General features: G+C 47.7%; 11 protein-coding genes and 5 long non-coding RNA genes across 48 annotated transcripts; 9 read left to right on the forward strand and 7 right to left on the reverse strand.

Annotated features, from left to right (window-relative positions):
* Positions 1 to 6,998: 6,998 nt before the first annotated feature.
* On the forward strand, positions 6,999 to 63,206 carry HNF4A (hepatocyte nuclear factor 4 alpha). Of its 7 annotated transcripts, XM_058685711.1 has the most exons (11): positions 39,635 to 39,706; positions 41,167 to 41,234; positions 43,543 to 43,717; positions 44,851 to 44,945; positions 50,061 to 50,167; positions 50,885 to 51,040; positions 54,390 to 54,477; positions 55,620 to 55,775; positions 58,379 to 58,645; positions 61,149 to 61,301; positions 62,393 to 63,206. In XM_058685711.1, the coding sequence occupies exons 2-11, from the start codon at positions 41,201 to 41,203 to the stop codon at positions 62,533 to 62,535; spliced, it is 1,374 nt and encodes a 457-aa protein (XP_058541694.1). In that variant the 5' UTR covers positions 39,635 to 39,706; positions 41,167 to 41,200; the 3' UTR covers positions 62,536 to 63,206. The 7 variants fall into 7 exon arrangements, with proteins under 7 accessions (XP_058541692.1, XP_058541693.1, XP_058541690.1 ...); XM_058685709.1 differs by lacking the exons at positions 39,635 to 39,706; positions 41,167 to 41,234 and adding an exon at positions 6,999 to 7,132; XM_058685710.1 differs by lacking the exons at positions 39,635 to 39,706; positions 41,167 to 41,234 and adding an exon at positions 30,043 to 30,162.
* Positions 26,059 to 36,308, reverse strand: LOC131485803 (uncharacterized). The gene is made up of 2 exons (XR_009249023.1): positions 35,417 to 36,308; positions 26,059 to 26,461 (listed from the first exon to the last, which is right to left on the reverse strand). It is a non-coding gene; the product is annotated as an uncharacterized LOC131485803 (long non-coding RNA).
* A 14,253-nt stretch (positions 63,207 to 77,459) lies between the features above and the next one.
* Positions 77,460 to 113,591, forward strand: TTPAL (alpha tocopherol transfer protein like). 12 transcript variants are annotated; one of them, XM_058685721.1, is made up of 7 exons: positions 77,482 to 77,555; positions 81,483 to 81,641; positions 88,582 to 88,701; positions 102,039 to 102,504; positions 104,847 to 105,040; positions 106,548 to 106,658; positions 109,278 to 113,591. In XM_058685721.1, exons 4-7 carry the CDS (start codon positions 102,054 to 102,056, stop codon positions 109,554 to 109,556), a joined length of 1,035 nt encoding a protein of 344 aa, XP_058541704.1. In that variant the 5' UTR covers positions 77,482 to 77,555; positions 81,483 to 81,641; positions 88,582 to 88,701; positions 102,039 to 102,053; the 3' UTR covers positions 109,557 to 113,591. The 12 variants fall into 12 exon arrangements, with proteins under 12 accessions (XP_058541703.1, XP_058541708.1, XP_058541704.1 ...); XM_058685724.1 differs by having other exon boundaries at positions 77,512 to 77,555; positions 81,595 to 81,641; XM_058685725.1 differs by lacking the exon at positions 81,483 to 81,641 and having other exon boundaries at positions 77,480 to 77,555.
* LOC131485809 (uncharacterized) lies at positions 90,710 to 94,402 on the reverse strand. Its single transcript, XR_009249024.1, has 3 exons — positions 93,691 to 94,402; positions 93,184 to 93,516; positions 90,710 to 91,289 (listed from the first exon to the last, which is right to left on the reverse strand). It is a non-coding gene; the product is annotated as an uncharacterized LOC131485809 (long non-coding RNA).
* Positions 113,592 to 114,414: 823 nt separating the features above from the next.
* SERINC3 (serine incorporator 3) lies at positions 114,415 to 136,257 on the reverse strand. The gene is made up of 10 exons (XM_058685712.1): positions 136,100 to 136,257; positions 129,923 to 130,084; positions 129,120 to 129,313; positions 127,689 to 127,768; positions 126,891 to 127,028; positions 124,136 to 124,305; positions 123,261 to 123,351; positions 122,272 to 122,452; positions 117,762 to 117,989; positions 114,415 to 117,137 (listed from the first exon to the last, which is right to left on the reverse strand). The coding sequence occupies exons 1-10, from the start codon at positions 136,136 to 136,138 to the stop codon at positions 116,999 to 117,001; spliced, it is 1,422 nt and encodes a 473-aa protein (XP_058541695.1). The 5' UTR covers positions 136,139 to 136,257; the 3' UTR covers positions 114,415 to 116,998.
* Positions 136,258 to 136,538: 281 nt separating this feature from the next.
* PKIG (cAMP-dependent protein kinase inhibitor gamma) lies at positions 136,539 to 236,312 on the forward strand. Of its 5 annotated transcripts, XM_058685732.1 has the most exons (6): positions 136,539 to 136,563; positions 137,032 to 137,065; positions 137,934 to 138,111; positions 213,994 to 214,063; positions 232,036 to 232,209; positions 235,574 to 236,312. In XM_058685732.1, exons 5-6 carry the CDS (start codon positions 232,062 to 232,064, stop codon positions 235,651 to 235,653), a joined length of 228 nt encoding a protein of 75 aa, XP_058541715.1. In that variant the 5' UTR covers positions 136,539 to 136,563; positions 137,032 to 137,065; positions 137,934 to 138,111; positions 213,994 to 214,063; positions 232,036 to 232,061; the 3' UTR covers positions 235,654 to 236,312. The 5 variants fall into 5 exon arrangements, with proteins under 5 accessions (XP_058541715.1, XP_058541713.1, XP_058541717.1 ...); XM_058685730.1 differs by lacking the exons at positions 136,539 to 136,563; positions 137,032 to 137,065; positions 137,934 to 138,111 and adding an exon at positions 141,545 to 141,673; XM_058685734.1 differs by lacking the exons at positions 136,539 to 136,563; positions 137,032 to 137,065; positions 137,934 to 138,111 and adding an exon at positions 145,936 to 145,999.
* Positions 236,313 to 236,798: 486 nt separating this feature from the next.
* On the reverse strand, positions 236,799 to 264,946 carry ADA (adenosine deaminase). Of its 3 annotated transcripts, XM_058685714.1 has the most exons (12): positions 264,807 to 264,946; positions 252,976 to 253,037; positions 247,147 to 247,269; positions 243,355 to 243,498; positions 242,477 to 242,592; positions 241,414 to 241,541; positions 240,622 to 240,693; positions 240,440 to 240,541; positions 240,122 to 240,186; positions 238,283 to 238,412; positions 237,564 to 237,666; positions 236,799 to 237,093 (listed from the first exon to the last, which is right to left on the reverse strand). In XM_058685714.1, exons 1-12 carry the CDS (start codon positions 264,837 to 264,839, stop codon positions 237,080 to 237,082), a joined length of 1,092 nt encoding a protein of 363 aa, XP_058541697.1. In that variant the 5' UTR covers positions 264,840 to 264,946; the 3' UTR covers positions 236,799 to 237,079. The 3 variants fall into 3 exon arrangements, with proteins under 3 accessions (XP_058541697.1, XP_058541699.1, XP_058541698.1); XM_058685716.1 differs by lacking the exon at positions 252,976 to 253,037 and having other exon boundaries at positions 264,807 to 264,926; XM_058685715.1 differs by lacking the exons at positions 252,976 to 253,037; positions 264,807 to 264,946 and adding an exon at positions 249,735 to 249,947.
* Positions 264,947 to 266,924: 1,978 nt separating this feature from the next.
* Positions 266,925 to 273,494, forward strand: LOC131485810 (uncharacterized). The gene is made up of 2 exons (XR_009249025.1): positions 266,925 to 267,696; positions 273,015 to 273,494. It is a non-coding gene; the product is annotated as an uncharacterized LOC131485810 (long non-coding RNA).
* Positions 273,495 to 282,205: 8,711 nt separating this feature from the next.
* On the forward strand, positions 282,206 to 303,075 carry LOC131485811 (uncharacterized). Its single transcript, XR_009249026.1, has 2 exons — positions 282,206 to 282,915; positions 300,221 to 303,075. It is a non-coding gene; the product is annotated as an uncharacterized LOC131485811 (long non-coding RNA).
* A 10,960-nt stretch (positions 303,076 to 314,035) lies between these two features.
* On the forward strand, positions 314,036 to 327,825 carry CCN5 (cellular communication network factor 5). Of its 2 annotated transcripts, none has more exons than XM_058685737.1 (5): positions 314,036 to 314,389; positions 314,558 to 314,672; positions 318,995 to 319,211; positions 324,741 to 324,995; positions 326,814 to 327,825. In XM_058685737.1, exons 2-5 carry the CDS (start codon positions 314,613 to 314,615, stop codon positions 327,032 to 327,034), a joined length of 753 nt encoding a protein of 250 aa, XP_058541720.1. In that variant the 5' UTR covers positions 314,036 to 314,389; positions 314,558 to 314,612; the 3' UTR covers positions 327,035 to 327,825. The 2 variants fall into 2 exon arrangements, with proteins under 2 accessions (XP_058541720.1, XP_058541719.1); XM_058685736.1 differs by having other exon boundaries at positions 314,580 to 314,672.
* A 19,322-nt stretch (positions 327,826 to 347,147) lies between these two features.
* Positions 347,148 to 352,655, forward strand: KCNK15 (potassium two pore domain channel subfamily K member 15). Its single transcript, XM_058685738.1, has 2 exons — positions 347,148 to 347,521; positions 351,397 to 352,655. The coding sequence occupies exons 1-2, from the start codon at positions 347,239 to 347,241 to the stop codon at positions 352,104 to 352,106; spliced, it is 993 nt and encodes a 330-aa protein (XP_058541721.1). The 5' UTR covers positions 347,148 to 347,238; the 3' UTR covers positions 352,107 to 352,655.
* A 448-nt stretch (positions 352,656 to 353,103) lies between these two features.
* Positions 353,104 to 416,973, reverse strand: RIMS4 (regulating synaptic membrane exocytosis 4). Of its 2 annotated transcripts, none has more exons than XM_058685740.1 (6): positions 416,623 to 416,973; positions 375,996 to 376,134; positions 361,502 to 361,614; positions 361,123 to 361,224; positions 360,349 to 360,488; positions 353,104 to 357,620 (listed from the first exon to the last, which is right to left on the reverse strand). In XM_058685740.1, exons 1-6 carry the CDS (start codon positions 416,717 to 416,719, stop codon positions 357,402 to 357,404), a joined length of 810 nt encoding a protein of 269 aa, XP_058541723.1. In that variant the 5' UTR covers positions 416,720 to 416,973; the 3' UTR covers positions 353,104 to 357,401. The 2 variants fall into 2 exon arrangements, with proteins under 2 accessions (XP_058541723.1, XP_058541722.1); XM_058685739.1 differs by having other exon boundaries at positions 375,996 to 376,137.
* An 18,191-nt stretch (positions 416,974 to 435,164) lies between these two features.
* On the reverse strand, positions 435,165 to 470,642 carry LOC131485816 (uncharacterized). 6 transcript variants are annotated; one of them, XR_009249031.1, is made up of 6 exons: positions 470,485 to 470,642; positions 444,794 to 448,529; positions 443,863 to 443,939; positions 442,032 to 442,820; positions 438,040 to 438,112; positions 435,165 to 436,166 (listed from the first exon to the last, which is right to left on the reverse strand). It is a non-coding gene; the product is annotated as an uncharacterized LOC131485816 (long non-coding RNA). The 6 variants fall into 6 exon arrangements; XR_009249032.1 differs by having other exon boundaries at positions 443,681 to 443,939; XR_009249030.1 differs by having other exon boundaries at positions 442,032 to 442,654; positions 442,774 to 443,939.
* A 246-nt stretch (positions 470,643 to 470,888) lies between these two features.
* On the forward strand, positions 470,889 to 492,790 carry YWHAB (tyrosine 3-monooxygenase/tryptophan 5-monooxygenase activation protein beta). Of its 2 annotated transcripts, none has more exons than XM_058685741.1 (6): positions 470,889 to 471,079; positions 485,918 to 486,220; positions 488,400 to 488,523; positions 489,399 to 489,562; positions 490,382 to 490,477; positions 490,776 to 492,790. In XM_058685741.1, exons 2-6 carry the CDS (start codon positions 485,927 to 485,929, stop codon positions 490,830 to 490,832), a joined length of 735 nt encoding a protein of 244 aa, XP_058541724.1. In that variant the 5' UTR covers positions 470,889 to 471,079; positions 485,918 to 485,926; the 3' UTR covers positions 490,833 to 492,790. The 2 variants fall into 2 exon arrangements, with proteins under 2 accessions (XP_058541724.1, XP_058541725.1); XM_058685742.1 differs by lacking the exon at positions 470,889 to 471,079 and adding an exon at positions 482,255 to 482,477.
* Positions 492,791 to 494,398: 1,608 nt separating this feature from the next.
* Positions 494,399 to 515,899, forward strand: PABPC1L (poly(A) binding protein cytoplasmic 1 like). 2 transcript variants are annotated; one of them, XM_058685746.1, is made up of 14 exons: positions 494,399 to 494,611; positions 496,886 to 497,079; positions 498,580 to 498,695; positions 500,762 to 500,901; positions 501,063 to 501,157; positions 504,280 to 504,417; positions 504,716 to 504,811; positions 509,479 to 509,745; positions 510,762 to 510,861; positions 511,493 to 511,621; positions 512,171 to 512,274; positions 513,135 to 513,228; positions 514,666 to 514,796; positions 515,242 to 515,899. In XM_058685746.1, exons 1-14 carry the CDS (start codon positions 494,419 to 494,421, stop codon positions 515,308 to 515,310), a joined length of 1,866 nt encoding a protein of 621 aa, XP_058541729.1. In that variant the 5' UTR covers positions 494,399 to 494,418; the 3' UTR covers positions 515,311 to 515,899. The 2 variants fall into 2 exon arrangements, with proteins under 2 accessions (XP_058541729.1, XP_058541730.1); XM_058685747.1 differs by having other exon boundaries at positions 510,777 to 510,861.
* A 2,361-nt stretch (positions 515,900 to 518,260) lies between these two features.
* TOMM34 (translocase of outer mitochondrial membrane 34) lies at positions 518,261 to 535,348 on the reverse strand. Its single transcript, XM_058685745.1, has 7 exons — positions 535,089 to 535,348; positions 530,944 to 531,043; positions 529,646 to 529,798; positions 526,684 to 526,853; positions 523,662 to 523,809; positions 519,484 to 519,610; positions 518,261 to 519,295 (listed from the first exon to the last, which is right to left on the reverse strand). Exons 1-7 carry the CDS (start codon positions 535,213 to 535,215, stop codon positions 519,191 to 519,193), a joined length of 930 nt encoding a protein of 309 aa, XP_058541728.1. The 5' UTR covers positions 535,216 to 535,348; the 3' UTR covers positions 518,261 to 519,190.
* Between the last annotated feature and the right edge of the window lie 7,153 nt (positions 535,349 to 542,501).

The following is a 542,501-nucleotide window of genomic DNA, read 5'->3' on the forward strand; positions in this document are numbered from 1 at the left end:
TCTGATGTGGTGGCTCTTTCTGGTTCCTCCTTCTCTTAGGTCTCAGAAGGGGTCAAAAAAGGAAGGAAGGGAATTGAGGAGGGGGAGATGGAGTGAGGGCAAAACCAGCTCCAGAGGAAGACCAGGAGAGGGGGCTAACGGCTCCTCAGCCCCTGTTTTGTGCCAGTCACGACGAATAGATCAATGTGCAAGTGCATGTGTATGTATTACTGTTCCATTTTACTGGTGGGAAAAGTGAGGCTTAGGAAGAGTGCCCATTTCCAAATGCGGGAAACAGGTGAAGGGAAACAAGTACACTGTTGTGAGTTTATTATTCGCAGATTATATCCTTCCTACTTTTTTTTTTTTTTTTGGATGGAGTATTTTCATTTGTAAAACAGTGGTGATGATAAATGTTAGTTTTTTAAAAAAAATATTGGGGCGCCTGGGTGGCTCAGTCAGTTAAGCACCCGACTCTCGGTTTCAGCTCACGTCATGAGCTCACAGTTCATGAGTTCGAGTCCCGCATCAGGCTTTGTGCTGACAGTGTGAAGCCTGCTTGGGATTCTCTCTCTCTCCCTCTCTCTCTCTCTCTCTCTCTCTGCCTCTCCCCCATTCGTGCTGTGTCTGTCTCTCTCAAAGAAATAAATAAACTTAAAAAAATTATTAACGTCCTTATGTTGGGGGGAAAAGGCTTGCCACCCTATGCCAATTTCCCAAAATGTTCTGGAAATTTAAGTGGCATGAGATCCCCTGAATTAAAAGGTATGCACAAGGTTATATAGCTAGTAGGGAGCAGACGTAGGATTTGAATTCAGCTTCATCTGCTCTCAAAGCCTGTGTTGTTTGGACATTGCCTTCCTGTGTCCCAAGTACCAGAAGAATGGCAAGGACAGTCACTGGCATCTATGAACTGTTTAGTACACTCTCAATCTCACTGAATTATCACAGCTATCTTAAGTGATAAGCACTGTTCCCATCTGCCCTTTACAGACATAAAAACTGAGGCTAAAGAAGCTGGATTTGAATATGTTCTATGTGACTCAAAACCCCAATGTCTTAACCCATTTGCTCTCTGCTTCTCAGCTAAGAAGGGAGAAACTCAGAGACTGGACAAAGGTAGGGACGATTAAGCAAAAAGTGACATTGTAGGGGCAGGAATTCCAGGTGACCTCTCGGGCTTCCCTCTCATGAAACTGCCCTTGAGCAGAGCCCGCGCTGACCAAGAAATGAGTAGGTTGGGCTTGCTGATGCTAGCCAAGCCCTGGACCCTGCAGACCCAGGGTGAGGGCTCAGGCTGAGAGGAGTTGCCATAGCATCCTGGTTTGTTACTTTGCTGTTCCCACTGAACGGCAACAGTGCTTCCCACTTTCTCCTGCAAGAAATCTGCAAGAACACTGAAGCCTCTGTAGTATTTTACTTTTTGAAGATTTTCATACCCCGACCTCATTTGGTTGCTCATTCACCAGCTGAGAGTGTTAAGAGCATAGACTCTGGAGCCGGATTGCCGAGGCTCAAATTTAACTTCCGAGCTAAGTGTGCTTGGGTAGATTACTGTGAGCTCTCAGTGCCCGTCTCATCTGTAAATGGGGACACTAATAGTATCTGCCTCATGAGGTCGTTTAAATCATTAAATGAATGAATACATGGACAGCACTTAGAACAGTGTTTGGTATATAGTAAGTACTATAAAAGTGTCAGCTCTGAGCACAGTGGTCCCTAATATATGTGGCTCACAAGCCATATCCGGCCCACTGCCTGTTTTTATAAATAAAGTTTTATTAGAACACAACCAAGCTCATTTGTTTTTATATTGTCTATGGCTGATTTCATGGTCCCACAGCAGACAGGAATAGTTGCAAGAGACCGCATATCTAAAACTCAAAATATTTGCTCTCTGGCCCTTTATAGAAAATGTTTATTGACCCCTGAGATCTATAATGTTCCCAGGCTCCTAGAGCTTGTAATTCCAGTGTGACAGGGAGGCATTAAACAGAAGATGAATGCAAATACTTTATTGTAATGGAAGTAAGTGCCATCTGGGAGAAGAACAGGGAATTACAGGCTCCCATAAGGACAAGGGGGCAGGAAGCTAGGGGAGAGAGCACAGGGCTTTGTCAGGTTCTAAAAGATGCCCGCTGGGTGAGAGGGACAGGGAGTGAGCTGATCCTGGGAAGAGAGGCAGGGGCCAAGTCAGGCAAAATCTTGGAGCTTCACTCAAGGACAAGGGGGAGGCACCACAAGATTCTAACAGTGGGAACACATGTCAGATTTGCATTTGAAAAGATAATTCTGGCTGCATTCAAGGGGAATAGACTTGGCAGGGTCAGAATGGATCCTGGGATCCGGGTGAAAGGCTATTTCAGTCATCCAGGTGAGACATGAGGATGACTCTTACCAAGATGACGGCACTGGAGACAGGGAGAAGTGGATGCCTTTGTGAGATGTTTAAGTGGAATGCAGGGGGATTTTGTAGTGGTTGGGTGCGGGTGTGAAGAAAGTGGAGTAGAGAAGGGTGCCATTTTATCAAGATGGGGAATTTAGGGGAAGGAGTTTCGATGGAAGTGAAGACCAGGAGTGCAATGATAGGAGCATATCATATTTGAGATTGTGAAACATACCAGTGGAGATATCTAGGAGGTAGATGAAGCCAGTTGGATATATGAATCTGGCCTCCAGAGGAGAAATTTAGGTTGAAGATACATAATTGGGAGTCATGAGTATACGGTTGGCCTTGAGGCCATGGTAATGGATATGATTATGGGAGGAGAGACAACAGAATGAAAAACAAGAAGTAAATCTAGAATTAAGCTCCAAGTAACTTTAGTATTTAAAGACAGGTTGAGAAGCATGAAATGTCAAGAGACAGTCAAGAAGGAAGGAATCCAGAAAACTATAGTAGTGTGGATGCTAATGGAAGAGGAGTCAACTGTCAAATGCAGTAAAACGTCCTTTGAATGCTTCAGTAAGAAATCATCTCTTCCACCAAGGAAGACTGTGTGTGTGTGTGTGTGTGTGTGTGTGTGTGTGTGTGTAGGGGGCAGTTGGAACAGAAACCAGACTGAAGTGGGCTGTGCCACAGGAGATGGGAAAAAAAGAGAGCCCTGGTATAGGCAACTATTTTGAAAGTTCAGCAGTGAAGGGAGGAGAGAGGTGATATAGTAGCAGAGATGGGAAGGAAGTTATTAAGTGAGGATTCTTTATTTCTTTATTTATTTATTTATTAAAAAATTTTTTTTTAACATTTTATTTTTTGAGAGACAGAGAGAGACAGAGCACGAGCAGGGGAGGGGCAGAAAGAGAGGGAGACACAGAATCCAAAGCAGGCTTCCAGGCTCTGAGCTGTCAGCACAGACCCCACGTGGGGCCTGAACTCACAAATCGTGACATCGTGACCTGAGCCAAAGTCAGACGCTTCACCGACTGAGTCACCCAGGTGCCCTGGAAGGCTTCTTTTTTTTTTTTAAATAAAAGAGATATTATAGCATATTTCAGTATTGATAGGATTCTGCTTCTAGAAATTTCCTACAGATATACTCCCCCCATGTGGCTCAAGACCTGTGCAGGAAGACATTCACTGTTTGTAGTGACAAAAGCCTGGAAACATCCTAAATGTCCAGCAAGAGGACACTGGTCAAATCAATTATATTCACACAACTGGATCAACGCTCAAGTGAATGAGGTAGGTATGCCAGGACGGACATAGCCCTTAGATACCAAGCGGAGAAAGGAGCAAGTGGCATTAGAGTGTGTTTAACACGTTCCCGTGCATCTTATGCATTTACATTTGTGTCTATGCATTAGTCAGCTTGGGCTACCATAACAAAATACCATAGGTCAGGTGGCTTAAACAACAGAAAACGATTTTCTCATGGTTCTGGAGACAGGAAGTCCAAGATCCAGGAGCCAGAATAGTTGGGTTCTGGGGAAAACTGTCTTTCTGGTTTGCAGACAGCCACCTTCTCACTGTGTCCTCCCACAGTCTTGGAAGGACACTTATCCTATCAAAGCAAGACCCCACCCTTATGACCTCATTTAACCTTACTTATTTCCTAAAGGTCTTATCTTCAAATACAATCACATTGGGAGGTTAGGGCTTCAACATAGGAATTGGGGAGGATACAATTCAGTCCACAGCAGTGTGTACGTGTGTATATGTTTAATTTCTGGAAATATAAACAAGAATTTGTATTATAGGAGATGGGCTTATTGTTCATCATATGCTGTTCGCACAATTTTCTTTTTCTTTTATATTTCTTTTAACGTTGATTTATTTTTAAGAGACAGACAGAGTGTGAGCAGGGGAGGGGCAGAGAGAGAGGGAAATAGAACTGGAAGCAGGCTCCGGGCTCAGAGCTGTCAGCACAGAGCCCAGCGTGGGGCTTGAACCCACGAACCGCGAGATCATGACCTGAGCCGAAGTTGGACGCTCAACCGACTGAGCCACCCAGGCACCCCTGCACAATTTTCATTTTTAATGCGCGAACGTATTACTTTTTTCATTAAAAAAAAAAACTAGTTTAAAACAAGTGAAAGCAAAAGGAAAGATCATCTCACATGGTTAAAGTTAAAAAGACTGACAACAATAAACAGCGATAAGGGTATATAGCAAACAGGAGGTCTCTTACCCCACTGGCAGGAATACAAAATGGTATTCATACAAAAGTCTGACCGCTTCGGTGAGTTTGAGAGTTTGAGAGTTTCTTATAAATTAAACATACACCTACCTGATCAACCAGCAATTCCTTTCCTGGAAATTTAACCAAGGGAATGAAAACATATGCCTTCACTAAGGCTTGTTCATGACTATATGTAGCTGTGTAATTCACAATAGCCCCAGACTGGCAACAACTTCAATGCCTGTGACTGGGTGAACCAGTTACAGAGTATCTATTCAGTGGAATAGGAGGTAGTACCAGGGGCCGTGAATGTGGGTGAATCTCACCAACATTCTGAGCAAAGGAAGCCAGACACAAAAGAGTAAATGCTGTCTGATTCTATTTCTATGATATTCTAGAAAAGACAAATCTAATGTAGAGTGACAGAAAGCAGGTCAGTGTTGCGTGGAGAGGGAGGTGCTGGAGGATTAACAGCAGAGGAACAAAGAGAAGTTTTGGGGGGTCGTGGAAATGTTCTGTATGGGTTCATACACTTATCGAAGCTCATGAAACTGTGTACCTAAAAAGAGTGCATATGATTATATGTAAATTATACTTTCAACAGAAAGTTGATTTTAAAAGTCTAAAGAGGGAGAGGTCAAATATGTAGGAGAAACCCCATGGGCTCACGGGGGGTTCCTGAGCAGGGGGAAGAGGCAGGTGCAGACCAGGTAGATCTGGGTGAAGGAGGTGCAGGTGAATTTGGGTGAGGCGTTTGGGCATGTCCAGGTTTAAGGCTTCTTCTCTGTGCAGAGGTAGTCTCCTCCTGCTGAGGATGAGAAAGGAAAAGTTGCGAGGAGTGAAAAGATTGGAAACAGAGGGGCGCCTGGGTGGCTCACTCGGTTAAGCATCTGACTCTCGATTTCAGCTCAGGTCATGATCTTGCGGTTTGTGAGTTCCAGCCCCATGTCGGGCTGGCTCTGCACTGACCTCACAAAGCCCGCTTCGGATTCTCTGTCCCCCCCTCACCGCACCCCCCTCCCGACTTGCTGTCTCTCAAAAATAAATAAACATTAAAAAAAAAAAAAGAGGGGCGCCTGGGTGGCGCAGTCGGTTAAGCTTCCGACTTCAGCCAGGTCACGATCTCGCGGTCCGTGAGTTCGAGCCCCACGTCAGGCTCTGGGCTGATGGCTCGGAGCCTGGAGCCTGTTTCCGATTCTGTGTCTCCCTCTCTCTCTGCCCCTCCCCCGTTCATGCTCTGTCTCTCTCTGTCCCAAAAATAAATAAAAAACATTAAAAAAAAAAATTTAAAAAAAAAAAAAAAAAAAAAAAAAGATTGGAAATAGAGGTAGAGACTAGACAAGCCAGGAGAAGGGAAACAGTATAGAAGCTCAGGGTGGCATGGAGGGGTCTGTCGAAGCTGGTGATTTCAGAATCCCAAATCAAGCCACTGGGCACAGTGCTGAAACAAAAGAAAAGGGACTGCTCCAAAAGAAGCCAGGGAGCAGGTGTGCGTGCAAGAGAGCTGAGATGCAGGAGGGCTCTGCCGTCAGAGAACAGAATGCAGATTTCAGCAGTAGTTGCCTTTTGAGTAAGAAGGAGACCAGTGGACCAGGAGAGGGGATGGGCAGAGTCTGCCATTTGGTTTGTGTTTCTCCGTCCCTCATCACACTCACCGGTTTGTAATCAGGTCTGTGTCATAGCATCTTTGAATAATCTTTACTATCGTCTGATGAATGCCCATCTCCCCCAGTCGTCCACAAGTTCCATGGGTGCAGGGCTGATGCCTGCTTTGCTGGTTTCTGTATCCCTGGAGTCTAGCACAGGACCTGGTATACAGTGGGTGCTCAGTAAATATATATTCGATGAAGGGGAGACGGTGGTTTGTAATGCTAACTCAACTCCTCTGTCACCAGCTGTGAGATTACGGGCAGGCCACGTCTCTCTGTGGCTCAAGTTTCCTCACAGAGGCTTAATTTAAATGTGGCAATACCTGTGTGCTACTCCCAGCATCCAGTAGGTGCTCAATAATACAGTCCTCCACTCCCCTCCTTTTCTCTGCTACCCCTCCCTCCTGCCACAATGCCACACCCATTATGAGGAGCCATAAAACCCAACCCAGGTTGGACTCTCACCTCCTCATCGCCTCCTGGCCAGTCCCTTACCTCAAGTTGGGGTGAGGGGCTGATGTCCCCTACATCTGGCTCCAGGTGCCCCCCAACCCCAGAGAGCAGGACTGGGGCCCAAGTGGACCTCGGATCTGGCCAGGTTGCCATTGCCATGGTAACAGTGACAGTCCTCAGCCGCAGGTTCCCTAAGTGACTGGTTACTCTTTAACATATCCACCCACCTTGGGTGATTAGAAGAATCAATAAGATAACCAGGCGGTGGCAGCTGGCTGTACTCACTGCCTTCCTGGTGGACTGGCTCCCGGTGGCCCTGCTGCCGCTGTGTGTGGGGCCCGGCTCCTCCATGCCCCCGCGTCTCTGGCTGGGTGGGCTCGGCCATGGTCAGTGTGAACGCGCCCCTCGGGGCTCCAGTGGAGAGTCCCTATGGTGAGTGGGACCAAGGGTCGGGTGGGGGGAGGACTGGACAGGGCAGGACCGTGGTCAAGTTTGGGAGGCCATGGGACGCCCCATTATGTGTTTCCGAGGAACGCAACGACTCTCTAGGGTCTCCTCCAGAATGGCAGGAACCTCAGGGGATGCATGTGGCTTGCTTCGCTAACGTCCCAGAGGCATGGCAGATTTGGTCTGGGAAGGGCTGGGAGGGGCCGTAGGAGCCCCCCCGCAGGGGCTTGCTCCTTTCGCCTCGGCCAAGAGAGACTGCTTTCCTGGGCACGTGTCCCAAGGGTCTTTCCAAAATTCCACAGAGGGCGGGGCTGGAAATACCAACCCATTTGCCAGGGACGAGTGGAAGCCTACCGGAGCCTTGCTGGGCCTAGCACAGAGCTGGCTCATGGTCTAGGCGGATGGGACCCCGGGGGAGGGCGGGTCAGGCCGCTCTGATGAGCTCTGGATAATTCACCAAAGGGAAGCCAAGTCGAGCAACACAGCGTGGGGCGTGGGGCGTCGGAAAAGAATGGTCTCTTGCTAGATGTATGAAACTTAGCAAGGCCAGGGAAGAACGTGTCACTGAAAGGTGAAAGCTTGGGCTCTGTGGCTGGGGTGACTCCATACTGGAGGTAACGCAGCAAACGTAGAGGATGGGTAAACACAGCGTGATGCATCTTTAGCAAGGAATGCTAGCCCATTGTTGAAGGAGCAAAAATGCAGATCTGTTTGCAGATAGGGAAGGACCTCCAGGTTACACTAAGTGAAAAAAACAAACTGAAGCACTGTGTGTAGCATTTTACAATTCTGATAACAGAACGGATATTCGCATGTATATGTACACACACGTTTGTATTTGCATAGAAAGCCAGTAGACAGACAGGAAGAGACTGGTAACAGAGTTGTGTTTCTGAGGAGGGAGGTTCAATCAATTTTTTTTTAACCTTTTCTTGCACATTTTGGATTTTTAAAAATTAGGTGCGTTTTGTTAAGAGATTTAAATCACACAAACACACATAGTGTTTGGCCTCTGGAATCCAGGCTCTAGTTCTGTGACTTTAGACAAATTATTCAACATTTCTGTGCCTCAGTTGCCTTCTCTTTCAAGTGGGGATAGGATGTCTTACAGGCCCTCATAGAGGACTAAAGGAGACCAAGGGTGTAAGCCCTAGGCACCAGGCACATGATGAGGACTCAACAAATATTGTTTAATATTGTCATTAGCTGAGGACAGATGGCCTCAAGGAATCAAGGACTGGTCTCCTGACTGGTCCACTGGGATCTTTCTTTGACCCACCACCAAACAGAAGTTTGTGCTATAGTGGAAGGAGCAGAGGCTAAGGAACCCAAAATAGCCTGGGGATCCATCCCGCATACCAGCTGTATGACCTTGGGCAAGTTACTTCCCCTCTCTGAATCTATTTCCTCACCTGGAAAATGGACCTATCTCACAGAGGGTGGTGCAGTGAGAGGAGAGAGCATAGTTGAAGGGCTAGGCATGTCTTAGGTGCTCCATCCAAGGTTGAAACACAATTATAAGACTTGGTTGACCCTGTAGCCAGAACAATTCTGTGTCTTGCATAGGGACCAGATAGTCAGCTGCTGCGGAAGGAGGGCCTCAGGCCACAAGCCGAGGCTAGGGATGAACAGAAAGCCCCCCACATTTCTCCCAGGGGAGTACTATAATAATATAACCTGACAGCCTCTCACGTATTCCAGGTCTATGTACTTTGTAGGGTGGCCTCATGCCCCTTCATCCCGACCTGTACGCAGTGCTCACCACAAAGCAAGTGTTCAACACACATTTGTTGGATGGTTGGATGGATAGATGGTTGGATGGATGGACGTTCTATGCCTATTACTTTAATTCCTACAACAGCTATTCCAGATAATAATATTGTTATCTCCAAGGATAGAAGAGAAAACTAGAGCTCAGGATTGTTTTTAAAAAAAAAAAAAATCATCTGACTTCAGTCCATTTGTGACTCTCTTGACTAAGCTACAGATCTGGGCTGGGCAGAGAAAGGAGAGCTCCTATGGCCAGGTTTGTAGCAAGCATCAACAAAAGAACATTGCTGTCCTGGGACAGCTGGGCATTTGTTTGTGTGTGTGTGTGTGTGTGTGTGTGTGTGTGTGTGTGTGATGGTGGCTAAAAGACCTTGCTTTCGAGATAAAGTAAATCTGGGTTAGCATCCTGGATCTGCCCCCTCCTTTCTTTTTTAAAGCTGTGTGGCCTATCCCTCTCTGAGCCCCACATGTTGAATGAACTAGGAAGCTCTAGGGAAAATGCACCTTCTGAAAAAAGAAATGAGTGTTTTGAGGAGAACCCCTTTTCCTAGGCTCTGTAATCAGGATAATACTAACCCCCCACCAAAGGCTGCAACCGCAGAGGTAAGCTGTAGGGGAAGGGACGAGGTCCACAGCAGAGCCTCAGGAGGGGCAATGGCAGGTAAGGCTGTGGAGAGGATAACGTGAGTTAACACACGTGAGTTAATACACAAGTGCTCAGTGTTGTGCCTGACACAAGGCAACCATGCAGTAAATGTCAGCTGCCGTCTCACATCTTTGAACCCCAGGAGACAGTCTTTAGGGAGCTGATCTTTGGTGGGGTGATGCTGGGTGAACTTGACCTTCCCCTGGACTTGCAACACACTCATGGCACACTGGCTTCTGGTTTGTGGCTCTCATCATGACTCTGATCAGACAGCATTGGTGTGCGTTGTGGCCTCTGTATCCCCCACTCGACTATAAACTCTGCGAGCCTTGCACGTCTCACACAGCGACTGGCACAGAATAAATGCTCAGTAAGCATCTGTTGGATGCATGAACTGAGGGAGGTTTTAAGAAACAACCCTATGACAACCGTCAACAATGTCAGCCAGACCCATGCTCTACCTTCCTGTCTCTCTCCATGCTCACCGTGCAGACCCAACGTGGCTGGCATGGTGCGGGGCATCACATCTGCCCTCAAGCGCCTGAAGCTGGAGAGGATATTCCTTGAAGTACTTGTTTCTTTTATCAAAAAGCAAAATTTCCCCAGAAACCTCCCAGAAGACTTCCCTGGTTCAAGGAAAGCTGGGAATTCAAGGCTCTAGTGGAAAGAAATGGGAAAGCCAAGACTGGCTTCGACCAACGATACTGTTTTCTTGAGGTCTAGCACGATGCTGTTCCAAACAAAATCAGGGTTCTCTCATAAGAGGGTCTCTCAGCTTCAGCACTATTGACATTTTGGCTCAGATGATTCTTTATTGTGGCGGCTGTCCTGTGCGTTGTAGGATATTTAGCAGCTTTCCAGACTTTGACTCATCAGATGCCAGGAGCATTCTTCCCCCATCAGCTGTGCCAACCAAACATGTCTCCAGACGTTTCTCAATGTGTCCTGGACATATAACACTACTGTGGTATAAGGAAGCAGGGATAGCTTCTGCATGATGTCTGCCACAACTGAATATCCTGTGAATTTTCTGCTGTGGTTATTTGCTTCGGGTGCCAGGGTCTAGCTCAGAGGCAAATCTGGAGCTGCCCTTAGCAATTATGAGGATAAGATGCTATTGTGTGCTTATCTGTATGCTACCCAGACTTCTGGCTTCATTCTTTTCTTACCCTTTCCTATGCTTTTTCTTTTCACAAGTTCCCCTTAGCTTCCCTTAATTATCTGTCTTGGTCCTTTGGAAGTTTGTCATTTTTGTAAGCATTTCAAATCTCCTTGAGGGCAAGGTCTGTATTTGTATGATCTTTGTTGTTTTATTCTAGGATACTCTAGGACTTGGACCTATATTGACTTTGAGGGAGGTTTATTGAATGAATGAATGAATGAATGAATGAATCAGAAAATGGATGGATGGATGAATGAATGGATGTCTGGGTGGGTGAGTGGATGGGTGGGTATGGTGGATGATGGATAAATGGGTAAGTAGATGGATGGGACGGTGGAGAGATATGTAGATGAATGTGATAAGTGGATGAATAAGCAATTGGTTAGCTGGGTGTGTGGGTGGATGCACAGATGGATTGGTGTTTGGATGGATGATATAGGCTGGGCTGGGCTGGGCTGGGCTGGGCTAGTAGAATATGCAAGTGCTGAGGACAGAACAAGTAAGGAGACTGGGCGCTTTGGCCTCTGGTCGACAAACCTCAATTAGGCCAACGACATGAGCCTCAGGCCGGATGAGAGGCTGTTGTCGGGGGCAGTTTGGTTAAATGGCACTCCCACTGAAAACTGTATAAGTGGTTGACACTTTGCTTCGCCATCTGATTCTGAATTTCTTCCTCCATCAAATAAAGTTGGTTGTCGTAAGGATTCGATGAGGTGAGGAAGGAGAAAAGTATCATAAACTAGAAGATGCTTCATTTCCTCGAAGGGCTGATGGGCCCAAAGTTGGGTAGGATGCCAGAGGCTGGCCAACTGTAGGACTGTGTCGGATATCAGGCACGGCTGTTTCCCTATGTAGAGTCTCCCCCATCGTTTTCCCTTTTCTCACCTCTCCACATCTTTTCCCATTTCACCTCAATTTAATTTCAGCCTCTATGGTTCACTGGTTCACAAACCTGACTGCATATAGAAAACCTCCTTATCAACGACATATTTTGGGGCCCCACCCCAGACCTGGTGAATCAGGATCTCCTGGGATGAGTTCCAAGAATCTTTAATTTTTTATTAAGTCCTTACGTGATTTGGGATCCAGCATAGAAAACCATTGTCTTATTTTGTGCCATTTTATAAAGGGAGGATATGGGTACCCAGAATGGGTCCTGTCTTTACACAGGAGGCTCCTGCATTCACTGTCACTGTTCACTTATTCACTTTTTCAACAAACCTCTACTGAGGACCTATGGAAAACAAAGCATTCTGTTAGGCACTGGGGGAATGGAGGAGAATAAAACGTGGCTTCAGATCTTGGAGAGCACCCAGTCGGGTGGGGAAGACAGACAGCCCAGCCACAATGAAAACAGAGTGCCAGGATATGGATGGATAGGGCATGATGGGGACACAAAGGAACTTAGGAGGAGGGCAAGAGATCAGGGACCTCCTGACCGTGGAGGAGTGGACTGATATCGAAGCTAAAACCCAGAGGTTTAGTAGGAATCAACCAGGAGAAGAGAGGGGAGGGGACACCATATGCAAAGGCCTAGAGCCGGGCCTAATCTGTACAGATTTTACTAGCACTTGACTGCAGCTCAGTCCCTTCTCTGAAAGTATTCTGGGACTTCTCTGATTGTTTCATGAAAGATTCTGAGATGCTTACGTGCAGGAACTATGCCTTCCCTTTCTTTTTGACTCACACTCCTCTTGCATGAGGGTGGGCCTGGGAAGAAGAAAGACATCTGTCCCCATTTAAGCCCTTCCTATGTAACAGGCTGGACTCTGGTTACTTGAAGTGCTTTCTTCCTTTTATTTATTTTTTTACATCTATGTATTCATTTTTTTAACTTAAAAAAATTTTTTTAACATTTATTTATTTATTATTGAGAGACAGAGAGAGAGAGCGTGAGCAGAGGAGGAGCAGAGAGAGGGAGACACAGAATCTGAGGCAGGTTCCAGGCTCTGAGCTGTCAGCACAGAGCCTAGTGCGGGGCTCAAACTCACAAACTGTGAAATCATGACCTGACCGAAGTGAGATGCTTAACTGACTGAGCCATCCAGGCGCCACTAACTTTACTTTTTAGAGAGAGACCGTGAGCTGGGGGGCAGGGGAGAGATAGAGATAGAGATAGAGAGAGAGAGAGAGAGAGAGAGAGAGAGAGAATCTCAAGCAGGATCCACTCTCAGACAGATCTTGATGTGGGACTTGATCCCATGACCCTGAGATCATGACCTGAGCCGAAATCAAGAGTCAGACCCTCAACCTACTAGGATTGCTGTGAGAATCACAGGAGGTTTATATGTGGAACAGGGGGAGTGTCTGGCTCATAGAAAGTGCTGTATAAATTTTAATTATCATAATATCTGCAGAGTATATACCCACTACGTGAAAGGGACGGAATGCTTACTGTGTGTTAGGCATCTTTTAGCTGCTGTGAGACAAACTGAAATGAATGAGGGATATGTAACTGGTCATTCCAGGATGTAATTGTCTGGGTGGAGAGTCAGAACGAAGCTTAGTTCCAAGCCTTCACATACCCTCTGGAGCCTGTCAGGGGGGTATGCTCTTGGGGGCTCAGATCATGCACATAGGCCTGTGGGAGCAGATGGGAGGCGTGGAAATGGTGGGCACAGACCTGTCCTTGCCACAGACGTGGGAAATGGCTCTGGCCCCAGCCAGCTTTTTGTGATCCCACTCAAGCCCTTCTGTTGGGTCTCTGCCTCCTCTTCTGAGAAAAGGAGGCATGTTCCTTATTCAGGAGTCATCATACATTATTCACTGGAGCCCTAGGAGTCCAGAAGGATGTCTCAGGGTTCACTTTTGAGGCCAATGTGGGTGTTCAAATGAACCAGGATCCTAGCCTCCCCCAGCCACAACCTCTGGTTCAACCAGAGAAGCTCCATGTTGACTTTGAATGAAACATGTGATGAAAGGAAAATTTATGGTTCATAAATTTTTGGAAAGCCAGAGAACCAGTGTGTTTCAAGCTGCGATCCTGACCCATTAAAGGCTCATGCAACTTATTGGGTTTATTATTTAGGGCAGCACTAGCTGATGTAACAAACCCAAAACGTAAGTTAGAAGTTTATTTGCCTCTGTCACATAGTCATCCAGGGATCCCAGAAGTGACCCTGACTCAGAATGACATTTATCATTTTTGCTCACATTCCATTGGCCAGAATGAGTCACATGACTTTGGCCAAATGCAGAGGAATCTGGGTTGTGTGGTCCCTAGTAGGCCAGCTGTTTTCCAGGAATAGCTCTATAAACTATGGAAGGGGGAACATGAATTTATTGCTACACAGCTGGCCACCTCTGGCTTGGGGTCATGCACACACACACACACACACACGTGCACACACACGTACATGCACACACAGTCATATATATATCGCAAATGTGAATATACAATTTTTAACATCAAATATTTCAATAAAAAATACGCAGATACACAGATAGTGACGAAGCAAATGTGACAGAATGCTACCTACCAATTGGTGAATCTCAGTGAAGGATATGTCCGTGTTCACTGTACTATTCTTTCAATTTTTAGTGGGTTTGACGTTTTTCAAAGTACAATGTTGGGGGAAATATAACTGTTAAAGTTTGCCAGAGTTATGAACAGAATAGAACAAGATAGAAATAGAATAAGATTTAATTTAAGCTTCAGGGCTTTGAATTGTGACTTTAATACAGGAATTGGCCAACTTTTTCTGTAAAAGGCCAGATGGGAAATGTTTGGGGCTTCACAGGTCAGGAACTGTGGCAAGTACTCAGCTCTGCTGTTATAGGACCCTGGCTGCATGTAAGTAGCCATAGGCAACATGTAAATGAATGAATGTGGCTGTGTTCCAATAAAACTTTATTTACAAAAATAGGCAGTGGGCCAGATTTGACCAAGAGGTTTTAGTTTACTGACTCTTGCTTTAATATGTAATTTTTTTAAAGACTTTGAAGCAGATATTTTTTTATTTTAAGCAGATACATTATTCCTAGAGTTTAATTCAACAGCCTTCATTAGAAATTATAGATCAGCGTGTCCAAGCTTTTTAGGGATCCCAAGTCTGTTAATGTCCCCTCACTATGCTGGACAAAATAATTTCAGCACATTTGCTGTTCACACAATCAGCTCATTCTTTCACTTTCATTTCTTGCCTTTTCTTTTAATAAAAATGTACTATTTAAAAAAGTATTTTTAGGGGCACTCAGCTAGCTCACTCAGGGGCGCATGTGACTCTTGATCTCAAGGTTGTGAATTTGAGCCCCATGTTAGGTGTAGAGATTACATAAACAAACAAAAATTTTCCTTGAAGTATAGCGTTTCCTACAGAAAAGAACATGAGTTATTAATCACAAACAGATTAGTGAAATTTCACAAAGATGGCCACGTTTTAAAAAATGAAGTAAAATATAATAGAAAACATCCTACTATATCTCCTGTAGCAAGAGTAAATTTTGCATGTGTGAACACTTTGTTTCATTTATATATGTTTATGGATGCGTGTGTAAGGTTGTGATAATAACAAACTTTTATAAAGTACTTTCTAGGGCTTTACACATATTAACTCCTTCTCTTCACAATGACCCTGTGAAGTAGATGCTATTAATGTCATTCCCATTTTACAGATGAGGAAATGGAGGCACAGAGAGGTCCAGTCACTCAGTGAAAGTGACACAGGCATTAAGAGGCGATGCTGAGTTTCCAACCCAGGTAGTCAGGCTTCAGAGTCCCTGTTTTGACTACCACCCTGTATAGAGGGTCATGGTCAAAATGGTTCAAATGCCACTGGACAGAATGTTCCCAAAGGTTCTTTATAGACTTAAAAATAGTGTACTTTTCCTTAGGTGTACCCACAGGGCACAGGGGCTGATTTTAGGTAGTACATGGACAAACATTTTAAAATCTTGTTAAGTTTATATTACTGTGTGTTAGAAAATTTTATAACTAGCGTTTATAACTAGCATTTATATTAAAGCATTAATATAAAATATACTTTTAAAAATTAAGATACTCATCAAAAGAAAGAAAAAGATCAAGTAAATAATTACAGGTAAATAAAGTACAGGTAACAGGTAGATATGGTAAAGATTGCAAAGAGAAATAAAAATGCCTAGGACTTTGGGGTCAGATACTGAACTTGGCATCACATGGCCCCAGATATGGGTTCTGGCTCATTCATATTCTGGCTCTAATTTATTTGATAGTCTATAGTATTTACTATGGACCAGGCACCATTCTAAACAATATGTAAAAATCACTTCCTTTAATTCTTACAACTGCCTATTGAGGTAGGTAGGTACTGCCATCATACCCATTTCTCAGAAGAGGTAACAAAGGCTCAGAAAGGTAACTTACCCCAAACCACACAGACTTAAAGAGGCAGAGCTAGGATTCAAACCCAGGCATTGCGTTAGTAAGAGCGATGCTGGCTGGTATAACAAACACACCCAAATGTATGATGTCCTTCACACAGGAACCCCAGCTCCTTCCATCTTGGCTGGAAGATGACTTATATGTTAACCACTGCACCCCCACTGTGATGGGCAGAACTATATCACTTTGAGCTCCATGTGTTCTTGTGAAAAATGGGTTAATAATGCCAGTTCTGCTTACCTCTCAGGATAGCTCTGCAGGTACAACCAATGTCATATATAAAGTGAAAGGATTGTTATGTTGGCCAACACATATCTTACAGGGTTATTGTGAAGATTAACTGAGACCGTGCAGGAAAAGCTCTTGGTTCATATACAGATGACATCAGCTGTGAATAACAGCCACGTTGTTATTAAAACGATGAATATAGGCTTATCTCCAAATTGGGAAAATAGTTCTACAGGATCTTTCCTATTAGCAAGTTAACACATTACATCTAAGACTGAAAAACTGAGAAGTAGTAGTATAACCAAGATAGGTAGAAATATAGAGGAAAGCTAGCTAAAATAGCTGCCTCTGGATGGTGGGAATCAGGTTCAGGAACGAGTCGGTGGACAAGTACTATTACTGATTATTAGCTTGGTAAGAGTATTTTATTTTTTTCAACTGTGCACCTATACAGCTTTGATTAAAATTTTGAAAAAAAAATTAAATTAAAATGGAAAAAAGAATAATTAAACACTATTTCAAACACCTTCAAGTGTACGTGGAAACAAGAGCCCTGGGGCAGAAAGCCCCAGAAGGGAAAAGCAGAGTTAAGGTTCATGTTTAAAATCCCTGCTGAACACCTTACAGCACCTTTCTGTCTCCCAAGTTCTTTTCCCTAACCTAAGAGGCCCCATGCAGTCTGATTTCTTGGCTGTCCCTCTTTTGGTCTCTCCTGTCTTTGTCCCTTTTTCTCACTCTAGTTCAGCCACGGTGGCCTTTTAACTGTCCTTCAATAAGGTCAAGCATATCCCTGCCCCAGGGCCTTTGTACTTGCTGTTCCCTCTGCCTGGAACATCCTTTCCCCTGGATCTTCCCATAATGGATTTCTTCTCATAGTCTGGGTCTTAGCTGAAAAGTTTTCCACTTAGAGCAGCCTTCCTGAACCACCCAAATCTAAGACTGCCCCACCTCCACCCATCACTATCAATCCTGTTATCTTCTACAGCTCTGGAATTGTGCATTCATTGATCTGTTTATCATCTGTCTCCTCCACTACAATGTAAGTTCCATGAGAGCAGGGAATCTGGTGTCTTGTTGCTTTTGCTAAATCCTCAGCATGTAAAACAGTGCTTGGCACACAGTAGGTGCTCCATAAATATTTGTAGAATGAGCAAATTCAGACAGGGGCAGCTGAGTTAGTATGCTGAGGGGCTGGATGGGCCAGTGGGATGGGGAGGAAGCTGCAGCCTCTGCCTGGGTTCTGCCCTGGGTAAACAGGCCTCCCTCTGCTTAGACAGCCACTGTTTGACAACCGTCTGCTGAGGGCCCGGCCAAGCCTGAGCCGCCACACGGCCAAGGCCCCACGATTCCCTGGGACAAGCAGCAGAGGCAGCCACACCTTGGGGAGAGCTTGTGAAGGAACAGGTCGAAAAGTTATCCAAACAGGCATGAGGAAGGGCGGAGTCTGTGGTGAGACAGAGAACAGTTGGCCCTTCCCTGGGCAGAGCCCAGAGGAGCTGGAGGGAGGCCCTGGCACACCCAGCGGGCAGCTTCCCAGGCTGGGCCTCCAGGCCCCAATTCTGGTCCCTGCTCTGTCCCTGATTTGCAGAGAGGGACCTCAGGCACTTGCCATCTCTGGGTCTCAGTTTCCTCCTCTGTAAACCAAGGGACCAGGGCAGGTCCAGGGTTTCCAAATTTAAACAAACAAATAAAATGGCAGTGGCATTGTCTCTTCAAACAAAATCTTACCCGGAAGCCAATTCCCAGGAAGGATACCATGGAGGCACTTACAGTAAGTGTGGAGGTGCAGGAAGCTGGCCGAACTGTCGCTCCAGGCCCTTTGGAGGAGCCCCGCGTGAAAACCCCCAGGCTCCTTGCTCTCTGAGTTCCTGTGCTGTAGGGTGGGAGAGGCATAGCCAGAGAGAGCATCTAGACTCTTGGAATCAAAATAGATGCAGGGTCAAGCCCCACAGCGTGACCTCAGGCAATTTATTCCACTTTTCTGAGCCTTGGTTTCCCCTCTCTAAGTCTGGCATCATGGGGCATCTGGTTGACTCAGTCAGTTAAGTGTCTGACTCTCGGTTTCAGCTCAGCTCACGATCTTGCGGTTTCATGAGTGCAAGCCCTGCGTCAGGCTCTGCACTGACAGCACGGAGCCTGCTTGGAATTCTCTTTCTCTTTCTGTCCCTCCTCACCTCCCTCAAAATAAACTTTAAATCTGGCATCATAAACAGTACCTCCTTCATGGTATCATATGTTCAGCACAGAACCCAGCACCTAGTAAATTCTCAAAAAGAATAGTGAAAAAAGTCGACGCTGGTTATTAGGAGACATAGTAGAAATGACTGGAAGAGACAGTTAGTTCTCTGTTAGGAGATGGGAAAATATTTAACCACTCTGAACCTCAGTTTCCTTCTCTGTAAAACATGGTGGAGGGTTTCATGGGAGATCAGAGGTTGAGATCCAGCCCAGCCAGTTTGGATTTTTTTGATACAATTTGAATTGACTGCTAACCTTTAGAAATCCCAACTTCCTGCCCCTTTCAAAAAATGGGAGGCTCTGGCAACACTGATTTCCCATAGCCTCGAGGCAAAAGTCCACTGAAACAATTTCAACCGGGTGTGCTTTCTCTAACTTGCTGCAGTCCCCACCATTCCTTAATGTCCCCACACTGAAGTTATACTAGTGAACATAAAACATTGTTTGCTGCACTGTTTTTCCTACAGCAAAGTGTGAAATATGCTTATATACCATATACCACTGAGGGCAATTGAGTTTGATACCCCTGATTGCTTTGACCAAGCAAAAGCTCATTATTTCTGAGAACAATCTCCTGTTTTATAGATGTACCATTTTTTAATGTGGCTATTGAAACATTTAAAGTTACATACGTGGCTTCCATTGTACTTCCGTTTAACAGTGTTGTTCTAGCCCTTTGGATGCCATAGGAGTGGCCGAGTTCACTGCTAACTCATCCCGCCTCCATGTCCCATGCTGACTAGACCAGTCCTAGCCAAACCACTTGGGCTGGTGTCCCTGGCTGGCTCTTCTCCCCTGCCTACATTTATCTCTGGTGTCCCCACCCTTGTTGCCTGCCTGTCTGGAGGACCCTGGCTCCAGAACTCCAGGCCTGTCTTCTAGAATTCTCCACCTGGGAAATCTCACCTCCTAGCCCCCATCTGGCGGCCATTGTGTTTTCTTTATCAGACATTCACATAAAACAATAGTCAATTTGAAACTTCATTACACATCCATTCTTCCGTCTCCAGCCTGCTGAATTTACCCCAAATCCAGTGACTTTGGGGGTGGAGCTGGGGTGGGGAGGAGTTTATTTTTCCCCCTTCTCTAGGGCAAGTCATAGTTTTTCCAGAGATAAGGTAGACTGGATTTGGGGGAGGGACACAGGTCCTTCTATAGTGAAGGCACAGACTTTGTTTTTGGAAGAGATAATGTCCACAGCTCCCCTGGGGAGATGAGAGAACCCTGAAGGACTCAGGAAGCAGGAAGAAAAAGGAATCTTGGCAGGTCATGAAGACCCCCTTCCCATGGGGCGACCTTGTCTGGTAGTGGCTGAGAACTTGTGCTGCAGAGTCAGGAAGACTTGGGTTAGAGCCATGGAAGCCACATGCCTTAGATAGGTGACAGTACCTCTCTGCCCCTCAGTCTGCTCATCTGTGAAATGAGGATAAGAACAGACCTACCCTAGCACAGTGCTTTTGCACAGAAGTGCCCCATAAATGCTTGCTTTCATCATACCTTTGAAAAAGGGCCCGTAGTGGCAATATGGGATAATTTTAATCATTTTTTATTTTGCCTTGGTGCATTTTCATAATTCTCCTTCCACGAACCTGCTTTAAAAATAATAAATTTGTTAACAGAGAGAGGAGGGCTAAAATTAAGTGGAAATGTCACCCTAACACGGGGCTCCAACGGGGGGCATTGGATCTGGAAACAGGTAAGAAATCTTAAGAGTCTCATCTTCACACACCCATTTAATATCTTAAACCAAAGCTCCAGGAGGAAAGGTGATTTGGCCAAAAGTCTACAGCAAGTTAGTGGCACGGGCAAAACTAGGAAGGCAGACCGTGGAGGTCACTAGGGCAGACCTTCCCAAGGCCACTCAGACAAGAAAGATTCTACTGTTAAATGTCTGAAAAATGCTGGGTCGAAGAGAGCTGTGCACATTTCAGTACAGAACACTTCTCAGAGCCCTTAACATATGACAGTGTGTCTTCAACAGATACCTCTGTTGTGCCCACGTGGTTCATCAGAGCCCCTTGACCATTAACATCCAGTAAAGCTCTCCCTGCTCCCCAAGCAGAGAAATGCTATAGCTTAGATACATGCCTAGATTAAAAAAAAATAATAATACTTTTTTCAGATATTTTAAATAGTGTGATTTTTAAAAATTACATCTGAGGGGCACCTGGGCAGCTCAGTTGGTTGAGCGTCTGTCAGCTCAGGTCATGATCTCGCTATCCATGAGTTCGAACCCCGCATCGGGCTCTGTGCTGACAACTTAGAGCCTGGAGCCTGCTTCATATCCTGTCTCCCTCTCTCTCTGCCCCTTCCCTGCTCTCTCTCTCTCTCTCTCTCAAAAATAAGTAAACAGGGGCGCCTGGGTGGCGTAGTCGGTTAAGCGTCCGACTTCAGCCAGGTCACGATCTCGCGATCCGTGAGTTCGAGCCCCGCGTCGGGCTCTGGGCTGATGGCTCGGAGCCTGGAGCCTGCTTCCGATTCTGTGTCTCCCTCTCTCTCTGCCCCTCCCCCGTTCATGCTCTGTCTCTCTCTGTCCCAAAAATAAATTAAAAAAAAAAAAAAAAAAAAAAACGTTGACAAATAAGTAAACATCTAAAAAAAAAGAAGTTCCAAAAATTACATTTGAATTGTCTATTGCTGATGTGTAGAAAGTTAATTTTTCATAATACCTTTCCTTTTCTCTTGTGAAGTAGGAAATATTACAAACACACAGGGAAGTACAGAGAACAGCATTGTGAACATCGATGTACCCATCACTCAGTTTTGTGAAATCTTGCTGCATGACCATTGTTTCACTGGATTCATTTTTTTTTTCATGAAAAGTGAGATATTATACTTAGCGTTGAAGCCCCCTTGTACCTCTCCCCAATCCCATCCCCCTGCCACCCCTCTCGGAGGTGACCGTGGTCAACTTTCGCCGTTTATCATTACCAGGCATGTTTTTATGTTTCTACTACATGTGGCTACGTAAACAATGGATAATGTTATTTATATCTGAAAAACGTATTCAAACGGCATGTTATACGTGTCCCTGAGCAACCTCCTTTTGTTCACTCATATGGGAGCTATTTGGATCTTCCCATGCAGATACAAGCAGGACTAGAGGTCACTCATTGAAAGTGCTGTGTCTGAATGTCCCACGTGTACTTATTCTGGTTTTTGACAGTGGAGTTGTTTCCAGTTTCTCACTATCTTAAACAGGGCCACAAAGAACATCCTTATGCCTGTGGCTGCGAGCTTCTCTAGGATAACACGTAGGAGTGGAATTTCTGGAGCTCAGGCAGTGGACATCTCCACTGTGATGAGACATTGGTAAGTCGCTCCATCTTGCCCCCCAACTGCCACGTCGGTCAGCAGTGTTTCAGGAGCACCCCGAAAGATGATGGATGTGAAATAAGAACTTGTATTTCCCCTACTACTAGAGGGAAAGGCTCTTTTGCCCTTTGGCTTTGAACTGTCAGGGTACTTGTTCACATCCTTTGCCCGTTTTTCGGTTACATTATTTACCTTTTCTTATCATTTGAAGGAACTATTTCTTCTATTTTTTTTTTAAGATTTTATTTTTAAGTAATCTATATGCCCAACGAGAGGGTCCACCTCACAACCCCGAGACTGACGTGCTTTACAGACTGAGCCAGCCAGGTGCCCCAGGAACTATTTCTTCCTGACCCAAATCCTTTTTCAGTTCTATTAGCCAAGAATATCTTTGATTAGACCCAGCTTGTCTTTTCACTTCCTTTAGAGCCTCTTTTGTTGTACAGAAGTTTACAGTTACACGGTAGTTACGTTCTGGTTAAATTATAAATCAGGTTGTTAAATTTACTAATCTTTTCCTTTATGGCTTGTGCTTATTGTATCTTGTCCATAAAATCCCGCAGTGCCCTGCGATTGTAAAGATATGATACGTACTGTTTTCTTCAAGTTTTAAAGTTTTGTTTTTCATATTTAGGTGTTTACTCATAGAAATTGATTTTTTGAAGTTTATTTATTTTTGAGAGAGAGAAAAAAAAAACGCACGTGCATGCACAAGCAAGGGAGGCACAGAGAGAGAGGGAGAGAGAGAGAATCCCAAGCAGGCTCTGCACTGTTCGTGCAGAGCCCCACAGGGGGCTTGAACTCATGAACCGTGAGATCGTGACCTGAGCTGAAATCAGGAGTCAGACACTTGACCGACTGAGCCACCCGGGGGCCCCCATAGGAACCGATTTTTATGTGCGGTACAAAATAGATGCCATTCTATTTTCCTTCATACGGAGAACCAATTGGCCCTGAACTATTTTTGACCAGGACATCCTTTCTCCATTGACATGCAATGCAATTTCCTTTTGTCTCTCATTTTCAAATATATGCAGACCTGTTCCTAGGCTCTGTATGTTGTTCCACTTTTCTACCTCTAGTAGCCACATTAAAAAATATATATATTTTTAAAACCCAGGTGAGTGAATCCACATTTATACCAAAATTAAAAGTTTAATTTTAAAAAAGTCCCCAGGGTGCCTGGGTGGCTCAGTCCTTAAGCATCTGACTTGGGCTCAGGTCACAATCTCACAGTTCATGAGTTTGTGTCTGACATTGGGCGAGCTCAAGCCCCACTTCAGGTGAGCCCCACTTCTCTCTTTCCCTCCCTCTCTCTCTCTCTCTGCCCCTCCCCTCTCAAAATAACTTTCTCAAGCCTTCTTGGGATTCTCTCTCTCTCTGCCCCTCCCTGCTTTCTCTCTCAAAATAAATACATAAACTTAAAAAAAAAAAAGCTAAATAATATTCCATTATATGTATATATCACATGTGATTTTTCCTGTTTTCCTGTTTATCTGTCGCTTGATGGTTGGGTTGCTTCTACCTTTTGGCTGTTGTGAATAACGCTGGCTATGAAATGAGTGTCAAACATCTCTTCCAGACCATGCTTTCCATGCCTTTGGGTATATACCCAGAAGTGAAATTGTTGAATCAAATGATAATTCTAGTTTCAATTTTTTCTAAGGAATTGCCAGACTGCCCTCCATAGTAGCTGCATTATTTTATATTCCCACTGGCAGTTTGAAAGGGTTCTGATTTCTCCATATACCCACCAACGCTTGTTATGATCTGTTTGTTGTTTTTTATCCTACCCATTCTAACAGGTATGAAGTGGTATCTCATTGTGGTTTTGCACTGATTAGCATTTCACTCATGATTAGTGATATGGAGCATCTTTTCATGTGCTTCTTGGTCATTCATATATTTTCTTTGAAGAAATGTCTATTCACATCCTTTGCCCATTTTAAAATCTGGTTTTGTTATTGTTGTTGAGTTGCAGGAATTTATATACTCTGGATATGAACCCCTTGCCGGCTATGTGATTTACAACAATCTTCTCCTGTTCCACAGATTACTCTCTCACTCCATTCATAGTGTTCTTTGGTGCACAAAAGCTTTTAATTGCAATGTAGTCCAGTCAATCGATTTTTTCTTGTTTCCTGTGCTTTTGGTGTCATATCCCAAGAAATCACTGCTAGATCCAGTGTTGTGAATATTTTCTCCTATGTTTTCTTCTAAGAGTTTTATAATTTTAGCTCTTATGTTGAGGTCTTAATCAATTCTGTGTTAATTTTTATATATGGTGTAAGCTAGGAGTCCAGTTTCATTCGTTGCATGGGGAGACCCAGTTTTTCCAACATGAGTTTGGTTTTGATCGAATTTTAGTTAAGACTTCTGCACCTGAGAGATGCTACTTTGATTCAACCTTTGACTGATTACTGGGATCCTTTCCAGGATAGGTAGTACTTCCCAATATCCAGGATAGATGCACTTCCTGACAGGTAGTCAATTAGCTTGGGCTTGATGCTTCCGATGACAAGACGCTCACTACTTAATAAAGCAGCTTTTCTCCTGCTAGAACTATTGTATCTGGTAGAAAAATCCTAATTCTGGACACAAACCTTTCTCCTTGTAGCATTCGTCTGTTGGTCCTGGTTTGTCTTCTGGGGCTATGAGAAGAGAGAAGCATCTTTTCCGACATAAAGTACTTTGACTTAAGTAACACAACTACATGATAGGCAACTATCTGCCAGGTTATAAGGTTTATCACATTTGCTCCACAAAGCAATTGATTAACAAGTCCTATTATTGATTCCTATTTTGCAGATGAAGCAAATAAGGCTTGAAGAGCTTATAATTTTCACAAGGTCTTTGTGATTGATAGTAGCATTGATATATGGAAGGCAGTGGCCTTGACCATTCTGCTACATTGCCCCTCTCCTCATCCCCAACAGCCAGCCCGGAACTCCTTTGGTTCTTTAGTCTTCAAAGGACATGGTTTTCGCATCCTGTCCCATCCTATGACACAGGAATTCTTTATATATTTTGGATATTAATTCCTTATCAGATATAGACTTTGCAAACATTTTCTCCTGTTCCAGGTGACTTCTCATGTTGTTGATGGTTTCCCTTTTTGTACAGAAGCTTTTTTGGTTTCATGTCGTCCCACCTGTTTATTTTTGATTTCTTTGCTTTTGGTGTCATATGCATGGTCCCTTAAGGGTAGAATGCAGAGGATGTCTTAGCGCCTTTGACCCGAGCACTACATCCTTCCTGATGTCACACAAAATCAGGTTAGAGGTGTGTGCAGCTGCTACCAAATAAAACCTCTAGAACTTAGTCACGTCACCTGCCACTAAGGCAGCTCTCTCCAGCACACTGTCCAGGTGGTTTATTTTTAACCAGTATGGGGATTTCTCATTCCTCTTCATCGAGTTCAAACATTTCTCCAGGGTCGCGTGGTGGCTCAGTCAGTTAAGTGTCTGACTCTTGATTTCGGCTCAGGTCATGATCTCACAGTTTGTGAGTTCAAGTGCCATGTCTGGCTCTGTACAGCACAGAGCCTGCTTCGGACTCTGTGTCTCCCTCTCTCTCTTCCCCTCCCCTGCTCATACAGGCTCTCTAAAAAAAAAAAAAAAAAAATTTCTCCAAATTCATGTGGATCTTGATCCTGCCATTATTTTATGACTCACACCTGTGCAGAACTCACTGCCTGCCAGAAACAGTTCTAAGTCCTGTCTGTAATTAGCATGATTAATCCCCACAGCCTCCTAATGAGTACATATCATTATCATCCCTATTTTGCCAATTAGAAAATAGTCACAGAGCAATTAAGTAACTCACCAAAGGTCACACAGCCAGTCCGTGGCAGAACCAGAACTCAAGCCCAGAAAGTCAGGCTCCAGAATTTGGGCTCTCAGCCTCTATACAGATGCTTCCAAACATCTGACGGGCTCAGCCAGTTTTTTTGGGCCGGAAAAGACTGACACGCACTTAGAGACCTCTTTTTTTTTTTTTTTTTTTAACATATAAAGAACAGACTAAGGGCTCAGAGGCTTTCACCCGCAACAGTATTATTTAATTCAGGATATGTTATAATAGTTTATATCATTCCATTTATTTTCCCATCGCTTTCTACTCAAGATACTGGTGTTTCACTTGGTAGTAATAACATTTCCTTCTAAAATAAATCTAAATAAAAATAAATGTGTTGATGTAAGAAAAATGTTTAGTATTAGTATGGGAGGTTTCCGAATACAACAAAAATCATAAGGGCCAGAGGAAAATCAGTGACCTTTGGAAAGATCCTGTGCAGTCAAGTTAGGTGAGGCTGAGCTATAATGACAAAAAGGCCCTAAGTCCCAGTGGCTTACACAGCTGAGCCGATGGCTCACTTACAGTACTTCTCCGTCAGGGGCTGGCGGGGTGCACTCCCCACCCTGATGACTCCATATCCGTACGTGCTTCTGAAACAGCCCCAGCGCGGACCCTTCAAGCTTCTGCCCGGGTGTGAAGCACCAGTTGTTTCTGCTCTCATTTCATTGGCCAGAACAAGTCACATGGTCACGTCTAACTTCAAAGGAAGCAAGAAAGCGTAATCCGGTCATGCGCCTGAAACAGGAGAGGAGGAACAGTTGAGAACAGCCGGCAGATAGTGAGTAAAGCAGTCTGAAAGGTGGGTCTAGGAAAGGAGACTGAGTCTGTCTCTGACCACTATGACCAGCCCCACCAAGGGGCCTTCAGCACCTGTTCTCAGAGAAGGGACTCTGGTCCGCCAAGGATAAGACCGTCTGACCGCACCATTCTGTTAAGCCAGTGCTGCTCCCCGGCAGCAACTCGGGATGCCTTTTGGTTGCAGGGTGTTGTTACTTCATAGAGTTGCGGCTGAACTCTGTGGTCAGGTTTGTTTGTTCCCTGAAGCTGGACGCAGCAGTTTGGGCTTCGGCTGAGATAGGATTTGTCACTGCTTTGAAAAGATACCCAGAGAAGGGTAATCGGAAAGGAGAGGAATTCAAAGATAGGGCCCAAGGAACCATTTTCCAGGCAAAGAAAAAAAGAATGTGCAAAGACGCTGAGCCAGACACAAAAGGCTGGTGTGGCTGTAGCCACGGGACTAGGGAGAATGGAATGAAATGGAGGCTGGGGATGCAGGGATAGACACACAAGGTCCACGGGAGTTTTGAATTTTATGAGTTTAATTATAAATGCGTAGGAAGCCATTAAAGTTTCAGTATGGGGGGGCCTGATGCAGTCTGTGTGTAAAGAATCATCCCACCCCCCACCCCACCCCCGCAAGAGTGGGTGGTAGGGAGAAAAGAAGTGAAGAGACTTTTGCAGACCTTCAGAGATGATACTGATGTGGACGAGGTTGACTGTGGTGCAGGTAGAAAGATGGTGAAAATCTGAGTTACTGTTAAAGGTGGCAAGCACTGGATTTTCTGATGATTTGGGAGAGAGGAACACAAAGATAGTGACTCCCAGGGTGTGGGGTGATGGACTATGACAATGCAGGTGTGATTACTATTGTTCTCTTTCAAAGCATGAGGAAGGGGAGTGAATTGTCCTTCACTAACCTAGTAACTGAACTCCAGTTCTGGTGTGTCTACTCCCAAGGTCCTACGTTCTCCACTCTCCCAGACCCATACATTAATTTCTATAATGGGGGGGGGGGGATGATATTTAATGCTATTACTATCTTTAAATGTGAAAATACATAAATGCCCCTGAATGCAAATGCACACTATCAGTGGAGCCAGCACGAGGTCTGGGACCCTACTCAACGGCGCGGGCACGTGGGACCAAGTGTCAGGAATATAAATTTCATAGATGATGTAAGGGGAGCGCCATACCAGCCTTGGGGAGCAAGTTTTAAAATCTTGCTTTCTGATTGGTGCAGTGGCCAAGGGCTGGTGTGTCAATGCGGGGATGTTAGCTTGCTCGGTGACTAAACCCAGAGAGCGGTGACTGGTGAACCGGTCGAGCTGCCTTCCCTCTGGTTTTGGAGAGATTAGTCCGTCTTGGCCTGTGATTGGTGGGATTGTAACGCTACTTCCGCTGTGATTGGTTAAACCTGTGCGGTTATTTGAAAGTTTCTCAGCGCCAATCCAGCATTGGCCACTAGGGGGAGCCCGGGATGCGCAAAGCGAGGCTCTTCGGAGTGTCTGAGCCGCTTCCTCCCCGAAGCCCTCCGGTTCTGCAGCGACAGCTGGTTCTGCCCTGTGCCCTCAGGCAACCGCGGGACTGGGGTGGGGGTGTGGGGAACGGAGTTAGAACTCCCAGTTCTGGCCCGGGTGGCCACGCTTCTCTGCACAGCCCCTTTGGCCCCTTCCTCTGGCTCCCAGCCCCGCAGAGGACATTGGCTGACCCGAGGGGTGGGGCAGAGAGTTGGTGAAGGTTTGTGAAGGCCCGGATCCAAAATGCAAAATTGTGGAGTCTGTCAAAGGAGACAGGGCAGCACCCCTCCCTCCAAGGCGCCCTCTGCCCGCCTCGGAGTCCTTCTCTCAAGTTGAATAGCCTCCACCAAGCCCTTTAAAATCCTTAAAGGACTTAAAATCCTTAAAGGACTTTACGAAAGGAGCATCTTTTTGGGATTTAGAACTGTGCCACGCAGGTCAGGGCCACTAGGGAGATCACCCTCTCCAAAGACACCCCCTGTCATCCCCAGGCGCTAGCACAACCTGCAGTTTCGTCTTGCCGTTGCACTTCGTCAGTATTTGAAATTCTCTTTCAATTTTTTTTTAAATTTTTTGAGAGAATGCACATGCGAGTGGGGGAGGAGCGGAGAGGCTGGGGGGTGGGTACAGACTTTCAGATGTGGGCTCTGCGCTGAGCCAAAGTTGGAAGCTAAACCAACTGAACCACCTAAACGCCCCTGACATTCTCTTTGGAAACATTTATTTGCTTGCTTACTGTCTCTGCATCACACCTCCCCGTCAAAATGTAAGCTCTGTGAGAGAGGGAATAGGGAGGGCCAGACATGCCAAAGAATGCCCAGTTGCATTGGAATTTGAGATAAACAACACCTTACTTTTTAAGTGTAAGTATGCTTCCTGCGTTATTTGGTACATATTTATATTAAAACATTATTCGATGTTTATCTTAAATGTACCTGGGCACCCTGCAAGTCTGTGGGGGAGGAATCTTGCCTCTTGCCTTCACAGCTGTATCCCACACCTGCAGTGGTACACGTGGAAAATGCTGAATAAAGGTTAAATGATTGGATGGATAGAGTCCTTCATTCATTCACTCATTTGTCCATCCACCCCATTATATTAAGCTCCAGCTGGGTCCTGGGAATTTAACAGTAAATGGGACACAGTCCAATAGAGGAGGCAGAGACGCAAGCAGCAACCACCATTTGACTACACTGTGATGGTGTAAAGTGTTGGGGGCCGGGTGAGCACAAAGGAGGAACCAGGAGGGCTGCCCAGAGGAGGAGTCCACGATGGAGCTTGGAGGGGGAAGGGGAGAATAAAAAGGTGTGACAGCAGCTTTGGGCAGAAGGCCTGGCATGTGCAAAGGCCAGAGCCAAGGCGGAGGCTGTGGGATTTAAAAGAGGCGAGTGGCTAGGGGTGGGGGACCGATGTGCAGTATGGGTGGGGCAATCAGAGAGAGCAGAGGAGGAGACTCGTCCACTGAGTATCCGTACCCAGCAGTCAGCTACAACAGTGATGCTAGGTTGGTATCGCTGTGCCCATTGTATTGATGAGCAAAGTGAGAGAAATGAAATGCTTGGCCTGCCAAATGAGTGGCAAAAGCTGAGCTTCAGACTCATGTCTGACAGACTCTGAAGCCTGCACTGTTCTCAAAAAGCCCCTGGGTTAGGGATTGGAACCCCAATTGGAGGATGAAGAAACTGAGGCTCAGAAAGGTAACAGGGCTGTCCCTGTGAATGTGGCTCCGTCCAGTTTCACAGGAGAACACTGAGGCAGTACAAGGGGTGCAGTTTGTCTCCAACCGTCTGAGAAACCACGGGAGGGCGGAGGCAGGACCCAGGAGTCCAGGATGCTGTACTTCCTGTTCCTGTTTGGGTTGGGTCTCCAGGACCCCCTTGCTGAGCCCTGTGGCTAATTCCTTGCATGGGTCCTGGGCGGGTCCACGGTTTCTATGGAGACCACCTCCTACCATCCCTGAAATCTCATTGTGACCAGTATTAAGAGATTAGCGCTGCCCCGCAGCCCTCACAGGGTCTTGGGTGCCAGGGTGGCAGCAGGGGCTCCCCCAGGATGAAGAGGTTGCTCACTGTGCGGGATCCCATAACACCAGGAGGAGGATGTCAGACTGGGGCCAGGGCTTCCCCCAGCACCTCCCAGGTATGGTCCGGACTCCACATCTACCTGGAGAGGAGGACGGGGTGGCGGAAGAGAGATACATGACTCAGGGGAGAAGTCCAGATTTTGGAGCAGTGCAGAGGCCTTGGACCCCTGGCCCCCAACCCAGGAAGGCCCAGGGTCTTTGATAGGCGGATGCCATTCTGATCAAGGCAGATCCAGATTCCCTCAACAAGGTGAGGGGAGCGTTACAGAGTCTTTTAGCTAAAGACCAGCTACCTAATCTCCTTCATTTTGCAGTTTGGGGAATTGAGGCACAGAGAAGGAGCCGGTGGGTCGCCTGAGCAGAAGGCAGTGATTAAGATGACATTGTCCCCTCTGCCTTGAAGTCCAAATGCTCCTTCCTGACCTCCACAAAGGGGGCTCCCTAGTCTTCTTCCCCCCGGGCTGTCCCATTGGCCATGCTCCCCTTCCCTCCCTCCCTCTCCTCCTCCTGACCCTTCCTGTCTCCTGGAGGCTGGCAGAGACTTCCGGGTAGGCTCCACTCCACCGGAGGACATGGCCGCCAGGCCCTAACTGTCCCATCCAGGGGACATCCCCTGGCTGAGTCACCATCTGGATGACTGTGGACATTTTTTGTTCCCCGCTTCAGCCTCTATGTGTCTTCAGGGTCCAGACGCCGTGGGGGCCCTACCAGCCCATCCCCACCCCACCTCCTGCCAGGCCAGCACCAGAGAGATTTAGGTCAGTCTCCAAAGCTCATAGGGCCAGGTTTTCTGGAAGGCCACACTGGGGCCTGGGGCAAACACGGCTCTGGAACCAGGTAGAGACAGCTCAAAACACTATTGACCCAGCAAGGTGAGCCTCACTTTCCTCCCCTGTGAGGCAGGGGCAATAATGCTTCCTTCCTCCAAGCCTTGCTCTCAGCGGCTGCAGCTGTGCCATTAAATCACCAACTTGAAGTACAGAGCAGTGGAGGGACAGGGTGATAACACCCGATCTGGTAAGCGTGGAGCAAACCAGGAAGAGGCGTAAAGAAGTGAGAGGAGTGGTTGCCTGTGGTGAGGACAAGGGGTGGACTGGTGGGCAGTGGGGAGAAGGGGACGAAGACTTCTCAAAGTTTTTTTATTGTTCTCATTTAAAAATTTTTTAATGTTAATTTTTGAGAGAGAGACAGAGCATGAGCAGAGGAGGGGCAGAGAGAGAGGGAGACACAGAATCTGAAGCAGGCTCTAGGCTCCGAGCTGTCAGCGCAGAGCCCGACGCGGGGCTCGAACTCATGAACCGTGAGATCATGACCTCAACCAAAGTCAGATGCTTAACTGACTGAGCCACCCAGGCGCCCCTTGATTTTTGAACCATGTGAATGAAGTACTGATTCAAAAATTAATTACAAAATTTTAACATGGGGCGCCTGGGTGGCTTAGTTGGTTAAGCGTCCAACTCTTGATCTGGGCTCAGGTCATGATCTCACGGTTTGTGAGTTCGGGCCTCTCCGCTGACAGTGCAGAGTCGGCTTGGAATTCTCTCTCTCTGTCTCTGCCTCTCCCCACTTGCTCTTCTTTCTTTGTCTCTCAAAATAAAGAAATGTTAAGAAAAAAATTTTAAATAAAAATTTTAAGAAATTGGTAAAATATCACATAGCAATGACAATCACACATACCTCAACAATATAACAGGAGTATAGCCAAGACTGAGACCAAAATGCTAGGACTTGACACAAGTCATAGAGAAAGCCTGCCTTTGAGTCTCTGACTTTGACCTGGAAAGGCCTTTTATTTCAAGCCAATCTCGTTTGCCAACTGCAAAATAATGGTCACTGGTACCAAGAATCAGGAGGTCTCTACATGCTAGCCATAGTGCCAGGTGCTATCTGAATATCTTCTCACTGAGTAGGCATTCTGACTACCAGGAAGCTGTCATCATTCCCATTTTACAGATGAGGAAGCTGAGCCTCACTCAAGTTGCAACTAGTGAGTTGCAGACCATGGATGCACCACTAGGCCTCTCCCTCTTTTTTTTTTTTTAATTTTTTTTTTTAATGTGTATTTATTTTTGAGATAGAGACAGAAAGAGACAGAGAGAGAGACAGAGACAGAGAACAAGTGAGGCGGGGCTGGGGTGGGGGGGAGGTGTGCAGAGAGAGAGGGAGACACAGAATCCGAAGCAGGCTCCAGCCTCCAAGCTGTCAACACAGAGCCCAATACAGGGCTCGAACTCATGAACTGCGAGATCATGACCTGAGCCGAAGTTGGACGCTTAACTGACTGAGCCACCCAGGTGCCCCTAGAATTACTTAGGAACTTTAAAAAATACTGATGCCTAGCACCTACTCACCCCAATCCCAAGATTTGATCATTGGTCTGTGATGGGTCCTGGGCATCAATATTCTCTTAAAGGTCCCAAGTGATTCTAATTCACTGTCAGGGCTGAATCACTGCTTTATGCTAGACAACTTTTCAAATAGGAAACCGAGGCCAGGGAGGAAAATGACCTTGCCCAAGGTCAGTGGCTGGAAGCTGAGCTGAGGCAGGGCTCTCATGGAACCTTTTTGAAAATAAATAAGAGGTGCTCTCCTCTGGGCAGACAAATTTCCATAGGCACTTGGTTTGGTAAGTGGAACAAGGACTAGATTTCTACACTGACTCACTTCCTTGCACAGAGAAGCTTCGTGCAGTGAGCAACCTGCACAACTGTATGCAGTTGTACAACCTGTACAACTTTGTGCAGTGAGCAACCTGTACAACTGATTCCTCACCTGCATCTCAGGACTCCCAAAAGGTACATCTCAGTGACTTTCAGGCAAATATCTGGGGCCCTTCGGTACAAGGGTGCAGGGAGACCCAGGGTGGTTCCTGGGATATGGGTTCACCCCTTACACCATGACCAGGGCCTGGGCCAGGCAGGGGCTTGCTATCATCCTTCAGGCCCCACAGGGGCTGGGCAGGCCCCATCTAACTCCGAAGGTCACTTCTGCAGATAAAGTCAGGAACATAATCGGGGGGGGGGGGGGGGAGGGAAGGACATAAACAGAACAACAACAGCCTCAGCCCAGAAGTCACAAGCCACCTGGCAGGAGGCAGCCCTCAGAGAGGCCCCGCCTACACAGACCCAAGTCCTCCTGGCTTGCTTCCTGATCATTCTCCAGACCACAGGCTCAACCCTACCTCCTGAGCCTTGTAGTCGGCATCTCCCACAATGCCCTGCTCTCTGGCCAGAGAGGCTTCCATGTCCTTCCGTCATCACTCGCCATGTTCTCCACTTCTGGGTGTCCCTTCTGCCCAGGACGCCACCTCCTCCAGGAATCCATCCCTGACCACTCCAGCCCAGAGACCGGCCTTCCATCTCAGGCCTTCTCCAGCCTGCACAGTCCATGCACAGAGCCCGCACGCGCCTCAGGAGGGAGCTTATTTTAACGTCATACTCGCCAACTTGCATTGGGCGCCTGGACGGGTGGTGTGGCCCCGGGGTTAAGAGCACAGACTCTGGAGAGCCAGACCGCTCAGGCTGGAATCCCAGCTCTTGCTTCTCACACACTGTGTGAGCTTGGGCATATGACTCAAACCTCTGTGCCTCAGGTCTGTGAGATGGTGATAAAAATAGTGCCTACCTCACAGATTGGTTGTGAGGGTTAACGTGGTAACACGTGTAAAGCCTGCAAAACAGCTTCCTCAGCATCAGCCATGGTCATCCTTGCTCCGTTTCGTCCTCATAGCGAGCCTCTGAGTTAGGTATTGTTATTCCCAATCGCGGGCAAGGAACCAGATTCAAGAGAGGAGCAGAGTCAGGGAAGGGCCCTGCGTCTTGCTCTGTGGTCTGACACTGAGGACGCGGCCGAGGCGGGCCATAACTTGGAGGCCTTGTTTGCTGCTCATGGCTGCTCCTCAGACGGCCCACAGGACTCGGGGCCAGGTGAATTCTCCAGAAGTGGCTCTAGGCACCTCTCTGCTCGAGCCAGCCGTGGGCTGGGGGGTGATGGGCAAAGCAGGGCATTTTCAGTGCATCTTGTTCCCTAATGTCTAGAACACATCACCGAGTCCAGAGAGAGCCCCTGTCTTCCTCAGGCTAGCTGGAGACCTAGGACACGGGGGGCGACCTCCTGTCCCTGGATGAGCCCCCGTCCCTCCACCATCTGCACACGGAGGGAAGGGATATCCTGAGGTTGGCCCAGCATCTTTCAGGTTCCCGTCACCGGCTCTGCCTCTACCTTTCAAAGGAAGTATTAAGGGGAGAGCATCTAAGAGGCAGGCCCTGGGTGAAGCGGGCCTGTGCGTACCCTCCCTTGGCTCCTAGGAACCTCAGATCCCATTTGAAAGGCTCTGGCCTGCACTCTCCAGCCTCTGACACTGCAGGATTCTAGGATCCCATGCTCAAAGCTGCCGCCCTGCATCCCTGTTTGTAAAGCCCCCCCTGCCCCCCCAGCTGCCTTTATCTCTCTTTGGTAAAAGAGCAAATTTGCTCAGGACCCAGAGCAGAGGGAACAAGCAGACTGTTGACTCTTGAGCAAAACCTACTCTTTGGAGAGCAGGAGAGGAGGTGCTGGATGTGCGTGGGGAGGCCAGCAGCCTCTTGCATAACCCGGGTGGCCTCCTGCCCACCCAGGCCTTTTCAGGGTTAGGGGTGAGGCAAACCACAAACTCATGCCCAGTTAATTTTTTAAGGCAAAATCAACAGGCTCAGCAATGATTAGCAGGCAGGTAATTTCGTCTTAATCGTGCTGAGAAGAGGGAGGAAGGAGGCTTCTGGGGGCCCAAGGATGGGGCTCAGTTATCAGTTAACCACACGAAGGTTGTTTCCTTCCAAATCCGCTGGCCTTCAGCCCTGAGTTCCCTCATCTTCCTCTCGGAAGTACTCCCGTGGCAACCCAGTGGCCATCAGTGATTGAGGGAACGAACGCTCCACCATCCAGGGTCCCCAGGAGGTGTTTCCAGGGCCCTTGAGGGCTGTGATGAAGCACCAGTGTCCTCACAGAGCTTGCGGTCTTCTTGTTAAGGCAAAGTTCCCCCTCCCCACCACTGTGTGGCTTTGAGCATGTTCCTTCCACCCTCTGGGGCTCAGTGAGGGCCCTAAGGTCTGTGGTGAAGCCTACAGCCAGCTGCCACTACCCTGGGGACTTCAGTGTCTCCATCCACCAAATGGGTGGGTTGGCTGAGACACCCTTTTCAGTCTTGAAGTTTTGCGAGGTCATGATTGGATTAGGCCAATGTGGCCTTATCCAGGGTGAGGAGGGTTGTATGGGCCGTGCTTTAGGAATTCAGGGGGGAGAGAAGGTGCCCAGAACAGGGAGGGGGCCTACCTGGTATCTGCTGTTGGCACCAGCAAGCGTCAGATCCCAGCTCCGGGAAGAGAGCTGTCCTCTCAGATGGGAGGCAGGGGTCCCTGTGGGGTGGGGTGGAGTAGGGCTGCGGGGATGGCCTGGCAGGCCCCAGTTGGCCCAGGACCCCTCCCCCCGGACTTGAGAACTGCCAGGGGAAAGACAGCAAGGCCGGACCAGCCCCGGGCCTGCTGGCTGCCTGGACTGGAGTTTGGTCAGTGGTTGGGGACCTATATTGTGAGAAAGTTAGGACTTTGTCCACAAACTGGAATTTGAAATTTCAAAGGGGCGAAACTGGAGGGCCCTACCCCAGAGTGGAGATGGCTCTTGGCTTCTTTCCCCCACGACTTTTGTTCTTTGTCTTGATAAGTCCCAGTTCCCCGGGTGGTGGGGCGGGGCGAGGAGAGACAGGAGATAGTAGGGTAGTTAGTACCCAGGGGGAGCTAAGATGCCAGGTGGCCTGGGGTGGCCAGCGTCTGGACGATGCCTCTGGATTTGCACGTGCCTAGGGACAGGCTCCTTGGCTCCTCAGACCCCTGAGCTCCTGGCAGGAACATGACAGTCGCAGGCTCCAGGGCTCCAGAATTCTGTCGTCCTTTCTGGGACTCCCGGAAGGAGGCAGAGGTATGGGGTGAAGCCCTTAAACTCTGCAGTCAGATTTGGGCTCAAATGACAGCCCCTCCTTTGTGGCCTTAGGCAAGTCACTTCCCGTCTCTGAGCCTTAGTTTTGTCATCTGTAAAGCAGAACAGATAAACTGAGGGGAGCAGAAGATTCTTAGCCCCGGGCCTAGCACAGAATCTCTCCAGAAACGTTAGCCATTATAGTTTAAAAGAAAAATGTGTCCAGAGTGGCAGCTCTTAACCACAGTCCACACCAGAGGCTTGAGTGCCCTGCCCACAGCTGGGTGTGAGGCAACCCCTCCCCTACCCCAGCTGCCCCAAAGGAGCCCCTCTTCCCTTCTAGAGCTCTCCTTCCCTCCTAGAGGCCTCTGTTTCACTATCTGCCACATGAAGGAGCTGGCTCTCTTGGTGAGCTCTGAGGGCCTCTGTTATCTGCTGGGAGCCACCTCATGTGGAGTGGGGTCAGACAGCCCAAGGGGCAGGACAGAGGGAAAGAATGGCTGCTGAGTTGAAGGCACCGAGGCCGGCCTTTGTATCCCTGGGAGCTCTCCCGAGCAGGGTTCTGATTGCGACCGATTGTGTGGCTAGGGTGTCAAGGAGTCAATCGCCAGTGACGATAATTGCCTCTGTTATGCCAGATGCCTACACGTGGCGTAGCCTACAGCGTCCCTGCGAAGAAGGCATCAACCCATTTATCTGAGGCCAAAACTAAGGCCGGGTGGGGTAGGACCTGATGTCATAGTTTGGGAAGTTGGCAGTGCCCGGATTTTGACCTAGCTCTGTCTGATTCTAAGGCCTGTGGCTTATTTTATCTTTTTATTTGATCTTCACAACAAACTACACAGTAGGCCCATTTTACAGAAGGAGAAACTGAGGCTCCAAAATAATAACTCGTTTGAGATCACAGAGCCAGTTGATCTCACAGGTGGAATGTTGTTTATATGGGGGACATGTATCTAGAAGCCATTGCTTGGGGTTGGCTAAGAGCAAAAGGAACCATGTACGTAATAGATTGGAAAAGCTCGTGTGTGAGTAGTTAGAGTTCAAGAGTGGGACATGGGCAGGGTATGAAACAGGTTTCTGGACTGTGACTCAGAAGCAGTGGGTCATGTGTGTTGTGCGTTTGGTAAAGTGTTTGTGTCACGGTCTGCGAACTTAGTAGCTTGTCATGTGCAGACTGTCCGTCTGGTGGTTCTTATGTGTGCCGGGTCATGCACGTGACCTGACATGGCTCACCCCAGTTGATCATAGACCTTATTTAGTTCAACCTAAGGTGTCATCTATAGAGGTTGAAAATTTGCCATTTTCGTTACCCGTTAAATTCCGATGTGCCGATAATCACGCCCCATTTTGGTAATGGGGAAGTGTGCCTCTTAGAACTGACAAATCGCTGTATGTGCAGGCCACGTATTGCTGGCTTGTGAGGGGAGTAGCTGTGTGTGGCCCATCACAGATGCCAGACAGGTGGTAGGACCTGGGCTCAGCCCTGGGGGGCCCCTCCCAGAGCTGTCCCTCCTTCTCCTCTGTGTTTATCCCTCAATCCGGTCTCCTGCCCAGCTGAACTCTGTACCGGCTACTGGAGCCAGGATCAGACATCCTCGGGTAGGCACGGGAGGAATCTGCCAATGGCTGAAGTCTCCTTTGGCCCTTAACAAATGTCAAAGTGCAGATTGGGGGAAGGGGAGCTCTCTCTTCCTCCCTCTCTGGGGGGTCTTGACCAATGGACAAATGGGCCAAGATCTCCCCATTTTACAGATGGGGAAAATGAGGCCCCGAGGGAGATGTGATTTGGACAAAGTCATCCGAACAGTGACAGAGATAGCTCCTAAACGGAGGTCTCCTGACACCAAATCCAGCCTCTCTTCTCCTCTAGAACCATGGCTTCCCCCCACAGCCCCGGTCATCTCAGGCCTGGGGAGACCTTGGAGGGGGGCAGAACTAGCCTACACAGGGCACAGAAAAGGCTTCTAACTGGAAGAATATGAGGGGGGTGCCTCTGCATGTCCTCACACACACACCGCCTCTCCCACTGATTTACCCGCACATAAACTCCCCCACGTATGTACTCACTGATTCACCCTTTCCTAATTCACCCACTCGTTCATTGATTCACTCTGTCACTACCTCATCTCCGCGCCCCTCCCTACTCGGCTATCGTTAATTCACCCACTGGTGCTCCGGCTGGCAGAGAGGACAGGCTCCCAGACTCCCAAATCTAGGCCCTTCTGCCCTCGCCTGCGCTTTCTACCTCCTTCATTGTGACCTCACCTCCCCGGCTAGGTGGGGAGCTCTTGACAGGGCCCGAGGAGAGGGCCGTGGGGCTGGAGGGAGAGACAAGAAAAGGGTGAACGCCTGCGGAAGGTTGGCAGGACCAGCTGCAGAATTTGCAGGGCCCCTTGTTCGGAAATCGTTAAGAATTTTGGCAACAGCAGAGCATGAAACCAAGCACAGGGACCTAACTGCTTGGGTGATTGGCTCACAGATGGCCCTTCTGGGGGAGGCGATGGGTGGAGAGAAGAGGGAGATAGGAAAGGGATGGGGCGGGAAAGACGGGACGGGCACTTGCTGGGTGCTGCCTTATGGTTGCCTGATACCATCTCATTTAATACTCAAGCCACCCTTTGAGGTCGATTATGCCTTTTACGGAGGAGGAAACTGAGGCTCCAAGAGGAGAATCATTTACCCAAAGTCCCGATTAGTAGGGGGTAGGCGCCTGAGTGTAATCCAGGTCTGTGGGGCTGCAAGCCTCGTCTCTGGCTGTCTAGAGGGGGCGGGGGAAGGAACCAGGAGGAGGTGACGTCTGACCTGAGCAGCTGGTGCTATGGGGGCTAGTGGTGGCCATAGTGGGGTCATGGAGAGCAGGGTGGGGAATCAGGGGTGAATCCATGCTGCTCCCCAGGGAGATGGGAAACTGGAAGGGAGTTCCCAGGAGAGAAGACTGGTGTCTGGGCCCTGGGATTTAGGTTTTTAATTCATGTGCCACAAGGCAGCTCCATCTCAAGAGCATAGAAGGTAGAAGTCACTGATTTGGGAGGTTACTGAATTAGGGCATCTTGGAGGTGGGCTGCCAGTGTCTGAGCATATCAGTTAGAATGCTGGACTCAGGGTGACAGTGACTTGGGGGCATGGCTGAGTCAGGGGTCAAATGAGTGCCGGTGAGTTAGCGTGCTCATTTTACAGAAATCCATACCTGAATATCGGGGAGTTAGGGCCCCAGCTGTTGTAACAGCACCCTGGTGTCCACCGGGAGCCAACAAACAGCCAAATCCCTGCAGCCCCGCCCAGCCTCTCCTCCAGTGGGGGAGCCGATTAACCATTAACCCCCACCCCTCCCCGGCAGAGCCTCCACCCCTTCGCAGGGGCTAGGCCAAGACTCCCAGCAGATCCTCCCAGAGGACGGTTTGAAACGCAGGAAGGCAGAGGGGGCCCCTGGGAGGAGGCGGTGGGAGGGCGGAGGGCGGGGGCCAGGGCTCTGCCCGGAGCCTTCGGGGTGGGCATCCTGGGCAGGGCAAGCGGCTGAGGTGTGGAAGGGGAGGATGCGCCTCTCCAAAACCCTTGTCGACATGGACATGGCCGACTATAGTGCCGCGCTGGACCCAGCCTACACCACCCTGGAATTCGAGAATGTGCAGGTGTTGACGATGGGCAATGGTAGGTGGGGACAGGTGTACCCAGGCGTGCCACTGGGGGTGGGTATGCCCAGATACCGGAGCGTGTCTGTGGCACTCAACGCTGGGCCGGGGGGAGAATGACAGAAAATGGCAGGTTGGGCCTATAGGCCAGTATGGGCGTCACCAGGTGAAAAAAATGTGCCCGGGTACAGTGACCAGAGGCATTCTGGGTGCGGGAGGCCTGAGCGGGCAAGTCCCCAGCGAAAGTAGGCCCCGGGATTCCCGCCTGGCCCTTCTGGTCCCTGTTACCTCAAAACTAGGTCTGCTCAGAGCGTCACTGGAGAGTGAGGACATGACCGTGAGCTCCCCGTTGGCATCTGGCTCCAGTACTTGGGCCCAACTAGGCCCCTTCACGAACCCTTTGGGGATAGGTCCCGAGACATAGAAAGGTGTCTTCTGTCCCTGAAGATGCTGGATGGAGACACAACTGGGTGTCTTTGGGACTTTCCTGGGGTGAACGCCCTGCTTAGGAAAAAAAGGAGTTCTTAAGGGAAGTTTTGCTCAGTGAGATGCCAATCAGCAGTGAGTGCTGTGTGTGCTCATGACTTCCTCTTGGTGTGCATGCACCAGTTTCTGTGTAAGTGTGTTGGGTGGGGGTGTACCGTGTTGGCAAACACATTCCTTCGGGAATTCATTGGCGTATTTGTGCCCGTGCGTGCCTGTTCCATGTCGATTTCCACTTGTATTTGGTCATTGAGTGTGTCTGTGTCTGTTGATGTCTCTAGGGGCACATGTGTTTGTCTCGCTTATGTACATAGGCAACAGTGAATGTATGTGCATGTGCCGCGGATGTGGATCTGTTCGTGTGCCCTGTGCTTTCTGGATGCGTGTCCTGTATGCACGTTCTGTCTTGTGGCCCTGTTTGTACCCACCTGTCTACAGGTGCTCGGTGCACGTCCCTGTGCTGAGTGTCCGTACTCTCTGGTAAACATGATTATGCAGACATGATATGCAGGGTTTTGATATTGCCGTTTGCCAAAGGAGATTCACATCAGCCACATGTCTGTTTCTCTCTGAGCAGATCTTCTTGTCTGAGTGTGTTTCTCCTCAGGTTTGTATATCTGCTCCCATATCACCAAGAGCACATCTGAATCGGGTGGGAGGTTCTCCTCCGCAAGGAGGTAGGGGAAGGGAGGAGGCCTGGAAGCCAGGAAGCTTCTAGAGGGGAAGGGCCCTAGGCCAGCCCCAGAGGAGAGGTGGCTGGCAGGTGCCCGAGGTCAGCCTGCCACCTGCCTTCCTTCCATGGCTGTGCGGCTCCAGCAGAGGTCTGTAACGCGTGTGGTCACTTTGGCTCAGCCAGAAAGATGTGACTGCCCTGCCCATGGTCGGCCTCACCAGCTGCTCATCTGCCCCTGCCATTCACTCACTGTGTGACCTTGGGCATATCATATCCCCTTTCTGGCCTCTCTATCTTCTGTAAAATGGGCTTAATCACCTCAGGTCTGCTGGCTAGCCACCTTTTAGGAGTGTCCGCATGAGGGAATTGAGGAGACAACACACAGGAAATGGTAAACAAGAAGCTTCTGCACTAGGCAGAGTGTCGTGTGACCCTGCAGGGACATTGTGTGCTGTCACACTCCAGGCCACTGCCCAGCCCCAGACTACTCCCTGGGGCCAGCCCCATCACCCCTTCAGAGCCTACACCTCCCAGGAATCCTGTGCACTTGAGGCAGAGGCCACCACTGGGTGTCCCCCAGACAGAACAGCCTCCAGCTCAGGAGCCAGAAGAATCTGGGCTCAGATACTACCATTGATCCTTCCCAACTATGTGAGCTCCGCAAGCCATTTTCCTCTATGAGCTTCTGTTTCCTCATCTGTCAAATGGGAATAAATAATGGCGCCTGCCTCTCAGAGGTAACCAGAGGATTAAATAAGACAAGGCACCCGGCGCTTAGCACTGGTAACTGATCCCGGCCCCACATGGGTCTTCTCAAGAACGTTCGGCATCTGTAAGAAAGGGCTGTGTTTCCTTATGACATTTGAAGGGGTCTGAGTGTTGGGATCCCATTTTAAATACATCCTGGGCTGGTGCCTCCAGGGCTCCATGGAAAGATCCCCAGCCGTCCCCCACCCCAGATTCAGAAGCAGCAGCAGCAGCAGCAGCAGCAGCAGCAGGGTCTTCGTTTATCAGAGGCCTCAGCAGGCACCCCAACAACAGCAGCCCTGGCCAGAGTCGTCCAGCACCCCCCGGGGTGTAAATCTGCGTCCTCTACTTAACAACAGTGTGATGACCCTGGGCAAGTCACTTGTCCTTTCTGAGCCTTGGTGTGCTCGCTTGGAGAATGGGGCTATCAGCTGAACCCAGGGGTGAAGTGATACACCAGGCGGCACTCAGCCCCTTCTGCCCAGGATGTAGGAAGCCCTGCCCCCAGCCTCCACCGAAATGGCCAGGAGTTGTGGGGGTCATATCTCCCCAGGGGTTGGGGGAGGTGACGCTGAGGGAGAAAGGGCACCGACACGGCTTAACAATTATCCCCATCTCCGGGAATAATTCACCAAGTGGAGGGGGCTATGCCCCCGGGCACCCTCTGGGGTCTAGGAGATGTTCAGCCAGGCGACAGCAAAGACGCAGCGGTGTCCTTTTATGCCCGGAGGTTGGACAACACCTGCTCCAGGAGTTTGATTTTGCAGGGAAGATTTTATTTCACAAATGCTGATGCAGTGCTTTTTATGTACCAAGCACGTCACATACATTGATTCACTGAATCCTCGTAGGAGTCTTAGCCGACGACACATGGCTAAGAAGTGGGCAAGCTGAGACTGAAGCTTGGCAGGAGGGCTACAGAGCGCGTGCTCTTGACTGCAGCGCGATGCCCCTCTCCGGTTCTCAGTGGGGTGTGCCCTGGGAAGTCAAGGTCAGATTCAAGGTTTCTATGCAAACACGTGTGCGCGCCTGACTGTGTGGTGTACATATGCACGCGTTTTTCTGGGGAGATGGCCCATGGCATTTAGTATCTTCTCCAAGAGGTGGAAGATTTGCTTACAAAAATATGCTTCAGCTACTGAAATTAACAAAAAAAAAAAAAAAATTGGAAACAACCAGACCAGTCGAACCACCACCTGTTACAGTTAGGGAAACTGAGGCCCAGTACGACTTGAAGCGAGGGAAAGGAATCTGTCCAAAGTCACAGGTGAGTTAGCAGCAGCAGTAGCACCCAGGACTCCAAGCACCCCATCCCCATCTTTGCCACCTGCCTCGTGTCCCCCTTCTCAGATTTATAGAGATGCAGTAGATTTTGCCTCTGGGACAGGACATATTCTAGAGGTACCCAGATCCCTGCCACGACCCTCCCAGCAGGACAAATGGGCCACTGTCTTTGGTGCGTGTCTTCCTGTTCCCCGGGACAGTTCGCAAGGCGTGTGGGTACATTGAGAAATGAGGGACAGGACCTGAGCAGGGCCTGAGTAGATGCTACGGTGTGTTTGTCCCTTCCACAGCCCCCTCGGCCCCGCCAGTCACGGTCTGTAAGGGTCAGATGCATCAGAGCGGGTGGCCAGATTTTCATTACTTCCCAGAGAAAGCTGGGCCCAGCTCTCTCCACCTTGGGGAGAAACAGGTCCTCACAAAGGACTCTGTGAAGTCAGTGTCACAACCATCCCTAAGTAATGATGCAAAACGGGCATTCCGCATGCCAAGGGACTTGCCCAAGGTCACTGGGGGAGTGGGAACCTCGGTCTGAATGAGGCTGAAGCCCCGGGGGGAGACCCCCACGACGCTCATATTGGTTTCTGAATCTAAACCACCAGGGGTGCAGGGCCTCTGGGACGTGAATTTCTGTCCCTCCTGAGCTCTCACTCTTGTCTCCTCTGGTGCAGACACATCCCCATCAGAAGGTGCCAACCTCAACGCACCCAACAGCCTGGGTGTCAGCGCCCTGTGCGCCATCTGTGGGGACCGGGCCACAGGGAAACACTATGGTGCCTCCAGCTGTGACGGTTGCAAGGGCTTCTTCCGGAGGAGTGTGAGAAAGAACCACATGTACTCCTGCAGGTGAGGAGCCCCTGCTTGGAGCCTTGATCTCTCTAGCTGGAAAGTGGGTCCACTTGAGCTAATGATGTTCCCCAGTTTGTCTACTCCCGGACTAGGTCCCAGGAACATCCTCCTTCTGAGGACTTAAAGCTTCTTCTGGTTTCTTAGGCTTTGGGGACCCAAATGGGAACATCCATTCTAGGAACCTCATTTACTGAGCATAAAGCTACCAGCTGCCCTTTACTGAGCACTTACTATATGCCAGACAAACTGAATCTTTGCATGTATTTAACTGGCCCCGCAAGCCCATTGTTACTTTTCTTATTTAGCAAATGAGGATCCATGAGGCTTGGGATCAAGCCCACTGTGAAGCCTCAGAGGATGGGGCCCATCCCTCAACCCGATGCTTTTCCTGGGGCAAATAGGGGATTGGCCCCAGGCCTTTCCATATACCCCAAGGGCTTCCCAAAGCCTTCCTCGGGATCCTGCCTTCAAAAGCATCTCCCGTGATGAGAAACAACAATAATAAAATAATGGCATTCGGTTATGAGTATTTGGCATATGCTGACGCTGTGCCAAGCCCCGTCCACATATTATCTTATTTCTACCTGTCAACACCCCTCTGACATGGTGACTATTATTCTTCCCATTTTATAGATGAGGAAGCTGTGGCTTGGAGAGGGCCAGGAATTTGTCCAAGGTCATCCAGCTTGAATGAATGGCAGAGCCCAGGATGATACTCAGGGCTCCACCCATAACCCCTGTGGGGCACTGCCTCTGTTTATGCCCCCTCCAGAGAGTCACTTATGTGAACCAAGTATTGACTCTGAACCATAACCAGGAGCCTGCTATGGGCTCTATCACATTCTGTGATAGCAGTGCCCTGGTATGCAAGGGGCTAGAGTTTCCAAACCCAGTTCTACCACCAGGTCGAGCGATCCTGGGCTACAGGTCACCTCTCTGAGCCTCAGTTTCCCCATGTTCAGCCGGTCAGGGTTGGATTCTCAGAGAGTCCATAGGGCCTTTCTCGTGGTTCACATAGCTCCTGTGATGGAGGCGAGGAGGCTGGGAGTCAACAGGTGGCCAGGGTTCTAGTTCAGTCCTGGGATGGGAGGGCCGTCCCTTCTCCATCCAACCATCCAAGCCCTCTTCAGATTTAGTCGGCAGTGCGTGGTGGACAAAGACAAGAGGAACCAGTGCCGCTACTGCAGGCTCAAGAAGTGCTTCCGGGCTGGCATGAAGAAGGAAGGTGAGCCTCGGCCCTCCCCCTTCCACCCCGCCGCCCCACCCACACCTGCAGTCCTGGGCAGTCATTTACAACTGCGGCCACACTTTATGACTCGGTGACAGGCTCCAGGGTGAATGGCTAATGGCTGAGAGGAGGGAGGGCCTGGCAATCTGACCACAGGGAGGGGCTGGGCTTGGTCTTGAGAAAGATTGGAAGAGATAAACTCGCACTCTGGGGCGCTCAGGTTCCCAGCCGTCACCACCCGTACCTGCCTCACCGCCACGGGAAGCCCATTTGGGCGTTTTCTCTTAATATACTCTTTCGAACAGGAAGAGAGCAGAGAATGACCTTACACACGTCCACGTATCCACCATGCAGACAGCGTGGGGTGGGAGGTGGGGGCTTTCTTCCTGAGCTTCCGGTCCCAGGGACAGGTGCACCCGTTCCTTAGTTTTCAGTGTTGAGTATCAGGTGGCCCAAAGTTTTCATGTTTTAGGGAGTGGGAACAAGGTGTCAGACTTGACCTGGGTGGAGGCAGAGGGGAAGACCAGAGCACATTTATTAAGGTCTTTCCAGGCCTCCTGCCACCAGCAGATGCCAGTCACTGGGCTGGGCTTTTCCACGAGTGATGACGTGGCACCCTAGGTGGCCGGGGAATTGTCAGTCCCCCTCTTCCTGGAGGAGGGAACCGAGGCCCAGAGTGGTTCAGCAACTTGCCTAAGGCCACACAGCTTGTCAGTGCAAGATCCGAGGTTTGCACCCAGTGCTCCAGACTAGAGTTCAGTGCTGTCTTGTGGTCCCTCAACGCTGCCTCCTTTATGACCTCCAGACCTCAGGAACATTTAAAATGTTGGCAGCCTGAGCTCAGGAAGCAAAAATCCTTTAACTTCTTCATCTCCTTCTCCCCTCCACTCCCCTCCCCCAGCTCGGGCACCAGACCTTCACCCCTAGCCTGCAGCCGTGTGGCACACCCAGCCCCCCATCCGGTCCTGTATGACACCCCCCGACACACCGCACCCCAGGGTAGGAAGCTGGGACCAGCCTTCCCAAGCCGACTTCGCCCATGCGAAGGGAGGGCACCCCTCCCCGTCTCTGCCTCGGAGCCCCTGTTCTCCCCGACCCCTCCCTAGGACGTATGTCTGCATGCCACCCCTGAGGGGACTTGCTCATGAGTCCTGTTAGGGAGTTGGGCCTGCTGACCCCTATGAAGCAGTGGGTGGTCCCCAAGTTCCCCTCCTGTTGCCAACTCCACCATGGTAGCTCCCAGATCTGGGAGGGATCGGGGACTCTCAGATGGGGAGGGCCTTTTTCAAAGGTCGACACCCCCCACCTCCCCCTACCCAGTTCTCAGTGAGGTCGAGTCTCTCTCCTCTGAGTTGGGTACCACATTGTGGAATGAGGAATGTGACAGGCGGGACTGTGGCATGTGGATGAGCGGCTGGAGGCAAGGACAAGCCTGAGAACTGCAGTCTAGGGGCCTCGTGGTCTATGGTTCTCACAGCCGGTGGTTTTACTCCCCAACAGCCTAAGGTTTCAAGTTCGAGAGCGTGGATGTCTCATGGTAAAGTTTCAGGCCTTGTGACAGGCAGGCAGCAGAAGGATCGACAGCCTTCCTGGGCCGTATGTGGCCTGGTGCCTGCATGTGTTCAGTCTTCATATGTGTCTCTTGCTAAACCTCCAGAGGCGTTGGCATGGGTGTCACTTCAGGGACATTCCTTCTGGACTCTGGTTTTCCCATCCATAAAGTGAGGAAGGTGATAATGGTGCCTTCCAGCTCTGTGAGTCCAGCTACACACTCACTGATGTACCACTCCCCATGGGGACATGTGTGTTTGTTCCCTGGTCCTCCCCTTGAGCTGCCAAGGAGACAGCAGACCCGTGTCCTGGCTTCTGGAAGGGGAAGGGGAGCTCCAGGCCGTTCTGCCTTGGCATAACCTTGAAAATAGCCAGTGCTTCATGGCTCAGGGAAGGCAGCTTTATGCCAGGAGGATGGGAAGATTGGCTGATGGCAGGTGAGTGTCGGCCTGTAGATGTTGACACTTATTTGCACGCCTTGGTCAACCGGAAGATCATGATGCATGCAGTAGCTTGGTTGCTTCGAGACTAGGCCAGGGCAGAAAAGTAGTCAGTTGCTGTCACCGTCAAGCTCTGGGAAGAAAGAGGATTACCAGGTCTACCCAAGTCTGCTAGTCCCAACGCCCCTTGTTAGCCTGCTGGGAAGTCCTCAAAGCCAAGAGAGATTCTCAGTGGAAGCCTCCGTGATCCAGAGACTTGGGACAAGTTTTCATTTCTCTTCTTTGATGGCCTTAGGATTCAGGAATTGAACCACAAAAGTGGTCCCTGATGACAGGAAAGCATTTGCTGCAAACACAGGATTTACGGACCGGCCGGGCGTATGCAAGGGCGTCAAATCTACCCCCTCCCTACTTTACAGATGGGGAAATTCAAGCCAGACAGGTGACATGATTGGGTGGGGTCAGGACTAGAACTTGGGCTCCCCTGAGCTGGGCAGACACCAAGCTCCCTGGATGGACATTGGGAGGCTCAGCCTGGAGGCATCTTCTCTGGTCTAGGTTCCTGAAACTTCCTCTTGACCACAGGGAAGGGCTCCAAATCCCACAGGCCTGTGAGTCTTGGCCAGAGGATATTCCATGGTGGCCAGAAGTGGGTTCCCTTGAAGGCAAGAAGACTCTGGGGAGAAAGCTGGGGGTCAGTGGGCCCAACAGCAGGTCTTGAATTCTCTCCTATAACCTGAGACAACACCTACCTGGGTCTTGACTGGCAGACCCGGGACAAATGCCCAGCTCCTGGACGGAAGCCCACTCAGGAAGCTGGGCCAAGGGTGAGTGCAGCAGGTACAGGTTGGTGGTGGGCCGGGGTGGTCTGATGGGTCTTTCCTCAGAACCCCAGCCCAGCCCCCCATGGGCCCTGTCCAGGGGTTCTCTGGGAAGACAGGTTCATCCTCCTCTCTGCCTCTGGCCGGGTCGGTTAATATTCAATAGAAGTTACATTAGGTCCCCGACCCTGCTAATACTGAGCAAACATTTGGAAAACATCATTCCGTGACTGAGCTCTTGCTGGGCACTGATAACACCGGCTAACCTTGAGGAGCCCAATCCGCAGCTGCTGACAGCGGCCCTTTTATTGGGCCCGCCTCCACTCGGCGCCCTGGTGGGTGCGGGCGCTGGCAGCCATGGGAGGGGTGTCGGCAGTGGGCAGGGCCACTACGTGTGCAGGGGAGCAGTCCCGGGAGCCGGTCCTCTCCTGGGAGGTGGGTCGCAAGAGAGATTTCTTACCTGGGACCTCGGTCATACCCCACCCACTCCGGGGCTCCGTTCAGATTCTTTGATTTTCATTCTCTGACTTCAAGACTGTGTGAAATCGAGAGGAAGCTGGATGGCTGCAATGTGGGGGTCCCGTGGAGAGAGAGGGCATCGGGCCCAACTGGGAACCAAAACTTGTTGCATTCACCTGACAAACACGTACTGAGCACCCACTGTGCGCCAAGCTGCGTTCTAGTCACTGGGGCTACGGCAGCGAACAGGACCGTAGTGCTAGCATTCTGGAGCTTTCCTTCCCATCGAGGGACAGAGAGTAAAGAATGAACAAAGGATTCTACAATAAGGGCCCCAAAGAAAAGTGAAGCAGTGTAAATAAAGGGCAGAGCATGAGGGAGGGATGCCACGTCGGGCAGGATGGTCAGAGAGGGTGTCTCGGAGAAGGTGACGTTGGCACGGAACCAGGCGAGAAGTCAAGAGGCTAAGCTGGGGGGTGGGGTCAGAATCCTTGGCAGAGGTGCTGATCGAGAGCGGGTGGAGTGGGACCCGAGAAGAGGGGCCACGGTAGGGGTTGTGGCTTCACTCCATATGGGCCGGGGAGTCACTGGTTTTGAGCAGTGGGGGATCGTGACTGAGTTCAGTGTTAGCGGATCCCCTCGTCTTCTGCGAGGTGCCCAGACGGTCAAGGCGAGGCCAAAAGCAAAGAGACCAGGGAGGAGAGGCTGAGCTGCTCGAGGGAAGACGTAGCAGGGTCCAGACTGGAGCGGGGGGGCGGGGGAGGGGGCACGCGTGGATTCTGTGGGGATTCCGGACAGCACGTGGGCGTGAGCAGAGGCGGCCCGTGAAATAAAGAGAGGACTCCCAGGCTGGGAGAGGAAGAATAAACTAGCCTATTCCTGACGTGGGCAAGACTGAAGAGGAGCGGGTCTGGGAGGGAAAAAGTTTATAGATGGGGAAACCGAGGCCCCAAGAGAGGACTTGATTTCTACCAGCACACAGAGTAAGTGGCAAATTCCAGACAGCCACCCAGGTCTCCGGCCGCCTCGTGCTCCCTCCTGCCAGCTTCAGCAAAGCCTCGTTCCACAGTGAGGCCTCTTGGACTCTAGGGGATGGCCAGGGCAACAGAAGGTCCATCTTAAATCTTAGGCCAGGACTGACATGGATGGGGATGTGCAGGGAGGTGTGGGGGCCCCCGTAGGTGGAGGCCCAGATTTCTGAGTTCCTGGAGGAGAGTGCACCGGTGGGACGGGAGGGGCCCAGGGCTGCTTCTTGCTGTCTCTGAGGTTAGCCTGGAGCATGTGCCAGGCAGGTGGGGGCCTCCAGATCCCCTTTTCCAGGCTTTCCGTCTCCGTGTTCAGGAACCCCTGGGCCATCTCTGTGTCACCCAGAGGCATTTTTTGCTTATTTTACCCACTTTCATCTGTGAAAAAAGGGCCCCTTCTCCAAAACAGAGCTTAAACATCTGTCATCTAGACAGATCCCCTCTTCAATACTCAAGACCCATCTTAAACCCTCTCCAAGGCATCACTGTGTTGCATCCGTCCGGGGACGGGTGGATCACTCCCTCAGCACCCCGTTGTGTTGGGGGCAGTTCTGGTGCTTTGAAGTTTCTCCCACGTGCTGGGTTGGAATGCATCTCTCCTCATTCCCACACGCTGAGCCGGGCTCTGCCCCCTGGGTGCTCCCTCCTATTCCCACCTCCAACCGTGTTTCCTTTACTCCAGTTCAGCCCTTCAGTATCTCCTGCTGGGTCGAGCTCTCTCCCCTCGTGCCTCACCCGCTCCTCAGCAGTCAGGGGACCACCCTCCCCTCCACCCCATCCCTGGCCTCCCTCCTCATCGCTCTCTCCTCCTCCCAGCTGTGCAAAATGAGCGGGACCGGATCAGCACTCGCCGATCAAGCTACGAGGACAGCAGCCTGCCCTCCATCAATGCATTGTTGCAGGCCGAGGTCCTGTCCCAGCAGGTACTGGGATGACCCTCTACCCACCTGGGGATCCCCCACACCAAGGAGGGGTCTCACCTCCACCCCTGTCCTCTCCAGCCAGGTCCTGAAGCAACAGCTAGAAGGGTCCTGGGATATCACAGAAGGGAAACCGAGTCCAGTGTCATACAGCCAGTTTAGTAGCAAAGGCAGAACTCAAACTCGGGTCTGGCACACTGTGGCACTTTCTAGTCCGACCCTTTGCATGCATGTGTTCTGCAGGCCAAGCAGAGTTTACTGTCATGAGGGCCTGAGATCACCTGAGCCCTAAGAGAACAGATTAGTGCACAAGCAGACAGATTAGCAAACTGGGGCTCAGCCCGTCCCCTGCTCTGTGACCTTGGGCAAGTCACAGCACCTCTCTGGGCTGGTTTCTTTACCTATCAGATGAGGATGATGATTTTTGCCCCGCTTCTCCTGTAGGGCCGAGAGTCTCCTTGGGGTTCTAAGAAGCTGACATTGGGAATTGGGCAGCAGGTGAAGGCCCGGGGGGGAGGCCTCCTCCCTCATAGCTGACTTCTTCAGCATCCTTTCTGCTCTCTACCTGCCTCTGAGCTTCCTCCGGAGCCTAGAAGGCATCTGTAGTCCATCTCCCCTTTTGCAGACCGGGAAACTATCTGGAGGGAGGGCGCTCTGTGCAAAGGACAGAGACTGTAGGAGGGCTTGGCCATCCTCAGCATTTTCCTTCTCTTCCCCCAGATCACCTCCCCCGTCTCTGGGATCAACGGAGACATTCGGGCGAAAAAGATCGCCAGCATCGCCGATGTGTGCGAGTCCATGAAGGAGCAGTTGCTGGTGCTCGTTGAGTGGGCCAAGTACATTCCTGCTTTCTGCGAGCTCCCTCTGGATGACCAGGTGAGAGGAGACATGGTCTGTGGGCATGGGGGCACTGGGCAGGTAGATCCTGCTGGCCCACCTGGGATATAGCCTTGGACTGGTTTGATTTTATTTAACGAAACACACATGGTGCTCGTGTGTGTCTCGAGCTGTGTAAATCACTATACAAATATTAACTCATTTAATCCATCCAACAGCCCTATGAGATAGGTACTGTTATCATCCCCATCTTATAGGTGATGAAACTGGGGCACAGAGAGCTTAAGTGACCTGCTCAGGGTCACACAGCTAGTACCCAGCACAGCTGGGATTAGAACACTGTGCATGCAAGTGTGCTTTGGCGGGCAAGCTCCAAAGTCCAGGCTTCTAGCCACTGCACTCCTGCACGAGACAGGTCTCCTGGGGACATGTTGACAGGGCCCCAGAGCCAGGGATCAGGAGATTTGAGCTTGAGCCCTGGCTCTAAGACTGGTGCTTTGTGTGATCTTGGGCAAATTGCTTCCTCTCTCTGAGCCTCAGTTTTCTTATCTGTAAAGTGGGAATTATAATATCTGCTTCATAAAAAATTAAAGACATCACTATTTGAAACGATCATTTAACGGAGCACCTCCATTGTGCCCAGGCCGCAGCTGGCCTCCCCAAGTGTCACTTTCTTGTATCCCACCAAGATGGTTTCACTCAGCATTTTATTTCCCACGTACATTCTTTGGAATACCGGAAAGGTCCCAGGGAGGCATGGGTACATTTCTGAGGACAGGTGAGTTTCACAGATATTGCAAATGATGGCTCCTGACCAGGCACCCCCTAGGCCTCTGCAGACACTTTCTGGGAAAGGGTTGCTGGACTGGGTCACCTTCTCAGCTGGGAGGGAGGGAGCTCAGGGGCACCAGTGGACAGTGCCCCAGACCTCAGCTCCTGGTGCATTTGCTTCTCTAGTGTGCACATTTGCACAAAACATTGGCAATGTGTGTTAGTCTATTAAAGTTTCTGAGAAGTGAACTTTGTGAACTGAACTTTGTGAAACTGAACTTTGTGCAACTGAACTTTGTGAAACCCAGGGCTTCTCAAACTCCCCTGACCCCCAGACTCTCCTGGAGCACCTATTTGTATGCTAGGGTCGACACACTGTGGAAACACTGGTGTGGCTGGTCCTCACCTTCACACTGGGACCTGGATCAGATGCTCTGTCCCATAGATCCCTCCCCACTTTGGGAAGGATAACAGGCCAGGGATCTCGGCCGAGTTGTCCCTGCCTTTACCCCTGTTCCTTATGTGCTGGCCCTGGTCTCCTCTGCTGGAGAGTCTGTATTAATGTTTAATCCCTTCTGCTCCTTCCCAGGGGCTCAGCAGGGCAATAAGATACCCCCAAGCTGAACAATTGTTAACCTCAATTTCCCACCCAAACCTCCCTGGCTGGGGCTCAGAGCATTCTTAGAGAGCAGTGATGGGTGGCCAGCAACGCAGGACAATCATTAACATCCCCGCACCCCCTGCCTGCCCACCCCCAGAATAGCTGCCATGTCAGGAGGGCTCCCAGCTCCCCGTTCATGGTGTATAAGGAGCCCATCTTGCCCAAGATAGTTGGGGCACACGTGGGAGAGTTGGGGGACACTGTCCTCCAAAGGACACCCCAAATCTGTCAACATTGCTCCAGGAGCCACTTTCCAAGTTTGCTTCTTCATTTGTTTTGGGCACCAATCCATTGAAACCCAGGAGGCTGAGTAGCATTGAATACAGGGGCTAAGGTCTAGAGAGGGAAAGCGGTCTGCCCCAGGTCGCAGAGCAAGGCAGCCACAGGGCTGGGATCTGACTGCAGGTCTCTTGCCCCCTCGGTTTGAGAGTCACTGGGGTCGGTGGCGAAAGCCCTCCACAGCACCTTGAGAATGGGAGGTGCTTGATAATAAACATCCTTGGCCTCCTTTGTCCTGGTTGTAGAACGTGGACTCACCTGCAGGCCTCTTTACCATTCTCCTCTTTTCTTGTCACCCTCATAAGGTGTGACCATGGGAGAATAGATGAAGAAGAGCTGGTGGCTGCCCAGGAGGGGCTGGATCTGGAAAGGAAGTTAACTAGTTTGCTCATTCATTCATTCATTCATTCATCCCTTCACCCATTCCTTCCTTTCTTCTTTCAAATAAATATTTATTGACGGTTTATTGTGTGCCAGCTGCCTTCCATGCCTTAGACAGTTTCGCCTCCTTAGAGAGAATTTCTCTGCCCTCCCCACCCAGCGTAGCCCCTCTTGTCCCATATCTCTTTCTCACGTGACTCTCACCTCCCTCCATCTGTCTTGTCCTTCCTTCCTAAGAAGTGTCTGTCGCTTAGTAGGCACTCGACATTTGATAAATGAGAGAAGGAACAATCAAAACATTTTTGCGTCCTAGTTTAGCCTGCTAAAAAAGTCTCCAAAATTCCCCAATCCAACCTTGCAGACAAGATCGTTGAGGTGACCAGCCTGTGACTATTTTCACCAGTTGCCATTTTTCCCATCCTCTGGGCCTGACATAAACACCAAAGCAGATGGTTCGGAAAGGACTGACAGTGTCCTCCTGGCCGGGCCCCTGCCTCGGACTTCAGTCTTCCAAAGCTGCTTTGTCTTCTCTGCAGGGAAGGAATATGTCAAGCCCATCCCCTGCCAAGGACCAGTGCTCACGCCTTTGCTTTGGGAACCAACACCCATGTCCAAATGCTTGGAACTCACTCTCAGAATCCTAGAATCTTACAATGTCAAGTGAGCAGGTACCCTGGAGATCTTCCAGAGTAGGGATTTCCCAAACACAATTGCACATCAGAATCACTGGAGAGCTTGTTAAATACAGATCCTTGGGCCCACTTTTACAGACTCAGAATCTCTGGGAGTAGAGCCTAAGAATCTGCATTTTACAAAATACTCTTCATAATCTTCCGTAGCTGGTCCACGGGTAGGAGTTCGGGACCTATGGTTTTAGATCTTCCTGGCTCATAGACCCTCTTGAGAGTCTGATGAAACTCTGCTGCAAAAACAAAAACAAAAACACCCAGAATGGTGTTAAGTTTCATCAGGCACAGAAACAAGGCCCAGAGAGAAGAGGCAGCTTGCCCAAGGCCACAGCAGTTCAAAGATAAAGTTAGCATCTGGCCTCCTAGCTCTGAGTGCATGTTCTTTTCCCTTCCAGGTTCCTGTTGAACCTTTTCCAGGTTTTCTCCGTTGTAGGAGGAAGGCGACAGCTTTCTGAAGCCCTTTTATTGTAGTTCAGGCAGGTAAAGGCAAGGGAAGCATTAAGCCAGCTTTCCCAGGGTCACTGAGTTGGCTAGGAGCAACTTTCCAGGGGGTGCAGACAGCTTTTCAGGAGTCCCACGGCCAGACACCATCCCTTTTCTCTTCCAGGTGGCCCTGCTCAGAGCCCATGCCGGTGAGCACCTGCTGCTTGGAGCCACCAAGCGATCCATGGTGTTCAAGGACGTTCTGCTTCTAGGTAAGCAGGATGCCTGCCCCAACCAGGGCTCTGCGGAGGGCATGCCCAGTGTGGAATGCACCCGGGCACAGGAGACTTCCAAGGTGGCATGCAGGGGCAAGGGAGAAAGATCAAGAGTAGCCTCTTCCCAGGGCACCTGGGTGGCTCAGTCGGTTAAGCGTTTGACTCTTGATCTTGGCTCAGGTCATGATCTCAAGGTTTGTGAGATTGAGCCCCATGTCAAGCTCTGCACTGACAGTGTGGAGCCTTGCTTGGGATTCTCTCTCTTCCTCCTTTTCTGCCCCTCCCCTGCTTGCTTGCTCTCGTTCTCTCTCTCTCTCTCTCTCAAAATAAATAAGTAAACATTAAAAAAAAAAAAAAAAAAAGGAATAGACTTTTCCCAGTGTTCCCATCTGGATCCTCTACTCAGATGCAAGAAGTGTGGACACCAGGCAAGGAAGGCCTCCAAGGTTAAAGTTAGAGCACAGTAGGGGTTATCCCTGGAATTGCCCTTGCACTCTGAGTGCTTTCTGGAGCAGGGGCAAGACGCAGCCAGGAATGGCACAAACCTTGGCCTATGTCACGTCTGCTCCCATGGCGTGTTTATTTATTATTTTAGATGCTCGTATAGATCACACTATGGGCCAGATCCTAGTCTTAACACTTTACAAACACTACTCCTTTAATACAACGACCCTAGGAGGTAGGCTCTGTTATTTATCCCCATTTTGCAGATGAAAAAAACTGAAGCACAGAAAGTAATTTATCCAAATATATATGGTTAGTTAGTGGTGGAACTGGATTTCAACCCCAGGCAGTCTAGTTCTAGAATCTGGGCCCTTAACCTTGATGTGTTGTTGCCTCCTAAGTGGCCCTCGAATGTCACTACTCTTACGGGTCATGTCAGAGAATGGAGCACGGGTGATGTGAAAGGCTCCTAGAAAGCCAGGCTCCAGGCCCAGTCCGATGACCTCAAGCAACTCATTCCTTTCATCTGGGCCTCCATTTCTTCATCTGTGAAATGGGCATGATAATCCCCATGGGGCCTTCTCCCACGGGCACCAGTTGCATTGCAGCCGCAAAGGACAGGGCCTACGCAAAGCTGGGGAGAAGCGTACACCCAAGGGGGTGTCTTGATCCCCTTTCCTTCCCAACCCACCCAGGCAATGACTACATCGTCCCTCGGCACTGCCCGGAGCTGGCAGAGATGAGCCGGGTGTCCGTGCGCATCCTCGACGAGCTGGTGCTGCCCTTCCAGGAGCTGCAGATAGATGACAATGAGTATGCCTGCCTCAAAGCCATCATCTTCTTTGACCCAGGTACAGTCCGCCCCTCCCTCCCGCCCCCGATGCTCCAGACCCTCTGTCACACTTCTCCTGTGGTGTGCCCTACATTCACAGCCTCCCTCTGCAGGACAACAACTGGGAGAGGCTGTTTGCATTCGCTGTTTCCCAGACGAGGAAAACCAGGTTCAGAGAGCTGATGTGCCTTGACAAGGCACATGGGCTCCAGGGGCTTGGTTCTGTCCTTTTTCTCCTTTCCCTTCTGTCCCCTCCTCCCTTCCTCCTCTCCCTACCTCCTCCCTTCCTTCTTTTCTTTCCTTTCATCTTTTCTCTTTCCCTGAAACGTTTTTACCAAAATAATATCTGCACACATTTAAATTCAAACAGTCCCCCCACTCCACATTCCCTGCTAAAGCCTCCTTCCCAGGGGGCACCATTTCTGATTCTTTTAACTGTTTCTTCGGGCTCTAAATAAAATGCTAAGCCTTCTCCTTCTTGATGTAGCTGTTTCCGATCGCAGTTGCCCTCCTACACTCGTGGAGGATCTCACTGTTCCCTTTCGCCATTCCGTCTTCTCTCTCCCATCTTCTTCCTATATTTTCAGGGATAGTTTGGTGTCTGCTGACTATCTTTACAATGTTGTTGGCTCTCCTTTCCCCATCCCATCTACTGACTTTCCACCTGCGTTTTTACAGAATGTCCTTATAGTTATGTCTTTGTGCAAAGCCCGATTTAATTTTACCATATCAAGATGCCTGGACTTCAAAGGCTTGCTTGCTAACTTACCTCCTTACATGTTAGAGGGGACCCACCATGTGCCCAGGCATTGCCCACTGCCCTTAGTGCTAGGCCCCACCAACATGGAGATCACCTCCGGTAATAACGGTAACGAAGAGGAAGATGACCACAGTTTCTGGAATGCTCACTAAGGCACCATTCTAAAGACTTGATGTGGATTATGCCACTTCTTGCTTGCAACACAGTACCTCTGAGGTAGGAATTGTTATTATCTCCATTTTGCAGATAAGGAAACTGAGGCACAGGGAGATTGGCTAATTTGCCCAAGGTTATACAACCAGGAGATGGCAGAGCTTGGATTTGAACTTCAGACTATCTAGCACTCAAACCTATATTCTTACCTACTGCACACTCTTCCCCATTTCTTGAAGGGTAAGACTTCTGGTTCTAGTTTCCTTGAGCACCTGGCCCAGGCTTATCCTCTGCAGTGCTCAGCACAGAGCTGGACAGGTAGTAATTGCTCAATAAGATGGGATTATTGATGCCGAGTCAGGGTGAGCAACCTGGCTTGGAGGGGCAGGTGACCTAGTATAGGGCCTGGCATGTAGGTGATGCTCCATAAATGTTTGTTGACTGAATGAAGGAATGCACAAGTATGGCTCAGTGGAGTGAGCCCTGGAATGGAAATGTGAGTGAAATTCTCTATCTGCAACTTACTTTTGCATTAAAGAGGTGATAAATGCATTACCTCCATAAAGGTTGAATTTAACTCTTGGACAACCATTTGAATCCCCTTCTAGGTTAAGGATCTAGAATTTATCCATTGATTTTTTTTCATTCATTCATCCTTCCATCCATCTACCCATCCCTTCATCGAGTTACCTATTCAGCAAATATTGACCATGCATGGTACTAGGTAGTGGGTTTAAAATGACAAACAAGGGGCTCCTGGGTGGCTCAGTCAGTTAAGTGTCTGACTTCCGCTCAGGTCATGATCTCACCGTTTGTGAGTTCAAGCCCCACATTGGGCTCTGTGCTGTCAATGCAGAGCCTGCTTCACACCTCTGTTTCCCTTGTTCTCTGTCCGTCCCCTGCCTTACACACACACACATATTCTCTCTCTCTCTCTCTCTCTCTCTCTCTCTCTCTCTCTCTCTCTCAAAAATAAATAAGCATTTAAAAAATTTAAAACAACAAACAAGACATGCCTGCCCACCCAGAGCTCATAGTCTGGTGGAAGAGACAGTTACATCCCGTGTGGCCACTAGCGACAGAAAAGCCACAGAAATCTGGGATATGATGGACACTCATAAAGCAGGCTTGGGAGGGTGGAATGGAGAAGGCTTCCTGGAGGAGATGGAACCTAAGCTGAGACCCCAGGATGACACAGGCAAGGGAGCAGGGAAACAGGGAGACTCTCCTAAGGCAGCGGGAGCAGCATGAGCTGAGGTCTGGTCAGTGGAACCTCAATGCTGATCAGGAGCCCCAAGTCCCCATCATGGATCTACCAAAAATTGGATGTATGACCTGGGCCAAGTCCTTTCCCTGCTCTCTGCCTCATTTCCCCATGTGTAATGAGGAGGTTGCTTGGTGCCCTCGTGGGTAAGTTCTTGAAGTCCTACTCCTCCCACCCCCCACCCCCATCTCCTGGTTCTGCATCTCAGGAAATGTGACAGAAATGCTTTTCTGCCTGCGTCCAGGAAGCTACAGATGTGCTAGTGTACCCAGGTTCCTGAGGATCCCAAATGCTGTCCTAGCACGGCTAAGGACTCCCTAGGTGACCTTGGGCCTCAAGACCTGCTGTCAGGACCCCAGGAGCCAGGGGAGAGCTGGATCCCGGCTCCCCAGAGGTTCCGGCTGGGCCCCCCTGCCCTCCCTCACCTGTGCCGTCCCCGTTGCAGACGCCAAGGGGCTGAGCGACCCGGGCAAGATCAAGCGGCTGCGCTCCCAGGTGCAGGTGAGCCTGGAGGACTACATCAACGACCGCCAGTACGACTCGCGTGGCCGCTTCGGCGAGCTGTTGCTACTGCTGCCCACCCTGCAGAGCATCACCTGGCAGATGATCGAGCAGATCCAGTTCATCAAGCTCTTCGGCATGGCCAAGATCGACAACCTGCTGCAGGAGATGCTGCTGGGAGGTCCGTGCCAGGCCCAGGAGGGGCTGAGAGGTGGGCGGGCCCCCTGGCAAAAGATAAGCTTCATACCTAGGCCCCACCTCTCAGCTCCGTCACCTCCTCCCTCTGTGGCCTTGGCCAGATCCCTTAACCTACCTAAGCCTCAGTTTCCTCATCAGAAAAATGGGACCAATGTTCCATTTATTCAGGCACTGGGAACCTAGTGTGTGCCAGTCACTGTTGTAAGTGCTGGAGATTCAGCAGAGAACAAGAGCTCTGCCCTTCTGGAGGTTGTGTGTGAGTACGTGTGTGTGTGTGTGCGCGCGCACGCGTGTGTGCATAAGGGCTCATGGAAACTGACAATAACCAAAGGATAACTAGAGATTTTGAAGTAAGCAGGTAATATGATAGAGTGTAACTGGAAAGGGGTCTATTTTGGTAGGTTGTCCAACAGAGACAGACTTCTCTGAAGTGGGACTTTTGAGCTAAAACCCGATGGATGAAAGGAAATAGGACATTTAAAAGCCAAAAGAAAAGCATTCCCGGTGGAAGTAACTCATGCAAAAGCCCTGAGGCAGGAGAGGTTCGTGTGTTCGAGAAAGAAGGATAAGGTCATGAGATGAAAACTGATATGGGCAGACACCAAATCGGCAACATGTGGTCTTGTAGGTCACAGTCAGAAATTTGGATTTCATTTTCATTGCGGAAGAGTGAACATCAGACTACTCTTTTTAGCAAACTACTCTGGTTGCTAGGTAGAAAGTAAATTCCAGGGGTGGCACAGGGGAGGCAGGAGACCCCTAACCATTACTTGTCTCCAGGCCGGAGTAGGACAGTGAAAGCTGGGACGAAGGCATGACTGGAAGAACGCACAGGATTTGCTGATTGACCCGATGTGGGAAGTGAGGGAAGGGAAGAAACAAAGATGAAACCCACGTGTTTGCTTTGAGTGACAGGGACGCTCATGGAATAACTTACTGAGATGAGGAAGCCAGGGGAAAAGCAGGTTGAGGCTGGGATGGTGGCAGCAGTGAGAGACGAGCCAAGAGACTGTTTAGACTTCAGCAAAGCTGGAGATGACTGTAGGTATCCAAGGGCAATTATCAGGAGGAAGTTGCATGTTTGATTGAGTCTGTTGCTCAAGCACAAGTGCAAAGCTCTGGAGGGAAGACAGCTTCGTGGTGCTCCAGCAGTTAGGGGCCATGGTGATAGATACTGAAAAGTGGGCATCAGGGAATTGACAGATTTAGCCGGGCTGAAGAGTTTTTGCAGTGATGGTAGAAGACGAAGTGGGCTGGGAGGCTAGGAAGCAGGATCTGAGTGAGGGTACTTGAACTCAGGATTTTGGAAGTGATGTGGTTACTAGTGATGGCTTGGCCCAGGGCCACCTGGGCCTATATTTGGGACTGGATCATTCTTTTTTGTGGGGGCTGTCGTGTACCCTGTTCGGCCACATCCCTGGCCTGCTACCCCTGAGATGCCAGTAGCACTCCTCAGCAGCACAGCCAAAAACATCTTCAGATATTATCAAATGTCCCCTGAGGGCCCCAGATCTCCCCCAGTTGAGAACTACTGTCAGATGATAACTCATTTCATTTTCACTTTGACCCTGTGAATTATGGATCGAGTGTCATCGAGATCTGGGTCAGGACGGGGGCACCTGACCGACTCAGTCGGCAGAGCCTATGACTCTTGATCTTGGAGTTGTGATCTTGAGCCCCATGTTGGGTGTAGAGATCACTTAAAAATAAAATCTTTAAAAAAAAAAAAAAGGATCAAGATGGAGCTTGTGCTCTGTTGGGAGATAACAGGGCCCTGTAATCTCATCTCTGGGCCCTGTAATCTCATCTGGTTGTAGAATGGGACAATAATGATAATGATATCCATCTTGTAAGACTGCTATGAGGGTTAAATTATTTTAAACATGAAAAGTGCTGTGAAACAGTACCTGACACATATTAGATGCTCAATAATTGATAGCTATCATGGAAACAGTATACTTTAGAGGTCTCTTGCAAGCCCTAAAATCCCACCATTGTCACACCAGTGACCACAGCCATTACCAAACCAACCTATACCTTATATGGTATTATAAGAGCAAAAGCATAGAGATAGGGAAGTACAGGGAACACTCAGGTGCTATAAGTAGGTTTGGCTGAAGCAGAGGCTATCGGGGGGACAAGGCTAAAGGTGAGTTGGCACCAAATTCTTGAAGGACTTGCATGCCAAGGAGATTTGAGGGCCATTGGTTAAATCTCTTATATTAATAGTCAATCAATACACTATTCATTATAATATTTTGATCTCACAGCTTCCTTACATGCTCCTTCTTTCTTTCAACTTCTGTTCTCTTGGTTTGTTGGGTCTTCTCAGTACCCTCATGAAACCTATGGATAGGAGTGGTAAGCCCCAGCTTACTAATCCAGAAATGGGTAGCCAACAGGCAATGTCAGTATTGAATGAACAGGTTTATTGGCCACACCTGAAGATGTACCTCAAGGACCATGGTCTTTATCTCAGACTCTCCATCCTGATTGAGTCCCCTCTTTACCTGCAGGGTCCTCCAGTGATGCACCTCATGCCCATCATCCCCTGCACCCTCACCTGATGCAGGAACACATGGGCACGAACGTCATTGTTGCCAACACAATGCCCTCTCACCTCAGCAATGGACAGATGTGTGAGTGGCCCCGACCCAGGGGGCAGGCAGGTGGGCAACTTGAGCTCTACCCAGCAAGGGATGGGGTTGGGGGCCCAAGGGGGGAGCCAGGAGAAGGATGGGTCTAGAAGATGGGAACTGGGATACAGCAGTTCTCTGTGCTCTGGGGTAAGGAGTGAGGAGTGAGACTGGCCTTTTTTTAAGGCTGTTTTTTTCAGTGAGGTCCTTTACTCAGTGAGGTAATTAATAGCCTTTATTGAATGAAGCTGTCCTTGGGATGAGGGATCCATTGGATGAATATGTCCGTTGGGGCAAGAATTCCATTAGGTGATGTTGCCCATCAGGTAAAATTGTTCTTTGAAGTAAGACTGCCCAGTAGGTAAGACTAGCCATTATACAATTGGATGAGACTACTCCTTGGGTGGGGATGTCCACTGGGGGCCATATATACATATATTTCATTCTGAGGTGAAATCTCAGAAGTGTGAGTTTGTCACTGGACAAAGTTCTTCAAAAAGTAAGATTATCATTGTGATGAGGAGGTCGTCCACTAAAATGAGATTGCATTTCATTGAGATTGTTCTTTGGGAAAGTTGTCCATTGAATAAAGTTGGCCAAGCGGGTCATGGCCAAAGTTAGCTTACAAATGTGTGATGCTGTGAGGCCGATTAGTTCCCATTATCCATCTACCTAAATATCAAAGAAATAGTACTTTTTGAGCCAGTTGGCCAGACCCTTGGGTCTCATCAATTGTTATCCCTTCTCTCAAAGAAAGGATATTACTGTCACATGTCCCATTGTCCTCAAACAAAGTCAGACTTGGGCCCTGGTCTGGGAGAAGCAGCCCAGATCTCCATGTTAAATGGTGGAGGAGATGGGTGTTGGTAGGACCTAGGCAAAAGGCTCTGACCACACCTGGCCCATCTGCAGCCTCCCAGACTCACCATACTTAGACTTCGTGATCTGGAACTCAGAAGGTTTGAATTTTAAGAGACCTTAGAGATTATCTAGTTTAATTCTCTCATTTTATAGAAGAGGGAACTATGTCTCAGAGTGGGGGAAGAACCTACTCAGGAGTCTTCATTTATTCCCCAAAGGGCTGGAATTCTCAGCAGCCCCTGTCTGTCTCTCTGTCCTTCCAGCCACCCCTGAGACTCCACAGCCCTCACCACCAGGTGGCTCAGCGTCTGAGCCCTACAAGCTCCTGCCAGGAGCGATCGCCACGATTGTCAAGCCCCCCTCCGCCATCCCCCAGCCGACCATCACCAAGCAGGAAGTCATCTAGCAAGCCGCTGGGGGTCGGGGGCTCTGCCGGCCCCCCAGCCCCCTCAGAGAGCCCCGGTGGTCACTTGTTCACAGTGAAGGAAGCCGTGACAACAAGGCCAGTCTCAGGGCAGCAATGGAAAGGGCGAAGGGCCCAAGAACTTGGGCTGCGGGCCACATCCCATTGCTACCCTCCACCCCCTGCTCTGGATGATGGGGCTTTGACTTGGGGAGACCCCAGCTGGAAAATCCTCTGTTGCCTTGGACAACTCTTCTCTTGCCAAAGCCACTGCCTTCCCCTTCATCATACCTAACCCCAACTTCTTCACCCCTAAAGGACAACTCTCTGGAGATGACATGGGACCTTGCTTGGACATAGCTAGCTCCCTTTCTCCTCAGACTGGTACTTCTCTTCAAGTACTGTCCTAGTGCCCAGACACAAAACCCTTCAAGGCTGGGTCAGATCAGGGTCTCTGATCCCTCCCTGTCCTGCTGCCCCTGCCTGCAACGCTCCTCTCCACTTGCCACCGTCACCCACCTCAGCCATGCTAATTTCTCCACAGCCACCTCTCCAGAGGCTGAAGAAGACTTGCAGACAACCACCCGGTCATCCCAGGAGCATTTCTAAATCCCTAGCTGGGCTAGGCACAGTGTAGAAGACTGTTGAGAAGGAAGACACCGTTCCACCTGTAACCCATGGCTCTTCTGTTCTTTGGGACTTGGGTGGGTACGGGGGTGATGCTCCCTACAGGCTGTCAACACCGAGAGGACAATCCAAGGTGGGCAACTGCAACGGGAACTTGGAGGGACTAGGGTGGTCAGAGAAAGCACCAAGAAAGGGGCAGACTGCATTAGGCCTTTAAGGAAGGGCTGGATTTCGGCTAGTGGAGCAGGTGAGACACAACATTCCAAAGTAGGGCAAACAGTCTGGGCGAGGACTCAGGTCAGAAGAAAGGCGTGGGGGAAGGCAACGAAAAGACTGAGCTGTCTGGAGAAGCCTGGGGGCCTTGAACCCCAGACTGAGGCACTGAGACGTGGGCTCCTCGGCCATGACTAGCTGGGAGGATGTGCAGCGGGTCGGGAGGGAGCGGGCAGGCCAGATGGGGGCTGGTGATGCATGTAATGCGGGTGAGAGGGAAGACACCTGGAGACGGCGGTGAAGATGGATGGGTGCACGCGGCTCAGAAGGGTGTCAGGGAGGAATTGCCCCCCCCAGGGCCCGTCTCAGACTCTGCCTCATTCCTGGCGCTGTGTTAAGTGCAGCACATGCATCGTCTCTTTCATTGTTACCGAAGATGAAGTTGACATCTAAGTGGTTAAGTGACTTTTCTGGAACCCCCAGTTAGTAAATGGCCGAGTCAGGATTTGATCCTGTATCTTCCTGGATCAGAACAGGAGCTCTTGACCACGGTGACTAAAAGGGCCCTTCTGTCCTCACTGTGGTCCAGTTTGAGGGGCTTCCTGCCCCTGTCGCCAGCCTCAGAAGCCAAAGTCTTATTCTTCCCAGGGGCCCCACCGATGCCCAGGACTAAGATTGGCTACACTAATATCTAATCAGGGTCCAGCATCCTGTTTGCTGATGAAAAGGAGAAGTTATAATTGTTGGACTCCTTTTCTCTCCTCACTCCCCAAGTCCAGGGCGGGTGTCAGGGGTCTGGCTCTTGGGAGATGGACCAATGTGGCCTGGCCATCTGGGAGCAGGATGGTTTGGGGGTGGTTCAAGGGAGGGATGAGAAGGCCTGGGTTTGAGCACATTTGAGAAACATTAAGCCCCAAGATGGAACAGTCAGCATGTCATGTGGAATTTTGGAGGCTTTGGGAAAATTCTGCAACATGCCACTAAGCCAGTGGGAAGGAAAGAGATGGGTCCTGCGGCTGGCACTGTGCTTAGGTAGGAGAGTGAACAGTTAGACTGGCTACCTACCCCCACCCCAGGCTGACCCTTCTGAGTGGATGGGGGGGCAGGACTCCAGTGCCCCCAAATTCCACCATTGGTGATGGCTCCTTTTTGTGAAAGAGGCATGAGGGGTTCGAGGGCAATATGTCCAAGGGAAACCTTGGAGCAGCCTACCCAAGCCACCAAGCCAAGTCCCTGGTGCCAGAGAGACTGCTCCCTACTCAGAGCTCTCAAGTCTTCCCCAGCCCCTCTCTCTCTGGGTCCCCAGAAATTCCAGCCAGGGAGCTCAGACTCATCTGGGACAAGGTGAGGAAGCTGGAACTATTCTGTCATTGCGGTCATTCACACTCTTTGCTCCTCTGCCCCCCAAAGTCGCTCGGGCCTCTGTCATAGGAGTGAATCGAGTTAAGAGTTTTCCACAGGATGGAGTTGGAGTAGCAGTGGCCTTTAATAGTAGCAAAATCTTCTGGGTCAGGGGTTCAGTCCTTAGCCCCAATTAACCCTGCCAGCAGGAGAAATCCATTCCATTTAAATAATTTTACTGTAACGTGGGAAGCACAAAACAAAGAGCAGTTTGCTTTTCTGATTCTGAGGACATGGCATTGGAAAATCCCTCTCTCTCACTCTGTTCTCTCTCTCTCTCTCTCTCTCTCTCTCTCTCTCTCTCTCTCTCCCCCCCCCCCCCTTCTTCTCTCTCTGCCACTTGAGTTCTGGTCCTAAACAATGAAATCTGAAGGACTAAATAAACAAGGGTTGGGAGGGCAAGCATGGACCCTGCAGTTCCTCCCCTGAGACAGCCTCTTCTCCAGGCAGCTCTCAGAAGCTTCCAGAATCTGCATGACTCCCCGCAGAGTAGACAGAGGAGAGGGTGGGAAATGGATGCTCCTAGATTTTTGTGATGACCAAGCCAATTGCTTTTGCCAAATTGTTCTGTGATTTGCCCTGATTGGGATGAATTGTGAAATTCACATCAAGCAATACTGGAAGCGGGCTGCTTCCTGTGGGTGTGAATGCCACCGGCCCCTGTGCTGACACCTGAGCCCCTGTCACTCTGCCGCCCAATGGGGCAGAGAAGCAAAAAAACATTTCTTACTCTTGTGTGTTTTGACAAAAGTTTATAAAGCAAAATAAATGGCGCATATGTTTTCTAAGTCCTTGGATGGGTGTCCTTTCTACCTTTTCGGGTGTTAGAAATAAGGATGAGAATAGTCAGAGAGTTCTTTATGATATGCAAAATGTTTTTATATATATTAGTGCTTTTTTTTACATTATTGATTTTTAATCTCACATCAAGAGATAAGCAAATTAGCATTATCAACAATGGCCAAACTATGGAGAGAGCCTAAATGTCCAACAACCAATGAATGGATAAAGAAGATGTGAGATATATATATATATATACATATATATATATATATATATGTATATATATATACACACACACACGTTATATGACATATATGTTGTATATGTCATATAACATATGTCATATAACAACTATGGAGAGAGCCTAAATGTCCAACAACCAATGAATGGATAAAGAAGATGTGAGATATATATATATATATATATATATATATATATATATATATATACATGTATATACACACACGTTATATGACATATATGTTATATATGTCATATAACATATATATAACATATATATGACATATACATATATGTCATTGCAAATGGTAAGATCTCATTACATATTCCATTAAATGGATTATTACTCAGCCATCAAAAAGAATGAAATCTTGCCATTTGCAATGACATGGATGGAGCTAGAATGCATTATGCTAAGCAAAATTAGTCAATCAGAGAAAGATAAATACCATATGATTTCACTCATATGTGGAATTTAAGAAACATAACAGATGAACACATGGGAAGGAGGGAAGAGAAGGAAACAAACTACAAGAGTCTCTTAATAGAGAACATGGGTTGATGGAGGGAGGTGGGTGGGGGATGGGCTAGATTGGTGATGGGTACTAAGGAGGGCACTTGTTATGATGAGCCTTGGGTATTTTATGTAAGTGATGAATCACTGAATTCTCCTGAAACCAATATTGCACTGTCTGGTAACTAACTAGAATTAAATAAAAGAAAAAAGAGGTAAGCAAGTTGGACATTATTATCCCCAACCCCCTTTATAGATGAGAAAACTGAGGCTCAGGGGAAGTGATTTCCCTTGAGAGGTAGAAGTAGGAATCTAACTCGGATGCCTTGATTCCAAGTGCTTACTGTGTGGGGAGAATGAAAGTCAAGCCTCCCTCTTGGAGAGGGGAGGGCTGAGCGGGGAGAGAGGGGAGAGAGGGAAAGATCTGGAAGAATGGCAAGAGGGTCCAAGATGGAGCCCTAATCTGGGTCATTTCCAGGGACCTGGGCCTACTGCCAGCAACAGGGGATAAGAAGGCACGGGGAGATTTCGTAAAGTTGAGTTGTTTAAAAAAAGAATAAAGGTAAGGACACACTCAAGAATTTCTAGCCAGGTCTGTAGCCACCTTGGTCCTTCCCCTGATAAACCAGGCAGGTGGTCTCACACCTTGGCCACCACACACCACAACCTCATATGCAGTCGGGGGTGTGCTGGAGAGCCAATTGTTAGCTTCTCCTCCCAACTCCATGTTTGGCAATGTGACATTTACACCACAAGGACTGCAAGAGCTACAAATCAAGGCTTTACCCCTGGGAAGTCAGTTGCTACACATCACCAGCACATCAGGGCATTCAGGGATGGGAGTAGAGCATGCGGGGTGGCTGGACTGTGGATGCCCAGGCATGGGAATGCTCGAGGATGAGGGTGGAACAGGGTGACCCCGTCAGCTTCCCAAAGAAGGGTGTCAACGGTTCTGGGCTGGGAGTCACAGATCAATGTAACATTGGTCAGGTCACCCCTCTTTTCTGAGACTCATCTGTCAAATGGGAATGACAGCTCCCTTCAGGAGTGTTGTCAGGATTAAATTGAATGAGACCATAGTAATTGTACGAGCTGCTGGGTATGAGGTGCCCACCCACCAGGGGTTCAGTGAGAACTCTGTACCCAGACCCTTTCTAACAAGAAGCTAATCATTAAGTTCTCCGGCCTCAAGAGCACCCATTAGCTGCCTGCAGATCCATGGGGCCACTCCTGCCTTCCTCTGTCCCTTCTCTCCACTCCTGAGCTCCAGGAAATGTTTTCCATAACGTTGTAACAGAAGCCTTGTCCATGCCGCTGCCAGCATGGAGTGGGGGTTGGAGGCCAGAGGAGAAGCTACTGCGGTCCTAGAGTGTGCTTAATAAATCCATATCAAAACCATAAACCCTGGGCTGCCATAAATTCCTCTGGCCTTGGTTCCTCCACCTAATCAGCCCTTTGCCCCAGTTAATCACAAATCTCAGCGTGGGCGGCCAGAGCTTCACGTTTGATTTCCATTTCAGTTGCAAAACATCAGCTTGGGTGACAAACAGAAAATCCCATAATCTCCAGTATAGAGTTCCTGAAACCAAGATTCGGAGAGGCCAAGGAACTTGTCCTAAGGCCTAAGGCACACAGCTAGTGAGCAGCTGAGACAGAACTTGAATCCATGCGGCCTCACAGAGAGTTGGGAACTGGCCCCTCCTACAAAGGTTGCTTCCAAAGCCATGACACTAAAAGCTTTTTATCCCGTTATTCCAAATGGTGCCCCATTGCTCAGAGTGGGGGTGAGAAGTGCAAGATGATAGGCTGCATGAGGATCCAAAGGGAGTTCCACGCTGTGTGAATGACCCATCGTCCCAAATTGGTGGGGATGCCCTACTTCCTCTTTCACAGAACCCAGATCACCTTTGGTCTACATTTCTTGCATCAGGGTGTCTTATGTAAACTCCCAAGACGTGGTCTAAGGGACCAGAATCCCAGTATCCCAAGCAGCTATTTGATGATAGTGAAACTAAAACCCAAATCCTGAGTCCAAGGACAACATTTGACTTCTTCCTCTTTTCCAGGCTTTGCTGGACATAATTTAATCCTCACAATAACCCCCTGAATTGAGCACTTTGTTATTCTGTTTCACAAATGAGGAAGGGACTTGCCCAAGGTCCATAACTGATATGACAGTGGAGATTCAAACTGCTGGTTGTCTGACTCCAGGGGCCACTGTGATGAAATCGAAGAGGACATGGATGACTCAGTCACTGCATGGTGGGCACAGAAATAGTCAATGGGCAAAGCCTTGTGCCAAAGCATCCTTGAACCAAGGGAGTGAGGGCGACAGGCAGTGAGATGGTAGTTTGAGGGAGGGATTGCTGTGGTCTGGGAAAGGGATGGTGTGCTCTTGTAGGAGAGAGATTCAGGGGCTAGGAAGGTGGAGAAAAGCCAGAAGTGCATTCGAGATCGAGGAGAGAGAGCAGAACAATAAGTTGGGGCAAACAGCAGGAAGTGCACCCGTGGGTGGGAAGAAGGACAGGGACCCGTTTCCTAACCCCCAGTCACTGCACGTGCCACCTTGAGCTTCCCTGTACCCGAGTACCCCGTACATTCCCTCGCTGAATATTTGTATTTAAATCAATTGGTAAACATTCTCTTTACCCAGATCACTGACACAAGTGAGAAACCAGAACCACTTGCCATAAGTAGGAGGTGGCTGCAAAGGAAGAGTGAAAAGAAAGCAATTGTCCTAAAGTGCAACAGGAGAGGATTACCCAGGGGAAGCTCTGCTCGTTTTTCCTTCGAACAGGAAACGGACGAGTATTTAGGGAGATGTTGAAGTCATGTGCTGTCCAATGGAGACTTTCTCCAAAACGGTTTCAGAAGGAAGTAAGACCTGTAAAGACACAGGCTTTGGGGACAGTGTCACTTAATGTTGTCATTATAACCCTAAAATCACTCAGCATGCCACTGTGTGATGCTATGTGGCTCATCCGTGCCAGGTGGTGGCGACCTCAAACCCTGGGCAACTGGAATTTCTTCTGCGGAAATGGGAAGCCACTGGAGATTGTGGCTCAGGGCAAGGCTGTGGCCAGATCTGTACTTTTTTAAATTGTTTATTTTTGAGAGAGTGGGGGAGGGGCAGAGAGAGAGGGACAGAGGATCTGAAGCGAAGCTGGCTCTGCGCTGACAGCAGAGAGCCCAATGCGGGGCTCGAGCCCACAAGCTGTGAGATCACGACCTGAGCCGATGTCAGACGCTTAACTCACTGAGCCACCCAGGTGCCCCCAGATCTGTATTTTTAATTTTTTTTAATGTTTATTTTTGTTTTTGACAGAGACAGAGCATGAGCGGGGGAGGGGCAGAGAGAGAGGGAGACACAGAATCGGAAACAGGCTCCAGGCTCCGAGCCATCAGCACAGAGCCCGACGTGGGGCTCAAACTCACAGACTGTGAGATCGTGACCTGAGCCGAAGTCGGACGCTTAACCGACTGAGCCACTCAGGCGCCCCAGATCTGTATTTTTAAAGGATCATTCTGGTAGCTTCATGGAGCACAGACTGGAAGACTGTAGGCGAGGAGACCAGTGAAAACACTCATAGGTGGGACCAGGTGACAGATGGTGGCAGCAGAGATGGAGGGGAGGGAACCAATCCAAAAACTGCACATCCACTCCTTCACTCACTCAACACACATTTCGTGGGTAACTACTATGTGCTGTGCACAGGTGAGAGGACACAGTCCCCGACTCTGTGGGGTTAGCTTTCTAGGGGGAGCAGCAGACGGCGTTGGAGCGAATAAATAAATGAAGGTGATTTCAAATAGTCACATGTCAGACTGTGAAACAGACAGCTAAGTCCTTTCAAAGTAAAACAAGGTAGGGGTGTCTGGGTGGCTCAGTCATTTGGGTGTCCGACTCTTCAGCTTAGGTCGTGATCCCAGGGTTGTGGAAACGAGCCCCGTGTTGGGCTCCATGTGGAGCATGGAGCCTGCTTAAGATTCTCTCTCCTTATGCCCCTCTCCCCTGCTAGTGCTCTCTCTCTCTCTCTCTGTCTCTCTCTCTCAAATAAAATTTTTAAAAAAGTAAAACCAGGTAATGTGAAAGTATCAGTATAAAATAAAAATAACAAAACGGTAATTTGAAAGGACTGGGAATGAGATAACATCAGACTGGGGGGTGAGGGAAGGCCTCCCTGAGAGGTGAATATGCACCAAAGTCTGGAGGACTGTCTGCAGGACGCAGAGCTTGGGAGGGGTGGGGGGTAAGGGTGGGTAGGTACGGCAGGGATAAAAGCCCGGGTGGGAAGAAGCAGAGCATACTGGAGGATGAACAAAAAGGTCAGGGTGGCTGGAGAGGAGCAGGAGATGACATCTGAGAGGCGGGGGGCAGGACCAGGTGGGGCCTTCTAGGCCACGAGAAAGATCTTGGATTTTATCAAAACGGGAAGCTCTTAGAAGTTTTTTTTTTTTTAATTTTTTTTTTAACGTTTATTTATTTTTGAGACAGAGAGAGACAGAGCATGAATGGGGGAGGGGCAGAGAGAGAGGGAGACACAGAACCGGAAGCAGGCTCCAGGCTCTGGGCCATCAGCCCAGAGCCCGACGCGGGGCTCAAACTCACGGACCACGAGATCGTGACCTGAGCTGAAGTCAGACGCTTAACCGACTGAGCCACCCAGGCGCCCCTCTTAGAAGTTTTTTAATAGGAAGGTGATGCAATATGACTGCGTTCTTTTTTCTTTTTAAGCGTATTTATTTATTTATTTTGAGAGAGAGAGAGTGAGAGAGAGAATGAGCAGGGAGGGGCATAGAGAGAGGGAGAGAGAGAGAATCCCAAGCAGGCTCCACGCTGTCAGCACTGAGCCCAACCCAGGGCTCGACCTCACAGACAACAAGGTCATGACCTGAGCCGAAATCAAGTGTCGGATGCTTAACAGACTGAGCCATCCAGGCATCCTGACTGTGTTCTCAAAAGGTCACTCTCTGCTGTGTAAAAAAACAGACAATATGGAGCAAGAGCGGAAGCAGAAAAGCCCAGAGGGGCTGTGTGCCGTGGTCCGGGGGAAAGAGGATGCAGCCTGGACTAGACAAGGTGTAGGGAGGAGTCTAAGGTGACCTCAAGCCCCTTGCCCCCTGGTCTATACACACTATGTCTCAATTATTCAATCAGACACTAATCTGGGCACTGCTGTGAAGGGATTTTGCAGATGTGATGGAGGTCCCAAACCAGCTGACTTTGTGATAGGGAGACTATCCTTGGTGGGCCTGCCCTAAACTGCTGAGCCCTTAAAAGGAGCTGCGCTCTTTCTGGAAAATGAAACGAGAGGCGTGAGAGGGATTTGAGGTGGGGGAAATTCTCCACGCCGGCTTTGAAGATGGAGGGGGCCCCACAGCAAGGAATGCAGGCACACTCTAGAAGTAGAGAGTAACCCCCAGTTGTCAGCCAGCGGGGAAACGGTGACCTCAATCCTACAACCACGAAGAACTGAATTCAGGCAACAACCTGAATGAGCCTGGAAGGGGATCCTTCCCCACAGCCTTCAGGTAGGAACGCAGCTCAGCCCAGGTGAGAACGCAATCTTGACTTGGGCTGTGTGAGACCTTGGGCAGAGAACTGTGCCATATGTCGTGCCCAGACTTAAGACTGGACAGTGAGATAATAAATGAGTGCTGTTTCAAGCCACTAAGTCTGGAATAATGTGTCATGCGGCACTGAGGATGAATACAGGTGGTGGTGGGGAGACGTGGCCAGATTGGAATTCGGGGAAGTGGCACCACCAAGAGCTTGCTAATGGGTGGGATGTGTGAAGAAAATAAGATACGTAGCTGTGGTACTGGTGGTCCTGATCATTGAAATGAGGAAGACTGGGGGGTTGCAGATTTGGGGAGCTGATGAGTTGGGGAGCTATAGGTTTTTGGGAACTATAATTTTGGGGAGCGGCAGAATTGAGGACAGCTATAGATTTGGGGGGCTATACATTTGAGAGACTGTAGATTTGGGGGAACTGTAGATTTAGGAAGGTGTAGACTTGGGGCTATCGATTTGGGGGAGCTATAGAATTGGGGGACTATATATTTGGGACTGCAGATTTAGGGACCTCTAGAATTGGGGGGCTGTAGATTTGGAGAACTATAGATTTAGGGAGCTATAGATTTAGGGAACTATAGATTTGGGAGGCTGTAGATCTGGGTTAGAAAACAGAGTTCTGTTGGAGATGTTTTGTTTGAGATGCCAATGACACATCCAAGGAATCATTGGATATAAAAACCTAGAGTTCAGGGCAAAGTTGGGCTGGCGAGAAGTCCAAGTCGTAAGCATAGATGTAATTAAAAAAAATTTTTTTTCAACGTTTTTTATTTATTTTTGGGACAGAGAGAGAAAGAGCATGAACGGGGGAGGGGCAGAGAGAGAGGGAGACACAGAATCGGAAACAGGCTCCAGGCTCCGAGCCATCAGCCCAGAGCCCGACGCGGGGCTCGAACTCACGGACCGCGAGATCGTGACCTGGCTGAAGTCGGACGCTTAACCGACTGCGCCACCCAGGCGCCCCCAGCATAGATGTAATTTAAAAGCCAAGTGGGAATATTGCTCAGTAAGAAAAAGGAGCAAACGGGTGATACGAGCAAACTGGATCTCAAATGCATCATTCTGAGTGTCCCCAGGCCCCAAAGTCTACACACAATAGAATCCCATCTATATGATATTCTGGAAAAGACAAAATTCTAGAGTCAGGTACTATGGTTGCTAGGCATAAGGGCTGGGGTGGAGGGTTGAATGAATAGGACGGGGCATAGAGGGAGGGGATCGGGTAATGAAAAGTTCTATTTCTTGACTCTGGTGGCAGTTACATGGCTGCACACACTCGGCAAAACTTGCCGAACGATACATGAGAGAGAGTTCAGTTTTAGAATATGGAAATTATACCTTATATAAAAAATAGAAGAAAAACAACCCCTTGTTGTTGGAACTCATTTGAAGAGGGAGTGTAGCCAGCAGCGATGCAGGGGAGGATTTCCCTCTGAACCACTCCACTATCCATGGTGAGGGAGAGGGATTCACGCAATGTTGGTTGCAGGCCTACTGCGTGCTAAGTGCACTGACAAGTTCATCGTCTGGTGGAACCACCTCATTGAGACTGGGAGGCAGCTTAAATCGACTGTCCTTGTTGTACAGACGAGAGGAAGTGACTTGCCCTGGGTCCATACAGAGCGTGTAATAGTGGCAAAATGAGATCCATACTGGGGTATCCCTGCAATCAGTTCCCTGTTTGTTGAATGAATGAATGAACAAATAAATATCACTGTGCTCCAGGTGCTGGAGGCATGACCACCAGGTTCAGGCTGAGGATATGAGAACACGGTATTTTTTAGAGAAGTCGGGGCCATAAAACTTGTTCCATTTCCCGACTTGTGCAACGCCCGGCCCCTCCCCCCGTGGCTCTGAAATTGCTCCCCGGCCTTGGGAAGGGCTCCCGGGCTTATCTCAGGGGGAGAGTGAAACTGTAAAAGCCTTTATGGCTTGAGATCATGTCTGGCAGGGGCAGTGACTGTTGCCATAAACCTGCACAGCCCTGTGAGGGCGATGCCCTGGGACAGTTGAGCAATGCCTAGGGACAGCCACTACCGAGCCGGGCACATGGGGCCTGTGGTCAAGACTTGTCACATGCTTACCATGTTTTATCCCGCATAAACCCCGGGAGGTTGCAGTTATTGTGATATATTTCCAGGAAGCACCTTTTCCCCCTGAAATTAGGATGTGTCTGCAAGTCAATGGCATCCTGCAATCACTGTTGGTGAGGCCGGGTGGCACTCATGACCTGGTTGGTTCTGGTCGTTACTTCCAGTGGCCTGGCTGGACAGCTACACACCCTGTATATTTCATCACAAACAATTTGAGGATCTTTGAGGAAGGGAGCTGAGTCCTGGTCGTTTCCCGGAAACCTTCCGTTGGCACCTTCTGATAAGGGCAAGAAAGCACCAGCCTCCAGCTCGCAGAATAGGAGCAAGCAGTTCGAAGAAGATCCTAGAGTCCGCAGTGGGATATTCTTTCAAGAAATGTGTGATACAAGCTTTTCATGGTATGGAGGGTAACACTGTGTGAAAACCTATGGACAAGGAAGATTCCAAGGGGCAAAGTTATCTAGATGAGCTGGATGCTGACTGTGAGGAAGCTTTAGGAGTTCTCTAACTCATGTATCTCATTTATATCTTCCTTTGCATTTATGCTCAAGGGTGACATGTGATTTGTAAAACAATCGAAGTAAGTCTCTGAGCTCTTTATTCGTTATAAAATTAAAAAAATCCTAAGTCATAAGAAAGCGTTATGTCACAATTTAATGGTCAGTGTGTTTTCCTTCTTAGTGGTATGCCGAGTGCCAGTGTCTTTTACAACAGAAGCATCTTAGGTTAGATTCTACCCATTTCACAGATGGGAAAAACAAGGACACAGAGCACAGGGCAAGTAAGTGGTGGAGCCAGGATTCTCTTTGACAACAGACTATGTGCTCTTCCTGATACCCAAGTCTGTCTCAGCAACCCCAGCCTGACCAAGCCTGTGACCCCAACCTTCGGGCTCTCTCTAGGACTGTGGTGTATGTGCCCAACACAACCCCACTTTTAATCACCTGGTCTTGCTCCAAGAAGACTGGAATCTTGCCTCATTTTACAGATGAGGAAACGAAGGCCCAGAGAGGTTGCCTGACTCTCTCAAGGTCACACACAGGTCAATGTCAGGAAAGAGTCTGGAATCCAGGGCTCAAAATCCAGTATTCTTACCAGCCTCACAGATTTCCTAGATCCAGAAAAGTCAGGCAGAGATGGGAGAGCAAGGGTCTCAAAGTGGGTCAAAAGAAAGGACAATTATGTCAAGAAGGATTTCCAAGTTCTGAACACATTAGCAAAATAACGTAAAATGTCTTTACCTAGGTCTCGTTAATACCAACAAGTTCTGGGATAGCTGTGCGTAGAGGGGCGGCAGAAGCACTGTCTTGCTCAGAGGAGGGAGCCAAACTACACCAGGCACCTCTTCCATCCCTACCAGATCTGACCTCTCCCCCTTAAGACCCTCCAGTGGCTTCCCACCATCCCTAGAACAAAATTCAAACCCTTTACTGGGGCCCTCAGGCCCTATATAACGTGGCTCCTGACCACCCCTCCAAAGTCATCTCCTACCACTCTGCCCCTCAGTCACTTGACTCCAGCCCCCTTCGCCTCCTCCCTGCTCCTCCTCAACACACCAAACCTGTTCTCATTTCACAGGCTTTACCCTGACGTTCCTTTTTTTCTAGAACACTCACTCTTTCCCCAGCTCTTCCCCTGGCTGCTCCCTTCTAATGATTCGAGTCTCTGTTCAAATGTCACCTTTTGAAGAGGCCTTCCCCGACCAACTTAGCTAAATATAGAAGACTCTGAAGGCTATATGGTCTCTGTTGCAACTGCTTAAATCCATTATAGTGTGAAAGCAGCCATAAACAATACATAAGTGAATGGGAGTGACTGTGTTCCAATAAAACTTTATTTACAAAAGCAGGCAGCAGGCTAGATTTGGCCAATGACCATTGTTTGCTGACCCCTACTTTAATTTATTGTCTTGTGTGATTTCCTTCATGCTTACAACTATATGAAAGTATCTATTTATTTGTATATTGACTTATTGTCTTCTTCTACCCTTCCCCCTAGACTGTTAACTCTAAGAGCATGGACTTTGTCACTACACCACCATGGTAACCAGCCTCCAAGATGGCCTCCAATGAGCCCCGCTTCCTGGTATTCACATATTGTGAGGTCTTCTCCCAAACTGAATAGGGCTACCCTGTGTAATCACTAGGATACTGTGGAAGTGAAGGAGTGTGATTTTCAAGCCAGGTTAAGAAAAGCATTGTGACTTCCATTTTGCCATCTTGGATCACTTGCTCTGAGAAAGCCAGCAACCATGTTGTAAGGACACTCAAGCGGGTCCACATGGGGAGGAGCTGAGGCCCCCCTGTCAACTGCTAACAACGTGGATGAGCCCTCTTGGCAGTGGATCTTCCAGCCACAGTGAAGCTTTCGGGTGACCATGGCCTTGATGGACCTTCTGACTGCAACCTCATGAAAGACCCTAAGCCAAACTACCCAGCTAGCCACTCCTGAAGTCCTACCACATAAAAACTGTGATATAATAAATTGTTATTGGTTTAAATCAGGATAATTTGTTACGCAGCCATAGATAAAATACAATTGCCAGCACAGTACCTGTACATTGTATACACAATAAATATTGGCTAATAAATAAGTAGGGTGCTTAATACATATGATAGAGGGACACATAAAAATCAACATGTGAAAGACATCAATGTAATAGTATATACACATATGGAAAAATAGAAATTTAATATACAGAAGAGCACAAGTAGGGCTTTCCTAATCCACTAACAGTCCTTGGACGAGTTGCCTGTACAAGGATTCTTCCAGCCTTGCGATCTTGCTTCAGGGAGTCTCGGTTCATGTTTCTAACGCTAAGTTGATGATTACATGATTCTGAGATTTCAGGTTTTTGCCTCACCAAATCCGTGATTCTCAAATTTTGGGATCCTGTGATTCTAACATATTATGATTTATTTAACTATACATATCTTTGTTCAGCAACTCTTCTCTGCAGGCACACTCCCAGGAGCTACAGGTTCAGGAGAGAAAAGATGACCCCTGTTTCTGCCTTCCTGTATCTCATGTGGCTGATGGGGACACAGGTAAGCACATGTGCATATGTGGTACATAGTGAGCCCCTGTGTGGGTAGGCACAGGAACCGGGGTGGGGAGGGGCTGGAAGTGGAGAAGGAGGCACAACTCAGCATCTTTGAGAGGGGCGTGAGCAGAAGTGGCTTCCCAGAGGAGACGGGAAGAGAGAGGGAAAATCCCAACCAGAGAAGGGGGCACTGGTGCACGCTGTGGTCCAAGTGGAGGGAACAGCAAGTGAAAAGGTCCAGGGGTTAGGAAAAGGGAGAGAGAGTGGCATATCTCTCTGAGATGAGGTCAGTATAGAGTTGGTGGAGGGGTGCTGGAGAGGAGCAGAGTCGCAAGAGACTATGGCCGGGTGACAGAGGACCTAGTAAACCATGTCAAGAAGTTTGAACTTTATCCTGAGGGCAAAGGGAAGCTAGTGAAGGGTTTTAAAGGGAAGAGTGGCATAGTGTGCTTACAGTTTGGAAAGGTGGCTCAGCTGCTGCGTGCAAGTTTGGAAAGAGGAGAGACCAGAGAGAAGGCTGGACCGAGACCCCAGGTGAGAGAAGAAGAGGCCTAAACCAGATGGGAGAGGGCCAGAGAGAGATGTTTTATCTGCAGTGTGTTGAAAGGACGGGGGGTGTGGATTATAGTGGTAACCTGTGAGTGTGGAACTCCTGGACTTGATGACTCTCTGATTCTTAGATCTTGTGCTCAACACTTCATAATTCTTTGTCACAAATTGCTTGTTGATATCACTATACATTTACAATCCCTGACCTCACACTGCCCTGCATCCCTCCTTTCGGAGCCTGTTTCCCCTGTTTGCAAAGCAGGGGATCATCAACACCTTCCTCGAAGAGCAGCCAGGGGAGTGAGAGCTGGTGTGTGGTCAGCACCTGCATGAAGTAGGCGTTTGGTCCCTGGTAGGTATGTTTGCCCTAAGCGCTTAACATATAGGCATTGTCAGGAAAGAACTGGGTCTTGAGAGCACAAGAGAAATCAGAACTGAAGAAAAGAGGCAAGGAAGAGCTTTGTTTTCATTTGTTCCTAGCTGCTCCTGCTTCCCTGCTTCTGGCTGGGCGGCTGGCTCCTGGATTTGGTTATTTGCTTCCAGGCACTGACAGGTGTGCCGGTGGGCTGTGGGACTCCCCATATCTGTAGCTTGCTGGCCCTCCAAGCTCCCCCTCCTGGTTCTAAACTCCCCCAAGGGCTGCAGACACCAGCCAGGGGTAGCCAAGAAGGACCTGGTCTTCCCTGGGCCGGTCTGAGCCAGGCCAAGTACTCCCTAACTTGCTCCCAACCCAGCCTACCCTCGAGGCCATACTATAGTGTTCCCTTCTTCCTGACTGTTCTGTTGACTCAAACAAGAGCAGGCCTTTGGAGACAGAATCCTCATTTGTCTCCCCAAAACAACAATATGTAGTCTCTGGAACCACACCCAAGGCTTATGTGTGCTCCCGTCTTACAATGTGTTTCTGGCCAGTGGTTCAGCTTCAATGCAGTTTAATCCATAAAACACAGTTGAACAACACAACTGTAGGCAAACCCCACGTTGCTGGCCGGACTCTTGGAGACTCACTCCTTGCCTGGAGGAGGAAATGGGAAACCACACAAGGTTTAGTGAAGGGTTGAGCTTAGACTCCAAAACCAGAACTCTCCGTCCATTTCTTTACCCACAGTAGGGGTTCCACAAACATCAGTGAAATTAAGTCAAGTTAGAAATTTAAGTGACACGTGTCATATACATTTACCAGCTAGCATTTGCATTACTGATTCTAGAAGGTGATAAGAGACCTCAGAGAAAGGTGGCCTCTGGGGAGGTGAGCTGGGTAGGTGGGGTCAGGGGGTGGGGGGGAGGAAGACCTACTTTTCATTTTATGCCCTTTTGTACCATTTTGAATGTTTTATTTTCATCTGGTGCTCGTAGATCAGAGTCAATCAATCAAACAAACAATCATAATTAAATAAACAATTAAGCGAGCCAGGCTCTTTTGTAACTCCATGCCTTTGTACATGCTGTTCCCTCTGGCTGAAATACCCTTTCCCGGTTTGCTCCACCTGGAGAACTCCTATGCCAGTAACAAGACTGATTTCAGTTGCCCAGTGTCTGGGGCCTGTTGCCATGTCCCCGCGATGGTTATTTTCCATTTGTGCATCACCTCCACATGTCCTCATCTGCCCTGCTCTGTGTCCCAACAGGCACCCATGCCTCCTGGCTTCCCACTGGGTCCCTGGATCCCATCAAAGGGAGGAGTCAGTATTAGATTAAAGGGCAGGAGGAGAAAGAAGTGGGGGTGTTTACGCTCCCCATCTCGCCCCTGTTTTGCCTTAATCTTAACAGGGACTGCATTTCTCCAAGGTCCCCACTCTTGTCTTGGTCTGGCTTCTACGGTTCCAGACGTCTCTGGGAGTGCTAACACTGTTCCCTCTCTTGTTCCTTCAAGCCTTGGTGTGATAACAGCTCCCCACTGTTTCTAGTCCCTGGGTGCCTCCATATTCCTTAAAGTTTCCCTCAGCCTGTTCACGCCTCTGTAAATACGTCCTTCATTAAATTTGCTTTAGTAAAGCCGGTGCTTCTCTACCTGTAATAACGTTGCCCCTAAGGGGACAGTTGGCAATGTCTGGAGACACTTTTGGTTGTCATTGCTAGTATGGAGGTAGCATTCTTGGCATCTAGTGGGTGGAGATCAGGGATGGTGCTGAACATCCTACAGTGCACAGGACGGCCCCCACAGCAGAGAATTGTTTAGCTCCAATTAATGGCGCGAAGTTGAGAAACCCTGATTTACACCTTTGAGATGCCAACTGCTCCCTGCTTGGAGCCTAAGAGTTCATGGCTGGGGGGTCTGGACACCCGCTGCCCTCCCTACACTGTGATCTACTCATTTACATGCCCGGTGTTGGCTTGCTCTTAATGGCAAAGAGATGAAGAGACCCAGGCTTTGTCTTCAAGCTACCTCCTGTACCGTGGGGAGAGAACCTGGTCAGCTGGGTCCCTCACCAGACTCGAGTCCTTGAGGGCAGGGTCTCTGTGTCATTCGCCACATAGCCCCAGCGGTAAGAGACATTTGCTGATTGAATCAAATAATCCTTCAACAATGTCTTAAAACAGGCTACAGAAGACAAGGGACTAGACTCAATGACTAAACAGGACCCAGGGAAACTGGGTGGTTTTCTCTGTAACAGAAGTTCCAAGGAAACCACAGTTAGGCAAACATATACAGAATGAATGAATAATGAATGAATGATAGGCCCAGAGACATGGGTGGGTGGGCAGGATAGAAAGCCAGAAGGCAAGAAAGTATCTCATCTCTTAAGTGGGTATCACAGTAGAACCCACCTCCTAAGATGACTGCCAGAATAAAATTAATGGAAAGCACTCAGTGTGTTACTTAGTGCCTGGTGAGCACACACACACACAAAACCCAGTATCTATCAGCTATCTGGAGGAAGTGATGGAGGAGAGGCTTCAAGGTGGGGGCTGGGGAGGAGCGCCACTAAGAGGGGGCTCCTTTGTACCTCTGGGCATCTATAAGATGGGCAAAATACAGGTAAGATTGGTGCTTTGCAGAAATTGTATCATAAGGGATGCTTTAGGGGTTCCACGACATGTGACCCTAATACTATTTTCAAAATCAAATCTATAGGGGCGCCTGGGTGGCTTAGTTGGTTGAGCGTCCAACTCTTAGTGTCAGCTCAGGTCATGATCTCACAGTTCATGAGCTCAAGCCTTTCATGGGGCTCCACGCTGACAGTGTGGAATCTGCTTGGAATTCTCTCCCCTTCTCTCTCTGTCCCTCCCCTGCTCACTCTCTCTGTCTCTCTCTCTCAAAATAAATAAAATTTAAAAATTAAAATAATAAGTAACTAACTTATATTGAATACTTATTATGTGCTCGGTGCTTTCCTAATGACCTTATGAGAATTATCTCATCTACTCTTCATAAGAACCCAGTGAGAGAAATATTATTAGCATCCCTCTTTGTCCAGTGGCACAGAGAGGTTCTGTAATTGCCTGAGGTCACATAGCTCCTGAATAATAGAGCCATGATTTGATTCCAGGTTGTCTGGGCCCAGAGTACCCATATTTAACCATGACCTCTATTACACATATGACTATATTTTATTTCTCCAACGTTTTTTTTTTTATTTTTATTTTTGGGACAGAGAGAGACAGAGCATGAACGGGGGAGGGGCAGAGAGAGAGGGAGACACAGAATCGGAAACAGGCTCCAGGCTCCGAGCCATCAGCCCAGAGCCTGACGCGGGGCTCGAACTCACAGACCGCGAGATCGTGACCTGGCTGAAGTCGGACGCTTAACCGACTGCGCCACCCAGGCGCCCCAGATATGACTATATTTTAAAAGAGCTTTTGAGATGAGATAATGGCAATAGTAGTAACAATGAGGAGGAGGATGGAAATATACATTTAAGACATTTTTTTGAAATGGTAATAATGGCAATAAATTTTTTGAGCACTCAGATGTGAATTCCAAAGTTCGACCCAGTGGAGACAACTTATAGTCTAACCTGGGCTGCCAGATCCACTCATTGTGTGGACCTCACAATAACAAGCCACCTCTGCTGAATTACAGCTGGAGTGGAAGACTCGAATATTTACAGGACCAGCTGGGCTATCTTGGTGAGTGAGGCGGGCCTGGGTGTAGTGCAACAGGGGGTGGTGGGGACTGTGGCAAAATGGGAATGGAATGCACACAGTGACTGGGAGCAGCCATCCCTCAACTCTGGGCACGTGAAACTGAGGGCCCAGTAACGGCAGACCTTCCAAGAGAAGCCGGACATCCACCATTCACAGCAACAAATTTAGTGAAAACAAAACAAAAGCACTAGGTGCATGAAACAAAACTTATCTATGGGTCAAACCCAGTTCCCTGCCCACTATGCCCCATGTGCTGTTAAAAAAAAAAGTCACTATTTGAAATTATGGCATACTCATACAATGGGACAGAATACGGCAATGAGAATGAATGAGCCCTAGCCATAAAAATTATGGATGAATCTCAAACATAATTCAGACACAAACGAACACCCCCTGTACATTCCAATTCCTTTTTTTTTTTTTAATTAAAAAATGTGTAATGTTGGGGCACCTGGGTGGCTCAGTTGGTTAAGCGTCCGACTTCGGCTCAGGTCATGATCTCACGGCTTGTGAGTTCGAGCCCCACGTCGGGCTCTGTGCTGACAGCTCAGAGCCTGGAGCCTGCTTCGGATTCTGTGTCTCCCTCTCTCTCTGTCTCTCCCCTGCTCATATGCTCTCTCTCTCTCTCAAAAATAAATAAACATTAAAAAAATGTTTAATGTTTATTTATTTGGGGGGGGGGAGGGGCAGGGAGAGAGGAAGAGAAAGAATCCAAAGCAGGCTCCAGGCTCTGAGCTGTCAGCACAGAGCCCGACGTGGGGCTCGAACTCACAAGCCATGAGATCATGACCTGAGCTGAAGTCGGACGCTTAACCGACTGAGCCACCCAGGCGCTCCTGTACATTCCAATTTCTATAAAGTTCAACAACAGAGCAAATTCATGGAGGCTGTTAGGAGTCAGGACTGTGGTTACTCTTGTCAAGGGTAGTGAGCAGCCGAAAGCACAAGCGGGGCTTCTAGGGGGCTGGCCGGGTTCCAGTCCTTCATCTGGGCGCCAGTGACAAGGTGGTGATGGTGCTCTCTTTGTGATGATTATTGAGCTAACGTGGGCTTTGTGCATTTTAAAAACGTGTATTTTTTATTTTTTTTAATGTTTGTTTTTTTTTTTTTTCTGAGACAGAGAGAGACAGAGCATGAATGGGGGAGGGGCAGAGAGAGGGAGACACAGAATCGGAAGCAGGCTCCAGGCTCTGAGCCGTCAGCCCAGAGCCCGACGCAGGGCTTGAACTCACGAACTGTGAGATCACGACCTGAGCCGAAGTCGGACGCTCAACCGACTGAGCCACCCAGGCGCCCAAAACGTGTATTTTTTAAATGACATAAAAATTTCAAAGCACACATGCACACAGATTGTTACCATTTGGAAATACTTGTCTGGATGGAGCAGGATTGCGTTTTGGTATGAAGGAAACCAAATGCTGGAATAGTTGGATTTGGGAGGCTGGCTTCCCTGCAGGAGGCGTCTGCTGGCTCTTTGATGGATAAACGCAAATAAAGCAATCGTCAGGTGTGCCCTGTCTTGAAATTAAGGTGTTTAATAAGACGCCTTTGTTTTTCTCAATGATTGCTTTGTATATCCGTGCTGAGAATCATGTCTGTTTCGTTCGTCTGGTTTACCCAAGTTCTCAGGTGTTTGAAGTTATAAAAATAACTTTGTACACATTTTACATATCAGGCTTTCATGGGAAGCTTAAGGTTCTAAAATGCTGCCTCTCAGAAGCAGGCTCCACAAGGCAGGATGGCTTCGGGGGTGATTCACCCACGGGGATGGGTGGCCCGGGAGTGGCGGCACTTGAGGACGGAGGGAGCACGCAGGAGTCACCGCAGCCATTTCTCCAAGGGCGTGTCTCCATTTACAAAGGGCCTTTTCATCTTTCGTCATCCCTTCAGCAAACATGTCCAAGTGCCCACTCTGTGCCAGGTTACAGGGTGTAACGTTCGTCCAATAATCACAAAGACGGAGCTACCAACAGTGGCAACAGTCGTGAGAGCATGGGCCGGAGACCCTTGCTGGTCTCTGCCCTGCCCCCCAAGCCACCCAAACCCGCCCCTTCTCACAACCCCACTTGGCCACCCTGGCCTGGTCTTCACCATCCCCAACTCTGCAGTCGCCACCTCGCTGCTCTCCCTGCCCCACTCGGACCCCTAAATCCATTCCCCACAGTGTTTTTTTTATAAAGAACAAATCAGAAGACCACCTCTACCCTACCCCCAACTCGAGAATTATACCCATGCCGCACAGAGTGACACATCTCCTCCCCACCAGCCCTGTGTGGGCCCTGATCACCTCGGCTCTCCTCTCTGCCTCCCTCCAGGCATGCGGATCCTGCCTCAGGGCCTTTGCACTTGCCCTTCCCTCTGCCTGGATTCCTCTTCTCCCCCATCTTTAAACGGCTACTGTTTCTCATGATTCAAATGTTGCCACAAATGTCACCCACCCCCAAGCAACTGGCAACATAGGAGCCTCTTTGGCTGGGTGTTGTGTACTGCCTGAATTTTGTACCATGTGCCTGTTCAAATACATTGTTAGTTCAAATCCAAGTGTCTCCTTGGAGAGGCTTTTCTGGAAAACAATCTTCCCCGCTAGAATTTTCCCTTATGAAGTACTAATTGCCTTGGCTTTTTTGTTTGTTTTGTTCTGTTTTTAATCTCTTTTTAGTTTATTGTCTATTTCCCCTTCATGAGAACATGGACTTTACCTTGTCTTACCTGCTATCCACTATAGTCCTGGCCCATAGTAGGTGCTCAATAAATATTTATTGAATAAGTGACCAAAAGAAGGGAGGCTGGGAGGGAAGGAAGGATGCCTGCGACAGTAATGGAGATTTAACCCGACAGAGCTGGGGGTGGGAGGCTTGGGCTTAGCTCCAAGCAAGGGGAACGGTTGGCAGTCAGAGGGCTTCGAGAAGGCTGGGCTGATGGGACTAGAGACGAGAAGGCCAGGGTGTAAGGCAGGCAAGATACCCATTTTACCCAAGATACCAAGATCAGGAATCTGAGACTCAGCAAGGGTAAGAGACTTAACCAAGTCATCCAGTAGGCAAGGGTCTGGGTTTAGAATTCAGGTCCCAACTCAAGGTCAAATAAAACCTCACAGTGATTGAACATGTGTGTGTACTAACGTATGAGATGGGTAGTATTATCATTTCCGCATTTGACTAATGAAGAAACTGAAGCACAGAGAGATTGAGCAACTTGCCCTAGGCCATCCAGCTTGGCAGTAGCCAAGCCTAAGGCCTTTCCCTGGCTCCCAGTGGTTCCCAGTTTCCACCTCCCAATTCTCCCACAGCCTCTGGCCTCACACAAAGTTCCAGTCTGGACACGGAGGGGCTGTGAGTTTAAACACTGACCCTCTCTGGAGCTTGGGGCAACGCCAGAAAACTTCCAGGACGTGGGTTCCCCTAACTCCAAACCAAAAGACAGTACAACTAGCCCTACCTTTAGGGCTGCTGGGAGAAAAAAAGTGATAAAATATAATTATAGGACTAGTAAGTGATAAAAATAATTGTAGGGCTCCTGGCAAACAGCCTGAGCTATAGAGATACTGACTAACGACAGCAGGAATTTATGGCCCTGTGGGCTCAGTCTTTTAGAGGCTGGGGTGATAGGAGCCGGGGTCATGAGTGGGGTCATAGGCAGAAAACTCCCAGCAGCCCCTTCCTATCCTAGCAGCCCCGGCAGGGAAGCAGAGGAAGCAGAGCTGAGCGCTCAAGAGCACAACCTCTGAAGCCAACACGTCGCAAGCGAGCTGTCAACTCTCCTCTGCCTCAGTTTCTCTAACCCGCAAAAGTGTCCAGCGGCGGCACCTGGCACCCAGGGCTGTGAGGAGCACTAACTGAGGAAACTACTAGAAGGGCACCGATACAGCGCAATTGCTAAGTGATCCTTCTCAGAAAATGCTCCGCACACGCGCACTACACCTGCTTGCGGTTTTACAGTCTGATTTTTAAATAGACCCAAGATATTGTAGGCAGCTTTCCACGTCTGCAAGCTCGTTTCTGAAAGTAAGGTTTTAAGGGCTGAGAGAGCCCCCTCCTCGCTGCGGATCCACACTGCGCCCTCTAGAGGCTGTTTATTTTCTGCCTGCGTCTGTCCTAAGAGCTTTCTGCAGATCCCTAAGGCAATCCTAAGGCATTGAAACCAGGGCTCACGGACAGCAAGGCACTCAACCGGGGTCGCAAGGCTGGGCCGCAAAGTCTAACATTTAGACTCCAGAGGCAGAACTCAAGACTGAGAAGCACTGAGAAATTCAAAAGGGTTTAGAGTCAGGGGCACATGACTTTGAATTCCCGTTCTGCCACTACTGTCACCTTGGGTCAGCGCCTTAATCTCCAAAACATCAGTTTTCTCATCTGTAAAACGGGACTGCTGATAGCCATCACACAGCGTTGCCACAGAGACTGCTCCAATCTGGCAAATAGCTGCTGTTTCTGGAACGGTAATGCGTGTGGGGCTCCGTGTTAGGTGCTTTTCAGACAGTATTTCATTTAACTAAGCACAGGCAAAGCACCTTGCAGGCAAACAGCAATGTTAGCTCTCCTTGAATGAGCATTTCATAAGGGCAGGGGCTATGGCTGTTTTGCTCCCTGTGTGACTTCAAGATCTAAAACAGTGCCAGGTGCACAGTAGATACTCAACAAAAATTGTTGAATGAATAAAGGACTCGAATGTAGCCAAGATCAGTGACAAAAGGGCTCTGTTACTTACTGGGTAGGTGTAAAGACTCAAGCCTCTACACCTCTGAACTTCCGTTTTCTCCTGGGTCTAATGGGTACAATGACACTGGCAGCATTTATTGAGCACCAACTGTGTGCTGGGCCCTGTTCTAAGTGGCTTATATCTCCAAGTGGTAATACCCCCTTTAAACCTTACAACACTCTTTGAGGTACTATGATTAGCCCATATTAAAGTTAAACTAGCAGAGGCTCAGGGAGATTGTCACTTGGCTAAGGTCTCATGAATAGAAGAGGTGGAGCTGGAATTCAAATCCCCGAGGCCTCTGATGCACCTGCAGAGTGCACCTGCTGAACACTTCTATAGTGGCTTTCTTTATTATTATTATTATTATTATTATTTTATTAAAAATTTTTAAGTTTATTTATTTATTTTGAGAAAGAGAGAGAGCAAGCAGGGGATGGGCAGAGAGAGAGGGAGAGAGAGGATCCCAAGCAGGCTCCACGCTGTCAGCACGGAGCCCCATGCAGGGCTCAAATTCATGAACCATGAGATCATGACGAGAACCAAAACCAAGAGTTGGATGCTTAAATGACTGAGTCACCCAGGTGCCCCTATAGTGCCTTCCCAAGAGTGACCCTTCCTCCCCCAGCAGCAGTAGAAAGAGTAAATACACGGAGGTATATTCGTAGAGGGGAAATACTACACAGTAATGAAAAAGAGTAAATTACCAGTAACTGCAACAACGTGAGGGAATCGTACAAGTACGTCAAAAGGAGCCAGCTGCGAAAGATACTAGAGTTGCCAGATAAAATACAAGATATTCAGGTGAATTTTCATTCCAGGTAAACAATTAATTTTTTTTAGCATAAATATTTCCCAGGGGAAATTCCAACTTACTTGGCATTCTGGATTTTTATGTGCTAAACGTGGCAACTCTAAATATTATGTATGTGTGATTCCACTTACACGAAGTTCAAAAGCAAGCAAAAGGAATAAATGGTGCTAGAAGTTAGGATAGCAGTTGCCAGGGGTGGAGTAAGTAGAAAGGCTGTAAGACAAGTTATGTATCAAGGCGCCTGGGAGGCTCAGTTGGTTGAGTGTCCTGCTCTTGATTTCGGCTCAGGTCGTGATCCCACAATTTCTCTCTCTGCCCCTCTCCTGCTCATGCTCTCTTTCAAAATAAATAAATAAACTTAAAACAAAAAAGCTTTTAAAAAAAAGCGCTGTATATCTTGATCTGGACGGGAGGTTACCTGTGTATACACACTTGTAACAATTCACCAAGCTGTATACTTAATATTTGTACATTTTACAAGTTTTGTGAATTGTGACTCCTTAAAAAAAAAGGTTTAAAAATTTTAAAGAGCAGTACACCCTATTTAAACAATCTTTAGTAAGAGTATCTGGTGGGGTGCTCAAAAGGGTAAAATGAGATAATATCTTAGCACGTTTTAGGAGCTCATATTAAGAACTCAATGAATGGAAGCCACTGTTAAAAGTGACAACATTCATGTTATTATCACCCCCTTTTGTGATTTTCTCTATTGCAGATTGATTGGAGTGCCCTCAAGTGTCTACATTTTGTCATAGCGCCTCAGTTACTGCAAAGAATACCCTTTACCCAAGTTTGGAGTCTCAATTCTGAAGGGCAGTGCTTTGCTTTTGCTCCAGAAAGCAGAAGAAAGTACCCAAATTCACATCAGACCAAGGCTCCCAAGACTACCCTGCCCGTGGTAGTCCCCTGAAGTTTGTGAGAAGACAGGCAGAAGGGGACGCACAGGGCCCTATATTTCACTGTCCGAGCACAATTGCAAACATCTTGTTCCCAGGAACTCACATGAGCATATTTGAAAGCAGCATTGGACAGGCTACACAAGCTTTCATGTCAACAATCACGGCCGCTTCCATGTGGGTGCTTTCAGTGGGTGCTTCCTATGTGCCAGATACCATGCAAGGAAGGAGATATATGTCCATTTTCCCCCCCTTTTAATCCTTAAAATGACCTGTGAGGCACAGATTGTTTGTAGCCTGCTTTTTTCCTCTTAAGAGTATGCCTTGGGCATCTTTCCATGTCAATAAATATAGCTGTGGCGGTAAGTACTTGATTCAAAGGCTGAGAAACTTAAACAGTCAGCAGCCACTGCCCAGGTAAAGATCAATAATAGTTAACATTTATTGAGTGCTTTATCACACACCAGGCCCTACGCTAATTGTTTAACATGAACTATCTTTCATTTGATCCTAGAGGCAATCTGGAGGTAGCTGCTAGTATTATTCAGATGAGGAATCTGAAGCTCAAAGAAGTAAAGGAACCATCCAAGGTCAGACAGCTGGTGTAAACGGCAGAGCTGGGATTCAAACCCAGGTGGGTCTGATTCTGGTGCTGGGCTCTCCACCAGCATATGGGAAGGACAATATGGGGGAGAACACAAGGGAAGGTCCCAGAGTGGAGAAAGGAGCCACTGACAAATCCTGAAGGCAGAAAGGCAGTGTAGACCGAGGCCGGGGGAGAGGCAATTTCTGAAAAGCCCTAGATCACCATGGAAGGGATGGAAGGCTTCCTGGAGGTGATATCATTTCGACTGACTCTATGTCTCCAGCCAAGAAAGGAGGGTTCTTAATAACTCCCAGCCCTTGAGTGGTTTCACATCAGACACACATGGCTTCACATACTAATTGTGCCACTCTCTAGTTGAAACACACACACACACACACACACACACACACACACACACAATATTGAGGTATCATTGATGTACAATAAACAACTCCTATTTAAACTGCATGATTTGCGCCACCTAGGCGGCTTAGTCGGTTAAACATCTGACTTTTGATTTTGGCTCAGGTCATGATCCCACGATTCGTGGGTTCGATCCCCACGATGGGCTCCGTGCTGACAGTGCAGAGCCTCCTTGCTCTGCACTCCTTGCAGGGCCCGTGCTGACAGTGCAGAGGGATTCTCTCTGGGTTCTTTCTCTCCCTTTCTCTCTCCCTCTCTTTCTGCCCTCCCTCCCCCTCAAAATAAACATTGAAAAATTGCATGATTTGATAAATTTTGACATATGTACATACCCATGAACCTACCACCACAATCAAGATGATGAATATCTCCATCACCCCGAAAGTTTTCCGGGGCCCCTGTGTAGGCCATCTCCTCCTAACCACACACACCCCACTCCCATCCCCATGCCACCATGGTAACCATGGAGTACTTTATTTTCACCCTAGATCACTTTAAATTTTATGCAATTTTATAGAAATGGAATCATACAACGTGTACTCTTTTCATCTGGCTTCCTTCATTGGGCATCATTATTTTGGGATTCACCCAGGTTGTTACACACATCCATAGTTTGTTCCTCTTCATTGTTCTTTTTACTTATTATATGCATATCAGTTCGTTTATCACATTTCCCTGGGAAAGAACATTGTTTTCCCCAGTTTGGGGCCATTACAGATAAAGCTGCTAAGAACATTCAGGCGCACGTCTCTGAGTGACAGATGCTCTTGTCACCGGAAGGCAGGTGCCAGGGAGTGTCATTGCTGAGTCATGTAAGTGTATGTTTAACTTCTTCAGAAGCCGCTGCAAACCATTCTCCAAAGTAGCTGTGCTGTCCTGTGTCCCCACCAGCAGCGTAAAGAGTCTCAGTTGCCAGGGGGAGTCTTCTCCATCTTAGCCATCGTAGCTAGATGCCCTAGTGTTTCTCAACCTGCAGACCCCACTGGTGGCCCCTCAGCCTTTCTGGAGCCCAGTTTCTTCATCTGTAAAATGGAGGGAATCGTAACAGCGTCGAAAGGCAGTGAAGCTGGCACATAGGCAACACAGCACAGGGACTAGCAGACCGTCCGTGTTTCCTAAAAAGCTGGCCATTTTATTAGTTGGCCCCCGGCCATCCCATGGTCTGGGGCCTTACCCCAGGACACACCTTCAAACTGGGTGGTAAAAGCTGCCTCCTTTGCATGGAGTCCATGCTCCCAGCCCGGAGGAAAAACGAGAGCAGCAGGGAAGGTTCCAGGCACCATGCTGGTGCTGTGCATGGCTGAGCCTTATAAAGCCTCAAGGTGAGTGGTTGTTTTTTTCTTTTTCTAACTTTACATACGACAAAACTGAGGTGTGGTAACCAGTCGCTGGCCAAGGTCGCACAGCACTTAAGTGACTGCTGGGATTTGAACCTCGGTCAGTCTGCTTTGGGGGCTAGAAGAATCGCTAATGGCATGCCTGGCCAGCAAAATGGCCCAGTCACAAAAGTACCTCCTGAGGCTCAGGGCCGTCGTTAGCCAGGTTCTCTGGAAACAGAGTCTGAGGCAGGGACTGAGTGTGTGTGATTTATTTTTTTTTTTAATTTTGTAAATGTTTATTTATTTTTGAGAGAGAGAGAGACAGAGCATGAGCAGGGGAGGGGCAGAGAAAGAAGGAGACACGGAATCTGAAGCAGGCTCTAGGCTCTGAGCTGTTGGCACAGCTCACAAGCAGCAAGATCATGACCTGAGCTAAGTCGGACACTTAACTGACTGAGCCACTCAGACACCCCAAGTACATGTGATTTATTAACGGGGGAAACTGTAAGAGAAGGAGGAACTCAGGATAGGAAGGAACCGAGCAAAGTCGTGCTCTCACATAAAGTCCTGTGAGGGGGCTGGCCTGTTGTACGTCTGGACGTCTGTCCGTTGGCTGTGAACCACTCTGTGGGTGACGAGGGTGACCTCTTGGGTGAGGTGACTTCTGAGGTCATAGTGTTCAGGAGGAGACAAAGCAAGCCATTAGACACCAACAACTGAAGCATCTAGGAGGATGGGGGTGATGGCCCCATAAAGGAAGGGCTTCAGAGGTTCCCAGAGGCACCCACACACTTCTAATGAACCAAACTCCAGAGCGTTCTGGAACATTCACTTCCAGGCTTGTTTTGGAGAACTGTCCACCTTGCTGTAAGCAGCATGTTGAACAAACCCGACCTGTGACATAATCAAAACACACCTTTATTTTTGTCTCCCAATGTCCCTTTTAAGATTAATTCAGTGAAGCGACATTTTCTTTGCCACTAGGTGACAATTCATCCCCCGTTACTTTTCTGCTCATTCTCAAGACACAGACAATTCTATAATCACTCTAGGTCACAAACACAGTAGTGATTTAGAAATTAGAATGTCCAGTAAAGCTACGAATCAAAACTCCCAGCTTGATTTGGGGTTAAAGCTTCTCCCCTCAGCCAGCTTGGCCCTTCTTCGGGCTGGCAGCCTACCCACAGTGGGGGGAAGGCAGGGAAGGTGGCTCCTCTCTTTCTCATCCCCTTCCCCACAGGTGGGGCTGAGGGGGCTGGGGAGAGAAGGTGAGGGGAGAGGATGGCTCTCACTTGACCTGCCACCATCTTGGCTGGCTTTGAGCTCTCTGGTTCTAAGAGACATTTTAAGCTGCCCCTTTTCTGTCATGGGATGCTGTTGTGGGCTCATGGGGATGGTCCAATGCTACAGCCCCTTCTCACCCTTGACCTTGATGGATGCACCTCTCTTCCTAGGGGTCCCTAGCAACTCCTTTCTCAGCCCTAGGAACCTGACATCCAACCCTAGCTTTTCGGTGCTACTACTTCTCTGTGCTTCCACAAGGCCCTAGGAGACAGGACCCAAGCTGACCCTGTGCTCATGCTGGTCCATGAGGAATACTTGGAGAACCTGGGAGCGTGGGCTGACCTCAGCACCTCCACACTCTCCAGCTCCTTCACCAGTGCAGCTGGGCAGCCCATTTCTCCCAACCTCTAGATGTCCCTGCCCACATCAGACCCCTGGGTCCCCACACAGGGGCCACATATTAAGCTCTTCAAATTGTACCCCCCTCAAGAGCCCCCATCACTCAATTCCACTCTTCTAAGAAGATGGCCACCAAAGGGTCGTTGTCCTCTCTCCCTGCCACAGGAGAACCATGAGTGGGTGTCGGGGCGATAATACATATCAGGGTTTTAAGTGGTCATGGCCAAACTTAGCAGTTGTGGGCTTTGGACTGTGCTCTTGAAAAGTTATCGATGGCTGTCACAACAGAGCATTTGAGCTACAGTGTACAAGTTACATCCACCTCCCTGGGCCTCTGTTTTCTCCTATCTTCATGAAGGTGACAATACCTACCCACAGTGTTGTTATGGGGACTGAGTGACATAGTTAATTTATAGTGTTGCCAGTATTAGGGGCACCTGGGTGGCTCAATCTGTTTAGCTTCTGACTTCGGCTCAGGTCATGATCCCACGCTTCGTGGGTTCGAGCCCTGCATCGGGGCTCTGTGCTGATGGCTCAGAGTCTGGAGCCTGTGGATTCTCTCTCCCTTTCTCTGCCCCTCCCCTGCTCATGCTCTCTCTCTCTCTCTCAAAAATAAAAACATAAAAAAATTTATAGTGTTGACAGAACTGACTCTCTAGGATCTCACAGTCACAGACCTCCAACTCCGTCTCTGGGTGACTGCTGACAAGTGATTTTCCTCTCTTGGCCTCAGTTTTCCCACCTGTCCAATGGTACTCATAAGAGCCCCTATGTGATAGCATCTCCACAAGGTTGGTGGAGTGAATATATATAAAGTGCATAGCACAGTGCCTGGCATTTGGTAAGTACTCAGTACTGCTGGATGTTAATAATACAGTGGAGGGTGGACTGGGTGGACTCCTAAGCTGGTACTTGTGGGGCAGGGGATATGAGTCTCCACTCTTGCTGGTCTCCTACCATTCCAGGCCCTGTTTTGGAAATGCTTCAGCCCAGCTGGGATCTGGGGCCCCTGGGAACAGATAGGACTGCCCGTACCTCCAAGCAGTCATGCTGACTCAGATTTAAAAATCAATGTGTGACCAGAAAAACACAGCTGGGCTCTCACCTCTTGTGGGAAATCTGCACAGCCACCTGCACACATGTCTTTATCTCAAGCTCAGAGAGGTGGCCAGCCCTATTCTGGGCCCTGATTCCAAGATTTGTGAGCAAAAAGCCTTGCACACAGAGTAACAGAAGTCTCTGTCTCCTTGAGGCATGCCAGGCCTATGGGTCACAAGCTTCGCATGACCTCGTGGTTGGGGTCAGGCATGTCTGGTGCTTGCCAAGCCCTTGACTTCTCCCAGCCCTGGTCTGGACACTTCTCAAGCCAAGTCAGGCTCTGGACGGCTGGTTGGGCAACCCATGACCTCAGACTGGGTCAGATCCATCAGATGAGCATCTGTTGAAGAGTATGGAACATTTTGTTCTTTAGAATCCCAAGGGCCAAAGAGTATGAACCCTCCCCATCCACAATTTATGCCCCCCCCCCCCCCAGCCAACTACCATTTACTCTGGGCAAGTTCCTTTGCCTGAGTCCAATTTTCCCACCTGTCAAATGCAAACCAACAAGTACCTTTGTCTGCCAGGGTTGTTGTGAGATTCAGGTAATGAGTGTCAGGGGGTGGCACACACTGGCAGGCACTTGATGGGGGAAGTTATTCGGGCAAACAGGGACGCTGGACCAGTACGTTATATATGCGGGGTTGGTGGTGGCGGAGGCGGGGGGGGGGGGGGGGAGCATGGACTATGGAGGCAGAGTTCCTGGGTTCAAAACGAGGCTGCTGCACCACCTTCTGCATGACCACAGGTGACTTCTCTGAGTCTCCATTTCTTCTCTGTAAAATGGGAATAAAAATGATAGGGTTACGAGGATGCAGTTAGATGAGATGTACTGGGAACAGTGCCTGGAATGTAATAATCACTTAATAAGCATTAACTACTTTTGATGAGTCAGACATGTTGATAATGGTGCTGAAATCACACCAGTAAGGCTGTTTGACAGGATTAACAGGGAAGAGAACTCATATTCATTGAGTACCTACTATGTACCAGGCCATATCCATATATTCAAACATGTGTATACGGACACACACACACACACACACACACACACAGTGAGGTAGGTAGTTCTGTTTTCATCTTTTAAAAACCTTATGTTATGAAACAAATCACAGATGTGGAAAATCATACAAATTAAATTTGTAGCTTGGTGATTATTTCAGGGGCAAACGCCCTCATAACCAACACCCAGGTCAAGAAATAAAACTTTGCCAGTGACCCCAGAAGCCCCTCCATGTACCCCATCTCAATCATAGCCCTCCCCCCACAAAAGTAATTAGTAGCCTGACTTTTAGAGTAATTATTTCCTTGCTTAATCATTTGAGTGTGCATCCCTAAGATACTGTAGTTCAGTTTCGCCCATTAGAAGAAACGAAGCATGTGTTTTAAGCCATAGATTCCCCTTATATCTCTTTCTTTTCCTTGAAATTTATCTGTTATGCTGCTTGACCCATAGAGTTCCTCAAAGTCTGGATTTTGTCTCTCAGATCCTCACAGTATATAGTTCAACATGGCCCTTTGACCTCTGCATTACTTGTATATTAGCAGCTGAGTCAGACCCAGTTTCCATCCCTCTGGTGTGATTATAGGTAGTCCTGGGTTCTTTTATCAAGAAGCACATACGTGGCTGGAGTTTGCTCTTTTTTGATATTACCTGCTACTGGGTACAGCAGCTACATACATTAATTCATGGCAGCTGGCAAAATAGCAATATTGTATTATTTTGCCTTCCTGCATCAATTGTAGTAGTTTTATAAGAAAATGGTTTTCGTGGGGCGCCTGGGTGGCCCAGTCGGTTAAGCGTCCGACTTCAGCCAGGTCACGATCTCGCGGTCCGTGAGTTCGAGCCCCGCGTCGGGCTCTGGGCTGATGGCTCGGAGCCTGGAGCCTGTTTCCGATTCTGTGTCTCCCTCTCTCTCTCTGCCCCTCCCCCGTTCATGCTCTGTCTCTCTCTGTCCCAAAAATAAATAAAAAACGTTGAAAAAAAAATTTAAAAAAAAGAAAATGGTTTTCTTAATCTATTATTTGGTCACTCAGTGGTACAGTTCCAAATTGGAAAGGTGGGACAAATACTTGACTCTTTTCTTTTATTTCCATAGTTTCCAAGAATATAATTTGTTTCTCTGCCATCCTCAGAAGACGATCAGTTAGTGTGTTGGCTGAATATCATATGAACTTATTGGAACGTGTTTGATGCATTTCAATCAATTGCAATTATTAGCTTTGTTGCAGCTGAAATTGTACTATCATCAGGTTGGTTTCTAAGTCCATTTGGTAGCCTCGATGGCTGATGGCTTACAATCAATCCTAAAACTGGTTCTAGGAGATTGTCTGAGCTCAGAATCACGTGCTCTGAAAACAGTGACAGCTCAGGCATTTCTGGCCGCCTTTAGCACATACCCAATGCCCAGATTTCTTTCTCCGGAGACTGGATGAAGCTTGGAGGGCAGGATGTTTGCAGCCCTCCAAACCAAAATGCAGAGCAAGCTCCCCTCCCTCTGGTGATCTTTCTGCTCTCGAGTGGGGTGGTCATCACAAGTTAACAGACGTGTCATGATCCAATGTACCAGAACTCTGCACATGCCATTCTACTGAATCCTTCTAAGGACCCTCTGGACAATGGGAACCACCTGCCCCCCATTTTACCCATGAGCAAATGGATCTTTTGGAGGGTTGTTCAGTCTGTGTTACTTCTGAGTGTCCAGTGCAGAAAAGTCAAAGACAGAAGTTCAAATCTCAGCTCAACCATGGATTCATCATATAAACATGGGCAATTTCTTCTTCTTCTCTGAGTCTGCTTCCCAGCCTGTAAGAACAAACAGGCAAAGTAACCTCTTAGGCAAAGTAAAATTGGGGGCTGTGCTGTCATACAGACCTTGGGCCCCAAACCAGCTCTTTCACTGACTATCTTGAGCCCCTAAACAAGTGACTTTCCCTTTCTGTACAGGGGAAATGGAAAGATGTTTCCTCATCTGGACAGAGGGAAATCCTAGCTTGCTGTTCACAGGGTTGTAGTAAGGCATAATTGAAATCATACAAGCAAACTATTTAGTAGAGTGCCTGGTGTATATAATCACTCAAAATATGAAAACTCTCTTTTTGTTAATTATCTGAGACTCTTCTAATCCTGAGATAACTTGGTTCCATGATATGTAACACCAAGAGGAACCAAAAGTAATGGCCCTCAATTGAAGGATGGGGCAGGGACTTCTGGGGCATCTCTGAATCTTGTCCCACCCTTCCCCTGCCCTTGAGACCAGGTTCTAGAACAATATTCTTCTCCTGCTGGCAGTATCTGGGATTGCAACCCGGATGGTACCACCAATGGGTCCGGGGTCTGAGTGAAGGGGTTTATCCCAATGACTAGGACAGCATGGTTTGAGTGTATTTATTGGAGAGAGAGAGAGAGAGAGAGAGAGAGAGAGAGAGAGAGAAACAGACTGAGTAGGGGAGGGGCAAAGAGGGAGAGACACAATCTCAAGCAGGCTCCGTGCTGTCAGCACAGAGCTTGTTGTGTGGCTCAAACTCACGAACTGTGAGATCATGACCTGAGCCAAGATCAAGAGTCCGACGCTTAACCCACTGAGCCAGCACCCCTAGGACAGCATGGTTTGGATAGGATCATCCCTCGCCCTTTGGCACCAGAGCTGTCATTTGTAAAAACACTATATGCCTGGCAAGGGACAAGGTGTTTCCTCTTATGATCTTATTTAATACACTTTTTGCTCATGAGGAACCAGAGGCTTTGGAAATTTGAGTGACTTGGCTACAGTCACATAGATGGGAACAGGGTTGCCAGATGGTGGTAGGCTGGATAATGGCACCCCAAAGATATTATTGTCCTATTCTCTGGAACCTGTTAATATCTTACCTATGTGACAAAAAGAACATTGAAGATGTGATTAAGTTAATGATCTTGAGATGGGAGATAATCCTAGATTATCTGGGTGGGCCCAATGTAATCACAGGAGTCTTTATAAGAGGGAGGCAGGACACATTGTATCTGTACTCAACAATAAGGTATTGTACACTTTAAAAATTGTTAAAAGTATAGATCTCATGTTAAGTGTTCTTACCACAAGAAATATTTTTAAAAATTTCAAAGAGGGGTGCATGAGGATCAGAGTCAGTAGAGATGTGCCAACAAAAAGTAAGAAGTTGAAGTGATTTCAGGAATGAGCTATGAGCTATGGAATGCAAGTAGCCTCTAGAAGCTAAAGAGGCAAAGAAATGGATTCCCTGCTAAAGTCCCCAGAGAAAATGCATCCCTGTCACCACCTTGATTTTAGACTTCCGACCTGCAGAACTGTAATCGAATAAATTTGTGTCGTTTCAAGCCACTATATTTGTAGCAATTTGTTGTAACAGCAACAGGAAACCAATACATAGATGGAGGGAGAAAAATAAACCAAACACAAAAAAATCAGGGTGTCCAGTTAAATTTGAAGTTCTTATAGGTAATAAATTTTTTCATCTAAGTATATCCCAAATGTTGTACAAGACATACTTACACTTAAAAAGAAATTGTTGCTTATTGGAAATTCAAATTTAACTGAAAGTTTTGTATTTTATCCTAGAAGTGGTGGAGCCAGAGCAAGAGTCAAAACTTATGAGTCCCAGGCTCCCCCACTTTCCCTAAGAATCTGGGATCTGGCAGAAACTGCCATGCTTTTGTGGCCCTCGTGGATCAGTTCCTATCTCCCTAGAGCTCCTCTTGCCCCTGGGTTGGAGGAAGGAAGAGATTGTATAAGATCATCTCTTGTGTACACATTTGGGCTCTCAGTTCTCCCAGGCCACAGAATTTCTCTCTAGTAATGGTTTTGTGTCTTTTCCCACTTGAAAGAGTGACCCAGGATCTTTGTTTCAAAGCTGTAGTTGCATAAAATATATGTTGGTGGTGGTGGTTGGGGGTGGGGGTGGTGGTGGTGGTGATGGTGCTGGGGGTTTTAATGAACGGAGATGGGGCAGCAAAGCCTTTTTCAAGCTACCACTTTCTGAAGGGCTTTACGAGTCCCAAAGCAGGAAACAAACAATACTCAATAGGGATTTCAAAGCAAGAATCATGTTACAGATGAGGAAACTGAGGCCTGAGGTAACTCAACTTCAGACCGATGTCCTCTAGGCTGGCATCTCCCCCTTTGCAGCAGCCAGTCCTGAAGCAAGAATCCTGGCATGCTAATCTAAGAGGTCTGGGTTGGAAGCCCTTTACTTCACCAATTGCCAATTCCCTCTCCATGAAATACGGGGATTCCATAAATAGGATAATAAGACAATGGGTGTAAAACGCCAGCTACATGGAGGTATGTTCTCAGAAATGGCAGCTTCCTTCCTTCTTTCTTTGGGCCTCCCTGACCCCGACTGTACACCCAAAGCGGCTCAGGCTCCCTGACCCTGCCAACTAGCCTCTCCGCAGGACTGAGTCCTCCAGATCACAGACTTGGCCGCTAGGTGGGGACAGAGGGCCGGCACTGCGGCGGGACGATGCACATGCGCACTCACGGGCGGCGCCTCGCCTTCCCACGCCCCACGTACGTCACTTCCGGCGCGAGGGGCCGGGCCGGCCGGGAAGGGAGTGCGGGTCGGTTTTGTGTGCGCTGCCGGACGAGGCTCCCGCCGCCGATTGACCCGCGCTCCGCCCCGTAGCCGGGCCGGTGAGTGCCCGCGAGACCGCCCTTGTGTCATGGGGGTCGGGGAGAGGGACCCCTGAGAGGGAGGGGAAACCGGAAGTGAAGGGACCCGAGGAGAGAGACCCCAGGAAATGGGACACCTGGGGAAGGGGTGACAGCCGGAAGTGGGGGGCCTCAGAAGGTTGTCGTCGGGACGTGGGGTCTCTGGGGCTCCAGAAACGATGGCTTCCTGGCCTCCTCTTGGTGGGGTGGGGAGGAAGGCGATGGGTTCCAGGTGAGGAAGATTCCAGGCTTCACCGTAACAAATGGTGTTTGCACCCATCCATACGCCCATCCATCAGTTCATTCTGGAGACTGACTGAGTCCTGCTCTGAGCTTGACACTACCGAGGCCCTGGAGATTAAACAGGAAGCTCCAGGGGGAGGTAGAGCCCAGCGTGGGGCTAGACGCATCCCTGCTCTGCCTCACTAGGTGTGTACCCTCCAGCACATCACTTGACCTCATATCGTCCGCTAATATTTACAGAGCACCGTCATGTGCCAGGCTAGGCCTATAGCCTATGGACACTACAGTCTGTCTCCCAGGTAAGCACTGGATTGAGGTTACAGGCATCTGTTGGTGACTCCATGGAAACAGCCCAGGGTGGGTCCTGTGAACCAGGAATGTTGTTTCATTCCTCACTTAGCATTCCTCCGCCAAGCCGATTCCACTCATTCAGCAAATATTTATGGAGTGCAGATTATGTGTCTGACACTTTGTTAGGTGCTGGGTTTAGGGTGATGAACAAGACAGATAATGGATGCTGCCCACAAATTGCCTACGGTTATAACAGAGGGAGAATGCTATGCTAAAGAGCTGGTGGGGAGGCTCCTACCCTGGCCTGGAGTTGAAGAAGTCTTCCTGCTTCAAGCACCATCCTGTCTTCCCTGGGTTACTTCTGTAGCCTCTGAATGGTCTCTTTCTTTGCCTCTGTCCTTATCCCCTTACAATCCATTTGGGAGACAGCCAGGTGATCCTTTAAAATATAAATCAGATCACGTCAGTCCACTCAGATAGCCTCCACCAAACTCAATAACAAAGTTCTTAATGGCCCTCAAAGCCCTGTGCCTATGGGGCCCTCAGTACCTCTATAAATTCATCTGCTAATACTCTCCACCTGGCTCGTTTGGCTCTAGCCAGACTGGCCTCCTGTCTGTTCTTCGCAAAAGCCAGGTGTGTTCCTGCCTGTGGCTTTGCCCTTATTCTCCAGATACCTACATGGCTTGTTCCCTCATCTGCTTCGTTTTGCTCAAATGTCATTTGGGTGAGGACTTCTCTGACCATCCTATTTAAAATTGCAGCCCCAATTCTTCCCAGGTACCTCCAAGCCCCTTCCCTGCTTTACTCCTTATCATAACACTTTTGTCTGGTAGATTACACAGTTTATTTCACTTATAGTCTGCCTCTCCTGCTAGAATCTAAGTTCAACAAAGGCACTGTTTTTTTTTTGTTTTTTTTTTTGCTTGTTCACTAGTGTATCTCCAGTGCCTGGAGGAGAGCCTGGTACATAGGAAGTACTCAATATTTGTTGAGTGAATGAAGTGGCATTTAAGTGGGACTTAAGGATGAATGAGTATTAGGTGAAGAACTAGAGGAAAAGCATGCTGATCACAGAAAACAGGATGTGAACAAGACAAGAAAACCCAGCTTTGGAAGGGAGTAAAAGCAGCTGGGTGGGGCTGGAGGTTAGAATGCAAGGGACAGAGCGGGCAGACCTAACATTTAGGGGGAGTTACCTGGTCACCGCCCACATGAAGAGACCCCTGAGATGGTCCTTGCTTTCCTGGTTGAGCTTGGGAGTCAGGGATCGGTGGCAGTCTGTGGACAAGAGCTTGGGCTTTGGAACTGGGCAGCTGCTACCACCTTATTCCTGGAATATCTAAAAACAGCTGTTTTGTTTTTGTTTTTTATTCAATAAATGTATTAGTTCAGATCTTCCAAGAAGCAGACACCAGGATGAGGTGAGACAGGCAAGAAATGAATTGGAGGCAGTGCCTGTGAAGCATAAAAGGGAGGGGAACTGGAGAAGTCAGGGAGAGCCTTCAGACAATGATCCGAATCTACCCCCTGAGAGGGAGGTTTGGGTAGGAGGTCATGGACTGCAGTCCCACGGAAGTTTCGGCCAGGCTGATCAGGAGTCTTCAAGGCAAAGTTGCCTGTTAGAGGAAACCCGCGTTTCACTCAGTCACTGGCTGGGGACAGTCTGTGGAAAGTGTGGCATCTACCTGGATGGTGGGTCCAGAGGGCTGGCAGCTGGGGTCATTCATCAGTTATGCTCCATCCCAGTGGGAGAGTCCATCAGCATGGTTTCACGGCCATCAGGATAAGTCCTACGTGTATATGGTAGAAAAGTCAAATGGTACAGTAATAAGTCTCTCTCTTTAAATGTCCAGCTGTCCAGTACTGCTCCCTAGACAGAACCATTGATAACAGTTTTCTTGTATTTCCTTCCAGAAATTTTAGGTGCATTCACAAGTATATATGAATACATTTTTAAAATATAAATGAGATTATACCCATTATTCTGCATCTTGCTTTCCTTTCCGTAGTGTGTCATTTATAAAGGCCTGCTTAATTCCTTTTTATGAGTGAATAGTATCCCATTCTTATAATATTATTTAACCAGTCTCCAACTGGTATGCAGTTAAAATGTTTCCTATCTTTTCCCATTATAATTAGCACTTGAAGTGATCATCCTTGGGTGTCTGTTTTGCACACACATGCAAGTGTATGTCCTAGAAACGGGATGCTGGGCAACAGGTGTGTGGTTTTAAATTGTGGTCCGTATCGACAAGCTGCCCTCCGAAGAGGCTATGCCAGTTTATTCTCTGACCAACAGCAAGCATATCAGCAAAAATATCAAGTATTTTCACCAGTTTCAGACTTTTGATTCACATTTCCTTAATTATGAGTAGACTGAGCAACCATCCCTACATCTGTCAGCAAGGCCACGGTGTTTGGTGAGGAGTGTCCATGCCCTGCTGTAGCTGCCCGGGGGCCTCCGTGGAAATGTGGGCTTCGTTCAGTCTGGGGTTGGACCTGGGCACGTGGTTCAGATCAGTTCGTTGCCCCAGTTGAGAACCACTGCTCTGACAAAAGTGTGCCTGTGCCCCCCCCCCCCCCCCCCCATCGTGCTGCCCTGAAACAAGCAGGGCCGGGCTCTGTTAACTTGGCTTTGGGGTTGGTGTCTTGGCAGGGATCCTGGTAGCTAATGTCCGAAGAAAGCGACTCTCCGAGGACCAGCCCCTCTGTGGCCTCACTCTCGGAGAATGAGCTGCCGCCGCCGCCACCTCCCGAGCCCCCGGGCTATGTGTGCTCACTGACAGAAGAACTGGTCACCAAAGCCAGAGAAGAGCTGCAGGAGAAGCCAGAATGGAGACTTCGAGACGTGCAGGCCCTCCGTGACATGGTGCGGAAGGAGTGTCCGAACCTGAGCACGTCCCTGGATGACGCCTTCCTGCTGCGCTTCCTCCGAGCCCGCAAGTTTGATTACGACCGGGCCCTGCAGCTCCTGGTCAACTACCACAGCTGCCGGCGAAGCTGGCCCGAAGTCTTCAATAACCTGAAGCCCTCGGCTGTAAAGGATGTCCTTGCTTCTGGCTTCCTCACCGTGCTGCCCCACACCGACCCCCGCGGCTGCCATATCCTCTGCATCCGCCCAGGTATCGCCCTAGACTCTTCGGGCGCGTGCATCCCGGCCGCTTGCGATGTTGTGTGTCTGGCGCCCTCTCTCCCTTATATTTTCCTGTTTGTTTTCTCCCTGTCACAGCCAAAGCTCTTCTGATTACAAATGACAAAAAACTACTCAACCTGGCTTAGGAAAAAAAAAAAAAAAGGGAGGAGTTAGTCTAGAAAGACATGAGCATCCTGAGGAACCAGCGAGCTGAAGGTGTAGCTCTCACTGAGCCGGGGACCCCAGAACCAGGATCCAGTTCATTCCCCCATCGTGAACTAAGCCAGCCATTCTCCCTGTCCTGCCTGTGTCTTTCAGTCTGTGCATCTCTCTGGGCCACACGTTCCTGCTGTCCTGTGCATATCTTCTTCACCCTTCATTGTGTAGAGTGGCTTTTGCTTCCTCTGTGCACATGGTGAGATCTGGTATCGCTCCACGCACAGTCCCGGTTTCTAGCGATGGCAGTCTGGTGGGCTGAGAAGACTGCCTCGGTCACAGGGTACAAAGCAGGGCTGCCAGGAGCCCCCCGCCCCATCCCTCCTTTGTGAGTAGGTGAGGTAGACATCAGTGGGGGTGGGCAGTCCAGTCTGTCCACCCTGTGCCTCCTCCCGCCCCCTCCTTTCCTCTACTTTGTTAAGCCATCCATGGACTTTAGATTCTGTTTTCCATCTTAGCACTTTGTGGTATTAATCAGGACATCTCGTAACACTCCTCTTAAAAGGACGCCTGAAGGGGAATAGAGACCTCCCTGTGCCTTCCTCTGCCTTGAAGTTCCATGTCACCAGGTGCTTTGGTCATTTACCAAACCCTCTTTGGAGATTAAACCATCCTCTTGAGCCCTTAGTGTGTCCCAGGCACAGTGTTAACTGATTTATCTGCTATTTTAGACACTTGCCAAAACTGGGATTGTTTACCTTATTTTTTATTTTATTTTAAAATAAGCAATGCAGTGGAGATTTTAGGGCATCAGGAGCCCTAGGAGATTTTAGGGCATTGGGAGCCCTAGGAACCAGTCAGCTGTGGTTTTTTTTTAATTTTTTTTTTTTCTGCTACTCCTCTGTACTCAACTCATAAGGATATTACAAAACAGATTAGCACACTGATTTCACCTCTTTGCTTGCGTGGTTTCAACCCTTTGCTTGCGAGGTGGATTTTCCCGATGTGTCTAGAGCAGAGCTAGACCCTTCCCACCAATGCAACTTTTTAGGAGGAGGCATACACAGGAGGTTTTGTTGTCAACTGGCTATTAGCTTTGCCTTTTTATAAGCTCTTTTGGGACATATGTGACTGAAAAGGATGACATCCAGTTATGTAGAAGCAGCTCTAATTGGCAGCAACATTAAACAGCAAACTGGCACAGTTTTTGGACAAAGACTTTTTCCGTAGGAATGTTGCGCATATTTCATATCCCCTTGGTGGTGACAGTCACGTGGAGTTTTATCTTCTTAAGAAAAGGACACACCGGTCTTGGTGGGATTTTCTTGAGAATAGTGGTTAATAGTCAAAAGTTGTCATTTCCATCTTCTTCCCAGAGAAAGGAAGGACTCCTTAAATATATAGGGAATATTAAAGAAGCATCCAGAAAGGGGACTTTGCTCAAACCACAGCACTGGAAAGCTGTCTCTATCTCTGCCTCCCTTGGTACAGGCTTCAGTGTCAGGCCAGCTCTTGCCTCATGGGGCCCCTGAGTCTCTGGCTCCTGGCCTCACCACTACCGGAGGGAAGAGAGATCTTTTCTTTCCAAAGGGCCGAGGTCCCAGAATTGAGTCCCTTTGGCTCTGTTTGATCTGGCTTGGATCACATGCTGTGGCTAGGAGGAGGTAAGACCCGCATTGACCAAGCCCACCTCTGCAGTCAGGAGTCAGGTCAGTTTTACCAAACTGCCCGGATAGCATGGAAAGAGGTAGCTCAGGGTGGTGGTATAAAAATCTGGGGACACATCTGTTGGCAGAAGGCACAGATGTCCATTAAGGTTAGTGTTATTATCCCATTCTGCTGAGGAGATGTGGGCTCAGAATGAGGAAGTAACTCACCCAGGGTCACACAGCTAGTTAGTTGCAAACCCCTGGGTGTGTCTGACTTCAGAGCTGATGCTTTTAACCGCAGCACCCAATGGCATTTCCACTTCACAATGTGTTGCTGTATTTGGAATTAAGAACATCAGCTGTTGCTTAAGGCGTCCCATTTACTAACCTAAACAGAGTCAGGCCAGTAGAATATCTTTCTTTCTATCTTTAAACAAGAGTTCTAGCAAGGAGATCAACCTTAGCCTGTGAGTTACCTGTTTGTATTCATCTCTGTAACAATTCTGTCTGTTTCTTATGACCTCAGACAGATGGATACCGAGCAACTATCCAATTACCGAAAACATCCGAGCCATATACTTGACATTAGAAAAACTCATTCAGTCTGAAGAAACCCAGGTGAATGGAATTGTAATTCTTGCAGACTACAAAGGAGTGAGCTTATCAAAAGCATCTCACTTTGGCCCTTTTATAGCCAAAAAAGTGATTGGCATCCTTCAGGTATGGCCCTTGTCTGTTGTGTGCCTGCTCCATGATGGTTTTGGCTTTCCCCAGGGCCTGTCCGTTTACCACAGAGCCCACGTGCTACACAAACCCCACTTCTCCAATGACCTGAAAGATGCAAAAGCATTATGGGAAGAAATGTAGGTGCCCTATTTACCACACACTCTCGTCAGGTTCTCCAGTAGTTTCTGAGGTGCCTTCAATCTGGGCAAGATCAGCTTTAGGGCAAGAGCCCAAACAACCAGAGAAATGCTTTCTGCACGTTTTTTGAGGGGTTCTTTGCTCCAGAAGACAGAGGAGCACTTCGAACAAATGAAACTGAGAATCTGTGTTTCCGTCTGACTGCTAGAGCCTGTCCTGCCCTCTGGGACGTAGGGCCGGGGAGCCTGTTGGACTGTTTTGGACAGATGCTTTCACATTTCGCGTGTTCTGTATTTCAGAACACAAGCGCCGGGAACCGGAAAGTTCCTCCCATATGTGCACAGTGTTCAACGGTTTGCAGTGTGCTTTTATAGTCATTATCTCATTCAGTCCTACAGGGAGTCCTCTGAGATAGACAAGGCAAGAATTTGTGTTCCTTTTTAGTATACGTGCTGCCTAAGCGAGCACGAATTACTTTTCCTTTTAGGTGGATGGGGACCCCAAGCCCTCCCAGGCGTAGCCTGGCCTGAGTCTCCCAGCTGTAACAGTTTTGGCTCCTCATTCCCCCCGACTAGCTTGTGGGTGCAGTCTCTCGTGAGCTGTGGGGCACCAGACATATAACAGTTTCCTCTCCGAATCCCACAATGTGTGTAAGCCCCTACTGTTACCAGGCTGATTATTTCGACATCAGTGTTACATTTGGTCGTTATCAGAAATGTGAATTCTGGCGACGAGCTAATACTCTGGCTTTCCTGAGCTCCCACTCTTCTTTTGATCTACTGTGTAGATTCAAGTATCAGCATAATGAGTTTGGATCATATTTTCTAGTCTTGGAAGGTAATTTGGGGGAAAAAAAGTCCCAGGGTTAAATAAGTTTGGGAGGTACGGTGTAGCATGTCCCTTTCTTGTGAATGTGACTGTAAACATTTGCATGTGAACAGTGTCACATTTAAGGAAACTGTGTGACTCTGTGATCTGCTACTCTCAAACCTACCTACTGTGGAACCTTTTTTCCAATCACACCTAGTACTGTCCTGAGAAATACTCTTTGGGTGACACTGATCCTGAAGGTCTGATGTTTGCTACATTGATCCACAGGCTCTGGCCTTTTTATGCCCCCCCTCCACCCCTACAAGAGGAGCAGCTCTGCACTTATTTGCCTAAGTCTAGGTCCCAAGAGACTCTTTCTCTGAGGCTTGTCTTCCTGGCTAGACCCCACGTGGGCCATCTTTGATGAGGCCCTGAGAATCACACCAAACCAATTTGGGGGCCTAATGAAGAAGACTTAAATGAGAAAGGCAGACTGTGGAAACAGTCTGCAGGCACCCGACCTGTTCTAACACCTCCTTCCCTTCCCTCACAGGATGGCTTCCCCATTCGGATAAAAGCAGTCCATGTAGTGAATGAACCTCGAATATTTAAAGGCATTTTTGCCATCATAAAACCATTTCTGAAGGAGAAAATAGCAAACAGAGTAAGTGATGATTCTGTTAACTTGATACTTTAACTTTTTTTTTGTTTTTGCTCCTTTATTGGTGACATTGATAAACTTCTTTATTATTTTTGCCCTGGAGTGATTAATTTGGAAAGTACAGAGTTACAGATAAACTAAATGAACAGTCCTTTCTGTGAGAAGAAGATAAAATTAATCAGAATATTTGGCAGTGGAGAGAGCAGAGTGGGATTGGTATCATAAGAGCTTCTCTGCTCTGTAGTCATTTAGACTTTTTAATATCCTGGCCTGGGCACTGCGAACCAACATTGTATTTTGTGTGCAAGAGGGCATGGAAAAGCGTAGTATCAGGCAGATAGTTGAAAAGTTATGGCGATTTCTTACTACAGCTTCTTGGGCTTTAAAAACGCTATTTTAGGGGCACCTGGGTGGCTCAGTCGGTTGAGCGGCCGACTTCAGCTCAGGTCATGATCTCACGGCCCGTGAGTTCAAGTCCCGTGTCAGGCTCTGTGCTGACAGCTCAGAGCCTGGAGTCTGTTTCAGATTCTGTGTCTCCCTGTCTCTGACCCTCCCCCGTTCATGCTCTGTCTCTCTCTGTCTCAAAAATAAAATAAACATTAAGAAAAAAAAATTTTTTAAAAACCAAAAAAACGCTATTTTCAAGGCCTCCCATTTACCTGATTTGTTGTCTTGCTATATCAAGTTTGTGGAATAATTCAAGGTTTATGAGATTTGTGAGTTGTAGCTTACCTGTTATTTAACAAAGGATAGATGGTTCTGACCTAGAAGAGCCACGTCTTCTCCCTCAGCCTCTCTGAGGACTGCAATTAAATGTGGTCCGTATTTTTCTCCTTCTTCCCCAGGCCTATGAATATTATGGTCCCTCCAAAGATGGTCTTGAATTTGTACTCTTTTTCTGTTTTTTATTTAAAAAAAAATTCTTTTTTTTTTTTTTTTTTTTTACATTTAGTCATTTTTGAGAGACAGAGACACAGCACAAGTGGGGGAGGGGCAGAGAGAGGAGGAGACACAGAATCCAAAGCAGGCTCCAGGCTCTGAGCTGTCAGCACAGAGGCCAACACGGGGCTCGAAATCATGAGCTGTGAGATCATGACCTGAGCTGAAGTCGGATGCCTAACCAACTGAGCCACCCAGGCGCCCCATGTACTCTTTTTCAAAGAGGAAACACATAGAGATAGAATCTCAGGGTTGCAGGAGAAGGAATTTAAAATCCAGACAAGGGGGCACCTCACTGGCTCAGTCAGTAGAACATGCAACTCTTGAATCTTGGGGTTAGAGGTTCCAGCCCCATGTCGAGTGTAGAGATTACTTAAAAATAAAATTTTAAATAATAGTAATAATAAAATAAAATCCAGATTCCGGGACCTTTTTCCTGAAGATTTTAACTCCAGTTTAGGGGTGAAGCCCAAGAGTCTGTGTTTTTAAACTCTACTTAAGGTAATTCTGATGCACAGTTTGGCTTGAGAATTGCTAACTTAGTAGCATCCCTGCCTAGTACCTGGAGATACTGTTTGGAACCTTTTTTTTTTTTTTTTATTCTATTTAAAAATTTTTTTTAAATGTGTATTCATTTTTGAGACACAGAGCACGAGCGGGAGAGGGGCAGAGAGGGAGGGAGACACAGAATCCAAAGTGGGCTCCAATCTGTCAGCACAGAGCCCGACACGGGGCTCGAACTCACAAACTGTGAAATCATGACCTGAGCCAAAGTCAGATGCTTAACCAACTGAGCCACCCAGGCACCCCAGGCTGCCAAAGCAGCCTTTGGAAGAGGCCTTTTATATCTATGAAATGACCGTATCTGTGGTCCATTATCCTGTTCATTTCATCCTTCATATGCTCATTCACTCATTCAAAAATATGTATCACTTAACTACTATGTACAAGTATGTTCTAGATGAGCAATATATAGACCAAAATCTCTGCCCCCTGGGAACCTTGCATTCTAGAGAGAGACACGGACAGCGGATGTGTATTACCTAGTATTAAAATGTGGTAAGTGCTATGGAGAAAAATTCAGCAGAGAAATGGGATAGTACAGAACGGGGGCAAGGGGTTGTAGCCTTCAACAGGGTGGTTAGAGGTGGCATCGCTGAGAAGCTGGCCTTGAGCAAAGACCTGAGGGAGTGAGCATAAAGATAAGAGAATCAGCAGTGGCACTGCCCTGAGGTGGGAGCACATCCGCAGAGGGAGGAAGGAGACAGAGGAGCAGCAAGGGCGAGACTATGCCAGGCCCTGTGGGCGTGAGGTGGGAGCGTTGGCAGGTTGTACAAAGAGGAGCGGCACCGTCCAGCACTGAGAAGAGCTGAGATTGTAGGACAGGCTGTGAGTAGGAAGACCAGGTCAGAAGCTATCGTGGGAACCCAGGGGAGAAGCCCTAGCGGCATGGTTCCAAAGGGGTCGAATCTCGGATATATTTTGAAGGGCCAGCCAACAGTGCGTGGGTTATAAGGAAGGGAATTAAGGGTCCTTGGGCTTTTTGAGGAACTGGAAGGGCGAAGTTGCCGTCAACTGTTCCTTTATAAGGTCAGCAGATGTCTGAGCGCCTACCTATCCTGCAGGCCACCGATCCTGATTAACCTGAGGACACGTGTGTTTCCATCTCATCCCCCCCTTTAGTTTTTCCTCCACGGGTCTGACCTGAACTCTCTCCACACAAACCTTCCAAGAAGCATCCTCCCCAAGGAGTATGGGGGCACGGCTGGAGAGCTAGACACCACCGCCTGGAACGCGGTGCTGCTGGCCTCGGAGGAGGACTTTGTGAGAGAGTTCTGCCAACCTGTTCCCGTCTGTGACAGCATCCTGGGCCAGGCCCTGCCGCCCGAGGGGCTAAGCTCAGACGCGCAGTGTGATGATTCCCTGCGGGCTGTGAAGTCACAGCTATACTCCTGCTATTAGCCAGTCCTCTGTGAGTGCCACCATCTTTAAATCCTTGCCTTTTGCTTTGGAGAGGCACAAGGAGAATTTGAGGTGCCACGGAGTCAGTCTTGCTCCTTGTCATTGAATTGCATCCTGTGGGGCTCTGAGGCTGAGCCACGGGGTAAGCCATTGGTTACTTGAATTAATCCACGGAAGACACGGAAAATGTCCTCAGTGATTCCCAAATGTTTGGAATCTCGGTTTGCAACCATTAATCTGGAAGCTGTATCTGGTTCTTACAGATGTCGGAACAAGAAAAACCAGGACCAAAGTCACTTTGGTCCCACATTCAGGAGAAAACAACCTGACTGGCCAGTGGCGACACGCCTGTGAAATAACTTGGCCGAGCCTACCAGGTGGCCACACGTGAGACTTTGGGAATTTGTCTTTCGCATGAACCCTAACTAAAGACCTCTGTTGCTCATCGTGAAATTTCTAGTTTGAGGTCCAGACCCCAGCTGCCATCACCGGGTTTGGAAAGCACCTTTAACTCAATCGTGGGAGCATCAGGACATAAGCAGCACTTCATGATCAAATTTGGGAGCAAGACTTCAAAGCACCTCTGGGATTCACTGGTTGACTCTTGCAATAGAAACTGAAGTTTTCCCAAACCCATAAAGCCTTAGCCCTGGTTCTCAACAGAATCATACAGGATCCTAGAGGTATATGATTTTACTCAACCTGAAACACTGGATGTGAGGCCTGAGTAGCTAAAAGAATTCTGGCCCAAGAATTAAGAGACCAGGGCTCCAGCCCCAGATGTGTGACTGTAGACAAGACCTGGGCCTCTGTGGGCCTCACCTTTCTCATCTGTAAAATAAGGCTGGATGAAATGATGCCTAGGGCTTTGGCATGACATTCTGGGATTTGGTTTAGTTACTGAATGTTAGATGTTGGCTTTCTGCCTAGAAAAATTGGTTTTCTTGCCTCTAGATGCAAGTGGTTGGATCTTGTTTTGTGGTACATCTGGGCCTCTCCAAGAGGCGTATGTCACCATCTGGCCCTGCCTTTAAGGAAACTAGTATGTATATTCTTGGGACCTGGCGATAACGAACTTCCTTCTTGTAGGGAGGATTAAACTTGAAAAGGGCAGGTGAGATGACCAGGGTTTGTATGAATTCCTTCTATCCCTGAGGCTCCGGTGGTACCTTGTAAACCTGGCAGTGGGGAATGGTTAAATGACTTGAGTGGGATTCTTAAATTTTGGTCTCTGGAAATGATTGCAAGGGCAGGTTATTGCTGGATCACTTCTGGGGCCCCCACCCTCGCAGACCGTCTTGAGTCTCTGCCTCTGGTGTGGGTGGACAGACCTTATCCAGCGAGACTGAATGTTAGTTCTGCGTTTCAGCACTTTAGACCTTTTCTGTCAAAAATTTAGCCTTAGCCCACGCATCAAATTAAGTGGTTCATTTGGTGGCTTTTGACCTATTTTCTTTTGTATTCATTCCTTGAAAGTCATGGCGTTAAAAAGTGACGAGTACTGTGTGTTGTGTAAGTACCTTCTCCATGCATTTACTAGACCACCAGGCAAGGGGGACAGCTCAGTTAGGTAGAGAACGGTACTCTGAAATGCAAAGGCCAGTCTATTGTTAATAAGCTCTTCATCTGTATAGTACTGTTTAAAATGTCTGGAGAAGTTGGTGGTGGAAATTATTCACCTCATTAGTGCCAATTCCAGAGAAAGATCCTTTCACCATAGATACTAACCCTGAATCCTCGTGGGACCTGGCATAGCTGGAAATACCCAAGTGCATACCCCTGACAGCCTCCGGTTCCATCTGCTGATGACAGTGTGACCAGCATTGCTGAAAAGATCAAAATAGCACAAGTAGGATGACTAAAGTAGATGGTTCAGAACCCAACTGCTTGGAGGTGGGAATTGGTTAGAGGCTTTCTCACATCTCAAAGAGGAAAGAGTTTAAAAAACAAAACCAACAGCAAGCTACAATGAAGGACAAATGAACCATTTGGCCCCACCAGGTTTCCAAAGTTTAAACTCTGTATTGCATTCCTGGCCGGTTCTGCCCGTGTCTGTTTGACTGCAGAAGTTTACATGTATTTAAGCTCACCTGGACAAGTATGTCAGAGACCAGGATGCTGCCCGTTTCCGAGGCCTCTCCAGTTGGACCAAGGAGCTGTTGCATTCAGCTTCTGAAAGGAGTCAGAGCTAAGATCTGTCTGCCTTCTGCAGCTTCAAAGAGAGATCAAATAGCTTTGACACCTCAGGAGGTTTGAACCAAGCTGTGAAACTGGGACTGCTTGGGTGAAAATCAAGGCAGTTTCTGTGTGGCTTCGCCAGGCATTTGTGTAAAGTTTCCCTAGCAGGGTGAGGGAACAACCAAGGGAGCACCCAGTGAGCCTGACTCGGTAGTGGGGGTACACTGATGGGCCAAATGAGGGAGCATCCGGAGACCTGGGAGTGTCTTCCTTCAGGGAAAAATTCTGGCCCATTTCACCAACACCTGAAAAGTAACTTTTCCCCAAATTCAGGGCACTGTGGTATAGAAAAGGGAAAGGAATGGTGTATCAGGAGACCCGAGTAATGGCTTTATGTTACCGTGGCCTTGGATGAGCCACTGAACACCCCTGAATCACATGATAAAAAGGATCTACACTCGGCTCAGAACCCTCTGTTTTCGGCATCAATTGGCTTTACTGCTACAGGGACATTGTACTCTGCCTTTTGGAGGCCTTTACTGCCTCCCCCCTCCTCCCCTGCCAATCTGGGTTACTTTATAGGAAATGTAGGTCTGAATGAATCGACATCTGAAGCTGTCGATGCCAAATGACTCTGTAAACTTAGGTAAGATGGGGGTCTTCTTCCTCTTCTTATACAGAATCTGGAAAATTGTGTCTCTTCCTGGAATCCTATTCTGCCTTCACAGGGGGAGGCTGGAAGAAAGCTACGGAAACAACTGTGCACACCTCTGGCTTCTCTGGAGTTTATTTGCTTTTGGCAGAAGTGGCTTTAGCGTCCCCAGACTTCATCTTGCTTTTACAAGGAGCCACATGTCCTTAGAGGTTTACAAACACTTCGGCTTGTTAAGATACTACATTTCTGCCAGAGAGAGAGGACAGCAAGAGGTATTGTCCCTGAACTCCCGTAAGATACTGAGCCTTTCTGAATTCTCCCTGGGTGGGCAGTTTCTTTAAATGCCACGGGATTCTCAAGGTCAGGCATGAGATTACTTTTTCATTTGGGGAGGCAAAACCTGTAGTACTGTTGTGGCATTATTAGAATACTTCATTTTAAAGTGTTCAGCTTTTAAGGTTTTCTCCCGAAGCCCCCTCTTCCATTTAGGAAGTGAAGTGTTAACCAAGGTCATGGTGTAAGTGTGGCTGTTCTGTGGCCTGAGATATGTGGAGACACCAAACAGAAACCTCTCAGCTGTTCGGGAAAGATGTCCGTTCTGGTGATGCCTCTCAGTGTGGGGATCTGGTAATTTCATAAATCCATAAATCCAAAGTAAATTCCTTCCTATTCTCCCGACTCAGCAATGGTTTGCTTGACAGGCCAAGTAACGGGCGTCATCAGATCCAAATTCCTCCTTAACAGATCTGGTTCCACAGGAAGGCCCGGTGTGGCTCACGGATGGAGATGCTAGTGATGAATTCACCGTTTGACGGCTGCTTTTCCTTTGGTCTCCCTGGCCAGCATGTTTAGCTGGGCAGAAACTCAGCTGCCAGTGGGGATTCTTGTGGATTCGCTTACAGCTCATGGCAGTGGAATACCCGCAACCTCTCTCCGACACCACTCCGACAGGGCCGGAAGGTGGGCTAATTTTCTGACCAGACTAGGGCACCGTTTCAGCCGCTGGTCACATTCCTCGCTTCAAACTGAAATTCAGTTTAGCTTTGAGTGTATGGACACGTGGTGGAGGATTCATCTACTTCAGTGTTTGTTCTGACCAAAAAGTTTATTTTTCTAGTGCATTTTCTAAGTCAAAGTGGTGAAAACATGTAACTTTAGTATGCATGACTGGGTCTGAAACAATAAAAAATCCCCGTAGGTTATGCGTGGAGTCCTTCTGTGACAATGACAGCTCCGACAGAGGTTCTGAAGTTTTGTGATTCACGGTACATGGCGGCTTGGGCAGAGCCTCCCTCCACGTCAGATAGGGAGAGGCCCTGTGGCAACACCATGCACCTGTAGACCTGGGGCTGGCCACCTCCGAAGATTGTGCGCACTTAGAAGACCCCAGCATATACAGAGAATGCTGCTCACTGCACACAATGGTAGAGACGACATGCAAATGTTTCAGTTCTTAAGGCCCAGCTGTACTTTCTGGAGGGGGCTCAGATTCTTCCAGGGATAGCTAACAGTTCCTGGTGCCAGTGAGCACTGGGCATCCATTACGTTAAGTGTTTCACATAGATAACTTCATTGAACCTTTAAGCGTACTTAAGTAATAGTACTGCCAGGTACAGAGAAGGAGGTACAGAGGGAGGGAAACGAGGTACAGAGAAGTTAAGCAGCTTGCCCAAGGACACACAGCAAGTCAAGTAGTGGAGCTGGGTTTCAAAACCAGGTAGTCAGACTGGAGCCCAGTTTCTCTTGATGGTTAGAGCCAGGCCGTGTGTGCCTTTTACTGTCTGATCCGATGATTCGAAATACTCTCCTGTTTCAAGTATGATCCTGGGCTGCTTCAACATGCTGACATTATTTATGCTTATGTATAATTCAGCCCTCACGTGTACAATTCACTGGAGTCTTGAGTAATACCAGGTTTCCTAGCAACAGGCCAAGTTATTCTTAGAGTACAGCCAAGCAAACAGGGATACTGCTCCCTAATTTTCAAAGGAAATTTGTTATTTCAAATTAATATCAAAGTTATCATCATGAGAAAAAATAAGAACTTTATTGGACTCTGTTACACTTATTTTACAATTTAGTATTGCTTTATTTTGCATTACATAAGGTGGGGGATGTTACACCGTCATGCTTTTGACGTTTGGGACCTTTAAAGGTCTTAATCTGGCTATCCTTGCTATTAAGGAAAAGTGGGGTGTCTGCTTTACACTGGCAAAGCAAAGGGCTAAACCTCCCCTTTTTGCCCCCCAACTCCCTTGCTACTCTATCTCTATACCTTGATACAAAGCACTCTTTTAAAACATGGTGGTTCCAACAATTCCTGGCAAGTGCTGCTTCCCTACCCCATCCCCCAACCTCCATCCCAACTGAGATGGTGCCCTTTGTGTCCTACCTGTTTAATTCTGTAAGAACACCTTAAATCTGGCCTCCGTCAGACCGTGGCTGAACACCTCTCACCTGTGAATGCTGTCTAGTCTCATTTTAGCCCACGGCCAGACCAGCAGCTACCACTGGAGTGTTTACAATGCACTGAGCGCTTTGCAGAGTAACTTTACACTTTTAAACAATCTTATGTACTAGGTACAATTTTTTATTCAAACGAGGAAAATGCTGAGGCTCAGACAGAGTCACACAGATAGTCACCGGCCCAAGGTCATAAAGCATAGTATGTACTCAATAAATATTAGCCGCCCAGTTTGACAGACAGAAATGGCAAAGCTGGATACAAACCCCAACAGTCTGACTTCCAAGCCTATGTTCTTAGCCATTCTTAAGGGACCAGCTCCACCCTTCTGGTACAATTTGTTCCTCTTCTTGTCTCTCACCATATAAATGGAACCCCACGGACTCAGATGATTGAAACCAGCATCACTCCAGAATCTGCCTCTCCCTGTATCTAATCAATTGCCAATTTTAAAATTTTAATTACTGAGTAGCTCAGCTGTCAATTTCTCCCCATCCTCATTTTCACTCCTCTGTTTCAAATGGTACGTGGCCTGCCCCGGTCTCATCTCTAAATGCCTTCTCTACGTGTCAGCCGCAGTGACTGAAGACCATTTGTTTACGTCACTATGAATATGCTCCCTGGTGCTCTCAGTGTAAGGTTCAAACTCTTCAGTGTGGGTTGCGAAGCCCTTCGTGACCCAATCCCTGCCTCTTCTCCCCATTCCAGCCTTACCGAACGGGTTTTCATCTCCCTGCCTTTGACGTGCAGTTCTGTCTACCCCTCGGCAATGCCAGCCCACTTCCCCAATTCTCTCTCAGCTAGCTCCTAACAATCCCTGGCCTAGATGCCACTTCTTCCAGGAAGCCTACCGGGACAACCCCCCCCCCCCCCCCCCCCGCCAGTCACCCCAGGCACCTCTCCTTTGGGTTCTCCACAATTCCTCAATCACAGCACTAATCACACCATGCTGTACACCTGTCAGCTCATGTTCGCCCTCCTCTAAACTTTAAGTCCAAGATGGCAGAGCTGGTGTCTGTCACGAGTAAAGTTGTATCCTCGAACCTGACAGAGCCTGGTACAGAACAGACCATTCTATTCTACCTCCTTGTGTGCCACCTCCCCTGAAGAAGTTTCCTGACGGTGCCTGCCTGCCTTGTCTCTCATCTATGCAAGTGTCTTATCCAGGGAAGATTATTAGCACAATTTTTGGATGAGTTCAAGCCTTTACTTACTAGCCAGACCTTACGTTTTAGAAGGGACAGGCACATTCTGCTCAATGCTTGGTAAACCCGACTGCCCATATAGGTCTAAAAAATATAGGATGGCTGCTAACTCATAAAAGCTGTAAAAAAAGGGGGGGGGGGTCCTTCAAAGCTTAAGTCTCCATTTTAATCAAATAACTTTATAGTGCAAATATAATAAATTCACATGCATTTACTTTTACATACTCATATAACAAGATAAGTACATTGACCTAAAGTCGCACTGTTTTCCCAAGTGAATCTTCATTTTAACCAAACCTACAAAGCGCTTATGGAAAGCACTTCTGGCAAAGCTATAATCGCGCAGCATCAATGCTGTAGTGTAAAACACGAATTGAACAAACTCAAGCTGTAGAAGCAGTAGTCACGTCAGCCACCCTGCTCTTCTGGGGAAGGACCCACACACACACTCCTCCCCAAGTACTATGATGCTACACATAGTAGGGGTTTAAGGACTGAACAGAGTGTTTGCATCACACAAGTAAAGACTTCACAGAGGAAACCCGTCATAGAAATGGTGGTTTTTGTGTTTGTTTTTTGCTTTTTAAGGATACTGCAATAGAAATATATTAACGATTGGCCTCAAATATCCAACATTTTTCTTATATTTTAAATCAAAGTTGTAGGATCCTATAGGTCTCAATAAAGAACTCTTCACAGCACAGCTGTGGTTCACTTTAAAACGCAAAATGTTCCCTTTGCGATATATCCTTACAAATAAACATAATATACATATAAATGAAAAGTTCAGATCCTGCATCAAGCATTACTCAATCTTGCCCTCTGATACAAACCTGGATATAGTCAAATTTGCAAACTGTTCACTTAATATTTTAGTTGAAGCAAAAGTAAAATAGATATGGGCTTTCAGCAAAGCAGACCTTTATGAATTCTCAGAGGCTCAGCTGAAGTCACGATTGGTGAGGACGAGTGGAGCCACAAGGGTCCAGACATAAAGGAGAAGGCAGACCCAGCTGGAGCTGATCTTGACCCACACGGCTGGCCACTTGCTGGTCATGCTCTGGAACTTTGCATCAGGACTAAGAAAACAGAAGAGAGTCAAGTAAAGGAGCCTGTTATCAGTATCTAGCAGCCCCCTGGCCAAAGCCAAGGGGGAGGCTGACGCTACTCTCTAGTAAGGTTCTAGGAGGAACTTGAGAAAGCTGCTATTATTACTTTTTTATAAGCAGGGGACTCTGCCTCTCAAAGAGCTTTTATCTTCTTGCCAGCACGAAGAACTCTGACTACCGTATCCCCTGGGCAAAGTTCTTTAGGAACGTCTAGCTATTCTAGATATTGGCAAAAGTCTACACTGAAATGGCATCCCTCAAACTTGCCTTCTGAATCACATCATTACTTTGACCGGAATACTCTGTATGGCCACATATAGAGGTAAATTAGTGAACAAAGATGGGTCAGGCTGCTTTATGTCATGATTTTCTCTCAAGTAACTCAAGTCTGGAAGGGGTCTCCATGATTTGTTCTGTAAGAACTCCAACTGGATTTTAAATCCGATAGGAGAAAAACTCAAAGGCATTTCAGACAAGAGCACTGAACACAACTTCATGATATGGGCAAGACAAGGGGGTTCTGGGGTCAAGCAATGGATGGATATTTTCAAGGGGGCCAAGTGGTCTTCCACCTGGTTAGTCTGTGCCTCCTACCTGTACCAACTGGTCAGGGTCATCATGATGTACAAGGAAGCCAAGGAGAGCATGAAGTGGAATAAGAAGTAGCTGTACTGCACTCCTTCTTTCTCATTGTCCACAGCCCGCCGAGGCTGTCCATCTTCTTCATCACTGCCACCATTGGTGGTTGTATCACGGAGGATCACACTGTCACTTCCTGACAAGGTCAGCTTACTTACTTGGCTATTGTTGGAAGTGCGGATGCTGGAAAGTGACCCAAAAGAAGACAAATCAGAAAGGGGCCAGGAGATGAATTGCTGCCATTGGCCTATATACACAACGGTTATTCCTGAACTACTATTTGGGGACTGAAGGCCTTCTGGAGGGCTACCTGTCATCACAAGACAGCAGGGGTGGGGGCACCTGGCTGGCTTACTCAGTAGAGCACGCGACTCTTGATCTCGGGGTTGTGAGTTCAAGACCCACATTCAATGTAGGGATCACTTAAAAAAAAAAGAGAGTACTTTTATCAGTTACTACTTGATGGCTTAACTGCTTAGGAGTTTCACTATGCTCTCAATGTCTGCTTCCATGACTTCACAAGTGCCTCTTCTATGCTTGGAATACACCACCCACAAACCTTCTCCCAGATAACTTATTTATCCTTCAGTTCTCTATACGCCACATCTTCTAGAAAGCCTTCCCTGACATCAGTTCATCACCAGGCTGGGTTAAAATCCCACAGCTCCTTATGCTTCCCTCTGCTGTAGCACTTACCATGCCTGTCTTTCTTGCTAGTCCTAGAACTCCTCAACAACAACGACCGTAGTCATCTCTGCGTTTCTAACAGCAGATGCTAACTGCAAGTGTGTTAAATGACTGAATAAAAAAAAAAAAGTACATACAACTAAAGGACAAGAACCACACAATCATCTCAACAGACATAGGAAGAGCATTTGACTAAAATCTAATAATGCCTTTTCCTGATAAAAACACTCAACCTAGGAATAGAGAACTTCCTCAAACTGATAAAGGGCATCTATGAAAAACCCAGAGCAGACTAAAAGCTGTCCTGCTAAGATCAGGAACAAGACAGGTAGTCTACTGTCCCCATTTCTATTCAACGTGATACTGGAGGTTCGAGTCAGAGTAATTAGGCAAGAAAAAGATAAAAGGCATCCCCATGGAAAAGTAGTAAAATGATCTCTACTTGCAGATAACTTGACCTTGTACATGGAAAACCTTAAGGAATACACATACTATTAGAATCAATAAATAATCTTGCAGGACACAACATCAATATACAACTCTATGTCTATACATTAACAATGAACAACCTAAAAGACAAATTAAGAAGATAATCTCACTTATGGGGCATCTGGGTAGCTCAGTTGGTTAAGCGTCCAACTTCAGTTCAGGTCATGATTTCATGGCTTGTGAGTTTGAGCCCTGCATCGGGCTCTGTGCTGACAGCTCAGAGCCTGGAGCCTGCTTCAGATTCTGTGTTTCTTCTCTCTACCCCTCCCCCACTCACGCTCTCTCTCTCTCAAAAATAAACATTAAAAAAATTTTTAAATTAAAAAAAAATCTAACTTATAATACTTAGAAATGCAAAAAAAGATGTTTAAGACTTGTATGCTAATAACTCTAAACCACTGATAAGAAACTGAAGACTTAAATGAAACATCCTATGTTATAAACTAGAAGCCTTAATAGTGTTGAGATAGTAATACTCCCCAAGTTGACGAACAGATTCAATGCAATCCTTATTTAAATCTCAATTAAACTGACAAGCTAAACCCAAAATTTACATAGAAATGCAAGGGACTCAGAATATTCAAAACAATCTTGAAAAAGAACAAATTTGGAGGGCTCACGCTTCCTGATTTCAGAACTTAGTACAAAGCTACAGTAATCAAAACCGTGTGGTACTAGCATAAGGATAGATACACAGATCAATGAAACAGAATTACAAGTCGAGAAATAAACCATTACATTTATGGTCAATGGATTTTTGACAAGGATGCCAAGACAACTCAATGTTGGAAAGAATGGTCTTTTCAACAAAGGGTGCTGAGCCAAGTAGATACCCACACATGACGGAATGAAGCTGGACCCCTTACTCAAGGCATATATAAAAACAATAAAAAGACAAATAACCCAATTTAAGAGTGGGCAAAAGATCTAAACAGACATTTCTTCAGGATATACAAATGGCTAACAAGCACATGAAAAGAATGCTCAATATCATTAGTCACCGGGAAAACACAAATCAAAACCGTAATGGAATGCCACTTCACATCCTCTAGAATGGCTACAACAAAAAAAAGACAATTACGGTATTTTGATTAAGAACTGATGAAACTGGAAGACTCATACATTGCTGCTGGGACTGTAACATGATGTAGCCACTTTAGACAATACTTTGGCAGCCCGGCCATTCTACAACTAGGTATGTATCCTAGAAAATTTAAAGTGTACATCCACACAAAAAACTTGCACACGTATGTTCATAGCAGCATTATTCATGCTAGTCCCACAGTGGAAACAATCCCAAAACGTCCATCAACTGATAAAGGATAAACAAAATGTGGTATATATGCACACAACAGAGTATTATTTCCAACAATAAAAAGGAATTAAGTACTGACATGTCATAACATGGATGAACCTTGAAGACATTATACTAAGTAAAAAAAACAGTCACAAAAGACCACATGTTTTATGATTCCATATATATGAAACATTGAAATAAGCAAATTTACAGAGACAAAAGGAGATTCATTTCTGCCAAGGACTGGAGCGGGAGGGAATAGAAAGGTGACTGCTAATAAGCATGGTTTCTTTTTGGCAAAATAAAATGTTCTAAAACTGATTGTGGTGATGGTTGCACAATCCTGTGAATAGACTAAAAACCTGAGTAGTATAATTTAAAAAGGTGAATTTTATAGTATGGAAATTATATCTCAAAAGCAATACAAAACACGTTAGGCCAAAAGCAAAACAAACAAAAAAGATCAGACAATATAACAAACACATGAGCACAGCTGTGTTCCCATACAACTTTATTTGCAAGAATGGGCAGCCAGCACAAGGGCTGTGGTGTGCCAATCCGTATTTTAAGCAAGCATCAAAAAAAAAAAAAAAAAAAGAAAAAAAAAAAAAGATAAATCTATACAAAATGTGGAAAGCTGTCCAAATTATAACAACAAAGTTCATATCTGAGAAAACTACATTTATTTATATGGTACATCCCTAACTGATTTTAAGTTATTATTTATCAAGTGATATGTATATAACTATATATAAAACTGTATATAATTCTACAGATACAAATATATTGACAGACACTTAAGTATAAGCAAAGGGGAAAAGTGTGAACTATTATGTACCATATAATGTTAACCATGGAAGAGGTAAATTTGGAGTGAGGATACTTTCATTCTCCACTTTATACTTTTCTCACTTGTTAATTTACATAAATATATCCTTGCCCATTTTTTAAAAAAAAATTTTTTTAATGTTTTTTATTTATTTTTGGGACAGAGAGAGACAGAGCATGAACGGGCGGGAGAGGGGCAGAGAGAGAGGGAGACACAGAATCGGAAACAGGCTCCAGGCTCCGAGCCATCAGCCCAGAGCCTGACGCGGGGCTCGAACTCACGGACCGCGAGATCGCGACCTGGCTGAAGTCGGACGCTCAACCGACTGCGCCACCCAGGCGCCCCTATCCTTGCCCATTTTTACCTCATATTTTTAATTATTAGAATAACATATGCTATTATGCAGAAAATACCAATAAAAATAGGTAAGAAATGAATCACCTTTTATCCATACATTTGCTTATTTCAATGTTACATATATAGGAGTGCAAAGTGCTAAAATAGGTTATATCTGAGCTCTTGGATTAACTAGAGACTTTAAAATTAGCTGTAACAGAATTCTGTTGTTGTTTTTTTTTTAAGTTTATTTATTTTGAGAGAGAGAGAGTGCACGTGCACGCATGGGAATGGGGGGGTTGGAGTGAGGGAGAAAGGGCGAGGGAGAGGGTTAGGCAGAGAGAGGGAGGGACAGAAACCCAGGCAGGCTCTGCGCTGACAGTGCAGAGCCCGACTTAGGGCTCGAACCCACAAGCTGTGAGATCATGACCTGAGATCCAGAGTCGGACACTTAACTGACTCAACTGCCACCCAGGCACCTCTGTAATTGTTTATTTTTTTTTACAATGATCAGGAAATAAAGATTTTCTTACAAAAAAATATCAACCAGAGCCATTACTCTAGTTGATCTAGGGTCAGATGAAGACTTTATCCTCTAGTGAAAGAGAAGGTATCTCTATGTCAGTTTGGAAGGAATTATTTGATGAGACAATTTACTGGGCTTTAAGAAATATCCATGGCTGGGTAACTGAGGCAAGTCAAGGGCTTCCCATAAAGAAGAGTTAAATTGTTTTTAATTCCTCACACTGCTTTTTGAAAAGAAAATAGCTTCTTTGCTCTATTATTAACTGTCCTAAGAATCTTGTCCCAAGTACTTTTTAACTTACCTAGAATACAAAAGGCAGAGAACAAAGCCTGTCAGCCCAATAAAATTCTCTAGATCCAGAAAATGCCCACTCTTTGAGGGCGGACCAGAGGTAGGGACTACAGCAGTTGAATTTCCAGGAGCCAAAGTTGGTGCGGTCATGTGTGTAACAATGCTGAACAGGCCAGGGTTGCAGGAACGATCTGAAAATGGAAAATTTATTCTCCTTAGAACTCTTCTTGTTCCAGGAAACGATTTGAGGGATATGCTCACACATTTATTCAGTCATGATGTATAGCATGAGACTGCTATACTTAAAAGAACCTGGAAACTTAGACATATCTGTGTTGCAATCAGTGACTTAGTTTTAGAAAAAAAGATGCAACAAAATATTTGTCAAATTTCATAAATGTCAATCTTCATTTTATGGATTTTGAAGTTTACTGGCAAATCTTTTTGCGTCTATAGTTTTACAAAGGCTTTAAGCGCAAGGAATTTTTCCCTGGTTTTGTTTTTACATAGTTAAATAGGAGTACAAAAACAGTAAGTTGAGTCATCATTGGAAGGTCTGCAGTAACTGTTTTCCTTTAAAACAAGTCCGCAGAATACCCTATTGAGTGAGACACAATGCAAAGGAGATTTCTCACAGTCATTTCTTCTAGAGCCTTAACACCAAAGTGAAATTCAATTAAAAAATGCTACAGAGGGCCAAAACAATGCTGCCTTGTCCAACTCTTAACTAGTCTGACTTAGTCTAAGTTCAGGGAAAAGCTTAGACTGTATAAAGGACTGTGGTCCTTCAGGCTATCGGCTATGAACAGCTAAGAACAGACATGAAGAATAAAACTTGAAATGTAAGTATCTGCATCATAGTGAACACTGTACATTGGAGTGAACTTTTTTGTTTGTTCGCCTGTTTAATGTTTGCTCTACCTCTCTAGTTTTGCACCTGCCAAGAGTAATTTCCTACTTTCTTCTCATCAAATGAATGTGCTATCGACATTCCCTTACCAGGTTCATTGGACATGGCTGACCAGGTGAGGTACATGGTGTACAGGGTGATGAGAGAGGACTGCAAGAGACCAGAACGAGGCTGGTGTTCCTGTGAAATCAAAAAGAAAACAATGCCACAGGAACTGCAAGGGCTGACTTCCTAAAACCCAGTGGATTTCCCTAGGCTCCCCTGAAATACTACTAACTGAGAACCTGCTGATTCTACTTGACAGCTGAAAGATGAAAGGTAACCTGTCAGTCTGAGTTAGCCTGAAAAAGACCCGAGAAAGAGGAACCATGTACAATTGGTTCTCAAGGGATGTCATAGTCCTGGAATTCCTGTATATCCCACAGGGGCTTGATTTACTAGTCCCTTGGTGTAGGAGAATCTAAGCTTAGCTGTGGCCTAACTAGCTACCAGGTGACCCATCATCTCTCTGCAACTTCAGCTTTTTCATTTTCGAAAGGAGAGGCGATGTCGCATATTCTTTTCATATTTCTCATCTACAACTCTACGAATTTTTTAAGTATGGTTTTTAAATGGTGAAACTTGCACACTTGAGTTTTATTTTTAAATACTAAAAGCAATGATTTTCTAGTTTAATATCTTGGCTAACGTTTCCTAAGAATCACTCACGATGTAAAGTATTTTATAAGAGCTATAAATTTTCAGGTTACCTAGGGTTTTTTTTTTTTTTTTTAAATGACAGGGAAATTACTCACTCAATGGCACACTTTACAGTTACTAAGTTATAATTATAAAGACTTTATCATAATATGGGAAAATATTTAAGTACATAATCTTAAACATAAACTCACATAAAAGATTATGTCAGTTAAAGTTTAGTATTAATTAAAAATCTGTCACAGGAGGACGAAGCAGAAAACCATACCTGAATTTTTGGGTGGATGGATATAACAGAAACCACAACGCAAAGGACCAAATTAATACTAATGAAGAACTTGTTCTCCGTGCAGCCATCCGGTTTGGTGTAGTATGTATAGAATAACCCGACAAACACGACTGACAGGATGTAACAGAAGCTTGTGACGGAGAGTAAAGCTAGAAAAAGGGAAGCCAACATGAATGCTCGTGATTGTAACAAACTTTGCTAATGAAGACCAATTGTCTTCTACTCCATATAAAAATAAAGACACATTATTTTATTGTTAGGGTGGTCAACATCTTACAGGAAAATTACAGGAGACCCAAGGCTGATGTTTCAGACAGCATTAGAGGCAGCTCAATGTTAAATTCAAAAATCCACCAAGCAACTGAATTCACTTCCTAGACTACCTTACTTGATTCCATGGGTTGAAAAACCAGACATGTGATCATTCCAGCTAGAGTAAACTCCAACTGTATGCAAAATAGTGTTCATTACAAGCCTTTCTTAGGAACCTACAAAACTTCTGGGCCGTCAAACTGGCTGAGGTCCAGTAAGCTAGATGCCAGGGATGGTGTTAGCAGAAAACAATGGACAGGCATCTTTTATGATGTTTGTCCTCTGCAGCTACTGGCCACGTAAGCCTGTTTCCTGTCACTGTGAGACCACATCATTGTGGGACAGTGGTATATTTGCTCTTTTTAAGTACCTAAAATAATATTCCTTTCTGTTCACATGGACAATCAACAATTAGCTGTGTAACTCTGAAAATTAGAAAACATGACAGAGTAACAGTATGCTCAGACCAACTATAGCAACATTGAGCTCAATTAACTTATACTTAATTCACAGCAGACTTATTTGAGAAAACTAGTTTCCATTTATCATAATTCCATGGATTTTGCATGTTTAAAATTAAATGATGCATATATTACTATCAAATGATAATGTATATTAAATTATTAGCATAGTTCCTAATGTTTTTCCATAAGAACATGCAAGATTTCTCTATTTTTTAGTTACTCCAAAGCATGGCAAATGCTCAGCTCATTATCAAATTCTTCTAAAGTTGAGTGAGTCCAAATGAATTATAAAAAATGGAAGTAAATAGAGGGGCACCTGGGGGGTTCAGTTGGTTAAGTGTCTGACTCTTATCTCGACTCAGGTCATGATCTCATGATTCGTGAGACTGGTTCATGAGATTGAGGCCCGTGCTGGCCTCTGCACTGACAGCATGGAGCCCACTTGGAATTCTCTCTCTCCCTCTCTCTCAAAATAAATAAATAAACTTAAAACAAAAAAAAAAAAAGTCTGGAAAGACATAGACTAATATGTTAACCGTGAGTATTAATTACTGAAGAGTTGGATTATGGGGGAATGTTTTCTTTTGTGATTTTTGGTTTTCCGAGTTCTTGACACAGAGCAGCTATTACTTTTTATTTTTTTAGTGTTTATTTTATTTTTGAGAGAGAGAGAGAGAGAGAGAGAGAGGGAGAGAGAGAGTGAGTGGGGGAGGGGCAGAGAGAGAGGGAGACACAGGATCTGTGCTGTCAGCACAGAGCCTGACGTGGGGCTCAAACCTGTGAACTATGAGATCATGACCTGAGCCCAAGTCAGACGCTTAACCGGCTGAGCCACCCAGGCGCCTCGCTATTACTTTTATAATGGGTGGAGGGGCAGGAGCTGGGAATCTCACAACTACTATTTTTTTTAAATGAGGTATGGCTGGGTCATTGCCCCTAGTAAGGAGAGAACTCAACTCCCACCCCATGGTTATAAGCTGTATATCCTATTTCCACCCTAGAAATTTTAAGTGCCCTTTTTCTACCAGAAAGCTTTTACAAGGGGTGTGAGTCATATTCTGAATAAAGCAGTAAGGACTGTTCACTTCTATCTGCCTGAGGGATGTGGGCAGATGACCTGTATGTATAACCCACCTGAATCCCCTGCCTATGGCAACAAGGAAATCAAAACCAAAACTACATCACTATATACAACTGTTTTTCTTTATCTAAACACATCTAGTTACATTATAAATCTCAAAATAAATGAATTGAGAGAAGCCAATGATTTATGTTATCTGTGCTTCCTCCTTCTAGTAATGTATACAATTCAAAACTGACTTGGGGCGCCTGGGTGGCTCAGTCAGTTAAGCCTCCGACTTCAGCTCAGGTCATGGTCTCAAAGTTCTTGAGTTCGAGCCCTGCGTCGGGCTCTGTGCTAACAAACAGCTCGGAGCCTGGAGCCTGCTTCAGATTCTGTATCTCTCTTTCTCTCTCTCTCCCTCCCCTGCTCATGCTCTGCCTCTCTCGGTCTCTCAAAAATAAATAAATGTTAAAAAATAAAAAAAATAAAAAAAAAAAAAGAACTGACTCAACTGGAAAACTGTAATTTATAAAAAGTCAGCTCTCATTTGGAAGTTTATACATTTAAATCAATGAAGATTTTTACTGCACATCCTATTTATTTTTTTGTTGCAAGTTTTTATTTAAATTCTAGTTATTAACATATATGGCAATATATGATAACAACATATATGGTAATTCTAGTAGTAGAATTTAGTGATTCATCATTTACATACAATACCCAGTGCTCAACACAAGTGCTCTCCTTAATGCCCGTCTCCATTTAGCACATTCCCCCACCTACCTCCCCTCCAGCAACCCTCAGTTGGTTCTCTATAGTTAATAGTGTCTAACGTACATTGTGTTTAATGTAGCATAATGCAGTATGGCTCTTATAGGTGAGTTCAGATACTTACCAGCATACCAACACCTTGGATTTCCTTCTTCCATTCGATTTACCCATGATTCATTCAAAGAGTGAGCAAAGTCTACCAACAGCACTAGCTGGATGAGGATGAACAAAAAGGCCCCTACCATGCCAACAACAAACCAGGCTACAAAGCAAAAGAACAAAGGTATTCTTAACCACAGGAGTAACATTTCGGAATATCACTGTCCAACATTTTAAAACAATTTCAATTCAAGTAAGAGGTGGTAAAGAATATTCGGTCTCCAGCAGCACAGCAAAATTATTCCAAATCCAAACTCAAAGGCATTCTCTGAGAAGTGTTTTGTTGGGTTTCAGACCTTTTAAAACTTGTTCTAGCTTGTGCCAAGGGGAGCCTGGGATCTGACATTCCAAATGGTACAATAAGCATTTTCCTTTATTTTACAAGGGAAAAAAAAAAATCACAGTGGAAATCCACAGAAGTCACTTGATGTTATGGTAAGAAAGCAGATTATGACAGGGATATGAGCACATATGAGTTCCTACAGGTCCCTATGTTGACAAGCTCTCTGATTAACTTAGTACTGCCAAGTGAGAAGGTAAGCTATATTAAGATACTGGCAAAATATGGTTCCAGCTGAGAAGTGGGCTGAATGCCTCCTGGGTTTATACAATTAATTACTATCTTAATATTAGTACTGAGTCATATAGTTGAATACCACTTCATTCAATTGCCAGTTCTGCAAAACCAGTAATGAAAATGTAGCTTAAACTCCATCATTTGTAGAGTCTGTGTATATTATAATTAACCCCCTTAGTAGCATACCTGTGGCAAAATGGCCCCCAGGGATGTAGAAAGAGCCAACCATGATACCAACAATGGCAGCAATTTTGAAGAACCAAAACCTATTAAAATATAAAAAAGTGCATTTATGAAATGTTAATTTTTGCTCTTATGCTAAGAAAAGTGAATTTCTGAAATGCAAAAATAAAGACTCAGCATTTCCAACATGATTGTCTGGGATTATCCCTTCATTTGATATGAAGCTGTTTCACTCAATCTTTCATACAATTTAAAGACAAACATTAGCCCAGAGAACAAATCATTCATAGATGTAAGAAAAAAACATATAACTTAAGAATTTCCCTACATTTAGCAATTAAAGATAGGAATTTTTCTAGAATTCTGGGGCATTCTAAACTAACAATGTTAGCTAAATATGAAGCAACTAATTATTGGATCTAGGAAAAAGTTATCGTCTAATCCTTCTTTCACAATACAGGACCTAAGTGCCTTGTGCCCACAATCACACAGTTCATCACTGGCAAAGCCAGGACCAAAGCTGGCTTTCAGTTCATGATCTTTAAAGACTGCCTTGTATGGCAGAGTGAAAAGAATCAGGCTTTGGAGCTGGACAGACCTGAGTTTCAATCCTACCTCTAACTCTCACTGGCTCAGAAATCTCAGACACTCCAATCTCTCTGAAGTTCAGTTACTGCATCTATAAAAAGGGGATTATCATACATATAAAGTTTACAGAACTTTCAGTCTTCAAACAAGAATTATTTGAAACCGGGGCGGCTGGGTGGCTCAGTTGGTTTAAGCATCCGAATCTTGATTTCGGCTCAGGTCATGATCTTGCAGTCCAGGGTTCGAGTCCCACTTTGGGCTCTGTGCTGACAAGTGTGGGGCCTATTTGGGATTTTCTCTGTTTCTCTCTCTCTCTCTCTGCTCCTCCCCCACTTGTGCATTCTCGCTCTCTCTCAAAATAAATAAATTAAAAAAAAAAAAGAATTACTTGAAACTAAGAGGAACTGGGAGCAGTCAGGAATGGAAAACGACAGATGTGTAAATCAGTGATCCAGTTTATTTTTCTGTATACTGTTTAATATATCAAGTACATTTTTCTCTTTTAACAATAAAAAGTGTATGTGTCTGTGTGTGTGCAGTGCCTAGCACAGTGCATGAACTGTTTTCACGGGTGTTTGATAAAAATCTAGGAACCTGAAACAAAGGTATTAAAAGAAAGGACAAGATTTTCCTCATCCCCTCTACCCTCTCTGTGCTACAGAGCTCCAACTGGAAATAACACTGAAACAACCTCACATGTACAATAGGTCAGAAACAGATCAAAAATATATGTGGGCCACTGATTCATACACTCTACTGCTTCCATCCGAATAGCAACATTAACTGCTCAACAGGAGGATCCACGCCATAATATAGCAAGTAAATAATAAAATAAATTGTACATACCCATTGTGTACTGCTGCTCTGGGATCTTTACTTGTTTTTACTTTTAACATGAGCAGAGAGAAGACAAAGAAAAAGATGGCCAAGGCAAAGTTGATCCGATATACAGCTTTATAACCAACCAGCACGTCGCAATCTTGATCTGCCTTTATATCAGCCACCTTGATTTTAAACCCCCCTTCACAGAATCCAGGGATCTGGAAAAAGCAATTGCAATGTTATGGCAATATCCACATTTAAACGAAGATTCTATCCCATCACAAAAAAGCCTCAATTTCTAAAACTGACTACTTCAACAACTGCAAGACTGTCCTGTGGGACTTCACTTTTTGCCTTCCAATTCACTTGCAACCTTATCACCAAACAGTAGAAACAACTTGTATTTTGCAAATAAAAGTGAAGTGCTCTTTTCTTATTGATGAGGTTATCTCCCGTTTTGCCACAAATTTTCATGGCAACTGACTCCTTCCACAGGTGAAGGTTGAGTCTAGGTAAATGTTTAAATCTGAAACATACATGGAAAGATCATGTTTTCGTGTCACTCTTTTAATATCTTTCTCTGAGTTGTGACATGAGACTCTGAAGATGTTCGTTCTGACGACCTTTATTTCTGGAAAAGGACTAACCCTTTCATAGTCTATGTCTTGACTATACCCAAAAGTAATTTAAAAACCCAACAATTACAATGAACTTGACTGAGTTTTACAATGGTGAAAAGTTGGGACGTTAATCACAACTAAAATTGTGCCAACTGTAAAAGTAATACAAATAACCAGCACATTAAGGCCACTGTTACTTCTCCTTACCTTCTTCAGCTGAGACTCCATCCCTTCTGTCAGCATGATACAGGACACAGCAGCGCCCAGGAAGAGAATGATGGCGTAGATGAGGCGGGTCACCGTGGAATTCTTACTATTGGGGCAGCAGCTACACAGCAGACATGACGCACCACTGCAAAGGCACGGAACCTGTGACAAGCACACCACAGCCATGTGAGACCTCTTTGAGTGGACCTCTTCGTGTCGTAAGTGTCACAGAGCAGAAGATGAGGAGGTTGGCCAGGTTTTCACAGCTTTACCTGAGACAGTTATAGCTGGGAGGAGGAAGTGATTAAAAGCACGGATTCTGGAGTCAATATTATTTCTCTCACTCTACCTCAGCAAGTTACATAAGCTTAGCTTATTTCTCCCTCTGTAAAATAGACTCAATAACAGAATCTTCCTCCCCCACACATTGCTGTATGAAATGAGTACTCAACACAGGCCTAAAACATGGAAGGAGCCCAGTATATGTTAGTTATATTCACACAGAGAGTATACTTTATTGAAAAACAGTATATATTAATACTGAGAAGAATAGGGGTGCCTGGGTGGCTCAGTCGGATGAGCATCCGACTTCGACTCAGGTCATGATTTCACAGTTCGTGAGTTCAGGCCCCACGTCGGGCTCTGTGCTGACAGCTCAGAGCCTGGAGCCTGCTTTGGGTTCCGTGTCTCCCTCTCTCTCCCATCACCGCCCCCCCCCCCCGCCCCCACAACTTGTGCTCTGCCTCTCTCTCTCAAAAATGAATAAACATTAAAAAAAATTTTTTTTAAATACTGAGAAAAATAAAAACCTAACTCCACTTGCTATTTAAGGAATCCTAGTTACCAAATCTGGTATTATAACATAAAGCAACATTACATGGAAATCATCATAAATAAGGTTAGCAAGAGCCATTTAGCTCCTTTCGAGAGTAACCTGGAGAGTCCTTACAGAATCACCATTTGACCCAGCAATTCCAGTCCTAAATAGACACCCAAAAGAACCGAAACAGGTATTCAAACAAAAACCTGTACACGAATGTTCAAAGCAGCACTATTTACAGTTGCCAAAAGGCAGAAACAACCCAATGTCTATCAATTAATGAATGGATACATAAAATGTGGTATATCCACACAATGGAATATTATTCAGTCATAAAAATGAACGAAGTACTGATATATGGTACAACATGGGTGAACCTAGAAAACATCATGCTAAGTGAAAGAAGCCAGACACAAAAGGTCACATACTGTGTTTCATTTATCTGAAATATTTGGAATAAATAAATCCAGAGATGGAAAGCATTAGTTTCCAGAGGCTGGATGGGGGGGGGGGGGGCGGGGGAAGTGAAGAAATGGGGAATGACTTCTTAATGAGAATCGAGCTTCTCCTTTGGGGAAGGAAGATGTTCTACACTAGACAGATGTGATGACAGTACAACACTGTGAATGTACTAAATACCACAAAATTACACACTTTAAAATGGTTAGTTTTATATTCTGTGAATTTTACCTCAATTGAAAAAAAGAAAAGTAACCTGGATCTCTGGTGAGCATTCCAGAGGAAGGCATAATTTGAGTCATTTTTATGTAGGCTTAATTAGGAAAGTGCTTGAATTGCTTTCACAGGTGACATTAAGTCACATCACAAGGGCAGGCTAAAGTCAGAATCATCAGCAGAAGCAGGAGATGTAAATTGTAGAGGATGCAGGGCGCCTGGGTGGCTCAGTCGGTTAAGCGTCCAACTTTGGCTCAGGTCATGATCTCACGGCTCGTGAGTTCAAGCCCCGCGTCGGGCTCTGTGCTGACAGCTCAGAGCCTGGAGCCTGTTTCAGATTCTGTGTCTCCCTCTCTCTCTCTCTCTGACCCTCCCCCGTTCATGCTCTGACTCTGTCTCAAAAGTAAATAAACGTTAAAAAAAAAAAATTGTAGAGGATGCTGGTCTCACAGTATGGTCCCAGTCTTTACTTTTTATAGATGGTACCTTGCGTGGCCTTTATCATGGTTTTGTGTGATCCAGAGCAAGACGTTAAGCTTCTTTTTTTTTTAATTTTTTTTTTCAATGTTTTTTATTTATTTTTGGGACAGAGAGAGACAGAGCATGAACAGGGGAGGGGCAGAGAGAGAGGGAGACACAGAATCGGAAACAGGCTCCAGGCTCCGAGCCATCAGCCCAGAGCCCGACGCGGGGCTCGAACTCACGGACCGCGAGATCGTGACCTGGCTGAAGTCGGACTCCTAACCGACTGCGCCACCCAGGCGCCCCAAGACGTTAAGCTTCTTAAAAGCCCAGTTTTCTCATCTGTAAAAATGGGCATTAACACCACCTATCCAAACAGTTACTGTGTGAAGAATGAGCTAGTATCAGGAATATCCAGCAAGTAGCATAATGCCTGACACAGCAGGGGCTCAATATTATCACGGTAGCCATTAACATTTGTTACCACAACAACCATGGGAAATTGATCACCCATATTCAGTATCCAATTCTTAACTATAATCTGGGCCAAAAGACCCAGAGGTATGTAGCTAGCCAGCGACTGGAACAGAGGTTTTACAGTCAACAACGACACTAATCGCTTCAGGTTTATTTTGTCTGCATCCACACACTCCTGACTCTCTGTAGTTATTTATTTTCTGGCCCATAAAATAATCTCATAATAACTGCCTACTGTTTGTTATGGGTTGAACTGTGTCAAATTAGTATGTCGAGGGGCGCCTGGGTGGCGCAGTCGGTTAAGCGTCCGACTTCAGCCAGGTCACGATCTCGCGGTCCGTGAGTTCGAGCCCCGCGTCAGGCTCTGGGCCGATGGCTCGGAGCCTGGAGCCTGTTTCTGATTCTGTGTCTCCCTCTCTCTCTGCCCCTCCCCCGTTCATGCTCTGTCTCTCTCTGTCCCAAAAACAAATAAAAAACGTTGAAAAAAAAATTAAAAAAAAAAAAAATTAGTATGTCGAAGTCCTGATCCCCAGTACTGGAGAATGTGACCTAATTTGGAAACAGAGTCACTGCAGATGTAATTAGCTAAAATGATGTTATGCTGGAGAAGAGTGGGCACCTAATTAAACATGATTAGTGTCATAAAAAGGAGAATTTGAGCGCAGACATACAGCATGGGAAGAATACCAACTGAAGACGAAGGCAGAGATCTACAAGCCAAGGAATAACAAAGACTGATACAAACCACCCGGAGCTGGGAAAAAGGCATGGAATAGATTCTCTCTCATCACCCTCAGAAGGAGCCAACCCTGTCGACACCTTAATCTCAGACTTCTAGCCTCCAGGAACAGAGAGACAATAAATTTCTGTTGCTTAAGCCACCTAGTTTGTGGTATTTTGTTTTCGAGCCCTAGCAAACTAACATACCTACTTACTTGTTTATAAGTATCAGGAGACTTTAAGTACCTTTAGGAGGGACTACCTACTGTTTATGTCTCCTGTATCTTTACACAGTAGGTACTCAATCTGTGGAACAAAGCTGTCCTACTGTTATTATCATTTCCCTATCTCAGTATATAACAACTCTATTCTTCCTGTTACTCAGGCCAAAAACCGTGGAGTCATCCTTGATGCCTTCTTTTTTTTCCAAAACCATCACCCAATCTGTGAGCACATCAGCTTTATCCTCAGAATATATATCCAGAATCTTTTTTTTTTTTTTTTTAGTTTTTATTTATTTATTTTGAGAGAGAGAGAGGGAGAGAGAATATCCCAAGCAGGCTCTGCACTGTCAGCACAGAGCCCAACGCAGGGCTGAAACTCATGAACCGGAACTCATGAACCGTGAGATCATGACCTGAGCTGAATTGAGGGTCAGACGCTTAACCGATGGAGCCACCCAGGTGCCCCTATATCCAGAATCTGATCACTTCTTAGCATCCTTAACTATCATGTTGGTCTGAGCCACTACTATCATCACTCACCTGGATTAATTGCAATGGCTCCTGTCTCACTGCTGAAGCGACCCATTCAGAAGCCAGAGTTGGTATAGGTTATTTTAAGATGAAGACATTTGAGATTCAACAGACACGGGAAAAAGCCTTCTTGGAGCTTTCTTCATCTAACTAAAAGCAGCAACTTCTGGGATATGAAGCTGCCATAAACTCTCTCTCCAAGAGTTTTATGGCCATGAAGAAGACAAAAGACCTCTGCGCCTACACAAACAAGTATTATCACAAACTTCCTTATCTCCTGTTTGTTCTAAAAACCGACCTGTCTTCTCTAAAGAAACCTATCCTATGAAAGCCCTTTTCTTCTCCCCTATTAAGTTAGGTATATAATAAGCCATATTTTCTAACTACCCTTTTGGGTTATTAATCACTGAATGATGAAAAACATCCTGTGTATATGTGTGTTGCATGTGTACATAGCTCTTTTTTCTTGTGCTAATCTGTCTTTTGTCAGTTTAATTCACAGACCCCCAACCACTAACCTCACAGAGGATGCAAAGAACGTTTTTTCTCCTTTACATTGCTCTCCTCTTTCTTTTCTACCATCTGTTCTCCACACAACCACCTTGTTAAAACACAGATCAGATCCCATCATTCCTCTTTTCTATAATGGATCCCTCTTTCACTTTAAGAGTAAAAGCCAAAGTCCTTAAATTATCCTACAAGACCAAACAATGGGTTATCTACAGGATTTAGCTGGCTCCCTGCTACCTTTCTGACTTTATTTCCTATTATTCTTCCCTTCCCTCATTCCATTCTCTGGTACACTGCACTTCTTGTTATTCCTGTTGAACAAAAGGGATTAATAAAATATAAAAGCAATTTATAGAGAGAAATGCTTTGATGGCATCAATTCAAATCTTAACTTTACAACAAAGCCAAAATGTGTTGCACGTTGTTAGGATTAAAAAACAAACAAAAAAAAGACATCTTTGTTTCAAATTACAAATCACTCCTTAATTAATTACCTTCTTAACTATATTTCTTCCTAAATGTATTTTGCAAATAGCCTGACCCACTAGTGGATCATAAAATTCAACCAGGATTTGTTTTAATGTGAAAGAAAAATTGTACAGCAGATGGTAAAGGTAAAATTTATTTCATGAAACTTGGGTCTAATTGGGCATATTAAATCGACTACATAAAATTTATTTCTTATTTTGGGTCAAGGTCAAAAAATTGGAAGACCGCTGCTCTCAAGGAACCTGCAAATGACTAAACACCCTTCCGATTTAAGGTCAACAGCCTTAAAGAATGGAAGGGCGCCAGGTTGGCTCAGTCAGAGGAGCATGTGACTCTTGATTTCAGGGTTGTGAGATGGAGCCCTACTAGGTGTAAAGATTACTTAAAATCTTTAAAAAAATGGAGTATACACTTTGTCCCTAAGAAATGGTAGTATAAATGAGTTGAGATTGAGTCCTTGATCAACAAAATCAGCTGGGAAGTTATGAAACAAAAAAATGATTTTAAAGAATCATGATCCTCAGGGTCAAGTATATGAGGAAACTCACCATATTCTTGTCCCTAGATCCTAAAATTTCCTTTTTAAAATAGGCCGTTTACAACCTACAAAGTGATTCAACCCAATTTATTCACTTTATCCTCACAGCAGCTCTCGAGGTGAGGAATGCTGGAGTGATTATCCTCATGTTACAGGAAGCCAGAGATAAATGCCTCGGACAAGGTCTCAAAATGTTCACGCCATGGCTTCCAATTTTGAATAATAATCCACCAGGCTTTCTTTCCTTTGCACCAGAACTGCATACAGGCCTTGGTTAAAATCCCAGCTCTGCCACATACTCTGTAGCATTGGCAAATCCATGCTATGGGATAAATATATCGTTTAAGCCACCCAAAATTAAACGACGCCACCTTATGAAGGTACTTCGAAAAGAAGCAGAGCGCCCTCGCCCCGGAACTGTCATTCCGCGGTTCAGGTCCCAGCTCCAGAGGAACCCAGAGGCCTGAAGGCTCAGGGGGCGGGGCAATCGAAATTGTAAACAATGACGGCCTGGCCTCCTACGTTCCCCCTACAAACCCGGAAGGCGAGCCGCGTGATCCCAATCTCCAGGGGCAATCACGGATTTTGATTTGGGCCCCCGGATACTCTCTGCAGCCCAGGGCCTGTGCCCCCCCACCCCCGGCCAAGGACCGACAGAGTCTGGGCCTGGGACTCCCTGTTGCCCTCCCCCAAACTACACGTCCAACGGAGAGATCAGACCCTGGACTCACCCAGCTGGCGAGGGAGAAGACGCCCAGCACAGCCCCCATGGTGACGCCTGGTGATGGAAGCGGCCGGTCGGTAAGCTTCTAGCGCGGTGGTAACTGCCAGTCGAGGCGTCTCCCCAGAAACGCGACGTTTTCTCAGGCCGGAAACGCGCGAGTTGCGTCATTGCGCGACCCCGCCCACCGCCCTCAGGCGCTGCTGCCCGAGAGAGCCTCTGTCATTGGTAGAGGGAGAAGGCGGAGCTAAATCGACCTGGCCGTATACGGGAGGCGGGGCTAAACCAAGCCAGAGGGGAGGGAGGAGGCGGGGCTAAACCGGCCTGGAGCTGAGGGAGAAGGCGGGGTTAACGCCGCCTGGCGCTGAGGTGGGAGATGGGGCGAAAGCGGCCCAGAGCTGCGGGAGGTGTGAAGGCTTTATTCCTTCACCTCACTTGTATTCACTGGGAGCCCGTTATGTGTCGAGATCTGAGGTACAAAAACACACAGGAATTTATGGCCTACTTAATTAAGAGTCTAACACCGAACATAAATGCACCGTGACACACGGTGATGAGTACTCTGAAGAAGTAGTATGAGGGAATGTCCTTTCAATAAAAGCTTATTTATTAACGCTTACTATGTGAGGGGAGAATAATGTGGTTGGGGGTGTGTTTTAATCTGTTAAAATTACATACACTGGAAGGGTGTTCTGAGGAATTTGTATTTAATCTGAGAACCGAAAGATGAGTCCAAGCTAATCGGGGAAAGATGAGCGTTGTTTCTTAAAATGCGGAACCTATAACCACTTGGGGTAAATGGGAGGGTCTTGGGTGCATGAACACATTAGGTAACGCTGAAAAAGGCAGAGTGAGCAAGTCGGGTTTCAAACCAAAGAGAAAGTTCGTTCGCCGCTAGTACCTAACAGGTTTCTAACATTCGCTTGCCTCCATTTTTGACAGAGCGAAGGCTTCGTTTTCCAGGTCTCTCCAAAAGGTAAGCCCATCTCCAGGTAAGGAACGTTGTTTTGTTTTAGGATCAGTGTGTGTGCTTGCAGAAATCCGTTCATGTGTAGCAAGCAGTGTTCCCGAACCCCAAGTTCGGCTGCCCGTGGCTCCAAAGGCCAATACTCAAGAGGTGAGTTTTGCTTGAAAAGGAATATGAATTTTATTCGGGAGGCTGGCCACCTGGGGAGAAGGCAGACTCTTCTCCAAATGCCGACTCCGCCGAGGTTTCTGCCTGGCCCAGGGATTTTTCAAGGGATTCAGGGCAGGTCATCGGTACAGGGAATGCAGTGGTCCCAACATTTCTCGATTATGTGCAGATTTGCTCGTGCCAGCTAGAGACGTTATCGCTGCTCTGGGAGACTGTGCAAGGGGGTCTGGTTCCTTAGTGCCTGGGGATTGCTGCGAGGGGGTCTGGTTTCTGTTTCGTGACTTGCAGAAGTGCTGTCCTTTCTAGAAAGAGTGCATGATCTCTATACCAAAAAAGGTGAGTCAGCCAATCAGTGGGACTGAGGGTGTTCGCTGAAGTTTAGATTACTAGGTTGGCCACACAGGCCGAGGCCGCTTCAGCAACGCGGGTTGTCCATTTAAGAAGCGATGTAAATTTTGCTGGGTAAATTTAAGTTAAAACTGGGAGTTTATTTTAAGAAAAAAAAATTGGGAACTGTTTCACTTATATATGTAACAGTGCAGGTGGTATGCAGATATGGCAACAACGATGAGAGGAGAGTGTCATACAAATGACTAAGTAGGGGAACATTTACCTGGGAATATAAGAACCTGTAGAGTTTGGCATCCTAAAATATTTAGATTGGAAGAAGCCTTAGAAATATCTGAATCTGTTTGTTTTTTTTTTACAGAAATGGAAAAAGGCTCAAAGTGAAATGGTTTACCCAAGGCCACAGAAAAGGTTGATGGCAGAGGAAGGAGAATTACTTAAGCTTTCCTAATTCCTACCTGAGCTCTTCACCTGACCCCCACCCTTACCACTCAATACCTGCCCAAGTGGAGTTGCCTCATGGTCACTGAACCTTTCAGGTAACCCTTAAATCCTTACTTCTTCCTGTTCGGGTACTGCTGGACTGGCCTAAAGAAAGCGAAGACTGTAATGAAGTCCGTGATCAGATCCCCTCAGGGACATACCTATACTCAAAAAAATACCAGATTTATTTAGCGTGTACAGCAAAGGAGAATTCACATCAGAGAAAACATGAGGTATCTCTCTAAGAGGGAATTGGGAAGAGCTTATTGTAAGATTTGGGTTTGTGCCGTGTATCTGTAAGGAGGGTTTAAGCAAGTAGGGAACAGTTTTGAATTGGATAAAGTTGAGAAGCAGGGGCCATTGGATGGTTACGTATCTCATTGGTTTACCCAGGAGGTGGGAGGATTAGAGCAGAGCCAGAGTTATGATTGAGAACGAAGCAGGACCCACTCGTGGTATTAGAGGAGAATATTGTCATATTTGTGATTCCACAGCAGCCTTGTCTGCTATTTGTTTACATTCTGTGAGCGCTGCTGTGTACATTCAGCGAGGAACACCGGGTCTACCTGGCAGCTGAAGACTTTTCATTTTCTCATCTGCCCAACTGTGGGATCTTGCCAGTCTCTCAGTGTTTCTGACCCTAGTGATTAAGTGTACCTCATCTAGGTGGCAAACATGGGGAAAGCCGATCATCTGTTCCAATTTCCCACGTCATGCAGGAACCCCTCGCATTTCCTCTAGGTTGGGGAGCTCACTGCTGCCCTAAGACAGCCCCTCCTGTCTTTACGTGTTGATTGTCAAAACTAGGTTGTTTCTTCCCTTGTAAGGGAGGAAGTTTTTCCTCTACCCTCTGGATTCACTGATTGGGCAGGGGAGGCCTGGAGGTTTGTATACCATTCTGACAAAGGATGATACATTTTAAATTTGTAGAGAAGTTCTAAGACAATGAAAAGCAGTTTAGGCTATTAGGGAGGTAAAGCGGGAGAAATTAGTGGAAGGATTGTTTTAGTAAGGTTTATTATGTAGATCCCTCTCTTGATAAAAGTCCAGAGTTATCTCCTGTTTAACTTCTGCTCTTCCTGATGGAGAGGGTGGGGGTAACATCTTCACAAAGGGAAATTCATAAGGATGAGGGCAGAGAGCTTTTCTGTGTCTACTTCTCAGTTGTTTTCGGCTTGAAATAATTCTTATTTCAAAGTGGCATGCTCTGGGGTGGCATATTCTAGTCCCACACATTCTTATATATTGTTCGAAAAGATACTATGGGTACTTGATTTTTAAAAATACTGCATAAAAGTACAGTGAAAATGTATTACCTTACCCCCTCATCTCCCAGATCTCTTTCCAGAGTTTATAGATGCATATGCCATCATTATATGTATTATCTATCATTCCCTTTTTACACATGGTAGCATTCCAACCACATAGTGGTGCATATTGCTTTTTTCACTTAACTTATTCATTTATTCAGTAAATATTTACCATGCTCTTACTATGTGCCAGGCAGTTCCCAGTGATGAGAAAACAGCAGGGAACAAAACAAAATGCCTGCCTTTTAAAGAGCTTATGCTGTAGTAAAAAGAGACAAGTAATAAACAAATATAAGGGTGCCTGGGTGGCTCAGTTGGTTAAGTGTCTGACATCGGCTCAGGTCATGACCTCAGGGTTCGTGGGTTCGAGCCCCGCAAGGGGCTCTGTGCTGACGGCTCAGAGCCTGGAACCTGCTTTGGATTCAGTGTCTCCCTCTCTCTCTGCCCCTCCCCTGCCTGTGCTCTGTCTCACTCTCTCTCAAAAATAAATAAATGTAAAAATATGTATGTATTTTTAAATAAACAAATAGAAAATGTCAGATACTGACAAGAGCTGGGAAGAAAAATAATAAAACAGGCAAGGAGAACACAAGAGTTGGTGGGGGTCTGCTATTTTAAATAGTCAGGGCAGGTGTTTTTGAAGACCTGACGTTTGAACAGAGATACTAAAGAAATGAGGAAGCAAACCGCAGAGGAAGAGTGGTCCCGACATGGAACAGCAAGAGGAAAGGCCGTGAAACAGAAGCGTGTGTTAAATAACAAAATTCAACCCAGTAAATTTGAAGGTGTAGTTGGTTTTTTTAAGTGATTCATCAATTGAGTGTTACTCCTCTAGCAAGTAGAGAGGCACTCCTTGAAGTTCTACAAAATGGAAGCTTTTACAGAAGGAGAGTGGGGGCAAAAAAGTTGTTAGAAGAAAAGGATTGTTGTAGACAAGGCCACTTTCTAGGGGAAAAGCAAGTTGTCTTATGCAGATTACCTCATCCTTCTTTGGGGTGTGGAGAGGGACCAGGTGGCAGACTCTTTGGTGAGGATTAAAAAATTCCTGGCTGACTGGCTAAGACTACATGCCTGGGGGAGGTTGAAACTGCAATTAGACTACATATTGGGCACACGTTTGGGAATTCTGTCTAAGCGACACCCTTTTGGGCCTCTGCGTGCGTGTGTGTGTGTGTGTGTGTGTGTGTGTGTGTGTTTAAAAACATGATTTACTTAAAAACAAGGCCAATGTGGCTGGAGCATGAACAAGAGGGGAAATGGTGAGAGGTGAAGCTGAACATGGTGAACAATTCCGGATTTTATTCCAAATATGATGGGAAGGTTGTTGAAAGGTTTTGAACAGGGGAAGGACATGATCATGTTTACATTTTAAAAAGGACATTTTGGCTTCAGTGTGGAGAATAGACTGGGGCAAGGTTGGTAAGTTGGAAGTAATAGTAGATACAAAGACAGGACTAGGTTGGAGACCATTGGTGTAAGCAGAGCTTGAAGACAGGTCTTTATCTCTAGACTTTATTTACATCCTTATTTCGGTCTCTCTTAATTCTTGCTGTAGAAATTCATTTTACGGGTGCATCTGATGGACATTTAGACTGGTCTCAACCAGTTTGCTTTTACAAACAGTGGAGCAATGAATATCCCTTGTGCCCATGTTTCAGTATATTTGCAGGGTTATTTCAAGAAATATAATTGCTGATCAGAAGCTAAATTTGCCATATTAAAATGCAATCTGATGATCTAATTCTCACCTTGAGCCCAAAGAAACAAGTTTATTCATTCTTTGCCACACCACCCCTTCTGAGATTAAAGGGAAACGCATCTGCCACTCCTCCCACATCAGTTTTCTCGTCTTTAAATATTCCCAGTCTAGCAAGCTTCCGCCTATGGCCCCGTTCTCTCCTCCAACTGTCCCCGTATCTGGTTACAGAGAGATAAACCGAGGCAAAGGCGGGATCCGAGGTACAAGTCCCCACCCCTCCCCCGCCTTACTGTTTCCCTTTCCCTCAGCATTTCTTTCCTTTCCCTTTCTCCTGGGGCCTAGTTTCAGGCTGCCAAACCCCACCCTGGTCCTTCACGGCTCAGGACCCCAACTCCCACTCCCTTTCCCTCCTCTGGCGGCTCTGGGGCCGCGGAAGGGGACGCGAACCGTCCCGGTCCCTTCCGAGCCGCCGTAGCGCCCGCCGCGGGAGTTCGGCAGCTCCGGTCGCCAAGGCAACGCGCTCCGCTGCGCGCTGCGGGCGCCAAGCAGCCCGGCGGAGGCGCAGCGGGCCGGCGGCGGCCCCGGCTCAGCGAGGCGGCAGGACTGCAGGTGAGCAGGGCCGGGCGGGCAGTCGCGACCCAAACACGCCGCTTCGGCGTCGACTCGTCGCAGCAGACCTAGGGCTGGAGCGCGGGGGACCCCCGGGAAGGAGACTGGGGCCAGACCTTAATCCCCTGCGCCGCGCCGGGGCGGCGCCCCCTCCTGCCCTGCAACCCCACTTGGCGCTGGCTTGGAGTGCGCTTTTGGCTGTTTACTGTATTTTGGGCCCATTGCTCCTCCTGACCTGCAAGTTTCTTAGAAAAAGAAAGCCCCTCTTATTTGGGTGTTGGGGAATAACTCAAAACTGCGGAAAATGTGTGTCGGTGCGACTCTCCTGGGGCCAGAGAGGATTGACTTCATTGTACATCAGTTTTCCCATCTGCAAAATGGGCATAATAATAGCTGTCTTATAAGGCAAACTAAATTTATATTTAAAACCCTTGCAGGTAAGTTCTCAATATCTTGGAGCTTTTATCAGTGCTACTACTACAAGGAAGTCCATCACTGAGCATGTATTGTGTGCCGGGGCCTGGGCTGATCGCCACGCCATGGGTGGAGTGAATGAGACGTCTTGTCCTCAGGGAACTCCACGGTTTTACCGTGTAAACAGGAATGCATTGTGATTCAAGCTATGGTTTTGGACATACAGGGGACCGTGAATGCCTGGAGAAGGCAGTTAACTTAAGATTTCAGGAAATGAGGCTAGGGAAGGTGGTCAAAGAAGATGACTTCCAAAATGAGACATGAAGGCTGCCTTTGTATTGGCCAGATGAGCATTGTGAAGTGCACAATGTTCTAGGCAGAGAGAGCTGCATGTGCAAAGCCCCAGAGCTAGAGTGCAGCCTTTTTGGGCATCTGCAAGGATTTCATAGGCTGGCTAGAGACAGATTCCAAGAAGTGGAAGTGGTCTGGCTAGATGATGTTTGAGAGAAAAGCAGGTGCTGCTTCAGACTTTCCTTGTATCTCCTTTGTAACTTCTGAAGAATTTGGATTTTAGCTTGGGGGCATTGGGGAGCCATCAAAGGATTTTAAGCATGCAGTAAGTGTGTGTTGTATGTTGCATGTGTTTGATCAGAGGTATGGTTTCAGAAAGATGGGGGGGGAGTTGTGCTCCTTCTCGGTCTTCATTCCTCTTATCTGTTTTTCACATTGCAGCCATTCATTTATGGCAATTCAAAGAATATTTATCAAGCGTCTGTTATGCACCAGGCATTGTGGGGGCAGTAAGGACTCAGATTCCTGCCCTCACAGCATGCATTCCAAACATGTTCCAAGGTACACTTATGGGGTATAGTACATGAATCCAGTACAACTGGAAACTTAACATTGGAAGAGAACCATCAAGAGAGATTTGAAAAAAAGAAAGAAAGGCCTAGATCATTTGAGGCCACTGTGTTGTACACTCTTGGAAGAAGGGTTCATTTAGACTATACTAGGAAGGAATGGCCAGAGAAGTCGAAGGAAAACAGGAGAATGCAGTCATGAAAGCCAAAGGAAGAGGTTAATTTTGCAGAATCCTGCTTAGGTTTCAAGTAAGATAAGTTAAACATTAAAATGTGTCCTTCGGATGAATAAATATAGAGGTCACTGGGGACCTAATTGAGCAGATTTGGTGAAATGATGGGGGTGGAATCTAGAATATCGGCAGCTTCCAAAGGTTCAATGTAATATATCAGTGGGATGAGGAGAGAGTGGGATGTGAGAAAATAAAGACAAAGTGTAGGCAGCTCACAGAGTTTGGCTGTGAAGGGAGAGAGGGGAGAGAGAGAAGGCTGGAGAGCGATTGGGGAATAAGGTGAAGTTTTAAGCATGAGAGAGACGTGAGCAGATTTAAATGCTGATGGCAAAGAGCCAAGTACTGAGGAGAGAGGCTGAGAAAATACAGGAGATGAAAGGGGAAACGGATGGCACTACTTTCCCAAAAAGGTAAGAGTGGATAACATCCACAGCACAGATCTTTACGAGGAGTCTGACAGCTTCTACTTTTTTGAAGAAGTGAAAAGCAAGGCAGTTGCTGACAAGGAGTATGTCAGTGTAATTCAACAACAACAAAAAATAAAAGGCATAGTGTGGAGTGAGTTATATTTTCATTATTGTCCTGTATTAGACATTTATTGAACTAGTAAGTGTTGAGCACTTTTCATGCACGAGCCTCAATTAATGATGTAATCTTGAGAACAATCCTGTGAGATAGCCTTTATTATGATTCCCAGTCTGTGGATGAGGAAATTGAGGTAAAATGCTTCCCCAAGGTCATACAGGATTTGAATCCAGGTCTGCCTGAGGCCAGAGCTTTTACTCTTTTTGTTGTTGTTGTTTTTTTTTTTTTTGAAAGAGAGCCAAGGGAGCAGGGGAGAGGGAGAAAGAATCTCAAGCAGGCTCCACGCTCAGCACAGAATCCTACCACCCTAGGATCATGATCGGAGCCAAAATCAAGAGTCAGATGCTCAACGGGACTGAGCCACCTAGAGCTTTTGCTCTTAGTCACTATGCAGACAGTATGACTGTCTACCTACGTATGATACAATGACCTGCTGAGAAGATTCAAGAGAATTAAGTAAAAATAATTAGGTATAATAAGGTTAAGTGAACAAGCAGGTATAACAGACAAAAAGCAATAGCTTTATGTAAGCAGTAATAGTCAGAAAATGAAATTGTAGGAGAGATGAAAGTAACAACATGAAAAATAATATACCTAGGAACAAACTAGCCTCATAGAACAAGAGTGGCTAGAGGGGAGGAGGCTAGGTACAGGATGGATGTTTGGATAAGAAGGAGGTATTTTTCCTTTGGAAAATATTGATACTGATACCAGAAACCGGGCATGTAAAAAACAAAGCAGATGCCTATTGTAAGACATATTGAGAAAATATGCAAGATGTTGACTGTGATGTTTTTATAATGTTGAAAACAGACTGGTTAAATTATGATGCAGTCCTGTGATATGTACTATTAGCCATTAGAAAAGAATGAGGTGAGGGGTGCCTGGGTAGCTCAGTTCACTGAGCATCCAACTTTGGCTTAGGTCGTGGTCTTGAGGTTTGTGAGTTCCAGCCCAGCTTAGGGCTCGCTGCTGTCAGCATGGAGCCCACTTCAGACCCTCTGTCCCCTTCTCTCTCTCTCCCTCCCTTGTGCATGCTCTTTCAAAAATGAACAAATATTAAAAAAAAAAAAAAAAGAATGAGGTGGGAGCTATATATATAAGAAAGATGTTTGCATCATATGGTTAGGTGTGAAAAGTGCATTACAGTACAGTGTGTTCCTATTTTTGCTTTTTTAAGTGTATACATACAAATCTATAGGAAAAATGTCTAGAAAGAGTAGTTCTTTTTAAATTTTTTTTATTTTAATTATGGCAAAATACCCATAACATAAAATTTACCATCTTAAATATTTTAAGCATATAGCTCAGAGTGCTAAGGATATGCACATTGTTATGCAACAAATCTCCAGAATTCTTTCATCTTGTAAAACTGAAACTCTTTATCTATTGAACAATTTCCCCTTTTCCCACTTTCCCCCTTCCCTCAGCGCCCCCCCCCCCACAACCACCCTTCTCCTTCCTGTATCTATGAATTTGACTGCTCTAGATACTTGATATAAATGGAATTGTACAATATTTGTCTTTTTGTGACTGACTTATTTCGGTTAGCATAATGGCCTCAAAGCTCATCCATGTTGTAGCCTGTGTCAGATTTCCTTCCTTTTTAAGGCTGAATAATATATATTTTTAAAAGTTTATTATTTTATGAGAGAGAGAGAGCACGCGCATGGATGGCGGGGTAGGGAGGTGCTGAGAGAGAGGGAGAGAGCAGGCCTCACATTGTCAGTGCAGAGCCCAATGTGGGGCTGGGGCTTGAGCCCACGGGTGAGATCATGACCTGAGCCGAAATCAAGAGTAAGACACTTAATCTACTGAGCCACCCAGGTGCCCCTGAATAATATTTTATTGTATGTATACGTACACGTTGTGTGTACATAGAATGTATAAATATTATGTTTATCCATTCCACACATGGGCACTTGGGTTGCTTCCACCTTCTGGCTATTGTCAGTAATGGTGCTATGAATATGAGTGTAATAGAGAGGTTTTTTATGTCCATGTCAGGAGATCATGGGGAGACTTTTGTTCCTTATTGCCTTATTTATTTATTTTTTTATGAGCATGAGTTGTTTTATAATCAGAAAAAGCAATAAGGATATGTCCTATTTGGGGAGATGGGGGAGTAAAGGTTAAAAAAAGGCCTGATCTCGGGCAGTGGCAGCAGGAATGGAATGGAGAGGGCAGATTTGAGAGACACCTCAGGAGAATTAACTGGACTTGACCACTAAAAGGTAAGGGAGAGGAGAGTGGAAGACTCGCCCCACCAGTGATGACAAGGGACATCAGTCCTAGAGGGGCTTAGACTAGGGGAAAAGGGAGGATGTAAGGCTGGACAGCCACCTGAACCTTTGTTCAGGAATTTGGACTTTTTCCTGAAAGCAGAGGGAAGCCATTGAAAGGAAGGGAAATGACTTAATCAGAATTGTGTTATAGAATGATCACCCTGATTCCCTTCAACCCATTCTGCAAGCTGAAGCAAGATGGGGCCAAGTTTCCCTTTGTGTTACTTAGGCTTGAACCTCTGCTAATTTCCTTTTATTTGACATGAAGTATTAGTGCTGAAAGATACATATCTGCTCTTGAAAAGCACCTGGAATATTTCAAACAAAGTGCTATTTAGATTACATTGATTTCTAATTGTATTCAGTTTTATCTCAACACCACAGTCTCCTGTAAATTTACTTTCTACCTTTAGTAGGGGAAGTATGAATAATTGAGGAAGTAAACAAGATATATAAACAACTCAAGTTGGAGAACTTCAGTTTATTGTTAATAAATTTTGACACTTTCCTTTTGGGAGAAAAGGGCCAATGTACAGTAAACACTGTCATATTAAGGAGATATTACAAAACAAAAATTTGGGGAAGTTCTAAGAGACTCAGCCCATTACCTGTTTCTTTTCTTTTCTTTTTTTTTTTTTTTTAACGTTTATTCATTTTTGAGAGAGAGAGAGAGAGATGGAGTGTCAGTGGGGGAGGGGCGGAGAGAGAGGGAGACACAGAATCCGAAGCAGGCTCCAGGCTCTGAGCTGTCAGCACAGAACCTGACGCAGGGCTCGGACTCACTAATTGTAAGACCATGACCTGCGCTGAAGTCCGATGCCCAACCGACTGAGCCACCCAGGCGCCCCTACCTGTTTCTAACCCAACAAAACTACAATCTCTGTCTGCTTCCATACCATCGCAGAGAGAGAGAACTAACTATTATGATAACATATGTAAGAGTTTTGCAGTTTATAAGGGCTGAATTTCCGAAAGATGTGAATCCATGATCTCATTTCATTCCTCCTAAAAATTGTGTGAGGCAAGGATTATCATTATCATTCCCATTTTTAGATGAGAAAATTGAAGATCAGAGTATTCAAGAGTATTCCAAAGTCCTATATCTACTAAACTCTGGAGTTTGAATCTAGGTTTTATTTTCTTTTTATATTATAGCTTTTTAATATGGAAAATTTTAAACATATATGAAAGTACAAAGAATAGTATGATAAATATCCATATACCCATACTCCAGCTTCAATAGTTACCAAGATACGGTCAGTTTTATTCTATCTATACCCCCTACTCCCTCTCCACCTTGGATCTTTTTTTTCCATTCTGGATTATTCTCAAGCATATCTTAGATGACGGATCATCTTATCTGTAAATGCTTCAGTATGTATCTAAGAGATAAGGACTTTTTCTCCCTTGCCCCCTTTTCCCTGTAATCATATACCATTAGCATCATACCTGAAAAACAAACAGTAGTAATTCCTAAAAAACACCTAGTATTTATTTGGTATTCAGTTTCCTCAGCTGTCTCATAAATGTCTTTTTACAATTGATTAAATTGGGATCCAAACAGGATCCACCTATTACATCTGGTCGATTGTCTCTTAAGTCTTTTCATTTATAGCAATCTCCTCCTCTTTCTCCCCCCGTTCCCCTTGCTTTTATTTGTTGAAAAACTAGGTCATTTGTCCTGTACGACTTACCACATTCTTGATTTTGTTGGTTGCATCCCTTTAATGTGTCCCTCCCTTCCCTTAATTTTTTTGGCCATTATACGTTATAGGTGGTGCCATGCATCTCATCATGTGCACAAATGAGGGACGGGAGAGAGAGAGAGAGAGAGGGAGAGAGAGAGAGAGAATATGAATCTTAAGCAGGCTCCATGCTCAGCACAAAGCCCCACACAAGGCTCCATCCCACAATCCTGGGATCAAGACCTGAGCCGAAATCAAGAGTCAACCACTCAGCCAGCTGAGGCACCCAGGCGCCCCTCCCTGGATGTGATTTTAAGATTGATCATGGGGTTCAGATGTTGTTAGCATGGTCCATCCATTGTAAGTTTCTCATTAGTCTTTCACAGAATGATTTTAGCAGCTCTTAATGATCATTGCTCAGATCTAGAATTTCTTTAGGGTTTGGAAAATGAATCTAGGTTTTCTAATACCAAGTCATGTACTCTGTTAAATCCCACTGTCTCCATATTAAAGGAATGTTTTGTCCTGTATTCTCTGCTGTGATACATGGAGAAAAATCAATTAATGATTCAGCTTAACATATATTTTTAAAAAATAGAGCCCATATGCTGTGTCTAATACTGGTTGTTCACAACATTGTTTTCTTAGGTTGGTCTTGTGTATTGGCAAAACCACACAGTGGAAAGGCTGCTTATGTCAGTGTTTTTCGAACTACACATTGTTATTATACATTAGTATGTTAAAGAATTATCTGGGGGAGAAGTTCCAGCATTTTTTTAAAATAAAAAATTAGAATAGAAATAATGGAAAAAAAGTGCATCTCATGTAAGAAGAATAAGCTTTGGTTTGTAAAACTTTTGTTTCAGCTCTTTCTGTGTATATCTGGAAGCCATAATATAGAATGCATTTTTTTCTTTTTTTTTAATGTTTATTTATTTTCGAGAGAGAGAGAGGGAGAGAGCGAGTAGGAGAGGGACAGAGAGAGGGAAACACAGAATCTGAAGCAGGCTCCAGGTTCTGAGCTGTCAGCACAAACTCTCGAACCACGAGATCATGACCTGAGCCGAAGTTGGAGGCTCAACCAACTGAGCCACTCAGGCACCCCTAGAATGCATTTCTTATTGAGGTCTTGGCCAAAACCAAATTGTCCCAGTGTTCAGATGACCACGCTGAAATATAGCAACTTTTTAAATTTTGTTTTTAAATGTTTATTTTTGACAGAGAGAGAGAGAGAGAGAGAGAGAGAGAGAGAGAGAGAGACAGAGCATGAGCAGGGGAGGGGCAGAGAGAGAGGGAAACAGAATGGGAAGCAGGCTCCAGGCTCTGAGCTGTCAGCACAGAGCCCAACTCAGGGCTCAAACTCACAGACTGGGAGATCATGACCCTGAGTGGAAGTCGGACGCTCAACCGACTGAGCCATCCAGGCGCCCCTGAAATATAGCAACTTTTTTAGTTAGTCAAGGATTCAATTATGTTCACATGTACTATTTATCAAACAGTACAGTATATTGATCCATTTTAGAATTTCCTTTAAAGGCTTGTTTGGGTGACTGCCAGTTAACCAAAATTGCATTACCCCAGTGACCTAATCTTCTAGTATTCAAGTAGAAGAAATGTGAACTCTTCAGGGATTTGTTTTTGATTCTCTTTTACCCTTGAGGATGATGTAGATGACTCCACTCAATACTGGTATCATTAAAAGTCAGGCTGGAGGGGTGCCTGGCTGGCTCAGTTGGTAGAGCGTGCGACTCTTGATCTCAGGGTTGTAAGTTTGAGCCCCATGTTGGGTGTAGAGATTACTTAAAAATAAAACCTTAAAAAAAAAAAAAAGTCATGCTGGAACCTCAGCAAGATGAATTGGTTGGGAAAGGGGAAAGACGTCAGGAGTGGACAGGTAGAGAAACAGACTCAGCCTGTTGGTTGGCTTCTGGGGTATGGGAACGGGGTAAGGCAGCCAGACCTCCCATGCACATGATGGTAAAACAGAGGTAGCCCTAATACTATTCAGACTTCGACTGGAATTGGTTTAGGACATGGGAAGATGGGATATTTAGTGACACCAGTGATAAGGGATTAGAAAATGCAGATGTTGGACTATAGTATGTAGTTAACATTTTAAAGCTGTGGAGACTGAGATTCAGAGAGTCAGTTGTTCAGAATCAGCCAGTAAGGGGGGGAGCAAAATTTTAAGGGTTTACCAAATCCTGGAAATATTCTGAATAAATGTATGATGCTGAATAAGTTCCTTAATAATAGTATCTACTGCATAGAATTGTTACAAGGATTAAATATATAGTTAAAGCACTGAGCACAGTAGTAAAAGCACTTAGCACAGCCTTCCTATGAGAACCACTCAGTAAATATTATCTATTACTTCTTTTTAAAATAATGAACGTATTTTACTTTATGTCTTTTTTTTTTTTTTTTAAGAGAGTGCAAGCAGAGGAGAGGGATAGAGGGAGAGAGAGAGAATTGTGAGCAGGCTCCACGCTCAGCATGGAGCTCCGATGCAGGGCTTGATCCCACGACCCTGGGATCATGACCTGAGCCAAAATCAAGAGTTGGATGCTCCTCTGACTTCAGCTGAGGTCATGATCTCGCAGTCTGAGTTTGAGCCCCGCGTCAGGCTCTGTGCTTACAGTTCAGAGCCTGGAGCCTGCTTCAGATTCTATGTTTCCGTCCCTCTCTGCCCTTCTCCAGCTAGCTCATGCTCTGTCTGTCTTTCTCTCTCTCAAAAATAAATAAACATAAAAAAAAGTTGGACGCTCAACCACCTGAGCCACCCAGGCGCCCTACTTTATGTCTGTTTTTAACCTCTCCTTATTCCAGAAATGATTAAAGCTGTATTACAAGATTCTTTTTTATTACTGTTGAGATGTAATCGATATTTATCATTGTATTAGTTTTAGGTATACAACAAAATGACTTGATATATATAATATTATCAAATGATTACCACAATAAATTTAATTAACATCCACCCTCAAAAAAGCAGGGAGGAGGCACCTGAGTGGCTCAGTCCATTAAGCATCTGACTTTTGATTTTGACTCAGGTAGCTCTCTCTCAAAAATAAATAAATAAATTAATTAATTTAGTTAATATCCATGAACACACATAGTTACAAATTTTTGTTTTGTTTTGTTTTTCTTGTGATGAGAATTTTTAAGGTTTGCTCTTTTCACAACTTTCAAACATATAATACATTTGACATTGGTCTTATATTGTTAACTATATCTAGTTAACTATAGTCACTGTGCTGTACATTAATTACATTTCCAGGATTTATTTATCTTATAATTGGAAATTTGTACTTTGACTGCCTTTACCTGTTTTGCCATCCCCACCCCCATCTCTGGCAACCACCAATCTGTTCTCCTATCAATGGTTGTTGTTTTTTTTTTTTAAGATTCCATATATAAGTGAGATCATAGTATTTGTTTTTCTCTGACTTATTTCACTTAGCATTATGCCCTCAAGTTCCATCCATGTTGTTGGAAATGGCAGGATTTCCTTCTTTTTCATAGTTGGATAATATTGCATTGTGTATATATACCACATTTTCTTTATCCATTCTTCTGTCAATGGACACTTAGGTTGTTTCTATGTCTTGGGTATTGTAAATAATGCTGCAGTGAACTTGGAGGTGCAAATATCTTTTCACAATAGAGATTTCATTTCCTTCATATCAATACCAGAAGTGGAATTGCTGGATCATAGGGTAGGTGTATTTTTAATTTTGTGAGGCACCTCGATAGTGTTCCCATAGTGTCTACCAACTTACGTTCCCACCAACAGTGTAAAGGTTTTCCTTTTCTCCACATTTTTGCTAGGATTTGTTATCTGTTGTCATTTTGAGAAAAGCCATCCTAACAGACATGAGGTGATACCTCATGGGTTTTGATTTGCATTTCCCTGACGTTTAGTGATGTTGAGTACCTTTTCATGTACCTTTTGGCCATTTGTATGTCTCCTTTGGAAAAAAAAGTCTATTCAGATCCTCTGCACATTTTTTAAGTGGATTGTTTGGTTTTTTCCTATTCAGTTGTGTGAGTTTTTTGTATAATTTGGATATTAACCCTTTATAAGGGGGCCTGGGTGGCTCAGTTGTTAAGCATCTGACTTTGGCTCAGGTCACGATCTCCTGATTCGTGAGTTCGAGTCCCATATCTGGGTGAGCTAGAGCCCCGCTTCAGGTAAAACATGAGCCCCACTTCGAGTGAGCCCCGCTTCTCTCTCTTCTCTCTGCCCCTCATGGGATTCTCTCTCTCTCTCTCTCTGCTCCTTTCTCAGTTGCACCCTCTCTCTCTCTCTGTCAAGACAAAAACAAAAAGGAAAAATCCTTTATCAGATATGTGATTTGCAAATATTTTTTCCTATTCTGTAGGTTGCCTTTTAGTTTTGTTGATGGTTTCCTTTGCTGTGAAGAAGCTTTTTAGTTTGATATAGTCCCACATGTTTAATTTTGCTTTTGGTGTCAAATTCAAAAAAATCATAGCCAAGACTGATGTCAAGGAGCTTACTGCCTATGTTTTCTTCTAGTTTTATGGTTTAGGTCTTATGTTCAAGTCTTTGATCCATTTTGGGTGGTTTCTTGTGTGTGGTGTAAGTGGCCCAGTTTTATTCTTCTACATGTGCTGCCCAGTTTTCCCAACACCATTTACTAAAGAAACCATCCTTTCCCCATTGTGTATTCTTAGCTCCTTGTCATAAATGAATTGACTGTACATGTGTGGGTTTATTTCTGGGCTCTCTATTCTCTTCTGTTGATCTGTGTGTTTATTATTTCTGAAATATGTCTCACAATGTAAAATAGGTAAGACTTCTGTACCTCCTGCTCCATTTCATTTTTCAGCCACTGCCTTTGCTTCTGTGTGGACTGCTGGCACGCCCTTCTTGCTGAAAAAAATGACTAGCACTCTCCTTTGGTTTGGGACAACTAATAGCTACAGGGTATTAGGGAGAAACTAGATGCCTCTGAAAATGGTAGGATTTGGGGAAATACACAGGCAGGTGATCAGTAACTTTCAAACAGAAAAAGGGAACAAAATGTTTTATACCTAAAAGCCCTTGTTTTTAGTTTTTATTTTTATCAAAGGAATAATAAAGACTTCTTACTTCTGTGCTATAAGATTCTCTATTTGAGGATTTTAACCGCTTGGAAAATGAGATAATCAGGGGCGCCTGGGTGGCTCAGTCTGTTAAGTGTCCGACTTCAGCTCAGGTCATGATCTCGCGGTCCGTGAGTTCGAGCCCCGCGTCAGGCTCTGGGCTGACGGCTCAGAGCCTGGAGCCTGCTTCCAATTCTGTGTCTCCCTCTCTCTCTCTGCCCCTCCCCCGTTCATGCTCTGTCTCTCTCTGTCTCAAAAATAAATAAACATTAAAAAAAATTAAAAAAGAAAAGAAAATGAGATAATCATAGATGTGTCATTTAAAAATATAACTTTTAGGGGCGCCTGGGTGGCGCAGTCGGTTAAGCGTCCGACTTCAGCCAGGTCACGATCTCGCAGTCCGTGAGTTCGAGCCCCGCGTCGGGCTCTGGGCTGATGGCTCGGAGCCTGGAGCCTGTTTCCGATTCTGTGTCTCCCTCTCTCTGCACCTCCCCCGTTCATGCTCTGTCTGTCTCTCTCTGTCCCAAAAATAAATAAAAAACGTTGGAAAAAAAAAAAAAAAAAAAAAAAAAATATAACTTTTAGGGGCACCTGGGTGGCTCAGTCTGTTAAGCGTTCGACTTCGGTTCAGGTCATGATCTTGCAGTTCATGAGTTCAAGCACCGCGTTGGGCTCTGTGCTGACAGCTTGAAGCCTGGAGCTTGCTTCAGATTCTGTGTCTCCCTCTCTCTCCGCCCTCCCCCACTTGTGCTCTCTCTCTCAAAAGTCTCTGCCCCTCCCCTGCTCACACTCTGTCTCTTGCTCAAAAAAATAAAAACATTGAAAAAAATTTTTAAATGTATAACTTCTAAATTTTCATAAACAATTTAATTGTACATGAGGCAGATTTGGGTGCAGTTTTTTGAGTGATTTTCTGTGTACTTTTTGAGTGTACTTTTTGAGTGTACTTTTGAGACTAGACTGTGTTTCTATTTGAATATTTGTACCAAAGCTTAATATTTTCCTGTTTTCTGACTGTATTTTACTGCCTAATAAAATAAATACTGAGTGTATTATTTTAAATCCACTTATTTGAAACACGCTACCTATATCCTTGTGATTTCTAAGTTAAAACCTGAGGCATTAGATCTTTTCAACTTAGTTTATTTTCTTATGGATAATCTATTAAAGCTGAAGGCATCATGGTTGAAAGTCACTGAAACTTAATTAAAATAATATTTCCAGGGAGAAGCTAACAAAATGGCATAGGGTTCCTGTGACCTCAGTGTCACTGTTCTAACCAACATTTGGGAAATGCCAGAGCTTGTGGGAATGCAGAGTTACACAGTGGAAAGAACAAGAACTTGGGTTTCAGGCAGATCAGGGTAACCTTGGGCAAAGTCTTTTAGTCACTTCCTTTATCTATGAAATGTCTCATGAGATCCTTTGAGAGTTAACTATTATAAAACCTGACCACTAGAAGGGACTTTGTATATACGAGTTATCTTCTGTTCTCTCACTTTTATTTCCACAAACCTACCTACTGTGTGCTTCTCCTTACCCCCGAAAGGAAACTTGAAGGGGCCCCTGGGTGGTTCAGTCAGTTAAGCATCTGACTCTTGGTTTTGGCTCAGGTCATGACCTTGCAGTTTGTGAGATCAGTTCCTCATTGAGCTCTGCGCTGTCAGAGAGGAGCCTGCTTGGGATTCTCTTTCTCTCCCTCTTTCTCTGCCCATCCCCCACTCATTCTCCCTCTCTCTCTCTCTTTCTCAAAATAAATAAATAAACTCAATTTTTTTAGAAAAAGGAAAGTTGAAAAAGAATAGAAAAGTTGGTGGTTTCATCCTACCGTTCAACATCAGTTAAACATATGTAATTATATTGCTTTTTTGTGTGCACAAGGGTTAACATCAGTGGTTCTTGATGATCTCTGCATGTTACACGTGGTCCATATGGCCATATTTTCCAGACCAAAAACCTGGGGCTTGTAGTTTGATGAATATAGTATGCTCAGAGGTTCAAGAAAACAGTATATATGTATATTTATTTTATTTTATTCTTAAGTAACCTGGTGTGAGGCTTGAACTCACAACTCCGAGATCAAGTGTCGCATGCTCTACCAACTGAGCCAGCCAGGCACCCCTGGAGAATAGCATATTTTAAAATAACGCAGTCTTGGGGAAATCCTAGATGTGTTTTTATGTATCCTAAGGAAGCAATACAAAGTCATGGTGAGGAGGCATTGGAGTCCTTTGGACATGACTTCAAATCTTGGCCCAGGCACTTTCTACTTTTGTGCACAAGTTACTTAGCTTTTCTTCCTAAGCTTCAGCATTTCCTCATTTGTAAAATGGATATAACTAGCTCATGAGGATTGCATGAGCTAAAGGGCTCAGCACAAGGCCTGGCAGGTAGTAAGTACTGGACATATAAATGTTAATTGTTGTCATTATTATGAGGCCTTTGAAACATGTACATGTATTCAGTAATCTTTTTTTGCAAAAGCCTGTAGAAGAACAAAAGCTTTTTTTTTTTTTTAATTTTTTTTTTTTTTTTTTTTTTTTTTTTTTAGAGAGAGAGTGCAAATGAGCAGGGGAGAGGGAAAGGTGCAGAAATATTTTGATGCCCAACTTGGCGTGCCCCTGGGGTCTGTAATAAGACCTGACTTATTTGCCTTTCTCACAGTATTTGAATAACTGTTAGCACCTATTCCATTGCCTTTAAGATAATCTCTTTGAAGAGTGTGCATGTTTTTGGCTCATATAACTTGTACTTGTTCCAGAGGTAAGACTGACTTCAACATTAACTTAATCCATTGCCAGGCTTCTTTCCCTCAGATTCTCTTGGTGGTGCCCTTCCTAGGTTGTTGGTTTCATCTTTAGGCCAGCAGCAAAAGAGCTGTGGCAGTTCTGGGCCCCAGGTCCGTGTGTAGCACCCACCAAAGGAATTGAAAGATTCTCTCTTCCTCTGTTCTTCTAAGTGAAAACTTTTCTCAGAAGCCCCCAGTATACTAATCCTAAAATCTCATTGGCCTGTATTGGGTCATGTGCCCATTCTTGAACCATTTGCTGTCATCAAGGCAATGCAGTGCCTTTTGGCTTAGGCCTGGTTCTTGAACAAGTTATTTATGAGGGGGACGAAATTATCTTTAGGCCAATCAAGAACAGAATTGTGTTTCTATTAGGATGTTTTTCTCTGAAGAGGAGGAATGGCCTCTGAATAGATTGGCTGGCTAGGAATTCTGTTGGCTGCTGATAACAGTGCTTTAAATAAGACAAATTAGGGGCGCCTGGGTGGCTCAGTCGGTTAAGCGTCCGACTTCAGCTCAGGTCATGATCTTGTGGTCCGTGAGTTCAAGCCCCGTATCGGGCTCTGTGCTGTCAGCTCAGAGCCTGGAGCCTGTTTCAGATTATGTGTCTCCCTCTCTCTCTGACCCTCCCCCGTTCATGCTCTGTCTCTCTCTGTCTCAAAAATAAATAAATGTTAAAAAACATTTAAAAAAATATAAGACAAATTATTTTTCTTTCAAAAAAATTAAGTCCAAAGTAGGCAGTCTGTTGCTGGCATGGTAGTTCAACAGTGCCATCAGGCAGTCAACATCTTTCTCTCTTTCTGCTTCACTGTCCTTATCCATGGCTATAACTCTCATGGTCACCTTGTGGTCACCACTGGGCTTCTGGCTCTAACCAAACAGTCCTTCCTCAAGGCAGGAAGAAGCAGGAAAGGAGAAGACAAAGGATGTGCTTTAAAGTACTGGAAGTCCCAACCAACACATTCAGTTTACATCTTATTGTCCTTTCTTATAGGTGAGGGACGCTGGTGAACGTAGTCTCTTAGTTGGACAGATTGCTGTTCCCAACAATATAGGGATTCTGTTGCTATGGAAGAAGAGAAAATGCCTGTAGGTCTGGCACTGTGCAGTGCCCACCACGGAAGGCACCGGCAATCTCCACTACCCTCCATTTGGAGGAAACCATAGTTTGGTATATATTTACTGTCTTTCTAATCATCATTTTTTTTTTAAGTTTCTATTTTTAATTTTGAGAGAGCATGAATAGGGGACGGGCAGAGAGAAGGAGACAGAGGATCCGAAACAGACTCCATGCTGACAGCAGCAAGCCCAATGCAGGGCTTGAACCCGTGAACTGAGAGATAATGACCTGAGCCAAAGTCAGACACTCAACCGACTGAGCCAGACAGCCAGGTGCCCCTGTATTCATGATTTTTCAATCATATTCTACATGTGTTATAGTTCATATTTTCCATTTAACACCATCATGAGTATCTTTTCATGTTTTTTTCTTTTGGTTTGGTTTTTGGTTTTTTTGAGAGAGAGAGAGAGAGAGAGAGAGAGAGAGAGCGAGCATGCACAAGAGGGGGATGGAGACAGAGGATCTGAAGTGGACTCTGTGCCGACAGCAGACAGATAGCCTGATGTGGGGCTTGAGCTCATGAACCGTGAGATCATGACCTGAGTCAAAGTCAATGCTTACCCGACTGAGCCACCCCGGCACCCCATGAGTATCTTTTCATGTCAGTTAATACATAGGAGAAGCTTCTTCATCTCCACTTAACAGATGCTAGAGTAACAGATCCTCTTCATTTTCACTATAAAACGTAGTGTTTAATTCCATGGCCCTCTGAATGTTCTCGGCCAGTGAACAACTCTATACTGTGCAGTCAAATACAATAGCCACTAGCCACATGTGGCCGTTTAAATTTTAGTTGATGTCATTTAAAAAGTCATTTTCTCTCTCGAAAAGCCACAGATGACTGGTCATTACTGTAGTGAGCAGCCCAGAAATGGGATTGCAGACACTGGTTTGGGGCAGCTCTGCTCCACAGCGCCAGCACAGCGCAGCTCTCACCTGTTTGGGTTTAGGGTGTTTGAGTGTAGTGGTTAAAGTCACCAACCCGGGCACCTGGGGGGCTCAGTCTGCTGAGCGACTGGCTCTTGATTTTGGCTGAGGTCATGATCTCGCAGGCTGTGGGATCGAGCCCCGCGTCAGGCTCTGCGCTGACAGCGTGTGGCCTGCTTGGGATTCTCTCTCTCCCCCTGTTTCCGCCTCTCCCCTGCTTGTGCACACTCTCTCTCTCTCTTTCCCTTTCAAAATAAGTAAATAAACATTTAAGGTCACCAACTTGGAACCAGACTGCCTCATGTGAATTCTCACTCTACTATTTGCTAGTTGTGTGGCTTCAGGTAAGTTCCTTACTTTCACTGTGCCCCAGTTTCCTTACTTGTAACATGATGGTCACAGTAGTACCTAGACTGTGAGGGTTAAAGGATTTGATGTATGTAGAGTGCTTAGGACAGTGCCTGGCACAGAGTGAACAATTGTACATATCTGTCACGATGCTGCTGCTGATGGTGATGGTGGTGATGGTGATGACCAAGAGTCAGCTGGGTTTGTTCCCAAGCCTATTTGCACCAATTTTACTTGCTCTTGTGATTACAAAATAACTGTTACATAGGCTAATGAGATTTGGGGACATAAAGGGGGAAAAAAAAGACATTGTTTTGTGAAAAGTAAGTTTAATGTGGGGCGCCTGAGTGGCTTAGTCGGTTGAGCGTTCGACTTCGGCTCAGGTCATGGTCTCACAGTTCGTGGGTTCAAGCCCCGCGTCGGGCTCTGTGCTGACTGCTCAGAGCCTAGAGCCTGCTTGGGATTCTGTGTCTCCCTCTCTCTCTGCCCCTTCCCTGCTTGCACTCTGTCTCTCTCTCTCTCTCTCAAAAATAAATAAAACATTAAAAAAAAATTCAAAGTGTTTCCAATTAAAATAAATAAATAAATAAATAAATAAATAAATAAATAAATAAGTTTAATGTGTTTGAAAGACCTGGTAAAGGTAAAGGACAAAAATAAACTTCTTGTTAAATTAGAGATAGAAGAGACCTCTGAAAAGATTGAGGAAAAAATTCATCAAAATATAGGACTTTGCCTTCAGACTACTTCACATGTCTTTCCAGTAAAAACTAGAAAACATAGACATGCATCATGGGTGTGGTTCATGCAGGAACTTTAATTACTAGAACTTATTTTCAAAGAAAACGCCTTGGTCTCCCCAAGTATTAGGCAAATCATACATTTTTAATGCTTTCTCTCTTTAATTGGCTATTTATGTTTTTGTTTTTTTAATGAATTTTTACCATGATTAGTCCTGATCTCATCAGGGAGAGAACGTCTTTATTTTTTTAATTGTTACATATGGATTACCGTGCATCATTTGAAATGAATAATATCACCAAACCCAATTGTTGGACATTTACATTGTTGCTCAGTTTTTAGTGTTACAGTTGGTGTTCTGGTGAGCTTCTTTACAGCTAAATCTTCTCCAGTCAGTATGTTTTGATCACAGGACTTCAGAGGAATCCTGCCCCTTTTCACTGACAGGCCCAGATTTCACAATCTGGAAATGCTTATACTACCATAAAAAAGGGCACGTGGGAATTCCAGCCCTAATTTTGCTTTTGGATTTAGCTCCATTTCTTCTTGTGGGTCACTAACTGATTTTAAGTTAATGTTTACTGTTTCATACACAAAGTTTGAGCTGCCCCAGAGAGTTCAGCGTAATGGAAGATGTCCTGATGTGACTTTTTTTCCCAGTTCACATAGCACTTTGTTTGAACTTTGCTTTTTATAGCGTTTCTCACAGATAGTTCTCTTCTGTAATTATTTTTGCATTCATTTTTTATTTGGTACCAAACTCTTAACTTGTTGAGGACTGGAGTCCTTCACTGGACCTTTATATATCCTAGCATAATGGGCCCTCACTTTGTGTTCATGGAAAGAATGGATGAATCAGTGTCACTTTCTTCTATTATGACATGGCCATCTTCCATAGCATGCCTTCTAATTCCTTGTTATGGAGGCTAGTCTTCTAAGCTCTTTATGATAGGTCAGGTTCCATGTTAGAGCAAAACACGCTAAATGTTTGTAAGGTGATTTTATTTATTTTTTATTTGAAAAAATTTTTAAAGTTTATTTATTTTGAGAGAGAGAGAGAGAGAGAGAGAGAGAGAGAGCGCACACGTACGAGCAGAGGAGGGGCAGAGAGAGGGAGAGAGAGAATCTCAAGCAGGCTCTGCACTGTTAGCATGGAGCCGACCTGGCACTTGAACCCACAAACCGTGAGATCATGACCTGAGCTGAAATCAAGAGTTGGATGCCCGAACAACTGAACCACCTAGGCGCCCTTGTGAGGTGGTTTTGAAGCATAAACAAAGGTAAAATAAAGAAACCGCGCATCACCCATCATCTAGCTTCAGCAATTATCAACATTTGAGAGTCGATTTTGATTTGGACAGAGAGAATCTGGGGATTTTGAGGATTCTGAGGATTCTGGGGTGCCCATTTAGATTGTGTGGGGAAAGACGCAAGACATGTATAATGGGCAGGGTGGAGCAAGAAGAGGTGATGGCCAAGGACAAACCTGCCTACCGCCTACCTAGGATTGTTGTCAGGGTTCTGGGAGTTGACAAGAACAGCACAAAGAACAGGGCCCAACATGAGGTGAGTGTAACTTAGTGCTGCCACTGCCACACCGTGACTGTCACCATTGCATAGCTTGAGGGAGCTGAGTGTGGTGGCCGAGGCACTTGGTGACCTTGGACATCAACCTTTCTGAGCTGCAGTTTCTCTGTATGAAAAATGAGAACGATGGCATCTTATATGCCATGGAAAGCAGTGAAACAAGGCATATAAGTGTGTTTTGGATTAGTTAACAATCGCACTTTTCTAGAGTGCTGTTCTGGCTTGGAGAGACCAGGCTTCTGGAGTTTTTGAGAGTCAAGCCTATTCCTTGTATGGACTCTTGTTCTGAGACTTCATGATATTAAGGGGCCCCAGAGTCATTTGTCAACCTAGCAAATAAACATTATAGCACTATAAGTTTTGTTTCCATTTGCAAAATACTTGTTTCTAAAGCATGAAAACAATTTTGCTTTATATAGCTTGTCCATATATGCACTGGAAATGAAATACTTATCAACTAAGTTGGTAAAGAGATAAAAATAGTTTTCCTAAGGAATGGTTTGCTGGGAATTAGTGTTGGGAAAATGTTGTGGCAGAATCTGTTTCATCGGCTTTGAAATATAAACAGTATTTTCGTTTGTCTATGTTTTTCTTATAACACTTTGCTCAACTCCTAATTAAAAATAGCTTTCCCAAATTCCTCCAGGATTCCTCTTTTAAAAAAAAAATCAGTTTTCTTTTCAATGAAGTCTAAGTTTGAAACCCTTTGCTTTCTCCTTAGTTCTGCAAAGAATTCTAATTATGCAGAACATTCATCCAAATCACAGACATATCTGTCTGAGATAAGAATTAGTAGATACTGTGGGAAGAGAAGCGGAATATCCTTGCTGGTTATAATAAATTTCTGCAGTGTTTGTTTGGATAGGACAATCAGCTGTCACATCTCCTGGGCATGAAAGTTATAATAATTCCCAGTCAGAAAGTCAGTGCCCTAAACTTAAATTCTTAGAAAGATCTCATTTCAAACTACCACTTGCCATTAGGTTTGACTTTTTAAAAGTTTGATTTTTATTGTTTTAGCTAATAAAATTTGGCCATTTTACCATTTGTGATTTATAGCATCTTATACTTTTATAAGCTTCATCATTCAAACAAACTATACTCCCATTTTGTGCCACCAAATAACAAAATAAATAAATACAAAATGCAGTTTTATCTCAAAAAGAGCAGTATCCTAATACCATTTGGCCCCAGTGACATATGATCTCTCTTAGCTTTATTTCCCATAGACTGTTCTATTTTAAATGTTTTATTGCAGTTTCTTTTCTTGGTTGTTTTTCCTGAGATTCCAGTATATTTTGTCGATATTTCTTTTGGAAGGATCTAACTCAAATCATTTCTAGTAGTCCTCCAGCCAATGTTGTAGTAGAAGATAGCCTTCTTTTAATTTAAATTTTAATTTAAATCTAATCTAACCTTCTAGATTGCTTCTAGAGACGCTGACAGGAAAAACTTTGGATTTTTATAATTATGGAGATGCCCCTTCTCTGTGATACGTGTTTACGTCTCCTTGAGTGAAAAGGGAGTTGGAAAGGGGATAAATGTACTCTTTGATCTTCCTTATTGATCACTGAAAAATGAAATTTGGAACTAGTGTTAACTTCCAAAGGAATTGGAAGATTTTATCCAGTATATAAGGTGTACCTTCAGTTTTTAGGTACTAGAACTTTAGGATCAATTTTTCCCCTTCATTTCAACATATATTGAACATGTACTATGCACATAGTATTGTGCTGGGTGTTTTACATATATTAAGTAGCTCATTTAATTGTCAGAGAAGCACTGGTAGGTAGATAGGATTTAAATAGTCAGGTGCTTAAGCTGAAAACCCTCTTCCTTGATCCCTCTTACGGTCCTATCCACACCCCGTCCATTTGGTTACACCGCTGTACTAGCAAAACACACCCTGCTCCCTCTGTAACCTGTGAGCTGTCAGACAGCATTGGCTGCCTCCTCGCCGGTCTCCCTGATTCCCTATCTTGTCCCACTGTAAGACTTACGGTTGTACACCTAAAACTAGTACAATTTTATATGTCAACTATAGCTCAATAAAACTGCAGGAGGGAGTGAGTAGAGAGAGAAATGAGGGTCGAAGTTAAATGCCCGTGATCAAAGGCTTTAGGTAGAACTCTGTAGTTGCTGTCCAGTGTGGTAGCCATTAGCTACATGTGACTACTGGGCACCTGAAATGTGGTTCATCTGAACTGAGATGTGTTGCATGCAAGAGATTGCAAAGACTTCGTGCAAAGATAAAGATATGTTGTTCATAATTTTATACTGATTACATGTTGAAATGATAATGTTTTGGAAATACTGTGTTAAGTAAAACAGATTAAAGCTTTAAGAAATGGTGTTATGTATATATACATATTATGTATATATATAAAAATCTCCACATAGCAGCCAGGGTATTTTTTTTAACTTTTTAAGATAACTGTAGATTCATATGCAGTTGTAAGAAACAATACTGAGATCCTATGTACGCTTTACCCAGTTTCCTTAATAATAGATCTTAGCTCAGATGTCACCTCCTCAAGGCATCCCTGCCGGACCACTCTGATATAGCCTGCTGTCCCCACTTTCATTCACCTGTCCGATTATTCTGCCAAATTTTCTTCATAGAATTTGTTAATGTCTGAAGTTATTTATTTACTTAGTTGTCTTTTGTCCAGAAGAAGGTGAGCTAAAGAGAATGGGAACCTTATCTGTTCTCTTCATTGCTTTATCTCCAGTGCGTAGGACATGCACATAGTAGGTGCTTGATAAATATTTCCTGAGTGACTGAACTTTGTGGATGTGGAAACTAAGTTTCGAAGTGATGGAGTAACTTAACTGTGGTCACATGGCTAGTAAATAGTGGAACCATGACTTGAAGCTACAGGCACAAAGGCCCTGAAGTCGAGCTGAGTTCATCCTGTTCAAAGAACAGATAGGACCAGGATGCTGGAGGATAGGCAGTGAGAGGAGGGAGAGTGGTACCGTTTCGGACTAGAGAAATAGTCCAGGCCCAGGTCACCTCAGGCGTTGTAGACCGTGATGATGAAAGTGGATCTCATTCTGAGTACAATGGGAGACACTGGAAGGTTCTAAGCAAGGGAACGCTATGAACAACATGGTCCAGCTTAGCTCATGGGAGTTCTGGGACCAAAGTCCGGGTCTAGAATGAAGCTTTCTTTTCCCTTGCTTTGCCCCCATGTGTATGCATTTCTTTTGGAGACCACTTCAAGAAAAGGACTCTGCTTTTGTCACTTTCAGACTATCACCCGTTAATCACACTGGTCCTCCCAATAAGGAGTTCAGGCAGAATGATGTATATGTGCTGGGATGGAAAGGAAGACGCAGCTCATGCTGGGCTTTGGATACGTTCAGGAAGAGGCACCAGGTGACACCCAGTCAGTTCTTCATTGTACCCTGGCCTCTGTAGGTGCAGCACGTGCAGCTTGGAATTCTTGGGGACCACCCTCGGCTTTATGTTAGCACAGATGATACTGTCAACTGAAATATTCTGTATGGGGTAAAGCCAGTTTTTATCTGAGGCAGCATTAAAAACAAGGGCAGTTCTTCAGAGAGCAAATGAAGCAGCCAACATAGGAGAAAGATTTCCTCATGCATCTGCTGCAAGGGGCTGTGAGAAGCCCAAGAAAATAGGTAGCAAAGAAAAGTTCAGCCCTTGTTCAAAGAATTTAAAATCTGTTTAGAGAGTCGCCTGCAAATTGAACAGTAGTTGACACTTCAGAGCAGCCTTACACTAATTGCCTGGGAGAAGGACTCCAGACGAGGTCAGCCAAATGATGGCTGAGCCTGGTAAGGCTCACAGAGGAGCTGGTGCTTGGCCGGCGTCCTGAAGGATAAATAAGAATTAGGAAGGAGAAAGGAGGAAAGGTGTTCAGGTGGCATGGGAAAAAACAATGTCAGGACGTATCTGAGAAAAGAAAGGTACTCCAGAGCAGAGGCTAAGTAGGATCTATCTGGCTGCAGCAGCTTCAAGAAGGGGAAGAGAGGGAAAGGATCTGATTGGAAGGAAATAGTGTGACAATGACTCTTGGTCAAGACTTTCCAGTCTTTTTCTCCTTGTGCCAATAACTCAGGTTGGAGAGATGGGCAGGTGTGTGGGTGGGTGACTGTTCACTGAGGTATGATGATAATAGCTATGACTTCAATAGCACCTACTCTGTGCCAGGCTCTGTTATAAGCACCTTCCATTTATTAACCTATTTAATCCTTAAAAGAGATCTTTGAGGTAGTTACTATTATTATCTGCATGTTTCAGACGGGGAAACTGAGACATCAGGAGGGGAAGTAACCTGCCTAAGGTCACATAGCTCTAGAGTCTGTGCTCTTAGCCTCTATTATCACCTCTCACTTAATGGGGGCCAGGTGGATTCCCCCCCCTCACCCCAGTTTTGTGTTATGAAACATTTCAAACATACAGAAAAAAACAATTTTTAAGTATAATGAACCTCTGTAGCAATTACCTAGATGAAACAATGCTAGCATTTTGCTGCATGTGCTCTATTATATGTGTGTATTTTTCAGTTTTATAGTGGACTATTCAAAAGTATGGTACAGACATAATTCATTCCTGAATACAAAGCAGCAGCATCTCTCTTTTATTTGTTTGTTTGTTTGTTTGTTTGAAGTATTTATTTATTTTTGAGAGAGAGCATGAGCAGGGGAGCAGCAGAGAGAGAGGGAGAGAGAGAATCCAAAGCAGGCTCCACACTGTCAGCGTGGAGCCTGACGTGGGGCTCAATCCCATCAACCGCGAGCGAAATCATGACCTGAGCTGAAATCAAAGAGTTGGATGCTTAATGGACTGAGCTACCCAGGTGCCCCAGACCATCTTTTAAATGGTATTCACATCCTTCCTTTTCCATGCATTCTTGAAAAATATATTGCCTCTAAAACTATGGGAAGGTATGTTAAGTGTGAAAAGAAGTTAGATTCTAGGCTCAAGTAATTATAAACATGTTTTCCACTTACATGAATGTCTTGGTATTTGCAAATCAGGCAGGGTAATTAATGGCAGTTTTGTTTCCATAAGACTGCCTCATAATTTGCTGGACATTTAATGTCCGGGTCCCCTCCTACTAAATACCCATTTGAGTATGTAGGTTTCAAATACTGTGAAACCAAAATGCCCTCTCCTCCTCCCCCATTTCTAGAAAGCCCTCTGGTGACTGTGCCTGAGAACATTGACTTCACTGGCTAATGATGGAACTGTAGGTTAAATTAAAAGAAAATGTACGCTCACAGAACCCATACTGTAATGATTTAGTGTTTGTTTATGATTCCGTGTTGGAAGTCATGAAGGTGGTAGAACTTACCTGTAATGTTCCTTTTGTTATGTGACCACGTACGTTCTAGATTTGTATACATGTATTCATTTAGTCAATTAAATCCCCCCTATCACTACCACCACTTTGTTCCAGCAAGGCTGTATGACAGTTCTTGATTTATTTAACCATTAAATGTGTCTCCTTATGTATTGATCTGAATCAATTAGGAAATATCTATAACTCTTGTGTGTTTCCATATAATAGGACTTGAAGCAGACTGAGGGCCCACTCAGTTTGCTCTTCCAGCTTTATTTTCCCTGTTTTGCTAGAGATGCTGAAGGATTTATCTCAACTTTATTGCTCCCTGGACTTCACCAATCTCTTTACTTTTCACTGTTACCTGTCAAAGTCCATTTGTCAAGCTTATCTCAAATGCCATCTTATTCATGGATCTTCCTCAGAGCACTATATCAGGATGTAATTTAAACTCCATAACACATTCTTGTTCATGACACTAATTATAGACTGCCTGTGTTACATTTCATTGCCTGTTTCCCTTATCTTCCACATGTATTTCAGTAATAATTCCCTGGGTAATTTGTATGTGGCAAGCCTTGTTCAAGATTCTGGAAATAGAGATGAATCTCCCCTAGATAATCCCATTTTCTTCTTTGCTTTCTTGATAATTGGAGTGGCCTCTTATTCCCTTGTGTTCCCTGTGGCACCTGGTACATTGCCTTGCACATGGTGATTCGTATGTATTTCTGAATTCAGTTTGGGATACAGGAAAACAAGCACTTCCAAGTCAGATCTGAGTTAAAATCATGACACACCACTGTGCAACCTTGAGTAAATCACTTAACTTCCATGTGCTCCAGGGTTTTTATCTAAAAAACGCTGATAATAACAGCCATCTTACAGGACTGTTGCAAGTTTAAGGATGAATTATATGATGTGCCAGGCACAGTTTAGCACCAAGTAGGTGCTCATTCAGTGGTAGTTTTTGTAAGGGAGGCTCAGTCATTCCTTTAGGTCGGTTGAGTGATAGGATCTTAATTGTCTTAAAGGAAATGCTTACTTAGTCTTGGGGCTTCTCCAAGAAGGAACAGGCCCTTGGGGAAGGTCTGGCCAATCGCTGATTAACTGTTCCCTTTTTAGAGTCCGTGATCTGAGTCTCTGTTTTGGAACTACTTATATAATATATACCACCTGTTATTTGTATATTTTTAGCAGTGGGAGTCGGGTAATCCTAATCCTGTCTGTAAAAGAGCAAACTGTTTACCAGAAGCAGAGCCTTTTTCTTAACACTGACTCACACTGACTCACACTGACTCATCCTTCTCATTTTCCTTCCCACCGCTCATAACAACCTTGCAAGGGAGAGAATTTTTAGGGAAATCAGTCGGGTTACTTTTTTTTTCTTTTTTTTAATTTTCCAAAGTTGAAAGCTTGAAGGTGTCACGTCATTAATTCCATCTCAGAAAAGCCTCCTGCCCTGGAGTGGCCACAATGACCAATGCCGTGTAGCTGAACATCTCACATAAAACCTCCTCCAGACAAACAATTCTGTTGGCTGAGAGATTAGACAAGTGCCTGAAATGTACATGTTAATTGACTAAACACATGTTCGCACCTTAACTCACATTCTGTTGAAACTAGAAAATTTCTTCTTCTGAGATAGGAAACCTGAGCAGAATTAGAGCCAGAGCTATGATACCTAACAGTGGTTTTGAGATACAGATACAATTCAGGTAGCACATTATAGTCAGCACATTGGGGAGAGAAGGTTGTAGATCAGGATGACTAATACCTTTGTGCCTTCATTTGATATTCATTAAATGAATATTTGTGGAACATCTGTGATGTGGCAGGTGCTAGTGCTGTAACAGTGAATAATAAAGACATGGTGTCTGCTCTCATGGACCTTGCAATCTAATGTGATTACAAATCATTCACTTGTATTGAATGCTATGGTGGTGGAAGTAGAGGATGCTAAGGGAACAGAGAGGTGCCCTGCCCTGTAAGTGTGAGCATGCACTTGTGCATGAAGGTGAAGGGAGGAAAAGGTACCCAAGCTGAGGCTGGCTGAAGTAGGCGCTAACTAGAAGAAAGGAGGTAGGTGGGGCAGGGATAGCTGAAGAGACTCCAGGCAGAAGGAGCGACAATGTGTGAAGGCCTTGAAGTGGGAAAGAGCTTGCTCATGGAGGAACTGAAATAAGTTCCAGGGTGACCCAAGGACAGTTGAGTGAGAGGGAAGTTTGGCACAAGAAACATTTGGAGAAGCTGCAGGGTCAGATCATGCAGAACATCGTGGGTCAGTTTATTAATTAAAAAAAAAAAAAAAAACAACTTTAAAAATGAAGTAGGGACTCCTGGGTGGCTCAGTTGGTTGGACTTCTGACTCTTGATTTTGGCTCAGGTCATATCACAGTTCTCGAGTTTGGGCCCCACATCAGACTCCATGCTGCCAGTGCAAGCCTGCTTGGGTTTCTTTCTCTCTCTGCCCCTGCCCCGCCTCTCTTTCTCTCTCTTCTCTCAAAATAAATAAATAAACCTTTAAAAAAAAAGCGAGGTAAATTTTACAGATAGTGCTTATTGTTGCATCCACACGACTCCTGAAACAGAATGCTACGGGCACCAGTGACAGTCACAACAAAGTTTATTGCAATGAGAGGCAAGGCTGACAGATCGGGACCAACACTCTTGATAAGAGTGTGTCCCCGAACAGCCGGGGTACAGAGTTTTTAAAGCCGATCACATCGTTTTATCATTACCTGGGAACAGAACAGAGAAACAGTTCCCAGATGAGTTAGAAACTGTTGCCGAATGAGGTGATTATTTTAGACTTTCTGCCACTAAGTTGCAACCAGTGGATCTCCTTGACCTTGCCTCTGATGAGACAAATAGGTTTTGAGCAGAGCCCAGACTTGATGCTAATTGCTAGCTTATAACCCCCTGGGTGGCGAGGGCACCAGTAGGACAGGGCTGGGATAGGTGGTTGTCTGTAGGTGGGTTAGGGAACCCAGCTTGGGAATGAACCAGGATCTTGAATTTCCTAAGATGTTTTTAGCAGAGGACAAACCCAAATGCTTTGTAGGATCCAAATTATCTACACAGAGCACAGAATACTGTGGTTTTTCAGGGTCTTCCTGGAGAGATTCCCAGGCGACCTGCAGTTTGAAGAAAGCCTCCTGAAATCATGGCTTGCTAGCTACAGAGGCAGTGTTTCCTCCAACTCCATTGATGAGACAGAAGAAACTAATCACCTTATCGATATATTTTCCTACAGTACATGTGACATTTTCCTTTTCTAAGAGTAGGATATTAAAAATATTGTTACAGTTTTGGGTTTTAGGGAGTTACTGAAGCTTATAGCATTTAAGTGTTCCATTTCAATATCTGGATTTTTGACATGATGCCAGAAATCATTTAATGTGTTACTGTGCTATTGTTGTTATTCTTAAAGAGAGAAAGAAAAGATACTATGTATGGAACTAATTATCCTCAGTGTTTCTAATCAGGAAATGGTTTTTTTCCTACTAAAAGAGAATAAACAAACATAAAAACGTATCGAGACATCTGGGTCTATCCTCTACCTCCCTTTTTTCCTTTTAAAAAGCCGTAAGAAACAGTGGGTAAAAACAGTTTACTGCGACAACATGTGAAATATATTTTCAAGAAGTTTGTTTCCCACAAGGTTTTGTTTGTTTCTCTAAAGCTTGACAAGCTCCATAGGTTTTATATAAGTTTGGGCTTAACCTAAATTCATAGCCATATCCAGACTGCCTGGCATCTTTCTATGTCCAAATTCAGAGGTACCATCTTGTTAGTTTGGGGTAGGTTACAGGGTGGTTCAGGCCCACGGGGTTTAATCACTTAGCAAAGCGTGTCATCTGAAACACCATGGATGAATTTAGAGGACAGGGAGGTTGAATTAATAGAAACAAACAGTTGAAGGGTGGTTACCAGGGGCCGGAGGTGGGGAGATGTTGGTCAGAGACTACAAGCCTTCGCTTACAATCTGATTAATCTCTAGTGATCCAATGAACAGCATGATGACTATAGTTAATAATACTGTGTTGAAATCGGCTAAGACTTTAAGCATTCTTACCACACATAAACATACAACAAGGTAACTAACTATTTGAGGTGATGGATATGTTAACTAACCTGATTTGGTACTCACTAAGTATATGTTGAATCATCACATTGTGTACTTTATTTTTATTTTTTCTACTTTTTTTAATGTTTATTTTATTTTTTTGAGAGAGAGCAAGAGACAGAGTGTGAGTGGGGGAGGGGCAGAGAGAGAGGGAGACACAGAATCTGAAGCAGGCTCCTGGCTCTGAGCTGTCAGTACAGAGCCCGACATGGGGCTCAAACCCACAAACTGTGAGATTATGACCTGAGCTGGTCAGATGCTTAACTGACTGAGCCACCCAGGCACCCCGGTTGCCCTTTTTTAAAGTTTATTTATCTTTTGAGAGAGAGTGTGTGAGCAGGGGAAGGGCAGAGAGAGAGAGGGAGAGAAAGAATCCCATGCAACCTCTGTGCTGTCAGCACAGAGCCCTATACAGGGTTCGATCTCACAAACTGAGATCGTGACCTGAGCCGAAAACAACACTTGAACATTTAACCACCTGGGCTACCCAGGTGTCCTTGTGCAGAAGCTTTTTAGTGTGATACGGTGACACTTCTTTTGCTTTTGCTTTTAGTATTCTATTCAAAAAGTCATTGCCAAGTGTCAAGAGTCTTTTCTCCTGTGTTTTCTTCTAGGAGTTTTGTAGTTTTAGGTCTTATATTAAGTCTTTAATCCATTTTGAGTTAATTTTCATGAGTGATATAAAGTAGAGGGCCAAGTTTCATTATTTTGCATATAGATACCCAGTTTTCCCAATACCATTTATTAAAGAAACTATCTTTTCCCCATTGTATGTTCTTGGGGCTTTATCAAAGGTTAGTTGACTGTATATGCCTGAGTTTATATCTGGGCTTTCTGTTCTGTTCCATTGGATGATGTATCTGGTTGCATGCAAGTACCATACTATTTTGAATACTATAACTCTCTCTTATAGTTTGAAATCAGGAAGTGTGATGCTTCCAGCTTTGTTCTTCTTTCTCAAGATTATGCTAGCTATTTGGGGTCTTTTGTGGTTTCATATGAATTTTAGGATTGATTTTTCTATTTCTATGAAAAATGCCAATGGAATTTTGATAGAGATTGTATTGAATCTGTAGATCACTTTAGGTACTATGGACATTTTAATAACGTTAATTCTTCCAATCCATGAACACAGAATATCTTTCCTTTTACTTGTCTTTCTCAATTTCATCAATTTCTTACAGTTCTCAGTGTAGAGATCTTGTACTTTCTTAAATTTATTCCTAAATATTTTATTATTTTTGACACTATCGTAAAGGGGGTTGTTTCCTTAATTTCTTTTGCAGATAGTTCATTGTTAATATATAAAAACACTACTGATTTTTGTATATTTGATATCCTACAACTTTACTGAATTTGTTCTAAATTTTTTGGTGGTGCCTTTAGAGTTTTTAAAGATCATGTTGTCTGCAAACAAAGATAGTTTTACTTTCTCCTTTCCAAATTAGATACCTTTCATTTTCTTTTGTTTTTCTTCATCTTTATCTATTTTTGAGAGAGTGCAAGCTGGGGAGGGGCAAAGAGAGGGGGACAGAGGATCTGAAGCAGGCTCTGCAGTGACAGCAGCAAACCCAGTGTGGGGCTGGAACTCAGGAACAGCGAGACCATGACCTGCGCCGAAGTCTGAAACTCATCTGAGCCACCTAGGTGCCCCTCATTTCTTTTTCTTACCTAATTACTCTGGTTGGGACTTCCAGTGCTATGGTTGAATAGGAGTGGCAAGATGGGGTATCCTTGTCTTATTCCTGATCTTAGAGAAAAAGTTTTCAGATTTTCACTGTTGAGTGTGACACTAGTTCTGGGCATGTCTTCTATGGCCTCTATTATGTTGAGGCATCATTTCTTCCTTTTTAAAAAAATTTTTTTTTAATGTTTATTTTTGAGAGAGAGAGAGAGCGCACGTGCACTAGCAGGGGAGGGGCAGAGAGAGAGAGGGAGACACGAAATCTGAGGCTTCACACTCTGAGCTGTCACTACAGAGACCAATGCAGGGCTCGAAGTGGGGAACTGGGAACAGTGAGATCATGACCTGAGCCAAAGTCAGATGCTTAAAGCTGGCCAGGCGTCCCAAGGCATCATTTCTTCTGTACTTAATTTGTTGAGAGATTTTATCATGAAAGGAAGAATTTTTTCAAATATTTTTATGTATCTACTGAGATGATCATATGATTTTTATCCTTCCTTTTTGTTGATATGGTGGATCACATTGATTTGCATTTGTTGAACCATTCTGACATCCCACAGATAAATTCAACTTGATCACAGTGTATGATCTTTTACTGTGCTTTTGAATTCAGTTTGCTGATAATTTGTTGAAGATCTTTGCATATATATTCATTAGGTATATTGGCCTGAAATTTTCTTAGTGTCCTTATATGGCTTTGATATGCTGGCCTTGTAAATAATTTGAAAATCTTCCCTCCTCTTCAGTTTTTTTTTAGAGTTTGAGAAGGATTGGTATTAATTCTTCTTTAAAGTTTGTGTTAGAATTCTCCAGTAAAGCCATTAGGTCCTGGGCTTTTTTTTTGTTGGGAGGTTTTAGATTACTGATTTAACCTCTTTACTCATTATTGATCTGTTCAGATTTTCTATTTCTTTATGATTTAGTAGTGGTAAGTTATATGTTTCTAGGAATTTTTCCATTTCTTCAGTGTTCTCAAATTGGTGTACAGTTGTTGATAGTACTCTCTTATGATCCTTTGCATTTTCTGTGATATCAGTTGTACTGTCTCCTCTCTCATTTCTAGTTTTATTTGATTCTTCTTTTTTTCTTGATTTCTAACTAAAAGTTTATCACTTTTGTTTATCTTTTCAAAAAACAGCTCTTAGTTTGTTGATCTTTTGTTTTTCTGGTCTCTATTTCATTTATTTCTGCTCTGATCTTTGTTATTTCCTTCCTTCTGTTAACCTTGGGCTTGCTTTATTCTTCTTTTTCCTTGAGGTATAACACTTTTTTGAGAGAGAGAAGGAGAGAGGAAGGGAGAGAATGTGTGTATGAGTGGGGGGGAGGGGCCGAGAGAGAGGAGAGAGGGAGAGAGAGAGACAGAGAGAGAATCTCAAGCAGGCTCTACACGTCATTGTGGAGCCCAACACAGGGCTCGATCCCACAAACTGAGATCATGACCTGAGCCAAAATCAAGAGCCAGACACTCAACCGACTGAGCCACCCAGCCACCCCAAGCCTATAAAGTTTCTGCTGAGAAATCTGCTGATAGTCTTATGGAGATTCCCTTGTATGTGAGGAACTTTTTTCCTCTTGTTGCTTTTAAAATTCTTTCTTTGTCTTTCATTTTTGATAGTTTTAGAATGTATCTTGGAGAAGATCTTTTGTGCTGCACCTTTTTGGGAGCCTGTGAGTTTCGTGAACTTGGATATCCAAATCTCTCCTTGCATTGTTTTCTCAAATAAGCTTTCTGCCCCTTTCTCCCTCTTCTTCTGTGACTCCAATAATATGTATATATTTTTTCCTCTTGATGATATCTCATAATTTACATAGGCTTTCTTCACTCTTTCATTCTTTTTTCTTTGTTCTCATTTGACTGCATAGTTTCAAATTACTTTTGACTTAACAACTTCTTTCCTTTGTCTGATTAAGTCTGCTGTTGATGCCTTCCATTGCATTTTGTATTTCATTCATTATATTCTTCAGCTCCAGAATTTCTGTTTTTGTTGTTGTTTTTTTATAATTTGTGTCTTTTTGTTAAAATTCTCATTTTGTTCATGTATTGTTTTCCCAATTTCATTGAATATCTTCTGTGTTTTTTTGCAGCTCACTGAGCTGCCTTAAAACAACTATTTTGAGGGGCGCCTGGGTGGCGCAGTCGGTTAAGCGTCCGACTTCAGCCAGGTCACGATCTCGCGGTCCGTGAGTTCGAGCCCCGCGTCAGGCTCTGGGCTGATGGCTCGGAGCCTGGAGCCTGTTTCCAATTCTGTGTCTCCCTCTCTCTCTGCCCCTCCCCCGTTCATGCTCTGTCTCTCTCTGTCCCAAAAATAAATAAAAAAAACGTTGAAAAAAAAATTAAAAAAAAAAAAAAAAAAAAAAAAGAAAACAACTATTTTGAATTCTTTATTGGGCAGATCACAAATCTCCATTTCCTTGAGGTCGGTTACTAGAAAATTATTGTGTTGTTTTGCTAATGTCAGGTTTCCTTGATTTTTCATGTTCCTTAAAGATTTACATTGTTCTCTTTACATTTGAAGAAGCAGTCACCTCCTCTAGTGTTTGCTGACTGGCCTCAGGGAAAAAACATCTTCTGTTCACCTTACTAGGGATTCTGAGGCTTTCTCTGACTTTTTCTATGGATGCATCTCCTCCACACTTCTTGTTGTTCCCTCTTGGGGAGGAGTTCTTAAAGATGTATGCCTTCTCTCAATCCTGTAAAGCCAGGCCTGGTGCTGACAGCCTCTTGTTTGATTTTCTTTGGGTGGTTCTGAATACTCAAGTTTGTGATTTTTTTCTGAATTCCATAGAGTTAAGCCAGCTTTTTGCATGTGCTCACTAGCCATCTGCAAAGGCTTGCACTCACTGTCCTCAGGGTACTTAACTTAGAGCCTGCCATGGAATGGTGTGGGTATGGATGAGGCTCATGGGGCATTGTGGGTACCCATGGGCCAGTTGGCAGGGGAGTCTGTGGGGAGGGGATCCTCAGGCAAGGTGTTGCTGGCAGCTTATGGGCAGACTTCCTGATGGAGTCCATGAAGGGATAGTGTGATCTGTGTCCCTTTGATGGCCTCCCAGAACCCTAGCTCCTGTTCTCTCAGTCCCTGCCTACCCCACAGTCATGTAGAAACATCAGTCTTCTGGATGGAGTGAGAAAGAAGTGCGCCTCTCTGACAGCATCTTGTACAGCTGGGGAAGCTGGGCCTTCACTCACAAACACTCACTTTTCCTCATGGGAGAAATCATGGGGCAAGAAGGTCTCTCTGGGCCCTGAGCTGTGCTGTGGTGGGGGAGGAATGATTGACGTAAAGCGGAGCTGTTCCTCTTACCCTCTTCAGTGAGTCCAATCTTAGGTTTTTTTGCTCTAACAATGTGCTGAAATTTTTCCACTGGATTCCTGGACCTCCACAAAGATACTCTTGTCCATGGGTGATTGTCAAAATCATTATTGTTTGAGGGAAGGGTGATACAACACTCATTTTCTGCTATTTCGCTGATGTCACTCCTATATGTTTTTGTAACAAGATGAAATCCATCTCACAGAACCCAAGAGTTAGAAGGAATATTAAAGACTTCTACTAGTTTTAAAATTTATTGCTGATTGCTTACTGTTAGCAACTAAATCCTTTACTGCCTAAGATAATCTTTTCATTTTTTTTGTCCTCATTTAGCTAAATCTCCTAGTTTAAAAAAATGTTTGTCATATATATTTCAGTTGATAAATACCTTGTCCCTCATATGTGACAAATCAGTTAGACATTTTGGCTAGTAATAGTATTAAGTTTGTGAAGATCTATACTAAATTTGGATTCCAAGAATAACATGTTTTCATTTACAGCAGAGTATAGATTTGAGAGATAGTTTTTACTAATTATCTCAAATTGGGATGTGAAATCATAGTGGCAGTGTGGTTTCAGTCTCCTGCATGTTTCCTTTCTGCCAAGTCTTTGAATGTGCCCTCTTATTCAAAAGGCCCCACTCATTGTTTTTATGATAGTCTAGTAACAGTCTCTAGCTTGGCCAAACTCATTTGTCCTCTAGTCTTCTAGGATTATTTACAATTCCAAACTAAATTTCAGGGGTTGTATATATCTTGCATTATCTTAATTACTTCATTAAAATTCAGAAGGGGGCCATGAATCTTACCTATCTTGTTAGAGTCACATATAAAATTATTTTATTGGGATTTTCAGTGTATTTAGAGTAATCTCTACTTCATGAAATTGGCCTTTTCATTTCTTTGTATTATTTCACCAGTCAGTTCCTCAACCTTGACTGAATAGTAAATGTTTAAAAGAGGCTAGACCTTTATACCTTGGTCTCAAAGAACTGTAGCAGAGTATAGAGTGCAAACATGAGGTGTGGTGCTGCTTTGGATTCCCAAGACTTTCCTTGTCTGAGACTGCAAGAGAATTCAGGAGGAGCCTTTGCATAGCCGCAGGGCTAGGAACTTCTCTGTTTTTAAACATTAACCAGCTTTCTTCAGGAGACCTCTGTAAAGCCAGGAGTCATTAGGAACAAAACTTTCAGTCTTTAAATGGACCACAGTATTTTAATACAGCAGTTATGAATATATAATACTCCATTCCATAATGTAGATATGTTTCTGAAAGATACACTGCTTTGTATCATTTTTGCTATTTAAATTGTCATCCTCTCCATTGTAATTGTTCTTATAATAGTAGCACTAGTAGTAATTAACATTTATGGAAGACTATGTTTTATATGCATAGTTTCCTTTAATCCTTATAACAGTCTAATAAATTGGGTATTTTATTCTCTCCATTTTACAAGAGAATGGAGACTTAAATAGACTATATACAATTTGTTTGGTTGGTTTTGGTAAAGTTCAGATTCCTTTTGCCCTCTGTTAGGCACTCAATAGTAGACATTCAGTAAGTACTTGAGTGAGATATAAAGCCATCTTGTCTTTTGCACGATTTCCTTCTATTCCATTCCTACTGCCAACTCTCCAGTCCAAGCTCATATTTCTTGCAGTTTAACCAGTTTGCCTTTTTCTAGCCTCTCTTTACTTTAATGCATCCTTCTGGTGGGGCTCCTTTTGCCAAAGTTATGTATCTAAATCTTGCTTTGTAAATGTCACCCTGCCACTTAAAATTATTTATCACCGATCTCCTAAGGAATGATAATGGGCTTTGGGTTTGAATGGCCCTCAGTAAGAATAAGCACTTAGAGATTTCAGTGTATCTCAACTTCCAAACAGTCTATCTGCTCTGGCTTTTGTTTTCCTGTTTAAAATAAACTCTTTCTTAAAATAAAAATTCATAAGTGGTTCATTTCTAGAAGTAACCATTATAAATTGCCTGGATAATCCTTCCAGAAACTGTATATCTCCAAGCAGAAATATTAGATCTGTTAGTTATTTTAAAATTACATAAATGAGTTCATATTGTTCATACTGTTCTGCCACTAGTGTTCACATAGATCCATTTTATTCTTTTAAACAACTTCATGATTGTATCAGTTACAAACCTTTTGGCTTCAAGTAGCAGAAAACAAAGAATGTACTGGAGGGATGTAGGACAAAGTTTGGAAAATGGTCAGGATCAAGGCAAGCCTGAGAACCATGAAGTAATAGGCTTAATGAGCCTCTTTTAGCTAAAGCAGCCAGGCCAGTTTGTTGCCATCACTGCCCTAGAACTCTCAGGAATAAATTCCAACTGTCCCTTTGTCTTTGTGTCACTGGCTTATGATTTAGAGTCCAAGTGGCGGGAGTACCTCCAAATAGGAGGCAGATGAATGCTGGACAGCTTAAAAAAATGATGAATTTCCATTTCAGTAGTGTTCTGTTGTATAAATATGCCATAATTTACTTAACTAGCTATTTCTTGGTAGATATTCATATCTACATATTCATAGTTGTCATATTCAGTTTTTCACTAGCAAAAAACACTGATTCAAAGAAAATTAGTTTGTCTTTGTGAATTTTTGTTTTAAGTGTATCATCTGTGGAATTAATTCCTAGTTGAAGACTGTGCTGTATGTATCAAAGGATATGTGCATTTAAAATTTTGATGAATATTGCCAATTCATCCTGAGAAGTTTGCACTAGCTTACATTCTACAGGGGGAAACTGACTTTCTCTTTATTTATAAGATACAAAGTTTCTTATCACCAAATAACTCCATAAAAACCACAAGTGTCAAAACAAATGGAAAACCAAGTCCAAGTGGTTGGAGTATAGAATTTCAACTTTTACCAAGCAATAAGTGTATTAAGAGAAGTTTCTGATCAGCTAATTATATTTTTCCATTAAGAGGCTAACATGTTGGGGCGCCTAGGTGGCTCAGTTGGTTGGGTGTCCAACTTCAGCTCAGGTCATGATGTCACAGTTCACAAGTTCGAGCCCTACATCGCCTCAGTGCTGACAGCTCAGAGCCTGGAGCCTGCTTTGGATTCTTCCTCTCTCTCTGCCCCTCCCCTGCTCATGCTCTGTCTCTATCTCAAAAATAATAAATAAACATTAAAAATTAAAAAAAAAAGAGGCTAACATGTTCATCAGTACCCAAGATATACCTGCTGACATTCTGTGAAATATAAAAAATAAATCAACTTCCCATATTTTTTTCCTTTCCATGTTTGTTTTCCTCAATATTGGATCCTTTCTTCATTTTATTTCTTTTCAAAGTTTGTTGTATTTGTTTATTTGAATAGGCAATATTATTATATGGTACAGAATTCCCAAGTTTCTTGACAGGTACGTGCTGGGAATTCTACTTTCCAGCGATGGAAGACAAGGTCATTTGAATCATCCCTGCTGATGACAATTTAGAAAGCTGCACAAGATATAAAAACATTTTCCTGAAAGCTTCAAAAAGTTTAGAAGATATTAAAGCATTGTAGGAGAGGTAAACCTAGCTAACAGAGGTAAAGGCTAAGAGAGGTAAGCCTAGCTACCAAAGCCATTTTTGTTCTGAAGGCATTTGTTTATCCTGAGAAAGCATCTGTGTAATTAAGCTATAAGCTCTACTATTGGTGGCCTCATCTATGAGGACAGAATTCATAGCTTGTTGCCTGTCAAGGATAGGGATGCAAGTAAACCACCTTTCCAATTTGAATGGGACCCCTAAGGACATGAGGGGGATCTTGAGCTAAACCATCTCTCAAAATAGCTGTGCAACTAAAGCTTCTGGGGAAATTTTAATCCTGATGGTCTTAAGCTAATAGTGCCATCAGGCAAGTGGCAAAAGCAAGCAAAAATCCTTTCTAAAGAAATATGTTATCCTGGATATCAAAGTAGTCCTCTAAATAATTTGTTACATGATGATCAGCACATAGAAGAAAATGAGGTTCACAAGGAAACAAGACACCCATGAAAAGAACTAGAAGAAACAATATATAGCAGAAGCATCCTCAAAGCCATGAGATATTGGAAATTCAGACACGGACTATAATACAACTAATTTATTATGTAAAAAGAAGTAGAAACCAAGAATGGAAATATCAGTAAGTAATTGTACACTGTCAAAAATGACAGCAGATTTGAAAAAGAATCAAAGTGGCATTGTAGTACTAAAAATATAATAATCAGAAACAAGATCACAGTATATTTAAAATCACTGAAGAGAGAATTAGTGAACTAGAAGATAGGTTTGGAGAAAACGATCCAGAATGAACCCTCAAGAGACAAAAGTATGCTAAATATAGAAGAGATGGTAAGAGAATTAAGAGAATCCAATGAGGGGCGCCTGGGTGGCTCAGTCAGTTGGGCGTCCGACTTCAGCTCAGGTCACGATCTCGCGGTCTGTGAGTTCGAGCCCCGCGTCGGGCTCTGGGCTGATGGCTCAGAGCCCGGAGCCTGTTTCCGATTCTGTGTCTCCCTCTCTCTGCCCCTCCCCCGTTCATGCTCTGTCTCTCTCTGTCTCAAAAATAAAATAAACGTTAAAAAAAAAAATTAAAAAAAAAAAGAGAATCCAATGAGAAGGTCTAATATACATTTAATTGGAATCCTAGAAAGAGAAGAGCAAGAATGGTACAGAAGCAGTATTTGAAGAGATAATAGCTGAATATTTCCCATAAATGTTGAAAGATATGAATTCACAGATTCAAAAGTATATAGCCCAAAATGCATATAATGGGAAATAAAACAGGCTAAAAAGTGAGCATCTGCCCTTTTGTATTTTTTACCTATTTATTATTATTTTTTTTTTTATTTTAGAGAGAGAGCATGAGTGGGGAAGAGTGGTAGAAGGAGAGAAAGAGAATCCCAAGCAGGCTCCATGCTCAGCCCAGAGGCCAGTGTGGGGTTGGACCCTGGGATCATGACCCAAGCAAAAATCAAGAGTTGAATGCTCAACTGACTGAGCCATCCAGGTGCCCCAAGCAAACATCTATTTTAGGAAGCCAGAAGAAACACAGCAAAATAATTCTAAAGAAAATAAAGACAAAGAAATAAGAGTAGAAATGAATGAAATATAAAGCAAGTATATAACATAATCTATCAATGAAAACTTGGTTCTTGGGAAAGATTAATAAGAAGTATTTACTCTGGAGAGGTTGCTTAAGAGAAGGAAGGTGGGAGGAAGGGAGGGAGAAAAGAAGGAAGGGCACAGATAACCAATATCAAGAGTGAAAAGGGGGGAATCATATAGTCATTAGTAAGGTAATAAGATACAATGAATAATTTTATGCCAAAATTTTTGGAAATTTAATGAATTGATAAGTTTATTAGTAATGTAACTATTAATAAAAATTCAATCAGCAATTAAAAAAACCTTCCCACAAAGAAAGCTCCAGGTCTGGATGGCTTCATTGGCAAGTTACATCAAGTATTTAAAAGAGAAAGAATTAATATTACACAAACTCTTCCTGAAAATAGAAAAAGAGATTACCAAAACAAAATAAAAGCTTGACAGTAATATTGTGAGGGAGGAAAATTCATAGGCTGTTTTACTCACAGATATGGAAAATCCTAAACTAAATATTAGCAAAGCAAAATCCAGTTTTTCACTTACTATTGTGGTGTGAGAAACTAGCCAGAATCATGTGCCTTAGAAGAGCCATTTTCTATACCAGAGATTCTGTGGGTCAGGAATTTCTGTGCTCCATTTTGTTTGGGCCCCCAGCTGGGAAGACTCAAAGGAGAGCTTGGAATCAGCTGGAGCGATTTTTACTTGCATGTCCAACTGTTGACATTAGCTGTTGTGTAGACGGTCAGCTGGCTGTTGTGTAGAACCTCAGATCATCTCTAACACCTACATAGGATCTCTCCTTGTGGTCTGCATGGATTATTTTGAGCTTCCTGATAGCATGGCAGCTGGGTTCTAAGTGCAGGATCCTAAGACAGTTAATTGGAAGTCCTTAACATGTTTATGTTCTAATCTTGAAATTCACATATGCCACCACCACCATACTCTCTTGGTTGAGGGAGTCACAGAGGTCAGTCCAGATTCCAGGGAAGATGTCAAAGACCCCACCACCCAATCAGAGGAGTGCCAAAGTCACAATGTAAGAAAAGCACATAGGATGGGATAGTATTGTTGAGGCTATCTTTGGAAAGCACAGTCTGCCCTATTAGTACCTGAAAAGGATAATACATCATGACCAAGTTGGGCTTATACCTGGAATGCAAGGTTGGTTTGATACCATAGACTCAGTGTAATTTGCTAACAGATTAAAAGAAAAAAATTGTGATTATGTGATGTAATGCAGTATCCATTCCTGATTAAAACAGCAGCAACAACTGTAGCTCCCTAGGAATAGGTGGAAGATAGGAAGGGAGCTTCCTTAATCTGGTAAAGAGAACTATAAAACATGTACAGTAAACATCATACATAATGGTGAATTTTCACTTTGAGGAAGTTTTCACCAGAGTTGCCCTATTATTACATCTATTCAACGTTTGTTGGAAGTTCTAGCAATTGCACTGAAGCAAGAAAAATAAAAGTATTGGAAAGGACAAATTAATGATTTATTTACATGATGACATGATTGTTTATATAGAAATTATAAAAGAATTCTACAAACAAATTATTAAAGTTAATAACAGTTTTGCAAGTTTACTGGATACAAAATTAATTAATATTCAAAATCAGTTCTATTTCTATATACCAGCTACAAATAGAAAAATTAAATTTTAAAAGATACTCTCAGGGTGCCTGGGTGGCTCAGTCAGTTGAGCATCTGACTTTGGCTCAGGTCATGATCTCACAGTTCGTGAGTTCAAGCCCCACGTCAGGCTCTGTCCTCACAGCTCAGAGCCTGGAGCCTGCTTCAGATTCTGTGTCTCCCTCTCTCTCTGTTCCTCCTCTGCTTGTACTCTCTCAAAAATAAAGAGTAAAACAACAACAACAACAAAACAAAACTCTCTACAGCAGCATCAAAAACAGCAGGTCCCTATAGAGAAAACTATGAAATTTTATTGGGAGACATTAAAGAGCACCCACATAAAAAGAGCGATCTTGTTGCAGATATTAGAAAACTCGCTGCTATAGAAATACCGGTTCTTCATAAGACATGTGCGTTATTCTAGATTAGATGGGATTTAAGAAAGAAAACAATCAGATTCCAAGTGGGGTTCTAGATTGGATCCTAAAAAGAAAAAAGAAAAATCTTCCTTTTATCCTTATCCTTCAGCTACCCTGGAGAGACCCACCATTTCCAGTTTCTCATGCATCCTAGAGATAGTCCATGCATATAAAAGTAAATATGCATATTTATTTCTTTCCTTATTACAAAGTAGGTAAGTATACTGTTCATATTGTTCTGCATCTGGCTTTGTAAAATATATATATTTTTGGAAATATTTTTTGTATCACTAAATAGCTATCATTTTTTGTCTATCTAAATGATTATGGTTGGGGCGCCTGGGTGGCTCAGTTGGTTGGGTATCTGACTTCAGCTCAGGTCATGATCTCACAGCTCATGAGTTCAAGTCCCGCATCGGACTCTGTGCAACACTCAGAGCCTGGAGCCTGCTTCGGATTCTGTGTGTCTCTCTCTACCCTCCTCTGCTCATGCTCTGTCTCTCTCTGTCTCAAAAATAAATAAACATTAAAAAAAAATTTAAAAAGATGATTATGGTTGCATAGGCTTCTGTTTGGAAGCACCTTGATTTATTTAACCTGTCTCTCATGGATGGATATTTAGATTATTTCTAATCTTTTGCTGCAATGAATACATATTTCATATTTTTGAAAGTATGCCTTTATGATAAATTCCCAAAAGTGAATTTGCCCAGGCAGAGGATGTGTGACATTTTAAATTGATTGACAAATGATACTATATCAGTGTATGACTATATTAGCAGTGGATGAGAATTCCTGTTTTTGAACACCAGTGTGTTAGACTTTTTGATAATCTCCAATGGTAGATGAAAAATAGAATATCAACTGAGGTTGAATACTTTTCATATATTCAGAGCCATATGTATTTACATTTCAGTAAATTCCCTGTTCATATTCTGAGCTTATTTGCCCCTTAGGTTGTTGGTCTTTGTCTTATCAGTTTCTAGAAATTCTTTATAGATTAAGGGAATAGGCTATTCATGCTATGAAATATAATTTTTCCCAGGTTGACTTATGATTTTTACTTTGCTGATCATGATTTTTTGCCACACAGAATATTTTTATTTATACACAGAATTTATCAGTATTTTTTAAATGACTTCTGGGTTTTATTCCATATTTGGAAAGGCCTTCCCAATTTTGAGGCTATAAAATGTGCCATGTATTTTTCTAGTACTTACATGGTTTGATATTTTTGCATTTAAATCTGTAGATCCATCAGAAGTTATTTTTTGTGTGAGTTATAAAACTCTGCTTATTAACCTACCTTTCTCAGGCAGATGGAGAGATGAATTTGGACTCTAGGGGAGACAGATCTGATAAAGAGTCTTGATATCTTTTAGGGTATGGAATTCGTTTCACTCAGAGGAATTGGAATGAGCATCTGAAGTTAGCACTCCCTCTTCCCCACAGCAGGTGGGAAAAGTAGTTTTAAACTGAATCCTTTTTCAGTATCCCATTTCATTTCCCAAAACTTTCTATTACTGCACTACCTGACATGTTACAATTTTGATCTCCTTTTTGTTCCATTTTAAGTGGCTGTTTTCTGATGTCATGAAAAGGCACAGCTTCATTTCACTTATAAGTTCTCTAAATTATGATGTGGCATGAAATATAGTGAATTCTAGTCATTATTTTTATGATCATTGTTTCCAAGGGCTTTCTTTTCTGATTGTGTTTGCCTGGTCCCAAACCCATCTCATCCAGTGATCTTTTTTTTTTTTTTTTTTAACTTTCTGTAACTCTCCATCCATGTATTACTTTATAAGGCAGATTGTGAGCACAGGAGGAAACACACCTTGATCATGATTTAATATTCCTGTCATTGTTCCAATATAAATGCACAAACCTTCCAAACCTTTGAAATTCAGTTCAAACTTCTCAATGGAAATAAAGAAAATTAGAAATCATTTTTCTTCATTAGGTCTTGTGGTCCTTAATATAAATACTACTGTGCTGCTTGGTCTTCAGTGGATGATATTCACTTTGAGGCACTTAGGAAAATATATTACAACATCATTTAAAAATGAAATGTTTCATCACTCTAAAGCCACAGTTTTCATGTTTCTTGTGGGTTTTTTTCTATTTATCTACATTCATTTATCAGGTGCCTTTTGTTTTGCCAGGCATTGTGCTAGGGTGGTTGGGGCTGTGGAGATGAGTAAAATATTTTATCCATCAACTAAGGGAGGCACAGATACACAAATAATCATAATGTACTGTGCTGGGTTCTATAATAGAGGTGCTTTTTAATGTTTATTCATTTATTTTGAGAGGAGAGAGAGAGTGATCATGAGCTGGGGGGAGGGGCATAAAAAGAAGGAGAGAGGATCCCAAGCAGGCTCCATGCTGTCAGTGCAGAGCCTGATGTGGGGCTCCATCTCACGAACTGTGAGATCATGACCTGAGCCGAAGTCAGATGCTTAAGCGACTAAGCCACCCAGGCGCCCCATCTATAGTAGAGGTGTTTATTGGGAGCATGTATTATTGATCAGGGTTTTTAGTAGCAAAGGATGAAATCCACTCTAGCTGGTTTAAGCAGAAAGATAGTTTACACAGTCCCCAGGAAGTTGATAGATCTAGGTTTGAATGTTACACAACTGGAAACAAAGCAACCAGGTAATGCCCAAGCACACTAAAGGGGATTGTTTTAGGGAAAACACTACTGCTTCCTTGACTTGCGTCTTCAGCACAAATGGCATTAGATATTGGACGTTAGAAACTCTGTTCCAGAACAGTCCTGTAACATGAGCTTATAATTTCCTTTAAGGTCTCCAGTACAGTTAGATGCAGTTAGCCCAGTTCACGATCTTTATGTTCCTCATGCCCCTCATTGGTCTAGAGCAGCAACTACTGAGCTTGAAATAGCTTTGCCTTCAATATGCACTTCACTTCGGATGACTGTGGGTGATTACCTTAAAAACTCTTTCATTTCATGCTATCAATGACCAGCATCCTGTCATGTAGTGCAAGAATCAGCAAATTATGGCCTGCCACTTGTTTTGGTAAATGCAGTGTTATTGTAATACACTATATTCCCCTGCTTGCACGTTGTCTATGACGGCTAAAGAGTTGAGCAGTTGCAACAGGAGTTACTTGCTGTGCAAGTTCCTTATCAGTTACTTGTTCAGAGAGATAGTCTACGTGATGGGGTCCTGAGGGACTGGGACAGCAGTCAGTGCTCTGACATTCATAATGGGCCTTGTGTAGCTCCCTGAGTTATATGATGTTCTCATTAAGGTTCCTTTCAGACACTCCAGCCCTTTCAGTCTTAGCTGGAGTGCAGGCGTTTATTAAGAAGTGCAGCATTCAGTGCTGCAGGCCAGTCTTCATTGCTTCAAGCCCATTGGCTCTACTTACATAATTAATTTCTATTTTATTTTATTTTTTTGGCCTTTTGCTCTGTTAGGTGCCCCTTTTAGTCCTTCAGATGATGGTGTCTCCAGCTCATAGAGGATTCTCTTGTTAGGAGTCCAGTAAACTCTCTGCCATAACATAGAGATAATTTTGGGATAGGGCCAGAAACTTTTGGATGCTGACGAGTGCTTGAAAGATCTGTCTTTCCTGTAAATTAAGCCAGATTAAATCAGGATTATCCTTGTTGATATTTGCACATATGGAGTTAGTAGTTGGGTGCCCAAGAATTATAGGACCACAATTCAGGTGTAACTTTGTTCTCTTCTTTGAGCCCAGGCAGTATATTTAGTATATTTAGTCCACACTGAAGTCTTCTGTTAGTAACCTGGCTTTCCTGTGAAGGGATCCACATGATGGAGAAGCCCCCATGTTACTGTCCTCATCTGATTTTCTTCTTTCAAATTCACACTATTATTAATGAGCTTTTCTGTCCGCTTCCTCCACTTCCTCTAACAGAGGCAGCCAGTCTACTTTTGTTTGCTTTCCAGTTTGTTGCTGTTTAAATTAATCTTCAAGCACATCATCTTTCTTTTTGTTTTCCTTATTGGGACTTTAATAAACTTCAACATAAGTATCTACAGAGGCTTCTTATCTCTGGGCTGACAGCCTCAGTCTTCTCCGAGGGAGAGGGAAGAATCCCTTTTATCTTTTGCAAGCCTGCCCTCTTTTAAAGACTGCTCTGCTTTAGGCCTGGAATTTTTTCCTGGCTAAGAATTTTCATCTGTGGACACAATAGCCTCTTTGCTGCTCTTTAATAAATAGTCTCTGTTTATTATAAATCATGACATTGGTGCATATTAGTTTGAAGTTACCTTTAGTTCTATGGACTAATAGCCTTGTTCTTGATCTAATCTTTCATTGTACTAAAATCCACTGGATGCACAATTACCATCAACCTGCCAGGAGCGATGTGATCAGTCATGGGTGGGAAATGAGAAGAAAACTCTGGGATCCTTTCTCTATGATTTTCTCACCAAATGTTTGGAAGGAGGGCTCTGGCTGAGGAGCTCAGAGACTTCCCAGGGCACTTCTCACAGGATCCTGCCCCCTTCTCTCTCTTCTCCATCTTGCTTTTAAAAGATCCTCCTTTTTCTTCTCTTATTTTCCCTTTCTTTACTTGGTATATATTGTCCATAGGAACTTAAAAAATAACTTTTTATATGTTTTCTTTTTATAGAATATTATATTTTTAAGAAGAATGTTTTGCCAAAAACATTTGAAATGCCAACAAACTGAAAGAAAAAAATTAAAATTACCTATAGTGTTACTAATAGATTCATCAGTTCTTTTTTTTTCTACAAAATACTATTTTCCCTTTTACAAACATGAGCCCCTATTATATACACCTTAACATTAAAATGAGACTATTTTTCTCATGTTCATTAGATAGTCTTTTGTAGCATCACATTGTGATTGCATAATAATCCATCTTATACATGTACCAAAATGTATTCCGCCACTCTCTAATTGTGAACTTTTAGGATTGTTTTCAGTTTGTCAGTCTTCAGGACACTGGTAAATCAGCAGCCTGAGTCCTGCCTTTGCACACATCCCATAATGATTTCTCCAGGAAGTGGGTTGACCTGGTCAAAGGACATGTATATGTGTGTGTGTGTGTGTGTGTGTGTGTGTGTGTGTATGTGTATATACGTGTATATGTGTGTGTGTGTGTGTGTGTGTGCATATGCGTGTATGTATATATATTTTTTAATGTCTTTGTTTAAGTTTATTTATTTTGCAAGAGAGAAAAAGCTTGACTTGACTGGAGGGGCAGGGAGAGAGGGAGACAGAGAAAATCCCAAGCAGGCTCCGCACTGCACTGTCAGTGCAGAGCCTGATTCAGGGCTCAAACCCACGAACCATGAGATCCTGACCTGAGCCGAAGTTGGATGGTTAACTAACTGAGCCACCAGGCATCCCTGTATATATGTATTTTTAATCAGTAAACTTTATTTTTTTAAGTTTATTTATTTATTTTGAGAGAATGAGAGAGAGCAGGGAAGGGCAGAGAGAGAGGGAGAGAGAATCCAAGCAGGCTCTGCATGTTCAGCGTGGAGCCCTGTGCAGGATTTGAACTCAAGAACTGTGAGATCATGACCTGAGCCGAAATCAAGAGTCAGAGGCTTAACGAACAGCCACCCAGGCGCCCCAGTAAACTTTATTTTTTAGACCAGTTTTAGGTTCAAGCAAAATTGAACAGAAAGAGAGAGTTCCTATGCACCCCCTGTGCATGTAAGATTTTAAGGACTTCAGTATGTGTTACCAAGTTGCCTTTTAAGACCGTTGTACCACTTTCTATTCTTAACTTACATTTTCCCTTTTTTTCCACAACACCATGTGTTATCATTCAAAAGAAGTCTTTGATAAGGTACATTTGAAACAATACCTACTCCAGTCATCTTTTTTTTTTTTTTTTTGAGACAGGGAGAGACAGAGCATGAACAGGGGAGGGTCAGAGAGAGGGAGACACAGAATCCGAAACGGGCTCCAGGCTCTGAGCTGTCAGCACAGAGCCTGACGCGGGGCTCGAACTCACGGAGTGCGAGATCATGACCTGAGCCGAAGTCGGCCACTCAACCGACCGAGCCACCCAGGTGCCCCTACTCCAGTCATCTTAAGACTGATTTATTTTCTTCTGAAATTCATATTTATGTTACTCATCCCATTACTATTTTTTGTGGTTGGTGGTGGCAGAGTGCCACCAATCTTCCTTCCTTTGCCAATTTAACAGAAATTAGAAAAGTAATACCTTTTATTTATTGATACTATTATTATTATTATTTGATGTTTGTTTATTTTTGAGAGAGACAGAGTGCAGTCAGGCACGGGAGGGGCAGAGAGAAGGGGACAGAGGATCCAAAGCAGGCTCTGTGCTGATAGCAGTGAGCCCCGTATGCAGCTTGAACTCACAAACCGCAAGATCATGACCTGGAGCAAAGTCAGATGTTCAACCAACTGAGCCACCCATATGCCCCATATTATTATTTTTTTTTTTTGAGAGAGAGAGGGAGAGAGAGAATATGAGCAGGGGAGAGGGGCAGAGAGTGAGAAAGAGAATCTTAGAATCTTAAGCAGGCTCCACGCTCAGCATGGAGCCCAATGCAGGGCTGGATCCTACAACCCTGGGATCATGACCTGAGCCAAAATCAAAAGTCAGACACTTAACAGACTGAGCCACCCAGGTGCCCCCGAAAAGTAATAATAATTGTACACAAAAATAAGCACGTAGACCAGAAAGATACAAAGAAAAAAACGTCTCCCTCCTCACCCAGGCTTTCTCCTGAAAGTTACTTGGCTTTTACTTTAATGGTTTTTAGCAATTGTGGTTACTTCCAAAATTGTAAAAAAGATCTATACACACACATAGCTATTTTTTCTTCTTTATTTGTGTTTTTAGAGTGTTAACTTTGACACGTAGCTCCGTATTCCTAAATGACAGATGTCTTGAAAAGTTCTGGTGCTTATCTCCTCTCACTTGACTTGTGCTTCTTATTTGACCTCAGCAAACTTCCCATGCTGGCTTGCTTTTAATTCAGGCATGTATTTGCATATTTGCTAGAGTGGTGGCACCAATCATTTGAGGTGTTTGGGGAGGCAAGTTATTTATTAAATATATTTAATCCATTAATTATATCTAATAATTATTTAATATATGTAATCCATCACGTTAGTTAAAATGGCAGTCTTAATCCACTCACTTTGTATCTCTTGACTCTCCTCTGTAAAAGATGAAGAAATCAGCACCCCAGCACTACACTCTACCTTCTGTTCTTCCTTCTTCCTTCTACATTCAGATGAGACACTATTATTTTCTTTGTTTTACAGATGAGATAGCAGAATTAAGAGAGGTTAAGGGATTTGCCTGAAGTCACATAGCTCATAAATGGGAGAGGGAGCCAGGATTTTTTCTCAGGTGCATCTGCTTATACTGGTGCCTCGTTAACATAGCCTCTCCGCTCTGTCCCTCAAGGCTGTTACCTCCACTCCCCATCCTGTTTCTGTTGCTGCTATTGTTTTTTTTTCCCCTGTGAGTTTAGGGAAAGGTAGGTAGATCTGTATTTTGACTTTGGCTGAAAGACTTACAAGCTGTAAATTACCAAATCACTGTGCCCTTGAATGTAAGCATTTACAAGATGTTTTGCAGAAGAAATTAGACAATCTACTTGAAAGTTCCTGTGCAATGCAAACATCAGACATGATTAATTTCAGAGCTCAGTAAATATTTGTTGATGTAACAATGCAAACCAGCAATGTAGATTGTGGACTTCTGTTAGCATAGATGAGTCCTGTGGAACAATCATTTAGTTTGTTAATTCCTTTTTCTTTTTTTTTTTTTTTTTTAATTTTTTTTTCAACGTTTTTTATTCATTTTTGGGACAGAGAGAGACAGAGCATGAACGGGGAAGGGGCAGAGAGAGAGGGAGACACACAGAATTGGAAACAGGCTCCAGGCTCCGAGCCATCAGCCCAGAGCCTGACGCGGGGCTCGAACTCACAGACCGCGAGATCGTGACCTGGCTGAAGTCGGACGCTTAACCGACTGCGCCACCCAGGCGCCCCTTAATTCCTTTTTCTTGAAGTGGCATTTAAAAATCCATGGTTACTTACTGTTTATTAAAGAAAAGAGCTCTGTTCTTTTGGAGATGTTTTTATGCAGACTCAGAGGGGAATCAAAGTCCACAGAAAAGCAGGCTGGCTATTTAAAGTGGCTCCAATGTTTTGGCCTCTTGTTGCTTTCCTCCACTTGTGCTTCATATTCTCATCACTCATTTCCACCTGTTGTTCCATTTGTAGTTAGTTAGACCTGGGGCCAAAAAGGAAGTTGAGGGTCGAGGTTACTCTGAAGCACCGCCTGACTTATCCCACCCTATTGTAGTGGTCTGTTTTCTTTCCTTCCCTCAGTTGACAATAACTCAGTGAGTACAGGGATCACGTTGCATTTGTTTATGCCTTCAGCATTTGGTGTATTAGGTCTCCAACAAATGTTTATAAATGAATGAATGCCAGCAGTGTTTTTCTGACATCTGCATAAACTGCAAGGTGGCTTGTGATACCCATTGTCGACGACAAACTACATCTGGTGCAGTTTCCCTACAGTGAGAGTCCCCGAGATGGCCTCGGACAGGTTCCACGGACCTCTTGAAATTATATACATCCAAAGGTAATGCGTTTTCCAAAGAGCAGCATCTTACTTTTCATCACATTCTCAAAGGAATATGTGACCTAAAATGAGTTGGCAACACCACACAAATTTTGAAAAGCTTTTCAGTGGTGTGGAAGAGCCATTAATTTATTTTTGTGCCCACACGCATATCAGTTTGTTGCTTGACCCTCTTGATAAATAAACTATATGTAAGTAACCCTGATGTGTTAGTACTTTAAGATCTAGATAAGATCAGCTTGATTCCTTGTTACTTGCCCGGTAAAAGTCCAAAGTTTCCCCAGGAATCTGCAGATTCCTTGGGGGTGAAGGTGTGGCTTCTGTTCTCTGGGTCATCTCCGCCTCCTCTTTCTCTGTTTTCTCAACCTGTCCGTTTCAGAATCGAAAAGTCAATCCCTTCCTGGTTTCTGTCAGGAACACAGAATACACTCACAAAAAGCATTTGTAAGTGTTGTTACCAGCTTTGCTGGTGATTTGGGAGCCCCAGAAAGGGGTCGCATGGCAGAAAATCCAGACCTCTGGCATCTTCCTGGCTCCCTGTTCCTTCCCTTTCTTTTATTCATCACAGATTTCCCCTTGGAATTCAGTTCTTCTTTATTGTGTAGAGCTACTTGGCAACCTTCAACTTTTATTTCTGTTATTTTTGCATGGCTGAACTCAAAAAGGTGACCAGGAGCCAAAAGGGCCTCCCATTTGACAGCCTTTCTCTTTGGAAGGCAGATGTGGCTGTAACGATTTTTTTTTCTTGTTGTATATATATTTTAACATCTTTTCAACTTCCTTGAATCCATCTTACTAAATTCTGTATGTCTGTGTTCTTATGAAGAATCTCCCTGACTTCACTGCAAACGTAGGCCTTTATAAATGGGGTAGGACCTATAAGCACGCCGAAAATCTTGTTCTTACATAGAAACGAAAGAGGACGAACGTTTTTATCTTGAGATCTGCAAAACTAGTTTCCCTCACTGTGCCGTAAACTGAGTTTCCTTCTCCAAGTTTCTTTAACTTTTTATTAATCTTCTTTTTTTTAAAAGGTAGTAATATATTTATTTTTGATGACTATGACATCAGTATGAATATTTCAAAAATTAGAACAGTGTGGAAGTATACAATTAATGAAACCCTTCCCCCACCATAATCCTGTCCAGAGATGGCCTCTGGTAACATTTTGATACATATCCTTGTAGAGATTTAAATGCATATAGCAACAACAATAAAACAACTGACTATGAGCTGGGTATGGTGCTTTGTCTCATTAAATCTTCAGTGTCTCTGAAATGGGGCCCCCCATTTACCAAACAGTAAACTGGAGGCTTATAGCTAACTGATGACTTTCCTAAACATATTTCCAATATTTGCTTCTGTAAACAGTCTACAGTAAATGAAGACGTAACTAGCTGTTGCTCTTGTCTGTTTATGTCCACATGATAAATTTCCAGAACTATAGTTGCTTAGTCAAAAAGGTTGCACATTGAAACTTTTGGTGCATTTTGAGAGCGGTGGTGAAGAGCATGGGCTTCGTGGTCATACATACCAGTGTTCATATCTTCACTGCCACTTGTTGGCCACTCGCTAGACTTAAACTGTGCCTCAGTTTGCTCATCTGTAAAATGGGGTAATACCAGAAACCTCACATGGCTTGTGAGGATTAAATGAGATGATGCATGTAACATCCCTGACTAATATTCAACACATAGGAAGAGCAGTGCATTAGACACACTGGGTCATTGCTCATATAAAGCCAACATTTCAGCGTGGAAGGTGGGGAGTCGCAGTGAAGATGAACAGTACACAAATTAATGAGCAAGAAAAATAGCATGCCATGCAGACATTTAAAAGTAAGTGATGTGATGGGGCGCCTGGGTGGCGCAGTCGGTTAGGCGTCCGACTTCAGCCAGGTCACGATCTCGCGGTCCGTGAGTTCGAGCCCCGCGTCAGGCTCTGGGCTGATGGCTCGGAGCCTGGAGCCTGTTTCTGATTCTGTGTCTCCCTCTCTCTCTGCCCCTCCCCCGTTCATGCTCTGTCTCTCTCTGTCCCAAAAATAAATAAAAAATGTTGAAAAAAAAAAAATTTTAAAAGTAAGTGATGTGATAGGTAGATGGGTGGTTACCTTAGGTTGAATGGTTGGGGAAGTCCTCAAGAGGTGACATTTTAGCTAAAGTCTGAATAATGAGGATATTCTTTAAATTCCTAGAAGTAGAAGTGTGGTATCAAAATTACATGCATTAAAGCCTTTTGTTAATATATTGACCAAATATTACCAGCTGACCAACAAAAAAATTTTTTAATAATTTACATTCCCTCTGCATATAAACATGTTTCTTTCCTTCACCGTTACCAGCACTTTTCTTTTGATTTTAAAAAGTGGGGTTAATATAAAGATTATCTTGGAGACCTTCCTGTTTGTCTTCCAATGTGCTTCATTAGCAGAGGTCAAAAATAAGAAAACAAGTTAGTCCCTTGGAGGGATCCCTTAATTGTCCAACATCACCCCTACTATAAACCTTTCTGCTCACTCACTCTGCCCTTTTTCTCTATGCCAGTTCCTGCACGCATTGTGTGACAGGACTGGAAGCCACCAGCACGTTAACCAGCATACATGTCAACAACCACGTTTCCCCTTGGGAATCAGGCAGTGCCTGGCTCAGGGGAGGTGCTGATCAAGCATTGCCTTTGCTATAAAAACAAGGCAGCTTTTAGAGGTGGGGCTGGTCTTTCCAAACAAATGTGTTGGCAAGGGTATAATAACCTGTGCGTTACAACTGTGCAGAAGGTTCTGCACATCTTTCTGTTCCAGTCACACCCCTCTCCGTGTAGCATGCGCTGGGGGCAGGGGTCTTGTGAGCAGTCACTGCCACTGCGGCTGCCCCAGAAGCGGTGCGTAGTGTCTCTTTGGTTTCTTTGGAATGTGTGTATGATTACATATTGTTTGTGGATCTGTTCTGTAAAACCTTTTATCATCCTAAAACTGTGTCATAAGAAACATTCTCTTTGCAGGTCTTGAGTGGGGCTCAGCATCATTACAGTGATATAGTACATGTTCAGTTACAGAGCTTATTCAGATACTGTTTTAATTTCAGTCGTATTTTTTATAGAATACACATGTATTAGACTTTAATCTCTGATTCAAGCCTTAAAGAAAATGACATTATGTAGTTTAAGCTCACAGGCAAACGGACTACAAGTTACGTGTTCTTAAAATGTGATTTCTTTTTATGATCTTGATCTTTTTAAACTCAGCAACCTAAATAAAACATTCTGAGGGCAAAATGTGTGAGCGAAGGGGTCCGGGGGTGGCGTAGGGAGGGAATGTGTTTGATGAAATTGTCCAGGAGCAAAGCACCACTCACTTGAAGCCCAGAGATTTGTCATCCAAATATGTGCAGATTGCTGGTACTATAAATAGTTTGAACTCGAGTAAACAGCTTCTTCCCCCTAGCTACTGCTTGGCCATTGTTCAGATGCCAGAACAGCCAGGGAATAGCATCTCAGACCAAGCTCATGGCACTTGTGCCCAACTCTTAGTCTGCTTCTTTGCCAGGTAGAGCCAGCAGCCACCCAGGGTTTGAGATGACCAGAAGGCAGACATTCAGGCCCTTTAGTTGCCCACTTTTGACTTCCACCCTGACCCAGCCTATCGTTACAGCTTTATAAACTTGCCTCTGCTCTAGAGTAGCAACAAGCTAAGGCTCCTGGCAACTATAAAAAGCCCTGGAACCACATGGCCGATGAGTACATGTAGGAGACACAGACATTTTCTTTTTCAGGGCTGAAGCATGCATGGCTCATTCCTTTCTTTTGGAGCCAAGAAGAGTGGCACTGGCTGTCAGAACCGCTGCAGGCTGCCCATGCCAGCAGCTGGCGTGCCATGTGCCAGGAAGACAGGCTGTTGACATTTTAAGAACCCCTTTGAGGACTCAAGTAAAATGCTGACATTAGAGCAACCGAGGACATTCCATGGTTTATTACTATATTTCCTTTGGAAAAAATAAGTCTCTTTTTAAAATTCCTGCTTCAGCTGCATTCATTTACTCTGACTCTATGTCAGATGCCTCTGAGGAGGTTATGAATAACAACATTTTGTTGTTGAGGGGAACAGATGATAGGAATGATAGAAAAGTGGTGAATCAGGATCAGGGAACCTGGATTCTGGGGCAAGTTACCTAACTTTTCTTAGCTTTAATTCTTTCATCTGTCAAGTATAGGTAATTCTGTCTCTCCTGCTTCATGGGTTGGATGACAAAATGGATGTAATAATACTTTCTGGACTATATCAAACTAGTGGACCGTAAAGGAGAGGTAGGTTAGTTAGAAAGAGTCTCGCAGGCCTGGCCTTCTACTTTGTAACCTCGAGCAAATGGCTAAGGTCTCTCAACCTTAATCTTATCATTTGTAAAATGGGAATATTGATATCTGCTTTGCAAGAGTGTTATAAAGATTAGAAATAACCTATATAAAGCACTGACAAATGGTAGATAATTATTAAACTGCAGTAATAATTATCATTATATTTAATGTGGAGGCATTCACTCTGGTTATTCAGGATTCTTTGCCTAGAGAAACAGATTCAGTTTGAAGATGTTGAGATAAGCAAAAGGCCCAGCTAAAAGCTGATGGCAGTAACGGATAAAAAATAGATAACATTTTTAAAAAGTCAAAATAATATACAAACATAATTTTAAAAAAAAATCTGCAGGTCTGGAAAGATACCCGTTTCCTGCTTGCCCCTCCCCCGAGGCAACATCTTCTGCCTTTAGCTCTTCCAGTGGTTCCCTCTGTTTCTCTAAGTAACATTACACTACCTCCACTTTTTTTTTTTTTTAATTTTTAATGTGTATTTATTTTTGAGACAGAGAGAGAGGGGGACAGAGGATCCAAAAAGTGGTTCTGAGCTGTCAGCACAGAGCCCAGTGCAGGGCTCGAACCCACGAGTGGCGAGATCATGACCTGAGCTGAAGTCGGACACTTAACTGACTGAGCCACCCAGGTGCCCCTCCACTTCTTTTTTAAAACTAATTTTTGTTTTTGTCAAAATGGCATATGCACATAGTTTCTTTTTAAGATCAGTATCATTACTTGTTACTGAAACAACAAATAATGTTTCATTAAACAAATAATGTTTCAATAAATTGTTACTGAAAACGGCTGTCTTCTGCCCCCACCCCTCTATCCCCTGCCTCCTGCCCTGCTTCCAAGAGCATCCATTTTGGATCCCATTAGTTATTTGTTCTAGTGTTACTTCCATATATCCAAATAATATGCTTATACAGCTGCCTCTCTGTGTAAACATTCTCTTATTGTGGAAATTTTCAAACATATTCAATACTAGAATAATATAATGAGTGGTCATGTACCAGCCATTATCCAGCTTCAAGAATCATGACCCGTCTTGTTTCATCTGTGCCTATAGCCACTTTTCCCCTTGCCACTGGACAATTTTGGAATAAATTTTAGGCATCATGCCATTTCATCATTAGCAATTTCAGCATGTATCTCTAAGAAAACAAGGATTGCTTTGTTAAAAATGTAACTATGCTGCCCTTATCACACATAAAATAATTAATAATCCCTTATTACTAGCAAAGATCTCTGATTAACTCCTAAGTATTTTTTTTATTCAAATCAGATGCAAGCAAGGACCACACACTACCATACAACTTTTTCTTTGTTCATCAGTTTTACTTATTTATTTAGTTTTTCTTTGTTCATCAACTTAGGTGTTACCTATTGACCTCCTCCAATGGCACATTAATTAGGCTTTAGCTTTTTTTATAAGCACCACAGCCCCCCTCACGCTTCTCCTTTACCTTTTTCACCCAGTATCACAGGTTTTGGGTTAAGTCAGTATCCAGTGTTTTGTAGCATTATGGCATCGTAAATATTTACTGCTGAGCCAGTAATGTTCTGGTTATTTTTCCTTTCTGTATGGCTTTTCCTGGATGTAATAACAGCTGCATCTTTACTATATTCAGTTCTCTTTGTTTCTTACTGCAAAGTCTTCCCATACTCTTCCGTGGACTCTCAGTACGATTTTCAGCACATCTGTCGGGGAGTCCCCAGTCAGACTGGCGCTCTCTAGGCCTGCAGGTCAGCTGAAGTCCTGAGCTACCCTCAGCCTCATCCTGGGCGTTCCTTCCACCTCTCTTGTTAGATCCCTGCTTTCAACTCCTATCTTACAGCTTAAACCCTCCTTTAGGAGAAGGATATTCTCCAGGAGTTGAGTGAGAAAACAGTACACGAGAGAAACTGTTCTGAGTCCTTCTATGTATCAAAATCATCTGCATTTTGCCTCGCTGAGGATAAATTCTAGGTTCCAAATCATTTTCCTTTAGAACTTTTCCCTTTGAAAGCGTTGCTCCGTTGTCTTCCGGCAGCCAGTATTGCTCGGAAGAAGTCTGATGCCATTCTGATTCTTTTCTTTTGAAACAGTCTCCCTAGAAACGTGGAGGATTTTTTTTCCTTTTGGATTCTGCAAGGTTAGGAGAATGCATGTAGGCATGGGAGACTCTCCTCCTTTTTAAGGATGCAGCCTTCCTTTTAGCCCTGGGAACGTTTCCTCATGATTTCTTAGATGATTTCCTATTGTACTTTTCTTTGTATTCTTTCTATGGAATTCCTATTTAGTCTAATGTTGAACTTCCTGGATTGTTGTTCTAGATCAAAATCCTTTTTTATCCTGTAAACTTTTTCCCCCTATACTGTATTTTGAAAGATTTCCTTTTCGTGTTTTCCAGGTTTTCTACTGAATTGTTAATTTCAATATTCATATTATTAATTTCCAAGAGTCCAGTGTTGTCAGCTTATTTTATGGACATAGATAGTATCTTCAGAATCTCTCTGAAGACATAAGAAAAATTTTTGAAAGGTTTTCACTTGTCTGAATTTCTTTCCCATAAAAGAGTCCATTTTCTCTATATTTTAGTTTCTGTCCTGCTGTTGGTTTTCCTCAAATGCCCTGTGATGCCTTTTTTTTCCTTTTTTTCCTTTTTTTTTGCCAATTGTAAGCAGTAATAAAAGCCTCCTTTTAGGAGTTAGGCCTTCGTTTCCTCTGGAACTGGTTGTCTGTTTGCCACATGGACCTCACCCCTGCCTGGGAAGCTGCCAGAAGCTCTGTGTACCACACTGAAGGGTACACTTTGCTTTAGGGCACCTGACCAGCAGTTAGACTGAGGGGCCCTCAAAGGTCAGGATAAGGGCACCCAATCTCCTATGAGACAGGAGGTATCCTGTGAACCTACCTATTTTTTTAAGTGCATGCTATCTGGGATCAGGCTTCCCTTCTCTTGCCATCCCTCCATCGGGCACACTGGCTGCATCACCAGCAGTCCAAGGGGGCCCAGGAGGTGGACCCTCAGAACATCAAACCCTATAAAGAATACAGCCAGGTATATTCCAAAATCAAAAAAAAAAAAAAAAAAATCAAACATTTCTTTGTCATCTTTTGTGGGACTGACTTCTCTCTGCCCTCAAATGACTTAAGTGTTTGATTTTATTTTTTATTTTTAAGTTTACTTATTTATTTTGAGAGAGAGAGAGAGAGAGAGAGAGAGAGAGAGAGAGAGAGAGAGAGCTAGCATGAGTGTGCACAGGGGAAGGGCAGAGAGAGAGAATCCCAAGCAGGCTCTGCTCTATCAGCACCCAGAGCCCAACATGGGGCTTGAACTCACAAACCTCGAGATCATGCACTGAGCCGAAATCAAGAGTCGGACACTTAATTGACTTAGCCACCCAGGTGCCCTTAAGTGTCTGATTTTAAAACATTATTTGAGTGTAGGTATGGTTCTTTTTGGGTCCATATGCCAGGAGGTTAACTGGTTATTTCTGTGTGGTAGGAAGATGGATGATTTTCCTCCCTTTTTTCCTGCTCTTCTATATTTCCTCTTTTTTACAGTAAACAATTATAATTGGAAAGAAAACAAATCTATTTTTTTATAATTGTCTCAGTCAATATGCTTCTTAATAATGTCTAGAGAAAATGGGGACCTTCTAGCTGTGTGCCATAGTGAATAAGAGAGTTTGAAATGGTGTGACAACTGAAACCTGCCTTTCAAAAAAAATTTTTTTTTTACATTTATTTATTTTTGAGAGGCAGAGAGAGACAGAGTGTGAGTGAGGGAGGGGCAGAGAGAGAAGGTGACACGGAATCCAAAGCATGCTGCAGGCTCTGAGCAAGCTGTCAGCACATAGCCCAATGTGGGGCTCGAACCCACAAACCATGAGATCATGACCTCAGCCAAAGTCAGACGCTTAACCTACTCGGCCACTCAGGTGCCCGTGAAACCTGCCTTTGATAGGGTGAAAGCTAATTGCATTTTGCAGCAGCTGTTTGGACTAGGTCAGTAGCCGTGGCCAGAACTTATTCATCATATGCTCCTTTCAACAGATGCCAGTCAGTTACCAGTTCAACAAATTACCTATTGATCTGTGTCTAGAATTTCCTCATGTGTCAAATGGAAATAATATACCTACTTGATAGGACCTCACAGGGATTAAATGAGATAATTTATATAGAGCAATTGGAATATTATCTGGTGTATGGTAAACATCCATTGTAAGTTTTTATGATTTATAGATTTTCTTATTTTAACAAGTATCTCATCATATGTACAAAATGCTCATAAATTAAACACAGATCTTTTCCATAAGGAACTCAGATTCTAGCAACATAAGATCTGCCCAGGAATAAATATGTCCCAGAGAGGAGAAAAGCATAAGTTTTGTAAGAGAAAACAGATAAAGTACTAAGGAAATTCACAGGGAGCAACCCCTTCCAGACTGGGGGGGGGGGGGGGGGGGAAGGGTGGGAATTAAGGGCAGCTTTGTGCAAAGGGGCTGCCTGAGCCCTTCAGACCAGCTCTGTGCTCAGAAGCAGCCAGCGTGTCCTCAGGTGGAGCCAATACTGCAGGCCGAGTAGAGTTGGGAGCTTTCCTGCAGGGAAACCCCATCAGAGTCAGTAGAGTGAGGGACTTCAGAATACAGGCCTGGCCCCAGGCAGCCCTGGCGAGGAGCCCAGGCTCCTGCCCGTATTCCAGTGAACCTGGCACAGGTTGGTCAGCCTCTGCAGCATCAGTCTCCGCAGCTGTGAGATGAGAGGATACCAAATACCTCCTGCCCCTGATAATTGTCAGGGTGACATAAGGTGGTGTCTGTAGAGCGCTAGGCACAGAGCGTGGCCCCAGTCCACACGGTAAATCCGCCGTTGTCAGAAGACAGAATGAGCGTGCTGGTGTTGTCCTGTTTTCTCTCCGTGGATTCTGTCACAGATGTACAAGTATTCAGTCTGCCAGGCAAGTGTTATAAAATGTATGTGGTCCATGGGGCGCCTGGGTGGCTTAGTCGGTTAAGCGTCCAACTTCGGCTCAGGTCATGATCTCATGGTTCGTGAGAGTTCAAGCCCCACGTTGGGCTCTGTGCTGACAGCTCAGAGCCTGGAGCCTGCTTCAGATTCTGTGTCTCCCTCTCTCTCCGCCCTCCCCCACTTGTGCTCTCTCTCTCAAAAATAAATTTAAAAAAATAATTTAAAAAAGTAAAATATATGTGGTCGAAGAAAACAATATCTTTGTTTTTATGAACACGCTCCTTACTATTATTCTTGTTCAAATAACAAAACATGATTCAAAGAATTGGGAGTGATTTCAGTAAACTGATCTGTCCAGGGCCCAGCTCATTTTCTGATGCCCCCTTGGGCTTCTGGAATAAAGGCCTGGCCAGACAATAGCCCCAGTCTCCACCTCCAGTCCCTCTAAGCTGAGTGTTCCTGCTGAGAACACAGCTCTAGGTGGGCTTTTGTTCCTTATTCATCCTGAGAATGAATTCTAGAGAATTCTAGAGAAATAATGGGTCCTCTGGCTTCCCAACATCCTTGACTTTATTCATTCACTGTTACATCATCTTCAGAATAGAGGATGGTGACACTGAATCAGAATTAGAAAATAATGCCTTTACTTTAGGATGTCGCAGCTTATTTTTGCAAGTTTTTTTTCCAAGTATTTTTGAACATGTGGTATGTGCCAGGCACTTAATCCACACAATAACCTTGTAGGGTAAGTGTTATTATTCTCACTTTACACAGAAGTTGACTTTCCCAAGGTTATACATTGCTGGACCATCCAAGGACAGGAAGGAAAAACCCAGATCTCTCTGAGATGGTAACTACTGTTCTCCATGAGTTAAGAGGCTGGAGTGCTTTTCCTTCTACTGTAGCCCCACACCAGCTTTGGGAAGGCCTTAGATTGGCACACTCCCTCCTGACATATAGTCTGTTTGCTTAGTCCTTCCTGATTACAGCATCAAAGATTTCTGAAAACTAATTAAAATTTTTGTTAAGTCACAAACTCCCACAGCCTTACCCCCACCTATAAATAGCTTCTTTCCTAAAAAAGCTCCAATCCCATCTTCCCATCCAAGTAAATTTAAGACAGATCAGATCTGCCTTTTGTGGGGAAGGGTGGCGGAAGCCCAGACTCCTTCAGGTCGCGAGGTATTTTGGTAGCAAAGCAAGTAAGTAGTACCGCCTCTTACCTAATGAATGGCCTGTCGTGTTTCCGTTAGGCAGTAGATGGACTACCTCCCCCTCCCCTGGCCTGGCTGAAAATCCTCCCTCCCACCCCTTCCCTATTTGTTTTAATAAGTTAGCTCATTTTTCTAAGTAGAGATGATCCCATTTAGAAATAAGGGCCATGTTCAGAGAAGTTACCATTCTGAGAAGTAGCCTTGGCATGTGTATGGCATGTATGCTGGCCTAAGTAGGAGTTAAAAGACTCAGTTTCCCAATCTCACCCTTTAATCTTGAGCTGTATGACCGTGAGCATGTCACTTCTCTTTGTTTCATTTTTCCTACCCAGGAAAAGCAGACTAAGAATTTAGCCCCCGGGTACTAATTCTCCTAAAATGAGAATCAGGCGAGATTACGTACAACAACAAAGCTGCGGTCTATCAGCTCATAGTATGTGCAGATGCTTTCATTTCCCTTGCACGTGTTCTTTCTCACTGCCCTAACAGGCAGGCCCTAGTGTCCCATTTTATAGTTAAAAAAAAAAAGTTCAGAGCAGTTAAATCACACAGGACTCAGATCCACATCTCTGGCTCCCACACTGATGCCCATAAGCAATATACATGTCACGCTGCTTCCCTTTGTACCCGGAAGTACAGGGCTTTCGTGTGTCTTCCCCTTCAAGAGCTCTGCAAATGCAAGTGATTGCTACTCTCTCTCCTAACCCCTGCTGTTCCACGTTAATCCCCAAGGACAGTTCTCATACTTCTTTATCTTATCCAGTAGTTTATGCTGCCTCTTCCCATGTCCCCCAGGCCTTGTTCAGTGAATTCTTTGGTGTTTCCTCCCAGAGAAACAGTTCAGCTGCACCACAAAGGAGGCTAAAGGAGCCAGGCTGAGCCTGGCATCTCGGGCATCAGCCTCTGACCTGTCAAGGCTTCTCCCCTCCCTTAAGCATGTCGTCAGCCAGCTTGCAGTAAAATTCTTTATGTTGCAATTGTTGATAAGCTCCTCAGTCACTGACCTTCAAAAGTGGGAGGCCCCAAAGCCATCTTCATTGATGGGGAAACTGAGGTGCAGGAAGAGAGGTGACTTGAGGCCATTCAGTTAGGAGTGTGATTGAGACCAGAAGCCAGTTCTCCAGGCAGCAGACCAGTGCGCCTTCCGAACCTCACACTTGGGCACATGTCGTCTTCCCTAAGTGAGGGACAAACATGCACTGTGCCCAGCATGCACCCAGAAAACTTGGGAGGAGAAATTAAACAACTGAGAAAATTGAGCAGGAGGAAATGGGGGTGGGGTCGAGTGGGGATCTCCACCCTAGGAAGCATATTACACACCAAAGTGAATTAAAACACAGCAGAGCAAACCAGATCACCTTCCGTCATCAGTGACTATGAGGCAAAGGGACTTAGGCCAGGAGCCCTGGCCCAGTGACTGGATAGGAAGCCTTTTGTCACTAAGGCTGCACTGTTTAAAATTGAAGGAAGGATGTTAGGCAAGTGTGACGGCCTGGGATGCAGTTACAGCCCCCGCTCCCCCCCCCCCCCCCCCCCCCCCCCCCCCCCCCCCCGGCTCATTGTCCAGAGGAAATGGATCTCCCCCGTGGACGGAGAGGTGGAAACCAAGCAAGGCAGCTGAGTGGTTGACATCATCAGGCTGAGCATTGGGTTACAACAAATGGGGACTTACTTGGCCAGAGACGTGGGAAACACCCACTAAAACCCTCGAAGTGCATTTCATTTAGAGACTCTGAAAGAGGGAGGGAGAGAGAGAGAGAGAGCAAGAAAGAATCCAGACTGCTCTGCCGGCCTGGTCTGCTAATCTTGCTAACCCTCAGAAGGGAAGCATTTTGAATCCTGGTTTCTTAAATCCTCCCCTCACTTGTGACTGAAGAGCCCTGGACTTTGGAGAAACTCTTCGTTCTTGTGAGTAGAACTTTATTCTCTGCCGCTCCCACCCCAAGGGAAAGCAGAGCTTGGAGGCAGAGCCCTCTGGAGAGCTCCGCTGGCTTTATAGCCTGTTGGCCACAAAGTGTCTATTTTTATATTATGATATATTATGGCTCTGAAAATTATGACTTTGTCTGAAACTGCCTGAGGCTAGAGTCCGAACTCAAGCTTCACAGATGGGCTCCATTCAAACGCTGTTTGACTTTTTTACCCCAGGAAGGCTGACAGATTGGCTACAGCTTTAAAAGCAGCTGCTTGCCCTAAAGATAGGTAAAGAAATAAGTGTTCCCTTAGGCATCGGTGTTTGTAAAAACCTTTCGTTTTTTTTCTCTGATTAAGAAGGTGGTACAACCAGTTTTACACACTCCAGAGAGAAATGTCCCTGCAAGTGAAAATTCCCCGTAGTCCTTTCCTCACAAATATAAGATTGGTATCCTAAATGTAAGCTAGATGATTAGGTTTCATGAAGTTAGCGTATCACATACACCTAATGCCGCAGTAGCTTCATAGACTCCAGGATGGAAAGAAGCGTCGGAAAACTTTAGCTTCGTGGTATTTTTATTGCTTCCTTTTTAAAATTTGCTGTTGATGACTAGAAAATAAACAGAACAAGTGTAAGTAAGCACTTGGGCGTTTTATTTGTTGGGGTTTGTTTTTAGGATTTTAAACCGGGCGAGGGGCGCCGAGGTGGCTCAGTCAATTAAGCGTCTGACTTCAGGTCAGGTCATGAGCTCGCGGTTCACAAGTTCGAGCCCCTCATCGGGTTCTATGCTGACAGCTCAGAGCCTGGAGCCTGCTCCTGATTCTGTGTCTCCCTCTCTGCCCCTCCCCCTCTTGCTCTCTCTCTCTCTCTCTCTCTCTCTCTCTCAAAAAAATAAACATTAAAAAACAAAAACAAAAAACGGGTGAGCCACTCTGTACAGAGGGGAAGGGAGGAGGCTCACCAGCGGGCGCCGGAGCTGAGGCTTCTGCGCTAGTTTGAGGTACGTGGCTTGCAGCCGCTGCGAGCAACCCACCTCCCCTGCCAGCAGGTAGAAGCAGTTGGGAAAGTTGAAGGGGAAAGACTTTGGCTTTAAGAAACAAAGGGCCACCCAGTGAAACTTTGTGGCCCTGAGCAAGCGTTCTACACTTTCTGGGCCCCAGTTTCCTCTTTTGTTCCTAAATAAAGGGACAAAACTAGATGGTCGCTATATTTCAGAATTCAGCTTGACGTGAGCCATCCATATCTTTCTTGCTTTTGAGGAGAATCCTTAGGGCTTGAGGAGCAAAGTGCCCATGGTTTTCAGTATCCCAGAGTGGCTAAAAACAGGCACCTGTGAGGACAATTAAAAGAGGACATAACACAGTAAACAGTTACTTCTGAGTTTTTATAGTTTTGTAAGGTGCAATGAAGAAAGTCTCAGTGGCACACACACAATAGGGAGGGAGGAGAAACAAGAATTAACACTCACGAGCGTCTCGTAAGTGCTCAACCCCATGTTATGCTCACCCTTTTGCAAAACCCGAGGGGGTCAGTGTCATTACTCCCCGATCTCCATTGTATGTTCCATATTATCCTGAACTCCTTCCTCGTGTTCACCTGAACTGTGCTCCCAATTACTGGCATAGCTTCCATTCACCGTGTCTCCTCTGAACCATGTGCCCTCTCTCGTGAGTCTGTCTCGGACGTTACCATAACCCCATTACCAGGTAGAAAGCCTGGCACACAGTTCCAGAGGAGACACAGCATACTCGATTTTAATGTAGAGACCACCATCCTAGTCCCTGGCTTGGCACAAGAGAGGGAGAAAAGGAAGGAAAAATCTCTCTGCTGCCCTTCTACCTTCATCTTACCGAGACACGGCCTCTCCTGCTGCGGGAAAGGATGGCCAGAGCCAAAGCGCAAAGAAAAGCAGAAGATGTCAAATCTTGAATTTTGAGTTTCTAGGGTTCCAGGTATTGTCAATTTAAGGGATTTTTATCTTTAAGCCTATTAGAGACTCTAACCCTCAAGAAGATGCAGTATTTAAAAACTGCTTGAGGGGCGCCTGCGTGGCTCAGTCTGTTGGGCATCTGACTCTTGATTTCAGCTCAGATCGTGATTCCAGGGTCTTGTGATCAAGCCCTGCATGGGGGTCGCGCTGAGCATGGATGGAGCCTGCTTAAGATTCTCTGTCCCTCTGCCTCTCTCCCCTACTCACATGCTCTCTCTCTCTAAAACAAACAAACAGTCGCTTGAATTAAGACCATAGTTACCAGGAGAGTTCTCAAAGCCCCTTGGAGTATCTGAGAGTTTCAGTCTCCTCCAGCAGCTCAACCCTTGGAAGTGCACCGTTGCTGCCATGGAACCACCATGGCAGTGGGCCTCTGCCTCTACCCAGCTCCCCAAGATCTCCAGACTTTGGCTGATTTAAAAACTGGTCCTTCCTCCTAAGATGGTGGTGAGGAGGTGATATTTCTGGAAGAAAAGTACCTGGTTTAGGTTTTTATTTTTGTTTGAATTTTAATGCCTTTAGCAGGTGTGCTCCCCAGTTGCTTACCATCTGTGTTATTTGCTTGCCTGTCACCATCTCTAGTCTCCTGCCTGCCCCTTGTCCCCTGTGGGCATTTGTATTTTCGACCTCTGGGCTGGTTGGTATCTGCAGTCCTTGTCACTTCAGACTATCTAGGGTTCAGTGAGAAGTTGGGGAGGGGAGCAAGTACTCCCCACCTCCTAGTGGAGACATCTTAGATTACCTCATAGAGCCTGCTTCTCTTCTGTGAAGTGGGGGGGGATCACAGTGATACCTACCTCCAGCGGTACCATGGGGATGAAACAGGACAAAGCTCATAGCCTATTTAGTTGGCACAAATATGCCTGGGATTAGCTACTTTATGGTTTCCAGAAACAGAATGTTAGCCAAGGTACACAGGCCCTGGCCCCCTGAGTCATCGGATGGCATTTGTATGAGGGATGTGAGGTCGTCTCTGAACTTATCAGTGTTGAAGCCCATCCTGGCTCTTTTAACAAAGCCTTAGCACTGTTTCCTATCACCCAGTCAGGTGCTGTTCTCCTGGGACCAGAGGATGCTGGCCCAGCCACTTAAGAAAGAAGCTGGTGGCAGGTGTTACTTTCTGAGTGTGACAAGAAGCTGAGTTCACCCAATTAACTCTGCTGAGTGTTTTCACAAGGGGCCAAAAGTGATTCCTAAGTGGAGACAGACGTGGAAAATCTAAAGTTCTTGGAAACAAGTCATTAATCATGACCCAAGGCTGAGCTCACTACCTCCTGGAAATCTTTCAGAAATGCTTTATGAAAACTTTGTGCACTGCTTCTTCAAAGAGTGGTTCCTTTGGAAGCTGCCATTAGCTCTGATGCTGAGTGATTCTAAATAGCAGATTAAAATGCATCTGTCTTATTAGAGGAAGCCAGCGTTTCCTAACTTTATTTAGAAGACGTCTCTTTAATCTTCCAAGAAATTACTACTCTTCAACTTGGCTTTTCCAAAATGAATAATGGACCTTCAGGTCACTAAAGAAATGAAGGTATTGTTAGCTGATGCGTTCTTATTATGTCCCAGGGACTTAGGTCAGTCATTATGCTTAGTACTTTATAGGTGTGGTCTCTGCCATTCAGTAAATTACACTGAGGGCAGACCTAGGACCAAGCATGAGGGTGGAGGAACAGGGCCCAGAGGAGAGATAGCCTGTGGCTTGTGAAGTTCTCAGAGCATCACAGAAGACAGACAGATACAGTTGGAGTGGACCAGCATCTGGCAGATAGGGGTCCCGATCTCCAGCTGGTTGATTACCCCCCAGAGCTTTGCCAGCTTTAGGGAGAAATGAGAGCTGCGTGCTGCTGAAGCTTTCACTCCTGGAACCTTCCTGTCCAAGGCTTCAGATGAAAGACAGGAACTCTTCCTCACAAACTGCAGGGGCCCCTGCCTTGGAGGATCCTAAATCTGTAATCCCAAGTTTAAGGAGACATAAGGACAGGTGATTTTGCAGTCTAAGATCACCACTGGATCTTGCTGGTTTGTTTTTATAACATTTATTGTAGAGCATTTCCTTTTTCAGACTATGAAATTAGAACATGTTCATGGAAGGAAAGCTAGACAGTACAGAAAAACACTTAAATCCTCACCCAGTGGTTTCACATCTTTGATTTTTTAATAAGGCTTGGCCAGGTCAAAGGGTATGAGCTTTGTTAGGTCTCTTATCCACATTCCAGTTTGGCACCAGAAAGTTTCTGCCAGTGTAAGAAACTCCCCTTTAACAGTACACGCTTGTCCTGTCCTCACCCCCCATCCACTCACCCACACACTACCACTGCTTTTCAGGTTTCACTTGTCATTTTCTGGGCAAAGTCTCTGCGTATCTCAAAGGTGTTCATGCCATGTGCTGCGTTCCCCTGGGTAGGAGAAACCATTGTCTGTGGTTGGAGACTGCAGCCTTCCCTTGTACTTTCCCATGTGTGTGCAAGAATTCGTCCCCTGTTCAGAACCCTCTGTGTGTCAGGCGTTACGCAAGGCGCTATGGGGAATGCCAAGGTAAATGAGACCTCTAAGCAGCTTGCAGTCTGATAGGAAAAAAAAGACTCCAATAACTCTAACACGTGTCATTGTGCACCCCCAGAGAGGGACAGTGCCATGGAAAGCCTGAGAAAGAGGAGGGGCAGTGGCATTTGAGTCGAGCCTTCAGTTCACTTCAATACTCTTTTCCTGTGTTCAGCTAGTTAGTATTTATTGAGCACCTAATTATTTTCCAGGCACTGGGCAAGGTGATAGGTGGACAGTGTTTCATGGAACAGGCATGGTCCTTCTTCACATGAAACTTAGAAGGACGTGTAGTGGTGTTATGAAATGAATAAACAGGGGTGCAGTCAGGGCAGGCTTGCTTGAAGAGCCAGTGCTGAGATGAGGTGTCCGTTAGGCCAAGAGCTAAGGCAGGAGGTGGGGAGGAAGGGTGTTGTGGGAAAGAATCCAGATAGGGAAAGGTACATGTGTGCAAGGGCCCGAGGCAGGAGAGCATGTGGGATGTTGGAGAGACTGAAGGGAAGCCAGTGTGGCTGAAGCATAGAGGGGAAGAGAACTGAGAAGGGGGCAGAGGTTAGGGTTCAGAGAGTTAGGCAGGGGCCTGATGATGTAAGCTTTTGTGGGTGGTGTTTGCTGTGTGGAGAATGGCTTGAGGGGCAGTCGCAGTAGTCGTGGAGAAAGAGGATTGGCGTTGGGTAGGACCAGAAGGTAAGGGTGGGGAGATAGAAGAGGTAGTAGATGGATTTGAAACCACTAGAAGTAGAAACTTAGAGGCTTTTAGTCTGTGCCAGACTCAGGGCTGGGCCCTGAGGGCATAGAGATGAAAGAGATACATCTCCTGTGCCCTGGGCTTTTAGAGGCCTAGCAGCATTGAAGGTTGTGTAGGATGTGGGTAGGCAGACACAGGAGCATGGGATTTCCTTCTCATAGTCAGCAGCTGTATTCCAGTATATGAGAAAGTTTCTCTCTGAGATGGCATAGAATATTACTCCTGGACTATAATTCTTTTCCTAAAAGGCAAGGAGAGCTGTTATTCCCAAGAGCCTTCCTTTATTTATTGGCTTGCCTGCCTTTCTCCCTGTGATTTCATACCTGAGCTCCCTACTGGAGTCCTACTGGACTCGGGGTTTGGAGACCTGAGTTCGTATTGCAGCTTTGTTACCAACCTTCCATGTGACTTACAAAGATTCTTAACTTGGCTTGGGACACCTGGGTGGCTCAGTTGGTTAAGCGTCTGACTCTTGGTTTCAGCTCAGGTTATGGTATCACAGTTTGTGGGATCGAGCCCCACGATGGGCTCTATACTGACAGTGTGGAGCCTGCTTGGGATATTCTCTCTCTCTCTCTCTCTCTCTCTGCCCACTCCCCCTGCTCATGCTTTCTCTTCCTCTCAAAATAAATAAATTAATTTTATTTTTTTATTATTATTTATTATTAAATTATTATTTCAATGAAATAAAAGAACACAAGTTAAAAGCAAAGCATTTCACTGGGGAAGGCCAGAGTGTACCTTGCACCTAACTCTGAAATAGCAGATCCAGTATAGTAGCTGTCCTTCAGGAGCGTTCCCTTTTATTTCATTCACTGGGATAAACCATTTCCTCTCCTTTCTCCTTCCATCAGAATGGTTTGCAGAATAAGCCATTTTGTTTCTCTGGATTCCAGAACCCATTTGATACAGAAGCCAAAGCATCTGCTTGAAGCCCAGGAGAGCCTGTGAGCAGAGATGCAGCATTTGCAGGGCTTTGGTTCCCAGCAGCCAGTACACTCCCAGGAGTGGATTTAATTGGCTCAGGGGGAGGACAGCAGTCAAGGGCACTGAGCCATGGAATAGTCAGCAGCACAGAACCAGCCCACACACCACCTGACCTGGGCAGTTTCTTTCTTTCTTTCTTTTTTTTAAAAATGTTTATTTTTGAGGGAGAGAGAGAGAGAGAGAGTGCAAGCAGGGGAGGGGCAGAGAGGGAGGGAGACAGAGGATCAAAGCAAGCTCCACTTTGTCAGTGCAGAGCCGGATGTGGGGCTTGAACTCATGAACTGTGAGAAGATCATGACCTGAGCTGAAGTTGGACACTCAACCGACTGAGTCACCCAGGTGCCCCCGGGCAATTTCAAGCCAAAGCTTTAGGCTTTCTTTCGGATTTTAAAAGGGGGAAATTCCTTTTTTTCTAAGTAATATTTTTTCCCCTTCCTATTTTTTTTAAAGTTTATTTATTTATTTTGAGAGAAAGGGAGAGAGAGAGAGAGAGAGAGAGAGAGAGAGAGAGAGAGAGAGAATGCATGGGGGAGGGGCAGAGAGAGAGGGAGACAGAGAATCCCAATCAGGCTCTGCACCATCAGCACAGAGCCTGATGTGGGACTCTAACCCACAAACTGTGAGATCATGACCTGAGCTGACACCAAGAGTCGGATGCTTAACCAACTGAGCCACCCAGGCACCCATATTTTTCCCCTTCTTGAATAAAAAGCATAAATGTTTAGGAAATGAAGTACCCTTTTTTACCTCCATGAAGCTTTTTAAAAAAAATTTGTCTTCCAGCCATTAAAATGTTCTGTTTTTGACCAAAAAAGAAAGTAAATACAGTTAACTATCCCATGTAAAGATAAACAGGTAATGTGTAACATAGCTTATCGGAGTTTTTCTCTGCTCTCATATGCTTCTTTTTGTTTTTATTTTCATTAATTTTCCCTAAAGTAGTAATGCATATGTTCATTGTAACTAAACAATTTGAAGATGTTATAAAGAAAAAGTTATAATGTCTCCTTTCCCCCTTCTTCCCATTTCCTTCCTTCTGAAATCAGTTTGGTATATATACTTCCATACCTTTCTCCAAGCTCCTATTGAAGTGGATGCAGTGTTTGTGTAGGTGTGTGGTTATTTGTTTTGTCAGAAATGGGATCATATGTTTATTCTGCACTTTCTTTTTCCCACTAAATAATACATCCTGGGTAGGTATAAATCTAATTCACCCTTTTAAATAGCTTCAGGGTGGGGCGCCTGGGTGGCTCAATCGGTTAAGCATCCAACTCTTGGTTTCAGCATAGGTCATGATCTCCGGTTCATGGAATCAAGTCCCACAATGGGCTCTGCACTGACAGCACGGAACCTGCTTGGGATTCTCTCTTCCTCTCTCTCTGCCCCTCTCCCCACTCGTGCTTTCTTTCTCTCTCTCAAAATAAATAAACATTTTTTAAAAGTTTTAAGGGGCGCCTGGATGGCTCAGTTGGTTGGGCACCTGACTTTGGCTCAGGTCATGATCTCACAGCTTGTGAGTTCAAGCCCCGCATCAGGCCCTTTGCTGACAGCTGAGAGCCTTGGAGCCTGCTTCGGATCCTGTCTCCCTCTCTCTCTGCCCCTCCCCCACTCATACTCTGTGTGTGTGTGTGTGTGTGTGTGTGTGTGTGTGTGTGTGTGTGTGTCTCAAAAATAAATAATAAAACACTAAAAAAAAATTTTTTTTTTTAAGTTTTAAATAGCTTTAGGGCTATAGACCTACAGGTACCACAATGTATTCAGCCATTTGTCCTTTGATAGATATTCAAGTTGTTATGTTTTGTTTTCTCTAAAAATATTGTTGCATTAAATATATACATACATCCTTTTTTACTTGTGCTTTTACTTATTGAATTGAAGTCGAGTTGACACACAATGTTACATTAGTTTCAGGTGTACAACACAGTGATTTGCCGAGTCTGTAGGTTATGTATGCTGTGCTCACTGCAAGTGTAGCCACCATCTGTCGCCATACAACACTATTATAATACCACTGACCATACTGGTGCTTTCATTTCTATAGGTTGCATTTTCAAAAATAATATTGCTGGGTCAAGGGGTCTGTGTATTTGACATCTTAATAGAGAATACCATCCTACTTTATAAAGAATTCTAGTAACTTGCATTCTTCCCATAAATGTGCGAGTACTTTCATTTCCCTAAATCTTTAATATTAGGTATTCTTTCCCTTTCTCCCTCCTATCCTCTGTCTCTTCCTCCCACTCTCCATCCTCCTCCTCCCTCTATCCCTTCCTCTCTCTTTATGGTTTCATTCTTTGACCAAGCTGATGGCAGAAAATGGTGTCTTTATAGGTGCTTGCTTTGTATTTTCTTTACTACTTGTGAGATTGAACATTGTTTCATGTTAATTGGCCATTTTATTTTCCTCTGTGAATTTCCTTCACCCTTTTTCCTTATGAATTAGTTGCTTTTTTCTCAACAAGTTACAGGAGCTCTTTATGTGTTAAGTATTCTTGCAAATGAAATTTTGCAATGTACATTTGCAATGTATTGCAAATGAAATTTTGCAATACAAAAATGTATTTGCAATTTTTGCAATGCAAATATTTTTCCTAATCTATTATTTGTATATTAAATTTTTCTATTTGTTGCTTCATTGTGTCTAGATTTCTTGCCTTGGTTAAGAGTAATATCCCCACCGGGGCGCCTGGGTGGCTCAGTCAGTTAAGCGTCCGACTTCGGCTCAGGTCACGATCTTGCGGTCTGTGAGTTCGAGCCCCGCGTCGGCTCTGTGCTGACTGCTCAGAGCCTGGAGCCTGTTTCAGATGCTGTGTCTCCCTCTCTCTCTGACCCTCCCCCATTCATGCTCTGTCTCTCTCTGTCTCAAAAATAAATAAACGTTAAAAAAAAAATTTTTTTAAAAAGAATAATATCCCCACCTCAGAGTTATATAAATATTTTCCTAAATGTTCTTCCAATACTTTTAGGGTTTTAATTATTTAATCCTGAACCTTTAATCCCTTTGGAATTATGTTTATACATAGCAAAGAGGTAGGGATCAGGCTTTATTCTAGGTCTGCCAGCACCATTTATTAAATAAACCATCTTTTCTGTTTTGCACTGAAATTCCATCTTTGTGATAAATAAGTTCCTTTCTTGTATCCTTTTCTGAACTTGCTCTGTTAGATCACAGACCTATTTGTTCTTCTAACCATGTCTTTTTATTATGTCTTTATAAAGTAAATTTTTATTATCTCCTAAGATAAATCCCCTATTTATATATTTTTAAAAATAATTTTCTTTTCTGTTTCTTGGCTAAATTTTGGGGTGTTTAGTATTCCATATGAACTTTAATTTTACCCATTTCACTTTCAAAGAAAAACTATTTGTATTCTTATTGAAACTTAATTAAGACCATGTAGTAATTTGGGAAGGATTAACGTTTTTGGATAATTAGACTTAAACTTAAGTGTGAAACTTAAGTGTTCTATTTCAATATTTTGTCATTTTACCTTAGAATTTTTCAATATGCAACATAGATATATTGGGTCAATTCCAGTATTTGTCCTGAATAAGGACCATGCGAAGTTTTAGTTGTGATCTCTTCCATCCTTGACACTCTTACTGTCAAATGTGTAATATTGTCAGATTTGTGTTTATCTTCCTACTTAGTTTTCACTTAATCAGTGTTTTCAATTTACCAATATACTGTACTTACTAGTTTTGCTCACTGTTGACTCTAAAACCCCACTTACTTTCTGTGCTTGGTTTCCTTTCTGTTGGAGAATGTTCTTGGAGTCTGAATGGCAAACTTGCTCGGTCTTTGTCTGGAAACATCTTTTGTCCTCACTCTTGATATTTTAGAATTCTAGATAGACCGCATGTATAACGATTATGAAAGTTGTGTGCGTCCCTTTAAAAGTTTTCAACCAGGGGCGCCTGGGTGGCGCAGTCGGTTAAGCGTCCGACTTCAGCCAGGTCACGATCTCGCGGTCCGTGAGTTCGAGCCCCGCGTCAGGCTTTGGGCCGATGGCTCGGAGCCTGGAGCCTGTTTCCGATTCTGTGTCTCCCTCTCTCTCTGCCCCTCCCCCGTTCATGCTCTGTCTCTCTCTGTCCCAAAAATAAATAAAAAATGTTGAAAAAAAAAAATTTAAAAAAAAAAAAAAAAAAGTTTTCAACCAAAATAGGAGTCATTCATGTAAAATGTAGAAGTCTTTCACTTCCTTTCTCCTAGTCTCTGAGTCCCAGAGAGAGAACCACTGTTCAGTTTGCTGATGGCCTTTTTCTATGTAGATACAAAACAAAACAAAACAAAACAAAACTGTGTATGTGTACAAATGCTGTACTTTTTCCTAAACAATCATGTTCATACTTTATATTAAAAATTATGACCTGTACAGTGTCACACTCCTTTTTAACAACAGAGCGTGCCCTTTTTTCCATGTCGCTACAGTGAAATCTTTCTCATTCTTTGTAGCAGCCATCTAGTATGGTATTAGTACATCATAATTTAACTTTTTCCTATTAGCAAATATTTAACTTGTTTCTTCTTTCCTTTGCTATTGCACAATATGTTTTACTGATCATCCTTTTACTTATGGGAACATACCTTTGCTGTAAATTCCTATATATTTGACCCAAAGGGTGTGCACATTGAATATGTTACTAGATATGCTTAACTAGTCTTCCCAAAAGATTGTTTTAGTTTACAACCCTAGAGTATGTCTGGCTCTAATTCTTGTTTTTCTTGTCCCTTAGAATTTCCACACTGATTAGTCAACAGTGGAAAATCCGAAGAGATGCAAGTAGGAAAAAGAAACTAAAACAGGTGGGTAGTCACATTGCTCATACCACTACTACAGCATCCCAAGTGTTTATCTAAATACCTTTACTTCTGTTCAAACAAATAAAAGAAATAGGTTCCAAGTGAAATTAGAAAGGAATTTTGGTCCCATGAAGAAAGGTATGGCCAAAGGTTGGCCCTTTGCAGAAGTTATACGATATCACACTGCAATTTTACAGATCATTTCTTTATAGCATCAGAAAGACAATTTACTTCTAGTGGCTTCAAAGAGAATGGGTTTCTTCAGCCATCTATTTAAGCTGATGGAATTATACACAGGGGCTATCAGCAAATTTGGGCATGATGCCAACTTTCTTGTTTGTTGTGCAAAGCTATTTTCATCAGGACCAAAGCACATTATGGGGATTTTAATACTGTGATAGAGGAGCAAAAGCAAGCAAAGCCCAGACTGGAGAAACCAGCACAGCCCAGTGGTCTGATGAGGAGAGATGGTGCAGGTCCCTTCCAGTCGGAAGAAAACTGCAGTTCATGAAACATGAATGGCCTACTTGGAAGTATGGCCACTTTGGGTCGGTGTTCATACTTTAACAGTTCTGGCGTCGGTTAGTCATTTTTAACAGCCTTTCATCCGTGGCTCAGCTCCCTCCCCTCCCTACAACATGTCTACCCCTCTCTCAGCTCCGCCTCCCTACAGTTAGAGCAGAATCTCCCGCCTTCATTTCTCTGTCCAAGGCCTAGTAGTCCCAGGAGCTTGGGGGAGTTCCACCTCCTTTAAATTCTGTCTCATGGGGCGCCTGGGTGGCTCAGTCGGTTAAGCGTCCGACTTCAGCTCAGGTCACGATCTCGCGGTCCACGAGTTCGAGCCCCGCGTCGGGCTCTGGGCTGATGGCTCAGAGCATGGAGCCTGCTTCCGATTCTGTGTCTCCCTTTCTCTCTGCCCCTCCCCCGTTCATGCTGTGTCTCTCTCTGTCTCAAAAATAAATAAAATGTTAAAAAAAAAAATTAAAAAAAAAAAAAATTCTGTCTCATGGCCTACCCTGCCTCCAGCACCTACGAGTCCTCTTCTCTGTTGGCAGAGTGAGAGTCTAGTCTGTCTGGAAGCTGCCCTGGGGCTGGAAGTCCCCAATTGCTTATCAGCAAGGCTTCGGGGCCTTGCCCTGCAGTAGCTTCCCAAGCTACTGGGCTTGCGTCCTGTTCTGACTCAGTGCCGCTGGGAACCCCCTGGATGCAGCTGTTTGCATTGACTAAGATGCGGCAGCCGGTCAGCCCCCAGGACTGTTTATCTGGCCAAGGCCCATTTAGGAGGGCAAGCCTGCAAAAGACCTCTCTGTTCCAGAGCCACTAAACCTTGAGGACGCTGGGGTTATAGGAAGTCTAGAGCTGGGGTTTTTAACCAGGGGTTTATGGTTAGCTTCTGGGATTCAGAATTCCCCTGTATTCATAGGTACAGTGTGTGTGTGTGTGTGTGTGTGTGTGTGTACACACACACACACTTTTCTGGGCCAAGTGTCCATAGCTTTCCTCAGGTTCTCAAATGTGATCTGAGACCTCTGAATTTTAAGAACCATTTGTCTAGAGAAAGCCTAACGTGTTGTAGGCCACTGTGTCCCCCTGAGCACCAGCCTCACAGATGCCAGGATCTTGAGTGACCTTACCAGGCTTCTAGGTTTTTCTGTTTGAGGGTGAACTGGTACAAATTACTTAGCATCACTGAAGCTGAGAGCCTTCCCATGGGATGTCCCACAGTCCAGTCATGAAATTGCACCCCATCCCTGGTTTCATCTCATTGAACACACCAGGTGTGCTGAACACTCGTAGGGGGTGGGGTTTCTGGCTTCTGAGTCCATAACTCAGAAAGGGCTCTGTAGGCAACTCTACTGACAGTGGTGAGAATAGTGCTGAGGGCTGGAATTCAGTTTGGCTCCTGATTGCCAGGAAGAGCACTAAATGCTTTATCTACATCATTTTCTTTAACGCACACACTCCTTCAGTGAGGCTGGTACTGCTGTTTTACAAATGGAGAAATGGAGGCGCAGAGAGATCTAGTAACTCACCAGAGATCACAGAGCCAATAAGCCAGTAAGTGATACATGACCCATGCACATGAGCTTAACCACCAAGCTTCATGGTAAAAGTAAAGGGCATTGATAGAAAAGCTAAAGTAAACGGGGGTGTTTAGTGTAGGGCAAGCTGCCCTGTATATTGTGATAGTGAGAGCATTGCTATGTTACACCAGATACACAGCTGTGGTCTTAAATCATTAAGAAAAGGTTGGTAATAGCGACGCCTGGGTGGCTCAGTCGGTTGAGCGTCCGACTTCAGCTCAGGTCATGATCTCACGGTTCATGAGTTCGAGCCCCGCATCGGGCTCTGTGCTGACAGCTCAGAGCCTGGAGCCTGCTTCCGATTCTGTGTCTCCCTCTCTCTCTGCCCCTCCCCTGCTCACGCTCTCTCAAAAAAGAAAAGGCTGGTAATACATTAATGCATTAATGCAATACATGAGAAGAATTTCTATCCATTATAATTCAGATAAAGGGTTTTTTTTTACAGCTTTATTGAGATATAATTCACATACCATACAATTCACGCATTTAAAGTATACAATTCATTGGTCTTTAGTGTATTTAGAGTTGTGCATCTGTCCCCATAATCAGTTTTAGAACATTTTCATTACTCATCACCTTCCCAACTCCCCACCCCTCCCCAGCCCTAGGCAACCACTAATCTACTTTCTGTCTCCAGGTGAGGTTTTGATACTTACAAGATTAACCGTGTGGGAATCTTGGTGATCTGGAGTGAGTTGTTCCCTGAGGGATCACTAGACAAATGAAATTTGACTCTAACATATTTTATAAATGACTTTATTGGCTAAGAAGCTATAAGTGTGTCTTTGATATGCCTGAATTTGGGGTTGACATAGGCAAGAGACAAGTATTTTCTGAATCATTTCCACTTGTCAACATCGCCTGTCAAATAGGCTCCTCTGGGTAAGTGACTGTAAAACTTGGCTTCGTGGGGCCACATCTCTCCACTGGTGTCAGAACCAGCGGCAATTCAGCACAGGATCTTTCTTCTGTCATCTGAATCCCTGGTGTGGCTTCTCTCTCGGCTTTACTGTGGTTGTCGGTGTGAAGGCTGCTCATGTGGGTGCCTGTCACTGTAAAATTCAGGAGACAGCACGTACAGTATCCTGTCAGGCCCTTTGAGGACATCCAACTGTGTGCTCTCTTGAGCTGTTTCATGGTAGCAGATCCACTGTACCTCTCTCTGGATTCATTCATTCTTTCTCTCTTATAGAGACCATTTATTAGGCATTATGCAGCAGGTGCGGTGGTAGGTACTCGGTGAATCTACTCTCCAAAAGCTCCTTGTGCCCATTATTACAGTGTATGGCCTTGTGTCACCAGATGGAGAGAGCCATTTGTGTTGAGAGAAGCCGGAGGCGCAGGGGGTTTGATGATAGAACAGTTCTCTGAGGGGGACGACACAGATGCAGTGCTGTCCACCTCAAGACAAAGCCGTCCCCAGAGTGCACCAGCCTCAAGAATGTGCACCGGGGTGCCTGGGTGGCTCAGTCGGTTTAGTGTCCAACTCCAGCTCAGGTCGTGATCTCACGGTTTGTGAGTTCGAGCCCCGCATCAGGCTCTGTGCCGACAGCTCGGAGCCTGGAGCCTGCTTTGGATTCTGTGTCTCCCTTTCTCTCTGCCCCTCTCCTGCCCTCACTCTGTCTCCCTCTCTCTCAATAAATAAATAAACATTTAAAAATTTAAAAAAAAAGAATGGGCACTGAATTGGGAATGAAGAAATACAGATTCAAGTCCTGGTTGGAGGACCTTGGGTGACTTGTGCCACCTCTCTGAGCCATGGTGTCTCCATTGTGAGGGTTAAACAATGCAGTGCCTCTCAGATACTTCCGGCTCCATTGCTGGAAGGAGTGTGCATGTAGTAAGTGTTGAATGAAGAACTAAAGGAATGAAGGAACGTTCTGTGACTGTCAGGGCGAGAGTAGAACTGGAGTAGGTCAGGCGACTGGGTAGAGACGAGTGTAAATGAAGACAAAGGAGAGCCTCCCTTTCCTTTCCCTGGCAGTCCACTCCTGCCGCTTCAGCCCCTTTAACCTCACCTTTTCCTCAGGTTCTCTCTCATCCTCTGCTTCCCTGAGCCAGAGAGGCGCTGCCTTTGAGGCCCCAGAGCCAGCCAGTCCTGGGTGAGAATCCAGGCTCCAGCACGTGCTGTTATGTCTAAGAGGGATCTAATTATACTAGGCTACTGTGAAGTAACTAAGACGGTGTATGGAAAGCACCTGTCACCATGCCTGTTGCACAGTATATATACCCCATAAATGGTAGCCATTTTCATTTTATCACTGTCACTGTTATTTATTTGGTCAGGAGCCAGGGCTCAGATTGTTATCTTAATCACTGGCTTGAGAGTATGGAGGTTCTTAAGTTTTTATTTTGTTTGTTTACTAATTCATTTGCACGATGGTATTTATTGAGCCTCTTCCATATGTCAGGAACCATGCTGTGTGCTGGGGATACATTGGCAAACAAAGTCGGGGTACCTATCCTCGTGGAGCCAATTGGGAAGGCAGATAGTGAACAAATATGTCAACACTCGCAGCATGGCAAAACGGGGAGCTCTTATCTTTTCTGCTGGGTCAGGGAAGAGGATGCTCTGGCTGAAGGGTGTCTGTCCTGAGCCACTAGGAGTTACACAGGACACTTCAGGGGGCTGGCCATCCCATGAAGACTCAGTGTCTGGATGTAGGGAGTGGAGGGCTGCAGTACGAGCCCAGAGACTGGGAATCTTGGGCAAACTGTTGCCGTGGGCCAAAGGCACAGGTGAATCTATGTGCTCTCCTCAAGAACAGTCCCTGAGTTGTAAGCACGTTGCCTTTCCAGGTTCCAAGGGAGGCTCTTTAATTAGTATTTACCTATGTTGTGTTTTGTGGATTCTGATCTCTACTTCTATCCAGAGGCAGGAAGAATGGAACAAGAACTTTGTTTCCCCTTCAGCTTAAGACCAGAGGACCCAGGCCTTGCTGGCACTGCATTCGGGCCTACAGTATGTCTGTGAGTGTTGTGTGATGAGTAGTGCCCTTCACTGCCCCGAGGCTCCACTCACCCCACACTAGGGAGAAGGCTCTGAAAATAGGCATGGAAGGGAAGCATTAGAGTATCCAATTGGAAACACCTGTGAGAGGGTCACATCAAAATCAGAGCAAAATTCAGAGGCACCCTTATCCTCTCAGACCCCAGAGGGTACCAGCCACATTCGGTCTTCTTTCCCCACCAGTCCCCGTCCCCCAGCCCTGTGGCCTCCTGGTCATCTTTCTGGATACCAGGCAAGCCCCCCCTCCTGCAACTCCTCCCTCTGCCTGGCACAGCTTCCCCAGGTATTTGCCTCCCTCCCTTCCTTTGGGTCTGTGCACCGGTGTCTGTGCATCCAAGGCTCCCTGTCACTCTGTAGAAAACCCCACACCTCTTGCCCCGCTTTAGTTCTCTCCTTAGTACTTTCACCACCTGACATTTATTCTGTTTGCGTGTTAGTGTGAGTCACTCCACTAGAATGTCAGCGTCATGAGGGCAGAGGGTCTGTTTTGTTCGCTGCTGAACCCTCAGTGCCCAGTGAGTGATAAATAGGAAGGAAGGGTGGAGTAACTTCCTTAAAATCAGTGCCTATAAACGACCGGCTTCCTGAGCCCCTGCTCTGCCTTATATGTCTTTTTATTACAGCTCTTACCTTCCAAGCTCTTTAAAGATTCTTAAAGTTTTTAAAGGTTTATATACAGAAGTGGTCTCTAAACTCTTTTCTCTCTCCTTACCTGTGGGGGCTCTGACACCCTCTCGTCAGTGGTAGAGACAGGCCACATCCTCCTGCCTAGTGTTACTAGAATCCCTGTGGGAGGCAAGGGGCATGGCTTGAAACCATTCTCCTGGTGATCCTGGTAACCCTGGTGTATGCCCCTCACACTGGTCACCCCATCTAGACCATGCGTGAGTTCATCTCCCCACCCAGACCATGAACTTCCCTCAAGGGCATAGTGATGTCTTACTGTTCTTGTATCCATGGCATCTGGTCCCAAGCCTGGTGCACAATGAGTGATGAGTAAAATTTTGTTGAATGAATGGATGGATAAATTAATAGTATAGAAATCACATCTTGCCGCTTTTCATTCTCCACAGTAGATTTAGGGAGTGCTTTCATATAGACTTCCAGAGAGCTGGCATGGCAGTAACCTGTTAGAGACCACTCTGGCTGTCCGCTGCTGAATAACACTGCAGCCCCAGTACTTAGTGGTTCAAAATAACAGTAATAATTTATTATCATCTCTCATGGTTTCTGTGAGTCAGAAATGTGGGGACAGCTTGGCTGGGCTCTTGTGGCTTGGATCTCATGCACTTGCAGTCAGATGGTGCTGGAATAGCTAGAGGCTGCCATAGCCAGCGGCTGCTGGCTGCATCTCTCTCCATGCCCTCCCAGGATCTCTCCATGTGGGCATTTCATTGGGTTGGTTTGGGCTGCCTCAAAGTGTGGAGCCTCAAATTCCCTACATGCAGCTCAGAACTCCAAAGACAAGTGGCCCAAGAGAGAGCTAGCTGGAGGCTGTGTCTCCTTTCCTAACCTCGTCTTGGGAGTCCCACAGCATCGCTTCTATTGCATCCCATTAGTTAGGAGTAAGTCACTAAGGCCAGATCATTCAAGGGATGCAAATTAGACTCCCCTCTCGATGGGAGGAGCATCAAAGCATTTGCAGATGTGTTTCAAGACCACCACAAGGATCCCAGCTTACTCCTTCATTGCACATTTGAGACACCCACTGTCTGAGGGGGAAGAACCTTGCCCAGAGGTACCTAGCAGAACTAGTGCTCAGCCTCTGGACCTTTGGCCGGCCTGCTTGGAAGTGATTACACTTTCCCTTACTGCCCTCCCTGCATGGTCTGACGGGGACTGCCAGTCTCTGGGAACCATTTTAGCTAAGCCCTCACCAAGTTTAGATAGTGTGTAAACAGCAGGAGGTCCGGAGAGACCCAGCCTTCCTGGTCCCCAAGCGGTAATCCAGCTGGACTGTTCTGCCTCTTTCCAGAGACCTCCACAGAAACACAGATGTTCATGGATTGAAGAGTTTATATCACTGTCTCAATCCCCAGCCCCAGCTCTCTGCAGAATTCAGAGAATCAACCTAATACCATTGAAAAAATTCTGAAGATTTTTTCCAAATGAAAAGTTTTTTTTTAATGTTTATTTTTTAGAGACAGAGCACAAGTCGGGGAAGGGTAGAGAGCCTGGGGCACAAAGTATCCAAAGCAGGCTCTGTGCTGACAACAGAGAGTCTGATGTGGGGCTTGAGCTCATGAACCATGAGATCATGACCTGAGCTGAAGTCGGACACTTAACTGTCTGAGCCACCCAGGCGCCCCTGAAAATTCTAAATAGAACTTTTCTCAAGTGTGGGAAAAGTGCATGTGGGTATATGTTTCAGCCAGCACTGTAGAATATTTTCGTGGGACTTCATTGCTTTCTTGCCTTTCCCTCAGGAATGCTTACTGTGAGGTTGGAGACTGATGGGAGAAAAGGGAACGAACAGCATTTAACAGATGCTTACTATATGCCAGGCAGGTGCTGTCATTTCTGTGTTTTGTAGCCTAATAGCACAGGTTCAATTCTACCCCACACTCAGTGAGTATACAACTTTGGGGAAGCTTCTTAACCTCTCTGCATCTCAGCTCTCTCTTCTGTAGAATAGGATTAAAAACACTTTCCACTTCACAGAGCTGTTATAAAATTAAATGACATAATGCCTGTAAGGTGCTTAGCACACAGCCTGGCATGCACTAAGGACTGTGTAAGCGCTGGCTCTGATCATTCCTCACAACCACCTTTCAAGGCAATTGTTATAGCCCCATCTTCCAGAAGAGGAATCTATTGGTCAGGTGAGTTGCCCAGGTGTAGGGGCAGAAGCTGGTGACTCCCCAGCCCTTGCCGTGTCCACCACACTACACAAGACTCCCGGTGGCTCAGCCGTGCCTTCACGACATGCGGCAGTAGCGAGCCACAGAGGCTCTGAAAGCCTCATGCCCTGCAGGGCCCTCTGGTCAGGGTCCTAGAGCAGGAAAATGTGAAAAGACAGAGCCAGGAATCCATGTACAAGCCTCTGTAAAGAGCAGAATAACAGAGAATATTCCAAGCAGAGAGAACAGTCTCATGAAGGCCCTGAATTCAGGAAGAACTTAGTTGCTTTGCGGAATTGAAGAGTAAATGAGTCAAAAGACAGTGGAAATGGGAAGAAAGGTCACAGGGGAGGGCAGGGCAAGGTCAACGCAGGACTTTAGGGACTGGTGGCATGAGTTTAGATTTTCCCAGATGTGAAATGGAAAAGCATCAGAGGTTGAAAGAAGCAGGGGAATGACCCAACGTCTGATTTGCAAACATCACCCCAGTTGTTTGTGTAGAAAATAGACCATGGGCCAAGGGCAGAGCATTGATGCAATGAGGACACTCCACCAGGGGTACAGGTGAGGAAAGATGGAGACCAGGTGGTGACCGTGCAGAGGGGAGGAAGGCAGATCCAGGCTGAGTTTCCCAAGTAGAAATGATGGGACCTGGTGACAGAGTCCCATCATTATACATGAGTCCCACTCATTATACATGAGTGGAAGCCGAGGAGGAATCCAGGATGCCTTCAGGTCTCCAGCTTGAGCAGTGTGGACAGATGGTGTCTTCACTGAGCTGGGGAAGGCTAGATGGGGCAGGCTTGTGGCTTCACATGTGAGGTTTGAAATGGAGTGGGATGTCCAAGGGACATGCTAAGTAGGCAGACTGGCAACTCTGGAGAGTGGCCTCTGGCTATATAGGGAGTCATCAACACACACTTTTTTTTTTTAATTTTTCTTTTTTTTTAATGTTTATTTATTTTTGAGACAGAGAGAGACAGAGCATGAACGGGGGAGGGTCAGAGAGAGGGAGACACAGAATCTGAAACAGGCTCCAGGCTCTGAGCTGTCAGCACAGAGCCCGACGCAGGGCTCGAACCCACGGACAGTGAGATCGTGACCTGAGCCGAAGTCAGACGCTTAGCCAACTGAGCCACCCAGGTGCCCCAGTGGAAAGATTTTTTTTTTTTTTTTTTTTTTTTTTTTTAAGTAGGCTTATGCCCAGTGCAGAGCCCCACGCAGGGCTCGAACTCACAACCCCGAGAGGAAGGCCTGAGCTGAGGTTAAGAGCTGGATGCTTACCCAACTGAGCCACCTAGGAACTCCCATTTTTAATTTTTTTTATGTTTGTTTATTTTTAAGAGGGAGGCAGAGTGTGAGCGGGAGGGAGAGCGAGGAGGAGACACAGAACTGGAAGCAGGCTCCAGGCTCTGAGCTGTCAGCACAGAGCCTGACACGGGGCTCGAACTCACAAACTCTGAGATCATGACCTGAGCCAAAGTCGGACACTTAACCAGTGACTAAGCCACCCAGGCGCCCCTGTCAACACACACTCTTAAGGGAAAGGGTCAAGAACTTCCAGGGACCCAATGGAGAGAGAGGAGGACCAAGCCAGATCCTGATTCTCGTCCTGGGGGGCCTGTAACATAAAAGTCCCTGACAAAGGAGGCACCTGTGTGGAAGAGGTTGCGGCATGGCCCGAGAGGTTAGGGGACACCCCTGGAAGACGGTGATCTGAGAAAAGTCCATGGGGACTAGCAACCAGGAGGTCAGTGAGGACTTTGTATGACTCAGCACCCCGCCTGTCCTTTCCTCCTCACTGAGTGGCCTCCCAAAGCCTGTGTCTCTACCACCTGCTTCTGGGGCTACATGGTTCTGCCCTCTGGGTGCAGAGGCCAAGCCTCTGCCTAACTGCCTCCAAATGAAACCTCACTGGAGGCTGCTGTTTGAGTGGGCATCAGGCATTGCCCTGGCAGGAGACTCCTCTCTAGTGACTCCCCTCTGGGTGTGCCCCTAAGGCACCTAGATAGAGCTTGGTGCCGGCCCGCCCCCTTAGTGCAGGCCTCACATGGTTAGATTGAGCTGCCTGCCCCTTCTCAGGTTCTGGGATTGTACTTACTTTGGGGCCCTGACTTTCCTGCTTGCTTCACTGCCCCTCTGGTCCTGGCTGCCTGTCACAGGGAAAAGCTGCTTCCCTCGGAGTCTGAGAAATGCCAGCTGAGTAGGCCCTGGTATTTCCATCAGGTTTCCACAGCCCTTTCTTCCCTCAGAGAAGCCTTCCAGAGCATTTTCCCCACCTCTGAGGGGGCCTCTCCCATGGGACCAAGTCTCATTCTGTGCCCTTTGCAAAAGGGTCTGCTTTCTTTTTGTATGGTCTTTGCAAATACTTTTTAAAAAAGGAAAAAAAAAAAAAAAACAGGAAATGACCTTTCTGGTATATTTGGAAAACAATTTGGAGTTGTACTGGAATCTGCCTGAGCAATGAGGACGAATAGCTGTGGACTTGGAACAGACCATGTAGCTCTTGGCAGAGCCCAGGGCCTCTTCCGTTTACAGGGCTGGGGACAGTGTTAAAAACTAAAGGGAGAAGGCAGCTTCCTGTGGGGAGCTTGACAGTGCCCAGAGCAAGCACCTGCAAGAGCCCCTGACCCCAGGCCACCAAGGGTCTGGGCCTGGGAAGCTGAGTACGAGAGCCTTCCCTTCCATCCTAAGCATTCGGAGTCAGATGCCTTACAAGTGACCAGACCCCAAGAAGGCTCCCAAATCTGAAAACGAGGACGAGTGGAGGAGCAGCATCACTTTTGAGCACCTCGTAGGGCTGGAGCTGAGATGAGGAGATATTAGATGGCTGTAGACGCAGATTGTTTTCTCTGCCTGAATCACACTCTGTCCAGCTTTGCTGTAGACCTCAGCACAAGGTCACCTGCTTAAGGAGGCCTTCGCTGACCGTATAACCCTTAACTAAACATCCACACACAGAGAACCCTGTTCTCTTCTTTCAATGCACTTATCACTATCTGTGATGATAAATCATTGACCTGTTCAATGTCTTTTTCTCTTATCAAATTGTAAATGTCTTTTTATTCTCCAAAATATATCCCATACCTGACACAGTGCCCGGCATATAGAAGGTGGTCAGTAAACAATGAATGAATGAATGAATGAATGAATGAAGAAAGAAAAAGAGAAGGGAGGGAGGGAGAGAGAGAGAGAGAGAGAGAAATGTCAGGACTGAAAGAGACGTAGGGAGCATATTTCAACCTTTGTTATATTCAGATGGGCAGAAAGGAAGATGGGGGTGTTGGAGAGAGAGAGAGAGTCAGAGAGTCAGAGTCAGTCACCCTATGGCACAGAGATTGAGCCAGACCTTTGGCCACTGTTCTGTTGCAGGGTTGCACACCCTTTGCTCCTTCTGCCTTGGAATCTAGAACATCTTCTATTATTTACTCATTCATCAAATATTCATATATCAGTATACATGCCAGCCAGAGCCACCACTTGTGTGGAACTAACATTCACTTCACCACCTTCAGCGCCATAAAGAACAAAAGAAGGAAGTGTAAGTTTTTGGCCTTCTGTGCACCATTAAACATAGAGAGTAAAAACAAAGAAGTTGAATGAAAATGTCAAAAAGACAGTTTTACTGGTAAGACACCCAGTGAAAACAGGCCATACTAATGACTTATTAATTGTGTGCCTCTTACATTGCACATAACTTATCAGACCCTACACACACCATCTCATTCAGTCCTCACAACAGCCCCCTGATCAGCAGGGTGTTACTGTTATCCCCACACTGCTGAGGAACAAATTGGAGTCCAGAGAGGTGAAGGGAGATGTCCAAGGTCTCTGAGCTAGTGAATAGGGACTCCGGGCGGCATGTTTGTCCTAGATGCCATCTATTACACCACACACGCCCCTGGGAGATTTGCAGTGTCGCTAGGGCTCCCGAAAGGGGGGAGTGGTGTGGGAGAAAGAGCTCTGGGCCAGGAATTAGGACCCCCTAGATGCAAGAACTTTAGGCAAGTCATTTTTTCTTTCTGAACCTCCGTTTCCCCAGCTATTAATGAGAGGCTTGTCTAGATGAGCTCTGGGATCCCCTTCAGTTTGATTATTCCACAAATGGTTTTGAGAGAAGTGGAAAAATTAATTAAGATAGATCTCTAACTCATACATTTGAGTAAATAAATTCCAGATCAAGCAAAGATTTAAATGTGAAAAAGTCATGAATGTGTAAGAAATAAACAAGGGAGAATTCTTTGCTAATCTCAGAGTGGGGAAGACATTTCTGTATGTGATGCAGAATCTAGAAACTATAAAATAAAATATGGATCAGTTTGACTACATGAATAGAGAAAAATGTGTGCATGTGAAGAAATGCCAAAAATAAAGCCATAGAACAAATGACAAGTAAAAATTACTTATAATTTCTCTTAAGGCAAAAAGATTAATTTCCTTAATGTATAATGAACTCCTGCAAATCAATAAGAAAAAGGGCTACAATCCAATAGAAAAATGGGCACAGGATTTAAGTAAACAGTGTACAGAAAAGGAAATAGACATGGAATGATGGTCAGGTTCACTCACAGGAACAGTACAAGCTAAAACAGCCAACTACTGTTTCACCTTTCAGACTGAGGAAAAAAAGACAAAAAGACAAGTGTTGATAGGAATATGTTGAAACCAAGTGTTCCTCCTACATACCCAATGAGAGTTAACCTCTGTGGAGGCAGATTTGGCAGTGTCTATTACCCTACCCAAATCACAGATCCTTTAATGAATGTGGCAGTTCTACTTTTATGGAAGCCAGGGGCGCCTGGCTGGCTCAGTTGGTGGCGTGTGGGACTCTTGATCTCGGGGTTGTGGGTTCAAGCCCCAAGGTTGGGTGTAGAGATTACTTTAAAACGAACAACAACAACAAAAAAAACCCCAAAGTCCATCAAGAGGGAAGTAATACAACAGAATACCATACTGTCAATGAAGAAAGTTTTAGCTATATAAAGATTTTGGGTTTGTCTCTTGTGGTTTTTTGATGTAATCAGTGCTGTGGTTTCAGGTCCTCTGCCCATTTTTAATTGGATTACTTGTGTTTTTTTGTGTTGAGTTGTAGAAGTTATTTATGTGTTGTGGATATTACCCCCTTATCAGATATATCATTTGCAAATACCTTCTCCCATTCAGGTCTGTCTTTTCATTTTGTTGATGGTTTCTTTCACTGTGCACAAAAATTTTTATTTTGATATAGTTCCAATAGTTTATTTTTGTTTTTTGTTTCCCTTGCCTTAGGAGATATGTTTAGAAAAATATTGCAAGGCCAAAGAGATTACTGCCTGTTTTCTTGTAGGGGTTTCATGGTTTTATGTCACATATTTCGGTCTTTAATCCGTTTTGAGTTTATTTTGGTGTATGGTATAAGAAAGTGGCCCGGTTTTCCTAGTGCAACTTCTTGAAGAGACTGTCTTTTCCCCGTTGTTTATTCTTGCCTCCTTTGTCATAGATTAATTGGCCATATAAGCATGGGTTTATTTCTGGGCTCTTCATTCTGTTCCATTGATCTAGGTATCTGTTTTTGTACAAAGACCATACTGCTTTGATACTACAGCTTTGTAGTCTATCTTGAAATCTGGGGTTGTGATACCTCCAGCCATATTCTTCTTTCTCAAGATTGCTTTGCCTGTTTTGGGTCTTTTGTTTGTTCGTATAAATTTTAGTATTATTTAGTATTCAGTATTATTTTAGTTCTGTGAAAAATGCTGTTGGTATTTTGACAGGGATTACATCGAATCTGTAGATGGCTTTAGGTGGTCTGGGACATTTTAACAATGTTCTTCCAATTCATGATCATGAAATATCTTTCTATTTGTGTCATCTTCAGTTACTTTCATCAGTATTTTCTAATTTTCAGAGTACAGGTCTTTCACCTCCTTGGTTAATAAGTATATTCCTAGTAATTTATTCTTTTTGGTGCATGTCCTTTTTTTTGAGTTTTATACTACATGCACACGTATTCAAGAAGGAAATAATTTAAAAATAAAGTGAATGTTTTCACTATGAAAAATACAAAAATTTTAACTGTAATTTAAATATGTGATATATTTTTTATTTAACAGTTGTGAGCATTTTCCCATGTCTTCTAAAAATATTCACATTTTAATGCCTGAAGTGTATTTCATTTAGCTATAAATTAAACATTTGTATAATTGTATATATTTCTCTGTTGTCCATATATGAGCTCATTTTAGTGTCTTAGTTTTTGACTATTATAAATACCATAATGAACATCTTTGTATATCTGCATTTACAACTTGGATTTTTTTCTTAGAACAGTTATGAGCTTAGCTGCTCAAGGATATGAAAAAAGTTGGTTTCTTTTTTTTTTAAGTTTACTTATTTTTGAGAGAGACAGAGAGAGCGTGCATGCATGAGAAGGGCAGAGAGAGAGAATCCCAAGCAGGTGCTGTCAGCGCAGAGTCCTTCTCGAGGTTCTGTCTCACGAACAGTGAGATCATGACCTGAGCCAAATTAAGAGTCAGACACTTAACCGACTGAGCCACCCAGGCACCCAAAACTTGAGGTTTCTTGATGCATCTTATCAAATCACTCTGCAGAGACGTTCTGGTGGTTTATACTGTGACAGGCAGTCTGATAATGACCATTTTCTGACGTAGTTCCCAACTCTAAAGATTCATTTCCCCGTTGCTGTTGACTATAAGCAGCAGAGAGCAAGAATTCAAGTGTTGAAGAAAAATGAAATTGTGTACTTGTGCTGTGGCGCAGGGGGCTCCCCAGACTAAACCCTACAATCGCTTTGGAATCCCTGTTACTCAAGGGAACGAGGAGGGGACAGGGGTAGCCGGAGCATGTTGGCTGGGTTGGTGTTTTCCAGGATTGGGCTTTGCACTTGGCACACTTCCCTGAACCAGGAGGACCAGCTCCCTGCACAGGGCAGCTTGTAAGGTCAGCCAGGCAAGGGCAGGAGTCAAAGCCCCAGGGTGTCTATTCCATCAGGAGGCTGGCCTTTTAGATGTAGCTTGTAACTCCATCCCACAGTGGTATCAGATTCTAGAGGTACCGGACAAGAACGTTATATCAGTCTACAGTGGACTGAGGCCTTTCCCAGCAGCCCTGCGGAGTCACTTTATCATCCCCACCAATTGGCTAAGAGAGATGGAGGGACAATAGACAGGTAGACACAAACTTGAGAAATATTTATTGAGCACATACTCTTTGCCAGGCATTGTTTGAGAATCTAAAGATGAAGCACAGAGCATGTTGGCCCAGCTGCCAAGATTAGGCCTTTGGGTCTGGTGTGGTGAAATCTCCTGGAGCTTTTCTAGTTGGAGAAAAGCTAAGGACACAGAGCTTGGGGAGATGGTGTGGCCTGCCCAGGGTCTGTCCCTTCCCCTCGGATGTGGATGTAACATGGAGGATGGGCTTTGGGTCTAAGATATTTCTGAGTCATGGTTATGAACTCACCTCACTGACCTCAGAGGGCTATTGTGGCAATTTAGTTAAGTGAGGTAGGGAAAGCACAGAACGACTTGGCAAGTGTCACCTTTATTATTATTGTTTAGAATTGCCATAAATTTTAGTGTTATTACTGTTGTTGCAACAGGCCATTCCCCTGTTCTGAAGCTTTGAGCCATTTCCCAAGAGAGAGAGTGCAGGAGTGAAATTTCTGTGACCTGCAGAAGGAACCACTTCTGGGGCTTCAGAGAGTTCATTGTGTTGTTTTGTTTTTTTTACTGACAAGACCAAGCACTGGGGCAACTTCTTTCTCTCAAGGCAACCAAAAAAAAAAAAAAAAAAAAAAAAAAAGAAGCCTGAGCACACCCTCTGCTGGAGCTTGGGGGGATTGCCTTAGACAGGATCCGGCCCTGCCTTTATTTTACAGATGTCGGGGAACAGAGGTCTGGAGAGGAGCTGAGCATTCTGAGCGCCCCCGCTGTATTCTTTAGTGGTCTCTTCTGAGCTCGGTGTTGTGGGGAGACATTGGGGCCAGCCCTCCACACCAGTAGCCCACCCTTTCACACATGCACACTCCCCTTCGGCACTTCCCAAGCCCACCCCAGGCACCTTCTGCCAATGTCAGTTACCTAAGGAAAGCATCACACGGTAACTTGGGCTGATAAGAACTTCTGCAATTACAAAAATACAGTCTTAGAAGTTTCCCTTAGTTACAAAGAACCACACTTGATAAGGTGGTTTTTTTCCTTGTATTTGCTCTTTCCCTATAGAAACTAGTTTCTATGTTAGGTGTTATTTTGCAGTTAACAGTTTATCTCAGAAACCTTGCCATATCAGTACAGGTTCATCTGGTATGATTTGATTGCCTTCAGAAACTCAGAGGTGTTCAGTGAGAGATATTCATGTCCCCCTAGCAGATGAATATTTTAATACAATAGCAATACTGATTGTTGACAAGGGTGCAGATAAATGGACAAGCTTATAGTGCTGTGCGTGGGAATATAAATAGGAGTAGTACAGAATTTATAAGGTTTTTTTTTCCCTTCATCTTTTATTGTCCTAAATACCTATGCTATTCACAAAGGCAACTTGGAAATGTGTCTAAACAATGTGGCTTAAACATCATCTCACCCTTCCTTTTAACCCAGCAATTCTACTTCTAGAAATGCATTCTAAGGAAATAACTAGAGCTAGACACAGATTTACATAAAGACCACATACTATGTGTAAATGGCAGAAAATTGGAAATACCTCCATGTTCATTTCTAGAGGACTGATGAAATCTTGGTACATCCAAGTACACATGTACAAAACTCACCTAGAGAGAACCTTAAATGATATGTTCTAGAGTGTTCTACAGAGTAGGCTATAAAATACATGGTATGATCTCCCAATTTTTAAAAATATATGTGGCTCTTTTTTATGTATGTGGTTCTCTTCTCGTTCTAGGCTGTATTATCAACGACCAGAGCTCTTAATCATAGTAACTCCTAATTTCCTGTCTTTCTTCCCCATGCCACCCCCTATCCCTCTTCTGAGTTCTAGCCCCGTACCTCCATTGACCTACTGTATGTCTCCCCTTTGAGGGCTCACAGGCCTCTCCAATTTGGTGTGGTCAAACAGAACTCAGCCTTCACCCCACCATCATGCCCCAAAATATTCCTTCTGTGCTGTTCATCTCAGTCAGCCACATTTTCGTCTGCTTACTCATGTCAGAAAGCTCACTTCCCCACCATTCAGATACCAGGTCCTATTGATTTAGCCTCCAAATTACATCTAGAATCTGCACCACCACCTCCTGCCTCCACTGACCATCCTCTCACACCTGACCTTCTGCAGGAGCCCTCAACTTGCCCACTTCTGGGCCCTGCTCAACCCAGATGTCAGAGTCATCTTTGAAAATGCAGATCTGAGCTTTTGTGACCTGGCCAAAACTCTTGAGTCGTCAGGTTGCAGAGGTGATCTGGCCCCTGCCCAGCTCAGCGGCATCCTTGGTGTCACTGCCCCTCGCCCAGCATCCATGAGTCTGTGGCTCTTTTGGTTCTTCCGTTCCACCAAACCCGTCCCTCCCCTGAGCCTTCACACGTGCTCTTCCCCTCAACTCCTTATCTAGATAACACTCGTTCTTCCCTGGAGCTCATCTAAACCGTCACTTCCTGATCCCCAGCCTTGGTCAGACCCTGGTAGTCACTCCAGCACCCTGCCTTCTCCCTGGAAGCCCTGAGCACCCAGACAGTTCCTCGGGTGATTTAGGCAATTTGCTGTGGCCCCCAGCAGGCTGTAGGCTCCCGGAGGGCAGGGACTGTGGCTGACTTGTTCATGGCTTCATCTGCAGCATCTAGCCAGTGCTAGATATTTATCAGTAACTTTAGAGGAAAGACAAGGGATGTTCTTTCAACTGGCGATAGTGGTTTTCTGGGTGTGAAACTTTGGGTGATTTATTTTGTTCTTCATACTTTTCTGTGCTGTTTTCAATGATTAAGGCAGAAACTGTCATTTTGTCAAAAGACATCCGTGCTAGGGACCGGAGCAGAGTCTTCCCTGCAGGATGGACCCGGCCTCACCTTTGTGCTCCTGCCCCTTTGCCCACAGGCCTGAAGAGCGATGCGACAGGCGTGATGGAGGTCGAGTCCTCCTACTCGGACTTCATCTCCTGTGACCGGACAGGCCGTCGGAACGCGGTCCCTGACATCCAGGGGGACTCTGAGGCTGTGAGCGTGAGGAAGCTGGCTGGAGACATGGGCGAGCTGACACTCGAGGGGGCAGGTCAGTACCCACGGGTCTTTAGCATTCCTACACTTCTGGGCTCCAGGGCTGTCCTCCAAGTCATAGACCGCCCACTCCAAATCAGTCCCAGGTGGCATCTCAGGCCCTGAGGACTCTCTGGCCAGGAACCTGGGGCTCCTCCCTTTCCTCGCTGCCCTCCATCCACAGGGCCTGTCAGTTCTCCCAGACTCAGCCCAGGTCCTTCGGCTTCCCTCCAGCCCCACAGCCTCCCTGCACCACTCCCTGCCGGCCAGTTGCCAGCAAGACAGCAAGACTCACTCAGACCATCCTGTCTCCTCCTGCCTCTGCCAAGCCCATCATCACAGGGCCCTGCCGTGGGGCCAGACCCTACCCTGCCCTGCCTCTGGGTTCTCACCGGGGGCCCCTCTCCCTTCACCTTCTGTCCTCCAGCCATACCCACCATTAGTCTGTTTCTGTCAGGGTGCAGGCCTGCCCTGTCCAGAGCCTTCTGTGTCAGTTTCCTCTACTAGAACCTTCCCATTCAGTCCTGGGGTTGCCATCTCCCTGCTCAGGCTGTACTCAGAGGCACCTGCCCAGTCACTGACCTTCGTCACTCTGACAAGGTTTCATGTGTTTAAATGTGAGCTTCAGGAGAGCAGGGGCCTTCTCTTCTGCTGGCGCATAGCAGGTGCCTGGGAACTACAGGCTTCATGAATGAATGGGGGAGATAGCAAGCCAGCCGCCAACCCCCACAGTGCCTGGGGCCACCCTTCTTTCAGCCCTGGGACCTTCCTCTAGACAGCCTTCTCTGACCCTCCTGCACTGGGTAGAGCCCTCTCCTCCCTGTCCCCAGAGTTCCACGGAGGCGGTGTCTGTACCACATCACCTCCTACAGCAAACTGCAACTGTAGGGCTCCGTGGGTCTCCCACAGAGCTGTCCTGGAGGCCCACCATCTTACTTTCCTCCATGTAGCCTTCAGTCCAGAGCGCTTGGTGCTTGTTGGCCAGAAGTGACCGTGGAGTACGGAGCAGACTGTGGGCACATGGACTCACCCCTCTCCTGTAACAGATGGCCCTACAGGCCCAAGAAGCTGGGTGGCTTGCTCAAGGTCACCAGCAAGTTAACACTGTTAGAACGGCAACCTGCCCAAGGAAGCACACCCCATACCTCCCCCAACCTCCCCCCCGCCTTTCCTGTGGCCACGCTCCTCACAGCTCACCTCAGTCTGCTGCCTCGGAGCCAGAGGAAAGCACGTCTATTTCTCAACAGCCCCTGATCGTCCTTAACATGCTGCTCCCTGGGCCTGGTTCCTCCTGCCCTCCCTCACCTGCCTCACCTTGCTTGCTCTTAGAGACCCAGACTGCTCTACTGAGAAGCCTTCCCTGACAGCCTCAAGCCAGAGGCGACACCTGTGCTCCCAGCCACCTCCATAACCCTACTTAGCACAGCGCCCCTCCTCTCCCACCTGGATCTTTGTCTCGCGTACGTGCTACATGATGGCATATTGGCATATTGCTCACAGCTTCTGCATCCTTATGCTCAGCTCTAGTGAACGGTTTTCTGTCTCCTTCTACCTCAGTAGTAGTAAGCACTCATCCATGGACACAGGCCCTTCTCATACCTGTTTCCTCTAATTTGGAATCCTTGAAGTGTCTGGGTCCTCTGGGTCTAAGACATTTGCCTGCCAGGGTGACGGACATTTGAAAAGGGGACCTGAGGAAGGAACAGTGTTCAGTGCAAGGAAATGAAGCAGTCGTGCTGGAGTGTAGGCCAGCCTGGCTGACGAACCTTCCAGTAGGCCCTGCAATGAGCCGTTTCCACAGGCAGGCCTGGGGAGCTGTGCTCAGTCCCCCGGACTCACTGAGGGAGTGGGCCTACAAAGATTCTGACCAGCAGGCCCGGCTTAGAATCTGTTTGCTTAAAACAGCCCAGGAGACAGATGCCCAGCTGGACGGAAGGGGAAGTATGGCCTTGGCCTGTCCTGGAGGCCCAACCGCCGGCCTTCCCAAGTCTGTGGCATGTTGGTGTTTGTTAACGCTCCCTAAGCATATCGTACACAAGCCTTTGCCTTTCCTGCCTTATGGGGGGAGGATGTTTCCCTACTTTGCCTAATGATAAGAGACAAGACATGAAGAAAGGAATACACTGCCCAGCAGTTTCTGACCATGAAAAATTCTGACCAGTTTCAAATTGTGCCCTGAAACTGACCCCAAGGGAGTCCCAAGAATACTGGTTGGTGAAGAAAGTGCTTGAGAACCTTCTCCCCAAGAGAGAGCTGGGACTGGCACAGAGGAAGTGTTGGCGAAGACATTCCCATGTGCCGGGTGACCACCTTTGGTCTTACGCCTTGGTCACACACAGGTGAAGGTGTCCCCATCCTCACTTTAAACAAATTGCCTGAGGTCCCACAGCAAGGAAACAGAGAAGAGATTACTAGGGAATCCAACAAGAATGTTCCTGCTGGCCAGGGCAGGAAGCTCAGGGTCAAATTGGGTATCAGAACCTGGGAAATTTGCCCGAAGCGCAGACTGGTCTGTCAGGCTTCTGGAGGGCCAGAAGGACCCTCTGGGCCCAAGCTTTTGTTACAGGACCACCCAGGATAGGGGCGGTGGTGGGGATGGGCACCAGACATCCACGTTCTGGCTGCACCACTGGCTACCACCACCTTCTCAGACTGCTACGCAGGTGGGATGAAGCAGTGCCGAGGACAGCCAGCCTTCATAAACCCTGGAGAGTGCTGCTTTGTGGCCAAAAAAATTCAGTGGGAAAGACATTGGCTCTCTCCACTGCTTATCTCTAGCAAATCAGTTCATGTCTTCGAGCCTGCTTTTCCCATCTGTATCATGACTCTAATCATAATCTCCAGGCTGTGTGGATGCTCCAGCCTCAGGAGCTCAGGACAGGGTGGGGTGGTTCTCCTTGGTCAGTGGAGGGATTGGTCTAAGGATGCAAAGACAGAGGCCCTATTGGGAGGTGGGGCTGGTCTGGTAAGGACACAGCACAGTGAAATGGCCACACCCTGGTACTCCCCTGAGCTAGCCTGTTCCCTGCCCCTTCTCTGTCTTATGAGAACAACTACCACTCACTGAGCACCCATTCTGTGCCGGGACTTCACATTTGCCCCCTCCTTTTGGAGAACCTTCACAGACAGCCTGATCCTCAACTGAGGCTTGTAGCAGTCGCCCATGAGCCTGGCCTTTCATTGAATTATACTAGTAACACCGCCTGCATTTTCTTCGCAAACGTTGTTAGAGGCCAAGCTAAAGGTTTTTTTGGCCATGGCCACCCTTAATCCAGCTCCTGTCCTGCGCCCCAGGGCTCACCCACTGTTCCGACTTCAGCTGCATCCTTCCAGGCCTTCTGTGCTTTACGTTTGTGTATATGCTCCTTTTCTCTCTTCAGAAGGACAGACAGAGGCGGGCACCCCAGACAAGGAAGCTAGCAAGCAGCCTGAGAGCAACGATGGGACCACCTCGTCTTGAGTCTGACCTTGCCCATGGAAGGTGGAAGAGAGACCTGCTGTCCCCACCTGGACAGGGAGCCCTGGCATTGGCCTGGCAGCCCCTTCTCTGAGCCCCTGTACCAGGCAAGCCAGGCCAGAGTGAAAAGGCACCCCCGGAGGCCGCCGTGGCCCCTACCCTGGAAAAACCCTCCCCCTGCACCCTCAGGCTCCACTCGCCCACCACCTCCTCACCGTGCCCGGGCACACTCTCAAGACCCTGTAGCTGCGGGGCATTATTTATTCAGCGGGCACCTGGGTGAGCAGCACCCCAAGAACACGCCTCCATAGGTGGTCTGGGCGGCAACCACGGCCCAGCTCTGCCCCGCCTTCTCCAAGCCCAACCTTCTGGGTCAAGACCTTCGTATCCCTTTTTTTAAAAAACACTTTTAAACTTTTTAAAAACTATAAACCTCTTTTCAGCAGAGAGGAAGGGAGCTGACTTTTTTTTTTTTTTTTTTTTTTTTGGAAGGCATTGTAAGCGGAACTGACCATCTGTGCAGCTCCGCGTCCCCTCGTGGAGCTTCACGGATCCATTTCTAGGGAAGGGGTTTTGTGCTCACAACTGATCAACTCTTTGCCCTTTCTACCAACATAAGTGGCACCTAGGACCCAAGAAATAAATGCTGATGATTTGTGTGACTGGTTTAAGATTATTTCTCCTTTAAGCAGCAAAAGCAGGGGTGGGCCAGGTTTCCCCAAGTTAGTTGGGATCTGTCACTGCCCCGGGTTTCCATGGAAGGGCATACCTGAGAAGATGCTGGTATTCCAGAGGCTGGCACCCTCCTTGGCCTGGTGCCTGATGAATCTTCTTCCATCTGTCCCTCTTGCTTACCCCAGTCCACAGCGCACCCCCATGGGCAGGCCCAGCCCTTAAAACCTACAGTGAGAGGGGGCTCAGAGGTAGCATTTAAGCACATAACTCTTCAAGAGAAGCCTGGTTTCTTCTTGAGGGAAGGCGGGCTATGGTTCCCTCTTTGCCCACCCCCAGCATCAGAAGCTCTAGCTTCTCCTTTGCAGCCCCCGCCAGGGTCCCAGGGTCCTGCTGCTGACCAGGCTGCCCGAGTCCGGGAACCCACAGCCTCCTTCTGTTCTCACTCCACCCAAGACCACAGCGCTGCACAACACTAGTCATTAGCTTCTTTATTGAGCACCAGATTTTCAGCATGAGTCCCCATAGGAAGGTTTCAGATTCAACCAGACTCTGGTCCACAGTCCGAGGAGAGATACAGCGTGCTGAAGTTTTCACGTGTACAGAAACAGGCACACAGGCTTCAAGAGCAGCAGTAGCTGACTATGGGAACCCTGGTCTTCCTTGAAGGAGTAAAGGTAGGAGTGTCATTCCAGGCCCCAGAGTCAGGGAGGCTCCATCCACAGGGTGAGGGCTTGGAGAGGTGGCCGTGATGTCTTCAGAGACGCTGCCCTGCTTGCCAGGTCAGAGACACAGGTTAGGCACCTTCTAGTACCCAGGATGTAAGAAAATCCCAGAATATCAGAGCCAGAGAGGAACCCTTGCTGCAGATGGGGAGACTGAGGCTTAGAGCAAGAGAATGCTTTGCCAAGATCACACAGTAAGAAAGCAGAACAGAGCTAGGACCTAGGCCCAGCTCCCCTGCCCTTCACTTTAGGTGGCCATGGTGACAACCCAAGTTGCCAAGACCTTTGGGACTACACTTCAGAAACTCTCCCCTGAGACCAGCCTCAAGGCAGCATTACACAGAAGGTAAGCTGATCCAGTGAGGGGCACTGTCACCTAAAACCACGTGGCCAGGGAGTCCCCACACTCTTGGCACTGCCCAGGAGGGGAAGGGGGTGCTTCTTGCAGGAAATCCCACAGAAAGCCAGGCTCAGCCAAGGCAGGTCGGCAGCCCAGAAGATCAGCCAGGAACATACCTGCAGCAGCCAAAGATGGCATCCCATAGGCTTTATAGAGCAGATCAAGAAGCTTCCTCTTCTCATCTTCCGGGAGGAAACTGGACTTTGCCGCATTGATGTTCTAGAAGGACCAAAATGGTGGATAATATGACACCAGAGAGCATGGAAGGAAGCCCTGGGCAATCTAGTGATGGGCCACCCTCTTCAGTGAACACGGGCAATCGATTAAGCTCAGAGCAGAGAAGGACGTGTCCCAGGTCGCATGGCAGCAAGTGCCAGAGCAGAGACCATGAGGTTCCGTGTTCTTGAAGTGGCATTACAGGACACAGTGATGTGAGGAGGAATTTGGAGAAATGTGAGACAGGGTGGGATACGTGTGGGGCCAGAGAGATACTCCTGCCGGGACGGATTTGGGATGTCACAACCTCTAAAATCAAGGGCTCAGCCTGGGATCTATGAACGGCCTGAAATGTGTGCAGAATTCTAGCTGAGCACACCTTTCTGGAGAGAGAGTGGACAGTTTTTATCAGATTCTTTACAGGCACTCAATCCAGGCAAAGGCTAAAAAACCTGGTACTAGGTCAACACACCAGCCTGAGGTCGTATCCATAGAGGGCACCTACCTCTAGGTCTGGCTTGGCCTGGCCCGTTGAGGCAAAGTCACTCATCTCCAGAGGTTCCGGGCCCTGGCCAAGACCTGCAGGCCTCACACACCCCCAGGCCTCACGCCCACTCACCAGCCTCTTGAACTCCTCTTCAGTAAAGCCCATGTTCTGTTTGGTCATTTGGTAATCGGTTTCCAGGGTGGACTTCAAGATGAGAGGGTCATCCGTGTTGAGTGAGTAGTTAGCCTGGTCACGTTTGAACCTGGATACAGGGGTGAGGGGGAGAGGGAAGAGCCTCCTTTTACTCTGCGGTGAACAGTCACCGCACGTTGGCTTTCACCCTCCCTTGAGCCTTGCAGCACCTTTAGACCTGGAAGAGCTGCTCGCTGTACAAAGGAAGAAAATTCAGGGAACTCAGGCGACTTGTGTAATGCCACGTAACTAGCAACTCAAGACAGACCCATCTGACCAGCCCAGAGCTGGGCGAAGACAGAAGAGGAACAGGTAGAATGGCAGATCATAGGACACCAGAGAGCATGGAAGGAAGCCCTGGGCAATCTAGTGATGGGCCACCCTCTTCAGTGAACACGGGCAATCGACTAAGCTCAGAGCGGAGAAGGACGTGTCCCAGGTCGCATGGCAGCAAGTGCCAGAGCAGAGACCATGAGGTTCCGTGTTCTTGAAGTGGCATTACAGGACACAGTGATGTGAGGAGGAATTTGGAGAAATGTGAGACAGGGTGGGATACGTGTGGGGCCAGAGAGATACTCCTGCCGGGACGGATTTGGGGTGTCACAACCTCTAAAATCAAGGGCTCAGCCTGGGATCTATGAACGGCCTGGAAAGCGGGGAGGCCCAGCAAGCAGCACCCTCTGGAGCCTTCGTCTTCACAGCCCGCACTCTGAGGGAGCTGTCTGGACTCCACCCTGTTCACCCTCAATCCCACTGGCATCAACTCTTCAACCAGCCCTGCGTGGAAAGAGTTCCTGGCACAATCCCAGATCACCGTCTCTGTAAACCCAGGCCTTTCCTGGCTCTTACCTCACTTGACTTGTGTAGCACAATTGTACACTGTTGACTGGTCTTAAAACCCTTTTGATTTCTTGGAGAGCACACTTTTGGCTCGCCTCGTACCAGACTGTCCCTTAAACGTCACTATCTTGCGTTCTCTCCTAGGCCCTCTTGCTCCCCCATCTCCTGAGGCTGTCACTTCTCCATGAACCTTTCTCCAGCCCACAGGCTGTGTGCCTCCAAGAATCTGCACTCGGACGCTCAGCAGGTACCACACGCTCCACCACCCTGAAGCGGACCTCAGGACCCCCTTGTAATCCGATCACAGCCCGAGCTCCTTCCCTTCTTAAGCTTGGCAGACAGACCAGTGCAGGCCTGACCACGGTCGCCCCAAGTTCTTGTCGCCTTCTCCTGTGTCAGGGAAAGGTGGCTTTGCCCTCCTGAGGCCTGATGCCACCACCCCCGGGGCTCAGTCACAGGACAGCTGGAAGAAGGGCCAAGGTGTCTGGTTAGGTGGTGGGTTAGAAGCAGGCTGGGATGGGCCAGACCCCCCCGCCCCCCCACCATGGGAAAGCTTCAAGATAGTGCTTGGGGGAACACCCGGAGGTGCCAGGACTGCGCGAGCTGGAAAGACTCCTCTTCCTGATGCCTAGGAGGCCGAATCTGGAGCGTGGAAGCACCCATCCCACCTCAAGGCCAGCGGAACATTGCGCTGTGGCCACAGGAGTGAGGGGGCCCCCGGTCCACTATTCGGGAGCGGGGCTTCCTCGGCATGTTATAGCACACCCGCGGTTTGGGCTCCTCGTCCGTAAGGTGAGGACAGCAGCACCTGCTCCCCAAGGCCTCAGAGAGATTTCCTATCAAGAGGCCCCGCGTGGGCCAGCACCCAGCCCCTGCACTTCCCTCCCACCCTTCACTTTGCTGTACAAAACCGAATGGGCCCCAGGGCCTGGGCCTCACCGAACCACCGGGTGCTCTGTGTCCGACTTCCAGGCGCCTGTGAGGTAGCTGGACCAGGGGCAGACCTGGAAGAGCAGGTAGATAGCTGGCACGCATGCCCCCAGGCCACACTGTTCCCAGACCCCAGGCTGAGACACCCCAGGGTGTCACCCCTGCTCTGACACCATTCTCCGCACAGCCATGCTGGCCTCCCAGCTGCCGAGTCCTGTGAGCTCCATCGTGGCAGCTTTGATGCCCACTGCCCAGTCCTGCCACACTGGCCCGGCCCCGGCGGCCCCTGCCCTTCCGCCTCGGTCCCCTCGCTCCCCAGCCACTCACCTCGAAATGCAGGTTTTCGCGGCGCAGCCGGGTGTAAAGGGCCTCGTCATCCAGCGTGTGGTAGCCGTGTCCCACCCTCTCTGTCTTCAGCGTGTCCACGGCCTGCAGAGAAGCAAGTGGAGCCTAGTACCAGGTGGGCAGGAAGCGGGGAGAAGGGCCCCACGCCAGCCCCGCCTCCTCACCTGTCTCACCACGTCTGCGGAGCCCACCTCCCCTGCATGGACAGTGCGGTGAATGCCGCTCCTCACGGCCTCCTGGAAAGGCAAGTGCCGGTCACGGGCGGCCTGGGGGGCCCCAGCAGCCCGACCTTCACCGCACTCTGGGTCTGAGTTTTGGCAGCCTTGAACTACGCCCAGTCAGCTGGCCTGCTTCAAGATGGGGAAGTCGGGGGTTTTGTTTGTGTCATCGTAATCTAAGTGGCAGCTGCCCTTTATTAGACAATTATTATGTGTCTCTCACCGTATGAAATGGTTTGTATATGTTACCTAACATCCACAAGTATTATGATACCTGTTTTACAAGGAGAGAAACAGACCCAGGAAAGTAACAGGACGATGATCGAACAGGTGGGGAGCCGAGCTCTGAATCTTGGAGGGGAGACTCCAGAGCCCCTTCTCTAAAGCCCCCCGCTGCATCCACGGGAAGTGCATCGTCAGGCTTCGAGATGTCTGCTCTAACTCTGTCGTGCCAACAGATGCGACGGAAGCCCAGAGAAGGGGCAGCCTCACCCAAGTTCACATAGCAAGGTACAGACAGAAAGAAACAGGCTCACACATAGTACTCCCAACACCAAGGGGGAGTCTTCTGTTTATACCAAATTCCCAATGTCTAGCACCCCCAAGACCCAACTAAGCTGCACTAGGGGACCACGGAGGCCTCACGCACCCCAGTCCGTGTGACCTCTCCCTCCTGGGTGGAAGCCAGCTCCTGGTGCTCACCCGGTGTCGCCCTCCCCACCTTCCTGCGGGACCCACCTCGTAGGCCTTCACGTGTCCCGGGAAGAGGCTGCTCCCTTGGATGGTCTCGTCTCCAGCCAGGTCAATGGCCACCACAGTCTGATGCTGGTACTTCTTACACAGCTCCACCACCTCCAGGGACCAGTCTGTGGGCAAGATGCCCACCGGGTCTCTGATGGCATCACCGAGGAGAGCCCCACCCCCCCGCTCACTGTCCCCCAACCTGAGCCCAGCGGCAAGGCGGGGGGCCCACGTTGGGTCTTCAGATCCCGCTGGCCATGGCCTAAGCACGTGGCCTTTGGCCAACCCCTCCATCCAGGGCCTCGCTTTCCTCTCCTCTGAGAGGACTCCAGCTGCCACCGCATCGGCCCCTGGCCAGGCCCTGTGTGGAAAGTGCCGAGGGCGGGGCCTGGCTTGGTCGACAACAAATGGCTGTGTCTCACCTGACCCCACCTCTGCCCTCGAGGGGGCGGGGTGAGCTAAGCCTCACTTGGCTCATGAGGAGATGGAGACCCCCCGGTTTAACACGGAAGCCCAGAACAGACCCCACACGAGCGCTACTGGACGTATTGCTAGCATACTCCGTCCTCTTAACCAATCAAGGCGTCATGAAGGGTTTAAAAACGGGTGAACGGTCACAGGCTTTGGCACCAGATGGCCCTGTGTTCTCGCGTGGGCTTTCTGCCTTCCTGACTGAGGAGAGAGAGGCTCCCCCGCCCTTCAGTCTCCTCATCTATCAGAGGGGAGACAACGGCTGTCCTACCTCACAGGCTGCTACAAGGATCAGAGAAAATACGTGCAAGTCTCTGTACATGGAACCTGGCCTAGATTTTTTTTTCTGTTGTTCAGGTTCCTTTGGATTTGTGCTGCCTGCAGGTCACGTGGCCGTCAGGCCTGATCTCCCTGGGGAGAAGCGTCTCTCGGCTGCCAGGAGTTCCGAGCCCGAAGCCCCAAGGTCCTGCTGAGGGGCTCAGCACCATGGTGGTGGGGGCAGGGGAAGCCCGATGTGGCTCCAGGGCCAGGCTGGGGGATCGGCCGGTGTCAGAGGGGCGGCCTGGGGCAGGGCTGAGGGCGTACTCACTGGGCTGGTGGCGCATGCAGCACAGGATAGACCGCACCTTCACCCCAAAGTCTCTCTCTCCCTCCTGGAGGCCCTGGTTCACCACAGCCACCACCTCGTCGGGGGTGAGATCCCCTCTGTGGGGGGAGAAGAGTAGGGATGGGGCAGAGGCAAAGGTCTAAAGGACACAGCCCCGGGACTGGGATGTGGGGGGGCATTGAGGGGAGAGAGAGAGAAGAGTCTTCTGAAGCGGCTTCAGCCCCCATGAACCCACCGCCTCTGGGGAGAAAGACATGGCCCCCAGCCCTGGCACACCCCACTTCCGGCTTGCTGGGGCACTTCCAGACTGGAAGGTGTGTGGGGCGGGGGTGGGGGGTGCTGGTCAGACACAACCCTCCCTGTGGATGCCGGGCACTGATAAGCCCGCCTGCTCAGATTCCCACTAGTCCGCATGTATCAGAGTTGTAGCTAGAAGGGGGCAGTGGGGTTGGGCAATGCCACTTAGAGACCCCTGGGGTCCCGGCAGAGGGGCAGGAATGGGCCACACTCACTTCAATCACAGGGTTAGAACAGGACACCTAGAAGTCACTGAATGAGGGGGTTAATGTTTCTAGACTGTGGGTCTGTGTCCGGGACAAAGGAGGCAAGACACAGATGCCCACTTTTTCCAAAGGTAGATAAGTAAGTAAATAAATCAGCCAGCAGGCCAGCCAGCCAGCCCAGATGAGGGCTGGGAATGTCTCATGTGACAGAGTTAAGGACAGGACCTTAACTTTCTGAGGGCATGGACAGGACCAGGGGGCGTAACGTTAGGTCGGGCTCCTACCAGCCTGCCCCCGAGTCTCAGGTTGACCCATCCCACCATAGCCTGGGACCGGCCCCTCCAGGTGGTCACTCACTCTGCCTGGTCCCAGGGGATCGGCTCCACTTTAGAGTTGGCCAGCAGGTGCGGGCTGTAACGCACCTCCACATACACCACGCCCTCCTTGGCCTTCATCTCGACAAACTCATAGGCGATCCTTTTGATGGCCTCCCGGGAGCCCCTGGGAAGGGAAGGGAAGAGAAGGGTTGGGAACAATAATCTGATTTTTAAAACGGGCAAAGGACCTGAATAAACATTTCTCAAAAGACATACAAATGGCCCGGTTTTATGAAAAGGTGTTCAGCATCACTATCAGGGAAATGCAAATCAAAACCACAACCTCACACCTCACACCTTGTTAGGATGGCCACGATCAAAGAGACAAGTGATGGTGAGGGTGTGGAGAAGAGGGGCCCCTGTGCACTGCTGGCAGGAACGCAAATTTTTGCAGCCACCGTGGAAAACCGTGTGGAGGTTCCTTGAGAAATTAAGACTAAGCTGTCATATGATCTGGCAATCCCCTTCTGGATATTTGTCCAAAGGAAATGAAGTCAGGATCTCACCGAGGTATCTGCACTGCCATGTTTACTGCAGCATTATTTACGACAGTGAAGACATTGTTACAACCTCAAGGTCCACTGACAGATGAATGGATAAATCTCTCTCCCTCTCTCTCACACACACACACACACACACACACACACACACACTGAAACAGCATTCAGCCTTAAGGAAATTCTGCCGTTTTCAACATGGATGAAGCCGGAGGACATTATGCTAAGTGAAATAAGCCAGACGCAGAGAGACAAACACTGCATGATCTCACATGTGGAATCTAAAACAGTCCAACTCATAAAAGCAGAAATTACCACAGTAGTTGCCAGGGGCAGGTTGAGCAGGGAAAGGGGAAATTGGGAGATGTTGGGCAAAAGGTACAAAATTTCAGTTCCACAAGATGAGTAAGTTCTGGAGACCTAATGTACAGCATGGTGACCATAGGTAACCATACTGTATCACATACTGGAGATTTGCTAGAAGGGTAGAGCTTAAGTGTTCCCATCACACACACACACACACACACACACACAAAGGCAAGAAAAAAGAAAAAGGGAGGCACCTGGGTGGCTCAGTCGGTTAACCATTTGATTTCGGCTTACGTCGTGATCCCACGGTTCATGGGTTCAAGCCCCATGTCAGGCTCTGTGCTGACAGCTCAGAGCCTGCTTTAGATTCTCTCTCTCTCTCTCTCTCTCTCTCTCTCTCTCTCGCTGTCCTTCCTCTACTCACGCTCTCTCTCTCTCAAATCAACATTAAAAAAATATTTTTTAAAAAAGCAAAAGGTGGGGCGCCTGGGTGGCGCAGTCGGTTAAGCGTCCGACTTCAGCCAGGTCACGATCTCGCGGTCCGTGAGTTCGAGCCCCGCGTCAGGCTCTGGGCTGATGGCTCAGAGCCTGGAGCCTGTTTCCGCTTCTGTGTCTCCCTCTCTCTCTGCCCCTCCCCCGTTCATGCTCTGTCTCTCTCTGTCCCAAAAATAAATAAAAAACGTTGAAAAAAAAAAAAATTAAAAAAAAAAAAAAAAGCAAAAGGTAACTATCCACAGTGATGGATATGTTAACTTAGCTTGCCTGCAATGATCGTTTCACAATGGATATACACATCAAAACACCTTAAAGGCACATAATTTCTATTTATCAATTATACCCCAATAAAACTAAGGCGAGAGAGAATGGACAAATCCAGACGGTACCCTGGGGTCAGGGAGAAACTCGCGACTCAGACTTGAATCCCGGCTCCCACACTTACCTGTTGCGGGACTCTTGTGAGTCAGCCTGCCGCTCATGTCAAACGTGATCGTGAGGACAAACACGTTAAACATCATAAAACTCACCCAGGCCAGTGCTTAGAGCAGAACAGACAGATGCTTGAAGTGGTTTTGTTGGTAGCGGAGTGCTGGCTCTAGAAGCAAGGCACATTTAACCTGCCAGGGCCATTCTAAGTACTCAAGTGACAATGAACTGTGCCTAGCTGGAAGTTTCCACCATGAAGAGTGAAAACAGAAAATGGTTACTAGAATGTGTGAGGGAAGTGTCTTGGGGAAGTTGGCCAACTCCCAGGAAAAGGGGACCATGCCTTTGCGGATGAGGTGGGGGACAGCTGCTGCCTTCCCTGTGGGGCAGGGGCAGAGCCTGGGTCTGGGACCTCAGACCTGCCGCAGGGGAGCTGGCCTCCCAGGAAGAGGGTGCCAGATTGCCCCCACACCCCACAGCTGTGGAACGCATTCATTCCCCACTGTGACCAGCACGGTCCTAGGCCCAGGGGATACAGCAAACAAGGCGGACAAAATCCCCGTCCCTGCAGTGCCTACAGTTGAGCAAGGCAGGCAAGTAAATAAGCAAAACGTAAAATCTACAGTAGGGGGCGCCTGGGTGGCTCAGTCGGTTAAGCATCTGACTCTGACTCTTGATATCCGCTCATCTCATGGTCGGCTCCAGGCTGAGCGTGGAGCCTGCTTGGGATTCTGTCTCCAACCCCCACCCCCCGCCCCTCCCCTGCTCATGTTCTTCCTCTCTCTCTCAAAATAAATAAAACTTTAAAAAAAAATTAAAAAATAAAACCTACAGTAGGTCAGATGGTGAATCTAGCCAACGGCCTCCATCTGCCTCAATACCTTCTTCACTGGCCCTCCAACAACCCATAATGGGCACGTGCTCCAAACCTTTCCTCAGGTCCAGCCCTCTGGACGACATCACACCTTATCTATCCCAAAGCTTGGGCCATACTTCCTCCTCTAGGCAGCTTTCCCTGACTGCCTCCAGCCCGTTTGCCTCTTCCCCTTCCAGAGCTCCGGAAGCACAGACTGCAAAGGCTTGACTCTCACCGGCCCTGGGAAACTCTGCCTCGTGCCAGGAAGCTCAAGGTGGCATCAGGGGAAGAATCTGGGCTTCACCCCTTGCAGCTGTGTGGTCCTGGCCATGCTCCTATACTTCCTGAGCCTTCATTTCTCCTCTGCGAACGAGGAGCATGTCCACCTGGCAGGACTGTTGCCAACCACAAAGAGTACAGTTCTGGGAGCTGCACACTTATTCTTCTAGATCAAAGAGACTCTGCTATTAAAAGATGGAAGGAATGAAAGGTAACATGAAAACACCAGTGCCTTGGGCGCCTGGGTGGCTCAGTCAGTTAAGCGTCTGACTTCGGCTCAGGTCATGATCTCACGGTCCGTGAGTTCGAGCCCCGCGTTGGGCTCTGTGCTGACAGCTCAGAGCCTGGAGCCTGTTTCGGATCCTGTGTCTCCTTCTCTCTCTGCCCCTCCCCTGCTCGTGCTCGCTCGCTCTCTCTCTCTCTCTCTCTCTCTCTCTCTCAAAACTAAGTAAACATTAAAAAACAAAAACACCAGTGCCTGGCTGTCCATGAAGGTATCTTCATCGTAACAGGGGACTTGCTGAGGACAGTGCTGTGTCCGTTCCAAACTCCAGTCCTAGGAGGTAGATGGGATCACGAGCCCCACTGTCTAGATAAGCGAACAGAGGCCCAGAGAGGGTACATTTTCCCCATGTCACAGTTATCTGGTGACAGGATCAGACACTAGGATATGAGCTCCTGACCTCACCCCCGGTCACTTTTCCATAGAAGTTGAAGAAAAACATCAGTGCATTATACCCACGTTCCAGAAGGAAAAAAACTCAAGGCCCAAAGGTAGGGAGAGATTCACACAAATGCACACACAAGGATGAGAAACAGAACTGGGGTTTCACCCCACAGGTGGAGGCACAGGCCACAGGGAATGGGAGTCACCCAGAGCCTGGGGCGGGGGTGGGGGGTGACTCACGCGATGACAGGCATGTAGTAGTCAAACTTGGCCAGGAAATCTGGGAGGCTGGTGGGCTTGTCCATGCTGATGATGTCCTGCAGCTCCTCTGCGGTGTCAGCGGGGAGGGCAATCCCCCTCTTCCTGGGAACAGAACCGTGAGAGCAGCGGGGCCGCTCCTGAGCGGGACCCAACCAACCCCTCAGAGGAGCCAGAACATGAAACCCGGGGATCTCTCCACCCAACTCCTCCCGTTAAACAGATGGGAAAACTGAGGCCTGGGGCGTTTAGAACCCAGACTGGAATCCTACCAGCAGCTCCTGTCCCCAAGGCTGTGACCAGCCAGGGAGTCGTAAGAGGGGATAACCGGAGTTAAAGTCTGTACACACACACACACACACGCACATCCCTGGTGCCTGGGACCCGAGAAGCTGCCAGGGCAAGCCCACAGTTTCCTCCTCAGCCCCAGGAGTGGGGAGAGCCAGCTGGGCTTATGCCAGGTCAGGGGTTATCGGGGCACTAACTGCAGCAACACAAGGCCCGGGGCAGGCGCCAGACCTGCCCCCTCCGTCCTCCATCTGGCCGGCACATCAGAGAGGCCCGTCCTGCGCACTGAGCTGGGAGTGTCTGGTGGAGGCTCATGGGAAGGCATGGGGGGCTGGCCACCCACCTCGGAGCGATCTCCCCTCTCTGCCCGCAGACCCCGTGTGGGGCTCGCCCAGAATAGCCCTTCTGGACCGGAGCCTCCTCTCAGCCGCGGGCAGCGGGGTGCGCAGGTGGGCTGGGCTCCTCTGCTCCGACTCCCGGGTCCCCCTGGGCCTCAGTTGCCCCACTTTTAAGAACACCAGACACGCTTCTACCATGAAGGGACAAAACAGGAGACCAAAGGGGCTCTGAGGAAACAACACAGAGAACAGAAGAAAACCTGAAACCCTGACAACGAAGAGCCTCAGGGACAGGTGAAGAGGTCACGTCCCTGAAACACAGCATCCTTTTCAGGAAGGGGACAACCAGAGGGTAAGGGCTCCCAGAAACCTAAAAGAATATGGCGCCAATCATCATAAGGATATAATAAAATGAATGGAAAATAAAGCGGCGAAACGCCTCCAGCAAGTACCACAAGAGACGAAAAATAGGAGCAAACAGTTAATCAGGTGACTAGATCAGGCTGGAGCACCCGGTTATCCGCAAAGCAAGAACAAAAGAAGGAAGGAAGGAAGGAAGGAATCGCCAGAGAAACCGAAGTTTGAATAGTTGTTTACATTCTTTACTGACTTCGGTCACTAAAATACTACGATGCTTCCCCACTTAAATCCCTAAGGCCCGACGTAGGCTCTCCTCTCCTCCCGGTGGCCCAGGAGTGACCCCCAGTCTGCAGCCAGCCCCCACCCCCCCGCCTCCCCCCAGCCCCGTGTCCCCACAGGACACCGTGGGGGAGATGGCATCCCTGGTGTGGTCCCGGCACAGAGGGCAGCGTGGGCCCCCTGATCCTTCCGTTGCCGGGCAGCCTGCCCCAAGGCCACCCTCAGAAGGTCATCCCCAGGGACCGAGTCCCCCGCCCCAGAGCCAGGACCATTTAAGTGCTGTATTTGGGAGCTGGTGGTGGCAGCAGAGGAAGGCTTTGGCGCTCACGTGGTCAGATGCAGTGGCCTCGCTTGCATAGGCCCTGCTGGACCTGCTCTGTGCGGCTCCCCTACCGGTCTTCCTCCAGCCCCCATGACCACCGCTTCCTGGCGGGGCTCTTCCTCCTGACATGCTTTCAGACTGTCCCTTTTACACACCTGTCCAGAAGGACTCCTCCCCTTTCAAGATTTTCACCTGAAAATCCAGAAATCTCTGCCTCTACACATCACCACTTGAGGGCCTAGGGCGGGCCAGGCACTGGATGGGACAGCAGTGACCAAGATAGACCACCTACCTCCTGCCACCTCTCCCCTCCCTGCCCCACGCTCCACATCCCCAAATATAGCCCCTCCAACCCCTCAGCTGCCCAACCCACGGTGGGGGGGCCTCCCCTGGGACTCCATCTGCTTTGCCCACCAGCAGCCAGTCCCCAAGTCCCACTTATTTTCCTTCCTAAATGTCTGTCCCATTAGTGCCCCCCTCTCCAGACTCTCTCCTCATCAGCCACCAAGAGATCTTTTGACAGAGTGGTCAGAGGAGGCCGGTTAGAGGAGGGGACAGTTATGCAGAATTAAAAATTTTTTTAATGTTTATTTTTGAGAAAGAGAGGGAGACAGAGTATGAGTGGGGGGGGGGGGGGGAAGAGAGAGAGAGAGAGAGAGAGAGAGAGAGAGAGGCAGACACAGGATCGGAAGCAGGCTCCAGGCTCTGAACTGTCAGCACAGAGCCCGACACGGGGCTCGAACTTAATGAACCGCAAGATCACGAAGTCAGACACTTAACCGACTGAGCCACCCAGGCGCCCCTTAAGCAGAACTAGAAAAGAGACAGAGGGAACAAGAGGGGCTCCAGGCAGAAGCCAGGAGGGAAGGTGAGGCATAGGGAGGCTGGAGCTCAGAGTGGGGTCAGTGGTAGGTGACGAACCAGAGGGCAGGCGGCGAACCAGAGGGCAGGCGGAGCCCAGTGGGGCTAAGTTAGGGCCTTACCCCCAAAGCACCAGCAAATCGCTGAAGGATTTCAAGCAGGGAAGCGGCATGAAGAGGTTTCAGTGCTCCTTCTGGCTGCCGTGCGGGTAACAGATCCAAGAGCTACTGTTGCAGTCCCAGCAGGAAACAAACAGGGGACACTCTTCAGGATCTCACACGCGACTGGGCCTGCAGAAGCTGCTTAGACCAAGCTGTAAAGCTCCAGTCTGGGACCCAACGCTGAGGCAAGAAGGAGTTCCTGTTAGGGCCCCGGGTCCTCTTGCCACCACAGCCACTCAGCAGCAAAGGCTCCACCCGGGACCAAGCTTGGTCCTCAGATGGTCCCTACACCCCAGTCAGTCCTGCCTTGGCCAGTCCTCTTCCGGCCGTGGTGGGTGATGCGGCCACAGGGAGCCTGGCCAGAGGGCCCCATGAGGAAGAGGAGCTCAGGATTTGGAGGTCAAAGTCCATCCCCCTGCCGTAGGTGCCAAATCACCCAGGGTAGGAGCTGTCCCATCCGGGGACCTCCACATCCTTGTCAGTAAAACAGACAGTACTTTCTTTGCAGGGAACAGAGAAGCAATGAGGCTATTTACGTGTCCAGCGTAAGACAGCAAGTTCCAAAGCCTGACGGACTGGGTTCCTTAAAGCCTGTGTGACCCTGGGAGAGTTACTCAACCTCTCTGTTTATTAAGTCTGGCAGGTTTGAGAAACATCCAGTGTGGACTAAGTAGCAGAAGAGGTCAGAGAGGCCACACAAGCTTTGCAGGTCTGTAAGGGCCGTGGGTGGACTTCGGCTTTGCCCCTAAGCAAGCTGGGAGTGTGGGAGGGCTTGAGCAGGGGAGGGGGGCTGGTCAGACTCTGCTTTAAGGCAGTTGCTTCGGCTACAGTACTGTGGGGACAGGAGACGGGGGAGGCCAGAGCGGCCGCCCGGAGACCAGTCAGGAGGCCACTGCCACAGGCCAGGTGGGGATGCTGGTGGCTCAGGCCAGGGCGGCGAAGGGAGGAGAGCGAGCCCACGTTCAGAGTGCGCTTTGGCAAAACGGCTGACAGGGTCACGAGGAGATCGAGAAGGAGGTGGGAGAAGCACCCGAGAGGACAGAATCACAGGAGCAGAGGGAAGCAGCGGGCACGGACGTGGTCAACGGAGGCCCAAATCACAGAGGCAGAAGAGGCGCCACTGGATTTGGTGACGGGGAGGGAGGGAGGGAGGGTCTTCCTTCTTTCCTTCCTCAGCCCACCACACCCAGGAAGTCCTCCAGTGTGTTTATGGGCATCCACAGCTGCATCTGACCGACTCCCTGGCCCCCCGCCTGCTGGCCTCGAGCTCAAGCTCCAGCTGGCACCTGTGACACCCCTTCCCCGGGGCCCACAAAGCCCCTCCCCTGCTCCTGATGCCAAGGTGACGTGGGGACAGCAAATCCGACCAGCATCCCCACAGGGGCGGTTCCCCTCCCTCCTCTCTCTACCCCATCCCGGACTCAGGCCTCCTTGCTCCACCACCACGTGCCCTCTGACTCCTTGAACTAGCACCTGCCAGGAGATCCCATCCCGGTGCCAGTAACCCGCCCTAATGGCCTCATTAGGGGCCGTGGGGGAACGGCCAGCCCTCCGCACGGGCAAAGGACAGGCCGAGATAAGCCAAGCAGCTTCACCCCACTCAGCCGGAGCCACGACTTATAATTAATAACACCATCATTAAGTGCCCTTTATGGACACGGTGCTTAACCCTGAGCTAAGGGTTTTCTGGGCACGGCTTCCCCTAAGCCTCCCGCTGGCAGGAGTTAATGTTCAGCGTGTGGACTCGGGGCCACACCCATGCTTACTAGACAAGTCCCCTCACCTGCCAGGGCTCAGTGTCCTCCTCCACAAAATGGGGACAACAGTGGTACCTCCTCACAAGCTGTCGTGAGGATGGAGTACATCAGCCCCGGTGCAGCGCTCCTATGGCGCTCGGCAGAAGGTCAATGACGTAGGGGAGTCAAAAACTACATCAGTAGCAACTCCCTAGGGCAGAGTGAGGTCTGTGTAAGTAGGACAAGGCAGAGAAGTGTGTTCCCGCCAGACCTCTGTCCCCAGCTCTCAGAGGTGGAAGAGATGTCCGGAAAGTTGGGGGACAGACTCCCCAACATCGCTAGTTCTCTGGAACGGTGGCATCTGGAGAGGCCAGGGGACTCTGGTTTACGGAGCAGAGTGTTCACACTTGGGTCTGAGCTGAACTGCTCCAGGCAACGAGAGAGGCGGAGTCCTCCCAGCTCCACAGGGAAGGAGTGCCCAGCAAACAGGTGAAGAGCACAGTCCCCGGAAGGAGGGGTGGGTGGCAGAAGGGGCCCCCATCTCCCAGGTCAGTTCTGGAAAGAGGCCAAGGTTGCAGCAAGGAAATGGTGTGCTCACATTTGCATCCGGACCCACTGGCCTCTAAAGTCCCTGCTGTTAAGTGTTAGACCCAAGAGAAGGGCCACCATGAGCCCTTGAGGTGGGGAGGGAGGGCCGGGTGTCCCTCACTGGGGGGGCACTAGGGACCCTTCAACCCACCCACGTGACTGCGAGCCGAGGCAGGAGGCACATTCTCGCTTGGAAGATGAAGAATGGCCCCCAGAGGAGGGGCCTCCTGTCCACATCCCCCAGCAGGCTATGACCAGGGTCACATAGGGAAAGCCCTGGGGTTCAGATGACCCTGGGTCAATTTTAGACTCTGTTTATGGTTATGTGGCCTCAGGCTACTGCCTTCACTTCTCTGAGCCCCTGGCTCTCCTCAGTGACATGGGGATAGCAACACCCTCCCTCCTCCAAGTGTGGAAGGATTAAATTCACTGACTCAAGGAGAGGGCTCAGCCTCGCGGCCCAGCACGAGGAGATGCTCAGCAAATGGTCCCAGCATCCTGTGTGGGTGCATCACCTGCCATAGACCCTACGGATTCAAAACACAGTGACCGGTTCCGTCCTGGGGACTGCCTCCTCGTGTGTACGTGTGCGCACGTGTGTGTGCACCTGTCTGCGTGTGAGGCAGGGCAAGCTCTTCCTGGCTCACCTGGCAGCAGGAAGAAAGAGAAGCACAGAAAGCAGAAGACTTGGGCTGTGGGTCTCCCGCCCAGAGCTGAGGGGCCTTCGTTTGTCCACAGACCACCTTGTTCCGGCCGGGTGGCCAGCTTGATTCCATGGAGATATAGGAAGGAACAACCCTGGAATTCTCCAGAGTCCTCTGGGTTGAACTGTGGGCCCCCAAATATCGGGGAGGAAGGTCTCTTATCCAAGGACTTACTTGCCATAGTATAAGATGGTTTCAGGCTTGATGGCCCCATCCAGGTGGATATGCAGCTCCACCTACAAGGGGGTAGAGAGAGGAAACAAGGGGGGAGGGGAACAGACACCCATGAATGCCTGAAGTACCTTCCAGAGGGTTTGCGTTAACAACGACCATGATACCATTAGTCCCATCAACTGGACACTTAGAACATATGCCCCACTAAACTCTTTACACACACCACCTTGTTTAATCCTCATCTGTGGGGCGGGTTTAATGGTCATCTCTAGCTCTTTAACAGTTAAGACCACAGACAGGTTCAACCACAGCTGAGGTTCAAGGAGGTTAAATAACTTGCCCAAGGCCACACAGCAAGCCATAGAGGCAGGAACCCAGCCTAGTGCTTTGGTTCTCAACCACAGCTGGTAAATGGCAGAACCAGAATTGTAACCCAAGTTCAATCCCAGAGCCGGTGCTCTTAAACACGAGGCCAACCATGGTACCATAGGAGCTATGGAGGCCCAGCCACTGCCCCCACCCAGGCAGTGTCTGCTCTCCACCAACTCACTCAACAAAATCCAGTATTAAAAAGTGTTGGCCACAGACTTCCTGGACCTGTGAATATCCACAGTGCATTTCAAAACGCAGGCCCCATCTTCAAAAGCAAAAGCAGATGTCACTTAAGCACAATTATCAGGAATCAATATTAGGTGACACAAGATCCTTCCAGTATTCCAGAAAGGGTACCAGATACTTGGCCATCTTGGTGATCTTTCTCTACACACACACACACACACACACAACCACACACAACCCCACAAATGTTCGACACACAAAGCCGGGAGTTTAAGGACCCAGGCTTTGGAGACCGCCCATCAGACTGGACTCCCAGATCTGCCCCTTTGCTGCCTGTGTGACCTCATCTAAGACTCTTGATCTCTCAGAACCAGTTTCTCAGCTACAAAACAGGGTATTTCTGCCTCCCTCTCCACGAACAACTCTAAGGATTTAAAACAAAAAACAAAAACAGACAGTGTTGGATGCTTGGGTGGCTCAGTCAAGTGTTCAACTTTGGTTCAGGTCATGATCTCACACTTCGTGAGTTCAAGACCACCCCCCCCCTCCCCCATCAGGCTCTGTGCTGACAGCTCAGAGCCTGGAGCCTGCTTTGGTTTCTGTGTCTCCCTCCCTCTCTGTCCCTCCCCCGCTAGCACTCTGTCTCTGTGTGTGTCTCTCTCTCTCTCAAAAATAAACATTAAAAAAACAAAAAAAAGACAGTGTAGGTGGATGTGTATGGCCCATAGGAAGCAGACACCGCTCTCGGCCAGGGCATCTTCCAGAAGCTGTTAAGATGAGCATACCAGGGGGCACCTACGTGGCTCAGTCCGTTAAGTGTTGGACTTCAGCTCAGGTCATGATCTCATACTCTGTGAGTTCGAGCCCCGCATCAGGCTCTGTGCTGACACTCGGAGCCTGGAGCCTGCTTCAGATTCTGTGTCTCCCTCTCTCTCTCCCCTCCCCTACTTGCGCTCTGTCTCTCTCTGTCAAAAATCAATAAATGTTAAAAAAAAAAAAAAAAAAAAAAAAAAAAAAGATGAGCATACCAGGTACTCAGAGACAGCAGGAAAGTGACTTTTCCTGGGCCAGGGGGAGATCTAGAGAACTCCAGGTTGGGCCCTTCTCTAGAACTTGGGGACCTGGACACAAAAGTAGCTGCCTTGGCTGGGGAGGAAGCCACCGGCTCCCGGGAATCCCAGGAACACCCAACTGAGCCGCTTCCTGTAGAGGAAACCCAGCCCCGGGCCTCAGAGGCACAGAGCTGCCAAGCCCTCCTCCCAGAATTTGGTCTGAGTAATCAGATCTTTCCAGAAGTCATCCAGCCTGCAAAGGAGCCAGTGGCACTCACCCCCAGGCTCAGAGGAGTTGTTGGTTCCCTGACAAAATAAGTTCAATGCCCACTTAGCTAACCGTTCATTGCATTCTCAAAAAACAGAAAAACGGTCAGCATTGGGAACACTGAAGCTTCCAGCCCAGGGAACTGCCAAGCAGTAGTGTGACCCTAGACAGGGGCCCTCCTCTCCCTGAGCCTGTGAGGTTTTTTATCCTTAACCCTCACGTGGCTGTGCTGAGGATCCCGCCAGAGAGGCAGGGTCCTTTGTGGTCAGATCTGGAATCCAGGCTCCTCCACTCCCTCTCTGGCGGCCTGGACAAAGTTACTTCACTTCCAGTGTCCTGGCGTCTCGTCTGTCCAATAGGGCGGTTAACATGCCTCTCTCCTGGGGCTTCGTGAGGCTTAACGACATTCACACATGTAGTGCGCTAGGCCAGCACGTAACAGATGCTGAAACGCTGCCAGTGAAGAGTCCTGCATTCACCAAACTGCTGAGGCCCTGCTGGGTGCTAGGAATGGAGAGCAAAGCTAAAGGGACAGAGTCCCGCTCCCGTGATGCTCACAGTCCAGCAAGAGAAGTGGAAGTAAATGTCACAGTGACAAAGGTACACTCACAAGCCAAGACAAGTCCTTGAGAGGCATAAACAGTGCTACCAAAGAGATAATAAACAAAAGACCTTACCCAGCTAGAAGGCCAACAATGGCTTCCTGGAGAAAGCAGAGCTTGAAACAAGATCCAAAAGATAGAGAGGAACCAATGAGGCAAAGGCAGGGTGAGGAGGAAAACAGGAAGAGCATTCTAGGCAGGGGGGACAGCACAGGCAAAGGCAATAGGAAAGCATGTGGTGCGGAGAAGAACTAAAACACGGCTCCAAGAAGAGAGGGGTGGTGGGGCTGGAGGGGCTGCAGGACCACCAGGCCATAGGGAGTCAAGTTTTAACTTGAGAGCACAGAGAAGTTATGACAGGGTTTGAAGCCAGCTAGAGGGGGAAGATACTCAGAGCAAAACCAGCTGGAGGCTATGAAGGTCAAGTTTATGAGAGATGATGGTGCCTTGAACCAGGGTGGCAAAGAGGACATGGAAAAGCAGGGGGACAGAAAAAGGGGTCAAGGATGATGCCTCGGGTTAGGCCTTGGTGGGTATGGGTAGCGATTCCCACGCTCTGGGCGCAGCCCAGGAAGAAACCCCAGCGCTCAGAGGGAAGGTAGGGCAGGGGTAAGAGGAGAGAGACATGGTCAGTTTGATCTTCGTTAAGCTAGGATACCTTTGAGCCCTCCACATGTAAAAGGACAGAACCAGGAAGGAAAGTTCTAGAGTACTTTGAGATGGAGGCCGGCAATGCAAGTAGGACTATGGATGATGAAGCCGTGGCCTTGAATGACCTCACCAGGGAGAAGGTGTTAAGAAAGGGGCCAGAGAGGAAGCCTCCATGAGCACCAGCACCCAATGGCTTTACACAGGAGGTTGAACCTGGAGAAGAGCTGTCAGAGAGGCAGAAGAGAAACCAGGAGTGTGGTGTGAGGAAGGCAAGGGACAATCAGATTTTTTTTTTAATTTTCAATATTTTCGAGAGAGACAGAGAGACAGAGTGTGAGCAGGGGAGGAGCAGAGAGAGAGGGAGACGCAGAATCCAAAACAGGCTCCAGGCTCCAAGCTGTCAGCACAGAGCCCGATGTGGGGCTTGAACCCACGAACCGTGAGATCATGACCTGAGCTGAAGTCGGACACTTAACCGACTGAACTACCCAGGCGCCCCTAGGGACAATCAGATTTTAAGGAGGAGGGGCGCCTGGGTGGCTCAGTCAGTCGAAAGTCTCTTGATCTCGGCTCAGGTTATGATCTCACAGTTCGTGGGTTCAAGCCCCAAGGAGGGCTTCACGCTGAGGGTGCAGAGCCTGCTTGGGATTTTATTTCTTCTCTCTCAAAATGAACAAAACAAAAAAGATTTTGAGGAGGAGTGGCCCAGCAGGTCATCAGAATGGTAACCGCCCAAATATGGCTAGATCTGAATCCTGAGAAATACAGATTTCCTCACCTGGCAAAACAGGTGGTTTAAAGTTCTGAGGAGTTTATCCCGGATTATCTAGATAATGCAATTACCCATCTCCTTATGAGGGAGGCAGGGTTTTAAGAAAAACTCCTAGCAGTGTGACCACTGAGGCAGATGGGAGCTGAGTGGTCACAAGCCAAGGACAGCCTAGAGCCACCGGAAGCTGTCAACAGATGCGCCTCTCACAGGGTGTGTGACCCTACTGACACCTTGGTGTTGGCCTTCTGACCTCCAGAACAGGGAGAAAATGTCTATTGTTTAAAAAAAGGTGTTTTTTTTTTTAATGTTTATTCATTTTTGAGAGAGAGAGAGAGAGAGAGAGGAGTGGAGAAAGGGCAGAGAGAGAGGGAGACACAGAATCCAAAGCAGCTCCAGGCTCTGAGCTGTCAGCACAGAACCCGACAGGGGGCTTGAACCCATGAACCGTGAAATCACGACCTGAGCCAAAGTTGGCTGCTTAACCAATTGAGCCACCCAGGTGCCCCCAAAATTTCTATTGTTTGAAATTCCCATTACTGTGTGTGGTTATTTGTTACACAGCAGCTACAGGAAACTGATACAGTGAGGTCCTGCCAGACATCAAGCAATAGGAGAACAGAAACATATCCCTTGGGCTAAGGCCACAGGGGATGGGGCCCTGGAGGGGAGGTTCTCGGCCCTGGGTGCCCATTAGGAGCACCTGGGAAGCTTTGGGACGTCACCCACACCCAGGCCCAACCTGGTCCGTGAAGTCACGTCCTTGGGCCTGCACATGGGATCATCGTTAGATTTAAATACACATAGCCAACACTGAGAAGCACTATCCTACAGGAAATATCCCAGAGGCCTGAGGGGGACAGAATCCACGCTGGAAGAGGGGAAGAAACAAGTAGAGGTTTAAAAAAAAAAAAAAAAAGGAGAAAGTTTGGATTCTTCTTTCCAGAATTTTACTCCTGAAGGAGAAGAAAAGGCTGGAGAAAGGACTAGAGGGAGAGGTGGGTCCAGAGAATGGTCTGTAGGGTGGGAGTGACTGGGGCAGGCTTAAACGCTGATGGGGAAGACGATTTTCAAGAGGCTACTACGGAGAAGGCCCGAGGGCTCCCCCTGAGAAGGGACAAATGGAAGAGCTGGACAGGGCAAAGGAGGAGGGAGAGGGAAGGGCTCCAGGCAGAGGAACCCCGGGTGCAAACATCTGGATCAGGCAGCAGGGAGGGAACTGGCCTGATATAGAGAACGATATAGTGGGGAGAGGAGGCGGCCGTAGAAAGCGGGTGGAGGGCAGGGACAGGTCACAGTTAAGGCCGGATCCACGGAAGGGTTTGGGATAGGAGGTCACCTCTAAAAGTGCCTTCTGGCCGCCGTGTGGAAAGGAGGTGAGGGGGAAGCCAGAACAGAAGCCAGAGCTGCCCAGGAGTCAGACTAGAGATAAGCACCCACAGGAGACACCTGCCGCGGCACGGACCGGACTGGGAGTGCCCCACGCACACGCACGGGCTAACCGGGACAGAAGTGCAGGGAGGGAGGAGGAAAGAGGCAGGAGGCAAGAGCACCCCTGGGGACAGGGAAAACAGGGCCTGCTGCCCCGCTGTGTCCTACAGGTCCCACCGCTCCTGGGGCTTCCCGGAAAGCTGCCTTGACTCCTGTCAGGGGAGAAGCAGAGGCAGGAACCCCCTTCCTCAGGCAGCCCAAGCTCCTCAGGCAGGCCTCTTATGGAACTTTCTGGAGATGAGCCACTACCCACGAAGATGTCAGCATGCCCCAGAGGATAATGGGGTGCAAGCTCCAAGATTGGGGTGGGGACCCTGCTCTCTTGTCCCCATTCAGGAAAAAGGAACAGCAGGAACAGCAGGAACCAGGAACAGCTTCTAGCTTACTGAGTATCTACGACATACTGGACCATCCACACACATTAACTGATTTCATCCTTAACGACAGCAAGGCGGGAACTTCACTACCATTTTACAGAGGTGGAAACTGAAAGTTCAAAAAATATCCAGGGACACAAAGGCAGGCAGTGATAGAGTCAGGATTTGAACCCAGGTCTGAGTCACACTAGATGAGACACTAGACTGAGTCTTACTAGACTTTCCCTGCAGGCCTGGCCTCAGGGAGTTTACCATAAGTGATTCAGTAAGTGATTCAGCAATAGCAATAACCAGCTGCCTACTATTATTAGGTCCTTTATCTCAGTTAATCCTGACCCCCAGGCAAGGTACACCTTACAGAGGTATACACATCAGCCCGGTGCCACAGAGGCCAGATGGGCTTGCTGAGCTCCAGGGAACTCTGTGACCTGCCCGACATTGCCCAGGCTGATAGCAGCAGAGCTGGGTTAGAACCCAAGTCTGTCTCCAAGCGCACGTCCCGCCCACAGGCCAGACCATCGCCCCGGAGTGTGCACCGGACCTGTGCCCGGCCACCTGACCTCTCTGCAAGGGAGTCCCTCCCCCACTCCCCTGCACTTGCTCCCCAGGAGGCCGACTCACAAGCAGCATCTGAAAAACACGCACGCACGAAATCCAGAGAGGAGCAGGAAGCATCCTCAGTTACCAAAACTTAAAGCTCCCCCCAGGTGCTGGGCACAGTGGGGGCATGAGCAGACGTGCCGAGTCTGGCTCTCAGGGGACGCCAGCCAGCCAGGTGGAGGCCAGGGAGGTGCATTCACTCACCGAGGTGTCCGTGGCAGAGCCAGGACAAGGACATAGGTCCATGGACTCCTGGGCCAGGCACTCCCAGATCGGACTCTGGCTCCTAACTGGCAGGCAGTGTGCCTTCAAAGCACACCCAAGTTGAACAGGGCGCCCCCAAACACAATATCCGGTTTTGTTTTCATCCTGCTGACTTTTGAAATTTACTTAACACGTCTGTCTCCCTATTTGTTCCCTGAAAGTGTGGACTCTGTGTCGTTATGCTGGATCTTCAGTGTTTAGGACAGTGCCCAGCACAGCAAAAAGCGCTCAGCACATGTCGAGTGACCAAGTGACTGTTTCCTCCACTCTCTGTTCTAGGTCAGCAGCGCTGTGTCCTCTCCCTGAAACGAGGGAGGGGCCGACCTACCCCCTTGGGCTGGGAGAGGGCAGCGTAGACAGGACTCCTTGACCAGCCCCCAGAACCTGGATGAGCCACAGGTGCCCACAGCCAGCCGGACACCCTCTCCCTCCCTAGCCCCGGTCTTGGCAATGAGCCGGTGCCCACAGGCCACCATGGCCTCTCAGCTAACCTTTGCGGGAAAACCAGGAGGCAGAGCGGCCCTGGGCGGACAAGCTGTTTCAGCCACACTTCCTCTAGAAAGTCCTCTGTGCTCAGCCACATCTGAGCTCATGCAGCTCAGAGGCGTGGACCTGAAGGGGCCGAGCAGTCTCCTTGTGCCACCTGCTTCCTGGGGGCCTGATGGAGCAGAGCAGAGCGTTCAGTAGCTGCCGTGAGCTTCCCCAGTTTCAGAGATGGGAGGGCGTGTCTTCAGCCAGGGGCACATCCTGTGGAGCAACAGCCTAGGAGCTCGGCACAGCTATTCCCCACTTCATAGGTGGGGAGACAGACCCAGATTAAGGAACCAGCCCTCAGCCACAGACGGCTGAGTGCCCCGGAAGCTGTTTGAGTCAAAGCCAGAGGCTGTAACAGCCACAGGGCGCTCCCTTCATCCTGCAGATCAGAGCTGAGTCAATACTGGTAAAATCTAAACAGAATGGTTGAGAACCCGGACAAGGATAACGAACAGGAGCGGCCGGCATTGGGTGCCCCGCTCTGAGCCAGGCCTGCACTAGGTTTTATGTAGGCTCATACACATCTCATTCCCACTGTACAGAGAGGAAAGCTCACTCCTCTGCTTCCATGGTCACAAGGACACCAAGCTTGTTTCTTCCCTCACCTTGCTGTTCTGGGGCCTCAGAACCTTAAGGGGTGAGGGTGAGCCTGCCCCCCAACACTCTGGGTACAGATAGGCTTGGACCTCACTTTGGACCCCCTGGCCGCCTCTTCTCCCCTGTCCGAAGCCAGGCTACAGTGCTATCCTTCCCCGCCCCAGGGGGGCACCTTCCTAGGACAACTGGGTAGGTCGACAAGTCCTTCCCAGCTCACAGGGCCCCTTCCCACCCAGGTCAAGCCAACCCCAAGATTAGACGTAGAATCAGAACCGCGGCCAGCCTCCCCCACCTCGCTGTGTGACCACATTTACCCTCTCTGGTCCTGCCCTCCTCTGTCAAACAAAAGGCTTCCCTGAAATCTAATCTCATTCATTCCCTTCTCTCCCAAGGGCCATCTGAGTTATAATGGTCAGGTGGGCTCTTTGAGGGGCTTTTTAAACACAGGTGGCTCTAGTAACCAAAAAGTACTGAAAGCCCAAATAAGTGCTAACAACGGGCTTTGTGGCAGGAAGTCCAAAAGATGAGAAGGACTCTGAAGGTGGAGGGGGCCTCCCAGAGGGCACCGGGGCTCCCACGGCAGTCCTGGGGGGGTAGGGAAAACACACTTAAGGGCCTGCTGCTTGCCAGCCGGGGGCTTCACAAGTGCCACTCAGCACAATTTCCCCAAGATCCCACGACTTTGATTTGAACCAACCCATTTTACAGAGAAGAAAGCAGAGGTCCAGAGAAATGTCCACCAGAGCTCTTGTAGCTGCTGAACAGTGAGGCAGGGATCCACCCTCAGTCCATCTGAAGCCCAAGGTTACTCTGATTCTAAGTGCCTTCCCGGCAAAGTGGTAAGGGCAAATTTGCAAGGCAGTTGGCCTTGCAAATTTTAGGCAGTTTTAGGTAGAACTGGGTTCAAGTTTAGCTCTGCTTTCTGGCTGTGTGACTTTGCATAAAGTTCCTTCCCCTCTCTGTGCCATTTCTTCAGATGTCAATGAAGAAGACCTACCTTAAAGGGCTACTGTGAGCATTGGATGAACATAGGCAAAGCAGTTAGAACGGTGCCTGATACAGAGTAAACATGCAAATAGGAGAAAGAACAATTTTGTGGGCAGGGCGCCTGGCTGGCTCAGTAACGCAGGAGACTTCTGATCTCAGAGTTGTGAGTTCAAGCCCCACATTGGGCATAGAGCTTACTTTTTTTTTTTTTTTTAAGTTTATTTATTTTTTTGACAGAGGATCCCAAGCAGGCTCCACACTGTCAGTGCAGAGCTCAACGCAAACCCGTGAGATCAAGACCTGAGCTGAAACCAAGAGTCCGATGCTTAACCAACTGAGCCACCCAGACGCCCCTGGCATAGAGCTTACTTAAAAGAAAATGATGTGGGAGATTTAGCCCCAGTTCTCTGCATCGGGGAGGGACAGTGTAGAAAGTGTGCTCCGGGCCTGGGCCAACTCGCTTGCCTGTCTACAGCTTTCAGGTACTCCTTTTGTGTAGCCTTGGGCAAGTCACTTCCCCTCCCCACGCCTCAGTTTCTTCATCCGTAACGTAAAGGCAGATGAAGATATCTACCTCGTCCAGTTGTCCAGAGAACGCTGCGATGTAAATCACCAAAAGCACCCGGCAGCCGCTGTTATTACAAAAATAGGCAGGTGACCAGCATTGTCCTCCATGCCAAAGAACTCCTGAGCACCACAGGATTTTCCAGCCTTGCCTCGTGTAGAAGGAGACTGGTAAGGGCCACCACTCCACCTTCCCTATACCTCCTCCAATGCCCGACAGGTACTCAGGAAGTATTTGTGAGAGTAACACTATCAGACCAGGTAGGCGACCAGATAAGGCCTTGCCCCTCAAACCGAGGTTGGTCCGTGGTCTAGCCGTGTTATTAGCATCACCTGAGAGCTTGGAAGGGACCCTCTCAAGTTCCACCCCAAACCCACCAGTTCAGCGTCTGAATGTTAACGAGGCACTCAGGTGATTCGAGTTAACATTTTAAGTTTGGAAAGCACACCCTTGCTCTGCCTTCTTAAAGCTGGCCAGGGCCCTGGGCCTCACCCGGTGGTAGGCATAAGAAGCCAACCAGCCCAGCAAAGACTCCTGTCCCAGACAGGCCTACACCTGGGCCCTGGCACCTCTACCTCAGAGGCGTCTCCAAAGGCAATATCAGGAAAGCTGGATGGGGCATGGGATATTTGAAGCCAGCCCCCCACTCTGGGCTCAAACCCCAGCTTGGCTACCTCCGTGCCATGGATCTTAGGCCTTGTTAATCTTCCCTCTATTCATCTGTGTAATGGGATGATACCAGCTGTCTCATGGAATCACTGAGAGAATCAAATGAATTAATAAAGGTAATGCGTTGAGAACGGTAGCCGGCACAGAGCCCTAACAACTCAATTAGCTCCGGCTACTAATTCTAGTTCTCACGATTATCTGTTCCCCCCACAGGGAGGCGGGGAGCTGGCTCCGGAGGCAGTGGCTGAGACAGGCTCCTTCTTGCTTCTCCCGCCAGCGCAGGCACATTCCCTCCTTGCAATATAAAATCCAATCCCATCTTCACCTACATAGAGGAGGACACTCTACTTCCCTCCCAAGCACCCCCTTTTAACTCTGTACCGCCCCCCCCCACCACCACACCACCCACAAGCAGGTGGGGCCCATTTCCCAGGTGTGGAAACTGAGGCCCAGAGAGGGGAAGTAACCCACCAGCTGGAATCAGAGAGGATTGGGTGAAGCCAAAAAATGGTAACAATGACCTCTCCCTCACAGGGCTGTTACAAGTATTGCAGGGACAGATGTGGAGCACACAGCAAGTTCTGCAGAAGTGTTACCTATCCTCTCCATAGCTCCAATGTCGCTTCCAGTCAGGGGGCTTTGTCTACTGCCTTAGGATTCATAACAAGGTAAGGTGGTTCCCCTGCCCAAGGGCAGAGGGAATCCAAAAGCATTTTAAAAAGAAAAGGGGGAAAAAAAAAAAAAGCCCTCACAAGGAAACAGGCACCGAAGATGGGGGCACCCAGACAAGGTGCAGGGGAGGCGTGGGGTAGGGTTCCGCAGGAGCGCTCCCCAGCACTGACTTGTGGCAGAGTAGCGGAGCATTTACCCTGTGGTGGGGGCATCGGCAGTGAGGGACAGGCCTTACCTCCTCCAGCTCTCACCCAGCTCTCTCTCGCGCTCTCTCACTCACACACGCACACACGTGGGACACTCACCAAGTCTTTTATGGTATCTGCCGTCATCCTTCGCACCCATTTCTCAGAGAAGGAAGTGGAGTCTGATTACAGCTCACTCCTTCCTGTGACCCCTCCCCCCACCCCCAGCAGTCTCAAACCCTGCTAGCCCATTCACTCTACTGGGCGGACTCCTGGACCCTTCCCCTCTGTGGACTGAATCTCAGTGCTCCAAAGCCCTGCCAAGTGGGCCTAGACCCTCCCTGACCCAGACATTCCCAAGACGCCACAGCTGGTGGGAGGAGGGACCACGGAGTTACCCCTTGGGGCCAGTGGCTGTGGCTTGGCCTGGAATGAACCCAAGGCCTAAAGCCCACTCAGCCCCTCGTGGGGAGAGAGGGGCGCCCTGTTCCCCTCCCTCGGCTCTATGGCACGGTCCTTCCGACTGGCCTATCCATAAACCCGAGATCCTCAGCGCTCGCAAACCCATCGCAGTGTCGGAGCGTAAAGCTGTTTCCGCAACACTTTAGGTGCCTAGGGGTGTAGACACTGGGCCCCATTTTGCAGCTGAGGTTCGAGAGGTCAAGCCCCCTGCCAAGGTTCACACAGCTACCCGGTGCTGGCGGAGCCAACAAGGCCCATTTACCAGGTAGTGAAACTGAGACTCAGAGAGGACAAGTCAGGGGCAGAAGCAAAACTCGGAGGCCAGCCGGAGGCGCCTCGGGATTCAGGACACTCCCTGCCTCATTGTCTCTCGTTAAACTGCCCGGAGGCACCCCCGGGGCCTGAGCTGAGGGAAGAAAGCGGCTGGCTGCAGGGGCCCGGGTTTGCTCCCGGGGTGTGGACGCCCTTAAGCCCTCCAGCCAGACAAGGAGCCAGACCCCCCGGACCCCAAGGCCCCCCCGCGCTCACTTTGGGCTTGTCGAAGGCGGGCGTCTGGGTCATGGTGCCAAGCGTGCGCCCCAGCAATGCTCCCTCCGCCGGTAGATGCTCACCCGGGGAACCTGCCCAGACCGCGGCCCGCCACGATCCTCTTAACGCGGCCCGGCCCCGCCCCCAAGCCGGAGCCCCCGCCCCGCTCCCGCCCCGCCGGAGCCCCGCCCCGCCCCCCAGCCGGAGCCCCCGCCCCGCCCCTCAGACCGGGGTAGTGTATTTCCTGGAATTCCTAGCGAGCGGCGGGGACAAATCCGAGCGCCCCCTGGGCGGTGGCCCGCCCTGAACCTCCGGCCCCGGGACGCAGTGTTGGAGCCACCTGTGGGCTCGGGCTCCAGCCGCCTGGCTGGCTCTGCCTCCCTCCTGGCCCCTCGAGCAGCATTCAAGCTACCTCCTGGGCGCCTGCAGCGTGCCAGGCCCGACCTGGAAGCTGGGAACGGTGAGCGTCACAGACCTCGTGTGGCTTGCACTCTAATGGGCGAGACACACGCTCATCACATAATCCCACAACATAAATGTACAGTCGGGGGCCTTAATGGGGACTAGCCGTGGCTTACAGGTCGGCGAAGGCTTCTCTGGGTTTACTAGGTGGGGCGGGGAGAGTAGGGGTGGAGTGGCAGAGGGCAGCCCACGTGGAGAGAACATTCTCTGTGAGACCCCAGGGCTCTGGGGAATGAACGGCGAGGAGGGAGGCATAGCAGATCCCCTCCTAGGCATTTACCCTTGAGAAACCCGCCTGCGTGCAGTCAGAGAGCATTTTCGAGGATGTTCACAGCAGCACTGTGCCTCACAGCAGACAGCACTGGAAACACCCCCTAATGCCCATCCGCACAGAGTGGGCAAAAACTGGGATTTTCACTATAGAATGTTACACAACCGTGAAATTGAATGGACTCGAGCTGCAGAGAAGCTAGACGTATCTCGGAAACAACTCTGCATGAAGAAATAAGTTGCAGAAAAACTATGTACACTATGATGCAACTTTTAGAATGTATGGTAAAAGCAAAACCAAAAATATGCTTGTGTGGGCACATGCACATGTAGAAAAAACTTTTAAAGGGAAAGATAAACACAAACTTAAGAATGTTGTCTCAGGGGAATGGGAAAGAAGGGGAAGAAGAGTTCACAGGTACATTCTGGTTACTGGTGGTGGTCCAGTATTTGAGTAGCATTATTTCATTTCATAATATTATAAATAAATTGATATATAAGGGGGAAATAGGGTGGGAAGTGGGTGGCATGGGGCTAGTCAGGTGAGAGCTAGATCACACAGGGGTGTGGGGGACATGGTGAGGGATTGATTGGTCTTTGCTCCTGAGAGCACTGGAAAAATCAGTGGAGGGTGTAAATGGAGGCAAAACAGGATCAAACTTTTATTTGGGGAAAAAAAGTCTCCAGCTACTCAAAGTATGGTCCGGGGATCATTGGCGTCTATTCCCTGGGGCTGATTAGAATGCACACTTCCAGCCCCCATCCCAGCCCTGCTGAACTGGAATCTGTATTTTAACAAGATTCCAGGTGCTTTGAGTACACATGCATGTTACAGGTTAAGCCTGGGCTCGCTTGCTGTGAGGGGAAAACATTGGCGGGGGCGGGGGGGCGGGGAGGCAGTGGGGTGCAGAGGACATCCCTGGGGGACTAGAAAGGGAGCTGCTGCAGTGGTCTAGGCAGAGTGTGGTGACAGTGGAAGAGATGGGGAAAATCAGATTCAAGCTACACTTACAGGGTAAAATCAGCTGGACTTGGGTTGGGTTGTATGTGGGAGTGAGGGAGAGAGTAGGTCAAAAATGACCCTTCCAATACGTGGTTGGAGTCAGAGTTTTTTGCAAGACCCTTTCCTGGCTCTCCATGTAACTCAGGATAAGAATGGCTCTCATTGGGGTGCCTGGGTGGCTCAGTCGGTTAAGCGGCCGACTTCGGCTCAGGTCATGGTCTCGCGGTCCGTGAGTTCGAGCCCCGCGTCGGGCTCTGTGCTGACAGCTCAGAGCCTGGAGCCTGTTTCAGATTCTGTGTCTCCCTCTCTCTGACCCTCCCCCATTCATGCTCTGTCTCTCTCTGTCTCAAAAATAAATAAACGTTTAAAAAAAGAATGGCTCTCATTTATTGAGACACACTTGGGGCCAGGTACCCTGGGAAGCGCTTTATAGGACCATCCCGTTGAATCTTCGCAGCAATGCTGTGCAGTGGGAACAGACTTCCTCATTTTACAGATAAGGACACTGAGGCTCAGACAGTGGAACAGCCTGCTTAGCGCACATTGTGAGTAGCAGAGATGGAATTGAATCCGAATCCAACTCTAGAGCCTTCACTCTCTGCCTTGTTGCTATCTCCCCAGCCCCTGTCATGACTTTCTGGTCCCTCTCCCACATCTGTCCCTTGACTTCCTGGTGCGTTTCCCAGACACTAGTCAACCTGGGCGACTTGCTGGTGGAGTAAAGGCGATCGATCACAAGTTCTTTGCTGTTCCTCCCGTTATGGCTTTCCTTCCTTGTGTATCTGGGCTGGACGGAGGGCCTTGTTCAACAGAACACGATGGAAAGGACATTCCTGGACTTTGAGCCTGGCTCATCAAAAGCCTGGCAGCTTCCACCGGGGCCTCTTGAACACTCTCTCTGGGAACCCTGAGTTGCTGCTCAAGTCCAACCACCTTGAGCCCATCCTGCTGGAGACCCCATGTAGAGCCTCTGCAGTCTAGCTGAGCCCAGCCTTTCTACCACTCCCACCAAGAAACCAAACACACCAGGGAAGCCGTGTTGGACCCTCCGGACCAGAGCAGCCGCCAACTGAATTTGTGACTTGGGCCGTGCCATGTGGAACCGAAGAATTACCCAGCTGACCCCAACCCAAACTCCTGACCTACAGAGTTGTGGTATGTAATAAAATGGTGGTTATTTGAAGCCACTAAATCGTGGGGGATAGACGGTCCAGCAGAAGGAGATAACAGGGATGCTTAGTGCCTAGCCACCCAGCCCCTCCAGTCTCTGCACCTGAGTTTATGCCATTCTGACACCCGGAAAAGCCTTTTCGCAGATCCTGAACTATCAAAATTCTGCCTTCTCAAGCAGGTCGAACACAAAGAGAAGCGATCGGGCTGTGTGCTGCCCGGCTTGTGTTTGCTCTTACGCACTGCTCCGTGCCAGGCAGCACCCCCACTACGGAAACACCATCAGCCGCTCTTGCCCTCTGACTTGGGTTTGGCCAATAGAGGGGGCAGCAGCAGGAGGTCAGAAAGTGGGAGGAGGGAGACGTCAGGATGTTTGTTCCTTCTCTCCCCCCTTGCACAGTCAGTCACCGGGTCAGCTGTGTCTCTCCACCAAGGCCACAGCTCCTGGCAGGCGGTCCGGTCCAAGCCACACTGCCCACCTTCAAAGGCAATGATTCCTTTAGTTACCAGCCTCAGGCTACTGCGCCACCCCTTCTTGCTTTCCAGAAGCTCTGCTCTGGGTTCGAGTTCCCTGGAAGCAGAGCCTGAGGTGAAGATTTGAGTACCAGGCTGTGTATTTGGGAAGAGGCCCAGGAGACGCAGGAAGACAGGAAGGGAGCCGATGCAGACGGGCTACAGGACCAGGCGCCCAGAGCTCAGTTGTGCAGCGAACTCCGGGAGACCATGTAGAGTACGTGTCAGAGTTAACCCTGCTGAGCAGTGAGGAGGCCGGGAGGTTTATCTATCAACTGCCCTTTGACTTTGAGGACATTCACTTCTGGGCACTCCGGGCTTGCTCAACCCGCTGGCTCAGCTTGTTCCCATGGCTAGAAAACACCAGGAGAAAGAACGAGCAGGAGACGGACCCTGATACTACATGGCATGAGTGCCATGCAGAGGCGATGCTGAGGGCTCTCGGGCTGGGCCCTGACAGCCACGCCTGGCCACAGCTTTGTGAATCCCTTGTTTTTTCCCAGCTTTACTGAGGGATGATTGACAAATGAAATTGTAAGATATTCAAAGTGTACAATATGGGCCACCTGGGTGGCTCAGTCAGTTAAACGTCCAACTTTGGCTCATGTCAGGATCTCACGGTTTGTAGGTTCGAGCCTCGCATTGGGCTCCAAGCCCGCTTGGGATCCTCTGTCCCCCTCTCTTTGTGCCCTTCCCCCGCTTGCACGCTCTTTCTCAAAATAAACTTTAAAAATTAAAAAAAAAAAAAAACCAAAGTGTATAATGTGATGATCTAAGCATACATGTGAAAAGATTCTCCCCCCACCATCAAGTTAATTAGCACACTCATCATCGTATATTTACCTCTTTGTTTGTTTTGGTGAGGACACTTATGTTTTACTCTTAGCACATTTCAACATTTCAGTTTTGCAAAAGTGTTATCCACGTAAGCCATCCTGTTATACATTATATCCTCAGAATGTATTCATCTTCTTAATGAATATAATTCCTTTATTAAACTCCCCTCAATTATTCAGTCTGAGTGTTTGCCTGCTTTCTGCTGGGACCCTGGGTGATATAGGCTGGTCTTGACCTTCACATAAATACAGGGTAGGCCAATGTCTACAGAGTTGGAAGAGGGGTGGAGAGAGAAAAATCTACCTCGGGATCTAATTCCAGCCAACAACAACAACAACAACAAATGAATGAATGAATGAATGAAAACAGAGAACTAATGAATAAGAATTGTCATAGACTCTAAGTCTAAAGTTCTCTTTCGGCCAGCAAAAGAGCCAACGCAGGATTAAAGCCAGAGATGGCTGATGTCCCGGAAAAGACAAGAGCCCCGAATAAGGATCCTTGCCCCGTTTTAATTAGTATCGGAAGGCTTACAAACGTGATGGGTGTGTACAAAGAGACAAGGAAACTGGCAACGTTAACTTGGGAACGTGAGGAAAGAGGGGGGTTTTGAAGATAAACAGTGTTTGGGGTCTGGGTCAATATAAAACAAAATCCGGGCGCCGGGCAGTCGGGAGGAAGGTTGTTTACAGTGGACGTGAGGCAGCACCCCTGTTTATCTTTGCCGAGGGGATGAGACAGAGGAAATAACCTCAGGGCTGACAAGGCACCTTTGCTTTTGTTAACCGTCTCCACTCTTGGCTGCTTTGCCTGCAGCGGCAATCCCTTGTCCAAATCACCAGTTTACCTACCCTGGCCCTGTCCTGGGAAAGCAGCTTTTCTGCCAGAGTACTGAATTGGGCTGCTTCCACCCTGAACATCTAATCTTGTTTATTTCATACACCTGTGTGCTGGGCACCTTTGTGCCATTCCTATTTCAGGCCTTTGCCTCTCCCTATTTGGGGGGCTCTGCACCCCCTCCCTATTTTGGGGTGCCTTTGCACCTATTTCTGCACCTTTGTGCCTCTCTATTCTCGGGGTGCCAATCTGGTTTACCCAAACTCGGGTGTGAGCATATTATGACTTTATTTCTTTATGCCTTGTTAACCCATTGGTGTAAAGCCGGGGGATTCCTAAGCTTATCCCCCACAAAGAATATTCTAATTGGACACAATAGTGATCAGGAATATCATGTCCAGTTAAATTAAGCTGGTAACTTAGTACTACAGAGCCCAATGTGATTGTTCGAGTTGGGAAGGGGAAAAGTTACAGAGACGAGAACCAGGCTTTCATGGCAGATTATCAGTTGGGGTAACCCTAGCTACTGTTACACATAGAACGTTATAGATACCCAGCAAATAGGCTAGAAATAGAGTCCTTGCTTATATAACAGTTGTGAGCAGGTGGCAACTCTCTACTTGGTCCTACGACATGTGGGTCTCAGGTGGCCTTGGGGATCATCTTTATTCCAGCCATTCACAGGGCGAAGAGAGTACTAAGGAGTGTAAGGGCTCCAAAGTGCACACATCACTCCTGCCCACATTCAATCCCCACAGCTGCCTCATGTGCCATACTGAATTACTGGGAAGGCTGGGACATGTAGTCCAGCAGTGCACCTGGGAAGGTGACCTTCCCATAAGACTTGTCATTGTATGTGTGTCAGAGAATTGTGTGACCTTGTCTAACCTTACCAGCCAGGTGGATAGTCTATAAAGGCAGGACAGGGTCAACTTATCCCAGATCCCCAGCCCTGACCCAGGGCCTGGGGGAAAGTAGGCACTTGTTACACGTTGGTGGAATGATAGGATGTAAGTAGGCAATTAAGGTTATTGTTGTTGAGCTTCTGAGGTATATGGGAAGCCCTTAATGAGCATGACCTTGTGTCCCAGCCCTGTGCAGGCTCAGGTTGCCTTGGATTAAGGGAGGGCAAGATGATGCCTAAGGAAAGAATTTCAAGACAAAGGTAAACCCCTCCCTACCGCACACACTCATGCAAAATTTGTGTCACAATAGTAGCTACTATTTATTGAGCACCTATTTTATGCTGGTCGCTGTTATTCACGGGCATAGGGTTTCATCTAGAAATTCCCACCCCCCCACCCCCAGCAGCCCTATGATGTAGGTTCCATGATTAGCCCCATTTGCTGGTGGAGAAATCAAGGCCCGAAGTGGTGAAAGATGAAGCTGGAATTTGGGTGTGAATATGCTAGACTCAGAGCCTGTGCTCTTGACCTCTACCAGTATCCAAGGGGATGCAGGGTAGGTTGGACAGCAGCCAGGTCTGGGGGAAGAGGCCTGGGTAGGCAGGCGGGAGCCCTGGGTTCGCATCCGGCTCTGTGTGACTGAGGGCAGGTCACCTCATTCGTTTGGCACGTAGTTCCCTCGGTTGGCTCTGCACCAGGCACTGAGGATATGCAGAAAAAAAAAACCCATCCTCTCCATGGTTTGCTCCTGGGCAGCAGGGGAACCAGCATCATCAATTTGATTCAATGTGACAAGGGTCATCAACTATTTCTTCCTCCTCGGCTCTATTGTCTTCCTCTGTGAAACTTTCAGCAAGGGGTTGGGAAGTCAAGGGTTGCAAACTCAAAGACCAACAGAGCAAGTTTGGAATGCAGACAGTCTGGAGTCCTGGTTCCACCGCTTGCAGCTCTGTGACTCAGGGCCGGTCCTCTCTGGGCCTCAACTTCCTCATCTGTTGAGTGGAGATAACACATATACACACTGAGCTCATGGGATAACACAGAGCCATCCCTGATTCGTAGGATAACCCACACAGATACCTAACTCGCAGCGTAACCCATATACAAATCGAGGTCATAGGATTCTGTGGGCTAAGACACACGCGGCCAGACCTAGCTCGTGGAATAGTACACAGACATGCCTCACTCGTGGGAGAGCAGTGGAGGTAAGGACTGTGCAGTGAGACGGCAGATGCCCCATAGAAATGCTGCTGTGCCGAAACGCGAATCCTCCGAGTGTTCAAGGAAATCCAGAAACCACACTTTCAATGTTTAAAATGTGTTCAGACAGACGGTGACTATACTTATCACGGTGAGCAAGAGTAATTTATAGAATTGTCAGATCAATACGTTGTACACCTGAGACTACCAGAATGTCACAATTACACTTCAATAATAAATTTTAAACTTAATTAAAACCAAGAAGTAAAGCTCTAAGAATACTAATAAAAAAAAATAAAGAGGGGCGCCCGGGTGGCTCAGTTGGTTGGGCAGCTAACTTTCGCTCGGGTCATGATGTCACCATTCTCGAGTTCCAGCTGTGCTGAGTGCTCAGACAGCACCTGGAGCCTGCTTCCGATTCTGTGTCTCCCCTCTCAAATATAAATAAAATAAACATTAAAAAAAAGTATAAAGATGGGCAACGCAGGCTAGTACGGCAACTCTGTGCAGATGCCTCCTTCCATCTCTCTGCTCTGCCGTCCCAAGCATGTGGCCTTTATCCTCATTGTCCAGCATGGCTGCTGGAGCACTGGCCATCACATCTGCAGCCCAAGACAGCAGAGTGAAGGAAGAGCTCTCCTCTTTTAAAGATAATTCCTGATTTCCTCATGCCACTTCCACTCTTATAGTCAAATGGCCATACCTAATTGAAAAGAAGACTGAGAAACGCTTATAGCCGGGAGGCAAGGTAGCTAGCTAAAATGCGAGGTCCACCTGCTCAAGAAGAGGAGACAATGAGCCATTTGTGCCACATCAAAGAACTGGGTGTGTGAGGAGGGTGTGTGGATGGGCGGAGGGGTGTTGCCGGGCTGCCAGATTCTGCCTTCTAGGCCTCAGGTGTCTTTACAGCCTTGTCTGACCAAGAGAAGAAAATCAGAGAATAAGACCGAAAGAGGGTAGCTGAATATAACAATGACAGCAACAACTTACCAAGGACCTGCTATATTCCAGGCTCCACGCTGAGCCCCGGCGAACATCACAGATTAGCATCCCAGGCTCTCTCGTGGGTGAGCCTCCTGCTGTCAGGCGGGAGGTCCTGTCCTGCCCGTGCCAGCTGGGGAAGGAGACTTAGAAGTCCGCCGTCTGCCAGACAGATAACCACCAGCCTTTCTGTTTTCAGTCCTGCCCTACACCTCGGTCTTTGGAGGTTCTTGGTCTCTCTCATCCCTGAGCCTTTGATCTCCAGTTGTCTTGTGTCCTGATGGCTCCCCTGAACAGTCAGGGTTCAACTTTCTGGGTTTCTCAAGTCAGCCTAGCATCTGTTTTCCAGCTTCTAGAGTTTGGTTGACTGTTCTCATCTGCTGTGAGCTCCTCACATGGTCTCTTTGTCCCAGTGGAGAGGTGTGCATTTTTAAAAACGCTTTTATGTCATTTTATTAGAATTTCAAAAACAATGGAGGCGAATAAATGTGTTCAGTCTGCCGTGTTTAACCAGGAGCCTCCAGCCTGCATTCTTGGGGCGCCCTCAGCACACAGGGTTCTCTCTTGCTCTTAACCCCGGGGAATGTTTCTCTCTCGCCTCCATAGCCCAAACCTGCTTGTCAAGTGCGACAGCCTTGCCGCCCTCTTCTTTGTACTTAGGAAAAAGAAATCTCTGATATGGCTCATTTCTGAGAAGTGTGGACTTTAACAAGTTAAAAATTTGAAGGTGGGGATGAGAGTTAGTCATTTCTGAATTGGAACATCAGAGTAAATCTCCCTCCAAAGCAATATTTCCACTGTGTTTACAATGGAGTCCAAAGTCAATGCTCAAGGGGAAAGCCAGGTAGAGCCACGCTTATCCTTACAAACGACTGAACAGACACATTGCCTCTCGGTGAGTCTGACAGAGTCACCCTTTCCTCCAGAGTTTTCTCCCGGTGTCTTGGTGAAGTGCCTGCAGGAGATCCTGGTTTTGGTTGAGGAGCCATGTTCTATGAACAACACGCACCTCCAGACCCTGGGACCCCCTCCGTGCACCGTGATGCTCGTGATGCTGGTAAGAAAAGGGGCACATGGGGGCGCCTGGGTGGCGCAGTCGGTTAAGCGTCCGACTTCAGCCAGGTCACGATCTCGCGGTCCGTGAGTTCGAGCCCCGCGTCGGGCTCTGGGCTGATGGCTCGGAACCTGGAGCCTGTTTCCGATTCTGTGTCTCTCCCTCTCTCTGCCCCTCCCCCGTTCGTGCTCTGTCTCTCTCTGTCCCAAAAATAAATAAAAAACATTGAAAAAAAAATTAAAAAACAAAAAAAAAGGAAAGGGGCACATGGTCCCCAAGAACTAGGGTGACCGACCGCCCTAGTTTGGTGGGACTAGGAGTTTCTGGGGACACAGGACAGTTGGACAGATGGTGGAGTAGCTCAGAGAGCGCGCTCTGGAGCCAGGATGCGGGGGCCAAACCCTAGCTCCAACACTCACCAGCTCTGAAGCAAGTCACTTTACCTCTCTCTGCCTCAGTTTCCTCATCTATAAAACGGGAATCATAGTCAGAACAAGTCTACTCCGTAGGTTTCTGCAAGGATCAAGTGAGTTAATAGATATAAAGCACTTAGAATGTTTACAGGCCACCATCTCTTATCTGAAACCCTGATGTCTCAGGGCCCTCGTGTGTTTTGGGATTTTGGAAGCTTTTGGGTTTTAGAAAGCACACACCAGGGGCGCCTGGCTGGCTTGGTCAGTGAAGCGTTTGACTCTTGATCTCGGGGTTGTAAGTTTGAGCCCCCACGTTGGGTGTAGAGATTACTTAAAAATAAAACCTTAAAGGGGCGCCTCAGTGGCTCAGTTGGTTGAACATCCAACTCTTGATTTTGGCTCAGGTCATGATCCCCCGGTCGTGGGACTGAGCCCCATGTCAGGCTCTGCGCTGAGCATGAAACCTGCTTAAGATTCTGTCTGTCCCGGGGCGCCTGGGTGGCGCAGTCGGTTGAGCGTCCGACTTCAGCCAGGTCACGATCTCGCGGTCCGTGAGTTCGAGCCCCGCGTCAGGCTCTGGGCTGATGGCTCGGAGCCTGGAGCCTGTTTCCGATTCTGTGTCTCCCTCTCTCTCTGCCCCTCCCCCATTCATGCTCTGTCTCTCTCTGTCCCAAAAAAAAAAATAAATAAAAAACGTTGAAAAAAAAAAATTAAAAAAAAAAAAAAAAAAAAAAGATTCTGTCTGTCCCTCTGTCCCTCTTCCCAGCTCACACTCTCTCTAAAAAAACAAGATAAAATCTTTTTTAAAAAAAAGACAAAGCACACACCTTATGTTATGTAACACACCAGTGGGGTCTGGGTTAGCATCCCATAATTAAACACATTAATATTTCTGCAGAAAAGAATGTATGAATATTTATACATGTGCTCAGGTTAGATTTGGGGCACCAAATGAATTTTGGTACTAACCTTATTTTGTTCAGAATTTCTTGGATTCAGAAGTACGGGGAAGGAGTTGTAGACGTGTACAGTTTGCTGGTGTTATTATTATTATTATTATTTTTGAAAGAGAGAGCACAAGCAGAGGAGGGGCAAAGAGAGAGGTAGAGAGAGGATCCCAAGCAGGCTCCCCGCTGTCAGCACAGAGCCCCACGAGGGCTCAAACTCACCAACCGTGAGATCATGACCTGAGCTGAAATCAAGAGTCAGATGCTTAAGCGACGGAGCCACCCAGGTGCCCCTGCTGGTATTATTGTTTAACGGACATCTGGTGTAGCTACCACACAATTGCTCCTTAAGGACAACTCAGGCTTTTGTGCCCAAGGTCCCCACTCGTTCCTGAAGCTTCCTAGTGGGGTCTTTCTTTTTTTTTTTTTTTAATTTTTTTTTTCAACATTTATTTATTTTTGGAACAGAGAGAGACAGAGCATGAACGGGGGAGGGGCAGAGAGAGAGGAAGACACAGAATCGGAAACAGGCTCCAGGCTCCGAGCCATCAGCCCAGAGCCCGACGCGGGGCTCGAACTCACGGACCGCGAGATCGTGACCTGAGCTGAAGTCGGACGCCCAACCGACTGCGCCACCCAGGCGCCCCCCTAGTGGGGTCTTTCTGCACCAGCAGCTGTGAAGGGACATTCTCTTTTCTTCTTTCTCTACCCAGACCCTCAGTGTAGTAATTTCTCTCTGTTCCTGTCAATATGCGGATGGTGGGTGGTTGTTGGCGATAGTGGCAGCTGGATGCAAATTCAAGTCCCCAAGCACCTTCCTGGGTCTGAGCTGGGGAGCCCGCTGGGCCCCGGTGGCCAGAGCAGGGGCGTGGGTGGTGGTCATCAGCGTGGCAAAGTCACGAGCAAGCTGAGCTTCCGGCAAAGCGGCCATGGGTTCCGTGGGTCTGGTCTGGGAGGTGATATGGTAAAGCCAAAGAAGGAGTCACGGCCCCTCAGCAGCCCCTGGGCATCCACAAAATCACCACCAAAGACACTGATTTACTTGCAGAAAAGTGTCAGAGGAGACTAGTTGGGGCGTGTCTGGGAAATGCACTCCGGGAAATGCATGCTTGGCGGGTTACTAGGGAGTTACAGTGACTTCAAGGAGCAGGCGAAGCCCCCCAGCACAGCCACTGGGAGAGGGCTCGCCTCCAACGGCTCTCCACCCTTCACAGAGTGCCCTCCCCGCCCTCCTGACGCACACATTCCTGGCACAACTGCCTCGACAGGGGATTATTTTGCAGATTGTTTCTTTCTGGGTGTGATTGTCTGGGAAGGAAAATTGGCTTCTGCGTGTTTTCAGTGAAGCTTTGGCAACCAGGGACGTGGGCTCTTTCCCAAGAGGGAGAGAGAAAGGGAGGATTGGGGTCAGGCCTCCACGCCAGACGCAGGTCTAGCCCCTTGGGGAAGGCGCCTGATTTTGCCCGTAGGGCATTTCTGAGCCTTCTGCAAACTGGAATCAGAGTAGTCGTGGTTCCCCCATCTTTTCACACCCTCCACTACATGGGGTGCCCCCTTCCCCTCTTTGCCACTTAGCTCCCCCTTTACCCCCAAAGGGCCCTAGACTTTGAACCTCTCCCTCTTTTTCTCACTTCCTCTCTGCTCGCAAGTAAAGAACTTAAGAAAGAATCCTGGACCAGGAGCCATGAGACTTCAGTCCAAGTTCAGCTCTGCCCACCAATACACTGTGACCTCGAACTCGTCCCTTGTCTTCTGTGTGCCTCAATCAGGAAGACTGAGGTCAGGGATCAGGTGAGCTAGAAAATCCCAGCCAGGCTGAAAGGGGCAGCTTAACGTTGCCGCGTGGAAAAGTGAGCCCAGTGCTACCCGATTTCCGACTTTTCGGAAGAAGCTGTATTAGTCAGAATAGGTTGCCATAACAAGCAGCCCCAACGTTCAAGGCTTTAAAATTGCTAAGGCATGTATCCTGGTCCCACCACAGTCTGTAGGCCAGCCACGGGTCCTCCCCCCGCCCACTCCTTTTCTCTGGTGGCTCAGCCACCGCCTAGGGCCACTCCCCAGGTCCTCCCCTGGACCCCTGCTGTTCATTCCGTGGCCTCCGTGCCAGGCGGCCTCCCGCAGGAGTCTATCGGTGAGGCGGCGGCCTCCTCCTCGTTTTGCACTCGCACAGCTCGTTCCACAAACATCTACTGCATGCCTACTCCACACCAGGCCCCACGACAGGGAAGGAGGACGTGAGAACCCCCAGGAAACCCTTCCTTCCCTTGAGGAGCTCACAGCTGTTTTGACCTCTGGGTGGAAAACAGTGTTGGATTTTTAAAACTAAATATTAGAGCTATTTGTCACTGCATTACATTTTAGCAGTGGCCCAGTCCTTAATCGAAAAGAAGGACTCCTTGAGGGGGAAATTCTAGGCCTAATGACTGCTAGGGAGGGCCGGGGCAGAGTCCACGGGTGGGAATGTCCCTTCCAGGCTCTAGGGTTCAGTGTGTGGGAGGGTTCAGGCAAGTGCTTTGCCCCAGCCTCAGCCTTCACCTCTGTGAAATGGGAAAAGGGATCTATCTTAGAGGCCGTAGGGAAATAAGAGAGCCACGTAGCACAGCTGATCACGGTGCAGAGAACACTGGAGATGCAACCCCCGCCCCCACCCCCGCCCCCGGCCAGTCCCCAGTGACCACTGTAGTGAGTCAGGGCTGACTGTTTTGGGGCAGGCAGCGTGTCAGTGTCAACCTTAATTCCCAACCAACATTTTCTGGGTGTGACCCTGGGCCAGGCCCTGGGGACGTGTAGTGAGAAGGTCTGGCCCCGATGACAGGAACTTAGAGTCCTGGGGCAGCTGCCTTGTGACTTCTGTGGGTGTGAGGCTGGCCCTCACCTGACCCCTCACGGGGGTGAGCCAGCCCTCGCCCTCAAAGCGAGAGGCGGATGGGGGGACGCACGTGGATTCCAAGTCACTTGACTGTAACAAGCAGGTTGATCATCTTGGTGGACATCAGCAAGGCAGCGTCAGAAGCCCAGGGGTGAGGCCCCCTGGGCCGGAGGTTGGGGAGCATTGAGACGGCAAAGGAGGAAGAAAAGCCTTCTGCTCAGGCCTCGCTTCACAAAGGTGATGTTGCCACTTACTCTGGGACCAGAGCACTTCTGCTGGTCGAACACCACCAAGGTGCGGCCATAAGACCCATTTTATAGGGGGCGCCTGGGTGGCTCAGTCGGTTAAGCATTAGACTTTGGCTCAGGTCATGATGTGAGTTCGAGCCCCATTTCTGAGCTCCTCTCTCCCCATCTCTCTGCCCCTCCCCTGCGCGTGCTCGTGTCCGACTTCGGCTCGGTCATGATCTCACAGTTCGTAAGTTCGAGTCCCACGTCGGGCTCTGTGCTGACAGCTTAGAGCCTGGAGCCCGCTTCGGATTCTGTGTCTCCCTCTCTCTCTGACCCTCCCCCATTCATGCTCTGTCTCTGTCTCAAAAATAAACGTTAAAAAAAATTTTTTTTAATATTAAAAAAAAACCCCATATTATAGATGAGGACATTGAGGTGCATAACGATGAGGCCAACTTTCTCAAGTCTATAGGGCTGCTAAGGGGTGGCCTGGAGATTCAAACCCGGGTCGACACTCTCTTCTGTGCTTCACAATGGTGCCCGGGAGGGAGATTTCTGTTGAGGGTCTCAGAGGACCTCCTCCCTGAGTTCCAAGTCAGCTGTGCAGGACCGAGGAAGGGAAGCAGGCCGGCTAGGGCTCTGAGGGATCCGGCAAGGGCTCTGAGGGATCCGGCAAGGGCTCTGAGGGATCCGGCAAGGGCTCTGAGGGATCCGGCAAGAAGTATATTTCTCTGTCCGCGGTGTGCGGTTCATCTGGGAAGCTGAGGTTACTTCCTCCCTCCCTTTCTCCCTCCCCTCCTTCCTTCTCTCTTCTTCCTTTCTCTTTTTTTCTTCCTCCCTCCCTCCCCTCCCTACTTCCTTCCCTCTCTTCCTCCTTCCTTCTTTTCTTCCTTCTCTCCCTCCTTCCTTCCTTCCTTGCCTCTCTCTTCCTTCTTCTTCCTTCCTTCCCTCCCTCTCTTCTTCCTCCTCCTTCCTTCCCTCAATACTTCCTTCCCTCCATCCTTTCCTCCCCCCTCTTCCTCATCTCTTCCTTCCTTCCTCTTCTTCCTTCCTTCCTTCCTTCCTTCCCTCCCTCCCTCCATTCGTTCGTTAGTTCCTTCCTTCCAGGTGGATTCCCAGCCCTGGCAGTTACTATCTGGGTGACCCTGGTAGGTCACTTCAGCCTTCTGAGCCTGTGAGCCTACTGTATACCAGGTACTGCTCAAAATATACTGAGGGCAAACAGTGAGCTAGACAGACTTGGTCTCCAGCATCCTGGGGCAGCGAACTGGCTCTGGAGGCCTCCTAGAAGAAGCGATGCTCGAGGTTCATGGGGTGGGCATGGTGGGGATCTCGTGCTGCGGAGAGGTGGAAGGGGATCACAAAGCTTAAGCTCTAGAGCCCCTCACTTGCCAGGCGACTTCCAGTGACCTGGGAGGGGCCCCAACAATGCACACTCAGGATCACATGCTGTTGTAGAGTCCGCTAAAGCAAGCTATTTTCACTGCAATTAAGAATGCTGCCTCTCCCCTCTCCAACTTCCTCCCTGTCACACTTCCCCTCCTTTTGGGTATCGGGGGAGCTGCTGTGGCATTTTGGGTATCCAGCTAAGGGGAAGCTGTCACAGAATACTGACATCGATGAAAATAAAAAATAATAAAACTCAAACTACACCAACACAAACAGGATGTGGACAAGAAACTGGTTGAGAGGTGACATCGATGCAAATAATTTTTAAGGTTGGTAATCAAGGAAAGCTGCAAGTCCTGAGATCCTCTATGATCCTTGATCTCGAAGTTTTTCGAAATTTGACAGTAATCCTAAGACCTTTGACATTACCAATAATGACTTGTGAAGTTGAAGGAAACTTTTTGAAACTATTGACAACAGGGGAAAAAAACTTTGGGTCACCTGTGCTAAAGAAAACTAAGTTATCTTCTTATTCTCTCTAAAGAAAATGTCACATGAAGAGATTTCCCCAAAAGTATATAACCAAAATGTAGGAATAAAGGTATTATGGCAGCATATCAGGTGATTAACATAAATATTATATTGTTTTTCTGGACATTGTGTAGCATTTATGAACTTTTTAAATTCTGTTGTGGTTTTGTTTCTCATTCTAACTATTCACATTTTTGTCTGATTTTGGGGGGTTTTTTCTTAAAGAAAGTCTCCAGCTTTATATGTGTCGGGCCCACAAAATCTGATGCAATTCTATGGAGAGGATACAGCATGTACAAAGGCCCAGTGGTAGTGGGGTGGGAACTTTGCTGTGTTTAAGGAATAGAAGCACAGAGAGGACAGGCAGAGGAGGAGAGGAAGGTATTGCCCATAACCCTGACTTGACCTCTCACTGGCTATGTGGCCAAACAGGGATCTCCAGAGAGATCAAGGCCAAACAAAGGACCTCATAAGTCTTTCTTCAACCTCCTACCAGTGCAGGAATCCTCTCTCTGACAGCTTCCCACTGACTCTGGCTCTGCATACCCCCTGGGATGGGAAGCTCACTAAAGTCCTATGCTATCATAACTCAAAACTCTGATTGTGGGAAGTTCTTTTGTCAAGCTGACCGCTAACTGCCTTCAGTTCCCTCTTGGGTCCTCATCTTCCCTAGGGACCCAGAAATCATTGGTTACTGCCAGCTTCTTCCCATTTCTTTTTTTATTTCAAGAGAGAGAGAGAGCATGAGTGGGGGTGGGGAGCAGAGAGAGAAGGAGAGAGAGAATCTCAAGCAGGCTCCGTGCTGTTGGTGCAGAGCCCGATGTGGGGCTTGATCCCACGACCGCAAGATCATGACCTGAGCCAAAATCAAGAGTAGGACGCTCAACCAACTAAGCCACCCAGGTGCCCCTTCCCCATCTCATTACAGCTCTGCAGACACCGGAGGGCAGTGTTCAGGTTCGGTTCTTGCCCAGTATAACCTGGCTTCCTTCAGACGTTCCTTCTATGACTTGACTTCCAAAGTCTTTCTCATCCATCATCTCAGTGATTCCTTAACCACTCACACATATACAATGATGATGATGATAGCTAACACGAGTTGAGTGCACACTATGTACTAGGCTCTGTGTCGGGTGTTGCTTATGCCTAATCCTTAAGGCAAATCCTAGAAAACAGGTAGTCATAAAGCCCATTTTACATAGGAGGAAATCAAGGCTCAAAGAGACTAAATAACCAGGTTAGGTTACAGAACCCATACAGGTGGTACAACAGATTCTTTGACTTCAGAGCTCATGCTTTGGATCACCACATTAAATGACTGGAATGGGAGGGGAGGTGCCTGGGTGGCTCAGTCGGTAAGCATCTGACTTCAGCTCAGGTCATGATCTCACGGTGTGTGAGTTTGAGTCCCGTGCTGACAGCTCAGAGCCTGGAGCCTGCTTCAAATGTTGTGTCTCCCTTCCCTCTCTCCTGCTCATGCTCTGTCCCTCTCTGTCTCTCAAAAACAAATTAATGTTAAAATAATTTTTAAAAATTAAAAAAAAAAAGAAACAAAAAATAAATGGCTGGAATTAGGGGGTTCCAGTCTGTGCAGATGAGAATAATTCTGTTTCAAGGCTGTAACGTGGACATTCTATGTTTTTAGTCTGCTGACCTGTCCAGTACATTGTGGGTGGACTTGCCTTATATATTGTGTGAGCCAATATATAAATCAATCCGACTTCCCCACCTTCCCCTCCACTCTGTGTACACACACACACAAACACACACACACAGTCTTCTACTGGTTCTGTTTCTCTGCGGAACCTAGCCTGACAAAGGTCCTGTCTCCCTGCCTTCTGACTGCATGTGTCTTAACGAGGCATCTAAGATCACCAAGTCCAATCTGCATAATAGTATCCATTAATGGGACCAACATGATTTCTGTGAGATGGCGAGACAGTCATGCAGAGCCTGGGGACTGACCTACTGCTGAAGGAAGGTGGTGATGGTGAGCTGCCATCCCTGCCCGTGAACTCAAACCACTCTGGTAGGAGAGGAAGAGCCCTGAGTATTCTTCTGCTAACCGTGTCACATTGGGTAAGTTGCTTCCCTTCTCTGGGTCTCAGTTTTCTCCTCTGTAAAACGAGAGGGCTGGGATAGATGACCTTCAAAGACCCTGCCACTCCTTCTCATCCTGAGCTGGTACAAATAACCAGAGCTTTCTGTCTTACCTGCTGCAGGATACTGACAATCTGTCAGTTTCTCTCACCCTCTGTTTTCTTCCTGGAGCGAAATCGCCCATGACCTACCTCTTAGTGTGACTATGCAGCTAACGTGCAGTAAACACCGAGATTAAGGGCACTGGCTTTAGCAGGTGGCCAAACTTGACTTTGAGTCTGAGATCTACCACCACTTGGCTCTGAGGACTCCTTGAGCAATCACCTCACTTCACCTCTCTCAGCCTGTGACCTCACCTGCTGAACAAAGACTAACGTGCCGACCTTGAAGGACTGAAGGTGAGATCAGATCCTGACTATACTTTTTTTTTTTTTTTTTTTGAGAAAGAGTGCATGCACACACGTGTAAGTGGGGGAGGGGCAGAGAGAGAATCCCGGGCAGGCTCCTCGCTAAGCATGGATGTCAGGATCCAACCCAGGACCCTGGGATCATGACCTGAGCCGAAATCAAGAGTTGTATGTTCAACCGACTGAGCCACCCAGGCACCCCTGAAATTAGATCCTGATTATAAAGTGCTCATCACATCTTAGGTACCTGATGAGTTTCTAGGCCTCTTTCCTCCCTGAATCCCTGTGTTCACAATCTTTCAAAGCTTTAGCCTCCTCAAAAAGGAACAAGGAACCCTACTGGGTGCTGTCCTAGTGACTTCACATACTGCTTTAATTTACTGAAAGTTACCTGCTAGACAAATAAAGGTTCACAATCGTCTTTTTCCACTAGGGAAACAGGAATAAAAGGATTCTGTAGGACAGCAGAGTGAGTCTAGGTAAAGGACACACACTCTATTCCCTTAAGTAGTAGGGGGGCCAGGAATGGGCCAAAAGAGCAGAGGGGAGTGCCTGAAAACTGATTATTCGGGGCCTCTGGCATCCTGTGCTCTCTGGGGCCCCTCCTGGGAGGAGAGGAGTCAAGTTTGTGCAAAGAGAGACTCACAATAGGAAAGGCACCAGGGCTGGAGGTGCCCTGCAGCCTGCCCCAATCCCTCCTGGCTGGGGAAGGGGAGATCTGCTCACCAGACACCTGACCCTGTGGAGGCCCCGCCCAGCCTGAGCTGGGCCCTGCTAAAGGCCAGCTGCACCTGGTGGCAGTGATCTCAGAGCAGGGGCTGCTGAACCCAGCTGGGTACAGCCGGGGACAAAGTAGGAAACAGCCTGCCATTGTGTTCCCTCTTCCCCTGCCCCTACCCCCGGTCCGTCAGGGAGTCAGGGAGCTGAGCCCCCAGCCACCAGCTCCTTACAAAATGACCAGACCACCATTCACACCTGCTGGGCCCTGCATGCTGTGCTGAACAGGCTCCACTCTGGCCCAGGACCCTCTAATGGCCTGCAAGGGAGGGGGGGGAGGGGAGAGGGACTGGCAGATGGCCACCTTCACTTGACAGTCAAGTAGAACAGGGCCCAGAGTAGGGCCAGTTTATGTGTCTGCCTCCTCCACCAGACTATGAGCAACTTGAGGTGAAGGACTAGGTCTTGATCACTGGGTCATTCATTCCAGGTAGAGGAAATAGGCAAATGCAAAGGTCCTGAGGCAGAAATGCACGTTGGAGAACCATCTTGGTCAGTGAGCAGAGTAGTGAGAAAAATTACAGGTGAGTCGAAGAAGTGAGCTCTGACTGGAACACGTGAGGCCTTGTAGACCATGAAAACAAGTCTGGCTTTTATTCTAGTTGCCAAGAAATTCACTGAAAGATGCCTGCTCTGAGAGTAGATACTGCAAATAGCCAGAAAGATAGTAGCCTCATGTTCTGGCATCCAGCATGGGTAGCAGACCGTTACCTGGTCAGTCCCAGAGAGTGTGACCGCGTTCTGATGTGGAAGCACCAGGGGGGCCCTCCCCCTGCCCAGGAGCCAGAGAATAATACTTCAAAAATAAAAAATAAAAAAACACTAAAAAACATTTTTTAAAAGGGGCACCTGGGTGGCTCAGTCAGTTAAGCATCCGACTTCAGCTCAGGCCATGATCTCACAGTTCGTGGGTTCGAGCCCTGCATTGGGCTCTGTGCTGACAGCTCAGAGCCTGGAGTCTCCCTCTCAATCTACCCTCCCCCACTTATGCTCTTTCTGTCTCTCTCTCAAAAAATAAACATACATTAAAAAAATATTTTTAAGGGGCGCCTGGGTGGCTCAGTCGGTTGGGCGTCTGACTTCGGCTCAGGTCATGATCTCGCGGTCCGTGAGTTTGAGCCCCGCATCGGGCTCTGGGCTGACAGTTCAGAGCCTGGAGCCTGTTTCGGATTCTGTGTCTCCCTCTCTCTCTGACCCTCCCCTGCTCATGCTCTGTCTCTCTCTGTCTCAAAAATAAATAAAACGTTAAAAAAAATTTTTTTTAAATATATTTTTTAAAAAGAGGAAGTGGCATTGCAGGCAGAGGAAACAGCAAGTAGGAACCTCTGAGAAGACAGAAACGTGGGGGGGATTTGGGGACCATAAGGAGTTTAGTGCGCTTAGACGGTAAGATGCAACCAGGGGGTGTCTGGGTGGTGGGGGACAGCGGGGTGGCCAGCAGGGGTGCGGGAGCTCTAAGGCCTGCGTCAGATTCTTCCACTGCATTCTGTTGTATGGTAACCAGTCCCTCCATGCTGGGCACTTGGGTTCTTTCTAGTTTTCCCCTGTTAGAAACAATGCTGTGATGAACATCTTTGTCCACACACCTCTGTGCACATGTATGATTATCTCCGTACAGTAAAGATAGGAACACCTGAGGGCTTCCTGGTGGACAGGTTGGAACAGATTCTGTTTGCCAAACCAGTCCTGGTGCTTTTGGACTGCACTTTGCCGGGTGTCTGCTTGAAGGGTCCTGGACAGGGAGACGCTGGGAGAAGGCCTGAGGGAGCAATAGAGAGCCCTGACTGTGACCTCTGGCTGCCCAGGCCAGGTAAAGGGCAGGGAGGAGCCCCCCGGCCCTGGGCCCCACCTGTCCTGTTGCTGTACATTTATCTGTCCAGCTGTCCTGGTGCCCCAGCTCCCGGCTCCTCCCAAGGAGGCGATAAAGGTACTTCAGAGGCAGGTCTTCAAAGTTGGGGTACCAGATGCAGAGTTCAAACCCCTCACTCCTCAGGGAGAAGCTCAGAGGTTTTGCATTCCCTCCCAATTGTGAGTCTCCCCACTAGGGGGGAGTTTTGTGGTGAGAATGTGTCTCAGCCTCTCCTACCTGCTTCGATGTGGGTTTTTTCTCCTTCGCCTGATGTGTGGGAGTCATTCAGCTAATTGTTCTGTAAGTAGCTACATATCCAGTATATCCAGTGTCTGGGAGGAGGAGAGTTTAGGATCCTTCTACGTCACCATCTTGAGCCAGAACTACAATGGCAAAAGCACTTCCACATTGAGCATGGATCTGGGTTCAAATCACAGCTGTACCACTAAAGAACTGAGTGACCTTTGGGCCAGTTACTCAAACCCTCAGAACCTCAGTGTCCTCATCTGTATAATAGGGGAAATGACCTAGCAGGGTTACTTTGGAAGTGAAATGACATTGACAAGTACCTGGCCCATGGTCCAGCTCTCAGTAAATGGTGCTGTATATTTCCATCGTCATCGTGGGTCTCCAGCCTTTTTTGAAAGACCCACAACAGCTTTATGGGGATAAAATCTACATGCCTGACGATGTACTCGTTTAAAGTGTGCAATTCAATGGCTTTTGAGTATATTTCTCACAATCACTTTTGCAACCTCTTCAGCATCCCCCAGACCCATTTGTAGTCCTTCCCATCTCTCCTGCTGATTTCTCTCCCCCTCCAGCCCTAGGCAACCCCAGTTAACTTTCTATGTATTTGCCTATTCCGGACCCTTCAAGTAAATGGAATCATACAAAATGGAAACCTTGCAAAGTCTTCTGTGACAGCCTTCTTTCACTTAGCATAATGTTTTCATGGTTCATCCATGTTTAATCAGTACTTCATTCCCTGGTATTGCTGGCCAATATTCCCCTGTGTGGAAAGACCACATTTCATAGATCCATCCACAAGCTGAAGGACACTTGGATTGTTTCCACCTTTCGGCTCTCATGAATAATGCTGCTGTGCACAGTTACGTGTGGATGTATGTTTTCATTCCTCTTGGGTATATACCCCAGGGTGGAAATGCTGGGTCATAGGGTAGCTCTATTTTTAACCTTGTGAGGATCTGCCAGACTATTTTCCAAAGCAGCTACACCACTTACATTCCCACCGGCAGTATATGAAGGTTCTAATTCCTTCACATCCTTACCAACACTTGTTACTGTTGGTCTTTTTTTATTTTTATTTTTAGCCATCCTAGTGGGAGTGTAGCCGGATCTCATTGGGGTGTTGGTGTGCTTTTCCCTGATGGCTAACATCTCCATCTTTTTCAATGGAATCTGCTTTGTTTCCAGGGACAGATAAATCCTAGGACACCCTTTTCCCAGTATGGAAACACTAACGTGTCCCAAAAAGAGGGAAAAAAAAAATCTTATATGAAAAAAAAAAATGTCCATGATGAATTCATAACACTCCTTAGGCTTGCTCTTCCATAAATGACTGTTTCCTTGTTTGGGGACATGGGGTAGTTTCTAATTTTCTTCTATTATCTTCAATATAAAGACTGGTTGTCACATGGAAAATGCTTACGATAAGTAAACAAAAGCAGGCTGAAAAAATACCCAGTTCAGTCATCATATCTGAAAACAACGTATGTTTGTTAATTCATTCACATGCGTTTTGACCAACGTGCTGTGTTCCAAGCCTCGAGCTAGCTGACAGATGGACAAGGCTGGGAAAGGAACAGCAAAGATGCAAATAGCACTGGGTAGGGGTGATGGGGGCCCCGGTGATAGATTCCCCACCCTTCCCCATCTCTATTTCCCAAACTCCCTGGACTATTGTTACAATGCCCTTGCAATGATAAAATTGAGGGAAAGAAGAAATAACTATTGATTTAAGGGTGATGGGAGAACCATTTCTTTTTTTAAAAAAAGTATTTATTTTTGAGAGAGATAAAGAGAGAGTGAGTGGGGTACGGGCAGAGAGAGAGGGAGAGAGAGAATCCCAAGCAGGCTCCTCACTGTTTGCACAGAGCACAACTCGGGGCTCGATCCCGCAAACTGTGAGATTGTGACCTGAGCCAAAATCAAGAGTTGCATGCTTAACTGACTGACCCACCCAAGCATCCCACAGAAGCATTCCTTGAGCCAGATCCTTCAAACCTACCATTTTATAGAATCTCCACGCAACTTGGGAGGCTAACAATACAGTAGCTAATATTTTGGCACTTACCACATGTCTGGCAAGGGGTTCCCTTCCGCTATGGTGGTCTGTCTTTCCACATTACCCACACATGTGCACAGCTGCACATAAACTCATGTTCACACTCAGATCCGCGCCTGCAGCCTTGGACATACCCAGGAGCGTTCATGCCACACCTAGACTCACATGGGCACTTACGTGCAGGACTGCTCATATCCACAGGTATGCGCATGGGCACATGTGTACGTGTGAGCTATGCACACACACATATGCATGTGCATAGAGGCCATACACTTTTGGACTCATGTCTAAGAGTGGGAAAAGGGGTGCAGATAAAGGGCCCAAAGTCCAACTTACCCTCAAAGCACCGTCTGCTGCTGGCAGGTGTGTGTACAGGACTGGGTGAGGCAGGGACAGGTGGCTATAGGCTCAAAGGACAGCAATGACCTTGTGCCAGAAACCAAGGGCCACCCACTAACTTCTGGACAGCAACTAGAGGGCCTCATCTGTTGGGCAAATCCCCAGCTGGAAGGCCTGAACTGAGACCCTACATACAGCCCAACCCTGTGCCAGGAGCTCCAGGGACTGCAGAAAAGAAGACACCATCCAAGTCCTCCAAAGGTCCCCAAGGAGTTGAGAAGACAAGATTCACATCTAGAGGAGGCCTCACATAGCGGTCAACGGCAAGCATTTTAGCGACAGACTTCCTGGATTAGAATCTTGATTCTACCATTTACTGGCTGTATGACCTGGGCAAGTTAGTTAACTGATCGGTGCCTCAGTTTCCCCATCTATAAAACGGGGAAAATTCTAGTGCCTACCCCTTGGGTTGTTGCTTAACGAGTACTAAATAAATACATCTTTACAAAATAAGCTGTTCTGGGCAAAGGGGGTTTGGGGGTGAGGGACAGGCACTGAGTAGCAAGAAATTCCTCAGGACCCTGGCCCTGTGTCCTACTAGCTGGGTGACCTCGGACAAGTCACACAACCTCTCTGAACCTTAGAGCTCCTTATTTGTAAACGTTGCACATTCTTGATCACTAAACACATATTTATTGAGGACCTACCATGTGCCATGCATAGAGAAAATAACAGGGAGAAAGCCAGACGGTCCCTGTCTGCATGGAGCCTACAGACTCAGAAGAAGGATGAAGTGAAACCCTGGTGCATAGTAGGTGTGCCATCAGTGTTCCTTCTTTTCTACCATTGTGAAGACAATACGTCAACACTGTAGAGAGTTTGGAGAATGCAGAGGGGCTGAGGTGGGGGAGATCACTCGGAATCTCCCCGCCCCCGCCCCTAACAAAACTAGTCATTTCATTTTTGCCTGGCAAGCCAGTAGGGCCTGGCTCGTGGTAAAACGCTTCAAAAAGCATTGGGATTAGGGCACCTGGATGGCTCAGTCGGTTAAGCATCCGGCTTTGGCGCAGGTCATGATCTCGTGGTTCATGAGTTCGAGCCCCATGTCGGGCTCTGTGCTGACAGCTTGTACCCTGGAGCCTGCTTCGGATTCTGTGTCTCCCTCTCTCTGTCCCTCCCCTGCCCACACTCTTGTCTCTCTCTCTCTCAAAAAATAAATAAACATTAAAAAAAAGTGTTTAAAAGAGCATTCGGATTAACCAATACATTGCAATTGTGCATTAGAAAACAGCTAATTAGACTGTAGCATATTTACTCGATGGAAAGCAACACGAGCTGTCATGGCCAGCCCTCGGCACATAGAGGCCTTTCCCTTCTTTGGGACCTACAACATTTCCATGTTATAGGAAACAAAACTGAGGCTCAGAGAAGTCACGTCACTTGCCAAAGGTCACACAGAAATGTGAAGAGCCAGCTTCAGAAGCCAGAGCTTTTTGGCCCACACTGTCTCTGACTGTGGGACACAGCCAGAGATGGACAGTAGGGCTTTGGCATGGTGACAGGGCTGCCTTTCCATTTACTGAAGCTCAGGTTTGGGGGGTCTTTGTGAGCCAGACCTAGGGACACAGGATAATTGCCAGGCTCTTAGATGGCCCTGGGGTTCTCTTCTGAGCCCAGAAAGCCCTCACTCTTACCCCCTTGGGAGCTTGGGGGCTGGCTTAGCCAGGGTCACAGCACTGGACAAGTCCGTGTCTTCTGGTGCCCTCTAGTGGGCAAGGAATGAAAACCTCTGGATCCCTCAGGGACCTGGGAAACCTCTGGATCCCCTCAGGGACCTGGGAGCCCACCTTGTGGAAGTCAACTACTCCTGCTGCTGCTAATGATGGTGGCCACACAAGTGCTGACCTTGTGCAGGCACTTTGACACCTAATCTCATGTAATTCCCACAATAGCTCTCTCAAGGTGGGGACCATCATTAGTACTTGATATATATAATCTGAGACTTGGGAAAATGACTTACCAGGGGCATGTAGCTGGTTGGTGGCAGGGCCAGGAGGTAAGCCCTCGGTGCTCATAGGAGAGAGCATCGTCAAGGAAGCCTTCCTGCGCCATGTGACAGCCCTGCGTGGTTGGACACACGGCAGGGTCACACCCCCCACAAGACCCTTGGAGAGGGGCTCTACAGTGCATTCACCTGATTCCATATTTGATACATTTTGCAACATGAAGACACTTTAGTTGTAATTGGTTGAGACTACTGTCTCTACTCCACTGTCTAGAATGTTTTCATAATCACAGGTGATAAATATACATTAATAATTCGTTTGACACATTTTGTTAAACGAATGAATGGATGACAGTGGAATGAATGAAGTAGCATTTAGTTCACTCTTGAAGGAAGGAGGCGATTTTCATGGATACTTCTCAGGCAGTCTAGGGTTACCCTCCACAGGGCAAACTTGGGCCATGGTGGTCTTGAATGTCAGAGTGACATTCAATCTGGACTGCTTTGGCAGGCAGTGGGGGCGCTATGGGAGGTTTTAGAGCAGAGGAAGGATTTGGGTGTAATCGTCAATTAAGCAGAAGCTGAATGTCAGATAAGAGGACGGAGCCCTATGGCCGGGTGGCGGCGGGCAGGGCACAGACTGCCTCTGGTAAAACTGCCCTCAGCCAGCACCACCAAATAGCGGGTGCTCAGGTGATGGGATCACAGGGGTCCCGTCCATCACAGTGCTCCTTTCTACAGCATCCCTGGGAGAGAGAGCCCAGGCTAGGAGAGACCAAAACCTCGGTGGGCGTTCGGCCTGGATTTGTTCAACAGTTTGGTGCGCCCAGCCCAGTGTGGGAGAAGGTTGGGGCCCTGCCCAGGTCAGGCATGGGGTCTAATGGGTGTGAGGGTCCCAGGCATTACGGCATGTCCCAGCCTCTTGTTTTGAGGTGAGGCGGCCATTCCACAGAATAGGAAACGGGAGCTGGTGAGGCAGGGGTGGACCTATAAACGTCCAGCTGTCCCTCTGCCTCCTTTACTAGGCGCCGCGCTACCCCTTCCCTCTCCTCCAGGAGTAGAAATCAACAACCCCAACCCCCAGCTACCCGTGTATTTAGAACTTGTTTTGTGCCACACCCCATTAATGTCTTGTCACTTGATTGTTCCTCCAGCAAACCTCAGATTCAGAGGAATGGCTAACTATTTCCGTTTTACAGATAGGAGCTGGAGATCCCAGAGAGGTGAAGTTGCTTAGCCAGGTCACACAGCAATAAGCGGTAGAAGCGAGACCAAACCAGGCTCCCAAGGCAGCCCCCTGAGTCCCCCCCCCCCCCCAACCTTCCTGGCCTCCTGTTCTGGTCCCAGCTCAGGTGCAGAAACTCAGCACTGCCAGCAGAGGGAGACACGCCCTAGAAGATAAGCCCGGCTTCCCAGAGCTCTGGCCACTGGGATTCTCCCTGCGGGGAACAGCCTGGCTAAGGCTACTCTAGGATTCTGAAATGCCTGGCCTTGGGCGCCCCCTTAGTCCCAGGTTCAGGTGGGGCCTGAGGAGCACGGAGACGTGTGCAGGGGAGTGTAAAACAGCTGAGGTGAGCCCACGGTTCACAGAAAAGGAAACACAATGGCTTTTAACATAGAAAAAGAGGTTTCGCTCACTCCTAATAAGTGAAATCTGTGTTAAATCCACAAGCCGGCACTTGTGATGTATTAAATTGGCCGCTGGGCAGGTGAGGGTATGGAGAAACGTGCCCTCATACATTGCTGATGGGTTTAAAACTTGGCTTGTGGAAGGCGATCTGGTAATAGCTATTGAAACTGCAAATCCGCATGCATCCAAAGGGCATGGAAAATACATGAATCGAAAGACTCATACTAGACGTGCATTATTCAATATGGCGGCCACCAGCCACACCTGGCTGCTGAGCACTTGAAGTGTGGCTGGTTCCGACTGAGATGAGCTGTAAGTATAAAATACACACCAAATTTTGTCAGTATGAAAAAAAAAGTAAACTAATTCCTTAATAGTTGTTTTATATTGATGTTGTGTTGTGATGAAATGTGTTGAAATGTATTTTTGATAGATGGAGCTAAATCATTTTTCAAGTTATACTTGTTCTTTTTTACTTTTAAAACATGGCTGCCAGAAAAATGTTAAATTACATAGGTGGTTTGCATCTGTGGCTCATATTTTTTTCGTAGCAAAATACACGTAACATCAAATTCATTATCGGGGTCATTTCTAACTGTACAGCTTAGTGGCACCAAGAATGATCACGTTGCTGTAAACACGTGACCACCAGCCACATCCGGAACTTTTTCATCTTCCTGTATAGAAACTCTGTCCCATTAAACAACAGCTCCCCGTCCCCTCTTCCCAGGCCCTGGAAACTACCATTCTAGTCCCTGCTTCTCAAAATTTGACTGCTCTAGTCTCTCCTTCATATAAGGGAATCCTACAGTATTTGTTCTTTTGAGTCTGGCTCATTTCACCTAGCATAACGTTTTCACGGCTCACACGGTGTCCAAGTGTCCTTCCTTTTTAAGGCTGAGCAACAGTCCATTGTGTTTACGTACACATCTATTCATCAGCTGACGGACATTTGGGTTGTTTCTACATTTCGGCTGTTGTCAATGCTGCAATGAACGTTTATGTACAAATATCTGTTCGAGTCCCTGCTCTCAGTTCTTGAGTATATCCTGTAGTAGATTTTACTGGACAGCACTATACTAGAAATTTCCATAGCAGCTCTATTTGAAATGCCTCCAGACTGGGAGCTGCCCAAATGCCCATCAGCAGCGGAACGGCGAAATAGATTTTGGTATATTCACACGGAACAGCACAGTAATAATGAATGAACAGGCGCACGCACAGTGTGGATGGAGCTCACGCACAAAGCAACACATGTGCTGTGAGTCCACTTGCACAAAGTTCAAAAGAGGCAAAGCTAACCTGTGATGTTAGCAGTCAGGGTGATGGCTCCTCTTTGTGGGCTGTGAAGGGGCTTCTGAGGGGCTGGCAGTGTCCTGTTGATCTGGCACTGGCTTCAGGAGTCTGGTTACTTTGTGAAAATTCACCAGCTAAACTCTCAGTTTTGTGTATATGTCAGGCTTCTGTAAGAAGTTCTAGAAAAAAAAAATGCATATACCCTTTGATCCAGTGATCCTAGTTTTAGGAATTAAACTACAGACATATTTTTCACACTGCACTTTCTCATCATAGCAAAAAACTGGAACATCTCAGCTCACACCCACTAGGATGGCTATTATCAAACAAAACAAAACAAAAACAAAAATAGAAGCTCCTGGCTATCTCAGCCAGTAGAGCGTGCAACTCTTGATCTCAGGGTTGTGAGTTCAAGCCCCATGTTGGGTGTAGAGATGACTTTAAAAAATAAATAGAATCTAAAAAAAAAAAAATGAAAATAAGAAGTGTTGGCAAGGATGTGGAGACTGTGCACTGTTGGTGGGAATAGAAAACAGTGTATCTACTGTGGAAAACTGTATGGCAATTCTCAAAAAATTAAAAATAGAATTACCATATATCATCCAGCAATCCCATTTCTAGGTGAATACCCAAAAGATTTGAAAGTAGGGTCTTGAGGGGCGCCCGGGTGGCTCAGTTGGTTGAACATTAGGCTTTGGCTCAGGTCATGATCTCACGGTTCATGGGTTCGAGCCCCATGTCGGGCTCCACGCTGGTGGTGTGGAGCTTGCTTGGGATTCTCTCTCTCTCTCTCTCTCTGCCCCTCCTCCACTCATGCTTTCTCTGTCTCTCTCAAAATAAATAAGTTTTTAAAAAATGTTTTAAAAAATGGCTAAAATGGCAAATTTGATATTATGCATATTTAACCACAATTAAAATTTTTAAAAAGGAGGTGTCTATAAGGTAAGAAAAATACTCAAGATACTGTGAGTAATAAAAGTCAAGGGGGAGAACAGAGTGTAAGGAATGTTTCCATTTGTTTAAGATATCAAACTGTTAAACAGAAGACACAGAGATAGGATAGAAGTGACCTTCCAGACCAGATTACCATGCACAAAGGACTAACAAAGAAAGTGGGCAAGGACCCGTCTTCGCCCCCCATGACTTAGAGAAAGTTAAGGCGGGGGCGGGGGGGGGGGGCCTTGGTGAGGTGCTGTGCAGGAAGGGGGTGCAGCTCAGGCCTGAGGGACCCCCGCCTGAGATAGCCAAACAGAGGCGGCACCTCCATATGTCGGACTAGAGACTAGGAGAGTTTCTGGACCAGTTGGGGGCTGAGGTGGGGGGAGGGGGGTCTGTCATCTTGGGTTCTATCCCAAGAAGTTGGAGATGGGTGTGGGATTCCTAGGGCTGAGCAAGGAGTGGCAGGGGACTTGGTGCATCCACCAAGGTCAAGGGTAAGAGGAGCCCGCAGCAATGGCCAAATTCATGAAGCCCACAACAGTGTCCCATGATGGAAACATGGGACAGCTTAAAATGTCTGCTGGCTAGAAATAAGTCAGTCAGAGAAAGACAAATATCATATGATTTCACTCATATGTGGAATTTCAGAAACAAAACAGATGAACATAAGGGAAGGGAAGCAAAAATAAGATAAAGACAGAGAGGGAGACAAGCCATAAGAGACTCAAATAGAGAACAAACTGAGCGCTGCTGGCCGGGTGTTGGCTGGGGGGGGATGGGCTAAATGGGGGACGGCCATTAAGGAGGACACTTGTTGGGATGAGCACTGGGTGTTATATGTAAGTGATGAATCACTAAATTCTATTCCTGAAATCACTATCATACTATATTTTAACTAACTTGGATTTAAATTAAAAAATAATAATAAAATAAGACAAAACAAAACAAAACGTCTGCTGGTTAGAACACTGGAAGCCAGCCAGGATGGCAGCAGCTCAATTAAGACCCTTCCTCTCCCCTTACCACCTCCACCCAGCCCCACAAGCAGGGGAGAGGAGGAGGGATGGAGAAGGCCCCCACCCCACCTTCCCCACTGTGGGAAAGAAGCCGGGGAGATGGTCTAAACCCAAATCAAATTGGGAATTTCCCTGAGTATCCTGACTGGATACAATTTGAGTGGAGACCATGTTTGGGACTGAAAGTGACGGCAGAATTGTCTCTATCTAAAAGCTGCTGAGACAACATGACTCCATTCCATGTGCCCTCCCATTCTCCAGGGCCCTGGCAGAGGAAGTTGGGGGAGGGAGGGAGAGAGGGAGGGAGAGAGGGAGGGAGAGAGGGAGGGACAGAGGGAGGGAGAGGGAGAGAGATAAGGAGGGAGAGAGGGAGAGAGATAAGGAGGGAGAGAGGGAGAGAGATAAGGAGGGAGAGAGGGAGAGAGATAAGGAGGGAGAGAGGGAGAGAGAAGCTGCAGGGTCTCTTAAGAGCCTGCCCAGAACTAGCACGAGGTTGCTTCTACCACATTCTATTGACCAAAGCAACACCCAAGGCCAACCCATCTTTGAGGGAAATAAAATCTACTTTTTGAATGGAGGAGCTAGGTCAAAGTCACATTGCAAAGGGGCGTAGGAACAGTGAGGGATGGAGAATTGGGCCCACTTTCCTAACCAGTCTCTCAAAAAGACCTTGCTTCCCTTGCAAGGGAAGCTGGGAAATGTAGGCCAGCTGCAAGTCCAGAAAGAAGAAGCAGGTCACCGGTTCTGCCGTACCCACCCCCTCCTCTGCTGGTGCATTTCTAGGCATCTGCCTACAGTGCTCAGCCCAGCAGGGTGGCTTAGCGAGAGCCTCTATTCTCAGATATGGAGGTCCTGACTTCCCATTTGTGCGACCACACACTTCTGCTCTCAGGAGCTCCATTTTCTCATCTGGAAAATAGGGATATAACAATAATAATTGCCTCCCATTGACATGAGGATGATGAAAGCACTCTTCAATTCATGAAAGCCTCAGACTTTGCAAAGAACCGGCTAACACTGTGCTTTCAAAAGTGTTAGGTAACTAGAGGACACACGAAATCAAGATATGTGTGCAGACCTGGGGAGATGTGTTAACAGTGGGGGTGGGGGGAGCAATCAGAGGAGCTGTGGCAGGAGAGGTTCCTGCAGCCAAACTTTGACAGGTGATGAGCAAAATCGGAATAGACCCAGGAGACAGGGAAAAGCACGGTAGGGAGAAAGAACAGCACATGCAAAGGTGTGGAGGCTGGAACACACGTGGCATGTTGAAAGGTCCCATGCCTCACTATTTAAAGCAGAAATTCCCCAAGGGTGGGATGCTGGCTGGGCTAGGGGCTGACGCACACTAACATGCTTGTTCCTTGGCAGGGCAGGTTCTAAAAAGGGGGGGGGGGGGGGTGAAGAATGAGAAATTGAAAACAGATCATTGGGGAGAAAAGTATTTCAGGCTCGAGACAACTGTCTTTGCAGCCTCTGGCTCCCATCCCACCCATTCCCTGGCCCTGACGCAAGGCTGGCTGGAAGAAGGTGTTTCTCCTGGGATTGTTCAAGCTGAGGGCCTCGTCGGCAGGAGGCTAAAGCCTACCCCATTCCTGTCTGGGTGCCAAACTCTACACCAGGCTTAAATGGACCCACAGCCTGACGGCATACCTGAAGCCATGTGAAATGCTCCCTTGATTCTCCCCTCAAGATACGTTCTGTTATTGTCCCCATTTCCCAGATGAGTAAACTGAGGCTTAGAGAAGTTAACTGGCTTACCCACAGCCACATACCCAGCCAAGGGTGAATCTGACCGATTCCATTGCCTTATCCTGGGCCTAGGGTGCAGGTAGAGTAGGGAGATGTTTAGAACAGCAAGGGAGAGCATTCCATGGGGTACAGGATTTAGTGTGTGAGGTGGTACAGTGCAGGGAGCAAGTGTTTGACTCAGAAGTCAGATTTTGGGGGCTGTTTGTTACAGCAGTATGACTTAGCCTATCCTGACTGATACAAGTCATGAGAAACAAAGTTACACGTCCTTTAAAAGGTTACAGCTTACTGTCTTCCTCTCAGAAGCAGCAATTAAAAAAAAAATAGCAACTAATTTTAAACTTTGACAAAGTACATGTAACATAAAATTTGCCACCTTAACATTTGAAAATGTACAGCTCTGTGGCATTAAGCCCATTCACATGGTTATGCTGCCATCACCACCATCCATCCCCAGAGCTCTTGTCGTCCTGCGAGGTTCAAACTCTGTTTTGAATCTGTTTCCATCAAACATGAACTTCTCCTTCCCCTTCCCCAGCCCCAGGCCACCACGCTTGTACTTTCTGTCTCTATGCACCTGATTACTCCAGGTACCTGAACGTCCTCATGGTTCATCCATGTTGTAGCCTGGGTCAAAACGTCCTTCCTTATCAAGGCTGAGTAATATTCCGTTGCACGTACATTTGTCATTCACTCACTCAACCATCTCCCATGGACACCTGGGTTACTTCCACCTTTTGGCTGGTGGGAGTAATGTTATACATAGGGGAGCACAAAAATCCAGAGCCGCATTATAAAGCAAAGTTGTCGGGGGAGATACCTGCACTGACCAAGACGCCAGGAGACTCCAGGCCTCCGGATCCACCACTAACTTGCCGTGTCGCTTTGGGCACATGGCTTTCTGCATCCGATTCAAACTCTCCTCGCTTCGCTGCCTACCTCACGGTAGCGTGCGGAGACCCGGTGGGACCGTGCCGTATGAACGCTCCCTGCAAAGAGAAGCCACGAGAGACTGTTATTGCTGTTACTTAGTGGGCTGAGGGTGATGATTTCCCAAAGGCATGAGTCACTAATGGTGGAATTCTAGGCATCAGGAGACACAGTTCTGGGCAACAGAGACCAGATTCCACACAGAGCAGTGACCCTGACCCTGAGCCTGCTAGGGAGCCACACCCTCTCTCCTTGGCCACTGGCTGTTGTGAAGAAGCAGTCAGTGAATGTCATATCACATGGTCCTTAGGGTGGAGCCTGCAGCTCTTATTGCCTCACATGATTGTTAAGGAGGCCCAGAAAGGGTGATACACTTGCCTGGAGCCACACAGCCAGAGAGCAGTGGAAGCCAGACTAGAACTCAAAGCTCCAGACTCCCAGCCCTGCACCACCCTGCCTACCATGCAACTCTAGGAAGAGGGTCTAGGGACTGAGCTCTGGAAGAGCAGTTGGGGCAGGGAGAGAATGGGGGCCCAAGTGGCCTCACAGGGAAGGGGGAACTTTCTTCTTTGGTATCATGGAGATTGACCTAAGAACCTCTCAACTTACAGCCCTCTCCGTACTTTCCAAAATCCTGAGAGCACTCGTGATAACAATACTTGCTACTATTAATTGAACCCTTCCTAAGTCCCAGGCTTAGAGCTGAGTACCTCACGTGCTCGTCTCCTTCATCCCTCCAGTGAGCTAGGAACCAGTGTTATACCATCCAAAAGCCCCCAAACCTGAATTCAATGGCATTTTCCAGGTCATAAAATGCGAAAAGCCCAGAGCTGGCTTTGAACCCAGGGCAGCGTGCCTGTGGTATCTGTGTACTGAAGCGCAATGATTTACTGCTTCGGCTGAATTCTGTAACAGTTGTCAGGGGTCAGGGGTGGGGGTGGGGGAGGGCTGACTTCACCCATTGCTCAAGCGGGAAAACTGAGGCTTGGAGCAGATTAGTGGCATGTGGACAAGAGGAGGAGTCAGGGCTGGGTCAGGGCAGGCTTCTGTCCAGCACATCTGCTCCGGGGAGGACAAAGCTCTTCTAGGAGTGCTGCAGCCCCTGTCAGACCTAAGCAGGATGGGGAGGGGGTAGCGATGGAACCTATGTGGGCCCCCTCAACCCGCAATAACGACAGCCAGCACTTAAGGAGCGCTAACCAGGCTCACGGTCTTCAGCTTGACACCCCCTCTGGATTATTTCATTTCGTCTCCACCCACGTTGAAGGAACTCACCTTCCTCTCCTCCCTTTGTAGATGGGAACGTTCAGATTCAGGGAGGTGAGCTCACTTGTCCAGCTGGCCAGGCTAGAAGGTTGTGGAACTGATATGCGAAAGTCTGACCTTTTACCCACCCTGCAAGATCCCCTCCCCGAGGAGAGGAGAGAGCAGCAGCCCGAGTAAGCCCTGCACAGCCCGCCAGGGCTGAGGCTCGGGAGATTCCATTTGCCAAGGGTCCCCAGGTACGCTGTTCTCAGAAACCATATTCCTCAAGCGGAGGAATCATGCATGGTGATTCAACAGCCCCCCTTCCCCGCCGATTCTCCGCCGTCCACAGGATAGAGGATCCACGGCGTGTGATCCCGAGGGCTGAGCCAACAGAGGAGCTAGTGACAGCAGGTCGGCCCAGGCAAATTTGGCTACCTACAGAAGCCTTCCCCTCCCTGTATGTGCCGCTCTCAGCACTGGCCGGGGAGGAAGGCAGCGTCTCCCAGGCCCCATCCTTTCGGGGCCCTTAATCCAGCTCAGATCCAGAAACGACTGCCCATTCTCTTTCCTGCCTCCGGCCTTCTCTCTAGAGCCTTGCCTTTGCTCTGGGATAGGGGTGGGCAATGTGTTCAAGAAGTCTCTTCTCCAGCCCCAGGGGCTAAGCCATTCAAGATTCTCCAGTCCCCGTGGCTCGTTTTCAGGGACGGGCTTGTGTATCGGCTGGGTTAAGTCATGCTAGCCGCTGTAACAAATACCTCCAAGATTTCAGTGGCTTTCCACCACGTTTGGTTCTTTCTCACATGCCCGTATGGGAAGTCTTAACAGAAACATTTTGATCTGTACAGCCATTTAGGGACAGAGACCCTCCCTTCCTAGCTTGTGATTTGGCCTTCCTCGTCCTTATTCAGCAGGCAGATGGGGAAAGACGGCAAGGATCATAGGCCAGACCTGAAAACGATGCATTTATTTCTGCTCATATCCCATTGGCCAGACTCGGTCACATGGCCACACCTAACTGCACAGGGGGCTGGGAACTGTAGCCTGGCCATGCACCTAGAAAGATGGCTATCAGTGAGCCCTAGCGGACTTCCATGGGACTATGACCCCGTTCTCACTGAGGAGACACAAAGTCTGCCAGGGGGTTCTGAGGAGGGCTTGCCTCGATTATAAGAAGCCGTGTAAGGAGACGTTCCTCTCTTCTTCCCTTTAGGTGGTTGCATGAGGATATGATGTCTGAAACTCTGGCAGCCATGTTGAGACCATGGGGAGCCATGCCTGAGCCCTAAAGCCAACACATGGAAGACGCTGGCGCTGAAGTACCGGTCCCGGATGACATCACTGAGCCTCTGAACTAACCACTCCTGGAAAGACCCAGCCTGCAGAGTGCTTGACCACAGAGGTCTCTACTGTGGAAGTCAGGAGCATCAGGGTATTCTACTATTTGCAGTCAAACCTCCTGACTGACACTCAGGAGTGAATGCTGGAAACAGCCGGCCCGTCGCACGGGCTGTTGTGCTTATTTTAGGGGAAAGGGTGGGGAAGGTGCAGCAGTTTGAACACAAAATGAGCAACTACTTATGTGCCAGGACCCTGACATATGTAGGGTCTATGTGGGGATAAACTGCCCGGATTCAAATCTTGGCTCCATCACCTCAGCAGCCCGTGACCTTGGGTAAGTCACTGAACCTCTCTGTGCCACAGTTACTCCATTCCTAACATTGGGGTGCTTCTAAATATTCCACCTACTCGGTAGAGGATTAAATGTCCAGTTCATGTAACCAGTCTAGCACATTGTCAGTAAACGTGAGCTTAAAAATCCTGACCAGACCCTGAGGGGTATGAGGAATATTAACCCCATTTAAGAGATGGGGAATCTGAAGTTCAAGGAAGTGAAGTCTAAGAGCATACAAATAAGGAGAGACAGAACCTGGATTTGAACCCAGGTTGAGTTGAGCACCTACAATGTGCCAGGCATTGTGGCAGGTGTTTAGTTACATTAGCCCATCGGATTTGCACAGCAGCCCTGCATAGGAGGTGGTGCTGTTATTATTTATTCCTACTATTTATTCCCATATCACAGAGGTAATGAAAGTTGCCTACAAGTAGGGTCAGGATGTCAGCATATGAACCTAGGCCTGGGTCCAAGCCCTTATTCTCTCTACCATTTATCAACCTCCCTCACAGGGACCCACAGACTATGATAGTAGACCCTCAGGCATCGGAGGAATAAGACACTTGGCCCCCACGGCTGTTCAGGGTCTCCTGAACTCATTCCCCAAAGCTGGCTGCCAGTTCAGCCTATCTCCAAGGTTGTCCCAGTAATGGCTATACCCTTGCTCTGCCAGGAAAACCAGGACCCGAAGCAGAAAATCCTGAGAGAGGCAATGCTTGGCTCACTTTATAAAGCAGAACTTTAGGAGCTGAACCGTAACAGAGTAGGCTGCCTTGGGGTGAGCTCCTTGGTCCTGGGAGAATACAAGGAAAGATTGGTGGTCAGTCTTCTCCTGTGAAGGTTTTAGAGGCAGCTCCTGCATGGAAAGATACTGATTCGAAGACCTTCCAGTTTTGAAAATCTGTGATCGTGAGACTCCCAGATTCTGATCTAAGACCACACAATACTCAGAATCTAGGGATCTAAGATTGTGTGCCTTTGCCCCCCTGCGTTTTCTGTCCCCACTTCAGGCTGTTGGACTGTGACTCAGGGAAGGGATATTCCAGTGAAAGCAGAGAATAACAACTTTTTAGGTTTCAAAAGCCCCCCTTCCTCCCCAAAAGACCATTCCTAAAGGGACTTGGGGCATAGTGAGTACATCATGAGTCAGAGAAGGGCAGGCTTCCCTGCTTTCTCCAACCTTTGGGATGGTGGCTGTTCCATCCATCTGGGTCCTGGAGCGAGGGGACATGAAGCCGGCGGCCGGGGGCCTGAGTGCAAACAAAACCTGAGAAACTAGGTTTTGGGGGTGGTTGTTACTGCACTGTGACCTGGCTGACCCTGACCGATGCACATTCCTTCCCCTCCCCCTTCGCCTCCTCCCAAATAAGAGAGCTGGGAAGGGAGCCAGAGAAAAAGCTACGAGTGAACATTTTTTTTAATTTCGTGGGTCAACATGACCCCAGACGGTTCTGAGGAATCCAAAAGTAGAGCGAGGAAGGTATCAAAAGATGAAACGATCACGTGGCCTGTGTAAGCCAAGGGGGCCTGAGACACCCTCACACTGAGACACAACCACAGGGAAAATGCACACACACACGTGTGTGTGTGAGAGAGAGAAGAGCTGGGGAAGAAAACAAACTGATCAAGATTGATTTTCTGCCCACTTGTGAAGTGGGATGTCCTAACAAACATTCAGGATAGATTAATTTCCTGCTCATCTGAATTAACTGAGATTTGTACCTGCTACCCATACTCCTAAAATTTCATAATCCCCAGAGTCTTGGATTCTGGGCTTTTACCATGACTCCTTCCCCAGGTGGGAGGTTGTAGGTACATGGACATGACAGCAGCCAGGTCTGGAAACCAGAAGACCTGAGATCTGCTCTCAAACGTCACCTTCCCAGGGATGCCTCCTCCGGCTCGAAAACGGAACTCTGCCACCTGGGCATTCCCCATGCTTCTTCCTTTTTCGCCAAAGCACTAGCATCAACTGACACACTGTATATTTTACTTATTCGTTTATTGTCTATTTCCTCCACTTGACTGTAAGTTTCAAAAGGGCAGAGATTCCTTCCTTCCTTCCGTTCTTTTTTCTATCTCCTTTCTTTTTTTCTTTCTCTCCTCCTTCCTATGTATCTATAAAATACTTCAAACCTACAGAAAAGCATAGAAAACATATAATGAACACTCATTTGCTATTTGCCCATCCCCTAGGTTTAACAACTGTTAAAATTTTACTCTACTTGCCTCATTTTTGTTTTGGTACCAGCGTTTCCTAAGTAAACACTATTCATCATGATACTTCCTTTTTAAAAGCTTGAAACCAGAGGGTTTTGTCTCTTGTATTCATTGCTTTATGATTTACTGCCTGGAAGTTGGTAGGCCTTCAGTAAATAGCTGTTGAATCCTCATGCAAGGAGGTATCATTATCTCCATTTTTGGAAGAGGAAACAGGCACAGAGAAGTCAAATAACTTGTCCAAGGCCACACAGCTAGGAGGCCGTGAAAGGGGAACGAGAGTTCAGGCAGGCTGAGGCTAGAACCCAGGCATTTCCTGCACTAGAGTCCTCTGGGAGGCTTCTTCAACTGGGATGTTCCTTCATCTTCTCTGCCCACCTGTCCCATCCCACCACCATCCAAGAGGAGACCCAGGGCAGGGAGACGGTTCACAGGCTAGCCAGAAGCAGGCCATGCCCTATCTGGGCACCTGGGTGGTCTCTATAAAAGCTGGGGCCCTCTCTCTTGCCCAGGGGTGGAGACAGAACGCTCCTTTCCAGTTGAGTGACCTTTGGGGTTTGTTATGAGTAGAGATTCCTTCTGGGGAACGTGATGGCTGATGCTGGAAGGCCGAGTCCCCAGACTTAACCCACAGGAATGTGGGGAGGAATCTCCAGGCCTCTGCCCTGCAGGCCAGCTCTCTGGGCCGCCTTGGGCCAGCCAGAGGAGGGCGGTTCTAGGCAGCTGTCCCGGTTGCTGGGCCTTCTGGGGAGGCGGATTGGGACCTTTTATTCCTGGACTGGGAGGCAGCTCCATAAAAAGAGGTCCAGGTTTCAAAACCGAAGAATCCTGAGGTCTGCATCTTCCTAGCCATGTGACGCTGGACAGGTGCCCAGGCTGGCGAAGCCTCGGTTTGCACATCTATCAAATGGGGAGAATTATCGTCCCAACTCACAGCAGATCTGGGACTAGGACGGGGCAGGCCAGGTGCCCAAGACACAACATTTAAGGAGGCGCTGGCTCTCAGGCAGGAGAGAGTACATACCCCTTAAATTATGTACCCCTGTCACCTCGCTGCTAACCCCGGTCCCCGCCCTTCTTCCCAGGGTTGTCATAGGCAAGAAATGAGATATTCTATACAGGGCACATTAACACAGTGCCTGGCACACGCCTCACTCTTTGGGAAAGGCTGTTGTTGTTATTCTTACCGACTGCTTTTCAGAAGTAGGCCGGGCCCTTGCCCAGCCACGGTCCCATTTCCTGTCTCTCTCAGTGGCCTGCGTCTCTTCCACCTGGGTAGACTGCGCCGTTTTCATGATTTATCCCCTTCTCGCAGGATTTGACCCCTACAAATTTCATGACTTTCCTTGGCCTATGGCTCCTGCTCCACGTTGACGGCACACGAACAGGGATTGCCCATATTGACCGTGGGTTTTGAGTGTGCCGGGCACTGTGCTAAGCACGTAGCTGCCACCTCCCATCTAATCCTTACCGTGACCCTATGAGGTAGGAACTATGATGTGCCCATTTTGCAAATGAGGAAACTGAGACACTGAAACAGTAAGTGACTTGTCCTATGATGGGAGGGCCAGAGCTCAGGGCAGGCCAAGGTGGTCTGACCCCACAGCCCGCATGATGGAGCCCAGACATGGCTCCTTCTGCCTTTCACCGGCCTGTGCCCCACAAGGTGCAGACACAGGACTCAAGGCAGGGGTCCCAATGCCAATTGGAGAAGACTGACCTCCCTGAGCTAAATCAGGTGCCAGGCACATGGGGACAGGGGGATGGCCCAGATGCCCTGTGGGCATTTCCAGGCCACAGCGGGTGGTTTCTGAGTTCTTCCCAGACCAGACAGCTTTCTGCTTTCAGGCTCTGGCGGTAATGACATTGAGCTCTTATTTGTGGAGCATTCACCCTGAACAAGCCCCATGCTCCGTGGCCCACATTCAAAACCCCAAGCAATCCTCACAGTGTTCCTCTCGTTCATGATTGTCTATGTTATGAATGAGGGAGACCTCAAGGTACCCAGCGGTGGGCACGGCCCAAGTATAGGACAGGTCCAATGTCTGAACTCCCATTTGTCTGAATGCCAGGTGGGCTGGGGGTGAAGACAGAGCTGCTGAGGGCCTTGTGGGCACCTCCCCACCCCCACCCCGCCCGTCTCTGCTACCTTCTGTGTCTCCTCCTGCTGCTGACAGCCACTGTGGTCAAAATGGGATCCACCCCCAAAGTAGGTCACTGAGGGGACTGGGGCTGAGGAAGAAGGCACGTTTCTGGGCTCCAAGGACTCCAAGCCTGGCCACTCCATGACCACGCCCTGTGCCCCAAAGGCACACATACATTGCTTTGGATGAACTGGAATCTGGGGCAGGTAAATTTCGATCTGGGGGAGATAGCTCAGCGCCAGGAGCCACGCTGGGGTTTGTCATTTGTACAAATTGGTCCGGTCTCATACAAACACTGCTCGGGACTGTTCAGGGCTTCTGTACCCCACAGGACAGTCTAAGCCTTTTCTTGGCATTCAAGGCTGTTTGCAGACGTCCCTCAGTCTTGCCACCTGTCACTCTCATCACTCATGCACCTCAGCCCTGCAGGCCGCAGCCCTTGCCATTCCACAAACAGGTCGTGCTGCTGAGACTAGGACGGTGGCCTGGCTCTCTGTCTTTGCCTTTCCACAGGCGAGGCTCTCTGCCTAGAGGGTCTTCCCTCCCCCAAGATCCTTCTGGATCTTCTCAAGCCGGGCTGGGCACAACTCTGAACTCCCAGGGTTGCTGGCAAAAAACCTACATGGACAATGGGTAGCTTAGTGGTTAAAAATGCAGGCTTTGAACTGAGGCATGGGTTCAGTCCTGGCTTCGCCACTCACCAGCTGGGAGACGTCGGGCCGGCCTCTCTGAGCCTCGGTTTGCTTCTCTGAACACAGAAAGAATGACACGACCGACTCCATGCTGGGGAATCAGAAGGATGTCATGCACTTGAAGCATTGCGCTCAGTGTCTATGGCCTCTGCGTTCAGAAAGCATCGGGTGTTCCTCTGCTGGCCCCGCCCCCAGGTTTAAACCCCGAGTTGCTGGCAGTCTCCTTGCTGGGTGCTGGGATAGAGCAGTGACTGGGATCGTGTGGCCCCTGCTCCCACAGAGACACTGGAGAGCCACATGTTCACCAACTCATTTCCATTGTGACTACAGTAATTAGGTACATCACAGCCCGACCTCCTAACCCCCCAAACCCTCACCTTGACCTTGAAGCTCCTGGGGCAGGAACCAAATCTGATTTATCTGCATAACCTCAGCTCCTCAGTCATGGTGTGGATGCCCCGCAAATATTTCAGTTGAAAGGATTTCCATAGCAAACAGGGCACTGAGTATGTGAGAGCAACTCTGTGGTACATTTTACACGAATGAGATCATTTCATTATATCAATGTCTCCTTGTAGTGGGTACTATTATCATCACCCTCATTTTACAGACGGGGAAACCAAGGCACAGAAAAATTGAGCAAACTATCCAGAGTTATACAGCCAGTGAGGGGCGATGTCAGGATTTGAACCCAGGCAGCCTAGCTCCAGAATCCACTGGCTACTTGCTTCTTGTGAGTTGATGCCATTTTCCAGGGTGTCCAGAAAGGGCCTGGTCCCCTGACCCAGCTCAGGAAGCTGGACCAGGGGGCCCAGAGCCGGCCTGAAGACCTCACCCATCTCTACCACCCCCTGTTCTCTGGGGGGTGGGGGGTGGGTCCTCCGCTCTCCACTCCCCAGGTGGGCCATGAGGAAAACAAGGCTTCAGCTGCAGCTTTGATGTCCTCTGCCAAGCTGGCACTTGGAGGCCTGGGGGGCCTCAGGGGATCCCAGCCCGGCAGCTGGGCCGGCCTCAGGGCCAGGGTTTCCGTAAACACCCCCAGTGAGCCAGCCCCATGTGGCCAGTCCGTGGGCTGCTGCTGGCCTCGAAGGCCGAGGTTTGGCTGACCCTGTGAGGCTTCCTGTAGCACAACCACTTCCAGCCCCTCTGCCTGGCTGGGCTTCCAGTAATGAAGTGTTTTCTGTGGGGCAGGCTGGATGGGGCACTGGGGGCCTCTCTGTCCCACGCGCTGCATTGGGCTCCTGGAAGCTGGTCTGGGTGCCCCTTGCTGCAGCCCAGACGGCCCATCTGGTGTCTGAGGGTGAAATCTCCTCTACGGAGGCAGGTCTTGGGTTCCTGAGAGTGGGGGCTATGCCCAGAGGGAGGGTGTGGCTGGTCCTTTTGGAAGGGCTGCGGGGTGAGAGAAACTGCCAGGCAGCTTGGAGACGGAAGGGCAAGTCTCAGCTGTGGCTACGGCCTCCTCGCCGCCCGGAACAAGCAGCTGCAAGGGGCTGTGGGGCAGGGGGCAGAGACTGAGGGGGCACGAGTCACAAGGAGCGTGCCATCTCCTGAATGCCGCTAAGCCCAGCCCTTTAATTCTCATGACAGCTCTGCTTGGAAACTGAGGCCCAGAGAGGTGAAGTGACTCACCCAAGGTCACGCAGTGAGTGACAGAGCCAGGACGTGATCGGGTCTCTCTCTGCCCCCTGAATCGCTTCTATCTTATTGTCTGAATCCCAGACAGTAGGAGCTGGGAGATGCTTCCAGGCCATCTTTTAAGAGGAAGTAAATCACAGTGGTCAGGCTTTGGGGACTGCTGGTGGGTGGGAGAGGGCCCGGAGCCCTGGGAGAGGGCCCCCTCCCTCTGCTTCATCCCAAACCATCTTCCCTGGGCTGGTTTTAAAAATGTTAGTTTTGTGTGGGAGTTTGTTCTGAACAGGGGTCTGCTGTCTTCAGAAGGGGGTTCTGGGGCAACTAGGAGTCAGGAGTGGGGCTCCCCTCCCCCTACCTGGGGACCCTGGGGCCCAAACTGACGCCTGGCTGGTGACTCACTCCTTTCTTAGCACATCCTCCTGTCCCATGACTGAGAGCCCTGTGGGGGCGGCCCCCAACCAGGGTCCCCCTAACAAATGCCCTCCCCACCCCCAACACACATAGGGACTGGGAACAATTAACTCATGGCTCAGGCCAGGCCAGATGTTCACGTGGGTATTGGGTTTGCTAACCACATGCGACTCAAGGGCTCCCTCAGAGCTGGAAGTCTCCCAAGAGGCCACAGAGGGCCACCTTGTCATGTCACAGCAGGGGAACTAAGGCCCAGAGAGGGCAGGTGACTGCCCTACGGCCACTTAGGGGTAGAGAGGAGGAAGGAGGCTGGCATCCTGATGCCTGATCCAGAGCTTTTCTGCATCTCCAGACAGTCCCTGGATTTCCCAAGGCAATCCCTCTTCCCAGCCCCAGCCACAAACGTCCCCCGCCAACTGACACAGGGCCCTCCATGACCATGACCCACAAACTGACCCCGAACTGACACAGGGCCCTCCATGACCAGGCCTCTCCAGCTGCATTTCGGCCTGCCCCTCACTTAGCCCTCCAGGATTTATCCAGGCTCAGCCACTCACAGCTCCTGCTCTCGTGCTACTCCCAGGCCTTGTTCTCTCCCAGCCTCTATTTTAATGGACTTTTTGCCTGGACAACTCCTACTCTTGCCTCAAGACTCGGCTCAGATGTCACCTCCTCCAGTAAGACTTCCAAAGCCACCTCTCCCACCTCCCAGACTGGGCTGGGTCCTCTTCTCTCATTGCCTTCCCAGTTACTGTGCTTTAATCACCTCTGCTTGTCTCTCTCTTCCCCTATAATCTGTGAGCTCACTGGACAGAGACCTTATTTAAACATTTTTTTAATGATTATTTATTTTTGAGAGACAGAGTGTGAGCGGGGGAGGGGCAGAGAGAGAGAGAAAGAGAAAGACACAGAATCTGAAGAGGTTCCGGGCTCTGTGCTGACAGCACAGAGCCCGACGTGGGGCTAGAAGTCACAAGCCGTGAGATCATAACCTGAGCCGAAGTCGGAGGCTTAGCCGACTGAGCCACCCAGGCACCCCTTAATTAAAGTTTTCCTTTTAAGTTTATTTATTTTGACAAAGAACAGAGAACATGAGTGGGGGAGGGGCAGAGAGCAAGAGGGAGAGAGAGAATCCCAAAGCAGGCTTTGCCTGCTGTCAGCACACAGCCTAATGTGGGGCTCAAACTCACAAACCGTGAGATCACGATCTGAGCCGAAGTCAAGAGCTGACGCTTCACTGACTGAGCCACCCAGGCGCCCCTTGAGACCTTATTTTAATTCTTTATGTACTCATAGGGCATGGCCCACTACATTCAGTGCTTGTTGAATGAATGCATGGGTGGATGGATATACAGATGGATGGATGAATGGATGGATATACAGATGAACAGCTGGACTGAAGGACAAATGGATGGATGGATTAGGTATGGATATGAACATGTAATGCCACCTGTAGAGACTCAGTGAGAGGTAAGTCCCTGGAGACCGAATGTCCTGAAGGATGGAGGGGCTCTTTGATGGGGAGGGAATAACCTATTATCTGCGTCCTCCAAGAGATGTCCAGCAAAGAGCAAATCCACCTGTCCTGGCACCCAGTCCCTCGTGAACAACAACTGGTTCCAACTCAACGTGGTCTCCTGAACTCTGACTAGTCAGACATCAGTGAGTCTACAGGAACCACCTCTGCCTCCTGACATTCTAGAATTCTATACTCCTGAGGTCCCTCCCTCCATGCTTCCCTCTGGATCAGACCTGACACTCATGCTTCCAGACACAGAAACAGATTCCTAGAGCCAAGAGGCCCTAGAAAATATGCGGTTTGCCCCAGTCCCATTTAACAAATGAGGAAACTAAGGCCAAGCAAGGGCAAGGAATTTTTCCAAGAATGTCTAGCCATAGAGCTGGCATTAGAGCTTGGGTCCCCCAATTCACTCATGCTTGCAACAAATATGTAAGCAGCACCTAACATGTGCCAGGTTCAGTGCCTTCTCCCTGGCAGACTAAGTCTGTAAATAAACCCTCATGCCAATTTCCAAAGCCCTTTCCATGTCCCATCATGACTTCCTCCCAGCTCCCCAGCAGGCTTATCAATGCTTCACCAACTGCACCCTTGGCACAGCCCCGGGTGCCAACCCCCTCACCCAGCAAGTGAGGACCAGTTCACTGCCAGGCCTCCCAGTTCACACTGCTGCATGAGGCCGTGTGCAGAGGCGGTCACGTGCGTGGGCTGAGAGCTCCGCATTCCAGCCCCTTTGGACCCTGTGTGTCCCTCCCTGCACACAGGACCTTGCCAGCTCAGACTGAAGCCAAGTGTTAAACTGTTCAAGCCCCACAGCTGTCCTAAGGGGTGGGAGAAGGAGCTCATCATGCCACCTGGGATCTCAGGCCAGGAGCACACCTCTGAACTCCGGCCCAGACTGGGGAGTGTGTGGAAGGAGAGGCCGGGAGAGGTGCCTGGGGGCTGGGTATTTGCGGACCAGCTGAACTGGCAGGAGGCAGAAATTCCATTGGCACACAAATCACCTGTGCGTCTCATTAAAATGCAGGTTGATTCTGGGCGGGGCTTGGGATTCCTCCTTTCAAACAAGCACCGGGGCGCTGCTGACCTCGGAGCACACACGTGGGGAGGGAAGGGCCAGACAATCAGGCCCAAGATGGAGAAGACCTACCTGACTCCATCGGACTCTTCGTGAGCAAAGATAAACCTTCGTTGGGTCAAGCCGCTGAGCTCTGGGGATTTGTGACCTCAGCATAGCCTAATGTCCCCGAGTGACACATTAGGATAGGGGACTGTCCTATGTAGTCAGGCCACCAATATTTGCTGAGTTGCTGTCATAAACTCATTTTGAGCCCCAGGGGCCTCCCTCTTCAAGAGGCGCTCACTCTCCGGTGACGCAGTGCAAGGCGGGCACCTGACAGGGAGAGTCCCTTAAAGTTTGCTCCCTTGGGGCATCTAGGAGCACCCCTTAGTGCACCCTAATCCCAGCACTGAGAGTCATGGGGGAGCCGGGATTTGAAGCCAGGACCTTTTGACTTACGAGGCTATGTTTCCTTCCGGTAACACAAAGGGGAGACAGGCTCATTCTGGGATCTTATCTAGCGGGGTGGCTACAGCAGCAGCCAAGAGACTCATGGGTTCCCCGGACTGTCCCATCCCTCCAGCACCAAACTCAGCGGTTTGGAGCCCAGCCCACTCGCACCCGGTCAGCAAAGTGGCAGCTCCCGCCGCGGGCTTTCAACACTCTGAACTGCGCGTGGAAGGCTGGTCTCTGACACTTTCATCACCAAATGCCCCGATGCCAGCCTGCGTGCTTCCAGAACTGGCCAGGCCCCAGGGCCTCCCCTCCCTGTCCACATGCTGCCATCCTCAGTGATTAGAACAAGTTCCAAGCAAACAGCCACACTCTCAGAGGGGCCCGCCGGCGAGGGGTGGGTGGCAGGATTTCCACTCATCTCTTGTCGCCTACCCGGCTGGCGCTGGCCCATGCCTTCTCCACTCCCCCAGGACCCCACTGCGGCCTCACCTCCCCACTGCCTGTGGAGGCTCCGCCTCCGATGCTGCAGCTCCTCCCCACACGCAAATCCTCCCGTCTTCCTTCTTGCCTCAGGGAGAGAAGTGGTTCCACGCCGCTCCTCCCAGGAAAAACTAATCAATGCTGATAGAGGTCAGAATAGCGAGTACTTGGAAGGGGCATGAGGAACCTTCTGGAAATGTATCTTGCTCTGGGTGGTGGTTACATGGGCGGGCACACATGCAAAGAGTTGTCGAGATGTACACTTCACACTAGCACGTTGCCCCTCGATCTAAAAAACATATGCCACAGAGAGCTCTAGGAGCCGTAGCCAAAATAAATAACACAAACCACAACGGAAGGTTCTGGAGTCAGACGGACCAGTAACTGAAAACCTGGCTCTAGTGTCTAGCTGTGTAACCTTAGAGAAGTTACTTATCCTCTCTGAACCTCACCTTTCTTACTGAGGCATACATTGTGAGGATTAGAAACACTACTTTTTATAAAAAAAAAAAAAAATACTTAGCACCCAGCTGGCTCCCTCTGAGGGCCCTTTTCTTTCATTGTTGTTAGAACCAGTGGTCTCAGCAAAGACAGGGCATGGGAGTGGTCTTCCCTGGGTGCAGGCAGTAAGAGGGGCACATCGTCTGAGAGAATTTAAAGGTAAAATTGATGAGGGGCACCTGGGTGGCTCAGGTGGTTGTGTTCAACTCGTGATTTCGGCTCAGATCCCGATCTCATGGTTCATGAGATCAAGCCCCAAATCGGACTCTGTGCTGACAGGGCAGAGCCTGCCTGGGATTCTCTCTCTTCCTCTCTCTGCCCCTCCCCACACTTGGGTGCTCTCTCTCTCTCAAAATAAATAAAATAAACATTAGAAAAAGATAAAATTGATGAGAAGTCAGTATATAAATATAAATCACATCAATCATAAATTCATGATAAAGTACTTTGTCCTGAAAATATCTTTTTTTTTGGTCCAAGTTCTAAACAATCGATGCCGTAGCTGTTGAACTTTAATAATGCGTATGTAAGCTTCGAATTAGCACATTTCAATTTCTTATCCTTTAAAAAACCTACGTGGAAGTGAACTTGGAGAAGTCTAGGAAGACAGTTGCCCAGTGCACATGAGCCCAGGAGCACATGTTCACCGAGAGCAGAAGTGCCTGACAGTTTGGAATCTTGCGCAGCACCTGTCTCTAACCCTGGGGGGTGACAGTTCTGCACCCTGACAGTAGATGAAAGGCATCAGTGGATGCTGAGTGACAGTGAAGACGGAGATAGAGGTCTTTCAATTCTCTCATTCTATGTGACTCCTTGGAATTTGGGTCTGTGCTAAAAATTTAAAACGGTGAGGGGTGCCTGGGTTGTTCAGTCGGTTAAGCATCTGACTTCAGCTCATGTCATGATCTCAGGGTCCATGAGTTTGAGCCCTGCGCTGGGCTCTGTGCTGACAGCTCAGAGCCTGGAGCCTGCTTCAGGTTCTGTCTCCCTCTCTCTCTACTCCTCCCCTGCCTACATTCTGTCTGTCTGTCGCTCTCTCTCTCTCTCAAAAGTAAATAAACATTAAAACTGTGACACAGTGTGAGCTGTGGAGGGTGGTGTTTTTGTTCGGTAAGTGCAAACCTTAGGTCATACATGAAAAGTATTTGTTTCATTTTATGATTATTATGGAAAATAATTCTGTCATGCAAAGGAGGGGGTGCTCAGCAAGGATCCGCTCCGTGTGTAGAGTCCCCTGGGCATGCCTCTGACTGAAATAGAAGCATTTATAAACAAAGACCGCATCCCCTTCCCTGCAGGCCAAGGGACCCCCTGCCCTCGCCCTCCAGCCAGAACCCACAGAGACCAGCTGGGGTCGTGCATTTCAACCTTTATCTCCCCTCCCCATCGCCTCCTTCCCCAGGACCGCAGCTGGGAGGGCGTTTCCCCCTAGGAAATCCACTCAGTCTGACCCCTATATCAGCTCACTCTTCTCCCTCACCAACCGCCCATTCTGGAACCCAGCACCTTCACTTCAAGTTTTGGGGTACTGGTGGAGATTATGGGGGCCAAAGCCCTCCCCAGCCCCCCCTTGACACCACCGGTGATTATCTTTGCCAAATGCCACAACCCAAGCACTTGCCCACGTCCGGCAGCCCCGGTGGCTGGATTTTTGGAGATGCCCCCAGACACCGGCGGTATGAATTTGGTGTCCTGCTCCCCATGTAGAACACCCCTCCCCACCTCCGCCAGCTCCGGCCACACCTTTGGCTCCCAGAGTAGGCATGTTATCACGCTCACTCCTGCTGTGTTTGCCTCTGCCTGCAACATTCTCCTCACACCTCCTTTTCCTGTGGTTCTCTGTGAAGGCGCCTCCCCCAGGCAGCCACCCCTTCCCTTCCGTCTGAACAAGGACCCCTCCTCAGTATGCCCAGAAATTCCACCTGTGTTCCCTCTGTCGTCACCCACTCAGGGCCTTGTCCCAAGGTCACTCTTGTGTCTCCAGCTCCTACAGAGGGGGCCTCAGAGATGGCTGAATTAAACGAAATGGATTTGGTTCTTTTAGATCATCTGACAGGGGCCCGGCAAGCACCGGCACACAATAGGTCCAGCCTGCACGGGCTCACCCACTGTGGGCCACCTCCCGGAGCCCGGGGAAGCAGGCATTGGGGAGGCCCCTTGTTGCCAAAAGCAAACAGGCCGCCCAGGGAAGTTTTGCTCTGGGTCACACCCGCCTCTGGATGGCCGCCAATCTTCCTGCCAGAAACCACAGGCCCAGCTGAAACTGCCCAGAGTCCGGGCCACGGGGCTTCGGAGGATTTGGGTCAGCGCGGCAAAGGGGGTATCTGCTGAGCTCTTTCTGGATCCACAGCCCCCAGGGGGGCGGGCAGGGGTCGGGCCAGGGCTCATCAGCAAGAGCAGCTGCCCAGGAAGGTCCCCTTCCCTTCCTGGGCTGGGAGGAGCCAGAGAGGCCCCTGCCAGCCTGTCACAGGCTCCTGGCACTGGCATTGGCTCTGGCTTTCACACACGGGCGTGCGCACGCACGCACACACACACACACACACGCTCACACTGGTAGGCACCTTCTTGGTGGCCTCGCCGTCTCATCCTCAGGTAAATGGGCTCATCAGTGGGAGCATGAGGATGGGGAGAGGAGCAGGAATGCAGAGACCAGCGTGCGTGTGCAACTGTGTGTGCGTGTGCATCTGTGTGTGTGTGTGTGTGTGTGTGTGTGTGAGCCTGTGTGCCTGGCAGTGACCTCACAGCTGCCGGAACATAAAGACTTACAGGTCCTGCCTCCCAGGCTGAAAGCCGGCTCCGTGGGGGACACAGTGACATGAGAGTCACACTACAGACCCACCTTCTGGCCTTCTCCCTCCTCTGCCTCCTCTCAAAGGTAAGGGGGCCCTGGGCCCCAAAACATCCTGCTGACTTCCTTGGTGTGTTGGGGAGGTGTGAAATCACTGCCAAGGACCCCCTAAAAGAATTCCTGCAGGTCTTCTATGTTGGGCACAGCCGGGCTTCCCTCCCTGGCGCCCAGAGAGTTGCCCCTGGCCAGCTCTGCTGTGTGATCTCAGGCAAGTCCCTTCTCCTCTCCGAGCCTCAGCTGCTTCCTTGGATAAATGGGCATAATGATCATGAGGCTTTTGTGAAGATCATTTATGGTAATTCATCAAAAGTACTCAGCGCAGCACCTGGAACGTGGCAGGTGTTCAGAAGCAGAGGGTCGTGACTATTAGCAGTCCCCAGAGCCCTACAAAGCTGAAGTGGGCGTCCTCATTACAAATAAGGAGATGCCACATATACCCTGCTTTGCCTGATTGTGAGCCAGGGTTTGAAAGGATGTTGGTGTCTAACTGATCGGAAAAGTTCATGCTGCAAGGGCATTAATGCCGTTGGCAGTGAGTGACCTAGTGACCTGCAGACCTGGCTGAAAGGGGACAGGGAGACACCTTGTGGAATGATGATCTTCTCTTATGGGACATTTTTTCAGAAGGTCTGTGAAACATCTACCTTGCGTAACATATCCAACAACCTCGTAAGGATTTATTATCCCCTGTTTTTAGTCAAGCAGGACTCAGAGAGGGCAAGCAACTTGACTAACATCACACAGCAAAGAAACATCGGAGCAATAGAGGAAGTGGAGCCCAGGATAGGCTTGAGTGTGTGGAGGGTGGGGAAGGGGCGCTTCTACTTGTGCCTCTCCTGCCTGGGCCTCTCCCCTACCTGGACCGAGGCCACAGCTGCTGATCCCTGTGATTCCCTCAGCAAATGCTGAGTTCCCGACGCCTTGGAGATTGGCCCCACCGCGAGCCATGATCTCACTGGGCTTTCATGCTCCGCTGAGGAGCACAGCAGAAGTTTTGCTCTCCTGGGTCCTGAGCAGCGGTGGGGCAAGGCCCAGAACTCTGCCAGCGTCCCAGTCCCACTGTTTGTTCTCCCGAAGGCGCCCGGCAGAACATCATGCTTAGGTGGGTGGCTTGGGGGCTCGGGGTTCGGGGCCCAGGCTTATATAAAAGACCAAAATGAAGCCATTCTGGGCTCACTGTCCTCACCTCCATTCTTCCTGGTCCCAGGGAGCCAGGCAGCATCCTGCACAGGACTCAGGGACCTGGTCATCACCAACACGGAAAGCTACAACCATCCTCAGAACGAGAATCCCGAGCCTTCCAGAGGGCTGTGGGCTCCTGGGCTCAGGCCTGTGAACAGGGGCAGGTGGCAGAGAACTGGAAACAGAGTCACGGTGATCGAGAGCTGGCCGTGACCTTTTATCCCTGTCACAATTTCAAGATAGGTGGTCTCTACCCTGTTTTACTGAGAAGGAAACAGCTCCCTCCCCGACAAAGCGGTTCAGCGGCGTGGTGTTGAAAGTTACACAGCCGGGGCGCCTGGGTGGCGCAGTCGGTTAAGCGTCCGACTTCAGCCAGGTCACGATCTCGCGGTCCGTGAGTTCGAGCCCCGCGTCAGGCTCTGGGCTGATGGCTCGGAGCCTGGAGCCTGTTTCCGATTCTGTGTCTCCCTCTCTCTGCCCCTCCCCCGTTCATGTTCTGTCTGTCTCTCTCTGTCCCAAAAATAAATAAAAACCGTTGGGAAAAAAAAAAAAATTTAAAAAAAAAAAAAAAAAAAAAAAAAAGAAAGTTACACAGCCAGTCAGTGGTAGAACTTGGATTTCAACTCTTCCTAGAATCTTCTGTGTCCGGGGCTCTTCCCCCTTGGTGACCGCAGCAAGGGTCTGGAAAAACCGTGTGTGCAGGGGGTGGTTTGGAAGGGCATGGAGATAGAGGGAGACCAGAGAGGGCCTACCTCCCCTTGGTGTGCTCCCTTGACCTGTCACTGACCGTCCTGAACAAATGGGTAAACTGAGGCAGAGGCTAAGCTGGCAAACAGCTCCCCAAGGTAGGTGTGATAATTACGACCTGGGCCTTGGATTCACGTGAACCCAGATTCCGGTCCTGGCTCTGCCTCTTACTGGTGACGTGGCCACACTGTTTTGAGCTTCTACAGTGGGCACAGTGCTGACACCTCACCTCGCAGGGCTAAATCAGATGACACATTACGGCTGCCCGTGGTAACTGTTAGCCATAATCACTGATATTATTAGCGGCCCTTCCTGCGTATCAGGACCTGCACATCTGGCCCTGGCCACGCTTGCTCATGGAGAGCCAAAGTGGGAATGCGGGTGCAAGCCAGACGGTCTGTGGCCTGGCACCCTGGCTTTCGGGTGGGAGGGACCCGAGAGCCAGTTCTGGTCAGAGTCCCCACTTCCCACTCACCGAGGGAGCCCGCCCTCTGGTTTGAAAGGGAACCCCAGAGTCCGGCTGATTGCTCGCTGGGTCAATTCCATGAGAATAATTTCTAGGTTTCTCAAAAGGCAGAGTCAGACTCATAAAGCGGGGCCCCAGATACTGCAACAGACTTCCGGGTGACGCTGCTCCTGCTGCTGGTCCAGACCACGCTTTGAGGAGCGAGCCTAGGCCATCTTCTCTAGAATCTCTTTGGTATCACCCAGTCTCCTGCTTGGAATTCCTGCAGAGGCGGGAACTCTCTTCCCTGTGAGGCTCCACGCTTGAACCTGTTACCAGTGCTGTCCTAGCCTGGAACCTGGGAGTACCTCCTGGTCTGTGACACCCCCTCCCACCCAAGGCTGGTTGGCCAGTTTGGGGCGGCCCCTGGTGGCCAGGGTGTGAGCTGCAGGCCACTGAAGGCAGGTTTGCAGGACTGGAGGGTGGTAGGGTTGGGGCAAAGTGGGGATTAGGGCAAAGAGGTCATTGCCTGCTTTGGGGCCACACCAAAGATAGGAGGTTATTAGTTCGATCTCTGTAAACTGTAAGTCTTCCATTCTCCAGGTGAAACCCTCTGGTCCTCCAAGGATCCTACTGAACTAAAGATTGGTCCCTCACGGAGGGGGCCACTGGGAACATCTTGAGTTACGCCTGCCTCTTGGTCCCCACCTCCAAATGGACGTATGGGGAGACCATGGCATCCGGTTTCTGGTTTGGTTGTTTCTCTGTCCTGAGTGGGAAGAAACAGCCAGGACACTTGGGTTGATACCCACCTGGGGGGCGGGTCCCTGGCTCAGGCTTTTCCCTACTATAGCATCCTTAAGGAGGAAGCAGGCTCCCAGCTCTGTGGCTAACACACTGTGACTTTTGGCAAGACCCTTGTTCTCTCTGGAGCTGAGGGTCCCCATGTCTCCGTGGCCAGGGGCTGGGGGTTAGAACTGGAGCAGAGGTGCCAAAATCCTAGCTGTGCATCAGAAGCCCCTGGCAGCCTGGTACAAATACAGATCCCGGGGCCCTGCCTCTGGAGGTTCTATTTGGTAAGTCCCAGGGGAGGTCTGGGGTTCAGTATTTTCACAGTTTCCTGGCTGATTTAATAAGTATCCAGAAATATATTCTGGATTATTCCAACAATCAAAAACATCTATGACACTGTTTGATTTATTCAGCTGTCGAGATAAAGATTTGCAATCTATGTGCTAGAAAACATATAGTGCCCTGTTATTTTATTTTTTATTAAAAAATTTTTTTAATGTTTATTTATTTTTAACAGAGAGAGAGAGAGAGAGACAGAGACAGAGCATGAGCAGGGGAGGGGCAGAGAGAGAGGGGGACACAGAATCTGAAGCAGGCTCCAGGCTCTGAGCTGTCAGCACAGAGCCAGACACGGTGCTCGAACTCATGAACCGCGAGATCATGACCTGAGCCGAAGTCGGACTCTCAACCGACTGAGCCACCCAGGCACCCCAGTGCCCTGTCATTTTAATCCTTTGTTTTGTGGCATTTGCCTTACTATAGTGTCTAAAGGGCAGGGCCTCAGCCCTTCCTTGTCATTCCCAACAGTGATCATTATTTGCTAAATGCACTGAGCACCTACCCCATGCCTGGCTGCCTGCTCAGGGTTTAACATGCATCACTTTATGTACTCTTCAAAACAATCCTCTGAGCTAAACACTGCTATTGCCCCCTTTTTACAGATAGGGAAACTGAGACTAAGAGAGCTTAAGTAACTTGCCCAAGGTCACTCAACTAATAAGAGGCAGAGTCGGGACTGGAGTTCTAGTCCAAAGTTCTAGCTCATGACCACAATGCCAACTGTCTCTTAGGGAGGAGTGTCACGAGGTTCAAGGCCAGGTCTGTGTGACCCTGGGGCCAAAGTGTGGATCTCTCACTGCCCCCCTTGAACGGCCATGGCTGAGTGACGTCTCTGTCTCTGCAGGTATGTGCCCAGCTGTGCCCAACACCATGTGTCTGCCCCTGGCCGCCACCCCGATGCCCACCGGGGGCGCCCCTGGTGCTGGACGGCTGCAACTGTTGCCGGGTATGTGCACGGCGGCTGGGGGAGCCCTGCGACCATCTCCACGTCTGCGACCCCAGCCAGGGCCTGATCTGCCAGCCCAGGGCGGGCCCTGGTGGCCGAGGGGCCGTGTGCCTCTGTAAGCAGGTTTGCGGGACTGACGGTGGATGTATTTGGGAGGGTCAAGGCTGAGGGGACCTGAGTCAAAGAGAAGCTCTTCTCTCTCTGCCTCCTTACATCAGGTGCACCATCCATTCCAGCCAAACCCGGTGACCCGTGGTTCCCTGGGCCCTCCCTCTGCCCGCCCCCCACCTTGTCTTTGATCCAACCATGCCCTCCACCTGAGCAGCCTCCCCCCATTCCTACCTGTCCAAATCACAACCCACTGTCAAAGGTGAGCTCAAACACTCCTCCCCTGGAAGTCCTCCCAGATTATTCAAACCAGATGTTACTATCCTTTCTTGGGACCTTCACACCTTTTTGGGAAAATAAAAGCATTGCTGCTTATTTAGGGCATAATACGTCTCAGGCAGTGTGCTGAAACTTGCCACATAATCCTCACAACGATCCTATGTGGCAAGTACTTTCAGACCCACTTTATAGATGAGCAAACTGAGCCTTAGTAACAGTAATGGGCATGATTACTCTTACACAGCTTGGGACCAGATCACGCAGATTCTAAAGCAACGTTTTGTTCTGTCTTCCTCCTGGATTGGGAGCCTTGGGCTATCGTTTGAGTCCTGAGTCTGCCATTTACTAGTGACCTTGAGCATGTTATATCTCTCAGCATTTTAGGCCTTGGTGCCTTCTGGCACTTTAGATCGGGGTTTCTCAACTTTACTCTTTGGGGCCAGATAATTGTTGTAATTCTTTGTAGGGGGGCTGTCCTACACACGGTAGGACTTTTAGCAGCATCCCTGGTCTCTACTCACTGGATGCAGTAGCATGACTCAGGTCATGACAATCTGTCTCAGACATTGCCACGTGTCCCCTGGGGGAGCAAAATCATCTCTATTTGAGGACCACTGCCTTAGAGAAACAGCAAAATGTGACAGTGTTCTCTTTTTTCTTTTTTAAATGAGTCTTGTAGAGCAATCTACCTCTTTCATCTATTTGCATGTGTCATTTTAAGAAAATAAGAACAAGAGAGGGGCTCATGAATCATTGACAATGAATCCGCGTATAGAAAAAAACAAGGCTTAAAGACTAATAACAACAAGACTAATAGACATAAGGTTATCAACACTAAATCCTCGTTAAATGTTTTTTTATGATCAGGGGAGTATAATCATGAGAAAGTAGTGATTTGTTTTATAAACTCATAGATGATTGCTAAAGGGAAAAATGAGAGAAGTAACATTTAGCTCACCAGGCCATTGTTTTAATTAGCCAGGACACATGTAAAGCACACGGCAAAGCTTTATTTGTTGAACACTTGCATGGCACTTACCATGTGCGAGGCACTAAGGGTTTCACAAATATTATCTCATTTAATCTCACAACACCGTGGGGCGCCTGAGTGGCTCAGTCGGTTAAGCGGCCTACTTCGGCTCAGGTCATGATCTCGCGGTCCGTGAGTTCGAGCCCCACATCAGGCTCTGTGCTGACAGCTCGGAGCCTGGAGCCTGTTTCAGATTCTGTGTCTCCCTCTCTCTTTGACCCTCCCCCGTTCATGCTCTGTCTCTCTCTGTCTCAAAAATAAATAAACGTTAAAAAAAATTTAAAAAAACAAAAACAAAAACAACCTTATGAGGTTGGGCCTGATGTCATTCGCACTTTATAAATGGAAAAAAACAAAAAGAGGCACAGAGAGGTTAGGCAGCTTGCCCAGGGTCACACAGCTCATAAGGAGCTGGGCTGGGATTTGAACTCAGGGAGCTGGCTCCACGATCCTCCTTTCCATCACTCTTCTGCCTGACACTCAGCATATGATTAGTACACATTGGCTGTTATTGCCACTAAGTTTATTAAAGGGCTTTTCCTAGCCCATCTTGATTCAGACTTCAAACAACTGGAGGTCAAAAATGTATTTAGTCTTTGCTTCTTCCTACAACTCCCAGTGCTGGTCAGGCAACATAGTGGGTGTTCATGAACCAAATCTGGAGGCTGGTGAACCCCACAGATGAGCCAGAGCCAGCTAAGACCTCACGGAGGCTGGGTCTAGGTCTTAGCTCTGGAGGGAATGTGCTGCCCCAAAACTCTCCTGTCAGTTCCTGTTGGACAGACCTCTGACAGCCGACTCCTCTCTGTGTGCGTGTCCATCGTAAACCTCTGATCCCTCATACCCCAAGCGTGCAGCCTCCGCACTCAGCTGAGGGCATCCCCACCCTTCCTGTGGCTTGATTCAAACTTTACAGTCATTCTTGACCTCTCTCATTTTTGCACATCCCACATACTTCCCACAAGCAAAGTCTTCAAGATATTTCTAGAACCTTCCGTTCCCAGTCCAGCCCCTGCTACCAGCCTGGTCTGAGCCCCATCATCACGTGATGGATGTTGCAGTGGCTGCATAACTGTCTCCCTGCTTCTATCCTTGCCTTTCGCCTGTTTCCAACACAGCAGCCACAGGGCCCTTTCAATACATACATCAGACCACATCCATCCTCGGCCTCAAGGCCTCCAAGAGCTTCCTACCACCTCCAAATACAAGCCAAAGTCCTCCTGGTGGCTACAGGGCCCCACAGGGTCCTGCTACTTTCTCTCTGACCCCATTGAACCCCCTCTCTCCCTCCCACTCTCTGCCTCAGCCACACTGGCCTATTTTGTTCCTTAAATATCCCAGGGAGGCTCCTACCTCAGGGCCTTTGCACTGGCTGCTTGTCTACCAGCATTCTTTCCCCCAGATACATGCATGGCAAGTTCCTACACCTCCTTCCCATCTTTACTCAAATATCACCCTCTTAGTGAGGCCTTCCGCGATCACCATTTTCAACACCCCTCTCTTAAAACCCTTCCCTCCATTATTTTTCTGGCTCTAATCACCGTCTGACATCATAAACTCTATTTGCTTATCGTGCTTATTTCTGCTAGGGCGAAAGCTCCAATGAGGGCAGGATGTTCGCCTGTTTTAGTCATTGCTATACCACAAGTACCCAGAACAGTGCCTGGTGCATAGTAGGTACCCAATAAATAAGCATTGAATGAATGAATGAATGAATGATAGTAAGAGTTCTAGAGAAGCTAGCAGGAAGAGGCACAGGAACAGGCATTTATTGAGCATGTCCTGTGAACAAGCCCCTTACACACATGATTTCACTTTACCCTTAATGAGGTAGGTCCTATTATTAAACTTATTTTGCAGATGAAGGAAGTGGGGGTCAGAGAGGCTAAATCACCTGCCTATGGTCACACAGTGTGCAAGTGGCTAAAGGTAAACAAACAAACAAACAAACAAACAAAAAACAAATACCCTGTCGTTCCCTCTCCTGTAAGGGACTCTCAGAGGGAAAGAAGGATGTAGAAATCACCAGATAACAAGACTGGGCTCTGAAGTTTCTTTTTTTAATTTTTTAATGTTTGCTTGTTGTTTGTTTGTTTATTTATTTAGAGAGAAAGAGCATGAGAGGGGTGGGGGGATGGAAGGGGGGAAGGGCAGAGAGCAAGGGGGAGAGAATCCCAAGCAGGCTCCATGGTGGGCTCCATCTCACAAACCATGAGATCATGATCTGAGCCCAAATCAAGAGTCGGCTGTTTAACTGACTGAGCCACCCAGGAGCCCCTGGGCTCTAAAGTTATTTGAGGGAGGTTGCTGGACAAGAACGTATTGGAAGGGCCCGGAAGAGGCAACTATATGTGTATGTCGGGGGTGGGGATCCGAGGATGAGTAAGTTTGGAGGTACCTCGTGTGTTTGGGACCACGCACAAGGGTGCACGCAGACCCCAGCGTAGGGAGTGACTGCCCAGGGACCATTGCTCCCACTCCCAACCAGCCTGAGCTGTAGGACCCAGGAGGGGTGCCAGGAAACCTTGCTAAAATTATCACCACTCCAGTTGACTTTCCTAAACAATCCCTCTGTTTACCAGTCATCCCAGTGACCAGGAGGCCCCAGGGCTGTGACATCAGGAGTCTGGTGGGAGACCCAGGCTCGGCCAGGCTTAGGGTGCAGATTAAGGCACAGCTGCCCCCTACAGTTTCCAGGAAACCAGCAGCCACATGATCCAGGCCAGAAGGCCAGGGATTTGGAGCCAAAGGGCTGCGGCCTGGAAGGAGTGGGGAGACTGCTAGTGCCCGCCTGTGCCTCTCAGAGGAACAGGCATCACCCGCTCCCACTCACCTGCTATGTTCCAGACTCGGGGCGAAATCCTTTAAGTACACTGGCTCCTTCAATCCTTGGCGGCCCTGTGAGTGGGTATCGTGGCTCAGTTTCCACAGCTAGCAAGTGGGAACAGGGACTGCCCTCCACATCTGTGTGGTTCCCAAATTCCTGCATGTGTATAGGCTTGCTAGAGGTTTCTCTCTGAAATCCTGGGAAAATCTGCCTTCCAGCAAATCTGTCCCCAGAACCTCCTGACGCCTCCTAGCTCTCTGCACTTCGCAGGCAGCTCACACGCACCTCTCCACGGCTCTTCACTCTGTCTTGGAGACAGTGATATCTGTCCCTTGCCTGGGCATCAATCCCTCATGGCAAGGACTGTGTCTTAGTCCTGCCTAGGAGCCCAGTGGATGGCACACAGGAGGGGCACACTACATATCTCTGGAATTTATAAGAAGTCGGAACTCTTTTATCAGTGTCTCTCACATGCTGGGCCTTGCACCAGGCATTGCAAAGGGCATTTCCCCAGGGTCTGTGTGTCCCATCCATGCTCTGAGCCGGCCTGGGGGATGGGGGTGTGCCGGCAGGAGCACTCCCAGCCCCAGCCCTCAAGCAGTGCTTTTCCAGTGGAGGAAGTGGGGATAGCGTCCATATCTTGAGGGCTCTGTTCAAAGAGTGTTTCTTGAACACCTACTATATGCCTAGCACTGTGCCAGATGTTTTGTACATATTATCTCGTGTAACTGGAGGTACCGAGCTGTTCTTATCAATGCTATTGTTAAGGGGACTCAGAGAAGTTAAGTAACTTATCCAAAGTCACACAGCCAGCAAGTTAAGCCCTGGCCTAATAGGGACAACTACCACACAGCAGATGTACAATGAAATTTGGTTGCAGAAACCCTCATTGTGTACGTATGTTATATATTATTAATATATAGTACTTATATTCATAGTAACAACAGAGCAGCTAGGATCTATCGAAGATCTCTTTTATGTTGGATTCATTACATATATCATTTCATTTTGTCTATACCACAACCCTGTGAAATAAGTATCATTATAACCCACTTTGCAGGTGAGGAAACTGAGGCAAGAAGTGAAGTCGCTTGGCCAAGGTCCAGAGCTAATAAAGCAGAGTGGGGCTCCGACCAGGAAAGCGTCTCCCCATCCCTTGTGTCAGGATGCAGTGTGCCACGCTGTGTTCCTGCTGGCTCCAGGGCAGGCTGGCAGTGGGGACGGGGTGCATACGATGGGCTGGAGCCCTTTGGCCCAGTGTCCTGACCCTGTAAGGGCACCGCTCCCCAGCAGGATCTGGGCCAGCTCTGCAGAGAGACCACGTGGAGGATGTGGCTGGCACAGGCTTGCCCAGGGAAAAGTTGGGAGTCACGGATGGGGGTGTGGTTTCTCCTCTGCAGGGGGAGAGGATGACGGGAGCTGTGAGGTGAACGGCCGCGTGTACCGAGATGGGGAGACCTTCCAGCCCCACTGCAGGGTTCGCTGCCACTGTGAGGATGGTGGCTTCACCTGTGTGCCACTGTGCAGTGAGGACGTCCGGCTGCCCACCTGGGACTGCCCGTATCCCAGGAGGGTTGAGGTCCCGGGCAAGTGCTGCCCTGAGTGGGTGTGCGACCAGGGAGGGGGGCTGGGGGTCCAGCCCCTCCCAGCCCAAGGTGAGTGCAGGGTTGGCCCAGGCCAGGGGCTGGGCCACCTGGGGGCGGGCGAGGGCGGGGCTTCTCAGGAGCCAGGACACTGGACTGGTCAAAGCCAGGGGCAGGGCCACCGGGGAGGGGGGCGGGGCGAGGGCGGGGCTTCTCGGGAGCCAGGAGGCTGGACAGGTCACAGCCCAGGTTTCCCTGACAGGACCTGGGAGGGGGTGCGGGCTGAGAAGACTAGGTGAGCAGAGTGGGGAGTCACAAGACCTCTTTGAAACTGGCAAAACGAGAAGTAATATAATTTTAAGTCATAAATAATGAAAAATGAAAATTAGTGGCAGAGTGGAGAAGGGAAAGGAGGGCTAGGATCCTTGAGCCAAAGGCTCACATTTCATAGCGGAAGTACTGCTACGACATACTACTATTATAATTCTAATATACTAATACGCATTATAATATATTTATATAATTTAAATATTATATACTATTATTAATATGTAATTATTTGGATGTACCCAAAGAGGAACTCAAAACTGAATCAGGCAAGGTGGTTGCCTCTGGGATGTGACTTAGGGGCCGAGGTGGAGGAAAGACAGTTACCTCATGCTATAAACTCTTTAGTTTTAGAGATTTGGTTCTTGCTACATCACTGAGTTATTATGATTATCATATGAATGTGATTTTTCTAGAGAAAGGCAGCTGGAAAGAAGGCATGGGTCCATGGGTGATGGACCATATTGGGAGTAGGGCATGGTGGGTTCAGCATGGAGTCTGCCCGGGGTTCTAAGCCTGGCTTCACTACTTCTAGCGGTGGGACTCTGAGAAAGTTGCTTAACTTCTCCGGGCCTCAGTGCCTCCAACTGTTCCAAAATGAGAATAAGGGCATCCACCTCGCAGAGTTGTTGTGAGACTGGGTGAGTAAACACAAGGAAAGTAGTCACGGCAGTGCCTGGAACATAGCGCTCCGTCCGTGGTGGCTGTAGTTATCCCCATGACGGAACGGGACACATCCGCTTCAATGCACAGCAGGATGCCAGCGAGTTCATCTTATGTGTAAAAAGCAGGAGAGGGCACTGTCTATGCAATTTGGCCTCCGGTGTGTGAGTACATGTGCGTGTACATACAGACCGCACACAAGTCATGTCACGCGGGGTTTCTCAACTTTGGCCCTAGTGACACGTGGGGCCGGGTAATCCTCTGTCGCGTGGGAGCTCATAGGATGCTTAGCAGCATCCCGGCTAGACTCCAGTACCCCCACTCCCAGTGTGACCACCAAAAGGTCTCTGGACATTGCCAAATGTCCCGGGGGGGGGGGGGGAGCAAAATCACCCCCAGTTGAGAACCAGTTGGTTAAAAAGGACCAGAAGAAAGGACACCAAAACATCAGAGCAGAATCGGGTGTGAGAGAAGGAAAACCTAGACGGTGGTGAACCCCCCGTCTTGTTCCGGGCACAGCCTCAGAACCTCTAGCATCTTTGCGGCCGGGTCACGGTACCGCTACCCACACAACCTCCTTCCTGTAAGAGGCCGTGGGGGGAGGGGTGCAGAAATGAGAAACGTGCCACTTCCTGGGGGACCGTCCCGGCCGGCACCATCCTAGCTGCCTAGTAACCCACACATAAGAGGTGCTTACAAGTAGGAGTACTGTGCTAAGCACCTCCCCTCCATTATTTTATTCAGCCCTAATAATCGACCAGTAGAAAATTTACATGGGAAGAGACTGAGGTCCAGAGAGGTTAAGCAACGCGACCAAGAGGGCACCGCTAGCAGTTGGGTTGACTTAGCCGCCAAGCCCTGACCTCGCAGTGCTGACCTCTTTTTCTTCCCCCCTCCCAGGACCCCAGTTTTCTGGCCTTGTCGCTCCCCCACCCCCTGGCATCCCCTGCCCAGAATGGAGCACGGCCTGGGGCCCCTGCTCAACCACCTGCGGGCTGGGCGTGGCCACTCGGGTGTCCAACCAGAACCGCCTCTGCCGACTGGAGACCCAGCACCACCTGTGCCTGACTAGGCCCTGTCCACCTGCCAGGGGCCGAAGCCCACGGAACAGTGCCTTTTAGAGCAGAGCTGGGAAGGGGGGTTCGGTGCCCACCCTAATCCAGCAGGCAGCCCCGTGCCTGGGCCCTCCCCACACCCTTGACTGGGGCAACGCCATGCAGGCCCTGGAGGACAAGAATGTTCACAAGCCGTCTGGTCCATCTGGATCCTGAGATAGAGCTGGGTTGCGTGCCCCAGTCTCCCTTCCTCTACCTCACAGCCTAGGGGGCTGGCCAAGGTTTCCAGGGTCTTCTGGTCCATTATCAGCCTCCACACAGCCTTTATCAAACACACACATGGGCAAGCTTTCCAGCAGATAAGGCAACCGGCCGTCCCTTAATCATTAGGCCAAGGCAGGTGCTGGGCTGGACTGGCTATTTTCCCGGGGGTGTGGTAAAGAGGGGCGCACAGATATTCTGAATCTCTTGCTCCCTTTCCTGGAGTTGACATAAAAACGTCCCAGGTACATGCCTAGGCAAGAGCTTGTAGGTCAAGCTTATGCTGTCTGAGAAAGCGCTCCCCATCCAAGGGTAGCATGCAGAGGCTGCATCCTTTGTGAAAATCACAAGGTGAAATCACACTGTCTTGAAGAAAGTCAGAAAACAGGCCTGAAAGGGATCCGTTAAAACCAACTCGTGTTAATAAAAATGAACCTTTCGCGCACACCTGCAACGTGCCAGGCACTGAGCTAAACGCTTTATATAGAGGTTGGTGCTTCGCAACATTTAAGACCAGAGAAAATCAGGGGGAAAATGAAGGCTTGCCCCCAGCGACTGGGGAACACAGCCTGAAATAAACCCACCCAAGTGTGCAATTGTTTGAAGTCTCATGTTTTATTGTTTTTTTTTTTTAAACCTACATATAAATTTTCTTTCCTCCTCTGTGATCTACATCTGTGTGTTTAAAAAGGAAAACTGTGTTCTCATCACACTCCAGTCAGGAAATTAGAAAACACTGAGTATTTAAACAGGGATTTCTTTTCATTAAGCTAATTTTATTGAGGCATGGCTTACACACAGTGAAACACACAGGTCTTAACGTATGGTTTACCGAGTCTTTACAAATGTATACGCCTGTGTAATCAATACCACCATCAAGGTACAAAACATTTCCATCTTCTCAGGAAGTTTCCTACGGCGCCTTCCCCGTCATCCCCTCCACCCCTGAAGGCAACCAAGGTTCTGAGTCCCAGCACCTTAGATGACGGATAGCTAGCTGCCTATTCTTAACATAAAGAGCATCACACAGGAGGTATTGTTTTGTGAATGGCTTCTTTCACTTGGCACCAGCTGTTGGGATGCAGGGTTTGAGGGAGAGCAGAGCCCAGAAGCCGCGATCAACCAGCAGAAGGTGGAATCACAGCAGGGCCGGCTGCGGGGAGCAGGAGCCCCCAAGGACACGCAGCCTTGCAGACCTAGCAAAAAGCCGATGGAGATGGGGAGGCAGACCTGGCTTCTGCTTCTCCTACCCCCGGTTTCCATTAGTGCCTTCCATTGGTCACGTCACCCCCTCCCCCGGAAGGTGAGAGGCAAGGGAGCCTGGGAGTCTAGGGCCCTGAGATACTCTGCAGAGGAGGCGAAGGGCGGCCCCAGCTCACAGAAGGCACATGACCTGCCCCTGGGGACAGCTGCCTCCAGCACTTTACTCAGGTAACACCTCCTCCAAAAACCCCAGACAGAGAATCACAGGCAGCGTCTGGGCCACTTATTCCTCACAAAACTCTAGTTCACAGATGAGAAAGCTGCTTGGACGCCCAGTTTACCTGACTCAAGGCTGAGTTGATGCTCTCTTACAGGATGAGAGTTTCAGTAGGTCAGGCTCCACAGGGGTAAACTCTGAACACATTGCCGGGGAAAATTCGGAGAATATCCCTAGAAACAGTCAGTGCGAGGATGAGGACAACAGACCTGTGTCCAATGATTCCTGCATGTGGGGCCCTTGCTTCCGGGCACTTTACCCACAATTGCATGTTGCCCTTGGGACATCCCTTAAAGGAAAGCGCTATCGATATTCCCATTTTAGAGATGGGTAAACTGAGACCCAGAGTAACGGGTTGTCCTAGGATTGTGGTGCTGGGCCCTGGGCCATCTGGCTACAAGGCCTGTGACCTCACTATCAAGCAGCTGTGAACAGAGCTGCACAGAGTGGGCTTGGCCATCCGGCCCAACCCAGCTCTGCTGTTTCCTGCTGTGGTCTTAGGCGGGTACCTAACTTCTTTGTGCCTCAGGGTCCTTTTCTCTAAAGTGGGCTGAACAGCAGCGCCTACACAGAGGGTTGTTGAGTATTCTGAGACCGAAATAACAATTTTAATTTTTTTTTAACGTTTATTTATTTTTGAGACAGAGACAGACAGAGCATGAATGGGGGAGGGTGAGAGAGAGGGAGACACAGAATCTGAAACAGGCTCCAGGCTCTGAGCGGTCAGCACAGACCCCGACGCGGGGCTTGAACTCACGGACCGCGAGATCACGACCTGAGCCGAAGTCGGACGCTTAACCGACTGAGCCACCCAGGCGCCCCTGAAATAACAATTTTAGCTATCATCCTCTTGACTTGACCTTTTAGTGCTTTAGTTTTTTCATCTGTAAAATGGGCATAAAGAGCAGTACCCACCCTAAAGGATCACTGTGTTGATGAGTTCCCATATTAGGTCGCGGTAATTCCTCTGTGTTCACCCAAAATACAGGCTATTATTATTGTCCTGCCTTCACGGTTCTTTGGCAAGTCAGGGAAAGATATGAGGCAAAGGCTGGGAATTTTGTTTGTAAAGAAGAGGAGGTCATTTTGGGGGTACAGATCAGGTGAAAATCAGACTACCCCCCACTGAAACCCACAGCTGGAGGTGCTGGGCCCAGCCATTCCCCGTTACATTTATACTTGTTAAATATCCATGTTGTTGCAGGTAACAATCGTGTATTCCTTCTCATCACTATGGTATTATTCCTTTGCACGAATATACTACATTTTCTCTACCCGTTCTATGCCTGATGGGTAGTTTCCGGATGGGGCTATTATGAATAGGGTGTCATTCTAGCCCGTGTCTTCTGCTGGATATTGATGAACACTTCTGTTGGATCAACATTCAAGAGTGGAATTGCTGGGGTCTGCACTCTTCTTCCTGGGTTCGATTATCTTCCAGTAGATGGAGGTCTCTATACAATAAGTACTCAATAAAGACTTATTGCATAAATAATAAGAGAGCTGGGGCGCCTGGGTGGCTCGGTCAGTTAAGTGTCGGACTCTTGATTTTGGTTCAGGTCATGATCTCACAGTTTGTGAGTTTGAATCCCGCATCGGGCTCTGCACTGACAGTGTGGAGCCTGCTTGGGATTCTCTCTCTCTCTTCTCCTCTCTCTATTCCTCCCCTGCTTGTGTTCTCTCTCTCTCAAAATAATGAACTTTAAAAATTAATGCTAAAAGAGCTAGTATTTATTGAGTTCTAACCACCATACAAGACTCTGCTCCAAGCATCTTCTATGTAATCTCTCACTTGACCCTCATAATAACATTTGAAGTATAATTATGCCCATTTCACTGACAGAGAAACTGAGATGGCAAATTGAGGAAACAGCCCCAAGTTCACAGGGGCAGAACCAGGATTCAAACCCAGAGAATCCTGCTCGAGAGCCCGTGCCCCTGGCCACCAGGCTCCCCTGTGAGCAGTCGCTGCAGTGTTCAGGGGTGAGGCCCACGGGCCTGGACAGGTGGCTGTGGGCATGGGAAAGAGGGAACAGATGGAGAATCAGCAGAGCCTGACATTGCCTGTGAGATCTGGTTTGAAGGATGCATGTGAGCAGCAGGGGAACTAAGATACCCAATACAGCCCTGGGCTTTGGGCTGGAGGGCGGCAGAGTGGAGGGGCCACCAACAGAAACCCGGGAGAGTGGTGGAGGCTCTACAGGTGGCAGATGAGGGGGTGTCCTCGATGCCTTGAGTTTGAGGATGCAGTGGTCACCTAGGACAGTGTGGCCAGAGGCAGCTGGAGATCAAAGACGATCAAAGATCATAGACTGACATAGAGACATGAGTTAAGGTCGGGAATTTGAGTCGCTGCACAGAGGAGTAGATTATCACATTGACCCGGCCATTTAGTTATGGAAATACAGACAAGTATGGGGTTTGCTGGTGTGTATAAACTCTTACCACCCTGTCCTCTCCACCGCTCCCCAGCCAGGGCTACCATCATCTCTGCCCCGATGACCTCACACCCTCTTCTTGCTCTCCTGACTTCCACCCTGCTCCTTGCAGTGTGTGCAGAGGGATCCTGTTCAAGCCAAGCCAGACCACGCCGCTCCTGCACCTGAGAACATCTAAAGGCCTCCACACAACCTACAGCGCCCCTCACTGTGCCCCAGTCACCTGTCTGCCCTCATCCTCAATTACTCTCCCCCTTGCTCGTGCTGCTCTGACCTCATGGTCCTCCTGGCTGTTTCTTGAACATGCCAGACATTCTCCCACCTCAGGACCTTTGCACTGGCTGTTCCCTTTGCCTGGCATCATCTTCCCCCAAGTTTCCCCATGGCTAATCCCCTCACTTTCTTTCAAGTTTGACTCACAAAGTAAACACTTCACAGAGAACCTGCCTCAGCCACCCTGTTCCGTCCCTCTGATGCACGTAGCACGTACCATGTTTTAACACACTACCTGACTTGTTTGTAACATTTATTATTTGTTGCCTGACTCCGCAAGTGCTGGCTGGGACCTAGTTTTTCTGCTTTGTTTCCTGGATTCCCAGGACTTAGAACAACACGGAGGACAGAACCAGGCTTGGTCCTTATTGAATGAATGAAATGATATACCTTCATTCAGCATTTTGAAAAAGGGATTTAATGGGGGCTTAGAAAAGTAAATACGCCATCGTTGTCCAATGGGAGTGGCTGCCCTGTTGGCAGTGATTTCCCAGTGGCCATGTTTGGGTGGGTCAGAGCTCACCCCATCCCACCCAACACTCAACCTCAGTAGTTCTGAGTGGGGTCCCCGGACCAGAAGCATCAGCATCATCTGGGAACTGGTTAGAAATGCAAATATCTTGTGTCCCATTCCAGATTCGCAGAAACTCTTGAGACGGGGCCCAGAAGTCTGTGTTTTAATAAGTCGTCCGCCTCATTAAAACTGTAAGGTTAATCGGGAGTGTGGCTCTAGGGAGAATGGGAGAGGACGGTGGTGCGCTGCTGCCCCCTTGTGGCACTCGCGCGCATGAACGGCCGAGATGCCCGGCGGGGAGGAGCCCTGGGAGGCGGGCGGGCAGGGCGTCTCCGCCCGGAAGGGCCTTGCCCAAAGGCGGGGAAGAAGCGGGATCCTTTACTGTTTGTACTGTTTGTACCAGCGCCACAGTTTTCTTGACTCCAAACACTACACGGATGCCTCTGAGGACCCCTGCATCGCCCTGAGCGAGAGCACCTTAATGTGGCCCACCCCCTCCACGACTCCGAGTCCCTCGTCCACAATCCAGCTCCCTCCTCCCAGTGGCCAGACTATGCAGCGGGGAGCTGCTTCTGGAGCCCAGTTATGGTTATGTCACTCTGCTTAAACCCCTCCGAGGCTCAGAGCTGCCCTCTGGCTTGGGTCCAGACTCCGTCCATGACTCACGGGGTCCTGCTTTGTCTTCCCGCCTCCTCTGCGCCCCACCACACTGGCCGGCTTGGGCTCCCCACCCCCCGCCAGGAGCACTCTTTCCCCCACGTCTTCACTTGGATGATCCCCAGATCATTCTCCATTAGTCGCAGCTGCCATGTCTACCTGAGGTCAACCTTCCCCTTGTGCCCTGGCTCCCACCACTCTCACCTTCTCGGGTGACGTACCGGGAAGTCCCCCTTTCCACTCCCACGTCTTCCCATTTCTCCCTCTCTTCCCGATCACTCCCGCACACATACACACGTGTTGGCTGCTCCACTAACAAGAGGTTGGGTGCCCTCTTCAAGGGGCAGCTCCAGCAGCCTCACTGTCACATGCCTCTCCGTGGCTACAACGTGGTCTGGGATGTCAGCCACATCCTCAGCAACAGGGTCGTGATTTAGCTAATTCTCAAGAACTTTGTCCTCTTCTGCTTTGAATGATTATAACATCAGGGGGACCCCAAGGGCAGGAGCCCGGGCCTCTTGGACACCCTGAGGTTGGCCAATGAACATAGTTGTGAGTGGTCCCATCATACTGGTCTGGTTCTTATCTGTGGCCTATTCAGTGCCTCCTGGCCCCTCACCACTGGCTTTCATAAAAGCGTTCTGAATCCCACCGCTGGGCTAGGTCTTTTCATCCACTCTTGGTGAGAAGGGGACATTAACATGAGCTGCCTCAGCAGCTTCTCCCCAGCCCTGAAGCCAGCAGGCAGCCAAGCACCGGTGGTTGACTTTGACTTTCACCCTCTCCTCGCTTCAAGGACTGGACCTCCAGGTCCTGATAACGCTCCTGCATCCCCCAGGCTTGGAGACATCCCATTCACATCCCGTTGCCCTCCTGTCCTCTCTCGATCCCTGCTCCGTGCCCCACTTGCACCCCACTCAAAGCCCAAGGTTTGGGAACCGTGGCATCCACACTGTGTCACCGCTCACTCCAGGTGGCCAGTCTGGGGGCCTAATGGGAAGTCCCCCCAAGGCCGTTCGCTCAGATTTCTCAACTATCTCAATTCGATCTCCCAAAGAAATCTACATGTATTTTTTTTTAATTTTTTTTTTAACATTTATTTATTTTTGAGACAGAGAGAGACAGAGCATGAACGGGGGAGGGTCAGAGAGAGAGGGAGACACAGAATCGGAAGCAGGCTCCAGGCTCTGAGCCATCAGCCCAGAGCCCGATGCGGGGCTCGAACTCATGGACCGTGAGATCATGACCTGAGCCGAAGTCGGCCGCTCAACCGACTGAGCCACCCACGCGCCCCTACATGTATTTAAAATTTTTTTTTCAACGTTTTTTACTTATTTTTGGGACAGAGAGAGACAGAGCATGAACGGGGGAGGGGCAGAGAGAGAGGGAGACACAGAATCGGAAACAGGCTCCAGGCTCCGAGCCATCAGCCCAGAGCCTGACGCGGGGCTCGAGCTCACGGACCGTGAGATCGTGACCTGGCTGAAGTCGGACGCTTAACCGACTGCGCCACCCAGGCGCCCCTATCGTTTATTTATTTTTGAGAGACAGAGAGATGCAAAGCGTGAGCAGGGGAGGCGCAGAGAGAGGGGGAGACACAGAATCCGAAGCAGGCTCCAGGCTCCGAGCTGTCAGCACAGAGCCCGAAACGGGGCTTGAACCCACGAACCGCGAGATCATGACCTGAGCTGAAGTTGGTTGCCCAACCAACTGAGCCACCCAGGCTCCCCAGGAAGGACTATTTTACCGCTGACCATGTCTAGATTTACTGGCATGTGTGAAAATAAAGAGCAGATCAAACTTAGCCAGTTTTATACGAGTTTTAAAAGTCTTTCAAAAGAGCGCACCCCTTTATCACCTGCCTCTGGGGGTACACCACTCCAACACCATGACCCCGCCTTGCCGCATCACTGCTTACTAGCTAAACCCCAAAGTCTATTTCTCAGTTACATAACACTCCTAACAGGTGCTTCTGGGTGATAGTCTCCTCCACAAAATGATTAAGAGACTCAGGCTCCTTCAGTCTTATGGCTCCACCCCATCCCCACCTTATCGGCATCCAGAATAGTACACACAGGTCAGGTAGGCAGGTCAGCCATCCCTTGCAATGCCTCAAGAATGTTTCTGGAACAACTGGGATCAGTGGCGAACAATTACCATCATTTTGACTCAAGTAGCCAAATGGTCACTGGCTAAGCTTTCAGTTGCCAGAGGCTACGTCTGCCACCCTGAGAAGAGACTGCCTGAAAAATGAAGTCACACAGAGCCAAGTAATTAAGAGAGACAGATGCCAGGCAATAGGGTATGAGCTGCTGGGTCCAGCCATGCCTGAAGTTATACCTCCCTAAACCTTTCAGTTATGTGAACCTATAAATTCCGTTTCTATTTAAACCAGTCTGAGTTGGGTTTCTATCACTTGAATTAAAAGAGTCTTGACAAATATAATTGTGTATGGTAGTGTAATTACCAGTCTATTCTTGGCTTTTCTGTTGGGCTCTGCTCCCTAGAAGCCAAGTAGATTTCTGATTCATCCTCGTGTCCCTGAAGCCAGCACAGGACCTGGCACACGGTAGGTATTTACCACATGCCTGCTGAATGGTGACAGACTTGGGTTCTAGCCCTGATTCCACCTCCGGTTTGTGACCTTGAGCATTGAATTCTCCTTTCCAAGCCCAGTTTTCAACTGTAATGAACACGGTCATCTTTGCCCTTCCCTGCTTGAGGGCTGTGGTGAGGACCAGAGAAGTCCAGGCTGATGGAAGTGCTTGGCAAACTCTAAAGCCCTACATACATTGGAGCTATAATTATATTTTCAAGGATGTACATTTTGTCCTAATTTCACCAGCCCCCGACAGACTGTGGGTTCTTGGGACACAAAGCAGACAGCATGTTGGAAGAACAGAAGGATCTGAGAAGATCATACTCAGCTGCCCCCAGCACCACCTCCATCAACACCAGCCTTGATGACCCTGCCCCCCACCCCACACGGAAATTGGTGAGACCAGGCATCTCAGTGTCTCCTTAAATTTGAGTCCTTATAAGTGATATGACAATGGGGCAGAGGGTGGCTGGTTGTTCTCCAAACTGTCTCTCTCTTCCTCCTGGGCACCCAGAGAGAGACCCCACCTTCTGGCCAGGGGACTGAAGTCTGGCCGTGGGATAGGATTTCAGATCTGAACCATAAGCACCCCACTTACATTCCTCCATACTCGCTCTTTGCCTTTGTCCACTGGTCCCATCCAGAGGACCCAATAGAGGGCTCCAAGGGTTTTTTTTTTTTTTTTCCCCATGTGTATTTATTTTGAGAGACAGAGTGCAAGCAGGGAAAGGGCAGAGAGAGGGGGAGAAAGAGAATCCCAAGCAGGCTCTGCGTCGTCAGCACAGAGCCGGTGTGGGGCTTGAACCCACAAACCATGAGATCATGACCTGAGCCGAAACCAAGAGTCAGACGCTTCACTGACTGAGCCACCCAGGCGCCCCTAGAACATTGTCCTTAACTGTTCTCTGTGAGCCTAGGTCCCCTCACATAGCTGTTTGTTGGGGACCACGATCAAAAAGACACGACTAACGATTGACCCCTGAGCTGGACCCAGTACTCAGAGGCTCCTCAGCCTCTCCCCTGCCCTTGGAATGTGGGTTCCACTTGCCTTTCCTGTTCCCAGAGCCTGCTCCAAGGACACAGCCTTGAGATGGTGATGTGGTGTTGAAAACACCCGCACAGTGTATGTGACTGAGCCCAGTTAGGGCCCTCTTCATGAACCCTTAAGATTTGGCGGGCAGGTGCAGGGATCCATTCATCTTCCTGCTGCCTGGGACAAGCCTCATATGGGAGTTCCCTTTGCCATTATTAAAACTGCCACCTACCAACCTGGAGTGGCCCATCTCTCTCTTGGGTCTCTCCCTGTGCTCCTCAAGTGGGGGCTGGTTTCAGACTATACCCGGGAAGCTCAAGAGAGGGTTGTGAGCCTATACTGGTAAAATCTATGATCTCCTTCTCCGATTAGTAATATTAAATACATAAAATAACATATATGGGGTTACAAAGGAAACAAATTACTGAAATATGGTCACTAAAATTTAAAAAAAGTGAGATAGTTACATATGTGCTTCATTTTAACACAGTAAACAAGATCGAGTCTAATTACCGTCATTTCAACGTGGTGATTGTCTGCAATTAACTGCAACGTGATGCGACAATACCTGTGACTTCGATCGGCAACAAGGAGGTACAGCTAATGCCACTTTGTTGTCCACGTTCCTAATCGAAGGACGTGCTAAGAGTCAGCTAGAGGTGAGTGTAAATAAAGATGCAATTCTCTTCCCTCTCAAGTCCATAAATCCCTAAATTCCATCCATAGATCCCTTGACTCCGGGGTAAGAGTCTCTGCTTTAGGGCAGGACAGAGCCACGAAAAAAAGGCCTGTGTCCTTGGGTGACCACATAGAGCAGAGACCCCTGCAACACGTATGCAACCCAGAGGAAAAGGCAAATTTTTTCCAGGAACGTCAAGACTCTGGGGCCAGGCTTGATTTACTGCGCCAGCTGGGTGAACCTGAACAGGCCATCCAACCTTTCTGGACTTCCACAGCCTCGTGGAGAAAATGCAGACCATGATCCCAGGCTTACAGGGCGGCCATGAGGACAGGAGACAATAGCTCGAGAGGTTTGCAAACTCTATGTAATGTATGTCTGAGGTCTTCAGACACCAGCCGGTGAACTGGTACTGAAAATAAGGGCAACGCAGTGGAACTTCATCAAGTTAAATGGATACCATCTGTAGGACTGGCCTTTACCCTGAACTTATGACCTCTCTAATTTGAGGGGTTATGAAATTGATTCTTTTTTTAAATTTTTTTTTAACGTTTATTTATTTTGGAGACAGAGAGAGACAGAGCATGAACGGGGGAGGGTCAGAGAGAGAGGGGGAGACACAGAATCCGAAACAGGCTCCAGGCTCTGAGCTGTCAGCACAGAGCCCGACGCGGGGCTCGAACTCACGGACCGCGAGATCATGACCTGAGCCGAAGTCGGCCGCTTAACCGACTGAGCCACCCAGGTGCCCCAAAATTGATTCTTTTATAAAATGAGGATGCCTATAAATAACGCTTGTGGATTTCCCCCATTGTTCTCACTTTGCAAAGGGAGTTGGCGGTGTTATTCGGACTCACAAATAATTTCATGAAATTTGGTGGTTTACGAAGACCAAAAAGTGGGAGACCACACAAATAGCCATTCTTATCACTCCAAACTAATAAAGCTTAGAGAGGATTTGATCCCTGACCTGGCAGAAGTCTGAATAACAATAATACTTAATATGTACTGAGGGTTTCAACGTGTCCCCAAGTGATCGGAAATATTTGACCTGCATCACTGGTTTATTGAATAATCCGAACTTAGGAGACACACAGAAGCGGGGTTTAGTTTTTCTTCAGCTGTTGTCTTTGAACACATTGCATCAAACCTCTCCTTGCCCATGCTTTTTAGTCGGGCTGAGATACCTCATCATATCCTACTGAACACTTCTGCTAAGTCAGGACTGACCCTTCACTTCAAGAATGCATTGTCATTGGGGCGCCTGGGTGGTTCAGTCGGTTGAGCGCCGACTTCGGCTCAGGTCAGGATCTCGCGGTCCGTGAGTTCGAGCCCCGCATCGGGCCCCTGTGCTGACAGCTCAGAGCCCGGAGCCTATTTCAATTCTGTGTCTCCCTCTCTCTGACCCTCCCCTATTCATGCTCTGTCTCTCTCTGTCTCCAAAATAAATAAACGTTAAAAAAAAAAAAATTAAAAAAAAAAAAGAATGCATTGTTATTTAATGTAACAAACTGTTAAGTAGCCTAAGTAGGTGCACCTTGTTACACTAGGTGGTAGGTACTATTATTAAAAGCATCTTACAGCGCTCGCTTCGGCAGCACATATACTAAAAGCATCTGACAGATACTAAGGCCCAGAGAGGTGAGGTAACTTGCCTGAGGCCACACAGCTAGTAAGTTATAGACACAGGATTCAAACCCAGAATGTCTGGCTCTAGAATCTTGCTTTTAATCTCTGCAGCACTGAAAGCAGTGTGAGGGTCCCTTTAACACCTTTCCCACCCCCACCCCTTCTAAGTTCTAGCTTCTCCTGTTGCGAGGCCTGGAGGGAGCAGTACAGGAAAGGGGGCAAACATCAAGCTGGTGTTGCTTGAGATCATCTCAGGGGGATGGATTCCTTCTGTGTGTCCAGTGTCCGAAGGCTGGTATCCTTGGGCCACGTGAGTAGCTTATTCAGGGAAATCTAGGACCCATGGACCTCTCTGAGACCCTGTCCCCAGAAGTACACTTCATAGCCTCTTTCTGCCAGAGTCCTCTTTCCTGGAAAGCAAAACGATCATCCCTTTTGGGCAGGATACTGAGCAGATGGCCCAGCACCTACTCAGCTCACGGGAAGCTCTCCCATCCTTGCATGGCCAAATGGCTGGGGGTGCGGGATGCCCTCCGCCCTGCCATCTCTCTTGAACCACTTTCTTCCAGCTCAGACTCTGCGGGCAGATGTGCAAGCAGTTGGAGAATCAGATACCACTCACCGCTTCTGGCAGGAACCCCAAGTCTCTACAAGCAGGATCTATGAGGACAAGGGGAGTATCCCTTTGTTCTTTCCCCAAGAAAGCAGAGAAGAAAAGGCATGTCGTTTCTCCCTGTTCTAGAAAATCATTCTCAAATTCTAATCTTCTGCTTATGGAGGCTGAGGGGGTGGGGATGGGGTAGGAGAAAACCTGGTATGATGTCCTTAAGAAGGTCCTACAGACATGTGTCTCGTGGCTTTTTGGAAATAGGGGGTATCTAGCACCTTGTGGCTTTAAGTGGAAATAGGAGGCAACAGAAGCCCCATTTAAGAGTCTGTTACGTGTATGTCATCGAATTTAACCCTCACAACAGCCCTATAAGGTAAGTTCATTAATTAGGGTAACGGCAGTTGCTATAACAAGCAAACCACCAAATTCAGCCGCTTAATGCAATAGAAGTTTATTTCTTACTCACGTAATAGTCCAAAGCAGGTGTTCCTGGCTGGAGTTCCTTCATGTGGTGAGCCAGGTAGCTTACAGGTTATGGCTCCACCAAACTCCGGGACCTTGGGAGACTTCTGCAGCTAGATTGCCCTCAGGGTGGAGAAGTTCACCTGCTCCTTAAAGGCCCCACCTAGAGATGACACTCACCACGCCCACTCACATTCCATTGGTGCGGGCTAGTCATGTGGTCACGCTAGGAAGCAAAGGAGGCTGGGAAGTGTAGTCTCCATCTGGGCAGATGTCTTTCAGAGATGATTCCACACTAGGTAGAAGCGTTCTTTACCAATGTCTGTTTAATCAGCCCACCAGGTTAACCAGTGCTCTGCATTTCATTGGAACACGACACTCCTGCCCCAGGCACAATGAAAGCTCACAGCTAGTGGGCCACTGCCTGGCATTCCATTCTGCTGCCTCCCACAGAATGGTGTTGTGGGCTGAAAGTCTGTGCACCTCCCGTCCCCAAATTCATATGTTGAAATCCTAATCCTCAATATGAAAGTATCGGGAGATAAGGTCAAGAGTGGGGAGCGCTTATGAATGGGATTAGTGCCCTTGTAGGAAGAAATAGGAGAGAACTTGCTTCCTCTCTCCCCTCTCTGCCATACGAGGAGAAAACAAGAAGACGGCCATCTGTAAACCAGAAAGAGGACTTTCACCAGCCGCGCCGGCCCCCTGATCTCAGGCTTCCAGCCTCTGTCACCGTGAGAAATAAAAGTTTCCTGTTTAAGCCACCTCATCTCTGGGATTCTGTTTTGGCAGCCTGAGCTAAGACAAATGGCACGTTTGCCAAGAATCTGCTGGGCCTGTTCCCAAACCAGTTTGCACCGGCCACACTTGTTATTGTAACGATATTCCACAGGCTGATGAAATACGAGTGCAAAAAGGAAGAGATTTGTTTTTATGAAAATTCGATAGAGACGAGTTGCTAAAAAACACTGTCAATTTAGGCATGGAAGAAACAATGACAAGAGATCCAGAAAAAACCTGCCAGAAGAGAGAGATTCTGCACTCGAGTTGCTACACAGTATCTTCAAATCCTTGTTCCGCTTGAAATAAACCCCCGTCAGAAATCAGAAGATAGATCCTGTAGCTGCTGTAAGGAGGACAATGCTAAAAGCCAATTAGCAGCTCAAGAATGGCAAATGTTCTAGGTGTTTATCATTTAAAATAATTCTGTGCGGGGCGCCTGGGTGGCTCAGTCGGTTGGGCGTCTGACTTCAGCTCAGGTCAGGATCTCGCGGTCCGTGAGTTCGAGCCCCGCATCGGGCCCCTGTGCTGACAGCTCAGAGCCCGGAACCTGTTTCAGATTCTGTGTCTCCCTCTCTCTCTGCCCCTCCCGCCCCCTGCCCCCTCTCTCTCAAACAGAAATAAACATTTTAAAAAAATAATAAATGAAAAACCATTTTATTGTGAAAATTCTCAGGCATACACTAAAGGACACAGAATGGTTTCACAACTCTCCATTCCCCCTTCAGTTAGTTTTCTTACTGTTTATTTATTTATTTTTATTTTTGAGAGCAATAGAGAAAGAGCGGGGGAGGGGCAGAGAGAGATGGAGACAGAAAATTCCAAGCATGCTCCGCGCTGTCAGCACAGAGCCCGATGCGGGGCTCGACCTGACGAGTCATGAGATCGTGACGTGAGCTGACATCGAGTTGAGCATTTTACTGACTGAGCCAGGCAGTGTCCCACCCCCGTCAGTTAGTTTTTAAAATTATTAACCAGAACAAAAGTTTTAATATCTCCACTAGCCCAAACTCCCAATGGCTCAGACCGAATGGCCGCAGACTCCGTGTCAGGAGTCCTTTGAGCAGCTCTGGCGGGTCCCGACAGTCAGGGACAGGGTCATGCTCAGCTGCCACTTGTCCCCTGACCAGTATCTGCATCAGCCTAGGGACAATGGTGCCCCCCCCCCAACACACACTGGGTACAGCTATGGTGTTTCCGGTAGGTTCCATCTCTCTGGGCCCCTCGAACCAGTGCCTGGAAGATTCTGCAAGACCCCCAAATCCTACCTATAACCTTCTTTAAATTAGCGAGAGGCAGCTTTTTAACATCTTGCAGCCCAGATCCCTCAATGATCCTCCAGCTGCAGAAAGGTCACAGCTGCCACCTCCAAGAAGCTGGTACCTGAGGCCCAAATGATCCATTCTTTAAGGACGGAGACAAGAGACAGAGATCTTATCAGGAAAAATGCCTGAGCCCTCCAGGCTTCTGGAAAATTACTGAACTATATTCTAACTATAAAAATCAATCCTTTGAGATCCCAGGAGGCCTGGGGAATAATTGGGGTGGAAAAGGAAAAGACAACATTAATTGGGTGTAAGGGGTACTCACATGTGCTGGGACCAGTACAGAACTACTGGTACTCCCATGTCACAGATGAGGAAACTGAGGCTCAAAGGTGACGTCATTTGTCGAAGACGGAACAGAGACCTGACTCACTCAGAAACTCCTGTTCTTTCTGGATTACTGCCCTACAATGTGCCACCTTGGATGACAGTCCCTTCTCTCTCCCTGATCCTGGGTCTTCCCTCTGACATGAATGGCATGGCCTGCCTGGCTCACAAAGCTTTCAGAAAACTCTAGACTCATAAGGGATGTGAAGTGCTCTGAAAGGCACCCAGGGTCCAGCTGGGGACTGGGATCACCCTTCTTGTTGTCCTCAGAGCTGGCAACCCTGGGGCTCTGGAAGAAGATCAGTGGCCTCACTGAGGGGCCATGCGTGGGACTCCGGCATGAAGGGACAGAGGAAAATCACTGGGTCCCCTCAAGTTCCCAGAGTGGGAAGAAGGGGAGCAGGTGGGGGGGCAGCTGAAGGGGGTGCCTCGGAGTGTTGCTGTTTTTGGTGACGGCTCAGCTGACGGTTTTGCAAGCTGAGAAATACACACACACAAACTCTAACCTCCTCTGGCTTAAAATAGAGCTGCTGAACCAAAAATGCCAAGCACAGGGCACAGTCACCTGCCCGGCGGGGCCAGACAGCTCCAGCATGGCCCCAATAATACCCACCCTCAGTGGGCACATCTGACAAACCAGCTGGGTGTCACAGGGTCCTCACAATGACGGTGGGGGCAGGCAGCCAGCCAGTTCTCCTCAGCTCCATCTTCAGAAGAGGAAGGTGGAATCCAGAGAGGCAATGGGGGCGGGGGGGGGGTGGTGATAAAGCCGGTGGCATCTTGCCTGATGAAGCACCATGGTGTATTGGAAGGATCATGACCTTGGGGACCGCGCAGCCCCGAGTTCGAGTCCTGGCTCAGCCCCTGCCTGGCTGTGAGGACGGGACAAGCAGGGCACCTTCTCTGTGCCATGGTTTCCTGCACTAGAAAGGGAGGGCCCCGTCAGTAATGTGGGAGAATGTGCCTGGCACACACACGCACTTCCAGAAAAAGAATTCCTGACATCTGCAGGCAGACAGTTGTAAAAAGGGAGGAAAAGCAGTGAGCTGCTACTGGGCACCTGGAAAATGACACACAACATCTTCTATAATCCTCGATGCGGTCCCATGAAGGGGGCGTTATTATCACTTTCATTTCTCACATGGGAGAAGCGAGGCCAGAGAAGTGTTCTACCCACACTCACCCACCGGGAAAGTGGAAGAGCTGGAATTTGAACCCAAGCCTCGTTGACTCCAGCTGTGTCAATGACCAGGATCGTGAATTGTCCCCGGAAAGTTCTTCTCAGGCCCTTCTCAGGTTGTAAATCCACGGTGCTTCCCCATCCCCCCAAGACTGTGGCCCCGGGTCTTGCCCCTCTGAAGTCTGGGCAGGAATCAAAAAAGTTACAGGGGTGCCTGGGTGGCTCAGTCGGTTAAGTGTCTGATTCTTGGTTTCGACTCAGGTCATGATCTCGCAGTTCGTGAGTTCGAGCCGTGCTGACAGCTCAGATTCTGGAGCCTGCTTCGGATTCTGTGTCTCCCTCTCTCTCTGCCCCTCCCCTGCTCGCACTCTGTCTCTCAAAAATAAATAAACATTTAAAAAAATTTAAGGGGCGCCTGGGTGGCTCAGGCGGTTAAGCGTCCCACTCGACTCAGGTCATGATCTCGCAGTTCGTGGGTTCGAGCCCCGCATCGGGCTCTGGGCTGACAGCTCAGAGCCTGGAGCCTGCTTGGGATTCTGTGTCTCCCTCTCTCTGCCCCTCCCCTGCTCATGTTCTGTCTCTCTCTCTCAAAAATAAATAAACACTAAAAAAAATTTTTTTTAAGATTTTTTTTGAATAAAAAATAAAAAAAGAATAGAAAAGCTACAAATAAGGCTGCAGCGCCAGAATCCTGCTTCTGGGTCTCTGAGCCGCGGTCTGGCTCCTCAGGAAGAGAAGTGAGTCAGAGCACACGCCACAACGTCTCTATGGGCCTAGGTGTTCGCTCACTTGTGACGTCTGAGGCAGTGCCTAACACTTCCAGATGGTCCTCAGGGGCAGATGCTGCTCTTGGTGCCTCCGGCTTATGGGCTCCTTCGATGCTCACATCAGTGAAGCCGTCCCTGTTGCTGCTCCCAGAAATGGTCACAGACGTGGCGGCTCGAACAACACCAACGTGCCACCTTCCACTTCCGTAGGGTGGAGGGCTACCCGGGTCACACAGATGAACTGCGCTGAAACTGAGATGCTGGCAGGACTGCATTCCCTTCCGGAGGTTCTAGGGAGGAACTTCCTTGTCTTTACCAGATTCTAGAAGCCACCTGCTCTCTTTGGCTTGTGGCCCCTTTCTCCATCTTCAAAGCCAGCGACGTCAGGCCAATTTCTTCTAACGGTTGTCCCTCTTCTGCCTCCCGTGTCCACGTGTAGGGACCCTTTTGAGGACACCGGGCTCACCCAGACTGTCCAGGATCACCTCCCGTCTCCAGGTCAGCTGATTAGCAACCTTCCTTCCACCTGCAACCGCCCCCCTCCTCTCTGCCACGTACCCTAACCTATTTACAGGTGCCAGGGAAAGAATGTGTGCATCTTTGGGGGGCCATTCTGTCGAGCACAGCACCTTATGAGATAGGAGCTTTTCCAAACCCCTTTTACTGGGGGCGGGGAGACTGAGGCATCCCAGGTCCACACACTGGTAAGCAGCAGAACTGGGATATGAACCCAGGCAGTCACGGTGCAGAGTGCATGCTCTTAACTTCTACAGGCGGCTGTGGCTCCTCCGTCCGCAGCCACCAGGTGTGCGCTGTGCCAGATCCGGGTGCTGAGGACAGAGAGGGGACCAAGGTAGGATTCCTGTCCTCAGGGGGAGCATAGATATGGAATGTGAGGATCCCAATGCACTGGGAAGAAGGGAAGACGGCAGGAACTCAGAGGCCTCTGGCGGCACAGAGAAGGCTGCCCGCGGAGGGGTCAGGGAAGGAGATGTCCAATGAACTGGGAGCTGAGGCTGAACAGGGCATTGGCCATCCAGGCCTACGGCGTAGGAGATCGCGATGACGATATGCATGAATACTTGCCAAGCGCTTCACCCAGGGTCTGGCCCCTGGCAGGCATTCGATACATGTGGGCTGCTGAGTGTAATGGAGAGAAGACTGTTTCAAGCAAAGCAAGAGTTTGTGCAAGGAACTGAAAGTTCTGTGTGCCTGAAACAAACAAAAAACTGCAAAGGGGCTGCTGGAGTAGAGATGAGGGGTGGGGGGGACAGGGGATGCATGCCAAGGCTGCAGCAGAGACCAGGCCATGCAGATGCTCTGGACACCTGCAAGAGAGGCTGCCCGTGCTCGCCCAGAATCTCCACGAAGACCCACCCATTTCAGAGTGAAATGAATGGGTCTCACCTCAGCGCTGGGCGGCAGGAGTGGATTCCTAGGGAGTGAGGTCAACGGAAGGCTCTCCGAGCACCCAGCCAGTCAGGCGAAAGACCCAGGGGTCATCCGGAGCGCCCCCTTGCCCTCCATATCCAGCCCGTCAGCAGGTGCTGCTGTTCCGTGCGTCAGGGTAACACCAGCTGCAGTAACAGGCTGGCCCCACAGCTCAGGGCCTTAATGCAACAGAAGTTCAGAATAGGTGCTCCTGGCGTGGGGCAGCCTTGGGCTGCGTAGTCAGGCACCCAGTCCCCTTCCACCCTGCGGCTGTGCTCTCTCCTAAAGGCTTTGCCTCTCTGCATTCAGCCTGCAGGTGGGGGAAGAGAGGTGGAGTGCGGCACGGGGAGGGGTCACTTCTGCCCACATTCCATTGGCGGCAGTTCTAAGTGCAAAGGAGGCTGGGAAATGTGGCTATAGCTGTGTGCGTCCAACTCCAGCCCCCCACCTTCTCTGCACCTCCAGTGCCCTGCCCCTGGTCCAGGCCAACCCCCACCACGCGTGGGGACTACGAAACTCTCCTAACTGGCCTCCACTCTTAGCCACCACCCCTTTTCCACAGGACAGCCAGGATGCTCTTTTTTTTCTTTTTAATGTTTATTTACTTCTTTTTCTTTTTTTTCTTTTTTTTTTTTAATGTTTATTTATTTTTGAGAGAGACAGAGACAGAGCTTGAGCGGGGGAGGGGCAGAGAGAGGGAGACACAGAATCCGAAGCAGGCTCCAGGCTCTGAACTGTCAGCACAGAGCCGGACACGGGGCTCGAACTCACAGACCACAAGATCATGACCCGAGCCAAAGACAGACACCCAACCAACTGAGCCACCCAGGCGCCCCAGGATGCTCTTTTTTAAAAATGCTAATCAGAGGGGTGCCTGGGTGGCTCAGTCCGTTAAGCATCTGACTCTTGATTTCAGCTTCGGATTCTCTCTCTCCCTTTCTCTCTGACCTCCCACCCCCGGCTCATGTTATCTCAAAATAAATAAAATTTTAAAAATTATTTAAAAACATACAAATGTCTATCAGATCACTGGTGTGGGCATCCTGCTTACAGCCTTTCCAGCTGTAACGAATAGACCTGCATAAGGACTTGTAAGACCCTGTGTGAAATCGCCTGTTTTCCTTCTGCTGCCTGCCCCTCCACCCCCCAACTCCCCGATCCCCCTGGTTCCAGCCACACTGCTTCTCTGCTTAAAGGACTTGCACTGGCTGCCTAGATGCTCCCTCCCCAGTCACTCCTCAGAGAGGCCTGTCCCGCCACCTCAGCTGGTGGTGCCCACCTCCCCCCCCCCCAAACTGTCTCCCTTCTGTCCCACACTTGTCTTCAATGATCTTCGTGTGTCTGTGCTGTCGCCAACCCTCTTTCCTAGAGTATCAGCTCTATTTACCCCCAGGAAGCTTGTTTGCACCAGTAGGTGCTCAGTAAAGATCTAATGGATGACTGACTGACTGAACGAACGAGTGAATGACTGGCCCAAGGTCACAGGACCACAGTGGTGGACGGGACATCTGCACGGCCGGGCTTTGGGCGCTTTGCTCCAGCTGCCACCGTTGGCAGACACCTGCGCCGTTGGGTAAACAAAGGCAGGTGTTGGCAGGGGGCGGGGCGGCAGGTGTTGGCAGGGGGCGGGGCGGCAGGAGGAGTCCTCTCGGTCCTCCTCGGCCCCCCCCCACCGAGGCCCCGCCTCCGCCCCCCCCCCCCAGCTCCCCCCTCCAACGCCCGGCCGCCCGCAGCCCGCTCCCCGCCGCGCGGGGCGGAGGGCGCAGCGCGGGGCGGCCGTCGGGGCGCATGGACGGGCCCGGGGCGCGGGGCCCGCGGCGCCGCCATGAGGAAGCAGAGCGTGCGCACGGCCGCGCTCATCCTGTGCATCCTGTCCTACCTGCTGGTGGGCGCCGCGGTCTTCGACGCGCTCGAGTCCGAGGCGGAGCGCGGCCGCCAGCGGCTGCTGGCCCAGAAGCGCGGCGAGTTCCGGAGGAAGTACCGCTTCTCGGCCGAGGACTACCGCGAGCTGGAGCGCCTGGCGCTGCAGGCCGAGCCGCACCGCGCCGGCCGCCAGTGGAAGTTCGCCGGCTCCTTCTACTTCGCCATCACCGTCATCACCACCATCGGTGAGCGGGCCCCGCGGCGCCCCCCGCCCCGGGCTCGAACCCCTCCTCTGCCCCTGCCCCGGCCCGGTGGCTGTGGACCAGTCGTTTCAGCCGCCCTCCGCCGAAAGGGGACGGCGTCCCACGCGGGCGGGGCTGGGAGGAGTCGGGAGCTCAAGTTCGCCCAGAGGTGGCACGCGGGAGTGCTCGGGGGACGCCTCCAGGGGCCGGGAGACAGGTGGAGCGGGGCGAAGCGCGAGTGGCTGGAGACGGAGGCTTCCTTGCCTGGCTGCATCACACTAGCTGTGTGACCTCAGACAAGTTGCTTAACCTCTCTGAGCCTCCGTTTTCTCCTTTGTAAAATAGGGCTGCTAATAGGCCCTATCTCAGGACTGTACCGAGATAATTATTGTCAAGGAGATAATGTGTGCAGAAAGTTTTAGCGCAGGGCATGACACATACAAAGCACTAAAAAAGAGAGAGAGATTGATTTTTGTATTATAATTATTATGCCGTTACTCCATGACAATGGGATCTAGTCTGTCTTAGTCACTGCAGTGTACCCAGCCGAGCGCATAGTAGACACTCAATAAATATTTGTTGAAGGAATGACTGATTACCACAAGCTTTGGACCTCACCCTCGGGGATCCAGAGCAGTTTCTCTGCAGCATCTGGACCGTCAGTCGTTGCCATGGCTACCGTCTGGCTGGTACCTGCTGAGCAGAAGCCTGGGGAAGCAGGAAAGGAGAGAAGCAGGCTCTGCAGGGCTCCAGGCTGGGTGTCCGCTGCTTCTCGGGCCCCAGCTGTGGATGTCCAGGCACCCCCTAGAGCTTGGATCACCACTGTGGAAGCCTGAGCTTTGGAGAAAGTTTTTTCCTAATGCTCTTGGCGAACGAATGTGAGCTGTGGGTTAAAAGCCCGAGTTCTGCAATTACATAGCCCAGAGTTCTGTTCTCATCTCTGCTGCCTCCTGTCTGTCTTCTCTGGCAATTGAACGTACCTCCCGGAGTCCTGGTTTTCTCGACTGCAAATGCAGTGCTTGCTACCTCGCTGGGTGGTTGCCAGGTTTAAATGAGGTCAAGTGTGTAAAATGCTTGGCAAGGTGCCTGAGGCTAAATAGGCACTATTAATTGGTCATAATAACAATATAACAATTCATTGTTTGCCAGCTGTGGGCCCAGCTCCCACTCAGTCCATTATGACCCCTCCTGTGAACATGGGCACCCCTGCTTCCCTACCCAGGCTCAGCCCAAGACACTCCCTGTTGCCATGCCCAGTGGTGTGGGACCCCATCCACCTTTTCTGCCCTCCCCCACGTTATCTGGAAGGCTCACAGCTGGTTTTGGCCTTTTCTGTGGGCTGTTCCTCACTGGCACCTTGGGGAGCTGGGGGAAAGGGACCCAGTTTGGAAAGAGCTGGAGCTTTGCCTTTTCCGGCCACCTGGGGGCGCCAGCTGGGGCTGTGTGGTCCCGGCTGCAAAAGCCAGCCTTGCAGAGAGCCCAGCGCCAGAACCCAGGAGCTAGAGCTCTGCAAGAGGCACTGAGGCGCAATGGAGGAGAGTGGTTAATGGCTCAGGCCCTGTGATGTTTGGGCAGCTTCCTTGCTCTGAGCTTAGTTACCTTGTCTGCAAAAACGGGAGACTAATATTGCATACAGTAATTAGGAGGGTAAAATAAAATAATCTATGTAGAGTACCTAGCATGTTTAGTTATTATCATTGTTCGTTTCACTCTGTCAAAGCCTGACCTAGCCCCAACCAACTGGAAACAGCACTGCTTCGCATCTTACTGCTAAAAAGGTTCCCCTGTGTCGCACTCAGCACCCCCTTCAGTTTGATTTGATTATTGATGATGAGCATTATCGATATTAAACTTTCATTGGGCCTTTTGTCTGTGTCAGGCTCTGTGCAGGGCACTGGTGACTAGGGACACACAGAAGTGATTGGCAAGGTCTCTGGCCTCAAGGAGCTCACAGTCTCATGGGCGGAGCTCCCCCCCAAAACAGATAGGGGGCAAACTGATGGGGCCACGCAATAGAAATGTGCATGTGGAGCCACAGATCTTTAATAACATGTATTGTGTCGATATTCTGAATAAATGATGTGTGCACGCAGCATACACAAAAGGGTAGAGAATGAAAAGGAAGTCTCCCTCGCACCCTGTCCCTCAACCCATAAATCTCTTTCCCTGGGTCAAATACAGTTACTGGTTTTTTGTGCATCCTTCCACATATATTCTCTACCTGTGTGTTCCTTTAAAGCACACACACATATAGAGACATTAGGTTATACACACTGTTTTGTCTCACACTTTCTTTTTTCACTTAATATATTTTGGCGATTTTGAAAAAATCAATCCCTAAAAAGCTGTGTCATCTTTTTCTTGGCCGTATAGCAGCATTTCTCAACCCTAGCACTACTCACACGTCGGACCGGATAACTCTGTTGTGGAGGGAGGGCTGGCCTGTGCATCACAGGATGTTTAGCATCCCTGGCCTCTACGCACAAGATGCCAGGAGCACACAACCATCCCAGTTGTGACACCCAAAATGTCCCCAGACATTGCCAAATGTCCCCCTCAGGGGCGAAATGACCCTTGGTCGGAACCATTGCTGCGTAGGGCTCTGTCATTTGGTTGGCACCGTGATTTATTTCACCAGGCCCCTACCGGTGGACACTTAGGTTGCCTAGTTTTCACCACGAGCGACGATGCTTCCCTGATGCCCCCCATGCACACCTCACTTTGCACACACATGTATTTTGGAGGACTAACTTCCTAACTGTGGAAATGCACGGGCCAAGCGTTTGTGTGTTTACATTTTGGCAGATGGTGTCCGTTTGCTAGAGGGGGCACCTTCTTTGGACTTTTCCTGGGTTATGGGCCTCTGTGAGAATACCCTGAGAGCTTTCGCTCCTCTCTCCAGGAATGCTCGGTCCCTGGGGATGGCATGGTGGTCCAGGACTCCAGGAGGCCCACTCGTGTGTAGGTCCCCGACAGCAGTCGAGGGGACCTGATGAAGAATTACTACATCAGACTGAAGAAGTGCTTAGCGAGGGCTGGCTTGGAGCAGGATGTGGGAAGTCGTGGACTAGGGCAGCAGGGAAAGGGCTATCCAGGGGAGGAAAAAAACCATGAGAAGAGGCATGTGGAGGTGGGAATGCTGGTTGGGGGCACAACACGGGGTGGGGCTGGACAGGTGCGGGGTGGTAGGGGGAGTCAGATCACCAAGGAGCTCCGACACCAAGTGAGAACTGGTAGGTGCTTTACCCTGTGGGTCCTGGGGCACCATGGAAGATTTTGCTTGATGTTTAAATCAAGGCATTCTTCACACACGGTGAAACACACATTTTTCAGTGTAGCAGCCCTCGGCGAGTTCTCACGGGTGAGGACCTGTCCTGCAGCCACCACCGAGACTTAGCAGGCTCCCATCACCCCCAGATTTGTCATGCTCCTTTCTGGTTAACCCCCTCCTCCAACCACAACGACTGGCGACCGCAGATGTGCTCTCTGTCCCCATAGTTTTGCCAGAATGTTTCCAGAATGCCATTTCAATGGAACCATGGAGTGTGTAGTCTTTTGCGCTTGGCTTCTTTCGCTCCCCGTAATGCAGCTGAGACCCATCCTTTGTTGGCGCAGGTAACCCCAGTTCATTCCTTTCTGTTCCCGAACGGAATTGCATTGTACGCGCGTACCGCAGGTTGTTCCCCAGCCGAGGGACGCTGGGTTGTTTACAATTTGGGGCGGTTAGGGATAGCCACACAAGGTTTCAAAGGCGGGGAATGACCTAGTTAGAAGCAGCAATTCAAGACGCTGCGCAGGCTCCGGGGGGCAGGGGAGGGAGCCCGGACAGGGCGGCTGCGGCCGGTGCTCACCATCCCTCCCCTCCGCTCTCCCTGCAGGGTACGGCCACGCCGCGCCGGGCACGGACTCGGGCAAGGTCTTCTGCATGTTCTATGCGCTCCTGGGCATCCCCCTGACGCTGGTCACCTTCCAGAGCCTGGGCGAGCGCCTGAACGCGCTGGTGCGGCGCCTCCTGCTGGCGGCCAAGCGCTGCCTGGGCCTGCGGCGGCCGCGCGTGTCCACCGAGAACATGGTGGTGGCCGGGCTGCTGGTGTGCGCCGCCACCCTGGCCCTCGGGGCCGCCGCCTTCGCGCACTTCGAGGGCTGGACCTTCTTCCACGCCTACTACTACTGCTTCATCACCCTCACCACCATCGGCTTCGGTGACTTCGTGGCGCTGCAGAGAGACGAGGCGCTTCAGAGGAAGCCGCCCTACGTGGCCTTCAGCTTCCTCTACATCCTCCTGGGGCTCACGGTCATCGGCGCCTTCCTCAACCTCGTGGTCCTGCGCTTTCTGGCGGCCAGCACCGACGCGCCCGAGCGCGCCACCCGCCGCGCCAGCCCGCTCCGCCTGGGGGCGCCCGAGAGCCGCGGCCGCCCTCCGCCCCGCTGCCCTGCCCGCGCCGGGGGCTCCGCCTCCATCTCGTCCCGCGTGCACCGGCTGCAGCTGGGAGCCCGCGACAACCTGGCCTTCTCACCCCCCTCGAGCCCTGGGGCTGTGGGCGGCGGCACGGTGGGCAGGCCCCCGGCCCGGCGGAAGTCCATCTGACAGCCCTGTCCCGGGCCCCGGAGGGTGGGGGTTGGGGGAGGTCGAGAGAACAGGAGGGGCTAGGGTCACCTGTCAGGGCATGCTCCCCAGAGCTTGGAGAGGGTAGAGGGGCTGTGGCCTCAGGGCCGTCTTCTGCCACGAGCAGTGTGTCTTTCCCTTCTGTGGCCAGCCCCTCCCTCCTCTCCAAAAATCCATTAAAGCCGCACCTTAAGCACAAGCACGTCCTGTAGGTGCAAATCCCCGTGGTCCGAACTGTTTTAGGAAGGCGCGGCCACATCAGCCACCCAGGAGAGGCTCTCCACAGGCCCGTGTCATCAGCTAGCCCTCCCGAGTGGAAACAGGTGGCTGTTTCTCTGCTGAGAGAGGAGGCAGGTTTTCCGTGTTGTAAGGGAAAATACGGGACTTTCAACCCTGGGAGGCAGGCAGTGAGGCCAGCTGCTCACACCAGGAGAGGCATGGGGATCAGATGCACTGAAGGGAAACAGCTCCTGTCCCCGAGTGGAGGGGCGGACAAATCTGCATTATTTAAATGATCGCTCATCCTCTTGCTCAATGTGTAGAGTGGAATTGACCCCCGTGTGAATGAAACACACCCTCCGCCCAAAACCCCCCCATGTCCTTTGTCCTTGGCGAGCGCCATCCGAGGACGAGGGGGGCCTTGTTGACACCCACCACATCACTGGAGCACCTGGACGCAGTCAAATGCTGTGGGAAGACCCCTCTTCTGGAAGCCGTGAGATCTGGGTCCTGCCAACTGCCCTCAGCGTGACCTTGGGGAATGTCATCCCCTACCTGGGCCTCAGTTTCCACATCTGTAATGACTGAGTTCACCTGGAATCCTGTCCCCACCCCCGCCCCCTGCATCTCTGGAAGGGTTCCTGGGATGCACCCTGCCCCCTAAGGTGTCGGTGGCATCCTGCAGTGCTCGGCTTCCTCAAACACCAACTACCCGTGGCTTCCCAGATAGAACTCTCAACACAAAGCAGAGTGAGCCAGGTTAGAAAAGCCAAAAACTTTAATTTTCAACATGAGCTACATGGTCATGAACACAATGCAACGTGACCCACTCCAACCCAGGGGCCCCGGAAACCCTCCCTCCCCAAAGTCCCGAGTGGCTCCTGCTCCCAGAGGGGGAGTGAGAGAAAAGTGGGTGGATGGAGAGGCCCCCAGCCTGAGGACCCGGGGTCCGGCCTCCCAGCCACCCCCTTCGGAGGCAGGCATAGAATGAAAGGGCTCCAGATGCGATGCCTGAGGCCCCGGGTTCAAGTCTCCACTTTGCCCTCACAGAAGCTAGGAGTACATGGGCACAGTCAGCCTCCCCCACAGGGTTTGAGTCCGATGCGCTCATGGACATGGCAGCCTTCTGTCCACTCTGAGGCGCCGCTATACAGACAAGGGGCCCTCCCACAGAGCCAGGGGAATCACTGCGGGGGAACGGGAGAGGGCTCGGTCCCCTGGGCCGGGCACAGTGCTGCTGCTCAATAAATAAATGCAGGTGGCCTTGCCTGACGCAACAGCTGTGCTCCAAAGGGAGGGGGGCTCAGCGCCGCTTCTGAACACCGAAGTGCGCCCAGGAGCTCCTGGTTTAAGGAACCGGATGGTGAATCAGCTCGTAAAGTACGTAGCCACCCCCTAAGCTATCTGCTTCACCTCCTCTTAGAGCTCTGAGCTGTGGGAGAACTGAGTTCCAGTCCGGACCCCGCCGGGAACCCACAGTGGGACCTTAGCCGGTACTTTCCCTCCCAGGGCCTCAGCTTCCTCCTCCGTAAAGTGGGCTGACAATACACGCCCCCTCTACCCCCCAGGGGCTCTTGTGAACGTAAAAGCACTTGGAAAGCAAAAGTTTGAAAAGCACTACGGGAAGGTCAGATCTTGTTACATCGGAAAGTTTTGTGAGGCTTTCCTTAAGATGACGTGTGTCACAGCCGTCTCACTCCCACACAGCCCCCGGGCGGGAACCGGCACTTACCTCCCTCAGGTTGGTCCTACGGGGGTTCTGACCCACCCTCAGCAGGAACCCCTACCCAGACACAGAGGTCTGGACCAAATGCTGGGCACCCTCAGTCCGCTGGGCCAGACCCCAGGGCAGCTAGGGCTCTATGGTAACTCTCTCCGCCAAACCGGGGTCCGCAGAGATGGAACCAAGCAGGGCCCTGTGGCCCAGGGCTGAAAGGCCACAAATGCTTATCATGGCAGACATGCCTGGGCAGTAGCTTCCGGTCCCATGGAGGGAAGCACAACAGAGCCCCATCACGCATCTGCTGAGGGGTCTTGGCCAAGTCACTTCCTGACTCTGGGCCTTAGTTTCCTCCCCTCTCAGATGGGCTACAATTTGCTCTTCCCATCTTTTCTGGGAGGCTCTATGGAGAGAAGGGAGGAAGAAGTGTCGCGGGCAACGGTGGCCCCACCTGGCCCTGCTCTGGTTCCAGCTCAGCCTCGGGTGGGAGGAGGCCAGGATGGAGGCGCCACCGAACTCACAGGTGACCCCAGAGGCGAGTGTTCCCCTCGCCAGGCCTCAGTCTTCATCAGTAAAATGGACTTCATGAATGGTCCCAAAGGTCTGTTCCCAGCTGTATGGAAAGTGGACTCTGGAGAAGGGAAGTGGAGAAGACTCCCTCCCACAGTATCCCTGCATGTGACTTTTGGCCCAGAGATTGAAAAAAGAATCAGCCCCTCTATAAACCCTAGCCTCCCACTCCCAAATCCCACAATTCCACCTCTCTGCTCCTCTCCAGATGGAGCTTGAGCTGGCAAGGATCAGACAGCAGTAGTGACAGGCTGGCCTTGAAGGTTCCCCAAAGCTAATACTGAGAATAGTCACCCCCTCCCCAAACCCCCATCTCTTGGTGAGGACAGACAGTGGTTCCGCACCAAATGGTCAGAGCGCCCTTGGAAGCGGGGCACGTGCTCACAACAATGATACGAAGAAACAGGGCTCCAGCCCCCACCCCACCCCACCAGGAGGTGAACTGAGATTTCACAGAACAAACAAGAAAGTCACTGAGGGGGGCCCTCGGTGACCACCCCCAGGATGTTGTTATTGCTTTGGAGCGTGCTCTCTCCCTTTATAAAGGCTGTGCAGACACCAGAGGGTAGGCTCGGGCTGGGGGGCTCCGAGCCCTCTCTCCCTCTGTTTGGGACAGCCTGGCTCTGCCCCGTCTTTGAAAAGCTACCCCTGAACAACCAGAGCAGTGACGGCTGGAGAGAGAAGGCGCTCTCCTGGCTCAAAATATTCCAAATGGTGAGTAATAAACGAACAGCAGAGAAATCACACTGGTTAAAAAAAACAAACAGGGGAGGGGCTGATTCTGGGCCTCAGATTAGAGGCCACCCAGAGCCCTGCTGCCTCCTGCCCCAGCCTTGGGATTCCACCCAGCACAATCCCAGTAAGCTCGGAAGAGCTCATCGATAAAAGAAAGGGGCATCTCTGTCTCCCCTTCCCAGTGCAGCATGGGAAGCTCTATGGAGGCGATATAACTCATCCGGGACTTTAAAGGCTCCCCAGGGCTTAAGGAGGCAGAGGGGAGGGGAGGGAAGGATAGAGGAGGAGAGGGATTCCAGGTGGAAGAAATTGCCAGATCAATAGCCTAGAGTGAGGCCAAGGACAAGGCAGGGCTGAACACAGCTGGGCATCCTCGGTGGAAAATGACCTCCTCCAATGGAGCCCAGGCCTCTCCACCAAGGCCCACAACCCTCAGGAGTGCTTCACAAATAAAACCAGTACCAAGGATAAGACGTCAGAACATCTGAGTATAAGGGGCAGCTCCAGCTACAACCAGGTCAGAGGGGTGGGGAGGGAGGAGGAGGGGCGAGAAGAGGAAGAAGGGCTGGCCTCCCATGAATCAGGCTCCAGGCTCAGACCCAGACCAGTGAGGAGACAGCCGCCTCCTGGAATGTTCTGGTGTGCCTCCTCTCTACCCATCCTGGAACTCTGTAAAGACTATATGCAAGCTAAGAAGAGGCCCCAGGGCTTGGAACGCTAACTCTACCCAGCTAACCTGGACTACGCCCTACACAGCAGGGACTGGGTAATGAGGGGTGGTGGGCTGCTGGGTGCCTCCCAGGGGAGGTGGCAGAAATGTGCTTCTATAAAGAGGGGCCAGCCTGTGTCCTCCCAGCATGCAAAAGGGCTTCCGTGGGCCTCGGGGAGGGCCGGGCCAGGAAGGCAGCTACCCAGGCTTGCTTGAGAAGGAATCTCCTGATTCTTACACTCATGAGCCAAGGTAGTTGAGGCAGGGGCAGTGGGTTCTGCCCTTAGTACAGGATGGTTTGTTTAAAAAGACTAAAATAGGGAAGCTCTGTTGCCTCCCCAGACCCCTAGCCTGGAGGCAGAGGGGTAGACAAGAAGACCTTTGACCTCACCCAACGAGGAGGGATTCTCCTATGTGGGAAACCCTTGCCTTGGCACCACTGGTCCCAACCCCAACTTTGCTTAGACTCCCTCTCCAATCCAGCGTCCCCAAATTCAGAGACGGTGAGCTCCCTGGACTTGGGGTTCTCGAAAATCAGGGTCCCGTGGCTCCTTCACCAAAACACAGACGACCCAGTTCTTTCCAGTCCATTTCCACACTATCTCGTTGCAATCCCACGGAGCTAGGCACCCTGGGGGTCTGTGCCAGGTCCAGGGCACTGCCTCCTCTCCTTTGGCCCCTGCTGGACCCCAATTCCTAGAGCCACCGGAAGAGGGGCAGGCAGGAAGGGACAGACAGATGGACTCGGACAGGCTGCGGCAAAGCTCCTTCCACGGGCAGGCGGAGGGAGGCCGAGCTCCTCGTCATGTGGGAGGCTCTGGACCCCCCGGAGCTGGCTCCGGATCCTTGCAAAGCTGCCCCATCAGCTCTGGGGCAGGAGTAGCTGCCTGAACCCGGTGCCGCAGGAAAGACACTTGCTGGTAATTGGCACCATGGAGATGGCCGCTGGGTTCTGGACTTGGCTCCGGGCAGCGAGCTTCCGAGGAGGCAAAAAGGGGGAGCAGTCGGACAGTGTCTGGGACAGGAGGATGGTATGCTCTGCCACCTCAGTCTTTCCTTTCTCCGGATTGCAGCCACATCCACCAGGTCAAGAACCGGCCAAGTCAAAAGTGCAGCCAATCCCGTTGGGAGAGGGAAGGTCTTAGGGAGTAGGAGGCAAAAAGGGGGTGAGGAGGGGCCCTGGGGGTCAGGTCTCCCCGTTCTGCTTCCCCACTGTAGGGGAGAACCCCCTCCTCCTCTGTTCAATGTGCCCCTGGGCCTGGGGTCCCAGGTTGGGGCTGGGCATTCTCCAGGCCTTCTCGGGGAGCCCCTCCCCACCCCGGCCCTAAGATCGCTCGCCACAGGGGCCCACGGTGCTCTCGAGGGACAACTGGGACGCCTGCCGGAGCAGGGGGCCCGCGGCTGGGTCCACCATGGAGGAGGTGGGGAAGAGCTTGTACCAGCCCACGGCCAGGGTGGTCAAGTCCAGCTCCTCCAGTAGCACTCGGGCCACACCCATGAACTGCTTCCGCTCCATGCGCCCATAGTTCCCCCACACGATCACCTGCGGGGCGAGAGACACGGCGGTTCAAATCTTGCCATTCACGGGCCCAGAACCAGAACTCAGGTCACCCTCATGCCCACTTCACCTCTGAGTCCTGTAGATGCTCCCGCCTTAAAATTGCTCAAGCCTGGGGTGCCTGGGGGAGCTCAGTCGGTTAAGCATCCGACTTCAGCTCAGGTCATGATCTCAGGGTTCATGAGTTTAAGCCCCGCGTCGGGCTCTGTGCTGACAGCTCAGAGCCTGGAGCCTGCTTGGGATTCTGTGTCTCCCTCTCTCTCTCTCTCTGCCCCTTCCCCACCTGCACGCTCTCTCTCTCAAGAATAAACAAACATCTAACTCTCTCCCATCTAACTCTCTCCATTCCACCCTCCACACCCTCCACCTTTGAAGCTGAGCCTTGAGGGCTGGCCCTACAATGTGAGTCCCCTGCCTGGTACCCTCCCCCTGCAATCCCCACCAGGCCCTCCGCTTCCAGATTCTTGGAAACCCCCCATGAGAAACAAAACAAAGTTTTAAAAGTGGCTGATGGATGTGTGGTATACAAGCTAGCCTCCTTCCTTTTTCCAACAGACTCTTTTCTGTAGTGCCTGCCCCATTTCTTGGTCACCACTCTCCCTTGGAGCAGCTAGTCGGGTGGTTTCTGTGGCTGCAGGACCCTCATTTGCTCTTCTGGAGCTCAGGGTCTAACTCTGTCCCCTTTGGGGTTAGCCCACAAAGGTGGGTTGGCTCAGTCACTCCGTGGAGCCCGCTGACTCTAATGCACAGCCTCTGGGGTCAGACACAGGTGGGTTCAAATCCCAGTCCTGGCTGGGTGGTTTGGGTTAAGTCATCCAACCTCACGGGCTCTCAGAGTGGTTTCTAAGTGAAATTATCCCCAGTTTCCCTCGCAGGCAAGGATCAAAGGAGTGGACGTCCAAGCTCACTATGAACTGTCAGCTGCTTCTCGAGCACACAGGGCAAGATGACAACAGCGTGAGCCACTACTGCATATGGTGTTGGACGCTGCTCCAAGGCTCCATTGGCCTTAGATTCAACCCTCCCAACAACCCTACAAAATGTTTTGATTTCACAGCTGTTTCAACTGAGCCTCAGAGAAGTTCAATCATGTGCCTGAGATGGTTCACCTGACCAGTCTTCGATGCTCCTTGGGCAGCTGATCAGAAGTCCACCTCTGGTGCATGGATGGATTCATTTTAAACTGGGGTTATGGGCTGAACTGTGTTCCCCCAAAATTCATACTGAAGCCCTAACCCCCCAGAATGTGACTGTATTTGGGAAGAGAGTCAAATGAGGCCACAATCCCATCCGACTGGTATAAGAAGAGGAGATTAGGACACGAAGAGAGCGAGAGAGCAGGGACGCGTGTGCACGAAAGCAAAAAGACCGCGTGAGGACACAGGGAGAAGGTGGCCTTTGCAAGCCAAGTAGAGAGGACTTGGAAGAAATGGAACCTACGATACCTTGAGCTTGAGCTTCTAGCCTCCAGGACCGCGAGAAATACATTTCTATTGTGTAAACTCTCCAATCTGTGGTACTTTGTTACGGCGGCCCTAGCAAACTAATTCAACTGGCATTCGGATCTCGCTCACGGGGCTGGTGGGTCTGTCCTGCTGTGACATCAGTCAGAGAGCTCACCAGCAAGGACCCCACTCAGATTTCTGTTTCCCCATCCCCTCCACATCCCAGACAGGGATGTTCTGTGGAGCTTCTCCAAAGATGCTCAGGCCAGAATGCTCTACCTTTGTCTACTGGACCAGATCTGGCCCATAGATGTTTTAAGTTGCATGTGAATGCCTCTAGACTAGAAGAGTTCTCCCAAACTTTTTTGACTAGTTTATACAGTAAGACATTTACATCATCACCCAGTGCATACAGGGGACTCCCAATTGAAGAAAGTCAGATAAGACCTGCCTAACTAAGAATGATCAATGTTTTCTTTCCTATTCTATTCTGTTAAACAAACAAACGAACAAACTTGTTGAGATTCGCTAAATGGATTTCATAGCTCGCTGATGGGTCTTAACCCTCAGGTTGAAAAATTCTGCCCTAGATAGGCCCTGGGCTTCCCAGTCTGGCCAAAGTCCCACTGTCTTGGCAAATTTGTAACACGCTGGCCCCACCCTCATTTGCTTTGCCTGCTCTGGTTAGAAGCAAAAAACTGAGGTACAAGCCAGAGGTGCCCAAGTGGTGACTCCAAGGCAGTGGGCATACGGTTCCTGCAGGCATCCAACCTGGGCCCTGCCAACACCCACGATGGGCAGCTATTTCTAGCTTAATGCCTGAGTCACCATTAGCACCCCCCTGATGGCCAGGGAACCAAACACCTCTCTGGATCCTCAACAGCTCCCAGTCTATTATCTTGTGCTCCAGGCCAAGCCCCCGGCTTCCAGAGGCTGTTCTGATAATGATTAATAATAACAAGAAGAACAATGCTGGCAGGCATTTGTGGGGCACTTACCATGGGCCGACCCTGCATTTTTCTTGCACAAGGCACCCATTTCGCTGTCACAATGTTATCTGTAGGTACTGTGAGCACCCCCATCTTATGCCCATCTTACAATAAAGAAGCTGAGGGTCAGAAAGGAACTTGTTCAAAATTGAATTGTGGAGCTCAGATCAACCACAGTGCCCTCCTTCCTCCAGGTGAGGCCCTCCAGAGACACCCCCCACACCGGGGTGCCCCCTCTCTCCCTCTGGAACTGCATACACAGACCTCGGGGCCCCTCACCTGCAGGACTTTGCCCTGGGGACTCTCAGGAAACAGCAGCACCTGGTTATACAGCGGGTCCAGCGACTTGCGAGCAACTTTGGTCTTCTTCTTGGCAATGCAGACGCCGTTCTCCAGCAAGTAGGCCTTGATGTAGGCCGCTGAGGACAGAGACCGGCGGGATGAGTTCGAATCTGGCCCTCAAATGGTGGGCAAATGGCACAGTAGGGGGAGGCTCCCCACCCACTGCTGGGGGCCAGATGGCCTCATGGGGTTTGGGGAGGCAGCTGCAGGGGTAAGTGTGGTGGTAGGTGTGAGTGACAGGGTGCAGCTGGGGTTGGGTGGGGCCTACTCCCCCTCCTTGGGTGATCCTACCTGCCCCCTCCCTGCCTTTGCTCACTCTGTACTTACCTGTTTCCTCCCTTAGTCCCTGATTTGCTCACCCCTTCCCTGGCTTACCCCTTCATCACTGACACATTCACTCAATAAATGTTTGCTAAGCACCTACTTACTGTGTGCCAAGCACCTAGGCATGGGGGTATAGCCATAAACAGGTAAGATGGTCCTTGTCCTCCAGAAGCTCAAACCAGTGGGGAAGACCAGTAAGGTCAACTGACAATCTCCAGTGGTTCTCAGAACAAACTCAAAACCACTATCCCATGTGAGTCACTGGAGTTGGGACAAGGGAGTCCTCTGTAGTTGGGCCCAATTTTCTCTCTTCTAGACCCAGAAACCCTTCAGGGCCTCCCCGCCGACCTCCACCCCTGCCTTGTAGAAGGAAGGGCAGCCCCACACCTGGCAGTGTCTTGGAGCCTGGCTTGGCCGTCAGTCCCCGAGCCTGGATGATGTCCACTTCCAGCTGGCCATTCCGCTCCTGCAAGCCGATCTCCACGTCCCCTGCAAGGGGCCCCAAAGCACGGGACTGGGAAGTGGCTTAGAAGCTCGCCCAGGGGCTCAGCCTCTCGTCTCTACTTAGGGATGAAGCCCCCCCCTTCCCCTGCTCCCACCCAAAACAAGACCAGAAACCACTCCAACATGAGGCTCTGCTGAGCCTGTGGGTGCAGACTAGGCTCTAGGCTGGGTGCTCGGTGGATGGAGCCAAGCGGGATGGGGACAAGGGGGAGAACGAGGGCTTGTGGTGCCCCCCATCAGGAATAAGTCTTGGGGCACTCACCCATCGGCGTGGTGGCCAGGGTCTGGCGGCCCACGAACTGCGCTGGCCCCATGCTGCCGAGGAAGTCACTGAACTGCGCGTCTGACGCCAGGCAAACTCCCCCATAGTTAAGGCTGCAAGAAGAAAAAAATGAGACAAAAACTAATGTTCCCAGGGGCTGACTGAGGACTCTGATGACTCAGGCAGTCACCTCCAGAACCTCCCTCATCCACGGGGATTCTGTCCACATCCATCACCCGGCCTCAGGCAGACCTCTGTCCTGTCTCTCCTTACTTCTTTCTATCTTCATGGCCCTCAAATCTCTACTTTGACTCCAAAATTCTAGGGCTTAGCATTTGTGTCTTGTACCATCCCCCCGCCTCTCCTCACCAACCCTCAGGTTTCACCTCCATGAAACAGGTGTGACCATATCTGCCTCCCGAGGTGGTTGTAAGAAGCATGGGAGGTGATGCTGGTCAGTGCCCGGCTCCCATGGTTTAGTGCCACAACACTGGTCCCGAGACCAGCAGCATGGCCCAGGAGCTAATGAGGAACAAACCTGCACCGCACTCTACTCCGACCTGCTGAATCCGTCTGCCTTTTAATGAGAGCCCCAGTAGACTCGTTTACACCTGACAACTCGAGACACACGGGAACAGGGGCTCGGCCTTGGAGGTCTGCCTTGGTTGCTGCTGCTCCAAGTTCACTGCGCCCTGTCTGTTGGGAATGAGACCGCAAATCTCCTTTGAAAACCCCCTCCCCAAGGAACCAACTCCCCTGGAGTGGAGCAGAGCAGGTTCAAGAGTCTGGGCGTGAGCTCCGCCTGGCCAATCAGCACATTCCTTCCCTTGGCTGTTTACTGGCTCAGAGACCTGCACGTGGCCCAATTCAGCCCACAAGAATCTGGTTAGGAGGCTTTCGACTGTGGGGAGTGAGAAGCTCTTTTTTCCCACCAGGCTTGAGCCTGAGACAGAAGACTGGAGCCATTGGCAGCTATCTTGCCGCCATCTGGGGTCCGTGAAGGAAGCCACCATACAGGTGGCATCGCACAAGCTCCTGGATCAAGTTCTGCCTAAAGCAGGATACTTCACCTCTTCCGTGGTTACATAAGTCAATAACGACTATTATTATTACAAATTATTACCTTTTTGCTTACGCCAATTTTAGCTAGTTTTTCCTCTCTCATCTCCGAAGTGGGAATAATAGTGTTCCCATTTCCTAGGTGTGAGATGAAGCACTGAGTACCATGCCTGACGTACCCTGTCACCTTCAGGAGCAAAGCGCGGGCAACCCACTTCCCCATGTGACCCTCACTCCGACCCCAGGATGTTGGTTCTTCATTTTACCACCATTATTCAGGTGAGGAAGCCCAGGTCCTGCTCGGCCTAGAGCCACGGAGCTCACAGGGCAGTCAGCACTTGACTACAACACTTCTGATGCCAATCTCGGGTGACTTCCCACCTGGGCAGGTCCCGAGGATAATAGTGAACTTTTAACAAGTGCCCACTGTGTGCCAGGTTTCACAGCAGCGGCCAGGGCGGTCTCTGAGCAGGAGGAGGAAAGCACCTTGGGGCCTGGAGGGTACTGCATGCTTGGTTCGCTGCACAGAGAGCAGACTCTCCAAAGCTCCCCCCTTGGGAAACCTGCTGGGCTCTCAGCCTTGAAGGAGCAGGAAGAGCTTCCAAGGAAGGTGGGGTTTTGAGATCCACCCTGCACGGGTGCCCCTTCCTGCTTCTGAACCACTCAGCCCACTAGTCTGTCTTTCCCGAGGGATGAGACCCTGTACACTGAGACCCCACCGTCTTGCTGGGGAAATGCATTGCTCCTGAAGAAATGTCCTAAAGAAGACAGTATCACAAGACACACCCAGTCCCCTGCCCACCCACTTCGGGTTGGGTACCTCAGTACCAAGGGCTTATTACTATGTGCCAGCACCCTTCCAGGCTCCAGGGCTTATTCAAGTCTTGTCCTCACGGGCCATATATTCTGGTGTGACTCATGCAGATTCTAGTGAAGCAGGTATGATTTTATTTAGCTAACATCAAGGACACTGAGGTTCAGTGCAGGAAAGCCACCTGCCCGAGTCACACAGTGAGAGGCTGGGAGAGGCAGGATTTGAACCTACATCTGCGGGTGGAAGACACACACTTAGCTCACTGCCACAGCACACGATAACCTCCCCTTGTCCAGGACTGGCCCCAGTACATGGAGTGGACTCCTGGAAGCCCGGTATGTGTTTCTTTCTTTCTTTAAAAATTTTTTTTTTAATTTTTATTTATTTTTGAGAGAGACAGAGACAGAATGCGAGTGGGGTTAGGGGCAGAGAGAGAGGGAGACACAGAATCCGAAGCAGATTCCAGGCTCCAAGCCGTCAGCACAGAGCCCGACGCAGGGCTCGAACTCACAAACCGTGAGATCATGACCTGAGCCAAAGTCAGACGTTCAACCAACTGAGCCACCCAGGCGCCCCTTTTCTTTCTTTCTTTCTTTCTTTCTTTCTTTCTTTCTTTCTTTCTTTCTTTCTTTCTTTCTTTCTTTCTTTCTTTTTCTTTCTTTCTTTTTAACATTCTTTTAAATATTTTCTTTTTATTTGACACAGAGAGAGAGAGAGAGAGAGAGAGAGAGAGAGAGAGAGAGAATGCAGGGGAGAGGGGCAGAAGGAGAGAGAAAGAAAGAATCCCAAGCAGGCTCCACGTCCAGCACAGGGCCCGACACTGGGCTCAATCCCACAACCCTGGGATCGTGACCTGAACCAAAATCAGAGTCGGACGCTCAATCAACTGAGCCCCCCATGTGCCCCAGTATGCATTTCTGAGTGCGGTGAATGTTGTTCTCATCTCTTCCTCCCGGACAGACAGCTCAATCCATTGCTCAGCCTTGTAACCAAGTGTGGCCAATGTGAACTGAAGGGATACAGGCCACTTCCAGGCCTAACCTATAAAAACCTCCCACATGCCATCTGTCCTGTGCCAGTCTAAGCCTATCGGTAGTAATGCCAAAGGCTAGTAATGCCAAAGGCTAGAAATGCCTGGGACACTCACCAGGAGCCGTGAGCTTCCCACAGACATCTCCCCTCTCCAAACCAATGTAACGACTGGACCAACCCTTGTCATTCTTATTATGATTGCACGATGCCCTTCAGCCATCAACCACCAGGAAACTTTGAAAAAATAAAGGCTTATAACCCACAAGACCTGGAAAACCACACAGCACACATGGGGTCTACACAGCAACATCATGGGAAGGGGGGCACGAGACAGTGCACAGACCAGGGGTTCTGCCTTTATTGAGTTCAAGGGTGGGGGCCTAGGGTCTCAGGGCATGCTCTTTATTGGTGAATTTAAAACACAAGAGTGGGCATTTAAAGAATGGGAAAAGAACAGACAAGTAGCCCAAATAGTTACTGAAATCAACCAAGATCTCTAAATCAACCCAAATCTCTAAAACAAAAGAACCTCAGTTTTCGGGGGAGGGGGAGCTGGCCTGGTTCTTTGTGTGGCTGGCAATTTGTTTGCCTCTTTAAAATGAATGCCTTAGCAATCAAAGCATAAGTCAGACTCCTGCATGACAAAAATAAAACAAAAACAAAAACAAAAAACTGTCAGGGCTCACAGGACACCATCTCACACCCATTAAAATGGCTACTATCAAAAACAAAATAAAATTAAGAAAACAAAATAACAAGTGTTGGCAAGGATGTGGAGAAATTGGAACCCGTTGCACTGTTGGTGGGAATGTAAAATGGTACAGCCGCTATGTAAAACAGGATGGCAGTTCCTCAAAAAAATTAAAAATAGAATTACCATATGATCCAACAATTCCACTTCTGGGCATATGCCAAAAAAAGTGAGAGCAGGGCTTCTGAGACACATTTGTACACCCATGTTCATAGAAGCATCATTTGCAACACTCCGAAGGTGTCCATCGATGGAGGAACGGTCTGTACATACAATGGAATATTATTCCGCCCGAACAAGGAAAGAAGCTGTGACACATTTTACAACAGGGCTGAACCTTGAAGACGTTACACTGAATGAAATCAGCCAGTCACAAGAGGATAAGCACTATATGATTCCAATACAAGAGGTATTAGGGCAAATTCAGAGACAGAACGATGGTCGCCAGGGGCTGGGGGGGGGAGGGGAGAATGAACAGTTAATGTTTTATGGGTCAGAGTTCACTTTAACAAGATGTAGAGTTCTGGGGGTGGATGGCAGTGATGGGTGCACAGCAGTGTGACTGTACTTAACGCCACTGACCCACACACTTGAAATCTGTTTCGGTGAGGGATGAAGGGGAGGGGGAGCCCCCGGCTTCCAGCTGTGGAGTGAGTAAGTCACCGGGATGAAAGGCACAGCATAGGGCCTTCAGTCAGTGATACGGTAACAGCGCTGCTGTATGGGGACAGATGGTACCGATGTATCACCATGTTGCACACCTGAACTAATGTAACATTGTGTCAATTATACTTCAGAAAAACCCCCAACTGTTATGATGGTAAATTGGCATCATGTGTATTTTACCACAATTAGAAAAAAAAAAAACCACATATGATCTCTCTCTCCCCTCCCCCCCACATCAGAAGCCCTAAGAAAAAGGGAGCCTGGGCCCAGCGACCAGAAACACCAGCATTGAAATTTGCATGAACAAGAAACAAACGTTTGCATGAAGTCACTGATTAAACAGTCTGGTTATGGCAACTGGCACTGCTTAAACAAATACAGTGACCTTGACCCCTGGCCAAAGCTGATGGATCCACGGCTTAGACATCTGACCCAAGCTCAGTCAAACAAAAACTCCCTCTGGGAAACAAGACAGAGAAGCCCAGAGACTGAAAGTCCTGAGAACCGAGTCCCGTGTGTAGCCCTCACCAGGAGCCCCAAACTAGTCCCCCAATCCAGGCTGCCCAAGCTCTGCCCTCGACCGTGTGAGACACCTGAGTGGCATGACAGTACCTTCTGTTTTTACTTAAGCTATTGGCAGGGTTGATGGCAGGATAATAATTTGACATTGTAGCCTGAGTGTTTTTCCTTTTCGTGATTTCCTACCATCCCTCCACCTTCTTCCATTCCGGCAGGAGCCTCAGACAAGTGATGACCCAGTAGAAGGCAGACAATAAGCGTATTCTTGGCTGTTGAGTTTCAAATCCAAGAAGAAACAGAAGGATGTGCGCAAACCACGCGGTCCTGCACCACCACCCCCAGTAAACAAACAAACAACTCCCCAGCCTGAGAGAGCAGAGGGAGTCAGGGAGGACGAGAGGGTCCGCGGGTAAGATCTGGGTTCCTGGGCTGGGCTGGTGGTGCTGAGCGATGACCAAAAAAACCCCACACAGGCCTGGAGAATCTGAAAGCAGAGGGGCCTTGTGCCTATTCTTCCTACTGGGTGGAGCTGAGAAACGAACATGACGCTTTGCAGAAATGGCTGCCTGGTGTCTTGTCAAGTGAACCTGTGTCTGAGGCTGTGTGTGTCCCTCCATGCCGGAGAGAAGCATATGTTCCTGCTGTACCCAAGAGAGGGCCAAACCAAAACAGAGGCAGAGGAGTACTGAATCCAAGCAGTCCGGCTTCTGAATCTATTATCTCAGCAATTATGCAACAGCCTCATGGAGAAAGTATGGGGGAAACTTAAATATCTAGGGATAGAAATGTGTACCTATTATTCTTGCAAAGATCCTTAATTCATAGCACCAAAGCTAAGACCCAGACTTCCTCACAACTGAGGACATGGGCCTTCCTCCACAGCCCTCTTTTCCAACCCATTCTCCTGGCCATCTGTGGGGTCCAGGCTCCATTCTGTAAGGAGGGTCCGGGCTCCAAAAGCCCAAGAAGCAGCGGTGCCTCTTGGGTTCCAAGTCACCGTAGGGCCCAGCCTCCCAGGCAGAGCGAGGCTTCTGCAGCCTGAAATTGAAAGTTCCCTCCAACATCATCATCGTCTGCTCCTCAGTTCCTGATGGGATTGTGAACAGACAATGGGGAACTGGCAGGCCTGGTAATTAGCAGTAATTGTTTATAATATCTGGGCGGCTGCCTGATTTCCCATCCCAGGGTGCCTCGCCAGCTGCCAAGGAACCAGGCAGACGCCCCAGAAACCCTGAATGGGTTATCATCACATCCTCCATGGGGCTGGAGGACGGAAGAAGCAAGTGGTGACGGGTCCCTGCTGGCCTGAGGACCAACTGTATCAGGGACCCCACTCCACCTCAGGTTCTTCCCTGGAAGAGGATAAAAGGCAGGGGACACAAAGTCAGAACTGGTTCTACTCACTGGTCACCTGCCTGCTGTGTGATCTCCGGCAAGCGGCTGGTGTCTCTGTGCTTGAATCTTCTCATCTGCACTCAGGACCGCACCTACCTACCTCTTGGACAGTGTGCGGCCATTCCTTTGGCAGGTGCCTGTGCTGTACCCATTTTAAATGCTTCAAAAATCTCTGCTCATAGGAGCCACTCTCAAGGGGGTGGGAAAGAGCCTGCTGAGATAAATAACATACACATGCTACTACTTAGACCATGCCTGTATGCAGTAGGAACTCAGTAAATGTTCACTGCCAAACCTTTCAGCTGGTCTAAACCTTGGAAAGTATGGTGGCTAAGACTGGACTTTGGCATAATACAGACCTTGGATTCCAGTGCTGTGCAACCTGGGGTGAGTTTTGTAACTTCTCTGAGCTGCTATTTCTTCATCTATGAAATGCAGATCAACTATAATCGCCTTACTGAGTTGCTGGGGAGAGTCAGTGAGGTAACACAAGCAAGGTGCTCAGTACAGGACCTGACAACACAGTATGCGCTGAGTGAATAAAATCTGGTCCCTGCTGCCTGGCCTGGGAGAGCCTCTTCTCCCTCTTCATGGCATTTTCATGGCACTTCTGAGTCCCAGCCTGTCTGGAAGTGTAGCATCTGGAGGCCTGAGACCAAGCCCAGGCCATCTAGGGGGTAGTGGGGGATGGGGGGAGGGCTGCAGTAGCTGGTTTCTCCTGGGGACACATGTGAGCCACGCGGGTGCAGGCACAGGCCTGAAACAGGATTACAATCCGTGTTCCACTGGGCTTTTATTTTTTGTTAATGGTGAAATAAGATTGCCTGCATTTCAACTCTCATTAGTTTTGTTTGGGGAGCTGAAACCCATTTGTCTTTTATTATTAACCTTTGAGCTCAGTTTGGACCCTGGATTTTCTGTGCTCTTGACAGTTCAAGAAGTAATTGGGTTATGTGGGGAGTGACTCTTCTCTTTTCCAGATGGATCACCTGTCTCAGTTGCATCCGAAATTAAAAGGCTGCACAGCCCTCCTGGTGAATATGGGTTATGTGCTTCTGAAAGGTCTTAGTAGTTTATGGGTTCTCTTCCATTCACTGTCTGCCCCCCCGTTTCCACCCATCCATCTACCCTCCCACAGACTGGTGAGCCTACACTACAGCCAGTTCTGCTGTAACACAGAATATACATTCCTGAAAATCACTCTGCAGTGCAAAATGCTTCGATAAAAAATCAGCTTATGGGGAAAACAGGGTTAATTAAGGGCACAACACCCAAATACTACATCAGTATCACATCCACAAAAAGAAAAAAAAAAAGACAGGAACATGGTGAAAGTGGTAGCAGTCTTTATACACATTAAAAGGTTAAGAAATGCATAAATACCAAAATAAATACAGCGCTTTACCTAGGAGATAACCTAAAGTCTGCTTGTGGAAACGAGTGTCAGAGGGATGGCAGCCGGTGAATTACTGTGCCTGGCGGAGCAGGGCTTTCTGAAGTGGGACGCCGGGTGTGGACAGAACACCAGCCAGGAGCTGTGGGAAGCGTGGAGCTGCTGGCCGTGTGTCTTATGTATTCCCGTGTAGGGGCAGTTTTCTGCATTCCCCTAGTGTGTCCCATGGATGAAACGCACCTGAGCAAAGGCGAAATCTGTATTGCACTCAAATTATTCCCTAATACTTCAACTGTGTTGGAACAGATTCATGTTTTCAAAACAAGCGTTGTAGCAGAATTGACTGTATGCAAGGACACACAGAATCCGCAATCCCCACTCTGGCTTCTCAAGTATTCAAGACATTTCCAAACCTGCCCCCAAGCACATGAGTGCAGCTCACAGGCATGAAGCCAGGGATTTGATTCACGTATCAAATAGATAACCGAAGGGGAAACCAAGGCACAGAAATGTTACATAACCCAACCAAGATCACTCTGCTAGGAAGTGGCAGTCTGACTGCAGAGTGCATCTTCTTAACCACTCTGCTGTGCTACCTCTGTGTGCCCCGAGGAAACCTTCACCTTGACCAGAGCAGAGCACAGGGGCTTGCACTGCAAGCCCTGGGGTCAAGCAGGCCTGCATTTGAATCCTGAACCCCCACCCCCACCCCCCATCCACTAGCTGTGGAGACACATGCTTCACCTCTCAGAAAGCCTGGGTTTCCTTTTTGGTGAAGCAGGAAAAAACCATAGGACACCCCTCAGTGCTGTTGTAAGTACCAAATGACATAAACCCAGAACCAAATCTGGCACAGTCAAATGTTCCATAAATACTAGTGCTTATAAAGCAGAACAAAACATGTCCCCCTGTCTCCTAGCCCACAGCCATATCCAGTGCTGGATTGTCCTTCAGGCACAATGACTCTGTTAAATAGCAGAAGTGGGGAAGAGAAAGGGGGTTCCAACCACCCACCAGGTCTCCTGGGCCTTTGGTGACTAGGGAAACAGCCTTGGCAAAAATGTGACCCTGAGCCCAGGTGCAGTGGCCATGCCATCAGCTCACAGTCTGCTTTCCAGGGCTCTGGGCACAGTGATCCAGACACCCAGGGAGCTGGATGTTGATGACCCAGACGCCTTAGAACAATGCGGGACACAGGGAAGGAGCAGGAGGGGCTCTGGGAGCCAGCTTTGAGAGCTTCTGGGCCCCGGAGAGGATGCCGGGCCCCTGATTCTGAGTGATGGAGGCTGGGGAGGTGCAGGAAGGAGTGAAATGTGGGTGTGCTTCTGCCCACAGTACCTATCCACTATCTACCAAAATGTGCTAAGTATCACCTGTAGGGCAATGCTGGGCAGGCACTGAACTCAGATAGACACACGTGTGACAATTATGACAGAGTGGAGGGTGCTGTGGTGGGGGAGATCAGGCTGTGGAAGCCGCTGAGACAGCCAGAGGCATGGCAGACCTCGATGTTCCGCCTCCCCTGCCCACACCCGGGGCAGACATTGCTAATCGACCTCAGCATTCCTGCCGAGGCTAGAACGGGCTCCGGAATCGTTCTCCACACAGCATCCCAGGGAGCCACTATCAATTAACCGAAGCTGGCACCGGAGATGAAGCGTATGCGCCAGTTCTTAGCTGCGATCTGGAGGAGGAATGAGTCAGAGGGTGGAGGGGGAATAGAGGTAGGAAAGGCAGTGCAGGTAGAGGAAGCAGAGACCTGGAGAGGAGACAGAGGTTCAGGGCTCTGGAGCAGGGGGCACAGTGAGGCCAGGAAGAGGCTGGCAGAGATCAGCGGAAGTAAGTGCTGAGTGACAGACTATGGAGTTTAGAACAAAAGGGAGTCTTGCATACATCCCCGCAGGAGTGATGAGTGGCCTCGCCAGGGGGGTGGGAGGGAGAGAAATGGATGAGTCAAAGATAGTTAGGAATAAAATGGAAGAGCCCAGTGATGGGTTGGATACGGAACACAAGTGGCAAAGCTGCCTGGGAGAACCCCAGGCTTCTGGTTTGGGCAGCCAGGAGGCGGTAGTCCTGTGGGCTCAGACAGCAGGCTCTGTTTACCCGGACCCCCACACCTTCCAACCCTTGCCACATCAGTGCTCACCAACCTCTAACAGTCAGGACCTGTGTTCCTCTGGCCCTAAAAGCTCACTCTGCTGCAGGGAGGGCAGGAGAGTTAACTGAAAGCAGTCACCAAACAGTAAGTGACCAGAGTCAAGAATGAATATTTAGCTCCCCTCACCCGCTCCTCCCGGGGTTAGCTTTGGGGTGCACGGTCCCCCTGACTGCCAGAGTCCCCTTCAGGATCAAGCTCTGGTTGCCTGTGGTGGCAGCTCGCTTCTTAATTAATTTTTTAAAATGTTTATTTATTTTTGAGAGCTAGAGACAGAGCGTGAGCAGGGGAGGAACAGAGAAAGAGGGAGACACAGAATCTGAAGCAGGCTCCAGGCTCTGAGCTGTCAGCACGGAGCCTGATGTAGGGCTCGAACCCACGAACCGTGAGATCATGACCTGAGTTGAAGTCTGGGTGCTTAACCGACTGAGCCGCCCAGGCACCCCAGCTCGCTTCTGAAAGCACATGCTCCTGCATGCCTGCTTTGCTTCTCTCACGTGCTCCTCTGCCATGGTTTTCTGGAACCATCTCCCAACTGAACTACTTGGACTCAAATCCATTTCTCAGGTCTGGTTCTGGGGAACTCAAACTAAAGCAGACAGTCACCAGGGAGTATCTCAGGATTCAGGGGTGTCTGGGGAGCCACTATTCTCATGGCCCTTTCTCAGGGGGCTTGAGCCCCTGCCCTTTATCTGGGAGAGATGGGCCTGCTGGAGGGGAAGGTGGGAAGCTTGACTCTGCCAAACCCACAGCTGTTCCCTTCCATCCTTGACACAGAGAACTCCAATTTTCATTGAGGCAGAACGGGGCCCAGGGAAGGAAAGCCCTTCCCCAGGAGATACACCAGGATTGGTCCGACATGCTGAGACCCAGGCAGGAAAAAGATGAAGGGATTCATTGAGCCACCAAACCACCCTAGAAGCGTCCACCTCCAGAAATCTTGATAGATGCAACCATTAAGTAAGGGAAAGAGTCAAGTGTAAAGGTTAAGGGCAGACTCCAAAGCTTAGATTTGAAGGCTGGCGTTTAAAACCACTTACTGGCTGAGTGACCTTGAGCAAGTTAATTAACCTCTTTTGGCTTCCTTTTCCTCGTCCGTAAAATGGGGGACATGAACAGTCTCAGTATCATCAGGTTGTCGTGAGGATTAAATGAGCCGTTATATGTAAAAGCACTTTGCCCGGTGCCTGCCCAGAACAAGTGCTCCATAAGGGTTAGCTCTAGAACATTATTACCACTAAGCCAGGGCTTCTCAAGCTTCATGTGCACACGACCCAGCTGGAGATCTTGTAAAAATTCAGATTCTGATTCAGTGGGTCTGGGGTGGAGCCTGAGAAGCTGCATTTCTAATATACTCCCAGGGGACCCTGATGCAGCTGGACTGTGGGCCACACTTTGCACAGCGAGTGCTGACGTCACTGTCAGCTAATATCGTGCAACCTGGAGCCCAAGGATCTTCTCTGACAGAATGGCCCCGCCCACATGCACCCCTTCCCCAGCCCAGAGACCTGGCTAGGAGGCAGTGCTTTCCAAGTTCTCTATGCCCATCTTTTGCAGCTCTCACTTCACTGATAACTGCTTGGTCAGTGAAGGCCAGGTGCCCGGCCCTAGCACACTGTAGGTAGTCGATCATCACTGCCAAAATAAAACCCCCTGCGGCCACTTGCAGAAATACACATGCCCAGTGATCCAGCGCACGGGCAGACGGACCCAGCAGCGCCAGGGGCTGCAGGCTCGCGGGGGCAGCTCAAGCACACTGGCTCCTCGTAAGCCTCAGCTGGGCTGGCAGGAGCCCAAGGGGAGGACAGTCACACCCCCTCCTATTTCAGAGCCTGGCATCTGGGTCCCACCAGCGCCCAAAATACCTCCAGAACAAGGAGGAAGCCGACCACAGCTCCATGCCCTCACCTGTTCTTTCTAGGTCCCTTCCTGGCCCAGGTGTCAGGTGGAGCGGTAGAACCTGGCCGGGTTCCATCAAGACTCAGACCCTCTCTGGAGGGCAAGAGTCTCCCCTCTGCCGGAACCTGCATCTTCCAACCCACCTAGTCCTTCCTCAACTGGGTTCACGATATCCACCCCAGACTTTTTGATAATCAAAACCATCACAGCCAACATCAACCCCATACTTGCTCTGTGCTAAGTACTTACAGACATGATTGCATCGGGGGTGGCTCCCTGTATCCGTTAGGATGCAACTGGCCACAAGGAGCAAAATACCCAATTAACAGGGGCTGAATCAACAACTAACAACAATAATCATAGACAATAATAATAGACTAATAATGCATGCTACGTACCAGTCGCTGTTCTAAGTGCTTGCACATGTGTTAATTCATTTAATCCATACCACAACTCTTTTAGTGGTCTATACTATCATTGTCCCCTTTCCATAGACGAAGAAACTTGGCTCAAAGAAGTAAAGTAACTTCACCAAAGTCACACACCTATGAAGAAGCAGAAATGAGAGAGGCACCCGGGTGGCCCAGTCGGCTGAGCGTCCGACTTCAGCTCAGGCCACCATCTCGTGGTTCGTAAGTTCAAGCCCACATCAGGCTCGCGACCCATCAGCCTGTCAGCGCAGAGGCTGCTTCAGATCCTCTGTCCCGCTCTCTCTGCCCCTCCCCCGCTTGTGCTCTCCCAAAAATAAATAACTATTTAAAAAAAAAAAAAAAAAGGAGAAATGAAGCACAAACGAGGACAGTTTGACTCCAGAGTCTTGACTTGAAGCGTAAGAGGCTGAGAGATGTGCTCAAGGCCACCTGGGGGTCAGTGGCAGAGCCAGGGACTAGGACCCAAACCTGACCCCCTGAAACTTAGCAGAGACCCACTACTACCCAGATGCCTAGAATATCTTCCTCCAAGTTTGACTGCCTTGCCAAGTTTCTCAGGTTAAAGAAAACATTTGTTCCCTTCCTCCTCCTCCTCTTCCCCTCCTTTCCGCCTGTCCTCCTCCTCTCCTCGCCCTCCGGAAAGCCTCCCTAGGAGGTGGGTGGAACGGCAGCATCTGCCAAGGCAAGGCCATTCACAGAGGCCGGAGATGCCCAGTTTAGGAGGGGCTGGGGGTGGGAAGGCCTCCAGCCAGCAGGAACCCCCAGCTGGGAGGCAGCGTCAGAAATGAGAGGAGAGCAGGAGGCGGTGGCCAAGCCCCTGCCCTGCCCTCGGACAAGCCACTTAGCCCGTGCTGTCCAGTGGAATGGTCTCTGAGGACAGAGAGGCTCTATATCTGCACGGTCCCAAATGGTTGCCTCTGGACACGTGTTGCTGTGCACCTGAAATATGGCCAGTGTGATGGAAAAAGAGATTATTTCACTTTATTCAATTTTAATTAATTTACATTTAAATAGCCACGTGCCTAGTGTCCGCTGTACTGGTTGGCACAACTTTACCCTTCCCCAGCTGAGGACGGCTAAGACAAGAAAGCAATGTGTTGCCATGGAATGAGTCCCCACTGGGAGTCAGGACTCCTGAGTTCCACACCTGTTAATGTGCTGTGTGCCCAGAACAGGTTCCTGAACCTCTCTGGGTACGCTGATCATCACTCTGGAGCAAAGTTTCATTGCTAGGGATCCACAGATGGGCTTTAGGGGAATCTGGGAACCCCTTACAGGTATGAAAAGAGGATGTAGGTCTCTGTGTGTGTGTGTGTGTGTGTGTGTGTGTATGTACGTGTGTGTGTGTGTGTGTGTGTGTGTGTGTGTGTGTGTGTGTTAGGGGGCATGTGCATGCCAACAACTTTCCCAAAATTCTCAAAGAGGTCCATAATTGCTGCAGACAGGAGAACGTCCTGGGGAAAGATTAGTCCTCCCCCAGGGAGCCTTTAGAAAATGGAGTTCCTGGGGCGCCTGGGTGGCGCAGTCGGTTAAGCGTCCGACTTCAGCCAGGTCACGATCTCGCGGTCCGTGAGTTCGAGCCCCGCGTCAGGCTCTGGGCTGATGGCTCGGAGCCTGGAGCCTGTTTCCGATTCTGTGCCTCCCTCTCTCTCTGCCCCTCCCCCATTCATGCTCTGTCTCTCTCTGTCCAAAAATAAATTAAAAAAAAAAAAAAAAGAAAATGGAGTTCCTGAGCTCCACTCCCAGAGACCCTGATTCCAGGCACAGGCCCCTGCAACCCGTATGGGGAGCAAGTGCCCAGTGATTCTGATGCATCAGGGGAGAGAGGTGCTGGCAAGGAGGGAGTCATACCCAATGTTCTATGACTCGATGTTTGTGAAACTCCTTAACAAGCAGTAATATGTATTTTTAAAAACCACTTGTGATTTAAGAAACTAAGAAAGTGAAGATGACACAGTAACACTCATAATAAGACCCCTCTCCACCCCCTTATTTCCCAGCACTCACATGTGGCACTCGTGTGCCGACACCGTCCTGTGCTCTCTGTAAATACTAACCTGCTGAATCCTCACAACACCCCTCTGAGGCTGGTACGAGCACCCCATTTTACAGATGAGGAAACTGAGGTGCAGAGAGGGGACTTGCCCAGGATCACGCAGCCAGTGGGCAGTTGGGCCCCGGAATCTGCTCCACGCTGCTCCACCACTGGGGCTCCTTGTTTATCACCCCCCTTCTGGACTACCAGGAGCGCTGAGACAGTGCCCCGACCAGCCTGAGGCTGACCCAGGGCTCCCGGACGGGGTCGCTCAGCCCTGCCCGCCCCACGCCACAGGGCTCTCGAGAGCCAGGAGGGCTGGCAGCAGGCCGGCCCCACACTCACTTGCCCTCGGAGCCGTAGCTATTCATGCTGTCCTCGATGGACTCGTGGCTGGCCTGGCGCAGTGTCCGGCTGGGCATCTCCACTGCCAGGCCGGTCTCCGTGCTCCTCTGGATGGCCCCCTTCAGCCTCCGGCTGTCCCCTTCTGGGCAGAGAGGCCAAGAGAGATGGGGAAAGAGACACAGGATGGGAAGGGGACAGAGAGACAAGTCATCTGGTTAGTGTTACAGTGGCTGGTGTCGGCCCCCACCCCCAGACCATCAAATTCCTACCACCTGCCCTGCCTGTACCCCCCTTCCTGGGGCAGCCATGCCCTTCATACCCACCCAACAAGCAGTGTCACGAGTCCCGTTAACTAACGGATTCATTTACAGGTACTTTTTCTTCCTTGAATCCATCTCTCCCCTGCAACTTTCTACAAATCATTTCTCCTCTTCCTCTTCAGCTACTGTTTTTTTTTTTTAGAGTTTATTTATTTTGCAAGGGGGAGGGCAGAGAGAAAGAGGGTAGAGAGAGAATCCCAAGGAGGCTCCGAGTTGTTAGCATGGAGCCTGACACACGGCTCAATTTCATGAACCATGAGATCATGACCTGAGCCATAACCAAGAGTAGGACACTTGACCACCCAGGTGCCCCTTCAGCTCCTATTTATTGAGCACCTACTACATGCCATACTCTGTTGAGTGCTTTGCATGGATTTGGACCAGGTTTTGCACCTCAGTACAACTGGCAATTTAGATGGCATACAGTGGTGTTGTCAGGGGCTTCCTGTGCATTGTAGAAGGTCTATCAGTATCCCTGGCCTCTACCTGCTAGATGCTAGTAGCACCCTCCAGTCCAGTTGTGGCAACCAAAAATGTCTCCAGACACTGCCAAATGTCCCCTGGGCGTGGGGCAAGTCACCCCTGATTGAGGACACTGATTTAGACCACTGGCTCTGAAACCAGACTGTCCAGCTTCAAACCCGGATCTCTTTCTCACTGGCTGTGAGAGTCTGGGCAAATCACTCATCTGCCCGGTGCATCAATTTCCTCAACTGTAAAATGGGAGAACAGGCTTATTATGACAAATGGCCCTCTGCCCTTGCTACTCCCTCCCCTCAAACATCTCCTCCTCTGCCAGTAGCTCACTCCTTTGCTTCCACTCTGCAATCAATCACCTTATCCAAGACCTTCCTTGACTATTTCCTGGCCCCTCACACCCCCTGCCCCTCTCTGTCCTATCATCCTGCTTTGGCTTTCTTTCTAACACCACCCCAGATATGTTGTACGTTGTTGATTTATTGACCAGCTTCCTTCCCGCAGAGGGTGAACTCCATCAGGACACGGTACTTTGCTTTGCTTTGTTGACTGTCGAAGCCCTGGGGTTCAGAAGAGGACCCAGCCACAGTAGGTGCTCAATAACTGCTGGATGAACAAATGTGTGCCTTGAGAGTGGTCTTGCTCCTCAACCACCCGTGAGGAGATGGGTCTGCTCTCTCATGTTAGCATCAAGGACACTAGACACAGAGGTTAAGCCACTTGTCCACACCCATCAAGACTTAGGTGGATGGGGGGGATGGGGAACAACAGTGCCAGGAATTGACCCCAGGAGAGTCTCTTTGTTCCATGCTCCACAGCCTGGTGATCAGGGTAAGCTTTACAACTCCTGCCTCCCTGTAGGCACTGTGGGTTTGCTGGAGGTGGGGATAGATCTTTAGGGGGATCTTCCCCATGTCTCTACAAAGTCTGGGATGAGTTCACACACCTCAGGGGCTTTCTCCAGCGCCTGCTGACCAACCCACTGCAGTGAAGCAGTGCCACCCAAATCCCATCATTCTGTTGGGCAAGAGGTAGGGGGACTCGGGTCTGCATGCCAGGAGACAGAGCAAGGCCAGGACGCCTCCTGGTGGCCGCCTCGTGGCATCCCTTCTCCTTTCCTCCTTGACTTTAAAAGATACACACACACACACACACACACACACACACACACACACACACACACTGTGTGTTTCTCAGAGTGTGTGCCCACGTTTGTCTCCCACATGTATCTGCATTATTCAGGCGCACAGATGTCCACACACTCAACACACAGTAACACAAACACAGGAATATACGTGCAAAGACAGTGTGTTAATGTATGTCTGAGTGTTTGTATTTGTGTGTTTCCATGAGTCTCCATATACCTACCATGTTTCTGAGACTAAATGGGTATGTGCCAGTCACACAGATGTACATCCATAAGAAGTATATGGCAACCCACTCACAAAAGCACACAGAGAAACTGACGCTGTGCATTTCTGGGTGTGTATCACCTGGGTGTTTCTGAACACATGTGTCCCTGTCTCTGTGCTTCCCTTCATTCTACAATTTGTTCTTTCCCTAAGCTGTATCTGCATCCCACCCAACCATTTCTGTGTTTCTGTGCATAGCAGGTGCTAAGATAGAGTAAGATTCAGAAACACACACATGCACACTCACAACCACAGAGAGATGTCCCCCACCGCACATACACACAGTGCAGACTTACATCCAGGGACAAACCCCACTCCCTCACACTGGGGATACAAACCCACAACCCGGAACCCTGCAGGCAGGCTACAGACACCTGCCTGGGCTTTCCACCTCCCCACTGAGCCCTGTTCTAGAGCACCACACTGGTTCGTTCCCCCACCCACCAGGGTGACACATTTCTCCTGGAAGAGGAAGAACCAAAGCATGACACAACAACTCAGTCCCCACAGGGGCTAAGGAGGAAGTTTGGAAAGGTGTGCTTCACGTGCTGTGGCATTCTGTAGCACCAAAGCATTTCACATCCAGTACCCTGTATGAACCTCGGTGAGGCTGGTTTTGCAATCAGATGGAGCAGGCATAGAATTCCGTTCTGCACGCACTAGTTGCTAGACCTTGGGTGAGTCAGGTAGCAGTTGAACCCTGTGGAGCAGTTGAACATCTACCACAGAGCCTGGCACACAGCAGGTACAAAACAAAAATGGCCACGTGACTGCAGAGAAAGACCTCCTAACACTCCCCAAATATGCTCATGCCAACTATCTTGCATTTTCCTCCAACCTGCCACCATCTCCACCATGGGAGTCCCCAGTCAGGTACCCAACCACACCAACAATGTCCATCTAACCTCATGGGTTAGATGGCCATCTCTTGGTGACTCAGTCAAGGTCCCCAAAGGGACTGTGCCAATGCTTTCACACTTCCCACCCCATAACCCCATCACCCCAACAAATGCCCTTTCTCCCACTTTGCTGAAAGAATGTGTCTCTTTGACTTGCTCTTTCTCACTTCCAAATTTCACCATCCTTAGACCTTTCAACATGCCCCTCACCCCTCCCCTCCTCTCTGGGAGGAAGGGGTAACCCTTCTCCTGGCCAAGGCTGATCAACCACCTGTTCTCCTCATCCCACCTCCTCCCACCCTCTCGAAGAACTCCTCCTCTCACCATTTGTCCTCTCTGGGCCTTGATTCTGCCACCTCTACATCTTCTGGCTCTTTCCATTCCTCCTGCAAGTCTGCTCGAGGCTTCACTTCTTCCACCACCCCCTTCAACCAACAAACTCCTTCAGAGAACACAGACAACCACACACTGTCATCTCTTGCAGTGTGGCTTCCACTCCATTCACACAGCTTACTAAACCAGTCTCCAGTGACTGCTCATGACTAAGTACAAGGGCCTTACCTCAGCCCCCAGCTCTGAGGCTGAAGTGAAATATGGCACTTCCACTCACTCAACATTTACTGACTGCCTTTGTGCTCAGTGGGAAGCCTTCATGAAGATGCGAAACGTGCTTCTAAGTGCTGGTCTCCACTGATAAAGCACACACCGGTGCAAGACAGGAACTTCAGCCTCTGCTTCGGGTCCACTGGGTCCCAGAAACAGAGCCTGGCTTGAGCCGTGGTAGCAGACGATGCTGAAGCACCACCCACATCTCACAGATCTCCCTTCATCCCACCTCTGTGAGGCCCCTCTACACTGGCTTCTGAAAGCCACCACCTGCCAACTTTTGTGTTTTGCTCGGTCTTCCTTTGGGCTACTGAGCCCATGTTTCCCCCACACAGACAGAGGCAGAAGTGCCTGGGGGTTTATGACCTGTGATCCCCTTAATCAAAGACCAAATGGAACAGGAGAATGAACCCTCACTCTGGTCCTTTGCTTCAGGTGAGAACAACTCTGAGGCATAACAGGCTCCAGAGGAACACTGTGGGAGGGGTTGAAGCTGCCCTCTGTGGGCTCTGCCTGACTCCACATCCCTGCATGCTTTCTGCTTCCAGGTCTCCTGTGGGGGCATTTCCATCACTTGCACATGAATCTTATCTCACGGTCCTTTTTGGGGAAATCTGACCTAAGACACCTGCCTTGACTAGCAGCCTAAGAAAGTCAAAGTTCAGAAGTCTTTGCACTGGTGGGGTCCAGCATCACAGTGGAAAGACCATTTCCTTCATGAATGTGGTGATAAAAAGAGCTGCTGCATAATGAATGCAGGCATGGAGAAGGGCATGCTTTCCAAAGGGATGGTTAAGAGGGGCAAATGACAGGCTACCTTGTCCACGGTCATCACAAACGACCCATTGGAGAGGCCTGGAGTTTGAGTGCTGTAAGCTTTGGGCACCAACTGTGGCTGGCTACTGTAATGTACAAATAAATGGGAATTTGGATGACCCACTTCTGGCTACCCACTCACACTTGCTGCACCCAAAACTTGAACTGAGCAGCTTGAATTTTCTCCAACAGGGTCCTAAGTCCCTCTTCTCTCAACCTGTGCAGAGCAGGGGTGGTGGCGTGGAGTGTGAACAGCTGGAGCCCTGCCAGGAGGCAGCAACAGCTTGGGGTACCAACACCACTGTGTGCCAAACACCATGCCTGATGCTGGAGACAGGAAGGAGTATGATGGGAGTGGCATGGTCCCTGCCTCCACAGAGCTCAGAGTTCAGAGGGGGTGTTGGACACTGAACAGATGATCACATTGACTAATCACAAGTGTGTTAAGTGCTTTGAAGACCAAGTACAAGATGTAATGACAGCACCCATTGGGGGGGCCAGTGGGAGGGAGACTAACGTAGGCTACTGATTACTTCATCCTTTGAACAACAGCCACTTCAGATCTCTTCTTTGGCTTCCTTGGTAGTAAATTTTATGAATCTCCTCCCGTCTCTCTGACTACTGCTTCCATCCCTATATGTGAGGCCCTCACCATTCAGTCCTTGGGTTCCCTCTCTCTCTCTCTCTCTCTCTCTCTCTCTCTCTAACTCTGCCCCCTGTCAATTTCAATCCCCTCCCACAACCTCAGCACTACCCTATGCAAATGAATCCCACCCTCAACCTATAGCCTTTAACTCTGTTCACAGCAGTATTTCCAACTGTATTCTGAGCATCGCTATCTGGATGTTGAGCAGGATCCTTGAATGCAACCTGGCCAAAACTAAACCCATCCCTAGTCCCACCTCCCCCAATCAACTCAGCCACCCAGACCCAGAACCGCCTCAGGACCTCTCTGACTTTTCCTCCTCTCTCATCAAATGGCAGGTCTTATAAGGTCTTTCCCTGTAATATCTCTTATCTCTTCCCTTTCTTGTCCATTTTCACAGCCAACCACTGTGATTATCTCAAGTCTATACTACGTCAACAGCCCCCTAACTGGTCTCCCTGCTTCCAACTCACCCACCCAACAAGCCATTAACAGATTAACTATCTTAAATTACCACTTCAGACAAAGATACTCCACTCCTACTCATTTACTCTACACAAAAAGTCACAAAAGTACATAAAGATATGCATGAAGAGGTTCCCCATGTATTATTTACACCAACGAAATGCTGGAATTAACCATCCACGAATAGGGGACCGGTTTATTAAATGATATATCTGCACAATAAAATACTGTGAAATAGTTAGAAAGAATCATCTAGGGGTGACTGGGTGGCTCAGTTGGTAGAGCATGTGATTCTTGATCTCAGGATTGTGAGTTTGAGTCCCGCGTTGGGTGTAGAGATGGCTTAAAAATAAAATCTCAAAAACATCATCTAGATCTACACATACAGTGACACAGAAAAACTGCCTCAACATACTGTTAACAAAGTATGTTGCAGGACACTATGTAAATCATAATACCATTTTTGTAAAGCTATAGATAGCTCATATATATTTGGGAGGAAATCTGGGAGGATATGAACCAAACTGTTAATGGGGAATAGCTGTTAGAGGAGGGGTCTGAAAGATGTGTTTCTGGAACTTTTAAATCTAAGTACTGTAAGATCTGTACAGAAAAGTGCACAAACCCAAAGTGTACAGTCTGATGAACTTCCACAAAGCAAACATACTTGTATAATCAGCACCCAGATAAAGAAACAGAGCACTGCAGGGACCCCCCCAAAGCCCACTGTGATGTCTTCTGGTCTCTCTCACTCCACAAGGGTAGCCACTATCCTGATCTCTAACACCAGATATTAGTTTTGCCTGTTTTTTGAACTTTATAAATAGAGAAGGCCGTTTTTTTTGGGTGGGGTGGACCGGCTTCTTCTGCTCAGTGTTATGTTGACTGTGTAAGGCCCACTCGTGTTGTGTGTAGTTGTAGACGGCTTATTATCACTGCTATATAGTATTCCACTGTATGAATATACCACAATCTATTCATCCACTGTACTGTTTAGTATTTTTTTCCAGCATAGGGCTATTAGAAATAATGCTGCTATGATTATTTCGGCACTTGGCCTTTAGGGAAGATTCACACATGCATCTCGGACATATACCTAGGAACAGAACTGCTGGGTCATAGGGCAAGAATTTTTTCAGCTGCCAAATGATTTGCCAAAATAGTTGTACCAATTCATACTCCAACCAGCACGTTGGGAAAGTTTTATTTCTCTTTTGTATGTGTCTATGTCTCTTGAATTTTTTATAGTTAAATGTATTAATTCTATAATGTAAATGAAGGCAAAACCTAAATTTATAAATAAATCACAGCTTCAATCATGCCATGATCCTATTTAAAACCTGAGAATGGCTCCCCGTTGCCTGCCAAATTAGGTTCAACCTTTGCAACCAGGCATTCAAGACTCCATTATCAGATTCCCAGCCCATCTGCTACTGGTCTCCCTCACAATCTTCCCACCCCAGCCCAGCTGGGCGCCTCATTACTTTAGGTACATCCTCAGTAACGTCCTCATCTTGGTTTTCTCTCCTTTACTTTCCTCCCTTGCTCACCTTCCCTATTAAAATTCTAACCATTCTCTAGAGCTAAGCTTTAAATAATACCTATAGAGTTATTCGGCACTCACCAAACTCTTAGGGCTGTTGCAAAGAGTAAACATAACAATTAGGTAATGTAATGATACAAACATTTAATCCTTGGGATGTCCTAGGTGGGCGATGGCATACTGCAATCACTTGATAAAGATGACTATTATTATTATTATTATTATTATTATTATTATTATTATTACCATTGTGTCTGACATTATGCCACATGTTTCAAGTGGGCATCATCTAAAGGTCACAATAAACTATGAGTGAAATAGTTACTGCCCCATTTTACAGGAGAAGAAAATGAGAATCCAGAAAATTAAGGAACTTTCCCAAGGACACACACACCTACTAATGGCAGAGCTGGAATTCAAAGCCAGGTCTTTCTAATGCCAATAACCATGTTTCTCATGAACCACTCAACTAAATTCACTAAGCTTTACCACAGGATTCAAATGCCGTATCTTCCACAAAGATTTCCCTGATCAGACTCCCTGAGTCCTAGGAGAACTTCATCTTCACTACTGGTGTACCTACTCCACTGAACCTGGAAACACAGTCCTCAATCTAGCTGATATCTGCATCTACAGTGAAAGCTCATTCCTCACTTACTACCCTTCAGCACCTAGGACAGCACCCAACATTGCCTATCCCCACTAATAGTGTTTAATTTAATTGGCTTTATTTTTAGGATGCATCCCCAAGAAAAATGCAAATTCTCCAATAAAGCAAACAAGTAAGTTTCACTCATATGTGCTTAATGTACCTTTTCCCAAAATCAAGCATTCATAAGGAACAGGATAATAAAAATGATTTATTTATCATAATGATTTATCATCATGATAAATTATTAGTGTAGATACCATTATTTATAGCACTTAACCCTGTGCCAGGCACTAGATAGATAATTTAACCATAACTCTGACAGTCAAGAATTGTTATCCTAATTTTACAAAAAGGAACCAAGCTCAGAACAGATCAGGAACTTGTCCAAGGTTATACCAGACAAGACAGAGATAGGCTTTAAACCCAGGTATGTGTGAAAAACAATCTTATATTCTCAACCGCTAGAGATTTCAGCACTGTGGTGGTGGGAGGAAGAGGAAACAGAGAATACAACTATTCTCCACTTTGACATTTTACCAAAGATGGATCTTTACAGCTCTGTCTTCCAGATGAGGAACCCAAAGCCGAGAAAGGTTATATGACTTAATCCAGGTCCCCAGGTTGCAAAACCCCTAATCATGTCACTGACCAGAGTGTAATCTTGTCTCTGTGAATGGCCCACTATGGGTCCATATCATAGTCTGTGAAGTTCCCTAGACACAAGAGCTCTGGGTCGGTCTGTTATTTTAAACTAGGATCAGAGCTATATCGTGGCCCCTGAGCCCACTGCTTCCCTTGCCCACAGCTACTGCTCTTTTGTTCCTCTGAGACAAATACCCTGGAGGGTGCTGCCTCTTCTTCCTCCATGGTCAACCTCTCCCTGGCTTTGCTATTCCTAAGTGACTTCAGCCTCACATGTCTTTCTTGCCCACGTCTTAAAACTCATCTGAAAATCAAGGCTGAGGTGACATGCAGGCACTCAGACCTCCTTAGCCCTGATATTGCCTCTGGCTGTGTCTCCAAAACCAGGTCAAGGAAGCACAAACCCTGACTGAGGGCCCTTTACCTCCCCCTCTTCTCTCTGCAGCTGTAAAAACCTGCCTTCCATTGAAATCAGAGAAGATTCCATTTGGAGGGAACTTCTGGGTCATCCAGACTAACGTCTTCCTGTGTAGAGGGACAACTGAAGTCTACAGAGGGACATGAGTCAATGACTATGTTGAAATTAGAATTCAGGTTTCTTAACTGCCAACCTCTCAGCCCCTTTTCACAGTGAACAGCCATTTGCCACTATTTCTGGAGCATGTTCAGGAAGCAGCAAAGCCTAGTGGTTAAAACCATGGCCTGAGTTGTAGAGCTGGCCCTGGTCACTTTATTGGTAATGTGATCCTGGGCAAGTTACTTACCTTCTCTGTATCTTGGTTTCCTTCTATTCAAATAAATAGAGAAAATAATGGTATGCACCTCAAAATATGTTTATGTGGATTAAATAAGTTAATATTTGGTAAAAAAAAAAATACTTAGAACGGGGTCTGGCACATAGGAAGTGCTATTTAGTAAATGACATATAAGTATTTGTTAATTAGGTAAACTGTGTCTCCATGTCTCCTTTTGGGAATTCAAATTCAGTCTTACTCTACATTACCAGAGTCATAGCCTTAGCTCACCCCCTAACCTTCTCTTGCCTGGACTACTGCAGTAGTTAACTAACTTAGAGGCTCCCAAACACTTGCCTGGAGGCCAGTGGTGGTTCGACAGTTTGGAATACATTGGGAACTCAGTTAAAACACAGGTTCCTCTGTCCCCTCTCCTGAGAATTCTGGTTCAGTAGGCCTAGGGTGGGGTCTGTGAATCTGTAGTTTCCCCAGGTACCTGAAATGCTTGGTCAGGTGGTCAGTCTCTACTCTAACTGGTGTCTCAGCACCAGAACATTCTCTTCTGCCAGTTCTCCACTCTGTGGTCTGCATGAACTTTCTAAAACTTAATCCTGAATATGTCATATCTTTGATTAAAACCTCCAATGGGGTCTCTGGGTGGTTCAGTTGGTTGAGCATCTGACTCTTGATTCTGGCTCAGGTCATGATCCCAGGGTCCTGGGATTGAGCCCCACATTGGGCTCTGTGCTGAGCATGGAGCCTGCTTAAGATTCTCTCTCTCTCTCTCTCTCTCTCTCTCTCTCTCTCTCTCTCTGCCCCTCTTCCATACTTGTGCTCTCTCTCTAAAATACATACATACATACATACATACATACATACATACATACATACGTCCAATAGTACCTCAATGCTTGCAGAATAAATTCTAAAGGGCTTAACACACATTGCCTTTCAGATCTAGTCCCAATCTACATTTCCAGCCTATTTTTTCCTGTTTCTCCAATGTGCTCTCCATTCCATTCACACTGAATAATTCAGGTAATTCCAAACATCCCATGTGACCAACTACCCCCAAATGTCTTGCCAATCATCCTGCATATAAAATTCTTACCATTCCCTTCTCTTCTGGAGAAAGATGCTTTTAAAAACAACTGTTTGTTAAAGTATAATACATATGCAGAAAAGTGTACAATTATATGATGTACAATCGTAAGTGTACAACTTGATGAATATTACAAAGTACACTCACACAGGGAGCCAGCACCCAGATCAAGAAGCAGAACATTACCAATGCCCCAGAAGCCCCTCATGAGTAATGATTACTTCTCCAAGAGTAGCATCATCCTGACTTCTAATACCACAGGTTGGTTTTGCATCTTTTGTACTTTTTTTTTTTGAGAGTGAGAGAGAGAGAGAGAGAGAGAGAGAGCACGCACATGAGCAGAGAAGAGGCAGAGAGAGGGGGAGAGACAGAATCCAAACCAGACTCCATGCCTGTCAGCACAGAGCCTGACACAGGACTCAATCCCACGAACTGTGAGATCATGACCTGAGCTGAAATCAAGAGTCAGACACTTAACCAACTAAGCCACTGAGGCATCCCTCTTTTGTACTGCTGTATACACAGAATTGTCTTGTATATATTCTCTGGTGTCAACTTCTTTAATTCAACATTATGTTTGAGAGTTTCATTCACATTGTTTCAATGCAGTTCATTCTCATAGCTTTATTGTCTTATACTGTGTGAATATATAAAAATTCTATTGCTGATGAATATTTGGGTAGTTTCCAGTTTGGGGATATTACAAAAAGCTCTGCCAAAGACATTCTCATATGTGTCTTTTTGCAACCATTTATTTGTGCACTTTTGGGGGGGGCACAAACCTAGGAGGGAAATTACTGGGTCATTAAGGATATGCATTTAAAATGCTTTTTAAATGGATTAAGCATGATGTGGACTGGAAATATTAACAGAGATTATCCTTCAGCAAGAAGCAATGTTCTGAAGAGATGAGGCTCAGAACTAAAATATTTTGGGAAGAAGGATGGTGGGAAAACTGTTGATTAACCATCTATCTGGCTCACATTTATATTCCCCAAATGTAATAGTTGTTAAGTCAATGTATAAAGGGCAGACAGCACCCAATACAGAAGACGGAGGGGTGAAAAAGGCCTGGAACTCAGTAAGCATTCAACAAATGCTGGCTATTATAATTAACCTCTTCAAGAGTCATTGGCCAATAGCTCACTAATACCATCTTTCATATATTGTCATTATTTCATTGATTCTAAGACACACATTTTCAACATCTCTGAAATTAAGATGTGAATGACAACTGATGGCAAGTCAGTAAAATTCTGACATGTTATATCTGTCTTGGTGGTACAAAAATGAAGTTGTGACTTGAAGTTGAAAACCTAATGCAGAACAGGAACGGGCAGCCCAAAGTGTTGGGAACTGTCCGTGGTGCTGACCCAGGTGCTGAGTCCTTGGCTTGCTTGGGCCAGAGGTGGCAGCACACGGGGAGGGGAGATCTCAGAACAACAAAGCAACCCCAACCCATGTTTGTTTTTAAGTCACGATTCCTTTCCAAGGGCTTAACTGATGCCTCAAATTCCACCCTTCCCTCCAAGGGCTTACTGATGCCTCAAATTCCACCCTTCCACGTAAAGACAGGAACTCCCACTTACAGAGCTCCCAGAGCCTACAACAGGCATTCAACCTACTTCATCTAATCCTCACAACCAGAGTTGACCCATGGAGGTTAATTAACCTTCCCAAGATGGCAAAGCTGTTAAGTAGGAGAATGATCTTGGTCTAGTGCAGACCAGAATGTAATTTTCCCTTCAGGCTGCTTTACATTAGGGGGACAATTTACAGTCCCCACAAGTGGCTGCCTTTCCCCAGGAAGCCATTCCCAATAGCTCTTACAACAATGTGAGCAAGCTGTGGAAGAAGCTGAGTTGTGGGCAAAAAGGTAGAGGCTGTGGTCCCCTCTGGCAGTAGGAAGCCTCACTTTACATTGTGTGTGACTTCCTCAGAACTCTTTCCAAGATTTGAAGGGAGAAGAGGGACAGATCATAAAGACACAGAGCTGAAACTGGTGGGAGTGAGGGAGGCAAAGGGTACATGATAAGGATTTGAGAACACCAGAAAGGGAGGGTCTAAAGATTTTGAGAGAATTAATTGGGTAAAGTATACAAATGTGCTTTGTATCTCTAAAGAGTTATGCCTCTGGAAGAAAATATTATTCTCATTTGTCCAATGAAATATGCATTGACTGAGCTCATTTCCTATCCCATGCTTTTTGTGACTTTGGAGATTAGAAGACACAGTCACTGTCCTTATGGAGCTTACAGTTGGTGGAGGGGGAAGGGATAGAAAACAGATAAGTAACTGTCATTCATTCAAGAAACTCTTACTAAGTGCCTATTCAGTACCAGGGCCTGTGCAGGAGACTCATAATACAGACGAATTAAATCCAGACCCTGTTGAAACTCCCAGTCTATCGGGAGACAGACAAGTAAATGGGCAATTATAACACAAGCTGTTATAATTACAACATACAATAGTTCAAGGACAGAGATATACACATAGTACTATGGGAACTGAGGAGTAATTAATACAACAGTAATAGTAGAGGTAGTGCTTGTGTTGTAAGAAGAACTATTTCAATACTGAATTATACTTGGTTGCAAACAAAATCATAGGAAGATTTTATTGTAGACGCAAGTGCTACCTTCTGGGAGTTTACAACTGAAAGCCATATTGACAAGTATGTAGGAAGAAGGCAAAAATGCAGAACCAAAATCTTAACCGAGGACAAAGAACTCTGAGTGCACAGTAAATGCATTTGGGGGAAGAGATCCTACACTTACCATGGATGGTCAGGGGAAAGTCATTCAATGTATTCTTACCAGCATGAGAAGACTTTCTTGAGAAGACGTATTTCAGCAATCATTGGAAGGAAGATAACAGTCCCCACAAGTGGCTGCCTTTCCCCAGGAAGACATTTTAAAAAGCCCCTAGGACAAGGTGAGCAAGCTCTGGAAAAAGCTGGGGTGTGGGAAAAGAGTGGAGTCTGTGGTCCCATCTGGCCCTAGGAAGCCTCATAATCCGCATACCATCCAAGGCTTCCAGAATCTGCCACAACCTATACTACAAGTCTTACATCATGACCATACCAGGTGTTCCGTCCACACTGGATTACTCATCATTAACCAAACACAGCCTACATACTTCTGTCTTCTTAAGAACACAGGCTAGGGAGCCAGAATAACTGGGTCTAGGACTTGCAGCATCTCTCTGCCACTTTCTGAATAAACTCAAGAAAGTTGCTGAACCTCTCTGAGACTCAGACCCTCATAAAATAGAAATAATAATAGAACGCACTTCTTGTGGTCATATTGATCAACTCTCACTGGATTATGCTGCAGTAACAAATGATGTCCAAATCTCAGTCGCTTATAGAACAAAGGTTTACTGCTTGCTCATATTAAACATCCCTTACTAGTTAGCTGTGGCTCTAACCCATTCATTCTTCTGGAATCCAGGATGAAAGAGCAAGCCCTATCTGGGACATGCTAATTTCCATGGCAGAGGAAAAACAGAAATAATGAAACCACAAAACATCTCTTCTAGCCACTGCACTTTTCTCTATGTATATTTAAAAATTTTAAAGATTACACAAAAGAATAGATATATTTATCCCCTAATAATGTAAAAAGGCCAAAGGTATAGAGGAGATAGGGGAGCTCTCTTCCTTGTACACACATTGCAAAGCCACCAAATGATTTGTTATAAAAAGGCAGTGTGTTAGCCTATTTTAGCTCAGATTCACATTAATTGTGAAATAAATCACCTCGTGCCCCTAGCGGGGCTGACCTCAATGACATAACATATGTACAGTAACTGCCATGGGAAGATAAAGGCACTCAGGAAATTATAGGCACTACCATCAACAAGATTCTGAGATAGATGGCAGTGTCCCCACTTCCCAGAAACTCTCAGAATCCAAAGGCTCTGAGAACTGAAGCACTTTGCCCAGCGTCCCATAGCAAGTTAATAGAGGGGCAGAATACAAAACAAACCTGCCCAGACTACACAAAGAGTCAAACACAAATGTTCACAGCAGCATTATTCATCATAGTCAAAAAGTAGAAACAACCCAAATGTCCACCAACTGAGGAATAGCTAGACAAAATCTATTACACCCATTTAGTGGAATATTATTCAGCTGTAACAAGGAATGGGGAGAGCTGATAAAGGCTACAACACAGATGAACCCTGAAAATATGCAAAATGAAAGAAGCATCATGAAAAATACATTTTCTATGACTATTTATATGAAATGTCCAGAATAGGCAGATCTATAGAGATAGAAAGATTATTTATTTCTAGGGAGTGGGGTGAGGGGTGAGGAGAGATGGGAGAGCGAGTACTAATGGCTACAGGATTTGGTGGGGGGAGAGATGATGAAAATGTTCTATGGTTGATTCTGGTGATGACTGTGTAACTGTGAATATGCTAAAAACCACTGAGCTGTACACTTTAAACAGTGAATTGTATGGCATGTAGTTATATCTTTCCCTCTATGTATATATACCCATTTCCTTTCCCAGGCCCTGTTCTTAACCCCTATTCTATACTGACCACCCCCCCACAGGGAGCCAGCAGCATGGTGGTGGATAATGCTTCTTCAGGTCAGGACTGGCCTCAACAGAGGCAGCAAACGGCTCCAGCTGAGCAAGAGGCCAGCATGTGAAGCCTGTTGCAGAAGCCAGATGAGGTCTAGGCTGTGCACTCTGGACCCCAGACATTCCATCTTCAAAGCACACATGTACATTCATATCCCCACAAAGGCACATGTGAAGAAATGCAGTGAACACATAGGGGAGAGGGGAAGGAATCCCTTACTCCCAGCCATACCAGGGCAAGCTTTCTGTTTATGCCTCCGGCTCCCCACGGGCACCTTCCTCAGTCTACACATGGTCAGCTTATTTCAGAGCCTACCAGACTCAGAAGAATTAACCAGGATCAGCGAAGACCAGTTGGAACCAGCTGGAATCACCTGCACCAGCCCTCCCCAGAGCAAACTCACCTTAGATGAGCTACTCAGCGCCAGAGGCTGCTGGTAAACCTGGTCTCAAGCTCTTGCTCAGCTCATCCAAATATCGTGGCTGCTGAACACCCAGTCCCCCTCTGCATGCTCTGCAGGACGGAAGCTAACCAGGAGCCCACCAAGGCTTTCCAGGCCAGAACCTGCTTCCCACACCTGCTTAATGCCTGCTGGGGTTTCATACTCCTTGGATAGAAGCGCCATATTTTATCTTCAGTTTAAACAAATGCCTCCCTTGATTTGGCCTTAGCAGAGCTGCTGAGCACCGCTGGGTTCCATCTTGGCCAAGGGACCTCAGTTCCTTTCTATTCCCTCAAATGAGGGCAGAGATCAGGTCTGCCTTACAGACTTGCAAAGATGCCTGGTACTCAGCAGGTACACTTTGGAAAACCAAAGGTGGAGCTTCCGAATTCCAGCCCTCAGCTTCTCAAACTTTAATTTGCAAATGAATCACCCAGGGAACTGGTTAAAATGCAGAATGAATTCTGCATGGGGCCTGGAATTCTGCATGTCAGGCTCACCAGAGGCCAATGCTGCTGATCTGTGGCCCACATTTTGAGTGGCACTTTAGCCCATTCCACTCACTCTTTTTGGATTTCTTCACCTTTTCTGATTGTGCAAAGAGTCTCTTGAGAAGCTGACAAAAGCTATTTATTCTCTCTTTCCTTAGAAAAGTACCTGTCAGCACATATACACAGTATGTTGCATAAAATTTTGAGGTTTGAGGTTTGCAGTCTAGTGAAAAAACTTTCTTTTGGACAGACACACTTTAGTTCTCATTTAAAAAAAAGAAAAAAAGATGCAGTAGGGAACAGAAAACAAAACAAAACAAAAAGCCCCAGCAGAATTAGGACTCTTAGGTCTGGTCCTAGCTCTACCACAGATTTTCTGCATGACATCAGACAAATTTCTGCCCCTCTCTGAGCTCAGTTTTCCCACCATGAAGGGACTGGACTAGATTACAATGATATATTTGTTTTGTCTTTTTTGCCAGCTCTGGTACTGTTGCCTAAAATACTCTGTGTTAAGAATTCTTAGACTGTGTCTGGACTTGGCAGAAAAGGGTGCTATGATTGATTGGTGATGCCTGCCATGGTCCCAGGAAAGAGGGGCCTTAATTGATTGGTGATGTCTGCCAAGGTCCCAGGACTGGAGGCGATGGGCTTCTCTTCTCGCCACTATCAGCCTATCCCCTAGAGACCCTCCAGCTGTGACATTTCATAGCCCATTTAGAGGAATCCCAGGTTGGGGAAAGAGAAGTCTGTGCTTGTCCTCAAGGGGGCAGGAAGGGATAAATCTTTAAGCCACTAGCTTCTCAAATCTGCCCCCCTGCAGCCCCCTTTGAGACATGGTAGCCGAATCCCTTCTCCATGGCAGAGAAGGACAGTATGTCCTTGCACTCCTATCCTTGGCTATTTTTAACTCCAAGGACAAGCTCAGGCAGAAGCTGAAATATAGAAGGGCTGTGGTGGGATACCCAGCCTCCTAAGGGAGGAGAAGCCACCGCCCTCCCATGGTTCCCAAGTTGCAGCATTGGTGGCCAAGTGAGAGTCAAAGCAGACTGTCAAGGGACAGGAGAACACTCCACGCCTTCCATGTAAGGGAGGCTCTGCCCCGCCCTGGTACAACCAGACTCTCTGCCAGTCCCTATTCCACTACACCCTGTATGTGCTCATTCATGCATCCAGTCCACATACAGGAGCCAGGCTTCATACTAGCGCTGAGGACACAGCATGGAGCAAGGTGATGGAGGTCCTTGTCCACCAGGCCCTCCCGGTCTAGGGTGGAAGACAGAGCCTGGTGTCGTAGCACAATTCTGTGGTTACAACTGAGGTGACTGCAAGGATGGGAACCACCTTGTGGTCACCTCCACACCTGTGAGCTCCTCAACTTGATCTTTCTATCCCTGGACCCTAAGACCTACTCTGGCACAGAGGAGGATTCAGAGAATATTTGTTGATTGAAAATATTACATAGGAGATATTTTCTGGAGTTTGAGGATCCTACAGGAGCCTGTCTCAGACTACATGAGATCAAATCATTCATTTATTCTCCCTCCAAGTACTTTTCTAAGCCCATCGAAATGTCAGGGACTGTCCTAGGCACTGGAGCTAGACAGAGCAGGGAACAACATAAGGAAAAACAACAGCCCTCCTGAGGCTCCAATCTAGGAGAGGAAAGGAGACACTAAGCCACCCAAATATGTGAAGATACAGAGGGTGCTAGAAGGTGATGAGTGGAGGTGGCTGACCCGGGAGGCCTCATCATGATACCTGGTTTAAGACCCAAAGAAGGTAAAGGAACAAGTCAGATGGATACCTGGAGAGAAAATGCTGCAAACACACACACTCTGAGGTGGACTTATGTCAGGCATGTCCCAGAAACAAGGAGACCAGAGCCGCTGGAGCAGAATGAGCAAGGGAGAGCGGTATGAGATGAAGTTTGAGACAATGTGGTGGGTGAGGAGGGACAGACTTTGGCAGACAGACACTGCTTACATCAAGCCTGGTATCCAGTGGATGGAAACAATGGGTGATGATGATGATGATGATGATGATGATGATGATGATAGAAGCAGCCAGCATTCACGAGGCAATGATCACCAGGTGCTATGCTATACAACGAACATAGGTTCACTTACTTCCTACAGCAACACACGAAAGAGGCCCTATTTTATCCCCATTTTACAGATGGGGAAGCTAAAGTTCAGCAAGATTTATGCAGCTTGGAAATGGCAGGGTTGGGACAAAAATACTGGCAATCTGGGGCCAGAATCCTCTGTCTTCCCGAACATACCAGCCTTTTGCACAAGTACCATGAGTACAGTTTCTTTCCCTCTCCGAGTTCTTACATTTCTTGGACTCCTATGAATATCTTTTGAAAGTTGTTTACCTCTATTTTCAAAAAATCCTGGTTTTCTCCAGAAAAAAGTACAGATGCACAATGACACGACTTACACATAATTTCAAGAGGTTCAAGGTGAGGGGCGCCTGGGTGACTCAGTCAGTTAAGTGTCCGACTCTTGATTTCAGCTCCAGTCGTGATCTCACAGTTTCATGGGTTTGAGCCCTGTGTCAGGCTCTGCACTGTGTCAGCATGGAGCCCACTTGGAATTTTTTCTCTCTCTCTCTCTCTCTGCCCCCCTACCCCACTCATGCTTTCTCTCTCTCAAAATGGATAAACTTAAAAAAATAGGTTCAAGGTGATAAACCTCTGCCCTGAAAGTAAGCGCATTTTAAACATTTGTAGCAAAAGCAGAATTGCCAGAGATGTCCAAAGAAGCAGGAGAACATGGGTTCCTCTTATAGGATCCCAGGTAAAACTATTTCTATTTGTCAAGAGCTTACCAGGAGTGAAGCACCTGTAGACTTGTTTTATCCCATGTAAGTCTCATGTAAACCCTGTGAGATGATTGTTATTATGCCCCCTTTACCAATGAGGAAATTGAAGCACAGAGAGGTTAAGTGACTTGCCCAAGAACACACAGCTGGTTTTTGACAGAGCTGGAATGTACCTCAGATCTAGCTGACCCCAGACCTCAGTCTCTACTCCAGATAGTCTCCATCTGGTGTCTCTAACTGCACCCCCTCATATTCCCAGAGAGGGGAAGAAACTTGCTCAAGGTGTCAGCTCAGCACATATAGAGCTGGGTCTAGGGCTGTGTTGCCCTAGTAATCGCTACCTACATGTGACCACTTAATTAAAACTTTTAGAAATTAAGAATTTGGTTCCTCAGTTGTACTAACTACATGTCAAGTGCTGAACAGCCACATGTAGCTAGTGCCTCCCATTTTGGGTAGTACAGATATAGAACATTTCCATCATCACAGACATTTCTACTGGACAGCACTGGTCTAGAACTCAGTCTCTTGACTCCTTACCCAGGATTTTTCCACTGTCAGAGGTTCCTAGAAATGAGATTTGCCTGATCGGTGAAGTGGATGGAAGGGGAGGCAGGAACAGGGCAGCTGAGGTTGTACAAGAAAGCAAGTGATCTCAGAGAAAGGCTCACAGGAGGGAAGCTTAGATCCACATCTAATATAGGATTAAAGACACGGAAGTCACTGGCGTGGGACCCACCTTGCCAGCAACAAACACACCTGTATGTCTGACTACAGGGACCCTCTTCTAACTACAGAGTTTCTCATTTCTTGTTGATGTCTGTGGTTTCTTTCCCAGGAGACAGGGCCTTTCATCCAGATCAGGCTGAACGGCAGCCCCCTGGGAGAGAGAACTCAGTGCCTGAAATGCCTGCTCACCTTGCCGGGACAGCTCGGAGGCCGAGAGTAGGGGACACTCCGAAGCCGGCCAGGGCCAGCCTTGGACCCAACAAATGAGTCAGACCTGGACTCAGGGAAGCAATGCAGTGGGCACCGGGTAGTGACTCAGGGTGGAGTGGGGACTGCGGACAGTGGACAAGGTGTCGGCTGCACCGGAAGCTGCCAGAGCAAATCTGAAGACCCGAGCCCCGATCAGGCTACGAATCCAACCCAGGAGAGCCAGCTGAGCAGCGAGGCCCTACAGTTCTCCCCAAGGACTCCTTTATCCCTGCAAGATGCTCAAAGGCACCGTAACTAGATTTTTCCAGTGGAATACTGTGGAGGAAGAAAATAAAAGACTACACAGCTGTCCCTAAACTGCCCAGAACCAGGGAAATCATGGGGGCTAAAGTGTGTGTGTGGTGGGGGGCACTTAACCCTGTGCACATTGTCTCTCTCCTCCCTCCTTCCTTCCCATAGGGTCTGATGCAAAAGCCTGCTGATGGTGGGAGAAAAAAGAATTAGCAGAAGACACAGTTTAATTCTTTTCCCGTCTCTTATCACCTGAGGAACTCCTCCAACCCTCTGAGCTTCATCTTCCTACCAGTAAAAGGTGCGCGATTTTGCCACCTGCTCCAGCAACTTATTTGTAAGGTTCAATAACACTAACCATACTGATGGTGACTGCCGTTTAGTGAGAACTTTTTCACCACGTACCACATCACCTACAGTAGGGCTGGGCACGTATCAAGCACTCTAAATGTTGAATGTAAATGTCTCACGTAATAACAGTAGTAATGATAATAATGATTATGATGATGATGATGAAGTAGGTGCCTTACTCCTGTCCTGAGCCCATATCACACATTACTCGATCCTTCCAATGACCTGATACTATATTATCATCTCCACTTAAGGGACGAGGACACTGAGACATGGAGAGATTCATTTGTTTAAGGACACATCCAGTAGGGTAGGACAAAAAAGAGGGAAGGTTTAAATGCAGGTCTCTCTGAATTTAAAATCTATGGAGGTTTTGCCTCTCAAATTAAATAAGTATTTTGCAGACAACAAAGGGCTGTACAAATTTGATTTTCAGTATCATCATTGTATTAGGATTAATGGTGAAGGTGACTCTGGGCACAAAGGAAGGACATTCTGCAGTCGAGCTGCCTGTCAATGGGAGGAACTGCCCTGAGGTTATGACTTCCCTCACTGTCATCCAAGGGAGACTGGACAGGGGGCCAAGGCAGTCCCCAGATGGAGACTAGATCAGTATGGCAAATCCTAAATGTGGTTGAACATCAGAATCACCTGGGGAGCTTCTGAAGCAATAGATTTCTGGGTCCTATCTGAAAGTTTTAGTTGAGTCTGGGTTGGAGCTCAAGATCCTGCCATCAGATGGAAAACACGTACCCAGCAGATTGGGAATCATTGGACTAGTGAAATGCTGAGTGCCCTCCTCACCCAAGATCCTGGGATGCTAGAAGCCATGGGAGCCACCAAAGGAAGCTAGGATGTGCCCTGAAGAAGCATGCAATCGCTTAATAAGAACAACGAAATCTTGCTGGGCGCCAAGCACCTGTGTGGCCCCAGAGACCCGCCCCCCTCGCCCCGCCTCCTCCCAAGCCACCTCCTCCCAACTCCAGCATCCCATCCTCCAGGACACCTTTCCCCACTCCCAGAGCTAGGGACCCCTCTTTGGGCTTGCCAATGACAAGGTTTGTATTTGTGGCATCTGAGCCACCCCAGGCTGTGATGGGGCTGGTGGCTCACTCAAGTCCATGTGCCGGGCACCCGGGGCCTGGCCTGGGTGCTTGCTGCACTCTTGCCGAGAGGCCCTTGCGGTGCTCCATGAGGGATGGGCAGAGGAGGCGGGGAGGAAAGCAACGGAGGCAGGAAGGAAGTAATCCAGGTCACCAGGTTGGGAGGAAACAGAACCTACAATTTCTCCCTGCCACTGTTCAGAAACGGCCTGGGCTATTTATAGCTCACAAGCCTTCTGCTTCTCGCATTTAAATGCGGGGCCAGGCACGGAATAAAATCCTGGGTAAGTCTGTCAGTTTTAAATTTATTTATTTATTTATCTTTTACAAGAACAAGAGCGAAAAGCAGGAACAGAAATGAACCGTGGCTATTAGGGTGAGCTGCCTTTGTGCTGTCCCTGGGCCGGCCTTGGCAAGTCTGTGGTCTACAGACGAATCATACGGTTCTAGACCTGATCCTAGAAATCAGAGTGTCCCTGTGGAGACCAGCCTGCGAAGGTCCTTTTAAGGTGATTTTTAAACAGTGGCTTCAGTTTACAAAAACACTACCACAGCATGACCCTGCCTTGATTTAAACACACATTCCTGCACACACACATACACACATACGCACACGCGCACACAACTGGAGACAAACAGCCCCAATGGTTAAAACATTCTGCTTTTGGATGACAGAATCGGAGGCATCTTTATTTTCTTTTTGTGTGCTTTCTCTGCATGTTTCTCAAAATCTCCACCATGGGGACACATAGCACAGACTGAGGATGTTAGACCCAAGGAAACCGACCCTGCTGTTTGCTAGGTTGTGACCTTGGGGGGAGTCTGGGAATAGCAACAGGACTGAAGACTGTACAAGGTAACGCATGTAAAATCTTAGCACAGCAGCTGGAATGTGGTACGTGCTCGGAAATGTCAGCTAGTGTAACTGTACAAGTGTCTGTAACTAGTGAACGCACAATATTGTTTTAAAAAATTAAAATGCCAAGTGGTGACTCTACCACTCCCAGTGTAGCAGGAGCCCCATGAAGGGACTGGGCCAGCCTGGGAGGGCTCAGAGGGCCAGGTCCCAAATCGTCCCAGCCAAAACCACAGCAAATGATTTTTCCACCTTTGCAAAGGATGGTGGCTGGGGGTGGGCAGTGAGTCCCGCCCCTCTCGGCAAGGGCCCAGGAGGCCTGAAGAGGACAACAGAGCTCTAGTCTCCACGAAGGGCCAGGGCACTAGAGCCTTTCTTAACCACTCACTTCTTTTCTGGCCCCACATCCTCCTGAGGCACCTACCTTCCCTACCCTACCTCCCCAACCCCCAGACATCAAGAAACCACAGGAAGCTCCTCCCTGACTACACAGCCTGGTAAACAGCTTCTCACACCCCCTGTTCAATGGGGTCACCCAGTTATCTGCTCTGCTCCTCTCTCCTTCTCGGCTGAGGGAGGCCCCTGTCCTACCTTCAAGTACCCAGCACACTGGAGCAAGGATCAGTAAATATGTTGGCTGCATAAAGAATGCTTTCAAAAATCACAAAGGGCAGTGCAGAGCAGTGGTTAAGCTAACAGACTCACATGCCAGGCAGGCCTGTTTGACTTTACTACTGAATGACCTTGGGCCAAAGAAGAACCTATCTTCTCTGAGCCTCAGTTTCCTCATCAGTACAATGGGTATGACAATTTTGCCACCTTCATATTCTGATGTTTCAATAGGATAATCCAGGTAAACTGTTCAGAGTACCTGGCATGTATGAAAAAAAAATAAACATTTACCATCATGATGAGGGTGATTATTTTTTTAATGTTTATATATTTTTGAAGAGAGAGAGACAGAGTGCAAGTGGGGGATGAGGCAGAGAGAAAGAGAGACACAGAATCTGAAGCAGGCTCCAGGTTCTGAGCTGACAGCACAGAGCCCAAGGTGGGGCTCCAACCCGCAAACTGTGAGAGATCATGACCTGAGCCAAAGTCAGATGCTCAACCGAGCCACCCAGGCAACCCATGATGAGGATGATTATTAAAAATGAAAAATGAGGGGCTTCAGATCCTCTGTCCCCATGTCTCTGCCCCTCCCCTGCTTGTGTGCATGCTCTCTCTCGCTTAAAAAAAATAAATAAACTTTTTAAAAAATGTAAAATGACTTAATGATTATTTTGGGATCCCAGAGTGTCAGCACTTTCCCTCTGGTCTTGCCCATGGCTCCCCTCTGGTTCAGGTTCGTGGGGCCCTGGAGACTACTGGACAAGCATCTACCTGCACAAAAATGCCCAACTGAGGCTGGGCCCAGGAGAGAAATACAGCCCGTTTTCCCTTGCCAAGCGGGACACCAAGCTGGCACTGGAGAAGGAGGGGCCTTTTTCTAATTCATCCTTCCACAGGACATACCATTCCCTTTATTTTTTTAAGTTTATTTATTTATTTGGGCGGCGGGAAGGGGGCGGTGCGCAGAGAGAGAGGGAGAGGGAGAATTCCAGGCAGGCTCTGTGCTGTCAGTGCAGAGCCTGATGTGGGGCTTGAACTCACAAACCATGAGATCATGACCTGAGCTGAAACCAAGAGTTGGACACTTAACCAACTGAGCCACCCAGGCGCCCCACCATTTCTTTATTCTATCACCCAGGGTGGGGGTGAGAGTGCCTTTCTCTAATATGCACAAAGGTACCTTGTAAGCCATGTGTACTGCAAATGGGACTATGAACAGAAGGGCCATCCCTGGGCGGTTCTCACTCTTGGTTCAGAGAATGACACAAAGAAAGGGCCCCTAAAATTGTGGGGCCCAGGGCAAGAGTACAATGGAGGCCCTCATACTTGCTCTAAATATTTAAAAGTTATAAATTAGGCTACTGAATAAAATATGTTCTATCCTTCTGTTCTGACAAATATACCTCCATAATGACCTTGAAGGCCAGCACAGGTTCAAATTTAGAATCCGCAGTGTTCCATGGCTGAATATGGAATGAGGAGAGAGCGGGTCCTCAGCTGAAGCCTGCCTCTTCCCTTCAGTCCCACCCCCACATATAAAGGGGCCCACTTTGCACATCTGTGCTCTGCTCTCACTTCCACAAACAGCCACTTTGGAGCCATTTATCAGGACACCAGTGATGGGCAGAGTCCACCCTCGGGAGGATGGACCTAGGGAAGGGGTCTGCACAGACCCCATAAGGAGACTCAGGGCCATTTGGACAGAAAATTCAAGGGTCCCAAACACCTAGAATATGGCCTAGAAAGAGGGGTCCAGGGGGGCATATCCCCTTCATGCATAGACTCCCCATCCAGTGAGGAGGGCCACAGAGCTGCCTAGTAATGCTGCGGGCCCCAAACTAGGGCCCTGCTGGCCAGGTACAGAGGCAGTACAGCCCATGGCTGCACCAGCAGCCAGGTCCACCACTCACCACACGTCATGAGAAAACCTGCACGGCCTGATATAGGTCCATTCTTTGGGGGACTGTGGCCCGATCTGTACCAAACCCTTTCAAAAATCAATGAATTTGTCAGCTACTTGGGGTGGGGGGTGGTGAGGTGAACATGAGGCTTCTGTCACCTTTTTTCTCAGGCAAGGCCCAGATTTAGGGGTTTAAATTTTTGGGGCAGCCCTGGGTATCTGTAGGCCCTGTCCTACTTTGAGCTCTTTTTTGGGCCTGGAGACATACAGACCCTATTCCCAATTCCTGGTCAGGGCTGGGGTTTCAGACAACCCTTCAAGTGCAACCATTACCCGAAACAGTGGTTTTCCTTTATTTTTTAATTTTAATTTTTTTTTTTTAAAGACATAGACATTCACCTCTGGAGAGAAATTATGGGTTTCAAGAGTTCTTGACAAAGAGCTTCATTCCAGAAATGTAAAGCCAGCATTTTAAATTTGGTTCTTATTCACTGCTGGGAAGTATTAGAACGAAGATTACAAATTTAATAATGTAACACGGCAGGAATTGGCCCGGCCTCATCTCCAGGAGAGTAATTTGTTCCTGCCTTCAAACTGGCACTTCCCAGCCTCCCAGCATCACCAGACCAGCCTGGTGACACACTCCTGACTTTTTTGTGTCTTGCACTCTAGCCCACACAGCCAGCCGAGACACCCGAAGATCATCATCACCATGGTCTGAGGATTCAATGCTGGAATGGTCAGACCCATTTGGGGAAAGTCACTAAAACCAAAAGGAGTCATCCCAGGGCCTCTTGGCTCCCACCTGCAGCCAGACAAGTCCTTGCAAACCCCAGATTTGAGTCTGTGGCTTCCCTTGAGAAACCCAACTGGGGCTCAACTGTCCGTAAGTCCAGGATTCTTGACTTTAAAGATCTAGTATGGTCTAGTCCTGCTACTTGGCCAACCACATGCTCCCTTCCCTGGGTTTTCAAAACACCATGTCCCCCTTCCACCACAGGGCCTTTGCACAGCTGCTAATAATAACATGAGCTAATATTTACAGAGCACTATGTGTCACACACTATGCTAAGGGCTAAGGGCTTGACAGATGTCCTCTCATTAATTCTCATTCCTACCCTGAGAGGTAGGTAGTATAGCCAAGTGGTTAAGTTCAGATTTTAGAGTCACACAGCTGGATATGAATCCTGCCTCTGACTCTGATGAGCTGTGTGATCTTGGGCAATGTACTTAATCTCTCTGTGCCTGTTTCCTCACCAATTAAACAGGCATATTGATAGTATCTACCTCACAGGGTAGTTGTAAGGCTTGAATAAGTGAATGGAGGTGAAGTGTCAGAATGCGATGGGCGCTGCGTGTAAATCATCACTATATTCTTCCCATTTTACAGAGAGGGAAGGAGAAGCACCATGTGATTAAATGACATGGTTAAGGTCACACAACTACCAGTGGGGATAGGTCTCCAGACTAAAGCTCTCAATTTTCACCATGACATATCCATTGTAGAAAATTTGGAAACTACAAAAAAAAAAAAAAAAAAGACCAAACTACCCATAATTCTGCCATGTTGTAGCAATTACAGTTAATATCTCCCATTTATGTAGCAAAGAGGAGAAAAGGGGAGACAGCCATACAAACTGAGAGAATCAAGGATTCGACCCCTTACTCCCTTAGCTGACTTCCAAGTCTGTCCTCTCTGCATATGGATGGCATCCTGTCTCGGGTCCCCCTTCCCCTACTTGGCCAGCTCATCCCTCAGATCTCAGCTTAGCTGGCCCCTTCCCTGCACCCCCCAACCCAGGGCAGGTCAGTTCTCCCAGCCAGAGCCTTTCCTGGCACCCCCCACTTGTCCCGTACGGCACTTACCACAGTAGTGAACAAATTATTAGTTATTCCTTTGGGTAATCTAATGCCTAGCCCTTCCACCCACCAGACAGTAAACTCCATGAGAGTTTAAGGGACAGATTAAGACTGGGTTTTTCTTGGGTCATCAGCACCTAGGACAGGGCCTTGCCAACAGCAACTACTGGCAGAAAAGAGGGGGAGAAACGGAGGTGGTAGGGAGCATAGGAGGGAGGGAGGGGTTTGGGATTCAGCTCCACCTTTCCCAAATCAATGCCCCTGAGGTGGGATACAGACAGGGAATCACACAGTCCTTGATCCGGAGGAGCTCTTGGTGTGGCAGTAGAAAAATGACAGAAACCACATTCTGCAACCGCCTGTGAGAGAGAAAAGTGCTGTGATTGCCCAGGAGGAGTGATCAACTCCCTGTGAGAAAAGAGAAGTGTACTTCCTGGAGGCGGTGGCATTGGAGCCCTGAAGGAGGAGGGGGAAGGCATCCCAGAAAAGGAAACCGCTGAAGCAGAGGCATGGAGGTAGAAAACGCAAACTAGACTGCCAAGAATGGAGGAGCCAGTTTTTGCCTAAAAGTAACAAATGGCTGGAAAGCCTGGAAATAAGAAGTTAAAAAATAATCTGCCCCTCCCCCCCCAAAATGTGTTTTCCTGTTCATTCTGCCATTCTCTTTCCAGTACACTCTTCCAAGCACAGCCATCCCCCAAAACTGGCATAAGCGATGTTGTTGGTCCCCTGTCCTGGATCTTTACTACCGTCAGTGACCACTGGCCTGACTTCCTGTTGCCAGAAACTAGACTTTGTAGCTTGAGGGCTACCACCTGTGGCAGGCGGGAAAGGACAGCAACAAATACTCCCCAGTCCAACCCCCACGGCCTTCAACCACTGACTGACAGGAATTGCTGTATACATACCCCAGCTCCCTCACCCCTGGGTGGGATAACCGGGGTGCCTGTTCTACTCCAGGGGTCTGCAAACTACCACCCAGGAGTTAAATTAGCTCACTGCTTATTGTTGTAAATAAAGTTTTATTAGAACACAGCCTCACTCATCCATTTACATATTCTCTCTGGCTGCTTTCGAGCTCCAACTGTGTAACAGCAGTGGTAAGAGACACCTTATGGTCCACAAAGACTAAAATAACCACTGTCTGTCCCTTTATACAATCTTCCAGAAGCCCCCAGCAAGACTTAACCCTGCTTGCCCTCAGTCAGGGGCTGATACCACTTCGTTCCCTAACTCACTTTCTCTCACACCTCTCCTGAAGTTTTCAGTGATCACCTCTGTGAACCACACAAACTGTGTACAATTGCTATGCGACTGTTTGACTCCTAAAAATGGCAATTTCATGTGGTCCATCCTAATACTTATTCAAAGCCTTGTTTCAGGAACTGCTTCTGGGGGAAGCACCAGAATGGCACCCTGGTGAATGGCACCCTGGACAGCAGGGTGACACTGTGCCCATTTGCAGGCCTTAATGTGAGACTATTCCCTGCACACACACTGCAGAGGTCAGCTCTGGTTTTGAACTCCCCACCCCCACCCCAGTCAAAACCTTGCCAAGTCCTTGCTATGTGCAGTATTATTAGAATACCTTCAGGGTTTCCTGTGGCTTACAGCCATGGACTTGTTCGTCCAAAGAGGAAAGCAAGGCTCAAAGAGGAGCCCATGGTCGTTCAATCGGCAAACTGGCAGAAATGGGGTCTCAAATCCAGGGCTCATTCCATGACAAATCTGCTATCCCTTAACCCTTCTCTTCAGGCAGCCTATGGGGGCCTTTGCCCACCTCTCTGGAAACAGGGTCAATTTTCCAAGAAGATCAGGTGAATTCAAACAGGCAAAAATGTTCTGTCAAACCCAAAGGGCTTGAACATCAAGACAGACACCCTTCAGAGAGGTACTTAGAAGCCCACTAAGAAGCATGAAACATACAAATACATTCACGAAAAAAATGAAACGCAGTACAGAATGTTGGAAAAGACCGTAAGTGCTGGAGGCAGACCTGGATTTGAAGCCCTGTCCTACCCTTCGCTAGCTGTGTGACCGTGGCCAAGTCAAGAGTCCATCCAGATCCTTGATTCTTCCAGCCCACCTACCATGATCATCATACACACCTTGTGGGGCTGTGGAGAGGGTGACCTGAATTAGGGGTGGACACTGCTCAGCCAGAAGTTTCCAGACGGTCAGCGGGTGGATCCAGCCTAGCCAGATCACCTTCACCAAGCAGGACAGCCATCCCATAGCTGCTGTGAGTAGCTGCAGGTCCTGGCTCACAGCTGCCCCTTCTTTGGAGAACTGCCCTTAGCTAATGGGAGCTGCCTTGCCCCACAAGAGTTATGTCCTGACCTTTGGGGACTGCCCACTGCCAATGACCGACTGATATGGGAGTGCAGGAGGCCGGTCAACTCTGCAATGCCACCTGCTCCCTAGAGCTTCCCACAAATCAGGCTGAGGCTAGCCCACAGCTGAGTGCCCACCTTTAGCTGCCTCTTTTCCTGCCCATCATGCATCCCTCTTACAGGCCTCCCCTGAAAGGACTGCACAGCACATCACCTGCACAAGAGCCCAAGTCTCAGGCTCAGCAACAGGAAGGAAGAGTTCTTCCCTCCCCTGCATTCTTTTCAACGTGAAGACTCCTGGGAGGAGCCTAAGAACACTCCGCATGCTCGTTTCTCCGGGGCTAGTGGCACCCACTTGATTCCCAACAGGGCCAAACTTCCCAGTGTGGGGGTCCCGCTCCCAGAACTGAGCACACCCAACAAAGGCTAGGCAGAAGTGGCAGGTTCCGGGGGCCAGATGGCTTGGGATGGGTTGGTCCTGGCCTGGGGCCCAGAGGCGCCTGGTTCAGTCTTGATGTTGGGCCCAGGCAGATGAAAGATGTTTCTTGAGACATTTGCTGAGGAACTAATTAATTTCCATTACAGGCCCCAATTAGTGACACATCCTCCCACCCACTCCCCAGGCAACTCCAGGCAGCAATTGCCAGGGACACTGAGTGTTGGAGATGCAGGGTGAGGACTTAAAGCTTCAGGTGCAGACAGGGTCCACAGTGGCCACTTGGGGCACCTCACAGGAGAGGAAAAGGCCCTGGCTGGGAATCCAAAAACATCAGCTCTATTCCTGGCTTTGCCACAGACCTGCTGTGAGGCTTTGGCCAAACCAGGCGATCCTTCTCTGGGCCTCAATGAAGACGAGCAGATGACCTCAGAGAGACTCCCAGCTTGGGGGCTCCAAGATAGTAATAGCTTACACTCTTGACACAGTTTTGCTGTGTGTGGGCTCTCTACAAAGCACTTTACAAATACTTACTCATTTGATCCTCATCATACCTTCAGGGAAGGGAGGAGCTATTATTAACCCCTTTTATGATTAAGGAAACTGAGGCTCAGAGAAGTTAAGTAACTTGCTCAAGGTCACACAGCCAATAAGCAGCAAAGCCAGTATTCAAACCCAGGCCATCTGGCTGCAGAGTCTGCATCATAAACCCCACCAAGCTACACTGCCTAGTCTGACTACTCTCAAACCTTCACAGTGCCTGACGCAGAGCTAACCACCACCATAAGTGCTTAATAAGAATCCGCTAACTGGATGGGGCGCCTGGGTGGCTCAGGAGGTTCAGCGTCTGACTTCAGCTGAGGTCACGATCTCACGGTTTGTGAGTTTGAGCCCCACTTCAGGCTCTGTGCAGACAGTTCAGAGCCTGGATCCTGCTTCAGATTCTGTATCTCCCTCCCCCCCTCCCCCCCGCTTGTGCTCTGTGTGTGTCTCTCTCTCAAAAATAAATAAACATTTAAAAAAAGATAAGAATCTGCTAACTGGAAAATAAAGAAGAAGCTGGCAGCCTAAAAGACCGCAATGGTATTAGGAGTAGGACTGGGTGGCTGAGGTGGGAGGGATGGAGACGGATGCTTCCTTGCGTGTCATTGGTGAGGTCTGGCTTTTTCACTGTAACATATCATCGGTAACAGCAGAAAGAGCTGGAAACAGTGTTTGTCCTGGGGACGGGGCAGGAGAGTCAGAAGATGGAGGCATCCAGGACAGTTTTCATTGGATACTTTGCGTGCTTTTAAAATGCTGCACCATCTAGGGGCGCCTGGGTGGCTCAGTCAGTTAAGCGTCTGACTCGGTTTCGGCTCATGTCAAGATCTCACGGTTTGTGAGTTTGAGTCCCACATCGGGCTCTGTGCTGACAGCTCAGAGCCTCCTTGCGATTCTCTTTCTGCCTCTCTCTGCCCCTCCAGCACTGACTCTCTCTCTCTCTCTCTCTCTCTCTGAAAAATAAACAAAAAAAATTTTTAATGCCCCAACATCTGCATTTATTGCCTACTCCAAATAGCACTTAATCTTTTCAAAATTATTCAATGACCAATCAGCCAAGGACCAGCTAGAGAGAAATGGTGCCAGGTGGGATACTCTGGGGATAAAAATGACCACAGAGGGGCTGAGCAGGGTCGGAATGCAAAGGAGGAGATGGGGGGCGGGGGGAGGATCTGGACAAGTGTCCTCTGTTTTCTGGAAGACTCTGGTTGTGCCTAAACAGACCCTCCTTCTGCAGATGGGCATTCTGAGGCCCCAAAGACAAAGGGAAGTGGTTGTAGAAGATGCTGAAATTCAGCGGCTGAACGGAGACCTCTTCCCTGATTCCTCGTGCAGCCTCTTGGGCTCCACTCAGCACACAGCGAACGCCGGCAAACCAGAGCAGAGCCACGAGTCCCAACCCCGGGTGTGAGGCCCCACCCCCCACCCCCCCCCATCCCGCCCATTCTGCACCCAGGCAGTCTACCGTAGCTGGAAAGGCAGTAGCTTCCATCTCCCGGATGCCCGATGGGTAGTACGTACGTTACCTCTAAGTCTCACAAGGTAGGAGTTATTCACTGCATTTTGCAAAAGATGAGGCTGCACATAAGAGTTACATATCGTAGTCAAGAGACACAGCCGGTACATGGCAGAGACTCAAAGCCAAAGCCCGTCCTCCTTTCCGTCCCTGAGCCCCCTCTCCCGGAGACTCCTTCCCATCAGTTTCAGACAAGTCCCACCTGGAAACTATTTGTAAATGCCTTGGTCTTCAGACTCCGAGTTTTATGGGACTGGGTGGGAATCTTATCACATCATAAGGTTTGTCCCCCACTACCTCCAACCTGAGCTAAATCTCAACCTTCCTCAGAAAATTACCAGAGACCCTTTTCTTAGACACATCTAAATTAACTGACTCAGTAAATTCCCTTGGTAGCATTTCCCAGCATTTTGCCCCTCAACATCGATGATTCCTTTGATTTACTTTTTCCCAGCAGAGGCTTGTCCTCAAATGAACCTGCCGGTTTTAAGACATAGCCCTGCCTTTCTCCAATTCAGGAAAGGGACTGTGTCCTGTTCCCTCTGGTAAAGGCACAAGACTTGAACCCCTCAGAATCCCCAGAACTGAATCCAATATCCCACAAAACGATATTAAGGCCCAATGTGTTATTCACATTGACTCATTTATCATTTACACAGATGACTTCCAAAGGGATTTATGGGGTCCCACACGTTAAACCGGTACAAAGCAGGGCAGCATCTGAGGCTCATTTGATCTGAGACCATGTGCTGGAGACAGGAATGCCCGAAGACTATTCCCAGCTACTGAATTTGGTGCCCAATGTCCCAGCATCTAAGACACAGGTAGCCAGGAGACATCCTATGTTAAGAACCCTTCATTTCTCTCCAGCTTTTTTCTCTAACCCAGTAGTTCCCAAGGCAGGGTCACTGGACTAGCAGCATTGGTATCAGCATCATCTGGGAACTTGGTAGAAATGAAGAGTCTCAGCTTCTACTCCAGGCTGAATGAGACACGCTGGGGTGGCACCCAGCAATCTGAGTTTTAACAAGCCCCTTAGGTGACTGTGACCCACTGAAACGGACAGGAATAGCCACAACTGCAGCAGCTACCCCTAAGAGAGCATCTATTATGCGCTCAGCATGGAACACACGATCTCATTCATCCCTATAACCGAGGAAACCTTCATTCCACATGCCCATTCTGGACTAGGTGCATCCTGGGCATCACACCACTTATTCCTCATGATAACCCTTTGAAGAACTTACTATTCCCCCATTGTACAGATGAGGAAATGGAGCCCTAGAGAGCTGAAGCCACTTGCCCAAAGTCACACAATTTAGAAGTGGCAGAAGCAGGATGAAAATTCAGGTCTGTTGGATTCCAAAGCCATGTTCTCTCTGTCGCAAAACAGAAGCTCCCTGGGGTCTTTCACGGCTACATCAGCCTGAGGAGCTATGAAGCTGGGTCAGGTAAGACTCAAGGAGGGGAGGTGGGCATGCAAGGGAGGGCGGAGCAGGAGCCCTGCCCAGACTCCATAGTGCCCTCCAGCTACAATGTGAAACGAAGCCACGCGATGCATTTAAAGGCACAGCCACCCATGTCTAAGGAATAAAATAGACAGGGATTCAGGAGGCATGAGTTCTTGGCTTCTCTCCCTGACTTTACACAGATGGAGGGCCTTTTCTCTTCCCCCTCTGGACCTGGTTTCCCCACCTGATACTCTTTACTGTCTGCAAGGTTGAGCGATCTGTCCCCAGCTTACTTCTCTGACCTTGTGTCCCCTCATCCATTCTATGAAACCACACTTTTTATTCCATAAACACCCAAGCTCACATTGACCTCAGGGCCTTTGCACCAGTGGTTGTCTCTGCCTAGATCACTCTACGCTCTCAGATTCCCACTGCTGGCTCTTCATCATTTAGGCCGCAACTCAAATGTCACTTCCTCAGTGAGTCTTCCCCGACTACCTTACTTATTGTTATCTTCTATCCCATCAGTTTTTTTTTTCATTTCACTTAACACAATCTGAAATTACTTATATTTTAATTGCTTCCTGTTTATTGTCTGTTTCCCCCACCCCAGAACATAACTCCATGAGAGCAGAAACCATGTCTGCCTTGTTCCCTCATATGTCCTCAGCACTTAGAATACTGTTTGGCACTGAGCAGCTAGTTAAATATTAGTTGAAAAAGTAAATGCCAAAGAAGAAAACCTGGACTCAGAGGCCAGAGCCCTGGATCTGGAACATGTGACTCTGGCAAGCCATTCTGCCTCTCTGAGCCTCAGTTTCCTTCCCTGCCTAATGAGGGAAGGACTAGATGCTCTCCAAGGTTCCTTCTAAGAGTGCCAGTCTTGGGAGGCCAGGCCTAGAAGCTACCCAGCTTGTCCATCCAGAAGCAGCAGCTGGCCGGGGTCCTGCAGCAGCTGCCCCCTCCTCACCCCCACCAGGTCCCTACCCAGGCACGCAGTCACCTCACTCCCCCATCGCAGAAACTGTTAATGAAGTGCGCACTGCTAAATGCAGTTACAATTACGGGGGCTAAGAATAAGGCACTGACATCAGCCACGTCAGTTTCCGAGTGAATCAGAAAGGGAGGAGGGAGGAAGGAGAAAGGGGAGGGGGGATGGCGCTCTAGAGCTGTCAAGTAGAAATAGCACAGCGTTAAATATAATCCAGCCCTGGCCTACATCGGTCTGGAGAGGCAGGTGACGGCTCGGCCCCCAGGGCCAGGGCAGACAACTGGATTCTTCAAGGAGGCCAGGCACAGCCCCGTGATGGGGATCATCCAGGAAATGATGGCCAGAAAGGCAATCCAGTGGACTGGGGTGGAATGGCAGATGCTGGAGGGGCATATCTGAATCTGAACAGGACTCCACACCCCAGCCTCTGTCACTTGCTGTTTTGTTAGCACGAGCACAGCCCCCAGGGCATACACAGCCCTCTCCCACCTGGAATCTCATTTCATGCCAAGAGGCAGAGGGTGGCCTCTGGAGTCAAACACATCTCAGTTTGTGAATCACCACTGTGCAACCCAAGAAAGTCATTAAACTACTCTAAGCCTCTTGGCTTTTCCCCATCAGCAAAATGGGTACATCTGTAACAGTAGCTACCCTTCTGGTTGCTATAGAATCCGGTAAGATCAGGGAAAGCACGGAGCACAGCCAAGCAAGACTTTCAATCATTTTATTTTTATAACCCTAAGAGATGCTAGACAGGATATTTAACCCTTTTTCCAGAAGAGGAAACCGAGGCTCAGGAAGGTTAAAGGACCTGCCTGAGGCCCCAGAGCCATAGTGGAGTCCAATGCTAGCCCCATGGAGTAACTGGTAGGGGAGACAGTGGATTGCAAGGTGGTCACTCCAGGTGACTGGCGGGGGGGGGGGGGGGTTGCCGCACTGGAGATCTGACAGTAAGACGGGGGTGACAGTAAGACAGGGAGATTGCAAGTAGCCCTGGAACAGGGTGGGGGGCACAGGTTACAGCGCAGGACGTGTTTGCACCCTTTTGAGCACATCGCCCAGACTGGCACCTCTCCAGCAATTCTTAAAAGAAACGCTGAAGCGATGGTTGTCAAAGCCAAAATGAAAAGAGGAGGCAAAATAAAAGGCCCAGAGCCTGGAGAGGTCAGCTGACACGGAGGCGCTCTCACACTCCCGCTCTCCTCCACACCTCCGCCCCGCCCTCACTCAGCCTGCCAGGAGGACGGGTGGGGAGGGAGGCAGAGCGCCACCTGCAGAGGGAGCCGAGGTGGATGGAGCCCTTCTTCCCGCTTCCCGCTTCCCGCTTCCCGCTTCCCACCAAACAGAACCAGACAGGCCTCTGGCAACTGCAAACTCAAGGAAGCAGGAGCCATGAGTCTGGCTGCTTGGGGACAGGGAAGGGGGGTATCTGAGGGAGAGGGATTTAAGGAAAGAGCTCTCAAGGCATCGAGGCAGTTCTGCAGGGCAATGATCTGGGTAGTGGGGGAAGGAGTGAATCCCCATGCACCCGACTCTTCTGAGATGCTTCTTTCAGGATAATTTGACTCAGATAAAGTAGTTTGGGTCCATACTCTCACCCCACCCTGTGACATGAACCATGGAAAAAAAATTGGTTCAATTCTTTACCAGGCCTCAGTTACCCAAATCTGGAAGAGTTCTGCACAACTCCCCAAACATACAGAAGATTACAGCACTTGGTGGTAAATTGAGGGAGGGGACTGAGGGGGACAGAAAGTGGCCTGCCCTAGAAAAAAGGGTGGGAATGGAGGCTTCAAAACCTCGGCCTCACACCTCAAGTGGACCTGATCCCGAAGGATATTTTAAGGCCTCTCCCTCACCTTTCCCCCTTATCCACTCAGTCCTAGTCCTGCTCTGAGGCTGCAGCACTGTGTTCCCACCCACCAACTCAGAGGGAAGGGGTGGGACAGCAGGACGTTTTGTTTCTCAGAGAAAGCTCAGGTCAAATTTCAAGGACAAAAGTTAGCACTTGGTCTGGGAAAGAAAACTCTGCCAAATGGAGTAGACTGGGGGTGGGGAAGGAGGTCCAGTGCTGTCCTTCCAGGTGTCTGGGGTGGGGGCAAGAATGAGAGCTCTAACTCCCCCTGCCGGGATCTGACTGGCAGGATACAGGCATCTCCGCCCCACAATCCAGGAGAAGAAACTCAGACAAACCCCTCTATTTCCCCCTCTCCAAAAACAACGGGAGTGGGCTTTGGTACTAGTTTGTGGGACCCATCCACCATGCTGCCCCACCCACCAGATTTGGCCTGAGCGGAAGAAGGCGGTGCAGTGAAGGGCTTTGCAGCCCAGAGATGTGGCCCTAACCGCTAAGCGAGGGACTGGTAGCCGGCCCGGTGTTGCCATGGCAACTTTCTCCAGTGCTGGATCGAAGCATCCTATGGGCAAATCAGAGCTGGCTGCTCCCGCTTCTCCGCCCTTCTCCCAGGCCAGGGAGAATTGGATGCCGAACCCACTTGGTCAGACTCACGGACACCATCCTCAATTCCAGACCCTGATGTTAACAACCGCCTTTGGTATTTATTGTAAAGTGGAGATACCCTTACTCCCCAGCAGTGCCCCAATGCACCGTAGCAAGGCTAAGACAATAGATGTGAAGAAAATTAACTGTTAAGGAAGAACAGGGAAACAGGGAGCTGGACTGCTCCCCACCCTCTTGTTCCACAAGCAAGTCCCCCAAATCCCCATCTTTAAACCGCTGCCAAGAAAGAGGGCCCAACTCTGCCTTAATAGCTTTCACAATGCAATTAAATTAGCTTACAAAAATTATGAAAGCTAACATTTTGAGAATCCCACAGATGCTAGTTTACAGCCATGCTCAGAAACAAATCTTATTTGATAATTTGATAATAGCTAACAGGTATTGCGAGCCTACCCGGTGCCAGATACTGTACTAAGCCCTTTGCATGGCAAAAACAATGTAATAATCAAAAGCATAGATGTTTCAGTCAGATTGCTCAAGTTCAAATCCTAACTCCCTCACTTCTTGGCTGAGTGACCTTGAACAAATACTCTCTGTGCCTCAGTTTTCTTATCTGATAATGGGGATGTTAAATGTTAATTTTATAGGGTTGCTATGACAAAAGAATTAAAATAATATATTTAAAATGTGTAGGAGGATGCCTATCAAAAGGTAATAATTTAGGGGCGCCTGGGTGGCGCAGTCGGTTAAGCGTCCGACTTCAGCCAGGTCACGATCTCGTGGTCTGTGAGTTCGAGCCCCGCGTCAGGCTCTGGGCTGATGGCTCGGAGCCTGGAGCCTGTTTCCGATTCTGTGTGTCTCCCTCTCTCTCTGCCCCTTCCCCGTTCATGCTCTGTCTCTCTCTGTCCCAAAAATAAATAAAAACCGTTGAAAAAAAAATTAAAAAAAAAAAAAAAGGTAATAATTTAAAAAATGTTGACCCTATGCAGTCCACACTATTACTTTCTCCCTCATTCAGATGAAAAAGCTGAGGTCATGTATCTAACTCCCCAATTACAAACCCAGAGCCAGCGAGGCTGAGCAATGAAGGTATGTACAGGAAAATGCCCCCCAGTCCATGTCTCTCTAAAGCCCCCAGCATCTTTGGAAAAGGGACAAAAGCAGCATAAGAAATGAGTTCAGAGTGCAAGGTTGGGGCAGAGATGCTCCTTGGGAAGAATTCTAGGAATCTACAATGACCAGCATCCTGAGCCTTAGGGTGGCTAGAACAGGGTGGGAGGAAGGAGCAGCTTCCTATGCTCACAAAATGTCCAAGGCTCCCAAGCCCGATGCAGGAAAATACTCTGGCCCAGTTAAGACTAATGAAATAGACTTCTCCTCACACAGTTTCTCAGGTAACCAGCTGAAGGTGCAGGTGAACCCTGAAGATGGCTCTGGCTCAACCTGGGTGATGGACACGATGCATTCAATAGGATTTGGAAGCAGCATCAAAGAGGAGGCATCTAGATGAGCCAGAAGCCATCAGGGACACACCTCTAAGCCATCGGACAGCCCTGCATTCATGGGCCAGGGGAGGAGGGATCAGGGCAGTGGAAGGCAGAGGGAAGCCAGTTCTGATAGCCCTCCTACTGAAGCAGTCTCTGTCTAGCATGTGATAGATTATTCAAACTGCTTTTAGAAATTAGTTCAGCACGGTGCTGTTCTAAAAGAATAAATCCAAAAGGCTTTTTTTAGGAGAAAATTAATGACTTTGAGAAGAACAAGAGAAATTAAGCACCAAGACAATGTTTCCTACTTCCGATTTTTACCAGACACTCATTAGTCTTCCGGAAATGAAACTTGACTTTCTCCCTCCCCCTCCCAAACTCAAAGCATCCCTTAAGATGAGCAGACAATGAGCCCAAGATGCCCAAACCAAACTCTTGGCTGGCAGCCGTTCCCTGGGGCCTCCTCACCTGGGAACCATTTTCTACACAGTTAGATTTAGTTTTTTTAAAAAATCCTCTTTCAGACAGAGGGCTAATAGTTTACTGGAAAGAGAACTGGAAACCTGATTTTAGTCTCAGCTCTATGCCTACCTCATTGGATGACCTTGGGTTACACACACACACACACACACACACACACACACACACACATACACTCATCCACTTGAGCTCAAAAAGGGGTTGGACAGGATGATTTCGAGGTCTCTTCCGAGTCCAAGACAAGAATTTGAAGAAACTTGCTGGAAAAAAACATCAGGTAGGATCTTTAAAAAAAAAAAAAATCTCTATTATAACATCAAGGACTCTATTCTGACTTAAGCGAAATCGGAACAACTTGCCTGCAACCAGCAATCATAACCAAGGCGTCTGACCCATGACATGGGATATGACTTAGGAGAAAAACCTAACTGTCCCTGCCATTGTCCCTGTCCCTGCACCTCCAAACCCATGCTCCTGCCCAACCTGCCTCTTGAGACCAGGTAGCCTATTGAACTTCAGGAGAGTCCTTGACCATTAAGTGAAAGGTGGAAGCATCATCTCACTTCTGCTGGTGGGGATCCCTCTCCCAGCCCTCATGCTAACCTCATTTCCTCCAGTGGAGGCCACTGTGTTGCACAGCCCCTCCATACCTCCTTACCTGGCCAGAATAATGACCTCCCTCAGCTACATCAAGGGATAAGTTAACCCTCTGAGCCTCGGTTATTTTTTTCCATAAAATGGTGATTCTGTACAATGGTTTTGCAATAACCGTCTTTACCCTACTCCCAACTCTAGGTCTGTGGGGACTCTGTCTCACACACACCCCCTCCCCCATCCATTCACTTAGCCAACAAATTCTTCTGGAGAACCTTTTCTCCACCTGCCTCTTGCTCCAGCAGGAGGACAGGAGCACCCATTACCCACAGCTCCATCCCATGTCTCACCAGATAACTTGGTGACCAGACAAGGGTCTCTGCAAGCAGGGAGTCTTAAGCAGGACCCATAAACTCCCTAACACTGCAGACAAAATTTTGAGGATGGTTCGTATGTGTATTTTTTGAAGAGACAGTTCATATTTTCATCAGCTTCTCAAAAGTGTCCGTGAAACCATTTTGCTACTCCCCACCACCTACACCCCTCTCGTTTTTGTCCTCTCACTGAACTCACTCTCAGATGTTCAGCTTCTGTTACATCAGATTTTCAGAAAACATTTTTAACTGCACCCCGTGTCTGAGGGACTGCCATCCCATTTTACAGATGGGGATATGGAGGCTAGGAGTGACATGACTTGCCCAAGGTCACAGCTAATAAGCTGAGAAGCAAGACTGGAACCTGATGCCGACTCCCAATCTGGCACTCTTTGGGGAACTGTCACCCAAGCCCTCTAGTTGCCCCACCTGTTGGTGGATTCGCTACTTCACCGCGGAAACAGATCCGGAGCCCTCACGTTCCTCTTCCCGATCCCAGGGCCCCAAAGAGCAGGTTTCCCTACATTTCCCCGCCCCTCGGGCTCTGGCTGAGGCTGCGCGCAGGCCCGGGAGCGCGAGGTTCGGGCCGCCGGATGGTGACCGGGTTCAGCCCACCCAAAGGGGCTACTCCAGGGACAAGAGCACCCAGGGGCCGGGCACACTCCGGAGGGTGCGCAGGTGAGGAGTTGGCGCCGCCCTACGTCTCCTTCCAGGACGAGCGGGGAGGAAAGGCCGCACCCGGCCAGTCTTCCCGCGGCCCGCCCCAGTCTGATAGGAACCAGGAGTCCGGAGCCCCAGCTTCTGGGGGAAGAAGAGGAGAGACAAATGGGGACGCTCAAGGCCTTGGGCGCAGGGCGGGGGTCTTGGCCAGGGAGCCTCTGGATGCAGGCAAGACAAAGATGGAGAAGTAAGGTCTGCGCGCCACCTCCAACGGCGGGGGGCGCGTCAGAGCCCCAGGGGTGAGGCTGCCAAAGCCCCGGGGCTCGAGGAGTGGGCACCACAGGCGGGAGGCTCAGGGAGGGCGGCAGGTCGGATCCAGGGACAAGACAGGGGGCATCCGGCAGGCTCGGGTGAGTAAAAAGAGCTGGTCCGGGCGACCCCACGGGCCCACCTGCGGGAAAGGGGTGAATGCAGAGGAGCTCGGGGTCCCTGGGGACAGCTGGAGGCTAGAAGGCACCGCAGCTCTAGACCTTGAGGCCTCGTGGGTGGGGGCGTATCCCGAGCGGGACTGCCAATGGGGTGGAGAGAGTGGCCCCCTCTTAGGGCGCACCCGGTCGGGCAGGTGGCCTCCGGCCCCGGCTCCCGGGACCACCTCCGCCCCCGCCCCCCCCCCCCCCCCACACCGCCCCGGGGATCGGGGGCGGGCGGCGCGCTTACCCGCGTCCTCGTCGTCGAAGGAGTTCATGCACGGGAAGTAGATGGCGAGCGCCTCGAAGGAGGCGGACAGGCTGAGGCGGCTCTGCGAGCGCTCCATGCCGGCGCCGGCGCCCGGAGCCTCGGCCGCGGCGGCGGCGGCGGCGGCGGCGGCGGGCGGCTTGGGCAGCTTGGCCGCCCCATTCTTAACGCGGAGTACGGCGCGCGGCGTGGTGGCGGCGGCCCGGGGCTAGGCCGGGGCTCCGCGGCGGGGCTGGCGGGCGCGGTGGGGCCGGCGGGCGGCGGGCGGGCCGGGAGCGGGCGGCGCGCGGAGCCCGAGGCGCGCTGTGCTCCCGGCGGCGGCGGCGGCGGCGGCGGCGGTGGTGGTGGCAGCGGCGGCGGCGACGGAGGTGGCGGCGCAGCGCTCTGGCCCGCGGCGCCCCCAGCCGGCCGCGCGGGGCGGGCTCGGAGCGGCCGCCGCAGCCAATCGGCGCCGCCCGGGGGAGGGGGCGCCGCGCGCGGGGGCGTGGGAGCCTGGAGGGCGCGGGTGGGGCCCCTCCTCGCCGCCCCCAGCCCGGCAGGTGTGCGCGCCCCGCGAGAGGAGCGGAAGGGAAGGGTTGCGCCCCAGTCCCGGGGCCGTGCCCCCCCCCCACTCTGTCCCAACCCCACGTTCAGCCCTCAGACTCGCCCAGGATGCAGGCGTCCAGTCACCTACCGACAGAGGCCTCACCCGGGGCACACACAGGCTCAGAGGGGACACACTCAGAGCCACCGGCGCACAGCGCTCAGCCTCCCACGGAGACCCTCAGATTAACACATGAACCCGCAGAGGAGCTCAGACAGGCTCCCACACGACTGCATTCACTGTGCGAGCTACACCACAGACACCCTCAGACTCACACACACCCAGGCAGGTGCTCCCACAGACTCGCTCACTCACTCATAGAGACACTTGCGGAATCAATCCACAGACACCCTCAGACAGACTCCAGAGACCCACACAGGTAGATATACCTACAGACACCCTCAGACTCTCACACAAGACCTGCAGAGGTAGATACATCCACAGACACACAACAGACTCCTATGGAGACGGGGGGGCGGGGGGGGGGGGACACGGGACAAGACACAGAGCAAAAAACAGGGACCCCTTGGTCACAGAAGGAGACCCCCAGATCCCACACAGACCCGCAGAGACATTCAGACAGGCACATAACACTCACGTACCCACACTCCTTACAGATGTCCTAGAATTCACACACACAGACACTTGTACACTCAGATGGCACACACTCTCAGACCTGCACACAGAGACACTCAGTGCCCGCCATCATCGACTCCCTCAATGCTGATTCACACGTGCACAAACGCTGGCGGACTCCTGCACAGTTACCTTCAGACACAGACCCAGAGAGTCACTCAAACACACTTCAGTGGGCACACGCATGCTCACACCCAGACGCAGACATATAGCCTCGGTCGCTCCCGGTGGTGGGTATATTCTGACGCACAGACCCCCTCAGATGTACGCACAGTGGGACCCACTTGACCAAGTTCACAGGCTCAGACAGACACAGCCACATATACCCCTCCAGGGACCCACAGTCTTCAGACTCATATACGCCTGGGTTCAGACACTCAGAGCCCCCGGGATGAACATAATCCTAATCAGAAACCCGAACTCCATTCTCTAACCCGGGGCCTGAGGTCCCCATCCAGGCAAGCCGTGGATGTCCGACCCCTGCCAGATGTCCTCACACTCTCTTTACAAAAGCAGGCTGGGGAAGTGGCAAGATCCCAGAGTTTCAGTCCCAGCTGTGGCACTACCCTTCTGCGTGGCCTAGAGCTCTTCAACTCACTGACCTGTTCCCTCATCTGTATAATGGGGAGACCCTCCATTTTGGACGGTCATGAGGATTAAGTTAAGATAGCATGTGTATTAGTTTTTTATTGCAGCATAACAAACTGAGAGGCTTAACAACACCCATGTATTAGTGTACAGGCCTGTAGGTGTAAGCAAATTTGATGGGGTTCTTTGCTTGGGGCCTCACAGGGTATCAGCCAGATGGGGCTCTTCTCTGGAGGCTCTGGGGAAGAAGCCCCTTCTAAGCTCACTCAGGTTGTTAGCAGTATACAGTTTCTTATGGCTGTGGGACTGTGACCCTTGTTTCCTTGCTGGCCTTTGGCTGGGAGCTGCTCTTAGCTCCTAGAAACGGCTCTCTGGTCCTTGTTCATGGCCTCTTCCATCTTCAAGGTCAGCATCAGGATGTCAAAAATGGAAGTCAGAGACTGCTGCTCCTCTGCCAAAAAAAAAAAAAAAAAAAAAAACCACCTTGGTCTATCTCACTCTGGGGTCAAAGTCCAAGTTGGATGCTGTCCTAACTCTCCTTTGGCTCTGCTCCCTATTTGTCCTACCTCTTACCACACCCCTGGCTCACTCGGCTCCAGACCCAGTGTCCTGACCTTGCTGTTCCCTCTGGCTGAAACACTCTTCCCTCACGAGAGCTGCGTGGCTCACTCTCACAGACCTGTGCTCAAACATCACTTTCTTGGTAAAGTCTTCCCTCGCCGCCCTTTAGAAAGTAGCAGCATCCCTTCCTGAAATGCCAAATCCTCCTTACCCTGCTTTATTTTTCTCTTTAGCCCTTATCGCTATCTGACGCATCATATATATGGAGCCTGGGCAGCCTAACTCCAAAGCCGGTGCTCTGTCCACTGCTCTGCTAACCTCCTAAGACCATGGCAGAAGGAAGACAGAGGGAAGGCGGCAGTCAGAGGCCTTAGAGAAGGCACAAGGACGACAGAGAGGTCAGGGAAGGCTGGCCTGGAGCTGGGGAAGGAGAATCAGGGACCCATGAAGAATGTCTGATTGACCAGCCATGAGACTCCCAGGAACCAGGCCCTAAATGTCGAAAGTAGACAGTGTGGCTGGTTGAGCATTCAGACCCCGCGTGGAGGTTCAGATTCTAGCTTTCCCACTTACCGTCTGAGTCACTGTGGTGGCTTTAAAACATGTGTGCACGTTCCTTGACTGTCCTCCCATTGAGAAGTAGAGTCTATGTCTCCTCCCCTTAAATCTGGGTCAACCTTAGTGACTGGCTTGTAACCAGTAGAATGCGGAAGAAGTGGCATGCATAACTTCTGAAGCTAAGTCGGAAAGTTTCCTGCAGCTTCTTCCTGGCTCACCTGGGTTAAGCACCCTGGGAGAAGTCAGCTTCCTCATAGGAACCCTGACTACCCTGAGACACCCCTGCTAGAGAGGCCACGTAGGCCCAGCGGAGCCCCCCGCCAACAGCCAGCATCAACTCCCAGGCATATGCACGAGTGATCTTGGGTGTCCAACTTTGATGCAGCCCGAGTGACATCTGACGGCAACTACATGAGAGACGCGTCAGCAAGAATGGCTCCGCTGAGCCCTTCCCAAATTCCCGGCCCGCGGAATAAATGCTGGTTGTTTTACACCCCGAAGTTTGGGGATAATATTTTATGCCGCAATGGAGTAGTGATCTTGAGCAAACAAATTAACTTCTTCTGGGCCTGTTTCTTCAGTTGTAAAATGGGGACAATGCCTCCCAGTGTGCACATCATCATCGAGTGAGTAATAACACAGTAAGTGCCCTGTAAGTGTGAGCTCCTACGACTAAGCACCGGACAGCCCCATCTGTCAGAGGCAGACGTCCAGAGCTGGAAGGAAACTAAAAGGTCATCCAACCCCTCCCCCACTCTGGGAGAGAGGGGAAACTGAGGCCCAGGAAGTGCCAGGGGCTGCCTAAAGCCACAGAGCCCATTGGGGCAGAGCTGTTGCCGTGACAGAAGCCTCCTGACCCGGGCCAGTGCTCTTCCTGCCTGCTCACCTGGCAAGAGAAGCAGGGTGTGTGGGGGGGGTGCCTGGGGCGAATGCGACAAAGCTGGCAGTGTGGAGGAGGAAAGGCAGCCAACGGAAACAGACTTGGCCTCTGGCCAGCAATATAGGCAGTATTTCTCCTTTCCTGGTTAGCTCATGCCTAAAATTCCACCAATAGGGTTTAGGCCTGTAAGCTTACATCTTCGGTTCCTTGTAACTATGTAATTTGCCCGTGGGAAATCTAAGTCGTCCACTACTTGTACCTGAGTATGGATAATGTGTTCTAAGAACAAGTTTGATGGTGGGGGGTGCTCGAGCTGGGGGGTGGGGGGGGGGGAGTAGTGAGTCCGGAAGAGAGAACAGTGGGGGGGTCGGGAACAGACTCTGAGTGCGGGCTGAGATGGAGGTTGCCAAGGGCCAGACAGCTTGGTGGATTGGAGTCAAAGGCATACTGCCTGCCTTGAGTTTGAGTGCCTCTCCTTATTTTAGCTGTGTGAACTTGAGCAAGTGCCCTCAGGGTTCTCATCTGCAAATGAGTGTAACTGGGGCGCCTGGGTGGCTCAGTCAGTTAAGCGTCTGACTCTTGGTTTGGGCTCAGGTCATGATCTCACAGTTCGTGAGATCGAGCCGAGTCGGGCTCTGCACTGACAGCCCAGAGCCTGCTTGGGATTCTCTCTCCCTCTCTCTGCCCCTCTCCCACTCATGCTTTTCCTCTCTCTCTCAAAATAAATTTTTAAAAGATTTTTTTTTAATGAGTATAATTAACATTCACTTTGCCAAGTCCTGGTGAAGAGGAATGTAAAGATAGTGCCTGGCAGGTAGTAGGTATTTAATAGATACATCTGTTGAGTAATTTCTGAGTGCCCACCGAGGCCTGTCATCATACCTGGTCCCTGAATTCATGGAGTTTATATAGTCCAACAGATAGCTATGCCAATAATTATTTAATTATAACCTTATATAATAGTTTTATTATAATAATAATTCTCATTACAGTTGTAAGTGTCATACAAGATATACATTTACGGGCTTTATAGTGCGTGTGTGTGCATGTCTGTGCTCCTGCAAGTGAGGGGGGGTGTGAATCTCATCCAGCCTGAGGGAATCTAGGAAGTCTTCCCTGGGTAGGTGACATTTAAGCTGAAAATGGCACCAATTATATACCTGGCTCTGTTCTTGACCCTGAGGGGGGGAAAAAAAAATATATATATATATATGAATATATTATATATAAAATATATATATATCAATGTGTGAGGATTAAGAGACAGACTGGACTGGTAAGGACCAGGAAGGAAAAGGTGGGACAGAGGCACTGCCCAGCTTTGGAGCATCAAAACAATTTGGATGGAGCACCTCCGGTTCGGTGTATCTCCTCCAAGACAAAGCACAGAGGGGAGGGACCCTAAATTTTGCATATTTAGCAAGAACCAGGTGAGTGTCTTTCTAGGGAAAAAGGGAGATGGCTAGAATATAGCTAAACCTGACAGGGCCCTGTTTGTAGCTTTGCCAGAGAGACGCTAATGCTGTCTGTGTTCTGCCTACTGGGGTAGGTGTGTTGTGTGTGTGTGTGTGTGTGTGTGTGTGTGTGTGTAAAACATCTCTGTTTATGTGTGCATGTCTCCGATAGACGGGCATTTCTGCCTGTCTCCTTGTCTGTGAATGACCTTGTCTCTAAACACGTCCTTGCAAGGTGTGTGTTCTTGTGGGAAGTAAGTCCAGTCTGGCTTTAAATGCAACATGCATCCTGGTGTTTGTATGTCCGGTTGAGTGTGTGTGCATGCATGTGTGTAACTGGGTTGTGTTAGTTATATTTGTATATCAATGTAAGATTCTGTTCTGTCCGTGTGTGTGTATCTGCCTCTCTGCATACTGGTTGGTATGAATTTATCCTTGACTGAGTGTGAATGCAGCTGTTTATGAACTTGTCCATGTAAACTGGCAGCTTGAGAGAGGACTCTTATTATTTCCTTAACTTAATCCTTGCCTTTAAGTTGCTGATACATGACTAAGCTGATGGGGTATTAAAATCTTTTATTAGCCCCAAGTCCCTAACCAACTACCTAATGATTTATTTTTCCATCCATCCATCCCTCCATCCATCCCTCCATCCATCCATCCTTTGATCCCTCCACCCACCTATTTATGTCAATTGCATTTACTAGCTATGCAGTTTTCTTAGACTAATTACTAAATTTCTCTGTAACTCAGTTTTCTTATCTATGAAATGGGGATGATACAAGCATCTACCTGAAAGAGCTAGTTGTGGGTGGGGTGAATTAAGTGAGATATTGCATATAAAACAATTAGTACATTGCATAGCACATAGTAGGACTTACTATATTAATTATCATCATCACCATCATTGTGGTGGCCGGAGTATTGCAGCAAATTCTCAGCAGCATTTTACTAAGGGCTGCCCTTGAGCTAGAAGCTGGTGAGGCCCTACCTATAGCAGAAGCCACTGTCACCATCTTCTTCTGTGACCTTGGATAAAGCCTATGCGCTCCCTAGACCCATAGAATGGATAGAGCATCCTTACTGTAGAATCCCCTTTATGGAGATTCTGACAGCATGTGTACTTTTTTTTTTTAATTTTATTTTTTAATATATGAAATTTACTGTCAAATTGGTTTCCATACAACACCCAGTGCTCATCCCAAAAGGTGCCCTCCTCAATACCCATCACCCACCCTGCCCTCCCTCCCACCCCCCATCAACCCTCAGTTTGTTCTCAGTTTTTAACAGTCTCTTATGCTTTGGCTCTCTCCCACTCTAACCTCTTTTTTTTTTTTTTCCTTCCCCTCCCCCATGGGTTCCTGTTAAGTTTCTCAGGATCCACATAAGAGTGAAACCATATGGTATCTGTCTTTCTCTGTATGGCTTATTTCACTTAGCATCACACTCTCCAGTTCCATCCACGTTGCTACAAAAGGCCATATTTCATTTTTTCTCATTGCCACGTAGTATTCCATTGTGTATATAAACCACAATTTCTTTATCCATTCATCAATTGATGGACATTTAGGCTCTTTCCATAATTTGGCTATTGTTGAGAGTGCTGCTATAAACATTGGGGTACAAGTGCCCCTATGCATCAGTACTCCTGTATCCCTTGGGTAAATTCCTAGCAGTGCTATTGCTGGGTCATAGGGTAGGTCTATTTTTAATTTTCTGAGGAACCTCCACACTGCTTTCCAGAGTGGCTGCACCAATTTGCATTCCCACCAACAGTGCAAGAGGGTTCCCGTTTCTCCACATCCTCTCCAGCATCTATAGTCTCCTGATTTCTTCATTTTGGCCACTCTGACTGGCGTGAGGTGGTATCTGAGTGTGGTTTTGATTTGTATTTCCCTGATGAGGAGCGACGTTGAACATCTTTTCATGTGTCTGTTGGCCATCCGGATGTCTTCTCTAGAGAAGTGTCTATTCATGTTTTCTGCCCATTTCTTCACTGGGTTATTTGTTTTTCGGGTGTGGAGTTTGGTGAGCTCTTTATAGATTTTGGATACTAGCCCTTTGTCCGATATGTCATTTGCAAATATCTTTTCCCATTCCGTTGGTTGCCTTTTAGTTTTGTTGGTTGTTTCCTTTGCTGTGAAGAAGCTTTTTATCTTCATAAGGTCCCAGTAATTCACTTTTGCTTTTAATTCGCTTGCCTTTGGGGATGTGCCGAGTAAGAGATTGCTACGGCTGAGGTCAGAGAGGTCTTTTCCTGCTTTCTCCTCTAAGGTTTTGATGGTTTCCTGTCTCACATTCAGGTCCTTTATCCATTTTGAGTTTATTTTTGTGAATGGTGTGAGAAAGTGGTCTAGTTTCAACCTTCTGCATGTTGCTGTCCAGTTCTCCCAGCACCATTTGTTAAAGAGACTGTCTTTTTTCCATTGGATGTTCTTTCCTGCTTTGTCAAAGATGAGTTGGCCATACGTTTGTGGGTCTAGTTCTGGGGTTTCTATTCTATTCCATTGGTCTATGTGTCTGTTTTTATGCCAATACCATGCTGTCTTGATGATGACAGCTTTGTAGTAGAGGCTAAAGTCTGGGATTGTGATGCCTCCTGCTTTGGTCTTCTTCTTCAAAATTACTTTGGCTATTCGGGGCCTTTTGTGGTTCCATATGAATTTTAGGATTGCTTGTTCTAGTTTCGAGAAGAACAGCATGTGTACTTTAAAAACTGCAAAGAGCTCTGCACAGTTATGTAGCAGGCCAGGAGACACCCTAAAGCCTTAGGATGGCAGTCCTGGGTCATCTGGAGGGTCAGACAGAGCTGGGACAAAACCAGGACTTGTTGCCACTGCATGGCTCAGTCTACTGCTTTCTGCTGCTTCCTTCCTACAACTTCCGGTCTCTGTTCCCCCTCTGGAGAAGCACCTGACATGCTCTAGTGGCAGGGAACAAGTGTGTGGGGGAACAGGAAGCAAAGGGGGGAGCGGGAACACACCTTCTTTACTTCTTCACGAAGAAAAGCATCTTCAGTTACTATTTGCTGAGGGGCATTATGGTTTAAAAAAACAGAGAGATTGTTCTCAGTTTTTAACAGTCTCTTATGCTTTGGCTCTCTCCCACTCTAACCTCTTTTTTTTTTTTTTTTCCCTTCCCCTCCCCCATGGGTTTCTGTTACGTTTCTCAGGATCCACATAAGAGTGAAACTGAGGGTTGATGGGGGGTGGGAGGGAGGGCAGGGTGGGTGATGGGTATTGAGGAGGGCACCTTTTGGGATGAGCACTGGGTGTTGTATGGAAACCAATTTGACAGTAAATTTCATATATTAAAAAATAAATAAATAAATAAATAAATAAATAAATAAATAAATAAAAAAAAGAAAAAAAAAATAAATGGAATCATAAAAAAAAAAAAAAAAAAAAAAAAAAAAAAACAGAGAGAGAAGGGGCGCCTGGGTGGTTCAGTTGGTTAAGCATCTGACTTCGGCTCAGGTCATGATCTCATGGTTCATGAGTTCAAGACCCTCATCAGGCTCTCTGCTGTCAGTGCCAAGTCCCGCTTTGGATCCTTTGTCCAGTACCCCCCCCACCCCCGCCCTGCCCATCACCTCTCTCTCTTTCTCTCTCAGAAATAAACATTTAAAAAATAAAAATTAAAAAAACAGAGAGAAAAAAAACTGGGTAGGAGGTGTGATTTCTGCCCCAATAAATCACCACTTTGGACAAGAGACAGAGAAAAAAGGAAACAAAGAGTTGAAAGAAACCGAGACGAGAAAAGAGACAGGGGCACAGTAACAGAGAGACCCAACAACAAAAGAGGCAGAGGCAGAAACAAGAGAGAGGGAGGGAAATCTTTGGAGACAGGAAGACAGAAGGAATGAAGTCAAGCTTTAGAGCAGACCTGGTTTGGGCTGCCCTGAAGCAAGACTTCACCGGCTGCAACCCCAGGATCAAGATTTTGCTGCTTTTCTTGGGTCACCTTGAGCACGCGTGCGCGCGCACACACACACACACACACACACACGCTCACCCAAACCGGGCTGTGTTGTGAGCAAGAAATAAAACTGTATCGTCTGAAGTCGCTGAGATTTCAATCACATTTGTGGCTGTTAGCCTTCCCTAGCGAATATGTTCACTGCTGGGTATTTGTACTTCAACTGGGAGAAGAAATGAAGAAGAAGTTGAAGCTAATGGAGCCTTGTCTGGGCCATGGACCACGCGAGTGAAGAAAGCCCGACTGCCCAGAGAAGCAGGAAATTGAAAAAGAAGTCTGTGGAGATGAACAGAGCAAATCAAACTGGGGGAATGGGGAACAGGCAACCTTTGTGTCTGGTATGAAAGTTCTCGGTTCTATTCCTTCATGAGGGCATCTGAAACCTACATGGTGGGTTGCCTACTCAAACCCATCTTCCTGCCCCTTCCTCTCTTTTTATTTGGGTAATTCACCCTCCACTATGGGCATCACATTCCTCTTACCAGTGTTTGATGTATGCCCAGGACTCACTTCTGACCCATGTGAAGGGAGTGAGATTTGGGGGGCAAGCAGCTACTTGGAAATGTGCCCTCACTCTTGAAAAATATTCACTAGAGAGAAACATTACCTTTTCCATGGCTGGACATATTCTTATTGCAACCAGGAGGGAAGCTAAATTAGGACAGAGCTGAGACAGTGGATGGCGGAACAGGTAAAAGAACCCAGATCCTTAATGATGTCATTGAGCCACTGAATTAACCAACCTTGGAGCTGCCCTACTTAGTGGGTTGGTGTAATCGTTAGCATATACATTTCATTATTTTTAAATACATTTTGCCTTGGGCTTTTTGGTTTGGTTTTGTTTGTTTGTTTTGTCACCAAAAGCATCCCATGGATATACTCACCTGACTATATTTCCTGCCAGTGACTCTTTGATATTCCCCTGCATCTCTCCAATATGTTTTATTAAATACCAAGTAGGGGTGCCTGGGTGGCTCAGTCGGTTAAGTGTCCGACTTCGGCTCAGGTCATGATCTCACGGTCCGTGAGTTCGAGCCCCGCGTCGGGCTCTGTGCTGACCGCTCAGAGCCTGGAGCCTGTTTCAGATTCTGTGTCTCCCTCTCTCTCTGATCCTCCCCTGTTCATGCTCTGTCTCTCTCTGCCTCAAAAATAAATAAACGTTAAAAAAATAAATAAATAAAATAAATAAATACCAAGTAAACCCAGACTCAGCCGGAGCTTCTCCAAGCCATCTCTAAATGTTGATTTTGGGGGGCAAAGGGGTAGACAGGAAGGAGAAATGTGAGTGCAGGTCCTGGACCCCTGGAGAAACGTGTGGGAGGGGAATAAGTAATGACAGCCCTCTCCCCAGCCTTGTACCTGCGAACCACGCTGACTCATGCACACATCACAGAGCACCTGAAGAGTAAATATTTACTGAGCACCTCCTTTGAGCCAAACATTGTTCTAGGTCCCAGAGAGTGCAGAAAACAATACTCAAACAGACAAAAGTGACTGTCCTCATGAAACTGATACTCTAATGGGGAGAAACAGACAATGAAGAAGAGAAATAAGTCAAACAAACACACAAGCAACCAAACTATATTGTTTGGTTGGTGGTAAGTGCTGTTGAATGAAGTATATGAAGTAGCGAAGGATCCCTGGGGGTGTCCAGAGAGGGACTGATAATGTCATGCAGGATGGCTGGGGAAGGCGTCATGAGAAGGTGACATCTGAGGCAAAACCTGAAGGGGTGACTCATGTAGACAACTGGAGAAAGAATGTTCCAGGCAGAGGGAGCAGCTAGTGCAAAAGCCCTGAGGTGGGAGTGTGCCTGCCGGGCTGGGGAAGAGGAAGAGAGGCCAGTGCGGTGGGAGTAGCAGGTGGTATCGACGGGCCTCCTGGATGTGTGCAATGGTCGTCAGCCACAGGTATTGTTTTTGCTGCTATTCCTTAAGCTGGCTTGCTTTTTGTTTAGATGCATTTATTGGAGACCAAATCTTTACATCACTTCTATAAATGAAGAGCCAGTATCACTTGCCCTAAATAGAAGGTAACCAAAGCGGTAAATAGGACAAAACAGAAACAGCATTAAGTTGTAGGGCGATACCGTGGCCTGCAGAAGGCCTGAGTCTGAAGCCAGCGATCTCCTTGAGAAAAGGCTCATTGACGGTCGTAGAGAAGCGACGAGACACAGCAGCACCAAGTGAAGACGTTGTCCATGAAATGGAGACTGTCTGGTTTAGGTCGTGTGACACCACCTAAAACCATCTGTGTCCTGCCAGGCAGGGTGGCCAACTGCTCTGGTTTCCCTGGGACGTAGGGGTTTCCCAGGATGTGCTTCCAGGGCTACAACTGAAACAGTTTTGGACATCCTGTCACCAGGGGGCCCCATCCCACACCTTGGCCTCACACCCTCTTGTGTCTGCTTGTTGTTCTCCAGGTTGCCCCTTGGGTGGGCTGACTCCAAGATGATCCGCACCCCCAGGATCTGTGCCCGTGCCCTGGGCACCCATGAAATACCCTTGAATGTGGGGGTGACCTGTGACTTGCTTCTAGCCAGTAATGTGTGACCAAAGTGATGGGATGTCGGTCCCGTGATCACATCACATTTGAGAGTGGCATCTACATTGCTAACATACCCTCTCTCTTGCCCTTCCCAGTTTGCATGCTTGCTGGGGCAAATGGTCACGTCAGGCAGGTCCAAGGGCAGACTTCGGCCAGCAGCCCACTGGGAATCAAGACAGTTCTTTTCTTGGTCCAAAAGTCCAGAGAAAACGAACGTTGCCAACAACCCGCTGAGCTTGGAGGCAGATTGAGCCCGCAGACGAGACCACGACCCAGGCCGACACCTTGACTGCAACCTCCCAAGTGACGCTGAAGCAGAAAACCCAGCAGAGCCTTGCCTAGATCCTGACCCACAGAAACTGTGAGATAATAACTGTATGTGTGTGTGTGTGTGTGTGTGTGTGTGTGTGTGTGTTGTTTAAGCCCTTACGTTTATGGTAATTTGATACTCAGCAACACCTGAGACATTCTTTCTGTCTCAGGGCTTCTCCGGGTCCTGCCCATTTGGATGGCTCATTTATGCACTCTTTAGACCTGAGGCCATTACATGTGACCCTCAGGGAACCCTCCACTGTCTCCTGGCTGCACCAAGCTGAGGCTGACAGTGGCTTAAGCCTTAAGTATTTTAAGTGGTGGACGGAGCTCCATACTTGGGGGATTTTTACTCCCAGCCTGATAAACAGGACAGTTGCCAGGACATGGTGGAGTCCGGGCCACTGGGCATCTGAAGACTGGCAAGCTGCCTGTAGGGCTGGGTCAGGGCCAAGACTCAGCACCTTGACTGCTCCTCCTGGCCAAGCCCCTAGGCTGCAGAGTATGAGACCGCCAGGCCCTCCATTGTCTAGACTTTCTTCTTGCCCTCCCTGCTTCTGACCTCCTTGCCCATCTCCTGTTTTCCCATCCCCATAGTTTTGTGCCTCCTTCTCTCTTCTCAACCTAGTTCCTTCCATTTGACAAACCATCTAGGTAGCCTGCTCAATTTGCAAATGAAAATAAATGTATTTTATCACAAAAATAATGTTTGCACATTTTCGGAAATTCTGGGGAGAAAAGAAACAGAAAGGAAAAATTGACAATCATCTCATCGCACTACCCAGAGACAGCCACTTTTTAACCTGATGTGTTTTCTTCCTCTCCCCTCCCCTTGACCGTGTTTCGTTTAAGTGCTTTTTTAATGGTCTCATACTGTAAGTAGTTTCATGGCCTGTGATTTGTTTTTTTCCACTTAGCTTCCTATCATGAACATTTTCCCACAGCAATAAATACACCTCTATATCAGTCTTTTAAATTACCGAGTAACATTTCATATGATTTAATGTTTTTGCTCTCATGTTAAAATGTAAAGAAATACTCTTGTAGTTCAGTTGCTGGACACATGCATAAAGACTTCTCTAGACGAGGAATCAACGGTCAAAAAGACGCACGATATCAAAGATTTTAAGAAGTATTGACAAATCTCCCCGAACAATACTGGACCACTCTTCACTCTCCAGAAGCATATGACATCATTCCCCATTCTCTCAAATTAGCTATTCTCTTTGTGATTCCTTTTGTTTGCCATCACAGTCCTATTACTACGTTGCTCCTACTCCCCCCCACCACCAGACATCCACTCTGACGTGTCAGATGTACAAGCATCGGCAATCCACCCTCAAAACCTCTGTGTACACACGTATGTGTATCCTCAAACAATATATAATACTGCTTTGGGAGGGCATTTATAAAACCTCACGGTAAGTCCTATTGTGCTATATATTACATTCTATTACCCCTTTTTGTTCAACCAATACTGTTTGTTTTCTTAAACTGAGATCTATCCTAATTTATGTAACTTAAATTCATTTGTTTTTTTTAATGTTTATCTATTTTTGAGAGAGAGAGAGAGAGAGAGAGAGAGAGTGAGACAGCGCGAGCAGGGAGGAGCAGAGAGAGAGGGAGAGGATCCAAAGCAGACTCTGCACAGGGATGCCTGAGTGGCTCAGTCGGTTAAGCGACTGACTTAGGCTCCGGTCATGATCTCACAGTTCATGAGTTTGAGCCCCACGTCGGGCTCTGTGCTAGCAGTTCAGACCCTGGAGCGTGCTTCAGATTCTGTGTCTCCATCTCTCTCTGCCTCCCCCACTCACTCTCTCTCTCGCAAAAATAAATATTTTAAAAAATATTTCAAAGCAGGCTGTGTGCTGACAGCAGAGAGCCCGATGCAGGGCTCAAGCTCACGAACTGCAAATCATGACCCGAGCCAAAGTCGGACGCTTAACCCACTGAGACACCCAGGTGCCCCATTGGTTTTTTTTTTTTTCCAAATGTTTATTTATTTTGAGGGAGTGAGAGAGAGTGCACATGTGCGTGTGCAAGTGGGAGAGGGGCAGAGAGAGAGAGAGAATCCCAAGCCAGCTCCTCACCGTCAGCACAGAGCCCAACACAGGGCTAAATCCCAAGAACCATGAGATCATGACCTGTGCTGAAATCAAGAGTCAGACACTGAGCCAACTGAGCCATGCAGGTGCCCCTCAAATTCATTTGTTTTAACGACCATTCAATTTTGTCTCCATTGTTTAGATTCATTTTCAGGCTGATGTAACTAGTTGCCATCATGTTGCAGTTATAAACAACACTGTGATGAATATCTTCGTTCCCCCCTCTCTTTATCTCAGCTAGAGTTTCCAAGCAGAAGTGGGATTGCTGGGTAGCAGGGATAGCAGTGTCTTTCAAACTCTTTTGACTGTGACCCATCATAAGGAAGACGTTTTTTCCATCATAGTCTGGTAAGGCTCCCTCCACATACACGGGTAAAACAAAGTTTTGTGAAATAGTGCTTATCCTTATCATAAGAAAAACATTCTGATGTGTTTTATTCTACTTAACTCAACTTCCTTTTTAGAATGTTGATCACAACCTATTGAACTAATTTTATAACTTGTTAATGGCCCATGACCCACAATTTGAAAAGTAATGGGTTAAGGTATTTTGAATTTTGGGGCGTCTGGGTGGCTCAGTTGGTTAAGTGTCTGATTTCGGTTTAGGTCATGATCTCACAGTTTGTGAGTTCGAGCCCCGCGTCGGGCTCTCTGCGGTGGGCACAGAGCCCACTTTGGATCCTCTGCCTCCCTCTTTCTCTGCCCCTCCCCAACTTGCATGCACTCTCTCTCTCTCAAAAATAAACAAACATTAAAAAATTAAAAATTAAAATAAATTAAAGTGTTTTAATCTTAGTAAAATAAGATAAAATAAATTCAGTTTCACGAATATTACTTTGAAATTACTCTTCAGAGTGGCTACGCTAACTTACGAGGAATTAGGTTCTCATTTCCCTATGTCCTAACCAGCACTTGATTTTTTGTTTGTTTTTTTTTGGCCAGTCTGATGAATCTAAAGCAGAATGCTGTTGTTTTGATTTTTCTTTCTCTGATTTCTTTCTTTTTTTTTTTTAATTTTTAACGTTTATTTATTTTTGAGACAGAGAGAGACAGAGCATGAACGGGGGAGGGGCAGAGAGAGAGGGAGACACAGAATCTGAAACAGGCTCCAGGCTCTGAGCTGTCAGCACAGAGCCCGACGCGGGGCTCGAACTCACAGTCTGTGAGATCGTGACCTGAGCCGAAGTCGGCCGCTCAACCGACTGAGCCACCCAGGCGCCACTCTTTCTCTGATTTCTAAGAAGTTGTTTCTCCTCATATGTTTATTCACTCCCTGAGTTCCTCAGAAAGTGAGTTTGCCTATTTTTCTATTGGGTTGCCAGATTTTTTTTCTTGCTGATTTACTACTAAGTTTCTTATATAATTTAGATTTTAATTTTTAACCGTCTGGTGTCGTAAATATGCTGCAAATACCTTTTCTTGGTCTATTAATCATTCATTAACTTTATCTGCGATGTCATTTATTGAGCAGAAATCCATCAGTTCTTTCCTTTATGGTTTGAACGTTTTGTATCTTATTTAAGAAATGCTTCCCTAACTCAACATCATAAAGATTTGCCTTTTGATTTTTTATAGCTTCTTAAACCATCTGAAGTTTGTCTTTACATGATATGAGATAGGATGTTATTTTATTTTTTCCATACAGCAGACTCACTTTCTCCAACACTGTTAGAATAATCTGTCCTTTCTGAATTCTTCTCTTCTGTTCCATTGGTCTACAGTGCTTGAATTAACAGCACACTTGGAAAAATTAGACTTTATAATAGGTCTTAATATCTGGTAGGGTGAGATCCCCACCTTTGCTTTTATTTTTGAGACTACTTCCTTTAGCTATTCATGGAAAGCTTATCTGCCATGCAAATTTTAGAATTGGTTTATCCAATTCCTCTCCCCCAGATATCGACTAGAATTATATAAACTGACACCATTACAATGTTGTGACTTACGTTTCACAAACATATCTCCATTTATCCAAGAAATAAACGCCTCCTTTAGTGAGCTTTCTCTGACATGCTTAGCTAGGGTAATGTCTAGGTAATTCATTTTCTTTCCTTCTTTTTAAAATATTCTCCAATTTAATATGTGGGAATGGTATCTTCTTTCAGGACAGCCAGGGTTTGGGGTTTGTTTGTTATGGAGGCGGAGAGAGAGTTTGTGCATGTAAAAGGGCAGAGGGAGAGGGAGAGAGAGAATCTTATGCAGGCTCCACGCTTAGTGTGGAGCCCAACACAGGGCTCGAACCCACGACTGTGAGATCATGACCTGAGCCGAAATCAAGAATCAGACTCTCAACCGACTGAGCCACCCAGGCACCCCCAGCCCGGTTTTTTATACTCTTCTCTTCATGACCCTGTCTCCTGGATCACCCTCTTTGGCAAGAAATGACCCCGAAGATCTCAGAAACCCAGGCCCCTATAAGGACCAGGCAGAACCAGGAAAGCAATAATCAGATGGGTAGTTGCCAAGGGTTCCAATCTATTGAAGGTGCTGTGTATATCTGGGGCTCTAAAACAACTTTACATGAAATGAGATGGAGAGAATAATACTGACCTGGGTTCCTTTCAAGGGTACCACCACCCCTGTTTGAAGGGGTTACTTAAACTGCTTGGGTGTTGGGGGAGGGAGAAGATGATTTGCAGTTAAACTGCCTTCTAAGGGAGATGAGCCTTCTTAACTGCAGGGTGCTAGTCTCATTGAGCTGGTTATACAAGTTCAAGGCTAGAGCTGAATTACTTGTTGCCACAAGGATCCTTCCTTCCCAGCTCTTTTTCTGTGCATCACCCAGCCTCTCTTCTAAACAAATGTTGAGCAAACACGCATTTAAAGGGAAAAAGAGACACTGAATTATTAGCTGTTCTGGGCACTACGCATCTCAGGCTGGCAAGGTATGGGATGGTGAGAGAGCAAGAGGTCCTGGCAAGGCCCTAGAGAAGCCCAAGCCTACAGGAACCAGGAAATCAGGTAGACCGCCAAGGTAGGAACGTGGGAATGGGGACAAAGGCCAAAGCCCTATTACAGGAACTGTAGCCCAGGCCGGATGGAACAGGACTTCTTAAACCAGATAATAGTCCCATTATTGAAACACCAGCACATGTCCCAACAGAAAAAAACCAGCAAAAGACCTGACCAGGCAAATCTCCAAATGAAGAAAAACAGGTGGCCAATACAAGAAAGGGAAATGATCAATCTCACTAGAAGCAAAACAATAAGAGATTTCCCCCCCCCCTTATCTGATGGGCAAGGTTTCTTTTTTCTTTTTCCTTCTCTTTGTTCTTTCCTTCTTTCTCACTCTCTTTTTTGTGGTGATACTCATTACTGAGAGAGAGGGTGGTGGAGGGGCAATCTCACGCCCAGCTGGTAGTTCTGTGTGTTGGCACAGCTTATCCGGAGGGCAGTTTGGCAGAGGCTGCATTAAAAACCCCAAAGACAAGCACTCTTGGATCCAGCAATCCTCCTTCTAGGAAACTTTCCTAAGGAAATAATTAGAAGTGAACACAAAGATGGATAATAGCCGCTTAACATTTACTGGGTGTTCAGTCTGTGCCAGGCAATATGCTGAGCTCTTTACGCTTAAACCTCAATCAGGCCTTGCAGCCACATACGGTGAGATGGGGATTGCCACGTCCATTTTCAGGTGGGGAAACTGAGGGTCAACAAAATTTGTCGAAAATTGCACAAATTCAAGCCTATCGAGTGACAGGCGGGGGCCGAAACCCCCATCTCTCTCACTCCAAAACCCGTGCTCTGAACCAGCTCACTGTCCTATAGTGAAAAGCAGAAGAGCGTAAGAACTGGTGTTCCGGAAAAGTATGAAAGTGATGTTCTACATAGTACCGTTTGAAATAGCAAAAACTCAGAAATAAACTTAATTGTGTAAGAAGTGAAGGATAATTAAATAAATCCTGTAGAATAGTATCACAAAATGCAGTCATTAAAAAGAAATCTGGAAAAAGTTATGACAGGGAAATATTCATGATATACTCACTGAAAAAAAAAATGTAAAACAGCTATGTCCCGTTTTAATTTTAAAAATGCATCTATACCATTTTTATGAAGTTTAAAGGTAGGAAAGACCAGAGAAGTGATCAAGATCAAGGGAAGGGGTTGTCAATTGGGAAGGCTGCTAGGGTACAGGAAATGTGCTAGATCTTGATCTGGGCTGGCTGACGCTGGTGGATGCATACCTAAATATTAATCCAGCTGTATAATTAAAACGTTAATATAAGTGCTTTATAGAAGTTAGGTTTCTCTAAAAAAGAAAAAAATACATAAATGTATAGGAAAAGCCCTAAAGGAGAAGAAAAGAAGAATGTTAGCAGTGATTGTGGCTAAGCATAATTTTCACTTTATTCTTTACAGTGTTCTCTGTACAGTTGACCATGAACTGCACGGGTGCACTTAGATGCAGATTTTCCCCCATATATACAGTCTCATACTGTACATGTCCTCTTTTTTTATGATTTTCTTAATAACACTTTTTCTCCAGCTCACTTTATTGTAAGAATCCAGTGTATAATACAGACAACATGCAAAATAACTGTTAATTAACCATTTATGTTATCAATAAGGCTTCCAGTCAACAGTAGGCTATTAGCAGTTAAGTTTTGGGGGAGTCAAAAGTTATACGTGATTTTCAACTGCGTGGGCATCAGCAACGTACAAGAGTCAACTGGTACTTTCTTTCCTTCCTTCCTTTTTTTTTTTTTTTTTACAATTAGAAAAAAAAATAGTGTCAAGTTCATCATCAGAGGGGAGGAGGGAAGGAGAGCATGCACTTGAGAGCCAGGTATGGTCCAGACCTGGCACTCGGGGGGTGGTTCCAGTGCTGGAACGGGAGTCTGGTCTTGCAGGCAGGACGCCCCCGTTCCAAGGATGGAGAGAATGGAGGAGAGAAGCCCTGCGTGATAGGTAACGCTGAGAGAGGGGCCCTGAAGAGCCTGGGATGGACCCAATTCCTGCAACTTTAAATGCCTGCTCGGTGGGTGCTGTGCAGAGGACCCCCCCCCCCCCCTCCGTCACAGCCAAGGCTCCTGGACTCCTCATTCTGCTGCCAGTCAGATGCCTTGTTGCTCACTGCTGACATCAGGCCTCCCGGGAGCACACTGGCTGTCAGTCAGCCTCTTCTGGAAGCAGTAAGCCAACTCTGCCTCCTCTCTCTTTTAAAGGGACAGCTTCTGCCCGGATGAGGGAGCCAGGTTGGGGCCCTCTTGACTCCCTCCTTCCATTTAGAGTCCGATTCCAGCGCAGTGGAGAAATGAGAGGGGGTGCAAGGCAGGTTTTCGTGGCTGCTTCCTGAGCCTCAGCTCATTCCTGACAATGAAACCCTGCCAACCAAGAAGTGGATCAAAATAAAGAATTTAGGTACAAAGAAGCTTTGGTATATAAGATTACCTGTAAGTATTAAATATGTCTAAATATAGAATAAGAAAAAAATAACTGTGAGAATTAGCAGCTCTTCCTTCCTTACTAAGAAATACCAATTCAGATTGGGTCCATCAAATGTACCTAGTAAAAAAAAAAAAAAAAAAAAATCCCACATTTCCTAGCCTCTGTTACTGCCAGGGGCGGCATATAACACTGTTACGGCCAATGAGATATAGACTAAGAATTTGTGGAAAGCTTTCTTGATAGAGTCATTTTCTCCTTCTTCTAGTGAAATAGAGACATGGTGGCTGGAGCTGCAGCAGCTGTTTTGTAATTATGAGGAAAACCCCAAAAGACTTGCAGAGACCCCAATCCTGACATTCTTGAGGCCCTGAACCTGAGGCAGTGACTGTCTAACTCTTCACTACTTGTTTATTTAAGCTACTGTTTTCTGTAACTCATGACTAAAAGCAACCTCTAACTGTTTCATCAACAATGTAAACATAATAACATAACTAATGCAAAATGGGAAGTTTGGGGAGAAGGGATGGGGAAAAGCATAAAAGTGCCAATGTTTCGGGGCATCTGGGTGGCTCAGTTGGTTGGGCGTCCAGCTTCGGCTCAGGTCATGATCTCTTGATTTGTGAGTCCAAGCCCCGCACTGGGCTCTTTGCTGACAGCTCAGAGCCTGGAGCCTGCTTCAGATTCTGTGTCTCCCTCTCTCTCTCTGCCCCTCCCCCACTCGCACTCTCTCTCTCTCTCAAAAATAAACGTTAAAAACTTTTTAAAAACTGCCAATGTTTCACTGCAGGTAGTTGCTATCTGAAATTGAAATATTTAGTTAAAAATGATGTGGGGCGCCTGGGTGGCTCAGTCGGTTAAGCATCCGACCTCAGCTCAGGTCACGATCTCGTGGTCCATGAGTTCGAGCCCCGCATCAGGCTCTGGGCTGATGGCTCAGAGCCTGGAGCCTGCTTCCGATTCTGTGTCTCCCTCTCTCTCTGCCCCTCCCCCGTTCATGCTCTGTCTCTCTCTGTCTCAAAAAAAAAAAAAAAATGATGATGGTTGCAACCTCTTGATGTTTTCCAGAGGGATCTTTGATGAGCTAATATTGTTTTTGGTGGAAAAAGAGCTATCTAAAGTTCAGATATTCTTTCATCTACAAAAATTCTATTAAATCCCAGTCAAATATATGAAATAGCTCTCAAAATTAAAGAAGAGTTTTATATATGAAACAATTTTGATAAACCTATTTCTGATTATCTGTGTACATGCATTGAAAGATGTTGGGCATGACATTCATCTCATGTGAATTATGCAAATCTCAGGTGTTTTTGGTTTTGTTTTTCGACTTTTAAATTTGAAATAATTGTAGATTTACAGAAGAGTTGCAAAGATAGAGCAAAAAGTACCATCTCACTTATTCTTCACTTAACTTGCTCTAATGTTAACATCCTTACATAAGCACGGTACATTTATCAAAATGAAATTAACTGGGTAATATGCATAATATGATTAACTACACTACAGACTTCATTCGGATTGTCCAATTTTTCCACTGATGTCCTTTTTTCTGTCCCAGTTTCCAAACCAGGATACCATCTTGCATTCAGATGTCACGTCTCCTCTGGCCTATGACAGGTTCTCACTCTTTCCTTGTCTTTCATAGTCTTGACATTTGCAAAGAGTAGTGGTCACTTATTTTGTAGAATATCCTCAATTTCCGCTAGTCTCCCACTTCCTCATGATTAGACTGAGATTATAGGTTTGGGGGGAGTGATGTGCTCTTCCTATCACATCATAGCAGGGGCACATAATATCAACATGACTTACCCTTCGTGCTGTTGACCTTGATCACTTGACTTTCTCACTTCCTTCTTTGTACTTTTCCATATTGCTTTAACTCCTATAATAAGTATGTGAAGTCAGCGAATCTGGAAGTGCTTCATAAACCGAAGAATCCAAAAATGTGAGGGTTAAATTTTTTATTTGAAAGAGAGAATTGATGTCCAAGCCTTGATTGGGAGAGGGAGATGGAGATAAGTATAGCTACACCATCAATGTTTAATTGGTCTGGAGGCTAGCCAGGGCGGCGGGGAAAGATAGAGATGACTTTGGGATTTATGTAACTGCTGGCAGAGCAAAGAATTAGGGCCTTGTCCGGATAGTTTTCATATAACACATTTCCCTTTCCCCTGTATCCCTGGGTAAGAGTAGAGGCCACCCCACCAGCCTAGTCAGAAACGACCTAACAAAGGAGGATTGGTTCTGTGGGGAAAACGAGTGGATGTGGGAACTAACACTAACCAAGCACCGTCTCTGCTTACACCTCACTCGTGCAACATTCACAATGCTGCCAACTAAGCGTGATGATCATCTCCACATCCCACGTGGGCAAATTCAGATTCAGAGAAGTGAAGAGACTTGCCCGAAGCCACACTGCCAGTTAACCATCAGCTATCTCTCAGGCAAAGTACGGGGTGGCACGGGAAAGCCACCGTGTGAAATTAGATCTCTGTGACACCAAACCTACGCTCTCTGTCTTCCACTTCACGCTATCTGCTGCTTGGGAAGAACCGTGGTCAAGTATGGGAATTCTAATCACGGGGGAAGCTGTGGCAACTACCCACTCTCCATAAGGTTTTTCATCGTCATAAGCTCTGTGTCTCCTCACTGATCAGAGAGTCACCTGGCACGAATTCCGGGTTCAGGATCCCACCACCCTTTGGATGCCTTGGACAACTACCCTCTGCAATTGAATAGTAACAAAGGCCCAGGGTAGCTGGGAAAGCCTTTCCCTAGGATGTGTCCAGCCAGGATGCAAAGAGAAACAAAGGGGAGAGGGGGGAAAGGGAAAGGAGAGAGAGAGAGAGAGAGAGAGAGAGAGAGAGAATTGCATGGTTTTGGATTCTAGACTCTTCTTCCAGTCAGCCCTAAGGCCCGCCTTAGTTTCGTTCCTCCTAAGGATAGATTTGAGCCAGTGAAGAATCCTTTTTTCTTGAAGCTGATTCAAGTTTAGTTTTTTCAACTTGAAACCAAGGTGTCCTGATGAGCACATTCACCTTAATCTAGTTTCTACTCATTCTTATCATCACTGTGCCTGTGGCTTTTGCCTATCTGGGCCCCCAGATCTGTTTCACGAGTGGCTATGAATACAGGCTCTGGAGTCAGAAAGACTGGGGGTCAAATCCCAATGCTTGCACCAATAAGCTATGTGGCCTTAGGCAAGGACTTTACCTCTAGAGCTTGTTCAATCTGATAAAATGGGGTGATAATATTCCTGCAAGGGGTATTATAAGACTTACACAAGAATAATTCATGCAAAGTGCTTAGCACAACACAAATTTAACTTAGTATTCAATAAACGACAGCTATGATTATTAGCATTATTCAATTCTCCTTGCCAACTGGTCACAACTTATTGATTACCCAATTCCACGAGACACCTGCTGACCTAAGCCACTTTTTTCTCACCACATAATTCATACACCACTGGTAGCCTATGGATAAGTCCCCCCAGGGGTAGGAATCTACCTCGGCCCCTCAAGTGACAACTTAGGGCTGGCATTCCAACAAACGTTTGGAATTGTATGGCGGACCTGTGCCTGGTGGTATGCAGTAAATATTTAACAACTAGCACTTCAAAATGAACAATAACAAGAGTGTTTTTGCCAGCTTCCATGGTGTAAGTACTCCCACCATGTCTGATTCCAAGCTATCAACGCAATGTCACTCAGCACAGAGTTGGGAAGAAAGTGTGCAGTTGACCCTCATGAGCTAGAGCTGGCCAGAACAAGTACAAGTGACTTGTTGAGGGATCTCTCGGGTGAAGCCTTTGAGGGGGTGAGGGAAGGAGAATACGACTAGGGAGAAAAAATATGGGTGCAGCTCCAGTCTAGCCACTGCCTAATTCCAAAGAGGGTTGTCCCAGCCTGAGGCAAGGCGGTGGGGGACTGTACATCCAGTTAGTTGGTCATTGGGTACACAGGGGCACAGGTCTTCAGGGGCACAGATTCCCAGGGATTTCCTGTCAAGGCAGTTCCACTGGCTGAGGTGAATTGTCAGAAGGGAGTGGCCGTGAGCTGTGAGGAACCAACTCTCACAGCAGCTGGGGGATGAGTACACCGGCCTAGTGAAGGGCATCTGGGTGGGGCCCCGGTGTCATTTACTAGGTAGTGATAACAATGCCGATGAGAATTTTTATGGGGAAGAAAATGGTGGTGGTGGTGGTAGTAATTGGGGAGCACGGTGACAGCGGAGCTTCTGAGGGTGACAATGAGTATAGCAAAGGTTCTGGTTATTAGAGGGACCAAGGATACCAAAATCCTTACTTCTTCAAAGTTGGTCTCTTTCTTTTCTGCGTTGTATTTCTACAGTAGCCCCGGGGAACAAAACTACTCAGAATTTCATCTCGTTGAGACTAGTGAATGAAAACATGACTGAGAAAGTCGCAATGCATTCATTTCACCAGTGATGTCCTGCTGGGTGTGTGTTTTGTTTTAACAGTGCACACATTCTCCAGGGCTGTGATTTTGTTCTGTTTGCCACTCTACGTCATGGTTCACTGGGAAACGCAGGGGCGTGGTGACTTTAGCCTTCTTAACCCATCAAACCTATCAGTAGTGTTTAACACGCCAACATTATGCCAGGAAGTCCTGGAGATTGCTAGAATGAATCTATCCTGCGCTCAACGTGGGATTGTTGTTTTCAGCGAAAGAGCCTCGCTTGTGAGGACGAGAGCAGAGTGACTGAAGTGAGTAAGCAGGTCAGCGTGCTGGTGGGGAGTGTCGGGGGAAGAGTCTGCAGAGTGGATGTCCTTTTATCTACCTCGGGGCGTCTGCCTAGATTTCTCCTCCTTCCCCTCCCTCCCTGGAGGGAGGCAGTGAGGCAGCAGGGGTGCTCACTTTCCACTTCAAGCACCTATCACGTTATATTTTCAACCAAATAGCTTCCTACATAAGAGGTATTCTGGGACAAATGTAGAGTTCATTCACTCCTTCCATAAATATGTACTTAGCATCAGCTGCAAGCATGCACTCGGCTAGGTGCTGGGGATAGAACATTTGGAGGGGGTGGGGGACAAAATCGTATGTTCTAGTAGATCTGAATATGACTCATCCTCATTACACACAGATGAGGAAATTGAGGCTTAAGAGGTTAATGGGTTTGGCCAAAGAGCAGAGCTAAGATTTTAACTAAAGTCAGCCAGCTCCCCAAACCCATCCCCTTAACCAATTCTATACTACCTGCCATGGACATTTTTTTGTTTTGTGTTGCCGCCCGACATCCTCTTGCATTATTCTGGTACTTGAACCCTCTGGTAGCTTCAGGAAAACGACTTTTTCTTTTCTAGATTTTTAGAAAATTTACTTATTTAAGCAGTCTCTACACCTGATGTGGGGCTGGAACTCACGACCTCAAGGTCAAGAGCTGCACACTCCACCGAATGAGCCAGGCAGGAGCCCCAGGAAAACCACCTTTTCCAGCACCATCTAGAAAGATGGTCAGGTAAGGCATCCTGCCCTCTTTAATTGTGGCGTGGGCCCATGATCGAAGCTACGTCATCCCAATGCTGGAATTCTGCTATCCAGACCACCTGGAACTATGGTTCCCTTTGTTCAAGTTGGTTTCTCAGCTTCGCCTGAAATTCTGAGAGCCATCCCATATTCTTCCCCCAAACTATTTTTTTCCTCCAGCTACACAGAGTCTGCTTCTTTGCATACAACCAAATGCTCAGACTGACACACGGCCGCTTCAGTCTCTGAGCCTCAGTTTGGACTTCAAGCAACTTTTATCACCTGCTAACTAGGAGGTGTAATACTCACCTTGCAGAAGGCGGGAGGGAAGATCTTGTCTCCTTGAGCCAGACCTTGCCAGCATCCCTGTTTTCTAGCACCTTCTTCAGACTCTAACCTCCCGGGAAAAGCTTCTCCATTCTTCGCTGGGGCTGCCAGACACGCAGAAGCTGCACACTCAGCAAAAGCAGGGAAGGAGCCTGAGCTATATTTGAGCTTCCCTGAGAACACACGGACGCAGCCTCCTGTGCTCTGGCTGGCCAAGGAGAGTGTAATTAACAGACTCTTCTTCAGAGCATGGATTGAACAGGTGATGGCTCAGCAAGTTCAGAATCACAGCCATGGCCAATTTCTCTTCCCCCTGGTCTATTTTTGAGTCACCACAGGTGCTTATTAAGGCCACATGTCAGGCCTACAGGGCAGAGGAGAGACTTTTCTCAGAGAACCTGTCAGGATGGTATGAAGTTGACAGAACAGAAATCTGACCAAATAAAGCTTTATTTTTCTCATGTGACAAGAAGTCTAGGCAATCCAGGCTGGTACAGAGGACCGATTACAAAGAAGTTTCTTTGGTCTTCCGGCTCTGCTATCCTTAGCAGGTGGCACTCACCCTCATAGTCACAAGATGGCTGCTCCACTTCCAGAAACCTCACCTATGTTCCAGGTGACGATGAAAACAAAGGCAATTTGTGCCTTGGGCTTGCTGACTTCTCCCACCTTTTAGTATGAAGAAGATAGGTTCCCAAGAATCCCCACCCAAATGTCCACTTACATCTCATTGGTCAGAACTGGGTCAGGGGACCACCTGTAAGGGTCCACCTGCAAGGGAATGCGGGCAGGTATTTTTAAGTGGGTACATTTTATTCGAACAAAATTAGGACTCTGTTACTAAGTAAAAAGGAGAGGCCAGACATTGGTTCAGCACCTCGTAGTGTCTGTTAGAGGTGAGAGGAGGGATACGTGGTTGTGAGGGAAGTCTCTGAGGGGCTGAATCAGAGGTTCTCAGAAACACAAGAGATGGACCAGGTTCCAGAGCCCTCAAGTGGGAAGCTAGAGAGACCCATCATCCTCACTATGATGTACGGAGAAAAGCAGGTGCCTCCTAAGCATGTTCTGTAAAGACACTGTTGACCTCCAAAACGTGGAAAGGTAGAGGGGCTTATCAAAAAGAGTCAAACAGTCCTGGTTTTAAATCACAGCTCTGCCTGATACTCCGTGACCTTGGGAAAGTCACTTAACCTCTCTGGGCCTCTCCGTTTTCTCAACTATAAAATGGGGGTGATACCTTGCACAGTTTTTATGTGGCTCAAATGAGACCACATGTATAAATTGTGCATTGCAGGCATTTGACACATGGGAGTTATTATTGATCTAATTCCTTCATTTTCTGAATGGGGAAAACAAAACCCAAAGAGAGGAGGCAAGATGACCTAAGTCACACGGCCAGATAGAGGTGGAGCTGAGACCAGGGCCCAACTTTCGGACTTCCGACCTGAGGTGTGTTCCATTTCACCGCCGCCTCTACCTGTTAAAAAATTATTAACTTTCGCCAAAGTGTGGAATCAGGCCTGCACCGTGGAATTAAGTAACTGGTTCAGAATTACAGATTTTTTTAAAAAACTGAACAAAGTACTTTCAGATGCTTCCGATACCAACAGTTAAGCAGAAAAGGAACAGACCTCCTGCTATACCGCTTCCGGTGAGTTCTTGTATTCATTATGTTTATTGTGATCAGTATTTACTGAACACAATGACCACAGGTAACATGGAGCTGAAGTTCCTCCCCAATGGCCAGAGCTAACGTTCAATGAGTGCTGCGTTAGCTTCCTACCGCTGCTGTAGCAGATGAACATAAACTCACATGAAGTCACTGATGTCTCTGTTCCTTTAGCTCATGCTCCACGGAGTTTTGACAGAGATTTCCTTGAACACCAGGAACTAAAAACAAAACAAACAAGGGGTGCCTTGGGTGGCTCAGTTAAGTGTCCGACTCTTGATTTCGGCTCGGGTCATGATCTCACAGTTAATGGGTTCGAGCCCCGTGTTGGGCTCCGTGCTGACAACATGGAACCGGCTTGGAATCCTCTATCTCCCTCTCTCTCTCTGCCCCTCCCCTGCTGGTGCTCTTTCGCTCTCTCAAATAAATAAACTTTAAAAACAAAACAAAACACATCTCTCAGAAGTGGTCATTGCCAGAGAGGAAGGAGATGGGCACAACGGGTGAAGGGGACTGGAGGGTACAGGCTTCCAGTCATGGGATGAATAAGTCCCAGGGATGAAAGGCACAGCATAGGGAATAGAGTCAACGGTATCTTAAGAGTGATGTCTGGTGACAGACGCTAGCTACACTTGTGAGCACAGAATAACGTATTAGAGACGGTGAATCACTATGTTGCACACCTGAAGCTAATATAACATGATGTACCAACTATACGTCAATCACTCGCACACACGCACACACACACCACCCAGTATTTGCAGGCTGCCTCTGTGCTGGGGTGTTCCTTCAACACTCAGCTGGGCTGTTCACAACTCTGCCTCAGACGGCACCCCTGTTTGCACTGAGCCGTTTTCAAGTTGCTTTTTCCTTCGTTCAGCATTCACTTGGTTGCTATAAACCTTGACGGTTTTCCAGAGTTCTGACAAAGTTAGTTCTGATAGTGTCTGCTTGCTTTCTCAATGTTTCTCTGGGGGAGCTCGGAGCGCCTTGTCTGAGCAGTAGTTTGGATTGCTCTAACAAAAACATTACAGTCTGGGTGGCTTATAATAAACAACAGGAATTTCTTTCTTACCTTCCTGGAGGCTGGAAGTCCAAGATCAGGGTGCTGGCATGGCCAGGTTCTGACGAGGACCCCCCTTCTAGGCTGCAGACTGCCAGCTTCTTATTGTACCCTCACAAGGCAGAGAGCAGATACAGGAAGTACAGCTCTCGGTGAGCCCTGTAAGGGCACTAATCCCATTAAAGGGCTCCTCCCTCCTGGCCTCATCTAAGGTCAGGCCTCCCGAAGGCTCCACCTCTTAATGCCATTACATTGATAGGAGATGGGTGAGGTTTCAACACAGGAATTTGGGGATGACATTCAGTCCATAACATGCCTACTCCGCCATTTTGTTTTTTAAAGGCTTCCCTGGTGATTCTAATGGGTAGCCAAGGTTGACATCCACTACTCTAGAATCAGAACCTTGCATCACTGCTTTCAACAGGCTCCTCAGGTGATTCTGATGCAGCCCCGCCGAGCTTTGGGATCCGGCAGATTAAATAAATTCTGGGACGGACCTCAGGAAGTCCACTTTGTCTCATCTTCCTCCAGTTCCAGGGAGCCAGACGGGATGGAGAGGTCAGCCTTTGTGTGGATGGCTTTCCATCTGTCCACCGCAGCACGTGGTGCCCACGAAGGGCTGCATTTGGAGTTAATGAGAAGACTTGCCCCCATTTGCTTCCCAAAGGAATCAGAATGGAAATACAGAAAGGAGCCCAGGATGTGCCAGATTCCTGCCTCCAAGTATGATCATTCAGTTGAAGCTTCTCAGCGGATCTCTTTTGGGACTTGGCATATGGGTCACCTGCACCCGAGCTAGAATCCCCCCAAATCACAAAGATTTCGGGTCACAAGCTTTTGGGTAAGTGCAGCTGGGAGGGTGAAGCTCTCTCAGTCCAGTTGAACTCCAGGCTTCCCCGCTCACAGACATGGGGTCCTTGAACAGTAAGTCATTCTGGGATGACCGAGAGATTTTTCTCTCTCACCACCTGTGACCATGCACCAGGCTTTAATTATCTGAGTCTCAGTTTCCTTAACTGACTGGTGAAAATAATTACCCGCCTCAATTCTTGTTATTACTATAGAAGATAAACGCAGGGTAAAAAATACAATGATAATAATAAATGTGTAGTAAAAAATAAAATAATAATAAATGTGTACTTTGATTCTGTTTTTGTCAAAAATTATGTCTATGTCTTTAACTTTATTTTGTTCACATTTATTTATTTAGAGAACAAGTGATTGTGCGTAGGGGAGGAGCAGAAAGAGGGGGAGAGAGAATCATGAGCAGACTCTGTGCTGTCAGCTTGGAGCTGACTCGGGGGCTGGATCCCACAAACCGTGAGATTATGACCTGGGCCAAACCAAAAGTGGGCGCTCAGCGGACTGAGCCACCCAGGCGCCCCTATAATTACGTATATATCTTTATACATATACTGATCTTTATGTTTGTGTGGATATATGTGTATGTTATGTGTTTATGCACACAATGCTGCCCAGAACAATGTTCGCCAAATAGGTAGTGGGATTGGAGGTGATTTTTGTCGTCCTCTTTGTACTTTTCTAGCTTATTTATGATGTGCACGTACTATTTTTAGAAAAGAAAACTGAACTTTTGGGCCAAGGGGGCTGATTAAGTCCTTCTATGATTCTCTCCCCCTCCAAATATCCCATTGCAATGACAAAATGAACATTTTAAGTACTAAGGAAAGCTATCAAAGTAATAATAATAATTACTCTTAGAATTCTGAGGTTTAAAATCTGGCACAAAGTGCTTACCGATTATGATCTCCATTCCCTAGCCATCCTAAAGAGAACCCTTCTTGTGCCCTGGACCCCTCTGCAGTCAGGTGGAGACTGTGGACCTTTTCTCAGCGTAATATCTTTAAATGAATCAACTTCTATGCACAGGATTACAAAGGAAATCATTTACATCAACATACACTTATCAAAATATTTAAAAAACAAATCTGTCATATACTGACATATGTGCTTCTATATTAGAAGATTTAGCAGGGTGTCTAATGACTACCATCATTTCAAAGTCACGACGAGCATAAATGATGTTATGAAATGACTCCAACAATACCATCATGGTAGGAAAATACCTGGTTTCTATTGATGATGAAGTCACAGAAACTGCTAACACTACTACAGTTTGTTGCTTATGTTTGTAAGCGAAGAAAATGCTGCCTTGAACTTAGTGAAAAGAAAGGCCATTTTTCTCTTCCAGCATTATAGACCTCCAAATTTAACAAAATACGTGCGCCCAGAGATCTTCGCTTAGATCTGTCCATCTGTTTGTTTGGTCTCTTTCACGTTTACATTGTTCCTCGAATGTACGAGGGCCCTTGGCCGCCTGCTCATGGGGGAGGGTGGGACCTAGGCTAAAGGTTACTGAATGCTATGTGATTGGCAGGGGGTCTCTTCACTGCCAATTTGGTATGACGATTAGGAAGCTCCCAACGCATGTTTAGGTCCTTCCTCCCGAGCCGGTCAAACTCCCCAGAGATGGTTCCCCCAGCTTCTTTTTGGGAGAGTGTGATTCTCCCTGCCAGCATTCTGGAATCTAGGTCAGGAAAGCAGCCTGTAAGAAGATTGGGTGGGGCATGCCAGGCTTCCATATGTAAACTTTCACTTAATACCCCTGCTTTCCGGCGGATGTCCCATCTTCCACGACACGTGGTGTTTCCCAGCCCAGATGCCCTCTTGTCATAGTCGACCGCTGTGCCATCCAACACAGCAGCTTCTGCCAGCTACTCACATTTAAATTCATTAAAATAAATAAAATAAACGTTCAGGTCCTTAGTTGCACCAGCCACTTATCAAGGGCTCAGTAGCCACATGGAGCTAGTGGCCAGCTACCATATCGGATGGCGGTACACGACCCCTTCCGTCACTGCAGAAAGTTCCATTGGACGGTGCTGTTCTAGAGCAGGGGTTGGGATTTTTTTTTTTCCTGTAAAGGGCCGGATAGTAAATATTTTTGGCTCTGCACGCCATATGGCCTCCTTCGCACCTACTTAACTATGTCATGGTAGCGCGAGAGCAGCCGTAGACAATACATGGGACCTGCATTGGAATGCATGGCCGCGTTCCCACAAAACTTTATTTATGCACTCTGAAATCTGACTTTCATATCATTTTCACGTGTCACAGAATGTTATTCTGGTTTTGATTTTTTTCCAGCCATTTGCAAATATAGGACTGTTCTTAGGACAGGCTGGCCCGAAACAGGCAGCGGGCTAGATCTGGCCTGTGGACCATGGTTTGCAGACCTCTGTCTTTGCGTTTTGCCTTTTCAGAACAATTCCGTTCCTGTTATTTTCGTAGTTTCGGGGAGGAAGCAGAGGGAAAGGGGTGTAGTTTTTCTAACCTAGAAGTCTCATTACCTGTTCAGGGCCTGTCTTCCCCCAGTGCCTTAGAACCTGTGAGCACGGAGACCCATCTCTCTTATTCACCATCCTCCACCTAGTGTCCAGTACAATGTTTGACGTTGACATTCAATGGAGACCTGCATTAGGTTCTTCATCAATCGAACTCAATGATCAAATGCTCGCCAAGCCACCTTCTTTGTATAATTTGGCTTTTCACTTAGATCTGCCTCCGGGAAAGAATGTGCTGGTCACACTGATGAGAGTATTCCGGTCTTCTCAGCAATTATATTTCTCGTTATCAGTGAATACACTGACGTTCCGATTTTCCACATCAATCCCATGAGCTTGGTAAATGTAATTCCACCTCGGAGAGAAGACATCAGCTTCTAAGCCTGTGTAGAATCAAACAAATCTTGGTTACAGAAGTGGAAGTCTCGATTGAATTTGATAAGAAGACTTGTAAGGAGAGGGGAGGTAATCTGGTAGACAGAAGTACTGGGAGGTTTTAAATGCAGGGCTGAAATTGCCTTCCCAGCAAGATAAAGGAGAGAAGGTTGCAGAATGTTAACATTTCCCAGACCATAAGAGGACAATGTGCCAAGGGCATTGTCAGAAACCAAGTGGACGGGGCAACAGGCACAGGTTAAATTAAAAGTATATGTATCCCAAACTCCTAGAAGATAACAGGAGAAAATCTTGGGTCTGGTGATGGCTTTTAAAAAAACATTTATTTATTTTTGATAAAGAGAGACGTGCAGGAGACGGGCAGAGAGAGAGAGGGGGACAGAGGATCTGAAGCGGGCTTTGCTCTGACAATCGTGAGCCCGATGTGGGGCTTGAACTCACAAACTGTCAGATCACGACCTGAGCCGAAATCAGTTGCTCAACTGACTGAGTCATCCAGGCACCCCTGGTGATGGCTTTTTAACTGTTTATTTATCTATTTTGAGAGAGAGAGAGAGTCTGTGCATAAGAGGGGGAGGAGCAGAGAGAGAGAGAGAGAGAGAGAGAGAGAGAGAGACAGAGAGAAAGAATCCCAAGCAGGCTCTGAGCTGTCAGTTCAGAGCCTGACACAGGGCTCAATCCCACCAACCACGAGATTATGACCTGATCCGAAATAAAAAGTCAGATGCTTAACCACACTAAGCCACCCAGGCATTATTTTTTAATGTTTATTTCTTTCTTTTGAGAGAGAGAGGGATGATGCCTTTTAGATAGAACACCAATGGCACAATTCATGACGTAAATCATTGATTAGCTGGACGTCACTAAAATTTAAAACTTCTGCTCTGCAAAAGACAATGCGAAGAGCGTGAGAAGGCAAGTAACAGGTTAGGAGAAAATATTTGCAAAAGACATACTTGATAAAGACCAGGAGCCAAGATATGCAAAGAACTCTTAAAACTGAGCAATAAGAAAACCAATCCGATTAAGAAAGAAATCAAAGACCCTACCAGACACCTCACCAAAGATGATATACAGGGGGCGTCTGGGTGATTCAGCTGAGCATCTGGCTCTTGATTTTGGCTCAGGTCATGATCCCAGGGTTGTGGGATCGAGCCTTGTGTCGGGCTCTGTGCTGAGCATGGGACCTGCTTGAGATTCTCTCTCTCTGCCTCTCTCTTCTGCTTGCACTCTCTCTCTCTCTTAAAAAGATAAAGATGATATATACACGGCAAATAAGCATGTGAAAATATGTTCCACATCATACATCACTAGGGAAATGCAAAATAAATGCAATGAGACACCACCACTTAATCCTGAGAAGGGCCAAACTCCAGAATATTGACAACACCAGATGTTGGTAAGGACGTGTAACGACAGGAATTCTCATTCGTTGTCAAATACGGTGTCCGGAAAAAATGTCCCTCTTCCTATGTAGTGGCTTTTCACCTCCCAGTCTGCCTGACACCAGATCCCATGACCATGAGTTGTCCGCTTAATTGACTATATTACTTATTTTTGTGCCCTATCCTACCAGAAGTAAGATAAATACGTGAGAGTGATTTGGGCCACAATGGGCCGTGCAGACTTAACAAACACGTCCTAGGTGCCTGTAATCTAGCACACTCTTTCACTTGTGTCATCACTCCCGATTTACGGCGGAGGAAACTGAACCGGAACAAGGGGACAGATGAGTTGCTCCATTTATACAGGGTTTCAAAAACAAAGGAATTATGGGGGCGCCTGGGTGGCTCAGTTGACTAAGCATCCGACTTCGGCTCAGGTCACGATCTCATGGTTCGTAAGTTCGAGCCCCGCGTTGGGATCTGTGCTGGCAGCTCAGAGCTTGGAGCCTGCTTCGAGTTCTGTGTGTGTCTCTCTCTCTCTGCCCCTTCCCTGCTCATGCTCTGTCTCTCTCAAAAATAAAATAAAAACACTAAAAAAAATTTTTTTAAAGAAGTCAAAAGCCAGATGCCCATAATGCAGTATTTGAAAGTTCTGAAAGAGACTTTTAACCTACAATTCTATTCCCAGCCAAATGGAATCAAGTAGGAGGGTAAATAAAGACATTTTCAGACTTGTGAGGACAGAAAAAGTTTGTCTTTTTTTAAAAAAAATCTTTGTTAAAGTATGGAGAATACATTAGCATCATGGCTATATTTGCAGGACAGAATATAATAACGTTATATTGTGTTATATTTGGGCATAAGTTAGGATATGCTTGCTTCTGCTGACAAAGCAAATAACCGCCAAACTCTCAGAGGCTTAGGACAATGAAGACTCCCATCTCACTCACACTACACGTTGACTGTATCCTGGTGGGGGTGCTCTGCTCTCCCGGGACTCAGACTAACGGACACTCTTCCACGTGGCAGGTGTGGCAGTGGGCAGGAGAGCATGCGTGTCTGTGTATGGGGTGAGAAACTCACACAGTCATTAAACGCTCCAGCCTAGGCTAACAAAGGTCACTCCCTCCCACAACCCATTGGCCAGCACCAGTCACATGGCTACACACAACTAAAAGCTGTGGGGGACTTTTGAAATCAGCCAGGCTGACAAAAGATGGAAAACAGTAGCAGGGGGGAAAGATGGCGGGAAAAATACTGCTCATGCCTTCATCTTAGAAAGTGAAATGTCAACTCTGGAAAACAGTATGGAGGTTCCTCAAAGGGTTACAAATAGAACTACCCTATGACCCAGCAATTGCACTACTAGGTATTTATCCAAAGGATACAAAAACGCTGATTCGAAGGGGCACATGCACCCCAGTGTTTATGGGGGCACTAAAAACAATAGCCAAAGTATGGAAAGAGCCCAAATGTCCCCCGACGGATGAATGGATAAAGAAGATGTGGTATATATATGTATACACACACACACACACACACACACACACACACACGGGAATAATACTCAGCAATCAAAAAGAATGAAATCTTGCCATTTGCAACAATGTGGATGGAACTAGAATGTATTATGCTAAGCACAATAATTCAATCAGAGAAAGACAAATATATGATTTCACTTGTATGCGGAATTTAAAAAAACTTATGAACATAGGGGAAGAGAAGGAAAAATAAGAACAGAGAGGGAGGCAAACCATGAGACTTAAAAAAAAATTTAATGTTTATTTATTTTTGAGAGAGACAGAGACAGAGACAGAGAGAGTGTGTGTGAGCAGGGAAATAACAGAGAGAGAGGAAGACACAGAATTCGAAGCAGGCTCCAGGCTCTGAGCTGTCAGCACAGAGCCCAACGTGGGACTCGAACCCACAAACCGCGAGATCATGACCCTAGCCAAAGTTGGAGGCTCAACTGACTGAGCCACCCAGGCGCCACAAGAGACTTTATTTTATTTATTTATTTTGAGAGAGACCGAGAGCACGAGTAGAGGAGGGGCAGAGAGAGAGAGAGAGAGAGAGAGAGAGAGAGAGAGAGAATCCCAAATAGGCTCTGCACTGTCAGCGTGGAGCCTGATGCAGGGTTCGAATCCAAGAAATCGTGGGATCATGCCCTGAACTGAAACCACGAGTCAGACGCTTAACCGACTGAGCCACTGAGACACCCCTAAGAGACTCTTAAATATAGAGAACAAACTTAGGATTGCTGGAAGGGTGGTGGGTGGGGGGACAGACTAAATGGGTGATGGGCATTAAGGAGGGCACTTGCTGAGATGAACACTGGGTGTTGTATGTAAGTGATGAATCACTGAATTCTACCCCTGAAACCAATACTACACTGTATGTTAACTTGAATCTGAATCAAAGAGAGAGAGAGAGAGAAAGTGAGTTGTCAAAAGGGATTGTCCATGTGATAGAATAAGAAAATAGGGGTGCTGTTTATTGAATTTATGAGGAGAAATGAGAAATAGCAATAAATATATAAATAATCAACAGTTGGAGAAAGCACAGAGTATAAGTAAACTTTACAGACAATAAATATTGTCTAGCTATTGTTTATATTTAGGGACATAATCACCTGAAAATCAAAGTGATTAAAAGAGATTGCCCCAACAGAGTTGGGCAATGGGCATGAGAGTTTGCTTTTCATGGGAAACTCTCCTGTGCTGTTTGGTATGTTACCATGTATATGAACGTATTAGCAGGGCTCTCCAGAGAAACTGAACCAATGGGTGATAGATGTTTACAGATAGATATGGATATGTGTATATGTACATGTGTGTATACGAGACAAGGAGAGAGATTTATCGCAGGAATTGCCTCACACACCATCTCATGTCTGTAGGCTGGAGAACCAGGAAAGCCAGTGCTGGAACATTCCAGTCCAGTCCAAAGGCCCGAGAACCCAGGGAGCAGACGGTCTGAGTGTAAAGACCTGAGAACCAGAAGTGCCAGTGTCCAAGGGCAGGAGAACATGGATGTCCCAGCTCAGGCAGAAAGAGCAAATTCACCATCAACAGATTGAGCGATCCCTGCCCCTCCCTCCCAACATTGGTGATCTTTACTCAGTCTACTGATTCAGATGCTAATCACTTCCAAATATACCCTCGCAGACATACCCAAAAATAACATTTACCAGCTCTCTGGGCATCCCTTAGCCCAGCCAGGTTGACACATAGAACTCACCATCAGAATGAACTACATTTTGTTTCAAATAACATAGTTTTGGAGGTTGTACATCCCAGTTCACCATTGGGCAACTCTCCCAAACTTCAGGTCCCTTTTCTATAAAGTGGGGTAAGATTTCATGAGGACTACATGAAATCACGTATGGCAAGAGGCGGGCATAGTGCCTGACACGTAGCACATGCTGGTTACATGGCGACACATCACGGACGTCAGGTCCAGATTGACTCTGTGTGCAAGAGATTTGAGCCCTGAGCCTTGATGGAGAAGGTTCTGGGAGACCATCCAAACCACTGCTTCTGCAGGTTGGGCACAGGTGGCCTGGTCTTATCTGCAGCTACACGAGGAGTCAGTCCCCAGGACCAGGACTAGAACGGCCTCCTGTCTTCCAACCCCAGGACCTGCTGGCCACCCCTGTGGTCTCTGAATCAGAACTGCATTTGGCTCTGGACATAGAGAAAGAGCCCTTTGGGAGGAAAGGGATCATTTCCTCTGGTGCAAATTGTTTCTTTTTGTGCTGGCAAGTCCAAGGTGTTCTGACAAAGGTCAAAAGTATTTATTTTCTTTAATACTGGAGGGGTCAGAGTGAGATACAGACAAGGATGAGCCAAAGTGGGGAAAGGAGAAAGGGGGGGGGGGTGTCAACTTTGAGAGCTGAAAAAGCTTCTTATCACAGGCAATGGCTGTTTTGGGGGCACAGACACAACTCCTGGTTTTCTATTAAAAACAGCAGAAATTACAATGAGGGAAAATTAAGAAATCATTAAATACAGACGATGCGGTCAAAGCCACTCTCCCATCTAGTCCTGCCCACCTCCCGATTATCTCTTCCTGCTCCCTACCCACATGTGACACCTGAGCCCTGAGCTTTGCCGCTCTGCTGGGCCCCTGACCGCTGCACTCCCCTATGCCATTCCCTCTGACTGGCTCGCCCAACCCCAGTTCCCTGGCTAGTTGGGCCCTTCCTCTAGGACTCAGGTCAGGCGTCCTCTCCTCCTCAAAGACCACCCTGCCAGCTCTTCTTCTGTGTACCCATCACATCACATCTTGGCATCTTAACACTTACCAAGCTGTGTCGAAATCGCCCAAACTCCCATCTGTCTTTCCAATTGGACTGGAGATCACACACTGGACCCTCAGACTCAGATCTGGCATTCAGAGAGAATTATGTTTTACTTGCTTGGCCTGTACTTTTTTGGGCCCACATGGTGTTTTTAAAAAATTTTTTTGCATTCATTGCCAAAAATTAAAAATTAAGAGATTGCGCAAAAAAAAATTTTTTTTTCAGTTTCTGGCTTCTCTTGAACAAACTGGAAATCCAGTAAGACGGGTGCAGTTCTCCACCCTTGTGGTAGTGGCCCCCTTCGGATAGAGCACGGTTTATTTCTCCACAGTCCCCACCATGCTCTATTGTCTCTGCATTTAAGCCTCATCTCAGAGCCATTTGTCATAACTCTTGCAATATTGTGGGTTGTTTTTTTTTTTTGTTTTTGTTTTTTTTTACAGTGGAAGAAGAAAATAAAATATTTCTCTTACCCATGTTCCTTATTCACACCTGGTCCACTTCCCTCATTTATGTCACCAGACTAGACCCTGTAGGTACCTTGGCTTTCCACCCTTGTACCAGGAGCTCCTTGAAAACAAACAAGATGGTGGGGGGGGGTGCCTGTGTGGCTCAGTCGGTTGAGCGTCCGACTTCAGCTCAGGTCATGAGCTCACTGATTGTGAGTTCGAACCCCGCATCGGGCTCTGCGCTGATGGCTCGGGAGCCTAGAGCCTGCTTCGGATCCTGTGTCTCCTTCTCTCTCTGTTGCTCTCCCGCTTTCTCCCTCTCAAAAATAAATATTTTTTTTAAATAAAAAAAAAGAAAACAAACAAGATGTTTGTTCATCTCTGTCACTCCAACAGCAAGCACAGTGCCTGGCTCAGAGTAGGTCTCCATAAATGCTTATTGGAACCATGAATGCAACTCTTGCTGTTAGAAGAGAATCCCCCTGAGCCACCCATTCAACAAATTTTACTGAGTCCATCTGTGTGTCCCTTTCCCTAACTTGGTGTTCTCTCTCTTTACCTTCAGAGTCCTGGATCCTCTCGGAATCCCCAAATAATTAAAACTTCTCTGTAGATTCATTGGGTATTTCTCATAAAACCTTGCTCTTAGCAATTACATCAGAGAAGATCGTAAGAACCATTGATCGGTAGTGGTAGTATTTTTATCAGTAATAAATAGTTATCATTTATTGAGAGCTTCCCACGTACCAGGCACTGTATATACATTTCCTCGAACAACAACCCTGTGTGGTGACCTTCAGGAAAGCACATTCATTCACTCACGGTTCTGGAGCAGGTGCAAGAAGACTTGAAGTGGGCAGCCTCTGTCCCAACCACAGAATTGGACTTCTCCCGGGTCCTGGGCTGGTGGCTTCCAGGCGTGCCTCCTAGCATGACCAGAAGACCTGCGAAATGACTCCGGTCTGGGGCTCCTGACTCCAGGCCAGCTAGCTGTCTCCTCCCAAGCACTTTGACACCTCCTTTATGGATTCTTTCTTCTTTCTCCTACACGACAGTTTTAACCAGCCCAGGGACCAGTTGTTCTGCCCTCAGATCGATAGCCCTGGGGAAGGCCTGCAGACGGTCTCTAGAAGCACCTCAGCTGCTCCTGCAGAGGGACCACTGCCTCCTGATTCTGTTCAGTCATATTATGTACTTCTTCCGCTTTATTAAAGCTGCCTCCTTTCCGAACGAGTTGGCACAAGCCCAATAGTAGTGCCTAAAACTTTTCATTTCCAAATCCAGAATCGTATTTTTCTTCCTTCCTTCCTGCCTCTCTCTGTCCCACCCCCTCTCTCTCTCTCTCTCTCCCTCTCTGTCTTGTTTGCTTCTTAGTCACCATGATGTTTTAGAAGAGATTTAAAGCCGCTCTTTGGCTGGAGTAAGTGCTCAGGAAGCATTTAAGACAAAGAGATGAAAGAATAAATGATAGAACAGTCAGCACTTGGTAAATGGTTGATGAAGGAGAATCAAATGAGATAATGCATGGAAAACTGATGTATATAATCTGTCATTGGTGGACCTTGTAACCAAGCTGGACGAGACTGCAGCCTTATCCGCTGGCGCCATCTGCTGGAAACAAGACAGCACAATAGGTCCGTTTCCGCTTTACTCAGGTATGGGGACGCCGGCTTCTGGAAACGCCCGCAAAGGGCTGAGTAAAAAGGGAAGAATGCATTTCGGCAAAACCTAGTATGGGCCAGGTAGCATGCTAAGGGCTTCACACTGCTTTCCATGCATTATTTCTCTTCATCCTCTACTATCATTAGAAGAGGCAGATACTATTATTATTGCATCTTTAGAGATGAAAAACCTGAGACTTTCAGAGGTTTACAGCAGATTCACGAAGTCTAAAGCCACATAGCTAGTGGGTATTTGGGATAACACTCGAACCCAGCTCTGTGTGACTTAGGAGCCTTGTGGGTTTGGTTCCTCAGGAATTAAGACCCCAACGGGGAGACGTGCATGCAGAAAGTTTCCTGCAGTGTGCTCTCAAGGTGACAGGTGGAAGGGAAAAGTCAAACTGCAATGCAGCCTCATCAGAGGTCTCAGCTGACGCCCACCCTGCGGGGAGTGGGGAGGAGTATAGAGGCGGGATGGCAGGGAGGCTGGACCTTGGGGCTCCCACTTCATACAGTCCTTGGATGCAGTACTCGGGCTGGGTTGCGCTCTTCAGCCAAGGGCAAGTCCCCAAGAGGGACTCAGTTGAGTACTGTCAGCGGCCAATGCTCCCAGCAGATGGGGGAATAAGTGCCTCAGTATTAGAGCGGAGGATCTGGGCAGCATGCCAGTGTCCACTACAGAGCCCGGGCACCTATCTTACCTGCATCACTGCTCAAATAAGGGGAACAGCTGGTAGGCAGACAACGTCAGTGTCATAGATAGTGGGAGGGGGATTTAAAGCGTGAAAGTGGTTCTGCCCACCAATCGCTCAATGCACCTGTGACTCAGGCCATGCCTGCCATCCAGCTGCAATAACCAATGTACTTTGACCAATTCATACGGAAATACTATATAGATTATTTCATGGGTTCCAAACCATTAATAAAGAAGTAAAATGCAATGTTCAACTAGCTGGACAAGTGAAGTGGTTGGTGATGGATTTCTTGACATCCTCAAATAAGAAACAGAAGGACTGGGTGCCACAAACTGACTAATGCATAAATGTAACTGATTTTTTACAAAAAAAATCACTTTGTGGTAAATCAAATTGTATAAAAACATTTCAGTCTTTCCCCCATGCCACCTCCATAGAAGAGTGGTTTTTTTATGTTGGAGACTGGTGGGCTTGTTCATTCTACTTCTTTAGCTTGGTGGAGAGCAGTGCATGGTTTCCCCCACCCACTGACAATAGACTTGACCACGTATGTGATTCGCTTTTCCCAGTGGGATGTTAGCAGTTTTGACACAAGCAGAGGCTTGCAATGTTGACCTTGCATGGTTAATCTTGCCCTCTTGTGCTTCTGCAATCCCAGAGAACATGGCCTGGCTAGGCTGCTAATCTAAAGATGAGAGACACCTAGAGCAGATCTTGACCTAGTCTACAGCTTGAAGCCACGCCCAGGCAAGCCCCACTGAGCCCAACCTAGATCAGTCAACCTACAGAAGTATACATGAAAATAAATGATGGTTGTTTTATACTACTGAGATTGGAGATGGCTCGTTATGCAGCAATAGCTGATTGATACATGTTCACAGAGTTGTAGAGGATAACACACATGGATATCTCAAGAATAATTTCAACTGTACATGATCTTTCTTCAAGAACTGTCTTTAGGGGCGCCTGGGTGGCTCAGTCGGTTAAGCGTCTGACTTCAGCTCAGGTCATGATCTCACAGTCTGTGAGTTTGAGCCCCACATCGGGCTCTGCACTGACAGCTCAGAGCTTGGAGCTTGCTTTGGATTCTGTCTCCTTCTCTCCCTGCCCCTCCCCACATGTGCTCTGTTTCTCTGTCTCTCAAAAATAAATAAATATTTTTTTAATTAAAAAAAAAAAAAGAACTGTCTTTAGACTTAATCTCCATGTAAGATGAGACTCAGGTACTTAAACATGGAACAAATTGGGCCACACATTTTTCTTAGCATCTGTGGCAGAGACCATTAAATGTCCCCTAATAAATGTCTCTCTTTCTTCTACAAAGCAATGAGAAGTTCTATCCAAAATCTGTGTAGGTCCTCCAAAGGGTGACACTAATGTCTACTAGATATGGCCATGAGGATATTGGACAAGGCAGAGTTTTCCTGAGGGAAGAGCCAGGGGTCACAGAGGTCATAGGACAGGGACATTGCTCCCAGATTAGCAGGACCAACTCACCTACCAGAAAAAGATGATTTTATAATTCCTGGAATCTGAGTAGTATTTAGAGATCATCTCCCTTGTACCTAGGTACATGGTCCTCCAAATGAATGCTAATCTTCCCAGCTTCCCTTAGAGCCAAGTAGGGCCATGTAGCTGACTTTTGCCCAATAGATATAGATCAGATAATCACATTGCAGATTCTAGAACCTTTATCAAGAGACAGCTGTGTTGCACCCAATGCCTCCACCATCCCCCTGGGGTCTCTGACTCTTTTCCTTTTGGCTTGGATGCAGACATAATGTCAGGAGTTGGAGCAGCTATTTTGGAACATGAGGTGAGCTTGGAAATAGCAGCTATGTGCAATGAAGCAACAAGATTAAAGGTGCCTAAGTCCTAGAAGACTTCATGGCACAAATCAATGCCAAACTTCTTGTCTCCAACTTTTTTTTTAATGTTTATTTTTGAGAGAGAGAGAGACAAAGCTTGAGTGGGGGAGGGGCGGAGAGAAAGGGAGACACAGAATCCGAAGCAGGCTCCAGGCTGAGCTGTCAGCACAGAGTCTGACGCAGGGCTCGAACTCATGAATTGCAAGATCGTGACCTGAGCCTGGCATCTCTTTTATTCAGACAAACCTAACCCTAACTGATACAGCATCCAACTATTGACAATTCATAGTCCCAACATTTAATTAGAAGGAAAAAGATCTTTTCTCTGTTGTAACTGTTAGTAGAAACAATAGCACTCTAAAAATGTATATCTGGGGGCACCTGGGTGGCTCAGTCAGTTCAGCATCCGACTTTGGCTCAGGTCGTGATCTCGTGGTCTGTGAGTCTGAGCCCTGCATCGGGCTCTGTGCTGACAGCTTAGAGCCCAGAGCCTGCTTCGGGTTCTGTGTCTCATTCTTTCTTTGCCCCTCCCCCGCTTGTGCTCTGTCTCTGTCTTGCAAAAGTAAATACATGTAAAAAAAAAAAAAAATATCTGGAAGTGGTTCAACATGCTGGAAGAAAAGAGCAGACTGGAGTTGGAACACCCAAGTTCTAAACCCAGCACTGTTGCTGATGAACTGTGTGATCTGCCATTTTCTTTCCACTGGGAAACCGAGGAGTTTGGAATAGGAAGCAGAATCATCAATAAACATAGGAAAAGATGCTTACCTTCACTAGTAAAAGAGAAATGCAAATTAAGACAAGTAGATACAATTTCACACCAATCAGACTGGCAAAATCAAAAAGCCTAATAATTCCAGGTGCTAATGTAGATATGGGAAAACAGGGATTTTCATACAATGCTGGGGGAACTGTAACTTGGTACCATCAATGAAAATTAATCATTTGTGGTAAAGCTGAAAGACGTGCCTATCTTGTGATGCAGCAGCTCGACTTCTAAATATATACCCTGGAGACACTCTTACAAGTGTGTCCCAGGAGATGCTCTAGTATGTTTGCCGCAGCATTGAGGAAACAGCCCATAATCTCAACGTGTGTTATAGAGATAAGTTAGGTAAGTACGTTGTGATATATTCAGGCAATGGAATACTATCACAACAGTGAAAATGAACCATATCTTTGTTCAGGTCTTGAACCCCTGATGCTGAGTGGTAAAAGCAAAGCACACACTGATACATATGACAAGATGGCATTGATATAAGAAAGTTTAAACCCACAAAGCAATTCTACATATTGTTCCTGGGTATATACATATGTGATAAAACTATTAAAACATGGTAGGAAAAGATATGTGACCAATTCCTGACAGTGGGTCCCCCAGGGAAATAAAATGGGGAAGGATACGAAAGGAATTTCAACTTTATGTGCAATATTCCATATCTTGGGTGCCTGGGTAGCTTAGTCTATTCAGCATCTGACTCTTGATTTCGGCTCAGTTCACGGTCTCACAGTTTCAAGAGTTTGAGTCCCACATCGGGCTCCATGCTGACAGTGTGGAGCCTGCTTGGGATTCTCTCTCTCCCTCTCTCTCTCTCTCTGCCCCTCCCCCACTCTCTCTCTCCCTCTCTCAAAATAAACATGAAAAAAATCTTTAAAAAAAAAACAAAGCAATGTTCCATTTCTTTACTATAAAATTAGAAGCAGGGTGCCTGGGTGGCTCAGTTGATTGAAAGTCCAACTTCGGCTCAGGTCATGAGTTTGAGTTCGAGCCCCAAGTTGGGCTTTGTGCTAATAACGAGGAGCCTGCTTTGGAATCTCTGTCTCCCTCTCTCTCTGCCCCTCCCCTCCTTTCAAAAATAAACATTAAAAAAATAAATAAATACGGGGCGCCTGGGTGGCTCGGTCGGTTAAGCGTCCGACTTCAGCCTAGGTCATGATCTCGTGATTTGTGAGTTTGAGCCCGTGTCGGGCTCGGTGCTGATGGCTCGGAGCCTGGAGCCTGCTTCCAGATTCTGTGTCTCCCCTTCTCTCTGCCCCTCCCTTGCTCATGCTCTGTCTCTCTCTGTCTCTCAAAAATAAATAATATTTAAAAATTTTTTGAAAATAAATAAATAAAATAAAATTAGAAGCAAAACTGACGAGATTTGTCACATTACTGTCCTAGGATTTTGTGTTTAAACTTTTGAAGTTATAAATGAAAATGAAAGAATCTGAATGAAATGATATCTAAGGTCTCACTCAGCCCTAAATTTATATGCACAAAACACATACAAAGCATGGTACAATATACAAAGAATACATCAGTTGGAGGTCTTTCAGTTATGAGTGACCAACACAAACACACACATCACACCAACAACAAAACTGTCTGAAGCAAAAGGCTCATGTTACCAAATACTCATGTGTAGCCTCAGGTAAGGCTTGATCCAGGACTCAAAAGATGCCACCACATCCATTTCTCAGCTTTTCCTCTCCACTGGCCCAGAAACGATTACACAATGGCTGAAGCAGTCTCTGGCTTTACATATACCCATCACAGAGTCCAGGGAAGAAGAGATCATCTGTGTCCCTGAATTATCAGCACGAGTCCTTGCTAATAATTAGGTCAATGCAAATTTAAAATGCACTTTTTAAAATCGGGGGGCCTGGTGGCTCAATCAGTGAAGCGTCCGACTCTGGCTCAGGTCATGATCTCACTGTTCGTGAGTTTGAGCCCCCCGTCGGGCTCTGTGCTGACAGCTCAGAGCCTGGAGCCTGCTTCAGATTCTGTGTCTCCCTCTCTCTCTGCTCCTCCCCCTCTCGCTGTCTCCCTCTATCTCAAAAATAAGTAAACATTAAAAAAATGCACTTTTTATTTTTTTATCCTATTTTTTTATTCCATTTATTTTTTAAATTTACATCCAAGTTAGTTAGGATATAGTGCAACAATGATTTCAGGAGTAGATTCCTTAGTGCCCCTTACCCCTTTAGCCCATACCCCCTCCCACAACCCCTCCAGTAACCCTCTGTTTGTTCTCCATATTTATGAGTCTCTTCTGTTTTGTCCCCCTCCCTGTTTTTATATTCTTTTTGCTTCCCTTATGTTCATCTGTTTTGTATCTTAAAGTCCTCATATGAGTGAAGTCACATGATATTTGTCTTTCTCTGACTAATTTCGCTTAGCATAATACCCTCCAGTTCCATCCACATAGTTGCAAATGGCAAGATTTCATTCCTTTTGATTGCCGAGTAGTACTCCAGTGTGTGTGTGTGTGTGTGTGTGTGTGTGTGTGTGTGTGTGTGTATACCACATCTTCTTTATCTATTCATCCAACTATGGACATTTGGGCTCTTTCTATACTTTGGCTATTGTTGATAGTGCTGCTATAAACATTGGGGTGCATGTGTCCCTTCGAAACAGCACATCTGTATGCCTTGGATAAATACCTAGTAACACAATTATTGGGTCGAGGGCAGTTCTATTTTTAATTTTTTGAGGAATCTCCATAATGTTTTCCAGGTGGCTGCACCACTTTTTAAAATAAAAAAATATATATTAAAAAATGCACTTAAAAAAAAATTAATCTGCATCCAACGTGGGACTTAAACTCACAACTCTGAGATCACGAGTCACATGCTCTACCAACTGAGCCAGACAGGTGCCCCCAAAATGCACTTTTATTTTTATTTTTATTTTTAATTTTTTTTCAATGTTTTTTATTTTATTTTTGGGACAGAGAGAGACAGAGCATGAACGGGGGAGGGGCAGAAAGAGAGGGAGACACAGAATCGGAAACAGGCTCCAGGCTCCGAGCCATCAGCCCAGAGCCCGACGCGGGGCTCGAACTCACAGACCGCGAGATCGTGACCTGGCTGAAGTCGGACGCTTAACCGACTGCGCCACCCAGGCGCCCCCAAAATGCACTTTTAAGTACTATTTTTTGCTTATGATACTGGCAAACAATTAAGTCATTCCTGTACTGTGGGTAGGAGAATGGTGTGGGTATCTTCTATTTGGTCCTCCAGATTGGCTCCCTGTCCTCTCTTCCTCTTCTGTGTCCTAGGGGACAGGCGTGCATCGGCTACAACAACAGATTACCTGGCCCTCTGTCATCTGGTTCAGGTCAGCCCAGTAGAAGATCAGAGGGAAAAGAGTGATTTGAGGCATTTATTCCCTTCACTCCCTCTTTGTGGGTCCATAATGGGCTGGCTTCACCCATCCCTTCACACGACTCTCCTCCCTGTTCTCCTCCCCGCTGTCTCACTTTGCTCCTGCTGGCCCAGGAGTGGTGATAGCCCAATTGTTACCAGCCCCGGGGGTACTGTGCTGTTCTTTGTGAACAGTCCTTCTTTATTAAACTCTCTTTGGAATTCTCCTATGAGTGTGCCATATTAGGATACAGAGAGACAACTGGCATAGAACATCCACTTCTCTGTACCCGCCCTAGACAAAAACTTGCACATATATAAAAAATTAGAGACAATTGAAACATTTTCAAACGAGGAAGCTGCTAAATAACTATAGTACATCCATATTATGACATATCATACAGCTGTTTAAAAAGGAGATGGATCTATTTGCCTAACACAGGAAGACTTCTAAGACATATTTTTGCACGCAGAAAGTAAGGCTCAGTACCATAATAAATTATATTAAAATGATACCTATTCGTATAGTTTTATGAACCCTATAAAACTACAGGAAAATTGTCACTGCCCCGCCCTGTAGCAGGCCTACACATCCCCACCCTACTGAAGTCAGGTTTGGCCATACGATTTGCTTTGACCATGGAAATGTGAGTGAACATGACAGGATACTTCCAAGCAGAAGCTTTAAAAGCTTCTACCATTCTTTCTTCTCCCTCTGCCATGAGATAGGCACATCCTGGCTGCTTCTTCACTTATGTCCAGAGAAAACGGCTGAAGCCAACCCATGACAAACATGTAAGGATCGAGAAATAAACCTTTGTTGTTGTAGCGCACTAAGATTTTGAGGATGTTTATTATTGCAGCATAACCTGACCTGCCGTGACTAATGCAAGCTGCTATATAATTGCTACTTGGTTACTTTCTGGGGAGGCGAAATGGCACTGGGGGGTGGTGATCACAGGGGACTTTCACTTTTAATCTTTAATATTTTAATTTTCTTACAATGGAAGCATATCCATGCATCACCACGTAATAAAAATACATGATTGAAAATGAATACAGCAGGTGTTTTCTTAAAATTCAGGGCTAAAAAAATATCATTCTTAAAATACACACACAAACACCCAACAAATTAATGGTTCTTGTTGCCCAGCTGGCACTGTGAAGAAACAGACTGAAGGCGGATAGCTCTGTGAACTTTCCAAGGCTAGAGGAAGTACTGCAGCAGGACGTGCCTTGCCACTTTCCCTGCAGGTAGAAATCTGCAAAACCTACACACGCTGTGAAACTTATTTCTGGTTCCGTTATCAGGAAATTGAAATAGACTCATAATCTTTTTTTTTAGGTTAATGATGCCTGCCTTTCCAGTGACCTTATTTATATGAGAGCAAAGGTGATTATATGACCAAAATTCAATTCAGAACTCTAGTCTCCTGGCACAGTCAACTCTTATGTGGCTCTTAGTGAGAGCCATGGGAGCTCTGTTTCTGATTACACCTATAGATCTAAGTCCGGAATTCAGCCTTGGTTCCATTAAAACAAAAGCCAAAACAGGTGGATGGATATCAAAGACCTCGTGTGAGTTGACATGTCGTAGACTACCCCACAATTTCAATTTCTTATTCAAGCCAGACAACAGCTCTCTGATCCTTGAACTCTGCTTTTGAAACAAATGTCAATGGCCAGCCTCTACCATCCAGTGCCCAGTCCCCAGCTTCACATGGTCGGGAAGTTATGGTGGCAGCAGGAGTAGCTGTAACAACCCTGACCTCTCAATCACAGCTGTGATGACTTTGAAACAAGAGTTGTCCCTTCCCTCCCTGTCACCCCATCCCTGCCCTCCCCAAGTTGGAAATGCCAGATCTCTCAATGAGTCTACAAGCACCTAATTTCCGATATTAAATTCCTTCCTGCTTAAAATATTTAGAGTGGTTTCTGCCTCTGTCTCCTACACAAAATTCTGACTAAATACAGGTTGGAAGATGATATTCAGAAAGTAGACCCAAATACCCAAACACTAAAGAAAAATAAGAGAGGGAAAAAAAATATATTAGAAAATCATTCCAAGAGTTCAGCTATCTGAATAATTAGTTCCAGAAAGTGAAGACACAGAAAATAGGGAGATGGAGGAAAGACATCACCAAAGAAAGACTTCACAAAAATATCCCAGAGCTGGGGGCATCTGGCTGGCTTAGTCGGCTGAGTGACCAACCCTTGATTTTGGCTCAGGTCATGACCTCACTGGTTGTGAGATCAAGCCCCTCATCGGACCCTGTGCTGACAGTGCAGAGCCTGCTTAGGATTCTCTTTCTGTCCCTCTCCTGCTCACACTCTCTCTCTCTTTCAAAATAAATAAACATTAAAAAAAAAAAATCCCAGAGCTGAAGGAAATGGGGTTTCAAATGGAAAGAGATCATTGAGAAATAATTAGACATTATGTACCTCTTCATATGATGCAATAGGAAATACACAACCCCACCTGTAAAATATTCTTGTCAAAAATTGAACTGGAATCTAATACAGGACATTCAAGGTATTGTATCACATTTTAAAAACACCACAAAGGTCCCATCAGACAAATTCAGACTGTGAGACACTCTACAAGATAATTTACCCAGTTTCTTCAACAAATCAATTGTAAAAAAAAGAAAAGAAAAAAGAAAGAAAGAAAAAAAAAGGAGGAGGAGTAATTGTTACAGATTCAATGAGAATCAGCAACTAAATGCAATGGGTAGACCTTGAATCTGGACTTAAGTAGGCCAGTGTAAAAGAAGTCATTTTTGAGACAATGAGGGAATATCAAACATGGACTGTGTGTGTGTTAATTTCCTGAAGTGTGATCATGGAATTGTTATTTCATTATTCATTTTTAAATTCTCATCTGTTAGAACTACATACTAAGGTATCTACAAAGGCAAGGATGTAGTAGTATCTGGGACTTGCTGTAAAATCCTGCTAATAGTAAGAAGGATAGACTGAAGAGTAAAATAAAGCTGGGTGATGGGTATATGGAGATTATTGTACTATTCTCTCAACTTTTGTGTTTGCTTGAAAATTGTCATAATAAAAAGTGAAAGAAAGGAACAGAGGATGGATGGAGGGAAAAAGGAAAGAAAAGGAAGGGTGGGGAAGGGAAGAGGAGGAAGGAAGGAAGGAAGGAAGGAAGGAAGGAAGGAAGGAAGGAAGGCAGGCAAGCCACTGGGTGTCTCAAGGCTGTTAACCATGAAATTTCAGAGTAATAGGAACAAAAAGAAACTTTGGAGAAACAAACTAGGTTCTTACTTTGTACATCCATGTAAGAATGGCTGAAATAAAAAACAAAACAAAACAAAAACAACAAGACCTAACAATACCAAATGCTGACATGGATATGAAGCATCAGGCACTCTCTTTCACTACTGGTGGAAATTGAAAATGGTACAGCCACTTTGGAAGATGGTTGATAATATTTTACAAAGCTAAACATAGGTTTAACATGTGATTTAGCAATCGTGCTCCCGGTATTCACCCAAATGAGCTGAAAACTTACGTCCACACAAACACCCGCACAAGGAGGTTTATAGCATTTTTTCTTCTCTCCCTCTTTTTTTTTAAGCTTATTTATTTTGAGAGAAGGAGAGGAGCAGAGAGAGAGAGGGAGAGAGAAAATCCCAAGCAGGCTCCCCACTCTCTCAGTGCGGGACTCGATCTCAGATCATGCCCTGAGCCAAAACCAAGAGTCAGATGCTTGACTGACTGAGCCACCCAGGGGCCCTGGTTTATAGCAGTTTTATTCTCAACTGTTGGAAACTGAATCAAGATCTCTGTCCCTCAGTAGGTGTATCTGTTTGCTAAGGCTGCTGTAACAACGCCCCACAAAGTGGATGGCTTCAAACAACCAAATTTATTCTCTCACAGTTCTACAGGTTAGAAGTCTGAAAACCTGGTGTCAGCAGGGCCATGCTTACCTGGGACTCTGGGTAAATCCCTTCCTGCCTCTCCCTAGTTTCAGGCAGTGGTTACAAGTCCTTGGTGTTCCTTGGCTTGTGGCTGCCTCACCCCAATCGCTGTCATCACATGGCCTGTTCCTCTTTTTAGAAGGACATCCGTCATATTGGATTAAAGTCCACCCTAATGACTTCATCTTAACTAGATTACACCTGCAAAGGCTTGTCCAGATAAGGCCACAGTTCACAGGTACCAGGGACTAGGACTTCTACATTTCTTTTTGGAAGATGGGAGGTGAGGGGTACCTGGGTGGCTCAGTGGGTTAAGCATCTGCCTTTGGCTCAGGTCATGATCTCATAGTTTGTGATTTCCAGCCCTGCACTGGGCTTTCTGTTGTCAGTGCAGAACCTGTTTCAGATCCTCTGTCCCCTTCTCTCTCTCTCCCTCCCCCACTCCTGCTATCTCTCTCAAAACATAAACATTAAAAAAAAGGGTTTTTTTTTTAAAAAAAGGGGGGCACCTAGGCAGCTTGGTTCGTTGGGTGTCCGACTTTGGCTCAGGTCATGATCTCATAGCTCTTGACTTCAAGCCCCGTGTCAGGCTCTGTGATGACAGCTCAGAGCCTGGAGCCTGCCTCACATTCTGTGTCTCCCTCTCTTTCTGCCCCTCCCCTGCTCACACACTGTCTCTCTCTCCCTCTCAAAAATAAATAAACATTAAAAAAATTAAAAATAAAATAAAAGACACAAGTCAATCCATACAGCAGGTGAATGGAAAAAATGTGGTACGTTCATACAATGGCGTATTACTCGTGATAAAAAGAAATGAACCATCAAGCCATAAAACGACATAGAGGGACCTTAAATCATATTGCTTAGTGCAAGAGTCCAGTCAGGAAAGGTGACACTCAGGATTCTAACGATATGACATCTGGAAAAGGCAAAATTAAAACAAAGCGTAAAAGAGAAGTGACTGCCAAGGAATTGGGGTGAGGGCAGGGGGTGAGGGTCAAGTAAGTGAATAGTTGGGTTTTTGTAGGGTTTCTTTTGTCTTTTAAAATTTTTTCATTTTAGCCTAAATGTTATTTACTGGAAAGAGCAGAGAGAGTACAGGCCCTCTAGGGACAGGAAGGAACAAAACAAGGTGCGATTCTGCCTCCTGTTCAGCATCTTCTCTGGCTGGCCCACTGGGCATAAGGCACAGGGGAGTTTTTTGTTTTTTTAATGTTTGTTTGTTTGTTTGTTTGTTTGTTTTTGAGAGACAGAAGAGAGAGAGCACACAGGGGAGAGGCAGAGAGGGAAACACAGAATCCCAAGCAGGCTCCATGTCATTAGTGCAAAAGCCTGACACTGGGGTTGAAGTCACAAACTGTGAGATCATGACCCGAGCCAAAATCAAGTCAGAAGGACTCTTGATCGCCTGAGCCACCCAGGTGCCCCGGCACAGGGGGGTTTAAGGCAGTGAAACTGTTCTGTAGGAGGTAGCAATGGTAGATACAGATATCGTGCATTTGTCAAAATTAATTGAACTGTACAAAATAAATGAGCCCTAATGTAAGCTATTCCATTAATAACATATCAATATTGGTACATTGATTGTAACTAATGTACAACACTAGCCTGTTAATGTTAGGGGAAATGGGGAGGGGCAGAGATTGGGTGTATGTGAACACTGAACTTTTTAATCTTTCTGTGAACCTGAAACTGCTCTACACCAATAGCCTATTAATTTAAAAAAAAATCCTTTAGAATCTAAGGCTCAAGTATCTTCTCTTTCAAAAAGTCTTTCCTGGTCTCCCACCAACCCAAGATGGATTGTGCCTTTCTCTCAGGCTCCCAAAATATCCTGGGCTTCATCTGCCACATTGTATTTCAGTATCTGTTTGTCTGTCAATAGCTGTGGTTTGTTGACCTCTGGCCTAGAATGCAGAGATGATGAAAGCAGGTAATCCATGCAACCTGTTAGCAGACACTCAGGGGTGCCTGGCAAAAGGCACTTCTGTTCCCTCAACGCACTGATGACGTCATTTGGGTATAATTATCATGAGCCCTCTGACCCACTAAGGCATTTTCTGGATGGGGGCAGAAGCCACAGTCAGATTACACTGCATTATTTCAACCTGAGCCAATCTCTAGATTACTGATCTTTTTTTGGTTTGCCAAAGATGGATCCCCATGGAGAAGTTTTTGCACTGGAAACTCTTCTGGGGTTCAAATCCTGCGGTTTTAACATCAAATCCGTGCTGTTTACATTACACAACACTCTCTTTCAATCTTGCTCATATTAAAAGTGTAGGGGTCACTGGCACAAATGCCTACGTGCAGATACATAAATGAGAAAAGCAGACTCAGGTCGGGAGGGGACCCTGGCACTTTGAAAAGTCTCTGACCTAGAATGGACAGCCACTCCTTGGCTTCAGCCCATTGTTGCCACACAGGAATGTGAACACAGTCCTGCCATATGGAGTACTGATGCAGATTTCTGTTCACACGGAAATTTCTGTCTTTAAAAAATGTTGGCAACTAACACAAATGGTTTAGAAATACTGGAGCTGGCATATTGGGAGGATAGGGCATCATCCAGCTGAAATGGGGTTTTATCATGGAGGGGAGAGAGCAGGGAAAGGGAGAACCTTGACTGTCACCTGTCACACTCAAGGCGCTTATCAATAGTCTTCCAGGTCTGAGTAACCACCAAAGGATTTAAGCAAGAAAGGGAAGATAAGAATGGCATTTCTTTTTTTTTTTTTCAACGTTTTTTATTTATTTTTGGGACAGAGAGAGACAAAGCATGAACGGGGCAGGGGCAGAGAGAGAGGGAGACACAGAATCTGAAACAGGCTCCAGGCTCCGAGCCATCAGCCCAGAGCCTGACGCGGGGCTCGAACTCACGGACCGCGAGATCGTGACCTGGCTGAAGTCGGACGCTTAACCGACTGCGCCACCCAGGCGCCCCAAGAATGGCATTTCTTAAAGATCACTTTGGCAGTTGATGGGGGCAGGGCTGAGGGTAGGGTGGTGAGTTAGAAGTCGGTAGCATTCAGCTAAGTAAGGGTAAAGGAGAGATGACAAAGGCCTATTTACTTTGTTCTTTCTCCTACCAGACTGTAAACTCCAAGACAGCAAGGCCCGTCTGTCTCATGCTTGCTCTGTCTCCAGCACAGAGCACAAAGCCTGCTCAGTAAATATTTGTTAAAAGAATGAATGAAAGGGAGGGAGGAGAGGTGAAAGACGTTCTGGAGATCTGAGTTTAATGGGAGTGGGGGCTGTAGAGGCCTGTTTCCTTCCCTTAAGCTTTCCCTAGGAGGCTCGAGAAGGGCGTGTCTCAACGAAGAGATCACAGAGACCCGCTTCAAAAAAAGAACCAAAGACTTGGCCGGTTCCAGTCCTGGTCCGGGCCACAAATGAGCAAAATGGTAAGTACCGTAAAGGGCTAAAGGTAAGATTAAGCGAAAATTGAGGGAAAAGCAATTTCTGTCCTTCCCTAGGTCCAGTATTCCCAAAACACATGGCGAAAGGGGACTGACCTCAGCCTCCGACCCGGTGGCGATTCCTTTTTGGGTGGGGAGGGAACGGATGACCCCGGAGACTGTGGTTCTGGTCCTGCCGGGTTCCGAGCCCAAGCAGAGAGCGCAGCACCTGGGGCTCACGCCCGCCCAAGCCCTCACCTCGCCCAGTCCCCAAGTTCCCACACGTTCCCTCCTCCCCCGGCTCCACCCCCTCTTCTCCCACCGCCTCTTTCCGCCCCCATTTCCGTCCCCCTCCGCCCGCCTCCTCCTCGCTCCGCGTCCGCGGCGTCCGGGTCTCCTCTCGCCTTCTCCTCCCTCCGTCAGCGCCCCTCTCGGGCGGCCGGGGCAACCCCGTGGCCCGCTCGCCCAATGAGGAGCCGGCGCAGGGGCGGGGCGGGGCTCGGGCCGGAGCGGAAGTGGTGACCGGAGCGGAAGTGGAGCTGCCGCCACCGCCGCCGCCGATTCCGGAGCCGGGGTAGCTGCTGCCGCCGCCGCCGCCGCCGCCTTTGCAGCCGCCGCCGCTGCTGCCTGAGGAGTGGGCTTGGGAAGGAAGCGGTGACCCGCGCTCGGAGCTTCGCCCGCAATCACCTTTGCTCCCTGTTGTCCTCCCCCGGTGAGTGCGGTGCGGAGTCCGCCCGGGGCCCCTGGGGGCCCAAGCGCGAAGCTTTTCCCAGGCGCCGGCTGCCGTGGCGACGCGGGCGAACCCGCGGGTGGACCCCGGGAGGTGTTGGCGCGCGGCTTCCCCGGCCCCGCGAGGCCGCCTGCGGCGCAGGCCCGGCCTGGCCGCGGCCCCTCCCTGTTTCCGGGGCCGAGCCCCATCGCTCTCGGAAAGGCCTGGGCAGCCCTCGCCGCCTGCGGCCCTGCCCTGCGGGCGGGGTGCGGCTCCGAACGGGACCCGGAGGGACGTCGACCCGCGGACCCCCGACCCTCCATTCCCCCCCTCCCCAGCTTCGATCCCTGCGCGACCCCTCCCTGCTCCTTGGCGAAAACCGACCCTTTAAGCCCTATTAACCCTGTTCCTTGCTTTCTGGTTTCCAAAAATTAAAATTTAACCCAATACGGGCGAGTTTTCGAGGCCCAGGGCCTGTATTGACTCCCCTGGATGGGTAAGGGGTTTAACCTTGGGAGAGAGCAAAGGGGAAACCCCCTCCCACTTTGCAGTAAAGCCATTTCTTCATCGTTCGCTGGCTTGGGAGCCTAGCAGAACCCGAGATTCCCTGAGAAGCACAGGGTTGAGGTTTGAACCAAGAAAATGCATTTGTTGGAACCGGTTACTGAGTCAGGCCTGATGCCCGGGAAAATCGGGAGTGTTTTCCCACGGTATTTACCGTCATTTAATGCCAAAGTCTTTTGTGTCCTCACCCAACATTTACCCATACTGTGTGTTAGCACGTTTTTGGGGCTGAAATTTGCCTGGTGCCCTCCCTGGTGATGGGGAAGGGGTGGGATTGATTTGGGCCCCTTATCTTTAGAGGATTGAGTACATCTTTGTTGCAAATGGAGAACTGCATGTAATGGGGTTTTCAAAGGTGGCAGTATTGGTAATTTGCCAGCGTTTCTGTAAAAATGCATGTCTCTTGTCCTTGGCTTCACTCCCTTTTTCTTTGGTAAGGCTAGGTAGCATCAGACTCTGATTTTACTTGTCCTGTGTGGGAGACGGAATTTGGCAAGATGATGTTATGAACATACAAAATCAGGCGGCCACAGGATCCAAAGCAGAAAGATGAAGCACTTTCAAGAACATGAAAATTGTCTGAATTTCTCACTGTGTCTCAATTGTTCAAATGAAACCACACACATAGGCAGTTTATAGAACTGGACACACAGCTACTCAGCTTTTTGCATTTTCTCTTTGGAAATTTATATGTATAAATGGTGCTTGATTATTAGTGATTTTCTTGACTGCTCCCAACGTACCCCATTTCTCAGGAATATCTCAGTTGTCTGAACCCTCATTTTTCTTGGATCTTTTTCCCTAGCAGCATACAGAATGGTGAGAGTAAAACGTGTCAGTTTTTACTGAACCCTACTTAGAATTTTAGTTGTGGTCTTCCAAATGGAATGCTAATAATTCGTAGCATCTACTGAATTATTTTCCTAGACTCTCTTCAGTGAGATAAGAAACCATTCACCCATCTTACAGATGAAAGATGAAGTCTTTATGGGAAATGAGGTAATTTGGACTAGACCACACACCTAGTTTTTAGATTGAATATCCTCATTCATCAGGAGCAAATGTTTCTGGACTGTCAGCTCCTGGAGTATGGCTCCTACCCTATAATCTTCTGTACATTTCCCATCATGCAGTGCTTGTGTTATGTTGAAGCCATTTTAGAATTGGAGCTCTATAGATCAGGAAGGCAGCCTCCATAAAACCAGGCGGAGCAAATTCCCATGATGCTAGTTCCGGAGGCACAGTCTCCAGAGACTTGAGCCACTGCAAAAAGTGACTTTAGCCCAATTGGCTGTGGATATAGAAACAAAGAGCACTGGACTTGGAGTCAGATAAATTTGGTTCAGGTCTTGCCTATGGCATTTTCTAGCTGTGGGATCTTTAGCATGTTACTTAATCTCTGGTTCTTAGCTTCTCTATCTCCAGAGTTGTCCTGAGGCCTTTTTTACAAACTGTAAACTGTTAAATGTAAGCTTTTGGGTTTTTTTTTTTTTTGTTTTTTTTTTTAAATCACAGAGTCCACTATTAATAGCTTTCTCTTTTCTTCAGCTGCATTCTCTTGAGACCCATCCCTGCTTTATATACCTGTTGCTTTTCAAAAATCGATATATTATTGTAGAACTTTATTTTGTGTATAGCATCTCCAGTCTTTCTGAGCCTATTTGCATCTGTACAATACGAATGGTAATATAGTCTTTGTTGTGTTGTGACAAACTCAATAATTAAAATAAGCATATGGGGTATAGTAGGTGTTTAATAAATGTTAGTTGACTATATCTGTGAATATACATATATAGAGACTAGACAAAGCATAAATGCTACATAGCATAGACACAAGAATCCATCCATTTGTGGGGCACTTGGATGGCTCAGTTGGTTAAGCGTCTGACTCTTGATTTTGACTCAGGTCACAATCTCCCAGTTCGTGAGTTTGAGCCCTGATTCATGCTCTGCTCTGACAGCCTGGAGCCTGCCTAAGGTTCTCTTTCCCTCTCTCTCTGCCCCTCCCCTGCTTGCTCGCACGTGAGCTCTCTCTCAAATAAACTTAAAAAAAAACCCGTCCATTTGTAATTTATTCATCAGCTGATGAGGTAGCATCAGGTAATTAGTCTATAATAATAGTAATCACTTACACTGCCTACTGTGTGGCAAGCTTTGTTCTAAGCACCTTACACATACTAACCAAGTCTTCATAACAACTAACGATAGGTAAGTACAATTAGCCCCATTTTACACATAAGGAATTTGAGGCATAGAAAAGTTAGATAATTTCCCCAGGGGTGTATATACTTAGACCCATACACAGCACAAGGTAAGTAAGCGCTGCAGCCAGAAATCAAACCCAGGCACTTTGGCTCTAATAATAGGTGTCTGCTAATGGTAGAACGTGTTTTGTGTGAACACCATTTAGTTCGTAATGTTTCTTTCCACATATCCTATTACAGTAAATGTGTTTGGGCAGGAATTTTAGCTATTTTTGAGGATAAATGTCATGTAATACGTTGGAGGGACCGTATTCATTCTGACCTGTAGGGATGATACTGCTGGTGAGCATCAGGAAGCAAGCTTGTGAAGACCCCAGTGTTTCTAGCATTTGCTTCATATTAGGAAAAGGATTCATCAGTTACTTTGTGGCACACTGATTTATCTAATCCTAGGTTCTTTACCTAATGGGATGTGGTCAGGACTGTCATCACTGATTTTGGTTTATCATACTACTTTTTTTTGTAGATTTTGATACTTTCCCTATTTTGTTGGGGAGGAAGAGATGAGAAAATAAATCTATGTAAGTAGAGAGAAAATTATAACTTCCTGTTAGGCTACCTATTGTTTCAGTGGCATCACATTAGGCAGCTGTCCTTTAAATAAGGATACCCCAGAATTAACTAAGATTTACTTGTAAAGGGACTTTACACCCCTTGGTTCCTGCATTTTTGTAGGAGAGGTGGCCGTTCACGCTAGCAAGGGGGCGAGAAATTTGCTTTTTCAAAGCACCTTCTGAGCATTACAACCATCTTGGTCTCTACAGGAATCTGGTTCTGGTAGTCATCTGTGTGTCATGAGGGAGAAACTTTACAGTTGGAGCTGGATTCTAAGGGAATTTTTCTAAGGGGAATACTTAGGGAGGAAAAAGAGACTAAAGTACTTTCTATTTTGGGATATGTGTGCTAAAAGCCAAGTAAAAAAGCTTACTGCTTTCTGGGCTAAAAGATCTTCTAATACAGGCATAGTTGTGTTTCTAATATGTACTTATAATGAGATGAGATTGATTGATGACCTCAAGAGAACAAGTCATTCCCAACAGTAAGTTAGTGAGACAACCTTTTTTTTTTTTTTCTTTTAAATAATCTGGCCAGTTCTCTCTTATGTAAGTTTTTTTCCTGTTAGTTTTATTTCATTGTTTAACCTGAGAGACCCAACAGTAAAAGTTATTTCTGAATGGCCTTGACCGGGACAGAGGTAACAATAAAGTAGATATGAATCCTGGCCATTGTTCTATTTGCCCACAGACCTCAAAGCTTATTTGACAGTCTCTTGAGTTTTTGGCATATGCTATTTTTAACTCCTTAATTTTATTTTGATTTTTAAAGCTAGATGAATTAACGTAAGGTCAATTCTGAAATCTCACTGTAATAACTTTGTATGTTTTTTGAAAAGTTGTCCATTTTATCTTTTCCTTAAGTAAGCATTGGGAATCCTAGTGGAGCATTAGGAGGTAGTGCCACATAGAGGAAAGACCATGTGGCAGCTAATACCTGTGTGACCGTGGGCAGGTTACTCCTGGCATCTGTGAAAGGGGACAATGGCACCTACCTCATAGAATACTTAGGATTAAATGAGTTGATAATAAAGGCCTAGTGCTGTACACGTTTAGGTAAACCATAAATGATGGGTATTTTTGTTATTTATTAAATCAACAATCAACTGGCATGGACTTTTGAAAAGAGGAGATGGACAGAAAATATTCTAAGGGCTTGTTGAAACTCAGTTTGAATCTATAAATATAAAAATTGGGGGGTGCCTGGATGGCTCAGTCCATTAAGTGTCTGATTTCAGCTCAGGTCATGATCTCGCAGTTCGTGGGTTTGAGCCCCGTGTCGGGCTCTGTGCTGACAGCTCAGAGCCTGGAGCCTGCTTTGGATTCTGTGTCTCCCTCTCTGTTCCTCCCCGACTCATCCTTTGTCCCTCTCCCTCGCCCTCCCTCCCTCCCTCCCTCCTTCCTTCCCTCCCTCTCTCTCTCTCTCTCTCTCTCTCTCTCTCAAAAATAAATAAACATTAAAAAATAATTCAAAAATTAGTAGCTGAGAAACATTAGTCAAAAAGTATAGTGTTGTCTTCTGATTGGAGCTAAGGTGGCTCTACTCAAAAAGTAGACTAAGGCAGAATGTAAATATAGTCTGTATTTTATAGGTCAGATGTGGTCTACTTATCTCTGTCCACATAGGAAATAACAGCCTTCTGCACTTCTTTTAAAAAAGTGCATCGATGGGGCACCTGGGTGGCTCAGTCGGTTAAGTGGCCGACTTCAGCTCGGGTCACGATCTTGCGGTCCGTGAGTTCGAGCCCCGCATCGGGCTCTGGGCTGATGGCTCAGAGCCTGGAGCCTGCTTCCGATTCTGTGTCTCCCTCTCTCTCTGCCCCTCCCCCGTTCATGCTCTGTCTCTGTCTCAAAAATAAATAAAACGTTAAAAAAAAATTAAAAAAAAAAAAAGTGCATCGAGTGGCGCCTAGGTGGCTCACTCGGTCAAGTGGCCCACTCTTGATTTTGGCTCCGGTCATGATCTCGAAGTCGTGTGATTGAGCCTGGTGTCAGGCTACATGCTGACAGCACAGAGCCTGCTTGGGATTCCCTCTCTCCCTCTCTCTCTGCCCTTTCCCCACTCATACTTGTGTTTTCTCTCTCTGTCTCTCTCTCTCTCTCTCTCAAAGTAAATAAATAAACTTCAAAAAAAAAAAAAAAGGGGGGGTGCATCAAGTGATGAAACAATCCTACTCAGCATGGCAGGCATAATGCCACAAGTTGGGTGCCCAGAGATAAAGTCTGGATTCCTGCCTTAAACTCACAGTCCAGTGTGGGAGTCAACAAAGACATTTAGGGTAAACTATGCTAAGTGCTACTTTAGAAATAAGCATAGGTAAATTAACATGTGTCTTTCTTTTAAAAGTCTTTAAATAAATCCATTTGGATTTAAAAGAAATGAGGTGTGGGGGCACCTGGGTTGCTCAGTCAGTTGAGCCTCTGACTTTGACTTCCTCTCAGGTCATGATCTCACAGCTCCTGACTTTGAGCCCCTAGTTAGGCTCTGTGCTGACAGCTCAGAGCCTAGAGCCTGCTTCGGATTCTGTCTCTGCCCCTCCCCTGCATGTGCACGCACCCTGTCTCTCTTTCTCTCTCTAATAAACATTAAAAACAAAAATGAGGTCTGTAGTTAAGTGTCCCTTCCCTGGCTGACCACTTTTGTGTGGCTGCTATTTGAGTGTTCACAGTGTGTAGAGACTGTTAAGTATTTTGCATCATGAACTGGTTTACTTCTTACAAAAACCATATTGTGTAGATTTGCCTGTTTTATGCATGAGAAAACAGACTCACAGAGGTCAGGTAACCTATAGAGTTGGGGTGTGGTACTGGTAGTTGGGCTGAGTCACTCCATTATGTAGGTGGGCTCAAAGCTTTTGAACCCTATTTACAAGATTGACCAGTTGAGCTGCGTTTATGGATCAGAATCAGCATATTGTCTTTTGGGATTGATCCTTTAAAGCCAAGATATCAATTTGTTGTCCTGTCTGCTGGGTTCACATTGTGTGACCTTGGGTATCACTTAATACCTCCATTGTTTTAGTTTTGGCTAATTGGACGTAATTAACAACAATACTCAACAACTGATGCAGAAGAGGGAAGAGATTTTGAAATAGAAGTTTTCCTCCACAATTCTGTGTTTGCTGGACATCAGCGCTAATGATTTTGTATTTCGGACATGCTGTTTCATTTTCTGACAGAGAGCCTGCAAATGTTCGGACGGAATTAAGTTGGTGACATGACTCTGAATTTTGTGTGTTGAATGGCACACAGACATGTTTAGAGTGGGTGTTTTTCAGCGAGTAGTTTTCTTTAAGAGCTAGGAGTACTTCACTTTTTCTGGGTAGCACCCCCTGACCACCAGGTCCCATTGACTTTCTCACTCCTTCCTGCTTGTAGCTTGGCATCTGTTTTTCCTTCAGCGGAGTGACTCCAGAACTGTACCTTTGGCCTTATGGTGCTGTGGATGCTGTGTCCGGAATGGTGCGGCTGAACGCTAGTCAGAATTTACGATCCCTTCCTACCCCGTGGAAACTTGGGAGTCTAGATTTTTAAGGTGCTCCTGTCAGTGAGTTCCAAGAAAAGAGTTCATACTCAAAAAGAGTTTTTTCACTTGCAGTGATTTCAACACACTGAATTATATGCACTACGTTTTTGTGAAGTAGCTTAAGGGTAAGAATGTGTCTACTTTCTTTCCTTTACTCCTACCGGGCACCTACTAGCCCTTTTTTTGCACATCATCTTATTTGATAGCAACTAATGTCCCCTTTTAACATTTGAGGAAACTGAGGCTCAGAGAAGTTACTTTAAACGTCGCCAAATTTCTCTTTTTGAAGCCCAGATTTGTTGTATGTGGGGCTTTCCTAGAAACAGATTCCATTCCCGTGTGTTTCATAATTAGACACATGATAGACCATGGCATCCTTATTTTAACTTTTCTAGCAAATTATTAAGCTCCGTTAAAGCTCAGTATTTTATTATTTAAAAAGAAAATTTTTTTAATGTTTATTTATTTTTGACAGAGAGAGAGAGACACACACCCAGAGCATGAGCAGGGGAGGGGCAGAGAGAGAGAGGGAGACATAGAATCTGAAACAGGCTCCAGGCTCTGAGCTGTCAGCACAGAGCGCGACGCGGGGCTCGAACTCACGGACTGCGAGGTCATAATCTGAGCCACAGTCGGACGCTCAACCGACTTTGCCACCCAGGTGCCCCAAAGCTCAGTATTTTAGAAGTGAGCATGTCCTTTTCCTTGAAGACAAAACATAACTGAAAGTTAGATATAGCTGAAGGCCACGTTTCACAAGGTCATTTTCAGTTCTTTTCTTCCTTTGCAAGGCTGCTTTTCTTTTTTTAATATGGATTAGCACTGGGTAGTCATTTTTATTTTTATTATTTTCCTTCCTGTGCTTGGATATCTGCTTCACGCTACTGCGAAATGGCCTCTCAGTATTCTGAACCTGGCTAAAAGAAATCCTCTAGGCAAAGAATTTTGAGATAGAGGGCCGGGGTTTGTTCGTAGATACTTTCATTTCAGCATTTACTGTCAGATTTGATGTTTCATGTATTTGAAGGAAATCCTGTTATTTCATGCACACCCTCAGAATTATTCTTCATAATATCACTTAGCGGTATTTTACAAAAATGAAATACTTTTGTGCCTCTTTTTCTTCCTCTTCCGATTATATGTATCTCTTTAATAGATAAGTGACATTAATTCCCTTCTTTTAACAGGCCTGTAGTCTCGTACCAACTATCCATCTTCTTAACCGCTCTGCTCTTGGAGATTTAGCTTGTTTCCAGTTTTTCACTACTAAGCATTGCTGATTTAATCGGCAAATGCTTCCCAGTCCTCTAAAGTGTTTACAGGACCTCATCCAGTGGCTTAGCAGAGATAGACACCCATCATCATCATATGGCTGTGCTTGAGAACCGTTCTGAGGCATCTCCGTGTCGGCATTCCTGATTGGTGCCCAGCACAAGGAAGTCTGCTGGTACTCTGCCTGGTTTGATGTATTGCGGCCTCTAACAGGTTTGCTCTGGCGTCTTTGAGCGGTCAGTGCCAGGCTGGATGGTGAGACCATAGCCTTTTAAGGTTTCGGGGAGGCAAATAAAGGACCTCTTGCTGATGTTTCTCTTGGTAGGACATTGGTTGAGAGTCTCAGAAGAAAAGTAGGTCCTGATTATAAACCGTCACTTCTTGGCATTCAATTCAAGAAAATTCAATTAGGAACTAATGAGCGAAGGTGTTATGGTTAACATGTGTGTCCACTTTGAGGCTGTTGAAGGCTGGAGTCTTATCTAGGAATGTTAACATTGTAACATACTCACCTCCTATACAAGAAGAATCTAGACTTGCTTTCCTTCTCCTGGGTTGAATGTTAAGTAAATAAATAAAAAGCCGAGCTCACATCTGTGGGCCGACACAGGGATGTGTAGGTACTGTTAGAGGAATAATAGTGCTTCCATTGGTTTCACACTATGCATTTCTTTTCAGAAAAAGATTTCCCTTAATTCCCTGCACCACCTCATCATAGCACCTCTTGTGAGCTAGATGTCATGTCTCCAGTGCACAGATTGGAAGGCTGAGATCGAACAAGCTCACGGGGCTTTGTAGTAGCACATCCTGCTCTTACACCTGGTCCTGTTGCCTTTCTGCCATAACCACATACAGCTACCCTGCTCTTTCTGCTCTCCCGGTACTGATTTGTTGAGAAAAGTTGACAGATACTTATTCGAGCATTAGTTTTGTGCTTGGCACAGCGTTAGGCATTAAGTGAGAAACCAACGGGGAGCTTTCCTGTTGGCGAAGGGACCCTGCTCATCGTGTGTACCAGAAAACATATGGAATGTAGGCCCTGGACTGTGTCATAGGCTACAGGTACATTTGGATTCATAGGCTGGTCCATCAGCAGTGGCTGGGGTAGCCACGGAAGGCTTTCTAGCCAGGTGGATGGATAGGGTTTGCATAGGCAGGAAGTACAGAGGAGAGCATTCTAGACCGAGGAACTAAAAAAGCCCTTTCAGGGGTGTTTGAGCCTGACACGTGTAGGGTATTCGAGGGTCTTCTCCAGCCGGAGAGGAAGATCCGTGTTGGAGAGTGGCCAGTGAGAAAGCCGGACCGGTACGGAAGAGCCACATCGACAAAGGACTTCGAAGGCTGGGCAGAGTTTAGACTTGGTGGAGCTGCCAGAAGAGTCGTTGAGGGTGACTGAGTGAGGGTGGGGGCGGGACTAAGAGTTACTTTGGTTTTTTTCTCTTTTTCTGTTGAAGTACAGTTGACTGGCCGTGGTACACTAGTTTCAGGTGAACAAGATAGTGACTCGACAAGTCTACACGTTAATGCTGTGCTCACCCGAGCGTAGCTGCCACCGGTCACCGTCCAACGCTGTTACAGTACCACTAACGATATTCCCTGTGCCATGCATGCCTTTGGCAGAGTAATTTTGAAGGAGGGTGCAGGCGTACAAGGAATGAGGTACACACATTATGAGGATTTAATGTGCTTGTGAAGAATAGGTACTTGGTGTTTTGAATTATCTGAGCGGAGGGAAAACTGCCACGTTTGCAGTTTTATTATTCCTTCATTTGGGGATCTGTTCATGTAGCAGATGCCAGTTGATGCGGATCGGATGCAAGGTGCTGTGGGAGATAATGCCCTAAAGAGTTTATGGTGTGGTGAGGGACTTAGAGATAAATACATATCATTTTAGTACTGAAGAAATGTGATAAGTCGTGAAGAGAGAGATAGATGAAATGCTTTGTTGAGAATATTTTCAGCTTGGAGCAGCTCTCTCCAGTAGAAATAGAATACAGTCCTCACGTGTTAAACATTTTTTGGTGGCTACATTAAAAAGGCAAAAAGCATGTGAGATTTACTTCAATAATGTTTTATTTTTTTGTTATTTTTAATTTTTTTTTTGTTCGTTGGAGAAAGAGTGCAAGCAGAGGAGGGGGGCAGAGGGAGACAGAGACTCTTAAGCCGGCACCACGCCCAGCGCGGAACCTGAGTCGGGACTTGATCCCGTGACCCTGGTATCATGACCTGAGCTGAAATCAAGAGTCCAGCACTTAACTGACTGAGCCACCCAGGTGCGCCTATTTTAATAGTTTTTTAAAAAACTTAACTCCATATATCCAAAATACCATGGTTTCCACATGTGACATAGCTACATGTGGCCGGTGGCTATCAACCATGGTGGAATGACATCTCCAGCTTGGTGGTTTCAGAAAGACTTCCTGGGGGGATGGCACTCGGGCCACTCTCTGAAGAATTCTGTATGCTCAGTAGATGGGAAAGGACATTCCAGGCAGAGGGAGTGGCTTCGTGAGCAAAGACATGGAGACCGAAAAGCAGACTCCCAGGAAAACCATTTTGGCAGAAGCACAAATTGTGTGGAGGGCATGTTTTGGCAAAAGGCTGGAAAGATAGGCTGGAAAATCTTCAATGACGGGAGTGAATCCGACTACTATTGGCGGGAGGGAACTTTAAAGAATTTTGAGCAGGAAGTGACTCAGTCAGAGTTTTAAGAATGGGTGTCTGCTTTAAGACACCAAGAGGGCTGAAGGTAACAGGAGACTAAAGGCCGTGGGTCTGGGGAGACTGGAAGGGAGGCTTATTGCAGATGCAGAACTAGGAACTGTTCCAGATCTCTCTCGTCTCCTGCCTTCCTCCAAACTGCTGGGTGTTGTGTAACCCATTTCCTGTTGAAATTGGTCTAGCTGCTTCAAAATCCGTGTTATATAAGTCAAAAGTTATGTAAGCAGTAGGCATCAGGACACTTGGCTGTGGATTTTGTTTGTTGTAGTTGTCGTGTGCCTGTGTGTGTATGAAATTAAAGTTTTTTAAACAGATGGGTACATTTTTGAAGACATGTATTCAGTCTTAACATATCGTGATGGCTCTCAATGTCCAAGAAGCTCTTGCAACTTCTGAAGAAGCTTGAAATACTTGGCCCCGAAACAGCCCATATTTGATTTTGAGAAATAGGGCATGTACCTTTGGGAGCTCCCAGGGAGCAGTCAGGATTCTTCAGAGAGGTAGGATTCAACTTTCACTGTTTGGGAGGGGAGCTTAAGTGGGGGGCTGGCAAGGCCAAAGAGTTTCGTGGCATCTTTGGGGCAGTGTTGATCCTTTGTGTTTCTCTACTACTCTTTTATAATCCCGCATGTGATGGCTTGGCTCTGAATTGGCTTTGGGCCAGTTCTTTATTAATTGGAATCTTTCCTGGTGGAGTTGCACAGTGCTGTTCGATGAACTTCAGAGTGGGCCCCTGGGTGATCCCTAACTTTGAATTCATCCGCAAACTGGAACATTTCTGAAGTTATTGAAAGTTAGCTTCTCTCAGAATGTTTCTCACTTTGAGGAGCAGCGAAGATAGGATTATTTGCTGTCTGAGAGTCTGAAAGACTTTGTGGTCAAGAAAATTAGACATAGTGAGTGAGTGTGTAATTTGAACACGAAGGATGGCGTCCTTTTGATGGACTTTGATCAGAGTAGACTAGGCTGCGTTGTGGCAGCCAACAGCACCAGCATCTCCGTGAATTCACCCAGTGACCATACTTCCAGTCCAGGGCCAGCCTGTAGGAGTCCCTGCACGACAGTCACTCAGGGACTCGGGCTTCCGGCACTGCACAGCGTCTAGAGCACACGGCCTTCTAGGTGGCTGCTGTGTAAGAAGAGAGCCTCTCCGATGACACACAGGCTTTCAGTTGTCACCTGGAAATAGCATCATTGCCGCTGTTTGATTAGAATGAACGCTGTGCCCCTGGGGACTGCTGGAAAATGTAGGAGAGCAAATGGAATGTTTCATGAGGGTTATTATCTCTGTTACAGTCTCCCTCTAGTGACGTGGGTGAAGATGTCGGGCAGATCAGGTGAGACTTGCTTCACTGAGTGTGAGCTTAGAATTAGCAAGCCTTATGTAGGACGAGGCTCTGAGTATGTCTTAGATCATAGGCAGTGGGAAGGAAAATAGTAGTTCTGAACTTAGAGAACCAAATCTGTCGGAATAGTCTAGGTTTGGGGCGTATCTTATGCTCCATCTAATAACACATTTTCATGTGATAGGGCCCTGTCTGTAGAATTTCTTGCTTAAAAATGCAGAAATACGCGTTGGGCTCTGTGCTGACAGCTCAGAGCCTGGAGCCTGTTTCAGATTCTGTGTCTCCCTCTCTCTGACCCTCCCCCGTTCATGCTCTGTCTCTCTCTGTCTCAAAAATAAATAAACGTTAAAAAAAATAATAATAAATAAATAAATAAAAATGCAGAAATGCTTGAGGCAAAACCATGTTGTGAGGAGAGGTTGTACTTCCTTTGCTATTTTAAAATTATTAGTCATTTTCAGAGTCTTAAATTGTGATGCTGTGTATATAGTAATGAAAGAATTTGGGTTTTCTGTTTTATCTTTTAAAGATTTTATTTTTAAGTAATCTCTACACCCAGCATGGGGCTCGAACTCATAACCCCAAGATCAAGAAAGAGTCTGACTGAGCCAGCCAGTCACCCCTGAAAGAATTTGTTTTAAAAATACTGATAACTCCAGAGTGCCTGGGTGGCTCAGTTGGTTGGGCGTCTGACTCTTGATATTGGCTCAGGTCATGATCTCAGTTTGTGGAGCCTGTTTGGGATTCTCTCTCTCCTCTCTCTCTCTCTCTCTCTCTCTCTCTCTCTCTCTCTCTCTGCCCCTCCCCCATGCGCTCTCAAAATAAGTAAACTTTAAACAGATACTGATATTCCTACTATTATTTAAAGTAGTATTTTCCCTTTTTGTACCTAAGATAATAGTATATTTGTGCACCGTGGCACAGAGGGACATATCAAAACTTAAACTAACAGTACGTAAAACAAACTTTTGGTTCGTTTTGTTTAACAAAATTTTTTAGCTACATATTATCCCCAAACTGCATTCTCTGTAAATAGTGATTATTGAGGAATTGACTAAGGTGAGGTGAATAATTTGAGGCGTATTCACTGATGCGTGTCTAAAAGGTGTGATAAGCTGAGGTCAGTGAAAGTGACTGTTCCAAATTTTTTTTAAATTTTTTTTAAAAAAAATTTTTTTTTTCAATGTTTTCTATTTATTTTTGGGACAGAGAGAGACAGAGCATGAACGGGGGAGGGGCAGAGAGAGAGGGAGACACAGAATCCGAAACAGGCTCCAGGCTCCGAGCCATCAGCCCAGAGCCTGACGCGGGGCTCGAACTCACGGACCGCGAGATCGTGACCTGGCTGAAGTCGGACGCTTAACCGACTGCGCCACCCAGGCGCCCCTAAATTTTTTTTAATGTTCGTTTACTTTAGAGAGAGAGCGCGCACGCCGAACGGGAAAAGGGCAGAGAGAGAGGGAGACACAAAATCTGAAGCAGGCTCCAGGCTCTGAGCTGTCAGCACAGAGCCTGATGCGGGGCATGAATTTGGAAACAGCGTGATCATGACCTAGGCCAAAGTCAGACACTTACTTACCCGACTGAGCCACCCAGGCGCCCCTCAAAAATTTTTTTTAAATGAACTCAGTTATGGTTTGAAGTTCTGTTGCCGTGCATCTTGAATGCATTCCTCTTACAACCTATGCCATATACAAAATTAGTGCCTGATGCTTGTTTGTAATGCTCTAAACTTCTCAAAGCACCTTCACATAGATCAGGTCTTTTGTTCCTCACAGCAGCGCCCTGGAGAGTAGGTAATGTTCTTCTTACTTTCCAGTAAGGAAATTGAAGCTCTCAGAGGTTAAGTGATGTGACCAAGGTCATATTCCACTTGTAAGTAGCAGAGGCCGTGCTGGAGAGAGCTGAATCTGCCTGCCTTTGGTTTATGCTCTTGTCTACAGTGTGTCCTTATAACAAAGTTAGCAAAGTGCAGAAGATCCGGTAACAATGGCTCCTATTTTTAGGTGCCAGCTCTTGATGGGCACTACCAAATGTAACATTTAAAGCTCTAGCTTTGCTTTAAAATTAATGGAAGCAATCATCACACTTCATCACACGTAAGGTGTTTTTCTCTATACTATGGGAAAAAAAGTCATACTGGTCAAAACCAGACAGTTCTGGAAAGAAGTTAAGGATGTGTGTTTAGCATAAGCCTCTAAAGAAATAGTTGGTACAGCAGCCTCCATGTGCTGGGAAGGCAGACAGGACACGTGGGGACAGAGATGAGTCTCCAGGGGTCTCTCAGCAGGGTTGCCCGGAGCCTTCTCCGAACCTCCATTTCTTCACCTCAAAAAGGGGGAAGGGATTGTTGTGAACATATCTACTCTTGGTTATAAAAAAGAAAAGAAAAAAAAAAAAAGAAACCTAGAAAGCTTAGCAAAGTTCTTAACCCTGTAAGTGCTCATGTTCAGCATTGCCGAGGGCTTTTGGAAGCACACGTTTCGTATCTAGGTATGATTCTCCCCACACGGAAGAAGATTTACATTGCATTTCCTGGGCCCTGAAACCTGACACTTGATTCCTCTCTTTTCTCTCTCTTGCTCCTGTTCTAGGGAACGACCATGGATAAGAGTGAGCTGGTACAGAAAGCCAAACTTGCTGAGCAGGCCGAGCGCTACGACGATATGGCTGCGGCCATGAAGGCGGTCACGGAGCAGGGGCACGAACTCTCCAACGAGGAGAGAAACCTGCTCTCCGTGGCCTACAAGAACGTGGTGGGCGCCCGCCGCTCTTCCTGGCGCGTCATCTCCAGCATCGAGCAGAAGACAGAGAGGAACGAGAAGAAGCAGCAGATGGGCAAAGAGTACCGGGAGAAGATAGAGGCCGAACTGCAGGACATCTGCAATGACGTTCTGGTAAGAGGCCAGTGCTTCTGTTTCAGATAGTGATTTCCAGACAGTATCGATTTAATGTGCAAATACAAACTCTCAAACGACTTCTGAGAGAAAGGTGTTGGAATGTACTGGAAAGCTGCAAACCAGTTGCAACTAATTCGTGAGCGTATGATGTGATTTCTCTCACCTCTTATTTGATCAGAGGTCGCTCATCACAAATGGGGTGTTTTCCCCTCCCCTCAGAAAGACCTGGGATAAACAGGAACACTGAGTCAGCATCCCTCCATCTTTTCTTTAGAAACCGAGTCCAGATAGGCAGGATGTCAGGTAGGTGCAGCCACAGATAGGCTGTTCTGTATGTCAGGCTGAGTGGTGATGCCTCTCCAGCAGGGGAGACGGGAGCAAGAAGCTGAGCTCCCTTTCACCCTCTCCCAGTGGCGTCTGCACGGTGTAAAGGCCTGAAAGTTAGCCGCGCCCGTCAGTTTGGCCTGCGTTCCGAAGCCAGATCAGATGTGGTTGGGGATTGTCCTCTCCTGGGTTTTAGATAAGCCTTGGTCAAGTGATTGATTCTGAACTATTTCACTCTGACCACAGTCTGGGGTTGGATGGGAGGGGTGCGTATCCTAGAGCAAGTCATGATCATATTGCCTTTCCCTCACATCCTGAGCCCACTGGGAACTTTCTTTTTCTTCCAGGTGAAATCAGGTAAAAATGAACGGTGAGGGCTGCTTTGAAGGGAAAAGGAATTCACACTTGTGGATCTACCTCCTCCCCTGCTGGCTGCCTCTCCGAATTACTGCCCATGACACCTTTCTTTTGAAAACCAGTACAGAGCTTGTCAGCCATCAGGCAGTACTCCTCCTCCCTAACCCATAAGGAGTCACACCCTGTCTGTCTGCAGAGAGTGTTAAAATGACGACTGCCCCTTGCAGCTTCTCACTCTGATTGACTAAATTCCCTTACAACTAAGCTTTTGCATTGAGCTGCCCTTCTTACGAGACTCATGGTGTAAGAGTGTCATGGCTAAATTTGTTGCCTGTTCGTAATTTGGGGGTTTGTTAATGGTGCACTAATTCCTGAATGTTAGGTACATCTGGTATTCAGATGAAGTATGGCATGCATTCCAAGGGCAAGAAAGTTCCATAATTCCTGAAATGTAGACCAGCTTTTAAGAGCATCTGAAAGAATGTGAAGAAAAGCATGGTACTTACTGCCTCTTAACCAGTTTTTCAGGATGCCACATTCTAAAACAACTCTTCGAAAATATTGCTCTGTATACGAAGCTTGGACTCCTTCAGAACTGCTTTTGTTGTAAGCATAAATGTTTAAAGGAATTTATTATTAATAATAGTATTAGCTACTTTTTGAGTGCTTACTACGTGCCAGGCAACGTGTTAAGCGCTTCATATACACTGGCTCATTTATCCTCATAATTATCCTAGAAGATGGCTATTATGCTTCCCCATTGTATAGCCGGGAAAACTAAGGCACAGGTGCTTAAATACAGGGTCACAGGTAGTAAGTGGCAGAGGAGGGATTTCTACCCAGGTCCGATTGATTTTCAACTTAGTTTTTGGCAGTTTTGCTCTATTACCGCCTTTTTCCTCCCAAAAGGTAAAGATTTTTTTTTTTTTTTTAATTACAGAAGTAATACAAGTTTATTGTTTTTAAAAGGGGTGGGGGGAGCCAGGCAGAAGAGTATAATAAATAAGAGAGTAAAAATCATTTCTAATCCTGTCACATAGAGAACCATTATTAACATCTTGATAAATATCCCTCAAGAGTTTTCCCTTCCATATTTGCGTGTGCACATACATATTTTAATATTCAAATAGGATTCATGTGGTATTTATAATCCTTTTTTCTTTTTTTTTTTCCACTGACTTGTTTTGAGAACCGTACCATGTTATCAGTGTGGTTCTGCATCGTCATTTTTAAGGCCTTACGTAGCATTCCATTGTGTGGCTAGACTTTAATCAACCCCTTGTGGATGGTCAGAGTGATTTTTAACAGAAGGACACAGGCATCTGCTGTTATGACCTGGGCTAAAAACCACTTAAAAGCTTTGGATGGAAATTATGTTTTTTTAAATCTTCAAAAATATTAGAAGTGGTAGTATGTGTTTTGAACCTCAAACATAGTTATAACATCTTCTAACTAATATTTCCAGATTCTTAACAGAATGTGAATCATTTTTTAGGAGCTGTTGGACAAATATCTTATTCCCAATGCTACGCAACCAGAAAGTAAGGTGTTCTACTTGAAAATGAAAGGAGATTATTTTAGATATCTTTCTGAGGTGGCATCTGGAGACAATAAACAAAGTAAGTAACTTTTTTTTCTCCTAAGAAATTTGACCAGTAGTGGAGCCAGTCTTCCTTCATAAGAATTTTAAAACCGTTTTTGCTTTGTTCCTCATAGACCCTACTGTCACAGTACTGAAGATTTTGAAGACCACAGCACTGTGCTGACCTGTGATTAGCAGGGTCATGGGGGGTGACAAATCAGAATGTATCTAAGGGGAAAACAGGGCATGAAAAGTGTGGCGCAGTAGTGCATTTAAAGAGATCCTTTTCTTAAAAAAAAAAAGGCTCGTTATTGAAACTTTGAAGTATCTGGTAGCCTAGAACCGCTATAGTAAATAGTGATGCATTTCTTTCATCACATACGCGTTTCGTGACGGTGATAATTACAGCTGTGCTTTTATTTAAGTGCCTGCTACGTGCCAAGTATTCTAGAATCTCGTTTATTCCTTACAAAACTCTAGGAATTGCGGTGGGAATCTGTTCATTTTTCTGATAAGGAAACCAGGGCTCATGGAAGTTTTCACGTGCTCCAAACCCCACATCTAGTGAATAGGAGTTGGAATTCGAGTTTGGGTCTGTTGACTCCAAAGTCCATGATTCTTCCACTGGAGCGTATTGTTTCCCGTGTTCTGTCTTGTTAAAGGTTATCTCTGTATTTCTTAACTGCTTTAGGAGACTTTGTCCTAATTGTTTTCATTTTCTCCCAAAGCATGTCATGTAGTACTTGGCTGAGAGTATACGTTTAACGAGTGGTTGTTAATCAAGTGGCGGAGACACCCCTCATTTGATGGTTCCTCAGCCACGCCCAGTGTGGTAAAATAACTAGATGCTGGTCCAATGTGCGATGCACCTGGGAAAGAACCTCCCCTTTAATGTTCTTATCTTTCTTATAGCCACTGTGTCGAACTCCCAGCAGGCTTACCAGGAAGCATTTGAAATTAGTAAGAAAGAAATGCAACCTACACACCCAATTCGACTTGGCCTGGCACTGAATTTCTCAGTCTTCTACTATGAGATTCTAAACTCTCCTGAAAAGGCTTGCAGCCTGGCGAAAACGGTGAGAATGACCTTCTGTGCTTTCTGATCACAGGAAAACAGTGTTTGTGTGTGTGTGTGTGTGTTTGGTTGGTTGGTTGGTTTTGGTTTTGTGCTTGTTTTTTAAGAATTTGTTTTTATTACTGAATTTAAGAAAATTCAGGAGGAAGGTAGTGTGTTTTTTCTTGTCAAGCTCTGGGCTCTGTAGGCCGCTGTTAGGTATTCTATTTCTCATACCAAGATTTGAAGTTACTACTATGTAAACCAAAGAAAGAAATCAGACCAGGTTTTCTTTGTGTGCTGGGTTACCTCCTATCTTCTGTTGGTAACTCAGCTGCCTTTTCTACATATTTTTTAGTCTTTGAACATGCACACTGTTGTTTAAGAATTTTTTAATCTGGAAAAGTTGTATGAAATGAATTCTCTAAGGTCTGGCACTTAATTGAATCAGATTTAGTGGTGTGAACTTCTGTTCTCACTTTATTCCCTGTATCCAGACCTTTGGAGTTTTAGTAAAGAAAGAAGGAAAAGGGTTACTGGAAATATCTTTGGCAGTTAAAAAGTTACGTGAATTTGTGCTGGGTTGACAGTAACCCCTGCTATCTTATCACATACAGTGAAGTTCTCAGCTAGGACTTTTTTGTCATTGTTCGTTGGTGCTTTATGAACATGCATTATCTGTTTGCTGAAACAGCTAACAAACAAGGTCGTAATAGCCTCAGTTCCCCCATAGTACGGTACTGGAGAAGAAATTGTATTCACTTGTTGTTAACAGAAAAAAATGGGGCTAAAGTAGCTCCAGAGAACCTGTGACAGCTTTGCTAAAGGCTCTTTGTTTTAGGCATTTGATGAAGCAATTGCTGAATTGGATACACTGAATGAAGAGTCTTACAAAGACAGCACCCTGATCATGCAGTTGCTTAGGGACAATCTCACTGTAAGTATTGCTGGTTTGTGCAGCTGTTTCTGGAGGGTGTATAATCTTGTTCCTACTCACTATTGCCCAAGACTCAAGGGGAACTGTACCCTGTAAGTACAGTTAAAAGTATTAAAATTGTTAAATTGGTTAGAAATGACTGCTGAAGTTTTGACCTCTGCAGTCTCCCTGTCTTCAGTAATACAGGAAGAATTTTAAGCAGTGAAGATGGAAGATAAGCTGACACAGACTGGGCCTATCTCGCTGAGTAAATTTGAGTAGCCCTATTTTGATCCGAGCTCTGTTTTTCTCTTTTCAGCTGTGGACGTCGGAAAACCAGGGAGATGAAGGAGATGCTGGGGAGGGAGAGAACTAATGTCTGTTGTGCTTCGTGATCTGTTCAATGTCACTCTGTACCCTCCACATATATCCCTTTTGTGCGATAAAAAGAAAAAAAAAAAAGGAGTCGTACGTCGACTTTTAATTTTTCACAGCCTCAGCCTAGCAAAATGGTCCATGGGATAAACAGCTGGCGTTTGTATCTAAAACTCCGATTGGTCACATAAATGCCACGGCATTCTGAAGTTTTTATTTTGATTAACATTGACAGGATTACTGTGTGTTGAATTTTTTTTTTTTTTTTTTTTTAACTGAACACTGTGATTATGGGGTTTTGTAACTTAGCAGACCTCTTACTGGTAGAAAAAAATAGACCTGAATTATGTGTAACTTTTTGGAAAGTTTAATCTGATATCCAACTAGTCCCTGAACTACAGTTCCATTGTAAAGTTGTACAGAAAGTTATAGAGATTATATTGTGACGCTGGGGCGCGGAGTGAGACACCTGTCCTGTGACATTCAATTGTGACAGCAACTCACAGTAGTTCTGCCTGTGTTTTGGGGATTACAGGCGCTTGGCCAGTCCGGGCTGTTGCCAGTCAAAAGTTCGTGACCGCAGACGTCCACAGTGTCTTCCTCTGAGTAAACTCGAAGCCTGAAACGGAAACTCTTTGTGGCAGATAATTGGGTTTTGACCCCGTGAAAAGGTCCAGTGCTCCTGGAACACGTGTTGTGTGACGTGTGGCTAACACCCCCTTCCTACAGCCGTCATACTGATTTGTCTTATGCTCCCGTGGTGGAATCTGTTTTCCTTATAACCGGGAGCTAGAGGAGCAAAAAGCCGTGTGTGTAGCCTATCAAAAAGGCCGCCTCTGTTTCCTGGGTGATACCTTTAAGAGTAATGTTCTGCAGAGACTGCCTCTCACTTGAGAAGTACTCAATCTTCAGGTGCTTCCTAGCTCCCGGCTTCTAAATTTTGAAATCGAAACATTCTTCCCACTGTCCCTTTTGACTGTTGACTTCGGTATTCTTTTCCCTCTTTAAGTTTCTGTCCTGCTTCCTGACACCGTTTTCTTTTTGAATTCTGCCGTTGTCTTCCATTCATCATCGTATGTAATCCCATCTGGGCAGGGATGGGGGCCTGCAGGGAGTGAGCAGAGTTGTTGAGCACTTTGGTCAGCAGGCGGCGCTTCAAAGAGTTTCTGAGAAGAGCTCCCAGCACACAGCTCTGGCTTCCTCCGGTTCTCAGCACGCTTGTTGCTCTTCAGTCATACGGAAACCTGAATGAAAAAAGTATTTTTAAACATCCATGATTTCTCCCTGTATTGCAGCCAGCCCTGATAATGCTTGTTAGTACCTGTCACCAGATCTCCCAAGTGTGCCTCCTCCAGCCAAGTTCACAGACCTGTTTGAACAAGACCCTATGATGCAGGGAAGTTGCATGAACGCCGCAGTGGGGAGAGTCCAGAATAGCCAGGCCTACCAGTCTCACAGTTCCCCCCTCTCCCTTGAACATTCCACGTAGCCGTAGTGTCCACCTGTTTGTCCATCTGCTGAAATGAGAAAAGAAACATTCATGCACTGATTTAAAACAAACCAAAAGAAAAAAAAAAAAGGAAAAAACAAAAAAACCCAAAAAAAATCCCTGCCCCCCCCCGCCCCCCGCCCCTTCTAGCTGAACAAAAATGTGCAGTTAATACTTGGCGCTTGAAAATGCAGTAGTGAATGTGGAACGAGCCTGTCTGTATATCTGGTAGCTCTTTCTTGCTTTGTGTTTCCTCACCAGTATTCTGCCTCACGTTTGCTTCTGTGACGGTTCTATTGCCGAGCAAGCACACCTGTGGTTGTGAAAATAGTATAGCAAAAAAAGAAAACTCCCCGGTTACCGATGTACTAGATTTGTGTATGTCTTTTCAAAGTTCTAGTTTCCACCTTACATGGAATAATCAGGAAAAGTGTAAAAATTCAAAAGTGAAATAAAAAATTTTATCAGTTGCCTGTGAATTGATCTATGGCGCCATCTCTCTCACTACCAGAACTAGCTACCTATTCTGATCACACTATTTTTGGCTCAATTCTTTCTTTAGAAGTAGGAAACATACTTATTTCATCCGAGTTAGAACCCCAAGTCAAGGTGTTGTAAAAGGGAAGAAATTAGCATTAATTAACAACCATTTTCCACCCATTCTGTGCCACCTCTCCACCTTCCACAACAAACCGTCTTTTTTAGCTTCTGGGATTTGTTATCTACATTTATTTTGCATCCCATTCAAGACACACACACACACACACACACCCTTTTTTTTTTTTTTTTAAAAACCCTGTGAGAGATGGTTGCACAAGGCTTGGTCATTTCCAGGGTTCTACGAATCCCTGTCACTGTCCTAACATTTTATGGTTCACGGTAGCCTGCAACCCTGTTTCCTTATGGCGTCTGCCCCCTTTGCAAAAACTTGCACGCTCCCACAAGGAGGGGGGAAAAACATCAGGGTAGAGTGTATTTCAGCCCAAGGTGAGAATGGGTTTGGGGCTGGCTTGCTACCATGTGCTGCCCAACCAGACTAGTTCCAGAACTTCCATCTGTGGCAACCACCCTCAAAGGGCCGTGGGAACCTGCCTGCCTATACTCTGTTATAGTAGGGGACGGGAGAGTCGCTGTGAGAGGTGAGGGGAAATACTGGCAAGTCGGGGCGCCTGGGTGGCTCAGTCGGTTAAGCGGCGGGCTTCGGCTCAGGTCATGATCTTACAGTCCGTGGGTTCGAGCCCCGCGTCGGGCTCTGTGCTGACAGCTCAGAGCCTGGAGCCTGTTTCAGATTCTGTGTCTCCCTCTCTCTGACCCTCCCCCGTTCATGCTCTGTCTCTCTCTCAAAAATAAATAAACGTTAAAAAAAAAAAAATACTGGCAAGTCTTAGTGGTCCACTGTGGGTTGGGATTTTTTTTTTTTTTTTTATGCCCCCACACCACAGGTAGGTTAAGGCTGCAAGCTGAGCTTGGGGTCACTGTCACAACCTTGTACTGTTAGGTCCCTGCTGTCCCTAGAGAGTAATGGTGAACCTTCCAGATGGAATGCAGGTGGAATGGCTTGTTCAAAAGAAAGGCAGACAGGGAAGGTTCCGGAAAAGATTTCAGCAACGGGAGACCCGGTGTCAAGGGAGACTTCTGTGGTCTCAAATTCTCACGTGGAGCCTTCAGTCCCCAATTCACACGGCCAGTTCCAGGAGGGGGTGCTGGATTCGGGCTGTGTCGATAAAAAGACTCCTTTCAGGAGGCGAGGTGCACAATCTTTTAAGCTGAGTTTCCGGCTCGGGATTCTGTTCGTCTGTGAAACACAAAATGCGCGGTTCCCTCGAACGCTTGAGAAGAGAGCCATCCCTGTTACTGAGAAGGGCCCAGAAAGGCAATGACCGGGATTGGAACTGGGATCCGGCCCCGCTCTTACCCGCGTCCCCGCAGGCCCCGTTGAGGGCGCGCCCCGCCTCCGGAGGCGGGGGTCCCAGGGGCACCACCTGGGGCCCCTGGAGCGCTGAGGGGTCCCAGCTGGGGGGGCGGGGCGGGGCGGGCGCTAAAGGGAGGGGCTGCCGCCGGAGAGGGAGAGCCCCGGAGCGGCGTCTCAGTTCCCGCCATGAACGCCAGCGGCCCGGGCTACCCGCTCGCCTCGCTCTATGTGGGCGACCTGCACCCCGACGTGACCGAGGCCATGCTGTATGAGAAGTTCTCGCCCGCCGGCCCCATCCTGTCCATCCGCGTGTGCCGCGACGTGGCCACCCGCCGCTCGCTGGGCTACGCCTACATCAACTTCCAGCAGCCCGCCGACGGTGAGCACCCGGGGGAGGGCACAGACGCACCGACCGACAGATGGCATCTCAGGCCCGCGCTGCCATCTCTGGCTGCTCCTGCATCTCTCATTTTGCAACCAGGGACACTGAGGCCCAGAGATACAAGGGGTTGGAAGGGGCCCTGTCCCTAAGAGCCCCCTGAGACCGCTACGAGCAATTAGTGTGAGCTCACCGCGTGTTTTATTGGTGCTGCGTTGTACAGAGGAGAGCTATAAAGGCTGAGTGAAAACAGCTAAGGGGTGAAGGGGTCACGCTGGCCTCGGATCAGAAGGCCGGCAGCTGTGTGACTGAGCAATTAATCAACCGTTCTGTTTCAGTCGCATGTCTGAAAAATGGGGATCCTACCTACCTTATGTAGAGTGGTCGGGAGGGTGAGAAAGTCAAGGCACCTGGGGAGGATACAGGTGGAGTGGGGAAGCCAGGAGAGCTGGGCCTTGGGCTCCCGCCTGGCGGGGCTGCCAGACCTGAGCTTGCACCAAGAGGCTCCTCCTTGGGGAACCCTGAAAACCCCTCCACTCCAGGCCCCAACAGAGTTTTTCAGAGCTGATAGGATTGATTAGAGCTTGCCAGGTGGTTACGGCCACACTTTACAGTGGAGAGGATAAAGACCGAGAGCGCCAGGTCGGGCTGTGAGCCGGAGCAAGGGCTCACACTCAGTACCTCTTCTGTGAGATGGGGCTACGGCTTATCCCCCAGTAGCGTGGAAGGAACGAACTGTGTCTGTGACGTCTCTCCAGTATCATCTGGTGCAGCAGGAGGGCTCAGTAAGTGCTAATCTTAGAGAAGAATGGTAGCTATAACGTTCAGGCATAAGACTCCAGAAACCACCAAAAAAGGGCTGCCCCAGCCAAGTTCAAAAGCCGCCACTCTTACTCTGGGTCTCCTGGGTGGATAGGGAGGTTTCCTAAACTGGGGGTTTGCTGGGGGTGGTTTTGCTGGCTTCCCAGCAGGTGACTGAGCTGGATCCCAGAGAGCCTTCTCCTTCGCTCTCTGCTTTACTCCGCACTGCCTCTAACATCTTCCTCCAAGCCCGGCACGCCCTGACCTTTTTGCCAGACTTCACAGATGGTATGAATCGAGCTCCAGGGAAGAGAAAGGAGTTTACCTCTTACCGGCAGGGAACAGGCCGTAGCAGTGGCTGGAGAATGGGCCTAGGGTGCTGTTCTCAGACACACTACCATTTACCAAACTCCTATTTTGTACCAGGCACAAAATGCAGGGCACCTTACATACCTGATTTTTTTAAAGTTTATTTGGGGCGCCTGGGTGGCTCGGTCGGTTGGGCGTCCGACTTCGGCTCAGGTCATGATCTCACGGTCCGTGGGTTCGAGCCCCGCGTCGGGCTCTGTGCTGACAGCTCGGAGCCCGGAGCCTGCTTCGGATTCTGTGCCTCCCTCTCTCTCTCTGCTCCTCCCCTGTTCATGCTCTGTCTCTCTCTGTCTCTCAATAATAAATAAACGTTTAAAAAAAAATTTTTAAGTTTATTTATTTATTTTGAGAGTGGGGGAGGCAGAGGGAGAGAATCCCAAGCAGGCTCTGTGCTGTCAGCAAGGAGCCCCCCCCCCCACCCCCGACCCCATGCGGGGGCTCTATCTCACAGTTCGTGAGACCTGAGGCAAAGTCCCACGCTTAAGTGACTGAGCCACCCAGGTGCCCCGCATACCTGATTTAATTTTCAACCCAGGGGTGGGTGGTATTCTCTCCCTTTGTTAGATGTGGGAAGGTGGGTAATAGTCTCATCATCCCCACTTTACAGGTGAAGAAACAGGCTCAGAGAGGTGTTATCCCCCAGAGTCCTGCTGCTGGGGATTGAATCTCTGCTCTGCCTCTCCGCACTTCTGAGCTTTCATTTCCCCTAACTGCTGCCACTCTTTGTCTAAAGGACCCTCCTTTACCTTTTTATCTACCCCACGTGCTCTCGAAACCGTGGTAGACCTGCTCTGCCACTGATCCTTCCCCCTTTCTGAGCCTCAGTTTCCCTCCGTGAAGTGGGGCTACGAATCCATGCTCACGCGGCTATTGTGAGGAGCTGAATGGGACCCCAACACGAGGGTGGGAGGAGCACCATGCACGTTAATTATTTCTGCTCATCTCCTCTGAGGCTCCAGGCTCTTCTCTTAAGTGACACCCAGACAGTGGCACTGTTTTCTTTGTTCTGCTTCCAGTTAAGCGCCTCCGGGCTCAGGGAAAGAAATACCCTTACTTGCTCCCTTTTCTCCTCCTCCTCCTCCTCCTCCTCCTCCTCCTGTCCAGCGGAGCGGGCACTGGACACCATGAACTTCGAAGTGATCAGAGGACAGCCCATCCGCATCATGTGGTCCCAGCGGGACCCAGGACTCCGCAAGTCGGGTGTGGGCAACATCTTCATCAAGAACCTGGAGGACTCCATAGACAACAAGGCCTTATATGACACCTTCTCCACCTTTGGGAACATCCTCTCTTGCAAGGTGGGTGTGCCCCACGCGGGGGAGGGTCTGTGTCGCATACCTGTATGGTAGAGGGACGCCGAGCAACGCCTTGCCCCGCGGCCCACAGCTTTTTGGTACAGCTCAGGCACAGCGAGCACGTTCAGTTGGTCTCTTCGCAGATCCATCAGAGGCCGCCTGTGTATCAGTCAGCTCTGGCTGCGTAACCAATGTCAAAGGTTAGGGGCTGTCAACAACGATTTATTCAGCTCCTAATTCTGCAGTGGGCAATCTGGATGGGGTTCAGCCGGGCATTTCTGCTCTTGGCTGGGCTCCTTCATATGCCCACTGAGAGCCGACTGGCTCTGCTTCTAGAGGGCGGTTGGCTGTCAGCTGGAGCACCTCGGCTCCCCTCCCTACAGTCTTTCCTCCTCCAGCGGGCTAGCTCAGGCTATTCTCGTGACCGTGGCAGTGGCCTAGGGGACTGAGTGGAAGCTCACCAGGCCTCTTGAGATGTAAGCTCGGAACTGGCACACCACTGCTTCTACTGCCTTCTTTGGCCAAAGCAAGTCCTGAGACCAGCCCAGGTTCAGAGAGACAGGACAGAAATTATAAAGGGACATAGGAGGGCTGCTAACTGAGGCCATCCTGGCAGCCAAGCCTTGAGGCTTCCTCTGGACCCCTGTGGATTGGACAGAAAGCTGTATGTGACCCAGGCGAGTGTCAGAGGCCTACTGAGGACCTGCAGTGGGCTGGGTTAGCTGCAAGGCACACAAATGTCGGCCCCGCCCTGGGATCTCTCAGGCTGGTTGGAGATGGTGACACTTTTAGGAATAGCTGTCAATGGGGCTCTGAGGGAAAAGCATAGTGACCATGCAGTCAAAGGCCCAGGAAAGGTTTCCGTAGCACAGTGGGAAGAGAACCAGACCTGTAGTGCGGCCAGCTGCTGAGCAGAGTCAGCGCTACAGAGTTGGTCAGACCTTGGACTTTGGTGCCTGGGGTTCAGATCCTGCCACTTCCACTTCCTGGCTAGCAATGTACCCTTGGGCCAGTTTTCTAAGCTCTCCATACCTCAGCTTCCTCTAAAAGGGGGCGGTTATAGAAGCCACCTCATAGGCTTGTTGTGCCTGTGTTTTATGTCTGGTAATCTTCACAACGTAAGGATACCTGGTACTCTGCTCACCGTCTAAGTGGTAGCCATAATAATCAGAAGCATGGCTGGCTAGTGACCTTGGGCTAGTCATTTATTCCTATTTTCCCCAATCAGGCTGGGGCTCAGAGGCTCAGAATTGCCTGGAGGGGTTCTTATAGTAAAATGTAACAAGATGAGCATGTGATACCCTTAGTGGTGCTCAGCCCAGAGTGGGGGCCCCAGTCACCGTGATTAAATCTGAATGGAAGAGCCGGGGCTTGAGTTAAAGGTGGAGGGACTGTGTGTGGGGCACAGAGCAAGCACTCAAATAGTAGTTGTTACCTGTGCCGTCCTTTTCCACCCGAACCCTCGGTTACATGCTGCCTCTGTCCTTCTCCCCCGTGGTCCAGGTGGTGTGTGACAATCACGGTTCCCGAGGCTTCGGCTTCGTCCACTTTGAAACCCATGAGGCTGCTCAGCAGGCCATCGTCACCATGAACGGGATGCTGCTGAATGACCGCAAAGTGTGAGTGGTGCGCGGGGGGGGGCTGATGCCGTCCGTCACCGTCTGATGGGCACCAGCCACTAAGCCGCAGCCGGTAGGTTCCTGGCAGTGTGACCTCAGCAGAGTTCAGGGTCTCAGGAGCTCCCTTTCCCCAAGTCAAAACGGGGCTGCTAATACTCATGAGAGCATTGCTCCGAGGAGGGATTTTGCAGTTCCAGCAGGAACAGCTAGTGGCCACGTCACCCCTGGAGTCAGTGAGTTCATCTGTTTTCCAGCCTTCTTGGCATGGCTGTGAAAATTCTTTTCGTAAACGTTTTGTGTCGTTTCATGGGATTTGGGGACAGGAAGGGAAGCAGGCCTGTGCTTAGCCCACCATCTTTATACCTTTAAGGGCGGCATCCCTCCCCCACCCCCTGCCGCCCCTCTTCACGGACGGGACAGTTGAGCTGCAGAAGCTGGAGAGACCCTGCTCTGGGGTTCCCCGTCCCCAGTTGTGACTCTGCCCCGGTGATGGCCGGCCCCACGCTCGGTGCCGTGGAGGCCAAGTGGCTTTGAGCCGGAAGATGCACTGAGGGTTACCTTGGCCAGTTTCTCGGGGGCGGCTCCCATCAATGCAACTGAGCCCGGCAGGCTTTCCCCAGTTCGGCAAAGGACGTGACCTTCGTTAGCCACCGTCTGCCCGAGCTCACCTTTGTTCCTCCATCTTTAGTGCCAGCTACAGCTTATTTGTGCTAAGTGTGCCATAGACACCATTAAATTTTCTCTTTTTTCCCCCCTTAATCTAGGATACTTTCCTGGATGTGTTTCCCCATGTGTAGACCATGTTGGTTCTGTTACTACTGCTTCTCTAGTGTACCCAGTACCTGTGAAGTGAATAAGCAAATGCCTGTGATCTGAGTTTCATCCCCAGTTTTTATTTTATTTATTTCTCTTTTAAAGTAATCTCTAGGGGCACCTGGGTGGCTCAGTTGGGTAAGCGTCCAGCTTTGGTTCAGGTCATGATCTCGTGGTTCGTGAGTTCGAGCCCACGTTGGGCTCTCTGCTGACAGTTCAGAGTCTGGAGCCCGTTTCAGATTCTGTGTCTCCCTCTCTCTCTCTCTCTGCCCTTCCCCCGCTCGCACTCGGTCTCTCAAAAATCATTTAAGAACAATTTTTTAAATTTAAATTTTAAATTAAAAAATTTAATTTAACATGGGGCTTGGACTTAGAACCCTGAGACCAAGAACCTCATGCTCTACCGACCAAGCCAGCCAAGTGTCCCTCATCCCCAGTTTTATAAGAATGAACACTGAGGCTCAGAGAGGTGAAGTAACTTGCCCAGGGTCACACTGGTAGGCAACTGCAGAGTGGGGACTCAAGCCCTCCTCTGTAGGACTCTTTAGTTCCTGCTCTTCCCTCATGTACACTCAACTGCCTGGTGTATGGTAGGAGGTTTCTGTGCATTTGCCACAAGAATAAAATCTTTTTTAAATAAAGTTTATTTTGAGAGAGAGGAGCAGAGAGAGAGAGAATCCCAAACAGGCTCCATGCTGTCAGTGCAGAGCCTGATGCGGGGCTTGAACTCAAGAACCGTGAGATCATGACCCGAGCTGAGAACAAGAGTCCGATGCTTAACTGACTGAGCCACCCAGGCGCCCCAAGAATGAAATTTTTTTTTTTTTTTTTAGCATTTATTTATTTTTGAGAGAGAGAGACAGAGCATGAGTGGGGGGTGAGGGGAGAGAGGGAGACGCAGAATCCGAAGCAGGCCCCAGGCTCAGAGCTGTCAAAGCTCAATGTGGGGCTTGAACTCACAGACTGCGAGCTCATGACCTGAGGTGAAGTCCGACACTTAATGGAATGAGCCACCCAGGTGCCCCATAGAATGAAATCTTCTTAACCCGATGCTAGAACATAGAATCTTGGCTGTTGGAAGTGGTCTGGCTTTGGATGTAATCCATCTAAAGAGTATTGCCCTTCCCAGCCTTTCGATGAGGGATATAGGTGCCTGGAGGCTGATGGCAATTGACCCAAGTGACCCAGGGTTGCTGGGTGGAATGGGGGTGACTAATGGCTGGCAGCTACCTACCCTGTCAGTGTGTCCACAGCTTTGTTGGCCACTTCAAGTCTCGACGGGAGAGGGAAGCAGAGCTGGGAGCTCGGGCCATGGAGTTCACCAACATTTATGTGAAGAACCTCCACGTGGACGTGGACGAGCAGGGCCTACAGGACCTCTTCTCCCAGTTTGGTGGGCGTGTTCCCCAAGGGAATCGGGCATCACTTTGTCTTCTGTCCCCAGGTTGGGCTGGGCGGAGGGGCCTTTCTGGAGCTTCTTGAGGAACTGGGGGAAGGAAGGGAAGCATCTTGGGGCTTCCCCAACTCCCTTTGAGCCAGGTTGGCCCTTCCCAGGGAAGATGCTGAGTGTGAAGGTGATGAGGGATGACAGCGGCCACTCCCGCGGCTTCGGCTTTGTCAACTTTGAGAAGCATGAGGAAGCCCAGAAGGTAGGAGCCTCCCTGTGGCCGTTTCCTGGAGGAGGTACCACACCAGTACTAGGAAGAAAGGAGATCAGGAGGAGGGGGCTCCAGCTGCCCACAGAGGAGAAGAAAGTTCCTCCCCAGCCTGGGCCCACAACAGTCAGGGCCCTGCCTGCCTGTGGCGAAGGCAGAAGGTTGCAACCTCACCTGGTGCTTCTAAACCCTAAGGCTGACTGCTTTTCATAGATTCTTGTCACCCAGGGGAAGTAGAGGGGTCTCTGAGACAGCCACCACCCTCTTCTTGAATTGATGGTGGGATTGAGGCCAGGGAGGGGAAGCGCTTAGGTTATTTCTTGCTTCCAGACCTTTGCAGATAAATGCTGTTTCTCAAAACCTTTCCCTTCTCTTACTCTTTAGATTAGTGCTATCCAGTAGAAATATAATGGGAGCCACGTGTGAGATTTAAAATTTTCCAGTAGCCATATTAAAAGGGGTAAAAAAAAAAAAAACCACCAGAAATTGATTTTAATAATGTCTACCATTCAATTTAACATATTGAAATTATCACTCCAGTGAGTATTCAATATAAAAACAGATATTTACATTCCCCCTTTTTTGGTACTAATTCTTTGAAACCTGGTACTTCCAGTACATGTCAACTCAGACTAGCCATATTTCAAGTGCTCAGGTAGCTGCATGCGGTTAGTGACCACCGTATCAGATGGTGTGGCTTCAGACTTAGTGCTTATCCTGTGGGTCTTGGCTTCTGCTTTCCCTCCACCGAGGAGCCTCTTCTTTCATCCCGTGCTTCTGGTGAGGTGCCCTTTCTGTCTCTCTCCATCATTAACACAGATTTCCATGTAATGGGACTGAGGGTAGGGGCCAGATCTCATTTCACCCTTAAGTCTCCAGCATTGCACCTGCCAATACGTACTAGCTACCTATTGGCTAAACAAGTGAATGGTACAAGGTCACACAGTGACCGAGCTGGAGTGATGTTGTCCCATTTGCCTTCCTACCCTAAAGCTCTTTCCTTGGATGCTGCCCCATGAAGACCGTTGGACAAGGGGATCTCAGCTCATTGTGGGTTCTGGCTAGAGACCCTACCTGGTGCCATCTTGACGGCAGCCACTTCTTGCTGGGCGCTTGCCAGGGGCCGGGCACTGTGCTGAGGGCTGCATACGCTCTCCTCGCTGCTTCACCAGTGTGGGCTAAACTGTTTTCAGGCTCCACAGGGTGGTAGCTAGCAAGAGGCAACATGGGGATGAGAACCAGCTCTTTCTGACTCAGAAGTCTTGTTCTTAAGTGAATGGCTCCTTTTGAAAGGTGACTTCTTGTGTGTCCTTGGACAAATGCCACTCTCTCTCTAGGCTTTGGTTTGCTCACCTGTAAAACGACAAGTTGGAATAGGGGTGAAGCCTCAGGGGTCTATAGACTCCACAGTCTTAGAGGCTTTGGTAATGACTTTTATGTTAATGATTTCTGTAAGCATGACTTTCTTTTGTACAGTGTTGTATTAGCTTCAGGTGTATAATATAGTGATTCAACAATTCTATATGCACCCTGATGTTTGTAGCGGCATTATCTACAATAGCCAAGTTATGGAATCAGCCCAAGTGTCCATCAGTTGACAAGTAGATAAAGAAGATGTGGGGTCACACACACATACACACACACAATGGAGTATTGCCCATAAAAATGAAATCTTGTTAAATAGGTGATGGGAATTAAGGAGTGTACTTGTGATGAGCACCGGGTGATGAAGTGTTGAATCACTATATTGTACACCTAAAACTAATATTACGCTGTATGTTAACTAACCTATTTAACCCACCCGCCCTCTCCCCTCTGGTAACCATGAGTTTATTCTCTATAGTTGAGAGTCTGTTTCTCTGTCTCCCCCTCTGTCTCCCCCTCTGTCTCCCCCTCTGTCTCCCCCCCTGTCTCCCCCCCCTCCCCCCTCTCTCCCCCCTCCCCCCTCTCTCCCCCCTCCCCCCTCTCTCCCCCCCCTCCCCCCCCTCTCCCCTTGCTCATTTTTTCCCTTAAATTCCACAAATGAGTGAAATCATACGGTATTTGCCTTACTCTATTTTGCTTAGCATTATACTCTCTAGCTCCATCTATGACCTTGAAATGGCAATATTTCCTTCTTGCTAATCGCTGAGTGATATTCCATTGTTATATTACAAAACTGTAGCAATCAAAACAGTGTGGTACTGGCAGAAAAATAGACATGTAGACCAGTGGAACAGAATAGAAAACCCAGGTAATGACCTTAAAGACTGACGTACAACTAGCAGTTTCTGTGGCCTTCGACTGTGTTTACATAGATTTGCATATTTAGGTAAGGAAATATCCTCATGATGTAAAAATATTTACTGACTAGTTGGCCACTTAAAAAATTCCCTTTTGTTCAAGCCCCACTTTGGGTGTTAGAGCTTACGTTTAAAAAAGGCCCTTTTCAAACATCTCCTCACTAACGCTAGTGTCTAACCCTAACCATCGAGCTGGTACACACATGAGTCTACCTTTTTGCTGATTTTTTTTTTTTTTTCAGATAAGTCCATGTAAATTCAGTTCAGTATAAATGCATTAAGAGAAGTTGCACATCTTGTAGAAGATGTAGGATTCCGTGCAATCAAAGCCACTGACCATTTAGGATGTGGCATGCTTAGGCCAGCTATCTGAAGAAAAGAAGAAAAAAGGGTTAAGACGTGTTTCTTAACGAAAACGAAAGCCTTCGTAGTTAGCAAAAAGGATTCTTTGTGCTGTGAAATCCAGCATGAAGTGAAGGATGTTGATTATGCGCTCATGCCGTTTTGAAAGAATTCTGCTCCCTGCTCTGTTCAGATCATCAGTGTGTACATAAAGTTAAGAACCTAAAGGTTAACTGTGGGAAACTTTGCAAATTTCAATTTTACTTCTTAAAGTAGAGCGCAAATCAAGTTTGTTTGTTTCTTTTTTTTTTTTTTAAATCTATGGTTTACTCTGAAATTTTGTCCCATGTTTTTAAAAAAGTGGATTCTTTAAGTGGCTTTTATCCTGATACTAATTATTCTCAGCTAACAAGGCTGGCCTGGTTTGCAGGGACTGGAGGCCAGGGCCTCATGGGGGTGGTTACCAAGGACGCTCGCTCCCTCTCTGCCCAGGCCGTGACGAACATGAATGGGAAGGAGGTGAGAGGGCGGCTACTGTACGTGGGCCGGGCCCAGAAGCGGGTGGAAAGGCAGAATGAGCTGAAGCGTAGGTTCGAGCAGATGAAGCAGGACCGGCTGACCCGTTACCAGGTGAGGGTCAGACCCCTGGTGACAGCTGCAGCCATGTGAGAGTGTGTGTGTGGAGGTCCTGAATATGAAGCCTTTCTCCAGCAATCCCACCCCCAGGAAGCTGGCTTTAGGGGCCATGGGAGCTGCAGCTTCCAGTGATGGGCACGCCGGCTGGGGGCGTGGGTGCCATGCCAGACTGGAAGCAGGAGGCTTGGTGGCCAAGGCTTCCAGGGCCCCCGTGGCCTACATTGGTCCCCGACATGAGGTAACCTGGGGCGTGGAGGGGAAGGGACACATCCACAGTAACCTCTCTTTCTAGGGTGTGAACCTATATGTTAAGAACCTGGATGACTCCATCGATGATGAGAAGCTAAGAAGAGAGTTCTCTCCCTATGGAGTGATTACCAGTGCCAAGGTGAGGGCTGGGGGGGGGGCACCTACAGGGGATAGAGAGCCTGCCCCTCCATCTTCCTGCTGCCTATACACCCCTTCTTCCAGGGAGTTGGTGCTGAGCTACTCCTTTTAAGAGTTTGGGGGGCTATGTCTGACCCCCCCATTGGAACTTGATGTCCATCTGCAGCCTTGTCTGCTCTGGAGGGGAAGAGGGTTGAAGTCCAGTCCCAATCATACAGCTGGACTTATTGGGGCTCACTGTAACCTTGGTTCATTTAATAAGCATTTATTGAGTGCCTACTGTATGCCAGATTCTAGAAATTCATGTTTCAGAATTTCCACTGCTTGTTTTGTTGTCTTTCGGACCCCTGTGCCCCCATCCGGAAAATGAGAAGGTTGGGCTGCTATATTCTTCATTCGTTCATTCATTCCCCATTTACTGAGCACCTACCCCCTGCCCAGCCCCGTTGGCACCTGATAACTGATGATTGGCTGTTCTCAGTAGCTCTGTGACTTTTAGCAGATGTCTTCTGACCTTCATCCCCACAAGGAGAGTGTTGGGCTCATTGGATGGTTCTCAACCCTGGCTTATTAAAACTCCCCTGGGGAGCTCTTAAAGACAGACACCTGAGTCAGACAACTCACGATCTCTGAGTAGGGCCTGGGCATTTTATTTTAAAAGCTCCCCAGGTGATTTTAAGATGACCCAGCATTCATTCATTCCATCCTTAAGCACCTCCTGTCTTCCCAGGCCCTCTGGGAAGTATACAGTAACAAGTTAGATGTGGTTCTTGCCCTCGAGTAGCTTATAGTCAAGTGGGGAAGTCAGACACATCACTAACTCAAATCTATTATAAGGTGTTTTTGTAGTGAGGGTGGGAGTACTGGAGGCAGAGGTATGGTAGCCCAGGGGAACAGGAAGGAGGGCTTCCTGTAAGAAGTGTGAGAAACATTTGGCTTGGCTGTGAGGAGGTAGGGAGCTGCAGGTGGGAATGAGGAACTTTCCAAAGAGATCAGTGTGAGTAATGGGGCTGGAGACCAGCACATGTGATGCAATGGTTGGGTTCTTAGGAAGTTCTTTTGCCTGTTAAATCCAATTTTTTAAAGTTTATTTTTATTTATTTTGAGAGTAAGAGCAGGGAAGGGGCAGAGAGAGAGAATATCAAGTAGGCTCCATGCTGTCAGTACAGAACCTGCTGTGAGGCTTGATCCTGCGAACCGCGAGATCATGACCTGAGCCAAAATCAAGAGTCAGATGCTTGGGGAGCCTGGGTGGCTCAGTAAGTTAAGCATCTGACTTTGGCTCAGGTCATGGTCCCATGGTTTGTGAGTTTGAGCCCTGCGTCAGGCTCTGTGCTGACAGCCCAGAGCCTGGAGCCTGCTTCAGATTCTGTGTCTCCCTCTCTCTCTCTCTGCCCTTCCCCTGCTCATGCTCTGTCTCTCAAAAATAAACATTAAACAATTTTTTTTTCTTTTAATGTTTACTTATTCCTGAGCGAGAGAGAGAGAGAGACAGTGACAGTGTGAGCAGGAGCAGGGGAGAGGCAGAGAGAGAGACACAGAACTCGAAGTGGGCTCCAGGTTCTGGGCTGTCAGCACAGAGGCTGATGTGGGGCTTGAACTAACTGTGAGATCATGATCTGAGCCGAAGTCTGATGCTTAACCAACTGAGCTACCTAGGCAGCCCTGTTGAATCCAATTTTAAATGCCTGGTGTTTGGGGAAGAGGTTCTAACAGTTTTTGAGTTAAGGACTCAAATGTGACCGAGCTGCGGGACATGTAAATTAAGCATCAATAAATTTGCTTAAACATTATAAAAAAGCCGTGGGCCCTCTTGCCCGGCAAATTTATACTTTGGGTATAAATTTGGGTAGTATTGTGGTCTAAATCCCAGTCCTACCATTAACTAGCTGTAGGATCTGCAGGAAGTGACTTTGCCACTTGGAGCCCGTTTACCCGTCTGTAAAGTGGGAGCAACCTTCCCTACCTCTCGAGGTGTCCTGAGCACTAAACAGTCAGCATGTAGAGCGCCTGCCCACAACAAGTGGTAAAATAGTGATCTGATTATTCACACATTGTGTATAATTTCTGGGGATTCACCCACCTCCTTGAGGACTCCTCGAGTGGAGGGAATTCTAAAAATCTGGGTTACTTAGAGTTGTGGCACTATCTTGTTGACCAATAAGGTTATAAAATGGGGATTTTATGTAGGCTTACATATTTATATGATTTCTATTATATATAAAATACAGTGATTATGAAAACGAGTTAAGGTATATAAAGTGCTAATAACACTGTCACATTCATAGCAGCTATATAAGTGCATTTTATCATTATTTACTACCTAACAGAAGTTTTTATTACCTTGCTAGACAATACTTTGGTGTCAAGAAAATTTGGCTGTCTGATGATAGCCTGCAGATCCCTTCTGAGAATATCCTTAAATGCCTAAAAGAAAATTCATAGGATTGCAGAGAAACAATTCTACTGAAATATAATTATCAAAATGCTAAGGTAACAGCAGTATGTGGTTCATAATTACATCAAACGAGAAGGTCTAGAGAGGTACCAATTAGCACAAATGATATTTTGAGATCCGCAGTGGTTGACATATGAAAATATCTTCTTTCTCTTCCTGACAAAATCACCAGCACAGCCAAGACTCCCCTATTTTTGTTGCCTGTGTTCAAAATAGAAGGAAACACTACTGTGAAAATTAAGATGCCATTTTTCCCCCCCATCCAAGTTCACAGACTCCCTGAATTCTATCCACTGGCCTCCCTCAGCGGGGGGGGGGGGGGAGTGGATCTGTGAACCCTCAGGTTCAGACCTCCGTATGAATGGGTTGCAAGGTGCATTTTGAAAATTGATGATGTGTAGAGATTGGGCTTTAATAGAGCAGATTTAAAAAGTATGTCAGTTCAGATCTAAATGCATGGGCCAGGCCAGTGTCTAGACCTCCCCCTACCCCCAAAATTAAGAACCATAAATGCAATGTGGATTGGATCCTGGAAAAGAAAAAAAAATATTAGAAAAACTAGGGGAATCCCAATGAAATCTGCAGTTCAGTCAATAGCATTGTAGCTAATAACAACCGTATCGATGTTAGCATCCTGGTTTTGACACATATGGACTGGTCTCAGCCAAGTCCCTCTGACTCGTTCACACTGGGGCAACCCTGGGTGAAAGATGGCTGCCCTGTACTGTTTTTGCAACTTTTCTGTATACCTAGAGGTATTGCAAAATAAAAAGGTTATTTTAATAACAACACTAAGAATGCCTTCCCCAGAAGGAGAAATCCCCAGATTTCTCCTAAAGAATCTGGCTCAGTGCCTTGCAGAGGCAATGGAAGTCACCAGAATGCTGCATTGGGTTCAAATTCTGGCTGATGGGTGCCCACAGGCTGGGTGACCCTGGACAAGTTCCCACCCACCTTTTTTTTTTTCCCCCCAATTGTAATAAGGATTTTTATTTCCACCACAAAGAAAATTAACAGAATAGGCACAAAAAGTATAAATTTAAACCTTTTAATTTTTATATTCCATACCGTTTTTAACTTTAATTTTTTTAATTATTAATTTTTTTAATAAATAAATATTTATTTATTTATTTACAAGTTTATTTTAGAGAGCAAGCATGTGTGAGTGGTAGAAGGAAAGAGACTATTAAGCAGGCTCCACACCCAGTGCAAAGCCCAACACAAGGCTCCACCTCCCGACGATGAGATCATGACCGGAGCTGAAATCAACAGTCAGATGCTTAACCGACTGAGCCATCCAGGTGCCCCCATTCAAATCTAAGTTTTTATTGGAGTCTAGGATACCTAACTCTTAAGAACATTTTATTATGTCTATAATTTCACAAATGAACTAAAGAATCCTAAGAATTAAAATAACCAGAGGGTAGTCGAAATGCAGATTTTCATCACAGTGACCTCAAACGAAGTGTTTAAGATCGTGGCTCTGGCTAAGGACCCCTGCCCTGTTCTTGGATTTTAACCAATCCTAAACTGTCCTCTTCATCCTAGCCCCTCTGATGAGGGTAGATACCATTTAAACCGGCCTTCCATCACAGCCTAGGAAGATCATTTCAGAAAGAAAATTTAAATATAAAAAAAAATTCTGAAATGCTGCTGTTCTCACGGACTCTAGGGAATGTCCTCTTAAACAGTGAGCAGGTGGGGTGCCTGGGTGGCTGAGTCGGTTAAGCGTCCGACTTCGGCTCAGGTCATGATCTCACGGTCCATGAGTTCGAGCCCCACGTCGGGCTCTGTGCTGACAGCTCAGAGCCTGGAGCCTGCTTCAGATTCTGTGTCTCCCTCTCTGACCCTCCCCCGTTCGTGCTCTGTCTCTCTCTGTCTCAAAAATAAACATTAAAAAAAATTTTTTTTAAAAACAGCGAGCAGCCCTCAGTTAGCAAGTTGACTGGTCTCAGCCAAGTCACTCCTGAGCCCCCGCTTCCGTCACCTGTGAAGCGGGAGTCGTGGTGCCCCCCACGATCGGGTGGCGGCGCCTGTGGAGCAAGAAGGCAGTCTGGCATCTGGCATGCGGTGGGCCTCAGTCAATGTCAGGGTGACAGTTTCTCCTGGGCCTGCTCACTGCCCGGCTGGGCCCCGGGGGAGGAGGGGGACACAGCCCCAGGAGTCTTCCTTCCCCACCCCCAGCAGCCCTTGTCTTGTCTTGCTTTTAGGTGATGACAGAGGGTGGCCACAGCAAGGGGTTTGGCTTTGTGTGTTTTTCCTCTCCAGAAGAGGCGACAAAGGCCGTGACAGAGATGAACGGGCGCATCGTGGGCACCAAGCCGCTGTACGTGGCCCTGGCCCAGCGCAAAGAGGAACGGAAGGCCATCTTGACCAACCAGTACATGCAGCGCCTGTCTACTGTGCGGGCCCTGGGTGGCCCCCTCTTGGGCTCCTTCCAGCAGCCCGCCAGCTACTTCCTGCCCGCTGTGCCCCAGGTGATGGCCTGCCCGAACCCCGCTGCACCCCTTCCCTGACAGCCAGGTAGAGCAGGAAGACAGCCTCACAGGTAGATGTAGCTTCTCAACTTGTTTCTGCTGGAAACTTGGCAGGCAGGCCACTTTAACCCCACCTGGTAACGGGGGGTAAGAGTGTGTGTCCCCAACCAGGGAGAGGTTCGTGTTGTGCTAAAAAACCTGCTCCCTGGTCAAATAAGTTTGAGAAACCCTGCATTAAGGAAAAGGAACTAGCTTTCCTTATTATACTATGCTTTACCGCACCCATTATTCTACCCTAACGTGCTGGTGTGCGTCAGGACTTTCCCAAACCAGCAGAGAGCATGTAGCATTTCCCCAACTTAGATGGTCCTGTTTTGTGGGCTGCCTGCCAACCTCTCTCCTGGAGGCCAGTGTTCTGAGCCTTGGGAAGGGAGCTCCCAGGACTTAGAGGGAGTGGAAAGGTGTTGGCCATTTGCAGCTGCGGGGATGGACGTATCTGCTCCCCTGCTCCTTTTACTTATTTTTAATTTTTTAAAGTTTTATTTATTTTGAGAGCGAGCATGAACAGGGGAGGGACAAAGAGAGGGAGAGAGAGAATCCCAAGCAGGCTCCATGCTGTCAGCACAGAGTCCAGTGCGGGGCTCAAACTCCCAAACCGTGAGATCGTGACCTGAGCTGAAATCAGGAGGCGAACGCGTAACCAACTATGCCACCCAGGCGCCCCACCCCTCCACTCCTCTTAGCAGTAGCTTAAGCTGGCACAAGTCTGAGTAGGTCTGTCACCATTTTATGCTGCTGTTTGGGCCAGTGGCTCTGATAAGGGGCGAGGATTGAACCTGAGACCTTGCCCTGGAAGGCTCGGGGCTAACGAATAGCCTGAACTGGGGTAGTGGAGATTTCATCCCAGCTTGTGGGTCTTTACTAATCAGTAACCCTGGAGGGGGGCGGTGGAGTTTCCGCAGGGGTGTCCATGAGGGGATGCGGTTTCTCACCTGCTGCGACCCCCTCACCCCCAGTCTTCTCCCGCACAGCCTCCTGCCCAGACTGCGTACTATGCGTCCAGCTCTCCCATGCAGCCTGCCCCCAGGTGGACGGCCCAGCCTCCGAGACCCTCGTGTGAGTGACTCCGCCCTTGTACCCTCAGCCTGGCCCACGGACGGTGGACCCCTCAGGGCAGCGTGGAACCTGGGGCTATGAACACAGGCTTCGGGGGCAAGCCTGGCTCTGCTTCCCAGGGTGTTCATTTGGGTGGGTAACTTCACCTCTCTGAACCTCAGTTTCCCCTTCTGGATGAGGTGTGCATAAAGCCCCAAGCAGTGCCGACCTTGTGAAAGACTAGCGGTGCAGCCATTCTCTTCAGTTAGCTCCCAAGACTTGTCTGATCTGTGACCATGAGAACACACTCCCATGGCAGTCTTGCCCCTCCGGCCCGTCTCTGGGAGCAGAGCTCGCCCTCCCTTGCAGCTGCTTGGGGACTCAGCGGGTGTGATCATGCGGTCTGTGCGTCCTGGGGCTTGTGTAGAAACAAGTCGGCTTTGTAATTGAAGACCTCCACACACTCCCCTTCCCTGGAGTTCTGGGTCTGCCTGACTAGGTGAATTCACCCATCTTTTTTGCTGCGAATGTTCTACTTCCCTTTCCCACCCATCGCCTTTCTCACCCCAGAACCTTCAGGGCGCAGTGTGCCGCTCTGATTGTCCTGCCCCTGCCCCACCGACCTTTCTCTCCGTGTTCTTTGTGCCACAAGCCACCTACCCTCCAGCTGCCTCAATGATCCGACCGCCAGCCATGTTGCGGCGCCCCCCGGCGCAGGTCAGCGGTGTCAGGCAGGCCTCCACCCAGGTGCCACCCACGGTGCCCCACACCCAGAGAGTGGGTGAGTGTGGGCTGGGTCAAGAGGAACAGGTGTGCGCGGAGGGTGGGGTAGGGGCTTGGTGCTGGGTTGGCACAGACGGGGAGTCAGGACTGGCCTCCGTGGTGACCTTGCCGTTTGCCTCTTGGAGGGTAGAGCTGACTTTGGAGGCCGTGAGGCACAGTAGTTCGTATGGGCTCCAGAGTCCCACGGACCCGGTTCCTGGGGCCAACTCATTCTGTGGCCTTGCTAACTACTGTATCTGATCACCTACCTCATCTTTTTAAAATAGGGATGAAAATAGCCCTCCTGTTTTGTCGTGTGGGTGAATGAGATCACACATGGCGGGGCTTAGCATCACATCAGAACCTTAGCAAGTACTGCGGCAGCTGTGAACAAGGGCGTAGGTTTGAGCTGTAAGGCCAGCACATCTGTTCCTTCATTCGGCAAATGTTTGTACATCTGTGTGCCGGCCTCACAGTCGGTGCTGGGGATTCTACATGAATGCTTGTCTTTAGGCTTCCTGGCTTTAGATCACTGTCAGGCCCTAACTCCCCTGCTTACTCCTTACAGCCAATATTGGTACCCAGACCACAGGAGCCAGCGGGGCGGGATATCCTGCACCAAGTGGGCCTCTGCTGACACACAAATATTCCTCAGCAACATACAACCACGGGGTAAGGCTGGCCTGACTGCCCTCTTAGTCTGGGCTCCTGGGGCCTTGGCTCAGAACCTTGGCTAAGGCACTGGCCCTCGTTTGTTTGTTTCTCTTCTTGAATTATAAACGAGCAAAGTTTCATTTAGTAACGTGTACAATTGAGAAACAATCCCCCTTACTAACAGAAGGAGGGAAAGAGCCAAGATCATGTTTGGTTTATTAATTATGATTTGCTCTGCCTGGATTATTAACAAAAGTAATCTGTATTTCCTTCGTATTCAGTGTTGAGCAGCAAGGAAAAATATCCTAGCGATATGCTGAATATTGAAGGGATGGGATTAATCTACAAAACAGAACTAAAAATACCTACTGTGATTAAATTAAAAGGTTATATATTTATCTTCCTGCCCAAGTCTCAAACTCGGCATTATCATATCCTGTCTAGAATTTTAATGTGTATACTTCAGACTCTTCCTTGCAAAAGAAACAAGGGAGTAGTCTTTAAACAGCAACATGCTTTTAAAGTTACCAGGATAGGGAAAGGTCAGAAGTATGCCGGGGATGTGGCCATAAAGCTACTTGATAAAAAGTGCCTTATTTGGCATGAAGTGGTTAGTAATGTGTGACTTTCACTTGGCAACATCCAGTGGGGCCTTGACAGGTTCCTGGCACCGTGGAAGGTGTCTGAATTAGAGGGTGACTTTGTCTATCCCACTGTGCCCTTGTTAGGGACTCTGTCCCACCCGATTGTCCATACCTTGCCCCCTGCTCCCCTCTTCCAGAGCCTTCCTGGAGGCCTGTGCTCACCTGACAGGGTGAGGGTTTTGAGGCCTTGCCCATCTGTGGTGGTTAAAGGATGTGTCCCCGGCACCATTGCAGGTCCAGGAGCCTGCTGTGCGCATCCCGGGACAGGAGCCCCTGACGGCGTCCATGCTGGCCGCAGCGCCACTGCACGAACAAAAGCAGATGATTGGTGAGTGGCTGGAGCAGGAAGCAGGGGGAGTTGGCCAGCCTGGCAGGAAACATGTTGAGTGGAGGTGAGACACGTGGACGAGGTCCAGCTTTGCCGCTGACCAACCTGCCGGGTGGCTTGGTCCGGGTTGCCTCTGCTCTCCTCGGCTTCCCTCTCGTCTTAAAGCACTGGTCAGACCAGATGGTCCTGAGGTTTCTTCAGTTCTGCTGTTCAAGGGCCGTGACAGGCTTGGAGAGATCCCAGCTGTGGGCAGATCTGCGGCCAGGACTAAGGGTTTCTGTTGGTGGGTGTTGCCGTTTCTTACATCTCCTGAATGGGAAGAAGCCATCACCACATGTCCTCTGTCTCCCAGTGCCCGCTGCAGGGAGGTGGGAAATAAATGTGCAGAAATTCGTATTTGCACATTCCCCACTGGACTGCGAGTTCCTTGTGCAATTCTCCTCCAGCCCAGTGTCTACGGCAGGCCCTGCTAAAGGATGCCGCTAACTGCTGAGTGAATAACTTGCCAGGTTCTTGCCTTCACGGCCACCAAGATTTCCAGAACCTCTCTGAAGTCCGTCCCGATTCCCTCCACTTGTTTTCTCGGCTCACTTGGGGTTTTGCCACTTTACTACCCACTCTTCAAAGGAAGATTCTAAATGGGCTTAATGGAGGCAGAAGGCTCTGTTAGCAGTTCCCTGTAAACCTCTTCACTTTCCTCACGGGGAAACTCTCCCACCCAGCACACAATCCTGGCCAGACCCTCCACACATGGCCAAGATGGGCTGACCACCAATGCTAGGCTCTGCCACCAGAAGTACCTGATGGCGGAAGGTGAATTTATCTCGTGTGTGTGGCTCCTCCTACCCCCAAAAAAGTCCAGTTCAGCCTTCGCCTGTCTTGTCTAGAATCTCAATGTGTGTATTGGAACTATTTCTTGCAAAATGAACAAGAGTAGTCTTTAAATTTTTTTTTTTAATGTTTACTTATTTTTGAGGTAGGGAGAGAGCACGAGTGTGAGCGGGGGAGGGGCAGAGAGAGTGAGGGAGACACAGACTCGGAAGCAGGCTCCAGGCTCCGAGCTGTCAGCACAGAGCCCGACGCGGAGCTCGAACTCACGAGCTGTGAGATCATGACCTGAGCCGAAGTCGGATGCTTAACCGACTGAGCCACCCAGCTGCCCCAAACAAGAGTCTTTAAACACCAACCAAGTTTGTGTCAGGCTCTGTGTAGATTCGTTCATGTAGAATGTCAAATTTGATTCTTCAAACTAGCCTCCGAAGCGGGGTTTGCTCTGCGCACTTTACAGTTGGGAGAGAGCCTCCCAGTGAGGCTAAGTGACACAGCTCAGAAGGAGCAGTTCTGGGACGACCCCCCACCACATGCCTTACTGCTCCCTTCCACAGTACCCCCTGCCTCCCTGGGGCTGCTGGGATATCAGCCAGGTGTTCTGTACAGGTGAGCGTCTGTACCCCCTTATCTACGATGCCCACACCCAGCTGGCTGGCAAGATCACGGGCATGCTGCTGGAGATCGACAACTCGGAGTTGCTGCTCATGCTGGAGTCCCCCGAGTCCCTCAATGCCAAGGTGGGCTGGGGCCTGGGTGGCAGGGTGCCTCGCGAGGACAGGAGGAGAGCTCATGACGAACACCTCTCCTAGAGGACTTAGCAGGCTGCTGCCTGGACGAAGTTTACCTTCCCGCTGACGCCAGCTCGTACGGGCTGCATCTGCGAGCGGGAGGCCTCGGGGTTGGCCCCTCCGGCCCCTCCAGGTTAATTCTCTGCAGCTCCACGTGCAAGGTGTCGGTACGGGCAGCGGTGTTCTGAGGACCGGGCTCAGGTTCTCCCAGCTGTCCGGCAGCGTCCATCTCTGGAGAAGGCAACCGACGACCCGCTCATCACGGGCGCTCGCCAATGGCAGTGCCGTGGAGGGAGGCGACTTGTGGCATCTAGCACGCGGAGGCAGTGGGCGGCCAGGGCTCTCCCGGGGACCCCGCTGGGCAGCTGCACTAACCCCCGCTCACGACCCACAGGTGGAAGAGGCTTTGGCGGTGCTGCAGGCACACCAGGCCGCGGAGCTGACAAAAGTGAATGTGCTCTGAAACCAGGTGGGTGGCTGGGGGTGGGAGAGACGGAGGTGGAAGCAGCAGTGGGCCCAAGAGAAGCCGGGAAGAGGCGGGCAGGGGCTGACTTTGAGAAACCCGCGGAGAAACCATGTTGGCGCCGGCTCGCTCTCTGGAGCACCGAGGAGTTTGGGGGAAGCTGCGAGGCGCAAAGGAGCGGACAGACCGTGGGAGGAGAATGAGTGTTGACCACCGTGCGAAGTGCGGGTGCTTTCTCGCCAGCTGCCCTGCCTGGCGTCACTGGGGATAGGCTGGGCTGTCCCTGGGCACTGGGTGAACTTATCTTGTGTATGTGGCCTGCTTCGTCTGCTCTGCCTTCTCAGTTGAGACCAGGTGTCTGCTGTATGTTAGAAGGATGCATTCCTCTCCTTTCATCCCCAGACAGCAGGATCCTCACTCCCTCGGCTGAACAGCGCTTCCTGCTCTTGGCTCTCTGTCCCTGGGAGCTGTAACTTATTTCCCACTCAGGCTGTATCTGTACTTGAGCTCTGTATGTGGAATGAAGGCCGGTCCCCCCCCCGCCAGCCTGTCACCCTTTCCTTTTGTGCATTAAAAGTGCTGCAAACTGTCTTGTCTCCCAGGAGGCCTTCTTGTGTCTGAGGGAGGTGGGCCAGAGCCAAGGGTGGACTTGACTGGGTTGGGGATGTGGCTCGAAGGAACAGAAGCCCAAAGAGTTATGGGAGAAGCTGTGTGTGTGCCAGACCAAGGTCGCCAGGAACTGAGCAGGACCGTCTGGAACGGCCCCAGAGGAGCAGACGCCCACCAGGCAGTGGCTCAGTGCGGGACTGAATGGTTGTCCTCACACGGCACCGAGAGAAGGAGCTAAAGCTACAGGTGCCCACATGTGACGTACACGGAGGTTTCTGGACCCCGGGCTTGAGTACCCCGCAGTGCAGGTATACACCCCGGAAGCAGCAACTACTTGTAGGCCCTGGGCTGGCTGGCTGAGGGCTCTGTAACACCATCAGAGAAGAACCGATGTAGAATTGCTTTAGGATCCCTTCCCGGGTCCTGGTTTTACCTTCTGTGTTTTCCTTAGTAAATCAAGATGCCTGCCTTTTAGACTTCAAGAAGAAAAAGTCAGTTGTGAATGGATGGCACCACTAACCCTGCCTCAAATCAGGTAAGAGTCGTGCCTGCCTAAGAGGTGGCTCAGTCGGTTGAGCGTCCGACTTCGGCTCAGGTCACGATCTCGAGGTCTGTGAGTTTGAGCCCCACGTCGGGCTCTGTGCTGACAGCTCGGAGCCTGGAGCCTGCTTCAGATTCTGTGTCTCCCTCTCTCTCTGCCCTTCCCCTGCTTGTGCACAGACACTCTCTCTCAAAAATAAACATTAAAAAAAAAAAATCATACCCAAGGAGCTCAAGATAATTGATCTAAAAAATACCTTAAAGACATTTATAATATTCAAACACATAAAGGAAAAACATTTGTTAAGACTAGATATCACAGTAAGAAAAACCAGATTTAAAAATAACTAAAACTTCTAGGAAGCAAAAAAAGTAGTCACAGAAATAAACTCAATGTCTGGGTCAAACAGTTGATTACATATGGGTAAAAAAAGAATGATAGATGATAAATTTAGAGAAAACACCCAGAAAGTAGCACAGAGATCTAAAACATGGGAAATGTGAAAATAAAAAGGAGAAATGACCATAAAGGGAAGAAACCAAGGGTCCTGACAGCTGCTATTATCTTTGTGGGATATAAAGTGGTATGACAGTTGGAGGACAATATACCAGCGTCACAATATGACAAATACACATGAAACTATTCAAATCCTTCAGAAAACTTCTAGGAGGGGAGCCTGGGTGGCTCAGTTGGTTAAGTGTCCAACTTCAGTTCAAGTCATGATCTCAGTTTGTTGAGTTCGAGCCCCGCATCGGGCTCTGTGCTGACAGCTTGGAGCCTGGAGCCTGCTTGGGATTCTGTGTCTCCCTCTCCGCTTCTCCCCTGCTCGTGCTCTCTCAAAAATAAATGTTAAAAAAAAAAAAATTTCCTAGGAAATACTAAAAAAGAAGGAACATTTGTATGTAAGGTGTTCCCTGCAGTTATTTATAATAGTGAAAAATTAGGAACAACCAAAATGTCCAACAGATAAATGATTAAAAAACACTTAAGTGTGATAAATATAATAAAGCGTTGTATTCTCTCAAAAAAAAAGGCGGGGGGCAATAATAGGGGTCCAGCTCCCCACTTTGGTCCCTTGGCCATGCCCACGGAGTCTGTCCAGACCCTGAAATCTGCTTAGCTCAGAGGTCTGTGGCTGCTCACACAGGAAAGCCTCTCCTCCTTCCAAAAGGTCAGAATCAGTGTGCTAACAGCTGAGTGTTGCTCAACATGCTATGTGACAGGGAGCAAAGGGACAATGAAAACCCTGTCTTTAGAGTCCTCAAATTTCTGCTTAAGGGGAAAACAATTTAATTGGGACACAGCCCAGGAAAGGGTAGCAGCCCTTAGTTCTGGACAAATCCTAAAGCGCCCTCCAGCCTCATCCACACCACGTTTTGTGAACTCGAGGGGTACTTTCTGTCCTGGTCCTCACCCTGTCCTCCTACCTAGGGCCTTTACAAATGTCTGTTTTGTCTGCTTGGATTGTTTTTCTTTTTTCTGCCTTCTTTACCAGTTAAACTCCCACATTAGAACTCAATTCGAGCTCTACTTCCTCAGGGACCCCTTTCCCTCCACAGGGTCCAATCCCCCCCCCCCCCCCCCCCCCGTGAGGCAGGGAAAGCATCGTGTGGCGGCTTCTCTACAACGCTCAATCTGGCTGCCGTTTGTTCCTGGGATTATCTGATTACCTTCTTGCTGTTCCACTAGAGCCTCAGCCCTCTGAGAGCAGGGACCATGTCTACTGACTATGATTTCACCAGCACTATACACAGAGCCTGGCCCATGCGGATGCTCCAGGAAGTGTGTTCAGTGAGTGGATGAGTGCTGAGCAGGCAGTGGCTTTTATTATTGCAAAGTTCAAAGCACAGAGCAGAAAAAGCACAAACATAAGCACAGCACACCTTTCTTGTACAAGAAAGATGTTTAATGCAAAAGCTCAAGTACACAGTTCGACATCAGTCTAGTTCAAATTAAGTTCGTATTACAAAGAACCAAGAAGCTTGGAGGGGGCCACTGTTGAGGTCAAAAGGAAGTCTCTGCCCAAACTGGAAGAACACTGACTTCAAGAAGGGCTTTCTCTCTTGGAAAGGCCCACCTTTGGAAGTGCCCTCACCCCTGGACTCTTCAAACACCTCAGGCACCTCCGTGCAGGTGCAGCAGCACAGAGCCACAGGCAAAGCCACCCCCCCCCCCCCGGTCAGGATTCCGCATCCCCACCAGAGGAGGGCCCAGCCAAAAGGCACTGGGGCTCAGAACACAGGGGACTCTGCCAAGGACGGGGTGGGCATGGCAGCCCTGGAGAACCAGCTCAACAGGCTGCTTTGGGTGTAGGTGGGCCGGGGTCTTCTGGTTTATCCCTCACCCGCCCCCACCCCGGAGCTCAGTTTGCTCAGATGAACCACAGTGAGACGGGTCTGGTGAAGAAGCTACAAGGGCAGCGGTCGGTAGTATGCTTGGGGCGGGGACAGAGCCAAGTGCTCTGCCGAGGAGGACCTATTTCTGCCGTCCTGCTAGCTGTCTGGGTGGGTGGAGGGGGGACAATAGGGCTCCAGTGGGGACCATTCCAGCAAAACATCGTTTTTGGTTTTTTACTACACTGGGCTTAATTTGAACGAGCCAAGCCTCTTACAAGGTGGGAAGCCATCACCTCTGAGTTGCTTCAGAGCTCACTCTGGGGCAGGCGAGGTCCCAGGAGCAGGCACGGAGGAGGGAGCTCAGGCAGAGGTTTCCCGCTGCCCTTCTGGGCGTTTAGTTTAAGCTCTGGTTAACTTCCTGCTGCAACTTCTGGGCAGGGCCGTTCCTGGGCTCAAGTTGCAGGAGACAACTGATGTCTTCAAAGCTGGATTTATAGTCCTGAGAGAAGAGAGCAGGGGGTGAGGATGTGGCCCTGATGGAGGCGAGATGAAGTGGAGACGGCAGGCCTGCCCTGAGCCACGTGGGGGCCCCTGGAGAAGGGACGTGGCACCACCTCGCCCTGCTCTGGGAGGACCGCCACCAGCACGGACGTTTCTGACGGTGCCTTTCAGTCAGGGTCTTCTTACCTTGAGTGCCTTGTAGGCTTGAGCTCGTCTGTAGAACGCCTTCACGTTCCTTCCATCCAGCCTGAGGGCTTCTGTGCAATCCTTCACTGCTTCCTTGTACTGCTTCAGAACCAAATGGCAGAGCGCTCTGATGGGGAAAGACCGTTTGGAGGTTTCAATCACTGCTCAGAGGCCACCCACCAGCCACAAGGAGGTTTGAGGGCTGACCTCGGACTCGGACTCGCCGAACACCTGCTCTGTGCTGCATACTTTTTAGCTTCCTCACCCTCGAAGCAAACCACCGGCTCGGCCCGGAGGGGCCAGGGGCCCCGTGCACGCACCAGTGCCAGCGTAAGGCAGAGCCCGGACGGGAGCCCGGTGTGCAGGTCTCCACCCCGTAACCACATCCAGTCATCACTTGGTCTACTTCACGTTCCCGTCCTGTGCTCTTTTCACATCAAGAAAAGGATCCTGAAACCTCCCCCTTGATGGACTAAAAAGTCATCTGCCTTAAACAAATACTGGACTCCGAGGATATGCATGCGGACGTGTTAGCAGTGAGAAGTAAAGATGCCTCCAGCTCACCCTGAAATGCGCCTAAACTAAGAACAATCGATAGCTAAACAGCGATAAAGCAAATGTGACAAAACGTTAAGGAGGAATTGACGGTAGGTATGCGGGTGTCCGGTGTCCAGTTCTTTCCACTGATACTGTGAAAATTTTCACAATCGTGGGAAAAAACAGTTGCATACATCATACAACAAGACGCTCTACACCTACGGGGAAAGAAGTATGTATATCTTCATCCATTTTCAATTATTTTCCCCGAGGACGGTCATGAAAAACAGGGGTCCTGGAACTCATTTGCTATTTTCAGTGAGAACAGAGTATTTGCTTAGTTGGATGAACCATAACTTATTTTACCAATTCCTTAACTACAGATCTTTTTCATTTCTTCCAGTTTGTAAAGACAAGGTGCTGCCATGAGCACCCTTGTGCATAAAGCTTAGCGCCTATCACGAGGGACAGATGGGTCAACAGATACACGCGTTGAAAATCTTGACTCTCGCTCCCAAAATGTTCTCCAAAAGAGCTGCTCTCGTACAACCAGTTATTGATAGAGCCTATTTTCCTGTAAGTGAACTAATCCTGGGTCTCAACCTTTAACTGATTAATATTGGAAGAAAACAGTGTCTCACTATTTTAACGTAGTTGCTTTAAATATGGGCAAAGCTCTGTGTCTTTACATAAGACTTTTTAACCTTATGAAATAAAATTTACCTTTAATGACCTCTGTGGTCCCCACCTCCCCATTCCCTAGCTCTATAATACATTCCACACTGCAAAATAATTCTTCTAGAACATAATTTTTACTTTCTACATTTGAAACCGTGGTCCACTTAGGATTTATTTTAATAAGGAGTGAGGTAGGGATTCAGGCTTATTTTTAACTCCTATCCAGTCAACCCAACACTACTCATTGGAAAATCCCTCTTTTCCCTACACTTTATCATATGCTAAATTCTCATAGGCTGCTATTCTCATTTTTTCCCGACAAACTTCAGAATCATTATCGTGAATTAAAAAAACTCTAATGTTTTTACTGAGACTGCATGGATTTATAAATTAGAAAAAGCTCCCCCTTGCATCAATTTTTTTAAAGTAACCTCTGTGCCCAGCATGTCCTCTGTGACATGGAACCCGAACATATGAAATCGAGAGCCAGAGCTCCATGCTCTGCTGGCAGAGACAGCCAGACCTCCCTGCCCCCCAGCATCCCAATTTAAAAGCCGGCACAACAGGGGTGCTTGGGTGGCTCAGTCAGTTAAGCATCTGACTTCGGTTCAGGTCACGATCTCACGGTTTGCGTGTTCGAGCCCCACGTCGGGCTCTGTGCTGACGGCTCGGAGCCTGGAGCCTGCTTCGGATTCTGTGTCTCCCTCTCTCTCTCTGCCCCTTCCCAGCTCGCACGCTGTCTATCTCTCTTCAAAAATAAACATTAAAAAAATTTTTTTTGTTGTTAATAAAAGCAGGCACAAATTCTTTGTCATTCTTCCCACTGAAAGAGTCCTATGTTCTCTCCCCTCTAATTCAGGTAGGTTTGGGGACTGACCAGCAGAGAGGAAAGGGCATGGTAGAGCATCAAAATGGCATCTGGGGGGTGGCTGGGTGGCTCAGTCAGTTAAGTGTCCGACTTTGGCTCAGGTCATGATCTCGCGGTTTGTGAGTTCAAGCCCCACATCAGGCTCTGTGCTGACAGCTCAGGGCCTGGAGCCTGCTTTGGATTCTGTGTCTCCCTCACTCTCTACCCCTCCCCCACTCACACTCTGTCTCTCTCTCCTTCAAAAATAAACATTTAAGAAAATAAATTTATAAATTTATAAATTCATTGTAACCATAACCAAAAGCGCACCAAGAAACTTTCTGGAGTCTGTCAAGACGATCCTAAGGTTCAGCCAGAATGAACCTGGGAAAACAGTCAGTGATGCTCTGAGTAAGAAGAATAAGGAAAAGACTAGCCCTACAAGATATTATAAAGCAGTAATAATTGAAACAGTGTGGCATGGACACACTTGCATGAAAACTGTATTTAAACAAAACAAAACATTGTCCCCAAAGTGGTAAAACTCCAGGAAAACAGGCTGGCAGGAGTCTCTAGCAGGATGAGGTCAGCGAGTCAGGCAGGCCCAGAGATAGAGGAATCAAGCTGCCACTGCGTCAACACAGAACAGCAGGCAGCAGCCCTTTCTTCCAGGTTAGCCGGGCAGGCTGAGGCACCAGGCACTCCTGGTCCAATCAGCCAGTAAAACCACAGGGCCAAAGCCCCAAATCCACTCTTTTGTAAGTTCTCTTTTCACCTCATTTGACACCGACACCTGACCTGCACGGACGTGAGGCTACTTGGTCGTTCTTTAACACCGCCCCGTGACAAGTGGAATTCTGCTATGTTTCACGGCAGAAATGTTAACAGCGAGTTTCAGCAAGCTGCCCCAGACTCTGTGCGAGCATTATGTGATTCGGGATACGGACCGTGTCACCGGACTCAAACCTGGAATGCCTTTTATCCCAAGAATTTTGCATAGGGAATGGAGACACTACAGTAGAGCCAAGGTTTGTTTTTTTTATTTTTTTAAATGTTGATTTTTGAGAGAGGGAGAGACGTGAGCAGGGGAGGGGCAGAGAGAGAGAGAGAAAGATTCTCAAGCAGGCTCTGCACTGTCAGCACAGAGCCCAATTTGGGGCTCAAACTTACAAACCGTGAGATCATGACCTGAGCCAAAACCAAGAGTCAGATGCTTAACCGATTGAGCCACCCAGGTACCCCGACCCAAGGTTTTTGAACAAGAGTAACATGTGTATGTGAGCAGGAGAGGAGAAACAGATTCACAACATTTTACCGTAAATCTTTTATGACAAATGATTGGATCAGACATGGTCCCTTGCTGAATATTTCAACTTCTGACAGTAAAACTAATAGAAAGATCTCACCGGAGCCAGGTTCCAATTCTGTCTCCACCATTTAATGGCTGGGTGAGCTGAGGTAAAGCCCTTTCTGCTCTGAGCCTCCGATTTCTTGACTTTACAGGGGAAGACCACCTACCAATACATCGGGAGTGTGCTGCAAAGCAGTGACTCCCACACAATAAAAGGGATGGTGTCCTCACTGTGGGTGGAAAGAAGCACCAGCCACAGACAGCAGTTCATGGTGCAGAGCGCTCAACAGCGCCACCCACAGGTCAAACCCTTCAGGCAAGACCTTCTCTCTTGCTCCTGGGCCAGGTGACCATTAGTCCACGGCCTGGGTCGTGCCCTAGGGCTGGGACAGTGCCAACACTTCTAACCAGAGGGGCTTAGAGAAGCCGTGGGGCTAGGGGGAAGGGGGAAGGCGGACAGACATGTATTGAGGCTTTTACTTTTGGAGTGTGCTTATTTGGGTGGTTTAGGAAAATCTGAGGGGGAGAAGGCCCGACAAAGCCCAGGCTCCACACTGGCACCGCTCTTTCTATTCCTCTAAGGTAGCAGATGCCATGGGCAACACCTGCCTCACGATGACCAAAACCCATGTGAAGGTAGGTTTGGAGCTACAACATGCTGACCAAAACACTAGGAATGAAGAGCCCACCCCAGTCCGAGAGAAGACTCTGGAACAGTATCCAATGTCCTAAAATCCCCCGGGCCAGCAGCTACATGGAAGATACCTGTTGCTGTATGTGGCGGACTCCACATCACTAAATGAGAGGCTTTCACTGTACTTCTCAATAGCTTTCTTATGGTTTCCCTTCTTTACAAGCTCATTGCCTTCTTCCTTCAGAACTCTGGCTCTCTCCACATCCCCAGCAGAAGGCACTATATACAAATTCAGAAGAGGAAAAAGCCATGAAGCGGTTGCCCAAGCGAGACCCATGAGGCCTCGCCGGCCCCGTCTCTTCCAAGTCATCTGCCCCCCCCCCCCCCCCCCCCGCCAAGATCCCTGCGCTGCCCTAAAGCAGCCTCCCTGATGAAGGAGTCCCCCATGTGGCTTCTGGGAAATTAAACAATTTTTCAGTCATAGGAGGTTGGGGACTCCCATACAAACATACTTAGACATGCACATAAAAATAGACAGAACTCGGGTTCTAGTCCCGGTGCTGCCACTTAGGAGCTGGGGATCTCGTGGGGCCCAAGTCTTCTGGACCTTAGTCTCTCCATCCACCGGGGCACTACCTGCCCCACACGTGGCTAGTTTAGGATGAAATCTGAGCATGCAGAACATCCTATAAACTTAAAGCAGGAGAGTAAGTAAATGAGATTTAAATAAGCAAGCATCTGAGAAAAAAAGGGTATAGCCCCCAGGCTTCAGAAAAGGGCAGAAGAGCCCGCCAGTCTTCACGGTGGCTTTGGCCCGGGCCTGTACCCTCCCTCACGAAGTGCGTGCAGCTTCCGCACCCCCGCCCTGACAGGGAGACAAGGTGAAATGCAAGCTGCTCACTTGGCTTTCCGGCCCTTCACTGAGCAGCCCCACATCGTCGTTCCAGACCTCACTCCCATTTCACCTGTTTTTGTAATTTTTAAAAACTACCTTTATAAAATACTGGATATGTATGGCACGGGTAAGGTTTTAGGAACTGAACTAACACCCTTGAACTTATCCCTCACCTTAAGAAACAGAACATTCACTAAGACCTTTAAAGCCCTGTGGGGCCCCCTCCCCAAATCAATCCACTCCTGGAGGAAACCATTATCGCCGATCCTGTGCTCCCTTCCCCCGCTTTTTTCTTGGTAGCTTAACTATATACAACAGTTTCTATAAACCATTTGCTGTTTGTTTTGTTTTTAAACTTCGTGTAAAAGAATAAACGATTCTAACTATGCTTCTCTGATCTGGTTTTGTCTTCTCCCCTCACCAACGTGATCCTGAGATTCATCTGTGTTGATACGGATGCCTGCAGTTCATTCACTCTCACTGCTGTGGTACAACTGATTTATCTGTTCTATTTACAGATTTGGGTTGTTTTCCAGTTGTGTTTTTTGCTGCTGCAAACATTCTTGTACACGTCTCCTCTGCGCACATGCATGAGGTTCTCTAGAAGCAGAGCCAACGGGCTGCCGCGTACACACGTCTTCAGCCTGACCTCGGCTCTGCGACACAGCTCGCTGCAGGCACGCGGATTCCCACTGTTCATCTGCGATGCCCACAGGCTGCATTCTCTCACGTTCTCTGGCACCTCCCCCAGCAGCCATTCCCCAAACCCCTCAGTGCACACGTTAGTTCACGTTTTGAACTCCCCAGATACTAAAGACTCTAAAGCACTTATTCTTCCTCCTGTATTTTCTTTTTTTTTAAGTAGGCTCTACCGCCAATGTGGGGCTTGAACCTACAACCCTGAGATCAAGAGTCATGTGCTCCACAGACTGAGCCAGCCAGGCACCCCTTTCCTCCTGTATTTTAAAATGTTGTTTATGTGTCCCGGTCTCATCAGACTGAGAGCTGCCTGAGGGCCGAGACTGCCTGCCTTCTCTGTGTCACACTGCCTAGCACAGCACCTGCAAAACATACGGCTCAGTGGCTCTGAAAGAAGGAAATTAATGGTAGGTGCCCTGAAGCCATCTAGTTCATCAGCACCCCACATTTTCATTCCGGAGAAGAACGGGGGACACTTAGCAGGTTTCCACAAACCAGAGTGAGTGCTACCCATGGTCAGATAGGTTCCCTCCTGGGAAGGGGAGTTAACTCTGCCCTCCCCTGACACCCATGGCTGGGCTCCAGCCCGCACACCTGCTGCACCTCCTCCCCTCACCACCTAGCTTGCTGGGCCCACCTGAGGCCCCTGGAGCACTGGTGAGCCTGTGCCTCAAAAATGGCCTCTTACTCAGTCTCCTGTCTTTGGGTTACCTGACTTTCATCTCCCTTCTCTTATTCATCCTCCAGGGACTCCTTGCATGCGTGTGGGTGTGTGTTCGTTCTTAGGGAAGCATCACCCTCTAGTTAAGAAGGTGGGACAGATGGCTTACGGTGGAGCTCATCACAAAATCTCAGCCCCTGGTCATGGTGACTAATTCAGACAATAGCCTGTGACCAAATGGGCCGGAATCGTTGAGAAAACATGTGACCTAGGGATTTAAAGGAAAGAAGCTCTCTCCTTCTTAGGGGGCTATTGGAAGAAGAAACCAACCTTCTTCTCCTCCTCTGAGCCATGAGGCACGGCATATGGACATGAGGCCAGGAACTGCTACAGCCGCTTCACTACTAGGAGGGAAGACTGCCCCAAGACAAAGCCAACACACTAGAGGAGAGAGCGGAGAGAGCACGGAGGAATGGACTCAGAGTCTGAGAATGTTGTGAGCGGCTGGAGCAAACCCTGCCTGAACCTGAACTCTGAACTTCTCAGTTTCATGAGCCAGTACATTCTCTTTGTTGTTTCCACCACGTTGAGTCTTCTGCTCTTGCTACCAAAACAGCCTGGACGATCCATCCCCAGCGCCGCCAGAGGAACTAATGCCGTACGTACACCGACGCACCAGGCTGGGAGTTCCAGGCGTCTTCTATCGCTTCACCCCTACAGCGGTGGGTGGGCTTTCTCATCACCTCAGTCTCTAAGAGGTTAGGACTTTTCGTTTTGTATTTCTTCTTTCAGATATTTTTTATAGCGCAGCTTAACCAAGGCCGATTTTTATAGGATTACTCTAGAGAAAGTGGCTACGGGGAGACTATGCCACTCCGGGCAGCAAGTCACAACTTACCTCTGCTCTTTGCCGTTGTGGTTTCTCTGAATTTGCTTTTAGCTCTTTCTCTGCGGCACTCGGAGGGCAAGGACTCCCACCTCTTCTGAGCCGAAACAGGCACCAAGGGGGTCAAGGGCAGCTTCAGGCGCCACTCGGGCCCAAGTGAGTCCATGAGAGCTCTGCTCATCCTGGAAAGGCAGACAGAATTACAGGGAGGTTTCCGGCTGGGTCCGGGAGATATCCCTCCTCTCATAAATCCAAAGCGGGTGTACGAGAGCCACCATCCCTTTCTGGCCTTCTAACACACAGCGGGAAAGGGACAGAAGTCTGCACACGACAGTACCCCCTGCTGCCATGACATTACTCATCTACATTAACTTCAAAGTGGTGACCGCTGCTCGTGAAGCGTACTCCACCTTATCCCCAGAGGACCACACATGCCCCAAGAAAGGAAATGTTTTATATCTTCCTAATGGATCTATGACAAGGCCACGCAAGCACCTGACATTGGATTTTTAAAAAGTGCAAATCTTCTGTCATTCTCTCATTTTAAAACCCTTCAGTGGTTCCCGCTTCCCTGGGCTGACGGGGTCTGACACCTGGTCCCTTCCCGCCTCTCCGCTTTTACCGTGTGCCACGTTCCCTCTTGATCCCTATGTTCCAGGCTTTGCACATGCTCTTCCCTCTACCGAGAACAATCTCTTCCACCTCCCGTTCCCCATCTCCCCCTTCTGGCCCAGCTAACTTGCTTCAAATGCTGCTCGGGGATCTTGTCCATCTTGTATGTGCTCAACCAGTGAACAGAGCCAACTGCGTGCTTTTTCGGCTCCAACGACTGCCTCCTAGAGGCAGTGTGACTAGAATGAAAGCGTCACAGGCCGGCATCACTGCAAACTCATGTCCTTGGACTCTGATTGGCACGGCTGTTTCAAACCTCCACCCTCCTCGGCCCGGCTCCCTCACCCTCCTCCTTCTTCGGGGCAAAAGATGGGGATCCTGAAAATGTGCAAGGTCACCTGACCCTTCCCATTTCTCTCCCGTCACAAAGGAAGAAGTGACGAGGCCAACCTCTCCAACCGAAGCTCCGGGCCTCCCCTCTCCCTGCCTCTAGCAGCAACCACGGCCAGCACCTCTTCTACAGCTTCAACCTTTCTCCGTGCCCGGAGGGCCGCCTGGAGGCCCCACTCTGACTGCACAGCTGGACTCCTCTGCCTCTCCTCAGCCAGACCTCTTGAACTGCTGCTGTCACATCCACCAGTGACTTCATTCTTAAACCCAGAAGTCCGCGTAAGCTCCCTGCCACACCCGACAGGAAGGATGTCTTCGTCCTTCTGGAAACACTTTCTCCCGAAATGCTCCAAGTTCCCTCCTACCCTCCAGCTGCTGTTCTCCTGGAAGTCCCTCAAATGTTGCGATTTTCAAAGCTCCATCCTCTCTCCCCCCAGCTCACTTGCCGTGGGGGTCTTCTTCTCTCCCACAACCTCAATCCACCTCGACGCCGATGACCTCTGAATCCAAATGTCTGCCCTGTATTCTTCTCCTTTGCCCCCAAACCCATGGAACTACCCAACCACTGTCCTTACATCTCCCGTCTCGGGTCCCCTCCAACGCAACCTGTCAGCCTCCGGGATGTCTCTTCTATTCTTCCCTCTCACCACCCTCCTAACACCAAATCTCACTGAACTACTACCCAAATGTCCCCAGAACTGGTCCCACTGTCCTCCTTCCACTATCCCTACCGTCTCTTCTGAGTTACTGCTGGGCCCTTCCTACCCTGCTCTCCTTCGTGTCATCCCTCAGCACGGAAGCTAGTCAGCTTTTCTGTCAAATCTGCTCCCGCTGTCCCCCTGTTAAAGCCCCTTTCACAAAGCCTCACCATGCCTGGATTAGGTCCAGGCCCCTGAGTGCCAGGCCCCGTGTGATCTGGTCTCACCTCACCCGCCCGAGCTGAGCTCCTCACCAGCAGCGCCAAGCAAAATGGGACTTCTCGCAATTCCTGGAATCCATCATCCTCGCTCACCCTGCGCAGGCGGCCTTGTGGCTGCCCCGATCCCGGATTTCTATTCATTTCTCAGCCACGGCTCGCCTCCTCTGGAAAGTCCTGACCAGTCTCCTCCCTCCCCCTGGCTGGTCAGGTGCCCCTTTCTGCCCCTACAGCCCCCTGGGCCGCCGCCTACCACAGCACTCGACATACACGGGTGCACTTGGCTACTACTGGGGTTCCCCATGAGACTGGGGGCTCCATTACGGCAGTAAGAGCTATGTGTCAGGCATCAGCCCAGGCCCTAGGGCAAAGACGGGCACACGAGTGGCAGATTCTGTTGAAGGACAGAAACTAAAAGGAGGCAGAGAGAAAACGAGTGAAGCTAAAAATGACGCACTAAATACATACCATGAAGTCCTGTGAAGGGTTTGCTACGGTGTCATGTTCGGCTTTCTAGCAGCCCGTGCAAAAAGGGGAAACATGCTCAGTCACACAAATGAGGGTATCCGTGCGGTACAACCACTCAGAAGCCCAGAAAGCAGTGCTGCCCGACAGACCACCTGAAGGGGTCACAGTACAACATACAGAGCCATCCCCGCGAACACCACCCGTCGCCTTGTGCTGCGGCTGCCTGTGCCCCTGTCTTACTTTCCCTGCTCTAGGTAGGTCTGCGGAGCAAGTGGGATCTGTACCTGGTTGTTACTGCGGTCTTCCCCTCCGAACCTGGCACAATCCTTCCAACAGAGCTCAGTAAGTGGTTACAGCGTGAATGACTCGGAGCAGCTAGGCAACAATCCACCAGTCCTCTAAGTCTGACCCCGAACACACCTGCTAAACACGACAGCTGACTCTCCTTCTGCGCTTTCCCCACGTGCTCATTAGGAGTTTCTAAGCCTAGCCCAAAGGGACCCCCAGGAGATGCCCAAAGCAGTGGCCCCAAGTGCATCCAGAGGACAGGGAGTCCCAGAGAGACTGCGGGCAGTGGCTCAGGCTCACCTGTTGATGCCTTCCAAGGCCGACGTCACGCGGTCATCAATCTGCAGTGCGGTCTTGTAGTCGACATAGGCCAGGGGGTACTTCTCCAGAGCCTCGTAGGCGGACGCTCGCCGCAGCAGGGGCTTCAGGCTGAAGGGAACCAGGGCCAGTGCTCTAGGGCAGGAGGCACAAATGTCACCTGGCTGCTGAGTCACCAGGGCTCCCCTGCAGCTCCTTCCAGGCAGGGTCCTGTGCAGCATTCAGTATACAGGAGGTCGCATCTGGTAGAGACACTGCTAAAATGTCAAACCTTAGAGGAGGGACTTTCGAACTTGGACGGAGGTGGAGAAGGGCTGATGGACAGAAGGCCACTCGTACTGTGAAATCTGTGTGCCCGTCCGTCAGTTTTCATGGTTGCAATCCACCCTGCAACCCCACCCCAAGTCAAGCACAAGTGCCTTGTAGTTCTCATTCTTCGATGTGCTTCTACAGAGGCTGACCTGGTGGGAAAACAGGCTCTGGAGTCAGATGGGGAGCGGTGTTGGAATTCTACCTCTGCCACCAACCACGTGACCCCAGGCAGGTCACTTTACCGTCTCGGTCCCCTGCAACCCAGTGCTAGCCTGGGCAGGGTGGTAAATTTACCCCACAGAGTGGTCATGAGCACTCCCAGAAGGAAACCTAGCACGGGCCTGGTACAAATGACCTTAGCACAGGCTCCATGAGCCTGCTCACCTCTCCTCCTCTCCCACCTATCACCAGGGCATGAATCTAAGGCAATACCACAGGACACAGGATCTGAGAACATGAAGTCCCATGTGCTAGTTCAGTGAGGAGGAAAGAAGGCAGGGTCAGACTAGCTCGGAGAAGAAAGAAGTATGAAAAACTGTTTAATGTTTAACATCCTTTACCCCTGGTCACCGATGAATACCTCTTAGTTTCTTTTGAGACCATTCACTAACCTCTATCCCTCTTTCTTTCCCTCCCTTGCTCCCACACACATCCACCGCAGAAAAATCCTGGGCAAGCCAGTTACCAGTCTGCAGCTCAATCTCACCCTCAGGTCCCAAACCTCAAAGGCCTTTAAGGCCCACCTCTAACTTCCCACCCCACTCCTTTTTCGGCAGACTCCAAAGACATAAGTCAGGGGCCACGAGGACTAAGTAGAGCCTCCTATCCTCAGTGACCTAGCGGTTGCTTCTGAATTATCTGGCATGGCCGTAACTGGTGGCATCGGTCCAAACAATAATACAGGCCAGATAAACCCAGCCTCCTCTCCTGAGACCCCCAGGCCCCCAAGGTCACCCCTGCCCACTTACAAAGTGCAATCCTTGATGCAGTCCTTGCAGTTGCCATCCTTTAAGTGGCACACTGCACGGTTAGAGTAGAGAATACTTTCTTCTCCAGGGTTCGAAGAACCTGCCCAGGGGGAAGCAGACAGGAGATTAACAGGGTGGGAAATGGATGCCCTGGGGCTCTGGGATGTATTTCATACGAGTCCTGATCAGGCTTGTCGGTCTGATGGGCTGCTGGGGTTTGTCATTCTCACGTGGAGCCAGAACGGGAGGCTTCCTGCCACTCACAAGGAGAGTGAGCCTCATTCTACCAACCACAGCCCGTTGCCCCAAACCTCTTCTCCAGCACTGAACTTGGGACCAGCCAAGAGACAAGACACGAAATAGCTGCCTTCTGCTCAGAGAAGTCCATGCTGTAACTACACGTGTGTGTGTGAGAATTTTATTACAAAAATCACGTAAACCCAATAAAAGCGTTCCTAAAAAAGAAAAGAAAAATGTGATACATAGACTGAACAAGGGTCGTGGGGACATAAAAGACAAGAGTAATTCCACCTGGTCAAATCAGACAGGACTTTGCCAGGGAAAAGTCCTCTGGGTGTGGCAGGATTAAGCAGAACTTAATCAAAGGAAGGATTCGAGCTACCAACAAGCCTGATCAAGAAGCCCAGAGGGAGAATTATCAGGCATTTCTCTAAAGGCAGTCCTTATCCTCAGGAATCTCAGAAGCCTATGTCTTTCATTGTGTGGCCACAATGACTTTCATTTTTTTATATGTTTATTTTTGAGACACACACACACACACACACACACACACACACACACACAGAACAGGAGCGGGGGAGGGGTAGAGAGAGAGAAAGAGAGAGAGACAGACACAGAATCCGAAGCAGGCTCCAGGCCCATGCTGTCAGCACAAAGCCTGACTCGAGGCTTGAACTCACAATCCGTGAGATCACGCCCTGTGTCAAAGTCGGACGCTTAACCGACTGAGCCACCCAGGCGCCCCAACTTCCATTTTTAAAATAATTTTTCAACTACTTTATACCCACTGGCATAGACCATGATGGAAAACACACGGAAAACCCTGAAAACTACCAAGTGCTGATCCAGTAATTCCATCCTGGGTATATACACAGAAGAATTAGAAACAAACTCTCTTTTGAAAATTATGAAATAGCTAGAAGAAAACAGTGTAACAGGAACTTGACATCCACCACTGGACTTAGCACATGTTATATTTGTTTCCAGCCTTTTGAATTTTTGATATGGCCAAAGCTCCACTCAACCTCATCCTTCTCTCTTGCTCCCTCCTCAGACGCCCAGCGCTCAGCACAGTCCTGAGGTTGGGATGTGACATCCTCCTGCATGCCTGTGTGCCTGCTGCCATTACAGCTGCATTCCTAAGCTTTTTCCAAGTGGCACGCTATTGTCTATCCTTCAGCAATTTGCTTTTTTTCCATTAAGTATGTTTCCATGTTGAGGCATGACAGCTTTCATTCAACATCAACGGTGACAAACCTGATAAAATAATAACTTTTCCGCCCTTATTTTGCCAGGCCCTGAGGGAGACAGCAGAGTACAGAAAAAAGTAAACTATATCCTGGCCTTTAAGGAAAGAGTACAATTACTCACAACTTGCAGTGCACGTCAAGTCACTGGAGCGCACAGAAACAGCAGTGGGGCAGTGGCAAGGGCACTGGGAGCTAGAATCCCGCCACTCAATCCTGCTGATCGAATGTGCCCACGTGACTATCACGTGAAGATACCACTTCACAGACCTGCTGGAAGGGTTCATTTTGTTAGGTTACTCCCTGCTGTCCTTTCAAGAGCCGCAAAACTGTTCACAGAAATCCAGGGATTTGCCCAGAAATTATCTGGACAATCAACAGCAAGATCAGAACCGAACGCTGGTCCCCTACTAAATCCAGACACTAGGCCCTTCTAAGGATCCAGAATAAATCCACCCAAAAGCACCAGCTTTTTTCCAGGCTGCCTGGAGTAGGATGAAAGAAAAAGGCAGAAATAGCAGTCTCGCAGATTCATCCGGGACTTCATCAAGTGACGCTGAGATGAGGAGGTGGGCCTAAAAAGGAGTGTTCTAGAAGAATAAGAGGTGGGCAAACGAGTGGCTTCAAACTGCAAAAGTTCAAACAAGAAACACTGGAATTTGGAGAAGATTTGGGGAGAAGTCTAGCAAAGTGACTCAAAACTTGGACTTGAGAATCAGACCCATATTCAAATCCTGCCTCTGACATGTCTTTATGGTGTAATTATTCTGGACTCCTCATCTAGAAAGTATCTTATCCACAGGTTTGTATGAAGATCAAAGAATTGATGTCTGTAATGTCTGGCACACAGTAAAGCACTCAACCAACACCAGCCAAGAAAGGGAGAGGAGGAAGACATAGGGAAATTGGTCCTACGGAAAATGAGGGCTCACGGGTAAGACACTTTTGGAGAAGAGGTTTGGGGCAATGGGCTGTGGTTGGTAGAATGAGGCTCACCACTTCTCCAAAGTGTCTCACCCATGAGCTGGAGGTCGGGAGAATGGACAAGGACATGCTATACCTCTATTAAAAATTATTTTTAAGGGGCGCCTGGGTGGCGCAGTCGGTTAAGCGTCCGACTTCAGCCAGGTCACGATCTCGCGGTCCGTGAGTTCGAGCCCCGCGTCAGGCTCTGGGCTGATGGCTCGGAGCCTGGAGCCTGTTTCCGATTCTGTGTCTCCCTCTCTCTCTGCCCCTCCCCCGTTCATGCTCTGTCTCTCTCTGTCCCAAAAATAAATAAAAAACGTTGAAAAAAAAATTTTTTTTTTTAAAAATTATTTTTAAATGTTTATTTTTGAGAGAGAAAAAGAGACAGAGAACGAGCAGGGAAGGGGCAGAAAGAGAGGGAGACACAGACTCCAAAGCAGGCTCCAGGCTCTGAGCTGTCAGCACAGGGCCCGATATGGGGCTTCAACTCACGAACCACAAGATCATGACCTGAGCCGAAGTCGGACGCTTAACCGACTGAGCCACCCAGGTGCCCATGCTACACCTCTATTTAAAGCAAAACTTCCCAGTAGCCTCCCATCAGGGAATAAAATCCAAACTCCTTATCGCAGCCTATTGTGCAAAATAAGGCCAGTAAGTCTCTGCCGCTCAAACTGCCCTCAACACTTCCTGTTCTTCCACAGCTCACTATACGCTGTGGCGCCTGGGACACACCGTGCTTATTCATCTGGGGCCCTTGGAATGAACAGTTCCTCCACCTGGAACACGCAGCACCCAAAACTTTGTGCACCTGGCTTCTTCTCATCATTCAGACGTCACTTCAAATGTCACTGCTTCAAAGCTGTCCTTGACCTTCCACTCTAAAGGAGCTCCCCAGTCTCCTGCCTTACCACATCACTGTATTTGTCTTTTTTGCAGTCCTAATCGCGATCAGACAGGCCTTGTTTACATCTGGATAAAGAAAATGTGAAATATCCACACAATGGAAATTATATGGCCTTAAAAAGTTAGTAAGAAATTCTGTCACATGCTACAACACCGATTGCAACGTCCTCGAGGCCATTCTCCTAAGCAAAATAAGCCAGTCCCAAAAGACAAATACCATAGGACTTCACTCATTTGAAGTATCTAATCAAAACCAAGGATACACGAAGTAGAAAGGTGGAAACCAAGGGCTGAGGGGGAGGAAAGGAAGATGACAGTGTTCAATGCGTAGAGTTTCAGTGTCGCAGATGAAAAAGTTCTAGCGATCTGTTGCACAACAATGTGAACTTACCTGCGCTTAAAAATGGTTACGAAGATAAATTTAAGGTTGTGGGTTTTTTTTTTTTACAGCAATAAAACATGAGATCAAACATCCATTAATACGGAGATATGTTTGTGATATGTCAGCAAGTGAAAAAGAACCAGTAACAAAACCATATTACCATTAGGAAAAAAGGGGGTGGGGGGGCGGGCGAAGAAAGAGCTAAGGAAGTCTCTCGCAGGATGCCAAAGCAGGGAGCGGGCGGGAAGGGTGCCGGGTGGCCCTGGTGAGCCAGACGACCGCTGAGAACGCAGGCCCCGGGGGGTCGGGGGCCGAGCGAGGTCTGGGCGGCCGCGGGGCCGTGGGGGAGGAAACACCGGAGGGGGGAGGCAGGCCTGGCGGAGAAACGGGGGCCAGGGTCGTACCTTGCGCCTCCAGCGCCCGCAGCGCGCGGCTGTACAGCGCCGCGGCCTCGGCGAACTGGCCGTTGCGGAAGCTCTGGTTGCCGGCGGCGCGGAGCCCCTCCACGGAGTCTGAGAGCTTGGGGGCCATCCCGGGGCCGGGCCGGCGAACCGGGGGGCGCGTCAGTTACCGCGCTGAGGCGTGCGCAACTGCGAGCGAGCGGGAGCACCCGCTGGCGAGGACTCAGATCCCACGGCCAACCAGCCCGTGAGGGGGCGGGACGGACGGGGCCCGGGGCCGGGCGCCGCGCGCCAGAAGCCCTCTGCGCATGCTCAGCTGCGGACTTCCCTGGTGAAGCGCGCTTGGGTTGCCGGAGCTGCGCCGGGTCCCTGGGGATGCTGAAGGTCTGTGGATGAAGAAGATGAAAAGGGGCCAGGGCCCTGCTCGCGAGGAGCTTACATTCCAGTGGCAACTGGCAGGCTGTTAACTCTTGAGCAGACGAAGATGATAATCTCATAATGTGATTAGTGCTAGAAGGAAAGCAAAACAGTGATGTAAAGCCAAGTGTCCACGTGGGGGCTGTTTTAGGTAAGGGAAGTGGGGAAAACGTCTCTGAGGGACTAATTGAGCTGAAGCCTGAGAAGATTTAGGGAGTGCTGTTCCAGGCAGAGAGTGCAAAGGCACCGAGGCTGGAGGGTGGCTGGTACCTAGTGCTGTGTAGATAACCATTTAATAAATGAATGGACTGATAGGTTGATGAGGATCTTTCCCTAAACTTATTTATCTTCAGCCTCATCTGACTTCACTGTATGTCCCACTTCATACTCCAGTGTTTTTTATTGCTTGTTGCTACCTGCGGACATTAAGCTTTTTCTCTTCCTAACGTTTGCTTATGCGCCGCCCCCCGCCCAGTCTTTTCCAAACACTTCCTCTTGCCCAGTCCTGACTCCACCTATAATCGACTCAACCATCGTCTCTGAAAGCCTTTCTTGCCTCCTCTCCTCTTTTACCTTGTTTCTCCAATGCTCCTATTGCAACCAGGGTTTACCCCTATTTAGCACTTAACACTCTGTGATTGTAAGTTCACAGTTTTTCTCAAAGACTGAGGTCGTTAAAGGCAGGAGCTAGGTCTTTATTTTTGTCTCCACAAGACCCAATGGGATCTGGCACCAAACCTGCAGTTACAAAGGCTTGTTGACAAACACCTGGTCTCTCAGGAATTTAGTTACAATTATTTATGTAAACTCAACCAGACTGTAAACTTTCTGAGGGCGGAGTGACTGTTGCCTATGAATCCCCTCAGTCCAGCACAGACCACACAAGAAGAAAGAACGAACACTTAGTGTGGTGGGAAAACTCGAGGCGGCACACACACAGCTGCTCATCTACTCCACAGCTTCCATCTTTGCTTCTAGAAGTTTGAATTTCGCCTGAGATTCTCCTGGCCCAGGGGATGCATCAGATTTCTTTAAGGGAATCAATACTCTCTCTCCCTTTTACCAGTGATTGGTCAGGGGTGGACATGACCCTGATCTGGTCCGTGATATGGGATGTTTGCTGAGTGTTTAATGAGAAAGTTTTTCCTCCCACGTAAGAGGTACAGGACTTCAAAATAACCTTTTTTGCTCTCTTTCTGCTTTGGGCACCTTTGAGTTAAGGATATACACCTGGATATATACTGATTTTTGCAGTTGTGAGGCTATAAGCACAGGTATGAAAAGCCAACGTACTGAGTAGGGTGGGAGGGGAAAGAGGAAATTGACATTGTGGAGCCACTGAGTCAACCCTGGGACTACTGACTTCTGGACTCCTTAATAAACGACAAATGCGTGGTGCCTTAAGCCACTATTTAGGTGTTGTTGTTTTTTTTTTTTCAGTTGCTTGGAGGTGGGTATATTCTAAATGGTACACCAGACAAGTATGCCTGTGGCAAATTCTATTTTCCAAAAATGAGGAAAATAACACTTTCCAGTCCCACCCACTTCCAGAACTTTACCACTCCCCATCAAGAGATGGAGTCTATGTCGGCTCTTTTGAAACTGCTCAGGACTTTGGGGCCCCCTCAACAGTAAAAATATTATCTATCTACCTTCCAAAGCTATGCTGTTAAAAGGGACTACAGGGGCGCCTGGGTGGCGCAGTCGGTTAAGCGTCCGACTTCAGCCAGGTCACGATCTCGTGGTCCTTGAGTTCGAGCCCCGCGTCAGGCTCTGGGCTGATGGCTCAGAGCCTGGAGCCTGTTTCCGATTCTGTGTCTCCCTCTCTCTCTGCCCCTCCCCCGTTCATGCTCTGTCTCTCTCTGTCCCCCCAAAAAAAAACCTTGAAAAAAAAAAAAGGGACTACAGCTTCCTCCTGGCTCTCGCTCACAAATGTCGTTCAGAACCCAGCCTTTAATCTATGAGGAGATACAAAAACAAAAACAGAGAAGGCCCCTCTACCCCCGGCACCAGCTTGTCAGCCATGTGGGTGAGGCATTTTGGATCGTAATCCATCCAAATGGTGACTGATCTTGACTCCATGGGAAAGAGATGAGCCTTCCCTGCTAACCCATGCTCAAATTGTAGATTTATGAGAGAGAACAAATACTGTTTTACGTCACTAGGTTTTGGGAGTGGTTTCTTTTTTCTTTTTTTAACGTTTTTTGGTTTTTATTTATTTCGAGAGAGGGAGAGCACGAACACAAGTGGGGGACAGGTAGAGAGAAGGGGAGAGAGAGAGAATCTCAAGCAGGCTCACACCATCAGTGCACAGCCCAATGTGGGGCTCTGTCTCAGGAAACGTGAGATCACGACCGCAGTGGATGCTCAACCTACTGAGCCACTCAGGCGCCCCTGGGAGTGGTTTCCTACACAGGAATTGATAACTGGCAATCCCTTCCCACAATGTTGCCTATAAGTGCAGGGCTGATAAAAGCAGCGTTGAAGAAATTTAGGGGACGGGGCGTCAGAGGGGAAGTCTTCTAGGAGAAAGTGACTTTTTTTTTTTTTTTTTTGAAGTAGGCTTCACGCCCAGTGCAGAGCCTGACACGTGGCTTGAACTCATGACCCTGAGATTAAGACCTGAGCTGAGATCAAGTCACACACTCAACCTACCCAGCCACCGAGGGGCCCCAGAGGTGACTCTAAAAACAACTTTACTAATTTCCCAGACACTCCTATATGTTTAGTCCCGCATAAAACTTAGAATCAACTTAACTACCACACACACACTCTTGGACGTTTAAATTGGATTGTATTAAGCCTACTGACCAATTTAAGGACTTGAATAGCTTTGTATTGGTGACTCCCTCTACCCAAAAGCAAGATACGACTTTATATTTTGAAATCGACATGGAGTTTGTTTGTACTTGACGTTTATCTGGGTTTTTTTTTCTCTCCACAGACCGGTTTGTTTCAGACCTGTGCCTCATAAAATCAACTCTAGTTTTACTCCCAAATTCTACACACCTGTGGGTCTGTCTGTGGGTCAAATTCCCATCATTTCCAATCTGAGCTATCCTCTGTCACTTGAATTCTGATTATGATATGTTACCTCCAAATTCCTGTTTGAATATTGCCAAATAGTGAAAAGAGGGGGCCATCAAAATTAAGATTTCAACTTTAAAAAAAATTTTTTTTTTTTTAACATTTATTTATTTTTGAGACAGAGAGAGAGCATGAACAGGGGAGGGTCAGAGACAGAGGGAGACACAGAATCTGAAACAGGCTCTAGGCTCTGAGCTGTCAGCACAGAGCCCGACGCGGGGCCCGAACCCGTGGACCGCGAGATCATGACCTGAGCCGAAGTCGGACGCTTAACCGACTGAGCCACCCAGGCACCCCAAGATTTCAACTTTTAGCTGTTAAGATTACTTTGGTGGAAACGCATGAGAAGCACTATCAAAACTGCTTCTATATAGATAGGCTAAAAAGAGAATTAGATGTGATACTGTTTTTTAATATTTAGTTACAGTATGTAACAACAGGCTGTGAAAATAAAGTACTATTCTGAGGTTTTACTTCTTAAAAAACATTTTGACTCCTCTCTAACACATGTGTTTCTCAGGTATTAAATAGATCATAGTAGATTTTAGCATTATCAGCCTGAAAAAAACTTTCATTCTCAGCGTTTCTGGAGGCTCAAATATTATTAAAACAATTTTAATGAGAAAAAATAAAAATCTTTATTGAGAAATAATTCACTAGCATATAACTCACCCATTTAAAGTTGAGTGCGGTTCAGTGGCTTTTATTGTATTCAGAGTTGTGCAATCATCACCACAATCAATTTTAGAATATTATTACCCCCAAATGAAACCCCACTTCCTTTAGTCATCATGTCCAATTCATCTACCCCTTCACCCCCAAGTCTAAGGCAACCACTAATCTACTTTCTGATAGATTTGCCTGTTTTGGACTTTTCATGTAAATGGAACCATATGAATCCTTTGTGATTGGCTTCTTTTGCATACCACAATGTTTTCAAGGTTCATCTATGGTGTAGTGTGCCTCAGAACTTCATTCCTTTTTATGGCTGAATAATATTTCACTGTATGCATTTTGGGTGTCCGTTTTGTTTATACATTCATCAGCTGATGGACATTTGGGTTCTATCTATTTTTTGGCTGGAAGTAACTTTTTGACATTAAGATTTCATCTCTCTGAGTTAACCATCTCATCAAACCCATATTTAATACGTATTCAGCTTTAATGGGGGAAGGAATAGATGTTAAAGCCATGGTCTCCCTAATGAGATAATAATATGCACAGACATTATTATTGGACATAGTTTTTTTATTGTTGTTTAAACACTTCTTTTCAGGGTTAATTGATAGTTTCTTTAAATAATATCTTTGCCTTCCTTGGTTGAGAGACACTGGCGAGTAAAGATGTGTTATAATCAGGAAAATGTTACATTTCATTTAACACAGCCAGGCACAGCCAATACTTTTATATGCTGATTTCAAATCATAAACCAATTAGTCTTGGGGAAAGAAGTACAGACAGCATCGTAATTTGTCAGTTTACAGTTCTGAATGCTTTTCAACTCAGGTGTATCAACATGATCTAACCTGAAAACACACTCTGAGTAAGATGGGTTACAGAAGGGATTTGAAATAAGAATTTAAGGGGCGCCTGGGTGGCTCAGTCAGTTAAGTATCTGACTTTTGATTTTGGCTTGGATCATGATCTCTCAGTTTGTGGGATCGAGCCCCACATTGGGCTCTGTGCTGACAGTTCAGAGCCTGCTTGGAATTCTCTCTCTCCCTCTTCCTCTCTGCCCCTCCCTCCTGACTCTCTCAAAATAAATAAATAAATATTAAAAAAAAAAGAATTTATTTTTTAAATATAATTTATTGTCAAATTGGCTTACATACAACACCCAGTGCTCATCCCAACGAGTGCCCTCCTCAATGCCCATCACCCATTTTCCCCTCCCCGCCACCCCCCATCAACCCTGTTTGTTCTCTGTATTTAAGAGTCTCTTACGGTTCACCTCCCTGCCCCTCTGTTTGCAACTATTTTTTCCCCCTTCCCTTCCCTCATGGTCTTCTGTTAAGTTTCTCAGGATCCACATATGAGTGAAAACACATGATATCTGGCTTTCTCTGACTGACTTATTTCCCTTAGCATAATACACTCCAGTTCCATCCACATTGATGCAAATGGCATGATTTCATTCTTTCTCATTGCCAAGTAGTATTCCATTGTATATATTAACCACATCTTCTTTATCCATTCATCAGTTTATGGACATTTAGGCTCTTTCCATAATTTGGCTATTGTTGAAAGTGCTGCTATAAACGTTGGGGTAAATGTCACCCTATGCATCAGCACTCCTGTATCCCTTGGGTAAATTCCTAGTAGTGCTATTGCTGGGCCATAGGGTAGGTCTATTTCTAATTTTTTGAGGAAACTCCACACCGTTTTCCAGAGCGACTGCACCAGTTTGCATTCCCACCAACAGCGCAAGAGGGTTCCTTTTTCTCCATATCCTCGTCAGCATCTATAGTTTCCTGAGTTGTTCATTGTAGCCACTCTGACCGGTGTGAGGTGGTACCTCGGTGTGGCTTTGATTTGTATATAAAAAAAAGAATTTAATTGAGGGAATTGTTTTGATAGATGACAGAGGAGCCAAGATGCCAACAGAGAATAGTGAGGGAGCCCAAAGGACAGCAGTAGCAGGAAGGAACTACTCTGCCTAGGACTTGGATATAAGAAGGAAATGGTGATATTTACAGAGTTCAGAAGCTGCAGCAGAATGGAAGCTGGAGCCATGTCAGGCCACTCTAGGAGGAGCTGAAGAGAAGGTTGCTATTGGATACTTAATCAGAAGCAAAGAAGGCAGAGAAAGAGTCTGGCTTCTCTCTCAGTTCTGCCCTCCACTGAAACCAGCCAGAAGTCAGCTGACATGGGAACCTGGGAAGTGAGCTTGCAGGGTTGGTCTCCTCCTCAAGATTTCTTAGGTGTGACATCAAAAGTATGACTCACAAATGAAAAAAAAAATTGATTAATTGGACTTAATAAAAATTAAAATTTCTGTTCTTCAAATGAGACTGTTAAGAAAATGAAAATACAAACCTCAGAAAATATTTGCAAATCACGTATATGATAAAGGACATACATCCAGAATATTAAAAACTAAAAAAAAAATCAATAATAAGAAAAACAATCTAGTTTTAAGAAGGACAAAAGGCTTGAACAGATACTTCAGTAAATATACAGATGACAAGCACTTGAAAAGATGCTCAACATCATTAGTCCTTACAGAAGTGCAAATTAAAAATGATGAGACACTATTACACGCCTATCTGATTGGCCAAAATTGCAAAGACTGATCATACCGAGTGTACATGATATAGAGCAATTGAAACTCATATACATGGTTGGTAGAAATGAAAAATAGTGTAATCACCTTGAAAAAGTTTCTTAGCACATTAAACATGTATCTTCTATGGCACAGCGATTTCTCACCTGTATATTTACCCAAGAGAAATGAAATGTATGTTTGCCTATCTGTATGTCCATACAAACACTTGTATACAAATGATCATAACTTTTATTTATAATAACCAAAAGCTGGAAACTGTTTAAACCACTGGGCTTTGGGGTGGTCTGTTACATAGTGATAGCTAATGGTACAGCTAACTAACTTCTAGTAATTTTTTGTATCTGTACATGGCCCATTTTCAATCTGATTCTGGCCACAGCTCCTACCTCATCTCCTACTTTTCCTTATTCATTCTGCTCCAAACATGCCAACTTCTAACACAAATCTTTGTCCTTACTGTTCCCTCTGCCTTAAATACTCTTTTAAAAAATATTAGTGTGACTAGGGGCAGTTGGCTGGCCTTAGTAGGTGAAGCATCTGATTCTTGATCTCTGGGTTGTGAGTTGAAGCCCCAGACTGAGTGCATAAAATCTTAAACACATTAGTATGACTTCCACTCTCATTTT

The sequence above is a fragment of the Neofelis nebulosa genome, chromosome 9 (genome assembly GCF_028018385.1).
Source record: "Neofelis nebulosa isolate mNeoNeb1 chromosome 9, mNeoNeb1.pri, whole genome shotgun sequence".
Classification (NCBI taxonomy): Eukaryota; Metazoa; Chordata; class Mammalia; order Carnivora; family Felidae; genus Neofelis; species Neofelis nebulosa.

Excerpts from the sequence above, each read along its gene's own strand:
- RIMS4 (XM_058685739.1), bottom strand. The coding sequence starts at position 416,719 with ATGGAGCGCTCGCAGAGCCGCCTCAGCCTGTCCGCCTCCTTCGAGGCG. Across the intron at positions 361,225-361,501 it reads CCTGGCCACCACGCCGATGG|GGGACGTGGAGATCGGCTTG; the intron begins GTGAGTGCCCCA and ends GGCCCCTTGCAG. Across the intron at positions 357,621-360,348 it reads CCCAGGGCAAAGTCCTGCAG|GTGATCGTGTGGGGGAACTA; the intron begins GTGAGGGGCCCC and ends CTCGCCCCGCAG.
- KCNK15 (XM_058685738.1), top strand. The coding sequence starts at position 347,239 with ATGAGGAAGCAGAGCGTGCGCACGGCCGCGCTCATCCTGTGCATCCTG. Across the intron at positions 347,522-351,396 it reads CACCGTCATCACCACCATCG|GGTACGGCCACGCCGCGCCG; the intron begins GTGAGCGGGCCC and ends CTCTCCCTGCAG.
- TTPAL (XM_058685720.1), top strand. The coding sequence starts at position 102,054 with ATGTCCGAAGAAAGCGACTCTCCGAGGACCAGCCCCTCTGTGGCCTCA. Across the intron at positions 105,041-106,547 it reads AAGTGATTGGCATCCTTCAG|GATGGCTTCCCCATTCGGAT; the intron begins GTATGGCCCTTG and ends CTTCCCTCACAG. Across the intron at positions 106,659-109,277 it reads AGGAGAAAATAGCAAACAGA|TTTTTCCTCCACGGGTCTGA; the intron begins GTAAGTGATGAT and ends CCCCCCCTTTAG.
- PKIG (XM_058685732.1), top strand. The coding sequence starts at position 232,062 with ATGGAGGTCGAGTCCTCCTACTCGGACTTCATCTCCTGTGACCGGACA. Across the intron at positions 232,210-235,573 it reads GCTGACACTCGAGGGGGCAG|AAGGACAGACAGAGGCGGGC; the intron begins GTCAGTACCCAC and ends TTCTCTCTTCAG.
- TOMM34 (XM_058685745.1), bottom strand. The coding sequence starts at position 535,215 with ATGGCCCCCAAGCTCTCAGACTCCGTGGAGGGGCTCCGCGCCGCCGGC. Across the intron at positions 531,044-535,088 it reads GCGGGCGCTGGAGGCGCAAG|GTTCTTCGAACCCTGGAGAA; the intron begins GTACGACCCTGG and ends CCCCCTGGGCAG. Across the intron at positions 519,296-519,483 it reads AAGCCTACAAGGCACTCAAG|GACTATAAATCCAGCTTTGA; the intron begins GTAAGAAGACCC and ends CTCTTCTCTCAG.
- CCN5 (XM_058685737.1), top strand. The coding sequence starts at position 314,613 with ATGAGAGTCACACTACAGACCCACCTTCTGGCCTTCTCCCTCCTCTGC. Across the intron at positions 314,673-318,994 it reads TCCTCTGCCTCCTCTCAAAG|GTATGTGCCCAGCTGTGCCC; the intron begins GTAAGGGGGCCC and ends CTGTCTCTGCAG. Across the intron at positions 319,212-324,740 it reads CCGAGGGGCCGTGTGCCTCT|GGGGAGAGGATGACGGGAGC; the intron begins GTAAGCAGGTTT and ends TCTCCTCTGCAG.
- ADA (XM_058685714.1), bottom strand. The coding sequence starts at position 264,839 with ATGACCCAGACGCCCGCCTTCGACAAGCCCAAA. Across the intron at positions 243,499-247,146 it reads TACTACATGCCTGTCATCGC|GGGCTCCCGGGAGGCCATCA; the intron begins GTGAGTCACCCC and ends TTCCCTTCCCAG. Across the intron at positions 240,694-241,413 it reads GACACGTGAAGGCCTACGAG|GAGGCCGTGAGGAGCGGCAT; the intron begins GTGGGTCCCGCA and ends TTGCCTTTCCAG.
- HNF4A (XM_058685705.1), top strand. The coding sequence starts at position 39,592 with ATGCGCCTCTCCAAAACCCTTGTCGACATGGACATGGCCGACTATAGT. Across the intron at positions 39,707-43,542 it reads GGTGTTGACGATGGGCAATG|ACACATCCCCATCAGAAGGT; the intron begins GTAGGTGGGGAC and ends CCTCTGGTGCAG. Across the intron at positions 43,718-44,850 it reads AACCACATGTACTCCTGCAG|ATTTAGTCGGCAGTGCGTGG; the intron begins GTGAGGAGCCCC and ends AGCCCTCTTCAG.
- PABPC1L (XM_058685746.1), top strand. The coding sequence starts at position 494,419 with ATGAACGCCAGCGGCCCGGGCTACCCGCTCGCCTCGCTCTATGTGGGC. Across the intron at positions 498,696-500,761 it reads CTGCTGAATGACCGCAAAGT|CTTTGTTGGCCACTTCAAGT; the intron begins GTGAGTGGTGCG and ends GTGTGTCCACAG. Across the intron at positions 514,797-515,241 it reads CCGAGTCCCTCAATGCCAAG|GTGGAAGAGGCTTTGGCGGT; the intron begins GTGGGCTGGGGC and ends CACGACCCACAG.
- SERINC3 (XM_058685712.1), bottom strand. The coding sequence starts at position 136,138 with ATGGGGGCTGTGCTGGGCGTCTTCTCCCTCGCCAGCTGG. Across the intron at positions 127,029-127,688 it reads TGGGGGCCATTTTGCCACAG|CCTGGTTTGTTGTTGGCATG; the intron begins GTATGCTACTAA and ends TTTGCTTTGTAG. Across the intron at positions 123,352-124,135 it reads CCATCCACCCAAAAATTCAG|GAACACCAGCCTCGTTCTGG; the intron begins GTATGGTTTTCT and ends TTGATTTCACAG.
- YWHAB (XM_058685741.1), top strand. The coding sequence starts at position 485,927 with ATGGATAAGAGTGAGCTGGTACAGAAAGCCAAACTTGCTGAGCAGGCC. Across the intron at positions 489,563-490,381 it reads CTTGCAGCCTGGCGAAAACG|GCATTTGATGAAGCAATTGC; the intron begins GTGAGAATGACC and ends TCTTTGTTTTAG. Across the intron at positions 490,478-490,775 it reads TGCTTAGGGACAATCTCACT|CTGTGGACGTCGGAAAACCA; the intron begins GTAAGTATTGCT and ends TTCTCTTTTCAG.